At 45.5% G+C, this 576716-nt stretch overlaps 1 protein-coding gene across 1 annotated transcript; it reads left to right on the top strand.

Annotated features, from left to right (window-relative positions):
• Positions 1-190959: 190959 nt before the first annotated feature.
• SLC39A6 (solute carrier family 39 member 6) lies at positions 190960-567176 on the top strand. Its single transcript, XM_086965345.1, has 9 exons — positions 190960-191579; positions 299798-299981; positions 352650-352819; positions 361977-362168; positions 388325-388436; positions 437448-437828; positions 461129-461209; positions 508015-508205; positions 566270-567176. Exons 1-9 carry the CDS (start codon positions 191052-191054, stop codon positions 566420-566422), a joined length of 1992 nt encoding a protein of 663 aa, XP_086821471.1. The 5' UTR covers positions 190960-191051; the 3' UTR covers positions 566423-567176.
• The last annotated feature ends 9540 nt before the right edge of the window (positions 567177-576716 follow it).

Below are 576716 nucleotides of genomic sequence, written 5' to 3'. Positions count from 1 at the left end.
AGCCAGTAGTCAGAGGGTACCAGGGTACCACCCTTCATCTGATTTAGCCATAAGAGAGGCTTATGGTCGGTCTGAATCTTGAAACAAGTATGGCCTCAGTTTCTTCAGGGCCCAAACCACAGAAAAGGCCTCCCTCTCAATAGCTGACCAATTTTTCTCTCTGGGGGTCAGCCGTCTGCTTATAAAAGCAATGGGCTGGTCATTACCATCAAAATTCAGTTGAGAAAGAACAGCTCCCACACCCAACTCAGAAGCATCTGTTTGGACAATGAATGGTTTGGAGTAGTCTGGACTATTGTGGATAGGTGCCGTGCACATGGCCTGTTTTAGGTCATCGAATGCTTTTTGACAGCTCGCTGTCCACTGAACCTTTTTTTGGCATTTTCTTACTTGTCAGTTCATTAAGCGGAGTCACAATCGATCCGTAATTTCTGACGAACTTTCGGTAGTAACCAGTCAGGCCCAAGAAAGCTCGAACCTGAGTCTGGGTGGTTGGAGGAGCCCAGTCCCTGATTGACTGTATTTTGCTCTCCAGTGGTTGAACTTGGCCCCCACCGACAAGGTGGCCCAAGTATACAACCTGTGTCTGCCCTATCTGGCACTTGGTAGCCTTGATAGTGAGACCTGCTGCTTGCAGAGCCTCTAACACTTTCCGCAGGTGGACCAGGTGATCCTCCCAGGTGGAGCTAAAGACAGCAATATCGTCAAGATACGCCGCACAGAAGTCATCCAGCCCAGTGAGAACATGATTCACCAACCGTTGGAAGGTGGCAGGTGCATTTTTCAAACCAAAGGGCATTACCACGAACTGATAATGCCCACCAGGGGTAGAAAATGCGGTCTTGAGCTTGGCGTCCTCAGCTAACCTGATTTGCCAATACCCAGCTGTCAGGTCAAATGTACTTAAGTAGTTGGCAGAAGCCAATCTATCTATAAGCTCATCTGCCCTTGGTATTGGGTGGGCGTCAGTCTTAGTGACTGCATTGAGACCCCTGTAGTCTACGCAGAACCTCATCTCTTTCTTACCACCCGGGGTGAGAGGTTTCGGCACTAGAACTACGGTACTAGCCCAAGGGCTATCCGAGGGTTCAATGACTCCCAACTCCAACATTTTCTGCACTTCAGTTTTGATGCAGTCTCTAACGTGATCGGGCTGCCTGTAGATTTTACTCTTGACGGGCAAGCTGTCACCAGTGTCAACCTCATGGGTACACCAATTGGTCTGACTGGGTGTTAGAGAGAACATATGCCGGAAGGATTGAAGAACCTGTTTACAATCCTCCTGTTGATGTTCGGAGAGGCTGCCACAAAAGACAACACCGTCTACCGATCCATTGTCAGGATTCTGAGTGAGCAGGTCTGGGAGAGGGTCACTCTCTTCCTCCTGTCCCTCATCTATGGCCATGAGCAAGCTCATGTCCTTCCTGTCGACATATGCCTTGAGCCTGTTGACATGGAGCACCCTGTGGGGGCTCCTGGGAGTTTCAAGGTCCACCAGGTAGGTGACCTCTCCCTTTTTCTCCAGGATGGTGTAGGGCCCAGACCATTTGTCTTTGAGTGCTGCTGGGGCCACTGGCTCCAACACCCACACCTTCTGTCCAGGCTGGTAAACAGTCAGGACAGCCTTTTGGTCATGCCAAGCTTTTTGGAGTTCTTGGCTGGCCTTAAGGTTTTCAGATGCCTTTTCCATGTACTCAGCCATCCGCGAACGGAGACCGAGCACATAGTCCACTATGCTGGTTGCAGGCGGTTTGAGAGGTCTCTCCCATCCTTCCTTCACCAAACACAGGGGTCCTCTTACAGGATGTCCGTACAAAAGCTCAAAAGGGCTGTAGCCAACCCCCTTCTGTGGGACTTCTCTATAAGCGAATAAAAGGCAGGGAATCAGGACGTCCCATCTACGCCGGAGCTTTTCAGGTAGTCCATGAATCATCCCTTTCAGGGTCCTGTTGAACCGCTCAACAAGCCCATTGCATTGTGGATGATAGGGAGTAGTGAACTTGTAGTTGACACCACATTCCTTCCACATAGCAGTCAAGTAGCTTGACATGAAGTTTGCACCTCTGTCAGAGACAACCTCCTTAGGGAAGCCCACTCTGGAGAACACTCCAACTAGGGCTCTTGCCACAACAGGTGCTGTAGTGGTCCTAAGGGGAATAGCTTCAGGATACCTGGTGGCATGATCCACTACCATCAGTATAAACTTGTGCCCTGATGCTGTTGGGGGTTCCATTGGACCGACAATGTCAATCCCCACACGTTCAAAGGGCACACCACAGGCATTGGTATAAGGGGGGCCTTTGTCGTGCCACCTGACTTACCACTGGCTTGGCAAGTGACACAGGAGCGACAAAACTCCTTGGTATCTTCGTTCATGTGAGGCCAGTGAAAGTGCGAGACAAGCCTGTCCCACGTCTTCGTCTGACCTAGGTGTCCTGCTAAGGGAATCTCGTGGGCCAAGGTAAGAAGGAAACCACGCTGAGACAAGGGGATAACCAGCCTCCTGGTCATGCCAGGCTTGGGGTCTCTTGCCTCAGTGTACAGGAGTCCATCCTCCCAGTATACCTTGTGGGTACCTGTGGCGTTCCCAGCAGCCTAAGCAGCAGCCTGCTGTCTGAGGGGTTCAAGGGAAGGGCAGTCTAACTGGTCCTTCCCCAGGTCTTCTCGTGTGGGTCCCCCTGAGCCCAGAAACTCAACTTGATCAAGTTCGAGTTCTTTAGGTTCAGTTTCCCGCAATTCCTGGAGGTCAGCCTCCTCTGAGACTTGATCCTCGACCTGGGGCAAGGGGGAAGGCGCTGCCTTAACCCGACTGCTCTTCTTCTTGGGAGGTGTCTGGTCCGTTGTTCCAGGATCCAGCACCTGTTCAGTGGGGCATCGTCTGACCTGTGACCTAGTCACAGCAAGCACATGTGCTGGCAAGCCTAACATTTCCATGTGAGTCCGGTGCTCCACTTCTGACCATTGTGATGACTCCAAATCATTGCCCAACAAACAATCCACTGGGAGGTCTGAACTAACAACAACCTTTTTCTGGCCATTTACCCCTCCCCAGGAGAAAGCAACAATCGCCATACTATGACTGGTAGTGACGTTGCTGGCATTGGTCACCAGGAAATCTGTACCTGGCATGATTTGTCCAGGGTCCACAAAGTTGGGTGTCACCATGGTGACACTGGCACAAGTGTCCCTATAGGCCTGAGCCATTCTTCCATTGATTAAAAGCGTCTGTCGGTATTTGCCCAACGTATTGGGACTGACATCAGGGGATATATCCACATCCCCTGTACAGACAAGGACAGCCTGAGTGAGTGTGCCAACTAAGCTGTCACACCCCTCAGAACCCAAGGTTAACCCAACTAGTCCCTTGGGAGGCGCACTACTACTGCTGGCTGTACTAGGGGGCACAGGTGCCTTAGGGGCTGCAGTAGCAGGAGTCTGCCCTCCTTTCTTGGTGCACTCACTAAACCAGTGAGTTTTACTTTTACAGTATTGGCACCACCTTTTCGACTGGCCTTCTTGATTCTTCTTTTTCTGGGAAGCCTGACCCCCCCCACCCCCCTCTTTGGGTTGTTGGGGACCTGTCGAAGTGGAGAAGTGTGGCTCAATGCTTAGAGCGGCAGACCTTGATGCAGAACGCTGGCCAGGGACCAGGGTTCGATTCCCGCCTCGGTGGGTTTCGGGCTTAAATTCCTCTGACCGGATATTCTCGCCTCAGTGCCGATTCTAAGCATGGGTCCCACGCTGCAACTCTGGGCAATAGCTTGCTTAGTCTCCACAAAGGCCCCCTGATACACAAGGGATGCCTGGTTTCACCATGGGATGCCCAGGAGTGGACACCCCACAAGGAAAAGCCAGGAGGGGTTCCCTTGTGGTAGGAGTACAAGCGCCGGGATGCCTCCGGGTCACTGTTCGCGCTATACAAATACGCCACATTTACATTTACATTTACATTTTGTTCCCCTTTCGAATCTTTACCCTTCTGGTCTGCTTTCTTCTGACCACCCTGGTTCTGGCCCTGGTTTTGCTTAACCCTTGTTCAGACCCATCTGTCTGCCTTCTTTCCCAATTCTTGGGGAGAGGTCAGATCCGAGTCGACAAGGTGCTGATGCAACAACTGGTTCTGACAATTGTTTAAAATCTGTTCTCGCATGACCAAATTATACAATCCTGTGTAATCAGTAACCTTACTGCCCAGCAACCAGCCCTCCAAAGCCTTAGTGGCACAATCAACGAAATCAGACCAGTCCTGAGACTGAGTTTTCTGGGTATCCCTGAACAGCAACCTGTACTGCTCAGTGGTTAGGCCGAACCCATCAATCAGTGTGTTCTTCAGGACCTGGTAATTGTTAGCATCCTCGACTCTAGTAGTGAGGAGCTTATCTCTACCTTTACCTTCAAAGGAGAGCCACAAGATAGCTGCCCACTGACTCTGGGGGACGCACTGTACAGTGCAGGCCCGCTCCAAAGCAGTAATCCATTTGTGGATGTCGTCCCCTAGCTTAAAGGGGGGCACTATCTTACTCAGGTGCCTAGTGCCTAAACTCCTGTTTTCCCGTGGGGGAATGCTGCCACCAGTGGGATTGGTCCCACTCAATTCTTGCTCTCTAGCAAAGGCGAGTCTTTCTTTGGCCAGGGCAATTCCTCCCTTTCGATCCGCAGATTGACTTCCCGCTCCTTCGCTTCATACACTCTCCTCTGCGGGGATGTCATCCCTCTTCGAGCAGAGCCTCGAGAGCCATTGGTTCGAGCGGATCTGTTAGAGCCTCTCGACAGAGACCTAACTCGTCCACTCCCAATGTTAAGCTGGCCTGAGAGGGGCCCCAGGGGTCTCCTAGTACCATTCTCGTGCCGGCTTAAGTTGTCCCTAGTTAGCTGGCTAACCACTACTGGACCTTTGTCTGCCTCGTCCCCAGATGTCTCTGGCTCCTCGTCCTCCTCTTCACCTTCTGCGGAGAGATGGATAAGGTCAGGGTCACCTGCGGTTCCCTCGAGGGGGGGCATACTCTCGTCTGGATGAGAAGGGTCGGTGTTACCCGCCCTCCTAGCATCATAAGTCTCCAAGCGACCAATCAGAAACGGAGTGGTAGGGTTTGCACCCTGTTTTAACTTCCGAGATGTACAGAGTTGTCGCATCTCTTGGAAGCTAAGTGCAGCATATCTGTAGGTGACCTGTGGAAGGTCGACTGACACAAGGGGAGACTCAGAGTTTCCTCCTTTGTCTGACATGCTGCTTCTAGTGTGGTGTAAGTGATGGACCTCACTACACTGTATGTTTACCTACTGATCCCTTGCTAAGAGTTGTAGCCAAGGTGTGCTGAGCCTTGAGGAGCTACAACAGCTGGTTCAGTAGAACTCAGAGTATTCTAAGCTAAGTTATATGTACCTGGAGTACTTATGCGATCTTTCACAAGATATTCTTAGGATACGCGTGGTAAAACAACAGCAAGCTCAAATCCCAACCGCTGCTCACCAATGTGAGAAGTTGGCCCGATATGCAGTGTTCACTATTCTAGCGACCACTATGCATCGGTCCAAACGACCCTTATGGTGATTGGTTGTAAGTCAACCTTAGACCAGCTATCCTAGTAGCGTGGATACGAGCAGTCTTCGGGCTAAACTCTAGAGGGCGTGTTAAGCCAGCTGTTATACCATCACATACCCCTTGAACACCAAGTGAAAGGACACCACACAAGTGTTATGAAAATAAACAGTGTATTTATTAGAATCACAACAGCCCTGTACTCTTTATGAGGACAGGGTACTAAGCACACAACGAAACTCTTAGGAAAATACTTCAAGTGCACAATCAATACAAGTGCCCGAGGGCACGGAAAGTTTTAGTGGTCTCGGGCGGACCCGATAAGGCAAGTCGGAAGCGAGGGACTCGGGACCCTTAAATAAGGAGGCTATGCGGGCACCGAAATGCCGAGTTACCTAGCCCCAAGGGCTGCGGCTGCACGAGTCTTTACAGACGTCGGGAGTCTTCGCTGACGAGCCAGGAGCCGGAAGGAAGGAGTTGCTGGCCGGCGACCAGTGGAAATAGTTCGTAGAGATCCAAGCCTGGATCAGAGATGGATGACACCTGAAAGCAGAGGGGACCAAGTTCGTACTACTAGCCAGTAGTCAGAGGGTACCAGGCGGGCACCGGGTGATCGTCACCTCGACTAGGTGAGTGGGCGACGCTAGGCTCTGCAGTCTCACGGACCAGGAGGCGTTGTCGGCGACCAGGATGGAGGTGCGAGCTGTCCCACGAAGGTTGATGCTGTCGGCGTCGCTGGGCCCAGGATTAGGGCAACAAGCCTTGGCAAATTTCAGGGCCACGTGGTGGGCCTAAAATGGCGTCTTGAGTGGACCAGGAGGGTCCGGGGTGCTCCTCTCTCAGAAGGGAGCAAAGGCCAGTCTGGAGCAACCAGACCAGCAGCGTTGGTTGTCGGATGTCGTCAAGAGAGTCACAAGCCAGCGGCTAGTGATCGGACAACGTGCTGAACAGCAAAGCAGAAGGGCCCCACGCAGATCGTGGAGATGCTGGGAGGCTGCGCTTCGGTGCTGGAGCTGCTCAGGGTCGGGGCTTCTCGGACCCCAGAGCACTCACCAGAGGATCCCTCAGTGGTCGTGCTGGTTTAAGAAAGCATGCAGGTTTTGATGATGGCCGGTCCCTCGAGGTCTCGTCGCACCCACAGATCTCAGCTGAGCTGACGATGTGGGTAGAGGTCAGAGGTGCCAGGGAAGCCGGTTCTCGTCGAGCTGGGCAGTCGGATTCCTGAGGAAGGACTTGCAGCAAACCGCAGAGTTCTTAGATGGTGCCTGCGGATGCAGGGTGACTACTCCTTAGCCACAAGGGAGAAATCTTGAGAAGAGTCTTGAATGTCCTTTCATAGAAAATAGTTCTTGATTCAAAGATGATCTAATTTGGAAGGTTCCCCGCTCCTGCCTTTATCCTAAAGAAAGGGGTGGGTACATGATTAGGTCCTGCCCTAGGGGTGGGAACAGGAAGGGGGGCAGTTACACCCCTCTCCCCTGCCAGACTTTCCCCAGGTCAGGGGCTAAGCGCCCCTGGAACTGGTTCTAGCCAGCAGATGCGTAGTGAGCACCGGGGTGCCACTCCGCAGTCACCTTCTTGTAAAGCCCTGCCTACCCAGAATACACAAAACCCTGTCTGGGATGGTGCGAACACCGCCCCGGGCAGGAAACCCTTTGTCCAACTCTCCTCGCTGGAAGGTCTCCCAGCAGCAGGAGGTCAGACTCGTTTCTGTGGTGGCAGCATCCATTTTGTGGAGCTGAGGCTTCAGTTAACTTTAACCGGGGTTCACAGTTACGTACATGTCGTGTCCCTCTAGAAGGGTGGAATGGTAACCCCGTCGCCAGCATTGGTGAGGGGTCAGCATCCCGATTCGTATGACACCTTACTCGACATGTCTTGATAACGCTATACCGAAGTTACTAATATGGTACGCGCTATCATGGAACAGCCATTGGGTCTTCGTTCCGCAAGCTGCAACCGGGCTCGGCTCGTGCCAGAGCCCAATTCACACGATTCCACGCACTCTGCCTTCAGGATTGTCAAGGCCTGCCATAGGAGTGACTGATAGGAACTCGGGTGTCCATTCTAGGGTTAGATATAGGGATACTATACCTAAAGCAACGGGCGAGTACGCCACGTTGCCCCAGCTGTCGCGCAGCCAGTTGTGTCAGATTTAGATGGCCATCCAGGGGTGGCATAATACATGCTTCAGCCCCTGGTAGGCCCTGGGTACACCGATGCCCTGAGTTACAGGGTCTGACAAGGTGGCCCAGTTCCAATTGGGTAATGCACCTAAGGTACACACATCAATTTAGCGAGAGGACAGCTAGGCTGTGGGTCTGATTGGCAGGCCCACAGCCCGAGAAAGTCGTAAACCAGTGAAACAAAAGCAAAAAATCTGGGTGATCATAGGATTGCAGACCCTACTCTCCTACAGTGTCCCTTCGAGATATCCCTGATGCAGATGCAGTGGGGTGTGTTAGACCTGCATCATCTTCCTCATCAACGTCCCAGGTCTCCCACACTGCTCGAGGTGACATTGCTGCGCAACCTCCTACCAGCACAAAACTCAATCAGTAAAGGTCCATGAGTTGTGGTGCACTGAGTCAACTCTGTCAGTCTGCCAGTACCCCCGTTTCGACTCCGGCAGATGGTGGCTGGAGGTGGTCCTGGTGATGGTGGCGTGTGCCTCCTGCAGTGATGCGGCATCCAGGCCGGTCAGGACTCGCTTTGATGTGTGAGCCCTGGTGGGCCGCAGTTGAGGCAGTAGGCAGCGAAGGGCCACAGACACAAGGTGTTGATGACCCCAAGGCCATCGCCTCAGAGGCCATCCAGTATCTCAGAAGGGCTCCCAGACCTGACCAGCACAGGCACCCTGCCACGGGACGGTGACTTGCGGTGCACTGAAGTAGGGCCATGCAGACTGGGTGGGTCCTCATCAATGTTGAAGGTGAATGTGGGTTGCAGGGGACAGTGGAATGTGTGCTCCAGGGCATGATGCGGAAGGTCTGATGTTATCCGGTAGCAGCAAATGGTGGAGTGGAAAGCGACAGCCTCGTTGCCAGAGCCAATTCGGTATCATCTACATGAGGATGAAAACTACGCCACCAATGTACGACCAGGGAGTGTCCATGAATGTCGGGGAACAGACTTAGTGGCACAGGGGCTGAGAGGGGATGCAGTCTGCGATGATGCCGGTACACTGATATGAACTCCGCCATTGCTAAATCAAGACTCTGTGACCTACTGGATCACAGTGTAGGCCGGAGGCAGTGGTCAGCAGTGGCCCATTGGCTTGCAATGCACAGAGTTAGTGACATAAGGGCAGTTGTCGGTAGTGTTCAATCACCTCCATAACGATGATCCTTTTTTGCTCCTTACTGCAACGAGTCATCCTCTTCCACCTCTCCTTGTGTGCAATATGTTCTCTACCATTGAGAAATGCTTGAGAAGCTTGAGAACAAGATTCATAAGCCTTTGGAAGGTAGCTGGGGCACCATGTAAACCAAATGGAATACCTTTGAAGTGGTATAGCCCTTCAGGGGAAGAAAATGCGTTTTTCGCCCTATCTTGATTTCTTAAGGGTACCTGCCAGAACCCCTTACATAGATTCAGGGTGCTGAGTGTGGAGAAGTGTGGCTCAATGGTTAGAGCGGCAGACCCTGATGCAGAGGTCTGGCCTGGGACCAGGGTTCAATTCCCGCCTCAGCGAGTCTTGGGCTCAATTTCTTCGGACCTGATCATTCTCGCCTTGGTGCCTATTCTAATCATGGGTCCCACTCTGTAAATCTGGGCAATAGCTTGCTTAATCTCCACAACGGCCCCAACAGCGCTGGGATGCCTGGCTTCACCTTGGGGGTGCCCAGGAGTGGAGATTTCACAGGGAAAAGCCAGGAAGGGTTCCACAGCGGTATGCGTTACAGCGCCAGGACACCCCAGTTGGGGTATTAGTGCGCTTTACAAGTACAAATTACATGTACTGTGCTCTCCCCAGTCTTTCGGTCATCTTGTCTATCCTGGATAAGGGGTAGGCATCAAACTGTGATATTTTGTTGACTTTTCTAAAGTCAATACAAAATCTAATAGAGCCATCAGGTTTTGGAACGATAACAATAGGCGAACTCCACTTGCTGGTTGATGGTTGTATGATATCCATATCCAATATTTGCTGGACTTCCTTTTCAACAGGCTCCCTCCGGGATGCGGATATACGATATGGCTGCAACCGTACGACCTTCTTGGGTTTGGTTTGGATGGCATGCCTAATCAACGAGGTTCTCCCCGGGGTGAGGGAGAGCACGTCCTGAAAGGGGGATAGATAAGTAGTCAACTCTTGTTGCTGTTTTCTGGGTAGATCGGGATCTATACTTTGCTGGAATAAGTTGTTATTGTTTACTATCCCAATTAAAGACAGTCTGCTCCCTTCCCATCTTTTTTAGCAGATTACTATGATATATATGGGAGTCCTTTTTATTCCCGGGATTTAGCTTGAGACGATATGTAACAGGAGTAACCTGATCAAGAACTTTAAAGGGTCAATGCCACTGACCCAAGAGTTTATGGTCAGAGGTAGGTCTCATTATCAGTACCCAATCTCCTATGTTATGGGTGTGGACTTTCGTTTTGTTGTCATATTGTTTCTTTTGGACTTCCTGGGATTGTTCTAAGTGGTCCTTCACTATATTCCGTATTTTATGAAGTTGTGATTTTAGCCCTAAAAATATACTCGGGAGGGGTTTAGTACCTTCTGGTTCTCCTTCCCACTCCTTCCTCATCATGTCAAATAGGGTATGTGGCTGTCTCCCATATAAAAATTCAAGTGGGGAAAACCTGTGCTTTAATGCGATTTAATGAGAGCAAACAAAGCCAAGGGTAGCATGTCCTCCCATTTCCTAGTTTCCAGATCAAGCAGCCTTTTCACAGTGATCTTTAGGGTTGCGTTGTATTTTTCTACCAGCCCATCCATTTGGGGTTGGTAGGCTGCAGTACATATCTGTTTTATACCTAATTGGCGACAGACTTGCTTCAGTAAACGATGAACAAAGGGGCTTCCCTGGTCTGTTAAAATCTCCTTTGGGAATCCAACTCTCGAAAAAATATTAATCATCACCCTTGTGATCTGTGTTTCGTTATGTTGTCGTAAGGGTACAGCCTCAGGAAATTGGGTCGCATAATCATCTAAGACCAAAACAAATCGACACCCACTACGAGAAGGAAGGAGAGGTCCTATGATGTCCGTCCTGACTCTGGAAAAGGGGTTGTCTATTATTTGCAGGGGCCTCAAGGGGACCTTGGTAGGTTGTTTTTGGCTATTCTTCTGACAAATTGGGTACTCCCTACAGTACTTTCGGACCTGATGGTAGACCGCGGGCCAGTAAAAGTTCTCTAGGATAGCTTTCTCCATTTCTTTCGCCCCCAAAATGACCTCCTAACAAATGGCTGTGGGCAAGGAATAAGACTCGTTCTCGATATTGCTGAGGAACCAACAATTGTGGGGATTGGCCTTGCCCTCCTTTACGGTACAGTAGCCCCTTCCTTTCCAAGAATTGGGGACCTAATTGATTAGGGTCTTCCTTGGTAGATGATCTTTTCCATGCTTATCGCAGGCTAGGGTCTTCTCTCTGTGCCTCAATAATGTTCCCAGGGGTCAGATGCCATTGTTTTGGATAGGGCCACACTTGTTCATTCCAGATTTTCTCTTTTCTTCTGTTTATTACTTTTCTTTGGTTTACCGGGTGGTATGTCTAACTCACCCAGTTGGGAGAAGGGGGCAGTTTCTCTCCAATCCTCCTTGTTCCTACTTCCCTGAATAGGTTGGTTCAGGTGTGGATAATCATTCCCCAATACCAGGGGTTCTGGTAACTTGGGTATGAGACCAACTTTGAGAGCTATTGCTTCCTTAGAGGGTGTATGCTGCACACAGACCTGAGTCGTAGGATACCGCTTTTGGTCCCCATGCATGCACTGGATATTCGCGTGTCCTGTAAGGGCTCAGACCCCTCCGGGAATAGCACCAGGCTACATTACACTTTGGTGACATCCTCTGTCTACTAGTGCGGTTCTGTTTTCTCCATTAATCTTCACGTTTCAATGGAACGACAGGGGGTCTTTGGGTTTTGTGGGAATACAAAAGAAGGACCTGGTAAGACTAATTTCCATAGGTTCTTCCTTCTGGGGACACATCCAGACGATATGTCCTTGTTGTCCACAGTGGAAACACATCGGTCCCGGCTCAATATGAGGTCGTATAGGTATAGACGAGGAAGCTGTCGGCAGCATAATGGTCTCTGTCTTCCTATAGGGGGGTCCTTGGTTGACTTTGGCAGAGCTCCCCTGAAGGTCTCCATGGGGTGTCTTCTCACCCCCTCTGAATTTCCTGCGCCATATTATAGACGCTAGTGATCTCTACAGCTCTTTCAATCTTTAAGAGACATGTTGTCTGACCCACTTTTGTATGGGAGGGTGCAGGGATGACAGATATTGTTCAAGGTATACTTTTTCCATAATCTCCTCCTTTGCAGAGGTTCTAGGTTGTAACCAGTGATCCGTCATATCCCAGACACGATAGTACAAGGCTCTAGGTGTCTCTTGGGGTCCTTCCTTGATTTGGCATAGCCGGATTCTATACATCTCCTCATGCACTCCCATCCGTTCCAAAATACTTTTCTTGACCTCCTCATAGGATGTTGGCCCAAGTGGGTTGGCTGCCTGATAAGTGGACTGGAGTTCACCTGTAAGGAGTGGTCCCAGATATTTTCCCCACTGATCAGATGGCCAGGAGGCGGCTTTTGCCATTTGCTCGAAATTGGAGAAGAAGAAATCTTAGTCCTCCCCAGTGACAAATTTTTGTAACACAACTGACGGGAGAGGGGCTTGGCTTCATGGTTTCCCCAAGGTGTCTGCTAGTTTCTGGACCATAGTTTCCTGTGGTTGGTTTTGCTTGGTCAGAGTCTTGAGTAACCTCTTGAGATCTCCCTCGGCTGCGACAAGGATAATCTCCCTAATCTGGCCCAGTTTTTCTTGAATCTCTGCCATCTTCTGTAAATTGGCCTCCATTTTCCTTAATCCCACTTCTGACACCATTTGTCGGGGGGATGGTCGGAAACAAAATCCAGGAGGCCAGATTATGGGCTCACTGTTGACAGTTTTATTGCGTTATAAAAAAATGAATCATGAAAAAAATAAAATTCTCAATTGATTTTCAGTCCTGTCTTTCTCTTCTTCTCCTTTTCTTTTCTTCCTATGTTCTCAGAGGTTTGTGACAGTTTTCTGAGCACTTCTGTCCCATTTTTGAGTTCTGTTACTACTTGGCTTGGTTGTTCATTTACTGTTCACTTAATGTATCTTCTCATCTCCTTTCTTTACAGGTTCCTGTACTGAAGACGGACACACCCCAGGAGGATCAGAGGAAAACAGGAGAGAAGGCGGTGAGTATCAAGGGTTTTTTTTTAAATTCCTTTTTATAGGAAAATCCGCCAAGAATGTATGCCCATAGTCTATAGTGCTTTACTAAGTTGAGGAAAGGTTGTGAAGAAAAAAAAAAGAAAATAACAATGTACACACACACACCGGGTTCCCCTTTTCTTCTCCTCTCTTTCTTTTTCTTTATTGAGCCAGGGGGCACAGTTTCCTGAGTCTTAGTGTCATTTACATATTCAGATCAGTGTGGGGTTTTTGTGAACAATAAAGTGGAGAGAAAGAGAACATTTTAAAAAGTTGCTTTGTCTTTAGTCCTTGTTATGGTTTAAATCTTTTTATTGAATTTTCACAAAGGACAAAACAACCAGACCTTACAGTGTCAAGCATGAGTATCACGGTAAGCTTCAAAGCAAGAATTATAAGAATATTCGGTGTTTGATGAAGCCAATCGGCGCTGTAGGTCGCACAGAACTCCCAAAAGCATAACACCCAAACCCTCCCCCCTCCCTGCCCCCTTTGTCCACAAAGCAAAAGGATACCTCCAATAAGCAAAGGAAGATCAGTGAGCGAGACCGGCATCAGCGCAAGTCTTCTGTTTGCGCTTGGGCGTCTTCCGATCTGGGATTGGGGTGTCCGCCAATCGGAGAAGACGTAGATATCGGGGGCAACTCAGTTCACGGAATTCCCCTGTGAGTAGAGTCAGGAATGGTCTCCACAACTCTGGAAATTCGTCCCCCCGACCTGCCTGTACCAGGGACAGCTTCTCCATTCCCAGCACCATCCATAACCTGTGTAGCCAGCCTGTATGTGGGGGTGCCTGTGGCGTCCTCCAGTGTGCTAAAAAGTTGTGCATTGCCGCCCCTAATGTAATAGCGATGAGGCGGCCCCTCCGTGATTTCAGGGGATACATCAGGGCATTAGGCAATCCCAACAGAATATACGCAGGGAATGGGGGAAGTTGGGTGTCTAAGTGTGAGTCTATATCATCCAATATTGTACCCCAATACCCTTGTATGCGATCACAGCTCCAGAGCAAATGCTCCAGCGTACCCAACTCCCTGCACCCTCTCCAGCAGCAGTCACTGATGTGGGGATCAAACCTATGCAAGCGCTCAGGTGTGTGATACCAGTATGTGGCCACTTTGGTAAGAGTCTCGGTCAATCCAGTGTGATATGCGGAGTGCCGTGCTCTATGATAGACACTGCCCCATTCTTTGTGTGTGAGGACCCTCCCTAGTTCCCGCTCCCACCGGCATCTGCCAGCGTTGTATGTGTAAGTGCCCGTGAAGAGGAGATGTTGATACAGGTCTGAGATCAATTTCTTCTCTGAGGTGCGGGTGACCAGCCATTTCTCGTAGGGAGTTAGATGTCGTTGTGCTCCAGGGCGAACCTCTGGGTGGAGCGCCAAGTGACGTACCTGTAGATATGCTAGCCGGCTATCCTCTGGGATGCCATAGTCCTCCTTCTTCTGCGGGAAGGAGAAGATGCCATTCAAATTGAAGAGATGTCCCAGGGCCCTGCAAGGGGTTCGCCACCAGGTCGCAAAGGTCCCAGTATCCAGCCCCGGGGTATAGTCTGGGTTGTCAAATAGAGGTGACAGAGGGGAGGGGAACGCCGTCAACTCGTGTTTGGTGGGGACCCGGTCCCACACCTCCATAACCGTGCTTGTGATCAGGGACGCGTAGAGATTAGGCGGCCGATGGCGCTTGGGGAGAAAGGGGATCCCCTGCCGGGGCATGCCCGCTACTGCCTGGTCCTGGAAGAGCCAAGTCTTTTGGGATTCCAGTTGATACCACTCCACTAAGCTGCTGAGTTGCGTTGCGTTAAAATAAAGTTGGAGATCTGGAACGCCTACGCCGCCCAGGTCAGGTGGAAGAACCGCGCTATCATGCTTAAAGCGTGGGCAACGTCCCTGCCAAATGAAGCGTGCCAGATCGGACTGCGTTTGCTGGATCCAGCCCTTTGGTGGCCGAAGGGGAAGGGTCTGGAACAGATAAAGTATCTGTGGCAAAAGAGTAATTTTTGTGGCGGCTATCCTCCCTAACCATGAGAGAGAGTGGTGTTTCCAGCGCCTGAGTTCTTCGCGGAGCTGTGTGCGAAGTCTAGTGTAGTTCGCCTCCATAGTAGCAGGAATGGTGAGGCCCAGAAGGACTCCCAGATAGGGGACCGTGGTGTGGGACCATTGCACATCATGTTCGTCTTGAACCTCTGCCAGCGTCTCTGGTGCTAGGGATAAATTAAGAGCAATCGATTTGTCTTTATTGACCTTGAACACGGAAGCGAGTGCAAAGTCACGGAGTTCAATAAAGAGCGCACGGAGTGATTGGACCGGTTCGGTGAGAGAAAGTAATACATCTTCCGCGTATAGGCTGATTTTGTGAATGTCGCTTCCAAATGGAATGCCCTTGATAAGGGCGTGCTGCCGGACCCGCTGCGCCAGCGGTTCCATATAGAGGACAAATAAAATAGGAATGTCTGACATAATATCGACAGACAGAATATCGAAATGCAAAAATATCGGAGCAAAAATATCGACAGCAAAAATATCGGAATCCTATCTTCATTAAGGTAAGTACAAAAATATCGAAAAAATAATATCGTAGTACAAAAATATCGAAATCAAAAATATCGTTTTTTAAAATGTATTAATAATAATGTAAAAATAATTTTAAAATACATATAATTTTACAAATATTAAATAAAAATATTAAAACAAAATTAAAACTAATACATATACATTTAAAATAAATAAAACACTTAATAATTTAATGTAATTGTAATTTTTTTCATGTAATTTATTTGATTTAATGTAATATTTTTTTGTTTTTACCCAGTACGCCTGTGCCCCAAAAACCCAAAACTGACCCTGAACCCTACAAATATCCCTGTACCCCAAAAACCCAAAACTGACCCTGAAACCTAAAAATACCCCTTTACCCAAAAACTGAAAACTGACCCTTACCCCTAAAAATACCCCTTTACCCAAAAACTGAAAACTGACCCTGAACCCTAAAAATACCCCTTTACCCTAAAACTGAAAACTGACCCTAAACCCTAAAAATACCCCTTTACCCAAAAACTGAAAACTGACCCTGAACCCTAAAAATACCTCTTTACCCATGAACTGAAAACTGACCCAGAACCCTAAAAATACCCCTTTACCCAAAAACTGAAAACTGACCCAGAACCCTAAAAATACCCCTTTACCCAAAAACTGAAAACTGACCCTGAACCCTAAAAATACCCCTTTACCCAAAAACTGAAAACTGACCCTGAACCCTAAAAATACCCCTTTACCCATGAACTGAAAACTGACCCTGAACCCTAAAAATACCCCTTTACCCAAAAACTGAAAACTGACCCAGAACCCTAAAAATACCCCTTTACCCAAAAACTGCAAACTGACCCTGAACCCTAAAAATACTCCTTTACCCAAAATTAATTAATATTATTTAATTACCAATTAATTATTAATTAACAATAACAATAAAGTAAATATATTAGCACATTTGCTGTAATTAATTTAATTTAATAATTAATATTATTTTTCCCAATTAATTAATTAAGAATACCAATAAATTATATATAAAAAAATACTATAATTAATGTAATTAAATAATTAATATTAATTAATTACCAACTAATTATTAATTATAAATATGTAAAAATTATATTAATTAATTAACTAATTAATAGAAATTAATTACCAATTAATTATTAATTAAAATATGTACAAACATATATCAATTAATTAATTATTATTAAATTACTTCCCACCCTATTCCCCTATAAACCCATAACCCGCTACAGAACATATTTATCAATTAATCAATTAATTAAAAATAATTAAAAATTATTTCTCAATTAATTAATTAATAATTCCTACTAATTAATAATTAATTTAACATAATTAAATTACTTCCCACCCTATTCCCCTATAAACCCACAACCCGCTACAGTAGTAAAAGACAATATTTAATTAAATTACATTAAAAATAAATAATAAAACATAATAAATACAATATAATATACACTAAATTTATTTAAAAATTTATATTAGTAACATCGAAGTTATTAATTTCGATATTATTGACATCGATATTTACAACTTCGATATTACTGATATCATACTAATATCGATATTAAGACTATCGATATTACTTACCTTCGATATTTTGTCCCATCGATATTTAAACTTCGATATTTTTGTATATCGATATTTAAAAATCGATATTTTGTCTGTGTACCATAAAATAGGGGAGAGGGGGCATCCTTGCTGGGTCCCCCTGCCAATTGGGAAGCGAGAGGGGGTGTGCCCGTTGACGCGTACAGAAGACGTAGGTTGCCTGTTACAGAGGATAACCCAAGCCGAAGTGACGCAGCACTAGTTCCAGATAGGGCCAATGCACTCTATCGAAAGCCTTTTCTGCATCGATGGTGAGGAGCATGCAATCAGGCCTCGTACGTGAGCCCACTTCAATGAGGAGTAGGACCCTTCTAGTGTTGTTACTAGTTTGTCATTGTGGTATGAAGCCCGCCTGATCCGGCTCCACCAGTTGTTGCATATAGGGTGCAAGCCGGCTTGCCAGTATTCCGGTTTACAGTTTGAAATCAATGTTTAAGAGCAAAATCGGCTGGTAGGAACCGCAGCGGGCTTTGTCCTTGCCAGGTTTCATTATGACCAAAATTGCGGCTTATAAAAGGTCCACAGGGATTGCGCCCGGCTGGGAGAAGGAGTTAAAGAGATCCCGCAAGAGAGGGGCCACCTGGTGGCAGAACGTTTTGTAGAAGAACGGGGGATACCCATCGGGCCGGGGGCTTTCCCAAACTTCAGGCGCGAGATCGCCGACACCACCTCCTCCAAGCCTATGGGTCTGTCCAGGAACTCCGCCTGTGCCTGGCTTAGGGACGGGAGACGCACCCCACGTAGGTAAGACTGACCCACCTGCAAGTCGAGAGTGTCGCTGGCGTAGAGGGATTTATAGAATGACCGGAAGGCCTCCGCTATCGCTGCGTCGTCCGTGACTACCTCACCCCGCTCCGTCCTTATGGTCTGTACCCCCTGCCTCTGGCGTTGTTCACGCAACTTATTCGCCAGAAGTCGTCCGCACCGGTCTTCCCCTGTGTAGTAGGCGTGCCGGAGATGGAGGGCCGCGTATTCCGCCGCATCTTGATCTAGCGCGGCCAGCATCTTTTGTTCGGCGCATAATTGACGCCAGGCCCGAGCTGCTCCCGTGCGTTGGTGCATTTGCTCCAGCTCTGCCACCCGTTGTGCTATTTCGGCCCTCTTCCGAGATTGTTCACGATTGTTGGCCATGGCCATCGAGATAAATTCGCCCTGCAGGACTGCCTTGAGGGCAGCCCATTGTGTAGCCCGTGTCGTGTCAGTGTTGTTGTTGTGTGTCTGGAAATTCGTAATGACAGTTTTAATCCGATCTACTGTTGATGGGGTGTGGAGAAGGTTTTCCCTGAGACGCCAGTGTCGTTGAGCGGGCGGTGCAGCCGGGAAAAGGAACGTGGCTACCATCGGGGAGTGGTCCGACAGTGAGGCTGGCAATATTTCCACTTCTTGTGCTCGTGGCACCATCTCAGAGGCACAGAGGAAGTAGTTGAGCCTAGCATAGGACTTGTGGGCCCCGGAGTGATATCTGTATGCGGTGCTACGTGGGTGGAAGTGTCGCCACAGGTCCGTGAGGCCCAGATCTCGAAGGTGTGTGTGTCCAGCTTTGGAGATAGCCCCCACCTGGCCAGACCTTTGGCAGGAACGGTCAGCTATGTTGTGGAAAACGAGGTTAAGATCACCCCCCAGCAGCAGGAGTCGTTCAGAGTTGGCAGTGGCAGCCGCTAATGCAGTCTGAAGAAAATTTTCCTGTCCCTCGTTGGGCGCGTAAATTGAGCCCACCAGCAATGTCAGTCCCGCTATCAGGAAGCGATGCACCAAAAGTCGCCCTTTTATCTCTGCCTCCCGCTGTAGGAAGAGTTGTGTGGTAAAGGTCCGTGTTAAAAGTCGGTGCTGGTCTTTGGGCAACAAATGAGTCTCCTGGAGGAGGCAAATGTTAGCCGAGGAGTGCTCAAGAAGGGAGAGGACTGCTCGACGCTTGATTGGATTGTTGAGCCCTCTCACATTAAGGGAAAGGACTTTAAGGCTGTGGAGTGTCATGGTCTATCACAATGGACCCCGCGTCTCTGTGTAGCGTGCGGAAGACAAACCAAAAAAGGGGAAGAAAAAGTGGACAAAGGGAATCCCCACCTTCCCCACAACAACCCTCCCAACAACCCCCCCTCCCCAGAACGTCCCCAACCCCCCTCCCTGGGCCCCCAACTCCAACCACCCTCTCCCACCATCCCTCCGCCCCCACTACCCCCGGTGTGAACCCCCAACTATTGAGCATAGTCCCAGTCCTGCTACCCTGCAGTGCAAGTCTGTGGTGTCTTACCAGTGTGGACGTCCAGCCACATGGCTCCCCGTGATGCCCCGCCCCCCCGACCTGCAAAATGATTGACGCTGATGTGTTCTCCCCCCGGAGGCAAATCAATTCACAAGGGCGGTGTCTTTGGCCACCTCTTGGATGGCGTTGTCCATTTCTATCTTGATCGTGTGCGCATCGGGCCTGGAACCTGCTCCTGACGGCCGGCGCCGGATAATCTGCTGCCAACCATCCCTAGACGGCCACCCAGATGTCTTTGATGAAGCGCCCTCGTCAGTCTGGGCAATCCCCAACAAGGAGCATGTTTCTTGAAGAGAGCGGAGCTGATGTAGGGCGCCGTTCCTCCCGAAGATCAGGCGGAAGGGATGTCCCTAGGCATACGGAATCTCTTTGCTTCTCAGAAAGTCGGTTGCCACCTTAAAGGCCTTACGTTTCTGGAGTGTGACTGCTGATAGATCTTGGAAGAGTGCCACCAGATGCCCCGAATCCACAGGGGCCACCATCGCCGCGCCTCCCTGAGGATTCGCTCTTTGAGAGGGTAGTCCGGTAGGAACGCCAGGATGTCCGGGGGTGGTGCCGATGTCCGTCGTGGCAATCCTACTCTGTGAGCCCTGTCTATTCTGATTTATTCTGATTTCAAAGTCCGCAGGTTCGCCCAAGATGTCTTGGAAAAGGGTTTGTAGATACCCTGTGATGTCTGTGCCTTCATCTTTAGGTGGAACGCCTCGGACCCAGATGTTGTTCCGCCGGGACCTGTTTTCCAAGTCCTGGGCGTGGGCGTGGAGGTCAACCTGTTGTTCCTTCAGCCCCACCACCTCTTGCTGTAGCTGCTCCACTTCTCCACTTCCTCGTCTCTTGCGCGGTCCATTTCTTCTATGGTAGATACCCTTTCACCAAGGCCATCAACCTCTCGTCTGATCCCCCGCAACCTCTTGCTTCAAAGTGTGGAAGTCCTCAAGAAGCGAATTGAAGAGGGTCTCCAGAAAGGATTTGGTGATGGGCGCTTCCCCTTCATTGGCCTCTTGGTGGGACTTGGATGCACCTGGGGATGATGGTCCCCTATCCCCTTTCAACTGTCCTTTGGCCAGCAATTCGGGAAGGGTGTGTTCCCCTTTTTTCCCCCGTTGGCCCGCCATCTCGTGTTTCGCTGTGGGGGTTATGGCACTGCGATCTCCCTGCTCTGGTCCGCTGTTTATGAAGGTTACCACCTGCCTCTCCTCCTCCGATGTCTGCGAGGTGGGCTGTAGGGGCTCTCACGTGAGGTCCGCCGTCCGGTGAAGTGCACCCCTCTCGCTCTTCGGGCCCCCGGTATTCCTCCTGGCGCCCGCCGCCACCACCCCGCAGGGCAACCACTTGTGGCAGCTGAGGGGACAGGTAAGCGCGCGGAGGCCTCTCGCTTCTTCTGGACACAATTGAGGTAGTATGAGCAGGCCAAGCCCCAGTCTATGCTCCAGGCCCCCAGACTGATAAATTCCCCAGGCCTTCAGCAGTGTCCACGGTGGGTATGGGGCCGCACTGCCTCCCGCACTTGCTGCTGCATTGGATTCTTCCGGGCGACTTGTGCCCCGAGGCTGCAGCGCTGGCCCACGCAGGCAGGCCCTGGCAGCTCTAGGCGTAGGCCGGCACCTTGGCCTCAATTTCTCCGGGCTTCCAGAGTGTGCTAGGGGAGCTCGGGACACCTCTCTGTATGCCCCCTCTCAGCGTGGGGACGTCTGGTAGGGCTCCTTTAAGAGGCAAGGCTGGGCGGGAGGTCCGCGCTGCTTCTCCTCATGGGCCGCGCCCCCAGCCAGACTGCAGCGCCAATGCTCACCCACTCTTCCTGGGTCACAGGTCCCGCTCTTCTTGGCCCCCTCTGGAGCGGCTTCTCAGGGCCGCCGCGGCCTCCCGGACAACAGTGGTGGACCTCGCGGGCACCAGCGGCGGGACCGCCTCTTGCACTGCTGGTTCTCGAGGCCTCCCAGCGAGTGTCCCGGCTCGCGTTGCCGCCGCCGGGAGCGTGTGAAACCAGCCTTCGGAGCCACGGGGGTAAGTCTCCGGCTACCCCTGCCCCATTACAGCGTTTTTGGGGGGGAGTGTTCGGTGATATATGGCCCGGGGAAGTCGAGAGTAGAGGAGCCCACGGAGTACGCAAATACTCACTCCGCCATCTTGGCCACGCCCCCTGCAAGACCTTTAGTCCTTGTTATAGTGGTAATTTAGTCAGGTCTGGTTGGAACCATATAACATAGCGAAGGAGAGAGTCAGTTACAATTCCCACCCTCCTCCCCTGTCCGATCACTCACCGTAATAGCCGCAACTCTCCTGAGTTGCGGCAGTGCTGTATCAGCTCTCCTGAGGGTCCACCACTCTTCGGACCAGCTCTCCGTCTACGTCGTCTTCTGGATCACCTGGATATTCCTGGACTTAGAAAGGGCATGTGGAATCCTCTTCCTCGGCTTTCGCTGTGTTGTCCCCGTCTTCACACTGTTCCTAGGCGTCCTCTCCAACTTACTGCTTCCACTCGTCATTTCAGAACCGCGCCTCTTCCTCAGCAGGATCCTCCTCTTCAAGGCTGCCTGTCTCAGTTGATCGGTTCCCCAGCGAGGTGAACTCACCATCAACCTAAAGGTTTAACCCTTTGGTGACTTCCCTTTTTTAGGTCTCGTAGAGAGAGCTTTTGCCATCCATCCACTTTTTTATGATGAGGATTCTCAACAGTTCACGGGAAATCACGTGACCACAAGCTCCTTCATGCATGAGCTTGCATTTCCCCACAGGCTTCCCCCTGCCAGCAGCATTTGCCACATCAAAGGCTTCAACTGCCCCGCCCCCCGCCGTCACTTATTCACGGCTGCAGGCCGTGCCTTGTTTACTGTTGACATAAACATTGCCCGCAGCGCGGACAAATGCATACACCCTCCCATTCCTTGCAAAACACTCACACCGCTTGGCCAGGAGGAATGCAGAAGACGTAGTCGACTCTTTTTTTAAGTATTGCTTTAATGTTCGTCTCTACAGTGTTTCGGCATTTCATAAAACATATAATCTTCCTGTCGCTCTCCACCCTTTCCAGGGTTTGTGTGACCTTGTATCCTACCAGATGACGCACATCCTTTTTGGAAGCCACAATGGGTGAATGATTATCTTTACTTGGTACTATTGTGAATACGTAATCTAGAAACCCAATGCACTTCCACACAGGAAGTTTCCTGTGCGCTCGCATTTGTGCTGTGCTTCGGTGTGCGCTTCCAACCAATCTACTGCATTTGGGAGTGCCACGCGCTCTGATTCTGTACACGCGCTCTCGGAAATCAGTCACCCGCCCCCGCCGTCACTTATTCACGGCTACAGGCCGTGCCTTGTTTACTGTTGACATAAACATTGCCCGCAGCGAGGACAAATGCATACACCCTCCCATTCCTTGCAAAACACTCACACCGCTTGTCTTAACATATTCAAAACTGCACAGATTTGCAAACGCAGGCAACTTTTTAACTATCTAATTCTGTAACAGGGGCCACTTTTATTTTCGCCCTGGCCTATGTTCCGTTCCAGTTTCTGTACAAGCACGGACGGCAGAGAGGGTTAAGAACGTTGTTTTCACATGTTGCTGCGTTGAAAGCTTTTTCCAACCCCTTCATTTTCTTCCCCCGCTGTCTGATATTTGAGCCAGGACCACAACTGCATACCATTTTTAGGTTGCTTGATTAAAGCCAGTTTTCCCCACAGGTCACATCATGAACGAGACACACGGTTTTTGTCAGGAGAGCCGCTACTGGCAGAAACCGCTTTACAGCGCTTGCTCGCTAGAAATTAGTAACTTGATCCTCAGCCTGCTTTATGCCAGCTTTGTAATTATAATATTCCAGTGGTAAGTCAGACATTTAGGCCAGGAGGAATGCAGAAGACGTAGTCGACTCTTTTTTTAAGTATTGCTTTAATGTTCGTCTCTACAGTGTTTCGGCATTTCATAAAACATATAATCTTCCTGCCACTCTCCACCCTTTCCTGGGTTTGTGTGACCTTGTATCCTAACAGATGACGCACATCCTTTTTGGAAGCCACAATGGGTGAATGATTATCTTTACTTGGTACTATTGTGAATAAGTAATCTAGAAACCCAATGCACTTCCACACAGGAAGTGTCCTGTGCGCTCGCATTTGTGCTGTGCTTCGGTGTGCGCTTCCAACCAATCTACTGCGTTTGGGAGTGCCACGCGCTCTGATTCTGTACACGCGCTCTTGGAAATCAGGGCCCCGCAGATGGATGGCACGTGCTGTCTCTTCAAGTCAAAGCAAAATGGCATTGCACTGTAGTTGCATTTGTATAGCATTTTTAGCAGTGGCGGCTGGCAGGGAAACGTGGCAGGGAGGACAGGGGGTTTTCAGGAAAAAAAAGACTTACCTGCTCGGTCACCAGCCTCAGCCTCTTCTCTGTCCTACAGCTCTCCTGGCTCCGGAAAGCTCCCAGGCACCACCTAAGCCAATCATGATGCTGCTGTCACCATGACAGCAGCATTATAATGGTCTGAGCACCATGGTTCGGCGCTCATACAGGCGCTGACACCCTGTGCATGTTCTCCACCCCGTCTGTGTAATACAGCCAGTGGAGAATACGCAAGTGCGCATGACTGTCTTGCCGGCCCAGGACAGCTGGCCAAACCGTCATACGCACTTAAGGTGCAGCAGCAGCCTCTCCTCCTCCCGGTGGTGCGTGGAGCCACACATACACAACCCCACTCACACACACAACCCCCCCACACACACACAACCCCACACACATACAGACAACCCCCCACACACACAACCACACACACAGCCACACACACACAGCCAAAAACACACACAACCACACACACACACAACCCCACACACACACAACCACACACACCCACAACCCCCCACACAACCACACACACACAACCACACACATGCACAACCACACACACACAACCACACACACACACACACATACCCACACACACATACCCACACACACCCACACAACCACAACCACACCCACACAAACGCACACAGCCACACACACACAACCCCACATACACAACCCCCCACTCACAAACCCACACACACACACAACCCCACACACACAACCCCACACACACACACAACCCCACACACGCAGCCGCACACACAGACAACCACACACCATTATAGCAAAACATAGCATAGCAAAACAAAACATAGCATAGCATAACAAAACATAGTATAGCATAACAAAGCACAACAAAACATAGCATAACAAAACACAACGAAACATTGCATAACAAAACACAACAAAACATAGCATAGCATAACAAAACATAGCATAGCATCAGAAAGCATAGCATAACAAAACATAGCATAGCATCACAAAACATAGCATAGCATAACAAAGCAAAGCATAACAAAACATAGCATAGCATAACAAAACACAACAAAACATAGCATAGCATAACAAAACATAGCATAGCCTAACAAAACATAGCATAACATAACATAGCATAGCATAACAAACAAAACATAGCATAACAAAACAAAATCTAGCATAACAAAGCATAGCTTAACAAAACACAACAAAACATAGCATAACAAATCATAGCTTAACACAACAAAACATAGCATAACAAAACATAGCATCGATTAACATAGCATAGCAAAACACAACAAAACAGCATAGCTTAACCTCATCAGAGCTCCGAACGTTCAGCGCCCAGTGCTGAACGTTCGGAGAACGAATGCTGGCCCGTCGGCCAACGGTCGTGCGCAGCACTGGGGAGGTAGTGCACGTGACGACCGTTGGCCGACGGCAGCAGTTAAGGCGTTAAAAAAACACAACAAAACATAGCACAACAAAACATAGCACCACAAAACAAAGCAAACCATAACAAAACACAACAAAACATTGCAAAACAAAACCTTGCATAACAAAACAAAGCATAGCATGGCATATCATAACAAAACACAACAAAACATAGCATAGGATAGCATAACAAAACATAGCATAGCATAACAAAACATAGCATTACAAAACACAACAAAACATAGCATAACATAACATAGCATAGCATAACAAACAAAACAAAATCTAGCATAACAAAGCATAGCTTAACAGAACACAACAAAACATAGCATAACAAAACATAGCATAGATTAACAAAGCATAGCATAGCAAAACACAACAAAACAGCATAGCTTAAAAAACACAACAAAACATAGCACAACAAAACATAGCACAACAAAGCATAGCACAACAAAACAAAACCTAGCATAACAAAACAAAGCATAGCATGGCATATCATAACAAAACATAGCACAGGAGAGCATAACAAAACGTAGCATAACAAAACATAGCATAGCATAACAAAACACATCGAAACATAGCATAACAAAACATAGAATAGCAAAACAAAACAAACATGGCATAGCATAACAAAGCACAGCATAACAAAACAAAGACAAAACCTAGCATAGCATAACAAAGCACAGCATAACAAAACAAAGACAAAACCTAGCATAGCACAACAAAACATAGCATAACACAACATAGCATGGCATAACAAAGCAAAGCATGGCATATCATAACAAAACACGACAAAATATAGCATAACAACTAGTGCACTCTCTATCACCATCACTCCTATCTATCTATCTATCTATCTATCTATCTATCTATCTATCTATCTATCTATCTATCTATCTATCTATCTATCTATCTATCTATCTATCTATCTATCTATCTATCTATCTATCTATCTAACTATCTATCTATCTATCTATCTGTATGTCTGTCTATCACCCTCACTCTATCTATCTGTCTATCTATCTATCGCCCTCACTCTATCTATTTGGCTATCTATCTATCACCATCACTCTATCTATCTGTCTATCTATCTATCGCCATCATTCTATCTATCTGGCTATCTATCTATCGCCATCACTCTATCTATCTGTCTATCTATCGCCATCACTCTATCTATCTGTCTATCTATCTATCGCCATAACTCTATCTATCGCCATCACTCTATCTATCTATCGCCCTCCCTCACTCTATCTATCGCCCTCCCTCTATCTATCTATCGCCATCCCTCTATCTATCTTTCGCCCTCCCTCTATCTATCTGTCACCCTCCCTCTATCTATCTATCGCCCTCCCTCTATCTATCGCCCTCCGTCTATCTATCGCATCACCACAGCATCACTCAGGGGCACCACAACATCACTATGCGCTACCACAGCATTACTGAACACTACAGCATCACTCAACGCCACCACAGCATCAATCTGTGCAACCATTCAACAACAACTTGTTCAAATATGTTCTCTCAAAGTTTCAAGCTTTATTACAAATAACACCATTTTTTTTCTGTTCCTGGATTTTCGTCACAATAAAATACACTGTACATAATCTTCACAAAAGTTATTTACAAAAATGTAACCCCTTCCACGCTGATGACGAGCTGGGCTCGTCATGGCGTAGCCTCCTCGCACGCTGATGACGAGCCCAGCTCGTCACGTAACATGCGATTTTCAAAATCACAGCATGAGAGCGGAATTCCGCTAGCGCGCATGGAGTTAAGCTATTGCCACTATAAATGACAATAACTTTTATTTAAGTATTCATTCTTAAAAAAAATTTCAAAGCCATTGTTATTTGTACATATAAGTCACGTAAATACAACATATATTGCATTACAAATGCTATAGTTGTCACATTTGCGAAAGTTATAACTATTGGCATTGTAAATGACAAAGCTATTAATTTCGCTGTTTTCAAAACCAACACATGAATAAAAGATTTGTCATTTACAATACCAATAGCTTAAACTTTCCTAATGCGAGACCTATTGCATTGCAAATGCTTGTCTTTTCATGCTCTCACTCCGCTCCAGCTCCTGTGAAAACAGCATCAGGTAGGGGTCGAGGTTCTGATTGTGTCTCTCCCTCACAACTATTTTAGTCAAAATAAAATTCTGGCTCAGGTCATGTCTAGATGCTGAGAAGGCTTTTAATCTGGTTCGTTGGGAGAATCTTTTTAAAAAAATCCTTCTGAATTAATATGTATAATTTCTAAGTTTTATTGATGGGCTTCTGCGTAAATAATTATCAATGCAAATAAGATTGGTATCTGCACAGTCAACAGAGGGATGAGACAAGGTTGTCCCTTATCGCCATTACTTTTTGCTTGCTTTATAGAGCCTCTAACTATATACGTTCGCTCAATCAGCAGCTCGACATATCCAATGCCCGGCATGACAAATATTAAGTTGTATGCTGATGATATCACTCTTTTTTTTAAACCCAACCTAGAAGTTCAAAAACAAATATTTAATATTTTTCTGGAGTACCAGTCAATCCGATGGTATAGAATAAATAAATCAAAGACAGATCTTGCTCTGTAACTGGGCTTCTGATTCAGTGTTAACCAAATTAAGCCCACTGGTCAATGCTAAACCCAAGAGGTATCTTGGCATAAAGGCCTCTGAAGATGTTAATGATCTGTATGTTTTAAACAATGTCCCCCTAATTAATAAGATAAAGGGGATCTTCATAAAATGGAATGATCTGCCCATTTCAATACTAAGCCGGGTTGCTCTTATTCATACGTTGATCTTACCCGTATACAATTTTTTATTTCTAGCTATTCCTAATGCAGTACAAATTACATTTTATTAAGAAATGCAAGGTTTATGTTCTATGTTTCTTTGGTCAAATAAGGTATCAAGATTGGCTATTGATGTAGTTTATAGACCAGGCAAAGAAGGAGATTTAGCCCTTGCTGATCTGAAAGAATATTATTTTGCACCTATCACGTATGGATCAAATAAGTCTTTAAATATTAATAGGTATGACAATTTCTTTTTAGATTTAGTCCACCAAGAATGTCAAGTCAAGTCAGATAATTTATAAAGCGCACTACATACCCAGAGGGTCTCAAGGCGCTTAGGAAGGGGAGGAGGATTACTTGTCGAATATCCACGTTTTAAGTTGCATTCTGAATGCTAGGTGGTTCTGGGTAAGGCCAAGGTCAGCGGGGAGTGAGTTCCATGTTTTGGCAGCCAGGTAAGAGAAGGATCTGCCTCCCATGGTGGTCTTATTGATGCGAGGTACAGTGGCGAGGGCTTGGTTGGAAGAACGTAGTTGGCGGGGGGGGTGTAGAAGGACAGTCGTGAGTTGAGGCATTCTGGTCCGATGTCGTAGAGTGATTTGTGTGCGTGGGTTAGCAGTCGGAAAGTGATTCTCTTATTGACGGGTAGCCAGTGGAAGTCTTTCAGGTGACCAGAGATATGTTCGTTGTGCGGGATGTCTAATATGATCCTGGCTGAGGCGTTTTGGATTCGTTGGAGTTTCTTCTGGAGTTTAGCGGTAGTACCTGCGTAGAGGGTGTTTCCGTAGTCCAGTCGGCTCGTGACCAGAGCATGGGTGACTGTTTTTCTGGTTTCGGTGGGGATCCAGCGAAATGTTTTTTTGAGCATGCGAAGAACGTTGAAGCAGGATGAGGAGACGGCGCTGACTTGTCTGTTCATTGAGAGTGAAGAATCCAGGATGACGCCTAGGTTCCGTGCGTGGTCTGTCGGGATGGGTGCTTTTCCAAGGGCTTCCGGCCACCAAGAGTCGTCCCATGCAGAGGGGGATGTACCTAAGATGAGGACTTCTGTTTTGTCTGAGTTCAGTTTCAGACGGCTTTGTTTCATCCATTCGGCAACTTCTTTCATTCCTTCGTGTAGGTTAGTTTTGGCGGTGCTGGGGTCATTGGTGAGAGAAAGGATTAGTTGAGTGTCATCCGCGTAAGAGATGATGTTGAGGTTGTGTTGGCGGGCGATGGCCGCGAGGGGGCTCATGTATACGTTGAAGAGGGTGGGGCTGAGTGAGGATCCTTGTGGTACTCCACAGATGACTTCAGTGGCCTCGGACTTGAATGGTGGAAGGCGGACTCTCTGGGTTCTTCCGGTGAGGAACGAGGTGATCCATTCAAGTGCTTTTCCTTGTATTCCGATGTTATTGAGGCATTGTAAAAGGGTGCTGTGGCAGACTGTGTCGAATGCTGCAGAGAGGTCGAGGAGGATGAGGGCGACTGTGTCTCCATTGTCCAGTAGAGTTCGAATGTCGTCTGTTGCTGCGATGAGAGCGGTCTCAGTGCTGTGTTTTGCTCGGAAGCCAGATTGTGAGGAGTCGAGGGATTTGTTGGCTTCGAGGAAAGCGGCGAGCTGGTTGTTGACAGCTTTCTCGATGACTTTGGCCGGGAATGGAAGGAGCGAAATGGGGCGGTAATTTTTGAGTTCGGTGGGGTCCGCTGTGGGTTTTTTCAGAAGGGCGGTGAGTTCGGCATGTTTCCAGTCTTCCGGGAAGGTGGCGGAGTTGAAGGAGCAGTTGATGACATCTCGGAGGTGCGGTGCTATGACGGAGTCTGCTTTGTTGAAGATGTGGTGAGGACATGGGTCTGTGGGGGATCCTGAGTGGTTGGAATTCATCAGGCGGATTGTGTCCTCAGTGGAGATTGGGTTCCAGTCGTTGAGGGTGTTCACGGGGGGAGAATGTTCAGCAAATGGTTGGGTGGGTTGGTCTCCGGGTTGGTTGTCGAAGCTGTTGTGGATGTCTGCAATCTTGTTGTGGAAGAATGAGGCTAGGGAGTCGCAGAGGGCTTGAGAGGGGGTGATGTCGTTGGAGTTGGCCGAGGGATTGGAAAATTCCTTGACGATGTTGAAAAGTTCCTTGCTGTTGTGGGCGTTGTTGTCAAGTCGATCCTTGAATGCTGCTTTCTTGGCCTTTCGGATTAGTTGGTGGTGAGTGCGGGAGGCGTTTTTGAAGGCGTCCTTGGTGCTAGTGGTTGGGTCTTTTTTCCAGGCCTTTTCAAGGGAGCGGCAGAGTTTCTTGGACTTCTTAAGATCATCGTTGAACCATGAGGCCTTCTTGCTGCCAGGTTTGCTTTGACGTTTTTTCAGTGGTGCTAAGGTGTCGGCGGTGTTGGATAACCATAGGGTGAGGTTGGCGGCGGCTTGGTTTGGGTTAGAAGACTGGGCTGGGGTGTTGAGAAGGAGCGATGCGGAGATCTGGTCGGTGGTGATTTTGTTCCAGTTTCTTTGCAGAGTTGGTTGGAGGTGGTTGGTGGGTTTGGGCTTGTTGTAGGTGAAGTGAACGCAGCTGTGGTCAGTCCAGAGGAGATCCGTAGTGTGGCTGAAGGAGACATGATTGCTGGAGGTGAAGATGGGGTCGAGTGTGTGACCTGCGATGTGGGTGGGGGAAGTGACTAGTTGTTTAAGTCCGAGGTTGGCGAGGTTGTCCAAGAGGGTGGTGGTGTTGCGGTCGTTGATCTTTTCAAGGTGAAAGTTGAGGTCTCCCAGAAGGATGTAGTCTTTGGAGGGGAGCGCGTGTGGAGTGATGAAGTCCGTGATGTCTTCACTGAATTTTGCGCGGGGGCCTGGTGGTCTGTAGAGGAGGGTGCCTCTGAGTGTGGTCTTGGGGTCGATGTGGATTTGGAAGTGAAGGTGTTCGGAGTTGGCGAGGTTGGCGTCAGAGCTGGTTGAGATGCGGATTGATTTCTTATGGACGATAGCGATTCCTCCTCCTGTGTGGCCGGAACGGTCCTTGCGTGTGATCTATAGTCTTCAGGGATGGCAATGGTGATGTCTGGGGCGGAGGAAGCGTTCATCCATGTTTCTGTTAGGAAGGCGACGTCTGGAGAGATGGTGTCTAGTAGATTCCATAGGTCAATGGCGTGTCTGTGGACCGAGCGGGTGTTGAGAAGGATGCATTGTAGGTGGTTGGGGTCGGGAGTCTGTGGAGTGGTCGTAGCGGAGTAGTTGTCGGTGCCGCTGAATTTGCAGGAGTAGCAGGAGAAAGGTCCATGGGTGTGTCCAGGAGCTGCTTGGACGCAGTTTGGGGCGCGACCGGAGTTAAGGGCTAGGAGGGTTGCGGCATCATAGGTAATGCGGGAGGGCTGGGAGGGACGGGGGCCAGGGGGTATGGCGCTGGGCGCGGTCCAGGCGCGGACGGCGTAGACGGGCTTACCTTTGGCGCACCTTCGGCGCGGGTTGGGCTCGGACGCTGCGCGCGGGAGCTACTGTCATATATGGATAGTGGAGGGGGAGGGGCGAGGCGTCTCAGCTGGGAGGCGGGGCGGGCACACGAGCAGGACAACAACAAACAAAATGGAGGCGGAGGGGGGAGCACAGCGGAGCGCTAGGGGTAAACGCGCATCAGACTTAAAAAGCACAATTACAAACACAAAGCGCTATTTCAGCAAAGCGGTAAACCAGCACAAAGAAGGCAAAATTAAGTGGCAGTATTTAAAGCACAATCAAGCAATGCAGCGCTACGATACCAGATGTCAGCAGGGACACTGGGAGCGACCACTCAGCCCGTGGGAGAGGAGCGAGTCACGGCGCCTTCAGGGAGAGGAGCGCTATTTCTGCTCAGTGGGAGGGCGTCTCAGCTGGGAGGTGGGGCGGGCACACGAGCAGGACAACAACCAAACAAAATGGAGGCGGAGGGGGGAGCACAGCGGAGCGCTAGGGGTAAACGCGCATCAGACTTAAAAAGCACAATTACAAACACAAAGCGCTATTTCAGCAAAGCGGTAAACCAGCACAAAGAAGGCAAAATTAAGTGGCAGTATTTAAAGCACAATCAAGCAATGCAGCACTACGATACCAGATGTCAGCAGGGACACTGGGAGCGACCACTCAGCCCGTGATATTAACAACTGTATGCATTTAATGAAAATCCCCCGAAAAGTGAGATATAAAACACTACAATGATACATTAAGCAAAAACAAGAACTCTTTAGCCACTATGCGATTTCCAATATTAATGGAGCAACATTGCTATCAGATGTATATATATGCCAAGATCTATTGCTAGATAAAATTTGAACACTCAAATGGTTGAATCAGGGCTATGGCGAAATAGGGGATTTTTTTATATGGGAACTGAAAATACTGGAATGAAATAGAGCCGAGTTTTAATCATTGTAAGGAAACCATGCAATGGACTTACATTAGGATTAGATATTGTCTGCGGAAGCTAAATCCCACATTCATAAATGAAACTGTTAGGCCTTAAAAACCACAAAATAATCAGCGGCTCGGCCTCTCTCCTACTTAGTCAGGAGGCAGATAAAATGTATCTGAAAGCACAAACAAATGGCAATCTAGAGAAGGGCTTCAGATATCCACCCTAGCTTGGGATCAGATTAATACATGTAACTTCTCTCTTTTGAAAGCGGCTAATTTACGACAAATGCAATATTATACTAAGTGGCTCAAGTGTAGAACACCAGACTTTTTACACAAAATAAATCTGCAGATGTCTGCAAACTGTTTTCAGTGCAATTCAGAGGGAGGAGGAAACTGGACACATATTATTTGGAGCTGTCCAAAGTTAAACAATTTTTGGGGAGAAATTAATTGGTACTGCACTAACAGATTGAACGTTCAGCATATGCTGAATATCCAGACTCCTGTGCTAAGATATTCACCTGATCTAATAGCTGATTTATTGCAAAAAAAACAAATATACATTCTGGTCTTATTAACTCGATCAATTATTACTCCAAAGGTGGCAAACCAATAATATTCCGACCTTTCAGCATTTACAATGCACTTAATAGGATTAAGGAGTCGAAAAGAAAATATTCATTAAGATTTGGGTCATACAGGAAGTTTGTGGAACTATGGGAAAATCTGGGCTAATGGTCAGTGTTTTAAGGAGTAATGCAATATGTAGGGTAGCATTCACTTGGTGGATTGAACTGGATTGGACTGGATATAACAGTCATGTTTGTAGATCCAGATTCTGCAATATTCTAATTCTTGTATATATTCTATTTGATGTTTTTGTGGGTTGTGCAATAGTCTATTTTTGTATTTCTGCAATGATGAACTATTTCTAAACAAAAATATTTATTAAAAAAAACGTTCTATAAATCTTTAGACATTCTAATTTGAAATGTATTTGGAATAATAAAACACTCCGTATAAGCTTCAAAAAGTTGGAATTTGACAAATGTAATGCTGGTTTTGGTTTGAAGTACTTTTTTAATTATCATAAAGCATTTATTGTAGAACAAAGCACCTTTTGGTTCACCAATACAGAGTTTAACAATACACCTTCATGGTTTCTCATTGAAAAAAGTTCTATATCACCGTTTCCGTTGCCTATGTCATTACTATGTCGTCTTCTAACTCTTTAAAATGAAGATCTGCAATACTAAAATCTACAAAATTAATATTGAATTATTTAGATTCTCTCTTTCAAACATCTATTTCTCATAACTTAAATTTATCCTTATAGTATAGTCCTGTTATAAAACTCAATCGAAACATACTATTTTGTCAATCTTGTATAAAAGCAGGTTATTTTTACTTAGATATATAATGTAATAATACCTTTTTTATCTTTTGAAGAACTGCAACAAAAATGTATCCTACTTCCATCAGATATTATTAAATACAAATGTTTATGTAATTCTATTTTTGATTCATTTCCCAGCAATTTTCCAAATGAAAATGTATTGGATTTAAAGAGATATATTTAATTGATAACTATTTCTCCTCAAGCTGTGTCTATGTTTTATAAAAAATAACATTGATTTTATCTCTTTTTTTTACGTAATGAACTCGATCTATCTATTTCTCAAGACGTATGAAGGAAAATATGGATAAATAGTGTCTCTGAATGGTTATCGGTGTCCTTATATCAAACTAATTCTTGTATACTATTTATACTATTTAATTTTTTATGGACTCCATTATAAATGTTCAATCTAAAACTACTAAATTTGCCTAATTGTTTACACTGTAAAATTGTTCCAGGTTCATTAAACATATGCTTTTCGAATGTAATTTTATCTTAAAATTTTGGAAAGAGGTTTGGGGTGTTATTATAAAAAAAAAATATTTGTTGGATAAACTTTCATATAATATGTTGGTTTATAAATCGATATTGCTTTCAATAAAACTGTTAGATTCAAATAACAAGCTCTTTGACTTACTCCTCTAAAAACAATTACTGGCAATTTGAAAAACACTTTATTATTGTCAATTCATACATGGTGGATATGCATCATTTTTACCAGAAATGGGTTCTGTTCATAACACATCTACTTACCAGTTATTTTGGAAATCTATTGACAAACATATAGCATTATAACATTAAAGTTTTACATTATATTTAGGGCCCTCGGTTTTATGGTATTTGTTTTTTGCATTTCCGTCTGTATTTATCCATATTTATTTTTTGCCAATTTTATTGGTATTTATCCATATTTATTTTGTGTTTTGAAGATAAATGGGACTTTAAAATTGTTTATTTCCACGTTTATTTAACTCTTGGACATGCACTCATACATGGATGCCTTCACATTTTAGCAAATTAAGCCGAACATATATCAGAAGACTACACTCACAGGCACATATTAGCGTTATATTACAAATATTTTAGGAAATCTCATCCATTTATTTAGCTCTCCATGCTGTCTATCTGCTCTGTGTTTTCCTAGAATTCACAAAATACAGCATGGAGAGGCTCTCACAAGGATCATAATTTTCAGCATTTTTCCACTTTTAAAAATTAATACAAACACATTGTTTTCTGTACGTATTTATCTATCAAATCAGTAAAAACAGAAAACCGGAAGCCTTAATTATATTATAAGTAATGTCTGTTAGATTTTATTTAGTAGCTCAGTTATGATATACCTGTTAACAATAGCTGTTGTTCCCCCATCTCTTTTATTTTTTGAATTTTAGTTTCTAATATATTGCAGTTATCAATCTATTACATTACATTTATGTAATATTGTAAATTTCCATGTACTTCATCAGTGCTCTTTTTGATGGGTCTATAGCCTTATCATAAATTCAATAAGATATTTTGAACAGAGAATCCTTACACGTTTTGACACATTCTTTGATAAAATAAATGAGTATCACTGAGTGGATAGTAAGAAACACCAACTACTATGTGCAAAAAAGGCATCCAATTCCCTGCACACCCGCAATGCTACAGCCTGATGCTCGGCAAGAACCTGCTTCTGGCTCGGAAGCATGTGATTCTGGGAAAATCACTTATTGTCCCAGTGCCTAAAAAGCACACAAAAAAGAGAATCTGAAGTTGTTTAATGTACACTGATGCTCATGCAAAGCACTGTAAAGCCCTTGGTTCAAGTTTGTGCTACATAAAAATTGCAAACAAAAAGGATGGGCGGGAGCTAAGGTAGCCCCAGTACTCATCATCATCATTAATTTTCTTTATTCGATTTTTACATAGCAAGTCACAAAAGTACATTCAAACAAATCAAATACGTCTTAAAAACATAATATAAATTCAATTGAACTAGTTATAGCCATAAAAGCACATTCACAACAATACAAATCCAAGGTCACAGTGCGCCATTCAGTTAAACACGTAGTAATAAGGCAAGATAGAAGAATGATTACCATTAAATACAGTTTTAATAAAAATTCATAGTTATAGAAGACAGTATAAAAATATAATTTACATCATGCATTTAACATTTTAAGAACTATTAAAAATTTCTCAACTGGCCATCCCTATCACTCAGATTCCTAGGTGTAACCCACCAAGTCTCCCTCCTCAGCTAATGAATATATGAATATATATACTGCAAATATGAATCAAAGTGCTCTATGTTTAAATCCTTAAGACACTAATCATTAGCCTTAGGCGGTTCAGATTTTAACAAATGTCTGCGAGTCAGCCACATAGAGAACAAGAATTTTGATACTACGACCACATAAAATGGGTCGGTATCAGTCCTTAAGATCCTAAAGAAATCAAGGTAGTTTCTAACACCCAGATTCCTGTAGAATTGGATGATCCAATTACGCCTTGGGTGTTTATAAGCTTCACAAAATAGCGTAACATGGATTAAGGATTCTTCCTTGGTCTGACACCCAGGGCAAAGAGAAGAACAACCTCCATCCCACTTGTTGGTAGTCGCGAATAGAGGGAGAGTTCCATATCTAAACTGCAAAAACAGTTTCTTGGCTAAGGTCGGTTGGCTAGCGTCCAAAGCCATTTCAAATTCATAATTGCTCTTAAAATCAAGGAATCTATAAGTTAAGCTTGAGGGGTTTGCTAGCTGGAATATCTGTATCAATTTGTATTCTTTTAGTACCTTCACCAAGGATTTCTGAGATATTGCAGGGCAGGATGCTTCGGGGTAAGTCCATAAGTTTTCCATACCAATAGCCATAAAGGAATGTTTTACATAGGATAACATGGGTAAGTTGCCCGCCCCCATACTAGACAGCACCGTTTTAAGCTCATCTTTATAACTGACCAACTCAGGGGTACTCCACAATCGCCGCCAGTACAAGAGTGGTCGGTTGGAGATAATATCCGCAACAGGAATGATATTTAAGTCCAGCCTTAATGGAACAAGCGGTGTGTTTTTAGGCAGAGTCAAAAGCTCCCTAAAGAAATTGTTTTCGGTGACTGTAAGGTCCTTGTGGAGCTTATGCCCCCACAGTTCTGACCCATAAAGAGAAGCTGATCTTGCTGGGACCCTATATATTTCCAATGGTGGGCTAATGTTTTTTAAAACACAGCTCTTGTGGACCTTTAAAATACCCCCAACTGACTGGGTAAGTCTAAGATTGGCCTTGACCATCTGGGGGCCCCATCCCATTTTTTCCGTCAATGTAAGGCCAAGATATTCACAGGTGGGGACCCTTTCAAGAACTCCCTCATCTAGCATAGGTTATGGGCAAATAATTGATCTAGCATTAAAAATCATGTATTTGGTTTTTTTAATGTTGATCACGAGATTCCGTTTATTGCAGAACTGCAAATTGATTAAGGACACGCTGCATTCCCAGCGCTGACTTTGACAACAACAGAGTGTCGTCAGCAAACATCAGAGCGGGAAGCGGGTTTGGGACAATTTGGGGGAGTCTATATCCTTGATCGCTAGTAGGTCATCTATCAGACCGTTTAAAAAGAGGGAGAACAGGGTGGGCGCCAACACACATCCCTGCCTCACCCCCTTATCCACGGGGAACGGATCTGTCAGTTGGCCCTTCCTGCCATATCTAACTTTAGCAAAGGTACCTTCGTGAAGTTGTTTAAGTAGAAGGCATAAGTAAGGTGGAACCCCCATAGTCAGCAAGATGGTCCACAGCTGGCTACGGTCCACCGCATCGAATGCAGATTTTAAGTCAACGAAGGTTAAATATAAGTTCCTACCTTCCAACACAACGTGCTTCCAGTACATTCGCTGGAGCCGAAATAGTTGGTCTATCGTAGAAGTTTTGGCCCTGAAACCCGATTGCAGCGAGTAAGAATGTTGTGCTCGCTGATCCAATCCTGCAGACGTTGCAAAAGTACCCTGGCATAAAGTTTTTGGCAAACATCAATAAGGCTAATTGGCCTATAGTTTGCTGGATCCATAGGCGAGCCTTTTTTAAAAATAGGAATAATCTCTGCCCCAAACCAGTTACTAGGTATTTCGAGTCCCTGGAAGATTGCATTAAAAAGAGAGTAGAGATAGGGAACCCACACTCATAGCTCGCTTTTATACAGGTCTCCTGGAATCCTGTCTAGGCCAGGGGCTTTATTCAGTTGGAGCTTACTCAGTGCCAACTTTACCTCGTCTGCCGTACAGGGTGGGATAATTCAAGTAGGATCGGGTGATAAAAGTGCTATGGGCGGCTTATGTTTCTCTTTTTGAGATACAGTATATAGATTTTTAAAATAAAGGTGCCAAGATTCCTCCGAGATTTTAGGTTCCACACCAGTCTTGCCCTCCATGCTCCCTGTGTGGACCAGATTCCACAAGGCCGTTGTTTTTTTTTCTTCAAGCGCAATTTTAATATCTAGCCATCTATGTGTTTCCCATTCAGATTTGGCAATGGTAATAACTTTTTATAAATCAGCCCTAGCTGCCTTGATAGTTGCGGGGTCCCCACCCTTCAAGGATACTAGGAGTGATCGCTTTGCGACCCTACAGCCCTTGTTAAAACATGGGTTTTTGTGGCCTCGTGGTTTCTGATTGTTTGATTGAGGGCGATAAAAAAAATCAAAAAGGGTTGCGGCCATCTCTCGATGGATACTTCCCAAATCGTAGCTAACCATATTATTACTAATAGGCTGTTGCGCAAGGGACACCTTTTCCAGGAGAGGATTAATGATGTTATAAATATTTGCCACTGAGCCAGAGGATTGGGCAATTTTTGCCCAGCGAACACGCCTCCCTCCATTGGCAATTCTAAGGTCAAATCTGGGCGAGATAAGAGGACCTTGATCAGAATTACCTAGTTGAAAATCTAGCATGTTTATCATCTTGTTTTAGGGCACCACTCCAATCAAATACAGTCAATTCCAATTTTTCTGAGTCCACATCCAATTAAGAAGTCTTGATATTTTCTCAATTCGTATTTATTTTTTTGTACCAATTTGTCAAAAGAATCATCAGCCAAAGCGTTTCGTTCTGACCACCAGAACTTCTTCAAGGCGTGTGTAATTGTAGGCAGCACATACAGTGATATCCACAGATGTATATTGGATCCTTCCAAATAACAAAGGTATTCTGATTAAAGTATCTGAATAAGCATAACTGGCTGGATTTTTCTCACAAGCAGTTAATTACAAGTGTTGGTAAAAGAATATGATAGTCCAAACGTCAAATATTGTAATCCCAGTAGAGAGCCTTATTAAGGTTTGTCAATATGTATCCTCCTTGGTATTCCAATCAAAAATTCAGCACAATATAATCTTGGACACGCGATCAAAACAGGTCCAGGACGGAGAGGCTGTTTGCTGCTTGCGCGGATATAGCTGAGCTGCAGTGGTAGCGATTACTACCACAAACTTGACTAGTATCACGATCTTGGATTATATTGTGCTGAATTTTTAACATGTTTGTTTAACATCACCTTTATATCACTCCTGACCCCACTGACACTCACTCCTATTCACTCACATAGCACCCACATTTAAAAAGGTGCTCCAGCGTAGTCGCTTGTCGCAGCACTACCCCGTGCGGCAGCCGGGCGGGAAGACCCCGATGATGAAGCATGACACCAAGGGCCCTTTTGGTGTGTGAGGGGTATTTTAAACAAATGTGCGTATTCCAGAGACATCAGGATACATACCAAAAAAAACCCTTGAGGTGGACCCTTTTGATTACAGTTACTTTTGCATGAGGAGGACGTGCCCACCTCGGTGCCACGCAGCACTACCTCTTCCTCCCCCCTTTTGATATCCCTAGTCAGTCAACCTGGTCAAGTGAATTGAACCTATTACTAACTGGGAAGCCCCACAGGGATTGGTTCCCACCCCTATCTTCCACAGTATCCAGTAGTACATGTTGGTCTACCCATCCCCAGTAGAGATCGTTTGGGCTGTTTGAAGGAGTTGGATAAAAAAAGTTTAGGCTCAAAGGGCGGATTTTAGAAGGGGCCGATGTTACAGGGCACATGCATATGTGTTCCACCACCCTTCTATCTTTAAAGTTGATAACAAAGCAGTCTTCCTCTATTTCTTTAATTCTACTTCCTACCCATCCCACTCTCATGGCAAATAAAGTCTGGCAATGCACATTCCTAGGTAGTGGTCTAAAAATGTTCAACCAATGAATACATTTGTTTTTTAACTTCTGGTATGTTTCAGTCCCATTTACAGCCAATTGGGGGACCCCAGTCAAAACAACCACATATGGCACACTTTCCAGAGGAAGGTCAATAGAGGGTAAGATACAGTGTGGTCCATCGGCTGTTGTCTTCTTTTTTATCAAACCACTGGCAACTCTCCGCTCTTCTCCTCCCATCTGTTTATGGACATTCACGTTTTGGGTAGCTGCTGCCCTTGTGGTGTCCTTAGATAAGTTGGTATCGGAAATGGCAGTTGGGCTTTTCTCCGGGGGAAGGTGAGAGTTAGTCGGTAGTATATTAGGTCTCAACGAAGTCCCTTCTCCCGGATCTATAACTCTAGGTAGAGCGATTTGATTCTTATTGGCCTTCAAAACCTAAATGCTCCCTTCGATGTTTGTCAGCCTCATCTCAATTTGTAATAGTCTCCCCTCCAGAGGCTGCAGGGACATTTCCAAGAGTGCACCCAGTTTCGTTAGCAGTGCATCCTTAATTGGGTGTAAAACCTGAGAGTTTTTGACTCAATATGGTCAGTTACTATTGCTTGCATGGGTTGGCCACTTACTTGAATGTTCGAGGCCGGGGTGTTAGAGACAGTGGTTTCGTTAAGTTTAGGGAGCTTGGTCTTCCTCCCGCGACCGGCTCCACCACCTCGCTTCCTTTTGGGGACTGCTCCTTCCAGGCGCCCACGTAACTATCTAGAGTTCAGCACTTCCGCACCGGGCGCCACTATGTTAGAGTCTGGTAGTGACACCGAATCGTTGCTCCTATCTTCCTGTGGCGGGTGTTCGCCAATTGGGGGTAATTTACCCACTCCCTCTGCAGTTTGCGAGCAATGGACATTCGGACTCCCTTCAGAAATACTGATTTGTGGAATGGGTAAGGTATGCTCAGGAGTACGGGCGCTGGCCAAAGCCCCCAGGGACGATCTTTTAGCAAATGCCATATCCTGAGAGAGCCGTCGCTCCGTAAGAATGATTCATGTTCTAGGACACTCGTGGCCCTAGTAATAAATGTATCCAATGTCCCAACCACGTATCCCCCTGTAGTAGATTTCTTGCTTCGCCCTTCACGGCCTGCCATTATCTCACAAAATTTAAGTAGACAGTAGGTACTCACAAAATGGAAAGATGATCTTCGTAATGCCGAGTTGATAATGTTAGGGGGGTCTCCTCCGGGCTACAACGGGCTTAAACGGGCCCGCCCTTGGTCCGGGCTTCGCCCGGCGCTCGTCCGTGTGCGTTCTGCGCAGCGGAAGTGATGAGGTGCTTTGAATGCGCCGGTCACAGCAGTCAAGCGGGCTCAGGTGTGCACGGAATGAGAGGCCCCTGGGACTCATAGTCTTTCCACACAGCGTGACTTCCCCAACAGCGAAGCGGCTCCCGAGCCAGCGGGAGCGGCGAGGCGCTTTGAATGCGCCGGTCACAGCAGTCAAGCGGGCTCAGGTGTGCACGGAATGAGAGGCCCCTGGGACTCATAGTCTTTCCACACAGCGTGACTTCCCCAACAGCGAAGCGGCTCCATAACATAAAACAGTCACATTCCACAATGGTCGTGAAACACCCCTGATAAACACCGTGACAAGGGACAACAAACATTGGTGTTCCCTAAAAACTGCAAATACAGTAATGCTGGTCTTGCTTGCTTAACTTTGAAATGTAAAAGGAGAGGACGTATATGCCATAATCTTGCCTACTTCGGGCAAAAAAAGTAATGTGTAAAGTGTTTTGTACAGCTATCCTGTCGCATGTACAGGTCAGAAGTCAGAGAACTTATACCACCCCACTAAAAGGTGTTGAAACAAATTCAAATGAAAATAAGTTAATAGTCTTCTATGCGCTGAGCCAGCATGTCCCATGTTAAATATATGTCCCATGTTAAATACAGGTCTATATTGCTTGAAAGTATCACCAATACATAACGATTACATACAACTTTGCACAATGAGACTTTGACCCTTGTCTCATGCCTACGTGCAAAAAAGGCCTCTTTAACACAAGTAATATCAGCTTTGCAAATCAACTCACGATAAGAATAAAGATGAGGTTTACCCAGCTCACCCAGAGTGATTTTAATATACTTCTGTCAAAGTATAAAAAGACAGTAATCTAGGCTCAAGCGAAGCCTTAAGATTGTTATGTCCAGCTCGAGATCACATTTTAACCAAACTGAAAACCATAAAAGTATAGGGCAGATTTGAATAAAATCTACTGTAAAACCCACTTCCAACTCATCATGTACGACCTCCGAAGGGACTCTCTTGGGTAACCGTAATATTCTCCTGAAAAATGTATTTTCAGCAGTTTATATCTGGGGAAAAGGCTCATAACCCCATATCTCTGACCCATATGACACTGTAGGGATGCATTTGGCATTGTAAAGATGTAACGTAAACCTCAGGTGAATATGACCTAAGCAATGCATTTAGTAAAAGCATCAATTAAAGGATTCAACGTGTGCTCTTATCAGGGGCACCCAGAGAAATTTGTGATCTATCAAAATGCCAAGATAGGAGAAATTACCTACTCTCGCAATAAGATGGCCCTTAATACGATAATCCTTAGATTTTACTTTTTTCAGACCTATACACATTGAATAAGATTTAGAATAATGCATTTTTAACCCCAAATAATTCATAAAACCACGCCAATAGAAACTGTAAACTATTAGCTGTATGCACCATTACAATAGAATCGTCCGTGTACAGCAGAGCCGGGACCAATTTTGATCCTGCTTTCGATACATCAGTATAGGGGAGTTTTAATAAAAACTGTCCTAGTGGATTAATATAAAGAATAAAAAGCAGTGGGGCCAGTATACAGCCCTGCCGGACCCATTTTCCTACCTGAAAGTGCATAGTGCATTCACCTGCCATGATTCACGCCTGACCCCTGACATGTAAGATGGCCTCATAAGTACAGACTTCAAGTCTGCCTATTCCCAGAAAGACACCCACCCTTATCCCGTGCATCCTGCACTCCAAGTTATCAGGCACGGCCTGTGCCGGGCGTTATACTGGGGCGGTGACGTCAGCCAAGGAAGGGTCAGGGTGGAAGGTTGTAAAATGCGGGATATGGACCATTAGAGGTAAGTACCGGGGAAAAAAACGAATTTCGTTGCCCACGCTGCATCACATTTGGCGATGCAGCGTGGGCAACGAAATTCGTTTTATTTTATTTTTTCTGTACTTACCTCTAATGGTCCATATCCCGCATTTTACAACCCCCCATCCTGACCCTCCCCTGCCTGACGTCACCGCCCCAGTATAACGCCCGACACGGGCCATGCCTGGCAGGCAGCCTTGGATGCACAAACAGGAAATAATTAATCAGTTAAACTAGCAGTAAAACTAAAAGGGCAAACCCACTATATAACCCCTTCAATGGTAGCAGAGAAGCCAAATATTAAATAAATTTAACTCTGCATCCGGAGTGTTGATAAACAGCTGTGCACACACCCGCCAACCTCGTTCGTCCAATCAGGCCCTAGCCGCTATTCCGCGCATCAACAGATCCACCATGGGGGGGAAGATCCTTCTCCTACTTAGTGGCCAAAACCTGGAATTCTCTCCCCACCCACCTCCGCCTTACACAGAACCACCTCTCCTTCAGAAAGCAACTTAAAACTTGGATATTCGATAAGTAAAGTACCCCCCCATCCTCCCTCAAGCGCCTTGAGACCCTCTGGGTGAGTAGTGCGCTATACAAATTTCTAAACTTGAACTTGAACTATGTGCCCTGGTGAGCCGTTCACAAGTGTGGTTTCTCCTAGTGCTAATAACAGGACACACCATGAGTGACGTCACATTCCCAAAGGTGCTCCTCGAATATGAAACAAGCCAGTAGTTGGGATTGGGGTTCAAAGTTGAGCACAACTGCCTGTACCCCCTTTCACACGTGGACTTTAGTGAGACATTGACAATCACCCACCGCAGCGCTATTTTTTTTCTGCGCACAATGTGATTGTAATGTGAGAAGTAAACAGATAATGCACGTCATCTGGCCGGGGCCCAATAGGAAGCGGATTACCAATGACAGCATTTAATAGAAACATCAAAACAGTAAAACCGATTATGAATAATATTTTATGAGGAGCAACCCAGAGGCCCCGGTAATGTTCATGGCTGCTTGGAGCGCTCACCTGACTCTGGGCCCGGACTCGGGTGTCTCTCCTGGGTCAGGGTGTCTCTCCTGCGTAACTGATGACTATCCTGGGTCCCGAATGTGCAAATTGAGCAGCGGGGGGGGGGACCAGTGAGCAGCAATGTGCCCGAGGTGGGGGCACCCTGGGCAAACATATCCTGCCGCGCTGCCCCGCACACACAGTGCCTCATTTCCCATGGTTCCTCTTTTCATGCAGCGCTAGCAGCACCAGCACCACCGGGGAAATGAGTCAGTTTAGAAGAGCAGCAACCGGCGGGGTCCGAGGAGAGAGTTAGTAGTAATTCAACGCAATGCATGCCAGCCTCGTGTACTCTTTCTGTTCCTAGGTCAGAGGTCAGGTGCGGTGTCTTACCGAGCACAGCCTCTGGCTAGGGAAATAATACACACAAAATACAATAGGCGGATGGCGTGCTGAAACAAAGCGTTGTACCTGTGTACATAAAATGTATGTGGGTGGCGCCATGGTAATTAAAAATTAAAAACGGGCACCGTGCTAAATGTAAAGTGCAAAGCCTGTGCTACCTTTAACGTGTATGCAAAGAAACATTAAAGTGAGCGCCTTACTAAAACGAAGCCGGCACCTGTGTACATACAAGTTATGGGCGCAGAAAATAAACAGCTCCCTGGTGCAGGGCCGGCTGCCAGACTTGCCAAAACAGCAAGCAACGAAGACTGTTTCTGCACTCAGCCCCGCCCCCAGGGGCTCTGAGAAGGGGCAAAAGAACAACAAAGCCTTGTTATGTAAATGGTCTTTTTAAAGACTTGTGAAGTACTCGGGTGCGGCCGCAGTGAGACAGACAGCAGACCACAACAGCTCCTCTCCCCTGTCAACTATGAAAATCAGTGACACAAGGTTTAAAACGGGTCAGCTGATTTTCATCCGGTAGTGTACTTTCGAGTAGAGTCGGTTTTAACCGAATTCCGGACAGCATACATATAGGCTATTATAGTTGGTATCCCCTAAGGGAACCGGATAAAAAATCTTCTATAATGATGTACAAAATGTGACAATATACTGTAGTTTGCTATCAAATAAAAGGTACATTCAATTGGTTAATGGCTACAGGGTTACCCATGAAACATAGGGGATATGAGATATTATGACAATGTGTGAGCCATAATATGTGGTATCCCCTTAGTAAATGATGTTGGAAAGCAAAAGGAAGGGTGCTATTTGGTATAGAAATACTGTGCTCCTCCATCCAACATAAGGTGATGTCACATTGAATCCTGGCAACTTCTAACCCGATAAAACGCTGTGGATTTCAAATATTATAGGCCATATAGGATATTATATTTGGTATCCCCTAAGGGTACCGGATGCAAACTTTTGTGAAATGATGCGCAAAATGTGTAAAGATATTGTAGTCTGCTTTCAAATTAAAGGCAAATTCAATTGGTCAATGGCTAACGGGTAAGCCATAAAACATAGAGGATACGAGATATTACGGCAATGTGTGAGCTATAATATTTGGTATCCCCACAGTAAATGATGTTGGAAAGCAAAAGGAAGGGTGCTCTTTGGTATAGAAATACTTTGCTCCTCCATCACACATAAGGCGATATCAAATTCAATCCTTGTAACTTCTAACCCGAGAAACGCTGGGGATCCCAAATATTATAGGCTGTATAGTCAATAATATTTTATACCCCCTAAAGGTACCGGATGCAAAACCTCCTTTTGGAATGATGTACAAAATGTGAAAAGATACTGTAGTCTGGTTCCAAAGAAAAGGCAAATTCAGTTGATAAATGGCTAAAGGGTAACCCATGAAACATAGGGGATACAAGATATTACAGCAATGTGTCAGCCATAAAATTTGGTATCCCTATAGTAAATGATGTTAGGAAGCAAAAGAGAGGGTGCTACATGGTATAGTAATACCTAGCTCCCGCATCCAACATAAGGCGAAGTCGAATTAGATACTGGTAACTTCTAACCCACGAAACACTGGGGATACCAAATATTATAGGCCATATAGGGTATTATAATTGTGATCCCCTAAGGGTACGGATGAAAGATCTTAAGGAATGATGCACAAAATGTAAAAAGATACTGTAGTCTGCTAACAAACAAAAGGCAATTTCAACTAGTCAATGGATAAAGGGTAACCTATGAAACATAGGGGATACAAGATTTACAGCTATGTGTGAGCCATAATATTTGGTATCACCATAGTAAATGATGTTGGAAAGCAAAAGGAAGGAGGCTATTTGGTATTGAAATACTGTACTCCTCCATCTAACATGAGGTGATGTTAAATCGAATCATTTTATCTTCTGACCCGAGAAACGCTGGGGATACCAAATATTATAAGCCATATAGGCTATTATAATTGGTATCCCCTGAGGGTACTGGAGGCAAATTCTTGTAGAATGATGTACAAAATGTGAAAAGATACTGTAGTCTGGTATAAAAAAAAAGACAAATTCAATTGGTCAATGGCTAAAGGGTAACCCATGAAACATAGGGGATACAAGATATTATGGTAATCTGTGAGTCATAATATTTGGTATCCCCACAGTAAATGATGTTGGAAAGCAAATGGAAGGGTGGTATTTGGTATAGTAATACTGTGCTCCCGCATCCAACATAAGGCAAAGTCAAATTAAATCCTGGTAACTTCTAACCCGAGAAACACAGGGGATACCAAATATTATAGGCCGTATAGATATTATAGTTGGTCTCCCCTAAGGGTACGGATGCAAAATATTGTGGAATGATGTAGAAAAATGTGAAAAGATACTGTAGTTTGCTATCAAGTAAAAGGCAATTTCAACTAGTCAATGGCTAAAGGGTAACCCGTGAACCCTAGGGGATACAAGGTATTACTGCAATGTGCAAGCCATAATATTTGGTACCCCCAAAGTAAATGATGTTTGAATGCAAAAGGAAGGGTGCTTTTTACTATAGAAATACCTTGCTCCCGCATCCAACATAAGGGGATGTCAAATTGAATCCTGGTAACTTCTAACCCAAGCAACGCTGGGCATACCAAATATTATAGGCTGTAAATGCTATTGTAGTTGGTATCCCCTAAGGGTACAGATGCAAAATCTTGTGAAATGATGTTCAAAATATGAAAAGATACTGTAGTTTGCTACCAAACAAAAGGCAATTTCAACTAGCCAACGGCTAAAGTATATCTCATGAAACATAGGGAATACAGGATATTACAGCAATGCGTGAGCCATAATATTTGGTATCCTCATAGTAAATGATGTTGGAAAGAAAAAGAAAGGGTGCTATTTGGTATAGAAAAATTGTGCTCTTCCATCCAACATAAGGCGATGTCAAATTGAATCCTGGTAACTTCTAACCCAAGAAACGCTGGGGATACCAAATATTATAGGCCGTATTGACTATTATATTTGGTATCCTCTACAGGTACCAGATGGAAAATCTTGTGGCATGATGTACAAAACGTGAAAAAATACTGTAGTCTGCTATGAAATAAAAGGCAAGTTCATTTGGTCAATGGCTAAAGGGTAACCCTTGGAAAATAGGGGATACGCAATATTACAACAATGCATGAGCCATACTATTTGGTATCCCTATATTAAATGATGTTGGAAAGCAAAATGAAGGATGTTATTTGAAATAGAAATACTGTGCTCCCCCATCCAACATTCGGCAATGTCAAATTGAATCCTTCTAACCCGATAAACACTGAGGATACCAACTATTGTAACTGGTAAAGGCCATTATAATTGGTATCCCCCAAGGGAACCGGATGTAAAATCTTGTGAAATTATGTAAAAAATGTGAGAAGGTATTGTAGTCTATTATCAAATAAAATGGAACTTCATCTGGTCAAAGGCTAATGGGTAACCCGTGAAACATAAGGGATACAAGATATTATAGCAAAGCATGAGCCATAATATTTGGTATCCCCATAGTAAATGCTGTTGGAAAGCAAAGGGTAGGGTGCCATTTGGTATAGAAACACTGTGCTCACCCATCCAACATAAATCCATGTCAAATTAAAACCAAGTAAGTTCCAACCCGAGTAACACATGTGATACCAAATATTATAGGCCGTATAGGCTATTGTATTTGTTATCCCCTAAGGGTATCGGATGCAAAATCTCGTGGAATTATGTACAAAATGTGAAAAGATACTGTAATCTGCTATCAAATATAAGGCAATTTCATCTAGTCAATGGTGAAGGGTAACCAATTAAACATAGGGGATACGAGATATTACAGCAATGCGTGAGCCATAATATTTGCAATCCCCATAGTAAATGATGTTGGAAAGCAAAAGGAAAGGTGCTATGTGGTATGGTAATACTGTGCTCCTCCATCTAACATCATGTAATGTCAAATTGAATCCTGGTAACTTCTAACCCAAGAAACGCTGGGGATACCAAGTATTATAGGGCTCATAGGCTATTATATTTGGTATCCCCTAAGGTTACCAGATGTAAAATCTTGTGGAATGATGTACAAAATGTGCAAAGACACTGTAATCCACTATCAACCAAAAGGCAAATTTAACTAGTCAATGGCTAAAGGGTAACCCATGAAACAAAGGGGAAACAACATATTACAGCAAAGCATGAGCCATCATATTTAGTACCCCTCAGTAAATGATGTTATAAAGCAAAAGGAAGGGTGCTATTTGGTATAAAAATACAAGGCGAAGTCAAATTGAAACCTGGTAACTACTACCCAGAGAAACACTGCGGATACCAAATATTATAGGCCATATAGGCTATTACAGTTGGTATCTCCTAAGCGTATGGATGCAAAATTTTGTGGAATGATGTACAAAATGTGAAAAGATATTGTAGTCTGCTATCAAATTAAAGGCAAATTCAATTGGTCAATGGCTGAAGGGTAAGACATAAAACATAGAGAATATGAGATATTACGGCAATGCGTTGGCTATAATACTTGGTATCCCCACAGTAAATGATGTTGGAAAGCAAAAGGAGGGGTGCTATTTGGTATAGAAATACTTTGTTCCTCCATCCAACATAAGGCGATGTCAAATTCAATCTTTGTAACTTCTAACCCAAGAAACGCTGGGGATCCCAAATATTACAGGCTGTATGGTCTATAATATTTGGTACCCCCTAAAGGTACTGGATGCAAAACCTTGTGGAATGATGTACAAAATGTGAAAAGATACTGTAGTCTTCTTCCAAAGAAAAGGCAAATTCAGTTGATCAATGGCTAAAGGGTAACCCATGAAACGTAGGGGATACAAGATATTACAGCAATGTGTGAGCCATAATATTTCGTATCCCTATACTAAATAATGTTGGAAAGCAAAAGGAAGGGTGCTATTTGGTATAGTAATACCTAGCTCCCGCATCCAACATAAGTCGAAGTCAAATTAAATCCTGGTAACTTCTTACCCGAGAAACACTGGGGAAACCAAATATTATAGGCCATAAAGGGTATTATAATTGTTATGTCTTAAGGGTACGGATGAAAAATCTTATGGAATGATGTACAAAATGTGAAAAGATACTGTAGTCTGCTATCAAATAAAAGGCTAATTCAATCGGTCAATGGATAAAGGGTAACCCATAAAACATAGGGATACAAGATATTATGGTAATCCGTGAGCCATGATATTTGGAATCCCCACAGTAAATGATGTTGGAAAGCAAAAGGAAGGGTGGTATTTGGTATAGTAATACAGTGCTCCAGCATCCAACATAAGGTGAAATCAAATTAAATCCTGGTAACTTCTATCCTGAGAAACACTGGGGATACCAAATATTATAGGCCGTATATATATTATAGTTGGTCTCCCCTAAGGGTACGGATGTAAAATCTTGTGGAATGATGTAGAAAAATGTGCAAAGATACTGTAGTTTGCTATCAAACAAAAGGCAATTTCAACTAGTCAATGGTTAAAGGGTAACCCATAAAACATAGGGGATAAGAGATATTACAGCAAAGCGTGAGCCATAATATTTAGTATCCCCACAGTAAAGGATGTTACAAAGCAAAAGGAAGGGTGCTTCCAATTTAGTTTTCTCCCAAGGCTTATCCCTAGATAATTGAAAACATCAGTCTGTTCGAGGTTTTCCTTGTTTAGGTTTACTCTGCCGTTTATTTCTCTATGTTTGTGAAGGACCATGAATCTAGTTTTGCTTGTATTTATAAGAAGACCACAATCCTTACAGAAAGCCTCAAAGCGCGTCAATGCCCTCTGCAGCCCACTATGTGTTTTTGAGATGACCAACGTATTGTCCGCGAATATAAGTATCAGGACTTTGGTACCTGCAAGTGAAGGAACATCTGTCTGGAACGAGGAAAAATAGTTGACGACCCCATTTAAAAATAAGGAGAATAATGTTGGGGCCATTACCCACCCTTGAAGAACCCCTTTAGATACAGGGAACTGATCTGTGATGTTAACCTGTGAGCCCCAGCGCACTTGAGCATAATTGGCCTTGTGTAGTCTGACAATAATGGATAGTAGGTCAAGTGGCATCCCCACATCGTATAGGACTTCCCACAGCTTTTTTCAGGGTACCATGTCAAAGGCAGACTTGAGGTCCACGAAGGTGACATATTTAATTTATTTATTTTTATTTATTTGCGGGTTTATAACGCGCTAGGATCACCTCCCAAAGGAGTATCTCCGCGCCTTTGGCAACCTTCCAGCACATAAACAGTGGGTATATACAATTTACACTAGTTTTGGAATAAAAAGGTTTTTAGCTGTTTTCTGAACGGGAGATACTCCTTGCAAAGTCTCAAGGAAAGTGGGAGGCTGTTCCACAGCGTTGGGCCAGCAATTGAGAGGGCTCTACCACCCTGTCTAGCCTTTTTTGCTCTCGGGACCTGCACCAGAGCTTGTTCACTAGATCTCAAGGATCTCAAAGGTTTATAGGGGAAAAATCTGTTAGACAAATAGACAGGGCCTTTCTTCTGGAGACACTTATGTATAATGCAACAAGTCTTGTACTTCACCCTTTGCTTGACGGGAAGCCAATGCAGGGTGTTCAAGAGGGGTTTGGAGGGGGTGCGAGGGGGCTGGTTTAGAACAAGACGGGCCGCAGTATTTTGGACTACCTGCAATCTGGCAGTTACTCCCTCATTTGCTGATAGAAGCAACCCATTGCAATAGTCTAAGCGGCTCAACACTAAGGCCTGCACTAACGTCCTCCTGGTTGAGTCAGGGAGCAAGGGAAAAACTTTCCTCAGCATTCCGATGACATGGAAGCAGGACCCCACCACTTGGTTGCTATGTTGCTTCAGGGACAGCTCCTGGTCCAGACGCACACCGAGATTTTTAACCACCTGCTTGGGCTCTGGGACTGGGCCAAGATCTTGCGCCCACCAGTCGGGGGACCACAGGAGTTTGGCCTCACCGAACAGCATCACCTCCGTTTTTGCAACATTGCATTGCAGGAAGTTAGATGCCATCCAGTGGGCTACTGCCTTCATCCCCTGGGAAAAGGAGTTCCTGACCTCATCCGTAAAGTATTTAAATGGAAAGAGGAGTTGGGTGTCATCCGCATATGACACAGGGATAAACCCATGGCACCTCATGATGTTCGCTAGGGGGTCCACGCAGATATTAAAAAGAGTGGGGCTCAAACAAGAGCCCTGTGGCACCCCCTTCGAGATCCCCAACTCCTCTGACCGATAGGCACCCAAGGTGACTATTTGGGTGCGATCTGTCAGGAAACTCCTCAACCACGCTAGAGCCCCACCTTCCAGGCCGATGTTAATAAGCCTGGTGGTCATGATGTCATATGACACGGTGTCAAACGCCGCAGACAGATCCAACAGAACCAGGATAACAAAATGAACTTTATCCTGGAACATGTGTAGATCGTCTGCGACTGACAGCAAGGTGGTCTCGGTACTATGTCTCGGCCTGAAACCCGACTGGGATGGATCCAGTCCATTTGTCTCCTCAATGTATCTAGACAAATGCCTATTAACAAATTTCTCTATCACTTTACCCATAAAGGGAAGGAGAGAAATAGGTCTCAAGTTGGTAAGTTCCGTCCAAGGAACGGTGGTATTCTTTCTCAACGGTCTCACAAGTGCCCTTTTCCAATCCCTCGGAACCTCTCCCGTGCTTAGTGACAGGTTAATTAGCTGCTGGATTTCTGGGCCCAGGACTTCCGCCAGCATGGGCATGATGCGGGCAGGGATGAGGTCCTCAGGGCTACCACTCTTAATCTCAGTCACTAGAGCAGTAACTTCCTCTAAGGAAATAGGGGGAAAACTTCTTAGGCACTTAGCTTGTGACTTCTGTTGTGTGTTGTTGTGGGAAAGGCTGTTAGGATCAACCACCTCAGTTATCTTTGAGGTCATTATCTTTCCGTAGATTGCATCTATCATCTTCATGAAGAATTGTGAGATCCCGTCACATAGATCTTGAGATACAACCTCTACAGTCATGCATGCCGCAGGCTTAGTGAAAGTTTGTACGATTTTAAATAAAACTTTAGAGTCTTTCCCTGCCTCGGTGAGTTGCATCGCGATGTGACTTTTACGAGCTGTCCTTATGGCCTTGTGATATGACCTAAGTGAGGTTATATGATGTTGCTTATCCTCCGGCCTCCGAGACTGTCTCCATACTTTTTCTAGCTTTCTGGTTTTTTGTTTCATCAGTCTCAGATCCTCGGAATACCATACACTGTACTTCCTGCTAGCACCACCACCCGCCAGTAAATTCGAATAAAACGAAACACCTGGTCAATGGTTCTCACATGAACACAAAAACCAGCTTGGAACGGGGTTAATATGTCATTCTCTGAGATCCAGTTTTGCATTCTACCCAGCACTAACCTTGCCAAAATCTTCTGAATAGAGTCTATACGGCTGATCGGCCTGTAGTTTGTGGAACCGGATCAGTCTCCCTTTTTGTATAGTGGCCGGATTTCTGCTCCACACCAAGATTCTAGTATTGGAGCTCCACTAGCAATTGCATTGCTAGTTGCTGTATCTACCTTTGCTAGATGTCACTATCATGCAGGAACAAGTCTGACGTTATGCAGTCAGGGCCCAGGGCTCTTCCACGAGGTACTGCTCTCAATGCCGATTCAACCTCACCCAGATCAAAAGTTAACACTGTATCAGAGTGGGGAACTTGAAACGGTTCTTCAATCCCCCACACATCATCTGCAGCAAACTGTGCCTCAAAGAAAGTAACCCACTGGTCTGGTGCCACATAATTGTGTGGTGTGGGAGCCTGACCACCACTGCCCCATTTAACCAGATGCCAAAACTTTTAAAGATTTTTCTCTGTGCTGACCTGTTGGAGGTCATGCCATCTGTGTTGGTTCCACTCTTTTTTTGCTTTTAGTTGAGTTGCTCTATAGCTCTTCCATGCTAATCTGATTCTACCCAATTCCTTTGATTTTATAGCGGAGGCCAAGATCCTGTAGGCTTCTCTGCATGACTTATTATACCAAGTAGCATGCATTATGTTGACTTTCCTTTTCTGACTGCTGGGCTTTGTAAAATGGATTTTAATGTTGCAAAATAAATCTTCATGGGCTCAACGTATGATCTCATTTAAATTGGCCTGAGAAGTAGCAGATTGGAAGACTGCTAGGGACTTCACGACTTCAGCCCTAATCAAAGCGAGCGATTGTTTATTTTCCAGAATGCGGGACCATTTGACCCACCTCATGTCATTACAAATCAGGGCGTTAGCTTTTGAACACTGAGTTACCTGTGGCTGGGGATTACTAAACCTTGGGCTGACATCTTGAGTATAGGAGGGTTATGATCACTTTCTACTCTTTCTATAACCTCCATGTCAAGGAGAAGCGGCCAGTATTCTAGATTAATAAAAAAGTAATCAATGCAGCTCCTTCTCTGGCCATTAAAGAATGTGTGGGAACCGTTTCTGTCCAAGGAAACTCTGCCGTTAACTGCCCTAATACCCCACTCCAAACATTTTAGTTGTAAAGTGGCCTACGTTCATTTCTTGATCAAATTTTATTGCTTCGTATTTTTTACTTTATTACTGTTCTGACAGTGGATAAATAAATCACATATTGCCCTAAATTAAGCCTGTATTATCTACACCATTCCTATCAGCCTTTGAGCTTAGGTTAATTAGTGACTTTGAATGTCCACGCTGTCGCGAGTTGTGATTATTCCTTGAGATGTGTAGTTGTCCATCCCAAATAGGAATCCACTTTTTGCAATCATAGAAGACATGCATATTTTTAAAGGACTGATTTGTGTGCTTCTTGTTTTAGGTGTAGATGTCACAAGGAAAAGAAAACGTAGTTGTATTGCTAGGCAACGTACATGTGCTGTATGGAAGACCTGTTCTATTGATAAAGGAGTTTGCTCCTGCCTGCTGCATTCCATTGGTTCAGTCAAGTGTCACTCTTCTTTGTTGCCTCCTAAGTGGTTCATGCAGTGATACCTCACTTCATTTTTCGCAGAGGAGTACCGCCTACATACAGTTTCTTTCCGCTTGCATTCTTCATCTGTTGTTGGGGAGAACAATTTTTTCTTATTGTTCCAGCGCTGCAAGCCATACTTTATCACTGTGCAACACATGTAAACCCCAGGTCATATGTACAGCCGCCGACCCCTGCATTTCTCTCATTCCCAGTCCAACCCTTGTTTCTCTCTTCAGTCAGTGGTGAGAATAAAATAGTGGAGGCTTGCCTGGATGCTGTGAATTTAAATGCATGAAGTCTGACCTCCGTATGACCGTGCCTCTGCTAAGAGCCGTCTTGCTTCTTTCACTAGTACTTGTTTTGTGTTGCTGCCACTTATTAGGTTTGCGAGCCCTCAACCACAATTATGCAGTTTGCAATCCCTTAGCCAAGATGGCACATCCTACGCTGATTACCTTCAGCGTTGATAGTACCTTAACTAGTATGGCGCCCCTAGGGTGACAATGTACAGGTGCTTCCCTGGTCAAATTAATCCAGTTTTTGCCTTTCTTCTGCCTCCGGTGCTGGCTGAGCTGTTGGATAAGTTAAAGACAATGGTCCTTGACAAGAAAGATCAACGTTTCAATAATTATAGGCACAATAAGCGCTATAATGAAAAAAAGTCCAGCCGGACTTGAAATTTATTCAATGTTTGAATATATTAAATTAGATTTAACCAACATTTAGACAGTGGGACACAGTCCTGCATCCACAGTGCTACACTTAACATCAAACAATACAAATACTTGGGGTATTTCAGGCATATAAAAGTGAGAGCAAAAAGAAAATTTAAAGTGCATTTGCTTCACATATGTGGAAACGTAAGGAATTTAGGCACATAATAGTACACTACTGTTTAACCACATATCATGTCGACGGCGTTTCGATCCTACTAACATTAAAGGATCATCATCAGGACGTTCATTATTAGCCTGAATTCATAAAGCATAAGCTCAATGGGCCTGGTTGGGGCATGGACCAGCATGTAGTACTGGAGGCTCGGGCCGCTGGAACGGAATCAGCAATTGATAGAAGTAGTGCCTCAGGGTGTGCGGCCAGGGATTAACAAATTCCGATGAGGTTATTGATACCGAGGGTGGAACAGATGGGGGTAAGGCTACCCAGTTGGTGTAACCTAGCAACCGGTCATGAAGGTCCAGGGGGTGACGTTAGTCACATGGAATTAAGTTACGGATCGTCAAGGACCAGAAGACGTCCCAGATGGTGCCTGTGAACTGATAGTACACGCTCCTGGTGCGGAGCTGCAACAAGAAGGCGCGTTCCCAGATGGGGTTCAGCGTTGGGTAGTAGATAAGGTTGCTGCAACAGGGCGCGTTCGAGTAATGGAAAAATTAACCTAGGGCTGTCGCTTAGCATTAATAGCTCCAACAGCGGGGGCAGTGAAGTCAATATTATGACTCCTATGATGCGTTTAACGCGGAAGAACGAAGCCTGTAATGGGGCTCCTAAGATTCGCAATGGAACTCCGATAACCGTCCACGGCGCTATTGAGCACCGGGACGGTTATCGGAGTTCCATTGCGAATTTAATATATTCAAACATTGAATAAATTTCAAGTCCGGCTGGACTTTTTTCATTATAGCGCTTATTGTGGCCTATAATTATTGAAACGTTGATCTTTCTTGTCAAGGACCATTGTCTTTAACTTAACTGATACCCCAGGTCCTTGTTTACTTAGTGGGTTCCCTTGTCCTTTGGGAAAAAAAAAAAAAGGCTGAGCTGTTGGAGGCCATGGAAGGGAGCAACGAGCCCATGGGGTCCATGTTGCTGCAGCAGCAGGTGCAACTGGGCTTGGCGAAGCTGGAGCAGGCAATGTGCATGGCCTTGGAGCTCCATTTGTTCAGGTAGGGCAAGGGTGGTGGGCTGTCCAGGCAGGTACAGCATCACAAGTTTGGTAGGAGTGCTTTTTAATACAATACATGCTGAACGCCAGAAACTGTTTCCTTCATCAGTCATAATTAATAACTGTCTCCTGTAAGGTTTGATGGGACACATCATTTAAGATTTGAATGGGTTAAACCAGTATCCAAGTGTAATACTGTGTTGGAAGACTGCAGATTAGGCAGGCATCCAAGCAGCTGACAAGGAAGCATAGTTTTGGGATAAGGGCACAAAACCACCAAGAAATTCTGAATTGTAAATGGGATTTTACGTTTATTGAGATCTGGGCCACCATGTAGCCTGGTATATCATCCAGTCTTGACCAAAGGTCGAATAAAGTACTAACATTTCCTTTTTTTAAATATTTTCCCTGTGTATCCATCTTTTTCTTTCCATACCAACTATCTGTAACTTTCCTACCCCTGCATCACCTACCATCTTTTCATTCAACTGATCACCCAGACATCCATGCATGTACTCATACACCTATCCATCCATTCAAGCATTCATACAAATAGCTATCATTCCACCAACCCATCCATCCTAACTGCACCTCTGCTTCTTAAATGCTCACATTATCTGGATGATAGCCACATAATTCCACTACACATCACATACACCAACTCTACTCTATAACACATAAATATTTACATTTACAACGCCAATAGCTGTAACTCTTGTTTTCTAACTGATCACTCCACTTCAAACAAAAGCAAGCATTTGCAATGCAATAGGTCTCGCATTTGCAAGAGTTTAAGCTATCGGCATTGTTAGACCTGGCACCATTGGCATGGGTCTCCCTTCCATTTTTGCTTTTGCCTAATGTATTTTTGCTGGTGTTGTATGCTTTGGGCACTGTGCCACTGCTATTCAGTGCCACAGTGCAAGTGCTTTCTATTGTAAATTGATGTACTAATCAGTGGTTCCATGTTTGGCTATTTGGTTTACTTGTCAGACCCTAGTCTAGTGCACTGAGTGTGCCCAGGGCGTGTGATACAAATGCTGCTGGTGGGCCTGCAGCACTGGTTGTGCCACCCACAGAAGCAGCCTTGTGAAATGTGTCTAAGGTCTGCCATTGCAGAGCCTGCATGCAGTCTGGTACTGTCATGCTGACTGGGCAAGTGCACCCACTTCCCAGTCCCTAAACCTTCCCTTTTCTTCATATCAGTCACCCTTATGGTAGGCCCAATGACAGGGTGCATTGTAAGCATAAGGTAGGACAAGCCCAGAGGTGTGTGGCATATCCTAAATAGTGAATTACAGCCATTTTCGTTTTTCACTATTGCAAGGCTACCTGTTCTCCATAGGCCAGAATGGGCTGTAAGAGTTAATACATTTTATAATCCTAACTGTCTCAGAGAACATGGTAGAAATTTGAGTTTAGTATGCCTGAACTCAGAATAATAAAATACATCTTTTAGTAAAGTTTATATTAATATTCTGTGTTTGCAAATACCACTTTTAGAAAGTAGGTATTTGCTTGTCTAACCATTCAAACCTGCGTCTGCTAGTTTGTGTATTCATATGTCTGGTTTTGTGAGTGACAGGGCTAGGGAATTCCAGGGGACAGGCTGAGTCACCCAATGGTGAATAGAGAGATCTGCATCTAGATGGGAGGGAGGAGTTGCACCTGAACAGGGCTGTGCCTGCCTTCTACAATGCTGGCTCCACCCCTTGGGGAGTGGCTGATGTATCTGCCCTGCAGTATCTGCCCTGCACACTGAAAGAAGAGAAGGAGTCCTGTAAACCAAGTGCTCCAGGACTGTACTTGCCTTCCACAATGCTGGCTCCACCTCCTGTGGGGCGTCTGATGTGCCTGCCCTGCACTGTGAAAGGAAAGGAGAAGTCTGGTAAACAGAGTGCTTCAGAACTGGTTTGGACTTGGCAAAGGCCCTCTCCCCTCTGAGAAAAAAGGATTTGGGGGTATAAATGTTGGACCCTGATCCCATGAAATTAGATCACTTTGAAATACAAGAAGAAACCTTTACTGAGGAAAGGAACCTGAAGAAACTGGGGAGAGACTGAGGTTCTGTGGTTTTTGACTCCGTACGTATTTAGCCGCCATTTTGTGTCTCGTCGCCATTTCGTGTTGCCCTCACTCAGGCAGCATGGCGAACGGAGTGTTTTTGCTTTTCCAGATACTACGTGTCTTTTCAGTTGAACAGTAACTCTCTGCTCTTAGTTACGAAACCGATGTCAGGGTCTGGCCGAGTCAACTAATCCATGTCTAGACTGAGTAATCCTTGTTTCGACTGACTGTTTGGCTCTCACTATTTTCTCCTCACCCTATCTTATCTGACTGGCCTTCACTATTCTTCTCTTGTATTCTCTTGTTACACAGTCATCCTTTGAGGAATACAAATGTGTCCTGCCACCTGGAAATTGGATTGTGGATGCTAGCACTAATTAATTTGTTGGGAGGGGTAACACACGGGGCTCTAGAAGAGGGGCGTATTTTGGGACATCTGATAGCTTGTTTTCCAACTTTTCCTATTGGTCCGTTCTTTTATGTATTGGGAGTAAGCGTCGTAAATATGTGTACTATATAAGATTGTGGGCCACGGATTGAAGTAGCAGTCTCCTCAGAACCCACGTTGTGTGTAACTTCTAGGATAACTGTGCTTGGCTGCAGCTAATTAACCTTGTTTTTACGCCCAACAGAGTGTCTTGTGTCTCTGTTTTGACAAGGCAGGTGAACTCGGGGATTTAAGGCGTGCCCTGCACCGCCAGACCCATAAGGTCCGGTTCTCCAACTGGCGTCCAAGGTGGGGCGGCTTCAGTGGTAGCGGTTCAGCCCGAGGGTCGTGAGAAGCCTCACAAGAAAATTCCGGAGGATTCACGAACCACGTCAAGCGACCCCTGGATGTCGAAGTGGACCGAAGGTCTTTTGCAGCACTACTACTCCTTTCCGACGGCTGCTGACAACTGCTGCCCTGACTGCTGCCCTGCCTTGGACCCTCTGGTGATGATTGGTATCGCGAGATGTTAGACGGACCTCTGTTGGCGTGAGAAGACCATCTAGTTAAGTATTCGTGGGTAGCGCCCACTCCTTAGGTTTGTTTTTGAATTTTGATATTTGACTATTGCAATAGCCGAAGCCAAGGGGTAAGTACGTTTGTGCTGTGTTCTTTGTTTTAAACCCCCTTGAAGTCGGTAAGCGGACCAGTGAATTTAAGATGCCTGGTTTTAGCAAATTTAGGAAATTTTGTTGTTTTGGTTGCGATAGGGATTTCCGGCTTGAGGACTCATGTCCGATTTCTTCGGTTGGAACTCCCACTTATGGATTCAATACACAAAGAAAGATGGTGTTTTACGGTGACCGCAAAATGGTAGCTTTGAGCCTGATATATTAGATAATTTAGAAGCAATTTTGTTCAAAAGAAAAGCCCAGCCGGCAATGTTTGACTCCTTCCGCCTTTGGCGTAAAGAAGCCAAATAGAGAGAGATTAAACAGGCAAAAAGAGACAGGAAAGCGAAGGATATGACGATCATACAGGCTGCGCAGCAGTTTAAAGACGAGGAGACTGATCGAGAGATTGAAGTCTCAGATAGACAACATCGTATGGCGATAGATCGATGTTACCCTGTGTTGCCCACTTCTCCACAGAATAAGGATCTTGATGAGGATTCTTTAATGTCCCACTTGTTGAGGTTGCCTCCGGCTTATGTACAAGGAGCTAATGCACCACTATTGTTGCCACCTGTCCAGCAACCGGCTGTTCAGCCAGGTAATCCGGCTCTTGCACAGTTGCCTCTTCCTGTTTTGCCACCCCCACCTACTTTGCCTCCAGCTTCTGTACCTCTGTCTCCTTCATCTTTGGGTTCTCTTGTTGCGACTAGTTCTTCTCTACCTTTTCTTAATACTGCGTCTCCAGTTTCATTGTCTGATTCTTCCCCGACTCGCAACCGGTTGGTTGAGACTGTTTCTGGTCTTTTCTCTCCCCTCTTTGGGTCTTTTAATAGGACTCCTGATTCTTCTTGAAGACAGTCTCATAGTCAAATTCCAGATTCTGACGAACGAGTCGCATTGGACTCTCTTGCTCACAAATGGATCATGAGTGGTCAAAGTATAGTGTGCCCGATATCTTGAGTACCTTTCTCCAATGGAATGCGCCTACACAGAGATATGTTTTTAATACCATGTGTAATATTCTTGTCAAAGGCTGGGAGAGTATGGAGTTGGATCTAGCTCCCCAGGGTTTGTTAGATGTACAGGATAAATTTGATAAAGGGCTTATTGTGGGTTCTGAAGTTGAGGACGGTGTCAAGGTGCTTGTCGCTTTTAGGTCTTCATTTTCTTCTCAAACTACTCTTGAGCCTGATCCTGCGGTAAGACAGAAAGTGAAAAATTATCCTATGAGGGAAGTACCCCAAGTATGGAGGGAGGAAGTTCCGCAGGCAGGCAATATTCCACATGTCCCTGCTCATTTCCAGCGTATATGGATACATGTCCCCTGGAAACGATCTGAAGTTTTGGCGCTCAAACAGTCCTTACCGGATCCTCGTAAAAATCCTGCAGGGTATTACAAAGAGCTGTCCCAGACTGTTGATGCGTGTATTATGAATATGGCTGACATTGATATGCTGATGGGGAATGTAGTTCCGCAAGCGTTGTGGGCTCGTATTTGTCGGGAAGACCACGATCAAGCTTTAGGTGGTACCTGGAATGTTATAGCTGCAGCAGATGTGGCGCAAGTGGGTGGTGCTAAGCCAGATGATCTAATTACACAACTCCCTGGTAGAATCATCACTTTAATGAAGACGATGAAGCCTGCCTTACGTGTTAACTGGGATAAGTTAGCAGTGTGAAGGAAGAAGAAGAAAGATGAGAGTGTCTCCGATTTCTTTACTCGTTTTGAGGAGACGTTTATTGATCATAGTGGTAAGGATATGAGTACTGAGGGTGGACAGCGATTATTTGTGGATAAATTTGTCTTTAATTTACTTCCTGAACTATCGCATAAGCTGAAAGACTCAGAATGTTTGTGGGCTGTTTCTTCGTCTGCGCAGACATTAGCTACTGCTCAGTATTATGAGAATAGGGATAAAGAAGAGAAAGAGAAAGTTGAGAAAAAGACTAAAGAATTAAAAACGAAGGTTCTTTTTCAACAGGCTTATCCTCCTCGTTTTGCTCAGCATCAGTTTCAACAGCCTCCCCAGCCTCAGAGGTTATTACAGAAACCTGAACCTTTTGTTCCGCGACCTTTGCTAGGTCCTAATCAGTGCGCCTATTGTAAAGAGGAAGGTCATTTTAAGAATAGTTGTCCGGTTTTATTGCAGCGTAATAGTGGATTCTTAGGACCACGAGGTCGTGGTGGTTTTCAAACAGCACCTAGAGGTAGAGGGCGAGGTGTGTTGCCTCAAGGCCAGCGTTCCTTTCCCCCTCAGAATTCTTTGAATTATTTTGATCATCAGAATACTCAGTCTGCGCATTATTACAATGATGATTATTGTGTTGAGGGTGAGGTTCAGGATTTCCACTCTAGTTAGGACAGCCGTGGACAAAGTGAGGGAGTCGTACCAGTTCCAGTGGATCAGAATGGGCCTTATGTTGAAGTTGTTGCATTGGGTGTTGCAGAGCCATTTCTTTTGGATACTGGTGCAATGAGAAGTTCCATCATTCACTCCAAACTCCCTGGGGCACCTTTGTCTGGCTTAACTAATATTTCTGTAGGATTTTCTGGCACCCCAGTTACTAACCCGGTTTCTTGTCCTTTGCCTCTTTCGATTGGTCCTTACGATTTGGAAGCTCCGCTTATTTTAACAATTGGTTGCGGAGAGAATTTGTTGGGTTTGGACTTGCTGAAACGTCTTCATGCAACATTGTACTGTACTCCTTCTGGTGTGCATCTTACTTTGGGTAAGAAATTGGTTCCTCCTATGTATTTATCGAAAGACCAACTCCCATCTGAATTGCATTCTCTTCCTGCTACGCTTTGGGCTCCAGGTCCGAATGATGTTGGTCTGCTCCAGATTCCGCCTTACGTGATTACAATTAAGCCTAATGTTAAATTGCCACTTATTCCTCAGTATAAAATTTCCAATGATGGTGAACAAGCTTTGTTGGCTATTATCTATGATCTGTCCAGAAGGGTGTGGTCGAAGAGATGAGAGGTAATGTTTGCAACAGTCCTGTTCTACCTGTTCTTAAACGCACTGATCCTTCTCAGCTTCCGTATATATCGGTTTGTGATTGATCTTCGGGAGGTCAACAAAATTGTTGTCCCCCAGTTTCCTGTTGTCCCAGATATCACTGCCCTGCTTACTATGATACCAGCTTCAGCGGCATCGGTTATCGATCTCAAGAATGCTTTCTTCAGTATTCCTATTGCTGAGGAAAGTAGGGATATATTTGGCTTCTCTCTTGGAGGCTGAAGTTTCCGATTTAAGCGTGCACCTCAAGGCTATTATGAGAGTCCCTCTATTTATAGTCAGGCTTTGAAATCTCAGCTTGATGCTTTTGCTTTGCCCCCAGGTGCTACCCTGATTTAGTATGCAGACGATTTGTTAGTTGTTGCTGATTCAGAGGATGTTTGTAAGGATGTGACCGTCTCGTTGTTGCATCATTTGTTTGATCTGCATCACAAAGTGTCGCCCTCTAAGTTGCAATATTGCCGCCAAGATGTTACTTATTTAGGTCATCTCTTGTCAAAGGAGGGAAGACGATTGACCCCAGAACGTATTCAAGCAATTGCAAAAATGTCTTTACCATCTACACAAAGGGAGGTACGTGCCTTTTTGGGTATCACCTCTTATTGTAGACAGTGGATTCCGATTTTTTTTTGTTGGCTAAACCCTTGTTGGCACTTACGCTGAAAGATACACCTCAGCCTCTTCCTTGGACTGATGAATGTCAGAAGAGTTTTTCTGACCTACATACTGCTTTGTGTTTTGCTCCTGTGTTAGGTATTCCAGATAATAGTAAGCCTTTCACACTTTACGTACACGAAAGAGAAGGTTGCGCATTGTCGGTTTTAACACAACAATTTGGAGACAAACAACGGCCATGTGCCTATTATTCAGCTATGTTGGATCCAGTAGCCAAGGCATTGCCTAGTTGTCTCAGAGCTACAGCAGCAGCAGCGATCTCCATTCGTCAATCTGCTGGATTGGTATTATATAACACTCTTGTTGTTATGGTACCGCATGCAGTGTATACTCTTTTGAACAGAACGAAAACGCAACATCTCACGAGTGCTCGTTTGTCTGGGTATGAGCTGACGCTTTTGGCTAGTCATATACATATTAAGCGATGTAATACTTTGAATCCAGCAACGTTGTTGCCTATTCCGGATGAGAAATGCACCCAAGAACAGCATGATTGTTTTCTGAGAACAGAGGAGGAAACAAAAGGCAGAATAGATTTAAAAGACGCACCACTTGTGGACCCGGATGGGATCCTATGGGTGGATGGGTCTTGTTTTAAACTTCCAAATGGCGAGACGACTGCGGCTTATGCTGTTACCACCTTGTATACTGTAGTGGAGACAGCACGCGTTTCACAGAATTCAGCCCAAGCAGCTGAATTGATTGCTTTGACGAGAGCATGTGTGTTGGCTAAGGGAAAGAGAGTGAATGTTTATACTGATAGCCAATACGCCTTTGGCGTGGCTCATAGCTTTGGTCGTTTGTGGAAGGAAAGAGGATTCTTTACTTCCCATGGGACTAAGATACAGCATGGTCAGTTGGTAACTGACCTTCTCAAATCACTTGCTTTGCCTACTCAAATAGCAATAATAAAATGTAGTGCTCATAAAAAGATCATTGATGATGCGGGTCGCGGGAATGCTTTTGCAGACGAGATAGCGAAAGAAACAGCGAGAGATGTTACGAGTCGCATGTGTGTTGCAGGCCCTGCAAGATGGGTCAGAGAGGGAGGAGTGTGCGAGGACACAATAGAAAGTGTGAGAACGATTCAGGAAGAAGCGACTGAAAAGGAATTGAGTAAGTGGAGAGAAAGTACGGAAATGTTGGACGTGACAGGGTGTTGGACGGAATTGTCTGAACATCAGTGTTGGCTGTTACCAGACGCCTATGTACTGCCTGTAGTTACTATGGCGCATGGTCCAGCCCACATTAGTGCAAAAGGAATATGTAAACTTCTGGCTCCAGTATGGCAGAATAAAGGAATTCCTAAATGTGCGGAGAATGTGGTGAAGCATTGCATTGTTTGTTTAATGCATAATCCAGCAGGTCATTTTGCTCCCCCTACGTACCCTTTTGAGGTATTGCAAATTGATTACATACATATGGAACGTTGTAACAATCTCAAATATGTTCTGGTGGTGGTGTGTGCCTTTTCTAGATGGATAGAGGCCTACCCCCTAAAGGAAGGACAATACTGCTTTGTCTACTGCCAAAGTCCTTTTGAAGGAATTTTCCCCGAGGTTTGGTTTGCCGCAAATTGTCTGGAGTGACAATGGAAGTGAATTTGTGGGCCAAATTATGCAGAAAGTGTGTGCGGGTCTTGGTATTAAGCAGAAATTCCATGTGGCAAACCACCCTCAGTCAGCAGGTTTGGTAGAATGCTATAATGGCATCCTCAATCTTAAGTTGGCGAAGATTCAGGCCAGCACAAATGTTGCTTGGCCTGATGCTTTGCCTTTGGCACTTTTATCTACGAGGACTACTGTACATTCTTGTTTAGGACTCAGCCCATATGAGGTCGTTTTTGGGCACCCAGCTAATGTCTGGGGAGTCCCTCGACCTAAAAAGTATTCTGACATCCCATATCCAATGTTGATTGACTACTTGCATGACCTCTCCAGTAAATTGCGTGTTCTTCACCAACAGGTTCAAAACGTTTTGCCAGAAGCTTCTGTGGATTCAGGTCACTCCATCCAACCAGGTGACTGGGTTTGTCTGAAGAATTTCCAGCGGAAAAAGAATTTGGAACCTAGGTGGGGCCCGGCTCGGCAGGTTCTCTTGGTAACACGTACAGCAGTAAAGGTCGTCGGGAAGAAGAATTGGGTCCATGGCGTGCATTCTAAGAGGGTACCTTTGCCTTTACCTTTTGATCAGTGGGTCCGTGAGGGTATAGGCGATGGTGAAGGGGAAAGGATCCCCCGATTTGTACCTTTTAGTAGTGCACGCCTGGATCGAACGAACTCTGAGAAAGAAGATGACGACGTGTTGCAAGAAGCCATACCACTACATCTACGACTGGAAACAGTGAATCCAGAAAGTTGGTTTTGGGAACAAACGATTCCTAATAAGACTCGGTACAATTTGAGATCCAGATCAACAAAAGATAATTGAACTTTCTTTTTCTATTTTTGTTTTTCTGATTACGTTTTTGAGAGACATTTCTTTTCCACTGTCCATCTAGTTGCAGGGTCATGGTAGGAGTCTTAGGCTGTGACCTGAGTAGTGACATAGGTCTGCAGGACTTGCAGTGTCATAGGACGGCTAATAACCACAGCTAAGTGATCTAGGAAGATTGCCGTGAGCAACGCTTTAGAGTAATGGATATTGAAATGGAAAAGAGTGACAAGAATGAACAAATGAAAAGTAAATATAAGAAATTGTTGATTAGTCCCTGTGGTATAACCTTATGTATTTTAATATGTTCATGTATTGTTTATTGTTTATGATTTGTGTGAGTTGGGTTGTTCACACTATGCAGCAAGCACCTGTTCCAACTTCTGATTCTTTGTCTTTTCCTACTACTGCCTCCCCACATCAGTTTCATACACTCCCAGAACATTAGCAAATTAGAAGAACAGAGTACTTCAATAATTCATTTATTCAGCTATTGCATCAGCATCAACTGGTAGTAAATACTACTGATTGTTGGGTTTGTGGGCTACTGACCCGTAACACAGAGAGAGGGATGCCATATTTAGTCCTTCCATTTTCCTATGAAGGCTCCGTTTGGGCTTATTTGACCATGTTTTCCTTTTTGTAATTTTTTTTAAATTATTTTTAAAGAGACCAGATATTAAACAATACAGAACAGCAATTAAACTACTGAATCAGCTATACAAAATTCTTAAACAAGACAGTAAAAGTAAAAAAGCATATACATACATCAACCATTAAATCGCCAAATGAGAGGGATAATACAACAAAAGTATATAACCAAAAAGGCACTTTTCAGGTGCATATGAATAGAATAAACATACAAACATATTATCCTGCTATCCAGAACAATTTAACCAATCCATTCGGGGATAGGTGCCCACACTTGAGTTGCCAGTTGCCTGCGTCTCCCCCCTCTGCAGGAAAATGCTGAAAATTCTAGACTATGTATGGCAAGTAATCTAGCCCGCCACTGTACAAATGTCGGTGCATCAGGGGATAACCACTGTGAGGTAATACATAACCGGACCTGCGACATAGCAATAAATATTAGGGCTAATTTGTTGTAAGTGTTTCCGCTTGATGAGATATTTCCCACATCTACACCAAACATCACCAAAGCAGATGTTATTACACACTGAATCTTAAGCGTGACATTAATAAACTGCTCAACGTCATCTAGAAAGGACCGGAGCGATAAGCAAGAGTAGAACATATGAACTGAATCAGCTGCATAAAGCCCACATCGCGGGCATGTATTACCTCTTGTAGCCCCCCATTTTGCTATCTTAGCAGGCGTATAATATAAGTCTAACATTGCCATATAACTCTGAGTTTTTAAAGAACCGGACACTATAGCCTGATTGGCAAGTTCTACCACCAAACTTAAGTCAATACCTGTTATACCCAATTTCACTTCCCACTTAGCATTTTGAGCAATTAAATCATCAGGGAATGTTGATAGAACATAATGATATAAAATACCAATTCTAGATCTCTTTCTTATAAGCTCAATTATGGGCACTTCCTCCAAAATATATGTACTTGTCCTAAGAGTTTTTTGAACAAAGCTTTGAATTTGGAGATACTTAAAAAAATCGCGTGACGATAACTGAAATGTATCCCTTATTTCCCTATATGATAGAACAAAGCCGTACTCTGTAATATCGCCGAGCACAGAAATACCCTTATTTTGCCATTGGTACATAACATTATCCTGAAATATACTAGGAAATATTCATGTGGCACTAAAAGATGTGTATACATTCACATTTGGAATGTTTAGTTTCCGCCTAATCTTCCGCCAGACGGAATATGCTGCTAACAAAACCTTAAATCGGGTCCTCTTAAAGTAACTAGGCTCCAATACTTCAAGTAATATTCCTTTTGCAGCTGAGCCTAACCCTATCTCATATATAGTGGGAGAATTACATATTGATATAGTTGCTTTGTCGCCACATAACAATAAACCCATTCCCTGCAGCATTGCAGCCCAATAGTAGAAAATAATATTGGGGACCGCCCAACCCTCTCGATCCCTAGGAAGGTACATCCATTTGGCTGCCCTTCGTGAATGTCGATACCCCCATAAAAATCTATAGCAAACTCTATCCGCTTTTGCCAAGGAAGTTTGAGAAAACAAGAGAGGAATAGACCAAAATAAATATAAGAACTTAGGTAGTATTAGCATTTTAATGACACTACACCGCCCATATAAGGAAAGGTGTAGACTATTTAATCTTTCCAGTTTTTTATTGACTTCATCTATAACAGGTATAATGTTTAGGTCTGATATGTTCTCTACTGCAGAAGTTATACGCACCCCTAAATATATGGCTTCCGTGACCACTGGAGCGTCAGAAATAGCCATGCTTGGTGTCTGGATCACCTGTGTCTTTGAGACATTGAGCTTGTAGCCCGACACTCCCCCAAACTGCTCCGCCAGTTGCTTAAGTTCCCTGAAAGCTGAAGACACTTCCGACGTTATAACTACTATGTCATCTGCGTATGCTAATAAACTATATGACATATTATTAACATTTATCGGTTTAATACGCAGATTGACCATTATCTTAGAAAGAAAGGGATCTATATAAAGAGCAAATAATAAGGGGGAGCATGGGCACCCCTGTCGCGTACCTCTAGAAATAGGAAAAGAACGGGTCTGCTGACTGGAGATGCGAAGTTGGGCCCTAGGAGATCTATACATTGCATCCATTGCCTGTATAAATTCTTTGGGAAAACCTTTCCATCTCAGGACGGCCCACAGAAATCCCCAGGAGACCCTGTTGAACGCCTTTTCCGCGTCCAACAGGATCAACCCAAGAGGAGATCTAGTAACCTGAGCCCAATCAAGTAATGCAATACAACGTTTGACATGATCTGCACTATCGCGGCCAGGTATGAATCCATGCTGAAATATTGTAACCAGAGGGATAATCACATGTACAAGTCTACTGGCCATTATTTTTTAATACATTTTTGAATCGCTATTAATTAAAGAAATAGGTCGGAATGACGATGGTAACAGCTCAGGTTTGCCTTTTTTTTTAAACAAAACTATAATTGTGTTTTGCGATGATTCTGGTATCGTACCCCTCTGGGCTGCTCTTAAAACCTCAAAAAAAAACTGACCAATTTCAGGTAAAAACAATTTATAAAACTCAAGAGGTACAGCATCTGGTCCACAGGCCTTACCGTTAGCCAATGACTTTAACGCCATCTCAACCTCCTCCAATTGGATGGGTAGGGCCAAAGATTCTGCCTGTTCAGAGGTGATAACGACAGTCCGTAGGTCTGACAAATAGGCTTCGGCAGCTCTCTCAATATTAAGCCTAGTGATATCCTCGCTATATAAAGAGGAAACAAATCGTAGGAAAACCTCATTAACCTTTTCCTGTGATTCATGTATTACTCCATATTCATCTTGAATTTTCACTACCTGACTCTGAATGTTCCTCTGGCGAAGCCTCTTAGCCAGGACCCTACCGGAATTCTCCCCAAATTCAAACATTTCTGTACGATACTGTAAAAATTTTAACGCAAGATCCTCCCCCAATGGCTCCAACAAAGCAGCCCTAAGAATTGCTATCTTTTGTAAGCAAGGAGCTGTATCATTCCTGTTCCTAACATTCCCGGCCAATTCTGTTTCCGCATCTCTGAGCTCATTGACTCCCTTACGCATCCGTTCTTGCTCTCCTTTCCATCTAAATGAAGACCAACTTTTGGACTCCCCACGTAATGCAGCCTTCAAGGTGTCCCAAACCACTTGATCTGTAGCAGATCCTCTATTAATACTCAGGAATTGAACTAACCATTTTCTAATATGTGCACGATACCCCTCATCAAATAGAAGCTTCCTATTAAAAGTCCAATCTCTTGGTGGTTTTCGAGCATAAGACCAGGGGCACTGAGCGATCAAAGGGTTATGATCTGAAAGAAAACGTGGTAAACAAGAGACATTGCTACACGCTGCTAATTGTTTAGATAAAAAAACAAAATCTAACCTAAAATTTTTCTTATGCGGCATAGAATAAAACGTATATCCATCTTCATTTCTCTTATGAAGATACCATAGATCTATAAGACCATGCTCTTGAAGAAGAGACTGAAGAGCCCTAAAGACTTTAGGTTTTCTCCCAGCATACGTTTTAGTATTAGAAAAATTCATATGACTTGGCAAATTTATATTCATATCACCACACAAGAATAATGGATTAGGCCATGCTGCCAACTCAACATCTTGAAACTGAAACACTTCGGGGTCATCTAGATTTGATCCATATACATTACAAATCATTAGCCACTTCCCTACAATGCACAATTCCGCTATGGCCCACCTACCCGTTTCATCAGCTAAGGACCTTTTACATTTAGACAGACCACACCTTACATATATTGCGACCCCTCTAACCATAAATGTCTGTTTAGAACAAACTACTAACTCAAAACCAGGGACTTTCAGACAATCCCTCTTCCCCCACGGAATATGAGTCTCCTGTATACATAGGATATCAACATGCATAAAATCAACAATTCTGCGAAAAAGAGCCCTCTTTTTAGCATCATTCAGGCCGCATATGTTCCAGGTGCCAATAATAATTTTATCCTCCCTCATCTAAACACTGAAAAAGATACAAAAGAATTTGTACAGCCAATTCTACGTAATAGGTCTCAGTTTTTATTATTTTTCCCCAACCCTACCCTAACCCCCCCATTCCTTCCCACCCCTTCCAACGCCATCCTACCTCCACCCACACCCCCCCAACCCCTCCCACACCACCCAAAAAAAAGGCTTAAGGACATAGTCCTCTGTGATGTTGAGATGCGTCAACCGTTTCCCCACTTGTCGAGTTCCCAGCCCAAAAATATATAGTACTCTCTTACAGTTATTCTCAAATACTATCAACTTTTAATCCTTAGATATTAATATTAAATCATTCTTTACTAAGAAAAAAACAAAAAAAGTCTCTGCAGACCCATCTATTTTTATAAAGAGAGATACATTATGACTTTCAACTAAAAAAAAGAAAAGGGACATTAATCCTGCCCATCGCCCTAACCTCCAAGCTAAACAATACTTAATTACAAGTTGACAGTTCTAACTCAGATTATTAAAACATCATATCTGATTGAATCGGCTTCTCCTATTAGTAGATTTTAGCCAAAATCTAATTCAACCTTCCTTCTTTTTGATACTAGACAAGTAATCCTGTGCCAATCGACCAGACATAAAATACTTTGTCTGCCCATTAAAGATAACCTTTAATTTGGAAGGATTAGGCAAGAAAACTTGGGCACCTGCAGCTTGAAAGGGAGTAAATAACTTCTGCATATGCCATCGTTCATTTACCGTTGATGGACAAAAGTCCGGGCGCACAAAAAACTCACATCCCATAGCATTGCGCTTTTTCCCAGGACGGGCAAGATCATAGAGGGCTTCGCGCAGCAAATAATTATTCAAACAAATCAATATAGCCCTTGGATATATATTTTGGGCAGTCTGTCTATCCCTCGCACGCTGTCGTGCCACAAACGGAAATCTGTGCGCCCGAATCACCTCCCTTTCAAAATCCCAACTAGACAATTCAGGAAAAGCCTCTTTAAACAATTTCACAACAAACTTGCGAGGATCTGTCCCCTCACTTGTTTCTGCTACACCCAAAATTCGCAAGTTATTACGTCTTGAACGATTTTCTAAGTCTGTGAGCTTCCAGTCTATGTCAGTTTTAGCATTTTGTAAAGTTTCAACAACAACTTGTTGCTTCCCCAGAGTATCTTCTACAGAGGAGACTCTCTCCTCCACTTCCACCACACGAGATGTAACTTCTGCACAGGTTTTAATTAACCGCCGAACGTTATTCTGTAGTTTCTTCACTGCACCTTGCGTTCGCAGACCCTCCGTTTTTGTCTCATTACGATGAGTCATTATAGTCTTGTATATAAGTCCAAGTGTAACTGCCTCATCTTCCAACTCTTCATCCAAGTTAATCTGGTCAGATAGTTGTTCTTGGGCTAATTGTGATAGTTTGCCAGTATCTTTCCCCTTTCTTACTGTAACCTGGGTCTGAAATGACTCTGGGTCTTCTCCCTCCTCGTATTCAGGTAAATCTGCCCAATCACCCAGATTACTGGCGCTGTCCATTTCTTGCTCTTTATCAGAGAAGTTAGTTAAGTCTGACATTGAGTAGAATTTCCCTTCTACCTCAGATTCGACATCTTTATCCGATGCAGTTTTTGCGCTAATCTGAGCAGTCACACCTTCCGCCACTGTTACATCACAACTCCTGGCGGACTCAGAGGTATCTACCTCGATTCCATCCGCAGCTGCAGCCTTCCTAATATTAACCTCATTGGTGTACTCAGTATCCATATCAGTAGTTTATTTTGGGCGACCCCCCCGCCTTTTATCAAAAATTGCTGCTACAACGGTAGTCTTTTGTTTAACTGGTGTTCCTTGCAACTGCGGCTGATAGGCTGCCGAGTCTCTGTAATTTGCCTGTAGATCCCCTAAGGCTCCTTGCCCATTTTGTACAGATGACTGCGCAGTAGAATGGGGTTTTACATTTCTTGCATTAGTCTTTCCACCTATTACATCATCTGTAACTACCAAGTTCAATCGATTTTCTGCCTCAGCAACCTTGGATTTACAGGTAACTCCTCTCGATTTTACTCCTCCACCATTCACCTCAGCTTGCCCATTCCTTACAGGAGTTCCAACCGGAGTTTCAAACACACCTCCACCTTTGTTTTTTGAGCTTCCCCTTCCCTTCGGCGCCATTGCTGAGTCTGTGTAGCAACAAAAGCCTCTTTTTAAATGTACAATTTTTTTTTTTTTTTTTGCTTTTGAACTTTTGCTGGAAATTAACTTAAATTATAGCTGACTTGGCACTGTCTTTTCATAATCTACGCCGGAGGATATAATTCGATACTCAACACTTGATACAATGTTTCCTCCCACCCGATGAGTTTGCACGAGTCGCACAGCCCAGCAAGCGCTTCAGATCCACGAGGCGCCGTTCGTGTCAGCAAAGCAATAGCCGCGGGGAGTTCAGGAGCGGGTGCCGGCTCCTACCTCCGTTTGTTCAGCTCTGCTCTCGGGGAAACACAGCTGGGCCCTCCAGTTCCGACCTCGGGCACTAAACGCGGGAGCCGTCACGTAACTCTGCAGCTCCGCTCTGCAGCTCCGCCTGAAGCCCGCAAGATCTCGAGCCACGTCCAGCTGCTGTCGAACTAGCCGGTAAGCTCAGCTGAGGCCAGTGATGGCAGGAGAAAGCCCCAATAGACTGGGAGCTCAGCTGAGGAACGACGCAGCACCTCACACGGCCATAGTGACGGCCGCCATGACCATGCTTTCCAATGTCTATAGGAATCAACTTCGATATCCTCCTGGTAGTCCATATGGTGGTGGAGCAGATTTTAATCACAGTTCTTTGATAAAGGGAATAGTGGCCATGGGCAGAATTGCTGAAATTAGTAAGATTCCCGTTGATGAGAAACGAGCATACGATGGCTGGAACGTGACTCGTTATGTTACTAGCCTTACAGATAAGGCTAGTCGAAGGAGATCCCCACCAATTTGGACTGTACCTCATCAAGGTAATGTCTGTTTACAGATTAATGGCCAGAATGTTAAAAACAAACAAGAGAAGAGTGTCTGTTCCCATGCATACATCTATTCACCTCAGATTTCTTCACCGTAAGTGCCATCACAAGGCACATATTTTGTCTGTTATGATAGAGCCTATACGTGGCTTCCTGCCTACTTTTCAGGAACTTGCTATGTGGCTTTTCTTCTTCCTCCAACGTATACTGCTCCTTCAGGTCAGCATAAAAAGAGAAACGGCAGAGGAGTTATTGATTCTAAAGACACAACAGGACAAGAAGGAGGTGACTTTATCAAAGGGTTGCTTCCTTTTTGGGGACCAATGGCCAATAGCAGAGACATAAGACAGCTAGTTCGTTTTGTTGAGGCTACCATAAACGTAACTTCTGGAGCCTTGAGTAATGTGACAGCTGAACTTCAGGTGGATCGCCTTATGACTTTGCAGAACCGGATGGTTCTAGACATTGTCCTTGCTGATCGTGGAGGAGTCTGTAAATTGATCGGGTCTAGTTGCTGCATTTACATTCCTGCTAATGCCCCTACAGTATACCAAGCCATTTCTAAACTGCATATAATTTCTGAGTCTATACATCAAGACTCAGGAGATTGGTCTGTGATGGGATGGTTTTGGGGACTACTGTCCACTTGGGGATGGAAGATACTAACTTTCCTTGGAATGGTTTTGGCCATCATTTTCTCTTGTTGCCTCCGTTTACATTGTGGCCCTGCCATCTGGGGTCTTTGTGCCACCATGTGTGTCCCAAGGCCTGAGTCACAGAAAACAGAGAACATTAGAATGATGTACCAGCAACAGCTCGATGACCTCATGGCCATAGACATCGATTCAGACTAACTTGAGTCCTTTGTATTTTGACTGAGCAATGGCAAAAGGAGGGTCTGAGGTTCTGTGGTTTTCGACTCCGTACGTATTTAGCCGCCATTTTGTGTCTTGTCGTCATTTTGTGTTGCCCTCACTCAGGCAGCACGGCGAACTGAGTGTTTTTGCTTTTCCAGCTGCTACGTGTCTTTTCAGTTAAACAGTAACTCTCTGCTCTTAGTTACGAAACCGATGTCAGGGTCTAGCCGAGTCAACTAATCCATGTCTAGACTGAGTAATCCTTGTTTCGACTGACTGTTTGGCTCTCACTATTCTCTCCTCACCCTATCTTATCCGACTGGCCTTCACTATTCTTCTCTTGTAGTCTCTTGTTACACAGTCATCCTTTGAGGCATACAAATGTGTCCTGCCACCTGGAAATTGGATTGTAGATGCTAGCACTGAATAATTTGTTGGGAGGGGTAACACACGGGGCTCGAGAAGAGGGGCGTATTTTGGGAAATCTGATAGCTTGTTTTCCAACTTTTCCTATTGGTGCGCTCTTGTATGTATTGGGAGTAAACGTCGTAAATATGTGTACTATATAAGATTGTGCGCCATGGATTGAAGTGGCAGTCTCCTCAGAACCCACCTTGTGTGTAACTTCTAGGATAACTGTGCTTGGCTGCAACTAATAAACCTGGCTTCTACGCCTAACAGAGTGTCTTGTGTCTCTGTTTTGACATGGCAGGTGAACTCGGGGATTTAAGGCGAGCCCTGCACTGCCAGACCCATAAGGTCCGGTTCTCCAAGACTATTCCCAAGCTGAAGTGCTGCTTGGGGGATTGGCCTGCAGTGGTTACCTTACTGCCAAAGGAAGGAGAAAGGAACGTTGTGTACTTTGCTTTCAACTTGTGAAGGATCTCCAAGGGCTTTCAAAAGAGCTTGCCTCCTGCTGAAGTCTCAGGGACAACGGACTTCACCCCCCAGCTCCCCAGAGTTCTTTTGGAAGTGCCTGCTGCTGTTTTGGGCCTTCTGAGGAATTACGTGTTGCAAGGAGCTGGAAATGCGACTCAATGAGAAGAAGCGTGTCGCTGTCGCTGTGCCTGCCGTCGCAACTCCGAAGGAGGGTGTCGCTGCTGGAACTGTCGCACTGCACCGCATTGGAGAAAAGCATGCTGTAACGAAGAGTAAATGTGTCGCTGCTGCTGCCGTCGCAACTCCGAAGAAGGAGGGTGTAGCCGCTGGAGCAGTCGCACTGCACCGCATCAGGAGAATGATCTTGCAACGAGGTCGGAGCGTGTCGCCGTTGCTGTGTCTGCCGTTGCAACTCCAAAGGAGGGTATCGCCGCTGGAACTGTCGCATTGTAGCGCATCGACCAAGAGCACCTCGCATCCCCGAGAAGCGCGCTGCCGTCGGAGCTGCTGCCGTCGCATCTTGCATGTCGCCGCTGTAGTTGTCTCATCAAGTGGAAGCTTCACGCATCGTGGAGAAGAGCGTCGCCGCTAGAGCTGTTGCCGTTGCATCGTAAGGGTGTCGCTGCTGTAGTCCACGCATCGAACTGAGAACTTCTCGCATCCCTGAGAAGCATGCCGCATCTGGAAGATCTTCACGTCTTTATTTCTTTGCACCGACTTTGCCGCATTTTCCATCGCTGCGACATTGCTTGTCGTGGAAGCGCAACGCAACTTAAGGTACATTGACGCGGGGGCGCTAGAGGGCGCGCTTGCGGAATGGCTGCCTAGACCTGCAGCTCCCGCTCCTTGGACACTAATCCTGCATTGATCCTATGCCACGGGGTGCCGTGTTACCTCCAGAAGTCCGGATCCTGCATCCAGAGGGTGCTCCCTACACTCGTCCAAAGTTTGGGGCGGCTGCGAGCCTCAGAGCCGGAGATACGGGCTCCCGAAAACTGCCCGACACCTGCCCTGGAGCTAACTGAGGAGGGCGCCCGGCTGCTCCAGCTACGCGACCCCGGGGCCTGCCACGAGGCACCCAGGCCGCACTGAGACCTAGCCTGCCTCACCCCTCTGAGCCGGTGTACGGTGGAAGCTGAGCGGGTGAGCGGATACTGCAATCCTGCGTTTGGTCTCCTCCCGGGCGAAGCCTCACCGGTAAAGCGTGAGAACTGCTCCTGCCGAGACGCCTGCTGCCACGGCCTTGCCAGATCGCCGTGCCTGTCCCTCGTGACGCCGCGGGCCCGGAATTGCGCGGCGCTGCCCGCCAGCTTCATCGGCCAGGGGACGGGGCGGCCACATCTGCGCAGGATCCCCTTGTCGCTTACAGCACTGCTTGCCTGCAAGGCGCTGCGAGGCCCTCGAGCGCTGGAAGCGCCGACGACTGCAATCGGGGTGCCTGACTGCCATACCTCAAAGGTACTACCCGGTGAGTTGCATTGCGCCTGATAGCGTCTGGTGGGGCGCGCTTCCCTGGATTTGACCCTGGGACTCGACACGGGGGCCGGTGCCTCGACTCTCACTTTACCTGGCAGGTACCTGGGACTGCTGCTGGAGGCCCAAGACAAAACGGGCGGCTGCTACCATTATACGATTGTTGGACACGTGGCGCTACTGGTGGCACTGTACATGCTGCGTGACACTGCGGAGCTCCGACCCTGAGGCCCTCCTGACGTGCAGCTGGCTGCTTCTCGCCCGCTTGGCTCCTTCTACCTTCCCTATTCTATCTGGACCCTCACCTGCCTCGGGGCACTGCCATGGGACGACCTGACACTCGCCAGCCTAAACTGAGCTTCGATAACTCTCGCAAGGGCAACACATCGACGCAGATGCGCCCGGGGCCCAGCGAGCCGCCCCCACAACCTGCCCCACCTGTTGCCCCTGCTGCGGACATTACCAACCTGCTACAGGAAATGCGGCAAGGATTCGCTACCGTGGTGGAGAAGGTGGACGGCGTCACAGCCCGACTGGACGCCTTGGTCCATAAAGTGGACCGCCATGAGGAGCGCCTTACAACTGCGGAACAAAGAATCTCCGACAACACTGACGCCGCCGCGTCCCACACGACACAGTTGGCGAGAATGGATAACCTCCTCCGCATAATTGCGGCAAAGAATGAGGACTTGGAAGCGCGAAGCCGCCGGAACAACATTCGCATTACTAACGTGCCGGAATCCACTGCCACAGGCAGAATGGAGCTTTATGTGGAGAAATTGCTCAAGGGCTCAATCGGAGAGGAAGCCTTCTCATCCCAGTTCATAGTGGAGAGGGCCCATCGATCGCTGGCGCCTATGCCCCAACCTGGCCTGCCACTGAGGCCTATAATTGCTCGTCTTCTGAATTATCGTGATCGCGACACGGCCCTTCGAGCAGCCCGGACACAAAGATCGCTGAGGTTTGAGGGCATCACATTTTCCATCTATCCTGACTTCACGCCGATGGTTCAGGATGAGCGGCGCAAATTCCTTCCAGTAAAAAAGAAACTGCGGGAAGCCCAAATAGACTATGCACTTTTGTACCCGGCGAAGCTGAGAGTTACTCACCAGGGCAAGCAACGCTTCTTCACCAACCCGCAGAAAGCCGAGGATTACCTTAAGTCAATCCGGAGAGCACGCAGGGACGACCAGGCACCTGAGGACGAACTAGGGAATGATGAACTGCCTCCAGAACGCCAAGAGGACTAATTGCCTTTATGAACTTCGACCTAAGACAACAACGTACTTATCTGCTGGTTGGCGCTGATTCACCATTTGGGAGATGGAAAGATACACAAGTGACGATCTTACTGGACATCGCACCCCAGTGGTAACGTATACCAAGGACCGCTCTCTCGGCCCTAGCCTCCACCGAGGGCGGTACAGATTGGAGCTACGGGCCGGATAGTGGCAGCGCGCACCTTCAGATGTTCCCCTGTCGGGTATTCCCCGCTGACTTATTGTTTGTTTGGCTGTTTGCCACTCCGAAGTTGGGGGGGAGGGGAATGAGGGGGGGTCGTTTTTGGGGGTTTCATGGCTGCTGGCATGTTTGGGATGCTGGGGTGGGTGGGGGGGGATTGGACTTCGTGAGGTTACCATTGCATAAACTGTGTATATATATACTGGTCTGGTGTGGGACTTGGCTCTTCGGGTGCGGGTGTGGATTCATGGTTTGGCCCAATTGGGCTCCTTCTTCTTTACTGTCGCTGTGCCCATGGCTGCTGTGAACTCGACTGCGCGATTGACATGTCTTTCATGGAATGTTCGGGGGTTGAACGATGCTCGGAAATGCAGGAATGTTATTGCCTACTTAAATAGACATCATATACAAGTAGCTATGCTGCAAGAGACACACATGCCCGTACGCAGGAACACCCCGTTTGGACTGAAATGGGCAGGGACCCGCGCATTTTCCTCCTATTCGTCTTATGCAAGAGGTGTGGCGATTCTTGTCGCCCGTGGTGTACCTTTCCACCACATTGGGGAGGAAGCGGACAGGGAGGGGAGGTATGTTTTGCTGTGGGGGAGGGTGGGACATGACACCTATCTATTTGTCTCAATGTATGCACCGAATATAGACTCACCTGTCTTTTTTTCCACACTGTGGGGCAAAATTGTTTCAATCGGAGCACGACATGTCATCTGGGGTGGTGATTTTAATCTGGCCCTGGTGCCCTCACTAGATAGGGCAGATGGTGTTAGTTCCTACAAGCCCGAGCTAGGGGGGTTTTGGAGGGAGTGGTGGAGGAGGGTGGTCTGTTTGACGCCTGGCGACAGCTACATCCCCACGGACGGGAGGGCACGCACTTTACACCTCACACCGGGACTTGGGCGCGCTTGGATTACTTTTTGGTAACCCGGGACATCACTAGGGAACTGTTGGGAGTTGACCATTTGCCCAGAACCTATTCAGATCACAGCCCTGTTAGACTGCAGTTCCGGACTCCTGGGTGGGACAATCCGAGACCGCAGTGGAGGCTGGGCCCAGATACGCTTCTTGATGAGCTTTTTCGCACGGAGTTGGGTGGGGAGATTAGGGATTTCTTTCCTAGAAACAAGGGCTCCGTGGAATCAGTGTAACACATATGGGAAGCTTTCAAGGTCACTATAAGGGGCTTCTGCATTTCTAAAAGCCATGGGGTCCTGCGGGATATTCTACGTACCGTTACCACATTAGAAAGAGAGCTGCGAACACTAGAGCTCCAAATGGCGGCAGGGGATGACCCACACCGACAGATAACCTTTAGGGACACACTATCCAAATATGAGGAGGAGGCTGCCAGGGAGGCGAAATACCGGGGCAAACACTGGGTGGCCCGGAAGTACTGTGAAGGGGATAGACCTGGTAAGGTACTGGCCTCACTCACGCGTACACCACGAGCACACAACACCATATTAGAGCTCACTGATGAGACTGGCACTGTCACTAGAGAATCGGATGAGATACTCACTGCATTCACGACGCACTACTCAACACTATATACTTCTAAGGCAGAGGCGGATGCTCCATACGCTGACTATATGAACGACGTAGCGCTATGCTGGCTCAGTGATGGCGATAGAGAGTTCCTTGCGGCGCCTTTCGAGCTCGAGGAGGTTCGCGAGGCCATTATGTCCCTCCAGAATGGGAAGGCCCCAGGGCTCGATGGCATCCCAGCCGAATTCTACAAAGCTTATATTGATATTATGGCACCCGTGCTTAGCGAAGTCTTCACTGAATCGTTAGCTGATGGGGTGTTACCCCGCTCTATGCGCGAGGTGGTTATCACCTCTCTCCTAAAACCTGGTAAGGACCCTGCCTCCTGTGACTCTTACCGTCCACTCTCCCTTCTAAACTGTGATGTGAAGATTCTTGCCAAGGTTCTCGCCACGAGACTCTCTCTGCTCATGACTAGAATTGTCCTGCCCGACCAATCTGGCTTCGTGGCGGGTAGATCCACTTCCCATAATCTCCGCACCCTTTTCTCCCTGCTTCGCTCGGTCCATCCTGATGTCCCAGTGGCGGCTGTTTTCCTGGACGCTACCAAGGCGTTCGACTCTGTCGAATGGCCCTACCTCTTCTCAGTCCTGGCCCGCATGGGTTTCCCTAAACTGTTCTTAGCCTGGGTGCGTCTCCTCTACACGGATCCCACGGCGAGAGTACTGATAAATGGGAAGCTGTCGGCACCCATCAGCCTCACGAGAGGCACCCGCCAGGGATGCCCGCTCTCACCTCTATTATTTGCTATTGCGATCGAACCACTAGCATGCCGCTTGCGCCAATTACACCGAGAGGGAGCGATACAATGCTTGCAGCGGCAAATCGATGTGTCCCTCTATGCGGATGACATCACACTATATGTCAAGTTCCCGGAGCTACACCTTAACCCCCTACTTTGTGAGTTCGTCCTTTTCGGACGACTGTCAGGTGTTCACATTAACTGGTCAAAATCACAATTTTTTCCCCTTACGGATGCGGTACGTGACTTCCCACTAGATTACCCGTTGGTGTGGTGCCGAGATGATCTTCGCTACTTGGGGATCCGTGTGGCACGGGATAAAGATGAGACACTCCGCTCCAATTATGGAGTGGCCATAACCAAACTGGCCGCCTCCGTCGACAGGTGGATCACGTTGCCACTCTCCATGGCTGGCAGGGCCTCCCTCATAAAAATGGTGATATTGCCCCGCTTCCTGTGCTTTTTCCTCAATATCCCCTACTACCCTGGCGCTTTTTTTTTCAAGACACTCCGCGCCGAACTGCGCAGACTCTTTTGGGGTGGCAAATCTCCCCGACTAAAGTGGTCCACATTGACCCTTCCCTATGACCAAGGCGGCTTCGACATCCCTGATTTCGAAGCATACTACCTGTGCGCGCAAGCGCATTTTGCCTACCACTGGATGGCTCCTACCCCCTTCATGCCACACATAGCAGTGGAAGATTGGATAGCACACCCTCTTCCATTGAACGGCCTGATACACTGTCCCGAGACTTCCATCTCTACTTCGAATACCTCGGTCTCCTGCACGCTAGATGCGTGGCGACGCATCGCCCGGCGGCTGCTCTGCACTCTGCCCTACTCCCCTAAACTTCCTCTTGCCTATCACCCAAAACTTGCTTTGTTATCGGAACTGGGGTTCCGGCAGCTCTGTGACAAACTCCATATCACCTACTGGGGAGATCTGTTTCACAACGGACTTTTCAAAACGGCGGATCTTTTTTTCAAAATGCAAGCACACACGCCCCTTGAACTCTTTTACTATATTCGTCTGCGCGCTGGGATGCGGGACATCCTTCCAGATTACCCTGCTGAACCTGCAACCTTACCACCGCTACACCACCTTTTGGAATCACAAGATGGGGCCCATTTGGTCTCTGGGCTCTACCGCCAATATCGCGGAGCTGCTCCTCTACCGGTATCTGCCGCCCGACTGCACTGGTCAGCGGAACTTGACACTGAGGTCTCGGACGACCAATGGAAGTACTGCTGTACATTGACTTCCCGCATTTCTGCCAGCTGCAGGTTGAAAATTATACATTATAAATACCTGCAGAGGATTTACTACACACCGGTCCGGAAATACAGATTCGGGCTGGCCGATAGTGACCGCTGTGAACGTTGTCGAGCTGAGCATGCTGACTTTCTCCACTTGGCATGGTCCTGCCCCCAGATTGCTGACTACTGGCGACAGGTCATTGAGGCTGTTGCGCAGATGGTGGATGAGGAGATTCCTGCGGACCCTCTGGTAGCCATCCTTGGATATACAAAGCACATATCTAAGGGATGCAGAAAATTCGCCGACATAGCATTCCTCCTGGCCAAGCGACGTGTCGCTTGCCGTTGGAGCAGAGGCAGAGCGCCCAAGTTCAAAGATTGGCTAACTGACCTAACATATTGCCAGGATCAACACACCACTTTTTCTGAATTATTGCCTCTCACAAGTAGACCTAGGGACATTTGGGACCCGCTGGTACACTACCTGCTTAAACGTTCAGACGATGATACGCAATCGGGCGATGAGCCCACCATTTCCCAATCACAATAATACTTTTCACTACATTTTGATGCTTGGCTATGGAGGACACGTGCTGCTTTCCTCCACTTGAGGGACCTCTGTGCCCCTGCTGTCTCCTCGTGGAGCGTGTGGCCCTAGTCTCCACGGTGCTGCCCCCTCGCCCCTTCCTATACCTATATTCCCTCCCAGACACGTAGATGAGGGTCCCCCCCCTCCGGGGAGTACTGTCCTGCATACCCCTAGAGACTCTGCAATGTCGCCCCACGAACTGCCGCTAACCTAGAAATTTGGGCCTGGGACATTCACCACCCCACGCAATGGCACCTGGCAGAGCCACCACACTACACCACTACCATACATTATTGTCGCACAGTAATGCACCACCGCTTACACGTAACCTTGTTGGGATGTTGTTTTTTTTTTTTTCTTTTTCTTGGTTCTTGTTTTCCATGTTACAAAAAATAAGAGTGGGACTCTGTTCTCGCTCACAAAAAACCTGTTCGACTGCAGCACATCCTTCCTTGACCTGCTCCACCGGACGATGCTGTGACACTATTTATTTCTGTGATGTGCCGCCGGGCCCCCGGGATGCCGGCTACAAGGCTGTGTAATGTTGCTCCTCTATTGCTGCCGGCCTCCGGGTTGTGGGCGCCTCAAGCTGTGTATCCTGCTGTACTTTTATCAATAAAGCAGATTTGAACACCAAAAAAAAAAAAAAAAAGGTACATTGACGCAGAGTGTCGCATCTAAGAACTGAACTGAACTAAGCTTAAATCTACAATCTTAAAGTAATCATAGTGTGTATTTTTGTCGTTTATGGTCTTGTGGTAACTCTATATAAAGTCTACTTATTTTTTATATAAAAGCTGTGTGGCGTCCATTTGTAGTGTTGTCACTGGATTACTGCATGTGGTCACAACTGCTTAACTTACAACGCCTTTGAAGTAAGCCTTGACTGTTCACGCCACGCAACCTAGACAGTGAGCAGGGGTTATTTTAGGAGAGTAATACCCTTGTCCTGACTAGAGGAGAAGGTCCTATTTGTCACAAGTACCTACCTGTGCCAACTAGAGACCCACAAATCTAACAGGCATTGTAAATGACAATGCCTTATATTTATCGGTTTTGTAATTAACACATAAATAAAAAACATTGTCATTTACAATGCTAATCGCTCAAATTCTTGTGAACACGAGACCTATTTCCATGCAAAGAAGTAGACGCTATTGTCCTGGGCTGCTTGGAAAGAGAAAGCACGCCTGGCATGCTGAATGTTGCAGGAAAGCCTGTTCTGTCTGCAGTAGGAGAAACTCATTTGAAAACCAGCCTTAGAGTGTGCTGTGAACCATGAGGCATAATGTGCACCAGGTTCCGTGCGTGAAAACTAGCCATGTGGGAAAACATTATTAAAGTGTGCTGTGCAGCATGAGACACAAGTGTGCCCAAGGACCTGCACATTAAAAATAGCATTTTGGAAAACCAGCATTAGAGTGTGCTGTGCCGCATGAGACACTAGCAGTCACTAGGGTCCATATATGAAAACTATCAATAGTGTGTGCTTTGCAGCGTGAGGCATGAGAGTGCACCAGGATCTGTGTGCAAAAACCAGCCGTGTGGAAAACCAGCATTAGAGTGTGCTGTGCCGCATGACACACGAGCGTGCACCAGGGTCCATGTATGAAAACTATCATTAGTGTGTGCTTTGCAGCATGAGGCATGAGAGTGCGCCAGAATCCATGTGCGAAAACCAGCCGTTTGGAAAACAAGCATTAGAGTGTGCTGGTCAGCGTTAGGCATGAGCATGCATTAGGATCTGTGCACAAAAACTAGCCGTGTGGGAAACCAGCATTGGAGTTTGCTGTGCAGCGTGAGGCATGAGCGTGCACCAGTATCCGTGTGCGAAAACCAGCCATGTGGGAAACTAGCATTAGAGTTTGCTGTGCAGCGCAAGACATGAGCGTTCACCAGGACCGGTGCATTATAACCAGCCCTGTGAAAAACCAGTATTAGTGTGTGGTGTGCAACGTGAAACACGAGTGTGTACCAGGATCTGTGCGCGAAAGCCAGCCATGTGGGAAACCAGCATTAGAATGTGCTGTGAAGGGTGAGACACAAGCATGCACCAGGATCCGTGTATGAAAACCAGCATCAAAATGTGTGCAGTGCCACATGAAACACGAGCGCGCAACCGGATAAGTGCATTAAAAATACCCCTAAGGGCGGGAGGAGCTACGACACCAACCAAGATGGCCGCATAGTCTCCCGGCTCCGCTGACCTCCGTCCTACGCTCGCTTATTCTGTCGAATATCCTGATCTCCTGCCCCGGATTCGTGTGGGTGAACTAGTCGGCACCCCGATGGTGTGACCACAGACTTTTTCTGATGTTCTGGGGTGAAGTAACATCGAAAGTGTTTTGAGGCCTAACCCAGACTGGAAGCCGGGGTCTCGATTGCTGATCTACCCGGGTCCAAAGTGAACAACAACCGACTGAGAAGGGTGGTTGGGCCCGGTCCTTGGAACTTTTGCAAATTTCCCTGGATTACGTTGCAACTATCTGCTGCCTGGTGCTGTATCTGCGGTGAGGTGACGAGTGGCGCGCGGTGCTGCGTCGCGGGGGGCCCCGGCCCGGCACTAGCACCGCTGGTGCCCCGGGGTGGGGGTCCCGCCGCGTGTTGCTGCGGGCTGTTTGTCCGTCCCTCACGGCTTGTCTCTGCTCTGGCGTATCCTGCCCCGGAGGGGGCGCCTTTCTGTGGGCATCGTTATGCCTGCGGACGTGTGGACCTTGGCGGAACGGACTCAATGTGGCCCTTCCTTGCGGATGGTAATGGCGGAACTTGCGGCGTTTCACGCGACGGTGAGGGCCCAGGTCAATTATTGGCTGTCGGCAGCAGATGGGATCATAGAACTGGGAGCAAGCCCTGACCCAATTTTTGAGACCCGGCAGCCGACTTGTCTCCTGTTGGGCGCCCCAGTGGCGTGTTTGGACCCGGTGCTGGAAGCTGTGCCTGCCCCCGAAGAAATGGAACTCATCGTGTGCTCTGAGATTGGTGACTCTCTTACGTTCTCGGAAACATCGGTCCCACAGTTATCAGGGCATTTCACTGCTTCCCCATCCTGGACACTGTTGGCCCACATTTTAATCTGTATCCGAATGAGTCGCACTCCCTCCCCAATCGGTCTCCCAACATGGCGGATGTAACGATGCTTGGCGAGGAGGGACATCGTTTGTGCAAGCCGTGTGCATTGGGATCTGCTATTCCTCTCCCATTTGCTGGCCCAAGCCCTGGCTGCTTTTGTGTGACTTTTGACTTTCCGGGGATGGGGTTTTACTTATCCGAGGGACTCGGCAACTTTGATAGACAGGGCCAAGGCTGAGATTGTGGGTTGAATTGTTTATGATGGATCTATTGGTAACGGGACTGCTTCATCACAGACGGATTCCGGGGAAGGGGGTTTGTGGTTCCCCCCGGGGTATTTTTGTATGGTGGACAACTTTATTTGTGCTGGCTTAGGGGGGCCCCCTTTGTTGGGGCGGGGGGGAGAGACCGGGAGCGCATAGACTATCGCCCTCCTCCACTTCCCCGTTAGGTGGGGTTTCTTTTCTTTCTCCTTTTTCTCAGTCTCTTCTATATTTCGGGTTTGGTTCTTTGGCGACAGGCACACTTCTGGGGGGGGCCGTAGTCATCTGCAGGTGTGCAGGGTTGGGGGAGGGGATTTTTCATTTTTATTTTGTTTCTATGGCCTTTTTTCTCTTTTCTTATCTGTCTTTGTCTTTTCCTTTTCTGGGTCAGTGCAGTGGGTTTCTTTGGTATCCATCACTGCTTTTTCATCTGTGCCTCAATTTTCGTGGTGTTCTCTGGGTCTTAGGACAGGTGACTGGCAGGTGCGAATTGACCGTAATATTACTTCACATCCTGAACTGCCTGTTTCAGCGCCATTGCTTTGACCGATTACTGTTTACTGTTGACACGTTTTCTATTCAGCCTGCCATTTTTTGCTGCTGGAAAATTGTTTGGCACCTGATCCTTTTATCTTATATTATAAAATGAAAACCTTTTATACCCTGTTTTTCTAATTGTGCTGTACGGTGACCAAGGGTACGCTAGCACGGTGATTCTGCTCCCCGAGGTGCTGCATGTGACTAAAATTGCTTTCTGTTAATTTAACTGCTTAGCGGCCAGCCCCGGGGGTTGTAGGCCCATACTTGTATTTGGTTGAAATGTCAATAAAGGTTTTAAAAAAAAAAAAAATACCCCTATGGAAAACCAGCATTAGTGTGTACTGTGCAGCATGAGACATGAGTGTCCACTAGAATCTGTGCATGAAAACCAGATATATGTAAAAGTAGCGTTAGAGTTTGCTGTGCAGCATGCAACACAAGCTCGCACCAGGATTTGTGTAGGAAACATGCCCTGCTATGTGGAAAACCAGATTTAAAGAGTGTGTTGTGCAGTGAGTGACATGAGCGTGAACCAGAATTCCTGTACAAAAACCTGCCACGTAGGAAGCCAGTAAAACACACAGAAACCTGGGGGTCTAAAGCAAGAGTCAACCAAGTATTCTAAGCTATAATGAGACTGGGAGCCACAAAAGTGTTCAAGGTACAACCATACAGTCTTAGACTGAAGGACTGGGTTATTTAAGACCCAGCGGTGCCAGGGGACAACACCTGAAACCTTCGTGGGTAACCTGCTCACGCGTACGAATGACAGAGACACGGGACACTTCCTTCGGCGTCAAAGATTCAAGGTTTATTTACTGCAGGGAACACAGAAGTCACAGGAAGTACAACGAGTGTAAGTTCGAGGAGACTGCTTCAAATTGCTACTGTGGATCGCTCCTTTTATACAGATTTCTCCCATAAGGTTACATGGTACACAAAGGTTTACAACTCGGTTCCCATAATTATCCCCGAGAGGGGTCACTTTGGTCACTTTGATACATTCAAGGTCCGAGGCATAAGTGCTGAACATTTGGCGGTTCCCAACTGTAAAAACCCATCTTCCCACCATTAGTACATTCCAATCGGCAGTAAAACAGATCGAAAAAGGAACAAGGACAGGTGCAGAGGAAGATGGAAACAGTGGGGAGATCGAAAAGGGTGTAAAAGGGGAGGTATCGGGAAACACGAGCTACAGGCATCAAAGGGACGTGCCTAATGAGGTGCACGGCTGAGACAATAGACTGGCACGGCAAGATGAGCCTCGAGCGGGGCCATCTGCCTTACAGTATCATCCCCCTCGTCATAAAGACAATTTCAAAGAACATGTGTCTTCCGCGGATGTCTTGGGAATCCCAGGGTCGCGAAACGGACAACGTCCGTTCGCTGGCTACTTGAGGGCAAGAAACAAAATGGATGCCATATCTAAGATGGAACCCGTGGGTACAGATGAAAAACCCACGTAACAAACGAACGATTTAGGTTAGCACAGCGAAACTGCGCACACCCACTAAACTCGTCATTTGCGGTTCGTAGATACCAGACTCGACCATTTTCGTGCGAGTCGAAAACACCACTTACAATCGTCACGGAACCTCAAGACCAAGTAGGTAACCCAGCGCATCAGACCACTTGCAACAGTAGGTGAAACCCAAGGTCCAGAGATGGATTCCCATCAAAGTCTTGTAAGTGATCAAATGTTATCATCTGGTCATCCAGTGGTTGGGCTAGTGTGTCTCTTGATCACTGAGACTGCTTCTAGACCCACCTTGTAGGACAGGGATCAAAGCCCACGATTGCCTGTAGGCCATGCATGTGATCACCAAATGGTACCAAGTGCAGTGCAAAACAAAAAAAGTGAGTGTAATGTAGGAATTAAAAGTAGAACAAAGAACTAACAGCGAAAAAACTTTAATAGCTGTAAGCCTTTTTCTGATTAAAAACACAGAACAGCGCAAAAAAGCAGTGTCAACAAATAACTGCTTGTGGGGCCGACATGTTTCTGCCAAAACGGGGGGCAACCTCCCAAGGCTTTCTTCAGGGCCTCTGTTCTCATAAAACTTTATGCTACTGCTGGTGCGTGCTACAAAGAATAATAACCACATAACTGTGACTAAAGCAAACCATAAAGGATATGTGTTTCTATTCCTCCATGCCAAATGGTGTATTATTCACCTACAAAAAATAGCAAAAATGGTGTAAATGCATAGGGTCACACTACTTATTAAATTTTCAGAAAATTAATAACAAGAAACAAATTCCTTACTCACCCATAATGGCAGGGGATAATACCTCACCTCGCCTGGACCAAGCTCAGGGCGAAGGAGGCCATGCTCTACAAGGGTAAGGGAAAAGGATGCTCACTTTGAGGGAAAAGGGGTGACACTACTCCTCTCCACAATCAAAGGGTAACTCTCTAATATCCTACCCTCAGAGCCCCTTAAAAACATCAGCTCATCAGTAGGCTCACCCACCACACTCTAATTTAACAACTAGCTCATTCAATCACTTCTGTGTCTACCTATAAACCTTAGGTTAGTAAAACTAATACTATTACCCAAGACCTGCTCCTCCTTACCTCTCCGTCGTTGCCTCAGGTGGTTCCTAAGGTTGGGGGAGGTAACGATTGAGAGGCGGAGGCTATCTTTTAAAGGGCATGGCAGTTAACTCCATTGCCTGTTTATCCAATCGGCTCAGATCCATAAAAAAGCCTCTGGCCAATCATGGTATTCGTATTATGAATACTCCTCCTTGCATTGAATAATCCCAGTAGGTAGTAGAAAAGTACAAAAACACACACCCTTTAATGCACGGAAGTGTGGAATACATACAGGAAGATGCCAGGAAACGAGGAACCACTCATCAGGAAATCGTCTTCGTGTTCATAGTATCGCGGGATGACGTATCAACATCCCGCGAGTGTAAAAGAACTACAGGATCACGTCACCCTAATCGATTCTGTAGTCACGCCGCAAGGAGAAAGGTAGAGTCCCCTGTACCGTCAGCAAATGATATAGGTTTGTTGTGGAGTAAAGAAGGGGGGGGGGGGGTTGGGGGGTTATCGTAACTCAAATAAATAACCCTAAAACGCATGGGAACCCATGCGTTCCCGCGAGATCACGTCATCTGTGTGATCCCGCTATGTAGAGGAGTTCATCCCCTCGTTTTAGGGTTATTTACGGTGACGTGATCCTGTAGTTCTTTAACACTCGCGGGATGTTGATACGTCATCCCGCAATACTATGAACACGAACACGATTTCCTGATGAGTGCTTCCTCGGTTCCTGGCATCTTCCAGTATGTATTCCACACTTCCGCGCATTAAAGGGTGTGTGTTTTTGTACTTTTCCACTACCTACTGGGATTATTGAATGCAAGGAGGAGTATTCATAATACGAATACCATGATTGGCCAGAGGCTATTTTCTTGATCTGAGCCGATTGGATAAACAGGCAATGGAGTTAACTGCGATGCCCTTTAAAAGATAGCCTCCGCCTCTCAATCGTTGCCTCCCCCAACCTTAGGAACCACCTGAGGCAACGACGGAGAGGTAAGGAGGAGCAGGTCTTGGGTAATAGTATTAGTTTTACTAACCTAAGGTTTATAGGTAGACACAGAAGTGATTGAATGAGCTAGTTGTTAAATTAGAGTGTGGTGGGTGAGCCTACTGATGAGCTGATGCTTTTTAAGGGGCTCTGAGGGTAGGATATTAGAGAGGTACCTTTGATTGTGGAGAGGAGTAGTGTCACCCCTTTTCCCTCAAAGTGAGCATCCTTTTCCCTTACCCTTGTAGAGCGTAGCCTCCTACACCCTGAGCTTGGTCCAGGCGAGGTGAAGTATTATCCCCTGCCATTATAGGTGAGTAAGGAATTTGTTTCTTGTTATTAATTTTCTGAAAATTTAATAAGTAGTGTGACCCTATGCATTTACACCATTTTTGCTATTTTTTGTAGGTGAATAATACACCATTTGGGATGGAGGAATAGAAACACATATCCTTTATGGTTTGCTTTAGTCACAGTTTATATGGTTATTAATCTTTGTAGCACGCACCAGCAGTAGCATAAAGTTTTATGAGAACAGAGGTCTGAAGAAAGCCTTGGGAGGTTGCCCCCCGTTTTGGCAGAAACATGTCGGCCCCACAAGCAGTTATTTGTTGACACTGCTTTTTTGCGCTGTTCTGTGTTTTTAATCAGATAAAGGCTTACAGCTATTAAAGTGTTTTCGCTGTTAGTTCTTTATTCTACTTTTAATTCCTACGTTACACTCACTTTTTTTGTTTTGCACTGCACTTGGTCCCATTTGGGGATCACACTCATGGTCTGCAGGCAATCGTAGGCTTTGACCCAGTCCTACACGGTGGGTCTAGAAGCAGTCTCAGTGATCAAGAGACACACTAGCCAACCACTGGATGACCAGATGATAACATTTGATCACTTACAAGACTTTGATGGGAATCCATCTCTGGACCTTGGGTTTCACCTACTGTTGCAAGTGGTCTGATGCGCTGGGTTACCTACTTGGTCTAAGACTGTATGGTTGTACCTTGCACACTTTTGTGGCTCCCAGTCTCATTAGCTTAGAGTACTTGGTTGACTCTTGCTTTAGACCCCCAGGTTTCTGTGTGTTTTACAATTATTAGGGGATAATAGCCTGGGCTGGTGTCAAAAACTCCCTTAGACCCTCCACCCCTCGTTTTTGTTAGTACGTAGGAAGCCAGTACCAGAATGTATGCCGTGAGCCAATAGCGTGCACCAGGATCCATGTATGAACATAGGCAGTAAAGGAACTAGTCCTAGAATGTGTGCTGTGCATGATACACGAGCATGCACCAGTATCTACGTACGAAAATCAGCAATGTGAGAAACTAATCATAATGTGCCCCACCAGTGTGCACCTCAGAGCCATGTATGACAAGCATTTGCAATGCGATAGGTGTCACATTTGCAAGAGTTTAAGCTATTGGAATTGTAAATGGCAATGACTTTAATTTATCTGTTTTGCTAAACAACACATAAATAAAAGGCATCGTCATTTACAATGCCAATAGCTCAAACTCTTGTAAAGGCGAGTCCTATTCAAAGAAGCGGCAGCCATTATCCCGGGCTGCACGGAAAGTGAAAGCACGCATGGCGCACTGAATGTTGCAGGAAAGCATGTTGTGCCTGCAGTAGGAGAAACTCATCAAAGAAAATAGTGCTTACAGACTAAAAAAGACGTACTGTGTAACAACTAAAGTAAAAGGGCCAGTCCTCATGGGAGGTTACAAATTAAGACAAGGCGGTACTAAGGAGGGACTAACAAGTCTATTAACAAATCAGAAGCCAGCATTTACGAAGGACAATGACACAAGCCAATGGCAAATATGGAAAGAGAGTGGGCGGGGCTTCTATTCCATACTCCAATACATGCCACAGAGTAGGGCATGCGATGCCTAGGCTCAACTTAAAAAATAAGTAAAAAACATTGTAATTTACAAGGCCAATAACTCCAACTTTCACAAAAGTATGAGACCGATTGTGTTGCCAATGCTTGTTTAATTAGCATGGACACAAACATATAGGGCAGCTGGTAAAATGCCAAGTATGTTGTATGATACAAACTAAACATGCACTGTTATTCAACTTACTGTGCAAGTTATATGTTTGTTATGAACACCTCGTAACATATTCATTAAATGAAAATCGAAACACTTTGGGGCAGATTTACAAGCCCCTTGCGCCACTTTTACGTCACTTTTCCCACGTCAAAAGTGACGCAAAGTAATTGTAAATCTGTTGCTTTATTTCCACAGTTTAATACTTTGTTTTTTTTCATTGCCCTTTTTTATACCTTTAATCTTTGCTTCAAAAATAGTTTCCTTGCTTTCACAATGTTAATTACCTTAATTGCTATTTCCGTTATGATTCATTCTCTGTATTTATTGCGCTTTCTGTCTGTCTCTCTTTGTGCAAAAGTTTCAGGTGATTTATCGCCAGAGCCAAGTTTGGCATCCAGTTGAATCTTGTATCCACTAACTCAGCCCGAGCAGTGATCAGCTGCTTCTGTCTGAACCTGCCCGGGCTGAGTTTCGTTTCCGAAAAGTGCCGAAGAGCAGGGGATACACGATGCCGAAGAGCAGGGGATTCACGATGGGATGGGTATACCAGATATTGTTTGTTACCTGTATGTAGTATTGCCTATATAATAACCACGCTGACACCATATGCCTGTAACATGCTTAATTTATTCTTTATAACTGGTTCTCCTGAAGAGCGCCGGCCGGCGCTGCCGTCTCTCTCTCTGTCTCTGGCGCGCTCCGCGATGCGCGCGCATCGCGCCCAAAATGGCCGCCGCACGTCACTTCCTACGTGACGTGCATAAACTAGTACGCTCACTACATATCTCCCCCTTTTTCCAAACAAAGAATGAGTCACTTACAGTTCATTGTCCATATCGAAATCTCGAAACCTGGAGAGCCTCACCACCGGCCTTCCACTCCTGGTCACCCTGATAAGATTCTCCGGGGCCCCTTGGCTCTGCGTCTCAGTGCTTCCAACCTCTTCCTGCGCAACTACGCCGTCGTCCGTACTCCTCCTTTGCACGTCCATATCCGTTCCTTGATTTCCTCTCGCTCTCCTTTCCTCCGCTCGTCCACTTCTAGCACTTCCTCCATCTTGCTGCTCACCTGCACATTGTTCCGTCTCTGCATTCAAATCTTCCATGTCCTCCCATTCAGTTCCAATTTGCTCCCATCGCAAGATCTTGTTACACCTGGCCATGCGGTCTTGGGACCACACGTTCCCATCACTTAGCAGGGCCGCTCGGTCGTACACCTCCTTAACTTGCAGGGGTTTGCTATATTTACTGTCTCCCTTCTTCTGTAGTGTAGCTAACTTTACTCTTACCCACTCGCCCCTTTCTAGACTGGTCCCTTTCACATTTCTCCGTTTGTTGTAGTGGTTGGTATAGATGGTTTGTGCCCTTTCCAGGTTAGCACATACCACTGCGGGGGACCATTCGCTGTTGACAACCTTCTCCTTCCAAATTCGGTTGTCATGCGTGAAGGGTTCACGCCCTCTCAAGATCTGGAATGGGCTGTATCCTATTCCAGTGGGAGTGATCCTGTAGGCCCACACCATACTCTCTAGAGCTTTCTCCCAATCCTTGTTGCTGGAGATCGCAGCTTGTACGGCTCCCATCACCACCCTATTAAATCGCTCCACCAAGCCATTCCCAGCTGGATGGTAGATCGCCGTGTGTTTGATAGTGATGCCGTTCCTTTGCATAAATTTGTTCCATTTTTCCGACGTGAATTGGGGGCCATTATCACTCAAAATGGACTTGGGGATTCCCTCTCTCACGAAGGTGTCTGACAAAAATTTCAGAATGTTCTCAGTGTCCATGGTCTCATCCACCTTTATCTCCAGCCATTTGGAGTATCGATCCATGAGGACACATACGTACTTCTGCATGCCCTGGTCATCTAGGATGGGTCCTAATATGTCTATTGATAGTTCTTCCCACGGGTTCTGTGGAGGGTCGAACCTTCCTAATGCTGGACGCAGGGGTTTGAGCGTCTTGTCAGCTCCTTGGCACTGTGGACACTCTCTGACGTGCCTTTCCGCCCTTATGTCCATGCCTGGCCACCAGTAGTTTTGTTTGGCCCTTGATTTCAATTTTCCTATGCCTAAGTGGCCCTCGTGTAGCATGTCCAGTAACTTAGTGATGAGGTTCCGTGGGGGGATCACCTTATCTCCTCTGTATGTGAACACTCCTTTGTCTCCTACCGACAATTCCTCCCTTACTTCATAGTATGGTTTGACATTTTCACTCACAAGTCTTTTGTCTGGCCAACCCTTGACAATGTGCATCTTCACTTCCTTTATGATGCTGTCCTCCTCGTATGCCTCTGTCCACTCCTGGTAGCTGATGATTTTCTCCTGGTCCTCCATGAGAGCTACCAATTCCCCTTTGCCTGCGGGGTCCTCCTCCCCTGGCTCCATGGCTGCTGCTCTGCTCAGGCAGTCTGCTACTCGGTTCCGATTTCCAGGGATGTATTCCACATCATACCTGAATTCAAGCAATTTCAGAGTCATTTTGGATATCCTGGGAGTGGCATTGGCGTGTCCGCTAGATGTTAACACCTTCACCAACGGCTTATGATCTGTCTTGAGTAGGAATCGGGTTCCCCATAAGAATTGCCCAAATCTCGTCATGGCCCACACCACAGCCAGCATCTCCTTTTCGATTACACTGTATTTGCTTTCGGTATCTGTCAATGCCCGAGATGCAAAACTGATCGTCTCCATTTCTCCTCGTCCGCGATCCTGCATGAGTACTGCGCCCAGGCCCTTGTCACTGGCGTCGGTTGTGAGTATCGTGGTGCCCTGTGGGTAAGTAAGTAAGTAAGTAATCTTTATTTAGCATAGTTACTTAAAACCATTGCAGTGTAAAAATGATTTAAGAACAGAAAGGATAAAACTACAGTTTTAAAAGACTCAAGATTTTAAAATTTAAAATGTTCACATTTCCTTATGACCGATATACTTGTAATTGGACTTAATATTTGTAAGTTGTTGTTGTGGGTCATATCCTTTGAGCGGTACCGCTCCCGTGACCTCCTTCTTGATTGTCTCAAACTCAGTTTGTGTCTCAGGTGTCCATTGGAAATTGGTGCTCTCCCTGGTCAGCATCCTCATGTGGTGTGTCTTCGAGGCGAAGTGCACCACAAATTTGCTGTAGTACTCCGCCATCCCCAAAAACGATCTGACCTCTTCCTTGTTTGTGGGGGGCGGAGCTTCTGCAATTGCTTTTACGTTTTCTGCCTTTGGTGTGATGCCTTGCACTCCTATTTCATGGCCTAGATAGGTCACTGACTCCAGGCCCAAACGGCACTTAGTCCATTCTGCTGTGAGGCCTTTGATTTCCAAGGTTTCCAACACTTTTCCGAGCTTCTGATCGTGGTCCAATTTGTCACGTCCCATTACTAGAATGTCGTCCTGGAAATATTGGACGCCTGTCATGTTCCTAAACAGCTGGTGCATCAATTTCTGGAACACTGCGGCTGCCGAGGCCAGTCCAAACGGCATGCGGCAAAATTGATAGCATCCGAACAGGGTGATGAATGATGTGAGTTTCCTGCTGTCCGGATGCAATACTATTTGGTGGTAGGCGGAGGTCAAGTCAATGGTGGAGTACCATCTGATTCCCCTGGTTTTTGCCAGCATTTCATTGATCCTTGGAAGGGGGAATTTTTCCACGACAATGTTCTTATTTAGTTCTCTCAGGTCCACACAGAGCCTGACCTTCCCGTTGGGCTTCATGACTACCACCAATGGCGCGAGCCACTCTGCACAGGTGATGGGTTCAATTATCCCCTTTCTCTCCAAGTCTTGAAGTTCTGTTTGGACTCCCTCTCTTACCGCTATAGGTACGTTTCTTACTCTGTGGGCAATGGGGATGGCGCCGTCCTTGAGTACAATCTTGTGTTGGAATTTCTCCAATTTCCCCACTGTACCTCCAAACACGTTTGGGTAGTCTTCCTTCCATTTGGTCAGATTGGGCCACGCTTCCGGTTCCGTGAGCAGGATTTGTTCCTTTCCTCCTGGGTCCAACTTGATTCCCAGGTCGCCCTGGTCTAGCCATCCCAAGACAGAGGGTCCCCTCTCTGATATGTACAGCTTGCATAACGCTGACCGGCCTCTGAACTTAAACTTCAGGCGTCGGAATCCCACCATAGGGATGCGATCGGCGTTATATGTGACTGGTCGGATGTCCAGTTTCTCCAACTCTGGGCCTAACTTCGGTCTGAACGTTTCGTCCCACACTGCTCGTTGAACTATTGTGTAGGGGGAGCCTGTATCCGCCACTACGCTGATGGTTATTCCGCCAATTGTCATTTCTAACACGGGTTTGGTTGTCCTTTTCCCATCTATGCATAGTTCCTGGTCATATATGCATAAAACGGTGACTACGTCTTCCTCTGCGGTCCCGTCCTGGTCTTCCTCACCTTGGTCGATGCATTTCACCACGCTTTTGGATAACTTCTTCCGACACACCTTCTCGTAATGGCCCATGATGCCACAGTGCAGACATTTGGCCCGGAACGCAGGACATCTTCTGTCGTGTGCCTCGTGGGACCAACTTCCGCACCTATAGCACGGTTTCTTGTTGTCGTTGCTTGCTTGTTTCCCTTGCGATCCGGCGTTTCCCTGCCATTTGTTGGCTCCCTTAGGCGCTGGACCCTTGTGTCTCTGGTCTCTGCGATGTTCCTCCTCATATACCCTGTTCACCATGGCAGGGGCTGCCGTGTCTTTCTTGGTCGCGTCGGAGCACCTCCGTGCGAGTTCTGCCCTTTTGACGATGACCATTACGTCCTTGAGTGTGGTGTCTCCGCTTGCCCATAGCTTGTCCTGGACGTTCGTGCTGGTGGTATGCATCACGATCTGATCCTTGATAAACTCCTCCTCCCAAGTTCCATACCTACACGTGGCCGCTAGCTTCTTCAAGGCTGCTACGTATTCCTCAATGGACTCTCCAGCCCGTTGTTTCCTCTGCTGGAAATTGAATCTGTCGACTGACACACAGACCGTGGGTCGGTAATGTTCGTTCAGGTCATTGATGGCGTGGGCGTATACGTCATCGTCCGTACTTCCTCTCTGTTTGGGCACCAAGCTCTTGTAGATGCTGAGTCCCTCTGGTCCCAAATTGAGTAATAGTATGTGTTTTTTCCTTTGGGGGGTGAAGTTTTCCTCATTCTCGTCCTCCTCGACCCCTATGAAGTTGTCGATGTATTCTTTCCAGTCCTCCCACTTCATTAGTGGTTCCCCTGGTTTCGGTAGGAAATGGACTGGTGCTATGGCGTACCCCGCTGGTGTGCTCATCTTCTCTTCCTTGACTGCGGGTGCTTTGTCCCCTTTGCTGGTGGGGCTACCTGGGGTACTATCCTTTATTCCTTTGCTGGGTTGTGCCTGGGGACTCTCAGTGCCAGCCCCCTCCCCCTCTTCTTTGGTAGCCAGCTCTGTTCCTCACGTGATGTGGTGAGTTCGGAATTGGCGCGTTTGATCTGGCTGCTCTGGGGTCTCTGTGCCACCTTCCTGATGTCTTCACTGCTAGTGTGGGTAGCTATGGCTCTGCCACGCTCTTCAGGTTCGCCGTACCTTATATGGGTCTCGGGGTCCTGCTGTGTCCCGTTGGTACTGCTCAGGATCACTTGGCTGTGCAGGATCACCTCAACAGGGTTTGGATAGGCTGGTGTGCTGTTCTCTCCTCTGCTGTCCACGTGGTGGGTCCGTTTGAATTCCGTTTTTTTTTTCGTTTACTTGCTTGCTGGACACCTCCCGACCTCGTCGCCACTGTAGTATTGCCTATATAATAACCACGCTGACACCATATGCCTGTAACATGCTTAATTTATTCTTTATAACTGGTTCTCCTGAAGAGCGCCGGCCGGCGCTGCCGTCTCTCTCTCTGCCTCTGGCGCGCTCCGCGATGCGCGCGCATCGCGCCCAAAATGGCCGCCGCACGTCACGTCCTACGTGACGTGCATAAACTAGTACGCTCACTACACTGTACTCATTCAATCAGGTCAGTTTCAGGTCTAATGAGCATGCGTCAGATTTTTGCACTGTGACACATGCTCACATGATGGCTGTAATGTGTACCGTGGCGCGGTAGAGACAGTGACACAGACTAAGAAAGTCTGACGTCACCTGCCAGGTAGTTGTTTGGCGCGAAGGATCGGAAGAGCCCTTTAAAAAGGCCAGTTTAGGCTGGTTTTCCGTTTCGGTTTCCAGCTTAGGACGGAAAGCAGAGCCACAGGATCACCACAGAAGAAGAGCACCACCTTGAAGGGATTTGCCATCGCCAGCCAGACCCAGTGAGGAACCCTCTCCATCAACTCCTTGGTACACAGGTTAGTACCATGCACGCCTTTTGCTTTGTTTCTGCCTCTGTTGCAATGCAGGATTGATAGGCCCCTTGTAGAGGTGTAATGCAGGGCACCGAGGTGAAGTGCAGCAGCCGCCCCTGCATTGCACAAGCACACTAATTTGTTTCAATCTACCGTACCTGCAAACAAGCTCTGTCCGGGGCAGGGTGGCCTTCTCCTTCTGGCCGGGTGACGGTCACGTCAGCCGGTTGCTCCTTAGTAGCCCGCACACAGATTTGGTGAGGTCCTCTGCGAAGGTCAAGCTATTTGCATTACGTTTCACTGTGAAGGATACATTTTTTTAGCTTACGTGTTTTTGAGCCCCTTAGAGAGACCCCCACCCCCCTACACACACACACACACAGTTTTTTTTTTGTCCCACTTAAAGCCCTGATATTACTACTGTTTTGTACCAATGTTTTTCTTACTGTACGAAAAACACCAGCCAGAACAATGAGCCTGGCAAATACAGCGTGATTGCAACTTTGACAGTCTAACCGATGCATTACCCAGAAGGGCTTCCCACACACTTCTAAATGAGGGACCGGCACAAATAGGCCTGTGTCAATATCAGCCTGATCTTTCAAAATTTGCCAAGCAAGGCCCCAGCCATCACACCTTTGAAACAGGGATAGCACAGTAGGTTAAACATTTGATTGTTGCAGTGCCCACAGAGCAGCTTACAAACCTCTCAAGTTTGAACCACGAAGGGCTGGAGCAGAGCTGCATTACTCAGAGGCTGAGGATAGAAAAAGTAATTAATAGTAGAACTGTTCTAAACTTCACAATGCGCAGATACACTACAAAGAGCATTTTTAGGACAACGGCTCTTATTTGCGCGAGATCATTGTGCAATACTACACTTAAAAATATACTACTAAACTAATCAAGGAGCTCAAACGTTACCAACACTGCCTAGTCTTGATTCCACCTCTTGCCTATTTCTTCCACCACCATTCACATCCTCTTTCTTCATCTCATTCATACGGGTGTTTTCATCAAATAAGTTCTGGTCCCTAAAAACGAGTGGCGATCCCCACCACTGGCACAAAATAAGCACACTGGATTTATGCCACTTTGCGGCTGCGACGATTTCCACACAATTACAGATTTGACGTATAATAAATCATATGCTGCATAATTTGCAGATTTTAACCCACAAAATGTTACTTCTAGATTAGTTCAAATATTATTAAACAGGCAGTGACACTGGTTGCTGCGCAGTGGAAGGCCCTTTGCAAATAGATTGGTCACCTTTCTGTTGCTTATTGCCATATGAGTGTTTAAACTGGCATTGATAAGGAGCAACCAGTGCCAGACAGTGTTATCAAGTTTAAAATGATAAAATATTGAAGTAACACCAGTCCAAAATGTGCCACTGTATGCTGTATAATTTGCCTGTTCTAGCAGAATAACTTACTCAACCCTGCTGCATAATTTGTTCCTCTCCCCCTGCATAGTTCCAGTGGCCCTGCCTGTACCTCACCACAGGAGACACCGAGCTCCCCTCCCCAAACCGATACACGTAGACTTCTTATCTGCTACATTTGTAAAGTATGTCAAGTGATAGGGTTGAAACAGGGGGCGCCGGAAGACGACTTCTGGTGGGCTCTGGAGGAAAATGACAATACTACTGCCTCTGAAATTATAAAATGTACTCCTAGACAGCAGCGCTGCTACATAGTGACTCCTGGAACACAATTTATCGAGGTCACATGCCCCATATTTCCAACCCCAAAAGCCACATTTCAAACCCCAGTTTCCAGCGCTTAGGGGTCTAATTTTCATGCAGTGTGCCAAGTGCTGCACAGTGAAGCACACAGGAGGCCCAACAGAAACACAGCACAATGCCATGGTTGAGCAGTGGTGGCCGTAGAGCCACCCATAGTATTTTCTCGGCGGGCTGGAAGCTAGGGCCTGCTTTCTGTGCTAGCACAACCATGAAAGCCCCGTGGCTCATTCTGCTCATGGCCTACTGAGTGTGGGGATGCTTTTAATTATACTTCTGTATTTGATCCAGTTTTATGGTGTTTATTCAGGCCAGGTGTTTGTTAAATTGAAACGTTTGGGTAGCAGCGACTGGTGTCTGGCTAGCAGCCATTTAAAAAAAATAAGACTTGTAATTTTCCTTTTTGATGGCCCCGGAGTGCAAACACTGTTTTGGTCTTGAGTATTTTACCATTTTACTAGTTGTTGTCCAGTATAAAACTCTCCCTTGCTGGCCATTCTTATTGTTGGAACGTACTTGCCTCTCTGAATCAGTCCTTGGGGACTGCAACGCTGCTCTTGCCGCTCCTGCTGCCACGCATCTCCCGCCAAACAGGACACAGGTGCCAGGGACTTCAAATCCCAGCGTCCTCTACTGGCGCCTAGCACTAGCATCGCAGCTAAGCGCCAGGAGGCGCTTAAAAACGTTCTAGGGCTCCCGCAGCGCGGGACGCACGTGGGCGTGCCAATTGCGCAGCCTGGGCCAAGGGCGCGCCAGTCAGCGGCTGGAAGAGGCTGGGCTAGGCCACCCCTCCAACATCTGCATTGGAACTCAGTAAGCCTGCACAATTGTTCTAAGGATTGACTGGTAGAGGGATTGTGCTGACATTAACGCTAATTATTTACTTTGTAAACTGTTTAGATTTCCATCTGCGGGTATGAGCACAGCAACATGCAAGGGGGGCAGGGTCAGGAGTGGTGGGGACCCTAGACGCCTTCCTCTTACTGGCCGAATCCGTGTTAATGCACGAGATTGAGCTAACAGAACGGAGGCTTTCATTGGACCCATCACATCCATTTGTAGGGCACGCCCCAGTGCCAGAGTCATCAGCAAATTCTGCCATGAGCCACCAAACTTCTCCTGGGATTGCAGCCAGTCCACAGCTAGGTACCTGTGGTAATATCCTTCTTCTCTTTCTCTGTTTGAATTTTAATATGTCACTTCTGGAAACAGTCTTATCTTTAGAGTGTTACCTATGTAATGGAGAATGTGTTGTGAGCTGTGTTTTTTACTTGAAATAAATCCTACTTTAAACTTCTCTTGCTTCCTCCGCTCTTTACAGTACCCCTATTCTTACCCAGTGGTAAATATGTATGGCTCGACCCCATCCTCCCTCTCCAACATGCGTACTAGGCAGCAACATTTATCACAAGCCCCCAAAGGAAATGACCAAACTAAGAAAAGGAAAGCGCAAATCGCCCTAAAGCTAGTCATCTGGTTTCAAAGCAGGCAAAGAATAAGAATGTAGCATCTGGGACGAGAGGGTTTGAAGCTCCACCCACTGACATTGATAACACCAAGGGGGGTGATGCTAGCCCTGATCCACCCGTATCGGTGCCCGGACATCCTGCCTCCTAAGGGCTCATGATGATCTCTTAAAACAGCTGGAAGAAAAGTTTTTAGCCCTGATTAATCCAGTTATATCCAAACTAGAAGCCATCGACCAGAGATTGATTAAGATTGAGCAGTGTAAATCAAAGGACCAACCTGTCTGTCTTGGGAATAGACAGTCTGAAGTCATAGCTATTAGTCACACGAGAAATTTATCTAGATCATCATGTCATGATGTGGCCCACCCAGCCTCTTCTACGGCAATCCCTCCGAAACCATCCACACCACACGCACTGATTGGTAGGGAAGGGCCAAAGGGCCAAGTAGGGACACTACAGGGCTTGGGAGGGGTTTTGTCGGCGGTTGTCTCTCCATCTTCCACCCGAGGCAACACCACACACCATACTACTAGCAAATGTCCCAAAACTCCAACCTCCAGAAGAGGAACATTGGTCCTCGCTTAAGAAGAAGGCCCTCCACTTTCTGTAATCAGTCTGACCCTGTGCCTCATCGGAACAGTCCAGCCCGAACTGCAAAGCCATGTCTTCCCTAGACCAGAAACAAGCATTCTGGCTCCGGTTTCTGGCTAATCAGCCGTCATCAGCCAGGCTAGCTTGAATCCAGTGGCAAAGTGAGCAAGGGACCCACGTCTGGACATGCCCTGCCAACTTAGGGCGAACAAAGCAAAACCAAAGGGGATGATGGATGGAGAATTGAACAATGCAAGCAATCAGCCCCAGTCAACTGATCTGCGTTTAATCCATCATCATTCTTTAGCTCACTCCGCCTCCCCAGTTCAGACATAGCCATATGCAAATCAGTCTGACCCTGTGCCTCATTGGAACAGTCCAGCCCTGACTGCCAAGCCATGTCTTCCTGGACCAGAAACAAGCATCCTGGGACCGGTTTCTGGCTAATCAGCCATTCGGGCTGGACTGTTCCCATGAGGCACAGGGTCAAGATTGATTTGCATATGGCCATGTCTGAACTGGGGTGGTGAGCAAAATAACGAATGACCTGAGGTGGCAGTGTTGCAGAAGAGAATTTCTCTGCGTTGCTGAGACAACAAAAGAACCCATTCCTTTGCATTCTGCCTTCCTTCATCAATTGACATGGTAAGTCAAACTCACGTTGAATACTTTTGCTTGTCATTCAATAAGTTCATAGCATCTGAGGTCCCTCTGTACCTTTTTAGTGGGGTCTTTGGCATGAATATCATTTATGTCAAGACTGTAGTAATATGGATGACGTTACGGTGATCATGATATTTTATCAAAGACTTTGACTCCAAGGCTGACCAATCCTGCTTTAGATTCTGTGCTAACAATCTGTCATCAGAGGACATTGCTGTCTTTAAGGCTGGAAGGAGTTGCCTTAATTTGTAGCGATTGAGTCACTTTCTCATGGAGTGAAGCTTCTCTCTATATGTGGGACTCTGATACTCTAGATGGATTGCTGTTTAGGATACTCTGCAAACGTGTAACTCCATCCCACTTTCAAAAGGAGCCTAATGATTTCAGTATTTGAGGGTAATTTCCCAGTACACTTAACTACCTTGCAGTCATAATTACAAATAGTTACCTAGGGCCCGATGTAGGTCGGTCGGTAACGGCCGAAAATGGTTATTTTCGGCCGTTACCGACCGGTATACCTGAAATGGTATGTAGGGGCTCATTTTTACAGAATCGGTAATTTTACCGATTCGGTAAAATTACCGATTCTGTAAAATACCGAATCGGTATTTTTACCGATTCGGTATTTTTCTGATGTAGGTGGGACTCCTCAGAGTCCCAGGAGCCTTAACGAATCGGTATTTTACCATCAAATCCAATTTGATGGTAAAATACCGATTCAGGTGTGCTTGCACATGTGTGCATGCACACCTATGCCATGTGACAGGCAGACCACATGGCACCCGTGCCTGTTTTGGGGGTGGCAGAGGGTGTCAAAGTGACACCCCCTGCACCCTTGTGTGAATCGGTATTTACCGATTCTGTAAATACAGAATCGGTAATGCCCATTCATTCCTATGGGCTTTGAAGCCCATAGGAATGAATGGCCATTACCGATTCTGTATTTACAGAATCGGTAAATACCGATTGTTAAAGATTCGGTATTTGAACATCTGGATATACCTACATATCCACACATTAGATTTACCGATTTTTAATTACCGAATCGGTAAAATTCGGTAATTATAAATCGGTAAATCTAATTTACCTACATCTGGCCCTTAGTGCATAATTGCTGATGTCTCATCCTGTGTGTCCTCCTCACCCAGGGCGATTGGTCAAGTGGTGTCCTGACATCATAAAGCTAGAGCATGATGTCTTCTGACACAAGCGACAATCAGTTGCCTAGCAAGCACTAAGATACATTCATCTTGGTATTAAAATGGGTAGCATGGTAAACAGGGTGTTGAAGGAGCAGGGGAGAGACAAAACATTTTGTGTACCCCATGTAAAGTCATTCTCTCATAACTGTAATATTAATTTTGTTAAGCATGGAGACTAATAAAACAAGTGCACATAGAATCGACACAACATGTGGGAAAACTAATTGCTGTTTTGCAGAAATAAATATACTAATAAAAAACAAGTCATACTAATATAGAACTGTGGTATTGTAGATATAATTGAATACATGTGTTTATTTGTGCTTATGTTAAAAGTTTTTGTGGCAAGAAAGAATGCAGAAGGTAAGTAAATGATGCATATCTGTGTGCTTTTGCTAAGGTAACTAATAACAGGGAAAATTAGAATGGAGGGAGGTAAACAGAAGGGCTAAAATTCTATTAAAACAACCGCAAAGGTGCACCACAAAGGACAAAAAATAAGTGCAAATGATATTTAGCACAAGAAAGAATTATTTCTCAAAGAGATGTTGGTAATCTTCTGGTAATCTTTATTTTCAATTTTCAGTAAAACATACAGCCGACGCGTTTCGTCCCAAGCTGGGACTTCTTCAGGGCTGTCGGTAAAAACATATGCATTCCATCAATATATATATACATAAGTCAACACACATTAGAACATCATGAACAATTACAAACAGTTTAAAAACACTACAAGATAGACATGGAGCTTGTGCATACATCATTAAGAGTATGAGCCCACAAAAAGCCTATAGACAGGGACCTATATGTATATGAAGGGATATGTACAAGTATATATACATTATTTACAGTTGAAAGGAAAGATTCCTTGGGCAGTTGATGAACATATACAAAAGATATAAATGAGTGTATATTGAGTATAACACTGAAAATCTAATGACAATGCGTTACCTTCACCCAAGGTGTATCTGCTAAGCCAGTATTTATACAAAAGATTTACAAGGCAAGCAGAAGAACGAGAAAAAGAGAAGGAAAGTAGGAGCACATAAAGAAAAAGACCAGGATTAAGGATGGGCTGGTGGTATGTTCAAGGTTTATTATTTCTGGGGTCTAAATTAGACTCAACTGTTTTAAGAGAGGGAGGGTGGGAGACATAGTATCCGTCTGAGCCAATGGATAAAGGGGACGTTAATTTGGAATCCCTTTGTTGCATGAAACCAAATATTAAGTTACCTTTTATGATCTTGGTTCGTCACTTTTTGAGCGAATATACAGGAAAGAGTCCGAAGGGCGCCTTTCCAGACTCAGTGGTCCTAATATGCAAGCCGGAATCTGTATTTCCTTCCAGTTTGGAACAGTCAGGGTTGAACCTCCAGGAGTGCAGGAAAAGAAAAACAAACTCAGATTCTATGACTGATAAGATGACGGAGAAGCTAGGAGTGCTTTTCTGACTTGGGGTGGAATATTACAAAAGAGGGGGGGGGTACCCTAAAATTTAAACCAAAAGCCAATGACGTCAATCTACTTACTGTAAAAAAAAAATTTGAGTGGTGAGGACAAAGCTTTGCAGGATTCCTAAACAATAATAGGGGTCGGTCTCGCAACCTTAATGTGTATATGACTCATTTCATATTCTGAAAGACATATAAAAGGAAAACAGGATAATTGCCTATATAAGGACTTTGTAATTAGGGGGTGGAATAACTTAAACTAAGGATGAGGAGAGAAATAGCTTATTCATCAAGATGTTTACCTGAGTTATTTGTCGGAATTTCAAAGGACAAGAGGTCCTGTATGTCCCAGGGAGGAGGATGTGGGCACTGTATTCCAGTAGGCCTGCCAAGTGAAGAGCAAAGGGATAGGGTGCTGTCTATTAGTGTGGCATGAATTGTTAGGGTCATGGATCAATATTTAAATGTTAAGTTTCCATAAGTATGTCTAAACCATTTGTACAGTTTTAGAGGCAATAGCAATGAAGTTTATATAGTGTAATAATAAATAGTGCAATAAAGACCCCTCTATCTATTTATAGGGGTGTGGGGCAACAAATATATTGGCTGCCCCATAGCGTTAACCATAAATGTATACAGTTTTAAAATCACTAGTGATGAGGTTTATATAGCGTAATAATAAATACAAATAAAGATTTTTAAAAAAAAAGCTCCAACCAAAGGAACATTAAATTTGGCAGAAGTTCCCTTGGTCTAGGGGAGATAAATTACCTAATGTCAAATTGGTGCAAGAGGAAATGGGTCTGGGACCGCTATTACAGAAAATGCTCACAGAGTCAATGGGAAAGAACATGGATACCACAAGAATGCAGGTTTTTGCAGCCACTCTTACAGTTCGTGTTAAAACAGCCGGCGCCCATCCACAAAGCCTTCGTCCCGCCGAAACACCCGCAAAGTCGATGTGTTCGAGCGTTGTGAACAATGCTTGTCCTTTTGTACCAAAGTTAATTAAGTTTGAAGACCTGCACCTGACAATAACGCGCCAAAAATCAAAAGCGCTAAGTGCAGGTAATGCGTAATTGGTACATAGGGAGAGGCGGCGGCCATATTGTAGTGTGTACAAAGACACAGGCTTAAATGCACAACCTCTTCCCCTGGCACCCGAATTGGGGGAACCCTCCGCTCCTGGCGTCCGAAAATCTCATGTTATCCCAAATCCACTGCCATGCGAAACTGTAAATGGCAATATGAGAAAAACGGCATCCATCTTATAAAACAGGGATGAAATGAGATAGAGAGCTTAGAAGCCGTGACAAAATACTGCTGTGTGGTATTGAGTGGGAAAGCGTGAAAAAATGTCTCTAGAGGGGTTTAATAGTTCGAGAGGCATATCGAAATAAGGTGGGGTTTACAGTATGTGGTCAATGGAAAACGGGGGAGAATTCGGCGGCCATCTTAGCCTATGTCCCTATCCAGTAAGTAGATTGACGTCATTGGCTTTTGGTTTAAATTTTAGGGTACCCCCCCCCTCTTTTGTAATATTCCACCCCAAGTCAGAAAAGCACTCCTAGCTTCTCCGTCATCTTATCAGTCATAGAATCTGAGTTTGTTTTTCTTTCCCTGCACTCCTGGAGGTTCAACCCTGACTGTTCCAAACTGGAAGGAAATACAGATTCCGGCTTGCATATTAGGACCACTGAGTCTGGGAAGGCGCCCTTCGGACTCTTTCCTGTATATTCGCTCAAAAAGTGACGAACCAAGATCATAAAAGGTAACTTAATATTTGGTTTCATGCAACAAAGGGATTCCAAGTTAGCGTCCCCTTTATCCATTGGCTCAGACGGATACTATGTCTCCCACCCTCCCTCTCTTAAAACAGTTGAGTCTAATTTAGACCCCAGAAATAATAAACCTTGAACATACCACCAGCCCATCCTTAATCCTGGTCTTTTTCTTTATGTGCTCCTACTTTCCTTCTCTTTTTCTCGTTCTTCTGCTTGCCTTGTAAATCTTTTGTATAAATACTGGCTTAGCAGATACACCTTGGGTGAAGGTAACGCATTGTCATTAGATTTTCAGTGTTATACTCAATATACACTCATTTATATCTTTTGTATATGTTCATCAACTGCCCAAGGAATCTTTCCTTTCAACTGTAAATAATGTATATATACTTGTACATATCCCTTCATATACATATAGGCCCCTGTCTATAGGCTTTTTGTGGGCTCATACTCTTAATGATGTATGCACAAGCTCCATGTCTATCTTGTAGTGTTTTTAAACTGTTTGTAATTGTTCATGATGTTCTAATGTGTGTTGACTTATGTATATATATATTGATGGAATGCATATGTTTTTACCGACAGCCCTGAAGAAGTCCCAGCTTGGGACGAAACGCGTCGGCTGTATGTTTTACTGAAAATTGAAAATAAAGATTACCAGAAGATTACCAACATCTCTTTGAGAAATAATTCTTTCTTGTGCTAAATATCATTTGCACTTATTTTTTGTCCTTTGTGGTGCACCTTTGCGGTTGTTTTATTTGTACTTGGATTCCCTAGGGAATAGGCACAGTAACGATGGGTGCCAGCCAGTGTGCACACAATTCCCTTTAGTAACTCAAGGGCCACGTAACATTACGGGGAGAAAGGTAGTCAGGTGCTGACATTAGGAAGGGTCCATCGATTTATCTCTGTTTCTGGCTAAAATTCTATATCTAACTTCTGTGGTGTTTGTTTTCATACTAGTTCCCATTGAGGCCTGTGTGGACTAGTTTGAAAATGGCTGTTAAAACAAGACAATGAAAAAATGGCCCCTACGCATGCGCGGAATAAAGATTGGAGATGAGTGAACGGCCTATGTTCGGAGCGAGAGATTTCTAGGCCATCTTGACCTATGAACGGGAAATGTGCCAAAGGATGCCTGCATTTAAAAGCCTGGGAAAGGAAGAAGCTGTAATTGTGTTATGTATAAAAGATACAAGAAGTGAATGACAAGTACAAATGTGAACTTAAGTCATGAGAACCTTGGGAATGACAGGGCAAATTTGTGAACTGGTTTGAACAAGGAGGACATGAGGTGATCATCACCCCGCCCAATGGACCAATGAGAAATGAGTGCGAACCCTAAAAGTTTCAATTTTGGGTTAGATAGTTAGTAAAAGGGTATAAAAAAAAGCTTGTGCGAAGGAGGGAAAGTGTTGGTTCCATGGATTTTTTTCACACCACGATATGCTGTCGGTTTGAACATTTTTATGGTGCAAAAGACTTTGAAATATTTTTGAACTTTAAATTTTGATGGGGCAAAGAGATCGATCGCGGAGATCAATGTCGGGAGGGAGACATTGAGGAGTCTAGAAAGACAGTCCGCTTTGGAACCTGTTCTATGCAGTTCTGTCATCTTCTTATGGCAGATTGGTAATATGCTCTCTAAATTTTCATTTCTTGAATGTATGTAATAAATGCTTAAATTGTGCTTGTCTAAAGAAAATGCAATTTTTCTTTTCCTAATGAATTTAGGTACATTTCTGTAAAATATAAACTTGAGTCTGTTTTTATTAGGAAAAAAAATCATGACAATTTAAATGCTAAAAGTTATGGCAATTTTGTGATTGATCTGGTCTTGAACGCCATCAACTGACTTCTACTAGTCCATCGACCAAATAGTGGAGTATCTTGATGTTTTATTTCTTATGACTGTTGAATAATTTTAAATGTATATAATGTATAAAAGATAGAATTTAGGTTAATGAGGTACCCCGCTATTCAGCAGCTCGCCTTCTTCACTGATTCGGGGGCAGTGTTGTGTGTGAATGTGTGACTCGCGATGTTATGGGCCCCACCGATGAGTAAAATACGTTGTTCCTGGGTTAAGTGAAATGAGTTTGAGGGTTTTTAGGAGCCGCGCTGCAACAGATTTCTTGGTAGCAGAGGTCTCATTACTAGAGGTCAGTTTGGCGATTATTGATGTTTTACGCTTAACACTATATGTTGAGTTTGTATTACGTTATATGTAGTTGGAATTTTGAAGCTTACGGGAAGTAGGGAGTGGATATATGCAACAAGGTAGTTACATGGAATTGTGCATTGTCTAGTTTCAAAATTGTTATTACAGGAAGGTGTTATGTTAGGGAATTCTTGTATGTGTTATGTTGAGTGAAACGCATTAGGTATTCTTGTGGAACTCTGTCCTTAATTCTCAAGAGCCGTAGTCTCTACATGTGTTTTATCGCCAGATAAACAGGTTTGCCTTCTGCATGATAGAAGGGTAAGGTAGAGGGTAGTGTTACTTTATTGGCGAAATGAAATTCTGTGGTAGGGTAGAGATAAGTGCTGCCTACTGGAAATACAGAAAGCTTGTATACTTGAACAAAGTATCACTTTGGTTTTAGTGAAATGTGTTTTGTGTTGTAACTAACTGATTTTGGTTATATAAACTATACAAATACTGTGCCGACGAATTTTGTAAAGGAGGGGTCAGCAGGAGCAGAGCTGGCATCAGCAAGAGTCTTGCTGGGATAGGTCCACGTGACTAATGTATGCAACTCAAATTGGTGCATTAGCAAGAACTGGAATAGGTCTGTAAAATCGTGACGCGTATTGTTCTGATTGGTGCATTAGTGTGAGTCGCGTTGGGATAGGTCGGAATATCGGTACAGACTGAGACAGAAGGTACGAATTTGGTGAAGAGAGAATCAGTGAAAAATTGATTATTATTATAAGCAAGACGGAGAAACCTTCATGGTTCAAGAAAATTAGGAATCTAAGAAAGACAAGAAAATAGTTACTAGAGAGGGGAAAAGTACTTCCTCCACTGAAAACACCCGCATCATACATGATGATGAAATTTGGCTATCATACTTGTATATGGTTAGAAAATTGGGTGAAATATACTAAATACGATGGAGTATTGGCATTTCCAGAAATATGTTTGTTTAGCACAGCGGTGTTACGAAACTTGAGAGAAAAAATGATGAAACTTGAACCGAGACCTAGGCGAACACAATTTGAAGCTTTGATGGAATGGGGAGATGAGATGTATGAAAGAGAGATTCAGAAATGCAAAAGAAAATCTATGTAGTTTGCGAGGATTATGGGAAACTACACATGAGAGTAGGATGAAACGATGGAGATGGGCTGATGTGCGGGATGGAATGTATCCAATGCAAACAGTTGATTAGACTGTAGGGAGAAAATGTACAGCAGAATTAAAACATTAGTTACCAGAAAAGGGTGGATGTGGAATTAGTGACACAGAAGACGAGGTGATGAAGGATATTCTAAATGGAAGACCCCCTCCATATCGACCAACTTCTGCAGTGTTGACACCAAATGCACCGCTAATGGAGATTGAGTTAACAGAAACCCCAAACGATATTCCGAAGTAAAAAGTACCCCTTAAAAACAAGAATTAATACCAATTTTAAAACCGGGTACTTCTGAATTAACGAAATCAACAAAGGAATTAGCAGAGAAAATACAAGAATAAACAAGAAATGTAGAAGCTGTGACTGTACCAGTATCTATAGGTACAGTAGTACCAGTTTTTGAAAATCCGAGAATAGACGAGCCTTCATTAACCATTCCTTTAAATTCAAGTTTGCAAAAAGTAAAAAAATTTATCCTGGCTTGAAAGAAACAAGGAGTATAATTAAAACGACACCACCTGACTTGACTATGAATCAAAGTCCAATATATGGAATTCCTATGGGAGCAGAATCAGCGACTGAAACTCCAGAGAAAAGTGTAAATAAAATAGATTTGACTAAAACTCCGGTAGGACCAACAGCAGAAGAATTAAATGATTGGGTTAAAACTTTGCAAAGGAAAGATTCGGAACCTAAACTTTTAGATGTAGTAGATTAAAAATTGTCATGGAAGAACTGTATATTGGAACCAATGGTACTGAAAGACTAAAAACATATCAAGATAATGAACTGATGTTTATGTGTAAAAGTATAACTTGGAGAGCTACGAATCTACATGATAAACTAGAAGAAACAGCAAATGAATTAGGGATGGAATTCGCGAAAATAAAATTGTTACAGAAACCTTATAGAGTGGATTTCACTGAAAAAGATATAGATAATTTGAATACAGCAGGAAGACTGACCCAAATAAAAGAATGAATTGTATTACTGAGAAAATGGGGAGATGTAGACGGATGGAGAAGCAGGTGGATAAAGAAGAGGCCAACGATAAAACATCTTTAGCTTTCCCTGTTAAAGAAAAAGAACCAGTAGTAACAGAATATCCTATGAGAGAAATACCAGGAAGAGCTTATGTACATGTACCGTGGACTAGACAGGATATATCATAATTTGCAAATGATTTCCCAAGATTACGAGAAAAACCTGTAGAATGGTATAGGCAAGTAGATAGGTTTGTAAAAGTTTCAAAGGGGTTGTGGGAAGATTCAGCTGGATTCTTTGATATAGTTGTACCTACAGATTGCAAAATTGCAATTGCACTAGCGCTTTGCTGCTCATGTTTTTAAAGTATATTTGTTTTTAAAATTGCTTCACTGTTATTTCATATTGCGCACAATTCTTACCTGATGCTCTATTGCTCTGACTGTCTCCCCGGTCCACCGCAGCTCGATCGTGCTGTTTGTGTGAAGGGAGCGTCATTGTTCAAACCTAAGCAGGGGGTTTCTACTCACGTCCTGACTAGGCACACTAGAGCAGCCATTGTGGTAGGGTGACACTCTAGTGGTTGCTAATCCCCAGACTTTTTTTTTCGCAGCATAACTCCAACGTTCGCTGAGGGCGTGCCGCTGGTGCACCAAAGGCAAGCCCGTCTGCGCCCATTTGCGGCCGGATGGCGGCCAGAGATGCTGCCCGTTCCAGCTTCGCTACCAGGCACATTTATGATCACTTAGAGCTGATCTCTCTTAAACCCCCTCTATGCCTGTTTCCACCCATCCTGAATCTTGGAGGCGCTAAGGCAGATTACACTTGTCCTCACTGTGGGTTCTCCTTTAATATGGCTAGCACTCACAGATGTGATTCACCCCAGCTATTACAACCCCCCCCCCCGGCCCCTTTTGAAGGTGACCCTAAATGCCGGGCTGATCAATTGTAGGTCTCTGGTCAAACATGCATTGGATATCTGCCAGTCTATTACAGATAATAACTGGGATCTGCTATTTCTGCCAGAGACGTTGCTACGGGAGGACACCAATCCTGCTCTGTCTCTAGCCATCCCTGATGGCTATGGCCTTGTGTGTGCCAACAGACAGAATGGGAAATTGGGGGGTGGCCATTATTTGTAAAATAAAATGGGAGATCATAGCATCTCCCTTTGAGCTGGTGGACTCTATGGAGGGACTGTCATTTTGTATCAGGCTCTCTGCAACCACATCCTGCTCTGGTCTGGAAACATGCCTTTCTCCAGCCAATCCTAAAAAGAGTTAATGCAGATTGAAGTCCTTGGTAACTACAGACCCATTTCTCTGCTTCCCGCTCCCGCGAAGGTCTTGGAGAAGCTAAGCTCGGAATCGGCCTTAATTGAAATGGCGGATTCAATATGCTGGGCGGTAGATGGAGGTTCAAAGGTGGTGTTTGTGCTGTTAGACTTGTCTGCAGCATTTGACACCGTCTCACACCCTATCCTTCTGAATCGACTTAGGCCATAGGAATCCAGGGCAGAGTACTGACCTGAAAAACGTCCTTTCTCTATGACCGCAAACAACCGGTCCGGACCCCACCCCTTTACATCTCCTGTTAAACCTCTTAAATGGGGCTCTTCTTTTTAATGTTTACTTAACCCTGCTAGCTGAGATGATCTCTAAAACCGGGATCAAAATTATATCCTACGCTGACGATACCCAGTTATTGTTCACTTTTAAGGCGGTATCTGTCACCACCTTTCATCCCCTCAAGGCGTGTCTTAAGAACATTGCAGCCTGGATGGACCGCAACTTCTTGAAATTTAACGCAGATAAGACCGAGATCTTATTATTTTTTTTTAATCAACCCTCCCTTCTTTCCCCTAACCTGTGGTGGCCTGAGGAACTGGGCACAGTCCCACTTACCAAAGAGTCAGGAACCTGGGTGTTAAATGGGACAAACCGCTATCACTTGGAGTTCAAGTACAAAAGGTCGCAGCCACCTGCTTTGGAAAAATCAAAACCATGAGTCAATTTATTGACTACCTGCCGAAACCTACACGCAAAACGGTAGTCCATGAACTAATAACCTCTCATTTGGACTATGCGAATGGATTATATCTGGGTCTTTCTCTTGGTTTGATCCGCAGACTGCAAACCGTACAAAACGCAGCGGCCCTCCTTGTCTGGGGCGCTCCCCTCAAACAACATATCTCCCCATTTTTGCGACAACTTCACTGGCTTCCTATTGCTAAGCGAATCAAATTCAAGGCCCTGACTCTAGCCTTTCGTGTTGGCATAGGGTTAGGGCCGGTCGGTCTATCTTAAAAGTAGACTTCGCCCATATGTTCAGACCAGAACTTTACGGTCCAACACCCAATGCAGGCTGGTCATCCCCAGATTCCAAAAAGTTAGATCTGGAGGTAAATCATTTCAGGTGGGTACCACTCAATGTTGGAACAAACTGCCCCTTTACCAACGCCTCATTCAGTCGGAACCCTTGTTCCGCAAATCCCTTAAAACATGGCTATTCAGTCATCAGGACTAGGCTAAGCTTGGTCAGCAGCCCACTTTCTGTCAGTGAAATCGCCGGGACACCCCGTTGGGGTATCTGTGCGCTTAATGTGATGTGGAGGAGTGTGGCTCAATGGTTAGAGCGGCAGACCCTGATGCAGAGCTCTGGCCCGGGACCAGGGTTCAATTCCCGCCTCGGCGGGTCTTGGTCTTAATTTCCTCGGACCTGACAATTCTCGCCTCGGTGCCTATTCTAATCATGGGCCCCACGCTGCAACTCTGGGCAATAGCTTGCTTAACCTCCACACCGGCCCCAACAGCGCTAGGATGCCTGGCTTCACCCTAGGGGTGCCCAGGAGCGGACACTTCACAGGGAAAGCCAGGATGGGTTCCTCAGCGGTATGAGTAATAGCGCCAGGAAACCGCTTGGTGACCGTGCGCTCTACAAATACCTTGACATTTACATTTACTTAATAAATGCCTTATTATTATTATTAACTGATAGGCCAAAAAGGGGAATATCAAAGAGATGCAAAAACAGGTGCCCCAGGTCCGGAGGTAATGAGGCAGTATGACCAACTCATAACCTTTTTGAAAAATAAAATTCCTCTAATAGAAACAGATTGGGTATAAATTGATAGAACTACTCAAGAGCCTAAAGAGTCTGTACATACTTATTACGAAACATTGCTTCTAGTTTTTAAACCATATAGAGGATATGAAAATTTGAGTGAGAAGGATATGAGTCATTTTGTATATAGGTTTGTGTTTGGTTTGAGACCTGAGATAGGTAACATGATAAAACATCACATGATGTGTTGGCAATCCAGTTCAGTTGACTATGTATTGAGATATGCAACGTATTGTAGTGATGATATCGAAGTTAGGCCGCTGAAGCTTAAAGAAAAGGCTATGTGGGCACAAGTGTAAGTTGCAGAACAACAAGAAGCACAATTGATTAATCAAGGTAATGAAATGGGTCAAGCAAAAATGAAAGGTAATATGAATAAAGGGAAAGGACAAATGAATATAGGTGAGGCTAAAAAGAAATGGCCATGTCATAATTCCGGCAAAATAGGGCATTGGAAGAACCAGTGTAAGTTACCTCCAAAGGTTAACCCTGAAAATAAATAATTGATTCCACAGGTGCAGAATGAGGTAAATCAACAATCACCGCCACAGGAACAGGTAGTTACCCAACAGTCAGGTCCCATTACTACCTCTCCCACGGAGTGTTAATCATTAGAAATACAGTGCAGAGACTGGATTCTACGGAGGAGAGCAGGTAAAAAGATTGTGTGCCATTGCTGTTCAGCAGTATTGGATGGAAATGAGTCCGAAGAGAGTTATTGAAGGTGCCCAGGAGAGGAAGTAGAGTGCATACTTAGCGCAACTCTGGACGTAGATCAGTCTTGGCCTTTTGTGAATGGAAAAGTGAATGGTGTAAATATTACTTTATTAGTGGCCACAGGTGCTACTCGTTCTATAGTTAGATCAGTAGAAATTCAATACCTTCCTCTCTCGGGAGAGCATATCCAAGTTGTAGTTTGAGGAACAGGCAGATTAAAACCCCTCTCACACAACCCGTGGAGGTGAAAATTGGCTTTTAAAGAAATGCATTGCTTTGTAGTATGTGACAGCAGTACTGTAAACTTACTTGGACGCAACATGCTTTGCAAGATGAATTGTGCTATTTACTGTTCACCAGATGGCATTGCTTTCCAAACAGCAGATGATGCTCTGTATAAAATTACAATGTCAATAATGGATTTAGAAAAGAGTGAAACGGTCCCTGTGTTTGAAAAAGAGAAAATTCCGATTGAATTAATTGTAACCATTAAAGATGAGGTGTGGGATTTTACAGGAGAAGAGCTATTTCTAATGAAAGGAGTGAGTCCTGTAAAAATTACTGTAAAAGGAGCTATTTACCCAAATACTCCACAGTATAAATTAACGCCAGAAATAATTGAAGGAGTAACTCCAGTAATTAACAAAATGATTGAACAAGGAATCCTGTAAGAAATAATGAGTAGTGCATGTAATTCACCCATAATAGGACTGAAAAAGCCAAACGGAACTTTTAGGATAGTGCAAGATTTAAGAAAGGTGAATAAAATTGTTGTCCCATGTTGTCCAATTATACCAAATCCCAGCTGTGATATTATATCAAATTCCGTACGATGCCGAATGATAGTCATTGATTTTTGTAATGCGTTCTTTACAGTTCCATTACACCCTGAAAGTCAGACAATATTTGCCTTCAGGTTTGGTGAGTATATTTTGGCATGGTGTTGAATTCCTCAAGGGTGTACTGAAAGTCCTTACATTTTTAATGATACTCAAGAAATCATTGAAAACTCAAAAAATTCCTGAAAAATCTGTTTTGGTTCAATGTATTGATAACCTATTAGTGGCTTTGAGGACCAAAGAAGCTTGCATTTCTGATACTATTGCATTACTGAACCATTTGTCAGAAGGAGGACAAAGTGTCTCCGTCAAAATTACAGTGTCAACAAGAAATACAGTATTTAGGTCCTAAAATTGTAAAAGGGATGAGAAAAGTGACCTCAAAAGGAATCAAGTTTATCAGAGGAATGAGCCCCCCCCCCCCAAAGGCACAGAAGCAAGTTAAAATGTTTCTGGGAATGGTTGGTTATTGCCCACAGTGGATAAGTGGATTTTCACTGATTGCAAAACCTTTAGAGATTAACTAAAGGAGAAGTAAAAGACCCTATAGTGCTGAATGTTAAAGAGATGGAAGCATTTTAGCAATTGAAAACTAGCTTGTGTGAAACACCAGCGTTGGGCATGCCTGATTATGAGAAAGAATTTAAATTGTATTGCAGTGAAAGAGATGGGTGCGCATTATCAGTTATGATTCAGAGGCATGGAAGAATGAGAAGACCAATTGCATATTTCTCTGCTGTTTTGGATCCAGTTGCCAGAGCATTGCCTGGATGTTTGAAAGCTGTAGCTGCTACAAGTGTGAGTTTGGAACAGAGTGAAGGTATAGTGATGGGGTATCCGGTAAAGGTCTATGTGCCACATTCAGTTGAGATCCTCCTCACTAGGACCAAGACACAGTACGTGATTCTGGGTGCAGACAATGTGACAGTTGCAAGATGTGTAAATGTGAATCTTTCCACTTTGCTGCCTGATACATTGGTTGTGGAAGTCAAAAATTACATTGATCATAAATATTTGGATGTGCTTGAGTATTGTACTAAACCAAGATCTGACATTAAGGATGAACCTTTGGAAGAATCTGACTATGTGTTTGTGGATGGTTCATGCCTGAGAACAGATGGTGTTTTGAGTGCTTCCTATGTCGTATGCACAGTGGCAGATGTCATGGAAGCATCTTGTTAGAAAGGAATACGTTCCACCCAAGTGGCTGAGTTGAATGCTTTGATTTAAGCATGCAAACTGGGAAAGGATGTCCGAGTCACCGTAGTGACTGACAGTCAATATAGATTCGGAGTTGTCCATAATTATGGACAACTGTGGTCCCAAAGAGGATAGATGACTTCTGCGGGATCACCCATTAGAAATGGTGAGTTTGTGAGAATGTTGCTTGAGGCAATACAGCTGCCAAAAAGGATTGCAGTTGTGAGGTGTGCTGCTCACAAAAGTGGAGAAGACTATGTTACTGAAGGTAATAGGTTTCCAGACGCCATAGCCCAGTGCTGTGCTAAGAATACAGCATCTATTAACTGGGGCAGCGAAAAAGAACATGTTTCAAGTCCTTTGATGCTTACTAACATAGTTGAGACTTGGCAGGAAGTGAGACAATTACAAGAAGAGGTAAATGATGGGTAAAAAGATATATGGATAAAAGCAGGTTGTAGACCGAGAGGAAGATGACATTTGGGTATACAGAGATAAAAGAACAGTCATGCCCGATAGCATGACCTCTAACATTGCCCGAATGTACCATGGTCAGGCACACATTTGTAGGGATGCAATGATTAGACTTTTCAGACAGACTTAGTACAATCCCAAGTTTTGCATGGTAGCTGAAAGCTTATGCCAAATATGTTTAATATGTCAACAATTGAATCCAGGACGCAAGTCTGGGAACCATAGGACGGGAGGGAGTTCCTTTTACCAGAATGCAGTAAGATTTCATTGAGATGCCACCATGTAATCGTTTACGTTATGTTCTTGTGATCATTTGCTTATTTTCACGATGAGTAGAGGTCTACCCAACCAGGATAAATGATGGAGTTACTGTAGCAAAACTCCTTTTAAGAGAAGTCATCCCCAGATATGGATTTCCATTAACAATTGAAACAGACAGAGGAGGTCACTTCCAAAATGAACTTATACAATTGATATGTGAAGCACTGGACATTTGTCAGAAATCGCATTGTGCTTACAGACCAGAGGCTTCTGGGGTAGTTGAACAAGTAAATGGAACAATCAAAAGCAGACTGGGAAAAATGTGTTTGGCCACAGGACTCAAATGGCCTGATGCTTTGCAACTTGTTCTAATGACCCTAAGAAGCATACCAGACAGAAAAACAGGTTTGAGTCCTCATGAAATATTATTGGGACGAGTAATGAGACCAGCATTTGTACCTGTCGACAAACTTCTAACTATAAATTATGATATACTGGATTACTGCAAGGGTTTGTCTGACGTGGTGACTTCTGGGTTTCACCAGGTTGGAATTGATGTGAGTACTAAGGAAAAGCATCCAGCTCATGACCTGAACCCTTGAGATTGGGTTTGAATAAAAGTGCACAGAAGGAGAAACTGTCTAGTTCCACGCTGGGACAAACTACGTCAGTGATCCTGGTCAGCACCACAGCAGTGAAATGTGCAGGTGTGAAAAGGTGGGTTCACGCTAGCCACACCATCCGCGTACCATAACCTGAAAATAAACATCTGGAAGAGGCAGATACTAGTTCAGACTCTGACACAGAGGGTGAATCAGACAGAACTCCAGATCCGGAAGCTCAACCTATGAGGCGACATCTGGAGATATCAGATGCAAGTTCAGCATCTGAAGCAGAGACTGAGTTAATTGAGAGTCCAGATTTTGAAGATCGACCTGTAAGTCAACATCTGGAAGTAACAAAAACCAGTTTGGACACTGAAAGAGAACAAGATAAAACTGGTGAAAACGAGAACTCTGCAGATCAACCGAGAATTCAGAAACAGGAGCATTGATCTTGAAACTGGTGAAAAGGAAATAACTCACAATAAGGATGAGACTCCAAGCACTAGTCATGGAAAGGTTCCTTGCAAAAGAACTAAATTAACAAAAGAAAAATTAGATTCAGTTGTTGAACCGGAAATCATAAAGTTCAAAATAAGAGGAAGTAAGATAAGGTCTGAAACCGAGTCTGATGACAGTGAAGGAGAAACAACACAAAGAAAAAGTCCCAGAAAAAGGGCTTAGAAAATTGAACATGGGATTATAGAGCCTGAAATAAAAAAGCTGAGAAAAGGAGATAATTGGCCTAAAGAAATAAAAGTACTGAAGTTCAAATTGATAAATGTAAATAGAAATCGAGAGGAACATGTGAATGAAATAACAAGTCAAAAGGATCAAATAAAAGGAAATAAAGAAATTGTGCAAAGGCCAAAGAGTGAGGAAGCCAAACCTGAAATATAAATCACCTGAATGGATGTATACTGCTTTGCCTGATATAGAGGAAGTTGAAAGCAGTCAAGAGAGTCAAAGTAACTTTGGTAAATGAAAAGGTGACTAAAGACATACTGGGGGTCATTAGGATGGAGGGCGGATTGCCCCCACCAGGCTGGTGGTAGCCACCGCCAGCCTGGCGGGGCAATCGGCCTGCCATCCGCAGCTTTGTTTGTTTGCTTTTGCTTTCCGTCCGCTGCAGTCACCCCCGCCATACTAATATGGCGGGGGTGACCGCAGCGGACGGAAAGACCGGCTGCCGCCTGTCCGCCCCGGTCGCCTTGCGACCGGGGCGGAAAAGGTCTAACATGGTGGCGGTGTCCATTTGACACCGCCAGCCATATTAGGATGGCCCAGAAAAGCTGCCTTGCCATGGAAAGGCTTGCTGAGAGCCCCACCCGCCACAATGCTAAACATCCAGGATGCGCCCGCCACAGTGGCGGGCGCATCCTAATGCCCCCCACGGGTCCCAAAGACCGATACCCACTGTGTTTGAACTGGAAACTGAAAAGATAACAAATTAAAGAAGGTCAACAAAATAGAAAGAGAAGAGACGTTATCAAAAATAAGGATTTTAAAGGACACATTTTTCATGTGCAAAAAGGTGAAAGAGGCATTTAAAAAAGAAGGATTTAGAGGATACATATCCAAGTGTGGATAAGACTTGTATATATAAAAAAAATATATATTTTTTCAAAATGTCTGGAAATGGTGATAGAAGATCTAACAGCCTGATTCATCAAAGACCCGTTTTGCGAGTCTATAATAGCGATTCATAAGGAATCGCTATTACAGACTCGCAAAACGGGATTCATGTAGGAATCGCAAAATAAATTGCGATTCCTACACATTCCTTATTTGCGATTAGCAAATTGCTAATTCCAAATAAGGAATAACTCCCCATTCATTCCTATGGGCCAAAAGGCCCATAGGAATGAATGGGGAGTATTCCTTATTTGCGATTAGCAATTAGCTAATCGCAAATAAGATAGCGATTCAAAGGGTGCCAGGGGTGTCCAAAGGACACCCTGTAGCACCCCTTAAATGAAAATTTAAACAGGTGTTGCGCACACACATGTCCTTTGGACAAGTGTGTGTGTGCAACATGCAACTTAGAAAAATGCTTTTAAAAGCATTTTTCTAAGTTTTCGCTATTTACCACGAGGTTTGACTTCGCGGTAAATAGCGGGCCGAAATTGCGAATTCGCAATTGTAAAATGGATGATGAATTGCATTTAAGGAATCTCAAATAGAGATTCCTTAAATGTAATTCCTCGCAAAATAGCGAAATCGCTATTACTGATTTTTGCATTTGGGATGATGAATCCCAAATGCAAAAATTGCGCTCGCAAAGAGCCAGATTCTGAGAATCTGGCCCTTTGCGAGCGCTATTCACCTTCATGAATCTGGCTGTAAGTGTGCTATTTTTCATAAATGGTGTAGAATGTGGTTGATTTGCACAGGTTTATTAATGATTATATGGCTAATTTTAGCAATAATACTTCCATTTAGACCGAGTTCTGAATATTCACATGAAGAACAAAATGACAACAGGAGCGTAAAGATGCATGATTTAAAGACTGATGTAAATTTTGTAGATAACACTGAGCTTCATATAGATAGATGTATTCATGATTTTTCAAAGAATGTTTTTACTAGATTGCTGTATGAATATGTTGAAACGATGGGTGTCCAGGACTGCTACGTTTGTAAGCAGTTGCCTGCATCTGTATCAGAGGGAGTAACATATCATCACCTTCCTTTGATGACTTATGGAATAAATTGTAGTGTATTAGCTAGTTTATTTTACAAAACATAGGAATTAGAATATTATTATTCAGATTTAGATGAGACGTTTGCAACACTTTTTATAACACATGGATTGAACAAAATTAAAATGGGTAAAGGTTTTGGTGAATATTTCCTGGAAACAAAAGCAATGACTTTAGAATATGCTTTTAGATATAACCTGACATGTAAAATGCGTAAGGAGGAAAATGTTTTTTTAGATATGGTGAGCAAAGGAGGATTTAGATATCAAAGAAAAGCAACTGAAAGTAAACCGAAAACAACAATGCGGAATTTTGAAGATGAAAACCTTGATAAAAGTAATATTATTGTAGCAATAGGTTTAGATATGCCACAACAGGGGAAATTGTGTAGTCATAGAGACAATGCTAGGTATGACAATTATTTTGTGGGTGCAAGTGAATGTAAAGACACGTACATAATTAAAGGGGGATGAGGTATTTAAAGGTGGAAATGATCCTGTTTTCCCTGGAATTTACTTTATATGTGGATCAAGCGTATTATAGATTGCCTGATCACTGGTATAGGACATGTTACATAGGTCTGGTCTTTCCAAAAATATTTCATGTAGATAGGGGCACTACAGGAGTTCATGAGATAGGTAAACCAGTAACACGTACAAGAAGGGAAAGTTTTTTAGAAATAGGTGACATTTTGTGGAGCATTGATACCAGCAGTGGGTATATAATTTAATGCAAATAAAATACGAAAATTATCAATGATAGTAGATCGATTATCAACAAATACTGCTGGAGGATTTTTAATGGTAAATACTGAAATGGTTGCTATGAGAGCTATGGTGATGCAAAATCGACTTGCTCTTGACATTTTATTAGCAAAAGGAGGAGGAGTTTGTGGAGTATTGTAAGTGCAACACTGTTGTACGTACATTCCTGACAAAAGTCGGAACATTCAAAGATATATTAAGAATATTACTGAATTACATAAAGAAATGACTCCACTGGAGGTTGATGGTGTTCCAGAGAAACTTGGTAATAGTTTTTCTACTGTAAAGAAGTGGTTTGCAGAAATAGGTAGCTCAATAGTAGGAAAAGTATTAATCCCAGTAACCATAGTAATATTAATAGAATTAATACTAAAACTAGTGTGCAAATGTGTTAGAAAAAGAAAAACTCATAATGGAGCAAATAGAAAAGAATAAGCGGAGAGAGCGTGAAATGGGAGTAATAGAGTTGGAAGAACATAAAGAAAAAATATATAACAATTCAAAAAGACAAACAGGCACATGCATCAATGTTGGCTTTTGCGATTACTTAATTGCGATTTTTAAGGAATCGCAATTAAGGAATCGCAAAAGCCTATGCATGTAGAAATCGCTTAAAAATAGCGATTTCTAAACATTCCTTAATTGTGACTCACAAATTGTGAATCGCAATTAAGGAATACCTCCCCTTTCATTCCTATGGGCCTAGAGGCCCATAGGAATGAATGGGAAGACATTCTCAATTTGCGATTCTCAATTAGAGAATCGCAAATTGAGAATGCAATTTCAAGGGTGCCATGGTGTCAAACGGACACCCTGTTGCACCCCTGAAATCTATCTGTGCACATATGTTGCACGTGCGCAACATGAAACTTTGAGAAATACACAAAAGTGCATTTTTCTAAGTTTTTGCAAATAAGTTCAACTTCATGGTAATTTGCTACTCTTTTTAGCGAAATCGGTAATTTTTTTACTTTTGATGCATTGCATTTAAGGAATCTCAATTTGGGATTCCTTAAATGCAATCGCAATTTAAGGAATCTCAATTTAGAGATTCCTTAAATTTGCGAGTTTTTGCATTTGGGATGAGGCATACCAAATGCAAAAATACCGGTCGCAAAGGGGCTGATTCTGAGAATCTGGCCGTTTGCGACCGGTTTTTAGCTTGATGCATGTGGCTGAATGAAAGATACTAAAGTTTAAGCTAAAACAAAAGAAAGAACCTGAAACGTGTTTTTATAAATTTAGTTGGGATGATTGGAGGTGATAAAATCACCAAAGGGGGGAGTTTATGGAGCAGAGGAGAGACAAACATTTTTGTGTACCCCTTGTAAAGTCATTCTCTCATAACTGCAATAATAATAATTTTGTGAAGCATTGAGACTAATCAACCAAGTGAACATAGAATCGACACAACACGTGGGACAACTAATTGCTGTTTTGCAGAAATAAATATACCAATAAACGAGTCATACTAATATAGAGCTGTGGTATTGTAGATATAATTGAATAAACATGTGTATTTGTGCTTATGTTAGAAGTTTTTGTGGCAAAAAATAATGCAGAAGGTAAATAAATGACGCATATTTGTGTGCTTTTGCTAGGTAACTAATAACAGGGAAAATTAGAATGGTGGGAGGTAAACAGAAGGGCTGAAATTCTGTATCTAACTTCTGTTGTGTTTCTTTTCATATTAGTTCCCATTGAGGCCTGCGCGGCCTAGTTTAAAAATTGCTGTTTAAACAAGACAATGAAAGGTGACTCTGAAAAAAAGGCCCCAAGCATGCGCGGAATAAAGATGAGAGATGAGTAAACGGCCTATGCTCGGAGCGAGAGATGTCAAAGCCAGTTTGGCCTATGAACGGGAAATGTGCCAAAGGATGCCTGTATTTAAAAGCCTGGGAAAGAAAGAAGCTGTAATTTTCTTATGTACAAAAGCTACAAGAAATGAATGACCAGTACAAATGTGAACATTAAGTCATGAGAACCTTGGGAATGACGGAGCAAATCGTGAACGGGTTTGAACAAGGAGGACATGAGGTGATCATCACCACCCCCTGATGGACCAATGAGAAATTAATGGGGACTCTAAAAGTTTCTATTTTGGGTTAGCTAGTTAGTAAAAGGGTATAAAAAAGCTTGTGTGAAGGAGGGAAAGTGTTGGTTCCGTGAATTGTTTTCACACTACGACATGCCTTCGGTTTGGACAATTTTTATGGTGCAAAAGACTTTAAATTATTTTTGCACTTTAAATTTTGATGGTTGTGAGGAAGTGCCATCTTTCTTGCACGGTATGCCCCCACTTTTTGCTGAATTGCTGATGTACCTTGACTGATTGTGCCCTGGGCTCCTGCCAATCAGGTGCCCAGGGCCTGTGTTCCTTCCCTAAAACTGTGTTGAAGCTCAAACCCAATTGGCATCTCTGGCCACATGCCAGCCCCTGGTAAATGGTACCATAGGTACTCAGGGCATTGTGACCAGAGAAGACCCCTAAGGGCTGCAGCACTTATTGTGCCACCCATAGGGGCCCTGTACCCTGACACACACACTGCCTTTGCAGGCTGAGTGTCCTGGTGCAGAACTAAAGAACGAGTCAACATTGCACACCTCCCTGTGTGCCATGCCCACAAACCCACTGCCCTGGCATACATCAGTCCCCCTTTAGCTGGGTCCCTATGCCAGTAGTGTGGGCACAGATGCCTGAGCCCTGTGCCCCTACAGTAACCAGGGCCATTCCTGGGCACTGTAAGTGCAGTGATGCCATTAAGAGTATATGGTGCTGGTAGAATGCCATTACGAACTCCACAGCGCCATAAGGACTACACTGAAGACTGACAAGTTTGATATCAAACTTCTAAGCACATTAAACCCTCACTGATGCCAGTGTGGGATTTAATGTAAAATGCACTACAGAGGGCATCTTAGAGATGCCCCCTGAAACCTAACCTACAATCCACGTCTTGTCTGAGAGTCTGCCTAGGCTGCCACACAGCAGACATGTTGCTGGACCCCTGGGTGGAGAGCCCCCGCTCTCCTGGGCCTGCAACAATGCACATCCTGGGCGAGGTGCTAGGTCTCCTCCCCCAGGATGGGTAGGGGGAAGCTTCAAAGGCATACTGTCTTTGTGAACTTCTCCAAGCCACTTGCTGTACTCATCAACTGGCCCACACTGGTTCTAACCCCCACTCTGGCGGGAAGGTTGACGGGAAACCCTAGGTAATGAAAGGGGGTGTGCCAGCCTGTGCCAACTCCACCCCTCAGGTGGGAGAAGCGAGGTGAAGTACAACTCCGGGCTCCGGCCATCTTGAGGATGGGGAGCCCTGCCCAATCAGAGATAGGCTCTTGCCCCCCTCCCATCGGAGAGGAGCAGGATATGGGGTATACTCGTCTCAATACAGGGACCTATTGGTCCCTTCCCCTACCTGGAACGCCCCTAAAGTTAGTATTTAGGGGCACCCTGAACCTTCCTTCCTCAGATCCCGGTTTCAAAACAAGAAAGAAGACCAAGAAGACCTGCTGTGCTGCTGCTTACAAGAGGACGACACCAACTGACTTAACCCCAGCCCTACAGGCCTGTCGATCCTTGAACCTGCTCCTGCTAAATCCCGGCATCTCCTGCGGACAACAACCTCGAGAACCCTGAAGGAACTGCCTGCCTTGACCCTCTTAGAGACTGGGACTCCCATGAGCAGTGGTTCTACCCAAACAGCAATAACCCTGGTGCCAGCCAGCAACAGCAAATCCAGCACCCACTGCACCCACCGAGCCCGGCCTGTGCCTGAGTGGACAAGGACCCAGAGGATGACCGTCAGTGATTCTGACCTGGAATCCAGTGCCCAAGGACCCTCCTCGAAGACCCAGGCGACGCCTGCAGCCTCCGGGCCAGGGACCCCGCCAACCGCGATCAGCAGAGGATAAGATTTCCTGACATCAAAAGACACCCCTGCACCTGGCCCCCTGTGCCCAACTCCAGGGTGCCTACCTATCCTTCAAGATCCCAACTTACCCCTTGAAGTGTTGATCGCTCCTGAAGAATCACCGTCCCCGAGCCTGCAGCCTTTTTTCATTTTCCAAGCTCTCTATTGAATAACATTGAGCGCCCGATGGCTCAAAAGCAACCTGCACCCAGCCGCCCGAGTGCCCCTGGCAGTGCAACCTTGGCCCTAACCTACTTACCCATTTGCCCTAAGCAAGTGACCAGGAGCCCAGCTCCCACAGCTGTGTGGCCTGCTAGCCAGAAGCCACCAACCCAAGGCCCCCTGTCTCTCTTTTGATAGCATTGGGCCTAACTACCTCTGCACCCGGCTGCCCCTGTGCCGCTGAGGGTGTACCAACTGTACCTACCTGACCCTGGGAGACCCTTGAGTCTATGCCCAGAACCTTAACTCAGCCAGTCGAGTACATACCTAAAAGCCCATAACCCACTTTTCTTCCATAGGCTGACATTGACAGGTTTCACTTGGAAATGTTTCCAAGTGTGGAGTTTTGGAACTTTAAAATCAGCTCCACAATGAATTCCGATTTACTCACCTGTTATCAGGAGAGAACCCAGTGCTTCATCTTTTAGCTTAGCACTGACCCTGAAAAGTAATCCTAACTGTGCTTACCAGTAACTTGAATTTCCTTCCATAGGGATCCATTGTCTGGTTTTCATCTGAAAAGCTTCTAAATGTTGATTTTTAGAAACTACAAATATTCCTTAAAATATTGAACATGAAAACTGAGATTTTAGTTTTTAGTAAGCTGTGGATTTTCACAATATTACTGTCTCCATAGAACTGGTTATCAAGGCTTAGAAAATCTGTTTTTTATTGCTGTGCATTCGTTTGAAAATATTTGAGTTCTAATGGACAAACTGTGGACTTTTCCATCTGCAGAATATATTGAATGACCAGAGGTGGCAGTGTTGCAGAATAGAATTTCTCTGCATTGTTGAGACAAAAAAAAAAGATCCCATTCCTTGGCACTCTGCCTTCCTTCATCAATTAACATGGTAAGTCAAACTCATGTTGAATACTTTTGCTTGTCATTAAATAAGTTCATAGCATCTGAGGTCCCTTTATACCTTTTTAGTGGGGTCTTTGTCATGATTATAAGCTATGTCAAGACTGTAGCAATATGGATGGCGTTACGGTGATCATGATATTTTATCAAAGACTTTGTCTCCAAGGCTGTCCAATCCTGCTTTAGATAATGTGCTAACAATCTGTCATCAGAGGACATTACCGTCTTTAAGGCGAATGAGTTACTTTCTCATGGAGTGAAGCTTACTTAACCTGTTTCCCTTCTCTCTGTGTGCGGGACTCTGATACTCCAGATGTGTTGCTGCTTAGGATCTTCTGCAAACTTTTAAATCCAGTGGGCACAGCATAAGGACAACCTGTCCGCTCACGTCCAGATCTCGAAGGGCACTGCACAAAAATTGCAGTGGTGGCTCACGAATCGAGATTGGGTCAATGGCAGATCCCTCTCCCTTCCCCAACTGGTGCACACAGTGGGGAGGGATGCGTCTCCCCTGGAATGGGGGGGCCACATGAGAGAGTAGGAGATCAGAGGCCTCTGGTCTCCGGCGGAGTCCCGGTTCCACAACAACCTTCCGGAGCTTCATGCGATGTGACTTGCACTGAAGGCATTCCTTCCCTCTGTCCGGGGAAGTGTAGTGTAGGTGTTCACGGACAACACCACCGCCAAGTGGTACTGCAACGAACAGGGAGGTGTAGGGTCATGGACCTTATGTCAGAAGGCTGTCCGCCTCTGGACATGGCTGGAAAATCAAGGCATTACCTTGGTGGTTCAACACCTGGCAGGTTCTCTGAACGCCAGGGGGGATGATCTCAGCCGCCGGTGCATGATGGATCATGAATGGCGTCTGAACTCGGACGTGGCACAAGCTCTCTTTTTGCAGTGGCGAGAACCTTGGTTAGATCTATTAGAGACCGAAGAGAACTCTCAATGTCGTATTTTCAAGGCGGCACTCGCTCGGTGACCCTTTTCGTCACAAGTGGAGCTGCGGTATGTTGTACGCCTTTCCGCCTAAACGCTCTCGTTTTATCTGAAGCACACACACAGTTCCGGGTGGATGACTAACTTTTTGTTGGCTACTTGGGCGCCAAAAAAGGTTGGGCCGCGCACAAATGGACAATCTCTCGGTAGGTCATTCTGTGAATCAAAGCATGTTACTCTTTGGCTGAGAAGGAGCCTCCTGTGGGGCTGCATGCCCATTCTACCTGGGCAGCGGCAGCCACTACTGCCTTGGGATGCGGCGTCCCCTTGCAGGACATCGTCAGGCAGCTACATGGGCCTTGCTGCAAACGTTTACCTAGCATTATTGCCTTGACAGTCAGGTCCAGAGAGACAGCTTCTTTGGCCGTTCTGTTCTCCGTGACTTTCTAGTGTGATCTTTGTTCGCAGACCCACCACCGGGTTTGGTATTGCTGGGGTATCTATTGTAAGGTAAGGAATCTATCATTAACGTGTCTCTTTCAGATGCACAAGTTACTACTTGTGTACCGATATATCTGTAAGAGACATTAGTTGGTGATATATTCCTTACCGCCCCACCCATCCTCCCCATTCTGCGAACTGATTTCTATGGTTATGGTCATCCCTTTCTGGGCCCTACTTTCAATGCATCAGTGGTCAGCATCTTGCATGGGTCTGCGTTCGTGGCCCGGAAAGTTGTGTAATGAACTGACCTCAGCGCTCATGGGTGGTGCCAAAATAGTCTCCGTGACGTCATCTCGGGGCCTACGATGCCAGCAATGGACGTGGGGCTGCACAAGGCCACCTTCTGACTGCTAGGGGTACTGCTGACGAAAATTTTCCGGATACAGTCTTTCGCCTGGGGATATTCTAAGGTAAGGAATCTATCACTAACTAATGTCTCTTACAGATGTATTGTTACACAAGTAGTAATTTGTACTTTAGGAGGAAGGAGTTTTCTTAGGGGCTGTACAGTTTTTAAGCTGCCATGGGTACCCGTTATTAAAACAGCTTCTGATACCCCCAAAGGTAGTTTTAAGTCACTTTATTTCACCACTTACTGACTTATTTGCACACACGCGCACTCCTCCTCATCATGGCTATATGAAAAGAAATCACCACAAGATAGCTCTCTTGCTGGGCCAGTGGGGCATTGCAGCACCGGTCAATGGAGGACCTAAGCCCGATGATTAAGCATGACACCCACATGGGTGTGTGAGGGCTGCACCTTCCAATAAGGTAGAATTCCTCACTCCATTCACATTCCAACTAGGCATCTCCTTTCTTTTAACAGCTACCCTTCTTGTGTCCCAACTGAGGTAATGTATATGTGGTGACGTGATGTAAGGTAAGGTAGGGGAAGGTACCTGAGGTAGGGGAAGGTACCTGAGGTAGGGGAAGGTACCGAAGGGAAGGTACCTGAGGTAGGGGAAGGTACCTGAGGTAGGGGAAGGTACCTGAGGTAGGGGGAGGTACCTGTGGTAGGGGGAGGTACCTGTGGTAGGGGGAGGTACCTGTGGTAGGGGGAGGTACCTGTGGTAGGGGGAGATACCTGTGGTAGGGGGAGGTACCTGTGGTAGGGGGAGGTACCTGTGGTAGGGGGAGATACCTGTGGTAGGGGGAGATACCTGTGGTAGGGGGAGATACCTGTGGTAGGGGGAGATACCTGTGGTAGGGGGAGGTACCTGTGGTAGGGGGAGGTACCTGTGGTAGGGGGAGGTACCTGTGGTAGTAGGAGGTACCTGTGGTAGGGGAAGGTACCTGTGGTAGGGGAAGGTACCTGTGGTAGGGGAAGGTACCTGTGGTAGGGGAAGGTACCTGTGGTAGGGGAAGGTACCTGTGGTATGGTAGAGTACCTTAGTTAAGGTAGAGTACCTTAGGTAAGGTAGAGTACCTGAGGTAAGGTACCGTACCTGAGGTAAGGTATGGTAGGGTGCCTGAGGTAAGGTATGGTAGGGTGTCTGAGGTAAGGTATGGTAGGGTGCGTAAGGTATGGTAGGGTGCCTGAGGTAAGGTATTGTAGGGTGCCTGAGGTAAGGTATTGTAGGGTGCCTGAGGTAAGGTAAGGTAAGGTAAGGTAAGGTAAGGTAAGGTAAGGTAAGGTAAGGTACCTGATGTAAGGTATGGTATCGTATGATAGGGTAGGGTAACTGACGTATGGTATGGTATGGTATGGTAGGGTACCTGAGGTAAGGTATGGTATAGTAGGATACCTGAGGTAAGGTATGGTATGGTATGGTATAGTAGGGTACCTGAGGTAAGGTATGGTATGGTACCTGAAGTAAGGTATGGTATGGTATGGTAGGGTACCTGAAGTAAGGTATGGTATGGTATGGTAGGGTACCTGAGATATGGTATGGTAGGGTACCTGAGGTATGCTATTGTATGCAATGCTATGGTATGGTACCTGAGGTATGGTATGGTACCTGAGGTATGGTATGGTACCGAAGGTATGGTATGGTACCTGAGGTATGGTATTATACCTGAGGTATGGTATGGTACCTGAGGTATGGTATGGTACCTGAGGTATGGTATGGTACCTGAGGTATGGTATGGTACCTGAGGTATGGTATGGTACCTGAGGTATGGTATGGTACCTGAGGTATGGTATGGTATGGTATGGTATGGTACGGTACCTGAGGTATGGTATGGTACCTGAGGTATGGTATTATACCAGAGGTATGGTATGGTACCTGAGGTATGGTATGGTACCTGAGGTATGGTATGGTACCTGAGGTATGGTATGGTATGGTACGGTATGGTATGGTATGGTATGGTATGGTACAGTATGGTATGGTACCTGAGGTATGGTATGGTACCTGAGGTATGCTATGGTACCTAAGGTATGCTATGGTACCTAAAGTATGCTATGGTAGGGTGCCTGAGGTAAGGTACGGCAGGGTGCCTGAGGTAAGGTACGGCAGGGTACGGCAGGGTGCCTGAGGTAAGGTACGGCAGGGTGCCTGAGGTAAGGTACGGCAGGGTGCCTGAGGTAAGGTACGGCAGGGTGCCTGAGGTAAGGTACGGCAGGGTGCCTGAGGTAAGGTACGGCAGGGTGCCTGAGGTAAGGCACGGCAGGGTGCCTGAGGTAAGACACGGCAGGGTGCCTGAGGTAAGGCACGGCAGGGTGCCTGGGGTAAGGCACGGCAGGGTGCCTGGGGTAAGGCACGGCAGGGTGCCTGGGGTAAGGCACGGCAGGGTGCCTGGGGTAAGGTACGGCAGGGTGCCTGGGGTAAGGTACGGCAGGGTGCCTGGGGTAAGGTACGGCAGGGTGCCTGGGGTAAGGCACGGCAGGGTGCCTGGGGTAAGGCACGGCAGGGTGCCTGGGGTAAGGCACGGCAGGGTGCCTGGAGTAAGGCATGGCAGGGTGCCTGGGGTAAGGTACGGCAGGGTGCCTGGGGTAAGGTACGGCAGGGTGCCTGGGGTAAGGTACAGCAGGGTGCCTGGGGTAAGGTACGGCAGGGTGCCTGGGGTAAGGTACGGGAGGGTGCCTGGGGTAAGGTACGGGAGGGTGCCTGGGGTAAGGTACGGGAGGGTGCCTGGGGTAAGGTATGGGAGGGTGCCTGGGGTAAGGTACGGTCGGGTGCCTGAGGTAAGGTAAGGTACGGTCGGGTGCCTGAGGTAAGGTAAGGTAAGGTAAGGTAAGGTACGGTCGGGTGCCTGAGGTAAGGTAAGGTAAGGTAAGGTACGGCCGGGTGCCTGAGGTAAGGTAAAGTAAGGTAAGGTAAGGTAAGGTAAGGTAAGGTAAGGTAAGGTACGGTAAGGTAAGGTACGGTACGGTCGGGTGCCTGAGGTAAGGTAAGGTAAGGTAAGGTACGGTACGGTCGGGTGCCTGAGGTAAGGTAAGGTAAGGTAAGGTACGGTCGGGTGCCTGAGGTAAGGTACGGTCGGGTGCCTGAGGTAAGGTACGGTCGGGTGCCTGAGGTAAGGTACGGTCGAGTGCCTAAGGTATTGTAGGGTGCCTGAGGTAAGGTAAGATGTGGTATGGTAGGGTACGTAAGGTAAGGTATGGTACCTGAGATAAGGTATGGTATCGTATGATATGGTAGGGTACCTGATGTAAGTTATGGTATGGTATGGTAGGGTACCTGAGGTAAGGTATGGTATAGTAGGATACCTGAGGTAAGGTATGGTATGCTATGGTAGGGTACCTGAGGTATGGTATGGTATGGTATAGTACCTGAGGTATGGTATGGTATGGTACCTGAGGTATGGTATGGTATGGTATGGTACCTGAGGTATGGTATGGTATGGTATGGTATGGTACCTGAGGTATGGTATGGTATGGTATGGTACCTGAGGTATGGTATGGTACCTAAAGTATGATATGGTATGCTATGGTAGGGTGCCTGAGGTAAGGTACGGCAGGGTGCCTGAGGTAAGGTACGGCAGGGTGCCTGAGGTAAGGTACGGCAGGGTGCCTGAGGTAAGGTACGGCAGGGTGCCTGAGGTAAGGCACGGCAGGGTGCCTGAGGTAAGGCACGGCAGGGTGCCTGAGGTAAGGCACGGCAGGGTGCCTGAGGTAAGGTACGGCAGGGTGCCTGAGGGAAGGTACTGCATGGTGCCTGAGGTATGGTATGGTACCTGAGGTATGGTATGGTATGGTACCTGAGGTATGGTATGGTACGGTACCTGAGGTATGGTATGGTACCTAAAGTATGCTATGGTATGCTATGGTAGGGTGCCTGAGGTAAGGTACGGCAGGGTGCCTGAGGTAAGGTACGGCCGGGTGCCTGAGGTAAGGTACGGCCGGGTGCCTGAGGTAAGGTATGGCAGGGTGCCTGAGGTAAGGTACGGCCGGGTGCCTGAGGTAAGGTACGGCCGGGTGCCTGAGGTAAGGTACGGCCGGGTGCCTGAGGTAAGGTACAGCCGGGTGCCTGAGGTAAGGTACGGCCGGGTGCCTGAGGTAAGGTACGGCCGGGTGCCTGAGGTAAGGTACGGCACGGTGCCTGGGGTAAGGTACGGCAGGGTGCCTGGGGTAAGGTACGGCAGGGTGCCTGGGGTAAGGTACGGCAGGGTGCCTGGGGTAAGGTACGGCAGGGTGCCTGGGGTAAGGTACGGCAGGGTGCCTGGGGTAAGGTATGGCAGGGTGCCTGGGGTAAGGTACGGCAGGGTGCCTGGGGTAAGGTACGGCAGGGTGCCTGGGGTAAGGTACGGCAGGGTGCCTGGGGTAAGGTACGGTAGGGTAGGGTGCCTGAGGTAAGGTACGGTAGGGTAGGGTGCCTGAGGTAAGGTACGGTAGGGTAGGGTGCCTGAGGTAAGGTACGGTAGGGTAGGGTGCCTGAGGTAAGGTACGGTAGGGTAGGGTGCCTGAGGTAAGGTACGGTAGGGTAGGGTGCTTGAGGTAAGGTAAGGTACGGTCAGGTGCCTGAGGTAAGGTACGGTCGGGTGCCTGAGGTAAGGTACGGTTGGGTGCCTGAGGTAAGGTACGGTCGGGTGCCTGAGGTAAGGTACGGTCGGGTGCCTGAGGTAAGGTACGGTCGGGTGCCTGAGGTAAGGTACGGTCGGGTGCCTGAGGTAAGGTACGGTCGGGTGCCTGAGGTAAGGTACGGTCGGGTGCCTGAGGTAAGGTACGGTCGGGTGCCTGAGGTAAGGTATGGTACGGTAGGGTGCCTGAGGTAAGGTACGGTAGGGCAGGGTGCCTGAGGTAAGGTACGGTACGGCAGGGTGCCTGAGGTAAGGTACGGTACGGCAGGGTGCCTGAGGTAAGGTACGGTACGGCAGGGTGCCTGAGGTAAGGTACGGTAGGGTAGGGTGCCTGAGGTAAGGTACAGTATGGCAGGGTGCCTGAGGTAAGGTACGGTACGGCAGGGTGCCTGAGGTAAGGTACGGTAGGGTAGGGTGCCTGAGGTAAGGTACGGTAGGGTAGGGTGCCTGAGGTAAGGTACGGTCGGGTGCCGGAGGTAAGGTACGGTCGGGTGCCTGAGGTAAGGTACGGTCGGGTGCCTGAGGTAAGGTATGGTACGGTAGGGTGCCTGAGGTAAGGTACGGTACGGCAGGGTGCCTGAGGTAAGGTACGGTACGGCAGGGTGCCTGAGGTAAGGTAGGGTACGGCAGGGTGCCTGAGGTAAGGTACGGTACGGTACGGCAGGGTGCCTGAGGTAAGGTACGGTAGGGTAGGGTGCCTGAGGTAAGGTACAGTATGGCAGGGTGCCTGAGGTAAGGTACGGTACGGCAGGGTGCCTGAGGTAAGGTACGGTAGGGTAGGGTGCCTGAGGTAAGGTACGGTAGGGTAGGGTGCCTGAGGTAAGGTACGGTAGGGTAGGGTGCCTGAGGTAAGGTACGGTAGGGTAGGGTGCCTGAGGTAAGGTACGGTAGGGTAGGGTGCCTGAGGTAAGGTACGGTAGGGTAGGGTGCCTGAGGTAAGGTAAGGTACGGTTTGGTGCCTGAGGTAAGGTAAGGTACGGTTTGGTGCCTGAGGTAAGGTACGGTTTGGTGCCTGAGGTAAGGTACGGTTTGGTGCCTGAGGTAAGGTACGGTTTGGTGCCTGAGGTAAGGTACGGTTTGGTGCCTGAGGTAAGATACGGTTTGGTGCCTGAGGTAAGGTACGGTTTGGTGCCTGAGGTAAGGTACGGTTTGGTGCCTGAGGTAAGGTACGGTTGGGTGCCTGAGGTAAGGTACGGTCGGGTGCCTGAGGTAAGGTACGGTCGGGTGCCTGAGGTAAGGTACGGTCGGGTGCCTGAGGTAAGGTACGGTCGGGTGCCTGAGGTAAGGTACGGTACGGTCGGGTGCCTAAGGTAAGGTAGGGTGCCTGAGGTAAGGTACGGTACGGCAGGGTGCCTGAGGTAAGGTACGGTACGGCAGGGTGCCTGAGGTAAGGTACGGTACGGCAGGGTGCCTGAGGTAAGGTACGGCAGGGTGCCTGAGGTAAGGTACGGCAGGGTGCCTGAGGTAAGGTACGGTAGGGTGCCTGATGTAAGGTACGACCCATTCCAGGGCTGCCCCAGATATAGGTCAGAAGTCCTTTGATGTCCGGACCCTCGCACCTGGGGGCCAGAGGGGCCGGGATGGGAGCGACCAGACACTCAGCAGGAGGGTGGAGCCAGCGCCCAGGGAGGCAGGAGGGCGATCGAAACCCGGTGTCCGGGGCGGCTGAAGGCCCATCGAAACTCTCCTCCGCCGTGAGGTGCCAAGTTGTCGATTGACCACCTGGGCGGATCTTGGTGCCTCGATGTCGGGTATGCGTTGGGGCTGCGGCCGGGGTCGGGCCGAGGCCACGAGGCTTGGATGAGGGAGGCCCAAGATGGAGTCGAGGCCTGTGAGGTTGGCCCAGGATGGGGATCGGGCCCGTGTGTGGGCGAGTCGGAGTCGCCATGTTCTGATGGGGGGGAGAGCGGGGGTCGCCCATGGTGGCGGCCTTCATGTAGGGTTGGAGGGGGTCTCTTCAGCCCGGAGGACATGGGCGATGTTGTTCAGGGCCCGCCCGGCGGGGGAAGCGGGACCACTCCACGAGGCCGGTTCCAACATTCTCCATCCAGACGGAGTCGGGCCAGCTCTAATTCGTGGAGCCGGCTCCTTTTTCGCTCTCGGGTGTCTTCGTGGGAGAGGCCCATATTTACGTTGGTGTTCCTTTCCTCCGCTGGGGTTGTGATGGCTTCCGGGTGCCTATCTGGAATCGTGATATCTTCGTTCTGGGGTGGCGTCGCTCCTGTTTCCACCCACGTTTGCAGGGCCTGCTTGAAATCGTCCTTGGTGTTTAGCCCAGTGGTAGCGATGCCCAGGTCCTTGCAGAATTGTTTCAATTCTTTGTGGTTATATTCTTCTAACCGTTCCATCTGGAACTCTGCGGTTGGTCTGGTTTCCTTTGTAGTCATGGTCGTAGTGTTTCTGTTAGTAGTGGGCGAGTCACTCTCTGTACGATCTGCGTCGGCTCGGATCTCACCGCCTGCCACCAATGTTAGAAAGGCGATCTTAGGGGGGAGGCAGAGGCTGTCTAACCGACCACCCCAAGACCCACCTCTCCTTCTAGAACTGGCCGAGCGAGGTCGAGAGTCCTCCGGGTGAGGTTCCTCTCCTAGGATCGTACAGGTCGAGCAATCCCACCACTACAAATGGACACCACACAAGGATAGATTCTTAACGTCTTTATCAGCAATCAAGGCAGGTTATCTCAGCAATACAGGTGCAAGGGATCGAAGGATCCGTAAGGTCTTTAGTAACTGCGGGAAAGGGGTAGCGGGACAGTCTTGGTACCGGTTTGGTACAGGGATGCCCTGCGCTCAGCTCTCAATCCTCGAGCTGGGGGGTTCCTCAGGGTCGGGCCGTGGCAGCGCCAGCAGGGCTCCGAAGATGGTTTCAGCGAGGTTGGGCCGCGGCAGCACCAGCAGGGCTCCAAAGATGGTTTCAGCAAGGTTGGGCCGCGGCAGCGCCAGCAAGGCTCCAAAGATGGTTTCAGGGAGGTTGGGCCGCGGCAGCGCCAGCAGGGCTCCAAAGATGGTTTCAGCGAGGTTGGGCTGCGGCAGCGCCAGCAGGGCTCCAAAGATGGTTTCAGCAAGGTTCGGCAGCGCCAGCAGGGCTCCAAAGATGGGTTCAGCGAGGTTGGGCCGCGGCAGCGCCAGCAGGGCTCCAAAGATGGTTTCAGGGAGGTTGGGCCGCGGCAGCGCCAGCAGGGCTCCAAAGATGGTTTCAGCGAGGTTGGGCTGCGGCAGCGCCAGCAGGGCTCCAAAGATGGTTTCAGCAAGGTTCGGCAGCGCCAGCAGGGCTCCAAAGATGGGTTCAGCGAGGTTGGGCCGCGGCAGCGCCAGCAGGGCTCCAAAGATGGTTACAGGGTTCGTAGTAGGTGAGTTCTTCTTGGTGTCTCTCGACTCCAGGATACAACTGCCGACCCATTCCAGAGCTGCTCCAGATATAGGTCTGGAGTCCTTTGAAGTCCGGACCACTCGCACCTGGGGGTGAGAGGGCTGGGATGAGAGTGTCCAGACACCCAGCAGGAGAGTGGAGCCAGCGCCCAGGGAGGCCGGAGGGTGATCGAAACCAGGCGTCCAGGGTCGGCTGGAGGGCCATCGAAACTCCCCTCCTCCTTGATGTGTCAAGTGGCCGTTCTACGACCTGGTCGGATCTTGGTGCCTCGATGTCGGGGCTTCACTGGGGCTGCAGCCGAGGTCGGGCCGAGGCCACGGGGCCTGGACGTGGAAGGCCCAAGATGGAGTCGGGCCCTGAGAGGGTGGCCCGGGATTGGGGTTGGACCAGCAGCGTGGGGCGAGAAGGGGTCGCCCTGTTCCGGAGGGGGAGAGCCGGGGGTCGCCAGGAGTGGTGGCTCACGTGAAGGTTGGCAGGGGTAGCTTCAGGCCGGAGGACAGGGGTCGATGGCGTCCAGGGCCCGCCATGCGGTAGGAGTGGGACCACGCCACGAGGCCGGGTCCAACAAAGGGAGGAGAAAATCAATCTACAAATTGAACTCACGCAGGCAACCCAAGAACACTACAGGGTTAGGTCATTGCTCTCTGGGCAAAAGCTGTCTGAGGCAAAGTGCAGGATGAAGGATTTTTATTATGACCTAGGCGAGACTAATAGCAACCTCTATGCCCAAAAGAATTATGGGGAGAGTGAATACACAGGGAAGCTCTTGGCCTGGCAAGCAAAAGAAAAGCAGGCCCGAAATAGGATACACCAACTAACTGACCCCATCACTAAATTACATGCTAAGACCACCGCCTCTATTGGTGAGTTGTTTTTGAAACATTACGAGGGAGTCTATCAAGCAACAGAAGGGGCTTCATCCTATTCCATTGGGGAATTTTTAGAGTCACTCACAATAACTAAATTAGATGATGAGGGCAAGAAATACCTCATAGAGGACTTCTCAATGCTAGAACTAGAAACGGTGATCGGTTCTTTCCCCAATGGTAAGGCTAATGGCGATGATGGTCTTCCTATTGAATTTTTTTTTTAACTTTGGAGGTACCCTGCGTAAAGAACTTCTGCTTTTAGTCAACTACCTACTTCAAAAAGGTCCTCCTCCAGACTCTTTTCATTCAGCAGTGGTGGTTAGCCTTTAAAAAAAAGGAAAGGACAAGGAAAATTTAAATTTGTACAGACCCATAAGTCTTTTAAATACAGACTATAAAATGTTTACAAAACTTTTAGCAAACCGATTAAATAAAATAGTGGGGTCTCTGGTAGCCCATGATCAGTGCGGTTTTATTGCAGGTAGGCATCTTCATTCAAATATAAAAATTTTATTGGAGGCACTAGATTATTTTAAGATCAATAAGGTGAAGGCTCAAATCTGGCTTTTAGACGCGGAGAAAGCCTTCGATCTAGTGTCATGGGACTGCCTTTTTGCTATTTTGCACAGCTTTAATTTCGCGATTGTTTTTATTTCTCTTTTAAAACAACTTTATATGAATTCTAGGGCACAGATTATCATTAATAATACCAATATCGGGACATGTCAGGTCTCAAGGGGCACGCGTCAAGGATGCCCCCTGTCGCCAATTTTTTTCGCGTTATTTATTGAACCGTTGATGATTGCAATTAGGGATAGAAGGACCGACACTGCCTCAGTAGTTGGAATGACAAATATAAAATTATATGCAGATGATATTGCTCTTTTTTTAGATTCCAAACCCTCAATTCAATTGAAAATTTTAACATTTTTTGCTGACTTTCAAAAATCAGGGGGCTACAAGATTAATGTTAACAAAACGGAAATTATTTTAACCAACTGCACTATAGACACTTTAGTACCGGAGTTCAGGCAGGTATACAACACATGCCCAAAGAGATATCTGGGAATATTCCATATCGGAATATCCGGAAGACCTGCATTCGCTGATTTTTTTTACCTCTGTTAAAAAAGGTTGGGTCTCTTTTAGATCGTTGGAATTTACTATCCTTGTCTTTAATTGGATGGGCAGCGCTAGTACACATGTCAATTTTACCTCTTTTCAATTTTCTTTTCAGCACCGTACCTTGCGCAATCCAGGCCTCCTTTTTTTAAAAAGTAGATGCTTTGATCTCTTCTTTTCTCTGGGCAAACAAATCTCCTAGGCTTGCACTCAGCACTTTATATCTTCCATTTGCACAAGGAGGGCTGTCCCTCCCAAATATTACAGAATATTACTTTGCGTCTTTCGCACACCATAGTTTTAGGTTTTGATTTTCATAAACACATGAGGTAGACAATTTCTTTATGAAGAAGATGCTGTCAGAATCAAAAATCACCAACACAGTTAGAATCACGAAAGATCCAAAGAAAGTTCGTTATAAGTCCCTACAGTGGATTTTCAAACAGAAAATGTTTACTCTATCCCCAAAATAGGTAACACAACGGATTTAATTAACCTCAGCTTAGGAGAAGAGGGCTGTATGGACAATAATATAATAAATCTTTGGAAAGAGAATGGCTTTGAGAAAATTGAAATCTTCCTTATGGGTAACAGGTGGAAGTCCTGGGATGAAATTTCTAGACAGTTACACCACTCCCACACAACTCTGAACTGGTCATTTCTTATGCTCAATCCAAAACTCAGAGAGCTTGATATAGGAAATGTGTTCCATAAAGTAAATATCTCTACAGCTCTGAATAATCAAATACAAAAGAAGATGAGTATTTGGATTAAAATATTAAAAGAAAATAAAGGGCAAGAAGTCTCCAATAAGATCATTGAGAGGTGGAAAAAGAGGGAAGACATTGAAATCAGCCAGCAGTTATGGGATAAGATAAATAAATTCAATAAAACCATTTTTCGCGGTGCAAACTTTAAACGTATGCAATTTTATAATAAATGGTTAATTTACAGAACTCCCTCTTTCCTCCACAACATCTTTCCCCACGTCGCCGACAAATGTTTTCGATGTGAAGAAAAAGGCACCTGGAAACATATTGTCTGGGAGTGCCCAAAAATTCAGTTATTCTGAAAGGAAATAAAAAAATACCTCTCTATTGAGCTAATAGCCACTATAATATTCGATGATTTAATCCCTATCCTAGGCTGTTCCTCGAATTATACTCCATATGATGAGTCCCTTTTTATTGCCTCTCTAATAGCGAAATCCTTAATTTTGCAGTCCTGGAAAAAAGATCTTGTGCCAACCTTTCAGGCATGGAAGGTAAAATTATTACGAATCCAGGGCAGGGAAAGAAAATATGCACTTAGATCAGGGGCCCTTAAGAAATATGAAAAGTTCTGGAGTATATTTGAATCCTAGTTTGTTTTCTGTCGATATCTATCTGTAACCATATCTTTTAAATATCAGTCTGCCAGATTTTGTATTCATTCACATTGCACATTATAAGTAAGTTTCTGAATCGATGAAATCTGAACACGTTTTTGTATTTGTGTCCTGTACTGCATTAATTCTATCTCCAATTGTGTCTTGTAATGTATATTCTATTTTTATGAACTCTCAATAAAAAAATAATTTTAAAAAAAAGTGTGGTAAGGTACCCGCGGTAAGGTGTGGTAAGGTACCCGCGGTAAGGTGTGGTAAGGTGTGGTAAGGTACCCGCGGTAAGGTGTGGTAAGGTACCCGTGGTAAGGTGAGGTAAGGTACATGGGGTAAAGTGTTGTAAGGAACCCGAGGTAAGGTGTGGTAAGGTGCCCAATGTAAGGTATGGTAAGGTGCCCGATGTAAGGTATGGTGAGGTGCCCGATGTATGGTATGGTAAGGTACTTGAGGTAAGGTATTGTAAGGTACCTGAGGTAAGGTATTGTAAGGTACCTGAGGTAAGGTATTGTAAGGTACCTGAGGTAAGGTATTGTAAGGTACCTGAGGTAAAGTATGGTACCTGAGGTAAGGTTTGGTAGAGTACCTGAGGTAAGGTTTGGTAGGTTACCAGAGGTAAGGTATGGTAGGTTCCCAGAGGTATGGTATGGTAGGTTACCAGAGGTAAGGTATGGTAGGTTACCTGAGGTAAGGTATGGTAGGTTACCTGAGGTAAGGTATGGTAGGTTACCTGAGGTAAGGTATGGTAGGTTACCTGAGGTAAGGTATGGTAGGTTACCTGAGGTAAGGTAGGGTAGGGTACCTGAGGTAAGGTGTGGTAAGGTCCCTGCGGTAAGGTGTGGTAAGGTCCCTGCAGTAAGGTGTGGTAAGGTCCCTGCGGTAAGGTGTGGTAAGGTGTCGGAGGTAAGGTGTGGTAAGGTGTCGGAGGTAAGGTGTGGTAAGGTGCCTGAGATAAGGTATGGTAAGGCAACTGAGGTAGGCTACATGAGGTAATGTATGGTAAGGTATATGGGATAATGTATGGTAAGGTACCTGCGGTAATGAATAGTGAGGCACCTGAGGTAGTGTATGGTGAGACACCTGAGGTAATGTATGGTAAGGTTTTTGAGGTAATGTATAGTAAGTTACATGAAGTAAGGTATGGTAAGGCACCTGAGGTAAGGTAAATTACGGTAAGGCACCTGAGGTAAGGTACAGTAAGGTACCTGAGGTAAGGTACGGTAAGGTACGTGAGGTAAGGTATGGTAAGGTACCTGAGGTAAGGTATGGTAAGGTACCTGAGGTAGTATATGGTATGGTACCTGAGGTAGTGTATGGTATGGTATGGTCCCTGAGTTAAAGTGCCTGAGGTTAGGTATAGTAGAGTACCATAGGTACGGTATGATGAGGTTCCTGATGTAAGGTATGGTGAGGAACTCGAGGTAAGGTGTGGTAAGGTACCCAAGGTAAGGTAAGGTAAGGTGTGGTAGGGTGCCCAAGGTAAGGTGTTGTAGGGTACCCAAGGTAAGGTGTGGTAGGGTACCTGAAGTAAGGTATGGTAAGGTACCTGAGGTAAGGTATGGTAGAGTACCTGAGGTAAGGTATGGTAGGTTACCTGAGGTAAGGTATGGTAGGTTACCTGAGGTAAGGTATGGTAGGTTACCTGAGGTAAGGTATGGTAGGTTACCTGAGGTAAGGTATGGTAGGTTACCTGAGGTAAGGTATGGTAGGTTACCTGAGGTAAGGTATGGTAGGTTACCTGAGGTAAGGTGTGGTAGGTTACCTGAGGTAAGGTATGGTAGGTTACCTGAGGTAAGGTATGGTAGGTTACCTGAGGTAAGGTATGGTAGGTTACCTGAGGTAGGGTAGGGTACCCGAGGTAAGGTGTGGTAAGGTACCCGAGGTACCCGAGGTAAGGTGTGGTAAGGTACCCGAGGTAAGGTGTGGTAAGGTGTGGTAAGGTACCCGAGGTAAGGTGTGGTAAGGTACCCGAGGTAAGGTGTGGTAAGGTACCCGAGGTAAGGTGTGGTAAGGTACCCGAGATAAGGTGTGGTAAGGTACCCGAGATAAGGTGTGATGAGGTACCCGAGATAAGGTGTGATGAGGTACCCGAGGTAAGGTGTGGTGAGGTACCCAAGATAAGGTGTGGTGAGGTACCGAAGTAAGGTGTGGTGAGGTGCCTGAAGTAAGGTGTGGTGCGGTACCTGAGGTAAGGTGTGGTGCGGTACCTGAGGTAAGGTGTGGTGCGGTACCTGAGGTAAGGTGTGGTGCGGTACCTGAGGTAGGGTATGGTGAGTTACCTGAGGTAGGGTATGGTGAGTTACCTGAGGTAGGGTATGGTGAGTTAACCAAGGTAAGGTATGGCGAGGTACCCAAGGTAAGGTGTGGTGAGGTACCCGACGTAAGGTGTGGTGAGGTACCCGACGTAAGGTGTGGTGAGGTACCCGACGTAAGGTGTGGTGAGGTACCCGACGTAAGGTGTGGTAAGGTACCTGAGTTAAGGTGTGGTAAGGTAGCCAAGGTAAGGTTTGATAAGGTACCCAAGGTAAGGTGTGGTAAGGTAGCCAAGGTAAGGTGTGGTAAGGTAGCCAAGGGAAGGTGTGGTAAGGTACCCAAGGGAAGGTGTGGTAAGGTACCCAAGGGAAGGTGTGGTAAGGTACCCAAGGGAAGGTGTGGTAAGGTACCCAAGGGAAGGTGTGGTAATGTACCCAAGGGAAGGTGTGGTAAGGTACCCAAGGTAAGGTGTGGTAAGGTACCCAAGGTAAGGTGTGGTAAGGTACCCAAGGTAAGGTGTGGTAAGGTACCCAAGGTAAGGTGTGGTAAGGTACCCAAGGTAAGGTAAGGTACCCAAGGTAAGGTAAGGTAAGGTACCCAAGGTAAGGTAAGGTACGGTAAGGTAAGGTAAGGTAAGGTAAGGTAAGGTAAGGTAAGGTAAGGTAAGGTAGGGTACCCAAGGTAAGGTAAGGTAGGGTACCCAAGGTAAGGTAAGGTAGGGTACCTAAGGTAAGGTAAGGTAGGGTACCCAAGGTAAGGTAAGGTAAGGTATGGTAGGGTACCCAAGGTAAGGTAAGGTAAGGTAAGGTATGGTAGGGTACCCAAGGTAAGGTATGGTAAGGTAAGGTATGGTAGGGTACCCAAGGTAAGGTATGGTAAGGTGCCAGAGATAAGGTATGGTAAGGTGCCAGAGATAAGGTATGGTAAGGTGCCAGAGATAAGATAAGGTAAGGTAAGGCACCTGAGGTAAGGTACATGAGGTAATATATGGTACGGTACATGAGGTAATGTATGGTAAGGTACCTGTGGTAATGTATGGTGAGGTACCTGAGGTCATGTATGGTAAAGTTCTTGAGGTCATGTATGATAAGGTACCTGAGGTAAGGTATGCTAAGGTACTCGAGGTACGGTATGGTAAGGTACCTGGGGTACGGTATGATAAGGTACCTGGGGTACGGTATGGTAAGGTACCTGGGGTACGGTATGATAAGGTACCTGGGGTACGGTATGATAAGGTACCTGGGGTACGGTATGATAAGGTACCTGGGGTACGGTATGGTAAGGTACCTGGGGTACGGTATGGTAAGGTACCTGGGGTACGGTATGGTAAGGTACCTGGGGTACGGTATGGTAAGGTACCTGGGGTACGGTATGGTAAGGTACCTGGGGTACGGTATGGTAAGGTTCCTTGAGGTAAGGTATGGTAAGGTACCTGAGGTAAAGTTTTGTAAGGTACCCGAGGTTAGGTGTGGTAAGGTACCCGATATAAGGTGTGGTACGGTACCTTGAGGTAAGGTACCCGTGGTAAGGTATGGTAAGGTACCCGTGGTAAGGTATGGTAAGGTACCCGTGGTAAGGTATGGTAAGGTACTCGTGGTAAGGTATGGTAAGGTACTAGAGGTAAGGTATGGTAGGGTACCTGAGGTAAGGTATGGTGAGGCATGTGAAGTAAGGTATGGTGAGGTACCAGAGGTAAAGTACCTGAGATAAAGTGTTGCAAGGAACCTGAGGTAAGGTGTGGTGAGATGCCAGAGGTAAGGTATGGTCAGGTACCCAAGGTAAGGTATGTTAAGGTACATGAGGTATAGTATCGTAAGGTAACTGATGTAAAGGATGGTAGGGGGCCTGAGGTAGGTTATGGTAGGATACCTGAGGTAAGGTATGGTAGGGTACCTGAGATAAAGTTTTGTAAGGTACCTGAGGTAAAGTTTTGTAAGGTACCCGAGGTTAGTTGTGGTATGGTACCCGAGGTAAGGTGCCCAATGTAAGGTATGGTAAAGTGCCCGATGTAAGGTATGGTGAGGTGCCCGATGTAAGGTATGGTAAGGTACCTGAGGTAAGGTACTTGAGGTAAGGTATTGTAGGGTACCTGAGGTAAGGTATTGTAAGGTACCTGAGGTAAGGTATTGTAAGGAACCTGAGGTAAGGTATTGTAAGGTACCTGAGGTAAGGTATCTTGAGGTAGCTGAGGTAAAGTATAGTACCTGAGGTAAGGTTTGGTAGCGTACCTGAGGTAAGGTATGGTAGGTTACCAGAGGTAAGGTATGGTAGGTTACCAGAGGTAAGGTATGGTAGGTTACCAGAGGTAAGGTATGGTAGGTTACCAGAGGTAAGGTATGGTAGGTTACCTGAGGTAAGGTATGGTAGGTTACCTGAGGTAAGGTATGGTAGGTTACCTGAGGTAAGGTATGGTAGGTTACCTGAGGTAAGGTAGGGTAGGTTACCTGAGGTAAGGTAGGGTAGGTTACCTGAGGTAAGGTAGGGTAGGTTACCTGAGGTAAGGTAGGGTACCTGAGGTAAGGTGTGTTAAGGTCCCTGCGGTAAGGTGTGTTAAGGTCCCTGCGGTAAGGTGTGGTAAGGTACTGAGGTAAGGTGTGGTAAGGTGCCTGAGATAAGGTATGGTAAGGCAACTGAGGTAGGGTACATGAGGTAATGTATGGTAAGGTATATGAGATAATGTATGGTAAGGTACCTGCGGTAATAAATGGTGAGGTACCTGAGGTAATAAATGGTGAGGTACCTGAGGTAATGTATAGTGAGGCACCTGAGGTAATGTATGGTGAGGCACCTGAGGTAATGTATGGTGAGGCACCTGAGGTAATGTATGGTGAGGCACCTGAGGTAATGTATGGTGAGGCACCTGAGGTAATGTATGGTAAGGTTTTTGAGGTAATGTATAGTAAGTTACATGAGGTAAGGTATGGTAAGGTACCTGAGGTAAGGTAAATTACGGTAAGGCACCTGAGGTAAGGTACAGTAAGGTACAGTAAGGTACCTGAGGTAAGGTATGGTAAGGTACCTGAGGTAGTATATGGTATGGTACCTGAGGTAGTGTATGGTATGGTACCTGAGGTAGTGTATGGTATGGTCCCTGAGTTAAAGTGCCTGAGGTTAGGTATAGTAGAGTACCATAGGTAAGGTATGATGAGGTTCCTGATGTAAGGTATGGTGAGGAACTCGAGGTAAGGTGTGGTAAGGTACCCAAGGTAAGGTGTGGTAAGGTACCCGAGGTAAGGTGTGGTAGGGTACCAGAGGTAAGGTGTGGTAGGGTACCCGAGGTAAGGTGTGGTAGGGTACCCGAGGTAAGGTGTGGTAGGGTACCCGAGGTAAGGTGTGGTAGGGTACCCGAGGTAAGGTGTGGTAGGGTACCCGAGGTAAGGTGTGGTAGGGTACCCGAGGTAAGGTGTGGTAGGGTACCCGAGGTAAGGTGTGGTAGGGTACCCGAGGTAAGGTATGATAGGGTACCCGAGGTAAGGTATGGTAGGGTACCCGAGGTAAGGTATGGTAGGGTACCCGAGGTAAGGTATGGTAGGGTACCCGAGGTAAGGTATGGTAGGTTACCCGAGGTAAGGTAGGGTAGGTTACCCGAGGTATGGTAGGGTAGGTTACCTGAGGTATGGTAGGGTAGGTTACCTGAGGTAGGGTAGGGTAAGGGTAAGGTGTGGTGAGGTACCCGAGGTAAGGTGTGGTGAGGTACCCGAGGTAAGGTGTGGTGAGGTACCCGAGGTAAGGTGTGGTGAGGTACCCGAGGTAAGGTGTGGTGAGGTACCCGAGGTAAGGTGTGGTGAGGTACCCGAGGTAAGGTGTGGTGAGGTACCCGAGGTAAGGTGTGGTGAGGTACCCGAGGTAAGGTGTGGTGAGGTACCCGAGGTAAGGTGTGGTGAGGTACCCGAGGTAAGGTGTGGTGAGGTACCCAATGTAAGGTGTGGTAAGGTACCCAATGTAAGGTGTGGTAAGGTTCCCAAGGGAAGGTGTGGTAAGGTTCCCAAGGGAAGGTGTGGTAAGGTTCCCAAGGGAAGGTGTGGTAAGGTACCCAAGGTAAGGTACCCAAGGCAAGGTGTGGTAAGGTACCCAAGGAAAGGTGTGGTAAGGTACCCAAGGCAAGGTGTGGTAAGGTACCCAAGGCAAGGTGTGGTAAGGTACCCACGGCAAGGTGTGGTAAGGTACCCAAGGCAAGGTGTGGTAAGGTACCCAAGGCAAGGTGTGGTAAGGTACCCAAGGCAAGGTGTGGTAAGGTACCCAAGGTAAGGTGTGGTAAGGTATGGTACCCAAGGTAAGGTAAGGTATGGTAAGGTAAGGTACCTGTGGTAAGGTATGGTAAGGCATGTGAAGTAAGGTATGGTGAGGTACCAGAGGTAAAGTGTGGTAAGGTACCTGAGATAAAGTGTTGTAAGGTACCTGAGATAAAGTGTTGTAAGGTACCTGAGATAAAGTGTTGTAAGGAACCTGAGGTAAGGTGTGGTAAGATGCCAGAGGTATAGTATCGTAAGGTAACTGATGTAAAGGATGGTAGGGGACCTGAGGTAGGTTATGGTAGGATACCTGAGGTAGGTTATGGTAGGATACCTGAGGTAAGGTATGGTAGGATACCTGAGGTAAGGTATGGTAGGGTACCTGAGATAAGGTATGGTAGGGTACCTGAGATAAGGTATGGTAGGGTACCTGAGATAAGGTATGGTAGGGTACCTGAGATAAGGTATGGTAGGGTACCTGAGATAAGGTATGGTAGGGTACCTGAGATAAGGTATGGTAGGGTACCTGAGATAAGGTATGGTAGGGTACCTGAGATAAAGTTTTGTAAGGTACCCGAGGTTAGTTGTGGTATGGTACCCGAGGTTAGTTGTGGTATGGTACCCGAGGTTAGTTGTGGTATGGTACCCGAGGTAAGGTGTGGATGGTACCCGAGGTAAGGTGTTGTGGGGTACCCGAGGTAAGGTATGCTAAGGTGCCGGTAAGGTATTGTAAGATACCTGAGTTAAGGTATGGTAAGGTACCTGAGGTATGTTATGGTATGGTAGGGTACCTGAGGCAAAGTAGGATTTTGGACCTGAGGTAAGGTATGGTAGAGTACTTGAGGTAAGGTATGGTAGAGTACCTGAGGTAAGGTATGGTAGGTTACCTGAGGTAAGGTAAGGTATGGGACGGTACCTGAGGTAAGTATTGGTAGGGTACCTGAGGTAAGGTATAGTAAGACACCTGAGGTAAGGTATGGTAAGGCACCTGAGGTAAGGTATGGTAAGGCACCTGAGGTAAGGTATGGTAAGGCACCTGAGGTAAGGTATGGTAAGGCACCTGAGGTAAGGTACATCAGGTAATGTATGTTAAGGTACATCAGGTAATGTATGTTAAGGTACATCAGGTAATGTATAGTAAGGTACCTACGGTAATGTATGGTAAGGTCACAGAAGTAATGTATGGTGAGGCACCTGAGATAATGTATGGTAAGATCTTGAGGTAAGAATTGGTAAGGTACCTGAGGTAAGGTATTTTAAGGTACCTGACGTAAGGTCTGGTGAGGTTCCCGAGGTAAGGTAAGGTAAGGTGAGGTACCTAAGGTAAGGTGTGGTAAGGTACCCGAGGTAAGGTGTGGTAAGGTACCCGAGGTAAGGTGTGGTAAGGTACCCAAGGTAAGGTGTGGTAAGGTACCCGAGGTAAGGTGTGGTAAGGTACCCGAGGTAAGGTACCCAAGGTAAGTTGTGGTAAGGTACCCGAGGTAAGTTGTGGTAAGGTACCCGAGGTAAGTTGTGGTAAGGTACCCGGGGTAAGATATGGTAAGGTGCCTTAGGTAAGGTGTGCTACGGTACCTGAGGTAAGGTGTGTTGAGGTGCCTGAAGTAAGGTGTGGTGAGGTGCCTGAAGTAAGGTGTGGTGAGGTACCTGTGGTAAGGTGTGGTGAGGTACCTGAGGTAGGGTTTGGTGAGTTAACTGAGGTAAGGTATGGCGAGGTCCCCCGCATGAGGTCTCGTGAAGTACTCAAGGTAAGGTATGGTGAGGTACCCGACGTAAGGTGTGGTGAGGTACCCGACGTAAGGTGTGGTGAGGTACCCGACGTAAGGTGTGGTGAGGTGCCTGAAGTAAGGTGTGGTGAGGTACCTGAAGTAAGGTGTGGTAAGGTGCCTGAGGTAAGGTGTGGTAAGGTACCTGAGGTAAGGTGTGGTAAGGTGCCTCAGGTAAGGTGTGGTAAGGTGCCTCAGGTAAGGTGCCTCAAGTAAGGTGCCTCAAGTAAGGTGTGGTAAGGTGCCTGAGGTAAGGTGTGGTGAGGTGCCTGAGGTAAGGTATGGTGAGGTGCCTGAGGTAAGGTATGGTGAGGTGCCTGAGGTAAGGTATGGTGAGGTGCCTGAGGTACAGTATGTTAAGGTGCCTAAGGTACAGTATGGTAAGGTACCTGAGGTAAGGCATGGTTATGTACGTGAGGTGAACTATGGATCCAAGGTGAGGTACCTGAGGTGAGGTGTGGTAAGGTATCCGAAGTAAGGTGTGGTAAGGTATCTGAAGTAAGGTGTGGTAAGGTACCTGTGGTAAGGTACCTAAGGTGATGTATTGGAAGGTACCTGAGGTAAAGTATGGTAAGGTACTTTAGGTAAGGTATGGTAAGGTACCTGAGGTAAGGCATGGTAATGTATGTGAGGTGAACTATGGTACCAAGGATGAGGTACCTGATGTGTGGTACCATAAGGCGAGGTACCTGAGGTGAGGTCGGGTGCGGTAAGGGAACATAAGGCACTTGAGGTGAGATGCGGTGAAACAAGGTTCAGATGGTCCTCATAGCTCTAGGTTTTATATAGGCTTTACACCTTGATCTAATTTTTGAGTATGAAGGATTTGTCTTGGGGGTTGTAGTGTTTTTAAGCAACCAAGGAGACCTGTGATTAAAATAGCTTCTGATTCTCCTAAGGTAGTCTTAAGTGTCTTTATTTCACCACTTACTAACCTTTCTGCACACATATGTGCACTCCTCATCATGTCTATATGCAAAGAAAGAGCTCTCTTTGGGGCCTGTGGGGCATTGCAGCATCGGTCCCAGGAGGACCTAAGCCTGATGATAAAGTATGACCCCCACATGGGTGTGTGAGGAAAATACCTTCCAGTAATGCAGATGTCCTCACTCCATTCACATTCCAACCAAACATCTCCTTGCTGAAGACGGCTGTAATGCCAGAAACCAGTCCTAGGAAGCTTGTTTCCGGTCCAGGGAAGGCATGGCTTGGCAGTTTGGTCTGGACTGTTCCCATGAGGCACAGGGTCAGACTGATTTGCATATGGCCATGTCTGAACTGGGGTGGCAGAGTGGGCTAAAGAACGGTGATGGATTAAACCTAGATCTCTTGACTGGGTGTGAGTGTTTGATTGGTTCAGATGCTCCGTCCATCACCACCCCATTTTGTACCGCTTTGTTCGCCATAAGTTGGCAGGGTATGATCAGACGTGAGTCCTTTGCTCACTTTGTCACCGGATTCAAGCACGCCTGGCTGAAGACGGCTGTAATGCCAGAAACCGGTCCTAGGAAGCTTGTTTCCGGTCCAGGGAAGGCATGGCTTGGCAGTTCGGGCTGAACTGTTCCCATGAGGCACAGGGTCAGACTGATTTGCATATGGCCGTGTCTGAACTGGGGTGGCAGAATGGGCAAAAGAACGGTGATGGATTGAACCCAGATCTCTTGACTGGGTGTGAGTGTTTGATTGGTTCAGATGCTCCGTCCATCACCACACCCTTTTGTACCGCTTTGTTCGCCATAAGTTGGCAGGGTATGCTCAGACCTGAGTCCCTTGCTCACTTTGCCACTGGATTCAAGCAAGCCTGGCTGAAGACGGCTGTAATGCCAGAAACCGGTCCTAGGAAGCTTGTTTCCGGTCCAGGGAAGGCTTGGCTTGGCAGTTCGGGCTGGACTGTTCCCATGAGGCACAGGGTCAGACTGATTTGCATATGACCATGTCTGTACTGGGGTGGCAGAGTAGGCTAAAGAACGGTGATGGATTAAACCCAGATCTCTTGACTGGGTGTGAGTGTTTGATGATTGGTTCACCTACGTTCGGCTGCCTGCCCCGCCCACTGGCCACCACACGTGATATATAATAAGTTCACGTGTCCGCTGCGCGCGGGAGCGTTCTGGGAGAAGGGACCGTCTAAGACCGTCCGAGGCCAGACGAGGCTGGGCTGGGCCTCCTCCCTGATACTTTGGTTAGTAGTCTTTTTATTTAATGGACTGTTGCGTTTGGTGAGGCAGAGACCTGGTGAACAATTGCCTGCCTTTACCTGGCGTCAGAGCCTACTTGGAGTTGCGGGAGCGTCATTGCAGCTGGAAGAATTAACTGCTGTCCACGTAGCGTTTTATGTCTTCTGCACTTCAATAAGGCGTACTGGGTTCGCGCAATTACCTGACAATGTGACACAAAATAAGCGAACTAAAAATTGTGGTTGATCACTACGCTTTTAACAATTGACTGGTCTATTAAGGTCCTTAAGTAATTCTCAGCCAGCCATAGTTTCTTAGATTGTAGGATAAAATTCCTTTTACCACACCTGGACACCTAAAAATCTTATAAGGTGTGTAATACAAATCGGGGGCTATCTAAACAAAATGGGGCGGGGCAAAAAATAGGGGCTGGGGAAGTTTTGTTGGTACTATGGACGCCTTTCTGGTTAGAGCTGGAAATATGCTCCAGAATGAAATAATGATAACGGAGAGAAGGCTCTCACTAGGAGTTTATGCTTCCCAAAAAAGATCCTCTATGGGCAATATTCAACTTGCTAAATCTTCTGAGATAACGGCCCAACCTCTAATCATTGCAAACACTATAGATCATTCACTGGGAAACATGGGGGATATAGTCCTAAGCCCTATTACAGAAGTGAGGATTGGGCATAACTCATCACCCTTTGAGTGTATTACTGATGTGGTTGGTACTGTGCCTGAGGCTGCTCAAGGTAGGAGTGAGGTACCCCTGACCTGCATATTGTGGGCTGTCGTCATGACCGGTCTCCAACTAATGTTAAAACTCACCCCACTACTAATAAAAGGGAAATTTGTGTTACCCGATTGACCAGGCCAAAAAGGTCGGCCAGGGAATGTATCGGAGCAAGCTGTGGGGTGGGTGAGCCCTTGGCAAAACGTACAAGGGGTGGCCCAGCAACACGGTCACAAAATAAGGCCAAATGAAAAAGTAAGGCCTCTAAGGGTAAAACGTCAGGTATTTCTGATGCCGGTGAAGATCATGACGTGGTTGAAACACCTGATGTAAGTGACCCATGTGACCCAGGGGGCACTCAGGCTTTTTGGGTGCGCATGGAGTCATTGATATCATCTACTCTTGCCCCCTTTTGGTCTAAGTTGAAGGTCATGGAGGACAGGGTTACCAGTTTGATAGTATTATCGATTACATCTTAGTATCACGTCCCTTGATGGACCGTATTGGTTCTTTTGGAGTCACTCAGAATGGGCTGAGTGACCATAATTCCCTTATGATGAAGATTAAAATTAAGGCCCTTAAACGTGAGATACCTCTGACCCTTATTTCAAATTCTAATATAGCTACTAACTGTCAGGGTCGAAGGCTGAGATGGGAGGTAATTACCATGGCCGATTTCCTTGGCAATTTGTATAATAGCAACCCTGAGGATTTGAGCCTATGTATTAATATGGACTCTGAGCCAAGGGAAATTTTAGGTGCTTTTGACCGCATCACAAAACAAATAGCGGTCAACTTGACTCGGCGGGGCAAACCAAGGCCTAAGAAATTAAAAAATTGGTTTGACCAAGCGTGCATTACTGCACATACCGCCCTTTTGGAGTTGCTGAAAGAGTCTGTAAGGGACACCACTAGGATTACTGAGGCTAGGAGGGCTTATAAAAATGCAATCAAATAGAGGAAAAACGAGCTTAAGGAGATGGCCTGGGACAAACTGAGTCAAGCTAATACCCTAAAAAGCAGCACCCATTTCTGGAAAATGATCAACAGCCCAGTTTTTTGATGAGGCAAATAATACAATTAAGGACTGCCTCATCTTTCCAGGAAGGTGGGTGGATCACTTTAGTGGCCTATACTCTGAGAATACCCACTTGTCATCTACTCCTCATGGGAATTTTACCCAGGTATCAAAAATCACTTTCCTTGAGGAGGAAGTTATGGAGGCAATTGTGTCCACAGCTAAGGGGAAAGCACCAGGTCCGGATGGGGTCCTGGCGGATTTGTATAAGGTTGATCCTAGTGTGTGGGCGAAGATTTTAACTTCTGTTTTTAATGCTGCCACTAAGGCTGGTTTCCCAACGTCTTGGGGCAAAGCAGTTATAGTTCCAATATATAAAAAGGGCTCAAGAGAAGATCCGGCCTGTTATAGTCCCATCTCACTCTTGGACTCTGCTGCCAAGATAATGGGAAAAGCTGTATTAGCACGTCTTACAGATTGGCAGGACAAAAATTCCATCATTTCGGACCTGCAGTATGGTTTCAGACAGGGGAAATGCACTGCAGACCAATGCCTTGACCTACATTTGATTATACGAAAGTACACGGTCGTAAAGCAGGGGGACATCCATTTAGCCTTCATTGATTTGTCCACTGCTTTCAACCTTGTAAACAGACAAAAGCTTTGGGCCTCTCTCTCTCTGGTATTGGCCTGGAACCTGCACTAATATCTTTCCTAGCTGATATTCATGAAAACAACACTGCAGCGGTCCGTTATAGTGAAAATGGGAGTTTAACTGAAGCGTGGCCAGTTAAGCGAGGGGTAAGGCAAGGATGTATCCTTGCACCTTTACTGTTCATGCTTTATAGAAATAACTTGGGAGAGGCACTAATATCATCTTGTAAAGACATCCCAAGAGCAGGCTTTAAAAAGATCCCAGCATTACTGTATGCAGACGACGCAGGTTTGGTGCCCAGAACAGCAAGAGGGCTGCAATCTCTTTTAGATTGTTTTATCGGTTTTATGGACTCTCTTGATTTAATAACCAATTTCAAGATGTCACATTCTATGAAATAGGTGGGAGACGGGCAAAAAAAGGCAAAAAATGTGTAAAGGGCTAGAGCTCATTAAAGTGCCAACCTTCCCATATCTAGGGATACTTTCTGATGACAGAAGGTCATGGGCCATGCAACGCGCCCTTAAAAAGAATAGCCTAGCTAGGTCGACTGGGGCTCTGTTAGGGTTTGCAAAACGGATAGGTTCAAAGCCACTTCCAGCCCTTATGAAAATATATACTGCTAAGTGTGTCTCAATGGCGTTATACGGGAGTGAGGTATGGGGCTACATAGATGCTAGTGAAATTCAAGTAGCAGAAAACATCTTTTTACGAAAGCTGCTGTCACTCCCAGCATCTGCTGCTACTTTTAATCTTCACGAGGACGTGGGCGTTGGCTACATTTTAGATCAGATTGCTGTGGCCCCATTATTAGGTTGGCTAAGAATTTGGGCGCAGCAGTCACCTAACTTAAATCAACTGATAATCCAAGACTGCATGTCCCTAGACAGAGCCCTTGACATTCCATGGTTACGAAACATTAAAACCCAATTGGATATTCTGGGCAGCCCTGATCTGTTCACAAATCTTAGGGCTGTAAGCAAGGTGGCTATTAAAGCCATAAAAACCCAGTTTCTAAACAGGGCAATGTTAATGAGGGAAGAAGGGGAACTGGTCAAACCTTCAGTCAGGATCTTTGTAATGCTGAGTATAGGAAAAGAAATCCAGCCATACTTGACCTATATAAACAAGACATATCATTTGTTTGTATTAACAAGGTTCAAGTACAACATGCTCCCATGTCTATTATCTTTCCCAAAAGGTTTTTCCAAGGAGGGGGTTTTGGGGCCCTGCCCCTGTGATAATTTTTCAGAGCAGAATACTTTACACATGGTCTTTGTCTGCGACTTTTACGTTTTATTACACAAGAAATGTATATTGCCATTGTTAAAGGGTTGTAACTTTGAGCAAGTTAGGCCGTCCATGGCGTACTTGCAATGCCTGGGGTCCCCGTTGGTGTGTTTTGGGGTAGCTAGCTACATCACGGGGGCCATTAGACGAAGAAACAAGGTGTAGAAATTGTGGCACCTATCCCCCACCTTTGTATTTTTAGTGAGTTTTTGGAAGATGAAATTTATTGGTGTACGATTTAACCAATGAATTATGGGATTTTATAAGGAATACTCAACAGGTGATAAATCTTTTAAATTATTTATTTGGATGGTGTTATGCGATTCATATGGTCTTTGCATTAACTACAACATATGTTCACTTGTAATGTGTCGTTCACATTCTATAGTTGTATGTAATGTATTTTTATTTATTTTATGGTTTTAAATTTTAACCAAATAAAGCAATTATTGACTGACTGATAAAGCCTAAGAATTCGACTTTACTAACGTGCAACTCACACTTAGATAGTTTGCAAAAAAGGCCATGTGTTCTTAGTGTGGTTAAGATGGTTCTTACATGTTTTTCAAGCTCTGTATGTGAGTTGGAAAAGATAAGTATATCGTCAATATAGACGATTACAAGCGATCCAGGTATTCTCTTAACACATAATTTAAAAGAAATTGGAATGCCGCTGGGGCATTGCATAATCCAAACGGCATTACACAATATTCAAACCTAGTCCAGAAGGCCGTCTTCCATTCATCTCCTGGACTAACTTTAACTAGATGATAAGCTCCTCTTAGGTATAAATTGGTTTACACTTGAGCTGTTCGGACTTGATCGAGAAGCACTGGAATGAGAGGCAGAGGATATCTATTCTTTACTGTGATGGTATTCAGTGCTCTATAATCAATGCAAGTGTGGGGTTCGCCATTAGCTTTTGGCACAAAGAAGAGAGGAGAAGCGGCAGGAGAGTTGGAAAGTCTGATAAATCAGTTTTTAAGAAATGTATCTAAGTAATCTCGCAGGTGTTGGGTTTTCACTTCCGTAAGGGCATATATCCTGCTACATGGTATTTAGGCCCCTGGTACTAACTCAATTTCACAATTGTAGTAACGATGTGGTAGCAAGGTATCTGCACTTTTTGCACAGAAAACGTCACGAAAGGAGTTATATTGAGAAGGTAATTCAATTTTTTGTTCTGCTGCTGTAGCTATACAATGCACGCCAGGCATTGCTTCTGTTTTACTTTGTACTCCATGTTTCGGAGTGTTCAGTGCATAAAGACACTCTTGATGACACCACTGAAAGTCAAAAGTAATGCTTCTTCTTGCCCAATCCATAATGGGGTTGTGTTGGGTAAACTAGGGCATTCCGAGGATTACCCCAAATTGAGGTGGATCAATCAAGTCAAAACGAAGGTCTTCAGTATGTTTGCGTTCAGCTAAATAAATAACTATAGTTAAGGTAACAGTGGTATGAGTAATCAGACTTGAGGTAACTTCTGTACCATCAACTGCAAGCACGGATTCTGGTTTTTTTTTTTTAAAGGTAGGTATATGTAATTTAGAACAGAAAGTGGCATCAATAAAATTTCCAGTGGGTACGGTGTCTATCATTACCATTACTTCTTCTTTAAGAGCACCAGGTATCAGAAATACTAGATTCTGGGTTAGAGGCGGAGCCAAAACCTGAAGAGTGTTGGCTATTATTTGGCCAGAGGAATCATGAGAGCTACTCAAGGAATTCCCCAGTTTGTTCCTCTAGCCCTCTAGTTTTCCTGTTTTGAAGAAGCTGTATTTATGGACTTATATCCTTTGGGTTTGATTGGGCATTCTTTGACGAAATTTACTTTTTTCCGCAATACAGACAGACGCCTGACTTGCGCCATGCATCTTTCTCTTCTTGAGTAAGTGGTTTTCTCAAACCACCGATCTCCATTGGTTCACTATGATCAAGGGTAGGTTGAGTAACTCTTTCCCTTGGGCATATTGAATGTCTAAAATCTAATTTCTTTCTGTCACCTTTTCGACAAACAATGAGCTAAGTGCAAGGTGAGCGCTATTAATTCTGCACAATCACGAGGTTGAGGATCTATAGAGGCTATATCATCTTCGAGGCCTTGATAAAAGAATGCAGTTCTTTTTTCCTCAGGCCAGTTGGTTTCTGCGATTAATCGATTAAAATGTGTTAAATAACAAATTAAATCTTTATTCCCTTGCTTAAGTTCTAGGAGCTCATGGTCGGCTGACCCAGTAATCGTACGCCTGTCAAATACTTTTTCAAATTCTGTTCTAAAGGCTGACCAGTTGTACAGCAAGGGATCATCCGAATTAACAAAGGGCACAGCCCACATGGCAGCATCACCACTAAGATAAGATATGAGGAAAGCTATGCGCGATTGTGTGTCTGGACAGGACGCTGGCTTTGCCATGTAATGTAATTGAACCTGAGTTAAGAAGGTCTGAAATTTACTTGGGTCTCCTGTAAATCGTTCCGGTGAAGCAAGAGGTACAGTTGAAGGAACAGTTACTGAAACTGTTGGTGTTGCTCCTGAAGTTACCCCCCCCCCAGAAGTGGAGGATGTCGTAGAACTAGCTAGAAGTTGGTTTTGTATCTGAGATACTCGACTGGCCAACGCAGCGGTTTCTAATTGCGCTGCAGTTAACTCCTTCCGCATGTTCCCTAACATCTTACAAACATCTTCCAATGTGGCAATCTTGGGGATACTGCTCAGGAGGAACGAGATTCGTGGCCGGATTATTCTGTCAGATCTATTATGGTAAGTTCCTCAGGAGCAGTAGCCTCAAGAAGCCCACCTTCCGGCAGCTTTGACTCTGAGCACAAAAAACACCTAAGGATCAAAGTGGGCAGAAGAGAGGAAGGGAATTAGGGAGGGTACTGCGGGGAGGGAGATCTGGAACAAAAGCAATCAACAGTTGAGCTTGTATTCTTTCTCTAAATCTATGACTAATGAAAGATATGACAAACTAAGAACCAACATTACCTGTAAGAGAAAATATCAACAGTTGTTTTGCAGCAATCAGTAAATAAATAATACGAGTAAAAATAAATCCAGAAGATTCTTGATATTGCAATAGTATATGCTCTATGTCTTTGTAGTTATATCACAATGTTGATTCTTACTGTGACACACTGGACATTTCTTTTAGAACAGCTGTTTTCAGAATATAATATACACATACAATCTCACAGACTTTAATTTGTGCGTATTATTCTTCAGTATTTCCAAAGTATACTTTAGTCTTCAACCACATTAGTTACATTGCGCTTATTGGATTTCGCTAATCACATATGTGCATTTAGTCCTCAATCACGCACAACAATATCATTATTACAATCATAATGATATGCCATAGTCTTTGTATCATGTAAAACCTTGGATGAATATTTACGACAGGAATGATTAGTTGTTTAAAGAAATAATTGCGTATTGTACATAAAACTTGCATCAACAATTATGTTTTGTATTGGTTAGCTATTTAGTGCTCTGCTAGTCTTTTTACCAGGTCTTTAAATCATAGATTGAAATACCAGGTCTTTAAGTCATAGATTGCAATTAAAACATAATACGCACAGGATACTTCATTTCTGCTCTTTAGAAACGATTGCTGAAGTCAAATATCGAGCGCTGTCAAAAAAGCTTTAGAAGTCCGAAGATACGTGGTTATAAAAGGAAACAATCGTCTCCTACCTTAGGATGCTCTGGCTGTACAGGAAACTGATTCAAAGAACCTTACCGGCACAAAGGTAATTACCGGCAAAGCTGCGCGAAGAAAACAGAACACTCTCAGAGGAAGCCACTGGAATAATCCACAAGGATCGGCTGGACATGGCTGCTTAAATATCAAAGACGCGAGTACGGTGGCCAATGAGGATCATAACTGAAAACAGTGCACGTCTGACTACATAGGAAATTAAATAAATAAATATGGTAACAAAATGAGTTTAAATAAAAAGAAAGTCTTGTACATACTGCCTCCGTGTGGATAATTGTTTTTTTTAAAAACTAATTTTTGTTGTATTTTTCAATTGACACAGACACACATCATGTAAATTTCCATAGCAAGGTGCACATAATGAGTGTTGGAACCAACGTACCAGTTACAATTATTCAAAGCGTCAATGTTGAGCATCATTTCTCCCACCCACTCTCTAACTCAAGCATAAACGAAGGCCATGAAAATTAGCCCCACAGAAAACATCATATTCACGACACTCACTCCTGTCATTATCAAAATGTAACTTTAACTAACTCCCCGTAATATCCCCCTACCATCCCCCTCCCCCAGGTATGCCACTGCCATTTCTATATATAATTTGTAGCATGTGTGTTCAAAAGTGTATCTTCCCAACATACTAACAGTATTACATCCAAGTAACATGGTCATCAGGTGCAATAATACATTACAACATTTCACTGGAATTATCACAATCGGTCCAATTCATGTGGCATCTATCTGGTCTCTTACTACAGAGGCAGGCATTCTAGGACCTTCCTCGCTATCGTCGCCAGGGATTTTGAGAGACCAGAGTAGTATCTGCCAGTCCTGGACTTAGCCGCCTGGGGTTCCACTGTCAGGGCAAATAAAAGAGAGGACAGAGGGCAACCCTGCCTTGTACCCCTAGTGACATCACAGGTATCAGATATCAGCCCACCTCTTAACTCTTGCTGTAGAGTAAGAATATAAGAGGGCCGGCCATTATATGAACTTGTGCCCTAGTCCAAATTCAGACATAACATGGAACAAATAATGATGCTCCTGGGGCACACCTGCTGGTGGGTGAGTCGGAGTGCGAACCCCTCCCTCAAAGTTGATTGGCTCCCTCGAGCTAGAGCTGACGAGCTCGGATGACGCACCCGCGCCTGAGAGGTACATACCTGAGAACACTTGGCAGCCTGCACAGCTAACCCCCGAATAACCTACACTCTGCTGATGAGGAACAACAATTCCGAAACACCGGTGTCCAGAGTTGGTGCTGCAACCTTGCTACGACACACTTTCATCGCAATAGCGCACACGCTATCAAGAGACTGCATCTACCATGATGCTCCTGGGGCACACCTGCTGGTGGGTGAGTCGGAGTGCGAACCCCTCCCTCAAAGTTGATTGGCTCCCTCGAGCTAGAGCTGACGAGCTCGGATGACGCACCCGCGCCTGAGAGGTACATACCTGAGAACACTTGGCAGCCTGCACAGCTAACCCCCGAATAACCTACACTCTGCTGATGAGGAACAACAATTCCGAAACACCGGTGTCCAGAGTTGGTGCTGCAACCTTGCTACGACACACTTTCATCGCAATAGCGCACACGCTATCAAGAGACTGCATCTACCATGATGCTCCTGGGGCACACCTGCTGGTGGGTGAGTCGGAGTGCGAACCCCTCCCTCAAAGTTGATTGGCTCCCTCGAGCTAGAGCTGACGAGCTCGGATGACGCACCCGCGCCTGAGAGGTACATACCTGAGAACACTTGGCAGCCTGCACAGCTAACCCCCGAATAACCTACACTCTGCTGATGAGGAACAACAATTCCGAAACACCGGTGTCCAGAGTTGGTGCTGCAACCTTGCTACGACACACTTTCATCGCAATAGCGCACACGCTATCAAGAGACTGCATCTACCATGATGCTCCTGGGGCACACCTGCTGGTGGGTGAGTCGGAGTGCGAACCCCTCCCTCAAAGTTGATTGGCTCCCTCGAGCTAGAGCTGACGAGCTCGGATGACGCACCCGCGCCTGAGAGGTACATACCTGAGAACACTTGGCAGCCTGCACAGCTAACCCCCGAATAACCTACACTCTGCTGATGAGGAACAACAATTCCGAAACACCGGTGTCCAGAGTTGGTGCTGCAACCTTGCTACGACACACTTTCATCGCAATAGCGCACACGCTATCAAGAGACTGCATCTACCATGATGCTCCTGGGGCACACCTGCTGGTGGGTGAGTCGGAGTGCGAACCCCTCCCTCAAAGTTGATTGGCTCCCTCGAGCTAGAGCTGACGAGCTCGGATGACGCACCCGCGCCTGAGAGGTACATACCTGAGAACACTTGGCAGCCTGCACAGCTAACCCCCGAATAACCTACACTCTGCTGATGAGGAACAACAATTCCGAAACACCGGTGTCCAGAGTTGGTGCTGCAACCTTGCTACGACACACTTTCATCGCAATAGCGCACACGCTATCAAGAGACTGCATCTACCATGATGCTCCTGGGGCACACCTGCTGGTGGGTGAGTCGGAGTGCGAACCCCTCCCTCAAAATGGAACAAATAAGGCCATGCAAGACTATTGAAGGCTTTTTCAATATCAACTGCAAAAACCTTAGCCTCTTCCTTTGGGTACGAATAAGCCTCTAGTATTTGTAATAAGTGGCGAATATTCATAGCTGTGTTTTTATTCGGAATGAACCCTGATTAATCCCTGTGCACTAAAATCGACACATAAGGGAGGAGCTAGGATACGGCTTAAGATTTTATAATCCGTACTGAGCATGGATAGAGGGCAAAATGCAGATATATCCCAGGGAGTTTTCTCCGATTTAAGAAGGGATATAATGACTGCATGCTGCGTTTTTGAAGGTAGCCGACCTAGCTGTCTTGCCTCATTATATAGTGTAAGTAGGCTGGGCGCTAATTGATCAGTATCAGTAAGATAGAATTCTATCGGGAGGCCATCTGTCCCTGTTGTTTTATGCGGTGTCATGTGCTTAATTGCCCCTCTCACTTCCCCAAGTTTAATGTCCCACCCCAGTATTCCCGCTTGTTCTGCTTCTAAGCACGGCAGATGGATTTCTTGCATGAACTCAAGGAGGGCGTTCTCTGTCAGGTTCGATTTACTTTTGTAAAGGTCTGTATAATACTCAAGGAAAGCCTCATTAATACCATGTTGAGTGCAATGTGCCTGCCCCTGTTGGTCTCTGAGTTCTAAAATCGAGGAACCCTTTCGAGTTTGGTTAGCCAGCCATGCCAAAAGAGCCCCAGATTTGTCTCTTTCCCAGTGAGCACCTACAATATACTTTTTATAATCAAAGCAGTGTAATCGTTCCACTCAAGTCGCTACCGTCTCCTTTGTCTCCAGGAGCTCTCCCCGCCTATCTGGCAGCCTAGGAAGATCCCTCTCCAGCTCACGCAGTTGTTGTTTTGCTTCTTGCACTTCTCTCAGTAGTACCTGGCAAACCCCGACTATTTCTGCTATACTGCGACCACTGATAACAGATTTAATGGCTTCCCATTCTTTTGAGGAAGACGTTGCTGTACCAGCATTATCTTGGAAATACTGGAGTATCGTGGTGCGGATTGTTTCCCGAAAGACTTGGTCTTCTAGTGCCTCGGGGCGCATATGCCACATAGGTATTTACCCGTGAGAAGTTGGCCCGATATGCAACGTTCGCTATTCTAGCGACCGCTATGTATCGTTCCAACGACCCTTATGGTGTTTGGTTGTAAGTCAACCTATAGACCAGCTATCCTAGTAGCGTGGATACGAGCAGTCTAAGGCTAAAGACTCGAGAGGGCGTGTTAAGCCAGCTGTTTACCACACATGTACCCCTTGAACACCAAGTGAAAGGACACCACACAAGTGTTATGAAAATAAACAGGATATTTATTAAGATTCACAACAGCCCTGTGCTCTTTATGAGGACAGGGTACTAAGCACAAACCAAATCTCTTAGGAAAATACTTCAAGTGCACAATTACAACAAGTGTCCGAGGACACGGAAAGTTTAAGGTCTCGGGCGGACCCGATAAGGCAAGTCGGAAGCGAGGGACTCGGGACCCTAGAGTAAAGAGGCTATGCAGGCACCGAAATACCGAGTTACCTAGCCACGAGGGCTGCGGCTGCACAAGTCTTACAGGCGTCGGGGTCTTCGCTGACGAGCCAGGAGCCGGAAGAAAAGGAGTTGCTGGCCGGCGACCAGTGATGAATAGTTCGTAGAGATCCAAGCCTGGATCAGAGATTGATGATACCTGAAAGCAGAGGGGACCAAGTTCGTACTACTAGCCAGTAGTCAGAGGGTACCAGGAGGGCACCGGTTGGCCGTCACCTCGACCAGGTGAGTGGGCGACGCTAGGCTCTGCAGCCTCACGGACCAGGAGGCGTTGTCGGCGACCACGGTGGAGGTGCGAGCTGTCCCACGAAGGATGATGCTGTCGGCGTCGCTGGGCCCAGGATGGGGCAACAAGCCTTGGCAGATCTCAGGGCCACGTGGTGGCCTAAGATGGCGTCTTGAGTGGACCAGGAGGGTCCGGGGTGCTTCTCGCAAAGATGGAAGCAAGGGCCAGTCTGGAGCAACCAGACCAGCAGTGTTGATTGTCGGATGTCGTCACAGAAGGGCACAAGCCAGCGGCTAGTGACCAGACAACGTGCTGAGCAGCGAGCAGAAGGGCCCCACGCAGATCGTGGAGATGCTGGGAGACTGCACTTCGGTGCTGGAGCGGCTCAGGGTCGGGGCTTCTCGGACCCCAGAGCACTCACCAGAGAATTGCTTCGATGGTCGTGCTGGTTAAGAGCGTGCAGGTTCTGATGATGGCCGGTCCCTCGAGGTCTCGTCGCACCCACAGATCACAGCTGAGCTGATGACGTGGGTAGAGGTCAGAGGTGCCAGGGAAGCCGATTCTCGTCGAGCTGGGCCGTCGGATCCTTGAGGAAGGACTTGCAGCAAACCGCAGAGTTCTTAGATGGTGCCCGCTGATGCGGGGTGACTACTCCTTAGCCACAAAGGAGAAATCTTGAGAAGAGTCTCGAAGTCCTTTCGTAGAAAGTATTCTTGATTCAAAGATGATCTAATTTGGAAGGGTCCCCGCTCCGGCCTTTATTCTAAAGAAAGGGGTGGGTACATGACTAGGTCCTGCCCTAAGGGTGGGACCAGGAAGGGGGGTAGTTACACCCCTCTCCCCTGCCGGACTTTCCCCAGGCCAGGGCTGGCGCCCCTGGAACTGGTTCTGACCGGCAGATGCGTAGTGAGCACCGGGGTGCCACTCCGCAGTCACCTTCTCGCAAAAGCCCTACCTACCCAGAATACACAAACCCTGTCTGGGACGGTGCGAACACCGCCCTCGACAGGAAACCCTTTGTCCAAGCTCTCCTCGCTGGAAGGACTCCCAGCAGCAGGAGGTCAGACTCGTGTCTGTGGTGGCAGCATCCATTTTGTGGAGCTGAGGCTTTAGTTAACTTTAACCGGGGTTCACAGTTACGTACATGTCGTGTCCCTCTAGAAGGGCGGAATGCTAACCTCGTCGCCAGAGTTGGTGAGAGGGCAGCATCCCGATTCGTATGACACCTTACTCGACATGTCTTGATAACGCGACACCGAAGTTACCGATGTGGTACGCGTTATCATGGAACAGCCATTGGGTCTTGATTCCGCAAGCTGCAACCGGGCTCGGCTCGGGCCAAAACCTAGTTCACACGAGCCCACGCACTCTGCCTTCAGGATTGTCAAGGCCTGCCATAGGAGTGACTGATAGGAACTCGGGTGTCCATTGTATGGTTAGATATAGAGCTACTATACCTAAAGCAAAGGGTGATTACACGACTTCGCCCCAGCTGTCATGCAGCCAGTTGTGTCAAATTTAGAAGGCCAGCCAGGGGTGGCATAATACATGCTGCAGCCCCTGGCGGCCCTGGGTACACCTATGCCCTGAGTTACAGGGTCTGATAAGGGGGCCCAGTACCAATTGGAAATGTACCTAGGGTACATGGAATCCATTTTAAAGAGAGAGCAGTAGGCCTGGGGTCCTGATTGGCAGGGCCCCAGGTCGACTATGTCCAAAACCAGCTAAAACACAGGGCAAAAAGTTGGGGGCAACCATAGTCAGGAGGTACCTTCCTACACCCTGTATCCCAGCATGCACATCAGAAGAAGGCAGAAATGCATCCAGACGGACATGCAAGGCATGTAATGCAGAGAAATAGGAGTAGTTGCGATCTCCTGGCTGCTGAGCTTTCCAATTGTCTATCAGACCCCATTGTTCTGGCCAGGTGCGCTTTGATGCCGCTATTTTATGAATAGGTGCGCCAGGGAGCGGAGGGTGGGAGCGGTCTAGGTGCACATCAGAGACGCAGTTGAAATATCCCCAAGTAGTACAGATTTTTTTTAACACATTTTATTGAGTTTAGAACATGATAAGCCACTAAGTATTCATTAGGTTCATCTCTTGCATGTATGGCCCCCCATAATATTCTGGAACAAAATCATGCTGTCCAACACAAATGTTATGACAGTAAATCACTTCTCCAAGGAGAAAGAAAGGAAATGTTCCCAATGCTTACAACTTATGATCAGACTCAAGCCCCCCTATAAGTTACAATAATCAGCAATATCTGTTATTTAACCCCAAAACCAGTTAAAACGCCCTCCCTCTCCCTTCATCACCGGTGTGTTCAAAACGTTTACAGCATCTACATCGGGTATCCTGGAGTAGCAGAGTACCGGAACTTGCTGTAGTGGTTATTTTACTATATTTCTCGGTTGGAACCACCCTTTATTGTCATCTCATCATTATTACAGGTCAGACATGGAGTGCACCAGCCCCTCCCACGCTCTCGCTGAATCCAGAGCTTTCTCATTATTAAGGCGACTCGCCTGTTGAAACCGAATTTCACTTTCACAGCGTGCCCATTTAATCAGTTTCGCTTTCCATCTCCTGCTGCTAGGCCCCTCCTTCGATTTCCAGTGTGTGGTGATTTCACGTTTTGCTAGCAGCAGCCCCATATCTACGAATTTACTTGTTACCTTTGTCTTGGAGGTATGGGGGAACCAATGCAATATACATGTGGCTATATCAAAATCCCATGTAGTACTGATCCAGAAAGGAAGGGTGCTAGCTTCCCCAACAGCTGTGAAAAGAAAGTAGATTGTTCTGTATTAGGGGCATAAATGCTTCCTGTAACCACATCTCGGCCATCCAGTTTCCCCTCAACCACTACATATCGGCCTTCCGGGTCTACAAGTTGGTTTATCCATTGGAAGGGAGTTCCGGCTCTCACCCAAATCAGGACCCCCCTAGCAAATGCTGAAAAGGTAGTATAAAACACTTTCCCACACCAGCGGTGCTGTAAGGCTTCAACCCTGAATCAGTGCTATCTGAACCCCCCTGTGGACCAGATATGCAAGGATTTTTTGACGTTTCCACATCGACTGCATTCCCTGTACATTCCATTATATACATTTCAAGTCATTGGTGGTACCCATCGCTGCTCTATGAACTGTTCCTCAACATGTTCTACCATAGCGGCATGACTGACCCCAACAAGCCCTTTATTAAACTATAACCCCTAACTCCCCCTCCCCAGGACAGTCACTGACAAACTAGTTCACATCCAAACTATATGAAACAATACAAAATCTTCTGGATAGTTAGTATATTGCAGTTCAAACACGGGCATTATAACGTCATTATGCTAATCGTTCCTGGTGGTTAAAATACGGGCAATTATTGTGGCATTATGAATACACAGGCAATATTAATCCAAAGCATGATGAGCATATGCAGTCAGGAAGTGACGCTATATTAGCAAAGCAGATATCAAAGTTATACTAGACTGCCAAGAAAGGAATAGACATGCTGCTGTACCTGTTAACATAGGGAGCCTTTAACAGAGGGAGCTTGAGAACCATGACATGCATTAACATTCAACCCCTGGGGCTGCCACTCGTATTCACCTTAAGTGATTGTCCATACATAGCAACATTTTCAAAGCGGGAGATTTTGAAAAAACATGAGGAAATGTAGTTTCCCCATTGATTTATACTTGAAGCAATGCAAATTGTAGGTGGGAGTCAGCAATTATTAAAGCCATTTATGGCATACACAAATCGGGATTCTATTGCCGAATCTGGTGTATTGGCATGTTTGACTGTATTTTGCATCATAGAACCAATTTGCAATCTGGTACTGCGTACTTAACAAAGGAGGGTGAGTTGTTGGTTGCTTTAAATAACCGTAAAATTTGAATGAACTTAGAAATGAGGGTGCAACGCACGTCAATTTGTACGTTAAAAAATAAACTTTTACATGTGTCATAATGTTAACATTTGAATGCAAAAAACCTGTGATTCTTTGCATAAACACTTGTTTGATTTAATTTGAGTTTTGTGAATAGCTTATTTTTTGTTGCATCCTCACCAGCTGCTACTGCCATTACAGCTTTGAACAGCCCTAGCTGGGGTTAACATCCAAGCCCACATTTCGGCCCCGACTTCCTGTTGGCTACCATCCCAGCAGAACGCACAAGGACATCAAAATATACTCTGTACTGTGGAAAAGCACCTTGAGTATCAATCTTGTAGGTTGCGCTGTGGTTGTTCTGCAGCATAGGCAGCTCTGTGTGCTGGGTGGTGAAAGGAGTTTGCGTGCTTTGTTAAATCGCAAAGTCTGCTTTTTCTTTTAAACCTATGTGCAGGGCCACCGGAATTATGCGGCAACTGAGGACCAAATTATGCGGTAGAGTCAAAGAAAATTATCTGGCATGAAAAAGCATTATCTATGGTCAACGGGGGTCGAGATTGCATATTTAATTTAATTCCTCCCTCCTCCGGTTGTCCCTAACTGGATCGAATCCCGTCTTTAAAAGAAGAACTTACTGCACCCAACATACCAACTAGTAGGCAGATGCTAGCTACGTTATCTCATGTGTCAACGTTAGAAAAACATACTAACCAACCGTTTACATGGCTGAATATCTCTGCCCATGTGCGGCATCCATCAACATTTTTAAAACAGAGACAAAGGGTACAACAAAAAGCAAATATTTCTGTACATATGACAAGTAACATCTGATTGACCTTTTTTCCACTTTCTAAAGGGAAATATACATGTAAAATATGATACACTCTAGAGAAGGGTTTTTAAGTGACCAGGGAAATTTCTAGGTGCTCTGCTTAAATAGACGCAGTAGTTTGAAAAGAAAAGATATCGCTATGGTGCAACTAGGTGAGGGGATAAGCCCTATAACCCCCCAATTGAGTGTGGGAACAACCCTCACAATACAAAATCGAGCATAGACCTAGGCACACATAAATTAAATATAACAGTATGTTGGTGTACACACATTAAAGCACAATATGCGAGCCAACAACTACAGAAATGGTCTTTTGAAGAGTTTGGAAAATGTTCAGTCTTTAATTTTTAAGCAAACCAGCCGACACGTGTTTCGTCGCATGTGGAACAATCTTTCTGCGACTTCCTCAGAGCTGTATCAGAAGATTATTCATCAATGGGGCGTCGCTGAGCCGGTGATAATTCCGACCTGGCCGGGCTCTCATTTAGAATCCGTGGCGCAAACATGCTGCACACTATTTCATACCACACTTCTGATTCTTTTTAACCACCGAAGCAGACTATTTTGGCTCGGGCCCGGCCGGGTCGGAATTATAACTGGCTGAGCGACAACCCATTGTTTAATAATCTTCTTATACAGCCCTGAGGAAGTCGCTGAAAGATTGTTCCACATGCGACGAAACACTTACGGCTGGTTTGCTTGAAAATTAAAGACTGAACGTTTTCCAAACTCTTCAAAAGACCATTTCTGTAGTTGTTGGCTCGCATATTGTGCTTTAATGTGTGTACACTAACATACTGTTATACTTAATTTATGTGTCCCTAGGTCTATGCTTGATACAGGTAAAATATATTTCTGAAACTTATTCTAGAGCAGGGGTGGATTGAAAATTGGGGATAAGGCAACTTTAATGATCTAAAATGTTTTATTTATTTCCAATTAAAATGAGAAGGGAATAAGTGAGAGGAACTTGAAAGATCTAGCATCCCACAGCTTTGGCACAAGCGGCTTAACCAGGGGGCTGAGAAAGTAGCGTAGCATTGAAGCATTATGTCAGGACAAGTACTTGTAACTACAAAGGAGCAGGATGATGCAAGATCCCAATGCCCTACTCAGAACTCTTCCTGTTAGGCTTCAATGTTCTGTCACAGGTAAGTTCTAAGCGAAGTGCCGTCGCAGTATGTGCATATTGGCAGCCGTCTTGGGGTTCCAACAATGCCAACATGCACTCCACCTTAAAGGATTAACTGACTTTTGGTAATCTTGTGGAGGGGAGATGGTAGCCAGAACGGCGTTACAAGGAGGAAACCTCCTGTGAGTTCTGACACATAAGCAGTGATCCCTGGCAGTGGACACAACGCTCGTCTAAGTTGGCGATTCCTCCTTGAGCCAACATCATGGGGCAAATATTAGAGGAAAATCGCGAATGTGTCTGAGTAGACCAGGGGTAACAGAAGAAAAAAAAAATCAGCCCAGTCGTGCATACAGAGGGCGCTATGCATCAAGTCAATGCAAGCAATATAATTGGAAATATGGAAAAGGTGGTGCTTACTATTCAGCGTACCTGTGCATGTACTAAATACTGGATAGTACATGCTCATTTAAAACACTGGTCAAGGCTGGGGAGGCAAACGAAGGGCCAGATGACAAGCCACAACTGAAGGGAGCGGAGTACAGGGGGATCGAAGTCTGGAGTGAGGTACAGTGGTGAGAGGTAGGTGGCTGATAGTGTGAGAACAGAGGCATGACCCACCACTGGTTTAAGTCCTGCTAATACAGAATGGTCATATATGTATCAGCATCTACCAAACCATATGGGGTAGCAATATAGTTTCAGAACTCACTTTAGATCGTAATCCTAGAAATGATTCATTCTAGCAGAACGCACAAGAATATCAAAATATACTCTATACTGCGAAAAAGCACCTCGAGTGGAAAAGCAGAGCAATCGTAAAAAGCACTGGGAGGCTCCTGAAAAACTCTGTTAAAAACAATAACAAAGTAGTGCAGAAACAATTTCCTAAATTGGCTGCCGTGTAGGTCCAGGAGTAGTTGGGTGGATCACTTGCAGAAGGAAAAATAAAGACAACAAGGCTTCCAGAAAATGGGAAGCCTCTAGGCGGGCTGTATGCTCAGAAGCAGATATAGTATGTCTCGGTTTGAGAAAGCACATGCTTGCCGTCTAGAGCCGAGACCTAAAAAGGGGTCAATGAACAAGAAACAGGGAGCAAAAAACAGGGGGAAAAAATTGGATTGAGTGATAAAGTGCTCTGGTACAAAGTTCTGTTGTGTTGAAATGGTAAAAGATTGTGGTCTGAAGTGAAGTGTGTTTTCTAGTTGTGGTATGCAGGTGGGAGCAATTAAGCAAATCACATCAGGTGTGTGATGCTAGCATCCATCCTACAGCCATAGGACTGGTCCAATGTTCATTGCATCCCACAACAGAATCACTCAGTCGGCAAACCACTGCTGGGACACCACCAGCACAACTGTGACATCTAAATAGGCTTGGCGCAACACCGCCACCCTGATGGTTACTGAGTACTATTCGCCAGCAGAGGAGTCCGCCGCATCGGCAGCGGTAAACCACATAAGCAATGGTAAACACTCTGTCGACGCGGAAGGAGAGTCAGCCAGCATACATCTAAATAGGGCCGGGAATTGTGTCAGCTTGATGGAGTACTTGGTAGTCCCGCCCATATCCAAATAAGGCCCTCGATCTCCCCTTACCTTTAAAAAAATCTGCCCCTGTGTGCTTAACATGGTGCTCAAATAAAAGGCTCTGAAGCATTTGGGCCAAGTTCGAGCAATATAAGGCAGCAAAAAAAGCAGAATATGTTTATTCACATTACAGCACACCACTCCACTTACTATAACTTGAGTAGCACCCTCCTTGGACTCATTTTCATCTTCCGAACCATCAAAATCCAATCCTTAGAACTGGATGGGATCACATGTCCTGAAACACGTTTTCATATTCCAACATATTTAGGGCTGCCTAGGTTTCAGATTACTTAAGTGTGACATTTTCTTAATTTCAGTGTAATTATGAGTGGCATCCAATGACTATGTGTGACACTTTTTAGCAAGCAAAATCAAGCAATTAAGACGAGGGAAACACATAACTATTAGAAATTACACCTATTTGAGTAACAAACCTCTAAGAACTTAAAACTGATCCAAAGCATTGGGAAGTTGTAGCTCATTTTGCAGACATGCAGCCAACACGACTGAAACCATCTGAAACACGTGGTATTGGCTGGGTGTCCGCAACATGAGTTACAACTTCCCTGAAAGCATATGATCATTAACAGCAATAAAAATGCTCCAAGTAACAGTTTTGTGTAGAAACCAATCGTTTCACTTTGACGATAGGGAGGCTGGCTGGCACAGGTTAAGAAAGTAACCACTTACAGGAAGAAAGTGTGACATATAGGCAGTGTGGAACGACCTTTATGTCACTTGTAACCACGTGACCAACAAAGTTCAAACAAATTTTTCTGACCCCTTCCTCGCTGCCTATTCAAGCTTCCACCTGCTTTTCTACAATATGTGCAGTGTTTCTGCGAAGCTTCTGCTGTGTATAAAGGCTTTCTTTCTAGGTGATGACTTAACTGCTGTGCCCGAATCTCTTACTATTAGAGGAGTGACCTAGCGGAGGAAAGAAAGGGTTGCTCCTCCATAAGGCTCTTAGCTGCAGTTTGCTTTCTCTGCACAGTTGCAGGCCTGACATTTCTGATAATGTGAACAAGACTGTCAATCAAACTTGTAAGTGTTAAGGAGAGTCACTGGCACAGAACGTCGGCATCAAAAGGGCTGTGTTCTCTGTCCGGATCAAGGGGCAAGCAGTGTACCAGAGGTCCGCAAAGCAGCTAAATTCAGCTGACCTCTCGAACAACTCGGTTTGCACTAACACAGTTCACTGAGTCGGTCCTGGGCATGCCCTGTGAATTTAATGCAAGCTCCTGCACAGGCCACAAGTCCTAAAACAAGAAGGGGGGAACTAACAAGATAAGGAAGTAGGCAAGTGAAATCATGACCATTACAGCGCATTATGTCATGATGCGTGACATTGCATGTGACATCACAGGAAGTGACATCACAAGAAATGACATCAGATATTAAAACCTCACACATATGAAAATCAGGTATATCATGAGTACATTTAAGCGCATTATGAGATTTAACAAATGAGATTTGGTGTTAGGGTTGTGCCAAAAAAGTGGCGCAATCTCGATGCAAAATCTGAGCCTCAACTAATACATTAATTTTTTAAGGCCTGCCACAAAAAAATTGGCACCAAAGAGAAGCAAGGCAGTAGATCTGTTATGCTTAATTGGTTGCAAAGTCTATATTTTAAAATATTTGATTGGGTTTGATCCAGCGCGACACTAATCAGGGATCAATACTCTATAACACACAAATGGCCCATACACTTTCAACCAAATCCCTGATGCACTTGGGGTCAAGTTTTAATGACGTAAATTTTGTTTCTTTCACAAGTTCATAATAACATTTCTAGATACATAACTAAACCTATTCATCAACTTTCTTTCCTCTTGGTCGATGGACAAATTTGTTGACTAGTTGATGGTAATGATAACACTTTATTTAACTAACGTTCTAGTCAGCTAAATAATCACAGACTCTGGGTAACATTAATAAGCTTTATCTCATAATCAATGTAAAAAATGATGTTCATCTGCATTACAGTCACAGTGCAAACAATTAAATCCACATGAGAGAACAACATCAGCATATGCAAACAGTGTCAGTCTCATCATCAATTCAATATGCGCATGAAGGAGTGGATAGATTAAGAGACATCAGTTTCACCAAAAATAATGCAAAACAATATTCATATGATGGAGTGGATAGATCAAGAGACATCAGTTTCAGAGACAAAACACATTTGCAAATAATTATGCAAAGAACGAGTCAGAATAATACAAACCCAAAGGATCTGTGATATACCACCCCCTTGGCCGAGGAGATGGTGGGGTTCCCAGAAATAGAGTCAGGGAACAAAGATTCAGGACCCAGGAGCAGGACAGGGACAGGAACACCTAGGCTTCTCTGCAAACCGACGGACAACGACGTATCACCCCTCTCGAACAGCTATCTGCTAAAGGTGTGTTCTCTCTTCTCTTCCCAAAACCACATCCCTAAAGGCACCCAGTTATACCCTAAAACCTACATGTCCGTCCCACATCAGTTGCAACATTTTACAAGAATCGACAGCTTATTGGTGGATTCAGGAGGTGGTCTGTCACACCACTTTGACTCCATTCATAATTTGTACGTGTCTATTGTACAACATCCTTTCCCATTACATCAATTTTGTCTTGTTCTTTTAATACAATGTTCAATACATTCATATATATTCTCATGTTCTTCTTCTACTACGTCCGCGGAAGAGGTCCTGGATCCCACAGAGATGTCACATCTCTTGGCAGGCGAACAATACTCTCCGTGATGTATAGCCTTGAACCTGTTCTCTTTCTCTGCAACGCTCAGCACTTCCGTCTGTTTAGGTCATGTGTTCTCTCTCTTGCGCATCTTTCAGCCCCTCATTTGTCCGGCTAGCAGACTTAAGAATAATGGAGACCCATTTCGGCTCACTATGGCAAATGAAACATAAACATTAATTAATTACACAGAAATGCATCTTACACTGTAATACCACCCACCTTTGCACTATTCCCTGTTATCGTTTTCCTAGCAGAAGCTTAAAGCAGAAAACTGCATTATTTATTATTTTGAAAGTAAGATGCGAAAAGATGTAAATTGCGGCCTAGCCATGCATTATTTCTCGTTTCTTTCAAAGCACAAAGTAAATCAGGTTTTTAGGTCTCCTAGAGAGACCTAATGCCGTCCATCCACAAAGCTGACTTTTTATGATCCGGATTTCCAACAGTTCACGAGAAGCGAATCACGTGACAAGCTCATCGTGCACGAGCTTCCCTCTGCCAGCAGCATTTGCCAAATCAAAGGCTTCCGCTGCCCCGCCCCCCGCCGTCACTTATTCACGGCCGCAGGCCATGACTCGCATGTACTTCCCCGGCTCTGCTCCCCGCCCCGCCTCCTCTCTATCCCTCGCTCTCCGCCAGATGCTAGGCTTCCTTTTCAGCTGCAAATCCTGTATCCAAACTCTACCCAACATTAATTATGCCAGTTTGTATATCGAAATGTTTACACAATACTGGCAAAGCCATCAGCACAATCAAGACAGTGTGGCTATTTTTATAGTATTTATATAGCTAGGTCCCTGCTCCCAAGCAACTGCAAGTTTTTGTTTACATATAAAACCCCCGGCTGCTTTTAGCCCACCATGTTCTCCTCCCACATTTGTATTGGCACTTGTTCGACCCATCTCTACAGTTTCAGCCGTCATCCGTGCCCCCAGAGTTCTTTACTAGAGCACCGTTAACATTACACAGACACTTTCATTTTGGTTTTCTTTTTGCTATTAAGACACACATGAAGATTAACTGGTTTGCCCAATATCACAAGATGTTGAGTTGCCGCTGAGACTTGAACCCGGCGTGCCCCCGGAGGTCCTGGAGTTCTTTACATGAGCACCGCTCACATTACACATAGACACTTTCATTTTGGTTTTCTTTTTGCTATTAGACACACATGAAGATTAACTAGTTTGCCCAAGATCACAGGATGTTGAGTTGACGCTGAGACTTGAACCCGGTTCCCCCGTTCTAAAGGCGGCAGCTCTTCCTTCCGCATGGCGCGACGCTTTGCCAGGGCTTCCCTCCCACTCCCTCACTCCCCTTCCCCCCCGCCCCCACCCCCATCCGACTTGTTTTTTTAGGTCTCGCTATTTCAGCTTTGAAGTACTTGCTATCTTTTGCCAGCTCAGACCATGTTTTGTACTTGTGTTGTCGTTGCAGAACATAAACAAATATAAATCCTGTATCCAAACTCTACCCAACATTAATTATGCCAGTTCGTATATCAAAATGTTTACACAATACTGGCAAAGCCATCAGCACAATCAAGACAGTGTGGCTATTTTTATAGTATTTATTTAGCTAGGTCCCTGTTCCCAAGCAACTGCACGCTTTTGTTTACATATAACACCCCCTGCTGCTTTTAGCCCACCATGTCCTCCTCCCACATTTGTATTGGCCCTTGCTCACTTGTTCGACCCATCTCTACAGCTTCAGCCGTCATCCGTGCCCTCACTCGTGCCCCCGGAGGTCTTTACATGAGCACCGTTCACATTACACATAGACACTTTCATTTTGGTTTTCTTTTTGCTATTAGACACACATGAAGATTAACTTGCTATTAGACACACATGAAGATTAACTGGTTTGCCCAAGATCACAGGATGTTGAGTTGACGCTGAGACTTGAACCCGGTTCCCCCGTTCTAAAGGCGGCAGCTCTTCCTTCCGCATGGCGCGACGCTTCGCGCCAGGGCTTCCCTCCCACTCCCTCATTCCCCTTCTCCCACGCCCCCCCCCCACCCCATCCGACTTGTTTTTTTTTTAGGTCTCGTTATTTCAGCTTTGAAGTACTTGCAATCTTTTGCCAGCCCAGACCATGTTTTGTACTCGTGTTGTGGTTGCAGAACATAAACAAATATAAATCCTGTATCCAAACTCTACCCAACATTAATTATGCCAGTTCGTATATCGAAATGTTTACACAATACTGGCAAAGCCATCAGCACAATCAAGACAGTGTGGCTATTTTTATAGTATTTATATAGCTAGGTCCCTGCTCCCAAGCAACTGCAAGTTTTTGTTTACATATAACACCCCCGGCTGCTTTTAGCCCACCATGTCCTTCTCCCACATTTGTATTGGCCCTTGCTCACTTGTTTTTTCCGCCCTTCTGCCCTCTGTTAGACTCGTTTTTTTTTTGCCTTTCTGCCCCCTGTTAGACTCGTTTTTTATGCCCTTCTGCCCTCTGTTAGACTCGTTTTTTGTGCCTTTCTGCCCCCTGTTAGACTCATTTGTTGTGCCTTTCTGCCCTCTGCACCACCACATCTTCACTCAGCGCTACCCCAGCACCACTCTGCACCACCACATTATCACTCTGCACCACCACATTATCACTCAACACCACCACATTATCACTCAACACCACCACATTATCACTCAGCACCACCACAGCACCACCACAACATCACTCAGCAGCACCACTCAACACCACCACAGCACCACTCAGCACCACCACATTATCACTCAGCACCACCACATTATCACGCAGCACCACCACATTATCACGCAGCACCACCACATTATCACGCAGCATCACCACAGCACCACTCAGCACCACCACAGCACCACTCAGCACCACCACAGCATCACTCAGCACCACCACAGCATCACTTGTTCAAATATGTTCTCTCAATGTTTCAAGCTTTATTACAAATGACACAAAAAATGTTAAATAATGCTGTAGGTGTCACATTTGCAAATTCTATAAATATTGGCATTTACAATAACAAAATTAATACATTTGCTATTATAAAAACCTAAACATAACTTAAAAAATTATTAGATTTACAAGGCCAATAGCTCCAACTTTTCTAATGCGAGACCTATTGCATTTTCAATGCTTGTTATTTTCATGCATTAGTCTTGTGTTAGCGCATGCATGCGCAAAGCAGTTTCCCTCGTGCTCATGTGATTTGTATGTTAGTCTTTTCCGTACACTATTAGTATGTATTATGGGGTGTTAATCCGAGCAGGTTTCTTTTTGCGAAATCCTTCTCCATCAGGTTAAAACATCTGCTGTAAAGGTGCCCAGTAAATCTCAGGGAATAGTAATAATGATGAGATAACTCTGGAGTTTATGCGTTTGTTGGAGTGATCTGTGTTTTGTGAAGTCCCAGATTTGAATCAAAGTAGTAGAAGGTTAATGTGTCTCCTGCAAAGCACATCATGCAACATGCAGATGACAGATTTTTATTTTATGTAGATAGGAAAGTGGGTTACTGCTTTTAACACACATCCTTTTGTTTCCTGCAGTTCATAAATTGTAATCCTTGTAATATAGCACAGAAATCATAGCACAGAAATCTATGGACATTTGACTCCTACACATGTAACTCATCTTGTACATTGATTTACACATGTACATGTTTTTTTGTCAATGTATAATGTGTATGTTACTGATGGAGCGGATTTTCAGATTTATTCCTGAAAGGTTTGTGACAAATGAAACTCTCATGGTTTTTATTTTTACTAATGTGTGTCGGATGATTTGCACGTTTACTGACTCAACCTAGAATAGTATACACCATCATCAACACACGGGTTTTAATCATTTGTGCTCTTGTCATGTTTGTCATTTTGCTTTGAATAATACATTTACTTTGTTTCTTGTTTCGTTATTTATTAACTGCGGCTGTTTTTAAAATAATAGCATGTGCATTCTTTTAAATGTGCTTCTGTTTACGTATTTTCGTCTCATGTGTCTGTGTTTGTTTATTTGTTTGTATGCAAAACTAGGTAACATAGCTAATGGGTTAATTTTAGTAAAGGGGGTGGGTAACAGCATAATTATCATTTCTTGAATTAATTATTATCTTGTGTTTCTTTGCATACTAGACTCACTCTCACGCTAAAAGGCCTGTGGCCTACTTCTAAAATGGATGATGTCCGAAAAGCAGCTTAGCTAAAGTTGGCCTCGGACAGCTACACTGGAATGTGAAAATGTTTTTCTACATTAATTCTTGGAGAAAGGCTTGCAAACAAAGGCTGTGTGGAAGCTTAGGACATTTGGTTCAGATTGCTTCATGGTGAAGGCCGCACTTGTCGTTCGGCAGCGGAAAAAGTTTGAGCGGACGAAGGAAGTGAAATTGATTTTTGACAAATGTAACTTTCCTCGGAAGCTGCTGGTGACATTAACTAATAGACAATGGCACTTTTGAAATAACGTGACTCTGGCTATGCGAGAGTCCGATGACCGCATCAGAAGACATTCATTGACCAATGAAATCTTGTTCTGCACGAATATTTGTATTCTTTTAGTTAGTTTTAGATAGGAAAATACTATAAGAATTGCCCTCTTGCTAAGAGCACCGTTCGTTCATTCCTGTGCTCCAGAGACACTGCCAGATTTCCCTTTCACGTAAGACTTAGAGACTTTACTTATTCTTACAGGGTTTTTCTTTAGCTAAGTTAGGGAAATAGGTTGTGGAGAATTAAATAAAATAACTGTTTGAGCTTTTTACTTATGCCGATGTTGGTTCGAACTTGCTAATCTATAGTGCCTTTAATGAATTAATTTGCTAAAATAAAAATTGCTAATAAAAGAGAAATAGCGAAAATGCTTCTGCTTTGAAATAAAATTAATAAAATAGATTTTGAAATGACAAGCTGGTCTTGATCGTTTCTTTGAGTTACCATCAGTTAATCTAATCCATTGCCAATTTATGTGACTTAATTAAAGTGTTTGCTATATTTGATTAATTAGGTCATATGATTCAGTAGGTCAAAATACAAGTCTGATAAAACTATCACTTTGTTAGCGAATCGGACAAATGGTTTGTTTTATGTAGATATTAACTAAAAATCTTCGAAAAAGAATTGTTTAAAATGGCGCTGTGAAAATATTTTGTAAGGGAGGGGTGAGTTTACGGAGTGACACTGACACGCGCAGCTTCGCTGCAGCGGCAGTGTACGTCATAGGGTTCGCGCTGTGATTGGCTGACATACGTCACAGCAAGCGCGCTGATTGGTTCACGTGATCAAATCGAGCTGTTAGCTGATTGGTCATTTCTGAAAACTGGTTTCTCATTGGTTGAGCAAAGTGGTGACGTAGCTTAACCTGATTGGCTTGTTGGTGAGTTTCGCGCACGGATTGGTTAGAACAGCGGAACAACAGAAAAATTATTTACGATCTTTTCTGAGCTTTACAATTTAATTTTAAAAAATGAGTTATTGTATAAAGAAGAGAAAAAGCCTTCATGGTTTCAAAAAATTAAAAATTTATTTAATCCTGACAAGAAAATTAAAGCGCGTGGTGGGAAATTGCTTCATAAGTATAAAACACCTGCAGCATATATGGAAGGAGATTATGGATATCATACCGTTCTCTGGTTTGAAAATTGGATGCAGTATACTAGGGGAGATGGTGTTTTAGCCTGGCCGGAAGATGGGTCATTTAATGTTAAAGTTCTAAGAAACTTAAGAGATAAAATGATGGCTCTTTCACCAAGACCCAGACCCACTCAATTTGAAGCTTTAGTTGAATGGGAAATTGAAATGATGGAGCTTGAGCGAGAAAATTGGGGAACACCAAGGAGTTTATATAAAGAAACTCATCAGGATAAAGTACGTTGTTGGAGGAAAGGAGATATGCAGGAATTATTATATCCAGTATTAGAAATGGTTATAGAAACAGGTCAAAAGAAATCTCTAGAGAAAGGTAAATTAGATCAAGAATTTGATGCAGTTTTAGAGGATATGTTAAACAATCCTCCGCCGTATCAACAACCAGGTTGTTCACATTCTACTCCAAGAAGTTTTTCAGATGTTTCTCCTTCTGCACCTAGGGAGGTTGAGGATTCACCCAGGTTTATGAGACTACCTGATAGAGAAAGGTCAAGGAGTAAAACAAGATCCTCGAGAGAAAATTCTAATTCTAGAAATAATATTCCGAAGAATGATAAAAAGACTCTGCCTGATATTCCAAATATAACAGATTATCTAAAAGCAAAGGGAGAATTAATTCAACAATTGACAAAAGGCATGGAAGCAGTGACAGTTCCAGTTACAATTTGTCCTGTTGTACCAGTTTTCGATCAAAATGAGAACAGGCAGTCGATAATAGCGAATCCTTTGAATGCAGAAATTCAGAAAGTGGCTGAGAAATTTTATTCTGAATTAACAGAGATTCATAAAGATAAGACAATGCCAAATTTAACTTTAAATCAAGGATTGTCAAATGTCACACCATCAGTTGCAGAATCAGATTCTGGCTCAGTAAATAGAACAGAGTTAACACAAATTCCTGAATCAAAACAGCTTGATGTTGCTAAATTAAAAGCAGATTTAGAGGAATTGATTATTGGCACAATTGGTACTGATTGTTTGAAACAATATCAGGATGATGAATTGCTTTTTATTTGCAAGAGCATACAATGGAAAACCAAGAATAAATATGAACAGTTTGAAGAGGTGGCTGCTGAATTGGAAATAGATTTAACTCGTCAGAAGCAATTACAAAAGCATTACAGAGTGGATTTTTCTGAAAGGGACATAGAAAATCTTAATATTACAGGCAGAATAACTCACATAAAAGAATTAATTGTGTTCCTGAAAAGATTAGGTGATTTAAGTAAATGGAGAGTTAAATGGACAAAAAAGAGAGAAGAAGAAAAGAGAGACAGAGGAGAAGTTTTTGGTGAATTTCCAATGAGAGAAATAGCTGGTGGAGGTTATGTTCATGTTCCGTGGACAAGACAGGATATATTACTGTTTACGAATGATTTTCCTAGACTCAGCGAAAAGCCAGTGGAATGGTATCGACAGGTAGACAGGTTAATCAAAGTTTCCAACGTTCTGTGGATTGATCTTGATGGTTTCTTTGACATTGTTGTCCCGTCAGATCTTTGGACAGAATGCAAAATTTCTGTGGGTTGGCCGAAGGAGGAACCACAACGGCATAGAGTAACAGGTGCTCCTTCAGACACTGTCATGGATTTCTATGACAAAGTAATTGTCTGGTTGAAAGACAAAATTCCTGCAAAAGAAGTAGATTGGGTTAAAATTGACAGAACTAATCAGGAACCAAAAGAATCAGTTCATTCTTATTATGAAAGAATACTCCTGGTATTTAAACAATATAGTGGCTATGAAAAATTAAGTGAAAGTGACATGAGCCACTTCATTTACAGGTTTGTTTATGGCCTGAGACCTGAAATAGGGGACATGATTAGGACTGGAATTGTGGGTTGGCAAGCACTTTTAGTTGATGACATCCTGAGAAAGGCAAAATATTGCAGTGATGAGATAGATGCAAAACAAAAGAAGCTCAAGGAAAAGGCAATGTGGGTGCAAGTGAAGGTAGCTGAGCAACAGATAGAAGCTCTAGAAAATAAAAATTTTCAGCAGAACCAGAATCCTGCCAAGTTTAAAGGAAATTTTACAAATAAGCCAAAATTTAATATAAACATTGAAGAGTTAAAACAAAAGCTACCCTGTTTTAATTGCGGGGAAATTGGACACTGGAAGCGTGAGTGTAAAAATCCGCCCAGAAATTTCAAGAATTCATCATTAAATCCACAGATGCAGAATGAGATAAATCAGCAGCAACAGCAACAGCTTCAGCGACAGTTAAATTAAATAAGTCAGCAGCAACAGCTACAGCGAGAGTTAGTGAATCAGCAGCAGAACCAATTGATTCAGCAAAGCCAAATTCCACAGCCACCTTTGCCAAATTGCATGAATACACAAAGGTATAATCCGGAAACGGGTTTCTGCGGAGCTGAACAGGTAAAAAGATCACAAAATGTGTCAAATGTTTCTCAACAATTTTGGTTAAAGGAAAACGAGGGCAGTGATTCAGAGGATTGCTCATGACGGTGCCTGAGGGGGGAAGAAGAGTGTGTACTTGGAGCCACTCTAGAGGTAGATCAATCAGGTCCATTTGTAAACTGTAAGGTGAATGACAAAGATATCACTTTTCTTGTGGACACTGGTGCTACCCGTTCTACTGTTAGGTCAGTGGAAATTGAAAATCTTCCTCTCTCGGGTGATACAATCCAGGTTGTTGGTGTAGATAACCAGCATATTAAAACAAATCTGACAAATCCTGTAGATGTAGAAATAGGAAATTACAAAGACAAACACAGATTTATTGTTTGTAACAGCAGTCCTGTTAATCTATTAGGTCGGGATCTGTTGTGTAAGATGAATTGTAAAATATACTGTTCACCTGAAGGTATTGAGCTCCAAACCTTGAAAGAAGATGGCTTGTACAAATTGACATTGTTAATGGTTGATGAAGAAAACAAAATGTTTCCTGCTTTTGATAAAAACAATTTACCAGAAGAACTGAAAGAAACAGTGAATCCACAAATGTGGGATTTGACAGGTGATGAAATGGGTTTAATGAAACATGTAGACCCAGTTACAATTACTGTAAAGCAGGGAATAGATTTTCCAAATGTTCCTCAGTACAAAATGAAACCTGAAACAATTGAAGGTGTAATTCCTGTTATTGAAAAATTCATTAAGCAGGGAGTTTTGAAAGAAATTGAAAGCAGCCCATGTAATTCACTGATTATGGGTATTAAAAAGCCAAACGGAACGTACAGAATAGTTCAGGACCTGAGAAGGGTTAATAAAATAGTTTTTCCTTGCTGTCCAGTTGTACCAAATCCAGCGGTAATTTTATATCAGATTCCTCATGATGCAGAATGGTACACTGTCATTGACCTGTGTAATGCCTTCTTTACAGTTCCTTTACATCCAGATAGCCAGCAAATTTTTGCATTTAGGTTCAGGATCGAATATTAGCATGGTGTCGTATCCATCTATTTTTAAACAGTTATTGAAAAAGTCCCTGGAAGATTTAAAGTTGCCTGGAGAGTCAACATTAGTTCAGTATATTGATGACCTTTTTGTCGCAGGAAAAACAAGAGAAAATTGTGTGACTGACACCATTACACTTCTGAATCGTTTGGCAGATGAAGGGCATAAAGTGTCGCCTGCAAAACTACAGTTTTGCAAGCAAGAGGTTAAATACCTAGGTCACAGGATTGCAAAAGGAATTAGACAAGTGACAATTGAGAGAATAAAAATGATTCGAGCAATACAGCCACCAACAACTCAGAGACAGATCAGAATGTTTCTAGGAATGGTTGGTTATTGTCGCCAATGGATTTGTGGGTTTTCAGTCATTGCAAAACCATTACAAAGATTAACAAAAGCAGACATAAAAGATCCAATTGTTTTGACAAAAACAGAATTGGAGGCTTTTGAAAAAGCTAAAGAGAAGTCTTTGTGAAGCACCTGCCCTGGGTATGCCAGATTATGATAAAGAATTTGAACTATATTGCAGTGAAAGAGAAGGTTGTGCTTTGTCAGTTCTAATTCAGAAACATGGAAACATGAGAAAACCTATAGCCTACTTCTCAGCTGTCCTTGATCCTGTTGCAAAGGCTTTGCCACGTTGCTTAAAAGCAGTGGCTGCAACAAGTGTGAGTCTTGAGCAAAGTGAAGGAATCATAATGGGATTTCCTGTAAAAGTATATGTACCTCATTCAGTTGAAACACTTCTTACCAGAAGTAAGACACAACACCTGTCTAGCAATAGATTGACGAAATATGAGAAAGTTATTCTGGGATCAGATAATGTATCTATTGCAAGATGTCTGAATCTCAATCCAGCTACACTTTTGCCAGATGTGACTCCTGATGATGATGATGATGATGTAGAACATGAGTGTCTGGATGTTTTAGAATACTGCACCAAACCCAGGAAAAACATTAAAGATGTACCTTTACCAGAGTCAGATATTGTTTACTTTGTGGATGGCTCTTGTTTAAGAACAGATGAAGGCATTCTGAGAGCAGCATATGCAATCTGCACAGTTTCTGAAATAGTTGAAGGTTCAACTCTTGAAGGAATTTGTTCAGCACAAATAGCAGAATTGGTTGCTCTATTTCGTGCTTGTGAAAAAGCTGCAGGGAAAGAAGTTACCATAGTGACTGATAGTCAGTATGGTTATGGAGTGGCCCATGATTATGGGTAACTCTGGTCTCAAAGAGGTTATTTAACCTCTGCAGGATCTCCAATCAGAAATGCGAAATTGATTAAAAGACTAATTGATGGCATACAATTACCAGAAAAAATAGCAGTAGTTAAATGTGGTGCACATAAAAAGGGTCAGGATTACATTACTAAAGGAAATGCTTTTGCAGATGAGACTGCACTTTACTGTGCAAAGAATAATCTTTCACTTAATCGGGAGAGGAATAATGAACATGTAATGAATTCTCTCATGCTAATATCTGTGGTAGAAACATGGCAGGGAGTAAAAGACTTACAAGATGAGGCTGAGGATGAGGAGAAAAATACATGGCTCAAGGAGGATTGCAGACAGCGAGAGGAAGATGGAATTTGGGTTTACAAAGATGGAAGACCTGTTATGCCTAATTGCTGACATGGCGCGGATGTACCATGGACCAGGTCATTTAGGAAGAGACACAATGATCAGACAATTCAGGGAGACTTGGTATAATCCAAAATTTAGGGTCATTGCAGAGTCACTTTGCCAGCGTTGTTTGATCTGTCATCAAATCAATCCAAACAGAAAAACAGTGGTAAGCATGGGAACCATAGGTCGGGAGGATGGTCCTTTTACCAGGTTGCAAATGGATTTCATTGACATGCCACAACACAATAAGCTCAGGTATGTTCTTGTTATTGTCTGTTTGTTTTCAAGATGGGTTGAAGCTTTCCCAACTCGTCACAATGATTCAATCACTGTGGCAAAATTGCTTTTGAGGGAGATCATACCTAGATACGGTTTTCCAGTAACTATTGAAAGTGATCGCGGAAGACATTTTGAAAACAGACTAATTGAACTAATTTGTGAAGCATTTGGTATTAAACAAAAACTGCACTGTGCATACAGACCAGAGGCATCAGGTGTTGTAGAACAGATAAATGGGACAATTAAAAACAGAATTTCAAAAATGTGTCTAGCTACAGGAATCAAGTGGACAGACGCTCTTCCACTTGTTTTGATGTCTTTGAGAAGTACTCCAGACAAGAAAACAGGTCTTAGTCCTCATGACATTCTTATGGGAAGAGTAATGAGACAGGCTCATATTCCAGTTGGAAAGTTGCTAGCAATAAATGACAGTGCAATTTTTGACTACTGTAAGCAACTCTCTGATGTGGTAACCTCTGTATTCCATCAGGTGGGAACAGATGTGATTTCAAAAGAAAAGGAGCAAGCTCATGATCTTTTGCCAGGAGACTGGGTCAGAACAAAGGTTCATCGAAGAAGGAACTGTTTGGTACCTAGATGGCAGAAAGCAAGGCAAGTGATTTTGGTCACAACTAATGCTGTCAAGTGCAGGGGCTTGAAAAGGTGGGTGCATGCTAGCCATACCCTTCGTGTACCTGCACCAGATAACCCTGAGGAAGACAGTGACGAAACTACATCAGATTCAGATTCTGAGGAGGAAGAGAATCCTGAAAATCCAGAATCTGAAGATCGACAAAGAAGTCGACATCTGGAGAAATCAGAAGCAAAACAAGCATCAAATGAAAAAGAGCTAGACATCGTTGTTGTTGATTCAGAAAATGATGAAGATGTTCTAGAAAAAAGAACTGAAAAGGATATTGTGTCAGAAGAGATTCAAGATCAGGAGAGTATTGAAAAGCAGATTGAAAGCTCTGAAAGCAGGAACGGAAATTCTGAAACTGGGAAGTTAGAAGTTATTCCAGAAGAAGAAGAAGACGAATTGCCAAGTACCAGCTACAGAGATGTTGTTCCTAACGGAGTGAAACTGACGAGTAAAGAAGTTCCGAGATACAGTATTGAAATCTCTGAAACTGACTCAAACGACAGTGATGAAGAGTCTGAAATAAGAAAATTCAGAAAAAGAGCTTGGAAAGCTGAAAGTAATGAAATTGAGCCTAAGAAGAAACTCTTAAGAAAAGGTGATGTTTGGCCTAAAGAAGATTTGAAATTCAAATTAGTCAACAAATCAAAAGAACAAATAAATGAAATAACAAGTCAGAAAGGTGAAACAGACAAAAAGGGACAAGTTGGAAAGAAAATTGAAGTTATAAACAGAAAAAGTAAGAGACCATTGAAGCCTAATCAAAAGTATAAATCTCCAGAGTGGGCCTATTTGATAATCCCACCAATAGTTGAAGTGAGCAGCAGTAGCCAAGAAGATTTGGAAGAAAATAGTGACAATGATTGAGGTTTAGTTGCAGTTAGGGTTGGTTTCCTTTTTGGCATAAGGCTGAAGAAATTGTGTTAGGTGACACAAGGTCGAAGAAATTGTGTTAGCTGAATACTTTTATGGACGCAAAGTCGAAGAAAAGCTGTTAGAGGGTTACTTTAAAGAAAATTTAAAAGGGGAGGGTCTGTAAAAACTATATACTAATTCTGTAAAAATTTTTAATTTTTGTTTAATTTGAGCAAAATGCCTAACGCTGATAATTCTAGGTGTGCAATTCTTAAAAGATGTTGCAAAATGTCTTCTATTTGTGTTATTTTGATTATTTTAGTTTGGTTAGTTTTAGCAGTCATTTTCCCTTTTGGAATTGATAAGGAGCATTTTAGAAAAAATATGACAAGCAAAGCTGAATCAAAACAAGCTGATCATGATGTTGCAGGCAAAACTAATAGAATCATTGAGCATAAACCAGATGTCCATCAGGACAGATCAGTTGGAGATTTTTCTACTAATTCATTTTCCAGACTTCTTTCGGAATATGTTAGAGTCATGGATGTTAAGGATTGTTTCGTAGGTGTTAAGCTTCCTACTTCTGTTTCTGAAGGGGTTAAGTACAATATGCTTCCCCTTACTTATGGAATAACATGCAGTGTTATATCAAGCTTGTTCAATCAAACTGGTCGTCTGGAATACTACTATTCAGACTATGACGAGATCTTTGCTAATTTGAAAGTTGTGGACAGTCTTAACAAAGTAAGGCCTGCCAAACAGATGAGGGAATTTTTCCTGGTTACAAACAAATTAACATATGAATATGCGTTTAAGAATAATTTAACTAGCAAAATGAGGAATGAAGAAAGATCTTTCCTTGATCAGGTTGAGGAGAGAAGAGCAATTTATAAGAGGAATGAAATGCTGAAACAAACTAAATCAAAGTTTTGGCAGATAGAAGATGAGAAACTTAATGGTGAAAATAGATTTGCTGCCATTCATATAGATGAACCAGTTAGTGGAAAGCTTTGTATTAGAAGATATAATACGCTTTATGATAACTATTTTGTTGGTGCTAGTCAATGTGAAGACACTTATCGAATTATTGGGGGTTGGGGATTTAAAGGTGGCAAAGACCCAATTTTCAAAAAGTGAGGCTAGTGGGTCTCTAGTCTCATCCCTTGCCGGCACACTTATAGTCGTCTTTCCTAAATAACAAAAGACTTCCACTCGATGTATATTTGTTTATGTTTCTTTATATTTCATTGTAGTTCAAACTCCAGTTTTTCAGAATTATGTCTTACCTCTTAAGACATAATTCTGAAAAACTGGAGTTTGAACTACAATGTATGTATGTATGTATGTATAGGCATTTATATAGCGCACTACTTACCCGTAGGGTCCCAAGGCGCTTCGACCGCTCCGAAACCCTTCCTGGCTTCCCTGAGAGATGGTCCCTTAATGGGTATCTCCAGGGTGAGACCAGGCATCCCCGGCGGTCTGGTGGGGCCGTTAGTGAAGATGAGGCAAGCTAATGCCCAGAGTTGCCGAGTGTGATCGCTGATCAGAGTGGGCACCGAGGCGAGAGAATTATCGAGTCCGCTGACCCTGGTCCAGAAACCTGCCGCGCCGGGAATCGAACCCTAGTCCCGGGCCGTCCTCTGCTCTCGGGTCTGCCGCCTCTAACCAGTGAGCCACACTACTTCACATGAAATATAAAGAAACATAAACAAATATACATCGAGTGGAAATCTTTTGTTATTTAGGAAAGACGACTATAAGTGTGCCGGCAAGGGACGAGACTAGAGACCCTCTAGCCTCACTTTTTGAGCATTGTGTTGGACGCCGTTTGGGCCCTCGACGTCACCTTGCGGAGCACCTAAAAACAGAAATTAACAGCACCTAACACTGTATACTCATCTTTCAAAACAAGAGCTGTGCATCCATCCGTTTTCAGTCTCAAAGACCCAATTTTCCCTGGGATTTATTTTGTTTGTGGAAATAAAGCATATTTCAGTCTTCCTCACCATTGGTATGGCACATGTTACCTTGGTCTTGTCTTTCTTAAAATTTTCCATGTTGACAGAAAAGGAGAAGGATCATTCGAAATTGGCAAACACCTGAACCTGAATAGGATAAAAAGAGAAAGTTTTTCAGAAATCATGGGAGATATTTTTGGTGCAATAATTCCTATGGTGGGAATTACCCTGAATGCAATAAAGATCAGGAAAGTTTCCACAATTGTTGACAGATTGTCCACTGATACTGCAGGTGGTTTCCAGTTGGTCAATACAGAGCTCATTGCTACTAGAAGTATGGTTATGCAAAACCGGCTTGCCTTAGATATCCTCTTAGCAAAAGAGGAAGGAGTCTGTGGGATTTTGCATGTTCAGCACTGCTGTACATATATCCCAGATAAAAGCCAGAATATTAAATCATTAATTAAGAATATTACAGAATTTCATACGGAAATAGAACCTCTGGAAGATGACAGTTTTTCTGAACGTTTGGCAAAAAGATTTGGGGCAATCAAGGAATGGTTTGCTGACATTGGCAGTTCAATCATTGGCAAAGTACTCTACACTGTTATAGTTATTATTATAGTGACACTCTTGTTAAAAATTAGTTGCATGATTCACAAAAGAAAGACGCATGTGAGGGAAAAGAAAAGAATTTATAAACTCAAAAAAGCTCAGGAGAAGGAGATAGAAATGGATGAGTTCCGTAGGGCTCAACATGATAGTTCCAGACAGAGACAGACTGATGAGACAGGAGTTTAGACTTACTAATACTGAGAGAAATCATTATATGACATTTTCTAAAAGTAAAATTTAGTATAAATTTGTGGGTTTTGTTTGGTGATTTTTAACACCTTGGCTGCTAGGGGGTTTTCCCCTCCTGCGCTGCAGATCCATGATCCCCATTGTTCATGACAAGGTCAACTCGTCGTAAGCACAGCTCAACCGTGCCTCATGACGAGCTGACCTTGACATGAGCATGGAAGGGGTTAAATCACAAGATGAGGGAGTTGATGGAGCGGATTTTCAGATTTATTTCTGAAAAGTTTGTGACAAATGAAACTCTCATGGTTCTTATTTTTACTAATGTGTGTCGCATGATTTGCACGTTTACTGACTCAACCTAGAATAGTATACACCATCATCAACACGCGGGTTTTAATCATTTGTGCTCTTGTCATGTTTGTCATTTTGCTTTGAATAATACATTTACTTTGTTTCTTGTTTCGTTATTTATTAACTGCGGCTGTTTTTAAAATAATAGCATGTGCATTATTTTAAATGTGCTTCTGTTTACGTATTGTCGTCTCATGTGTCTGTGTTTGTTTATTTGTTTGTATGCAAAACTAGGTAACGTAGCTAATGGGTTAATTTTAGTAAAGGGGGTGGGTAACAGAATAATTATCATTTCTTGAATTAATTATTGTCTTGTGTTTCTTTGCATACTAGACTCACTCTCACGCTAAAAGGCCTGTGGCCTACTTCTAAAATGGATGATGTCCGAAAAGCAGCTTAGCCAAAGTGGGCATCTCACAGCTACACTGGAATGTGAAAATGTTTTTCTACATTAATTCTTGGAGAAAGGCTTGCAAACAAAGGCTGTGTGGAAGCTTAGGTCATTTGGTTCAGATTGCTTCATGGTCAAGGCCGCACTTGTCGTTCGGCAGCGGAAAAGGTTTGAGTGGACGAAGGAAGTGAAATTGATTTTTGACAAATGTAACTTTCATCGGAAGCTGCTGGTGACATTAACTAATAGACAATGGCACTTTTGAAATAACGTGACTCTGGCTATGCGAGAGTCGGATGACCGCATCAGAAGACATTCATTGACCAATGAAATCTTGTTCTGCTCGAATATTTGTATTCTTTTAGTTAGTTTTAGATAGGAAAATACTATAAGAATTGCCCCTTGCTAAGAGCACCGTTCGTTCGTTCCTGTGCTCCAGAGACGCTGCCAGATTTCCCTTTCACGTAAGACTTAGAGACTTTACTTATTCTTACAGGGTTTTTCTTTAGCTAAGTTAGGGAAATAGGGAAATAGGTTGTAGAGAATTAAATAAAATAACTGTTTGAGCTTTTTACTTATGCTGATGTTGGTTCGAACTTGCTAATCTATTGTGCCTTTGATGAATTAATTTGCTAAAATAAAAATTGCTAATAAAAGAGAAATTGCGAAAATGCTTCTGCTTTGAAATAAAATTAATAAAATAGATTTTGAAATGACAAGCTGGTCTTGATCGTTTCTTTGAGTTACCATCAGTTAATCCATTGCCAATTTATGTGACTTAATTAAAGTGTTTGCTATATTTGATTAATTAGGTCATGTGATTCAGTGGGTCAAAATACAAGTCTCAGTCGAGAATGGGCCCAGTGATAATTATATAAATAATGGTGAGTATTGTGGTGTAGAGTTTGTTCATAAGAGATTGAATTTCTTTAGACCCGCTGGATCATTACGTAAAGAGCTCTGACACCCAGCATTAGGTTGTGTAACGCTATAAAAAAATTAAATTGTGCTTTAAAATTGTTATTTGTGTAAATACTGGGACAGACCAACACATCTGACATTCTTACAGAGGATGCATCTCAAATACAGGGACTGAACTAAGGCAAAGCATGCCTTTCTTAAGTACCTATGAAGAGATAACAAGACGTGTGCCTTTGTTTTCCCTCCCTAGCATTTACATTTAAGTGTGAGGTTTCAGGCCACCTCCAGTCAGGAGTTGAATAAACAAAAGGAGGCCTGATGGCCCCTTAACTTCGGCACAGCTGGAGGTGAAAAAAAGCTCCCTCGCTGCCTGCACGTAGCTGCTGGGAATTGTAAGGCGCTGCTGAACTTGTCCCAGTGTCTTGCACTGGGACAAGTTCAGCATATTTCTGTGGGGTACAACTTCTTGGCAGGGGGGACGTCGTCCACCCTGTAAAAATAGTGGGTGGACGCCATGTACCTGCATGTACCCCCGACTCTTGCCCTTCTCCTGCACCAGCATGAGGCAGACTCTTGAGGTAGAGGCTGAAGAGCCAAGTCCAGCCTCCAGCACGGCCGTAATTAGGACAACGTCAGTTCTCCCCATCCCACAGAAACTGCACTGGCACCCAGAGGCGAATTTGGACAGCTCTGGGCAGAGATTATTTATGCTGGCCGGATTGAAGGGGCAGCATGAGATCTCACCAAGAGTAGAATCTATGAATTGCATCACATTTAAATTCAGTGCAGCCACACAGAGGCAAGCACTGAAATACGTTAGTTTCACCCTTAATGCTTGGCACTTGGCAGGAATGTGGATTGATTACAAACAATGCAGGCTCACCCTCCAAACCACTCAATTTCTCCTTTTGAAAGTTTTATATAGCGCAAACTCGGCCTGAATGTACTGGAACGATTTACATTGATACCAAATACATTACACAATGTCACATTCTTTTCTTTAGGCGCCTGGATTGCAAGTGTTTTTCCCAGCACAACAGGGTGTAGCCGTCGCCGAGACTGGAATCTTGTTCCCTAGTTCCCAAGTAGGCAATTCAGGCCGTAACGCCACGTCTTCTACGGAGGTTTAAAATGTTGAGAAGCGTGAAAGATCCAACATTATCTTGCACAGCAAAAGCTCATATAAAACTCATACGGAAAAAAATACTATGCCGCATTTTTGGCAGAAGCATGGTTTTCGGTTATTCCTAGCCTATAGTAACCTCGGTTATTCCGCTGAAAGTAAAATGTCGGCCATGTTTAAAATAAGTATTTCACTTGGGGCGTACGCTCGTAATCGATACATCTATGCAATACCTTTAACGATGATACAATATATATGTTATTTGTTATTTTCCCAAGAAGAGCATGCAAACGTTACTCATATATGTTTGTGAATTATTTTCTCTTTTATTAAATGTTAGTAGCAGGCAACGACAGATTACTCAAAGAAATCAATCATTTCTGAAACCATTCACTACCGTAGACCGTAATCAGAAGGGAACCGTGCGCTGGTGCCAAACGTTCCAATCTCCTTAATACACAGCTTAGGCTGTAAAACAGCAAATGACTATAAAATGGCGGCCCCCTGGCTCAATCCGCTAGGTCCCTCACGCGTGGCTGTGACTTCCGTGCAGGTAGGCACAAAACATTCCTCGGCCGTGACGTATCTAGTTGTAATGCTGACAAAAAGACATAGACATAGAAAACGGTATTCTACCAGAGTGCCCCGCATGAATGGGGTGCTGAGTCTAGCAGCCTTCTATGGCGCGGCCCGCAGCAGCCATGCTGTCAGTGTGGCTCCTGTTCTGCTTGCTCTTCGTAGTGGTGCTGGCTGCCCAGTACCCCCAGCCTTCATTGGAACCGAGCGTCAGCAGTAACACTGAAACTCCGGAATTCACCTCTACCCCGGTCCTGGTCCCTGAGTTACCCGAGGCGGCACGAGCTCAGCGACAGCAGCTGCACGCTCTCTTCCTGCGATACGGGGATAACGATACACTGAGTGCCGATGGATTTCGTCGCCTTCTGAGGAGCCTCGGGGTGGAGGCGATACGCACCTTTCACGGGCACCGACACCACCAGCATCATCACCACCATCAGCATCCCCACCACCACCAGGAGAAAGAGCGGAACCCGCATCCACACCATCCCCATCACACGCCCCCGCCGAGCCATTTGGGTGCCAGCTGTCCCAGCACCGCGCACCCCCAAGAACAGCAATCCTTGTCCCGCCGTCGCAGGCACAGTACCAACACGCACCAGGTGGAGGAAGATGGCACCCCCCACCACCAGGTGAGCCATTTGAATTCAGATGTATTATGCTTTCATCATCGGAAGGTTAAATGCATGTACCCCAGTATTAACAAAACCACACTTTACTAACCGATGCCTTGCTCTGATTGGGGACTTCAGGTGGAGCTGGGCCTCTCCATCTAGGTCTTGACCTGTTGCCCCAAAGCCGCTGTCCCAGGTACTGAAGCCTGCACCGTTCAAACCAGTGGTTGTTGATACACCTTTACCTAGGGTATCAGCCTGCTTCTTTACTTTGGAGTCTCAGACTCAATTTGTAACGTTGTCCCACACGTTAGCAGCCCAGACTCGACACCTAACTGCTCCCAAAGGACCACTATTAAGCTTTACATTAACCTGCCTACTGACCGTGTTATTGACGCTTATTTTTGCGATCAATACCAAAAAATCCCTGTACCCTGGACTAGGATTAGTGTTCATCTAATAAGGCATATTATTATGCTGGAAGTTATACACTTTAACTCCTAAGCATCCGCCCACTAGAAGCATCAGTCTAGGCGTTTGTATTCAAAAATGCCAGTCCATCCAAAGCAAATCATTGTTTCTTTGCACATAAAAACTACGGGGGGGAATCCAGAAGTGTTTTTCAACTCAAACTGACCACCAGCGACTGATCAACTGAGACAGTACGCAATCCACACTTATAGTGAAATAAACATAGAAAATGTGTGGTGAGGAGGAAGGCACCTCACGGGAGAACCTTCGGGGCCCTTAGGCAGGTAAGTACCCAATTCTTGCCCCTTTCTCATCATCGGTCGCCTTACCTCCTCAAAGAAAAAGTGTCCAAAAACAAAACCATACGTGTCGTGTGCATACAGACAGGTGCAAGCCAAGACCATCCAAGGAATCACTCCTTGATATGCAACAGAAAAAGTGATTAAAATCATCAGACACACCAGAGTTACAATCTTATTATTAGTTATGGTATGTACCGGTGAATTAAAAAGGCTGGTAGCTTAACCTCGCATACCAATACCCACAGCCAACATGTTTCACTGCCCTACAAACTTATTGGCAGATTCATCAGGGCTCACCACTTGGTCACTGCACCAGTATTGGACATTCTCATAGTGGAAACTGTTGAGTTGAAAAACAAGGCCATAATTAAAAACCATCTGGCGCCAAAGGAAGATGTTACCTCCTTTGGCGCCAACATATTTCCCTGCCAAAAGGGCTAGGTTAAGAGCCTGTTCCACAGTCCCAAGCCCCTTCTGGAAGCCATATTGTAGGTCGGTTATAATGTTGTTCTCCCGGGCCCAAGATTGTAAACAGTCCAAGAGCACTCGACCCGCGATCTTACCCATGGAGTCCAGAAGGGAGATTGGTCTGTAGCAGGCTGGGTCGTTGCGGTCGCCTTTTTTAAAGATGGGTAAGAGGATTGATGTCGACCATGACTGGAAAAGCCCGACCGAGGTTGCAGCTGACGTAACCCGAGTGATTAGCTGTGACCAAAAATCTACATTGTGGAGGAAGATGTCCATTGGAACTCCATCGGGGCCAGGAGCCTTGCCAGATTTTGATGCCCTGATTGCTTTTATAACTTCACTAAGGTGGAAATGGATATTTATCGGGTAGATGTTATTTTCCGATAAATGGACCTCATTTGTTCCTGAACCATTATCTACTGCAAGGTCCGAAGGTGGGCCAAAGATTTTTGAGAAATGGGTGACCCAATCTTCTTCAGTTACTGCCACATCTAGGTGTTGGGTTTCTGTGCTATTGGCCAAGAATGGAGATCTTATGACCCCCCCACCCTCTTTTTCTTGTGATCTTATGACTTGCCAGAATAGGGCGCTATCCTTTCTTTGGGTGCTGTCATGCAGTTGTGACCAAAGTTCTTGTTTGATTTGTTTTTTACGTTCCCTTCTGGCAGAATTATATGCTTTTCTTAAGTTAGAAATTTCCAAGGGGTCTCTCGTGGGTCTATGTAAGGCTTCTTTAAGAGTTGAAAGTGCCTTCCGACATGGTGTCAAACCATCTCGTGGTAGGGGGCTTGTTGTTCTTTTTTAGCTTGACAAATAGTTCATTCCTTATTGTTTCTTGGATGCTTTGGAAACTGCTAACGATTAATTGAGGTGACGCCTCCAGGGACGTGCATTCAGATATCCAGTACTTGGATTTTTCAAGGACCCTCTGCGTCGTCTCTTCCGGGTCGATCTTAGCCCATTTGACCGTGTAGCCATTCAGTTTATTCATAGTAAGAGAATGCTGATTTAAAAGGCTCGGCTTTGCTGGGTGGCCATTTACTAGTTTGATGATAATTCTTACACTGAGTGGATAGTGGTCACTCGTTGCGTTAGTCCCGGTTTCAAAGTTTGCTAATTGCCCTTTAAGTGAATGGGAGGCTATTATGTAGTCTATGGTTGTTAGGAAGCCTCTTCCATGGAAAGTTGGTAGAAAATCCTGCTGCGGGTCTACTAGTTCATTCACAAAATCCAGGTCTAGGGAGAATATAATGTCATTCAGTTTGCTTCCACATGTCGAGTGCACAAAGTGGGGTATGGGGCTGCCAAGTTCGTTTTGCAGCCCACAGATTTCTCTTTTATAATTTGGGCACAGAGGGAGATTGAAATCGCCACCCCACATTAGGTGTGTTGTATTTTTGTTGTTGTCAATTTGCAGTGTTGTTAAGAATGTGGCAATCTCTACTAAATTTGACCAACAATCCGATGTGCCAGAGTTGTTATAATAATTGATAAAAATATAGGTGTTACCATTAGTAGTGATTATCTGCATGATTTGGTATGTTGGAGATTCTTTTAACAATTTTGTCGATATAAAGGGAAGAGTATTGGCAACATAGATCATAAGCCCCCCCTTTGGCCTGCCCATGTTTCCCTGCACTGCTGGAGTGAAGAAGGTTTTATATCCCGTTAGATGTATCGGGGTTGTGCACCATGTTTCTTGCAGGCAGAGTATCTGGTGTTCCCTGGCTGTGTTAAGCCATAAGTCTGATGTTATTTTTGAAGACAGACCTGCGACATTCCAATATGTAATGGAAAGACTCAGATTGGTGGGTTCAGGGGATACATGAGAAAGAGGTAATTCCCTCAGGGAACTCACTATCGGGGTGTCTATTGGGTACTCTATCTGAGCCTGAGAAGGATTGATGGGATCTCTTAAAGCTTTTGGTTGATGAATGTATGAATCGGGCCCAGTCCCAGAGGGGTCGGTGGATATGGTAGACATGGCATTAGTAGGATTGAGGGAGACATCAGTGGTTGTCTCCGGCTTTTGGTTTGCGTAAATGAGGGGAATTTGTTGTACTTTAAAAACAGGTTTAGGTGAAGCTCGCTCCTGGCTTGGATTTACTGGTGGGTAAGTGATATTGGTGTTTTTACTCTTTAATTCAGACCAAAACGGTCAATCCACCATCTCTAGGCAGTCAAAGCGATTTTGTGTTGGAAAGCCCTGCCAACCTTCGTATGATTGGTAGGGTCTGTCCTGCCAGTACTGCCTTGGCCAATCTCTAGATATGTTTCTGTTTCCGTGGTCATAGGTATACCCCACCTGCTTCCACTGATCACTTTGGGGCTGGTGCCAGTTCCAGGTTGGGGTATAGTGGTGTTGTTTCATTGGAGGATAAAAGAAAGAGAGATGGCGAGCATCAATTCCACCTTTTTTCTCCAGCGAGGGCCAAGCGCATATGTAATCCACAGTGGAAGGGTCTCTACACGTTACGATGATACAGTCACCGCGGGTCGACTTTGGTGCTTTACCTACCCAAACTACCCTGCGGACTGTGGAGATCCCTCCAGAATGATGGGGTTCTAATGGCCTGTTGATGCTTAGCCATTGCATGACCTTATTTTTGAGTGACCAGGCAGTTTCTGGTGTATCTTCTGTTAATTCAGGTACACCAGTGAGTATGATTGTATATGGCGTAGCCTCTGGGGGCAGGTGAACTGGACGCCTGGGTCCTGGTATTTTTTTTGGGGTCTTTTTAGGTGACAACTGGGGTGGGACCATTGGTTTAGATGGTAAAGGTGTTGACTTTTTGGTGGAGTGAATTGCATTCACATTTCCTGATGTGGCCCCTGTTGTACCTGGGATTACCGGGCCTATGTTAGGTGTATGTTGATTCGACACCACAGTTGTTTTAACCTGTTGTGCTCGAGGCGTTGCATTTTGCAGATTTTGCTTTGAAACATTATGTTTTGGGTTTTGTGGGGGTGGGATAATCAGAGTTGGTTGTTTGGTTACTTTGGGTGGTTGTGGTTGATAAGATGTTTTTGGGGGCTGAATCACATTTCGCGGCCCTTTTTTTGCAGAATGTGCATTCGTAGCAAGGAGTGTGGTGGAAAGGATTGCCAATTGGGCTTAAAGATTCCTGATACTTGAGAAAGCAAGTTTGGCCAGCGGACATGGCGGTCGTGTAGAGCCGGAGCTCCGACCAGCCGATAATCATCCTGCTTAATATATCCTGCCCCTGGTCAACACTCTATGTTCCCTGCAGTTGGGCCAGTCCCTAACATCCGGACACTTGAATTCTGCGGCCGGAGCCGCCCGCACCGTGTTTTCAGGCGGTGCGACGTCCCGGAGGGTGACTGCGGTGTGGTGCGGCCCTTGGAGCCGGGGCCTTGGTTTCTGGACCATCCCACCGGGTGAGAGGGGCCGCGCAGAGAGTCACTGGGGAGCCAGCTCCGAGTGCTGCCGGAGCTTCGTCCAAGAAAAACAGTTGCGGCCCCCGCCCCCCCCCCCCCCCCCGCCCGGGCCTGAGAGGAGCGGCCCCCGCAGGGTCGCGCTGCTGGTGGCGGCTGTGGAGCGGGCCTGGCGGGTCACGGCGGCGGGGAGAGCTGAGAGGCGCGGCTGCCATCTTGCCGCAAAGAGCACCTTCATCGGCGCTGGAGGACGGTGCTGCCCGGACGGGGGCTGATCTGGGGCCCGGCGAGAGACTGCAGCAGATCAAGGTTAGAGCGGGACCCGGAGGGTGGACAGGGGGTAGTGGAGCCGCGCAGCCATTCGGGGGTCGTGTCGGGCCCCGAGCGCACCCCTGCCTCTGCCCTGCACGGCGGCTGCCGCAGTGCCAGTGAGACTCGGGCTCAGTTGGGAGGGGGGCAGGACCGGCGCCTACTGGTCGCGGCGGAGGGCTGCCGGGGTTGACAGGGCCCTGCTACATTTCGGGGGTCGGATCGGACCCCGGGGCCTGAGAGGACTGTGCAGTGGGACCCCCTCTTCCCCCCCCCCCCCCTGGCAAGAGCCTATGGACTTTGCATCGCTTCTTGGACTTATTGGGGCGCTGGCTGGGTGGCGAAGCTACTGCTGAAAGACTCTAGTTAGTGCATCCTTCCTGGGACTGACGCCTTGTTGCGGGATACCTGGTCACAGGAGTCAGCGGCTGAGGGGTTTGGGCTGTGGCCGGCTGGCGCGGGCCCCTCTCCCCCACAACACCATGACACGGGGCGGCAGTGGCAATCAGGGCAAACAGGGCCCCATCGATAAGTTCACCGAGGCCGCGGGCGCCAAAGGGACGCAACCCCCGGTGCCGGATAATGCTGCCCTCTTGGCCGCGATCACGCAGTCCAGGGATGTCCTGGACGCCAAGATTGGGGCAGTGGGCTCTGACGTTATGCTCCTTCGGCAGGACCTGCGAAACGCCGTAGAACGCATAACTGGTGCGGAGACGCGCATATCGGCTGTGGAAGACGACATGACTACCCTAAAGAAGAGGGTTGTGGCCCTCGAGAGGACACAAAACGGCCTGGTGGCGAGAGCGGAGGAGGCAGAGGGACGCGCCAGACGCAGTAATCTTCGCTTCCTTGGGTTTCCAGAGGACTGCGAACAGGGCAATGCTGAGCACTTCCTAACACAATGGCTGGAGGGGTGGATGCCGGCTGATGCCCTCTCGCGCTGCTTCGTCGTTGAAAGGGCCCATCGGGCTTTGACGCAGAAGCCCCCGGTGGGAGAACGTCCTCGTCCCATGATCGCTAAATTGCTGAACTACGCCGACAGGGACGCTATCCTGAAACAGGCGAGATTGAAGGGTCAGCTCATGTTCGAGAACTCTCAGATCCTTATTTTCCCGGACTACACGAAATTGGTGCAGCAGCAGCGACAGTCCTTCACTGCGGCCAAGGCCCGCCTTCGGGGCCTGAAGTTACCCTATGCCTTACTATACCCGGCTCGGTTGCGGGTTATCTTCCAGTCCCGCACCTTCTTCTTCGACACCCCGGAGGCCGTGTTTCAGTGGACAGATGAGACAGTCAGGGTGCGGGTCAATACGGCAAAGGGCGGTGAGTCAGACTCCTCGACCGGGGGCCCCCCGAGTGGGGGTCCTGACGATCAGCGTAGGCGCCGGGGCCGTTCCCGCTCGCACCGCAGCCCAAAACCAAGATCCAACACAAGCAATGACAAGAATTTGCAGGAAGCTACTGCCGAAGTGCCTTGACTGTGGGGGGTGAATGGGATACTTGCTCACTTGCTTGACAGTTCTTTTTGACCAGGGCGCTATAGCTTGGCTGGAGGCCACGCTTTCTCAGAGTTGGGAAGGGGTCACAGCCTAGTTTGACATGGGTTGTGCTGAGGGGATCCATTGGAAGGGGTGCTCCCTGGCTCCCCGTTGGGGCCGGGACCACTCCCTGACCACGACAGGTGCTTCCACGTTTGGGAGGTGCGGGGTGGGGGTTAGGGGGTCGGGGGGGGCTTTGTTGGGGATTGGGCCTGTTCTAGTTCAGGGGAGGGGTTTGTGTGTGCTGTGCTGCATCCGATCCGTGGTGAGTGCTGCTGTTGGTACCTGTGGAACAACATGCTTGAATTATAAGCCGCTGCGTAAATGTCTTCGAATGCTGGGGGCTCTCGGTTAGATCCCTGTGGGACACGCATACTGAGCTGGAATGTGCGGGGTATGCTAGATAAGGTGAAGAGAGGGGCTGTGTTCGCGTGGGCCAAAAGTAGGGGAACTGACATACTGCTCCTGCAGGAAACCCATCTGTTGGGTACAAAGGCGCTCTGCCTCCAGCGTAATGGCTTTACGCAGACATTCCATGCAGGCTTCACGAGGGGGTCACGGGGTGTGGCAGTTCTGATCCATCGGAGAGTTCCCTTCACACATAGACGCACATGGCTAGACGCGCAGGGCAGGTATGTGTTTGTACAGGGCGAGATTGGTGGTGAGATGGTTGTTCTTGGTAGCGTGTATGCGCCGCCCCCACTGCAATGGGCCCTAGTGGAGAAGCTGATGTCCCTATGGGTGGATATGCCAACAGTGTTATCGATTGTGGGGGGAGACTGGAACGACGTTATGGATGTCTCATGGGACAGATGGCGGGGCGCTGCAGGCGAGGTGGCGGGGAGGGAGGGGCAAGTGTCTCGGTTGAGGGCAATGGTTACAGGGCTGGACTGGATTGACTCCTGGAGGTACAAGCGAGGGGCGCGTAGGGACTTCACATACTTCTCTGCTGCGCGAGACTCGTTTTCGCGCCTGGACTACATTTTCCTCCCGCGGGCGATGGCCGGTAGGCTCCTGTCGGCAGATATCTTGCCACGGGCGCTCTCTGATCATTCTCCGATCTCCGTACTGGTCAGCACTGGGCGCACTAGGCAGCCATTCAGGTGGCGCCTGTCGCCCTGGCAGTTAACACAGCCCTCCTATCGCGCCCACGTTACTTGTGAACTTGCGCACTTTCTGTCCGTCAACGTGGGCTCAGTGACATCCCCGGCGGTCCTGTGGGAGGCCATGAAACCCACCATGAGAGGGGTTGACATTTCATGGTGCTCGGCAGCGCGGAGGGAGAGGCGTAGGGAACTGGTGCGGCGGGAGGCGGACTTGGAGGACCTGGAGCGTAGGGGTCGGGGGGAGGATGGCGAACGGATAAGACGTCAGCTGGTTTTGGCGCAACAACAGTATACTTCGGTATTGTTGAATGAGGCCCGCCAGGTTTGGCTGGCCACACAGAGCCGCATATACCAATGGGGCGATAAATCGTGTAAAATGCTCCACCGCCTTTGCCAGGGCATTATGCATGCACAGCCACTGCCCCAGATAGTCGCCCCCGAGGGGGAGCCGCTGTTGGAACCCAAAGCGATAGCGGATAGCTTTGCCTCCTACTACGAGACCCTGTATGCGTCTCGGGAGTGCCTGGATGCCGTCATGGTACAGCGCTTCATAGACGATCTTCCGCCTCGGGCCGTTTCGGATGAGGTCCGCGATGTACTTGACCGGCCTCTGACGGATGAAGAGCTGGGCACTGCCCTGGGTGAGCTTAACCCGGGCAAGGCACCGGGCCCGAATGGGTTCCCGTGTGAATTTTTTAGACACTACGCGACGCTGTTGACACCCCATTTCCGGCCGGTTATCGAGGAGGCACGTGAGAGGGGAGTGCTGCCCCCGGACTGGAGACATGCGGAGGTTGTAATTTTCCTGAAGCCGGGGCGCCCCCCTGAGAGACACGAGTCCTACAGACCTATTTCGTTGCTCAATACCGAGGCCAAGATTTTGGCGAAAGCCCTCGCCAACAGGCTCAAGCCCTACATCACGGACTTGGTCCATCCGGACCAGGCCGGCTTTATGCCCCAGCGGGCCACCCGCCATAACATCAGGCGAGCTCAGGTTGCGATCTCGGCTTGGTGGGGTCTGGGAGAGCGGGCTGCGTTGCTGTTGGCGGACATGGATAGGGCGTTCGACTCTTTGAGCTGGACATATCTGTTTGCTCTCTTGGGTCGCCTGAATCTGGGTCCCCGATTCTTGGCATACATACGGCTCCTCTACACGGACCTGACGGCAGCGGTGCGTGTTGGCGGTGGCATTTCTCGTTCTTTCAGTATCCGGCGGGGAACCAGGCAGGGGTGTCCCCTCTCCCCGTACCTCTTTGCGCTCGCAATGGAACCCCTCGCGGCGTGGGTGCGGATCGATGCCCAGCTGAGGGGCTTTCAGTGGTCATCTGGTGTGGCGGATAGAATAGCCCTATACGCCGACGACGTGTTATTTTTTCTCACTAACCTGGAACGCTCGGGGCCTCGCATTATGCGGATCCTGCAAATTTTTGGAGAAACGTCGGGGCTTTATATGAACCCTGGGAAGTCCACACTCTGGACTCTAGGAGGTCCGCAGCCATTGGGTGAGTGGGCCGATGGGCTGCAGGTGACGGTAGACGGCGTGAAATACCTCGGGGTGTACCTCACAGAAGACGCTTCTGTGGCCCTGGAGCGCAATATCACCCCGGTCTGGGAACGAACGCGTGAAGATCTTAAGGCATGGGCCAGGATGCCGCTTTCCATTCAGGGCAGATCGGCCATCTTTAAGATGGTCGCGCTCCCACGCCTACTGTATCAATTACAGAATCATCCGGTGTTGGTCCCACACGCCTGGTTCCGACGCCTGAACGCGGCATTGAGTGGCTTTTTGTGGGAAGGTGGCATGATACGAGTCGCGTTGCGGACTTGCTTCCGTTCCACATATGAAGGGGGCCTGGCCACGTCTGACCTGTTGTCATACTATCAAGCATCCCACCTACTGGTACTCAATGATTGGTGGTACGCGGACAGGGGCGATCCCGCTTATGCGGTGGAACGTTTCCTCATGGGTTCTGCCTCCCTACACACATTATTGTATTCGGCGGCGCTTCGGAGATCTCTGCCGTCTGCCACGTGGGTGGTCTTTCAGATCTGGCGGCAGGCCCTGCGCAGGGTGGGCTGGTGGAATGTCCTGACCCTAGAAACCCCATTGTGGCAGAATGGACGACTGCCTCAACTAGCGGCCCTGGTGGGCTTTCGACAGTGGGAGGCGATAGGCATCTCCACCCTGGGTGATGTCATGTCTGGGGGAGTGCTCAAGTCCTTTGCCATGTTGCGGGAGGAGTTTGAAATGCCACATGCCCAATTTTACAAGTACCTCCAATTCCGGCATGCTCTGACCCCGTATATCCAGGGAGTGGAGGATGTACCAGACTTTAGTCCCATTGAGGCCAAGGTCTTCATGGGGGAGCTGCCGGACAAAAAGATTTCCCGCATATACCAGACCCTTGTGCGCCACAGCGCCACAGACCTTGCCCACCTCAGGACCCAGTGGGAGCGGGATGTTGGGGAGCTTGAAGAGGAAGATTGGGTGGAGGCCCTGGAAGGGCCCAGGGGAGCAGCCATCTCCACGCGCTTGCGATTAATACAATTCAGGTACCTTCACCGTACATATTTTACTAGACAGCGTCTGTGGAGAGCGGGACTGATTGCTTCCCCGAATTGTCTTAGGTGCAACACTGAGCTGGGGACGCTGATACATACAGTGTGGGGCTGTGGGGCGCTTCGGCGGTTTTGGGACAGAGTGTTTCAGTGTTTGAATGAAGTACTGGCTTGGGAGCTGCAGAGGGACCCCAAATTGGCTCTTCTTCATGTTCTGGCAGGGGTTGGGGGCAACCGGTACAAGCGTCATCTACTACTGTTGGGACTGACATTGGCAAAAAGAGACATTGCGAGATCCTGGAAGGTGCCTCGTGCCCCTTCCTTCCTAGCATGGCAGAATGGAATGGACTTTTGTATGGGCCTGGAACAGCCGGTGTTTGTCGCACGGGGGTGCCCTCTCAAGCACTATAGAATTTGGAAGCGGTGGGCAGACTATCGGGGCTTGGACTTAGACCCGCCACCGGAGGAGGATGATGTACAATTAATCTGACAGTCTCATAACCTGTGTAATGGCGAACATTGCAACACGCATGGCACGACACGGTCGGAGTAGGCAGCAGCACGCATGGGAGGGAGGGAGGAGTTGGGGGAGGGGGGGCGGGAAAGGGCGGGGGGGCTTGTTTCTGCACAACTATGCATTTTCTTCGTTTGATTATTTTACTGTTTGCTCGCCCGTACAAAATGTTTGCATGTTGCAGTCCTTGATCATTTGCCCTAGTGATTGTCTCTGGAGATCAGAGAATTACTTGATGTATTTTTACCATGCAACTAATAAAATCTGTTGTGAAAAAAAAAAAGATTCCTGATACTTAATTGTATGGGTTTCAAGTGCTGTACCAGGAGGTCTTTGGTTGCGGTTAGTATATGAGAGGTGGTTTTACATGTTCTGCAGGGGTTATCTGTAACCTCGTTAAGGGTGGTAGGAAGCAAGAGGTTGGTTTCTAGTGGGATTGTTGTAATTAGTTGCACAGATTGTGTTTGATTTAAAGATTCCCTCCCCTGCTCCGTCTCGTGACCAGGAAAAGAAGCCCTAGCTACTGCATTGTCAATGGGGTTTGTACTACCTTGTTTTGGGATGGCTCCTTCTCTTACCCCTCGAAGGTAGGTATCTATGTTGGTGTCAGATCCTTCGAGTGTTTGACAGGCTACTAAATCGGGAGATGCCTCTAGGTTATCTGATGTTGATGATAAGTCAGACTCGAATTGAGTTACAGATAAATCAACTGTGGACGGGACTGTATTGATGTCAGGAGCAGTCACAGTCACGGGGAGAGAAGAGTTCGGGAGGATTTGGTGAATGGGAGAAGTAGCGGTTGCTAGAGTGCCCAAAGACGAGCGTTTCGCATTCATAAGGTCCAGTGACACACTTTTTTCAAGGAGAGAGATGCTCTGGTTGATTACCTCATGGGTCCGTGAAATAAATAAATCGATTGGTCCAGTTATTTGAGCTACATCTTGGGCGTTCTTAGATTTGGTCTTGGCGTTACTTCTGGTTCTGGTAGGCATGGTACAAGTATGCTGCAGGAAAATAGGTTCTGGGATGAGAAGATTTGATAACTGTAGAAACCAAAGCCAAAGGGGGTGGCCCGGGCCCAGTCTCTACCGGTCACTAACGGGCAAAAACGGGCCCGCCCTTGGCCCGGGCTTCGCCCCGAGCTGCGACCCGCGCGCGTCCCGCGATGCGCGTTACAGGCCTTGCTAATATTCCCTTTGGCGGAGAGGGGGCGTGACACTGGGAGGGGGCGCGGCTCACGCGGGAAGAGGACCCAGCTGTAGTTGGTGTATGCTGGTCCTCGCAGTCCCGCGGCCGGCTCCTCTCACCTCCACTGCGGCCACACGGTTGATTCTTCCCACACGCTGTCAGCTGGATGAAAGCAGGGACTTCAAGGCTACTCCTGTAGCGAAGGGTGGAACAGGAACTCAAGGCAAGAAACCCTCTGAACGAGAGGTTTTACACACACAGGTGGGGGCGTGGCACTGGTAGGGGGCGCGGCTCACGCGGGAAGAGGACCCAGCTGTAGTTGGTGTATGCTGGTCCTCGCAGTCCCGCGGCCGGCGCCTCTCACCTCCAGTGCGGCCACACGGTTGATTCTTCCCACACGCTGTCAGCTGGATGAAAGCAGGGACTTCAAGGCTACTCCTGTAGCGAAGGGTGGAACAGGAACTCAAGGCAAGAAACCCTCTGAACGAGCGGCCCCCGCGGAGCGGGGGCCGCGAGAGGTTTTACACGCACCGGTGGGGGCGTGGCACTGGGAGGGGGCACGGCTCACGCGGGAAGATGACCCAGCTGTAGTTGGTGTATGCTGGTCCTCGCAGTCCCGCGGCCGGCGCCTCTCACCTCCACTGCGGCCACACGGTTGATTCTTCCCACACGCTGTCAGCTGGATGAAAGCAGGGACTTCAAGGCTACTCTTGTAGCGAAGGGTGGAACAGGAACTCAAGGCAAGAAACCCTCTGAACGAGCGGCCCCCGCCGCGAGAGGTTTTACACGCACAAGTGGGGGCGTGGCACTGGGAGGGGGCGCGGCTCACGCGGGAAGAGGACCCAGCTGTAGTTGGTGTATGCTGGTCCTCGCAGTCCCGCGGCCGGCGCCTCTCACCTCCAGTGCGGCCACACGGTTGATTCTTCCCACACGCTGTCAGCTGGATGAAAGCAGGGACTTCAAGGCTACTCCTGTAGCGAAGGGTGGAACAGGAACTCAAGGCAAGAAACCCTCTGAACGAGCGGCTCCCGCGGAGCGGGGGCCGCGAGAGAGAGGTTTTACACGCACAGGTGGGGGCGTGGCACTGGGAGGGGGCGCGGCTCACGCGGGAAGAGGACCCAGCTGTAGTTGGTGTATGCTGGTCCTCGCAGTCCCGCGGCCGGCGCCTCTCACCTCCAGTGCGGCCACACGGTTGATTCTTCCCACACGCTGTCAGCTGGATGAAAGCAGGGACTTCAAGGCTACTCCTGTAGCGAAGGGTGGAACAGGAACTCAAGGCAAGAAACCCTCTGAACGAGCGGCTCCCGCGGAGCGGGGGCCTCGAGAGGTTTTACACGCACAGGTGGGGGCGTGGCACTGGGAGGGGGCGCGGCTCACGCGGGAAGAGGACCCAGCTGTAGTTGGTGTATGCTGGTCCTCGCAGTCCCGCGGCCGGCGCCTCTCACCTCCACTGCGGCCACACGGTTGATTCTTCCCACAAGCTGTCAGCTGGATGAAAGCAGGGACTTCAAGGCTACTCCTGTAGCGAAGGGTGGAACAGGAACTCAAGGCAAGAAACCCTCTGAACGAGCGGCTCCCGCGGAGCGGGGGCCGCGAGAGGTTTTACACGCACAGGTGGGGGCGTGGCACTGGGAGGGGGCGCGGCTCACGCGGGAAGAGGACCCAGCTGTAGTTGGTGTATGCTGGTCCTCGCAGTCCCGCGGCCGGCGCCTCTCACCTCCACTGCGGCCACACGGTTGATTCTTCCCACACGCTGTCAGCTGGATGAAAGCAGGGACTTCAAGGCTACTCCTGTAGCGAAGGGTGGAACAGGAACTCAAGGCAAGAAACCCTCTGAACGAGCGGCTCCCGCGGAGCGGGGGCCGCGAGAGGTTTTACACGCACAGGTGGGGGCGTGGCACTGGGAGGGGGCGCGGCTCACGCGGGAAGGTGACCCAGCTGTAGTTGGTGTATGCTGGTCCTCGCAGTCCCGCGGCCGGCGCCTCTCACCTCCACTGCGGCCACACGGTTGATTCTTCCCACACGCTGTCAGCTGGATGAAAGCAGGGACTTCAAGGCTACTCCTGTAGCGAAGGGTGGAACAGGAACTCAAGGCAAGAAACCCTCTGAACGAGCGACACACACACACACACACAGACCCACACACAGACAGACAGACAGAGCCACACACAGACAGACGGAGCCACACACAGACAGCCGGAGCCACACACAGACAGCCGGAGCCACACACAGACAGCCGGAGCCACACACAGAGAGCCGGAGCCACACACAGACAGCCGGAGCCACACACAGGCAGCCGGAGCCACACACACAGGCAGCCGGAGCCACACACACAGGCAGCCGGAGCCACACACACAGGCAGCCGGAGCCACACACACAGGCAGCCGGAGCCACACACACAGGCAGACGGAGCCACACACACAGGCAGACGGAGCCACACACACAGGCAGACAGAGTCACACACACAGGCAGACGGAGCCACACACACAGGCAGACAGAGCCACACACACAGGCAGACAGAGCCACACACACAGGCAGACAGAGCCACACACACAGGCAGACAGAGCCACACACACAGGCAGACAGAGCCACACACACAGGCAGACAGAGCCACACACACAGGCAGACAGAGCCACGCACACAAGCAGACAGAGCCACACACACAAGCAGACAGAGCCACACACACAAGCAGACAGAGCCACACACACAAGCAGACAGAGCCACACACACAAGCAGACAGAGCCACACACACAGGCAGACAGAGCCACACACACAGGCAGACAGAGCCACACACACAGACTGACAGAGCCACATACACACACAGAGCCACACACACAGACAGACAGGCCCACACACACACACAGACCCACACACACACAGACCCACACACACACACACAGACCCACACACACACACAGACCCACACACACACACAGACCCACACACACACACAGACCCACACACACACACACACAGACCCACACACACACACACAGACAGAGCCACACACAGACAGACGGAGCCACACACACACAGACAGACGGAGCCACACACACACAGACAGACGGAGCCACACACACACAGACGGAGCCACACACAGAGGCAGACAGAGCCACACACAGAGGCAGACAGAGCCACACACACAGACAGACATAGCCACACACACACACAGACAGACAGAGCCACACACACAGGCAGACAGAGACACACACACAGGCAGACAGAGCCACACACACAGGCAGACAGAGCCACACACACAGGCAGACAGAGCCACACTCACAGGCAGACAGAGCCACTCTCACAGGCAGACAGAGCCACACACACAGGCAGACAGAGCCACACACACAGTCAGACAGAGCCACACACACACACACACAGTCAGACAGAGCCACACACACACACACAGACAGACAGAGCCACACACACACACACAGACAGACAGAGCCACACACACACACACAGACAGACAGAGCCACACACACACACACACACACACAGACAGACAGAGCCACACACACACACACAGACCGACAGAGCCACACACACACACACACAGACAGACAGAGCCACACACAGACAGACAGAGCCACACACACACAGAGACAGACAGAGCCACACACAGAGACAGACAGAGCCACACACAGAGACAGTCAGAGCCACACGCACACACACACACACACACAGAGACAGACAGAGACACACACACACACACACACACAGACAGACAGAGCCCCCCCCCCCACACACACACACAGAGACAGACAGAGACACACACACACACACACACACACACAGACAGAGCCACACACACACACACACAGACAGACAGAGCCACACACAGAGACAGTCAGACCCACACACAGAGACAGACAGAGCCACACACACACACACACAGTGTGTGCAAGTGCCTCAGAATCAGTGTTTACTAGATTGAATGTTGCAGGGTTTTTTCAGCTTAATTCCCCCCCTGTAAATTTCAGCTGATTTGAACTGCCGAAAATTTTCAGGGGAAATTGTGACAGTTTGGTGATTACTGCAAAATGCGGAATTCGTGTTTGTACAGCGATCAAATTTACCTCACAACATGCAGTCAGGGCATGCATGTAGCCCGCGTCTTGTTCAGCCAGGCCTTGCTTTTCAACCAACAGCATTTTGCATTCTGGGATTTTCTGTCCATGTTTTCAACATTAAAAGCAACACTAGAAGTCCAAGAATGGGACATCAGATACTGCAAGCTAAAGGGGCAAAACTGCCCTAAGCACTCACACATGACGCGGGGCCACCTGGCAGCTGTGCTTAAGCTGGGACTCATAATTAAAGTGCTGGAAAAGGGAATTTCTTATTCATGTTTCCAGTTGTGCAGTGGCTTAACTGCAGGGATGCCCCACTCCTGGAATCATATTCAGACCACCAATACACACATGCAGGGCCATTACTTTATTCGACCCTCAAGTATGGAACAACCTAAATAAAATGCTGTTAAATTGGATAAATATAAAAGCCTGCACTTTCCCAGTACAAATGTACAGTATTTGAACTTTGATTAAACCAAAAGTGACAGATGTGTCTTTAGCGATCGTGGAGATCAAAGAATTCCAAAGACCTGCTTCTTCTCAGAAAATATACTTATTTATTGCCCTTTTCTTAAATGTAACACGATCTGGAAAAATGCCTAACAGGCTGTCGGAAAAATAATTCAATTAAAGGAGGCCTGGTCACTGCATGTGAATTTAAACTCCACCTGAAAGCAGAGCGTAATGGTTCTTTGTGCGTGAAACGTGCCACTTGTTAGAATGAGGTAGTTTCATTTTAAAATGCTTTGTAACTGATGAGGTGCAGAAGCGCGTTTACGAACACGTGACTTCCTTTAGTGTTTTGTTTGGAGGTGTGTGTTTTCACAGTCCGGATATGTCGCTAGTATTTTCACTGAGTGAGATAGATGTGCTATGGCTGCGGGCAGAGGGAAGGGGGAAGGGGAGAGCGGGACGGAGGAGGGCTGCGGGCAGAGGGAAGGGGGAGGCGAGAGCGGGACGGAGGAGGGTTGCGGGCAGAGGGAAGGGGGGGAGGCAAGCGGAGCCTTTAAACTCCACCTGAAAGCAGAGCATAATGGTACTTTGTGCGTGAAACGTGCCACTTGTTAGAAAGAGGTATTCTTTTGTAGTTTCATTTTAAAGTGCTTCGTAACTGATGAGGTGCAGAAGAACGTTTGCGAACACGTGACACCCCATTCCTTTAGTGTTTTGTTTGGAGGTGTGTGTTTTCACAGACCGGATATGTCGCTAGTATTTTCATTGAGTGAGATAGATGCGCTAGGGCTGCTGGCAGAGGGAAGGGGGAGGCGAGCGGAGCCGAGCAGCTGCAGAAAGAGCCAAAGTACGGTGGGGGGGAAGACTAGGGGCAACCAGGCCCGACCTCCGATCACTCACCAGCTCCCACGCCATGAACGTGGAAACACCACCACGTTTCTCCGAGGCGAAGCAGAAATGCCTCGGAGAAACCACTGTCATTTTCGGGATTGAGGGGTGTGTTTTTTTCGTTCTCTCCTCTTCTCATTGGCTGGAATGTAAAATTCCAGCCAATGGGAAGAAGAGAGAAAGAACCTCAAGAAACACGCTCCTCAATCCCCAAAACACGGGGCTTAAACGGATAGACGCCCTTCTCCAATGGCTGGCCTCCGTTTAGGAAGCCAGCCAATGGAGAAGAGGGGCGGGTTCAAGCCCCCCCTACTCTAAGACATAAGATCTCGCCGGCGAGACTGCGCAGGTGCAGCCTACGCAGGCCGAGACCTAAAAACTGAGTTAAACAATAATTCCATTGCATAATTTCCCCAAAACAATGGCTTCAAACCTGGTAGTGAAAATAATCTGTGGACTGCCACTTGACAGGGCCTGCAAACTTTTATTAATAGTTATAAAGAATCTCCGTTTGATTTTTCCCTTCCTGTCTTTCCACATTTGTTATCAGTCCTACAGTGACAGACCATTTCATTGGTAGTCGCAAAAGGGTACACTAAAAAGATACCACACTCATGCCTTGGACAGCAGATCTAGCTCCGAAATTATAAATAAGATTCTCACCATGACAAACGAGTATCCCTGTTACAGTAGTTAAAAATAGAAAAGCCTTAAATAGCAGTTATAACTGATGACAGCAAAGTCACAAAATTCTTGAGTGCATATTTTAAAGTATTAATTATGAAATAACCGCCATAGCAGCAAATCAAGTTAGAAATGCACTCACTTTTTTCAGAAAAAAAGCTATTGGTTTCTCAAACAGTAACCTTACATACTAGTATGACACATTTTACAAGGAGGTGTTTGTACCTCAAATATCAGAAGTTCAGAGTCGAATAGAAGCAATGCAATTTGCTAAACACAAAAGCGTACCACACAGGCAATGTGAAGGAAACTTTCCTTACACACAGAATGGGTCACACAGGGTAGCAGAAGTGCAAGCTTAGCAATGTAAACTGTTTTTCCAAGTAAGAAACCGGTTTGCATTGCATGCTGCATTTATTCCTTAAACGGGTGACTGAAATCCTTCATAAGAAGGAATGCGACTCTTTGCCAGTAAATCATGTGTATTTAAATTTGCCTGTCTCAGTCAAAGTGCTGGTCCAAGATCTGAAAGTTCATGTTTCACCACAAAAAAACAATCCTCCGCATACACAACCAAAAATGAAAATGCATACACATGCTAGTTGTCAAGTCTGTCCACAATCACCACTTACTCTAAATCGAGCAATGTTGTACTTGTTTCTCTTTTGGGGACGGCTGCAAGCTTCCACTGAGCTCCATGTGCAGGAAAAAATTAAAGAGATGATTTCAGCTCCCCCTTGCCCGTTGCATGCGCATCACGCATATTACTTTGAATCGAAGTGAAAGTACCATCTCCGGGTAGAAACTCCTTGTCTGTTCATGCTCATTTCCCTAGCTAAACACAGATGTGGTTACTGAGTTTTACTAATCACACTGTACCTTTAACATAATGGAAAGGGATGGGTTATAGGTGAAAGGAACCCAGCCAAATTAATGTTTTTTCATTCAAAACCGGGATGTGTACTCTTGCATCCGATTGAGGATTTTAATTGGAGGCAATGGGCGCACCTGCAGTTCAACAGTGTTGTGTACTTGAAAATGGGTGGTCGACAGGTGGTGAATACTCGACACTTGCGTGGTATTACAGCATGCAAAAAAAACTTTCAAATAAGGAACATGCACAGATCAATTTTAGAATGGCAGAAATATTTTGTCCTAGCTCCTGTCAAATATAAATGGGGGCGGGGGGGGGGGGGCGTGGCTCCAGCGCTCAAGTGAAGCACTTGCCCTACACACCAGTATATCAGCCTTTTTTTAAAAGAAAAATTCTAAGAGGTGGGCAAGTATATTAACTATGTTGTATCCTAGTATACAGAACAGTGACTTTATGAGTAAGTGACTTCAGAGAAAGGTCACTATCAATTGGGACACCAAAACTCTTGGCTGATCTTGAGGGTAAAGGTGGCGTTCCCAACTCAGCAGGCCAAAAATTCGAATTACAGGGATTTTGAAGGCCCCCAACTAAGATCACTTCAGTTTTATGTGGGTTAAATTTTAAGTGGTTGCTATTAATCTGGTTACGTATATGTAACATATTTGTCTGAAAATTCAATATGGAGTCAGAGATATTGTTAGTGGTGAAGATCAGTTGCAATTCATCTGCGCAATTGAATGTGCACACATTTCTTTCACCTAGAGACTGAATTAATGGGAGGAGGTACAAAATGAACAAGTGTGGAGACAGGAAAGATCCCTGCGGCACACCACCTGTCAATTTGACTTTAGGAGCCATGAATTGGGAACTGATTGGCAGCGACCATTTAGAAAAGACGCAAGCAATTTAAGGGCAGATTCCTGCATCCCTGCACCTCTGACCTGGACCACCAGAAGTTCATGATCAACTGTGTCATAAGCCTCAGAGAGATCAAGGAGCACCAAGGCCTGAATGGTGCCCTTGTATGCTTCTTTCCTTGTTTCCTCTAGTACATTCAGAATTACTGCCTCAGTTGAGTGAGAGGGGTAAAAGCACGCTTGGTGTGAGTCTAGAAATTTGGACTGTTCAATAAAAGAGCAGAGACAGTTGGCAACCTAGGCTTCCAACTCCTTGGCTAAAAAGGGGAGCAGTGACCTAGGGTGATAGTTCGTAAGGATCAGTGGATCTGCCCCTATTTGCTTGATAAGTGGATTTTTTTCTGCTTTTTTAAGGACTCTGGGAACAGAGCCCTAGATAAGTGAGTTATTCAATAGAGAAAGGGCAGGACCAGGACATATATAAACAAGCATTTGCAATGCAATAGGTCTCGCATTATTAAAGTTAGAGCTATTGGCATTGTAAATGGCAATGCCTTTTATTTATGTTTTTGCTTTTAAAACATAAATAAAAGGCATTGTGATTTACAATGCTAATAGCTTAAACTTTCGCAAAAGTGAGACCTATTGCATTGCAAATGCTTGTTTAAAGGACGCCCCAGACACTTCTTCCCCAACCTACCAACCTTCAGCGATAGGACAAAACTGCAAGCTTATTTTAGCAAGTCCATACCTGAATACAGCGTGCTTGGAAGAGCAGCACATGCGCTGCTCAGGATTGAACTAAAAAAAATTCTGTTTTAATAGCATTATACAATATGCTCGGGTATACAGGAAAGAGCTGGCAATGTTGGATAGTTGTCAGGGGCTATTTATTCGTTTTTGTGTTAAGCGCTACACATTTAGCAAGTCCATACCTGAATACAGCGTGCTTCGAAGAGCAGCACATGCGCTGCTCAGGATTGACCAAAAAAGTCTCTGTTTTAATAGCATTATACAATATGCTCGGGTATACAGGAAAGAGCTGGCAGTGTTGGATAGTTGTCAGGGGCTATTCATTCGCAATACCCTTCACCATGACCCTCCCCACAACACTGTACGGGTCGGGTCAGATGGCACAAAGACTGCGGATGGCGGCGCTGCAATGAAAAACAAACATGCCGCCCGGCGTCATTCTGTCTATCTGAGGACAATCTGCGAAGTGTGTGACACTGGTGGTTAACACCGACAAACAGGGTTGTAAATGGCTGAAACTACTGTCTACTTACAGTGATGGTTTTCACCCAGAAGCGTGATTGGCACGTCGGTGACTCGCACTGCAATTGGGCTGCTGGGTGCTCATGCCACGAGTGAGCTACCCCTAGGGCAGACTTCTGTCCAGGCTGCTGCTGCTGTCCTCACGGAGTCCTGGCAGCCGGCGCTGTAACCCAACAGTGACGCCGGTCAGTCATGGCTTTCCATTAACCCGTCCACTGCACTTATTCCCTCTGCCGGCTCGGAAATTGTAACTGAAGAATGAATGCTGCGGCGGCCTGATTATAATGGCCTACAGCACTGAGCTGTGTGTGGCCGGGCCATCACGTGCGAGCAAAAGCGCCAGTGGCGTCACTAGGGTTGGTGTCACCCAGTGCGGGTAACTCATGGTGTCACCCCCTCACGACTTAACCCATGAATCTATCATTGACCTCCTCCGAGTCCGCCAGTGCCAAATAACGGGCCCATACAGAATGGTTTCAGTGCTAACTCCCACATTGCCCCATCCCTTGTCAACTCCAGTCCCCACCTCTCATTTCCCCCTATTCCCTTAAGGTCCGGGACCTGACAGTGGATTTTTATAAGACTTTGGAATTTTAACTGATTATAGGCTCAGCTCTTACAGTCTAGGATCTTGTAAGCTTTGGCCATAAACATCAAACTTATCCCCTCAGGTTATTTATACATGTCTTAAAGTCTCAGGGAATAGACAGCAGAGCTACCCTTTAGCTTATTCACACCTTAAAGGCACGGGGGTGGGGGGGAGAAGAGGAACTCTATCCCTCATGTTACACAGCTTTTAGTCTTACAGGCTAAACCCTTAAATAGCAGGGCTGCCACTTAGGCTATGCTATTTTACAGCTAGAGCACACAGACAGCAGAGCTATCCCTCATCTTCATAGAGCCTTTACAGGCTCAGAATACTTACTTGTAACAGGTAGAGCCGAAGATAGGAGTATAACTTCCACAGAATACACAGATACCACTTGCTAAGACCGTAAACAGAAGCGTCATGCCTCAGGCGCTACAGACCACGCAGACTCAGGACTGATACCTTACAGGTATCGCATGTCATCATCAGGCGCTACAGACCATACAGGCTCGGGACCGATACCAACCACTATCACACAGGTATTGCACGTCATCACTCAGGCGATACAGACTATACATGCCGAGGACTCGGACCATACAGTCATTGCACAGGTCATACAGGCCAAAGCTACAGGCAGAAGAGGTACGATTCACGTGGCACGGTCCAGCGCCGTAATGAAAACTGTGTGCCCCACCAAAGTAAGTAGAGGTAGGAGCCGCGCTCTGGACCCAGTCAGGAGCTCTTAGCCTCTTAGACCTGATGCCCGCCACCGGTACTCAGTGCCAGGGTGCCCCCTGGAGCTCGCCCCCCCAACCCCCCCTGCTAGGGCTGCCAGGGTTATTGTTACACCCCGGCACAGTCCTCACTAATTCTATTTGTGTTGTTTTCTATGGAAACATATGTTTTGAAAGACATGCAGCGTCAATCTTGATTTTTCTCATTATCTCAATTCGCAACACTGAGTTTTCACATTCGTGCTTCAAAGGATGATAACTGCGTCAGAGCAAAATATATATATATAACAAACACACTCTTTCGACTTGTGGTCTGTTCATCAAGAGGACTGTCTGGAACTAAACACCTGTTAGACCTTGGTCTTGGCGCTCGCACACAGACACGTCCAAGTGGAATCTACAGGTTCATTCAGAGCACACACAGCTCTGCCGGTGCACCTCAATCCCTGACCGTAGCACATTCATTTGCTCCAATAACGCAACATGCGCGCAGCTCTGATAGTACAGTTCTATCAAGCTCCGCAGAGCATATTGCTCTCATTAGTGAACGGTGCACAGTGAGAGCTGGGCGGGCAGGGCCAGGGTGCAGAGGTGAGGAAGAGTGATTGGGTGAGAGGGTCTGAGAGCTGGGAGGGCCAGGGTGCAAAGGTGGGTGAGAGTGATCGGGGCGAGGGCGAGGAATGCGGGATGTCAGAGCCGAGCAGCCTGGGGAAGGATGATGGATTGGAGTGTGATGCCCAGCCTGGGTAGGGAGTGGAGATACTCCCCAGTGCCTCACCTGCTGCCGGTGCTGTGTTTTCATCCAGCAGCGCGTGCATGCTGAGACTTCAAATCGAAACTAAAAGTCCCAGAATAGAAAGAGCTGTTTGGTTTAAAAGCCAAGACGGACGGATGGCGCCAGAGGACACACAGACCCGCCTGGAAGCTCTGACTCCCACCCTGCAGGCTCCTATACGCAGCTGGTGCATGACCCACTGAACGCACCTCTAGGCGCGGGGCCAGAGGCCCGGGGGAGGCTGCAGGTTCGAAGGAGGCTCTGGTAGGTTGTGTGCGGGCTGCCCGGAGGCAGCAGGTGAAGGCGTTCTCTCTTGCACATGGGTCTCCCAGTGCACCTCAACCAATATCCGCAGTGCCTACAGCCCTTTTACCGCTGGTGAGCCCCACCCGCAGTGCCTACAGCTCTTTTCCCGCTAGTGAGTCACACCCAGTGTAGTGGACGTAATCCTAGGCATTCACGGTAGATAAGTGAAAGGGAAGTTAAGTTTATTATGATAAATGGAAGGAAAAGGCTCACAGGGAAAGAAGGCAGGGCAACATGGTTTTCTCAGTGACAGAGGCCGGCAAGTGTACATCTCCGTCCGTGACCCTAGTCTCCGAGCAGTGGCGGTCTGCTACAGCCACAGAGGAGTCGCGCTCTGACCTGCCCCCACCCCACCCCATTTCCTTACCTGCTGGCCCTGGTGATGATGAGCGAAGAAACATGGCAGTGCTTACATTTTAAGCACGTGTAGTAGTGGGCGTGGGCAATGAAAACAGTGGATCCGGGAGCAGCCACGTCACGTGAGTGACGTTTCCAACGTCGCTGACGTGCGGACACTGACATCGTATTCTAGCTAAAATGTAATTGGACAATAGCACTGCAGAGAGACATAGAATCGATGGTGTCACCCCATGTGATGGTGTCACCCGGTGCGGTCCGCACCACCCTAGTGACGCCACTGAAAAGCGCCACTGCCCCATAATTTGTGGCCGCCTTGGCGCCTTAAGTAATTAAATTCTGGAGGGAGCCTACCCCTCGTGTGTCCCCCCGCATCACCGCCGCAGCCTGGTATAAACCGAACATCGCCGCCGGCCTGCGAGGAAGTCAGGCAGGCCGGGCGGGACAACCGGAAACAGGAAGTAGGAGGGCGGGAGCCTACCCCGCCTCCCACGGAAGAGCCGCGGCTGTTCAGAGCACCGGAGCAGGCAGGAGCCTACCCTGCGCCCCGGTGCCGAAGGAGGGAGGAAGAGTCCTGCTGCCGGGCCCTGCAGCTGCCGATGAGAGGAGAGCCGCCGCACCAAGGAAGCCGGTGAGTGGGGCTTCGCCTTGTTGCTGAGCTGCGAGGGCGGGGGGCATGTGTGTGTGCGCGCGTGTAGCGGCGGGGGGCTGTGTATGTGTGTGAGCGTGCGTGCGTGTGTGTATGGGTCTTGGAGTCTGTGTGTATGCGTGTGTGTGTGACTGTGGGGGGGGGGAGGGTGTGTGTGTGAGCGAGTGTCTGTCTGTCTGTGTATATGTGCACGGCGCAGGACGGAACATGCGCGTTCGCGCACCCAAATCCGGCTTTCAAGCTCGTAACACCCTTTTGTCCCTCATTCCCCCGAGACAGGCAACATTAAGTCTCCAGCCTGGACGCATCCTTCGGATGCTAATTCCAGGCGAGACCTAAAAAGCTTCCCTCAAAAAATGCAGGGTCAGCTGTTGGCAGGAGATTCAGATTCAACTTTGGTCAACAGATCCAGAAAGACTTCTCTGCTAATTACGGGAAACTGATGCAGAGAGTGAGGGCTCCTGAAGGCAGCTGGCTGGGCACTAGGAGAGGAATTGGCGGGTACACTCGCTTTAATGGTAATAATTTTATCAATGAAAAAGGTGGTCAATTGAAAATATGTCTTTGGATTTAGATTTGTTGAATTCAGGAGTTTGTTAGAGAAAAAAGTGTTGTTCGTTCATAAGATGGATTTTTTTATACTGTTTGAGTTGAACTTGGTAAATGTCTTTATTTATCTGGAGAGTAATTCCATCTCCAGATACGTTCATTGTCGCACAGAGTTTTTTTAAGTTTTAGGTCCTCTGAGAACTATCTCTGAGCATCATGGCGTCTTGCCATTTTAACTTTTCTGAGAGAGGCATAGATATTACTAGCAGCCACCAACCATGATTTAATATTTTCTTCCTATTGGTTAACCAAGGACTGTTTTGTGGGCACAGTGGTTGCCCACAAATTACAGAAGTACTTAATATTGGTACGGTTCCAGTTCCTCGTCATTAGACCCGCCTTAACTAGGGGTTTAGCTATAGTCAAATTAATCCGGGAAAACATTATTAAAAAGTGATTGGACCAGGTGCATGGGGAAGCCATCAGGGTAGATACCAAGAGGTTAGAAGTCCAGACTTGATCAAGAATGTGTCCTTGTATACGAGTGAGAGACGTCGCATGTTGGACGCAGTTCAGCCCGTTAAGTAAATCAGTTAATTTTAATGAACTTTGGCCACCCATCTCATCATTAGCCTAATAGTTGAAGTCCCCAATTAGTAAAATGTTAGTATTGTTGATTACCAAGTCGGATATTTGTTCACCCAATAACTGGGGAAAGTGAGGCTTATTATGGGGGTCTATAAATTAGCACGCAGATCAAGGAGGCAATAGACGAGTCCAGTTTGATCGTTAAGCTTCCTACTGAGGTGATATCTAGGGCAGTAAGGGTAGTAAACTTCAGCTTTTGATGAATTATGGCAGCAACCCCTCCTCCTGTTTTTCCTGATCCTGATTGGCATGGAGAATGTAGTAATTACTAGGGAGTGCGGCAAGGCTGTCTGGATTGGACTCATGAGAGAGCCACGTTTCCGTTAAAAGGAGTATGTCTGGTTTGGCAGAATCTAATAGATTTAATATTTCCAGTTAATGTTTCACCAAAGATCGAGTATTCACATATAATATTATTAGTTTGGTCATCCTATGACTATCCTGCCTATAGATGATGTCTTCAGTGGGGTGCAGCTGGTTGAGTTAAGGATGAAAATCTCTGGATTTCATGATCCCCAAATTGACTAGTCTAGAGCAAGTGGTGGAATTAAGTATGTAGTCATTGGAATTCCATTGTTTTAATTCGGACATAGAGTACATGAAAATGTCTAGCCCCGGACTGCGCAGACAGGCTTGCCTTTGGCTTTGAATTACTGTAGCTGAAAGACATAGTTTAAACACAGAAGGATGACTGCAAAAATATGTAAAGGATAGAGACTGGAAAGACTAGCATTGGCAAATTAAAACTTTGGTGCACCCTCCCTGGCACCGAATTACACTTCTTTAGACAGCGGTATACATTTGAGCATGAAACGTGTTGTCACCCACTGTGAAAGATGACCTAAGTGGCCTGACCCATTGCCTTGTGCTGTCATTGGCAGAAGCAAAATATGGATGGCATTTGGACTGAGTATGCGTGATGTACATAGTAGGATCTTTGGATCCTAATGGAGCTTGAGTGTATGGAGGTAAGGAGGTCTCTCTGAAAATATGTGCACATGGCGAAGGATGTGAATAGTAGGGGCTTGCTCACCTAATGGGGCTAGTGTGTCTAGAGGGAGTTAGCTACAATTTGATTATTTTATACAAGGACATATGTTTATGTAATTTATGCTGTACATGATTCTGCACAATTTAGTAGTTTTTTTGTTTCAAAGACTGTACTGGTTTGTAAATTAGACTAAATAGAAAATTATGAATCATGTCCTCAATGATGTTATCAATGATATCATTCAGATATAATTGAACATGTCTTGAGTGATGTAATATGAGAGGTCATAAGCAGTGCATGGCAGGGGCGCACGTTGTTAACTCAGTAAACATTAAATAGGGAAATTACAGTGGGTTTGTATGAGTTTAATAACATTTGATGTGATCCTTTCACCGAACTATGATGTCACTTTACCCAGCGAATTTCTGAAGTTTATGTTTTGTGTTTTTGTTGTCGTTTTTTAAACTCTTAAGTATGATATTATTGCCATATCGAACTATAACATCACTAGCCTTTGGCGGGCAATCCCTCAACCAACCGCACAGGGGGCGGCCAACCAATGAATGCGCTCATCACAATATAAAGGTGTGTAATTTTAAATAATGCAGGTCTGCTGGCTTTCTCAAGGAGTCCTAATATTAATATATAAAAGGCAGGCCGATTGACTTTGTCAAGAGGTGATCACATCAATGTTTATAGACAAGCCTATTGGCTTTGTCAAGGGGTGACCACATCACTATACAAGACAAGCCTATTTTCTTTGTCAAAGGGTGACTACATCAATAGGCTTTTGGCTATGTCAAGGGGTTACCACATCATTATAAGATGTTGCTGACCTACTGGCTTTGTCAGAGTATGACCACATCAATATACAAGGCAAGCCTATTGGCTTTGTCAAGGAGTCACCACTTCAGTATATGAAGGTTAACCTTTTGACTTTAAGTAGTCACTACATCATTATATGAAAACAAGTCTATTTACTTCAAGGGGTGACCACATGTACAAAGGCAAGCCTTTTGGCTTTGTCAACAATTTAAAACAGGTTTTAGAGTTTTTCTTTTACACTGCTCAGACCAACCACAAAGAGGCCCTGGAGTAGAAAAGTTCCAGTTCTGGTAATGATTGCAAATACCATCAACTTTTATCTGGTGCATGTTGTATCCACCCGAGGGAACATAAGGTTACTTTTATTAAATGATTTCTGTAGGGCGGCTGCTCTCCATTTTGACCACTTTTGCAACATGGTGATGGTCCCCCTGCCCAGATTTTGGCACCACAAAACAAGTAAAATATGCAAATTAGACCGGAAAGGGCATTATGGAGCACTCCTGAACGGGAGCAGTGAATAATAAATGAACCCCTTCTACCAGCCGGAAGGCTTGAATTATTTTAATTCCAATCCAAAGGGCCAGACCTCTAAAAACTCTGAACCTTAATTTTTCAAAAAATACTGAACAAAATTACATCAAACCACAAAAAGCATGGTTTCAGGGTAAAGATATAGCTTTCTACCAAATTTGGTGTAAATCTGTTTAAAATTCCTTGGGGAAACTGCGATTTGGGACCCCCTATTTTTTCTATCCCTGCTGGTTGGATCACCCAGAACCTTTGAGGAAGAACCTGAGGTGTATGAGGATTCGTCAAATGGTGCCAAAGAATGCTGAGGCTGCCACAACAGTTAAAACTCATTCTAGGCAAGACATAAAAAGGAGATAAACGAGCTTTCCAGATGGTTGGAAAAGGCCAATTGAACATTTAGATCAAAGGGGTAAATCTTGTTAAGAAAATTACATTTGAAAGAAATTGTTCTCTTGTACCCAAAGTGTTGCTGTTGGTTACTAATTGTTCTCTTGTACCCAAAGTGTTGCTGTTGGTTACAATTGCTCAGAAATACTTAAGTTTACTAGGAATGCAACTCTGTTGTATTTTGTAGATCATACAGCCGTTTCTGATTGTGTTAAGGGAACCGTTTAAGGAGCAAACTTGATACAATCTGTTTTCATGGTCTTTGTAAACTACTGGTACCTTTGAATGAAAACAGTTGGATGGTAATATAATACCAAGGGCCTGATTATGAGTTTAGCGGTTTGACAGAGGTCCGCCACACCAGTTCTCCCTGCTGCCACACTGCAAAATCCGTAGTCTGACCACCCGCCTGCTGTATTCCGAGTGGAATACAGGTCGGACAACCTTGCGGCAACGGTACCTTTGTAAGGCTCATAGGAAAACCTTAAAAAGGAACAGCTGTGCAAGCGCTGCAGCTCGCTCCTGCGTGGCATGGACTGTGAAGTCCATGTTGTGCAGGAATGGGGTGTGCATGCATACAGGGGGTCACACTATGTGCCCCCTACATGCATGCCCTGGGCCAGCAGCGAGAGGGGGCCGGTTTCTTCACTGTCACACTGTCCATGGTGGGCTCACTGCCATAATACGAGGGTGGTGAGGAAACTTCTAATATGCTTGGTGGTCTAGCAGTGGCACCACCAGCATATTGGAGCTTCTGACCACTGCAAGACCACCGGGAGATGATGGTTCCCTGGTAGTAGCACCGGTCCTATGGTGTGCGGACTGCCCAAATCAAAGTATGGCAGTCGGACTTCTGGTGCGGTGGTTGCCGCACCGCAGGTTTGGAGGTCCATCAGACCGCCAAACTTAGAATCAGGCCCTGAAGGCCTGATTACGAGTTTGGTGGATGGGTTACTCCCTGCAAATGTGATGGATATCCCGTCCACCGTATTACGATTTCTATTTTATCCAGTGGAACATAATGGAACTCGTAATACGGCGGATGGAATATCCATCTTGGTTGTGATGGAGTAACCCGTCCGCCAAATTCGTAGTCCAGCCCTTAGTGTCCAGATCCCATTGCAGTCTAAATTAGGGTTGCTTTTCGACACCTTGCGTATTTAGTTTGTTCCTACCTGATCTCTGCTGCACTTTTCTTAGGTGGAACATGTCTGTCAGAAATAGTAGGAAAAAAATATCCAGTTCTGCACTACGTAACTAAAATGGTTCTGATATCACGTGGGCAAAACAGCAAATTATCAGGGAGAGCTGATCCAGATTTTAGCCAAGGGTCTGGGTGGCTCTAAGAGACTTCGCACGAGCCGAGCCATGAACATATTTTGAATGGAATCATGCAATGTAAAAATATGATAGTCTCTCCAAATGTAAACAAGTGTATTTCATTAACACACAGAACTATTTCACCTTTGTAAATCAGAATATATAATTGATTTTATTTAAAAATTTCTAAAGCATGCGATTGCCTTATAATACTACGTCCTACGTTCAGCCTGATCTAGGACACTAAAATAGTAATGCCTATATGGATGCTGAAATCAGGCACGTTTCTAGCTGCTTGCGAAAGCGAAGAAAGTTAACCTGACTTTTAAGAAGAAAGGACAAACCGTTCCAGAGGTTGCAAGAGAAATGAACACTATGACCGACCCATACCACTTTCTTAATTCTAGGAGTGATCACTGATCTTGAAGTGGCTGATGGTAGTGATCTTTTTGAAGAGTACAATCTAAATTTGCTTTTAAAATACTCTGGTCCTGTGTTATGAGTGTCAAGCATAGTGCTTCGAAGGCGATACTTTTTCGGACACGGCGTCAGTGGCACTCAGCCAGTACAGCCGCTACAGATTTGAATTTGGGAATGTTCTTGAGTAAGTGCAGTAATCAAGCCTAAATGAATGGTAACGCCTTCCATAACTTTTAAAATAAAATTGCATCGAAAGGTATTTATTCAAAGAGATGAACATGTTATTTGAAACTCCCTCCCTCCCACACGCCCTGACGATAATGCCATTAATGAACTGAGAAGTAAGGGTCGGATGCATCAACAAGCATTGGAAATGCAATAGGTCTCGCACCATTAGAGTTAGTGTTTTTAGAATTGTGTATGGGTTTTTTTTGTAAATGTTTAGCATTTTTGTTTCCTGTAGCCAATGCTAAAGAATTACAAATAAAAAAGCCATAAACATTTCTAAAAGCTCTAACTGAAATGGTCTGAGACCTATTGCACTGTGTGAGGGTGAGGGGTTGAGGGTGAGGGTGGGTGAGTGAGGGTGAGGGGTTGAGGGTGAGGGTGAGTGAGGGTGGGTGAGGGTGAGTGAGGGTGAGTGGTTGAGGTTGAGGGTGAGGTGTTGAGGGTGAGTGAGGGTGAGGGTGAGTGAGGTGTTGAGGGTGAGTGAGGGTGAGGGTGAGTTAGGGTGAGGGGTTGAGGGTGAGTGAGGGTGAGGGGGAGTAGTTGAGGCTGAGTGAGGGTGAGTGAGAGTGAGGGTGAGTGAGGGGTTGAGGGTGAAGGTTTGAGGGTGAGGGTGAGGGGTTGAGGGTGAGTGAGGGTGAGGGGTTGAGGGTGAGTGAGGGTGAGGGTGGGTGAGGGTGAGTGAGGGTGAGTGAGGGTGAGGAGTTGAGGGTGAGTGAGGGTGAGGGTGAGTGAGGGTGAGGCTGAGTGAGTGAGGGTGAGTGAGGGTGAGTGAGAGGTTGAGGGTGAAGGGTTGAGGGTGAGGGTGAGGGGTTGAGGGTGAGTGAGGGTGGAGGGTGAGGGTGGGGGGGTGAGGGGTGGGGGGTGAGGGGGTGAGGGTGTGAGGGTGTGGGGTGAGAGTGAGGGGGTGAGGGTTAGGGGGTGATTGTTAGGGGGTGTGAGCGTTAGGGGGTGTGAGTGTTAGGCGGTGTGCGGGTTAGGGGGTGTGAGGGTGAGTGTGAGTGAGGGGGTGTGAGGCTTCGGGTGTGTGACGTTGCATGAGTGTGAGTGTGTGTGAGGGTGAGTAAGGGTGTGAGAGGTGTTACACAGAGGGTGTGTGACGGTGTGTGAGGGTGAGGGTGTGTGAGGGTGAGTGTGAGTCATTGTGAGGTGTTGAGGGTGAGTGAGGGTGAGGGTGAGTTAGGGTGAGGCGTTGAGGGTGAGTGAGGGTGTGGTGTTGAGGGTGAGTGAGGATGAGTGAGAGAGGGGTTGAGGGTGAGGGGTTTAGGGTGAGTGAGGGTGAGGGTGAGTGAGGGGTTGAGGTTGAGTGAGGGTGAGGGTGAGGGGTTGAGGGTGAGTGAGGGTGAGGGTGAGTGAGGTGTTGAGGTTGAGTGAGGGTGAGGGTGAGTTAGGGTGAGGGGTTGAGGGTGAGTGAGGGTGAGGGGTTGAGGGTGAAATAGGATGAGTGAGAGTGAGGGTGAGTGAGGGGTTGAGGGTGAGTGAGGGTGAGGGGTTGAGGGTGAGTGAGGGTGAGGGTGGGTGAGGGTGAGGGGTTGAGGGTGAGTGAGTGTGAGTGAGGGTGAGTGAGGGTGGGTGAGGGTGAGGGGTTGAGGGTGGTGAGGGTGAGGGTGAGTAAAGGATTAATTTGATTGCAAAAGGTATGGACCATTAAAGAATTAAGATCTAAGGTGGAACAAATAATACTCAAATAAAAAAATAAAAAAATACCCTGTGCAAGCGTGCTACCAGTAGGGATGGTACATGGGTATCCAATGCTAGGCTGCGCATTAGGAAGATAAACGCGAGCAAGCCCCAGGCGAAGCTCGCTGGCAGCCAATCAACATTCAGATCTCCAGGGCGCCCTGTATCATGAAGAGCTGAGCCCGTGCCAGTGCAGCGCCCACCGGGAGCATATTCTATTTGTCTCATACATGAAACATGGTCTAGTGGGTAAATTGTTGGCTGCTGAACCGGGAAAAGCGCGTTTTAATCCCAACTTCCCGCCTTGAACCAATTGTGTGATCCTGGGCTAATTTGACTTCAGTCGCCTGCGCCGCAGTTCTCTCAACTCACTCAATTGGGAGCGCGAGGAAATAGTTTAAGCCGCAGGGTTGAGTGCTATTCAGAAACAAATAGATACCTAATTTTGACAGAGCATTACACTAAGATTTCAAACACCAGTTTTCTACTATATTTTGTAAATAAAAGATGCTGGTGCCATGAGCGTATGTGGCGCGGCTATCTGCCGGCGTAAATAACACCTACGTCCGCAAAATGGAATTTCATGCAGTACGGCAGTGTAGGAAATTTTCCATTGCGCGAACAGGGCGCCAGAGAGCTTTACAAATTTTTAAAAAAATGCGACACGGCGGGCAGGGGAGGGGGCGGAGCGGGGAGAGGGAGGAGCGGGGAGAGGGAACAGACGGAGGGAAGGCCAGATAAGGGGAGGGGGGAGGAGATGGTTTAAACTCAAAGGATGTAGCCACTAGGCCTGGGATGAGTTCGCAGAGTTCTGCTACGTGGAACTCCAAAAAGTGACCCAAAAACTCAGCCTCGCTACACAGAGGTCCGCAATCGGCAGTCCATTAGGTCACGCCGTTCGAAAACCCGTTGCAAGATGGCTATTAAGTTCGCACAGACTTCAATGTTTCTGAAGCTCTGGCAGTAAGCGGTCAAAGATATGCAGCCACATTCCTATGAACAGAGCCTGAACCGTTATATTTTAACGGATAACTTGTGAATGGTATATGATTTTTTTCTTTAAAGTAAGTTGAAATGCTTGCGGCAAATTCGGAAAGGGTACAACATTGATAAGTTAGCTTTTTTTATTTTGAATACTCATCAAAACCGCAGTACAAAATAGTTCTAATATTTTGGTCTTGTATCAGGAGATTAAAACATGATGAGGTTTAGCACAGGTTTTGGCCCATTTCTGATATTTCAGTGAGATTCCTACCCATGATTATGTGTACCAGCACCACTCAAAGATGGCGCTGTCAACGTCTCTCGGGAACAGTCCCTTCTTTCCTGCTTCAGTGACGGCTGCCTTGTTGCTGGTCCCTGGGACTGTACTGTCTGAAGTGCGAGCTCAGCTGGGCGGCCGCCGGGGCAGCGAGTGGCCAGGAACAGGAGCAGCCACCGGGGCAGGCTGGGGGCTGGGAGAGGCAGTAGCTATGGAGGCCCAAAAGAAAGCCGTGGTGGTGACTGGTGAGTGTGCAGCAGACTGATCGCAGCCCCTGAGCCCCTTTGTCCTCTCTTCGAGTCCGTGTCTCCACCACTCCTTTGTTAGAAACAAAAAAACAAGTGCAGAGGACTTTACAAAGGATACCTGCCTGGGTTCCAAATGAAGTGCACTTTGTGTCCCTAACATGTACCTTATGCTTCCGGGTCGTCATAAGAAAGCTCTGGACCAAAAGAATGGCAATTTTGGGCTGTAAATAGATGCTTTAGAGGTCTTTGACGTCATAACATTTATGCAGGGCTAGACAAAGTACATTTATGTTTTTAACTGTAGGGTGCTGATAATAAATCTTATTGGAGTACAAATAACGGGCCCTTAAGGGCTTAAAGTACACATTGCGGGGGTGTGGGAGGAGTGCGGCTGGCTGCCTGATAGAGTGGAGAGCGGGCGGGCAGAGAGAGTGAGGGGGCGGAGCGGGGGTGTGGGAGGAGTGCGGGAACAGACGGGAGGGGAGGAGAGTAGGAGGAGGAGTAGGGGAGGCACGGCCTAGCGGCCGTGCAATCAAGAAGTGAGGGGGCGGGAGAGTAGGCAAGGCAGGCGGCTGGGGCCATGTGCACGCGCTTTTAAGCTCAATGCGCATGCGCATTGAGCTTAAAAGTCACGGGCACTGCAAGGAATCGCCACGATTCCTTGCAAGTTGGGTAAAGAGTGGATAAGTCCCAATACTCTCGCTTGCTCGATGCGCATGCGCATCGACAGGCGAGACCTAAACAGCATTTTACCCAGTTTGTGTCTATGGGAAAATGTGTTTATACATATGCCCCAAGTATTTGTCATGTCAACCTTACATGTGGTCTAGATTCTTACTATAGATTGAATAAGTTTTATAGTATATGAAATCAAGCACATGAGCTTTTTGTACAGCTCGTGCTTGAAGAAGGAGGCTCGGTGAAATAACATTTTTGCCTAGGATCACACAATTTGGGAAGCAGTGATTTATCTTAGGCTGTCTGGGTTCACATTCGGCAAGTGAGCTACTAGATGGGTATTTCTTTCTCTCGCCCGTTTAACTTAAAAGGGCACTGTTTCAATTATTTGCTCATGAGGTTAGAGCATGGGCGACAGGCAGAAGGCACTTGAAAGCTCTGCTCATTTTGGGCTTGAGGTTTCCAAAAGGACTTCGAGCTGAGTTAGTCAGGCATCTGGCTTGATTTTGACTCGAGCATTCAAATACTTTCCCACCTTTTATTTCTGATAGAACACCCCTCTCCTTGGAGAATAACACAGTATTAGAGTAGTGGCTTAATTAGTAATGTTGTGAAAACAAAAGTAATTCTATTTGAAAGATGTTGGAAAATGGATAAGTGAATGGACTGTGTTGGAACATTGTCACCAGTTTTAATACCTGGGATTTACATTTATGCACATTTGTATCTCAAAGAAACACATTGAATTGGTCGGAAATCTATGCTTAAGATAAAATGTCTTTCTCTAATGTGAGTTCGAGGCTTAAGGTTTTCTGTTGTGTACACTATGAGATGGCTTTTCCTCTCTGTGAAGTGGGGATCCTTTGTGATTTACTGAACAACATCGGGAGATCACAATCCTGGTGCTGTCAGTAAAACTTCACTTTATTGTGAAATAGTCTTCCATGGCAAAGGCAGTGAAACAAGGAGCATGAGATTGTAGGTCCGAAGTCCTGAATTCAGTGGCATGTAGAGAAGCAAAATTGATTCCACCTTATAGTGGTATTTAGTGAGGGCAACTGGCTTGAGAATGGTAGATTGAGACATGGATTAGTTGCCTGGTAACAAAATTGTGATGACGGTGAATGGTGTTAGAATGGAAGCGTCCCAGACCCAAAATTACCATTATCTGTGATAATCTCTTTGAGATTTTGAAGCAGCTTTGTGAAACTTGTATTGAAAATGGCACTGGAATGTGGAGATGGGTGGATGTCTATGGGTCCAGTCTTGTTACCTCTGGGGTGACCGCAGGAGAGGATCATAAATTTGTGAGATAAAAAAGTACCCTGGAGTACCAACGGGCCCAAGCAGTACCCTGTACAACACCATCCTTGATTGGCAAGATTCAAATCAAACACACAAAAAGTGGCGGAATGACGCATGCATGCAGCCTAACCACTGCAATCGCTCGGGATAGCATTCCAACCCACTGTTCTTTTGCCCACAACGTCACCTCAGATTAGACTCGGCAATATGCAAATCAGTCTTGACCTCAATTTGCAAAACAGTCTAGCCCTAACTGCCAAACCAGGTCCTTTCTGAACCAGACCACAAGCAACCCAAGACTGGGTTCTCCCTGATTTGGGCTCTTCAGCCGAGTTTAGCTTAGTTCCAGAAGCACAGTGAGGAGGGATCATCCTGTGATAACTGATATGAATGTTCAGTAATATCAAGGCCCTTGTGAACATAGCAGAGAGGCAGCCCCTCTTTTTAGGTCGAGCCCGGGCAGCGCATGCCCTGCTCTGGCAGGCATGCTGTATTCAAGTATGGACCTGAAGCTCCGCCTACTCTCCCCGTCCATATTTTTCATTGGCTTGTGTCACTGTCCACTGTGAACTGTAACTTTTCATTGGTCAATAGGCTTAGTAGTCCCTCCTTAGTACCCCTTTGTCTTATTTTGTAACCTCCCATAAGGACAGCCCTGTTACGTTTATTGTTACATGGTAGGCTTTAATTATAGCCTCCAAGCACTGTTTTCTTAAATCGCTTTGTCCACGCTCTGTCATATCTCTCCTAACGCTTAAAAAAAAAAGCACGGGCTCCAACCGCATTTGCAATGCTGAAGGTCTTGAATTTACGAGAGTTTGAGCTATTGGCATTGTAAACGAGAATGCCTTTTATTTATATGTTTTAATTATACCACATAAATAAAAGGCTTTGTTATTTATACTGCCAATAGCTCAAACTCTCGTAAATGCGAGACCTATTGCATTGCAAATGCTTGTTTCAAAACCTTGGCGATTTCCGGACGTCCAGGCTTCTCAAATTCATTTTGCTTTCTGCGTTTGCTGTTCATTTCTTTACTTAATCAGAAAATGGGTGAAATTATGTCTTGTGTGTGTTCTTGGGCTACCTGCAGTTTAAGCCTGTGGAGGACTTTAAAGCGGACTGTTTAATGCAGCATGCACGTAAACACAAAAGCGCTATATAGCCGACTCCTTAATATCGACAGTGGAGACTTTAAAATTATTTATTTTCCTAGTGCCGAGAATTCACCTGAGATGGCCACAAACTTGTGTCATCACGCTCCAGGCTTCAAATAGGTGAATGTAAAACTGCTGTCACAGCTCGCGAACTATCATCTGCATGGCCAGGCCAAGGGGGATGTGTGCGCGCATCTAAACTGGCAATAAAACTAGTTCTATCAGCGCCGGCCAAAATACATTGGTAAATAATCACTGAATTGCTGCATAATCTTGTTTAGTTAGTGGGGCCAGTGTTAATTTTCTCTAAAATTCATGTCTGTCTACACCCTTCAGTTTTTGGTGGGCGTGTGAGAGCATTTCAAGCATGCGCAGCGAACAGCATGCATTTCATACTCCTAGTCTTAATAGTGTATTTCCTTTTCTGGCACATTTCTTGTGGTGTTCTGTTTCACACACGCCAACCCTTTTTCTGAAACAATGTATCCTGACTAGGGGCCTTGCTGTATCGATGTAATGTGACTAAGGCTAGTTTACATTATTGCTTTAAAACATCTAATGGTGAGGTGCATCAGGCTCCGAGAAGTCTCTCTTCCTGGACTCTTCTGCTGCCTCTGACGGGGCTTGTTGTGCCTGCGCCTCTACTGAGCTCTTAGCGTCGGCTTGTGGACATTCAGGTTAACTATTGGCCTGCTTGGTGGGGGTGGCACGACCTTTCCACGGCAGCGCTTCCTCAGGGTCATTCCTGCAGGATTCACCAACACCAGCCAAGGGTGGACTTAAGTTACGGAGAATGTTGGCGAGGTTTTCACAGCGTGCTCCAGGACTCATGGGTATCAGATCACTGTACAGAAATGTGCCGTTATATATTTTTTAAAGAAACAGTTCATTGGGGGGGCGTGGCTTGGACGGCAGGAGGAATGGCCGCCTGAACCGAGTGCTCTGCGGAGAAGGGAGAGCGAGCTCGGTGCCTACATCGCTTCCAGCGGCGAATACCAAGCCAAAACCCAGGATCCGGTGTCTGGACCCTAGCAGCACACCTCAATGCCCTGATTTCGGGCCATGTTCACTTTTTAGTGACTTTGCGGGCCTTTTGGTCGACCACGCGTCCCTCGCCCGGACTCTGCCCAAAATGGCGGCGCCCTGTCTCAACTACGGCACCTGACCTTCGAGTGTGCCGGAGGGGCTCTCACTGGATTCTACGAGCTCCCGCCGGCATTACAGGTCACACAGCCCAGGTTAGACCCCAGCCAGCAGTTGTATGTCGGAAGGGGGTGAGCGAGTGATCGGCGGTGATCGAGTCTTTTCGCTCCACGCGCCTGACCCTAAAATGGCGGCGGCGCCACCAGCGAGCTTCACGAGAGAAAACACACCGACCTGCGGTGAGCTCCTATGCCTGTACCTGTGCCTATATGTTTAAGCCCATGTGTGCTGAGGTGCTAATTGTCGGTGGCGCTGATCCTCATAAAGAGCGAGCTTACAGACGCTTACAGACCCTCGTTGTGCTTCAAAAGCCCTCCACAAGCCAATCTGTGACCTTCTTCAGCCATCTGTCGACCTAATCTACTGCCAAATGAAGGTATGTGCAACCCTACCTGCTTCGCCACTTCTCTCGTTGGGGGCCGGTGCCTGAGCCCATATCTTTAAAACCACGTGGGGTTCCTGTCCGACCACATAGCCACAGGCAGCGCTAAAATCCTAGGTGGAGTTCTACTTCCACGTATACAAGAGCAGCCATTACCCAGGGTCATACGGCCTCCTTTTGCGTGGGTGCCAGTTACGACAGCCAGCAGCGTCTCCCTACAGTATATATGGTCTGGCTGGCTCCTCACTAACGTGATCAGGGATCAGCATCGGTGATTCCACTGCCATCTCGCAGCACGTATGAGCCCGGCCTCGTCATTAAGCAGTGCCTTTCTACAGCGATTAAGTTCGAGCAGGCTTCCAACGAGGGCGATCTCAAACCAGGCAACAATGGCAAATATAGAGGACAGGAATAACCCAAAAAAAGTAAAACCTGGAAGTCTGTTGGACTCACCCATCAAAAGTAAGACCGACATGGCAGCCAATATAGAAATGATCCTAAAGAAGATGGCAGATCTACATGAACTTTCCAAATCCACCAAATCCAACACCGACTCGATGCAACTGGAGCTCACTGCAATCAGAGCGGATATAAATGTGATTAATATTGGCTTGGGCGCAGCTGAGCAACGAATAAGCGACCTGGAGGACATATCGAGACAATCAGTCGTCAAAATCAAAAATCTAGAAAAGATCACGGAAGAGATGAAGCGCCACAATGCAGAATTGGAGGACAGGAATAGAAGAGGCAACATCAAGATCTTTGGTGTGCCGGAGAATTCCGAAAAAGATGCGGATTCCTGCGTGGCTTTCCTCGAATCATGGATTCCCATGATAACCAAATTGTCCTTCCCACACGGCTTTGAACTGGATAGGGCACACAGGATCCCCACCTTCACTGCAAAGAACTCCAATGGCCCTAGACCGCTGATCTGCAAACCACTTAGATTTCAACACGTAGAGATGATCCTCCAATTCGCGAGAAGAAGCCACGCCATCACATGGGAAGGCCATAAAATCATCTTCACACAAGACTACTCTAGAGACACAGTATCAATCCGCAAAGGGTTCCTGGAGCTCAGAGACAGGCTAAGATCCAAAAGCATTCCTTTTTCTTTTGCTGGACCAGCGAAATTCAGGATCATCGTCAACGGCCATCCGAGATATTTCACAGACCCCAAAGCCCTTGCAGCTCTTCTGGAAGATCGGCAGGAACAAGAAATGGACCTAGCGTTAGGCCTCTCGAACAAGAGGAAAACTTGATGTCATAGGTTTTCACATGCAATCAGGCTCATTCTCAATCTCGAGCGCAAGTATAAAGTGTCATTGTCGCGCTTTATTGGTGCTAATCATTATCTCGCGGTTTCAGGTCTCCACATGTCTCCACAGGTATCCTCATCTGTAATGTGAGTAGGCCTTGTGCCCCATGCATCATTATTATTATTATGGGTTCTAATCACGTTCGTTGCATCATCGTTTTATAGGCAACGTTTTTTGCAAGTTGGCTTGTGCCCAGATAGAAGGAGGTTACTTACAATATTGCTCTTTATTGCTCAGAAAATGCTCCTATGTGCTCACCAACACAGGACTGTTTCAATGTTTTGGATTTCTAGACTATAGAGTTAATGGATTTGTCATGCTTTAATGATGCTAGTCATTAACTTGCGGCTACAGGTCTCCACATGTCTAAACAGGTATCCTCATCTGTAATGTGAGTAGGCCTTGTGCCCCATGCATTATTATTATTACGTGTTCTCCTCACGTACGTTACTCGTCATATTATAGGCTCCGTTGATGTAACATTACTGTTCCTTTAGATCAGAAAATGTTCCTATGTGCTCACCATCACAGGACAGTTACAATGTTTGTATTTCTAGAGTATAGATTAATGGATTTATAAAGTTATTCACTCCGCTCATGCTCAAGAGTAAGTTGCACTAGTTGTCTGATGTACATTTTCAAGCTTTATCCCAACAGTGTTTTACTTTATGACTGGAAGCTTCTAGTTATCTTCTTTGTATCCCTTAACTCCGCCTTGCACGGGTCTGCCGTCGCACTCCCGACGCACGTTTTGGGGGGGAGGGGGGGAGGGACAGAGGGTGGGGGTGGGGAGTAGGGGAGGGGGGGAGGTAGGAAGGGGAGAAAATGGAGCTGAAAGGGTCCAAAGTGCCCTTACGTCCTTTCTGTACGTTCTATGCTGTTTTGTCCTTAAGGTTACCTATGTCACAAATGTCATTTGTATTTTTTTACAGTTCACTATGAGTCCACATATTGTCCCACATGCTGAGCAGCCAGGGGTTTTATCCACTGCCTGCCTTAGGTCACAGCGCACTACCTCAACGACGTTCCTCATCCCCAATGGCTAAGACAAACTCGTTGGCCGACGACCTCACAATAGTCTCTCTCAATGTTAAGGGCCTAAACCACCCAGTAAAAAGGAGGAAAATTCTTGATTATATCACCAAGTCAAAGGGTGACATTATTTTGCTGCAAGAATCCAAATTGTCCGAGGAAGACCTACGTTTCCTTAATATTCATTGGGCATCGCACATCCTGTCCTCACCAGCTTCCCACAAAAAAGGAGGGGTTATTACCATCCTAGCGAAAAAAGCAAACCTTACTCTAATCTCACACTCACACGACGAAGTAGGCCGGCTGTCCATTACTAATCTTCTCAGGGAAGATGACCCTATTCATGTTCTAAATATATATGGCCCAAACGCAGACGACCCAGATTTCTGGGAATCGGTCTCACAGTCCCTAGAACCTATCCCTACGGATGATCTGTTGATAGTGGGAGGTGACTTTAATCTCCCCCTAGACCCGATCCTCGATAGGCAATCCAAATGTGCCTTCCACCATTCCCGCTCACATGACGCCCTCCTTCGCATATGTGACAGATATCACCTGAAAGACTCGTGGCGCCTACAAAATCCAGACGGTAGAGATTACACGTTTTATTCTGCACCTCACAATTCCTATTCACGTATCGACTTCATATTAGTTTCAAGCCCCTTCACTCACCTTATAGAGGAGACAGAGATAGCCCCCAAAGTAGTCTCTGATCACGCATGTATCCGAACCAAACTGGCTGGTTCCAGATCGATCTTACCACCTAGGAGATGGCGATTCAATGACGAGACACTTACAGATCCCGCAAACAAACTATTAATATCGGAGGCCATTGAGGATTATCTCTCTTTAAATGACACCCCCGACACTACACCTACCACCCTGTGGGATGCTCTGAAGGCCACAATCCGCGGGACCATCATCACAATTGGGGCAAGAGTAAACAAGACACTTAATAAAGAGCTAGTAGATCTAGAGCAGCAGATTACCTCACTCGAAACCCAACACAAAGCCAACCCGCTTGACTCTACCGTCTTTGATACTTTGACCAAGAAAAAATATGAATATAACACCATCACCAGCAAACGGGCGGGTGTATGGGTTAACCGATTCAAGGCCCTGAAACTGTGCGAGGGCAACAAAGCAGGGAAACTGTTGGCCTCCTATCTCAAACACAAACAGAAACTGACTACCATATCGTCCATTAAAGACTCAGGCAACGTCACACACACCAAACAATCTATCATTCTTAACACTTTTAAAAAATTCTATGAAGACCTTTACAAAAATGACAAGGTACTAGATGAAACTGCCTGCGCAAATTACCTCTCTTCACTCAACCTCCCGAAAATTTCGGAATCTGACAAATCCCATCTGGCCTCCCCAATCTCTGGTTCGGAAATCAGAAAAGCGATTAACTCACTGAAGAACAATAAAGCCCCCGGCCCAGACGGCTTCACCGCACCCTTTTTTAAGGCCTTTGGGGACCAAATTAGCCCCACACTCCTAAAACTCTTTAACTCCACTGCAATCAATGGCTGTGTTTCTCCTTCAATGAGCGAAGCCACAATAATAGTACTGCCAAAAGAGGGGAAGGACCCACTACTCACTAAAAATTACCGTCCCATATCATTGATAAATCTGGACTGCAAGATTTATGCTAAAATCTTGGCGAGCAGACTAAACTCCATTCTCCACAAAGTAATTAGCCCCTCGCAGGTTGGCTTCCTAAAGAACAGGACGTCCAACGACAACACTAGACTACTATGCCACATCCTAGAAAAGGCAAAATCCTCCTCCGCGCCAATGGTAGCAATAACCTTGGACGCGGAAAAGGCATTTGATAAGGTTTCATGGTCCTTTCTGCGCCAGTGTATGTACGCCTTCAACCTGGGCGATACCTATACCAGGATGGTGATGGCCCTCTATTCGGCGCCCTCGGCCAGGATTGCTATAAACGGCACCCTCTCGGAACCGTTCCGTCTCTACCAGGGTACAAGACAGGGCTGCCCTCTCTCACCAGCACTCTTTCTCTTGGCCCTTGAGCCCCTCATTACAGACATCAAATCTAATAGAGACATCGCGGGTATCTCCTTTGGGGACACGCGAGTCAAGTTAGCTGCATATGCAGACGATATCTTGATTGCGACCGAAAACCCTACTACCTCCATTGCTGCCCTAATGACCTCGATAGACAGATACTCCTCCCTCTCCGGATACAAATTAAATAGGGATAAGTCCGAAGTAAAACCTCTAAATGTCCACACTTTGAAAGAGGTGTTGGGCGACTCCGGCCTGCTTTGGCAAACAGGAGTGATTAAATATTTGGGAATCGAATTCACGGATGAGTTATTGAGTACCCTTAAACATAACGAAAACAAACTCCTGACCAAGATCAAAAATCTGCTGGACGGCTGGTCACCCCGTTTCATCACTTGGTGGGGCCGTATCGAAACTATAAAAATGATGATATCACCCTTGGTTAACTACCTTGTCACGATGCTCCCACTCGTCCTCTCCAAAGAATTCCATGCTAAAGTAGATAAACACATCTCGGCTTTTCTATGGCAGGGCAAAAAAGCGAGAATTAGCTTAATAAAACTTCGATTGGATAAGAAACTGGGAGGAGTTAATCTGGCGGACTTTAAAACATACCAATTAGCATTCTTAGCAAAACAGGGGTCTTACTGGATATCCTCCCAACCGGACTACAGCCCAGTTTGGCTGTCTGTAGAAAAAGCGATTCTGAAGGGGCTCAGCCCAAGCGCCCTACTCACTGTCAAACCCAGCCCCACCCTAGGTCCAGGTCTAATCTTCAAAAACACGAAAATGGCTCTCTTAAAAGTCAGTAAATATTTACCACATCAATTCCGAAATTCACAGTGGGAGTCGTTATGGCACAACACAACCATCACATACAAAGGGAAACCTCTCAATTACCAATCCTGGATAGACAAGGGCATCATATTCCCCCACCAACTCGTCGGAAACGCGCTACCCCTAACCTTTAAAGAAATTCAGGTTAAGTTCCACCTCAATAATATTGAATTTTATAACTTCCTACACATTAAAGTAGCTCTAGCTAAGACTAATCTGAAAGATGCCACTCCTTCACTCCTAGACTTATTCCCCTCCCTTAACAAACAAGGACACCAAGTCTCTAGCTTGTATAAATTAATGCGTCCGCAAGCGTCCTCCCTAAATGCACCCATCCAACAATACTGGGACTCATTCTCCTCCGAACCAAACTCGGACACGATTTGGGCCAGAACGTGGGAATCCACCACCCGCCACAAAATATGCCCTACACTGTCTCAAACCAAGTTCTGGCTTCTACATAAAGCATTCTGGACTCCCAGGAGGTTGTTTCTTCATAAAATCAAGGACGATGACACGTGTTGGAACTGCTCAGGGGTGGGGGGAGATCTGGAGCACCTAGTCTTCAAATGCCCCTGTGTTATCTCGTATTGGGACAAGATCTTTGGTTTCGTGAAGGAAGTCCTCCATATTACTCTACCAAGAGAATTCTCGTCGCTTGTACTAGGTTTTGCCAAAGCCGTCACTCTCAATGAAAACGATAGAGCCCTACTGGACCTGCTGCTGACGGCTGGGGTTAAAATCATTCTTAACAACTGGAAAAGCACGAACAAAGCCTCCTTTCCTCACTGGTTGAACTGGGTATCGTACTTGAGAGGTGCTGACAATATATCCTTGACCTCCACCCCGTGGAGACCCCCATCGAGGAAAATCTGGTCCTCGCTGGACACTCATTTTGATACATACAAACCTCCTTGAATCTCGTCTACAAGGCCCTAGTGCGTGTCATCACACAATGTTTCATTCTGATTGTTAGCCAATCTATGTTTTTGCACATTCCTAACCACAGAGTGATGACTCCAGCTCCCACATGTAATACAGGTTTGGGTTACGAAAATGTACAGCTTCTGTAGCCTCTGCGTTAGTGGGGTGGTGCCTATCTCCTTCAAGGTCAGGCTCTACATGACACCAGTCATTATCGGAATGTATGTGGACATTTTAAGGGTATTTTATGTAACGTGATGGACTCATTGTTTTATGTTTTATGTACTCAATTGCATTATTGGTGACAATTTTCTGTATTCCTATTCATGTGACTGTAACTATTCGTACTGATCCGACTATTCCTGTACTGATGATTCTCTTTGCAGCTCCTAATAAAAAAATCTTTTGAAATTAAAAAAAAGAAACAGTTCATTGGGGGAGAGAGCAAGAGCACGGTCATCTATACATATCTAAACGCAGTGTTTCTTTACAGTAAAACACATATAGATGTCTTCAGACTTCATACCACATAATTCCACTACACAAATACAATACACACGGCACAATTCCACCCCACTTAGTTCCACAACTAACAAATCCAATCCAGCCCACATAATTCCACTCCACACCACATACATCCATTCCAATCAAAACCTAAGCACCACATACATCCACTCCAATCAAAACCTAAGCACCACATACATCCACTCCAATCCAAACCTAAGCTCCACATACATCCACTCCAATCCAAACCTAAGCACCACATACATCCACTCCAATCCAAACCTAAGCTCCACATACATCCACTCCAATCCAAACCAATCCAAACCGAAGCTCCACATACATCCACTCCAATCCAAACCTAAGCTCCACATACATCCACTCCAATCCAAACCTAAGCTCCACATACATCCACTCCAATCCAAACCTAAGCACCACATACATCCACTCCAATCCAAACCTAAGCTCCACATACATCCACTCCAATCCAAACCAATCCAAACCTAAGCTCCACATATATCCACTCCAATCCAAACCTAAGCTCCACATACATCCACTCCAATCCAAACCTAAGCACCACATACATCCACTCCAATCCAAACCTAAACACATTGGTAAACGACATTGTCATTCACAATGACAATAGCCCTAACTCTCTCATTTATTCCATCCTGTTTTCATTTTTCTCTTTGTATGTTGTTCCCTTCCCCCACCCCAGTAAGTCGCCATGCCACTGCCCTTCTATCCTACAACTGGCTTACATATGATTTCACTCCCTTGACGCTTCCTGCTTACACATACGCTTCCATACTTTATAGCGTGTGCTTACTTTCTTTAAAAAAACACTACACTGCAATTAAAACAACATAAATAAAAGTGTAATTTATATCACGAATAGCTATAACTTTACAAATGCGAGACCTATTGCATTGCAAATGCTTGTTGTGTATTTGTCCTGGATATAATTGAACATAAACTGCTCATTTTCAAGCCTATGCTTGTGGTATTTTTAAAATTCAAATATCACTTCTTGCGCAACAATGTGTTTTCTTTCTCACGTTCTACAAGACCCGCAATGCAGATGGGGTTACCGTGTGATTTCTATTTCTTTTTTAAAGGCCCTTTCTCAAAATGTGGAATACATGGCAAATATATTTTGTGGTGCACAACAAATATTGCTTGCATAGTGCTATAGAATGTGGGTATTCTTTTCAAATAAATGATAGAATAATCCCTTACTTCCTTTTCAGATTCCTAAACAAATTGATATTCCTCATGAAATCATACCAGTGTGGAGGGGAGGGGGGGGGGGGGGGTGGAATAATGTAAAAAACGCAAACCGGATTGGTGAATTTTCAGTCATAGCCTACATTTATTCAATCTTTATCCTAATTTGTGTGCACTTGGCTGTGCACCATTACATGCGTTTACAGAACAGTTCCAAAGATATTGCAAGTAGAACAAACGCTGGCAAAGCCAATCGGGCTGAATTTTGAAATGGGTTAGCTGACCTTTTGGTTTTGCCGGTATTTGTTAGGATACTGAATAGAATTGGCAAACACGCTTGATGCTGAGTTGCTTCCCGCATGCAGGTGCTTAGGTTATGGTGCAGCATCCATTTTTGTAAATATACTTTTTCAAGCGCAGAAGATGCCCATCTTGTAGTGATAAAAAAGGTGTTCGAAAGTGCGTTTGCAGAATTGAGTGTCCCAGTAACATACTGCAGCTACAGCCCCCTCCTACAACGTTATTCGTGAATAAAACCCCAATGAGAGGCAGCAAGTAAATGCTGCCGATGGGTGACTTCTGTGAGTAGGCAAGGCTGGGTGAGCAACCAAGGTAGCTTTAAAAAACAAGCATTTACAATGCAATAGGTCTGCCTTGCAATGACATTGTTTTGAGCTGTGTCCAGACAATTCACAAATAAAGAGACAGCACTGGCGCAGGTGGCATAGACCCCCCCACACCTCACGAACACAGAGGCAGTACAGCTGGACATGGATGGCATCGCCCCCCACAACCTCTTGAAACACAAATACAGAGGGACAGCACTGGCGCATGTGGCATAAACACACTCCGGCGTAAAGACCGACATGCACACAGACATACGCACTCTGACAGACACACAGTGGCACAGTTGCGCGCAAACATGAACATATATAAACAACCATACAGGAAGACACATACACAAAAACAAATGCACACACAGATGGGAACACAGGCAGACACAATCAAGGCGAGCACACCGATAGAGATACACACGGATGGGCACACAGAAAGACACAATGAAGAAGGACACACTGATAGACACTCACACATACACACACAAAGATACACAGGCAGACACATTGAAGGCGGACACACTGATGAAGACAGACAGGCATACACAATGAAGGCAGACACACTGATGGAGACACACACAGATACACAGGCAGACACACACAAAGACACAGGTAAACACAATGAAAGCGGACACACTGATAGAGACACACACAGAGACACACAGGCAATCACAATGAAGGCAGACACACTGATGGAGAGACACACGCAGACACGCACAAAGACACACAGGCAGACATAATAAAGGCGGACACACTGATAGAGCTAACACGGATGGCACACAGACAGACACATTCAAGACTGATTTGCATATGGCTGGGTGTAAACTAGAATGTGATGGTGAGCAAAAAAACGATGGATTTAGGCCCAGTTCCTTGTGACTGTGGGTGAATGTATGAGTTCAGTTCAGTTCAATTAGTCTTTATTCGATAATTTCAATCATAAAAGACATAAACGTGTCATAAAATATCATGCCTTTTAAAACCATACAGTGCTATGCAACAGTTAAAATCATCTATTATCGAATACGTTTAACTAATAATTGATATCAGAACAATTAAAAAGAATAATAATTTAAGACTCCATATATAAACAAATTTCCTAAGATTCTATCATAAGAAGTGCACCGCCTAACTAAACGTACCAGCTAAGTATTGAAAAGAGTTTCAGTGGCAGACTGCAGATTAGTTCTTCTAATTGCCCAAGTCCAGCTAAGAAATTTCGCCATAGCTATGACTATGTCTTCACGTGTATCTGTTTTCAAGATACGCAGGGCTATTTTACATGATCGCGTGCCAAGATTGGAGCAAATCAGCTTTAGCCACTTGTGTCTGGGACCCTTATATGCTGTGCACACAAACAGTACGTGAGCTATCGACTCTTCCATAATTAGGCACGGAGGACAACTAACATCTAATTCGTTGTTCCACTTTGCCGTAAAGGATTTTATCCGGATAGCACCCACTCTGAATTGGTGAAATAGTTTCCTATCGCCAGGTCTAGTAATGATGTCCCAGTAAGCTTCTGATCTTGTTTCAAACTTATGCTCTAAGAAAATACCAGTTTTGGAAATACTATTCACCAATGACCTAGTCTTCTTACTGATCATGTCCCAGTAAAGTGCTTTATACTCGTTTTTACTAGGGAACAGATTCCTGCTGGGTCTTCCCATAAGTGGCTAAGCCTCATTTCAAACAGTGTGCCCTTAATCTTTTGTCGCCACTTAATGTTTGAGGACAAGTCTGCTTTCCTGATGTGCATTGCTGCACTGGCAAAGGATGCTAGCTCTGGTGTTGTCCACAGCCTTCTCCAGTGGGCTAAGGGTCTGAAACCCGCAGCCTCCTCAAACAAAATACATCCTAGATCTAACAAAAGGGGCTTAACAGGAGTTGATTGGGGCAGGCCGGTTAACAATCTCAAAAATTTATTTTGTGCAAGGACTAGGGGAGAAAGATTTTCTAATCCTCAGAGCTCTGCACCGTAAATTATCGATGCTCTGATTCTCCCTTTATAGATTGTTAGTGCTGGCCCTACCGGTTTGGTGTATGAAAGTCGATGTTCTTTAAGTAGGGCTCCTGCTAGTTGATTATGCTTAAGAACTAACAAATCTACCTGGGGTTTCCAGTTCATCCTCTTACCCATAGTTACTCCTAGATATGTAAAGGTATCAGTTTGTTCCAAGGATGTATTGTTGATTTCTACTCTGCCTTTTATTGTTTTATGTTTGTGCATCACCATCTTCTTGGTCTTATCAACATTAATTGCTAGTTCATGGTGATTGCAAAAAATAATAAATCTATTGAGGGCACGTTGCTGACCCATTTGTGTTTTAGACAAAATTAAAGTGTTGTCTGCAAACATTAAAAGTGGATCCCTCGAACCTGCGAGAGACGGAGCATCAGTTGGAAAAGTGGTGTAGTATGAGATAACCTTATTTATAAACGGGGAGAATAAGGTTGGGGCAAGAACACACCCCTGCCGCACTCCCCTGTTAATGGGGAAACGATCTGTTAATTCGCCCTGTTGTCCCCACTTTACCTGAGCATAGTCTGACTCATGCATTTTGATAATGAAAGATAAGAGCTCTGGTGGCATCCCTGCCTCCTTTATGGTATCCCATAGCTTGTATCGGGGCACCAGATCAAATGCTGATTTTAAATCAACAAATGCGGCATATAGGGCCCCCCCTGCTATGATCACAGTGCTCCAATAAATCATCATAAATCTAAAGACTTGGTCGATGGTGCTGACGTGTGGTCTGAAACCCGCTTGGAAGGTGGATAGAATGTCCTGATCTAGTACCCATTCATTAACGCTACCTAAAACAAGTCTAGCCACAATCTTTTGTAAGGTTTCGATTAGGCTTAATGGCCTATAATTGCTTGGGCTAGCACAATCCCTTTTTTTTAATATGGGAATAACTACTGCCCCACGCCAGGTTTCAGGTATTGGAGCGCCTCCGGCTACGGCATTAGAGATGATGTGGATATATTTTATCCAGTTCTTCCTATCTTGTTTAAATATATCAGCCGGGATACTGACCGGACCAGGGGACCCTTCCTACTGGGACACCATTCAGGACTCTATCTATCTCCCCTATATCAAACGTTAAAACAACATCTGAAATAATCTCAGGATAATCTGTTAGGCTGTCTGTTGGAGAAGGAAATTGGGCCTGATAATGCGAGACCTAGAGTTCAGGTGGCACGTTGTTAACTTGTACTGGTCCCATTTCTCCACTGCCCCATTTGACTATTTGCCAGAATTCCCTCCAGGTCTTCCCATTACTTGCGCGGATCAGTTCCTTCCATCTGTTTTCATCAAAATTCTTCTTAGCCCTTTGTTGAACTTTTCTATATTCGGACCTTGCAAGCTTGACCTCCTGTGGGACTCGCAGCTTGATTACTTGTGAGAGGTACCTAACTGCAGTCCCACATGCCTCATCATACCATTTAGCTGATTTTTTAGTAGCATGCCTAGCTGCTCTTTTGTTTTTAGTAAAAAAAATTCTTCAACTTTACAAAAAGTTCCCCATGTATCTTCATATGGGCTGGGAAGGAATCAACATGAATATCTAGAGAGGAAAGAACTGTTACTGTATCTTCTATAGTTAGCTTTATCAAATTTAAGATACTCTTGTCTTCTGCTACCACTGCCCATTTTAACCTCTGGCAATCTTGGGAGATAATTACATTCCCTGTAGCTGTTTCCGAACGAGCCCCTTGAGGATCCGAACCTTTCCTGTCTAGAGTTAATAGTAACAGATCATGATCACTCTCTGGTCTATGTTGGACTTCCATGTCCATGAGTTTCGACCATAGCTCTAAGCTGATGAGAATATAATCAATTCTACTGCTTTGTGTCCCATTATTGAAGGTATTAATGCCTTCAGTGTCTGAGGGCGACCTCCCATTGACTGCCCTAAGGCCCCTCACCTGGGGATAAGCTTTTTAATTGTAATGCTGCCTCGATCCATTTGTTAATTGGGGGCAACGATAAAGATGGTATCCTCCAATTTAAGTCCTCGTCCATACTGAGACTGTGGTCTTCATGTCCGAGGGGTTCGAAAGTACAATTTAGATCACCTGCAATCACCAATCGACTGGGACCTTGTAAATCATTAATGAGTGTACCCAAATGGGCACATTGTTCAGCATTCTGTCCATCAATTGTTGTTTTTACATTGGACACTGATCGAGACAAACGTAGAGATGGACACACAGGCAGACACAACGAAGGCTGGCACACTTATAGAGGGACACACACAGAGAAGGGCACACAGACCTACAATGAGAGGCAGACACACACACACATATACATAAGGCAGATGGGTACTCAGAGATGCGCACTGTGGAAAGCTGGGAGTCCAGTGGGGTAAATACTTCCACCGCCGTGCACAGCTAGCTCCTAGAAGGCAAAGATTGCCTCACTGAGAGAGCCCCGTCTACCCCTTAATGGCGCAGGAAGTAGAGGGAAGACAACTTCAAAGAATGTGTGTTAAGGCTCATTAAACCAGCACAACACGTACCTCCGGAAACAGCTCAGTAATGCTCCCAGACCAATTTAGTCAAATTAAAACCATGGCAGACACATAGATACAGACGCACAGACAGGCAGGCAGGCACACACAATAATAGACACACAAATACAAACACACACTCGCACAAAGATGCACACAATGACAGAGAAACATATGGATGGACACACATCACACAACGATAGACGGGTAAAGAGACACACACACACACACAATGACACACGGATAAAGACGTGCACAAGGGCACACAGACATCCGCACCATGACAAAATGACACACAGACACAGGGGTGCAAACACACACACTGCAATTTGTCTATATCATGGGTAAACAATATTTCTAGCCTGACTGAGGGATGTCTGCAAGGCCTGTCTGCTCCAGGAATGTTGTGGTGTGTAGAGGTGTGCGGTGGGTATGGCAGGGGGTATCTAATAACACCTACCCCCCCCCCCCCCCCCCTCTGAGCCCCTCCGGCCACCCCCACCACCAACCCCAAGCCTATCCAGCCACGGCGTGTAATATCCTCGCTGGCTGGTAAAGTGTGCCCTCGCAGCTCCGGCCTTAGAGGAGAGTTTTTGGAAGTGGGTACAAAGGCGTAAATCAGAAAGTTGAGGAGAAGCAGAACTGGGCAGAGGGAAGCGAGCTTCGGTGCGCTGTGTGTGTGTAAAAGTGAAGCCTCTTTATTGTGAGAGTAAAAAGTCTTCCAGTGGAGGGCTGTGCGCAGGGAAGGAGTAAGCGAGTGCTGCTGGGAGGGGAGCAGAGGGGGGTGCAGGCAGGTGGGACAGTCAGCATGCTGAGAGTGAGTAGATAACAGTCTTGTAACTGGACGGCAGCAGAAGGGGAGGGGGTGGCAGAAATATAGAGCAGGCTGTATTACGAGTAGAAGGGGGAGACTCGGTCTGCAGTCCGGGAGGGGCAGAAGAAACCGAGAGAACGTCTGAGGGGCCAGGATATAGGGGCAAAGCCAAGCTCCTGACGCTCCATGGCTTGTCAGTGAGGTACAGCTGGAGTACAAGTATTTTTGGGCCTCATGTCATGGCTGACCATAGAGCTCGAATGGGAAGTAAAGCGGGGCCTCTCAGCTGGGGATAAACCTGGAATGGAAGTGTGCACAGCCTTTCAGCTGATCGGGAAGCAATGCAGAGCCTTTCCGCAGGAGGACGACCTGGAAAGGGAAGTGGTGCAGGGCCTCTCAGAGAGTGGACAGAGGGAAGTTGTGTGGAACTCTGTGGAAAGCTCGGGGTCCTAAATACCCCCAGAGACCGAGAGGCGGAGGTCGTTAAGTTTCAGGCACAGCAAAAACAATAAGTTTGGCGGAGGAAAGGGAGAGAGTCTTTGTGCCACGGGCTGCTTATCTGTTAGGAGGCACAGATTCAAAGGGGGTTGGAGGAGAGAGAGGGGGTTACTTACAGTTTTCGCAGCAGGATTCTTCCGGCTCCAGAACATGTATTGCTTCCTCTGTCCTTTCCTCAGTGCGTGCCGTTCCGATATCGGCTTGTTGGGAAGTTGGGAGTCTGTCCTGGGGGCGGGACCGGAGCAAGGCCCTCCCTGAATCATGTGAGAACTTGAGCAGCGCCTCCTGGGTGCCTGCCCCGCCGGCTTCACTGATCTTCAGGCTTGCTGCCTCACCTCTCCAGCTTCACTGGTGTCTGCCCTCGTGCCCTTCCTTCACCCTAGGTGCGTGAGCCTCGGCCTCACAGGGGCTGCGTCTCCTCACAGCCTCTGCTCCAAACACGGATAACGTGGAAGTAAGTCCAGAGATTTGATTTTACGACTCACGTCATTGCTCTCAGGTGTCCATTTTTTATAAGCGAGTAGCTCACAAGGCCCAGTTTATTTTCCTTTGCACTGTGGAAACTTTCAGTTATGTTTAGCTAATTATAAAATCATGACTAAGCACCAAAATGCAATAAAAAAAACAAGCGATGGATATTGCCGGAAGGCAGCTCTGTTTATATTTGCATTGCGCTTTCACTTTCAGTGAAAGCGAAAGCGCGATGCAAAAATAAACACGCAGCGCCCTGCCTCCTTTTGGGAGGCCCATCAGGACTGGATCTCAGGGGTTGTTTACATAACACGCCTCTGAGATAAGAAATTGCTTCACGACAGCCGTGAAGCAGGCAATCCAGTCCCGAGGTGCCGTCCCAAAAGGAGAAAGGGCGGTAACAGAGAAGCCTCATTTTCAATAGCAGGCCACCGTTTACCATAAATGGTGACGTTGGTCAATGAAAATGAGGGGCGGGGCTTCAAGTCCCCTTCTCAAACATCCTCAATCACAAAGGCCCTCGCTGAGCGTGCAGCGCGCATGCGCTGCAATGCAGGTCTGCGAGACCTAAAAATTAGGCAATGAGGGAAGCAGTCATTAGGCAATGGAGGAAGCAGTCAATGAAGTGAGGGGTGGGAGAATTTGTGGTAACGGGGTTGTGAAGGGGTGCAGGTTAGAGGGGACTCTGTCATAGTGACGGCGGCTAAGAAGCAGCACGCCACCACCCCGTCGTCTACAGTGCCTCCTGATAAGGAGAGCCGCTGGATAGACTCGGCTGGCAGGAAGGTCTGTGGGACAGCGTCTACCACGATGAAGGCGGCCAGTGCCGCGGCCTTGCTAGGGCGATACGATCGAGCCCTATGGGAGTCCCTCCAGCAATTCGCTGAGCTCCTTCCTCGAGAGAAGAAAGAAGATTTTCAGGAGATCCTGAATGAGGGGATGTTGGTGTCGAACCAGCTCATCAGCGCGGCTGCTGATGTGTCCCTTCTGGCGGCGCATGGGTACTGCCATGGTGTCAACCAACGGCGCCACGCTTGACTTCGACTTGCGTCTCTCAAGCCGTGCCGGCCGGACCTTCTCACGAAGTTCGGGGGGCAGATGGTGCACCCCAACCTCTCGTCTTTGAGTTTGGCGGCATGGCTCCTGAGATAGTGCAATATGGCCATTTGAATCTACCAGAAGATTGTATGGACATATTAAAGGAGGCTAAGCAACCTTCCACTAGGACTTCCTATGCTTACAAGTGGAAGAGATTCTGCATCTGGTGCAAGTCCAAGAACTATGATCCAACAACATGTAAGGAAGATGTCATCCTTCCGTATCTTCTAAATTTGCGCAGTCTGGCCTTAATTTCCATTCCATTATGGTTCCTCTCGCTGCGCTGACTGCCTACAGGAAATGCCCTTCACAGACTTCTTTCTTACAGATCCCTGTAATCAAGGATTTTTTGGAAGGCTTGAAGAAAGTGTTCCCTCCTGTCCGGCTTCCTTCGCCTTCATGGGAGTTGAATGTGATGCTGTCCAGATTGATGAAGGAGCCTTTTGAACCTATTCATAAGGCCCAATGCAGCACCTGTCCTGGAAGACGGCGTTCCTCGTGGCCATCACATCAGCCCGTAGGGTGAGTGAAATTCAGGCGTTGTGTTGCCAAGAACCTTATACTGTATTTTATGCTGCTAAGGTTGTTATGCATACTTACCCTAAATTTCTTCCAAAGGTTATCTCTGATTTCCATGTTAACCAGACCATAACTTTGCCTAAGTTTTTTCAGAACCCTTCGTCTCCAGCGGAAAGGTGTTTGCATTCCCTGGATGTTAGGAGGGTGTTGAAATTTTATCTGGATAAAACCAAAGATATTCGTAGGTCAGACCAATTGTTTATCAACTATGGATCAGTCAGGACCGGTCTTGCTACCTCAAAACAGTCCATCTCTAGGTGGATTGTGTCCTGTATACAATTGTGTTACCGGAAGGCTAATAAGACCTTAGGGGGTAAACCTAAGACTCATTCCACCAGGGGCAAAGCTGCTACGACTGCTTTGCTACGTAATGTTCCGATTGCAGAGATCTGCAAGGCGGCCACTTGGAAGTCGGTCCATACCTTTGCTAAGCATTACTGTCTGGACACTGATGCCAGGACAGACGCTCAGGTTAAGCAGGCTTCGCTGTGAAATCTGTTTGCACAGTAGTGGTGTTATTTCTCTTCTCTCCACCGCCGCTTTGGTGTGGGGATGGGCTTGCCATTCTATTCACTAGATTATGACTATACACAGAGATCCCCTACTATAGAAGGAGTAGTTTCTGTCCTTAAACTCCAGTTCTGTAGTAGGGGTAGCTCTGTTATAGTCATAAGCGCCCGCCCTCCTCCCCGGTGGAGAAAGATATTCATGTAAGGAATGCTACAGGTCTGGCGTGTTACGCCTTCAAAAAGAACTGAAAGTAAAAGGTACCTGCTGTGCATTCTGGGATACTGAGAGAGTTCTGGAAAGTTCTCTTAAAGGCACAGTATACTGTTCTGAGCCACATAATGGCAGCCTATGGGGCTTGTCTGTCCACTACTTTCTCTATCATTCCAGAGGCTTTTGCTGGTCGGGGAAGGATTTTCTCTGTGGAAAACACTGGACAGGCGGTGCTGTTTGTGGGTTTTTGGTGGAATTTCTAGTTGAAGTACTGAACAGTGTAGCCTGTGGATATAGGCTGCATTATCTGTCTTTAAATTCTCTCTTAAGTATCTGTGCAGGTCTGCAATTTGTGACGACTTAAGAGATTATTTTTGATTGCTCCGGGGTCCACGCACATGGGCGGGACTATTCACTAGATTATGACTATAACAGAGATACATACCCCTACTACAGAACTGAAGTTACAGGACAGAAACTACTCCATCCAATACATGACCATCTTTACCAGCGGTGAATTATGGGTAAGCAGAAGGCTAGTGCAATTACAGGCCACACTAATGGCAGCCTGGGGGCTAGCTCAATCACTTACTAATTGAATACTGCCATGTCTGCTATTAACTTTGAGATTAACGCATGCTCCTAAGAACAGTAGAAAAAAACACTCCAAATGAGAGTAGGTTGTGAATCTGGGCAGCCACTATGATTGCAAAGGGCTACCACAAGCATATAGTGGGACAATGAGAGACGAAAATGGGCTTGCTTTGCAGAGAAGTTTGACTAAATTTGAAGGAATTCTTAATAGCTTATTGACACCCAAGTCAGTGGCTTTGCAGAGCATTGATAAAACTCTGACAGAACTGCTTACACATGTTCAGTCAAAGCCACTCAGTACGATTATCCCGATGACAAAATCTCTCCTTGAGTGGCCCCACTTGTGCCCTTAGCCTCCAGGTTGGGTACTGCTGATGGAAGTAGAATCAATCGGACGAACCAGGGCAATTTGGGCTCCGCAACACAATAGGCTTGGATGACCTCATGCCGTGCCCTAACAGGGATCCCTACCTCAAAAGACATTTGCCCTGCTCCAGTGGTATTGGATGCCACTAGAAACTTCAAGACCTTACAGCTTCACCCAGAGTGCACCCTGTATGTGGTAATTCCCCCAAAAACGACCCACTGCTGCATACAGATCAAGTCGAATTAAACTATCAGCATAAAAATAAAGTGATTAATTGGTTTTGTATTACTCTCGGGTGCATCAGAAGCAATGTGCTTGTAAACGATATTGGTGTCCGAAGGGTTCAGTGGTTGGGGAATGTTCCCAAGATAAATGCAGGTGATTGCATTGCAATTAACTTTTGCGATACTAACCAGGTGACATTTATCCTGTCTGGATTCAGCCATTCACAAGGACCTCTGCGAGGGATCCGTCTGGTCTCCTTGGGTTTCTTTTATAGGCTAAGGCCAGAGGCTCCATTGAACAAATCTTCTGATAACCGTAGTGACAATGGGTCCTTTTATTGTGCTAACCTACGATCATTTTTCTCCCTTGGAGGAGGTTGATTGACTGTCCCGTGGGCTGGCAGTCACTCCTAATAGAGATACAGTCATTGTAAGTGATGGCGCCCAAGAGGCGACTAACTCCATAGCCGACCAAGACAATCCAATCATCTTTTTCTGTCAAAAGGACTTGAGGGGTAGCCTGAATTATCTCTTAATACCACTGGAAGAAAGAGAAAAGGCTACAGGCATTCTAACTAACCTTCCTTCTACTAATGCTCAAATCAGTCCATCGGTTGACATAATAAATACACCCTCCAACACCCTAACACAGAAGGAGTCCAATAGCCTTGTTCACTCACCACATAGTCCTTTTTTCACATGATCTAAGTGGTATGGATGCTATAAGCCCTGATTTGAATATTTTGTACTGTAATATTGCGGTTCTACAAAGTTAACTGATAGCTAGAAATTAAAGCTACCCAATGACTATCAGATCATCTGATTACAAGAGACCTGGTTTTGGTCGGATACACACACAAATGGCTTATACCCAGTGTTTTCCCTTGCTTCTATTCTGTTGTCTGGGCACCATAGTGGGGGTCTCCTAACCATAATCAGCTTCACTATGACGGATCAGATAGTGAAATTTCACATCAGCTCTCCATTTTATCAGACAATTTTTAGGGCATCTTTAATGGTACGTATCAGTTTCTATCATCATAACTTTGATAACAAAAATGTTCGGATTGCTCCACTTGCCTATGCTTTAGACTATAAACTATCAGGTCTGACAGAGGACTAGGTAATATTATGGGGAGGAGATTTTAATCCTAGACTGTGCTCTACAGCGGAGGATAGTGTTTATGGTACAATGGATGAAGATTTCTGTACCCCTTCACATTTTGCAGATAACCCTTGTGGATTTAAATTAATCCGGCTCCTGAAGACCCATGACCTTACCTCTGTGTAGACCATGCCACTAAAGAGATCCTGAATCGAGTCACATACATGTGGAGAGGTAATGGCCCTCTAATTGATTTTATTAAATCACCGAAGGTATGGGAAAATGTTTCTCTAAATTACAGATATTTAAGACTGCTTCCAGCGATCACAACCCTCTGGCTGTAAGCCTTATTTAAGACCTGACTCCGATGCCTCAGAACAAAATGGCCTGCCCAATGGATTATACTACCAAAAATTGGAGGAAGTATGTGTAAATGTAAATGTATAGGCATTTATATAGCGCACTACTTACCCGGAGGGTCCCAAGGCGCTTCGACCGCTGCGAAACCCTTCCTGGCTTCCCTGAGAGATGGCCCCTTAATGGGTATCTCCAGGGTGAGACCAGGCATCCCCGGCGGTCTGGTGGGGCCGTTAGTGAAGATGAGGCAAGCTAATGCCCAGAGTTGCCGAGTGTGATCGCTGATCAGAGTGGGCACCGAGGCGAGAGAATTATCGAGTCCGCTGACCCTGGTCCAGAAACCTGCCGCGCCGGGAATCGAACCCTGGTCCCGGGCCGTCCTCTGCTCTCGGGTCTGCCGCCTCTAACCAGTGAGCCACACTACTTCACTTAAATAGTGGGGTGTCGAGCCAAAGGCTTTTGTAGCACCACTTGTAGTGAACCAGAGAGAACAGTTTGAGCTCTGTCTCACTGTTGATCCGGACCCAGAGTCGTTCTTGAGGAGGGGGAGGGGTGGTGGAGGTCTTTTCTGCCATTTATAAAAAGGCATCTGAGTGATTAACTGCACCTAACAAAAACTATGCCCAAAGGATTCTTAAATAGTTTGACAAATCATGCTCACACGCCCATAGCAGCCTTGTATAAGCTCTTAAAACGTGGCCTGTGGCTCGGCCTGAAATCAAAACAAGCATTTACAATGCAACGGTTTCACCTTTGCAAAAGTTAGAGCTATTGGCATTGTAAATGGCATTGTCATTTACAATTCCAATAGCTTAATCTCTCGCAAATGCCACACACACACACCCATAGAGAGTCCCCCCACACAGAGCCCCCCACACACACACATAGCCCCCCCACACACACACCCACACCGAGCCCCCCCACACAGAGCCCCCCCACACACCCACACAGAGGCCCCCCCCCACACACCCACACAGAGGCCCCCCCCACACACCCACACAGAGCCCCCCCACACACTAGCTATACAACTGGGGTGTCACCAGAATTAGACAGATTAGAACACAGGCGGGTCAAGCTAGGATAGTGTAACGATTCTAATGATAATGGAGCATCAAATTCTAGTGAAATTGAAAGTAAAATTAAACTGGGGAGCAATACTTATAAAGATAACATAATTAGGGTGGTAGCACGCCAGATTTGTCACAGTAACAACATAACAGACATGATGGCGAGACATCAGCACTCAGTTAAACAGGGGGGCAATAGTTATAGAGATAACAAAATTGTAGAGGTAAAAGATACTAATTATATAAATAATAGGGGTGTATGTCTGCAGAGCAAAAACTCTGTGCGAAAATCACAGTCCAGGTAGAGAGTTTCTTTGAGAGTGAGGCTTGGGCGGACACAAGGATAGGTAATCATTCTCCGTGTTCTCATGAGGGGGGGCAACATGTAGGCCATCTTTGGAGCAAGAAATGAGGGAAAGTTGCCATCTGGTTTTAGGGGTTTTGACACCAATTGTAATTTGTCTCCTACGATTTGCTGAAACAACAGGAGAATGAAATTGGAAAGGGGAGGGGGGGGTTTCTTCTGTTTGTCCAGTCCGCAAGAGTATGAGAATGAAGGTGGGGGGTGGGGGGGGACCGACTTGTCACGGTCGGGGGCTCATTCCGGTAGTGGGGCGACATTAAAACATTGCTCAAAGAGGCAGACAAGGGTGTTTATGGGGGGTGGTTAGAGCATGAACCAGGACCCGTGGCCTGGTTCGAAGTCAGGGCCTTGTGGCAAAGGTCAGAGCCGTTAGGAGAAACGTAGACCGCCCCGGGGCTTATGGGGGGGTCAAGAGACAGCCGTTTCCAAATTGCGGCTGGCGCTTTGATCTCGGTTCCGGCATCTAGGACTTACTACTTACGGTCTGTGTCAGTGGGCCCATTGCCAGTAGGGGGCGACTGTGCAGGCAGGGCGGCGGGAAGCGGCACGTCGGGTCAAGGGCCTCAGTATCAACGATCTTGATGTGGGAGTAGCACCGTACAGCGATCTGCACCAGCGGGGGCAGGGCTGGCAGGGTGCAGGAAGAAGCGTAAACGGCACACACAGGGCAACGGAGGTCTGGCTGCTTTGGAGTCCACCCTCGAGCAGGGATGGAGATCGGCACCACAAAAGCTTCAACCAGTCAGAAGTAAGAGCTCATCAGGCCGAGCGTAGTGAAAGCTGGGGCCTCAGCCAGTGATAATGGGAGACCACCGTTGGGAACTGGCACACATGGACAGCGGGAGGGGGGGTGGGAACGGGCTCACGGACAGCGGGAGGGGGGTGGCAACGGACAGAGGGACATCGTGCAACCCACCCCTGCAAAGGACACTTCCGAAATGGCGAAAACAAAGCTTTTTAAAAAAAAAAACAGGCCCACAGCCGCATGACGTGGGCAAAAGCCTAAAATTCTCGGGAATACCCACGAATCTGCTCCGGCATTGACGGACAGATCTCTGTTCCAATGGCTAGCCTCCATTTATGGAGCTAGCCAATGGAACAGAGGGGGGGGGGGCAACACACACACTGTACACAAAAGATTTTGCCTGCGCCGAAAACTGCGTGGTGCGCAGCTTACGACAGGCGAAACCTAAAAACTGAAGTAGGCTATACAAAGCAGCAATTAATACACGAAAGGAGAAGATTAGGAGGGAGGCCTGGAGCAGTGGTCTATTACATGCACTAGAAATGATGCATCCCAAATCTGGAAGGTTGTTAATGCACCTTTCTTTTCAAAACAATTCGACCAGCAGCACAGAGGTTATGATACCTGAGCATGCCTGGGTAAAGCACTTAGCAAATTTATATGATCTTAAAGAACCGGCGCAAATATATATGATCTTAATGAACCGGTGCACTCTGAGGTTTCAATCAGTCCTGAGGTTACAGAAGGAATATCAATTTCACTGCGGGATGTCATTTCGGCCCAGAACAAGTGCCCAAGCAATAAAGCACTGGGACCTGACTGGGTCCCTGTTGATCTTTTCAAGGACAATCTGGCAGTCTGGGCTCTTATACTGGTAAATGTGCTGCAGAGTGCGAGCCCGGCTTGCCCTTCTAGATCATGGTCTACGGCTATCATTGTTCCAATTTTTAAAGAGTGAGACAGAAGTCCTGATGAGATTTGTGATACTGTTTACAGATTTATCACCTTCGTTGTCAAGCATAGGAGAATAGTTTGGGAAATAGCGGAGCATCAGAGGGCAGTTTTTAAATGTAGTTCTCGTTTTTTTTTAATAATGCTTTTGGAATTTATTCTCGGTTAATGAATTGCATTGTCAGTTTTTCACTTAACTGTGCACTTGGTCACTATCTAAGGATTGCTCTACAATGATTGACATATGTTGCATTTGGTGTGAATGTTCGATATTGTTTAAGAGGATTTTTTAATGTTTTTAACCGATTTTGCATTTTATATGTGCTTTTATGGTTTGTACTAAAGAGAATAAAGTATTTTGAGCTGAACTGATAGACTAGAAAGCGCACCATGAAAAGCAATGGACTGACCCAAAGCCATTGGCGGTAACTGACAGAAATCAAATACATATAAACGCTGCAAATTGTGCGGCAAAAATGGAGTAAGATAGGAGGCTCAATACTATAGTGATCAATGCTCTTCAAAGCGCCGCCTTTTGGCTGATGGATGTTTTGAAACTAAGCATCCCAAAACGGAGTAGTGATTGCAATAATAATTTCCACAACAAAAGTGAATTCTAGCCAATCCTTTTGATATGTCACTGTGAAAAATATGGTTAGATATAATTTCCTATCAGTTTTGTTTTCAAAACCCTTGGAAAGCACATATTTTTGGATGTCCAGTTACTCTCAAATCATCAATATTCACAGGTAATATAATTGATGTTATTTGGTATTAATGTTGGCATTTGAGGGTTTCCACATATATTAGACAAAGCTCGAAAATGCAATAGTCCTGTACAAGGAGTGAAAATATTATTTGAGAAATACTTGTCTTGGTAGTGGAGTTTCACATATTTACATTATACATGTGTAGTGTGAAACATAGGGAGTAACTTTGATTTCCCTAATGTTTTGCTTTGAGTGCTGAAGTGACAATTACTACTAATTTCAGCTTGTCAGGTTAACCAACACCCAGGAGCCACAGGGGAAAATAAATCTGTACCCGCCAGAGAGGTCGTCAAAGAGATATTCTCAATTTATGGAAGTTTTTTGTTTTTCAATTTGAGAAATAAGTTAAATATTGAGCAATTTATTTAAAAATAAAAACTCAATATTTTTAAAATGTTCAGATTACAATTAGCTGTTTATGCCGGATTTGCACCAATACATAGTCTGAATGTGTTGACAGAAAATATGAACACATAAAAATACAAGTTTTGTAGACCCATGAGTAAAACACAATGTGGCAAATACCCAACTTATCAACATAAATTGGCATCTCTTTTAACATTCTGTTCATTTAAATAACCAAAGCTTCTTTAGTTCAAAGACATTTTATTGATTTTCCTTGCAAACACAAAATACATAAAAGGCAGGACAAAGTATTGTGTGTACATCACGTCAACCCTCTCTCCAGCACTAGAGGACAGAAATCGGTGGATCAGACATTACATTACAATTGGCTCAATACAACAGGACACAAGTTGGCCCGTGACTGGCAAACTGATTGAGAACATTTGCCATGAGCAGCATATTATCCTTGAAGTTGCTGAAAGCATATTTCTAGCATTGGTCGAGTTATGAAGAATACAAGGCCTGCAGTAAAAGGCTAGAGATGAGAATAGTGAAGCAAAGAGAGCAAGAGGTACAGAAGGAGTAAGGTTAGGAAGAGGGAGGCTAGAGCTCTGCGCCAAAGGGGTTAGAATTTGAGGTTGTGTATTAAAGTCAAATCAAAAGGAGAACCTTCATTTAAATAAAGTAGGAGTTCTCCATAAGCAGCGAGGGCCGTGAGGTGATATGGTGCAGGATCATCTTGGTCTAGCACTCAGGGGGGGTTAAAAACCATGGGACTAGCATCAAGCGCCTTCCATAGTTTCCTGTGCCTGGGTTTCCAAGGGGAGGTATTTAAGACCAGATTGTCTGCTCCTCTTAAGAAAATTAGCCATTCTTGCCATTTCTTGAATGTGATTTTCTCAAAGCTTTTCTAATTATACAGGACTATTTTACAAGCAAGTGTTAACATTAAATCAAGCAGAAAGCGATCATCCTCCCCTGACAAATCAGGATCCGAAAAGCCTGCCAATATATAAGATAATTCTTTAACTGGGGAGATATTGAGTGTCTGCAAGATGTACTTGAAGATTTGATTCCAAAACTTTTCTAACATCGAACATAGCAGGAGCATGTGAGATAAGTCACCTGTGTGAGCGTTGCAATTCCAGCATTAATGGGGACTGGGTTAGATTTAATCTAAAAAGTCTTGCGGGGGTCCAGTATGACCTATTTATGATCATAAATTTGGTTTGCGAAAGAGTAGGGGAGATTTTGTGTTTGAAAGGCATTGCATGTATCTGTTTCCAGTCCAGTGCAATTGTTTTTCTGTTTGGTTCTGCCTCCCATTTTGCTACATTATTCAAATGCTGTTTGCACGGTTCGTGGAGTAGTAGTTTGTAAATCCTTGAGACTGTGTGTCCTGCACTTAATAATTGGGTAAGTCTTGAGGGGAGTGAGGGGGGTTAACATTAGAGTTACGCTTCTAGATCTGGACTTTCAATTTCAGAAAATCGTAGAAATCTAGCTCTGATAAACCCTTATCTTTTTTAAGTGTGGAAAATGGAATAGGACCAGTCTCATTATATAGGTCTTTGAGGAAGTTGATCCCTTTGTGTGACCAATCTTTCCAGAATATGGTTTCTTTATTTATTTTTATTGCAGGGTTGTTCCAGATCGCTTGTAAATTTGAGGCATCCATTTTTGTTGCAGAGAGAGTCTCCAGTTGTTTTAGGGCTTTTTTGTATTTATGATGTATTTAGAGTGTTCCAGTTTATTGGTCTGCAATGTCATAATTGCTGGAGGGGAATTCCTTTAGTGAGGTGAAATTTCACATCTACCCATAGCGGTTTGTAAATAGGGTTATCTATGAACCATGCAGATCCTTGTTTACAAAAGTATGCTATTTGATCATTTCTGAAATTAGGAAGGCCAACTCCTCCCATGTTTTTCCCGAGTCTGAATTTACTTGTGGAGATCGTTGCTTTTTTCCCTTTCCATAGGAATTTACTAATGGCTTTCTCTACCTTATTTATGAAGTTATCCAATAGCATCATGTGCAACATACTAACGAGATAGTTTGTGAGGGGTGTGATCATCATTTTAATCGTTTCGACTCTTCCCCACCACGATAGGCATTTTGGAGGCCACCCTTCTAGGAGATCTGTGATTTTTTTTAAAGTGTTGATTTCGTTCACCTCTAGAGTGGAGATGAGGTCGCTTGTGAATTCCAGGTCTAGATATTTTATTGGACCAGGTTGCCATGACAGTCCAGACTCACCTAGAATCTCTCTGGAGCCACCTAAGTTGAGTAACTTTACTTCAGTTTTATCCCTATTGAGTGTATAGCCTGAAACGTCCGCATAAACTTGGATCGACTTCATGAGGGCCGGTATGGCCTTCACAGCATCCTGGGACACAACTAGTATATCGTCCGCGTATGCTGCAACTTTGAATGTATTCTTCCCAAATTCTATACCCTGGATGTCCTGGTTGGCCCATAGATGTTGGAGGAGAGGTTAAATTGCCAGTAGGAATAATGAGGGCGAAAATGGGCAGCCCTGCCTGGTGCCCTGTTTTAACAGGTAAAATTCCAAAAGTGTTCCTCTAGCTCTCACCCTAGCTCTCGGTTCGTGGTATAGTGCCATGATCATCTTGATCAGGTTCTCTCCTAGATTATATGTTCGAGGCATGTGGGCTGCTGAATTCATATCTGTGCATAGATCGCCGCCTAGTGTTGGGTCCGGATGATTGCACCTTGTTGTCCTGGAAGAGTTTTCGAAGTATCACGAGATAGGTGACTCCTCCCCTGGATACAGTGCGCATGGGCATCTTCTCCATCCCCAGATTGGTTTTTTCCGCCATTGGGTTCGGATGTTATTCCTATACTCCAACTTCAGAATTGAAACTAAAGTTTTCTGGAGGCCAAAAGGCCTTCGACGGTATTGTTCTCGCTAGGTACTTCTTGACTCGATCAAACTTTCCATCTCAACCCGGTCGTCGACGCAGGCCGTTGGGCGTTTTCGACGCCACGTGGGCTTGCTGTCGATGGAAAGGGGCCCGTTCAAAAGGTGCCCACAATGCCACTCCAAGTTCCCACATACTGACAAACAAGAACTTCCAGAAGCGGAAGATTTGGATCTAGAGATTGTCACCGTCGAGGACCACTCTGACTCCGATGACGAAATCCCACCGGGGCAAACCGTGAGTACATTGCCCCGACACCAATTACCCCGTTACAGAAGGCTCCGGCCGAGGCATCGCTTTAAGGTCTTAGCCAAAATCCAAAACATCATTCATCAGCCCCGCCGTCCGGCTGGGCTCCGAAAACAAAGATTAAGCCTTCAGAGACGCCAGGTCCAAGTAACGTTATCCCCAAGAAGGTTCTACAACCCAAAAAGATCGTCGACCCGAAGGGCGTCGAACCGAAGAAGGTCATACAGCCTAAGGGCATGGACCCGAAGAAGGCTGTCGAGCCAAAGGGCGCTGAACCAAAGAAGGCCGTCGAGCCAATAAGTGCCGAACCAAAGAAGGCCGTCAAGCCAAAGAAGGCCGCCGACCCGAAGGGCGCCGAGCCGAAGAAGGCCGTCGACCCAAAGAAGACCGCTGTGCCGAAGGTCGTCGAACCAAAGAAGGTCGTCGACACAAAGGATGTCGTACCAAAGCCTGTGGTCCAGCCAGAGAAGGTTATCGAGCCAAAGAAAGGCATCGAACCAAAGACAAGTATTCCTAAAAGACCGGTCGATCCGTAAAAGTCATTGACTCGACAAAAGACAGTCAACCTAAAAAACCTGTCGAGCACAGAAAGCGTATCGAACCTAAAGATCCGGTCGATCCGCAATCACTCGTCGACCCGGACAAAGAGGCCGAGCCGAGAAAGAGCAATAAGGCACCGAAAGTCATCGAACCAAAAAAGGTTATCGACCCGGAGACAATAGTCGATTAAAAAAAGACTAAGCCAAAGAAGTCAACGACACAGCCACAGACAGTGGAAGACGAACTCTTCCATCCAGATCCATCAGAGGAACAGACAAAATTATATATAAACCCTGAGACTGGTAAAGTCACAATCCTACACAAGAAGAAAAGGCCATTGGACACGGACTCTCATTCCCCCATTCCACTAAAGAAAAAGGACTTTGAGACTTCTCCCTCTAGACTTTTCATTCCTTTCTATCCCACTATGCCTACTACGCCTTTTGCTCCTTACTCTCCTACGCACTCTGATTACAATGAGGATAACACAGGGGAAGATCCTCAACATGATTATGACTATCCAGAGGATCCTAATCCTCAAAATGAACAATGGGATGATCATACTAATCTATATGACACGCATCCCATCCCTGACACCTCCTCATACCCAACAAAGCCGTCACCTACTGACAATACCATTGTCTTCAACCAGCTAATAGATAGGGCAGCGCAGTACCAAAACGTTGACATGCACAATGACCCTATATACGAAGACTTTCTATTTGACACATTCCCTACTTCAGAGAAAAATGTCAGAACACTTCCTATGTTGAAAAGGGGTATTAAAACACGCGCCAGATATATTTAAAGATACAGCCAGGGCATGCGTAATGAATCCCAGGATTGAAAAGAAATATAGAGCGGCCCCTACAGACCCTACTTATATCAGAGGTCAGTTACCATTAGACTCACTAGTAGTGGCTAATGCAAGCAAAAGGGCCAACTCACAGACAACAGGAGAAGCTCCACCTCCTGATAAGGAGTCCAAAATACTAGAGGCCTCAGGTAAAAGGGTAGCATCACAAGCTTCCAATTCATGTAGAATTGCAAATACACAAGCTCTACTAGCTCGTTACGACAGAGCACACTATGACCAGCTTGTAAGTTTAATGCAACACCTGCCTGAGCCTTTCAAAGCCCAAGCTAATGACCTCATACAAGAGGGTAAATTTATTACAAACGCCTCCATTAAATATGCGCGTGTCGCAGCTGACACTGCAACCAGGTCCATTAACACTAGCGTCTTACTACGAAGACATGCATGGCTACGTATTTCTAGTTTTAAGAACGAGGTGCAATCCACAATTCTTAACCAACCATTCAATCAAGACTTCCTTTTCGGCCCTGCAGTCGACACAATTTTAGACAAAATGAAAAAGTATACAGAAACTGCAAAATCAATGGGTGCATTGCAGTTTCAACAACACAGAGGTTCCTTTCGACGCTCCTCATACAGAGGAGCTACACGGGGTAATACTTCACAAACCTCGTCTACATACAAAAGCAACACCAAAGGTTCCTTTAACAAGAACTCCAACAAAGGATGTTATAGGGGCAACAATAATAAGGGAAGAGGACGTGGAGGCAATACCACCAGAGCCTCCACTGCCGCAAAACAGTGACTTCATCACACTACCTCCAGACCATTTAACACCGGTCGGTGGCAGAATCCAACAATTCCTACCAGTCTAGAACACATTTACCACAGACGGGTGGGTGAGACAAATTATTCAGTATGGTTATTGTAGGAAGGTGGCTACCTGACTATGGTTACCCCAGATTTTTTGCCTTGTGTATAGCTCGTTTTCGACTTAGTTGGCCTGGTTCCCTGCTAATCAGGGCCCAGGCTATCTGCTCTCTCCTTAAAATGGATCCCATGTACCCTAGGTGCATAACTAGATTGCCTTGGGTCACCTTATCAGCCCCTGTACAGAGCTCTATAGGTGCCCAGGGCATAGGTGCATCCAAGGCCTACCAGGGGCTGCAGCATAACTTTTGCCACCCCTGGCTGGCTATCTAAAATTGACACAACTGGCTGATCACTCAGCTGGGGCAAGGTGGTGTAATCGCCCCTTGCTTAGATATAGTATGCCTATATCTAAACATATCTGGACACACATAAACCTCTGAGCCACTCCTATGGAAGGCCTTATCAATCCTGGAGGCAGAGTGCGTGGTTTAATGTGAGATGGTGCTCTAGCATGAGCTGAGCCTGTCTGCAGCTGTCGGGAACAAGTCCCTAAGCTGTTCCGGGATAATGTCATACCATATACTATTAAGTGCATTATAATCCTCGCGGTTATATGTCAACTTTGGTTTGGCTTTATCAAAACATGTTGTGTAAGGTGCCTTGCAGTGGAGACTCGGCGCCGAAAACTACGAGAATAAGACTTATCAAGGTCTTCAAGGATCTCTAACTCAGCAAGATAGGATTTACCTCCACGCAGCGAGTCGCACCCCCACAACAAGACTAATCTGCATCAAAATCATTTTTGTTCTTTCAATGCTCCACGAGGGACCTAACAAGATTAAAGTTACTTAGAGGGAACCCACTTTCTGAATAGCTCGCTGTGACCAAGACATCTAATAGGTTTCGCATAAACGCTTCATACCCGTATCTTTTCGAACTCTAGACCTCTCCGATGCCAGAGCAGCATAAGACCAGAACAAGATAGCCTTGAAAAAGCCCTGGAGAGGGCGAAACACGTGTCGGCAGTGTAAAGCTGGGAAACTTTTAACTTATTTGAACAATAAAGAACTTGAAGCACAAGATTTGGTTTTGGATCCATACTTTGAATTGCCATTGAACCATTGAATGATGTTGGTGTAATAACCTTGGAAATAACACCACTATCCTACATTTATGTTCATAGACTAATGGACTTTTAAGAGGGTGCTTGTGTAATTTGGTTTTCTCTCTTGATTCGTGGTATTTGCATTCAGTTGCATTGCTCAAACACCCCTGGTGGTGGGTGTCTTATCAAGTTCTCAGTGCACCTCTATTTGATACCTCACGCATTACGTACCCGGGGAGAATAACTACAACAGTAGGTGTGGACGTTTTCTCTGATGGGAAACACTACCGCCATTTTTTTTGTATAAATGTTGTGTAAGGTGTCATACAATTTGGAATACTATCCCCTCGACAGTCCTGTCGACGGGGATAGCCTTCCACCCCTCTAGTGGGAGACGACATGCTACTTTGCTAAAACGCGGTTGATTTTAAAAAGAGCCTCGGATCCACAAAATGGATGCTTCTGCCACAGACACGAGTCTGACCTCCTGCAGCTGACCGAAACTCAGCCAAGGAGGCCTGGACAAAGGCTTTCCTGTCACAGGGAGGTGTCACACCACCCCAGACAGGAGATAGTGGATTGTAGCAGGGAGGTTTGAAAGAAACCAGACACTGCCTGGGGAGAACAAGGCTTCCCCTTGCATAATCCGGTCAAACCGGGTCTGGGGCACACCAGCCCCAGTCCCAGCGCGGCCTGGACAAAGGGAAAGGGGTGTATCCACCCCCTTCCTGGGTCCCATCCATAGGTGGGGACCTAGCAGGTAATCCAGCCCCCTAGATTGGTATAAGAATGTGAGCAGTGCCAACGCACTCAGATTATCCTGATGAAACATTTGAAACGAAACTCTGGACCCTTCGACATCCTACTCGACGTAGAAGACTGAAGAATCTCCCTTGTGGTCAAGGAGTGACCACCCTGTGCAAACAGGCACCATCCAGCACCTCGACGTCTGCTTTGTTGCAGTTCCCGACGGAACTCGAGCGACAGAGATCGACAAGATCAAGCTTGCCTGCCTTCTACCAGCCCGATCCATAGTCCCTGCAGAGCTGAGACCCGTGGAGGCGACCGGAAGCGTGGGGCCCGCCATCTTGAAAAGACCACGAGACGCTGACCGTGCAGCCCACGAGTGATCCTCGAAGCTGTACATCGGGCTTTGAGAAGCCCCCGCCCTGAGCCACTTTTGCACCGAAGCTCACCCTTCTACACTCACCGAGTGCTGCGTGGGGCCCTTCTGCTTCTTTTGGCTCAACGCGTTGGCCCGGTCACTTGCCCGCTGGCTTGTGGCCCCTGTGCCGACGAAACTTGAAATCCGACTTGTGATTCTGGTTGCTCCAGACTTGCACCCGCTCCTCTGAAAAGGAGCACCCGCTCTGACTCTCCTGGTCCGAGTGAGAAGCAATCTTCCAGTCCTGCGTGGATTGCTCTTGCCAAGTGTTGCTTGCTCCGATCTTGAAGCCGACAGCGCCGACGGTGAGAGCCTTCATGGGACAGCTCATGACCCGCTCCTGGACGTCGCAGATGCCCTAGAGCCCACGTGGCAGCGGAGAGAAGCTCCTCGACAACCACCTCATTGCGCCCGACATTGCCTGGTTCCGTCCTGGTTCCACCCTGGTCACTGCTGAGTGACCCAGACTCTGTCCCCTCTGCTTTCAGGTACTCTACAACTCTGATCCACCCTTGGATCACACCGGACACTTCTCCTTCACATCGCCTGCAGCATCTTCAGCTTCAAGCACCAACAACCTGCGTGACGAAACCCGACACAACTTTGACCCTATACACCCGCTTCCTGTGGGTGAGGTAACTCAACACCGCCGGTGTTCCCACACTGGTACACACCTCTAGTGTATGTGTCTTACATTTTGTCCTTCTAGGTTAAGCGGAAGTCTCCTTAAACAGTAACTTTATAACTTTTACGCACCATTGACTTTGCATTGATGCATGCGTGTGCTTTAAGCGCTGCACCCGAATCCCGCGGGCTTTTCCCGACTTCAGCATTGCTAATCCCGACTGCTCCCAGCGATGCCCTAGGCCTAACCACTGTTCGATTGGTATCTCTTATACCACTTTCTTAATATATGGTTTGAGTGGCCACCCGCCCTCATTCATAATTGTGCAACTTTTATATGTTTAACTGTGCTTTTGTTTATCGCTTGTGCCCCTTTGCTCATAAAGAGTACTGGGGATTATTCTAGTAATAAATACATATATTTTTATAATATATACTTGTGTGGTGTCCTTTCATTTGGTATTAAAGTATTGTGATTGGTAAAACAGCTTGCTTAACACGACCTCTTGAGTTTAGCCTTTAAGGCTGCTTAGTCCATGCTACCACTAGGATAGCTTGTCTAATAAGGTTGACTTACAACCAGACACCATAAGGGATTGTTTGGACTGATACAAGGTGGTTCCAGAATTGGAAACATCATATATCAGGCCAACTTCTCACAGTTATTGCCTAGAACTCACTTCCACTCCACCCAACATACCACCCAGACACCGTCCTATGTCCAAAGAACACATCACCCTGCTACAACAAGAGGTGAAATGCATGCTGGAAAAGGGGGCCATAGAGCCAGTCCCTTTCCAACACCAAGGGACAGGAGTATACTCACTATACTTCCTTATTCCCAAAAAGGACGGTTCTCTCAGACCAATATTGGACCTCAGACCCCTAAATCAATACATACTGTCTGAGCACTTCCACATGATCACACTACAGCAAGTGCTCCCGTTGCTCCAGCAAGAAGACTTCCTAGCAACATTTGCCTCAAGGAAGCGTATTTTCACATACCCATCCATCCAGCTCACAGAAAATATCTCAGGTTCACAATAGGTCAACACTACCAATTCAAGGTCCTCCCCTTCGAGGTAACCACATCTCCAAGAGTGTTTACAAAATGCTTAGCGACAGTAGCTGCACATCTCAGGAGGAAACACATCCACGTGTTTCCATACCTAGACGATTGGCTAATACAAGCAAAATTGTACAAACAGTGTCTAAGAGACACGTCTCAAACACTGCTGCACAGCCTAGGTTTCTCAATAAACTACCCAAAATCCCACCTACAACCATCCCACACAAAACAATATCTGGGAGCTACTATAGATACCTCAGTGGCAAAGGCATATCCAAACTCAGCGAAGATAGCCAGCATGCAGATGCTCATTCGCAAATTTCTGCCACAACACTCTTTGCCAGCTCGAGTCTTCATGCAGCTCATAGGCATGATGGCCTCTTGTATATTCATTGTCCCCCCTGCCCGACTTCAAATGCGTCCACTGCAATAGTGCCTTGCAAGACAGTGGAACCAAGCTCAAGGACTACTAAAAGACCTAGTGTTGGTAGACAGTAACGCTTACAACTCTCTGCAGTGGTGGAACCCACAAAAACCTTTCCAAGGGGAGACTGTTCCAGGTTCAAGTTCCACAACTAGTACTAACAGCGGATGCATCACTGACAAGTTGGGGAGCCCACCTACTTCAATACACAGTACAAGGGCTCTGGACAATCAAAAAAAAAGAAACTGCATATCAACCAACTAGAGTTGCTAGCAATATTCCTAGCCCTGAAAGCATTCCAAAAATACTTGTACAGCAACACCGTGTTGATCCGGACGGACAACATGACAGCCATGTACTATATCCAGAAACCGGGAGGAACACACTCTCCACAGCTGTCCCACTTGGCACAGAGCATATGTAAGTGGGCAATTCCAAACAACATCTTTCTCCTGGCAGAACACCTCCCAGGAAAAGACAATCAAATAGCGGATCTGCTCAGCAGACATAGCCAACAACTACATGAATGGGAGATTCACCCCCAAGATCTCCAGCCATTCTTCAAAAAGTGGGGTCACCCAGAGATAGACCTGTTTGCCACAAAAGAAAACTCAAAATGCCAGTACTTTGCCGCCAGGTTCCCACATCCGTTGTCACAGGGCAATGCGATATGGATGAACTGGTCAGGCAGATTTGCGTGCGCTTTTCCCCCAGCACCACTGATTCCGCTGGTGGCATGCAAACTACGGCAACAGTCACTCACAATGATCCTAGTTGCTCCCACATGGGCGAGACGGCCATGGTACACAATGTTCCTGGAGCTTTCAGTAGTTCCTCATCAAAGGCTACGCCTCGCACCCCATCTTCTAACTCAGAACCATGGAGAAATCAGACACCCAGATCCCAATCAGATGAACCTAGCGATCTGGCTCCTGAAGTCTTAGAATTTGGATACCATAACTTGCCTCCAGACTGCATGAATATCATTAGGGAGGCAAGGAGACCAACTACTAGAGCATGCTATGCAGCTAAATGGAAGAGATTTGTTATTTACTGCAACAATAACCAAATCAACCCATTAGATGCTTCCATACAGAACATTATATGTTACCTACTCCATCTTCAAAGATGCAACCTAGCATACTCTTCTATAAGACTACACCTCGCTGCTATAGCAGCATATCTCCAAAACAGACAACACCTTTCACTGTTTCGGGATAGTAGCAAGCAAGGCTTTTATGGAGGGACTCAAAAGGGTGATTCCTCCAAAACACCCACCTTAACCAGTCTGGAACCTAAATATAGTACTCACCAGACTTATGGGACCTCCTTTCGAACCTCTACACTCATGCGAATTGCAATTCTTAGCATGGAAGGTGGCATTCTTGATTGCCATTACTTCACTCAGGCGAGTTAGCGAACTACAAGCACTAACAATTCAAGAACCCTTCATGCAGGTACATGCTAACAGGGTAGTACTTAGAACAAACCCTAAGTTTATGCCAAAGGTCATATCCACTTTCCATATTAATCAATCAATAGAACTGCCAGTGTTCATCCAAAATCCACAGTCGGTAGCTGAAAGAGCCCTACACACATTAGATGTAAAGAGAGCTCTGCTTTAATATGTGAACAGAACTAAATCATTCAGAAAAACAAAACAATTATTTGTTGCTTTTTCACCACAACATAAAGGAAATCCCATATCAAAGTCAGGAATAGCCAGATGGATAGTTAAATGCATTTAAATATGTTATCAAAAAGCTAAACCACGTTAACTGTCCCCCCAAGAGCGCACACTACGCACCAAATGGGGGCATCCATGGCTTTCCTAGGTAATATTCCTCTTGAAGACCTATGTAGAGCAGCCACATGGTCTGCTATACACACTTTCACAAAACACTACTGTGTAGACGTACAAGCAAAGCAGCAAGCTGCTGTAGGCTAGGCTGTCCTCAAAACTATTGCAAACTGCTGCAGCTGGCACAGGTAACCACCGCTAGAGGAGATACTGCTATACAGTCTATGCACAGATATGAATTCAGCAGCCCACATGCCTCGAACTGAATATGCTACTTACCAGTATGCATCTGTTCTTGGCATGTAGGGCTGCTGACATTCATATCGCCCGCCCTCCTCCCCGGTGCCTGTTGCAGCTGCAGCATTATCTTTTGCATGGCCATCTCTTACTTTAGTATCTCCATCTCTGCCACAATGGCGAAAAACAATCTGAGGATGGAGAAGATGCCCATGAGCACTATAGTCCAGGGGAGTAGTCACCTCTCTCGTGATACTTCGAAGACTCTTCCAGGACAACAAGGTGCAATCATCCGGACCCAACACTAGGCGTGATCTATGCGCAGATATGAATGTCAGCAGCCCTACATGCCAAGAACAGATGCATACTGGTAAGTAGCATATTCCTTCCTAAGTGACGCCTCAAGGAATGAACAGTCGACTTTATCAACTGCTTTTTCTGCGTCGAGCGTTGTTGCGACTGTCGGGGAGTTTATTCGTTTTGCTTTCTCTATTGCATGCCAAAATATTCTGGTGTTATCACTGGATAACCTATTTTTTAGAAATCCTGTTTGGGCTGGGTGAATGATCTTGGCTATATACTTTTGTATTCTAGTCTAGGTTTGTTAGTGAAATTAGTCTATAGTATTTTGTCAACAAATCATCTTTCCCTTCTTTTGGGATAACTGTGATTATCGCTTCTGATGGAGTGCCAGTTATTTGGCCAGTGTTTGAAAACTGGTGAAATATGAGTAGTATGGGGTCACATAGGTGTTCCTCAAAGGATTTATAAAAGGATGCGTTATACCCGTCAGGTCCCGGAGCCTTATCAGTTTTAATTTTTTTAATACCCATTTTAAGTTTCCCCATTGTGATTAATCCATTAATGGAGTCCCTCTCCTGATCACTTAGTGTGTTCAATGTTGCCTTTTTTAGATATTCTTGTGTTTTATGTGAATTCACTTTGGTATTGGGACTATATAGCTTTTTGTAAAACTCTTTGAATGTTTCTGACATTTTCTTTGGGTTTGTCTGAACTTATCCTTTTTCATCTCTGATAGCTTTAATCGCGTATCTCTGGGCTTTGAATTTTAAATAAGATGCCAGTGACTTTCCGGATTTGTTTGCTTCACACAGGCGAAGACTTTTTTTGTTTGTTTATCCAAATACCCGCTCTTGTACTAACAATTTTATTATTTTCGTATTTTTTATTCTGGATTTCAGTCAGAGACTCTGGATCACTAGTAATGATGTGTGCTTTTTCCAATCTTGAAATATCTTCCTTTAGCTTCTGCAACTCCGAGTTTGCCTCTTTATTCATTTTAGATTTAATTTTTATAATTACTCCTCTCAAAGTCTCTTTTAGGGCTTCCCTTCTGGAAAGATAAGAGGCGTTGTTCACATTGTTGTCAATTAGGAAGTTTTTGATGGCCTCTTCAATCATTTTTTGGTGTTCAGTTGAGCCTAAGACCTCATCATTGAACCTCCAGAGAGATTCTTTGGTTTGCAAAGATGTGTCTGTATGCGTCAGTGTAATACAGGAGTGGTCGGAGACCACTATCGGTTCAATGGTTGATTGATCAACCCTGTTTATATCATTCCCTGAAATCAAAAAGAAATCTATACATGAGTATGAATTATGGGGAAACAAGTAAAACGTGTAGTCCCTCTGAGTGGGGTTTTGCAGCCTCCATGCATCTAGCATGTTGAATCTTTTGCATAGATGTATAAGTGCCTTGTGTGATTTGTTAACTTTGAATTTACAGGAGGAGTTCCTATCAAGGCAAGGGTCCAAAGATAGGTTAAAATCTCCTGCGATTTATGGAGGGTTCAGATTCCGGGATCGTGAGAATGTTACTTTCTAGAACCTCCCAGAACAAGCTGTCATAGTTTGTCGGGGCGTAGATGTTGGTTACAAAGAGGACTGGGTTTTCTCTCTGAATCTTAGCTGTAATCCACCTTCCCTGATTGTCTGAGTGTGAAATTAATTCTAGCCTAGATCTCTTTATCATAGTAATTACCCCATTCTTCTTCCCCACTGCGCTTGAACAAAGAACTTCTACATATTGGTTTCCATTCAGAGAGTCCGCTAATTTATTACCTATCTTTGTCTCCTGTAGGAGAATGTTGTCCACTCTCTGCTTGTAAATGTAATCCATGATTTTCCTCCTTTTTACTGGATGATTCAGGCACTTAACATTTAGAGAGACAATTTTAATCTGCTTAAGTAGTGAGTTAATTTTTAGGGCTCTCCTGGCGTTGCAGTGCGAAGCGCTGCCGCCAGCGAGCTTTCTTGTTGTTGTGTTGCCTCCCCAAGTGGTACAGACTGGTGCACGAGCAGACTCCGGTCTGTGAACGCGCTTCTAAGACGTGCTTCCAAGAATCGGGCGAAGACTGCAGGCGCCGCCACTGGCACGAGCCGCAGGAAACGCCAACGTGCACGCTCACGGCGTCACGCTTCTGCCCTCCCGCGTCTCTTCTAAGGCTGTTCTGCGCTCCAGGCCGACTTGTTCGTGCAGTGAGTAGATAGTATTGCAGCAGGTGTGGTGTTAGTATTTGGTGCAGTGTTTTTTTTTTTTACTCGATTGCTTGTTCTACAGTTATTAAATCAGTTTAATTTATGCGTGGGCCACTGCCAGAGATGAGAACCAAGTCTCTATGGCATGAGGAACGGGAGCTAGCTGCTGGTGTCACTCAAATTACCGTAAGGCAGCAGTTCGGTGAAGGATTTCTTAGAATGACTGTGGTGATTCCTTGAGCGGCTGTGTCAGAGGCAGGAACAGAGCGTGCAGGAACCTGGAGTGTCAGGAGCGACGTCACGATGTGGAGCAATGACGATTTGCATCACTTGACATTGGTGCATGTCACAAATCTTCCTTGTTTATGAGTGTTAGGATAAGGTAGAAGTGCGTCACAAACAGTGCTTGGCACAAAGCTCCGCCCCTCCGACGACCTGCCCCCTCCACTCACACAGTAAAAATGTTGAGAAGGTAGAGGTCTGAATAAGCTAAATGTGTCTCTCGCGAGGATGCTTTGAGGATTTGCAGAGCCATGGATCCGATCATAGAAACTGCCAAGAGGAGGCTAATTTGCACTGAAGTGACACCACATTACACACTGTGAAGGGCTGCTATTTTGCTTCATTTATTTTTCATGGCTATCAGTGCTCGTCAGCCACAGCAGAAATCATGCTCTTCGCAGATAAAATACAAATATTGTTTTTTCCTGCTGATGAACAGCAACGGTGGCAAAAAGAAGTGGATCGAAATAGCATCTCCCTGAAAAATGCAATATAGTGCTTAATGCCTACGCGGTGCAAACAGGCACCACTCGGGCATATCTTCGCAGTGACCATGCAGTGGCAACGATTGAAGATACAATTCATGCCATTTGAACTCCTAAACGCATTCACTTGTTTCATGGCACAGGCTGTGTATGCAAGAGAGGCAGGTTCCAAGTTGGAAGGATTTTATTAGGAATCGGATGTAAACATAAACACTATTGTTAAATGGTTCTTAGTGATCTGTACTTTAATATTTTTTCCCAAAAATTGAGAAATGTTGGTGCTGTTAATTTTACGTCTTTTTTCACAAGCATGTTGTTATTAAATATTACATATACTTAGAGTGGTCTTTGTAGCAGCCTCTTCTTCATGATGAAATGGCTTTGTGGTCTGTCTCAAATGCTCTTGATTTGATGGCTTTCCTCCCTGTTCTTGTGTTATCTAGCCTAGGATCATTTCATGTTCACAGTTCTGATTGATTGAGGTGTATTCCTCCACTGCTGATTTTAGAGGGCTCTTTTTTCTTTCCATTTTAGCGCTGTGTGAGAGAGTAGGTGCATTCTTGATTCTCCTGACATCTCTTCCCCACCGCTCTCTGTTTCTCGCTCTCAGCTTTCTCCGTCCACCTCCTACTGTTAAACTCCCTCCGTAGTCTAGTCACACAGCCACTACCCATGAACTACTTATTTTGTGTCCCCCACAGTTCTCTCATACAGTTTCCTCCATTGCTCTCAGTCCCTCTTTTCATGCACCCACCCACTTGCATGATGTCTACTATTCCCCCTCTGCTCATCCTTTCATCCCCTCTGCTAATGTTATTTTTTGGTATGAGGACCTGGATTCTGAAAAGTGCTACCGGGTCATTTGCTAATAATGCAACTTCTAAAGTTACTAGAGCTATAAAGGACCTAGAACAGCCGTAAATGTTAGGCACCACAACTGCTGTCTTGTGTTTTGTCTTTCACTCTTGTCCGGCTTTTCTATTCTGTACTAGCGCCAGGACGCCCCCTTTGCTGGGGCATCTGTGCGCTTAATAAATCCGGCTAACATAACATAACATGGCCAACCACCAGCACTGGAGCACCATCCCACAGAAAATATTAGATTCAAGGCCATAAATAGAACCCCATAGAAAACAAGGTTATTCGTAATAAACTTATTTTGATGTTTTTAAAAAGTAAATATAGATCTTTGTATTACTGCATGTTATTTTTTAGGTCGAGCCTAGACCGTGCTTGTGCTGCTTGGATGATCTGTTGTATGTATTTTGTGGGATCTGGAGATCAGTCCTAGGACTTGCCTGCTTCTGACTTTGCTTAGGGCCTTTTTTTATCTGTTCAACTGCTTCTATTGTCTTGATAGAAAACAACCAGTAGAGGTCAATAAAATACAAGAATTTCTTTCTGCCTATTCAACTGCCTCTAATTAACTGTCTTGATAGAAAACGTTCAGTAGAGTTAAGTAAAATACCAGAATTGCTTTCTACTTCGGGACTTTCTTTTTTTCATTTTTCTGGCAACTGCCTCTATTTAACTTTCTTGATAGAAAACGATCAGCAGAGGTCAATAAAATAGCAGACTCACTTTAGCATTCCCTAGATTCCAGGTCACAGAAACTTGTATTCAACGAGCACCCGTAGATGATATTTTTTTCAAATCTTGTATTTTCAGTGATATGACCACCGAAGGGGATGATTTTATATTAAAAACAGAGCTTTGCACAATACAATTTCCCACTGATAGGTAGCATTCTCTCCATGTGTTCCCATATCTGGCATGTTGTGCAGTTTGGTGCTTAAGTTCTCTCCATGTTAAACAACAGTAGATGTTTTTAAGCACCCAGGCTAATGTGCTCCATAGCTAAATACATATAAGGTCCAAAAGGCGAGACTGATTGCATTGCAAATGCTTGTTGTGTCTGTTGCGATTGTATTGGGGATCGTGACAGATCATCTCAGAAAGCACTGTGTCCGGTATGAGCCCCCTTTTTAGACAGTGCAGTCCACTTGCAATTTGGTCACCGAGCAGAGGGAAGAAGAAGGAAAAAAGAGAGAGAAGGAGACAGGTGAAAAAGGAGAAGTAAGAAGAAGAAAACAAGCACTGGCGTTGCCAATAGGTCTCGCAGTAGGAAAGTTGGAGCTATTGGTTTTGTAAATGACAAAGCCCTTTATGTTTTTAAAATGAAAACAAAAATAAAAGGCATTGTTATTTGCAATTGTAATAGCTCCAACTTTCCTACTGCGAGACCTATTGGCAACGCCAGTGCTTGTTTTTTGGGTACCCACGGGGCACAGCGTTCACCAGTGCGTGCCCTTCAGCGTTTTTGTGTGTCCTTCTGCCCTCTGTTTTCTCCACGCACCAACAACAGTCACATGAACACCCACGGGGCACACCCGAAAATAATGGCTCGTGAATGTTGGGGGCCATGCACAGGGGGAGTGGAAGAGACTAATATGCCCAAAAAATTGAGTCCTGGGGCTGTACCTGGAGCGAGAAGCGGCCTGCAACAGGTTTGCCACGTTGGCCATTGTCTGGATTTAGAGTGGAGGCTGAGAAGAGCGGCATGCTGGGCAAGAGAAGGCCTGCTGCAATATCGGGGAATTTACTGGCGCCCAAGGTAGCGGTCTCCCGGTTAAGCAGTGACTACCGGGGACCCACATAGGTGAGAAGACCCGGCAGCCGCAGCAATTGAGACTGCATTGGTGTGATGCGCTGGTCTGAGCGGGGAGGCGCAGCAGCGGCACTGATGCCGGAGTCACCAGGTGTGCTGGTGGTCCTGTCTCTCCGAAGTGACTGTAGGGCCATTTGATGCGATCCGGCTGAGAGCCTAGAGAGGGCCTCATGAGGAGCAGTACAGTGATTTCATGGCCTTCTGCCCTCTGTTGCCCTCGTTGTAGCGTGCCCTTCTGCCCTCTGTGTTCCTCTTTTTTTGTTTGGTTGTGCCCTCTGTTGTCCTCGTTGTAGCGTGCCCTTCTGCCCTCTGTGTTCCTCTTTTTTTGTTTGGTTGTGCCCTCTGTTGCCCTCGTTGTAGCGTGCCCTTCTGCCCTCTGTTTTCCGCGTTTTTTGTCCCGTTGTGCCCTCTGTTGCCCTTGTATTTCGTTTCCCTCGTTGTAGCGTGCCCTTTAACGTGCCCTTCTGCGATTTTGCGTGTGGCACCGTTACTACATCTGCGAGTGCTGTGTTATGTTCCAGGACTTCTATTGTTGATGGATTCTGTTATTGTATTTTGTTTTTATTTTTGTTTGCTATTAAAGACATAATAATTATTGAAGTATTTGTTATTAATGAAATGTAAATAAAACGAAAAGGTTCACACGTGTTAATGCAATGTAAAGAAAATTAAAAGGTTCACACGTGTTCTTTTGTATGTGGATAATTTTTTTCTTCTTTTTTTTTGGTGCTATTAAAGACATGCTTATTTTTGAAGTATTTGGTATGTAAAGAAAATAAAAAGGTTCAAACGTGTTCTTGTGTATGTGTTTTAATTTTTGCATGGTTCAAGGGTAATTTTCATAATCCATCCACCCATACACCCATACACCCCATCCATCCATACATACATCCCTGCATCCATACACCCATCCATCCATCCCTGCATCCATACACCCATCCATCCATCAGCCATCACCCATCCATCCCTGCATCCATACATTCACCCATACACCGATCCATCCATCCACCCATACACCCATCCATACATCAGCCATCACCCATCCCTCCCTGCATCCATACACCCATCCATCCATCCATCCCAGCATCCATACACCCATCCATCCATCCATCCGCCATCACCCATCCATCCATCCCTGCATCCATCCATCCATCCCTGCATCCATCCATCCACCCATCCATCCACCCATACACCCATCCATCCACCCATACACCCATCCATCCCTGCATCCATACACCCATCCATCCCTGCATCCATACATCATCCATCCGCCATCACCCATCCATCCATCCCTGCATCCATACATACACCCATACACCCATCCATCCATCCATCCACCAGCACTCACCCATGCATACATCCATCTATTTTTCCTGTAAATCCATAAAAAAGTTTCCTTGATAGGAGACTCGAACCCTGCTTGACAGCACCAAAGTCGGGAGTGTTATACGTCATGCCACAATGCAAGTTCTTATTTGCATTTTGATTCCCATATATCAGTAAAATGCGAAATTGTTGTTAATTTGCATTTGTAATCCCACATATCAGTTAAATCCATCCTAAATGTTTGAATCCCACAACTGTTTTCATGTTTGTTAATTTGCATTTTTAATCCCACATCAGTATAATTTTTCCCATAAAAAAGTTTCGTTGATATGACACTTGAACCCTGCTTGACAGCACCAAAGTCGGGAGAGTTATATGTCATGCCACAATGCAAGTTCTTAATTTGCATTTTGATTCCCATATATCAGTAAAATGCGAAATTGTTGTTAATTTGCATTTGTAATCCCACATATCAGTTAAATCCATCCTAAATGTTTGAATCCCACAACTGTTTTCATGTTTGTTAATTTGCATTTTTAATCCCACATCAGTATAATTTTTCCCATAAAAAAGTTTCGTTGATATGACACTTGAACCCTGCTTGACAGCACCAAAGTCGGGAGAGTTATATGTCATGCCACAATGCAAGTTCTTAATTTGCATTTTGATTCCCATATATCAGTAAAATGCGAAATTGTTGTTAATTTGCATTTGTAATCCCACATATCAGTTAAATCCATCCTAAATGTTTGAATCCCACAACTGTTTTCATGTTTGTTAATTTGCATTTTTAATCCCACATCAGTATAATTTTTCACATAAAAAAGTTTCGTTGATATGACACTTGAACCCTGCTTGACAGCACCAAAGTCGGGAGAGTTATATGTCATGCCACAATGCAAGTTCTTAATTTGCATTTTTAATCCCATATATCAGTAAAATGCGAAATAAAATGCGAAATTGTTGTTATTGTGCATTTGTAATCCCACATATCAGTTAAATCCATCTTAAATGTTTGCCACATATCAGTATAACCCATCCGAAATGTTTGAATCCCACGTGTCATTAAAATCCGTAATGTTTGTATTTCGATTATAGTAACCGTTGCGATGAGAACGCATGCAATGAGAACGCACGTTAACATCGCATGCGTTGCAATGACATGCGATGTTAATGGCCTCGCGTCCTCGTTGCATGCGCACTAAAGGCATCCGATGTAAACGTTCATCCGATGTCAAAGTGATCGCACCGCGATGTTTTGACACCGATGTGTTTGGTGTTTCCCAATTGCGGTACTTTGAGTGTGACTGGTCAGGAATTCACATTCTTGTGTGGTGATTGCCGTGTGCAAAACACTTTGTATTTTTATGGCTACATTTTGAGCTCCAGACACAATGTTGCCTGGGAAAGAGACAAGCATTGCTACAAAAATTGCTGTAACCAGTGCCATTCGTAATTTCGGATGTTTGTTATGCTTCAAAGGTGACCCTTTTTAGAAGCAGTGGATGTTAACGAGCATGGTCAGGGCTAGGCCACCGTTCAGCTACGTCTGCTGTTTTATTGTTAGGTACGAAAACATGTCATTTTTGGGCGAAGTGAAAGCATGACTCATGTAGCCTTATGGAGCAATGTACAGACATGTGAAAAAGTGGTTTTCTACTTGAAGGGCAAGTTTGTAGTGTAGCTGGTAAGAAGAGGAAAACAAGAAAACAGAGCTAAACTATTTTAAAAACCGACTCCGAGAAAATAAAACAAGGATTATAATAATCCCAGATAAGGAAGGAACGTGTCTTCCAGGAGCAATAAACTGCATTGAGGTAAGACGCATTTAATCCTTTTAACAGAAAATATGCTTTCTGCCCAACGGAAATTAAATCAGAGAGCACAATTACAGGTTTAATGCATTTGAAATGAAAAAAGGCAACGTTTCACTGCTATTAAGAGATGTGAACAAAATGAGAATGTTTTGGCCACTTGATGGTGTAATAAAAGACGAAATTATCTGGACTGACTTAAAAAAGCTGTGAATTCTGCTGTTAAATAATGTTTAACAGAAAATATTTCATCGCTTTGCAGCTGACATTAATTTAGGGAGCATGACCAAAGTTTTTATCATTAAGAAAAAAGATCTTTTACTTTTTGGTGGTCCAGCGGAAATGGATCTGGGCCGCTCCGTATTGTCTGCATTGCTATGGATGTAGAAAACACGAGTTAAAAAGCCTTTTAGAAGAGAAGAAAAGCATGGAAAGTCAAATGCTTCCAGGGAGTGCTGAAAGAACAAGGCCGGGAGAGAAAATAAAGAAAAAAAATGAGGCAAGAGTGGAGAAGATAACGAGATAGACGAAAGGAGGGTCCGGCTGGGAGCTGGGAAATAGGCTAAAAGGGCTGAAAGGGAGGGGAGAATGCACGTAGCACATTCCAATGAAGTCTGGTGAGGGGCGGGGGTGGGGAGCAGGCATATAGTGTTTGAGTGAGCAGCCTTTGATGTGCGAGTGGGAGGGAACAGCAGGGGGCGGAGAAGCAGATTGCCTTCAAGGCAGGAGGCAGGCAGAAGGCTCGGGCAAGCTTGTGCACGAGAGCACATGCACTCGTGAAAAACATCTTTTTTGGGCTCATGGTGAAACTCTTGGTTTCACTGCTATTGATTCGTCCTATTCCATTCCTGCGGAATGGAAATAGGCCGAGACCTAAACAACGAAAAATAACATCAGGAGGGACATGTCCTGTGAAAGTACCAAAGTTCGACATAGTATGTATGAACATTATCAAGAGGAACATTATAAAAAATCCCATCAACATTCCCATCAACATGAACCCCCTCCCCCTCTCATCCTCACCCCGCCCTCCCATCCCACCCCCCAAAATTGTTGCGTATGACGTGGCGATTGCAGGAAAATGTCGACTCCTTCCCGGAACAGGTGGAAACTCCTGTTTACCAAAAAAAACTTTTAACATTAAATATTCTGTGTTACATCCAGTAGATCCTCTTTAAACATGCAGTATCATAAGAGAAACCAGCAATATCATCAGGGAAAAACATACCCTTTTAACATTAACCTTGGTGTGATTGGAAAGTTCTTAGAGAAATATCAGATGAGATATAATAGATATAGTACTCTCGTTTTAGCCTGAGGCCTAATAGCTTTGTGTTCATCTGCGATTTAGTTGTCTTTTGTTATTCAGAGATCTAGTAGGCTCATGTTTGTAAAAATCTTGTGATTGTCTGAGGTACCTTGTGTACCTTGTATTACTTTGTATTACCTTGTATTATGTGTAAATATGTACCAAGTCGTGTTAAAACCCTTAAAACCCTTAATGTAGTTGTGTTAATAATCCAATTTTACTGTGCATCAATGTGCATCCATGTGACATCAGGAACATGAATGTATATAGAAGAAGATATTATACAACCGTAGTTCAAGACTCCAGCATCAGATCTTGCTTATTTCCCACTGTTATTCCTCTAAGTATGATCTTGGATCTTAGAGGTGTCCATTGAGAGATCCTCGAAGCTGTCTAAAAAGCTTTTGAGGGATATGCCGTCGCAGAAAACGTGGGCAGTTCCTTAAGCTATAACACGGTATCTTGCAGGACCTGCAAACAAGTATTGGATGCCCAGTCTTTTCATCCTTGGACGGAGTGCTAGGAAGCTTTTCCTTGTTTCAACAGTTGCTTTTGAGTAGTCCTGTGAGATGAAAATGTTGTTTGTGTTCCAGAGCAGATGGTTTTGTTTCCTCATAAAAGCTAAAATTTCCTCTACATGCTGGTACCGTAGCGGTTTGCAAACAATTGGTCTTGGTTGAGACTGAGTAGGGTTTCTCCTCGTTGGAACTGTGTGGGCCCTGTCAAATTCCAGCAGTTTGTCAAATTTTATTTTTGTCATAAGCGGCAACCATTTCTCTAAGAATCCAATGCAGAAACCCGCCTCATCTTCACTTCCTTCAGGGATTCCAAAAATGCGGGGATTCTCCCGTCTATTTCTGCAAGTTGCTTGTTAAAAAAAAATTGGATTGTTGTTCTAGGCTCGTGACTGATTTTTTTCATTGTCATCATTTCATCTTCCAGATGACTAATTCTATTTTCAGCTTCTGTAATTTTACTACTCACCTCTCTCATGTCTGTGCGAATTGCAGATATCTCATCCTTCGTAGACGTAGCAATTTCGTGTACTACCGCTAATTTTGCTAAAATGATCTCCATAGTAGTGCTGATGTCTTGCTTGGATTTGATTGGTGAGTCGGGTAATGGCGGGTCTGATTTCACTCTCTTTAGAGTCCCTTTAGAGTCTTTAGAGTCTTTCTCCGCCATTTTGGTACAGATCTTCCCTTTATAGTTGTATTTTGTTTCTGTAAGTGCAGGCAGTTGTGCAGGTCGTGTGTTATGTGCCAATGTATGACACGGTTCACATCTTGGTATTTGGGCTTAAACCAGATGTGAAGCTTTCCCCCCTGGTTGCGGCATGCAGGTGTAGAGTTAAGCTGTTGAGCTAAGTTGATAGTAATCTGAGATGTTCGCAGTTGGAATGCAAGTAGATTGCGGTCGGATTGCAGTTAGCTTGCAATAGATTGCCTAACATTAGGCAAAATTGCATTGTAAAACATTCCTGGCAGTACTGCCGACCTCCTCCATTTTAAGGTCAGGCAATGAGGGAAGGTATAGTTATATATAATGTTAAATGTGTTCATTTGGTGTAGCCAGCCGTGGTCAATAACGTGCAGCCATAATCACAGTCCTGTGTCCACTCCTGGTGCCATGTAAACTGGTCTCTTAAAGTTAACTGCTGTTTGAGATTGGCAGCTGCTTTGAGCAACTCATAAAATGGCCCCGCACATTTTCTCCTGTCTAGCTTAATGGACACTGGGACCTTACATGTATTACCCCCATTCAGCTGTGGTCAATAGACGTGTTACGGTAATGCTGCTTTGCTCAACTGCCACCTATGTAAAACTTGAAGTACCTCCTTTATCAGGATGCCTGTACTCACTGTGACATCGTGACCCCGATACTTGGAGTCAACATGGCCTCGGGGGCTCAGCCACGAGCCAGAACGAGTGGTAGCTCAGGTAGCTCAGAGTTATTCAGCCGCATTCAGGCCGCATACAGGCCCCCAGCATGAACTGCTCTGCTTTGCGCTGCCGGTTTAAAATTACGCAACCCGATGACAGTCCGATGACAGTCCCGATGCGAATCCTGCTGAGCGCCTCACTGATATTTTCGCTGATGTTCCCTTGAGGCCACTGAGGCCTGCGGCGGCTACAAATGCGGTTACAGCGATGATCACTGCAATCACGGTGGTCCCGGGGATCCGGCTTTCCAGTGTAGCGCTGTGTAGATTTGGCTACTCCGACCTTGCAACGGGCAGCACACAACCCATAAAGCGGGTTTATTATGTGAATTCTGTACCTTTGAGGAGGAGCTGAAGGCTAAAACCACCAACTTCTCTTTAACGGAAGAAACGGAGGCAGATCTTTCACGTGCTTGGACTTAGGGTCTAGAAAATCTGAATTCAGTAAGGGGTCATTTGTGTGGATCTTACAAGATTTTCTTATAAACCGTAACAGTTAAAATAAAAAAATAAAAATTGAAAATGAGTTTAAAAAAAAACAGCCATTTGTGTCTACATTTTCTTCTGTAACTTCTTACTATGAGAGACTTTAGAAAGCAATACAACTCAACGTCCGCTGGACCCTTCTGGTTGCAGGCATTTATAGGGCTTGTAAGTTCTTGTTGTACTTTGTACATGAAGACACTGGTAGCCAGGTTGTAAGTTCTTAAAGTCTTCTTTATTAATCCATGTCTTGTAGTATCAAACAAGGGTCAGCCATGTAACCGCTCTTAACCCAGCTCCAATATGTCCTATGCCAGCCCCACCAGGAGCAGCCTGCCTAGCTGCTCAGCCCATCTCCAACTGTCACCACTCATCCACACAGGCACCCAGGCATTCCATTCATCACAGTCACACCAACATTCCATCACCATCTCTCACTCTGGCTGAGCAGCTAGGAGGACCTAGGCTGATTCACATATGAATGTAAACCTTAGGATATAACGGTTCTCCAAAAACTCGAGGTACCCATACCCAACAACCGAGTTGCACATTACAATGTTTTTTCATTGTGTACTGACTATTAAGCTATTTGTGTGTTAACTTATAAAGATTGGGAAAAGGGTATGAAGGAAAACAATGTATTTCTGGAATGTACACCGGATACGGAGTTTAGGAGCAGTGGATGTTTGTACATTTGTGAATGAATGGTACCCATACTGGCTGGCATGTGTTCCAGAGGGCTTTTTGTAAAATGTATTCTGTGTTACACACTTGCTAACATTTGAAAGGTACAAACGTAGAGCTATTCCATTGGTAATCACAAATGTTCTACTATTCTGTATTCCCACATATCTCCTGATAGCAAATGGCTCCTTACCTGTGTGGCTGGCCTTGTGCCTGCGAGACAAAACACCCCAAAACGTGACCTAGGAGACATCATATTTTCTTAAGAAGAATGCATGTTTTTTAATAAGGTGGGTAGCTGTGGATTTTAGGCCCCAACTCCCCTACGGAAACGTACCAAATCAGCACATCTCTGAAAGCTACACACCAAGGGCAGTCCAAGGTGAGGTGACTTGTGTGGCTTTCACCAGATATTTTTGTCCAGTATCCAGTGCAAACCAGAAACTTTGCCCTAAAAAACACATTTTCCTTCCATTCTTGTGAGTAAAAGTCCTGGAATCTGCAGGCAGCCACAAATTTCCTACCACCCAGCGTTCCCCCAAGTCTCCCAAGAAAAACAGTGCTGACCCCAGGACTAATTACTACTCCTACCATAGTTCTCCTTATCGCTACAATATGTTTTGGACCCTTTTCCCTAATTAGTCCACCTACCATAGTTCTCATTATTGCTACAATACGTTTTGGCCCATCCCTGTGGTGGACCGTTGACCCACCCACACAAGTGAGGTAGTATTTTATCGGGAGACCTTGGGGAGCACTAGATGGAAGGGAATTTGAGCCGTCATAGACAATCCACAACAGCCCCACCCACAAATGTGATTACAAATGTTTTTGTCAATAAATCTAATTTGGTAAAGATTTTGTCACTGAATCAAACTGGGTAAAGTAAACCTTCTGGGATCCTCGCAATGTTAAGTTTCCAAAAAGATGTGGAGGCAGAAGGTGTTCACCACAAAGCGAGTATGCACTGATTGGGGGAGGGGAAAGAGCAAAAAAACAGACAGAACATTATTGCACACACATCCGCTAGTCCGTCACAGGCATACTGTTTAGATTTGGCATCTGGCACAAGAGTAAGTGAAAGGTTCATAAAAAAACTTAATTCACCAATAACTCTAGGAAATAAAGTCCGCAAAAGTCATTGTGAATTATTTCAACATCAGATCAGAGAACCACTGATATACAGCTCGTGAGCTGTAAAGCCATGTCATTGCACCAACCACTTTAGAGTTCATTCACCTGCCTTTCATGAGTTAAACACACAAAACCATTCACACTGCCAGCTACGGGCCCAACACAATACAACATTTACAAACTGTGCTATTCAAGGGCCCATCATTTACCTGCACTAACAGGACTAGCACACCAATCACACCAAGCATCCAAACATCAGGCAACTGACAAACACACCTCAAGCAATTCAATACAACTACTGGCTACCAGCCATCAACACCCTGCCAGTCTGCGCTCACCGCCACCCAAATGGCAGTCTACACCCCTGCCAGCCAATCGCCAGTCCATGCCCCCACCTGCCAAATGCTAGTCTGTGCACACCGCCAACAAAGCGCCTGACCGTGCACATCGCCAACCAAGCGCCAGTCCACATACTCCAACATCCAAATGCTAGCCACACACCTCGCCAGCCCAACGCCAGTCCACACACACCGCAAGCCAAGCGCCAGTACAAGCAGACGTGAACCGAACTCCAGTTCACACACACAGAAACTTTCTCTGTTGTCTAGCGGTTTTCTGCCCCCCCCCCCCCCCCCCCTTCCCCCTTGGAGGAAGATGGGTCTAAAAGCGCTGGGATGTCCGAGGGTAACCACGCGCTATATAAGATTCCAAATAATAATAATACAGCATTTTGTACAAATATTTGTTCAGGATAGTGGGTTATTAGTAGTGGCAAATATATATCGACCACTGGCAATAAGGCCACTAACGCGCTATAGTGCTCAGTACAGGTCTTAGGAAATGTTTCCCATGCTCAACCCTTGGTAGTTTGGCTGTGAACAGGCTGGCTTAATTTCAAAGACAGGTATGTAAAGCATTTAAAAACACCAATTCAGTAAATAATTCAGAAACAACACACAATCTGAATTCATCTCCTTTTTTTAGATATAGGAAATATTTTATCTTTAAATTGACACCACAATGGAAAACATCCAATGTAGGGAACCAGAAAGATGAATTTTTAACATTTTAGCAGTATATAGCAGAAATGAGACATCTGGTTTTGCTTGACCGAGACAAAGTCAAAGTTTCAGGCTGACCGCGATGGAGCCCTGCGCGGCCACTACTGGCTGTAGGTCTCGGTTAAAGTTTTTACCTTCGGACTTAGAAACGTTTCTGGAGCTTTTCTTCCTGGGTCCCTCGAAGCTCTAAGCCATTCCGGATTCAGTGAGGGTTCATCAGCTTTCCTTGCGAAGAGCTCCCGGTGAAACTTATGGAAGTCAGACCTCCTGAGCTTTCCAGCAGGACAAACCAGGGATCCAAGCCTGCTCGCGTTTGAAAGTGGGCGGCTTGACGCTCGTGGTTGGTCCCAGTCACTTCTCTTACATTTGGGACGTAGACACTTTTACAGAGATTTTGCTTCAGGGGTACCTCGCTGCTCTACACCAGGCCAGATTCAGTGAGGGTTCGCCAGCTTGGGTTTCAGCTTACTCCCTGTCAAACTCTGGAATTCGTACCTCCAAAATTTTTAGTGGGACGAACTTGGAAAGCAGGCCGGCTCGCAGTTGAGGGCTGAGCCGGTCCAGATATAGAGCTTTTTTCCAAAGTTGCTCCGAACTTCTGGAACTTCTTTCTGAAGTTCCTTTGAGGGTCCCAAAGTGGTCCAAACTTACTCCAAGGTTCTGGAAACTCCAAGATGGTCCTTAAAAGTTTGGGACTTCAATTCCCATAATCCACAAATTCACTGGTAGTACCCAAGGTGGAGGATTCTTGGTGGTGATGTTCAAGCTGAGCTATGTAAACCTGTGGCTTGCAGGGAGTCCACCCGTTAGCCCTTTTGAAGCAGGCCTGGTCCACAGGGCTGTAGTTTCAGAGTGTTCAGCGGGCGCAGTCAAAGTGCAGGGCGTGCTTGGTTCAAATCAAACTTCCAGCATGGCCTCTTCTTCATCCTTAAGTTTCAAGCAGCAGATATGAGAGGCTCTGCCCTTCTCAGATACTTATTCCAAGTTCTCTGGGTCAAGCAGGAGGGAACTCCTGTCCAATAAGGTGTTGGAAAACACCCCAAGGTACGACCACATCCTCAAAATTGTGGCACTATCTTATCCCAGAGAGTACCATTTCTCCAAAATTCATCGTGACTGCTTTTCCAGCAGAGAGTGAAGTGCTGACTAAATGCACCCCTGGATAGTTAATCTCCATAGATTCTCCCCCCTTGCATCTACTTATTCCTTCCTTAATCCCACCATCTGGCTGGGCTCAGAGTAGAGGTGTAAATGAAACTGGCCTCTCCTGCTTATCTCCTCCTTCTGTTGAAGAATACTGTTTACAGCCCCTGCCCTAGCTCTGGCATTCCTATGTAGCAGAACACCACCCTCCCAGAAGGGCTTTATAACCCCTTTGGCCATGTATTACCTCATCAAAGGAGCCTGGCTTATCCACCCAATTCTGACCAATCAGAACAGACCACTCACTGGAAGGCTGAATTTTGGCTTACAGACAAGAAAGTCGTAGAACTTCTTGTCTGTACACTTTAGGAGAAATCCAACAATACCATATTGTTGGATTTATCAATTCCATTCTAGGAAGTCCTTGAATAGTATTTTTATGATTCTCCTAGCAGGAATTATTAGTTAATAACTTCTTTCCATGTCAACCTACTTGGCTAGGGATTTGCAATGGGAAAAATGATTTGGGCAATTTTTCCAACACCAGGGCTTTTAAACACATATTTTATAAAGACGTTTCCTTTATCTGCAGGACTCCCCACTCCTAGAACACCTAAGTTAGACTTTAGGGGTGCTGAATAAGTAAACCTATTGCAGATCCTCACTCCACAGAGCTTCTAGCACAAAAGTAGATTTGGGGAATCACTTTACCACAATGTTGAGAGTGAAATGTGTTATGTTACTTAACTGGGGGCATCTCAAACTCCTAACGGTCCTCCTAATAAATACCTGAACCTCCAACCCCGGGAAACCCAGGGGAGACCCTGGGGGTACCTAATATGCCTAAGCATTCTAGTTTATCAGTTTGTAAGTGCCTCAAACACCAAAGTCGAGTTTGGGCACAATTTACCTTTTAAAAGCAGTCCAGCAACACAGGGCAGCTTTTAAACTGACATCCGGCTTCAGGAGTGCACTCACGCAAGTGCATAAAGGGCTGCTGGCCTCTAAACCTCCATGCCCTATTGTATACTATGGACTTAAAGTAGTTTCAATCCCCCTGCCCTATTATGTCCCAGAGTCTTATAGGGGAGTTCATGCCAATCATAGGGGTACCCTAACCCATAGTGTACCCTAGTGTATGTAGGTTTTGTCACTGTATTCCAATTGTCTTTTTCAGCATAGGACTGGCCCTAGGCCTGGTTAGGCAGAGCCCAGGTTCAGACAGTCAGTTACCACAAGTACTAGTCCGCTAATAAGTTAGGGGTGTTCAGGGGACAGGGTGACTTTGCAACAATTTGTATTGAATCTTTGAGTGTTGTTACTTAAGTATGAAATCTAACTTTAGTAAGTACTGCTGTAAACCATCTCTGGTTCGTGACAGCCACAAAAGAGGTTAAGGTTTTTGCTAGTGATTTATGTTGCAAGATCAGTCTCTGGATGTCCTCTTTTTTCCAATATCTGAAATACGTCTTGCCTGATTTTTTTGTTTAAATTTCATTATTGATTTTTCAAACTTTCATGAATTACAGCAGTTACAAATAACTGAAAATAATGTAGATGCGTCATCCAAAATCATTCTGTCAAGCACGCACCTTATTGTCTCAGGAGTGTCCTGGTATCTCGATGCTAAGTACCCTACTTCACCCCTATCACCCTTGGGAGTCAGGATATAACGCCAGCACCCAAGAGGTAACCAGGGGGAAAACAGGGGAACAAAAAAAGGGTAGAGGGGGAAGATACAGCGCTCCACAGTCCTCACCCTAGACAGAGTTAGGACAATCTTCTTCCGTCTGGTACTGCAGTAAGAGAAAATAGAAAGCAGTGAATACAAACCCCTCCCCACACTAATCTCAAAAGGACTGGTCTGTGAACTAATGATATACCTTCAGAATGTGGAGTATATGCAGGTATCTGGAAAATATAAGGGCTGGAAGGGTAGAAAACGTAGAGGCTGGAAGGCGTAGTAAAGCCAGGTATGCCTACTGTCTGTAAGATGAAAGACACCATAAGTAAGAGCAAGCTCGGTCCTTGCTGCACTGCGCTTGCATTTATCGCGCTACTATTTTAAATTACCTTTCTCGTATTTTAGTTGTTATTTTGCACATCAGATTATTCCCTGGTTTTAGAATTTGTCACCGCCGCATTGCTGCACTATAATTGTGCCCCTCACCGCTATTTTAGCGGGCCGGACCCTCGCGCTAGGATTTTGGCGGGCGCCATCTTGGGTGGGTGCTAGGGAGTTCTATCATTCGCCGCGCTCTAGCAGTCAGGTGGACCAGCTAGAGGCAGCGCGTGGTTCTTCACTATAAAGGGGCGGAGGTAAGAGCAAGCTCGGTCCTTGCTGCACTGCGCTTGCATTTATCGCGCTACTATTTTAAATTACCTTTCTCGTATTTTAGTTGTTATTTTGCACATCAGATTATTCCCTGGTTTTAGAATTTGTCACCGCCGCATTGCTGCACTATAATTGTGCCCCTCACCGCTATTTTAGCGGGCCGGACCCTCGCGCTAGGATTTTGGCGGGCGCCATCTTGGGTGGGTGCTAGGGAGTTCTATCATTCGCCGCGCTCTAGCAGTCAGGTGGACCGGCTAGAGCCCTACATTAATCAGAGGAAATGACGCGCAGCGTGTAAGCCGTCGCTACGCCGGAGTCACGCCAGAGTCCAGCCCGTCTGCGCCCATCCGCGCTGAGGACGGGCTGGACGGGGGGACTACTATGGGCCATGGAATATTGAAATATTCCTTATGGGATATGATACGCCTTCGACCCAAAACTGCTCCATGCTTCCACAGCCTCACTCCAGAGGACCTTACCGTGTCCAAGGGATGTGGGTGCTGTCCAACAGACACGCTCGATATGACTCCTACTCTGTCCGTCACTCCTCGGAAGTCTTGCTTACCGGCTTCTCCTAGTGAATTGGGAATAGAATGCCTGCTCCTCAACGCGCGCTCACTCATCAAAAATAATATTATTTTTAAGGAGTTGATTTTGGAGAAGAATCCGATCTGGGCTTTTATCACGGAAACGTGGGCTAAGGACTCCTCGGGTCCAGACCTTACGGAAGCAGTCCCTGATGGGTACTGTCTGACCCGGCAGGATAGGGTCGGCCGGGTCGGTGGCGGCTTAGCCATCCTGCATAGGGATAACTTTCAATGTCATACCACGCTTTTATCTGACCCCAAGGAAGCTACTCAGGTGGTCTACTTCTCACTACACGATTCCCATATTTCCCCATTTAACGGGATCTTGGTCTATCGTCCGCCCGGTCCCAGAGCAAATTTTAGTCTAAAACTGCTTCAGCTCTTGGAGCCCTACTTTGGTCGGGAGAACCTGACTATTCTGGGTGATTTTAATTTCCATTTGGAATTATTGGAATCACATGATACCTCCCTGTTGCTGGAAGCTCTGACAGCGTGTGGATTCACTCAACTGGTGAAAGGACCCACCCATCGAGCTGGTCATACGCTCGATGGTATTTTCTCTAATGATCAGAGACTTTCAGTTATGGCTCCTTTCTCCCTCTCCTAGTCAGACCACTTGGCCGTGCCTTTCAAAGTGACCTTCCCTAGTCAGAAAATTGCGGGGAAAGTCCCGAGTACCTTTGAAGTACGCAGGAACTTTAAAAATATCGGTGAACACTCTTTTGACCCTTGGACTTCTAGACTGTCCTCTATTCGGGAGATGGATCCCTCCTCAGCGGTGCCGCATTACGATAACATTCTGAAAGAGGCTTTGGATGAACTGGCGCCAGCTCGGTCCTGCTATTCAGCAAGGAAAAGACCTTCCGCCCCTTGGTTCTCTGAACAACTCAGACTCCTTAGGCAGGAAGTAAGGAGACAGGAGCGTCAATGGCATGCCAGCTGGGATCTCAAAGACAGGGAAGCTCACAAATCCCTGCTCAAGAGATACAAATCGGAAGTTATCAGGACCAAGCAAGACCACTTCATGGCCTTGACTTCCTCTCTTTCATCTCCCAAAGAGCTCTTCAGGATCGTGGACTCCCTCACATCTCTTCAGGTCCCCGATCCAGTTGTTCCATCCCAGGAGCTCTGTAATGACATCGCTCGGTTTTTCCAATCCAAAATAGCGGACATCTACACTGCCCTGGAGTCTCAGAGGCTTTCAACGGTGGAGCCACCAGTCACTGCAGCCCCGGATGTTCCCCTGGTAGAGCCTCCCTTGGCCGGCTATCTAGACTCCTTCCCCCCGCTTTCCCTACAAGATCTTGACAAACGGCTTGATAAAACCAAATCAGGCTCTCCACTGGACGCTTGCCCTCTTAAGATCTTGAAGCAGTGCAGGGGATCTCTTTTACCCCCCTTACTTGAGATCATGAATGGGGCCATGAGGGAGGGTGTCTTCCCACAGCAGTGGAAAAAGGCTGTGGTCAAGCCCCTTCTTAAGAAACCCTCCCTTGATCCTGGGGTCTTGAAAAACTTTCGCCCCATCTTCCGGCCCCTGCAAAGATGCTCGAGTCCCATCTTAACGAGCATCTTGCTGCCTTTGTGGAGAACTCAGGCTGTCTTGACCCTTCCCAGCATGGTTTCAGGAGGGAACATAGCACCGAGTCCGCCCTCACCCTGGTTCTCGATTCCATCCGTATGAGTGTGGATGAGGGCCGGACATCCCTCCTGATCCTTCTGGATCTCACAGCTGCCTTCGATACCCTATCTCCCCAGGTTTTAACATCTCGACTGGGTGAGATTGGGGTTCGGGGGGCAGCCCTGGGTCTGCTCTCTTCCTTTCTCGAGTATAGGGAGCAGAGGGTAATGTTGGGAAAATTTCTATCTCCATCCCTGTCTGTGCAATGTGGGGTCCCCCAAGGGTCGGCGCTTAGTCCCACCCTCTTTAACATCTATGTGACCCCCCTTGCCAGACTTATTAGATCTTTCGGGATGGAGGTAGTCTCCTATGCGGACGACACGCAGATCCTCGTGTCTCTCTCCCAGTCAATTGAGCTGACCGCCTCCAGATTTAGATCCTGTATGGAGGCCGTCGGCCAGTGGATGATATACAACTCACTCAAATTGAATGGGGAGAAGACCGAGGTGATGGTGTTTGGTGGCAGGGAAGATATCTGGTCCACGGAGTGGTGGCCTGACTCGCTTGGTCTGTGCCCCAAACCTACCTCTGTAGCTAAAAATCTTGGGGTAATGATTGACCCTACTCTTGACATGCGCCAGCAGGTTAACAGGACGGTATCGACCTGCTGGGGCATAATTCATGTACTCAGGAAAATAAAGAACTACCTCTCCCAGCCGTCAAGAAGACAACTGGCTGTCGCCCTTCTTGGATCACGTCTGGACTACTGCAATGCGCTGTATGCTGGACTGAATAAGAGTCAGATGCAGCGCCTGCAGGTAGTCCAGAATGCGGCAGCTAGATTTGTCCTTGATCTTCCCCGTCGCACTTCGGCCACGCTGGCTAGGAAGCAGCTACATTGGCTTCCGATTAAGGAGCGGATTGTTTTTAAGTCCATGTGTTTGGTCTATAAAGCTTTGGCCAAAAGCAGCTCCACAGGGATCAGAGCCATCCTGACATACTACAACCCTGGCAGGAGCCTCCGCTCATCTAATCATTCTTTCCTCCACATCCCGCGTATTCGGAAAGCTAGATGGGGTGGTAAGGCTTTCTCTCTTCTGGCCCCTAAATGGTGGAATGATCTTCCACTAGAAATTAGGTCCCTCCCTTCCCTCCAATCCTTCAGAGCAGCCCTTAAAACACGCCTCTTTGTCCAAGCGTACATGTAAGTGCATGACTGCCGCTTTTTGATCTTTTTGATAGGCGCCTTGACACCTTCGGGTTTTAGTTCGCGCGGTACAAGATGCAAAATAAATAAATAAATAAATATTAACAGCACTTCAAGGGGAACTGTCTTACGTCTATCAGTATAGGACTCACCTATAACAGTGAGGCATGTAACTTCAAACAAAAAACGTAGTTTCACCAGTAACCAACCGTTACTAATTCCTTGTTCAAATTCACAAGGATGAAATAAGCTAAACACGCAACACGAACTCTATGAGCACTCCACAGGAAACAATAAGGAGTAAGGCGGAATGAACCCTTAGCAGGTGATAAGAAACTCACTTGCTAAATAAAGTATACGAGTAAATGAGAGGACACTAGGAAATATACACGAAACACTTCGATACAAGTACTCACAAAACGGCCACTACAGGAAACGCGGAATACGATAGAAACACGGGCTCCCTCCACTAGCTCCTCGGACGACCCACACCGTGACCCGGAACGAATACCCAAACGCTAGCTAATTGCGAAGCATTTCCGGGAGCTTGAGGCGGGCCTAAGTGTTCTAAGAAAACGAACTGCGCTTGCGCGATTCTTTGCGCATGCGTCCCACAGATGTCAGCCTATGTTTGCCAACCACTGCCAACCCCGTATTTTGGATCGGCGGCTGTTTCTCTGAATTCTTCTCGGCGGTACATGGCGGAGCGTAAGCAGGCATGACACATTCTTATCACTGAAGTTCGTCTCTTATGCTGCTAGTCTTTTTACCTAAAACCAAATGTGAACAAGATGCAGTATTTATTATACCAACATTGTTAGATCTGGGGGTCTCTAGTTGGCAATGGTTTGCACCTTTGTCCAAATAGGGACCCTTGCTTCTAGTCAGGGTAAGGGGGCTACACTCCTAAAATAACCCCTGCTCAACCCTGTGGTAGCTTGGCACAAGCAGGCAGTCTTATCTCAAAGGCAGCGTGTAAATCATTTGTGAACCCATACAGTAATACAGTGAAAACACTACAGATGGACACTACACAGGTTTTATAAAAATAAGTATTCTTTATATAGACTTAACACAAGACCCAAACGACAAATCCACAATACAGTATTCGGAAAATGACTTTTAAATGATAAAAATAGCTTAGTTCAAAGATGATGTAAATGCGACACGTTTCTCACAAAGTACCTTAGATGTGTAATGTAAGATAAACAAAAGGTTCGTAGGCAGAGCGATGCGTCGGTTCCTTGCTTTGGGGGAGGCGATGCGTCTGTTCCTCAGTGCTTGCGCAAAGTAGGCGATGCGTCTGTTCCTTACCGGAGAGGAGGTGATGCGTCAATCTCGTAATGCTTTCCGGTTGCGATGCGACAAGATGACGCCTTGATGCGACGATCTGGTGCAATGCGATAAGATTGCGTCTTTAATGCGACGATGTGAAGACGATGCGGGCATGCCCGACGGCCATGCGGAGAATCGGGAACTTCTGAGCCACGACAGGCCCTGCGACATGCTTCTCCGGTGATGCGACCGCGACCCTTGCGGTGGCGTCACACTTCTCCGGTGATGTGGCGGCGACATACTTCTCCGGTGATGCGGCATCGACACGCTTCTCCAATGATGCAACAGCTGCGGCGGCAACACACTTCTTCTTGTTGCGTCGCGCTTCCAGCTCCCAACAATATGCAGGCTTCTGCAGACAGAATTCCCAGCAAGGAAAGTCAGGGGGGGAGCTGGTGGTGAAGTCTTGTATCCCTGAGACTTCAGCAGGAGGCAAGCACAATTCAAGCCCTTGGAGATTCTTCTTCAAGATGATGAAAGTTCAGTAAAAGTTCCTTCTCCTTTCCTTGTCAAATAAGTAACCACTGCAGGCCAACCCCAGAAAATAGCACACTGGCCCAGGGGCAGTCAAATCCTTCAGCTTCTTTTGGTTACACTCCTTGGCAAATGTTCGCCTTGATTCCCAGTAGTGATCTAAAGTCTCGGGGTCTGGGCCCCAATATTTATACTACTAATTTCTTTGTTCTCTGAAGGCAGAGAGTGTCTGTACCTGGCCAAAACTAGTTCTCTTATCACTGGTGCAGCTTCCTGGCAGGAGGAGGAGACCGCATTGTTGAAAGCAGACCTGGCCTAGGTGGCTGAAAGGAAATCTCGTCCCCCTACTCTCTTTTCTATAAGGGCTCAGCGGAGTGAAAGGAAATCTCCGCTCCCTACTCTCTATTCATCCAAGGTCCTATTCAGCCCAGCCCTGACTCATCAGACTGCTGGAGCCCAAGCCCTCCTGCCACTCACAAACCAGACATGCAATAAACAACCTAGCAGAGGCAGGCTGGATGGTTCGGTATGAAAATACCAATTTCTAAAAGTGGTATTTTCAAACACAGAATGTAACAAGCATTGACATAGCCAATAGGTCTCGCCTTTGTGACCTTATAAGTGTTTAGCTATGCAACAGTTGATGTTGTTGCACCAAGGATATTATGCTGGAAAACTAAACACTAATAAGGTCCCAAAGGGTAGACCGATTGTCTATGCCAATGCTTGTTTTCTGTTTACTGTTGTTTTGTCAACTAATGATCCCAGTGTATTTCCTGTTTCATGTGAATCGCCGTGTTGTAATGGTTTGCACTGTACAAATACACCGAATACAGTCTGCTACCGTGAAGAAAACACTTCAGAACAGCGTGTCCGTATCGGGAAATACTAGAATATTTCTTACTTTTCTCTTCACAACTCCCTAGAAAGCCTTAAACCTGTAATATGGTATTGTAATGAGTTGCTTGACCTATCAAAAATAAAATTTATATTTGAGGGTGGAAGAGGGGGCATCTCCCCTAACACACACCCACAGGAGGAGGCCAGACTTGCTCGATGCAAACGGGTCTGAAATGTAAACATTTTTGGTGCTGTTATTTCTGTGCATAGAGCTCTCAGTTTCCCCTGTTCCATTAATCGTGTGCTCACCTATTCCAGCTATTTTCTTTGGATTATGGGATCAGTACTCCTGGTTTTATACTGGGGAAATACGATTGCCGATCCCAGTATCCAACTAAAAAAAACCTGGTGGTCTGTATAAGTCACTCAGTCACATGGAGTGCGACACTTGAGAGCCCCGTGTGTATAGATAGCCACACTGTATGTATATTAGTATGAGTTTGCCACTGGCTAAAAGATCTCCCACTGGATGCAAGGGTCACCAGAGCACCCATAGGCAAATCAGGTAACTGTAAGTGAACTGAAGCCCCTCCCACCCCATCGCATTTTGCATTTATGCGAAACACAAAACATTTGCAAGCCAAAAGAAATGCAAAGGCTTTCCCTTTGGCTCTGAGACCTTGCATCTGTCATCGCCCTGCCTGCATTTGGCTGGTGAGCCAGCCTCTAATTGTCTGCATTTGGCAGGTTTAACACTTCCTGACAGAGGGCCTATAAAGGGGAAGTATTTGCGCATAACTGTCAAAGGCAGGAACAAAAGTGCGCCCCTTTCGATGTGTGGCACCACTAACCTTACAGAGCGCTCCTTTTCACGCACTCCCACCCCTTAAGACTCAACTGCAGCAGTGCTGGGGGTCACCCAGAGCACTGAGGTGTCTTAAAACAGACCCAGAATATGTTTTTGTGAGGGCAAATTTGTCTCAGTCTTGAAAACCATTGTGATTCCGAAGGAAAATGCTTATTAACAGACGTGGCTGCGTTGAGGGGAGACTCGAGGCTGATGTCGCTGTGAGGACTGCTTTAAACTTAACAAGCACCGATTTGTGGAGCAGACTGGTTAATGAAAGGAAATTACATTTTCTGCCAACTTCCCCTCCTCCTTTCCGTCTTGTGACTGTGGGGCTGAGGCCTTAAAAATAAAGAGGGTTTGGTTTATGGTTAAACCAAAATGGTTCCAGTCTTAAAATACTCGTGCCGGTGCCTGCATGTGAATGGAATTGCCTGGTGACGGACAGGCTGGTCCCAGGCTGCTTAAGCCGAACCTCTCTGCCTTCCAAAGAATCTGTTTCTAATTACAGGGAACGCAAGATGCAGGCGCGATAATTGGAAACAGATGCCGCTCTGCGCATAACCGCAAGCCCTACGTCGTGGGCGGTTACATTTGCTGGGAAATGCGGGACATGCACCCGCCTTTACCCAATTGCATGCTGTCTTTTAAGGAAGACGCGCAGAAACACCAATAGAAATATTGGTGGAAAAAGTGACACACGCACAAGCTTGTGAAAAGTCCTGTTCAGCTGCAAGAGGTCATTTCCCTATTTCAGCGCATGCGCGCTGCTATAGGCTCGACCTAAAAATCATCCTCACTAAAACATGCATTTTAGCATTCTGCGTTCAGGCTTACTAAATTCGTTTTTCTACCATGTTCCCTGGGTCAGTTAGGATTAAAAAATGTTATAATTAAACTGCCCATTCTGGCCTATGGGGACTGGTGGCCTTGCAATAGTGAAAAACTGAATTTGCTGTAATTCACTATCCGGACATGCCACACACACCAGGGCATGTCCTACCTTTTACTTACAATGCACCCTGCCCTTGGGCCTACTTTAGGGGTGGCCAACATGTAGAAAGGAGAAGGTTTAGGGACTGGTAAGTGGGTGCACTTCCAAGTCGACATCGCAGTACTAGACTGCACACAGGCTCTGCAATGGCAGGTCTGAGAGACACTTTACAAGCTGTTTCTGTGGGTGGCACAATCAGTGCTGCAAGCCCACTCGCAGCATTTGATCTACAGGCCCTGGGCACACATGGTGCACTCTACTAGGGTCTGACAAGTAAATCAAATAAGCCAATCATGGAGTAACTCCATTACCACAATTTACAATAGGGAGCACTTGCACTGTTGCACTGAATAGCAGTGGCAGAGTGCCCAAAGCATGTAAACCAGCAAAAAACATATCAAAAACAGAGGAGGCAACAGCGAAAAAGGAAAGCGAGACTCACGCTAATGGTACCAGGTCCAACAGACATGATATTGCATCTACAAATCTTCCACTAGAGCCTAAACAGTATTGCTTGTAATGACATTTTGCCTTAAAAGTGGGGGGATAACATTAGGGTAAGGGTAGAGGGAAAGGGGGATTTGCATCTCACTGAATTGGTATATTAAGCGTAGATGGTGGAGCTATCATTGTGTATGGCATAGGCCCCGTCGCCTTGTATGTTGCCGTCTTTTCGCATACTCATGCCCCATTGGCATCGCTTGTCTACTTGGACCTGTGTCAGGGGTTACGGCGTTCGTGCCAGCTATTCCGCACTTGAATCATTGTCCATTAGAGAGAGGGAGGAGGGGATGGTAAAAAGGGCACCAGCTGTTGTTGGGATCCCTCTGTGTGATTTTGTGTCCCGCATGTTACCCGGGAAAAACTATGGGCCAGATGTAGGTGGCCCTTTACCGGTCGGTAATGGCCGAAATTAAGGAATTTTGCCCCTTACTGACCGGTAATTGGCTTTTCTTATGTAGGGGGCCGAAATTAAGGATTCGGTAATTTACCGAATCGTAATTTAAGGAATCGGTAAATTACCGACTTCTTAAATACAGATTCAGTAAATTACCGAATTCCTAATGTAGGGAGCACTTAAATGAGTGCTTATCCCATGTTAGGATTCGTTATTTACCACCAACTACAAGTTGGTGGTAAATAACGCAAAAAAAACAAAAAGCAATTTAATGTAAATTGCTTCAGTGCAATGTTGCAGACATACATACCCTTAGGGCATATATGTCTGCAACATGTACACCCATAAACAATTGAGGGGTGCAACAGGGTGTCAAAGTGACACCCTGCCACCCTTCACTGTTTTCCCCCTTTTACCGAATTGGTATTTACCGATTTGGTAATTTACATTCATTCCTATGGGCCTCCAGGCCCATAGGAATGAATGGCAATTACCGAATCGGTAAATACCGATTCGGTAATTACCGAATCTTAACGATTCGGTAATTTTTAACGAATTTTTAGCTACATAGCATTTACCGATTCGTAAATACCGAATCGGTAAAATTCGGTATTTACGAATCGGTAAATACTATTTACCTACATCTATCCCTAAATGTCTCGGAGTTTTCCTGCCATGCATTTCGGAGGTCCTGAAGTTTTGCGTCCCAGGCCACTGCTAGGTAGTCTTTCGTATGCCAATAGCAACCTCGCGGCGATGCGCCACACTTTCCGCCTGCGCCCAGCATATCATGGTGGGATACCATGCCTTCACTGATGGGGGGGTCAGGGTACTTCCAGCGTTTGGTTATGGGGCGTTTAGCCACTATTAGTCGTCTATAAAACGAGTCGTCATCTTATGTTTCTTCCTCTCTGTTATATCCCCTGTAGGCACACCTCCCAGCTCCATTCCAATGTGAAGATCTGTGCAGTGTACTAAGTGTTTGGTGATAATCTCCCAGTAGACAGTTAGCTTGCTGCACGCCCACAGCATGTGCAACAAGTCAGTTCGCAGCGCGGGCATCACACATCTGCTCGATTTGAGTATTCTATTAATTGAGGCTGGTGATGGATAAGCTCTTTGCCTTATATAGTATTGTATGAGCCTAAACCTGGCGTTTCTTGATATGTAGGTAGGGCTTGTTAATATTGGGAAACATCATTTACCACGAAGGCATTACCACTACTCACGTTTACCACGTGACACTTACCACGCAGGGTGCCTTCCACGCAGGGTTCCTTCCACGACGTCTTTACCACGGGCTAGGGGGGAGACGTGGTATTCCTTGAAGTCGATCAGCGTGGGCATGAGGGGGCAGAGGGAGGGGGGGGGCTCGGAGGGGAGCTTGGGGGGGCTGGGGGGGGGTCTCCCCCCCCCAAAAAAAACAAGCAGATTAGTTTAACAAAAAAAACGGGAAAAAAATTAAAAGAAAGAGGAAAGAGCCTCCCCCAAAGACGTGCCGTGTACGTCAAAAAAACAGTCCTTTTTTTATTTCGGTGTACGTGTTTTGACGTTTGTTTCAAAGGAGGATGGAAGTAAGGGCTCGAGGAGAAAGACGTGCAGGTAAGACGTTTCTACTCGTAGACAAATGCAACGTTGTAAATACCAGCGTGGTAAAGCCACTTGCGAGGTAAAATTCGCGTGGTAAAGCCATGCGTGGTAACTGAAGTCGTGGTATAATCATATAACCGGGACTGCTGCATGTGTTCAAAGTGACTGATAACCATCTAATTAGGTGACTGACTATCCCCATAATATGTAAATATTGAAGTGTTAGGTGTGTCGGTGGTTCCTCGGACATATCCCCCCCAGATTGACCGCAACGATCTAATGAGCGCTGCGTGTAATAAAAACTGGCCCTGTGGCAGGTCATATTCATTCACAAGCGTGTCAAATGGGAGTAGTTGCCCGTCATGATATAAGTCCCACTCTGTCGAAGTCCCGTATTCTCCCAGGAGCGCAACTCCACTGCTGTGGTTATGTGTTGCTGTCTTGGCGTACCCATCAGCAGGAGAGAGGGTACGTACGTGACTATCTTTTTAGTAAGTCAGACGACTCGCCGAAAGCAGGCACACGCCACTTTAACCAGCTGCTGAGTGGACCCTGTCCTCTTCTACCCGGATGAAACCGGGACGTTATTAGCTCTTGAGTATTGCCCGGTTATTGTGTAGCGGGCGCCACTCTGTTACGGCCGCAATTCCAAATGAATTGTCGCATGTCTGTCTCAAACGAGCGGAACACAGCAGGCTTGATGTACACTGGTAGGTTTGCAAAGTGGTGCAACAGCCGTGGAATTGGCACCATTTACAGAATACGTCTTGTCTTATACATAAAAGGGGCTGGTCTAGTGGTTGGTTTGTGCCATTCTGTAGCAATAAAGTCTGTTGTTGATGTTGAACATCAGGCCAATGGTATGTCTATTACAACAGTTAGACATCATGATAAGCTGGAGAGTAAATTCCTTATTGCTGATGGATTTTATTGCTCAGTCTCGAAGGTATACATTCATATGAATGTTCTGAGTTGTGAGGCTGAGCAGGCAGCTGTTTTGTGCACTGCCGGTGGTGCTGTTGGTTGGTTAGGAAAGAGGTGGTGGCAGAGGGATTTATTGGGTATTGCCAAGCGCATAGCTTTAAGCTATCTCATTAAGAAATACCTCTTGCAGACCATACCAAAAACGAACCGATTCATATCATTGGTTGGCTTTATCACTCTTCATTACCTGCTTCTTGCCTGTGATACTGGGCAAATCACTTCATCTCCCAGTGCCTAAAAAAGTTATGTGACATTGTGTTATGTAATTGCTGCTCATGTAAAGCATTCCAGTACCTTTGGGTCGAGGTTGCGCTAAATAAAATTACAAAAATAAGGTTGTAACCGGATCAGAGGCTGATGCAAGGTTATGTTACGCTTTTTTTAACAACGTCTTTAGACTCCACATTTATCTGCTTGACTCTGCAAACTGTTATTTATAATGGTGATCCACAGCGTTATGATCAATTGTTTCATTACTAACTCTATATATATTGCTTATCCTCTTTGTTTACGCCATGACCACCAAATCACCACAGTGGTTAATAAGCATTGGCAAAGCTAATAAGTCTCACCTATGCGAGATCTATTGGCTTTGTAAATGTTTTGTTTTTTAGGCATGTTGTACAGCAGCACTGCTGTGCAGCATGGTTGAAAATAGAAACAAGCATTTGCAATGCAATTGGTCTCGCGTTAATTAAGTTGGAGCTATTGGCATTGCTAAATATTGCAACACCAATTGCAACAAAAGTCTATAAATTGTAGGCCAAAAAATGTGTATGTAGTTTTGTAGCAATGGTGGCATGCTGCGCTTTAGATTAATATGTTTAAAAGTGAAGTGCGCCATACTGCGATTGCTACAATAGGTAATTGTGGATGCCTTAACAATTGATGTGTGCACTGATGGCTGGTATTGTGTGTGCCTGTAGAAATTGTGCACTGATGGCTGGTGGTGTGTGTTCCCGGTGGAAGTGTGCACTGCCGGCTGGTGTTGTGTGTGCTTGGTGGTGTGTGTGCCTGGTGGAAGCGTGTACTGACGGCTGGTGGTGTCTGCCTGGTGGAAGCCTGCACTGACGGCTGTTGGTGTCTGTGCCTGGTGAAAGTGTGCACTGATGGTGTGGATGTGGTTGTGTGTGTGGTTGTCTTTGTGGTTGTGTGTGTATGTGTTTGGTTGTGGTTGTGTGTGTGTGGTTGTGTGTTGTGTTTCTGGTTGTGTGTGGTTATGGTTGGGCGTGGTTCTGTGTGTGTGGTTGTGTGTGTGGTTGTGTGTTGTGTTTCTGGTTGTGGGTGTGGTTGGGTGTGGTTCTGTGTGTGTGGTGTGTGTGGTGTGTGGTGTGTGGTGGTGTGTGTGTGGTGGTGTGTGTGTGGTGGTGTGTGTGTGTATTTGTGTGTGTTGTGTTTCTGGTTGTGTGTGTGGTTGGGTGTGGTTGTGGTTGTGTGTGGTTGTGGTTGTGTGTGGTTGTGGTTCTGTGTGCGTGGTTGTGTGTGTGGTTCTGTATGTGTGGTTGTGTGTGGTTCTGTGTGTGGTTCTGTGTGTGTGTGGTTGGTTGTGTGTGTGGTTCTGTGTGTGGTTGTGTGTGGTTGTGTGTGTTGTGTTTGTGGTTGTGTGGTGTGTGTGGTTGTGGTGTTTGTGTGTGGTTGTGTGTGTGTGGTTGGGTGTGTGTTTTGTTTCTGGTTGTTTGTTTGGGTGTGGTTGTGTGGTGTGTGTGGTTGGGTGTGTGTGGTTGTGCGTGGTTGGGTGTGTGTGTGGTTGTGCGTGTGGTTGTGTGTGTTGTATTTGTTGTTGTGTTTGTTGTTGTGTGTGTGGTTGTGCTTGCGTGTGTGGTTGTGTGGCGGGGAAATGCCCGGTGGAATAAATCTTCTGTCCTGCCGGAATGTACCTGCTAGATTCTGTCGGTAACTCTGACATCATTCCTGGATGCATATGAGCAGCGCTGTGGGTAAAAAGGAGTCCCCAGCAGGTGCCAGCCACTCCACGTTACATATTTACTTGCACTGCATCTCCCTAGGTTAGTGGCTCTGTGGTGAGTAAACGCTGCGTGCATGGCTTGGCGGTAATCAGGCTCAGTTCTGAGTCAGTGCGTACCAGGGTGACCGAGGAGCTCGCTGTTCCCCGAGCTGGTGCCGTAGAAGCTACAGTCACTTCATAGCTTTTGCTGCTTGCGCACATCCACCTCATTACACATATGGACACAGATGTCCTCTGATCTGCTGAGGAAAAGGCATCTGTTGTTTGTGCCAAGCCTTAGCCACATGGAAAGCGGTCACAAATGAATAACACTGCAAAGAGATGGAGCCGAAGGAGGTGGCAGGGATCAGGGAAGGGATGCTGACAGAGGAGAAGAATGTGCTTTGGAGGAGTGAGAGAAAGGGGAAAGTGGAGGGAGAGAGAAGGAACAAAACAAGAGGCGTGAAGGGAAAGAGATGGGGCAACAGGATGCCAGAGAAAAAAGATAGGGGAATATGTAAAAACAGAGAGAGAGAAAACATGAAAAAGAGAGTGTGGAGAGAAAAAATTAGGGGGATGAAAAAGAAGTCAAATTGGAAAGAAATATTACAATGGGAAAACAAAGGTAGCTGAAAGAAAATATACGGATGGAAAAGAAATGTAGGAAAAGGGATCAATTGAAAAGAGGAACAAAAAGCACAGAGAGGGGAAAACAAGAGGTGTGAAAAGAGAACTAGGAAGAAACAAGGATAAACAATGGGAGTTAAAGAAGTAGGGTGGGTGGGAGAAGATGGCAGAGCAAAACACGGCAAGAGCTTAAGAGAAATGACGAGACCAGATTTACTTCGTGATGAGGTTTAATTAAAATTATACATGACTTCTGGATTTGCTCAACTGTGAAAATTCGGACTTCGCACATAGCCATGCGGGTGAGGAAAGAAGACGACGAACTGAAGCGCAGCGTCCCTTAAATGGGCACCGTGCTGTTAAAATAAAGTCGTGTGGCTGTGTCGGGGCGGGGCGGGGCGGAGGAGCGGAGGAGCAAGAGGAAAGACAGATGGTGCATGGCGCCTGATCGATTAAAGCTGACTAGAAGGGAGGGGGAGTATGAGCAAAGAAGGCAGATGGCAGCTGTGCACGTGCACATTCTCGTGAACGCAGGCATTAGGCCAGCTAAACCGTGTGGGTAGCATTTTGAAAACTCACTTACTATAGTTCGAGCAAGCAGCGCATGCGCTGCTTTAAGCTCGACCTAAAAAAGCTATGGCGCAGCCAGCGGTGACCATGTTCTAGTGTTTTTTATGTTTACTTTCAGCCATGGCAGCAGTGCTGCCGTACAACCTGGCTAGAAAAATATATTGACCAAGCCAATAGACCTCACATAGTCGAGACCTATTAGCTTTGCCAATGCTTGTTTTAAGTTAATTTGGCACGCTTTACAAATATATACGATATTGCACCATTTTATTATAGTAACAATATCAAAAGCGTTATGTATGTGTCACGTTTCACATTATCTGGATGCCTGCTTGATCATGTAATGTTTCTTCTTGTTTTGTAACTTTATACAATATTCACTTGTATTGCGTTGTTTTCCTATAATGTGTGCACTTCAGAAATAATTGTGTTCTGCTTTATATTCCACAGTGTTTAAATGCATCAAGACTGTTGCTGTCTCACGGGATCAGTACCAAAATACACTTGACTGCAGCACAGTTTAGCTATATTTGCCCAGCTATTATTAACCAGATGGACAGTAAATCTTGTTTAGTGCATGCACCAGAAGAAAAGCTGTCGGAAGCCCCACCAAGCAAATATTCTGTCCAGATAGGTAAGGTATTTTATTTGTTGCCATCGATTTTGAAACTTGTTTTTCTTCTGCAAATTTGTTTTTGAAATCTGATCTCCTGCTGTCTTAAAGAACATTCTACAAATCACGTATAAACTTTGTGTGAAACACATTCTGTAATACAGTAGTTCCCAAACTTTTTCGACCCATAAGCCCGGCCTCGGGAGTACTTGCATTTTTCTCCCTGAAAATAATTGGCATGTAGCTGATAATAATAATAATAATCCACATTTGTAAAGCGTGAACAATCACCCGTAAGGGTCTCTAGGCGCTGGGGGCCGTCAGGAAGATTAAGCAAGCTATGCCCAGAGTCACATGGTGCTGGGCTAACCTGCCACCGGAGCCAGGGATCGAACAGTGATCCCCAGATTCCAGCATCAGTCGCCCTGGCCGCAGCGCCACACCTCTCCCTCTGATGAAGGTATTGTAATCATATATGCAGGGTGTTTCGTATTACTAAGGCGGCGCCTCTAATAAAATATTCCTATTTACACATCTTTGCCCATGTCTTTTTTAGAGTACCCTCTCAAACTTTTTTAATCCACTTACAGTGCTAGATGGCACCCATATGCATGTAGGCCCCATTGCCAAAGTGTTTCTGTGCTTGAAGAATATTTGCATGTACTTCCATTTCTACCCATGTCATACGTGCCAACACACCTGTCTCAGCAGGGTGGCTCACGATTTTTTAAACCACATACAGCTTTATTTTTGCTGTCTCCTCCCTAAAATTGCCTCCAAATCAATGCAAGTAAAAAGATTCATCTGATTTATTTTTTAAACATCCCTTTTTTCTTGCTTCCAAATGTTGGCATTATGCCGTATATGTTGTTTTACTTCCCTGTGCTCAAGTAGAGAGCAGGCATGTCTGGAAATGTGTGTGTAATGAAAGAAATGTGTACTGGAAGTACCTATGATACTTAGTGTGTTTAATAGACAGGACAACTGTACTTTCCTGATAACTTGCATTGGTGTATAATGCATTTGGAAAAAAACGAAACTATTATCCAGTCTAACAAAATAAACCAGGCATCTTCCGCTTACTTTTGGAGTGTTGGAACGTGGTGATCCAGCCAAATATGGAGGTCATCTCCCTTGACATGCCATCAATTAAGCACTACGTTTACAGCTTTAGGCATGTCACTTCCAAATCATCGACATCATGCGTTTAAGTCTTATTAGTTTAACTGAAGCCAACAGACCCTTCAACATTAAATGCATTAAAGTGCTTGGTGCGCGGCTACCCAGATCTTTTGACTGGGTGTGAGTGTTTGATTGGTTCAGATGCTCCGTCCATTACCACCCCCTTTTGTACCGCTTTTGGCCGCCATAAGTGTGGCAGGGTATGCTCAGACGTGAGTCCCTTGCTCACTTTGCCACTGGATTCAAGCAAGCCGGGCTGAAGACGGCTAGAATGCCAGAAACCGGTCCTCAGAAGCTTGTTTCCGGTCCAGGGAAGGCATGGCTTGGCAGTTCGGGCTGGACTGTTCCCATGAGGCACAGGGTCAGATTGATTTGCATATAGCCATGTCTGAACTGGGGTGGCAGAGTGGGCTAAAGAACGGTGATGGATTAAACCAAGATCTTTTGACTGGGTGTGAGTGTTTGATTGGTTCAGATGCTCCGTCCATTACCACCCCCTTTTGTACCGCAGCGCACTAGTGTGGCATTCGGGCACTCCTGGTGGGGCTCGATGATGAAGCATGTCACCAACTAGGTTGGTGAATGAGGGCTTTCTGAATAACCTGAATTGGTTTTCCTCACAGGTAATCCCTACTGTGAGTGTCGTTACATGCTTGTTCTTCTCTGACCTCTACTGGTAATACACTCCTTTGTTGATTTCTCGATTTTTCTCGAGGGGAGTAGGAGTGTTTGTTCCAATCCCTTCCTCTCTTCTCTTGTTGTTACAAGGACGTCTCTCATAACCACATGTATCCCCCTCCAGTATCTTTGTATCTGTTCACACTCCCAGAGTATATGCATGAGGGTGGCAACCAGGCCACATTGTCGTCTGCACTCTCCCCCGCCCCATTCGTAGCAACTGTGGCCCAGTGATGTAGGTTCTATGGAGTATTTTTAGTTGGACCAATTGAAGGCGAGCAGAAATCGCCACCTCTCGAGGGGAGGCTAATGCCTCTCTCCACTCCTCATCATCAAGTAGTAGGCCGTCCCTCTCCCAGGACTCCTGCAATGCAACCAGTGGGTCAGGTGGATTATTGACTAGCTTTTTGTATGTCCGCGAGATGGCTCTCTGTGGGAGCAGACCATCTAGCAGTCTGTCCTCTAGTGGGGATAACTCTAGGAGGGAGGAACCTTTCTCTAAGGTCGTGGTCAGGGCATATCGGACCTGCAGATAGCGGAAGTACTCAGTGCCCGCAAGTTCGTATTATAGTAGTAATTGGCCAAAGCTAAGTATGTCCCCCTTCATCCAGAGGTCCCCGATCCGGGAAATACCAATCATGTCCCATTTGTCAAAACCCTTGGAGGAATTTAGACTGCCAAGTCTCTCTGAATCCCAAAGAGGGGTAGCCAGCGTCAGCTTGCGATCCCACCCCAGACTTCTGTTCACTGAATGCCAGACCTGGACCGAGTGCATGGTGGGGCCGGGTAATGAAAACTTCTTGGGACGTGCATACAGGGCTCTGTTATATATTCCCCCCGGCAGCAGCTATCTCTCCATGGCATAGCCTGGATCTTCTAGGTTGTGGTACGTGCCTTGGTTAATGGCGGCAAGGTGGGTCTCCCAATTATATTTTTTTAATGTCCCGGAGGCTAATATCACCATTGTACCAGTTAAGAACCAGTTTATGAAGCGCTAATCTTGGTTTCCCTTCCCATAACAACAGCCTCTGCAGCTCTTCAATTTCTTTAAAATGCCTCACTGGGACAGGGACAGGGCAGTTTTGTAGGGCGTACAAGAAACTGGGTAGGGACATCATTTTAAAGAGAGCGGCCCGGCCCAGCAGCGAGAGGGGAAGTGTTCTCCTGCCGGCTACATCCCAACTCAAGGGCTGTAGGGGAGGGAGCAGATTCCTTTCGTAGCAGAGCTTGGGGTCTGCAGTAACAAAGATACCCAGATACCGAAACCCATCCTTTACCGCTTACATTGAACAGCCCCGGGGGAGCGCCGGAGCTTCACCACTCAAAGTATAAAGCAGGGATTTACTCCAGTTGATGGAATAGCCTGAAAACTTGCTGAAGGATGGGAAGATGTCCAAGGCACATATGAGTGATTTCCTGGGCGAGGTCAAATACAGATGGATATCATCTGCGTAAAGCGAGATGCGATCTTCAAATTCCGCTGACCACCGCATTCCCTGAATAATAAGTCACGCCGGATCCAGGCAGCGAGGGGCACCAAGGAAAGGGCGAAGAGCAGGGGTGACACCAGGCACCCCTGTCTAGTACCTCGGCTAAGAATAAAGGGGGTAGATTGTTTATTATTCTCTGTCACCTGCGCCAGCTGGGCGGAATAGAGGAGTCTGACCCATGACATGAAGCGCTGCTCAAACCCCAGCTTGTGAAGGACGGCAAAGAGATAAGGCCACTCAATGGTGTCAAAAGCCTTGGAGGCATCCGAGGAAAAGGTCACCACATCTTCTCAGATAGTTCCGGCACTCCCAATCACTCCATGTACCCACCGCAAGTTTAGGGCAGTATTGCGGTGGGGCCTAAAGCCCGACTGGTCCAGTTGGACCAAGGCACTGATCACCCGTGTTAGGCGGGTGGCCAAGAGCTTGGTTGAGGATTTTTGGTTCTACATTTGGCAGGGAGATGGGCTGATAAGAATCCTACCTATCTCTGGAGTTTCCCTCCTTTGGGAGGACCACTATTGACGCTAGTCATTGGTCAGGTGGTAACTCTCCCTTTTCCCGACTTTCCTCATACATAGCTCTCTAGTGCGGGCCAGCTTGTCCGCACACAGTTTATAGAGCTCAATGGGTAACCCATTGGGGCCCATCACCCTTCTCGGCCGGAGCTACCTGACGGCATGCGCAATCTCGTCATTGGATAAGTCGCTATTTAAAAAGTTCCTGTCCTCCTCAGAGAGTACCGGGAGGTGGATGTCTTGGAGTAGGTTAGCTGAGTCCGTTTCAAGGAGGGACAACTGCGCCCGATAAACGGTACTATAGTGTACAGTTAATTCCTCAGCAATGCGGATGGTGTCCGTTAACCTTACACCTGAGTCAGCCTTCAGTTCAGGCACCAGACAACCCGCCCTCTCCTTCTTGTCCAACCAGGCGATTAGCTTCCCCACATTGTCGCCCCATTCATACACTCTACCGTCTCTCTCCCTACCCCAGGTTTTGGCCCGTTCTGTGACAATGGCATTATATTAATCTGTTTTCAATTGCAGGAGGTGTAAAGTGTCTAGAGTGTCTCTCCTAACTGAGTCTGCCTCTAAATGGAGGATCTCCCGCTCAATATCTTCAAGTTCTTTGGTGTTTTCCTTCTGAACTCTCGCTATTAGAGAGAGGGCTGCCCCTCTAATCACTGACTTGAATGTTTCCCAAAGGGTTAGGGGGGAGTCAACGGAGTCTAGGTTTTCCTGGAAGTAGAAATATATCGCCTTCAAAAGATCTTTGCGAACACTGGGGTGTCGCAAGTGCCAGGCGTTGATGGGTTCTTACCTTGTCAATTCTTTGGTCCCCTAGAACCAGCCGTGCCCATATCGGAGAATAGTCCGATTTATCTTGTTGATGTGTATGAATTGAGAGGCGGGCAGGAGTAAATAATCTATCAGGGAGGAGCAACGATGGGCACCCGAGAAAAAGGTGTATTGTGAGTCCCCAGGGTGAAAAACCCACCAGGCGTCCGAGAGGCAGAACGCCTCCAGGAAGTCAGGATGCCAGCCATTTGAAGGGCTCAGCGCATGGGGGGCTGCCGGTCAAGCTCCCACCAGCAATAGGCCCTCCGGCAGGGAAAGTAGCCGGGCCCCTAGATCTGCAAAAGTCCGACTCTGCAGCCCAGGCAGGACATACACCGATACCAATGTCAGTAGCCTACCCTCCCAATGCCCTGTGTTTGCGACATACCGCCCACAATCATCAGTGTGTGAGGACTGAACTGAGAAGGGGAAGGAATGCTTAGCCATAATTCCCACTCCCCTGGAGCCAGAAGTGAAGCTAGAATGTCCAAGGAGCCTGTACCCTCATCTTTTTAAGGCTTTACACGTATTACCGATGAGGTGCGACTCCTGAAGGAAGACAGCATCTGGGGAGTGCCGCCTTATGTATTGCAGAACAATTGTGCGTTTTACCTTGTCCCCCAGCCTTAGTAAGGTGAAACTTTTGTCCCAGGGCGTAACCATGGTTGTGAGTAGTGCAGAATATCGTCACCCAAAGCCATATGCATCAGTGAAGCTGACGTAACAACAAAGAGCAACCCCATACCGCCAACCCCCCAGTCCAACACCTCCCTCCCTGCCTCCCTTAACACCGAGCAAAAACAAGCCCTTTAAACAAACTGTGCAGAGTGCCTGTAGCCCCAAAAAGTTATAAACACTAGTTAACTGTGGGGATAAGGGCCCCCGCCCGACCCCTCCACCCAAAAAAGAAAAGGGGAAAAAAGCAACACAAGAAAATAGTCTTTCATTAGTAGGCCGCCAAAGTTCAACACTCAAGGATATAGAGTCATCAGTGTCAGCATATATAGTTCCGAGTTGAGGTACCACCAACAGGGCCCGGGACTAGAATAAGCAGGATACACAGGAGCTCCGAAGTGGGTTTAGACCACATTAGATTTGACATAACAAGAGGCGACGTTCATCACAAGGCTCAGCGTGGGTTGTATTCCCTGGCATCTCCAGCCCTCCAGCCAGTCGGCCACCGACTCTGGATGGTCGAAGAACCATGCTACCCCGTTTGCCTCTAGTCGCAATTTGGCAGGGGAGAGCATAGCGTATTTCGCCCCTTTGTCTCTCGAAGTCTTTTTGACCGCTAAAAACGATCGCTGTTACTTTTGCATGGCCTGCGTGAAATCCGGGAAGAAGGTGACATGTGAGTTTTCATACTTGAGAGGCGGTGAGTTCTGGCATTTTACAATATCGCATCCCGTCTCTAAAGTTCAGGAGCCTAGCCAAAATGGGCCGAGAAGGGGCCCCTGGCTTTGGTCGTCCTCCCGGGACCCCGTGGGCCCTTTCAACTACAAAAAACTTTGAAAGGCCCTTCGGCTTAAGGTGATTGAGCACAAGCTTTTCAACAAACAGGTCTGGCGTCTCCCCTTCCGATTTTTCTGGAATGCCTATGATGCGAACGTTGTTCCTCCGAGAGCGCCCCTCATAGTCATCCAGCTTGTCCTCTGCGTGTTTTTTGAAGGTTTGAAGAGCCTGGACTTCGATTTGGAGTTGCGAGACGTCATCCATGAGATTCCGCGCAGTAAGTTCCAGTTGCTTGACTTTCTTGTGCGTTTTAGCGAGGTCTGCCCTAATCAGAGTCACCTCCACTGTGATGGCGTCCATCCGTTGTTCCATGGAGGTGCGCACCCCCGCAGTGGCCTCCATTACGTCTCTAAGGGATAGTTCAGGGGTTTCACACTCCAACCCACCAGCAGGTTCAGTTCAGGCTGGGTTCTCAGGGACAGGGCCCTTGGGACAGGTATATTTGTCCAGCTTGCTCTGCAGCGTTGTTTTTAGAACCTTACCGCTTGCCATTGCGTCCGTTACAAGAGTATCTAGGCGGCGCAGTCCTATACTCAGTTGCGGGGTCCCCACCAAGTCTGCCACTGGAGGTCTGTCTGCAACGGTGTGAATCCAGGGCCCCTCTCTGGCGGCAAGCTGTTCCTCCCTAAGGGGCCCACAGGCACCGTAGGTCAAAAGCAGAGTCTCTTCTCAAGGCACTGCAGGATCCGGTCCCACCCCCGCAGGCTGTTACGGGAGTTTGGTCTCTCAGGCTTTGCTCCCTCTCCTGTCCACACCGTCTGCACTCGGGGGGGCCCTAATGATATGGATATAGGGCTCTGGCAGTGATTATCCTTCCCCCTGGGGGCCGCTCAACTCACCCCATCACCGATGGGCACCTCCGATTCGCGGTCCAGTGTGAGACAGCCTCTGAAGGCAGTGCAGGTAGACCGCCGCCTCACGGACCAGGCCTCAAGCCGCGGCTTAAATTAGGCGCGGGCCCGCACTTCTGCACGGCCACAGCAGCCCCAGGAACCTCGTCGGGACGCGGTTGAAGGTAGCGGGAAGGCCCCAGCCGGTAGAAGGCAGTGCTCTGTCCGCTCACGTTCGGCAGGGTCGGAAAGCAGATCAACTGGGTCTCAGTCCCTCGGGGCGGCCTCTCCCAACTTCAGGACTCGGATCAGTATAACGGATGGAGGGGTTTTATGCCGGAGGGTACGGAGCTACCTCAAAATGCGGCCATCATGCTGCTGCACGTAACCACGCCCTGTTTATTACATTATCAATACAAAAACTGATATCAAAGAAATCTAGCTGAAAAGGTAATAACACATAGAGAAGCCAAGAAAAACATCAAACAAACCCAGCAGGTGGGTGCTAGTATGACACCAGTAAAACATGTATGCCACCTTATAGCGGGTATCCAAGAACGAGCAATGGTAATCATATGTCCAGTGCCAAACAAGGATCCACCAATTTTATCCAGGGTCAAGGAACAGTAGCGCCAGCCTGGGCTAGAGGCACATGGTCACTATTGCACCCGTTCACTCGTCGCATTCGAAAGCATGCAGATTGACTCTACGCCAACAAACTATGTTACTTTAGGGCAGCAGGTAATCCTGTCTCAGTGGAAATAGGAGGAAATAGCACTGTAGTGTAGTTCCTATATTCCCAATAGGCTCTGCGCATTGGAATAATATATCCTATAGATTTGACGTAGGAGTGAGGTCAACTAGGTCTCTATCGAATATACTAAACTTAATTGTGTGTGTGCTAACTAACTCAGAGGTCACTTGAAACTTTCTCGAATACACCAGAAGGGATTAGTTTCTGACAACCGCATAAACGGGACAACTTTGTTTCCCAAGAATAGGAAAGATATTTTTAGAGTCGCAGAAACAATAGATAACTATTTTACTCAGTCAATCGTGCATGCTTAGTTGCAACAGAGGTGCAGAGAAATAGAGAGACGGGTGTTTTCAATGCAAAGGGTTTATTGAACAGTCTTCTTTCTCATGCAAGAGAAGTGAACTGCTACAATCGTTAGGCAGACTGCAAAGTATAATGCGTACTGCGTAAACAGTAATATGAAATAATACTGTAAGAGCATTGTATGGTTTCTAAGCCATATAAAAATACATGCATAAATAACAGACTAAAATACTCAACTGGTGCTTCTAAAATACATCTACAAGTAAGTGTTGTTTAGCATTGGTTTAGTTTTGCCAAGAATCTACCAAAGGTTTCTCTAGGTTCTAATCAGCTCCATACCTTGTTAGAATGAAGGAGGTGTGGTATCTCGTCTTGGGACTCGATTTCCCAACACCCCGTAAGGGGAGCCGGAAACACTGGAGCTGGATTCTCGCCAGGAGAAAGGCAGCTTCCTGATCAGTGCGTCAGCTGGAGAGTCAGCTTCCTTTGGCACTTGCTGTAGTGAGCTGCGTTGGGCAAGTAGGTCTTCAAACTGCTCCGAACCACCGTATCTTGCTAGAGCAAGTGAATGTATATTTATACCTTGAAGGTGTTTAGGAATGCCATAGTTTGACTTAGTCAGGCATATGAATGTCCGGAATGAACCCCTGGGGAATATTTGTTCATTGTAAAGTAACTGAGTACTTGGAGAAATCAATATCCAAGCAAGGGGAAGTTGCCTAACTGCTTAAGCCGGTTTTCCAAGAAATCGTTGTGACGTTTGGTGAACGAATGGAAGTAGCCATGCCTGTATTTGGGTAGCATGGGCTTTGCCTAAATAAGGGCTTGATTTCTATACCTATATAAGGGCAACGAGAATTGTACCTATATAAGGGCATGAATCGGGAAAATTCTATCGGAGCCAAAACTTCCACACAACACCCACTCCACTTCTAAACACGTTAAACATATCTAAACATGATGTGCTTAACCCCCCCCCCATACATAAAAATGCATTGGTACTGGTTGTACATGAAAAGAGCACTTGTGCTGTACGCATTTAAAGCAATGTTTCATTCTAAGCATATATCGGTGACCTTTTCAAAATGCTATCTGAATGAATCACGAAAATACATTGTTGAAATGGCTCGTAAATACAGAAAAGAAAAGGTGCTGAAATCATTTTATGTCATAATACATATAACTGTTGGTATGTGGACAAGGTCAAATATTCTCTCTGAAAATTGTCAAAGAATTCTAGTTCTCTATGAATAGTTCTACTTTAAGCAGATCACTTTGTGCCAAAAAATGAAAAATACAAATTTAGAAAACAAAAATTAATCATAGCAAAAAGAGTTCCAAAGTTAGAACTTTGTTTTGAAAAAATAAAGGTCGAATTCAGAGTCTCTCAGAACACTGTGTGCCAATTTAAAAGTCAGTGTTATTGTTTGGAGAAAACATCAAGGGCCCGATGTAGGTAAACTCCAATTTACCACTTCTTAAATACCGAATCATACCGATTCGGTATTTAAGAAGTGGTAAATTGGAGGGGGGGAGATGTGGGTATTTCAGAATCGGTAAATACCGAATCTGTAAGATTCGGTATTTACCGATTCTGTAAATACCGAATCGGTATCCCCCATTGATTCCTATGGGCCTTGAAGCCCATAGGAATCAATGTGCATTACCGAATCGGTATTTACCGATTCGGTAATTACCGATTTCTGCAAGGGTGCAGGGGGTGTCACTTTGACACCCTCTAGCACCCCCAATACTGGCTTGTGTGCCATGTGGCACACAGACATGCCCTAAGGGCATGTCTGTCTGTCACATGGCATAGGTGTGCATGCACACATGTGCATGCACACCTGGATTCGGTATTTTAACACCCAAGTGGATTGGGTGTTAAAATACCGAATCTGAAGGGCCTGTGGGACTGAAAGTAGTCCCACCTACATCCCGAATTTTAAAACTCGGTAAACTTACCAATTCGGTATTTTTCAAATTCGGTTATTTTACCGAATTGGTAAAATACCGATTCGGACAAAAAAAGGTCCCCTACATCTCAAAAGGCCAAATACCGGTCGGAAACGGCCGAATTCGGCCGTTTCCGACCGGTATTGGCCACCTACATCGGGCCCCAAATCTTCTAAGTTTGTAAAGAATGAATCTACTATTGTAGATGAAAGTTGGATACCCTCGTTAAGAAGATTAATCGCACATAGATGTGAAGCATCGCCGTCAGCATTATTCGCATTAGCAATGTTGGAATCAGATGGTACTTGTGCGCCTGTCGCTTCTCGTACCGCACGTCAGCATGTTGCGTCTGTGAGATCCCAATAAATGCCGTCATCAGAATTGGTAGCCGTTGGGGACAACACCATGCATGAGCCGTCACTGGTCCAAGCAAAGTATCAACATCCGTTGGCATGACTGATGGGAGTGTCAGACAGATGTCTAGCATGCATTCTTCTCCGCAAAGCAAGCAGCGCAGAACAGGTAAGATGCAATCTTGCCAAATTGGTCTGAATGACAGAAACCATGTGGTATTCAATTCTCTTAAACAAGTTAATCCCAAAACTTGGACTATGCACTCACAACACTTCATCGCCAGTAGAGTGGTCTCCACGGTGAACTGGGTATCGCTGGTGACTTGGCTTGCCATATCGAAGCAGTAGGAACCAAAATAGTGTCCCTGCAGCGAGTCCCCAAATGAGAGGCAATCCGCCAAACACAGAGTGCACGAAGTTTGGAAATATTCCTAGGGCTGCTTCAAAAGGTGCTAACAGTCCCGAAAAAATCGTCTTAAATACATGTACAATACCGCTCGTATCAGGCATGTTTAAGATACGACTTAACATTTCTGAGAAATGTATAGGCCAATGTGTAGTTAAAAGGGCATGTATCTCTGCAGAAGTCCTTGCGACTTGCAGATCATAGGTCTCTTTGGCGGAGGTCAATGGCAGAGTATTCTGTAAAAGAATGGCTTTCATTCTGCTTAAAGTATCAATTCATATAGAAGAGATGTTCAGTGAAGGCCATAACGGCGACTCCCGGTCTGTCTTGGTTTTTGGAAACCATGCTTGCATACAGCAAGTGACCCTGGCTGACACAGTTACGATATAGGGTAAACTTGGCAACATGCCACAGCAACTGTGATCATTCAACATGAGGTAACTTCCATTAAAAAACTGTCCAAATATTGGATCAATCACTGCAGCTGGTGAACCTTGCAGGTGGCAGGATAAGTTGTTAGAGGAACCATCACAGGTCCGTGAAAATTAATACCCTGACAAAGGAGAGAACCTCTTAGTGTGTTTTTACAATTGTTACCACTAAGAAACACTTTTCCCCCCACTCCAACATCTGTGTGTGTATGGTAATTCCAAGGATGTCTTGATGACCCAACCTTTCATATGTGCCTGCTGGTATATGTTTTAGGCAATACTGAAAATGGAAAATTTTAACCGGCAGAGTGATTGCTCCGTGTATTATCCATTCAGTGGCTGGCTTTTCAGCGACTTTAAATGGCAATCTTTCCAGTTTTTCAATGCTCAGCACCGTATAGTCTGCTCCCCTCTTTGCCAGTTTGATCTGTTTATCAGTGGGATTGAATTCTGAAAACAGTGACATGGTGTTGATTAAACGCCAAGGCACATAGCCTGAACGTAGGTTTTTTAACGTCCAGCCTAATAGCATTATAGAACGTAATTGCGACTGACCATGTTGCAGCATGACCATTATGTCTATGGCAGAGGATACTATGCTGTCCAAAGAATATATCCTGGACGACAGAGTCGTTAACCTGTTGGCAACTACAGAGAGAAATTTCTCTAAATGAATACAATCAATTTCTCGTATTCGTTCTGTAGTCTCTGCTTGCGTAATCTTCCATGCTTCATTATACATTGCATAGATATCGGCATATATAAAACGTTTATGACGAGGTTTAGTAGGTCCTTGCAAGAAGTCCCTTAGATCAGTGCCATCTTTAAGTAAAGATACGTGTTGTTTTACATCTTTTAGTGTAATGTGTGTAGCCACTCAAGGCACAGTTTCCCTACACTGTATGTTGTTACTATTCCTGAATGCTGTCTCTGAAAATATCTTGGATCTGGCCTAGTAAATGTGAACCCTTGTGTCTTATTCAGGAATCTATCTTGACAGTTTGTGTCTGTGGGCCAGATTAACAATTTTTTCCAATCTGGATCTGCTCTGTTGTGATGCAAAATAGTATGGACGTCGACCTCCCCCTCTGAAGTGTTACTGCTATCAGGTGTAGGTATGGACAGATTGTTTAAATCTTTTATCTTGGCTAACCCAAGACAAGATGTCTGTTGGACAGTGTCATTCAAAAACATAATTTGCTCTAGGATAATGGAGGCTCTATATAAGGCTTCTAATCCCTGCACTTGCCAGTCTTTTGCGCCCCAGACAGCTTTTGTCTCAATGTTGTCTTTCCAAAAGTCGAAATCTAATGAGGACAGCTGAGCATAAAAGGCCACAGAATAAATGTGCTTGGTATTTGTCAACATACTCTTCATTCCTGTCCTATTAACATTTTTAAAGTAAAATGATTCTGGATTTGAAACATTAAAACCTGAAAAGTATGGACATTTGCCATAAAACGTATTTGAGCTACCCTTTGGTGGCGTCGGACAATGTTCCCATTAGTTATATTTCAGTACATTTCTAGGATTTGCAGATTTGTGCAAGAAATGATGACCATAGTGATTATAACAGTACATTGCTCATAATCTGATGAACTTTCTAAGTAATCATGATTTGTAAATTTTGCAGACATTTCTAAGTCTGACATCATATTATTAACAGTCTCAAAGTCCCAATCATCAGAAAAGGTACTAGATGAAACAAAGTAATTCAAGGAAATATTGAACTGGTGTGGAATCTTTAACAGCTCCGACGGGCCAAAAATGTCATATTCAGTTCTGCCCCAAACAATACCACCAGGTATAGGAACGGCTGTGATGTTCACTGATGACAAGTCTTTGTTCACGATGAGGAGATTTATGTGGCTTGAGTAGTAAGTTGATGTTCTTACTTGCTGTGTCCTTTTTAACGTATCTTCCATTTATCAGCATTCCCAAAGGTATTACCAGAGTCAACCAAAGTAGAAGAAAAAGTACACCCAACACAATCCAAAGTTCAATCCATGGTGAAACCAGATAAGTATTTTCCAGGTGATGAAAAAGTTCAGTTGCTTGTTCTTTGAAAGTTCTTTTGGCTGGCTTTGTTTCAGGCTCGCTCGGCTCCTCAGAAAACATATCAAAGTTAATGAAATAGCCAGAGGCAGTTCTGTCAATTGTTGGGATTGCATCAGGATTAGTTGAAATCACTGGAACCACTTGTTCACTTGTTACATTTGTATAGTCAGATGCTATTTCATTGTAGACAGGCGTTTCTTGACGAACTGTTATTTGGGTTTCAAGAGGTACAAGTTCCATGGCTTTGTTGCATAGTCCTTCTTTTCGCACTGCAGATTCTTCAAAGGTGATGAGTCTCTCAGTTTGAACCTCTTGGATAGTAGCCAGATTAGGGCGTCTGCTACAATGTCGAAGTCCACTTGGCCTACTGCTTATGAGCGGCCAGATAATGTGGTTTGACCAGGTCGATGGACATGAACCTGTTCTCCTTCTTTCCAGCAAGGGGCGGCAGTAATGCTGTTCTTGATCTGTGGATTGCACGGACAGGTACTGGTAAGAAGGCCCAAATTCCTTCTTGTCCGCGATCTTTTCTCTGACTATATCCCCAATCTTTGGAATCCAGACAGGCCTTGCTGGGACGGTCAGTTTCTCTTCAGTGGTTGTTGGCTTAAGGAACACGTTACTTTATTTCGTTCTTATTTCATTTAAGTCCTGCAAAACTGCCAAACGATCTTTGATATCAAAAGGTTTTTGTTGTACCACTGAAGTCTGACAATCGAGATCTGAAATTATCATTCTGGTTCCAAAATGGATTTCATATGGAGTGATACCCCTAGAGAACTTCTTGGCAGATTGTTAAGACTACGTTGGGCATTTATTAGATGTTTGACGCACCCGTCACCCTGAGCCTAATACCCTAGCTATTATAGATTGCTTTGTGTCCAGTTTTTTTCTCTCCACTACCGAATTTCCCTCAGGATGGAATGGACTCGAGTACCGCAATGCAACGCCCGATTTGGCCGTGGCCTCCTTGTAAGCTCGAGAGCTAAACGCAGGACCCTGGTCAGAATGTAGCGTGCAGACTGTGTATGTGCCAATAAAGACTCGCAAATCTTTTATAACAGTTCGAGCATCAGCCGAGCGCTGAGGCCACATCCAAATTAATTTTGAGCACAAATCCACTGCGACCATGATATATTTATAGTTACATCCCTCTGTAAGGGACCGCAGTGATCCAGGTAAACGCAAGCTAATGGTTTGTCTGAAATTAATAGGGGCGTCTGCGCATGCCGTTTCACTATAGACACTTTCATCTTCTGACAGATTTCACATTCCAAAACATAGTTTCTGGTTTGTTTCCTTATGCGCGGCCACCAGTATAGCTGTTTTAATAATGACACTGTGGCAGAAACACCTGCGTGTGCAGAGGCAAGCCCTTCATGTGTTGCTAAGATTAGTCCTAATATTTGTGGAACCGCATTCGTCCATAGGGATGTCTGCGTGTAGGTAGTCTAATGCTGTCTAACAATGGTCTCTGTACTGGGCTGGCTACACTGTAGTCCGGTATCTGGTGGCGTTCTCTGCTGCGATCTCTGATTCAGTCATGGCAATTAATTGCAAATGTGTGAATGTGGGCATTCATCCCTGGCCACCAGTACGTCTCCTTTAATTCTAGTATAGATTTAGAGATCCCTTGATGTATCAGACCCTCTCCTAAATGTGCTTTGTGTATCAAAGCTACTCCGTTTCCTGTTTGGAATTACCCTATCCCCCACTCCAGAGATTGGAGCAAAAAGAACGGAGTTTGCATCAATTATATATGATTATTTGAGTGGATAGTTTTGAGGTAACGTTGCACCGCTGCCTTTGCTTGTGGCATTGACAGCTAGCATTATTTCACTGTCTATTTTCGCTTTTGAATGAGTGATTGCTGCTATGGAAGCCGTTTGCACAGCTGCCTTCGCGGCTTCATTAGCCAATGAATTCCCTGCAACGTGAACGCCATCACGTTGATGACTCAGTGTATGTATCACTTAAGCCTTTTGTAGTTCTTGTCGTAACTGAACTACTAGTTCCCAAAGCAACTTATGCTTGATTGTGCCACCTTTTGCATCTTTGTAACCGTTTTGCATCCAGTTTTGCAAGTATTCATTGTAAGATTGGACGCAATAATACGAATCGCACACTATGAGTGTTGGGAATTCGCGATCAGTATTTTTAAGCGCCATCTTGAATGCTTGTAGTTCAGCTCGCTGAGCTGTACAATCTCCTAGAGATTGAGTTTTAGTGACCATAGGTTGGAATTTGCCATCTCGCCAGCGACCTTTAACGATCGCGCACGCTGCACTTTAAGCTTGTTTACCCACCCGTAGCGGGTTGGGCTTATCCGTCAGTATAAATTCTACATTCATACTGCTCTAGAGGCAAAATTTCAGTAGGCAGAGGACATTCTTGTTAGTATTGTAGAAATGCTTGTGTTTTCAAGTAAGGGTCAAAAACTTATTCGACGTCTGATGCAGCAAGATAATTAACCCATTGTATCCATCTTGGATGTAAAGCTTTAGCATTGGGAATGCTCGCTTTTGTCACTGCCTCTAAGGCAGGTACAGGTGTAACGACCATAATGCGTTTACCCTGTGCGAGGTCTCCCTTTTGCTACTGCAGTTTGAAACGCTTTCAAATTTTTTCGATAGAAGTGAATTTCATTTCTGCTTGTGTGTACAAATGTGATTTGTAAGCTATTGGTACTTTTTCTCCTGCATTAAAGGTTAAGTATGTGAATCCGCATTGTCCTGGAATGATTCGGATCACCAAGTTGCGTAGGTTTACGCGTGTTTGTAAATGTTTTGTTGCTTACATGTCTGTTTGCAATGAACGCAACATTTCTGTGTGTTTTTGTGTCCTATTAACTGTTTTGAAATCAGGTTTGATTAATTTGTAGAGAGGTTTAACCCTTTTTGCGTAATTTAGAATGTAAATTCCTCCGAAATTCAGGAAACCTAGAATAGACTGTGTTTTTCTGCGTTTTTGGAGGTTGGAGCAGTGCAGATTTCTATAGAAAGTTTGCTGCCAGGCCTTTTCCTTCACTTGATAACTCATCCTAGGAAAAGGACGTTGAGGTAGGCAATTCTTGATTTCCTAAAATTTAATTTATACCCTTCAGAGGCGAAGCCCAATATAATGGTGTTTACCCTGTTCAAGTGCCTATCCAAGTCATCGTCTGTTAGATAGATGTCCTCTACATATGATAAAGGTTCATCATCATACGTTTGTAGTAACTCTGTTACCCTAGCTGAAAATAACCCTGGACTATTCTTGAATCCCTGAGGGAGACGACAGAAGTGACGCTGTATCCCCATAATTGAGAAAGTGGTCAAATACCTACTTTCTGGTGCAATGTTTTAACAGAAGAAACCGTTAGAAATATCTAATGTGGTTTCATATTTTTTGCACACAATGTTATTCATTAGTGCTGCACTGTGCATTTTGTACTGCAAAAGTTTTGCATCAAGAGTTTAAATGTCTGTAATCCAATTCTAGACGATATGTATTGTCTGGTTTGGAGACCGGAAACAAAGGATTGTTCATTGACGAGGTGCATGTTTCAATCACCCCTTGGTATTCAAGTTGATCTAATATCTCCCTGACCTGTTTTTTAGCTTCTTGCTCAACTGGGTACTGCCTTTGTGCAGTTTTGTGATTTTTCAATTGGGTGTTATGGTGAGGAGAATCCTCATCCCATCCTACATGATTTTTTTTATAATGCAGGAGCCTGGGCCACTGCCCATTTCCTGGCATAAGTATATTTTAAATGAATTGGAATGTGGTTGGAGAAGGCTGGCATAATGATGTCTTCGCCATATGGGCATACCCTGACAAATTGTGGTGGCCAGTCTTGTTCAGCTAGAAGAATGTCATTACCCCGAGAGAGCCGCTCTCAAAAGAGTGCTCTTATTTTGCTTGTTATGTCCCCCTCCATCCGAAGTGTTACTTCATATAACTTATGTGGGACACTAACCCTGGTATCTGCCGTTTCCACTTGGATGAACTCATTCAATCCACTGTCTCCAGATGATCCTTCAAGTTCTTGCGAGCTACGGTGACTTCTACTGCGCTGTCCAACATTGTCTGAGCCCAATCCCCGTTCTTGAGTTGTGTCCTCAAGATCCTCAACATGTCTGATTTTTAGACCTGCTACCTTCTGTTTGGTGAATTGAGTTTTCTTATTTTTCTGAACATGTTGATCGTCTTTGGACTTCACGCGTTCTTCCTTGTTCTCTGACCGTCCTCTTCTTTCAGATTTCTGTGACTAAGTCTGAAAGGTACAAGAGGAACGTGTATCAGTATCTTGATATCTATCAGGTTTTCTCAAATTATCCCTATTCCTGAGGTTATACCTCCTTTCAGAGGGCTCCTTTTGAGGAGACCTACCTCGGTATTGAGAACGCTTCTCTTTAGAAGTTTGTTTGTAATATTCCCACTTCTTTTTGGGAGGAGTAGAAGTGTTTTTAATAAAGACCTTTTCAGGACTTTCTGACAGTTGGGGTTTAACTGGTTTCCCACCCAAGCTGTCTCTGCCTAATTCTTCATAGGATTTTTCAATTATTCTGGCCAGTTCATGTGGTTGCTCAGTTACATCAAATTCTCTTAACCTTTGGCGGATCGCCACGGATGCTGCTTCACCTTTAATATTAGCTAATATTATTGTTGAGACCTGTTTGAAATCTTTCAGTAATGTCATACCTAGATTTAGAGCAGGATCTGCCCCGTATTAATTTTTAATCTGTTTCAGGACGTCTGGTATTACCGCCATAGACAGAACACCATGTGTTTTAGTGTAGATTGCAGCAAATACTGTACCCCAAGTGTTGCAGTCCTCCAGATGTGGTGCTATCCCCATTGGTCAACAGATTGTTAGAATTCAGTGTTTCTCATGAGGGGGAGTATTGTTAAATACTGCTTCGATTTGAGTAATTTTTTGAGCTATCCAGAATGGAATTTGTTGCCGTTTTGCGGGTAATTTACCAACGACTGAATGTAGAGTCTGTGGTGTAATTTTATTTGTTTTCCCCTGGTAAGGGGACGTTGTGGAATCATTATTGCTGGTTGCACTGTAAGAGTCCGCATGACCTATTGAACAAATTGTCTATAGATTTTTAGTAGTTCTTTCAGTTGAACTAATAGTTCCGCATCTGACATTTCTTCAATGGCAGGATGTGGTGTATAGCTGGCTAATACCGGCCATGTTGCTCCTGGTCTACCTAGTGGACCGAGCCTGGTAATGTGATTTATATGTTTTAGGGCACCTTTAAACCAGAGCGCATGCTCTTGGTATGTTAGTGAAATTTCGATGTCCTCGAAAGGAATGTATTACTCTGGTGGTTCATCTTCTTTGTAGAAGTTGAACACTTTTGTTCTTGGATCTGCTTCAGGGAAGATTATCCAAGAAAAGAATACCTCTGTCTGGTGGTATTTGCGTGACTCTATCACAAAAACTACCCTACCACCTCTTGCTGATAGGCCATTTAGTATGAGTTTTATAGTGATGGCTTTCCTTAAATTTTGAGGATTGCTTATAGTATCTTTGTCTGTCTCTTGGAGGCCTGTAAAATTTCAAGTTTGTACGGCGTTGTCGCATGTAGCTCCACAGGCCTAGGTATTATTATCGAGGGACATTTTGTTGACTGAAAGTTTGCAAAGCAAGTTTAAAGGAAACAAAGATAAGGTGCACAATATTTTGTTTTGGAACACTGTATCCTTCAATGTTGAAAAACCAAAAAAGTATTACATAGTAATTTCATCCTACCCACCTATGGCGGATATTATCCCTTTACCCACTCCAGACGTCTATTGGAGTATTACGGAAAAAGGCGTCTCTGAGAAAAAAACAACTGAGTTACTTTAGTATCTAGCGTTAAATTATTGCCTTACCAAATGTTGGGCGCCATGTAGTGTAGTTCCTATATTCCCAATAGGCTCAGCGCATTGGAATAATATATCCTATAGATTTGGCGTAGGACTGAGGTCAACTAGGTCTCTATCGAATATACTAAACTTAATTGTGTGTGTGCCAGCTAACGCAAAGGTCACTAGAAACTTTCTCGAATACACAAGAAGGGATTCGTTTCTGACAACCGCATAAACATGAGAACTTTGTTTCCCAAGAATAAGATTATATCTCTGAGTCGCGGAATCAATAGATAAGTATTTCACTCAGTCAACCGTGCATGCTTCCATTTCAACAGAGTTGCAGAGAAATAGAGCGCCAGGCGTTTTCAATAAAAAGGGTTTATTGAATAGTCTTCTTTCTCATGCAAGAGAAGTGAACTGCTACAATCGTTAGGCAGACTGCAAAGTATAATTTGTACAGCGTAAACAGTAATATGAAATAATTCTGTAAGAGCATTGTATGGTTTCTAAGCCATATAAAAATACATACATAAATAACATAGACTAAAATACTCAACTGGTGCTTCTAAAATACACCTACCCCAATGTACCTAACCTAAGTCTAGTATGATAGAAGAAGTACGTGTTGTTTAGCATAGGTTTAGTTTTGCCAAGAATCTACCAAAGGTTTCTCTAGGTTCTAATCAGCTCCATACCTTGTTAGAATGAAGGGGGGGTGGAATCTGTGTCTTGGGACTCGATTTCCCAACACCCCGCAAGGGGAGCCGGAATCACTGGAGCTGGATTCTCGGCAGGAGAAAGGCAACTTCCTGATCAGTGCCTCAGCTGGAGAGTCTGCTTCCTTCAGCACTTGCTGTAGCGAGCTGCGTCAATCAAGTAGGTCTTCAAACTGCTCCAAACCACTGTATCTTGCTAGAGCAAGTGAAGGTATATTTATGCCTTGAAGGTGTTTAGGAATGCCATAGTTTGACGTAAAGTCGGGTAAATGAGCGTCAGGAATGAACCCCTGGGGAATAGTTGTTCATTGTAAAGTAACTGAGTTCTTGGAGAAATCAAAATTCAAGCAAGAAGAAGTTCCCTAACTGCTTAAGCCGGTTTTCCAAGAAATCGTTTGGTGAACGGATGGAAGTAGTCATGCCTGTATTTGGGTATCATGGGCTACGCCTAAATAAGGGCTTGATTTGTATGCCTATATAAGGGCAACGAGAATTGTACCTATATAAGGGCATGAATCGGGAAATTCAATCGGAGCTTAAAACGCCACGCAACAGCACAGGTTGTGTGGGAGATGAAGGGGAAGTAGATAATGACAGCCCTGCGTCTCTTATCCTCCCCTGTTCACACTCTGGCAAGCAGCCAGTATTGCATCCCATGCAGGTAGTAAGGGAACTCTAGCTTCCTCCCTTCACAATGCTTCCCTCTCGCCTCCTGTTCCACCTACTTACTCCATTCTCTACCCCACAACCCATGTCGGGGCCAGAAAAGGACTTCAACACATCATCAGTTGCCTCCAGGCCTGTATCAGAGCTAAATCTGCAAACCGATCTGTTGCCTTCCGGTTCGTGCATCGTACAGGCAGGTCCAGATCCAGAATTGTGTGGAGCAGTCAAATTAGCTATCAGTGGCCCTCTGTAGCACCTGTATTACAGAAACCCACTACATGGTCGGACAGGACCATACCATATGGGAAAATCCAGCCCCTGGCGCACGACAATAAGGGACCCTCCAAGAAACATAGCATTTAAACGCCGTGATGTAAGGTATGCCCGGTGGTGGTAACAAAAAATGGGATGAGTTTAAACCTAGCGGTCGACATTCTCTCTGAGAATAGCTTCATGTTTGGATTCCTGCTCCTCAATTTCTCAAAACATGTGGAAGGACCGGAAAGCGAGATTATGCAAATTTGTTTGCTCTGGCGATTGCCTTTTTATACAACTTCATAGCTCTATTTATTGGTTTATAAGACCTTTGGGCCAATAGCCACATACAACAATAAACTGATGACCTTCAAGGTTCTGGTGTTTGAGTTGAGCGAGTTACAGGCGTGTTCTTCATCAAAGGCCTCCAGTCTTTCTCACACATCATTTAACATCCGGATCCTTTTAGAATTTCTCATCAACCAGGAGGTTTTACTCCCTTTGTTACATCTATTTTGTTACATCTATCCCTTCAAATTAGGGATGATTAGAGGACTCAATGCATTAGATGTTACCTAAAATGTTATCTTGTGTGTAGTATTGAGTCTCACAACAGGTGGTTTATGACCTATAGTGTCCCCTTTAAAGTTAGCTTGGCTGTTCTTCATTTTAGATGCAGTGTTCCTGGTCTCCTTCTCCGCGAGGACCACAACATCAGTGTCCTATCCTTTTGGATGTCTTCAGCACCTCAGAAACATGAGACGTGTATTTTCTTTTTGCCTTGCACACTGGACAGCAGTTACTAAGCTAATGCACAGTTTGGTTGCTCTCTTCTGAACAACCTGTTTTGCTCAGCAGGGATTATAACATTTTTCTACCCATAGTACATTTTTGATTTCTGTATTCCTAGGAGTTTAGCAAAAGGTTGGCATAGTACACTCTATATTGACTCTTGTGCTGGTGACCATATGCCTGCCTTATTTTAAGATGATCTTAACTACCATCCTGCCACTTTTCATGACGTAGGAATAGACCGCTAGAAAGGATGTGTGTAAGTTATTGTTGGCGGATGGGTGTGCTGCTCTTCTGGACTTTGTGATGGTGCGCCTCCACTATTCTTAAAAAAGACCGCTAGAAAGGATTGAACTGGCAGGAACTAGTAGGTTATTGTATGCTAAGCTGGTAGTGTGCAAGAGGCCCAACCCTGTGTTGTGCCTGGACCCTGTGCATGTACCTGCTGCCCAGTACTTCTCTCATGCTTTTGTGAAACTGTGTTCTGATGCCTCGCTTACAGCTTAGGGTATGCTGAGGGCCTGAGGCAAATGAGGACTTTAGGAATGCTTGTACAGGAGTCACTAAGGTGCGACTTGTGCATACCGCATTGAGCCAGAGTATGAAGGAGCTTGAGAAAGCAGACGATCCAGATTCAGCTTCTGTTTCCAAGTGCTAAGGTTTTAGGCATGCAGGTTAAAAGAACTTTTGATTATTACAAGCTGCCTACCATGTCTCATTAACCCAGCTTGATTTGTTTTCCTGAGAATCCTACTGCAAAATGTGATTCAAATGCTTGATTCAGCATAAGACGTTATACATAAACCTTCTGATGATGGAGGCAATCTTAGTGGCGTTTAAACACTTTTTCCTGTTTTCCAAAGATTAGTAGTCCATACCTATTCTGATTAAACAAACTCCCACTGACTCTCCTGCTGGAGATTTCAGTGTAGACCGTAAACTCTCAACATATCGTACTGCATGCCTTATTGTTGTTATGCAAACACAAGGAGATATTGGATGTAGTGCTGAAACCTTTCAGACACTCACCCCCAGGAACAGATCTGAGTAGAATCCATCATCATTCTTTAGCTCACTTCACCACATCAGTTCAGACCCAGCTATATGCAAATCAGACATGACCCTGTGCATCATGGGAATAGTTGAGCCCGAACTGCCAAGCCAGGTCTTCCCTGAACCAGAAACAAGCATCCTGGGACCTGTTTCTGGGCAACGCCCTTCCCTTCATCAGCCAGGCTAGCTTGAAACCAGTGGAAAAGTGAGCACAGGATCCACTTCTGGGTATACCCTGCCAACTTAGGGCGAACCAAGCAAACACAAGGTGATGATGGACGGAGTGCTGAAACTTTTCAGACTCTCACCCCCAGTCACAGATCTGGGTAGAATCCATCATCATTCTTTAGCTCACTTCGCCACCTCAGTTCAGACCTAGCTATATGCAAATCAGTCTTAACCCTGTGCCTCATGGAAATAGTCCAGCCTGAACTGTCAAGCCGGGTCTTGACATTGTTCTGCATTCTGTCCATCAATTGTTCTTTTTGCATTTGTCACACCGAGTGAGACGGGTATGCCCAGACGTGGGTCCCGTGCTCTCCATGCATCTGGAGTCAAGCTATCCTGGCTGACGAGGGGTGAAACCCTGAAACCGGTCCTAGGATGCTTGTTTCTAGTCCAAGGAGGACTTGGCCTTGCAGTTTGGGCTGGATTGTTCCTATTGCGCGCAGGGTCAAGACTGATTTGCATATGGCTGGGTTCAAACTGGAATGGCATGGGGAGCAAAAAAACGATGGATTTAGGCCCAGATCTGTGTACCGGGGTGAATGTAGAACATTGTTCTGTATTCTGTCCATCAAGTGATCTTTTTAGGTCTCGGCCTGCCAATGCGCTTGCGCATTGCTGGCGAGAGATATAGAGGGCCACCAGCAAATCCTACCAAGAGGTTTTGGAGTGCGGATTACGCCAAGTGCATGTGAGGCATTCAAGCGCGAAGCTTCGCCAGCGCGCTCTTGTATGCTCGTTTCCTCCCACCCTTCCGACTTCAAAGGAACGTTGCTCCTCTGCCCTCCCGCCATGCATCACTTCCTGCTCCCCCTCTTTCTTTTGTGCCACGTTTGTGATCATATATCGAGCAAAACCACATTTTAGATGTTTATTTTCATTCACTACCTCTTTGTTTCCTTTAGGACGAACCTGGCATGTTTGCACATTGTATTTGCACACTCGTCCTTCCACCGCGTTTTTCCACATGAACTCGGCATTTTTCATCACTGTGAGACGCGTTCCTTAGCAATTCTGAGCACATCGGTGTGTTAAAAGCCTCTGCTGCCACCTTGTGGGTTGTTGACTCCTTCCGTATTATAAAGAAACAGAACTTAATTTTTTTAAATGGCTGTTGTTCTTTTTTACCTCGTTTCTTTCAAACGTGCGATAACCAATTCCACAGCGCAATTCTACCTGCGCCGTTGTAATCTTGTTGCACTTATTGTTGTTATGTAAATGGTTTAGGTGGACACATTCCTTCAGTATCTTTATATCTTCATACATCCAAAGACAGGACATAAGGGGAATTTTGACCAGGTATATTACAACAGCAAGTGGTTAAACCCATGAAGTATATGCTGCTTTCTTCACTTGTTGTCTGCCTCGCCTAGTATGCATATTGGCATTTGCTAAAATCACCTATCTTTCTCAGGATTCTGCCCCCGCCGATTTGCAAGACGAGACACTTTTATTAGATAACTACCTTCTTTTCACATCTGCAGTCTAAGTCTGTCTGTGGTGAACTTAAGTCCACTGAACTGAAAGTCCTCTACTTCTGAGCCATCATCTGCTCTTTACAAGTTCAAAATGCTATGTGTGCAGTTTTTATATCACAAAGTAGAATAATAGAATTTGAGAATTGCGGATAAGTGCAACATATTTAAAACAGAAGTATGATCAAAATTCCAAGGCAAACTGTCCCATGCATTACATTGTTTTGTTCAGAGTTGCATAATGGTTCAATGGTTATTCTTTCCCAATTACTAAAGGTTGAGCTACTGTCAATGCCATTGGCAAGTGGACATTTTAAAATGGCTTTTCAGTATATTGGAATTATGTTTAGATGTTTAAGATTAACTCTGTTGCAACATTGACAACCCATTGCCTTTTCTGTATCTTGCACATCTATGTCTTCTACAGCTTCTAAGTCCCTTGATCACTTAAACACGAAATAAATTTTCTGATAAATGACATTTTATAAACATGATCGTAATAATTCCATTGTCATTGTTCATTTTTCATGAACGCCTTGAAAGCCACAAATTACTTTAGTTGTACATTGAATGATTGTTGACTAACAATTTAATAATACCACAAGGAACCCTTGTTTCACGTTTATTTGATTGCCCTGGATTCCAGATTGTTTGTTGGCAGTCCCTGTGGTTGATAGCTTTCTTTGACAAGTAGGCACTTCCTTACCACTTACTAGCACAATTGGAATGCTGCTGTACTTTATCATCCGTTTAAGAGCAGCAGTTCATGCACTCTGTGCTTCTTGTGGTGTCAAACCTTTGTGCACATACAGTATGTTTGCTTTTTTTATTTCTCCAAAAGGCTCCCTTTATATCATTACTAGGGTAATGCCTTAATCTGCTATCCATAGATTGTAATGAAAATGCACCCCTCAGTAAATTCATGAATATTTTAACTTGACTTTCGTTTGCATGATTATGGACTTCCCTGTTAGGAGCCAGAGGCTTTATCTTGAATAGAGAATGGGTGAGGAATCAATACGGGATTCATGAGTGTGAATCTTCTTGACAATATTACCCAAGCCTGAAGAATTCATTGGTGTATTGGTTTTGGGTCTGTGTAGCTTTTTGTAGAGGTTAGGGATAGAGTGGTAGCTTGGCTATCTTGGGGCATCACCCACAGCTCTTTATCTATTTTCTACATTTCTTTACTTAATTAAATATTTTCATGAAAAATAACCGTAATGAAATACAAAGTGCTCCACCCAGCACAAATGCTATACTAAGTAAGGACCCAAAAAGGAACAAAAGAGATCTTGAGTAGGAATAAAAGAAAAATAGAAAAAAAATCCAATAAGGAACAAAACCAAAATCTCACTTAACAAATACAGTTGAAGCAATCCCTAAGATAACCTATCCCTCTCATAACATACACCCAACAAACAAATGGATTAAGCCACTCACCTCAAACGTTTAATCCCAGTATCATATTCTATATAGGTGAAAGCACTTCAATCACCCTCACAGTTGAGCGAATAAAAGAAGTATACTACACACAAGAGGAAGGCAGTTAAAATGTACATAAGCTCAAAAATGGACCCCAAATCTAGTTGAATACCTTGATTTTATCTTGAACTTTAAACATCTAGCGTTCATACAAAGCTAACTGGTAAAGTTCAACTAGCCATTCTTGATGTGGGGGTACTTGTGCTGTATGGCAATGCTGTAATATGCAGATCTTAGCCACCATAATGGCCGTTAACATCCATCTTCGCCTATGAGAAGTTGCACTATCTGAGGCCAGCTGTCTGATTCTTCGAAAGGAATAAAACTAGTTGAGAGTAGCCTCTCTCATACATAGTGTCACTGTATATCTAAAAATGGGTATGGCCAAAGTATGTGATAAACATCACGTGCAACTTCTGGACATCTCCAACATGCTAGACTAGTAACCAGGGGAGCCTTCAGTTTGAAAGGAGACCAATACTAGTTATGGAGGATTTTGAAATAGGCGTACTTTCAGCGCGTTGCTCTGAGCGAGAAATCATGATGCTGTAGGATTTCTTTCAAGTTACCATCCGAATACTCTACACCCTGCCGCTCCTGCTAATCGGACTTAGCCGCAAAGTAAGTATCATGTGAGTAGAGCTTGTCAATGAATATTTGATGCCCCTCCCTTGGTAAAGCCCCACAACTTGAAGTAGTTTAGAATCCGTGAAGCCAAGAGATTGATGGAATCTCACTCAAGCATACCTCTTAAGCAATGCTGCACTTGCCTGTACCTCCAGAGCTGTGATTGGAGAAGCAATCTGTGGGGAAATCGTCAAAATATTTCACTACCCCATTAATGTATACTGAAAAGAGTGTGGGTGCTAGAACGCACCCCTGTCTCACCCCCTTCTCAACCTGGAACTTTTCCGTAGTACTGCCCACCGCCTCCCATCTAACCTGGGCATAGTTGTCAGTATGCAGTTTTACCACAAATGCTAGGATATCCAGCGGCATGCCTAACTTTAGGAGGATACACCACATCTTGGTGTGCGGGACCAAGTCAAATGCTGACTTAAGGTCCACGAAGGCTGCGTAAATGGTGTCTTTCCCTAGAATTACAGTGCGCCAATAGATGAGAATAAACCTTATGACCTGGTCCACTGTACTGACACTTGGCTGAAACCCCGCCTGACGGTTGGAAAGGATATCACATTCTTCCATCCAAGCCTGAATTCTACCAAGCACCACCCTTGCCGTGACCTTTTGAATGCAGTCAATAAGGCTTATGGGCCTGTAATTTCCCGGGATTGAGCGGTCCCCTTTTTTGAATATAGGAAGTATTACTGCTCCTGCCCAAGTACTGGGCATCGATGCTCCCTTGGCGATGGCATTCACTAGGAGCTGAATATATAGTGCCCGGGTGTCTATGTTTTGGAGAAACAGGTCGGCGGGGATACAATCGGGCCCGGGAGCCCTGCCTTTAGGGACCAGGAGAAGAGAATTTTCCACTTCTTTCTTAGTTATGTGTAAGGTTGGGAAGTGGGACGGCATTACAAAAATGTCGTTCGCATCTAAGTCACGTGAGAACTGGAGTTTGAAGTGTGAGACCCACTGTTCTGGCTCCACATGATTCCTGGGTACTTTACTAGGGGACCTGCTCCCCCACTTTACCATGTGCCAAAAGGCCGTCATGTCTCTCCCAGAGCATGCATTGAGAAGATCCGCCCAGTGTTGTTCGTCCTAGTCCCTTTTGGCCTGGGATTGTGCTGCCTTGTACGCGAACCTGCACTCTAATGGATTCCCTATCTGTAGTCTTAATAGCTGCCGCTAGGGTTCTATAGGCAGTACAACCAGAAGAGTTATACCAGATAGCAGCCTTATGGCATGGGGGTTTAATTACTTTTTTGTTTTTGGCAGAAAAAAAGCTTTTAAGCTCAGTAAAAAGGTGCTCATGGACCTGAACAGCTCTATGGATATTTTCCTCCTGGTCAGCATCAGCTTGGAGAGTGACTTTTGCGTTAGCTACCAACCTACTCATTTGGTTCACGTGCTCTTCTTTGCTGACCACGTTTGCCCATTTAAGATGTCGTGTCATTTGTCAATTGGGCCTCTACAAAGTTAACGCGTGCTGCCGACCCTTCTCCGCTGTAGAGAGAGTAACAAAGGGTTGTGGTCAATTTCTGGTCGGTCGCAGACAACCATGTCTAGTAAGTTGGGCCAAAACTCCATGTTAAGCATAAAATAGTCTATGCGGCTGGTACGTTGCCCACTATTATAAGTTGGCATCCCATTTTTGTCTGATCTAGTTCGCCTATTTGCTGCTCTTACCCCATTTTCCAAACAAAATACTTTTAGTTGCAGTGCTGCACTAGACCACCTTTTTATTGCAGGAAGATCCAATGGAGGAATCAACCACTGTTCGTCCTCCTCCATGCTAAAATTCATATCCTGGAAATCCTGGGGTTCGAAAGTACAATTAAAATCGCCAGCTATTGATGTATTGCTCTGACCTCTTTGGGTTGATAAAAAGGCATCTAGAAGTGTTACAGTATTTGAGGCCTTCCCTCCTTGCAAGCCCCTAGAATAAACATTTAGGAGTAACAAACCAGGAAGATTTCCCTGATACAACCTGATAATGAGAATATCCCTGCAATCACTGTAGATCTCTTCAAACTTGAGTTGGTGGCACTGCCTGACCCAGGTTGTCACCCCCTTTGGGTCTGCCCCGCTGACCCTGTTCAGCAGCTTTAGAAAAATTTAAGTAACCTGGTTGGAATACCTGGTCCACTGCCCATGTCTCCTGAAAAAATAAAATGTCTTGCTCCTCAATGAGTGTAGACCATTCAATGGAGGCTGTTTTGTTTACAAGCCCCGTAATGTTCCAGGAAGCTAGTTTTGGGCAAACAATATCATCGTTGGGATCTCTATTTCTCGACTTGTAGCATAGGCCACACCTTAGCACAGGGGAATCAACCTTGTTTGCAAAAGAATCATTTATGTATGCCGTGCCACAGTTGAGTTCCCTGCTACTTCCAGGCAAGTCTAGATTTATATCCAATGTTAACCCATTTGGTATGTGGGAAGGTACGACATCGCTTGGGGTAGGGCCTAGTACTTGATAGCCCTCTCCTAGATCTGCCACTATGGGAAGGGTTTTTTCAGAAACGGATAAACAACTCAGTCAGTCTATTTCTTCCAGATTAGAAAGGAGCTCAAATCTATTGTGAATAGGTACATTATAGTCGTATGAACCCTAAGCATTAGATGTATCCCAGTGGTCGCCCCTTCCATTACGATCGAAAACCCCCAATGGTAAAATACTAATACCGTCCCTACTCAAATGTCTTGCCCTTCCCTATCTAGGATAATTTTCACAATCTGGGAGGACCCAAAATTCAGCACCACGTAATCACCTCTACTGGTTTTTGGCGATTTCCCGATCCGTGGAATTCTACAGATCATTTTTAATTCCTGGAATAAGTGGCTATCCAACCCTGTTCTGTTATTTATGTTCCTTAGCGATAACCAGTGTTCCCTGGTGCCAGGTTGTAGAGGAGGCACATTGGAGAGTATGATGGTGTATGGCCTAGCTTCGGGTGGTAAGTTAAGGGATTCATAGGGGCTAGCCAAACCACCCCGGGTCGTCCCTTGATCTGTACCCCCAGTAAATTCCCTCGAGGGGCCAGCCTTTGCTGTAGTGGCAAGCGTTCTACGAGAATTTACAATGGGAACTTGCACAACTATATTTGTACTAGCACCAACATCAATAGTGGGCAACTGGGTTGCGTGCACTGATACCAATCCAGGTTCATTGGAACCACTGGGGGTTCCATTACATGAGGTGGGTTTAGGAAGATAAAGATGTTGCTCAATTTTATTCAATCTTGAGTCAATGTCTGAAAACGTAATTAATAAAGGGTCGATCATTGCTGCAAGTTTTAATTCATGTTTGGCTAGGATATGATCTTCAAAGTCACAAGACACCTGTCGAGAGTGGGCCTGTGCTGTATTGTCATTTGGACTGGAAATACTTGTATCTACGGTCACTTGGGAGCACCCTTTATTGCCACGAGCCGCCCCTGTATTTTTTGCCATTTTACTAGCCTGGTGTATGGTTAAGGGCAGTGCACGCGCTTTCCTTTTCGTAGTTGTAATGGCGCCCTCCCTTTCCTTTGCCTGGACTGATCGTTGCTGGCGTGTGAGAATCTTCGTCGGAGGGGAGGGAGTGGAAGTAGGGACACTAGCTAAGATGGATGGGTCATTAGCTAAGGATACTGGGGACGTGAAAGCCACTTGCGGCGTGCAGTCGGTAGGTGGATCCGGGATTAAGAGGGGACCAGCTAGGGGGACTTCAATGGAGGCTCGACGAGGATCTAAGGAGAGTCTCCTTTGAGTGAGCCAATTTCGTGAATAAGAACAGACTCCGCCCGCATAAGAAATGCGTCAAGTGTTCTTACAATCCCTGGACTCCCTACCCCCTTGCCTTTGCTCATAATTAGTAGCTATCAATAGAATACTAATAATGTCTGAAGGGCAATAGGGTCTGAAGGGTAATGATGAAGTTCGAAAACCACTAACCAAGTCCTTGGAGAAACTGGATGACCAAGGAAAGCGGGGTGGCCCTGCCCTGCCTCCTCCTGGCTTCGACGGGCGCGGACGGGTCCACCCGCACGCGTCCCGCGCTGCGGGAGCCCTCGAGCGGTTTTGAAGCGCCTCCTGGCGCTTTGCCCTGACGCCGGTAGTAGGCGCCACTAAGGGACGCTGGGAAATGTAGTCCCGGTTGCAGCGTTAGCAGCAGATGTGGCGGCAAGTGAGGCGTTGCAGTCCTCCCCAGGACTAATCAGGCGATACAGGCAAAGCAGGCAAGTAACCCAACACGGTGAGAGAGTTTAAGAGGGATGAGAATACCACTCTGGTTGAGTTTCAGCCTGGTCAGACGGTGAGGGTGATCGAACCTTTTGAGCCCCGCGCTCTAGAAGACAAGTGGTCTAGCCCATTTGAGGTGAAGGAGTGCAATAGTAACATCACCTACCTGGTGGACTTGCAGACTACTGGGAACCGCTTGAGGTTCCTGCATGTGAACCGCCTCAAACCCCACTTCGAGAGGTCTGAGTTAACCATGCTCTTGGCTGCTCATGCTGGGGCGGAAGAGTATAGTGAACCTCTCTGCAACCTTCTGTTTCCCGGAGAGCAAGATGGGTCAGTGAAGGGTGTAATCCTCTCCCCTACACGGACCCTAGAGCGGCAGTGTCTGTTGCCAGTTGCTTGGACAGTTTGCAACTCTATTTTCACTCATCCCAGTAGTCACCCATTGGTGCACTCATGACATCGCTACTGGGGATAGCCGACCTGTGAAGCACAAGATTTACTGGCTGACTGAGTGAAGGTTAGCATTAAGGAAGAGGTTTCCAAGATGCTAGGTTTTTGTTATTGCGGGCCACGAAGCTTGTTACGAGCGCTGCTGCTACTTGGCGGGTATCCCACTAATAATACACCACGTTGTGTCCTCACTTCTTGGGCGGATTACTAGACATCTTCCTACTATTTTGTATGCCTTGATGAAGTCTCTGTGGGAGACGAAACACGTGTTGGCGATGTTTATGCTGGGAGAACCTGCTTTTTATGAAATTTGAATAAAGGAGAAAACATAAATAACGATATCTGAAGAGGACTCTTTTTGACTCCACATTGGATTACTAATTAACCCTTATGTTGTTCGAATGTTGTGTCTTCCTGTAAACTCTACTGGTTACAACAGTTGGAGTTTTCACTTGTGCAATACGCAAACAAAGACTGAAAGATTCTAAATTATTTGGTGTGCTGTAATTAGAACCTCACTTCTTCAAGATGCTAGGGTAATTGAGCCCTCCAATAGTCCTTGGTCCAGTCCAGTGGTCTTGGTTCAAAAGGCTGCACCCCATGTGCCACTCCTGGACTGTGGTTCTGCGTGGACTACTGTGGGCTCAGTGCCATCACCAAGACTGACGCGCATCCCATTCTTCGAGCTGATAAGCTCATTGATCGGCTGAAAGCTGCTAAGTTCTTAAGTAAATTATTTTTTTTTCTTCAAATTTTTGGAAGACCTTTATTGATAGTACATCGTACACATAGCCAAAACAAAACGCCAGAAGGCTCACAAATGTATTACACAGCAGTATGGCAAAGCGCGAAGAATCTATTACAAAGGTACTGAGGTCTAGTTTTAAAAGTTAAGTTCTGAAGGAGAAACGGTGTCAGGATGTCCTAGGACAGCACAATGGTTCCAGCATGAAGGGATCAGGAGAGACAAGCATACAATGCGCTAAAAGTACCGGAACCACCACTTGCCACACTGAAGAAAAACGTTTAAACCCAGAAGAAAAAGAAAAAAGGGATAGAAGGCCCATAGAACAAAGGAGAAATAAATAAAAACCCCACCTGCCACCCCCACCCTGCACCCCTGCAGCTGGCTACGGCCTACCCCCCCCTAGCAGTGTGCCTGTCGCCCCACTAAAAGAAGTCCCGAAATATAGAAAGTAAGAAAAGGTTCCTAACCTATAACTATAATGAAATAAAGAGAAGCGGGGAGGAGCCCACCACCAGTCCCCCGGCGTCCTCCTACCATAGTTCGATATTAGCACAGGATATACTGTCCGGTGACAAATAGCATTACTAGCAAACAATGTACAAAGCACGAAGTCGGCACATTGCGTTATCCAAGAAATCAGCACGCCCCACATCTGTTTCGGTCAGCAACGAGGAAACTATCAGTCAGCGATAAGAAGCGTTCATCCCTGTCCCGTCTTCTCTCTCCCACCACTGCTAGCAATGGTAACCCAGAAAGGCGCGAACGGTAGTCCAAAAGGGGCTCCTTGATACAAGCACTCAACCAGATCATGTACACTCAGGTCCAATGTTCCTATTCTGGGCCAGGAGTACGCCACCCTCATAGTATAAAGTGAAGCCGAGCCAGGGAGGAAAGTCTCAATGTCCAGCCCCTTCTGGAGCGATCCCATGGTAACAGGGAGCAAGACGTGGGGAGAAGACTCCCTTCATGATCGCAGTCCGTGGTTTGTACTTCGGTCCAGGCAGACATCATCCGCTGCAAGAGCAGCCTCGGAACCCGGAGTCTCAAAGCCGTCACTGTTGCGTAAGGCCGCCATCTTGTGATAGGCAGACGTGGAACGAGAAATGCCGCTGTGGTCCGGCAAGTCAGCCATTTTCAAGCATCCCTGTGTAATCATTATATCGTCAACCTTACTGGTCAGGGTTCGCACAGAGTACACCATATCGTGATGAAGGGAGACAATAGCCGCCAATAAATCGCCATAGCCCTGATCACATCCACGCTCCCTTCCAATCATGTCCCCTAGCATCACACGTCCGTGATCGCTCCATGGCCCCGGCTCCTCAAGCCTGCACTCCATTATGCGCTTCGCGGTCTCAAATGGAAACTCTCCGGGTCGGGCCAGGCTGCTCACCATGAGCATTAGGTCTACGCTTTGGAAATGAGCGGCAAACCGATCCAAGAAGTGGCCGTAGGCATTTTCCCTTAAACCAGCCGCCCTGTCCGATGTCGAACGGGTGAAGAATTCGGGAACCTCCCGCTAGTAGCGGGGCAGTGCTCAGGCAGTCACTCGGCAGCCCACAGTACGGGTTCCTGTAGTCATGCAATCCCTCCAGACAAAAGCGCCAGGCACAATCAACTCTGTACCTGCTGTCCAAGGGGGTGCGCGGTCCAGATCCGGCCGCGTCTCCCACAAATGGTCCGACCGGTTCCACTCAGCTGCTGGTGCCCGGTGTTGTTCACTCGGCAGCCGGCCCCGGTGTCAACTCGAGGCCCCGGTCTGAGGGCCGCTGCTGGACGCTAACTTCAGTCGGACTTTCCCGTTTGCAAAGAGGCGCAGGCTTCAGGATTTCCCCACGGGCCGTCGGAGCATAACGGCTTCCGCAATGTGCCTTCTTAACGCAGGATCGCCGGCAGGATAGTCACAAAGAAGGAGATGGTCCTCGGAGCCGAGGGACTACACGTCCGTCCCGGTCGCCATCTTGGCTCCTCCCCTCTTCAGTAAATTTGATTCAACGTCTGGGTACTGGCAGATTGACTTGACCAAGGGGGCACAAGAGAGGTCAGAGTTCTCAACACCAGATGGGCGCTACCATTTCAGGGTTATGCCTTTTGGGTTGAAGAACGCCTCTGCCACCTTCCAGAGGTTGGTCAATCCGGTCCTAGCTGGATTGGGGAACTTCCTTGCCTCCTATCTTGACAACGTTGCAGTTGGGAGGACCATTTGTAGCATCTTCAGGAGTTGTTGAAGGCCCTGCAGAGCGCAGGCCTCACTATCGAGGCCAGTAAGTGCCCGATTGGGCATAGTTCTGTGGTGTACTTGGGACACCAGGTAGGGAGCGGCCAGCTGGCGCCCCTACAACCCAAGATTGACACCATTCTCATTTGGGCACCTCCCAAGACCCACACAGAGGTGAGAGCCTTCTTAGGCCTCTTTGGGTATTATAGCAGATTCGTCAAGGAGTATGGCACCATTGTCGCCCCCTTGACAGAGCTGACTTCAAGGAAGCAGCCATGTCAGGTGATCTGGACTGAGGCATGCCAGACTGCATTTGACGACCTGACGAAGACCATTTGCACAACGCCCCTGCTCAAGGCTCCTGACTTATCCAAGGAGTTTGTGGTGCAGACTAATGCTTCAAAGCATGGTGTGGGAGCTGTGCTTTCACAGATGAATGAACAGTGCCTAGACCTACTTGTAGCCTTCATTAGAAGGAGTGTTCTCATCAGGAACCGATGTGGAGCGCAAATAAAAGGGATGTTTTGCTGTGGTCTGGGCGCTGAAGAAGCTAAGACCCTACTTTGTTGGGACTCACTTCCGGGTTCAGACAGACCACAGGCCACTCAGATGGTTAATGCAGATGAGGAGTTAGAACCCAAAACTGTTGAGGTGGTCCATCTCCCGGAAACTGACTTTATGGTGGAACACCACCCTGGAATAGAAAACACCAACGCTGATGGTCTGTCCAAGTTCTTCTGCCTTAGGGAAGAGCACTCTCATGAGAGTGGATAGTTCTCTCCACTACCTCACAGGATAGAGGCATTGCTGCTACCTGCACCAAAGCATGGTTCCTGCTAGAAGCATCAACCCCCAACTTTCACCGCAAGCCCCAGCTTGCCGTTGCAGCATATCAGAAAAATTGCTGCAGCGTGAGTCCTGAGCATCGTGTCACCGATGTCTGTGACACCTGTTCCAACTTTGACGCAGCACCTGCTTGCGGCTGAAGAATCCAGATGTGCTGCATTGCCACAGCACGTCTGGGTTTTTGATGCATCGTCCCTCAATGCCGACTATTCATCGACACTGCAGTGAGGAACCCAGGACGCGAGTCTGGAAGTGGACACACCACCTCCCCTGCCAGTAAGGAACCGACGCATCACCTCCCCTGGCTAGCATAAGGAACTGACGCATCGCCTCTTCTTCCTAGCAGTAAGGAACTTACTCATCACATCCTCTGCCAGTATGAAACAGATGCATCACCTCCCCTCTGTAGGAAGGAACCAGTGCATCGATTTCTTGTTGTTGTTGTAGTTGTAGTAGTTGTAGTAGTAGTAGTAGTAGTACTTTATTCGATAACATTTTTATCATAAAAGTTTACATTTATTACAGTACAAAAAGAACCACCAATCAATACATACATTCAGCTATAGATTAAAAATACAAAAATTTACGCACATTTTTTAAAAAGAGTAATATCTACGATAAAAACACAAGTATATAGTCACATAAAAACAACCTACCAAAAATCCATAAAAAGAATAATCTATTAGGGCATGTGCTTTATCCTGCGCATGCAAGTCTGCCATGCACTACCCAAAAATGTTGCTACTCCACAGATCAAGACTAGGGAGGAAGTATCCGTAATAAATACCCGCAGGGCCATCCGGTGACACCTAAGGCCCAGCTCCTTACATATTGGCTTTAGCCATGTCTTTCTTGCGCCCCTATATGCTGGACATGCAAAGAGGAGATGAGCCACGGACTCCTTAGGGGCAGAACACCCAGGGCAAGATTTAGCCGGAGAGCTTAAATTGTTCCACCCTGCCGTAAATTCATTCACCGGGAGGGAGGGTCCTGAACCTTAATTTTAAATAGAGTAATCTATCCAGGGGTTTTTGTATAAAATCAAGGAACGGTTCAAGTTTCCTTCCAGGTTTAAACTCTAAGAAGCGCTCTGCGAGGGTACCCCCTTTCCCTCTACATAGGTCCTCCTCCAGTACCCAATCCAGTATAATTTCTTCATTACTTGCTTGGGGGGTGGTGCTTGGCTGGCCCATACTTCATGCAAACCTAATTTTATGACCAGCTGTCTAAGATTATTTAACCACTTGATCTTATTACTCAAATTGAGTGAGATTAATTCGTCCAAGACAGCCGCATAGTTTGATAGTTCTGGGGTCCTCCTTAGTCGTACCCAGTAAAGTAATGGGCGCAGACAAGCTATGTCACTTAGTGACCGCCTACCCATATCTTGTCGTAATGGTTTTAACGGAGTGGAGGTGGGGAGTGACACCAGTTCTCGGAAAAAAGTATTTTCCGATCTCACAAGGTCAGAAGTATTCTCGAACCCCCACAACTCTGATCCATAAAGTGCCGAGGGCAGAGCTTGACCTTCATACACAGAGAGGGCCGGAGCTACAGGTTTGCTCATACTCTCGCTGCTCCCGCAGGATCGCTCCAGATACACGCTTGTGATTTAAAAGCATTTTGGCCAAATGGTCCCTCCAATTCATCCGACTGTTAACCCTTACCCCCAAATAGTCGAATGAGTCTACCAACTCCAATGTGGTGCCATTAAGGGAGACATTATTCTTAAATCTCATAGAAGGAGAGAAGGCAATGAGCTTTGTCTTACAGGTATTAATGGTAAGACCTCTGTCCTCACAAAATGAGCTGAAGCGATCCAACAGCTTTTGAAGGCCAGAGGGGGTTTTAGAAAACAGGAGGGTGTCGTCCGCAAAGAGTAGGGTAGGTGTTTTTTTCCCCCGCCAGGGATGGGGCGTCGGCTGGGTCCTCCCTCAAATGGTCCACCACCCCATTCACAAAGAGGGAGAACAGAGTCGGCGCCTTCACACATCCCTGGCGGACTCCCTTTCTCACAGCCACCCTCTCTGTTAGCTGGCCCTGAGATCCCCATCGAATCCTTGCATAGTTCCCCTCGTGTAATTTCATAATGACTTCGAGGAGGGTGAAAGGGAACCCCATTGTTTGTAGTACGTTCCATAACCTGGAGCGTGGCACTAGATCAAAAGCTGTTTTAAGATCTATAAACGCCAAATACAGGCTACCCTTCCCGATGGTCACGGTCTTCCAATAGATAGCAAAAAATCGGAAGACCTGGTCCATCGTGCCCACCTTCTGTCTAAATCCCGCTTGGAAGTGGGAAAGGATGTTCGCCTCTTCAATCCAGGACCCTACCCTGGAGATAATGACCCTGCCAACCACTTTCTGGATCACGTTTATAAGACTGATTGGTCTGTAGTTGGCAGGGTCATCTCTCCCCCCCTTTTTAAACACTATTACCACCTCAGCCCCCTTCCAAGAATCCGGGACTGGGTGGCCCCTTGAAATCAGGTTCATTATTAGGGAGATGATCTTTGCCCATGTTGCAGGGTCATTTAAAAGGAGATCCCCGGGGAGCCCATCGGGCCCTGCCGCCTTTCCTGGGGCCAGATGTTTAATGGCCGTTTTTACCTCATTAACGGAGAAGGGGTCTTCGGGCACCATAAGTGCTCTACCAACCCTATCAAGCACAAATGGTAGAGCGCATGGCTCAGCTTCTCCGCAGTAGAACTCGTAAAAATGTGAGTGCCACTGTTGTTCCGTTATATGATTCGAGATGGGCTCTGCACCCCCTCTCCTGGCTTTATTAATTAAATCCCAGAACAGGGAAGAGGTCTTCATCTGGGAAGCAGTTTTAAGATCCTGCCAATGTTGTTCTTCCCATTCCCGTTTAGCTAGCACTAAGGACCTAGCATAATCCTTCCTAGCCGCTCTAACTAGTGAAGGATTTTTTTTAAGCAAAGCTGCAATTAGCGCCTTCCTTTTATCCCTACAATCTGCCGAGTACCAGGGATTACTTGATTTTACCTGAGTATGGTTCTGTCTACCACTACTACCCTGTATGATAAAGTATTGGCCCACTTTCTCTATTGCGCTTTTGTACACTAGTGGGAATGAAAGGCCCTGTGAACTTACAGGTTCAACTGCAAGTTGCTCTAGGTCAGCGATCATCTCTGCTAAGTGCTCACTAATCTTGCTCAGATTCCCTTCCTGGGATTTATTTATTTATTATTTATTTATTTTTGGCATTTGTACAGCGCTCTGTTACCCGTAGGTGTCCTGGCGCTAAGTGTTACTCCTGAGGTAGAGGCAGATTAGGAATCAGTTGGTAAACAGCCATGGATTGGACCCTTTCCCGTTTTAGTCTGCAGTTGGAATTAAAAGGAACAAACTCCTTAGTTTGCATTAGGGGGGCTTTGATTCTTATTTCATTTTTTGGGCCCCACCTTAACTTCATGCACAAGGGGTTATGGTCACTATCCTGGGAAGGTATTACCTCCATATCAATTACATCTCGCCACAGGTCGATGTCCAGTAAAATGTAGTCTATTCTTGATGGGCCAATAAGCCTATTAAAGGTGTTTGCCCCGTCTGGATCAGAGCTTGTCCTTCCATTTAGCGCTCTCAGATTATATTCCAGGGTCAGGGCATTGATCTGGATTGCCCTGAGGGACAATTTTTTAATTGGTTCTAGCGTCAGGGCCGGTATAAACCGTCTAGAGTCTTCATCCTCTATCCCCAGGGAATCATCCCTACTTAGGGGTTCAAAGGTGCAGTTAAAATCACCTCCTACAATGGTTTTAGATAGCAGAGGTCTGTTAGCTATTTCTGACTCTAGAGCTGTTATTGTGTTTGACATTTGGGCCCCAGCAGATCCCCTTGCATAAACATTATACAGATCTATCTTGCTGTCCCTATCTTGCCTTTGGAATGAAAGATGTAAAATATCCTCAGATGCTGATTTGTGGACCGTGATGTTCCAGTTTAATTTTATTTATAAAATCTTTATTTCGGCAAAAATAGCCATAAAAGACACATGAATATACATACACGAATTTAAAAGAATTTGAATTCCAATTAACAATTCATAAAAAACATGCATAGGCTTTTTCCTTAAAAAGGGTCACCAAAAATATTTCATTTAGCACGATTCAATTTAGCAGCAGAAATGCACACAGAGTATACCTCTTTGGACAATCTATCATAATTTTCAAAGCATTAGACCCAATTTTTTTCGAATAAAGAAAACTGAAGTTAAAAACCTGCTAATACTGAACACAATGAACTGATCAGAATTTGTTTTGACAATCCTATATGCAATATGACAGCTTCTAGTTCCTAGGAGAGCACACATGGGTTTTAACCATTTTTTCCGTGCTTTTGTGTAAGCGTTACATACAAAGAGCATGTGAATTTCATTCTCCAAACAAGAAGCAGAGCACATAGGACATATTCTGTTATTGTCAGTTGTACATTCAGCATTTTTCTTTGACCATCGTTCAAGGTTAGAGGTTAGCATAAGAGTCCCGTATCTGAATTTCAGGTAAAGGGTCTTAGCCACAGGAGGCTCAATTTCGTCCAGAAATGTTTCAAAACAAGGTTCAGCTTTAAACAATAAAAAATCGTTGATTAAAGTACCAGTTCTACTCTCATATACAACCTTGTTATTCATATAGGACCAAAAAACTCTCTTCACCATGGTTTTTGCAGATGGTGGCAAGTTCTCCGGGTGTTCCCAAAAGGAATGCAACCCCAGCAGTCTAAACCATTTTTGTATGTGCCCATACCATGGGATGGAATTAAAAGTGTCGAGGTTTAGTACCTCTTGGAGACAGTTCCTATAGTCCAACAATTCTGGGGTAGACCAAACTCTAATCCAGAACATCAAGGGTCTTAGAATTGTAAAGTGATCAGTTCGTTTAAAATTTAGGTCAAATTGGAGTGGGATTAGGGGGGTGCTAGTAGGAACTCTTACAATAGATCTCATGAATTTATTATCCAATCCTTGGAAACACTCTCTGGCCCAGGGACCCCATATTTCAGCCCCGTATAGAGTGGCAGATTGGATTTTAAATTTGAAGAGTTCAAGAGCAGGTGTTGCACTCTTGCTTACACTGGCATTCAATTTACTCATAATGGGTTTTACATTTTGAGCATATACCACCCTACTCTTCTCAAGTTGGGCCTTCCATGTTAACTTTGAGTCAATTACCACCCCCAAGTAAGAAAAGTTATCAACGACCCCAAGAGTTTGTCCATTAAGAGTTAAAATCCCTCTATCTGGTCTGCTAGGGTTTAATGCCATACATTTAGTTTTGTTAGTGTTTATTTCCAGGCCTTTTTTTTCACAGTAACCACTGAATGAGTTTAAGAGTATCTGGAGGCCCCTCTTAGTCTGGGAGATGAGGATGGTATCATCTGCGAAGAGCAACGCAGGTACTCTCTCTCCATTCAGCTGAGGTGAATCGTTGTTACAGGCATTTAGATGTTCAGGAACATCATTAACAAATATGGAAAATAGAGTGGGGGCCAGGACACAACCCTGACGAACTCCGCGCTCGATTGGAATATCGCGGGACAGTTCGCCATTTGGTCCCCATCTAATGTTGGCGTGGTTTCTAGCATGTAACTCAATTATCTGGCTTAACAGGCACCCTGGCATCCCGGCTTTGTTTAAGGAACTCCAGAGCAGTTTTCTAGGAACAAGATCAAATGCAGCTCTAAGGTCAACAAATGCTACATACAAATGACCCTTCCTAACATGTATGTACTTCCAGTAAATACAACAGAATCTGAAGACCTGGTCTAGTGTACTGGTCTTAGACCTAAAGCCTGCCTGAAATTTAGTGAATATATTTGACTCCTCCAGCCAATCATTCATTCTAAATAATAAATGTTTGGCATAGAGTTTCTGCAGGGTGTCCATTAAGCTAATGGGTCTATAATTAGAGGGATCGGATTTACTACCCTTTTTAAAAATTAGCACAACTTCTGCTGCACGCCAGCTTTCAGGAAAGGAGCAATCAATAGATAAAACATTAAATAAATAATTGATGTAAGGAGCCCAGACTTCGATTGCATGTTTGTAAAGGTCGCCAGGTATTTTGTCCGGACCGGGGGCTTTACTGCTTTTTAGGTCATTAATTGCCTTCGTGGTTTCTTCCAAGGTGAAATCAAGGCATTCAGGGGGTGGAGGTGACCAAGTGTCCTCAGCAGCAGCACTGTCATATTGTTTGTACAGGGATGTGAAGTGGTTTACCCATGTTAGTTCATCCAAGAAAGTGTCATTAACTGCTCTTCCTGCATGCCCCCCATTAGCAACCAACCTCCAAAAACCAACATTGTCGTTTGTTTTGGCAGCAGCCAGCATATCTGCCCAAAGAAGCTCTTCCCATGCTTTTTTGGAATCCTTTAAGACGTGCTTGTATTCTTCCCTTGCAAGTTTGACATCCAATTTAGAGCCCTCTTTTATTGCAGTTAGAAGACTCCTTTTGGCCATCTTACACGAGCGATTAAACCAAAGCTTCCCATGGCAGCCCATCCTTATATTTTGCTGGTTCTTCTTTGGCATTTTAGACATGTGAATCTTGAGTTTGTCAAAGAAGGTTTTGTGCAATTTAACAAAATGTGCATAGTTCTCAGATAGGAGGGGAGTGCCAGCTATGGGGCTAAAGGTTGAATCAAAGAGAGAATAGACAGCTGCAAGAGTTGTGCAATCTGATAGTAGATTCGGCCATTTTAGAGCACGTCTATTATTATTAACGTGAACAGATTTGCATGGAGCATCTGCAACTTCAGTGGGCATAGAGTCACTAAACATACGCGCTTCAATGTGCAGTTCCAGGGGAAAATGGTCACTCTCAACCCTGTTAGATACTCTGAAGTCCATCATAAAGTGCCAAATGCTTAGTGATACAAGAATAAAATCAAGCCTACTTACAGATTTTACAAAGGTTGGTTGTTTGGATAGGTCAGATGGAAGGCGGCCATTGCAAGCTCGTAAACCATGTTCAACTGTTAGCCTTAGAATTTGAGCGGCTAACGTAGTGCACTTGACGTGTATAGCAGTCTCGAGCTGGGGGATGTTATAGGCATGATCTTCATCCTCAAGAGCCTCAGTAATGCCAAGAATCGGTTCATAATTACAATTCAAGTCACCCCCCATTATTACTGGAACATCACCGACTACTGTTTTAAGGAATGAATCCAAAATTTCCAGCGTGGGTGAAACCCTAGAGTGACCTATGGGTCTATTGTAAATGTTAATAATATAGTATTGGTGCCCCATTGCAGTAGTGATCTTTAAGGCTAGTATATCCGGAGTTCCTGTATCTATGCTTTCAGCTTTTATAGATAGTGTGATTTTAATCCAGATGATAAGACCCCCCGCAGGTCTTCCCCTCTCTGACTGAGTTGCCACTTTATCGAAAGTTTTAAAACCCATCCTATGTGGGGTTTCCATGGCCCATGTTTCCTGCAAAAGGCAGATTTCACCAGAGTCAATGTAATCCGCCCAATCAGGGTCCTTCAAGTTTTTTCCAACTCCAGCAATATTCCAGGATAAAAATTTCAGTTCAGGAATTAATGGTTTATTGGAAGGGTCACAGTTAGCTGTGGGCACTACTAGGGATGGTGTAGCAGTAGTAAAGTGTGTATTATTTATTTTGTTCTCAACATTGGATTCCACTGCCCTTATTGTGCGAGTAGGAATTTCACCATGACGTTCCATCGGCATGGCTGAAGTTCCTTCAGAACTAATTTGGTTATGAGGATTAATTATCCCTGATCTATGAAGATCCTGCCCCACTCCCAATGTGCAATACAAGTCATAGAGCATAGGAATACAGTTAGGCATGGTTTCCAGTCAGTCCACCGCGTCCAAACAGCTAAACCTATTGAACGTTGGGACCCCAGACCACGCATTAAGCTCTGCTTGTCTGGCTGTATTTGGTGCATAACCATGAAACAGATTAGGGGTGTTCCAACCAGGGCCTTGCTTTTGGATTCTGGGAGGAGGGTAGAAAAAAGAAAGGGGTCTAGCTGTAATAGGGAATGTGTCCCCATAAGATTTCCATGCACAGATTTGTTCCGCACTATGCGGTTCCTCAAACGAGACAACTATACAGTCCCCCGGAACTGACTTAGTCATTTGTCCAACCCATGGTACCCTGCGTACCATCAGAATTTTGCTTCTCATGTGATTTGGAATCGGTTTATTTGAATTTAACCAATAAATCACCTTATTTTTTAGTGAAGCAAAGTTCTCTTCATTGTGACTTTGTAATTCGGGGACACCAGTGAGGACTATAACAAATGGACTGGCATCTGGTGGCAAATCAATATATCCTCCCCTGAAGTTATTTTTGGGGTACGCTGTCTGATGGTTGTATGAGTCAGTTCTATGTGCTTGGGACCTATCGTGCGTGGGTTTCTTAGAGCCCTGGTGGGGTCTGGTTATCTCCACTGGCTTCTGGGGGGCAGAAGATTTAGTGGCCAGAGGATTAGTTGTGGAGGCATTTGCTGGTTGTGGTTTATTACTTTGAGCAATCCCAGAAGACTGAGATGCAGTGTTGTTTGCCAGTGGCCCATTCAGAACTATAGAAATAGGTGCTGCTTGGGTGGTGGCTTTCAAGTTAGAATTTTTATTTTTGGCTACCCCTTCTTTTTGTTTTAGAACACTAAATGGGTTAGTATTTGGGGTAGCAGCCACTGGTAAAGTTTGAACATGTATGGGCCCGTCATTACCATTGCCATTAAGGCTTATACTTGCTAACGTAATAACCCTCTTCTCTACCTCAAGTAGTTGATTTTCAATACCAGCTAACCTGACTTCTAATGGCCTCAACAATACTTTAAGCGTTTCCCACACTATTTTCAAAAATTCTTCCCTGTCCCCTTGTGTAGAATACCTAGATGTAGAGATATTCTCACCCTCTTCTATTTGGGTATCCGTGCTTTGTATCGGGTTGGACAGCCCTGTATTGTCCGTGCTACATTGGTTAATAGGGGCAATAGGATCAGTCCCTGCAGTTGTGCTAATGGTCGGCTGTTCAAGACCCCCCGAAAAAGTTTGATTTGATGCTACCTTGGCCTTCTTTCTAGCATAGACTGAAAGGTTTTTGCGTTTGCGTTTAGGTGGTGGTTTAGCATTGTCACAAGTAGCATTTGGGCCAGTTCCCTCCAGTACTATGACCCCCTGGTTGGATTCAATAGAGGGTTCAGGGGGTAAGGTGTTTTCTGGAACTATGCTATCAGTTACATCATTACTGCTTACTTCTAGGATGTCAGCAGAAGCTGCCCCCTCATTAATAGAGTGTATTTCAGCCAAGGCGATTATGGGGACAGGGCTAGTAACGCGCTCTGGCGTTTTAGAGGTTGCAATATGACCCAAGGATGATTTCTTTTTCAGTGCCAGTTCTATTGACAATTTCCTAGCAGACTCCAGCTCTAAGGAAACTCTGTGCTGGAGTTTAGTGATCTCGTTATCTATAGACAGGCTTGTCCGTGTAATAAAATCATCAAGTGTCCCAGTAACCTTTTTGCCGTTTTTTGTGGTTTTGCTTCGTGTGGCTCGAACAGACATGATGAAGGATTCCAATGTTGCCCTTAAGAAATTAAAATATAGACAAGTTTTGCTACGTGTTGGAATAAACCACAACCAAGGGGGATGGCCCGGTCCGGTCTTATTCGGTCTGGAACGGCCTGAAACGGCCCAGTCTTTGCCCCGTCTTCGCCCACGCTGCGTCCCGCGCTGCGGGAGTGAGGTGAAATTATGTAGGTGGCGGTTTGGGCGGGTGGGCGGGCCAGCAGGGAGAGCGGACCGGAAGCTCTTCCTTGGTCTCGCAGGGACTTCTGGGAAATGAAGTCCCTGCACGCTCGCAGCCCCGCTGGTGCCTCGCGCCCCTTACCGCCTTCCTGCTAGCAGCCTCTGGAATCCGCCCTCAAGAATGCTGGAGGTAAGGCTCCCCAGCGAAGCGGCACCCGCGAAGCGGGTGCGGCGAGTCGTTAGCTGGAAGCCTCGAAGCCTCAAATGCCGCCAAAAGTGCGCTGTGCAAACAGAAACCTCTCTCCTTCAAAGCGTCTCCTCTGGTGAGTGACCCACGGTACAAGGGTTGCAGGTACGCTTAAATGGTCATTAGATGGGCGGGTGGGCGGGCCAGCAGGGAGAGCGGACCGGAAGCTCTTCCTTGGTCTCGCAGGGACTTCTGGGAAATGAAGTCCCTGCACGCTCGCAGCCCCGCTGGTGCCTCGCGCCCCTTACCGCCTTCCTGCTAGCAGCCTCTGGAATCCGCCCTCAAGAATGCTGGAGGTAAGGCTCCCCAGCGAAGCGGCACCCGCGAAGCGGGTGCGGCGAGTCGTTAGCTGGAAGCCTCGAAGCCTCAAATGCCGCCAAAAGTGCGCTGTGCAAACAGAAACCTCTCTCCTTCAAAGCGTCTCCTCTGGTGAGTGACCCACGGTACAAGGGTTGCAGGTACGCTTAAATGGTCATTAGATGGGCGGGTGGGCGGGCCAGCAGGGAGAGCGGACCGGAAGCTCTTCCTTGGTCTCGCAGGGACTTCTGGGAAATGAAGTCCCTGCACGCTCGCAGCCCCGCTGGTGCCTCGCGCCCCTTACCGCCTTCCTGCTAGCAGCCTCTGGAATCCGCCCTCAAGAATGCTGGAGGTAAGGCTCCCCAGCGAAGCGGCACCCGCGAAGCGGCACCCGCGAAGCGGGTGCGGCGAGTCGTTAGCTGGAAGCCTCGAAGCCTCAAATGCCGCCAAAAGTGCGCTGTGCAAACAGAAACCTCTCTCCTTCAAAGCGTCTCCTCTGGTGAGTTCCAGTTTAATGCAATCTTAATCCAAACATGGAGGCCCCCTGCTGGTCTGCCCTTCCCTGAACGTATTGCAAGGGTATAAAAAGTAGAATACCCGGATTTATATATGGGGAGCAGACTCCATGTCTCTTGAAACATGCAGATGTCAAATTTGTCGATGATGTTATTCCATTCTGGTAGGACCACTTTTTTTTGTAACCCTGCAATGTTCCAGGAGAGCAATTGTATCACCTTCTGGTTCATTGCAGGGGCATCAGGTATAACTCCCTTACTCCGGTCTCTCCCACTTTGGATTGATTCTACACTATCTGTGCTAATACTTAATTGATCCTGAGGGGTACTACAGACAACATTACCTACCAATTCCCCTTGACCGCTACATATTTGGGGTAAGGGACTCTGCCACACCCGGCGTCATTCGACCTGTTCCAGCACGCTGTACCTGTTCCTTTGTGGGAATTTAGAGAGTGAAAAGGAATGCGGTTGGTAGGCCTCCCAAGGTGGTATTCCCTGTCCAGTTTTTGGTGGCACAATGATATGGCCCTCCTCCTGTCGGATACCTCTCCTCTGACCAGGTCTCCAATGGGGGTGGGGTATAAGTATGATAAATGTAGAGGGAAAATTTGGGTGTGTGACCAGAATTGCGACCTGTTGCAAATGTATTCTACTGCCCAGGTACTCCTAAAATTAATTACTACACAGTTTCCCGCTATAGTTTTAGGCCCAGTTCCTATCCAGTCCACCCTTCTTACATACAGTATTTCACCAGAGGTGTTGGGGGGAAGTGGCCTGTTTGAGTTAAGCCATTTGTTTTTTAATTCAGTGTGATCCTCACTTTTCCCCTGGCTTAGTGGGGGAACCCGGGCAAGGACCACAGCATATGGTAGGGACTCGGCCGGAAGGTCAAGGTTAGACAGAACTGATTGGGGCCCCTCCTCCGGGCTAACTCTACTAGATCTGGGTTGGCGGTTTGCTGCAACTGTTCTGTTTTCTGTAGACCCCCCCAGCACAGTACTTTTCCCCTTCTCAGCTATTCCAGCACTAGTCAAAGGAAATACAGAATCATGGGTGGAATTAGCAATTCCCTGAGCCAGTGGGGCTGATATATTTTTGCTACCTGGTAATATTTTTGGGTCGGGAATAACAGTAGGCTTACTGGTACTGGGGTTCCCTGGCGGGCTACTCAACTGGGCCGTCCCCTAAGCCTGCATTATTAATCGTAGAAATCAGTCTATCTAACGTATATGAGAGTGGTTTGAAGTAAAAACCAATGATCTGCTCAATATGGGCTTCTAAATCAGATAGATGTGTCACCCAGACTGGAGTTCCCAGATTGTGTGAGGGAGGACCCGCGACAGGCTCCACATCATCCGATACAGTTGCACATGCTTTAACCAGTTTTTTATTTTTACTTTTCTTACTTCTCATATGGGGCTTAGGGGCTTTTCTAGCTACAGCTTGTGGGGGAGAGTTAGAGGCCTCTGGGATATCAATTACATCTTGAACTATTTGCGCACAGGGCATATCCGCAAAAGAGCACATAATAGAAGAACTAAAATCTGGGGGATTAATTGTACCAGCTGAAAAATCCCCAACAGCTTGAAGAGAGGGAATAGCGGGAGTGATAGATAATCGCCTCTCCGTATTCTCTATTGCAGAAGCCACAACTCCATTAGTCTTCTGTAACATTTTATCAATGGCAGTGAGACTTGGAAGGGGTTGTGCCGTAGCAACCTGAAGCCTAGTAATACGGCGAGAGGAAGCGGACTTAGACATTTTACCCTTATCACTCATAGCTACAATGTATTGAAAGGTTCCACAATGCACTATACCCAATACTTGTGCACCAAAAATAATCACAAAAACTAAGAACAAGAGATACAATTTTGGGGTCATAAACGTCCTACTACTAAGGTTGTAAAGTGTTAAAATCAATTGGCCAATAAAATATGCATAATTAGAAGCACCTCAGAAGCAGTTCCCAGGTGTCCTGACCGGGTGTTAGAGGGGTGGCCCAGCCCAGCCTCGTCCGGCCTCGGACGGCCGCAAACGGTCCCGCCCTTGTCCCAGGCTTCTCCCGGGACGCTCCCGCGCAGCGGAAATGGTCAGGTGGATTTATAGAGCGATGCTGTGGGCGGTGCCTGTCCCCGGAGCCGGTGTGGTGAGCCCAGAGCCTTCTGGGACTTTGACTCCAGGCTTTCGGGCAGTTCGCCTTGACAGCGCGATGGAAATCCTCCAATATGCAGCGAGCAGCGTAAACAACACCAAACAGCCCCCGCTGCTTAGATAAGGGGCCTCAGGCTTCAAAGAAAGTTCTCGGTCTCCTGGTTACACTCACGGACACAAGCGCTGCGGCACCCGCGATAGCGGGTGCGGCGAGGTTTTTGAAGCAGGTGCGCCTGTGCTGCCGGCGGTGCCTGCCTGTCCCCGGAGCAGGTGTGGTGAGCCCAGAGCCTTCTGGGACTTTGAGTCCAGGCTTTCGGGCAGGGCGCCTTGACAGCGCGATGGAAATCCCCTAATATGCAGCAAGCAGCGTAAACAACACCAAACAGCCCCCGCTGCTTAGATAAGGGGCCTCAGGCTTCTAAGAAAGTTCCCGGTCTCCTGTTTACACTCACGGACACAAGCGCTGTGGCGTGAGTCCCGAGCACCGTGTCACCGATGTCTGTGACACCTGTTCCAACTTTGACGCAGCATCTGCTTATGGCTGAAGAATCCAGATGTGCTGCATTGCCGCAGCACGTCTGGGTTTTTGATGCATCGTCCCTCAATGCCGACTGTTCATCGACACTGCAGTGAGGAACCCAGGACGCGAGTTTTGAAGCAGACACACCACCTCCCCTGCCAGTAAGGAACCAACGCATCACCTCCCCTGGCTAGCATAAGGAACTGACGCATCGCCTCTTCGTCCTAGCAGTAAGGAACTGACTCATCACCTCCTCTGCCAGTATGGAACAGGTGCATCACCTCCCCTGTGTAGGAAGGAACCGGTGCATCGATTTCTTTTTGTTGTTGTTGATTTTTTTATTTTGTGGCAACTCACCTCCCCTGCGGCCTTGCACCATCTTTGATTTTTGACGCATCTAAAGTACTTTGTGCTAAAACAAATGCATCCGTATATTTCCATGGACGTACCTTGCTTAATTTTTAAAAATGATATCTTGAGTTGTGAATGTTGGAGTTTTGTCATTTTGGTCTTGTTTTATTCAGATAAATATTGCCTGTTTTTCTAAACTCTTGTGGACTCTTTACAAATACTTTACACATTACCTCTGAGATGAGCCTTACTACTTATGCTAAGCTACCGAGGTAGTGAGCAGGGTTTAAATGTTCGAATTAATTCCTTTTATACTCGGGCAAACGTTATAAAATAACTGTGCGGCTCTGAGCTGTTATCTTGAGTTCTGCTCACTGTGCAGATTTCCTTTAAGATGCCCCAAAGGCGCTACAAAAGGACCAGACCCTCCTTCTTCCTGGTCCCTATTTCGTTTCTCTCACTTGAATGCAGGATGGAGATGCCTGATTTTCAACAAATTTCCTAAGGGGGGTGTTGTGCCCCTTCGAGTTCTAGAGGGTTGCGGCCATTTTTACACACCGCTGCCATCTCTCTCCCTCCCCCCTTTTCTTTCTATATATAAAGTGCCCACTTATAGTGCAATGTTGTCCTTTTCTTGTGAAATCAACAGCTTACTTGAACCTGATGAAGTGTGGCTGTGGTAGAAATAGGGGGGAGTCAGGTGTGCAGCGCCTATTTTGAGCCTTTGATGAATGGTGCTGACTGTTGCTTATTCTTAAACGGAGGCAGTTCAACTTAGACCTTCATGGCAAGAGGACTTTTCTTTAGGCATGCATTGCTGATGTCTCACTTTAAGCTGAAGTCTTGCTTATGTATGCCCACCAGGGCCGGACTGGGAACCAAAACTGGCCCTGGCAAACTGCTCGGCCACCCCTACCCATGGGGGTGGGGTGATGCGGCCGAGCTGTTTGCCTGGGCAGGTTTCAGATTCTTTTATTACTGGGGTCCGATATTGCCGGCCCCCGGTAAAAACTGACCCCCAGGGGCCATAAACCAGCCCCCACCCTGGTGACTCACCGGGGAAACCCCCATTGCCCGCTACGGCCAGTCCGGCCCTGATGCCCAAATGTGCAGTGTTTGTCTGCTGTCCGAATGTCTGGTTTATCAAGGGCTGTAGGTGTGCAGTAGCCTCATCGGGCCATTTCTTACTTTCCAAATAAACCTTAACTAGATCACTCTTGTTGGATACCGAAAACTACAAGAGAGTTGAACATGGACTAGAAATATAACTGTTATCTGAAACAACTGAGTGACAACCTGTCCATTGTCAGTGGTCTCACAAGCAATGATTTTCACTTTGGAAAAACTGCCCATTTTACCTGCCTATCTTTTTGAGGCATTGTCGGTCACACATTATTGGCCTAATATGATACAATTCAGAAAGCAGTTGAACAAATTAGTTATTGATTGTCAGGCTAGGCTGTGTAAAAGCATTACCCTTTCCTGATTCTTAAAACTTTAAAGTACTACTGATCAAATCTTTTAATCCAGGTTCTGGTTCTTATGGTTTTAAGTCTAAAATGAGTGTATGCAGCTTTTATTTCAAAAAGTAGTAAAAAATGTGAGGAATGTGGATAATTGCAACATAGTAAAGAGAAGTAAGATCAAAATTCCCCGACAAAATGCCCCATGCATTGCATTATTGTTTTGTTCAACGTTGCATGATTGTTCAATGGTTATTCTTTCCAAATTACTGTAGGTTGAACCGCTGTCAATGCCATTTGCAAGTAGACATTTTAAAATGGACTCTCAGTGTATTTCAATTATGTTTGGATGTTTATGATTAACTCTAGCAACTTTGACAACCTGTTGCACGGCCCACTGCTTTTTCTGTATCTAACAAAAACTATGTCTTCTACACCACGTGATTACCTGTGCACTGAGCACTTTTTCTGATAAATGACATTTTATAAACCTATTTGTAATATTGCCATTGTTCATGGTTCTTTAATGCCTTGAATACCACAAATGACTAATTGTACATGTATTGATTGATGACTAACAGTTTAATAATACCCGCATACAATGGTAGGTCATCTTGTTAATAACTTGCCCTGGTTTTAAAAAGTTTATTTTTATTGTTTTTTAGTAAATCTCAAAAACAGAGGAGGCATTGTTCCTCTTTACTCCTTCCGTTTGAAATGAATATGACTCATTACAACGCATACTAATACCACACGTGCCATTACAACGCGGGTATTACTACGCGTGGCAATTACGACGTGCCATTACATCGCATACTATTACCACGCATATGCTTTTACCACGCATGCCATTACAACGCAAAGGCATGCGTGGTAAAGCTGTACTCATCGTAAAAGTATGCAATGTAAGTGACACTACCCTGCCCTAAACCCAAATTTAGTACCCCTGCACGACCCTCCCTGACTCCCAGTACTCTCCATACAAGACTACCAAGAAAGACCCCCCAAACACTACCCTAAACCCATCAACACTACCCTGCACTACAGACACACCACAATAGTACCCTAAAACACTACCTCCAGCACGACCCTCCCCCAATCCGCACCCTATACTTAAACACTACCCTGCACGCCCCCCACACTACTCTAAACCCTAAAACACTATCCTGCACTACATACACAACACATTACCCTAAACACTACCTCCAGCACGACCCTCCCCCTACCCCAGTCCACTCCCTACATTTAAACACTACCCTGCACGGCCCCCCAACACTACCCTAAAACACTACCCTACACAAACACCACAACACTACCCCAAACCCTAAAACACTACCCCACCCAGGCCCAATCCCCCTTACCTCTCTCTCCTCGTGGTTACTCTCTTCTGGTTCCTTCTTTGCTTCACTTCGGCTGAGGGGCAAGTGCACCTCGTTGTGAGGAAACGGAAGAGCCTCAGTTTCCTCCCAATGAGGTGGATCGCCATTACATCGCATGCGTTGTCAAAGCGCATGTGATGTAATAACATGCGTCGTAATGGCTATGCGTTGTTACATCACATGTGTTGTAACACATCACATGTGTTGTAACACTTGCGATGTAATGGCATGTGGGGGGAAACAGCCGCATTGTAATGACTGGTTGGCATTTGAAATGAAGCTGCATTGCAAATGTTGCCGGCCGTATGGCTTTTCTGCTAGAAGCTCGCTCTTGAGCTTGTCAAATTGTGAGGTGCTGTAATTAGTAAAGGATCATATGTGTTTGGGGTCAGAACAGTACTGTGGGTGTTTGAGGTCAGTTTGAGATTTCTATTACTGAAGTTATGATGTGAAGAGAGTGTGATTATTGCAATAGGGACAACTAGACCGCAAACTACACAGTGTTTTTTAATGTTATGCTTTAACATATTGGATATTTGTTTCAATGTGAGGCACAGGAAAATGGTGATATGCCCAGAATTTAAAATATTTTAAACCATTGGTGAAGCAGCGATTTAGAACCCGATCTCCAGGTTCCAAATCCTTCTACTTGGATGTTAAACCATTTCGTATTTAAGTGTTCTGCTTTGGTTTGTGGTGGCTTATTTTATGCCCCTGAATTTCATATATTTCTTGATTCCTTTCAGAAGATTGCTAATAAATCCAATCCATGGCTCAATTTTCAGTCGTGTAAATGTGTGGTTAAAATGAGTTCCTAATGTCTACATATGCCTGGAGCATGATTTAGGATGGCCACCTCTATGTTCCATCACACGTTGTTTCCAGTCTTGGACTTTCATGTGACAACCTGATGTATTTTGATTGTTGTAGTTTTGGTGTGTATCCATTGATCTACTTAGACTAACACATCTGATAGCAGTGATTTGTAAGTCAAAAGCGTAGGAGTAGAAACTGTACCTGTGCTGGCTTAGGGGTCTAAAAATATATCCTGATAATCAATTTTAATGTGTATTTTTGTGTTTTAATTCACAGCGTGGATTGGGGGTTTCATAGCCATCTCGATCATCAGTTCTCTGGCTTTACTGGGCATTATCTTAGTGCCTTTGATGAACCGTGTGTTTTTTAAGTTTATGCTGAGCTTCTTAGTGGCACTAGCTGTGGGAACACTAAGCGGGGATGCATTTTTGCATTTACTTCCGCACGTAAGTATTTTATTTCTATATTATTTTTCAGTAAAGACTGTGGAAATGTTAATTTCAAGAAATACGTTTCGCTGGGAAATGTTCGTAAAGTTTTAGAGTGACCAGTAGAAACAACTAACCAGTTACGCTCTTTAAATGTCTGCAGTAAAATAATGTTTGAAACACACCGCTGAGTAGTTTAGAAATAGTTTAAAACAAGATTTAAAAAGCATATAATGTGTTTCATACCGTATAGCTGGGATGGATAAGATTGTGAATTTTCTTTCTGGTCAATAAATTAGTTGTATTTTGAATATTGAATACTTGGGATATAGAAGCAGAGCCAGGAGGGAACACGTTATTTTTCTCCTGTCTTGCTCATGTGTAGAGGATTTTATTACAAAACCGTAGGCTCTATTAAGCACTCTGTTCTTACTAATTTCATTCAATGGGAGCTGATATCACACCCAAGAGAATCTCTGCCCGAAAAAGATAAATGTGGGCAGCATTACTAGACTTGAACAGCTATCTGTATACTTGTGTGCAGGGACTTAAGCAGCAAGAAAAGGGTGTCAGAATAAGCAAGTGCCATCTGTTTTGGTCTATAGGTGGTCCTTGATGTCATTAGTGTCAACCCTTGATGTGTTAAAGGATAGTGTTTTTTGGAAACATATTTGTTACAGTGGAATTCTGTGGCTCTTCTTGAATTAAAGCAGTAATAAAGGAGTGCATAATATTGGCCTGCATTTCTCAAATAAAAGTAAAACTTTCTGTCACAGATTAGCTCGGGATATATGCGTTTTGTATCTGCAGCGACATGAGCTCACAGCCTTCAATATGAATGATGGCCCTCACTGCTTATTTATGTGAGGTATTTTTTGAGGACCCGCTTGAGGGGGCTTTACCATCAAGGGCATCCTTATCTATCATCAACTGGGCCTACTCCAAACTTTAACAGATGCAGAGAAGGTGACATTTTTAAGTGATTTCAGTTCTTAGATCGTGCTTCTTCTGAAGAGGCAACTGGGCGTCCATATGTTAGACCTTCTGTGTGCACACTCTCAACTAGCACAGGTAGTCTGTGCTTTACTTCAGTTGCACAGACCATAATGGTGGTATATTTACACTCTGACTACCTCACACTACTCAGCTAAAATCTCCCACTACATACCCAGCTCCTTGTAGGCCTTGAAAAACACTAAAAACAGAACACAAGGAAGTCACACTTGCATTAGACTATTCAAGTCAGACCATGATATTTCCCTCTTCGTCTTGTCCTTCAGCATATAGATCCATGACAATGCCATGATTTCTCATTACCTACATTTTTCCAGATGGTTCACCCGAGGTTGTTTTTAGTTAGAAAACTTTGTAAAAAGAGAGGACATATCTAGTACAATTCTTACTTGACAGTGCACAAAGCTCTCCACGTTCAGAGCTGCTCGAATACAAGAAAGCCATTTGGCTAAAGCTAGCACTTCTCAAACTAGGATTGAGTCCTCTGTTGCCTCAGTCAGGAATATTTTTCATTTAGCGGAGTCTAACTTGTCCTGCAGTTTCAAAATTCTAATATCACTCCTCATCAGGTCTCTGCTTAGCTGCTCTGACTCAGGCCAACCTAAAATTGATACAATTATAGAATTCATCTCTTTCTGAATAGACCCCCTCTTTTAGTTCTACTGCATTGGATAGTAACTCTTTTAGTTCTACTGCATTGGATATTAAGTCCACACACACACCTCCTGCCTTTTTTCTAGCATATACAAATGCTTTTCTGGTTAAGATCACTAGCACTTAATGTCCCATTGCTGGGGCTAAGATGCCGGCTCGTGACTAGGCGCAGCCGGTTTGTGGGTTGGGCCTCCGCTGGAATGCATCCGAAGGAGATGGTTTACTAGGGCCCTCTTACTTGCCATACTTGCCTTTTGCTGGTGCAGACACCTGGCCGAAGGGCTCTCTGGATGTCGAGCGCTTTGCTGTATGTGCAGGAGCTTTGGATTTGGTGCAGTGAGCTTGGAGCGATCTCATACCTGCCAACTCACACAATTTCACAGTGTGACACACAATATCTGCTCCCATCACAGGGTCTTCCAGTGAGGAGCGGATATCACAATGGGCAAGGAAAATTAGAGATGGCACTTTGTGCACCTGGAAGTTGGAGGATTCCTGGCAGCATACTGTGGAGGAGTAGAGATGGCCCCCCCACTTGTGCGTTGTTTAGACTATCTTGACGGAGATCTATTCCATTTGCCACATTGTTTCTTCTGCCTTTACGTGCTTGGAGGCAGCTAGCTCAATACTTTGTTGCAATCTCCTAAAGGGTATCAGTGTCACCAAGACCTGAACACAAGCAGATCTATGAGCTTCTGGACTTCTTGCTGTTTTCATTCTCATCTATCAGTCACATATTGGCTGGGATGCTGGATAAGGGGACAATAGAGGGCGGAGAGTGGCTGTAGCTGGTACCCTCTCTCCTCAAAGGCCTTGGAAAGAAGCTGCTTCACCCAAGTAAGTCGGGAGATAACAACCACAATACTGTGGGTCCGGGGGCAGGAGAGTCGCTGGGGAGGGGAATTCGGAGTACAAGTTCAGCGCAATTTCCTGCAGCTTATCCAGATTTGTCAGATCCAGTAGGGGAGGCCTGGGCCTCTCAGAACTGGTCCGTAATTCTCCAGGCATGGAGAACTTTGGTATGATTCTACCTGTTGTAGGCTCTGCTGGACGGGGCAAACCTTTAGTTTACGTCATCACCCCTCTTTGCTTCAACCAGCACAAAGAATATTGGGAATAGGGAAGCGTCTTCAGAGGTAGTGCCGCGGGCTTCAGTCATCCCCCCGCCCCCTTTCAGCTTGGCTCATCAAAGCTATTGGGGAGCACTCACCCCACTCTCTCAATCCTTACTACCACGCGAGGCGGGGATTCAGCACTAGAGCACTTTAAGGATTCTTGTACAATAGTCCGGTCCATAGATCTCTCTGCGGTTCCATTTCCATACCAATCTGCCTTTCATGGTTACAGAAGGGGCTTCCAGCCATGCCATTTCCAGTGCACAACCGTGCTACGCAGGCTCCCCAGCCTCTGCATGCCCGTAGGCGTCGTTCCCACAGACCTCATGGGTCAGGTGGCCAGTGGTCTGCCATTCCGCTACAATGGCCACAGCCTCTAAACCCTCTTAGTTTGACCCTTTACCACCATGAGCACCCAGTTGGCGGCAGGATTCGCCGTCACCTGCCTCGGTGGAAGTCCATAACATCAGATAGGTGGGTTTAGCAGAGCATCCGAAGGAGCTTCTCCCTCCTCTTCGAGACTACCCCTCCACATGCCACCATCGCATGATCAGCTGACAGAGGATCATCTGTCTCTTCTCCGTGAGGAGCTCACGTCTGTCTTGGCTAAGGTAGCCATAGAACGCGTTCCGGTGCCAGAAGTGGGATGTGGTTGGTACTCCCTCTACTTTCTGGTTCCCCAAAAAGGGCAATGACCTCCATCCTATCCTCGATCTCCATACTCTCAACCTCTTCCTTAAGAAAAAGTAAAAAATGCTCATGTTGACTCGGGTCTTGTCTACCCTGGAGACTGGATGGTAGCATAGAGCTTTCAGGACGCCTATTTTACCATCTTAATCCTGTCTGCCCACAGTCGCTATCTGCGGTTTACGGTAGGCCATGAGCATTTTCAGTTCACCCTTCTCCCTTTTGGCCTTACCAGCGCTCCTCAGGTGTTCGCCAAGATGATGGTGGTCGTTGCAGCTTCTCTGCCGGGATCTGGATTGCCACTCTTTCCCTATCTTGACCACTGGCTGTTGAAGGTGGTCTGGTCTCAGGCTGTCATCTCCCACCTCTAGACTACGGTGGACCTCCTGCACTCTCTGTGGTTCACTCGATGTGCCAAAGTAACACCTGACTCCTTCTCAGATGCTCCTTTTCATCGGAGCTATTCTGGAAACAGTGCAGTTTCTGGCTCATCCTCCCAAGTGGTGAGTCCAGGATAGTCAGGCTATGATGGAGGTATTTCAGTCTCTATCTTGGTTTTGGTGAGACTGACTCTGAGGTTGCTGGGCGTCATGGTCTCTTGCATCCTGCTGGTGATATATGCGGGCTCTGCAGTGGGACCTGAAGTTCCAGTGGGCACAGCCTCAGGGATTTTCACCGACATAGTTCAGATTTCGGAGGGAACTGTGAAAGATCTGTAGTGGTAGATAATTCAAGTTCAGTTGTTTTTATATGGCGCATAGCTACCAAACCGGGCCTCTCAGCACTAAGTAGCAACAACCCCTCCGGAAAACCTTAATAAACCTATTGCCTAAGACCCACGCTTCAGAAAAGGATGAGCCTCTGACCCAATCAACCATGATTGGGTCAAAGGTAACACCTCTCCCTTCCCGAACCAGATCTCACAGTAGTGGCAGAGGCGTAGGTGGACATCAGAAGCCTATGGTCTCCTGCGGAATCCGGACTCCACATGAACCTGCTGGAGCTCCGAGTATTCAGACTGGCATTGAAAGCCTTTTGACCCTCCATCAAGGGAAGGCTGGTGTAGATGTTCACTGACAACACCACCATCAGTAACACTGCAACAGACTGGATGGGGTGGGGGTCATGCACCATTTGCCATGAGGCCCTGCACCTCTTGACATGACTGGAACAACGTGATATTTCTCTAGTGGTTCAACATCTGGCCGGTCCTCTGAACGCCAGAGCGGCCGAACTCAGCCAAAGATGCCTAGCGGATCACAAATGGAATCTCCATCCGGAGGTGGTGCAAGGTCTCTTTCATCAGTGGGGAGAGCCTTGGTTACATCAGTTCGCCACCGCTGAGAACGCGCAATGTCAGCAGTATTGCGCGCTGGTGTTTCCAAAGAGGCACTCGCTCAGAGACACCTTTCTTCTTGAATGGAGCTCAGACCTCCTGTACACATTAATCAGCCGATTCCACTCCTTCCCAGAATTCTTAAGAAGATGAAGAATGACTGGGCACCGAGTCAACCTTGTAGCTCCGGACTGGGCACGGAGAGACTGGTATCCCGAGCTTGTGAGCATGGGCTTCTATCCTCCAATCAGGCTGCCCCTTTGCGAAGATCTTCTGGCGCAGCAACAGGGAAAGGTTCTCCCCCTGAACCTGTCCACTCTCTGCTTTCTTGCATGGAAATTGAGTGGCAACAGTTAACAGCTTTCAACAGTCCTCTCGAAGTCTGTAACATCATTTTGGCAGCCAGGTGTACCTCCCACCAAAACGGTATACGCCTGCCATTGCTTTTTCTGAAGTTCTGCTTTTCATTCTTTCTCTTGCTCAGAAGGCTCTGTTCTAGGCACACTTAGGAGCTATCTTTTTGCAAACTTAATTTGGTTTGAACTTTTTTGATGTGCACTCTTTTTGAGCCTCGACACAATTGTCACCTCAGGCTTCTCTCATTTGAAACCAGCCTTCCTTATGGCTATTACATATACCTACAGAGGGAGTGAGCTGCAGGCCTTATCATCTAAGCCTCCCTACCTTTCAGTATATCCTGACAAAGTGGTGCTTTGCACACAGGCCTCTTTTCTGTTGAAAGTGGTTACTCCTTTTCATGTAGACCAATCCATTATCCTTGTCTACTTTTTTTGATCCTCTACATCCCTCCAAGGACGAGGAGTGACTCCACCGCCTGGACCCAAAAACAGCGTTGTCATTCTATCTTGACCGCACGAAAGAGTTTCGGTTGCATGACCAACTATTTGTGAGGTATGTTGGTGCAAAGAAAGGTTGGGCAGTGCAGAAGCTGAGCATCTCCAGGTGAGTTGTGCTCTGCATCAAAATCTGCTACACTCTGGCCAAGAAGCAACCTCCTGAAGGTTTAAGAGCTCATTGCAATAGAGCTACATTGGCCATCACTGCCTTAGCACACAGAGTTCCATTCCTGGATATCTGCCAGGCAGCAACGTGAATTCCCCTGCTCATGTTCACCAAACATTACTGTATGACCAGGTGGGTCCGCAGGGATGGGTACTTTGCAGGACTTTCTCATTTGAAATTGGTTTGCAGGACCTCCTCCGTGGGTGGTATTGCTTGGGTATCTATTCTAAGGCAAGGAATCTGCAGCTAGAAGTCTTGATCGTATTAACAAGTTACTTACCTTCGGAAACGCCTTATCTGGTAGAGACTATATCTAGTCTCAGATTCCTTACCGACCTAACATCCTCCCCACTCTGTGACAGGATTCCTAAGGGACATGGAGGACTCTTTTCAGAGCCCTAATTTTGACACTAGTGTTCTTCATGGCTCTGAGCTTCTGGCGTGAAAAGTCGTGAAAAGAAACTTGACGTCCAAGCGCATGGGTGGCGCATGGGTGGCGCTTATATAGGTACCGCAATGTCACTTCTGGCGCCGATAATGGATGCAGAGTTGATTGAAAGCACCTATCAGCATGCATGGCTACTGCTTCGTAAAAATCTTCCGGATACAGTCTGACACCTTGGGAAATTCTACGGTAAGGAATCTGTGGTTAGAAATGGTCTCTCTAGCAGATAAGTTACAGAAGGTAAGTAACTTGTTCGCCATGATGCTTCCCCTGAATTTGATTGTTTTAATGGTTTTTGATCATATCTTTTCTGCTTATTTTCTGTTCTTTCCTTTCTGCTTGTGGTGGCCTACCAATTTAAGAATCTTTGTTGCCCTGTATGGACTTTGTTTTCTAAAAACAAAAAAAACAAAACAAATTACAAGCACTTATAAGGATCATCTTTATAATCCCTGCCCTATGAGCATAATACAATTTCACGCCCAGGTCACTACTCCTGTCTAGTCTAAATAAGCTCAATTTCTCTGGAAACTGAGGAAGTGCCTAGTGACTGGAAAAAAAACGTCCCTTCTGACCCTTCATTCAGGTCCCACTACTGACCTATCTAGTTTTTTGCTTTTTGCATTCAAGATCACAGAAGCACAGTCAAACATCTCACTTCTTTCGTTGAGGCCTGAGGTATCTAGAGCAGCCATCAATCAGGGTTTTGCCCTTCATTCCGTGCAGATACTGTTTTAGACTTTAGCATCAATCACATTTGTATGACAATGGATATGCTGGGGGCGAGGCTGCGCTGATCCTAAAGACTTTTGTGCGGTTGTGGTTAATCAGTCAATCATGATTAAATGTCTTACTCACTTAGGTCTGACTGGCTTCACCCTGAAGTGGGGTACCTCTATATTGGAAGACTGCCATTGGGCCCTGCAGCACCTTTTGACTTGAGCTTTAAAAAAACTCTATTGCAGTGTTCAACAGGGCTCTGCCCAGAACCCACTATTTAACATCTCTGACTCCTTGGCTAGACTAATCTGTTCCTTTGGCCTTATGTTTTACGCTTACGCCAACAACACTCAACTGATCATCCACTTAGATGGGAGCTACCCTCTCTTCCAACTCCACTTCAAGGCCTGCCTTTGTGTTTTGCATCTTAGATGAACCACAAGTCATTAAGGCTCAACACCAATAAAACGGAAGATCTAGTTTTTCGTAATTTCTACGCCTGGTCCTCTAACTATTGCCAGAAATGTTTGATTGTCCTCCCACTTGAATGCAACTTTCTATACATTAGTCTTCAAGATTTATAATTGTGAGTTTGTAGCGCATTAGAAATTCAGTGGACCATCTAATTCTCGGGGTCAAAAGACTCTCTTAGATTATGGCAAACATTTGTTCCCTGCACTGGCTGTCCATTCAGAGGTGCAGCATGTACATTACTTCCTGTCAGTGCTACAGAGCCCTCCATGGAATATCACTTATGACATGGCCTTGCACTTCACTCCTTGTGTTCTACCTAGAAATCTACACTGAAGTACAGGACACCTTCTGACTGTTCCAAAATTCAGCAAATCTCATCTCAAAGGATATGCTTCCTCAGTAATCAACCCAAAAACCTGGAAATCTCTTTTTTCTAAGCTCTGCACAGTCAGCTGTTGCGCAACATTTTGCAGGGTTTGACTTATTTTGTTTTTCCTGACTAAGCGATGCCTCTCGTCATTGGCAAAACTCTCTTGATTGGGTTTCCTTCTTTTATTTATCTTTGTTGGTGGGACCTTGCATTTGTCTTTGATTAGGTTATCTGTACATTAAACTTTGTCTGTTGTGGATTGGAGAGTCTGCATTTTTGCAGTTGAAATTAATGGACCGGGCTTGCTCAGTTTTCTGCTTAGAGCTGGTTACCTCAGGTATTTTGGATTTGTGATTGAGATACATAGGGGGTTTCTTGTTAGTATTATTCTCGTAAATCATGAAAGTTTAGCAAATTGACCAGACCTTTGGGGGCTTCTTTGGTTCTTTTCTGTGCTTGGATTATTGATGGATAATAAACTTGTGATGTTCGATAGATGTTTGAAAATGTGCGTTCTCAAAGACTGTGAAATGTCTGGCTTCAGGTGCTGACTCTCTCGAACCTATCTGTTTTGGCTGTTTCTTTCCATCGACAGCGGTTTCTCCCCATCATCTGAAGTCTTTTCCTGTCCATGACCTTCAAGAAGGACAATCTCTTTTTCTTGTCATCTTCAGCCTAATGTTCGAGAAGACCCCGGACAGGATGACTTTGTGCATGCATGTAGTTGTTCATGTCAACCAGAGACTGCACTGTATGCAGGTACACATTAATAGGACTAGAAAATATCATTGACCTGAGCACACTTATCGCACCCTTATAACTGTCTTAATGACTCCAGTACCCTACCCTTCTATATATAACATTGTTTTTAGGCCCCATTAGGTCGTACATCTAATACAGCTCCTTATAGCCAAGCTCTAGATCTTTTATGGACTAGATAGATATAAAAATCCGTTGCTACCAAGAGGACTAGATTCTAGTGAGGAGGAAGGAGGCTGGAGAGCAAGTCAGCACTGATCATGCCCACACCTCGTACATTTTCATGTGGGCAAGATGCTGTGTGCAGATGAGATGAGAAATGCCACAGGCAGTATCTCAATAAGGGTTGGCAGATGTTTACATTTCTGTGCAGTTCATGAGTAGTATCATCTATTCAGCACACAAACAAGTTCAAAAAGTTCCCAAAAATGTTGTGACTTTGAAGGATTTATTTAATTAAAACTCCTATTTCTTTGGTTAATTTAAGAACTTCCAAATCATGTTTTCTGCATGTGTTTCAATATATTTTAATTGTGAAAAATGTTTACTCATATACATTTTTTCTTTTTCTCTCATAGTCCCATGCAAGACGACATCATACAGAGCCGTTCCATGCGAATACCCATTCACATAGCCATGATTTCGATGAATCCCCTGCTCATTTAGATGCAACATGGAAAGGTCTGACAGCACTAGCAGGCCTATATTTCATGTTTCTTGTTGAGCATTTGATCACATTGGTCAAGCAGTATAAAGATAAGAAGCAAAAGGTGAGATTGATGTGGTTGTTTTTGCACTTCTCCAATGCAACATAGTATATGGTTTGGATGTTCTGCCTCTTCAGCTGTTGTATTTGTAAATTGTTTCCCAAATAGGGGTCTTTAAATTTCTTGAGATCTCCTTGTGGCTATTGGAAAAAGTTGAGCGCAAGTGAAGTTTTGTCTATTTAAGCACAGATGCCATGATTAAGTTACACTTTTGTTTTTTAAATGTAACACTTTTTATTGGTAATTAAGAGTAAAAATATAACAATTGTCGCACAATGTAACATCCATCATTGTTTCATTCATAACACATATAAGTAAGTGAATCTACTGCTGCATTCAATCTAGTCCTACTCCTACTGCCCCAGCATACTGTTAATACACTCGGTGTGAGAAGTTGGCCTGGTATGTGATGCTCACTAGTTCTAGTGATCACCTTGTACCATTCCAAGCAACCCTTATGATGATTGGTTGTAAGTCAACCTTATAGACCAGCTATCCCAGTGGTAGCGTGGACAAAGCAGTCTTAGGCTAAACTCTGAAAGGCATGTGAAGCAAGATGTTTTACCATAGACAACCCCCTTGAATACCAAATGAAAGGACACCACACAGATATATATTGAAAATATATATATATTTATTAACTACAAATATCCCCTATACTCTTTATGAGCACAGAAGCACAAGCGTTAAAACAAAACACAGTTGAAATACACAAAAGTTGCACAATATGGATGAGCCCTAGGGGCTACCTAAACCATATACTAAGAAAGTGGTATAAGAGATACCAATCGAAAAGGAAATAGGCCTAGGGCCTGGGGAATCGCTGGAGCTGATCGGGACTAGCAGTGACTACGTCGGGAAAGGCCTGCGGGACTCGGGTGCAGTGTTTAAAGTGCACGCATTCACCAATGCATTGTCTATGGTGCGTAAAAGTTACTAAGTTAGTGTTTTAGGAACCTTCCGAGTGACCTAGAGGAGTGAAACTTTAGACACAGGTACTAGAGGTGTGTACCAGTGTAGGAACACCGGCGTTGTTGAGTTACCTCACCCACAGGAAGCGGGTGCACAGGTGCGAAGTAGTGTCGGGTTTCGTCACGTAGGTCGATGGTGCTTGGAGCTGAAGATGCTGCAGGCGGCTCGATGTGAAGAGTTCCGGTGGATCCAAGGGTGGATCTGAAGTGGTGAAGACCTGAAAGCAGAGGGGACAATGTTCAAAGTCACTAGCCAGTGACTACCGTGGAACCAGATTGGAACCAGGCGATGTCGGGTGCAAACAGGCGATGAGGTGTAGCTTCTCTCTGCAGCCACATGGCCACGAAGAGGTCGAGGACGTCCAGGCGTCGGTCACAAGCTGTCCCACGAAGGCTCTAGCTGATGGCGGTGTCGGCAACTTGATCGGAGCAAACAGGCCTTGGCTAATGCAAGCCACGCAGGAATCGAAAAAGGCTTATCACTCGGACCAGCAAGGTCAGAGCGGGTGCTCCTTTTTACAGGAGTGAGGGCAAGTCTGGAGCTACCAGACCCGCAGTGTAGTTTGTAGGTTTCGTCGCCAGGATGGCCGCTGACCACGTGGCAAGTGGCCGGGATGGCGCGTCGAGTGGCACGATGCAAAAGGGCCCCACGCAGATCGTGGAGATGCTGGGGGGCTGATCTTCGGTGCAAGAGCTGCTCGGTTGTGGGGCTTCTCAATCCCCAAAGCACAGCGTCGAGGGTGCCTCGGGTGCTGCGCAGTCAGCTTTTCGGGGGTCTTCCGAGATGTCCGGTCCCACGTCTCTCGATGCCTCCACGGGTCCCTTCTTTGCAAGGACTGTGGATCGGGCGGTGAGAAGTCTGGGAGTCTGGGTCTCGTCAAGCTCTGGGCTCGGGCTCCGGCGGGAGGCGGCGGCAAAGCAGACGTTGAGTTGCTGGATGGTGCCTGTGTTCACAGGGTGGCCACTCCTAGGCCACAAGGGAGATGCTCTTCAGTCTTCTGTGCAGCAGAATGTCGAAGTCCGGCGTCTTCTTAGTTTTAAGTTGATTTCAGGATGATCTCGGGTGCTATGGCACTGCCCCCACTCTCATTCCCAATCTGAGGGGTGGATCGCCTGCTAGGTCCCTCCTCGGGGTGGGACCAGGAAGGGGGGGCGGTTACACCCCCTTTCCTTTGTCCAGCTCCTCGACAGGCCTGGGTCTGGAAAGTCCCAGGACCGGTTTGGACTGGCTTATGCACGGGGACACCTTGTGTGCCCCGGGCATGTCTGATTCTATTCAGTCCTGTCCTACCCAATGCACAAAATCCTCTCTGGGGTGGCGCTCGCACCTCCCAAGGCAGGAAACCCTTTGTCCAAGCCTCCCTCGCTGGAAGGACTCCCAGCAGCAGGAGGTCAGACTTGTAACTGTGGTGGCAGCATCCATTTTGTGTTGCTGAGGCTCTGGTTAACTTTAACTGGGGTTAAGGCTATGTACATGTCGTGTCCCTCTAGAAGGGTGGAATGCTATCCCCGTCGACAGAACTGTCGAGGGGATAGTATTCCAATTCGTATGACACCTTACTCGACATGTTTTGATAAAGCCAAACCAAAGTTAGCATATAACCGCGAGGATTGTAATGCACTTAAGAGTATATGGTATGGCAGTATCCTGGAACAGCTAAGGGAGTTGTTCCCGACAGCTGCAGACAGGCTCAGCTCATGCTAGAGCACCATCTCACATGAAACCACGCACTCTGCCCCCAGGATTGCAGGGGCCTTCCATAGGAATGGCTTACAGGTTAACATGTGTCCAGTTAAGGTTAGATATAGGGATACTATATCTAAGCAAGAGGTGATTACACCAACTTACCCCAGCTGAGTGATCAGTCAGTTGTGTCAAAATATGGAGTCCAGCCCAGGGGTGGCACAATACATGCTGCAGCCCCTGGTAGGCCTTGGCTACACCTATGCCCTGGGTACCTATGGTACACTGTTACAGGGGCCTATAAGGTGAGCCAGTTCCAATTGTGGATGCACCTAAGGTACATGGAGTCCATTTTAAGGAGAGAGCAATCAGCCTGGGGCCCTGAATAGCAGGATCCCAGGCCAACTACGTCAAAAACTAGCTAAACACCAGGCAAAAAGTTTGGGGGTAACCATAGTCAGATATCCACCTTCCTACACTCGGGTCAAAGAAAGACCTCCTTTGCCTAATTATTGCATGCTTGTATGGGCAGCCTCTCGTAAGATAGATTGTTTTTTCCATAATGTCACATCTGTTCATGTCCTGGCACTATTCTTGCACTGGAGGGTCTGTAAGGAAAATGCAGTGTTTAGTTTGATCTCCTTTGGATAACAGAAACCCTAGTTCAATATCTATCTTGGTGCTTCTCCAGAAACTCACCCTCTTCCGCTATTCCCAGCAGAACCAGACTCCCAAATGTCTCCCCCTCCCCTTGAGATTCTGATTGTTTCCCAGTTGTAAATCCCTTCAGATTGTTAACTTGTGTTACCCGAGCATAGTCCATTCCAGGAATCTTCATGCCTTGTGCCAGCAATTCCGAATTTTATTCGTCGCCTGGGTGAGGCTGGTAGAATTAGCCCCCCCCCCCCCATATTGTGCCCATAGTAACATTGTTTCTGTGTTTTGACAGTTCAGCTCATGTGCCAGAGTCAACTCGACACGCTAAGAGCCAATCATTAAGGGTAATCAGCGGAACCTCCTAATAATTTCATTTCATTGGATGCCCACCACTTTGAGGCTGCAATGGTACTCTGATTGTGTGTGGTTATCAATGGCAGCTCTGCAGTGGTGATAACGTTAGATCCTAGGTCTGTTGAGAATCTTGGGCAAAATGCATTCCTAGGTAATCAGAGCTATACTGTGCTACAAGTAGCTAGGATTGCCAGTTGTGTTCTGCTTAACCCACATCCTAATGTATATGCCTACATTTGTTTTAAAGTATGTGTTTGTTTATTCTGTCAGATGTTGTGAGACTATATTGTAAGTAAGCTACTAGGTTTTCAATGTGCAAACACCCCACAGTAGACATTTCTACCTGTCCACAAGCACCTCTACTGGTGAATGGTCCGAACTGCACTCCTGTTGCACATTACGTGTGAGCACCTAGGATCAAGAAGTGACCAATGTGGAAATGTGTTCTGTGTCTCCAAAAAGTATGATTGTTCTCTAGCTTCTGGGTGCCATTATCTGCAGGTATCCATCAATGAGTCTGTCCAGTGTGCTTGCTAGGGTAGTGGGAGATAATGTGATTTCCTGGTACAAGTGTTCCGCTCTAAGTTCATTTCTGCAATGAAATGCCCTCCCAATATTATAAGAGGTAGGGGAGGTTTCATATAGACACGTATCAAGGTCTTTGTCTGTCCCCATTCCAGTGAGGAATTTGGTGGGCAAGTGCCCACCTTATTTTCAGTTCAGGCACTGCCTGTAATCCTCTTACTTTGCTGATGTTCTTTTTTTGGTGTGGCTAAATATCATGCATAGTGGAAAGGCTTGTAATCTGGGATGTGAATCTGACACTTTTAAGCGCATCAGATTTCACATATGTATGATTAGATGCTGGCTGTATTAAAGTAGAACTGTTGTCATTTGTATGGGTTATGGGTGTTTTCTACTTCCCCAGTGAGAAAATACACGTCCTCCTATTTTAAAAGACTGAATTGTTAGGGGCCTGCAGACACATTTGGGTGGATGGTGGAAGTATAAGAAATGCCACCTCTTAACAACTAACACCTTGTGAATATTTCTTACTGATCAGTGCCATACATTTTTTTGCACTCTTCTCATGCTCAAATGCGTATTTGCTCCTATGGGTGTCTGTTGCAAAAAACACAGTTGATGGACAGAATGCAGAACACGGTCTTACATTCTCCCCAGTACAAAGATCTGGGCCTAAATCCATCGTTTTTTTTTGCACTCCACACCACCCTAGGTCAGACACTGGCTATATGCAAATCAGCCTTGACCCTGTGCCTCATGGGAACAGTCCAGCCCGAACTACCAAGCCATGTCTTTCCTAGACCGGAATCAAGCATCCAAGGACCGGTTTCTGGCTATCAGCCTTCTTCAGCCTGGATAGCTTGACTCCAGTGGTGTGGAGAGCCTGGGACTCACGTCTGAGCATACCCAGCCCACTCGGGGTGAAAATTGCAAAAAACAGAGTTGATGGACAGAATGCAGAACAATGTCTTACATTCACCCCAGTACAAAGATCTGGGCCTAAATCCATCGTTTTTTTGCACTCCACACCACCCTAGGTCAGATACTGGCTATATGCAAACCATGATTGGTTCAGATGCTCCGTCCATCACCACCCCCTTTTGTACCGCTTTTGGCCGCCATAAGTGTGGCAGGGTATGCTCAGACATGAGTCCCTTGCTCACTTTGCCACTGGATTCAAGCAAGCCGGGCTGAAGACGGCTGGAATGCCAGAAACCGGTCCTCTGAAGCTTGTTTCCGGTCCAGGGAAGGCATGGCTTGGCAGTTCGGGCTGGACTGTTCCCATGAGGCACAGGGTCAGACTGATTTGCATATAGCCATGTCTGAACTGGGGTGGCAGAGTGGGCTAAAGAACGGTGATGGATCAAACCCAGATCTTTTGACTGGGTGTGAGTGTTTGATTGGTTCAGATGCTCCGTCCATCACCACCCCCTTTTGTACCGCCTATGGGTGTCTGAGCATCCACTAGTCAAGATGAGAGCTTTGGATTATGGTGACAGCCAGAAATAATTTTCTGCTCATTTATTTTCTCCATAAAGAATCTGCAGATTTGTTTAATTGTTTTTTCCCCTAAAATAATACTTGAGAGATACGTTGTGGAAAGACATTAATTTTGACTAATGCATTATGAAGGGTTTTTAGGCTGCGTTATTTCAATTTCGGCTTTTGACACACAGCTTTCCACTCCAAAAACAAACGGCTTTCTTTTGATGGTGGTGCAGTTATGAAAAAACATATTCTGTTTAACTGTTATTAGAAGACGTGCAGAAAATATTTAGGAAAATGTTATGTGTTGCTAGTAATATTAGATTCTAAAATGATTTAAAGGTCACTTGCTGGGGGGATGTCCTTGTGCAAAGAGTTTCTGTGAAATAGTATTCATTTTAAAGTACATATGCCAATATTTGTTAACATTTTCAACAGCAGATATTGCAAGCTTCAATCCCCGCTCTCCTTGCCGTTAATGGAAATTTTTAATTTTCACACTGCTTTAGTTTGGTGGTACTGCTGGTTGCATGTTTAATAAAAACGCACATGTAATTACCATTTAATCGCCCACTAACTAATTCCCTACGTATCATGTGCCTGTAGCAGTTACCACTTTCCACATACACAATTTACCATGTATTTTCAGTTTTATAATTGTCAGGTATCTGTCATTTTGTGAGCTTATTCATTGCTGAGCTGATATGCCGTTTACACTCATATATATCTTCTTGTTATGGTGATATTCATTTGTTTTGTCTTGATGGCTTTTACCACCCTCAACAGATACTATTTTATGTGTTGATCTTTATATTTTTCTAGGTGCATTGATATATGCTATAAAATCCACAATACTGCTGTATTATTTCTTCATTTCCCAATAAAATTAGTTTTACATGTCCTACAAAAACTTCCTCCTTCCATTTGCTCCCAGTAGCAGATGTGGTCTTTTCTATGTGTCATCTGTTGTCAGCAGCTAAGAGTTGCCTTGTGGACCATCGGACCATCTCCTTAGCATTGCTAAAATGACACAGGAGTGCAGTCAGACCAAGAGGTCAAAGACTCCATTCAGGAAATGGTTATATATTTTCTTAAGCATGGGTAGCATTAGCACAGCAGTTTACAGTAGGGCTGCAATTACACATGTGCCTTCTAGGGTGCACACTTTTGTAATAGGCTATCCCATAGAGAGGCAGACTTGAACTGTACCAAAATGATCTGCAAAAACCTTAGGGAAGTTGCTGGTTACTAGAGCGTAAACTGGAACAACTTGAAAATAATCAGGTGGTATTCATGCTAAGTTGGCTTAGTTTCTCCGTGGAACTTGAAGACCAAAACACCCCACAGTTTATCTAGGATTGACTTTTGGGAAGCATATTTATTGACTCCCCATCATTGCAGGTGGTCCACAGCCAGCTACTAAAGTTCAGGGACGAGAGGGTTCCTAAGTGATAAAATAACCCACGTCTACTCTTTGTAAGCTCAATAGTGAGAGCAATAGACTTAGCATTGAGGAAGAACATCGAGCTTTCATATGAAGACAGGTACATCTGCTTAAAACCAGGTGTTAGTAAGTGTTGAATCATGAGAATAATAGTTGGTGCTAATTAAAACACATTTCAACAACTGTAGACATAAGCTGGCTTTGTTTTTCCTGCAAAATTGATGAGGCTAATGCTTGTTTGCTTTCACTAACACTTCAATAGTTTTTCCGATCACAATATAAAATATGTCACAAAGTGAAGAAATGTTGCTGTATTCAAATGTGTAAAACAGCCTGACAGGTAGAACAAAAAAACAATCTGGGGTTCGCACATGATACTTTTAATTTAATGTCAGATCATTTGATTTCTGGAATTAACTGTAAACTGAAGCAAAAATGTTCAACCTCATTGCAAGTATGACCCTTGGCCAAGTTGACTTCCTTCCTAAACGCGAATTTGCTTTCAGAGGGCTGCATGAAAGATGCATAGAATACGAAAGAGATTCATTTTTATAATAACAATGTTCAAGAATCAAACCATTCTCAGTTGCTATTTTCCTATTATATTTAGTGAAGTTTAGGAGCTTAAACTGAAGGATTTGCATTCAGAGATATTTCCCTTTAAGATAGGGTGATCATGCTTTGTACAGGTACTCCTGCGCAGAGCCATATAAGTAAGAATCCACCAAGAGCACAGAGTAACTTGACATTAGAACATTAAGTCTCTACTGTGACACTTCTCCTTCACCCTCTGCTTTAAATATTCCTTAAGCTTGAATAGAGAGAAAGCTAGCCTGTATTGCAACAGCTGTAGCTCCCTCAGTGAGGCTAACAAATGTGAAGACCAAGAATTGTGGTGGCTATTTTTCCATGAATAAACCTCTTCCCAAACTAAATGTTGATTGAATTCAACGCACTTTCAACGCACTGTTGCGTGCCCAAAAGCAAAGTTTAATAAAGCGGGCCTCACAGGCCATTCTGTCTCAAAGCCGCAAATTCCAGAGATAGTTGTACCTGGAGAGTAGATTGAGGCAAACCAAGAAGATCTATAACTTCAGCACGGTGCAAGGTTGTGCATTTATGGTCATAGGGAATGCCTCTTGCCCATAAACTATGAATCAAAGAATTTCTGCCTATGTGACAGAGAGGAATAGGAGAATTAAGGGGCTCAGGAGATTGGACCAGACATTCCTAAATGTAAACAATAGTGTAGTTTTCTTTTTAAGCTGAGAAAGAGTAGTACCAAACTTTCATTTTTTATTTAAGCAAATTGGTAAATAGGTATAGCGGGATGTATGATCTAATTCACATGTGTTCATGTACCAAAATACAAATTTGCAATGACTACTATAGAACCTTTGCTTTTGAATTAGTGTTCATTTATGTGTGATTTTCTATTCTTCAAGTGCCTGTAAGGATCTTGGAACTCTGACAATGGTGTGGTCCAGGATAATATCATTCAAAATGTTGCAGAACATCAATATTATTTGAACCAGGTTTAGGGGGAAGGATCAAAGTATGTTCAATTCCTTCCCCAAGTATTCTGTATAGAGGATAAATATTAGGAGTGGAAGGACATGTCAATGTGCTAAACCTAGGTTTAACGCCTTCTGACATGATAAAGTGCTGGTCCAACTACACATTCAGCCAGTCTTCTGAGAATGTATCTCCACTCCATCAACACTGCTACATTGTGGATACCGCATTACTGTGATCAATACATCGATAACTACTAGTCTGAGGTACACTACATGTCAAAGCAAATAACATAATTAAATTGAGGGTAAATTTGAAAAAAAGTGACATTCAATTAGTGAAAGAAAGATACAACTAAAAGGGAAGGGGATATTCAGGTGAGTTGCCTTGCTTAAGATATACCACTCGCATACTTAATCTTAACTTTTATAACATTTTAAAAATAAAAAGGGGTATTAATTGCAAAAAGTAGCATTATAATTTACCTTGACAGGCTATTGCTATTAACAGTTAAGTAAATTGAAATGTTAGTGTTATTTTGAACTAAATTATTTGAGAAATACCAGTGTATATTGAATTGGCAGGGTTAGGTTGGTGAATAAATTGCAAATTAAGTACTTTATAGGGGTGCCTAAATGTTCGCCAATTTATAGAAATTTAGTTCAATAAATGGGCAGCAGTTTAATGTAGTGAAATTTGAAATCCTTGAAGTGCACAGTATGTTCTTATTCGTAAAGCACAGAATATAGTTCTCTTTCTCATGAGCCTTTTATGCAAAATCTTCAATATCAAAGGACTTTTAGAGTTCTTTCCTCTTTGGGTGTTGTAAAATTACAAATCTGTTTTCTTCTTTTGCATATGTCCTCCGTGGAATATGGTGCAATGTTTGGTGGTCCTGTGTAGCTCATATCCCTCATTCCCATTTTATTTCTTCAGAACCCTAATTTACATTCTAGCTGTAAGTATATGTCGGTCAGTGAAGGATCCAGTGCTGGAGAAGAAATAAATGTTTACTTGTACTCCTCCAACATTGCCTTTGATCCACTTTGAAGGGGCAGATACAGGGGGCTCTGAGCTGAATTAAGAAAGAATCCAAGTTGCTTTGTTGAAGGAATTAGTGCAAACTCCATCAATTACTGGAAAGTAAATAACCTGACCTAAATTAAATACCTGTGTAATAAGTTGATGAAGATGCAAAAGTGCTAACTGTGGCCATTGTTATTAACCATTTTCTGACATAGACGTTCTTACTGCTATCTCATTACCTCCGAGTTTTTGCCTGTCATGTAAAACCAGCAAAGATTTAGCAGATACCGATTCCTTTATCATAGATGTAATGGGCCGAAAGCTGTGAAAAAAATAATCTGATACAAATATAAATAAAAAGTCCTTCTGCTGCTCGTTTTGACTTCCGGTGGGGGCCAGGTGCAGAGGAGACCGGAGCTGCCATCGGGAGCAGGGGAGTGCAGGACCACACTCCCCTGCAGCACCCAGCACAGCCCCCAACGTCACTCCCGCGCTAGGAGGTGCCTACTTACTCCTCCAGGGGATCCCGCAGTGCGGGATGTGCCCGGGCAAAACCTGGGCCAAGGGCGGGCCAGTCTGAGCCCGTCAGAGGCAGGAAGAGACTGGGCTGGGCCACCCCTTGTGATTTTAAGCATCAACATGAACATCAAGGCGGATCTCTGCTATTAAAACAAGGTACTTATTCGTATTGGTGTAGTTTGCGGGCCTTCATTGTTTGAGTAACAGTTAGTGGACAAGCATGAGTAAATGTAAGGTCACGAGCCTACTGGCAGGAGGGGGGTTGTGGGGACATTGGATGCTTTTTGGACCAGAGCAGAGTCAGTTCTGACTCATTTAGATCCAGCTTACTGAAAAAAGACTTTCACTGGACACCTTTGCGACCCAGAAACTGTCTTCAATAGGAGGCCTAGTTATGGCTAAATCCCCCAAGGGTGTGCAGCATTCTGTGGATCATCTGTGTCTTACTGCCCCTTGTTCTAGCAAAAACGGGGATTTAGTCGTCCTCCCTGACTCCCTCTTAGTGGCACCAGAGGCGACCACAGTTGTGCAGGTCGATTCCATTATTACTGCAATAAACAACGCAGGGGACAATGAGCCCGACTTGTCACACATTTTGGTTGAAGATCTACTGTCTCTTATCACGGGACACAACGTAATACATCTGGCGTGTGCCGTAGTGAGGTCATCACTCGATCCAAAAGGGTCGCATGGGAAAGTACGATAAATCTCTCAAAGTCTTCGACTGCTGGTAGTGGAGAGGCACCTGCGAAATGCACGAGGGGAAGAGCTACACAAAAGCAAGAACAAAAACCCAGACTGAAGCTCCAAGCAACCAGGCCTCCTGATAAACCCGCTCCAGAACTTAATAAAGGACTGGCCGTCAATCAGACTCATAACAGTGGTAATAATGGTAATCACACTGGTGCGGAGTTTGGGGATGACCCTGACCAATGTAAGGGATTGGAGACCCTGATAACTGCTCTTCTGGGGCCCATTTTATGTAGACTAAGTTCAATTGAAGAAAAATTGCTATCATTTGTGAACTTTGGGAGCTTTGCAGCAAACCAAGGGGCATGTAGGTGTGCATGTGTTGCTCAGGGGGAACCTGTGGCTCTAGCCCTATTACCCGTAAATGTGAATGAGGGGAGAAAAAATTGGGATATCGAACAGGCTACCGGGAGAAATGTTATGTGAACTAGAGTCCCACACGTACATTCAGAAGTAACCATACCCAATGTTACTACTGTTGCTAGGTGGGGTGAGGGAATCCATGTCGGGGCCCATAGGCAATCGCTCAACAAGTTTAACAGACACTGCAAGGCCAGAAAGGGGAGTAAGGGAAGACAATGCGCGGCCACAACCAACAGAGATGTCCTCCCTAAGTGCGCAGAGTACACCAGACCTCCCAGTTTTAGACCTACCGCCAGAATCTTGCCCGTATAGAGTTGTTTTAACCGGTGTCCCAGCATGCATAAGTCAAAAAGAAGAACCTGTGACACAACTGATTAACAAGGTGGCGCATTGGATGTGTAGGAATGCAGGGTTCAATATTCGAGACTATAGACCCATCTTGATGGCGAGGAGGGTGTCCTGGATCGGCAAAACCAGGAAAACCTTCCCAGGGGACTGTGTGATCGTGACACTTAGGCATCCTGATCTCATACGCAAGACCCTTTTTCTGAGTAATAGGTCTTATCAAGCTGAGATGGACTCATGCGTTAAATTGCTCCCATTGGGCTTTTTCTATAGACCTTCGCCCTTCTCCAATCAACATTATAGAGAGGTGTGTCGACAAGAGGGTGCACTCGGGTGGGCCAATGCACCATTGCAAAATAAGGTCTTTGCACCACTCAGAGACCTAAATGATATTGATTGACTAGGTCCATCGAGGGAAGTTGATAAAATTGGTGGTACTCCCATAATTAATTTAGATCGAGGGAGGAGGGGAGAAGAGATTGTCTCAGGGAATGTGGAAGGCCATACTATTTGTGCTCAACAGGTTGTAAATGCCCACGTGGGTAGTGGTTCATACACGAATGTTCCCATGTCAAATAGTATTCAAGCAATTGATAGTGTAGTAAGGCCAAACGGGAGAGAAATCACAATTCTTTAATGGAACTTATCAGGCCTATCCACTAAATTTAAGAATGCAGAATGGCTACTCTATATACGGGATTTCCAGATTATTTGTTTACAAGAAACACTGGGAACCTGTAAATAATAACTTTTTTTTGGAGGGATATACAACCTTCTTTTGTCCGGGTCGTAAGGCAACATCAGGGAGAGTCATGGGAGGGTTGGTTAGATATGTTGATCTCACGTTACAGGGTAGATGGACAGACTTGGCCTGGGACTCTCTGAGGTTGAGCAGGGGCTCACTTTTCTTACTAAAGGTTACAGGTTACTTTAAATAATTTTTTATAATGCAACGTCACATGGACAGGGTCCCGCAAGCCTGCACGATTTGGATGCTAGACTCACACAGACGCAGGTGCCAGGGTTGACGGGTCTTCAGTTAGTTTTAGCAGGTGATTTTAACTGCCACCTGTGCCCAACATCTTGTGGGGACTGGTCAACTTGTATGTTTGAGGATGGCCCACACATGGAACATACAAAGGAGGGCAGGGAGCTATGTGGCTTATTAAACATGCATGCGCTAACTCATATGATGGACATGATTGACGTCCAACAGGATAAATTGGTTAACCCCACATTTAAAGGCAGAGGATGTGCCTCTTTTATTGATTATATTTTTGTCTCTACCTCACTTAGAAACTGTGTGTCCAGGGTTTAGTATCAGTCACATTGCTTTTAGCCATCATAACCCCCTCGCCTTATCCTTGGTGGATGTTTGCCACCACTATGAACTGCCTGGAATGGGAGGGGGAGGCCAGGGCCACGGACCTGGGCAGGAGGCTGCGTTGGACACAGGTTGACAGAGAGGCCTTTTATAAATCCCTTTTAAAAGAAGGTGAACAGGTCATTTTAAGGTGTCTAGACCTAGAAGTGGAAGGGGCAGAATAAGTTGAGGCTTTCAAACAGGTTGCCCAAACAGTTGATACCTTGCTGAGAGCCCCAGTGCTTAGTGTCAAAAGAGATAACCTGAGATGGTTTGACCCACAATGTCCCGTGCTCTTAGAGAGCTTAAAGATGCCCTAAAGACCTCCCCAAGAGATAGGGATTGGGTGTCCATTTGTTGAAAAAATTACAAGTTAGCTGTCAAGGGACATAAATGTCAGTTACATAAGCAAGCTTGGGACGACTTGTCCGAGGCAAAAACACTAAAGGACTCCACCGCTTTCTGGAGAGTCATAAATAATCCTTGCTTTCAAGATTTGAATAAACCCGGGCTGAGTAATGACATCCTGCCGGAGCAATGGTATGAGCACTTTCAAGGGTTGTATAATTACAATCCAAGTACGGATCAGCTGCAGATGTTTAATGGGGAGCGGGGAATACCTCCACTGAGATTCTCATTTAGTGAGGTCAAACAGGAATTGAGGGTCTAACCAGGAACAAGGCGCCTGGCCCGATGGTATCCCACCTGACCTTTTCATAAATAACGTGGATCTCTGGGCCCCAATCCTGACTAGAGCCATAAACGCAGCAGTGGACACAGTAATGCCAGCATCCTGGTCCACAGCCACGATTTTCCCCATCTTTAAAAAAAGTAATAAGGATAACCCACAATGTTACTGTCCGATTTCTCTCATTTATGTGTCAGCAAAGGTATTAGAGCGGGTGGTTTTAAGCAGGCTGATGGACTGAGCTGATGAGCACCAAGTTATAACTGATGTTCAATTTGGTTTTAGGCCAGGGAAATCTACCACTGACCAATGCCTTAACCTATACCTAATCTCAGCCAAATACACAGTAGTCCTCTCAGGGACGATGTATTTGGCATTCATGGCCCTAACTGCGTCCTTCAACAGAGTCAATACAAGGAAATTGTGGGCAATAATGGGCGGGCCTGGCGTGGACCCCGGGCTTATTAACATCTTAACCCGTTCGATGCTGATGACGGAACCGCTCCGTCATCAGCTGCGGTTGGGCTGTGCTGATGACGGAGCGGTTCCGTCATGGCCCGGCCGCCGCGCCTGCGCAGCGCTGATTTCGCACCTGCGCGGCGCGTTCTATTGAGCGGGGCGGGCCATGACGGAACCGCTCCGTCACGAGCACAGCTCAACCGCGGCTGGTGACGGAGCGGTTCTGTCACCAGCATGCGGCCGCCGCGCAGCCGCCCCGCCCTGTTAGCGCTGCGGCGGAATAGCCGCCGCAGCGAAAGAGTTAAAAACCTTGCATTTGAACACCACTGCTGCGGTTAGATACAGTCAGGCTGGAAAAAAAACAGAACCCTTTACGTGTTCTAGTGGTGTCAGACAGAGTTGCATATTAGCTCCCTTTCTGTTTACATTATACATAAATGGGTTTAATCGCTCACTAAGCACTTTACAGGTAGACACCACAAGGATAGGTACCCGTGGAATCCCAGTTCTGCTTTATGTAGATGACGCTGTACTCCTTGCACGCACCCCCAACGGTCTGCAGATCTTAATATATGGGTTTGTATCTGGATTTTTCCCCCAATTTGGCAAAATCTTATGTCCTGGAAGTGGGCAAAAAGCCAGGTAAATACTATAATTATACGATTGGATCTCATTGTTTAGGAAAGGTACAGTCCTTCTTGTACCTGGGGATTTTATTTGATGGCCGATTACATTTTAAATATTTATTAGAAGATAAGTGCCGAACCATGGCCAAATGTACCTGATCAATAATGAACTTTGCACAAAGGCTAGGACGGTGGTCCCCAGAGCAGATCCTGAAACTGTATAGCTCCATGTGTTGTGCTAAAGTGCTGTATGGCAGTGAGGTGTGGGGATTCATCGAGGCGAATCAATTACAAATAGAGGAGAATAAGTATTTCAGACGTCTGTTAAAAGTCCCCCAGAGCACGCCAGCCCACATTGTACATGAAGAACTGGGTGTCCATTACATTATGGATAGATGGGCTGTCAATCCCCTAGTTTGTTGGGTAAAGATCCGGTCAAATGAGGAGGCGGCATGAAGTAGGCAGGTTATAGAAGATTGTCTCTCCCTGGACCATGGACTCAAAATTCCCTAGCTAAAATATGTGAAGGAGTCCTTTGAGAAAATTGGATGTGCAGATTTATTTGCTAACCCCTCGAAAATAAGCATACAGGATAAGGCCCTGGTCAAGGACTGGTTCTTTAAGTATGCTTCGATGCTCCAGGGAGATAGAGAGTTGACCAAACCGTTGGTGAGAGAATATTTAGTAGCCAGGTCCACCGAGGGCATTGAACCATACCGGTCTTGTACAAGCAGTGCTCATGATCGATTTTTAATGACTCTATTCAGGCTAAATCTTTTGCTTCACGTCTTAGTAGAGCTGGCAGGGTTTGCACTGCCCTCAGAGATGAAGGAGCCCTGTGGCTGATACCACAGGTCACCACAGGACACCCTTCACTTTGTTTTACTTTGCCCATTTTATCTACATCCCAGAACACTTTTTTAGAAGGGCATGTTAAAAAAAAGCCAGATTTAAACAAGCACGGGTGGCACTTTTATTTTTAAAATTGGCCCCAGATGCTTTTACACTTTTCTGTACTACTAATCTTTTGTAAGGGCTGCATTTGGACTAAGGACCAAAGGGTTAACTAAGCCTGTAGATGAGGTGGACTGATGAGGGACATGTTATAAGTGTTGTGTATGTTTTTACTTATATATTGAAATTGCATCATGTAGATTTTAGACTGATGAATTGTTTTTTGCTCTTTCAAAAAAATAAAATTGTACTGTAACCTCCGTTGATAAACTGTCACTTTTATGGTATTTTTATATGCCGAATAAAGAGTGAATGTTAATAAATAAAAAGTTGATAAAGCGCACAACTGTTCCCGAAGGAGTGCCCTGGTGCTAACAACTAAGTCGGCACAGATGGGGAATTAGAGGGTGTAGTTAAAAAGAAACATTAAAAAGAAACATTTTCAGACTTTTTTCAGGAAATAGATTCTGAAGAAGCTAGCTGGAGTCTAAGCAGAAAGGCATTCCATGCCAGAGCTTAGCCATCAGGTACACTAGATCTTCCACCCCTTCTTGCTTTGTGCACCCGAGGAATCTGAATGCATTTTTGTCTACTAGATCTTAGGGAATTAGATTGAGAATACCATTGATTCTTTTACTTAGATATACAGGGTCTTTATGATTAAGGGCTCTAAAGGCCAGGGTAAGGACGTTGAATTAGACTTGCTTGGTAACAGGCAGCCAATAAAGCTGTTGTAAGTGGGCTGATTTACTGGAATTTTTAGAATCTGGAAAACTGCAGCATTTTGCACAATCTGCAAACACAGTGAAAAATAGGCGGGCAGATCCAGGTATAAACTGTTTGTGTAGTCCAATTTAGATGTCACTAAAGGGTGAACAATTGACTTACAGGTGTCCTCTGGCACAAGGTGTAGCATTCTCAATAGAGATTCATGAGTAGCAAAACAGCTGGCTGATACAGCTTGAAATTGGGGGACAAATTAAAGCTCTGAATCAAATATAATACCCAAGTTCCTAGTTGTTGGGGCAGGGGGTTGGGGGTTGGGGAAGGCCACACCTCTGATGGCCACCAGTTACATGAGTCAGGGTTATGCTTAGTTCTAGAAAAGAGGACCTCCGTTTTATCAGAGTTAAGCTTAAGACCATTATTGCTGGTCTAAATGGCCACTGAATTTAAACACAATGGAAATATAGGAGAATCTGGGTATCATCTGTGTAGGAAGTCACCCTGTCCAACTAAGCTCGCCAAGGGGTGCAGGTAGATATAACAAAAAGAGTGGGGCACAGTGCTGAGCCATTTAGCACTCCACAATCCAAATGTTTTGAGGAGTATTAAAAGGACAATGTCAAACAAATGGTGTCCTGTCCTGACAGAACAGGGATAAAGCCCCACCTTGGATCTCCAGGTTCCTGGGCCCTGCACAGGACAATCTCATGGAAAACCGTGTCAAAAGCCGAGGATAAGTAGAGGAGCACCATTGCTGCAGAGTTTTGATTCAGATTTTCCTTAATAAACTGATACTTCCAGTAAAGCTGATTCAGCGCTGTATCCTGATCTAAAACCAGATTCAGAACTGTGTAAAAGAGGGTTCAAATCCAAGAAATCAGACAATTGGCTGTTCTTTAGCTTCTTAAGCAGCCATGCCCCAGCAGGCAAAAGAGATGGGTCTGTAATTACTCAAGATAATAGGGTCTACATTAGGTTCCTTAAATAAGGGAAAGAGGAGAGCTTGTTTCCAACATTTAGGAACATGAGCTGATTCAAGGGAGGAATTTATCAGTTTTTTCAAAATTGGGTTCACAATAGTGGACGCCGTTTTTTAATATGTCAGGTGTACATTGGTCAAGGGGATGGAGGGCGCAAATTGCATTTGCCCAGTCCCACTAAAAAGTCTACTATGGTTATAGAAATAACTTTCGAAAAAAGGGGATACATTGAATTAGACTTCAAAACATGCGAAACTGCAGTGTTTTACAGGGAACTGGTCTGAACTAGCGCAAATGTTATAAAATAACTCAGAGTTCTTTGCATAAGTTTGCGGATTGAGTAGGCTTGTTCTAAAGAGGACTCTGGGAGAGAAAGGAGTTTATCATTTTAAAAAGCTCCCAAGGTTTATTAACAACGGCAGCGATGGAGGAGGAGATATACTCCTTATGAGCTAGATTTACAATAGCTTTTCAGAGCTGTCTTATACGTATTCTTGGCCTATGTATCGTAAGATTTCAGCCATAAACGTTCTAACCATTTACCACTGAGACTTTTCTTTTTTTAATTCGAGAGCCACGGAGCGGCTAGTGTAGATCTTCTACTAACTGAGATTTTTTTTAGGAGCAATAAGATCAAATGTCTCGGAAAGCCAGCTATTAAAGCTTTCTATGTCCAGCTCCGCAGAGACCGATAGTTCCAATGGTGTTGATTGGAGTGTATTAGATTAGAGTAGATTCGGAAACTTAATGCAATGCTCCAGATGTTGTATTAGCAATATTTTGCTGCTTACACACCAAGAAAGTGGGGTTCATAAAGGGAATAAACAAGCACTGGCGTTGCCAATAGGTCTCGCAGTAGGAAAGTTGGAGCTATTGGTTTTGTAAATGACAAAGCCCTTTATGTTTTTAAAATGAAAACAAAAATAAAAGGCATTGTTATTTGCAATTGTAATAGCTCCAACTTTCCTACTACGAGACCTATTGGCAACGCCAGTGCTTGTTTTTTGTTTGGTCTGCCTCTGCAAATTAGCTAAATCCTGCATTTGAGTGGCCAGCGATCACGACGTGCAAAAGCCCAGAAGACTGTCACCGTATCAAAGCGGATGAAACTCGGAGAAAAGAACCCACCGCAGAATCCAACCTGCCAAGACCCTGCTTTTGAGGAGTTTGGCCTCAGACACGCTGATAAATAGAAGGCAAAGGGACCAGGCCTCATTTTCTGCATAGGTCTTGTGTATAAAAAAATTAATCAAGGACAATAAATGGATTATCTGTAGCCCCGAGCACATCTTGTTGGCGTTGTGATGCATTTTAATCAAAAATCGGATATACAAGTGGATTTCGTCATGCATTAATATTTATAACACACGGTCATATGAGTCCTCGATGTACAGTTAACCACAAAAACGTAGGTTGGGTTAGCATTTGGGCATACGGTTTATGACCAGTTTTGAGAGGTGAGGTCCTGCTGACCATGGGCTCTTGCATTTTGATAAGTGAGCAAGGTAGTCAGACAGACAGAGATATAGATAGATAGAGCTGGACTTATATAGGCATATATGTTCAAATATTGCATCATTGGTTAGTGTTGCTCAGTCAAAAGCAGATTGCATTATTTTGGTAAATGTAGGATTTTTCCCTCTGTGTGATATTTTAAGACACCTCTGTTTCTGGTGGGCTTGGTTAGTCCACGCTAGACGCCTGTGTCTCGCCACGAGGATAGCCCCACCCCTCCCCCCTTTGTCCCTTTCTTCTCAGCACTCTTTATGATAACTCTTCTAGCACGGCCCCCTCCCAAGAAGCTGCCATTGGCTCTGGCGGCGTGTCGTGGATTTATGGTGAGAACGGCCCCACCGGCCCCTGACCTGGGCCAGGGCAGCCAGTGGAGTAATGACTTTTCCCCCCCACTTTCAGCTGATTGGATTTGGGCGGCTGGTGAATTGAAATATTGAAAGAGGGAATGAATTCCCCGGGCGCTGGGGTTACCGTCCCTTTGTCCGCCTTTGTTTTAGGTTGTTGAATATTAATGCGGGTGTGGAGGCAAGGTCTAGTTACATGTCTAGGGAGAGGGGGGTGGGGTGGGGATGCTCCTTTTTGTTGTTTTGCAAATATTGTTGGGGAGCCCCGCGTGGTTTCCAGGCTCTTACGTCGCCTTTTGGCTGGCGGTACGTAGATGTCAGCTGGCCTGCTGACGAGAGATATTTAAAGGGCTAAGTGTCCTTTTCAAGTGTCATGGCTGCTGCCTAATGCCATTCAGCTCTCCGAGGCCTTTTACTGATGGCTTACTCTTTAAAACACTGAGAAAGGAGAAACTCGCACACTATGACAGCAGGCCTTGGCAGCATGTTTAATGTTTTGCGTCTTCAAATCGGCCACACAGTGTTTGTTCTAGAATAATGCAGATTGAGCTTCCAAATGCAAGGGGCATTTTATCATTTTGCAGGTGCCCTTGCCAGATGCTGTCAAGCATGAACTGGTCTGAATTTTCAGGAATACTCTGCAGAACGCACATAATCAGACACAAGTGTGCTATTGAAATATAATGTGCAATTAACGTTTATGCTTGGAAATTGGTGTGTTTTTTGGGGATAGATTTGCACTATGGTGTAAAAAATGGACTAACTAGCCCCAATAGCTTTTGTGTAATTTTTTTGGGTGCATTACATCTTACAGTGATCTAATCACTGTAGGATGTAATGTACCCAGGACTCCTAGTTAGACAAGGCTTTCCTTTTCCCTTCCTGTCTAGCACTAACACGCTGGCAGCCCAGGGTGTTTTTTTTTTTCTGAGTGCATCTGTGTGGAAAGACATAAAGCGCATTACTGTCTGGACTCCCAGTGCTGACGGGAAAGAATTGAGGTGCTGTTACTGTAAAATCTAAGGGGACCAGCTTGTACATACATGCTGCAAGCTGCAACCAGCCAGATTGGTAATGTGTAGGTACTGCTAAGCAGCTAATTGAGGCACTGGTACTTACAGATTACCCAGAGGAGCCGGTGAAAGCTATAGAGGAATTATTTAGTCTTTTGAAAGTATCTGAAGCAGAATTCAAATTTATCATGATGCCCCTGCGGGCTGTCTGCGAGCAGATTTTATGCTAAAAACCTGTTTATAATCATGCCAGCAACCGCTATAGAGAATTTCTCTGTGTTTCATGTGTTTGCACGAGAGCAGCAGCTGGCTGGCTGGGGAGGGGGAGGAGAAATCCAAGGAAGGCTGTGTGCGGGGAGAGGGAGGAGAAGTGCCGATAAACAGGCATAGGGGAGGAGAAGCCGCAGAGTGCACGCTGGGCGAAGCCCTTTGATGTGCTGTGAGCGGCCGTGAAACTGAAAGTACGGCCGGCCTGCGGCCGGCCATGAATAATTAGGGGAGGGAATGCGCGTGCTTGTTTGCTCACGTGATTCACGTGAACTTCAAGAAAAACGCGGCTGAAAGCCCTTGGTTTGACGAGGATTTTGCCAACATGAATTCTCGCTCCGCTCAATGCGCTTGCGCGCATTGATAGGTCGCGAGACCTAAAAATGATCTGAACAGGTTAGGTGCAAAACTGGCCCGATTTAGAGGACAAAAGCAAATAAGATGCAGAGTATGATGGCCTTGTGTGTTGGTTCCTTCACAGGCTGCGCTAAGTTGCAACCCTCTAACTTTAGTCAAAAACGGCAAGGCTAGAGGCAAATTAGTCTTGTTTGCATGTAGATTAAATCACCAAGAACTATAAAATTGGAATGCAGTCCTGATAGTTGGCACAGCAGATCAAAAAGTTGAAAAACCAAATCATGAGGACCCTCGGGAGGTCTGGAAATTAGAGCACCTGAAAGCATGATAGACGGTCCAAGAGCAATGGAAAAAAGAAAGGGCTGCAATAGCGCCAGTGTTCAAAAGTTTAGAAATTGAACAAGTAAAAGTAGATCGAAAAATAACGGCAATACCTCCCCTAATTCTGTCAGAACGATTATTATATTGGATTAAAAAAGCCAGGGGTAATGGCTAAGAACAAGTCTGGACCAGAAGAATCCTTCTTCCAGGTTTCCATTAAAACCAACATTAAATCCTTCTTGCCCTCCAAAAGTATGTTAAAAATATCTAAGGCGTGCTTAGTTAGTGACCTACAAGTGACCAAACAGGCAGAGAAAGTAGTGCCCTTAAACCCATTCCGCTGATTGCCAGCCCATATGAGCTTAGGTAGAACTAGAATTTGAAGTGCAAGTAGAAAAATTATCTGTAGTGGAATCAGTGAGCTCAAAAGAAAAGGAGCATGAGGGGCCAGCTCGGTGCACAACCTAAAACAGTATCGAGATCAAATGCATGGCTGCACAGTAGCGTACGGAGATTAAGCAAGTCACCGTGAATATACATGCATAAGGGGGCGTTCCGAGGGCTCACCTGCAGCACAATAGGCGCATGATGTGATCCGCACTCAGATGGGCGTGCCCGCTGCATGGCCCAAATTTAAATGGCAGGAAAATTAGGAAATTAAGCCGGTACCAACCGCTAGAGCGCAAGAGACCTAAAATGGTGCTCTGTGCGGGACGAGTAGTGCAAAAATACCCCTGTGGTTCAGAATAATTAGTAGCACCTCCTTGTAAATCCTATCTATGACGTTGTGGTTTGACCTCGGGGTCGGACTGGGGCAGACAATAGACCTGGGCGCCATAATAAATGCGGCCCTCATTAGCAAATCAGATGGCTAAAAAAAAAGTAGAACACATTTACAAATAGGGAAGTTTTTAACTTGTAAAGACACAGTGATGTTTTGCATGGTATGGGAGACTGCATGCATTTGTGCATGATAAAGGCATTGTTTATAGTAATATCATGGAATTCAACAGTAAAAACCAGCCACTAGGCTGTAAAACAGGTCCACAAATCTGGTAAAAAAAAAAAACACAGCCTACTCGCTGACCTACCAGACTGGCCCCTCGGGCACTGCCTGATTGCCCTATAAGTAGTCAGTCCCTGTATGGTCTCATTGACCAGCTAATAAACCTTTACAATGTTCGGTGTGACATGCTGGAAATGTAGAAATAGCACAAGTAATAAGTAGACCCAGAGGTCGAAGTGAGCGGGGTCAGAGGGACACGACGAGCCCATTTGTTTTCAAGAAAAAAAGAGGTTCCCCCTACGTTTTATGAAAAGACAAACGTCCTGGGGCTATTAATTCCGAAAATGTAAATGCTTCAACTGAAGTGTAAAGCAAGGAGTCTCCTGTGCTGTGAAACTGAAGGCGTGGCAGACTGCTGAACAAAAAACAAGCCTTCCTGCCAGGCTTCCTGCTTGCCAGAAAGAATTGTAAATGCGCCCAACAGGTAAATTTGCAAATGTAAAGGGTGCTTGGGACTGGAATTAGCTTTAATTGATGGAATCACTTGAAACTTTCTGATGACATTTTTGTTTTTGAGTGGCAGTAGTGCAAGGGAGTTGCCAGCTGAGCTGTGAAGTGTGTGCTTTTAAGTTACTGCTATGTAGCAAACATAACACTACGGGCAGTCTGGGAGTTAGTTAAAATCTATATTTTGGAGGCACCTTTTTATCTTGAACCTTTTTGCACACACATTTTATAGCAGCCCATGTTTTATATACTGTGTGTATTGCAAGTTTAAAATAAAGGCTTGATGTAGATTTCGGCAGATGGGTTACTCCGTCACAATGGTGACTGATATCCCATTCACTGAAATATAAATCCCATAATATCCTATGGGATTTATATTTCGGTGGATGGGATATCCTTCACCGTTGTGACGGGGTAGCCGTCCGCCGAAATCTAAATCAGGCCCTTACTTAATCACAGTGCTTCCTGTAAGAGGCTGAGACCTCGTAACACTAAAAATACACAAGTCTCTATTCTCCACTGCACCTACCAGGATTCAGTTCCATGGCTTTGGTTACACACAAAGTACATTTATTTTTCGATTTAGCTAGGTGTTATTTTATATATATTTATCTGAAGGTGAAAGCCCAAAAAAGCTTGCAGAATATTTTGTTTTAAGATGCACCTTTGACTCTGCCCCTTACGCGCAGTGACCCTGCTCCCTTTGCATGCAACATCACCGTTCCCATACTTTATTTTTTACTACATTTAGGCTGCTGAGTAGACACGATGGATACATTTAGACCTTTAGTTTGGCTGAGGGCAGTGGCCCATTGTTTGACGGTGAACAACATTTACATTACATAACAAATAAATAGAATAATGGGTGGCGGTGCCGATTAAAGTCTGCGACCGGCAGAAAGCAATAATTTAACAAGCATTTACAATGCAACAGTCTCGCCTTTGCCAAAGTTAGTGCTATTGGCATTGTAAATGACAAAATGTTTATTTATGTGGTGATTTTGAAAACAGATAAATGGCATTGTCATTTATAATGTCAATAGCTTAATCTCTCGCAAACGCGAGACCTATTGCATTTGCACCCACAGAGCCCCACACACACACAGAGTCAGAGAAGAGATACAATAGGTGAAGGATGGATATATTAATTTAAAATCATGTATACAATGCATGTATTCACATCTACATCACACACGCTTTGTCTTAATTCCAAGGAGAGGAAGTTTTGGAAACAAACCCCACATTTAAATAATGTATGCAAACAGTAATCTGCACGTTACCAAACAGCGAAGAAAAGTGCATACCGCTACAGAATTAAGAATACGTTAGTCAGGAAATGCACAGGTTGCTTACGCAGCTCTACGTTTCATGTGATTATGTACATGTTTAACTCAAGCTGATGATGTGAAATCAAGGACTTTAACCAGGGATACCTGAAAAAGATGAGTTCTGTTTTATCTGGGCTATGAAATGGCCTCTTGACAGCAGGAGAACTTCACAAAACAAATACACTCACATATAAACATGTGACAAGAACATGTTGCATTTCAGCTTCACCTTTGTAAACTGCTTGCACGTGTTCCACGCTTTGGGATAATGGAGTTTAGAACTGAGAGTGACATACACACATGCATATGCACACACACATATGGTCACACACAAACATATATACTGACACGGGATACACTAGAAATTGGATTGAAAAAGTGAAGTTTTTACCAAATAAATAAAAGCGCTTGGGTTAAGAGTTATTTACTAGGGCTCGTGCATTTGATCCCTGGTCGCAGCCCTGTCCTGATTAACTCCTGATGGGCCATTCTCAAGTATAAGCAGGATGCTGTCCGAGCCCTCCCCACCCCCGCCCCTCAGGCCACATTGTGTTTGTGTACAACGGCAAACAATAAGAGCAGCTCTGGTGAGAGGGTGGAAGCGACGAGACAATCAGACTTCAGTTCCTACTAAAAGGACTCCTCCCTTCCCCCACGAACCTCGGTAAGCCTTGTGCAAAAGGCAATAACTTTTTAAGATTAGCGTGGGGGAGGGGAGGGGAGGGGTACTCCACCCCACCCCCGACTTGTGCCCTGATACCTCTGCTGCGGGCAGAGGGAAGGCGAGTGCGGGACGGAGAAGAGCTGCGGGGAGGAGAGCTGCGGGCAGAGGGAAGGGGGAGGGGAGAGCGGGACGGAGAAGAGCTGGGGGGAGGAGAGCTGCGGGCAGAGGGAAGGGGGGAGGCGAGAGCGGGACGGAGGAGTGCTGCAGCAGAGGGGGGGAGGCGAGGCAAGAGCGGGAAGGAGGAGGGCTGCGGGCAGAGGGAAAGGGGGAAGGCGAGCGGAGCCACAATCTCTGCAGGGCTCGAACAAAAAGATTACAAAATGCTGCTTACCTGGTCGCAAATCAATCGGCAACAGAAATCGCGCAGCCCATTCGTGCAACAGACACGTTCCAAATGACAAAAACATGGCTTGAAAAAAAAAAAAAAAACGCCCACCGCCCCATGACGGTAAAAAGGGGGCGGGGCTAAAAAAACACAGAAACGCTCACGAATCTGCTCCGACAATGATTGGCATTATTCTCTTCCAGTGGCTAGCCTCCATTTATGGAGCTAGCCAATGGAAGAGAGAGGCGGGTTCAACCCCACTACTGTTAAAACAAAATTTCTCGAGCTGCGCGACACTGCTTGAATTGTACGCCTGTCGAGACCTAAAAAGAGAGTTCTGAAGAGGATATGGTGTAATGGCTATAACTGCACTTTGATGCTGCGGAACCGGGTTCAAGCCAGCTGTCTGAAAGCTAACGAGGGGGTGGGGGGTACAAAAGTCAAAACAAGTTAAAGGGGATAATATGAGGCTCTTCTGTGCAGTTGTGATAAAGTAACAAATTAAAAGAAGAGGGGGTGGAGGTGCCGATTGAAGTCTGGGACCAGCAGAAAGCAATATTTTAAATACAAAAGAAAGAGTTCTCCCAAAGGACAGATACGGAATGCCCATGTAGGGAATCTGTACTTGGCTGGTGCTCCTCGGCATTGCAGGGATGGAATGTAATGGCACAACAACCAAGTTTGGAAGCAGCAAACAAAAGGACACTGTAGTGAACCAATGGTAAGTAGGAGGCGGGGAAAAAAGTGATATTATTGATTACAGCTGGTCTTACAGACAGCACAAGCGCTTTAGGCTCGACCTGAAAAGTAGCTGTCAAGACTGGGTCACTCATTATAGCCTAAGCTAGTAGTAATTTTTAGCCTGAATTTATTATCTTGTAATCACGAGTTATTGCCCTCCAAATCACAACGTTTGTTAAAAGTTGATTACATGGGTCCGCCTTTGTGTTTCTGTTAAGTTTAAACACTCTATAATTTGTGGATGGCATTAAAAAACGTTTCACTGTTTCTTTTTCAGCATCAGAAAAAAACCGAAAATGATGAAGAAGCGGAAGTTAAAAAACAACTAGCAAACTGCGAAACTCATCCATCAAATAATGAAGAAAAATTGGACGCAGAAGCTGCTGCCTGTGAGTCTCCTAACACTTTCAAACACTGAAAACAACTTATTAACTTTTACAGTTGCGTGAACATATGACATTTTTCCCTGTTATGCTTTGGTTTTTCTTAACTTCAAATAGAAAACTCAAGCTTTTCGAACAAAGTCTCTACTGAGAATCAAAAAGACAGTGTATGGGTCAGTACTACAATTTTAAATAGCAGGTCTGATAAACATTGGTTGAGGTATACATATAACATGTGGAATAAGGATAAAACCTAGCAGATAAAGTAGCTTCGCGGTGATATGTGTTTGTACACCCGCAAGGATAAGTGAGAAAGGAAAATTAAGTAGAGTTTGTGGTTTCCTTGAAGAGTTTAGCCCCTGGAGCTGCTGTATAAGAGGTTATATCCTTGTATTTAGATGGGGGCATTCCATTGAACAGGGCAGAAGTGGAATGAGTGGAAGCAATAGTGGGCAAAATGGAGTGTTGCCACTGAAAGGTGGTAGTGTGTATGACATATTTGAGGTGGATGGGGTGTTGTGATATTTTGTCTGCCCTATTGAAGGGGGACAAGAGATATACTATGGATGGTATTAAAAACATGGTGAGCTGCTTAAATTGGGCTCTGCTGCAGCCGAAAGTCACTCAGTATACAATGAATAAAAGTGGAATGAGGTTATGATAGAGAGAAGAGTAAATGCTTTGCAAAATTGTTAAACTGGTAGGTGAGGCAGTGTGCTTGGGAATTCGAAACAGTAGGCTATTACAGCAGTTCAGTAGGAACAGAAATATAGAAATAATGGTAAACTTGGAAGTGTTAAAGGCAAGAGGTAAGCATATATTTCTAATTTCCAATAGTTGATGATTTCTTGTTGCTGTTAATTGATGAGTACAGATGAAAAAGTGGAGGGGGAAGGAAGAAGCAGAGGTTCATTCAGTTTCCAAGAGGTATTATTTATCTATCAGAATGGGGGGGAAAGAACCTCATAAGTCTCAGTACCAGAGTCACAGAATGTTTAGTCTCAGAGACCCTCAAGCACAACATTCACGGACTACAGTGTATGTAGTCTCCACTTTGTGTGGTTCGGTAGATAGCGTTCTCATCGGGTCTTGTCACTTGAGTGTCAATGTTTGATGCAGTGGGAGATGTGAGGAGCATATGTTGATCTAACTAGGTGCTGTAAAGCAAGAAAAGTAATAGTTCCAGGACTGAGCTCTGAGGACACCCACTTGCAGGGGAACAGTTGATGATAAAGTTGGGGTCAAGTAAAAAACAATGTGTTACCAAATTACTGCTAATTCTGCCACATCTGCAAGTTTGACAGAAAGAAGCGTATTTATTAGAATCGAGCAGACAGCCACATCAAACACACAATAGATCAATTAGAATTAGTATGGACATCTGGTGCGTTTTGTGAGCCCAAGGTCCTAAAATTAGAAACCTATTGTTGAGCTTCTCAATGGGGAGAAGTGATTGAGAGTCAAACTGTAAGGGATCAACTCGATTGTTGCGGAAAAGTAGTTTGTAAGTCTAATAAACACATGGCTTTCAAAGAGATTATAGAAAAAGTTTAGCTGGGAAACAGTACTGTTATCGGCAAGAGAGGTAATGATTTGGAGGGGCACCAATTGCTGTTAATGTTGGCCATGATGTTGAGAATCTTTGAAAGAAAGTATTTAGCCACTTGGAGATGTACTGTGAAGGCAATCCCATTAATTTGTGTCTCTTGAGATGAGTGTTATTAGCTGCTGGTGGAGAGACTTCGAAGGTGATTAAGGAGTACACCGTATGAAGCAAGGGGGCTCTTCATTGTAGGAGGTGGATCTGGATGGCCAGACTAGAAGCAGTTCAATAGGCCAGCGATGCTGGGAAGTGACAGGTACAGGTGTATTAGGAGTAACATGGTGAATGCTGACCTGGAGGAAGATTAGAATCTGCAATTTGGATGTTCCTGTGTGCAATTTGTGGATCATACAGATGATTAGGTGTGGGTGGTTCGCAGGGGACACAGGCATTCATACAGCAACAGGTTTCACTATCACTTGTTGAATTCACAGTGCAACGTTGTGACTGATCCTATTCAGTCAGTGGTATTAGATGAGTGGTGCTCGGCTGCCAAACATTTAGTACTACAGGACATGACACATTGTAGTGTAGTTCCTATATTCCCAATAGGCTCTGCGCATTGGAATAATATATCCTATAGATGTGACGTAGGACTTATGTCTATTAGGTCGCTATCGAATATATTAGACTTAATTGTGAGTGCCAGCTCGCTCAGAGGTCACTAGAAACGTTCTCGGGTTCACAAGAAGGGATTCGTTTCTGACAACTTTGTTTCCCCAAGATAAAACTGATCTTCAGAGTCGTGGAAACAATAGATAGATATTTTACTCAGTCATTCGTGCATGCTTCGTTTCACCAGAGGTACAGAGAAATAGAGAGACTGGCGTTTTCAATAAAAGTATTTATTGAACAGTCTTCTTTCTCATGCAGAAGAAATGAACTGCTACAATTGTGATACTGGTTGTAAAGTATAATGCGTACATTAAAAAGAGTATTATAAAATAATACTGTAAAAGCATCGTATGGTTCCTAGACCATAGATAAATAGATACATAAATAACAAAAGGCTAAAAAGTACTCAACTGGTGCTCCTAAAATACTCCTACCCCGATGTACCTAACCTAAGTCTAGTACGAGGGAAGAAGTAAGTGTGGTGTAGCATAAGTTTAGTATTCTTTTGCCAAGAATCTATCCAAGATTTCTCTTAGGGTCTAATCAGCTCCGTACCTTGGTTTTAGAATGAAGGAGGTAAGTCTCAGGAATCGATTTCCCAACAACCCACAAGGGTAGCTTGGAAACACTGGAGCTGGATTTCTCGGCAGGAGAAAAGACAGCGACTCTCTCAGTGCGTCTGCTGGAGGGTCGGCTTCCTTCGGCACTTTGGATGCATCGTGCAAGTAGATAGTCGAACTGCTCCAAACCACTGTGTGTTTGCTAAGGCAAGTGTGGGCATATTTATACCTTGAAGGTTCCGAGATTGACTTAAAGGTGGACATAATAACGTCATCAAAGAGTCTCAGTTCTTTGAAAACTCCATGAGTTCTTGGATAAATCAATATTCAAGCACGTGGAAGTCCCTAGCTGCTGAAGCAGAGTTTTCCAAGAAATCGTTGTGGATTTTCGGAACTAGTGGAGGTAGCCCTGCCGTATTTGGACTGCATGAGCTATGTCTAAATATGGTTATGATTTCTATGCCTATATAAGGATATGGTGATTTATACCTATATAAGGGCATGAATCGGGAAAATTACACTGGGGTCCTAAAATGTTCTACAACACCCACTCCACTTTATTATGTTCAACATTACTAAATCTAAGCATTAAAACATATCTAAAGCATATATTTACAATCCCACCCAAAAATACATAAAAATGCATTTGAAAAATGGTTGCACACGAAAAAATTAGCATTTGTTTGGTACTGTACGTATTTTAAAAGCAATGATTTCATTTCAATCATGTAGCATGTTAGTATTGCTAACTGAATGAATCATAAAAAAAATTACATTTATGAAATGCCTCTAAATACAGAAAAAAGGTCGAGACCATCCCATAGCAGAATATATAACTGTTTTGGTTTCTTGATAAGGTCAATATTGTTTCTAGGAAGTGTTCAAAGAATTCTTGTTCTCTAAGAATAGTTCTACTTTAAGCAGATTGCTTTGTGCCAAAGTTCATTTTTGGAAAAAAGTCCAATCAATTCGTAGAAAAATAGAGTTCCAAAGCTAGAAGTGTTTGTTTTGAAAAACGAAGGTCGAATTAAAAGCTGATAGAACGCTGTGTGCTAACTTTAGAAGTTATTCTCGTTGTCAGGAGAAAACATTAAATCGTCTAGGCTGGCAAAGAAATAGTCTACCACAGTAGATGAACGTTGAACCACTTCATTAAGTAGATCAATCGTACACAGATGAGAAGCATTGCCGTCAGCGACGTTAGCAATGTTCGCAGTAGATGGTACCTATGTGCCTGTTGGTCCGCGTACCTCACCTTCAGCTGTAATTGCCGGTGAGATCTCTATGAATGCCGTCATCAGGATTGGTAGCCGTTGGCGGCAACACAATACATGAGCCCTATCGGACCCAGTAAGGCGTCAACATCTGTTGGCATTGCTGATGGAAGTGTTAGACAGATATCCAACACGCATTCCTCTCCACAAAGCAGGCATCGTAGAACAGGTAAGATGCAATCTTGCCAGATTGGTCTGAATGACAGGAACCACGTGGTGTTCAGATCTCTCAAACGAGCCAAGCCAAGAATCTGTGTTATGCGTTTACGATACTGCATTGCCAGAAGAGCGTTCTCCATGGTAATCTGGGTATCGCTGGTGACCAGACTTGCCATAACGGAGCAGGAGGAATAAAAATAGTATCCCTGCTACGAGTCCCAAAATGAGAGGCAGGCCGCCGAACACAGAGTGCACAAAGTTAGGAAAAATGCCTAGGACTGCTTCAAACGGTGCTAACAGTCCCGAAAAAAATTGTCTTAAATGCATGTACAATACCACTGGTATCAAACATGTTTAAGATACGACCTAACATTTCTGCAAAATGTATGGGGCAGTTCATTGATAATAAGGCATGTATCTCTGCAGAGGACCTTGCAACTTGCAGATCATACGTCTCTCTGTACGAGGTCAGTGGCACAGTTTTTTTGTAAAAGAGTGGCTTTCATTCTGCTTAAAGTATCAATTTGTATAGAAGAGATGTTCAGTGAAGGCCATAGTGGCGACTCCCCGTCTGTCTTTTTGGAAACAATACTTGCATATAAGAAGTGACCCTGGCTGACACACTAACGAGATAGGCTATTCCTGGCATCATTCCACAACAGCTGTGATCATTCAGCATTATGTAGCGCCCATTGGAAAGCTGCCTAAAAATTGGATCCATCACTGCTGCCGGGGAACCCTGCAGGTGGAATGATAAGCTGTTCGAAGAACCATCACAGGCTCCATGTAAATTAATGCCTTGACAAAGAAGTGTACCGCTCAATGTGGTTTTGCAATTTTTACCACTAAGAAATACCTCCTTTTCCCCACTACCACATTTGTGTGTGTATGGTAAATCTCAGGTCGACTTTATGTACTCTTTACCCAACCTTTCATACAGGCCTGCTGGTATGTGTTTTAAGCAATACTGAAACTGGAAAATCGTCACTGGTATCGTGATGGTGTCATGTATTATCCATTCAGCGGCTGGCTTCTCAGGTTAATGGTAATCTTTCCAGTTTTTCTTTGCTCAGCACCGTATAGTCTGCTCCCCTCTGTGCCAAAGAGATTTGTTTATCTGTAAGGTTAAATACAGAAAACAATGACATAGTGTTGATTAGACGCCAAGGCACATAGCCTGAACGAAGGTTTTGGAACGTCCAGCCTAGCAGCATTATAGAACGCAATTGAGACTGGCCATGTTGTAACATTAGCAAGTCCTATTCCATTATGTCTATGGCAGATGATGCAATGCTGTCCAAAGAATACATTCTGGATGACAGAGTTGTTAACCCATTGTCAACTACAGAGAGCACTTTATCTAAATTAGTGCGATCAATTTCTCGTATTCGTTCTGCAGTTTCCATTTGCGTGACTTTCCATGCTTCATTATAAACAGCCTATATAATGGCGTATATGAAGGTTTATGACGTTGTTTGCGAGGTACAAGTAAGAATTCTCTCAAATCAATGCCATCTTTAAGTAAAGTTAAGTGTTGTTTTATATCTGGGAGTGAAGATTTTTGTAGCCACTCAAGGCACAGTTTTCTTACACTGTAAGTCGTTATTATCCCTGGATGATGTCTCTGGACATATCTTGGATCTGGCCTAGTTACTGTAAACCCTTGTGTCTTGTTCAGGAATCTATCTTGACAGTTATTCCTGTCTGTGGGCCAGATTAACCATTTTTTCCTTTCAGGATTACTTCTGTGTTGTCGTAAAATATAATTTGCGTCTACCTCCTCATCTGTAGTTCTATTACTATCAGGTGTGGGTTTTGGTATGGACGGTTTGTTTAATTCTTTTATCTTAGCCAGGCTAAGACAAGATGTCTGTTGAACAGTTTCATTTAAGAACATTGTTTGTTCTGGGATGATACAGGCTCTGAATAATGCTTCTAAACCTTGTACCTGCCTGTCTTTCGTGCCCCAGACTGTTTTTGTCTCAATGTTGTCTTTCCAAAAGTTAAAGCCTAATGTGGACAATTGAGCATAAAAGGCCGCAGAATAAATTTGCTTAGTATTAGTCAACATACTTCTCATGCCTGTCTTATTAACATTTTTAAAGTAAAATGTTTCTGGATGTGTGACATTAAAACCTGTAAAGTACGGAAATTTTTCATAAAATGTTTTCGAGCTACCTTTTGGTGGCGTTGGACAATGTTCCCATTGATTGTAAGTTAAAACATTTTTAGGGTTTGCAGATTTGGTCAAATAATGATGACCAAAATTATTAAAACAATACATGTCTTCATAATTTGATGAACCATCTGAATATTCATGTTTTGCAAATTTTGCTGACATTTCTAAGTCTGCCATCATGTTATTATCAGTTTCAAAGTCCTAATCATCAGAAAATGTACTGGGTGACACAAAATCAACCAAGGAAACCTTAAATTGGTGTGGAATCTTCAACAGCTCGACAGGACCATAAATGTCATAATCAGTTCTATCCCAAGCTATACCACCAGGTAGAGGAACGGCTGTGATTTTACTGATGACAGGTCTCTTTGTTCACAATGAGATGATTTGTGTGGCTTCAAGAGCAAGCTGATGTTCTTACTTGCTGTGTCCATTTTACTATATTTTCCCTGTATTAGCTGTCCCAAACTTAAAACCAGAATGAGCCATAGTAGGAGAAAAAGTATGCCCAACACAATCCAAAGGTCAACCCATTGTGAAACCAGATATGTATTTGCAAGCTGGTGAAAACGTTTTTTTTTACTTGTTCCTTGAAAGTTTTCCTTGTTGGCGTTGTTTCAGGCTCACTGGGATCCTTTAGAAAAGGTATCGAAGTTGATGAAATAGCCTGAGGCAGTTCTGTCAATGGTTGGTATTGCATCCGGATTATTTGAAATTGCTGGCTCTGCATGTTCCCTTGACATGTTAGTACAGTCAGATCCTACCTCATGGTAGGCGGGAGTTTCTTGACAAACTGTTATTTAGGTTTCAAGAGGCACAAGTTCCATGGCTTTGTTGCATAGTCCTTCTTTTCTCACTGCAGATTCTTCAAAGGTGATGAGTCTTTCAGTCTGAACCTCTTGGATGGTCGCAAGATTTGGACCTCTCCTACATCTTTGGAGTCCACTGGGCCTACTACTTAATATCAGCCACATGGTGTGGTTTTACCAGATCAATTGATACAGACCAGTTCTCCTTTCTTCCAGCAAGGGGCGGCAGTAACACTGTTCTTGATCCGTGGACTGCTAGTACAGGTACTGGTTTTCTGTAAGAAGACACAAATTCCTTCTTATCCGCTATTTTCTCTCTGACTAGATCCCCAATCTTTGGAATCCAGACCGGTCTTACTGGGACAGGTGGTTTTTCTTCAGTGGTCGTTTACTTTTGTATTGCGTTGCTTAGACGACTTCTTTTTTCATTTAAGTCCTGTAAAACAGCCAAACGATCTTTGATATCAAAGGGTTTTTGTTCTACCACTGAAATATGACGATCGAGGTCTTCGACCATCATTCTAGTACCAAAAAGGATTTCATATGGAGTGATTCCACTCAGAGAATTTCTTGGCAGGTTATTAAGACTACGTGGGCACTTATTAGATGTTTGACCCACCCATCACCCGAACCTAATACCCTGGCTGTTATAGATTGCTTAATGTCACGGTTTTTTGTTTCCACAACCGAATTTCCCTCAGGATGGAATGGACTTGAGTACCGCAATGCAATGCCCAAGCTGGCCATGGCCTCCTGCTAAGCCCGAGAGCTAAAAGCAGGACCCTGGTCAGAACGTAGCCTGCCGATAAAGACTCGCAAATCTTTTATAACAGTTCAGGCATCAGCCAAGCGGTGAGGCCACATCCAAATGAATCTTGTCCTAATACTTGTGGGACCGCTTTTGTCCATAGGTATGTCTGAGCGTGGACAGTCTAATGCTATCTAACAATGGTGTCTGTACTGGGCTGGCTACACTGTAGTCGGGAATCGCTCCAAGCTGCGATCTCTGTAACAGGCATCGGAATTAATTCCAAATTCGTAAATGTTGGGGGCTCATCCCTGGCCACCAGTACATCTCTTGTAATTCCAGTAGAGATTTAGAGATCCCTTGATGTATCAAACCCTCTACCATATGTGCTTCTTGAATCAAAGCACCTCTCCGATTCCTGTTTTGAATGACTCGATCCCCCACTCCAGAGATTCGAGCAAAAGGAACGGAGTTGGCATCAATTATGTATGAATATTCGAGTGGATAGTTGAGAGGTAACGCTGCTCCGCTGCCTTTGCTTGTGGCATTGACAGCTAGCATTGTTTCGCCATCTATTTTCTTTTGTGAACGAGTGATTTTAGCTATGGAAGCAGTTTGCACAGCTGCCTTCGCGGCTTCATCAGCCAATGAATTCCCTTCAACGTGAACGCCATCACGCTGATGACTCAGTGTATGGATCACATGAGTCTTTTGAAGTTCTTTCTGTAAAAGAACTACTTGTTCCCAAAGTATTTTATGCTTGATTGTGCCACCTTTTGCGTCCTGGAAACTGTTTTGAACCCAGTTCTGCAAATATTCATTGTAAGACTGGACGCAGTAATACGAATCGCACACTATGAGTGTGGGGAATTCACAATCTGTATTTTCAAGCGCCATCTTGAAAGTCTTTAGTTCATCTTGCTGAGCTGTACAGTCTCCGAGAGGTTGAGTTTTTGTGACCATAGGTCTGAATTTACCATTGCACCAGCGACCTTTAACAATCGCGCACGCAGCACGATAAGCTTGTTTTCCCCCAATTGCCGGTTGTGCTGATCCGTCTGTATAAATTATACATCTGTAATGTTCTAGAGACAGAATCTCAGTGGGCAGAGGACATTCGTGTTCATATTGGAGAAATTCTTGAGTCTTCGAGTAGGGGTCAAAAACGTATTCAACGTCTGTTGCAGCAAGAGAATTAACCCATTGTATCCATCTTGGAAGTAAAGCTTTTGCATTCGGAATGCTTGCCTTTGTCACTGCCTCTAAGGCAGGTACAGGAGTAACGACTTTTATGCGTTTACCCTGTGCGAGGGCTCTCTCTCTTGCCACTGCAGTTTGAACCGCTGTCAGAATTTTTTCTGTTGAAGTGAATTTTATTTCAGCATGTTTGTACAAGTGTGATTTGTAAGCTATTGGTACCTTTTCACCTTCATTAAAGGTTAGGTACGTGAATCTGCATCTTCCTGGGATCATCCGGATTACAAGGTTACGTTCATTTACGCATGTCTGTAAATGTGTTGTTGCTAACATGTCTGTTTGCACTGAACGCAGAACCTCTGTGTATTTTTGAGTCCAATTAGTAGGTTTGAAATCAGGTTTGATTAATTCGTAGAGGGATTTAACCCTTTCTGCGTAATTTAGAATGTAAGTTCTTCTGAAATTCCGGAATCCTAGCACTGACTGTAGGTTTTTCAGGGTTTTTGGAGGTTGGAGCAGCGCACATTTTTCTAAAAAGTTTTCTGCCAGGCTTGTGCCTTCACTTGAAAGTTTGTATCCCAAGAATAGGACGTTTAGTGGGCAATTCTTGATTTTTTTGTTTTAAGTTGAATTTGTACCCTTCAGAGGCGAATCCAATTATTATTGTGTTCACCCTGTTCAAGTGCCTGTCCAAATCATTGTCTGTAAGGTAGATGTCATCGACATAAGATAATGCTTCATCATCATACGTTTGTAGTAACTCTGTTACTCTGGCTGAAAATAACCCTGGACTATTCTTGAATCCCTGGGGGAGACGACAGAAGTTACGCTCTGTCCCCATATTTGAGAAAGCGGTCAAGTACCTGCTTTCTGGTGCAATGTTTTGACAGAAGAAACCGTTAGAAATATCTAATGTGGTTTTATTCATTCATTATCTTTATTTCGTTTAAAACAAACCATAAAAGAATACAATACAATAGTTTAAGACATCCATCATAATCAGGTAGGTATCAATACATGGTTAGTCGAATTAATACATACATAAAATATGGGCTCAATGCAAGGTTAACTCTAAGGGGCACATAGTTTGGAGAGACATTAATAATTCTCCGGGCATTATGAGTTCGTCAACATATTCCAGCAAATACAAACATCAGTGAGAGAGGAAGTGCAATGTTAGAAAAAGAATAAATATAATAAATAGTACTAAAAAGGAAGGAAATACCAGGAACTGTTAATTGATGGTTAAAAAAACAACACATTAAAAAACTATTAAATATAATGTTGGTTTTTTTTGCGCACAATGTTATTCATCAGTGCTGCACTGTGTGCATTTTGAACTGCAAATGTTTTGCAACAAGAATTTGAATGTCTGTAGTCCAAAACTAGACGATATGTATTGTCTGGTTTGGAGACAGGAAACAAAGGATTGTTCATGGACGAGGTGCATGTTTCAATCACCCCTTGGTATTCAAGTTGATCTAGGATCTTCCTGACCTGTTTTTTAGATTCTTGTTTAACCGGATACTGCTTCTGAGCAGTTGGTTGATTTTTTTAACTGGATCTTATGGTGAGGAGAATCCTCATCCCATCCCATATGATTTTTATATAATGCTGGAGCCTGGGCCACAGCCCATTTTCTGGCATAGGTTTTTATTTTTTAATAATAGGAATATGATTTGAGATGGCTGGCATAATGATTTCTTAGCCATGTGGGCACTCCCTGACAAATTCAGGTGGCCAGTCTTTCTCAGCCAGAAGAATGTCATAACCCTTAGATAGTTTTTCCCAAAAGAGTGCTTTTATTTTCCTAGTTATATCCCCCTCTATTTGGAGTGTTACTTCGTTTAACTTATGTGGTACACTAACCCTGGCATCTGCAGTTTCAACCTGGATGCATTCCTTCAGGTCCACTGTCTCCAGATGATCCATCAGTATCTTGCGAGCTATGGTAACCTCTGCTGCGCTGTCCAGCATTGTCTGGCCCACTCCCCATTCTTGAGTTATGTCCTCAAGATCCTCGGCATGTCTTATTTTTAGACTTGCTACCTTCTTTTTGGTGAATTGAGTTTTCTTAGTTTTTGGAACGTGTTGATCGTCTTTGGACTTCACGCCTTCTTCCTTGTCTTCTGATAGTCCTCTTCTTTCGGATTTCTGCGAGGAAGTCTGAAAGGTACGAGAGGAGCGTGTATCAGTATCTTGATATCTATCAGGTTTTCTTAAATTATCCCTGTTTCTCAGGTTATACCTTTTTTCAGAGGGCTCCTTTTGAGGAGTCCTTCCTCTAGATTGAGAACGCTTCTCTTTAGGAAGTGTCTGTCTAGTATTTTCCCACTTCTTTTTAGGAGTAGTGAGTGTGTTTTTGATCAAAGCTTTTTCAGGATTTTCTGTTAGTTCGGGCTTTACTGGTTTCCCTCCCAAACTATCTCTTCCTAGTTCTTCATAGGATTTGTTTATTATTCTGGCCAGTTCATATGGTTTCTCAGTTACATCAAGTTCTTTTAGTTATTGGCGGATTGCCACAGATGCTGCTCCACCTTTAATATTAGCTAATATTATAGCCGAGACCTGTTTGAAATCCTTCAGTAATTTCATAGCTGAAATTTAAAGCAGGCTCTGCCCCGTATTCATTTTGAATCTGTTTCAGGACGTCTGGTATCACCGCCATGAGCGGAACACCATGTGTTTTTGTGTAGATTGCAGCATAGACTGTACCCCCAAGTGTCACAGTCCTCCAGGTGTGGTGCGATCACCATTGGTAAACAGATTGTTAGAATCCTGTGTTTCTCATGAAGTGTACTATCGGGAAATACTGCCTTGATCTGAGTAATTTTTTTAGCTAACCAGAATGGAATTTGTTCCCTTTTTGTGGGTAATTTACCAATGACTGATTGTATGGTCTGTGGTGTAATTTTGTTTGTGTTACCTTGATGAAGGGTTTGCTGTGGAATTCTTATAGCAGGTTGGACTGTTAGTCTGCATGACATATTGTACCAATTGTCTATGTATATGTATTTTAATTAATTGTTTTAGCTGAGCTAACAGTTTCTGGACCTGTCATTTGTTCAATGGCAGGGTGTGGTGTATAGCTTGCTAGTACCGGCCATGTTGCTCCTGGTCTACCTAGTGGACCGAGCCTGGTAATGTGATTTTGATGTTGCAGGGTGCCTTTAAAACAGAGCTGATGCTCTTGGTAAGTTAGTGGAATTTCAATGTCCTCGAAAGGAACGTATTCCGCTGGATGTTCCTCTATCTTATAGAAGTGGAACACATGTGATGTAGGATTTGCTTTTGGAAAGTTAATCCATGAATAGAATACCTCTGTCTGCCGATATTCATGTGCCTCTATGACAAATAAAACCCTACCACCTCTCAGTGATAGGCCATTTTCTATTAACTTTATAGCTATTGTTTTCCTTACATTTTTTGGGAAGAGTATAGCATCCGGGTCATTTTGTTGGAAACCTGTCTAAGCCCGTTTGGGTTGCATTTACTGCAGTTCCACTGGCCCCCGGATTATCTTCGTCGGACATTTTGTTAAAAGTTTTGCAGAGCAAGTTTCAAGGAAAAAATAAAGATAAGGTGCACAATATTTTGGAACACTGTATCCTTCAACTTTGAACAAACGAAAAGTGAATACATAGGATTTTTCGTCCTACTCGGTTATGGCGGATATGTTTTCCTTTCACCCACTCCAGACGTCTATTGGAGTATTTTTACGGGAAAAAGGTGTCTCTGTGAAAAGCATGACTGAGTTACTCAAGTATCTAGTGTTAAATTAGTGCCTTACCAAAAGTTGGGCGCCATGTAGTGTAGTTCCTATATTCCCAATAGGCTCTGCGCATTGGGATAATGTATCCTATAGATGTGACGTAGGACTTATGTCTACTAGGTCGCTATCGAATATATTAGACTTAATTGTGAGTGCCAGCTAGCTCAGAGTTCACTAGAAACTTTCTTGAGTTCACAAGAAGGGATTCGTTTCTGACAACCGCATAAACATGAAAACTTTGTTTTCCCAAGATAAAACTGATCTTCAGAGTCGTGGAAACCATAGATAGATATTTTGCTAAGTCATTCGTGCATGTTTCGTTTCACCAGAGGTGCAGAGAAATAGAGAGACTGGCGTTTTCAATAAAAGTATTTATTGAACAGTCTTCTTTCTCATGCAGAAGAAATGAACTGCTACAATCGCGATACCGGTTGTAAAGTATAATGCGTACAGTAAAAAGTGTATTATAAAATAATACTGTAAAAGCATTGTATGGTTCCTAGACCATAGATAAATACATACATAAATAACAAAAGGCTAAAAAGTACTCAACTGGTGCTCCTAAAATACGCCTACCCCGATGTACCTAACCTAAGTCTAGTTCGAGAGAAGAAGTATGTGTGGTGTAGCATAAGTTTAGTATTCTTTTGCCAAGAATCTATCCAAGATTTCTCTTAGGGTCTAATCAGCTCCGTACCTTGGTTTTAGAATGAAGGAGGTCAGTCTCAGGACTCGATTTCCCAACAACCCGCATGGGTAGCTTAGAAACACTGGAGCTGGATTTCTCGGTAGGAGAAAAGACAGCATCTCTCTCAGTGCGTCTGCTTGAGGGTCGGCTTCCTTCGGCACTTGCTGTCGCCGGATGTGTCGGGCAAGTAGATAGTCGAACTGCTCCAAACTACTGTGTGTTTGCGAAGGCAAGTGTGGGCATATTTGTACCTTGAAGGTGCTGACATTGACGTAAAGGTGGACATAATAACGCCATCAAAGAGTCTAAGTTCTTTGAAAACTCCATGAGTTCTTGGATAAATCAATATTTAAGCAAGGGGAAGTCCCTAGCTGCTGAAGTCGAGTTTTCCAAGAAATCGTTGTGGATTTTCAGAACTAGTGGAAGTAGCCCTGCCATATTTGGACTGCATGAGCTATGTCTAAATGTGGTTATGATTTCTATGCCTATATAAGGATATGGTGATTTATGCCTATATAAGGGCATGAATTGGGAAAATTACACTAGGGTCCTAAAATGTTCTACAACAACATGACAGGGTGCAGGGACACCAATCGTTCCATGATGCACTAGAGCAGTAAATTAGAGGATCATTGTTCCTAGGCCCAAGCTACCCAGGTGTTCTAAGTCATACACCTTGGTCACAGATAATATGAGAACATTTCAGCAAGCAATCCAGGTGAAGATATTACACAACTTACAAGTGGGTTTTCTCTTCCTGTGCTGCAAAACGGAAGTAAAACTAACTACATTGTCCAATTGTCCATATGTCCCACTCCAGAGGAAATTAATCTCCATATTGTCTCAGGCATGGTAGAAAATCACCCTGGATTCTTGGCACTCTGACATTTGACAGGGGTCTCTGTTCCCTCTCCTTTAACCATGTGCATGTGGCCGAGAAGCCTCAGACACTACTAGCCATAGAGTAATACATTAATAAAAATGGTTTGTTTGAAGTGGACAAAACATGAGTTTGGGGTGTAGGGTCGTGATGCCATTCGGAATTCTTCTGATCAATATTTTTCATCACAAGTAGTCTTGGTTATCATGACCACACTGGCACAGGTCAGTTGGGACAGGGTCTGTATGCAGTATAGTTGAATGTCATGCTCATTTTCATCCCCATCTGACAAACATGCAGATTCTTCTGTGTGTGGCTGGTGTGGTGTTCTCCAAGTACAGTACCTTTTGGTGAGAGCTTGGCCCCTAAAGTTTCCATTAAGGTTCTGATGCTCGTAGTGCTATCTTTGGGATGCACACCCCACATTACCTTCCTCCTTCTGGATGCCTGGCTGTTGAAGGTTTCTTGATCATTTTAAATGAAAATAGATAGATTTCCAATGTGGGCTTGAAAATTAACAAGGTCAAATTCGGTCATGCCAGAACCTCTGCTTTATTGGAGCTTTTACAGAGCACCTTGATGGTACCATAATAGCTCATGCAAAATTGGTTTTACATTAAGCCTCTCCTCTGGAGGTTGGCTGTTCCAGAAGGCATTGGAACTGATGTAACTGTAAGCCAAAGCTAGCCTTGTGATTTGCCCCATTCATTAGCAGTCCTCTCAACATTGCCATCACAAGGTGTATGCTGACCTTATCAAAAATATAATGGCCTTTGAAGCTTTTCTTCTGCTTGGAGACTAGTCTTCTGCATCATAGAGTATTTCATGGTTCCAGGGTATCCTCTACTGGATTGTGTGCTTGCTTCTGTATCTTGGGACTGGGCAGTTCTTATGTTTTGTTTCAGTGGCACATTCCGTTGGTCGCAATCTATGAAGCAACCACTTCTACTGTAACCTGTGAAGGCCTGGAGCTATCCTGAAGCTATCCTGGCTGAAGACAGCTGATAGCCAGAAACCGGTCCTAGGATGCTTGATTCCGGTCCAGGAAAGACATGGCTTGGCAGTTCGGGCTGGACTGTTCCCATGAGGCACAGGCTCAAGGCTGATTTGCATATGGCCATGTCTGAACTGGAGTGGTGTGCAGTGCAAAAAAACGATGGATTTAGGCCCAAATCTCTGTACTGGGGTGAATGTAGGACATTGTTCTGCATTCTGTCCATCAACTGTTGTTTTTGCATTTAACAAACAAGCATTGGCATAGCCAATAGGTCTTACCTTTTTAGTGCATCAACAATAAATGTTGCATGGCTAAACACTTATAAGGTTCATTACGATGATGTTGTGGTGGTTTGACCATGTCATTTTCTGTGAGGGGAATCTAGCCTCAGGTTTGAGTCTGTTTGTTGCACAATAAAAATGTTCATCATCATGTAGGGCTAATCCTAAATGTAGGTGCACCACAGGTGATTGAGATCACTCCTCTACTCACATTTCCTCCAGTGTTTGCAATCAGTGTTCGGTTCACAATCATTTTAGGGGTTCCAATATTGCCAGCTCCTATTTCACACAAAACCTTTTACTAAAATCAAAAAAAGTGGTCCTCATTAGCAGAAGTGACTGGAGAGCGGACAGGGGTTGAAGGCATCTCCCTTGGGAGCAACCAAGATGCAGGTAAAATACCAAAAATAAGTTGCCACCAGCTAAAATCGGGGACAAGAGAATCGAAGGTGGCTGCCAGCCATATCAGAAGAGGCGAGCAAGTTTAAGATTATTCATATAAGGAGCAACAATGTTGAAGTTCAATGATTCCTTAGATCAATCATTTGCCTTCCGAAGCAAGCATGGCCGGCATGCTGGCCGCTGCTAAGATTCAGTGTGCAGGGAAGCCCCCCCTGCTGCTTCTGCAAAGCCTCTGTTGAGAAGCAAGTTTGCTGAGCCACTGATAATATTTACCATATTCAGCAGTGTGGGACAGAGCTATTAACTTTACCAATGCTTGTTGTTAAGTGACTGTAAGAAAATCTTGCAAGAGGAATACATTTTAGTCCATGTCCTGGACATCAGATAGAAATCTAGAATCCCTGAGTATGCCAAGTGAGTTTTGATATTTCCAGGTAAGAGAAGAAATGAGGGAAAGACTATGCAAGAGTGGGAATTAGCCATTGTTCTTAAATGTCTCAACTTATTACACTCTGTCATGGTACCCGAAGCATTGAGCTTTCTGCTGCACAAACTGTGAACATGTGTTAAATGCATTATAATTTTGAGAGGTTGATCAGAATCAATCCGAATCGATCAAAAGCACAGTTGGCCGGTTACAAAAAAGATATTGTACCTAAGCATTAGCCTTTGGTATAATAGGAACCGTGGATCGTTTTTAAGAAATGAGCTTATAGAAATTCCGCGCACTGAGACTTTCTGGTCTATTTGATATCATAATATGCCAGAGATTTACTTTTGAATAAATGTATGCGTTGCCACAGCAGCTGAAGGAGGCCAGTCCTAAATCGGAGCTAACTAAAAAAAACATACGAGACCTCTTCCAAAACACATTTCAAGGACATCACCCTCGGAATCTGTTTCAAATTAAACTTGAGTAAACGGGAATCAGAGGAAAGCCACAACTGGGTTGTTCTAGCATGCGGTTGGTATAAGGCTTTCAGGCTACAAATTAGTTAAATGCACCTATAAGTGACTGTGCCTTGGCTCAAAGTCACCAGATGTATCTACACAGGGCACAAGTCTCAAATGGTAACGACTGTAGTCTGCTGACGCCTTTGATGGGAACTTCAAAGTACGTTCAGGACGAGATACTGCGAGGTATTTAGTTCACAGTTTTTACTTGTGATTGGAAAACAAGCAAGAGCGGGAATAGAGAGAGAACTGCTCATTATCAAGCCATGGTGCAACACGAAAAGGGATTGTCTGCCTTGCTACCTTCTGCCTGTGATCTAGGACTGAATCTTCCTTATGTCAATGCCCCTACAGCTACAGCACATCCAACTAGCCAAATAAAAGAAAGTGTTTTGCAATTCTAAACAAGCGGTCTTCACTTTTCAAGCACTCGTGCTTGTGGTGGCATCCACCTTGCGAGCAGCGGTCATATGTTTGTAATTAACGTGGCCATGCCGCTGCTCGCTCCCGCAAGGTGGATGCCGCCACAAGCATGAGTGCAGTGCTTGAAAAGTGAAGACCGATGTCTAAAGGCCCTCCTAGAGCAGCGCATGTGCGCTGCCTAGGCAAGACCTAAAAATGAATGTGTCCTCCTGTTACGCAACTGGTGCCATGTAAAGCGCTGTGATACCCAATTCGGGTCAAGTTTACGCTATATAAAACTCTGTTTGGGGGGCGTGGCCACGCAGGTGACCAAGATGGCTGCCTGCGCTTGAAGATCCGCCGGCCTGGCACTTTTCCTGCCCTGAATACCACACACCTGGCGTATGGGAGCCGGCGGAGACCTCCATGTGACCCGGGAAGATTTACGGTGCGAGGGGATGCGATCGCGGATTCGATCCGTGCTGCGGATGGCCTTCCTCCTGCTGCGGCGTTCTGTGGCGGCCCTGAGGCCCTTCCGGAAGCGGCGCTGACACGTGCGTGGCTGCCCGAGGATCGGAGGTGAGCGCGGCCCCCTGATCTGCTCCCTCCCTTGCCGGTATCCACCCTCCCGATCTCCGCTACTGGAAGCCTCCTCCCCCCGCCCCCCTGTCTGCGTTGGGCATGTCGGCCTTGGTGGTTCCGGTGACTGCGGGGCTTTTACTAGGCCTCGGGGTTGCTGCTGCGCCGAGCCCTGACTTGCTCTACAGCGGTTGGGGGGTGTGGCGAGCTTGCGGGGAAGGCCCGATAGGCTCTGCTTTGAGGGTCCTTACGGCAGGAAGCCTGGTCGGATGTACTGGCTCCCTTCTGCACATTCTGCTGATGCCCTTGCAGTGACTCCTGATCTGGCCCGTGATACTGGAGCTGCTGTCCCTGTGCCGGCCCTCCTCTCCGGTGCGTGCTGTGTCCTGTGGACCTGGAACCACTCGGCCATCTGCGCATCGTTATGAACACCTTCTGTTCCTGATCTGCTGCGTCGGCGCTGGTGTCTATCTCTGGGGAGACGCCAAGATCCTTTTCCACCCTACTCCTTGAGGTCTGGAAGCGCTAGATTTACTGCATCTGGCCCTCTTACGCTGGATTGCTGGTTTTCTGGTTTAGGCCCAGTTGTGGTCTCCCTGCCTCCCATGTAGACGTGTGCCCAGGTCAGGATGTTCCTGCTGGCTCTCCTCTCCTGCTGGCTGGCGATTTGGCGCTGGGCTGCCCTTGTGCTCCTCTGCTTCCCTCCATCAGCTGCCCACCCCTTGGGTTACTGCCTGCCTACCCTTGGGGGCCTGGCCCTGCGGTGCACACCCTAAGGGTCTTATTCAGCCCCTTTGCAGTGGGCCACTGAGTTGCGCTATTTAGACTGGTCGCTTGCCTCTTCCTACAGGCCCGCACCTCTTTGGCCCCGTCCCTATTCTCTCCTTGGACGCTTCTTGCCCTGCCCCACCTGCCCAGGTGGGCACAGATGACTGCGATTCTCAAGGGGAACGGAAGGACCCTAAACAGTGGATGTTGCCATTTGAGAAGGTCACGGACAACACAACGGACGATTCCACTGGCGCGGCCAATGGTGCGCAGGGCGGCGATGATGTTGGTGACCCTACTTCGCTCACTGTTGCTGTGCTGAAGGAGATGAGGGCTGGTTTCAAGACCTTGGATGGCAGGTTTGACGCTCTGGACAAGAGTCTTGCGAATATGGGCGCGAAGGTTCAGGCTCATGATCGTCGGCTGGATGTCGTCGAGGCCAGGGTCTTCGACATAGAGGATGGGGCGACGCAGTCACTGAAGCGGCTGGAAAGGGTGGAGAAGATTTTAAAGGAAGTGGCTATCAAGAACGAAGATTTAGAGGCCCGTAGTCGAAGGCACAACGTCCGCCTCATTGGCGTGCCAGAGACGGGCACCTCGGGCCGGATGGATGTCTTCGTGGAGCAACTACTATCTGATCTTTTTGGTAGGGAGTCCTTTACGCAGGGTTTTGTGGTGGATCGTGCCCATAGGTCCTTGGGGCCTCGTCCCAGACCCGGTCAGCCTCCGAGACCTATCATTGCCAGGCTCATGAACTTCAGGGACAGGGACACTGCCCTTCGCTCTGCCCGTGAGTGGGGGGGCTATCCTGTGGCAGGGGAGCAGGTTCTCCTTTTTTCCAGATTTCACGGTCATGGTTCAGGAGGCAAGACGCAAGTTTAACAGTGTGAAGGCTGCTTTGAAAACCTGAGCCTTCGATATGGGATGCTTTATCCGGCTAGATTAAAGGTGGATGATTTTTGAAAATCCGTCTGAGGCACAGGAGTTCTGACAGGCATACAGGAAGAACAATGGTGAGGCGGCTGCTGCACGTGTGACATCTCCCCCACACAGAGGTTCGGATGCCACTATGGAACTTTTCTCTAATCCTGGGACTGGCTGATTCCCTTTACCGCTTGATGGCTTTGTAATGCATATTCCAATGTGGTATTTCTTCCATTTGTCTTTATGATCTATTTTTGCTCGGCCAGCATGGCTTTGCTGCACCTCATGGTGTATACCGTGGTACGTTTGTTGTATTTTCCAACTTTTCGGTGCCTATGGTTATGTTTAGTATCACAATGTTTATTCGAATTGCACCGATATTAAGTTTGGGTTTTGCCTTGCCAGGGATTGAGTGGGGATCGGTGGTGGGTGGGGGGGCACTTGCTTTTTTTCCTCTTGTTCAGTTTGCACTACACAGGTCAATGGTATATGGTGCTTGGTCTGTTCTTTTAGTCATATGTTGGCTGATTCATTAGTTAGATGGCTAAGCTAGGCTGGCAGCCCGATCCTTCCGGGCTTTCTTTGATGTCCTGGAATGTCAAAAGTTTTAATAACACACAGAAACGCAGACAGGTTCTTAATTATATCACTCGCCACAACATTGACATAATTTATTTGCAGGAAACACACTTGCCCATGTCCGATGCGACTTGGCAATGAGCTGGGGACCCCACAGGTACATTTCCAACTATAGCAGTTATGCTAGGGGTGTGGCCATATTTAGTCATAAGAGTCCCTTTCTTCCTCACCAGGGTTATCACGGACGGGGAAGGCCGCTTTCTGATAGTTGTTGGCTCTCTTTTGGGTCACAATGTTGCTTTAGTGGGCATATATGGGCCTAATGTTGATTCGCTGGAATTTTATCATGCGTTACTGGTGCATCTTTTGGCTCTGGAACCCTGTCTGTTGCTAGTAGGGGGTGATTTTATTTGTTAGATCCAAGTAGAAGAAGTGCTTCCTCCTCTCCAGACGTTCAACATCGCTCGCGGCTTGCCATGCATGATATCTCTACACAGTTCTCACTGGTGGATGTAGAACGCACACATCACCCGGCCCACACTGCTTATACTCACTAATCTGGGTTCCACAATACTTGGACTAGGTTGGACTATTGGTTACTTTCGCCAGGAGTCGCTGGTTGGTTCCATGGGTTAGATACGTTGCCACGCACATTTTCGGATCACTCTCCTGTTATACTTCGTATTAGCATTCCTCGGCCCGGGGAATATGAAAGGCAATGGCGTTTTCCTGGCAGGGCATTGCAAGATCCGGTGTTTCTGGAGGAGGTGAGGGAATCCATTGAGATCTATTTTGAGAATGCTGGGTCCTGAGGGATCCACGTTAAACTGTCTTGAATCCGACATATCTGCTCTAGATGTGGAGTTGCTGGGCCGTCCATCGGAGACTGGTGAGGCTCGCCGTTTGGCTTAGATGATGTAGTTTAGGGAGGCCACGGAACGTGAACTCTTATTTTTTCAACAAACAGACTGTGGCCAGGAGGTATGGTGAAGGTGAACGACCTGGCAGGATATTGGCGCACACGCTTTGCCCCCCTCGCAGTAATGCTTATATTACCGAAATCAGGGGTCCAGACGATCAATTGTTTCACTCTACTCCGGAGATATGTGATATCTTTGTCCCATTTTAAAGCTCTATACACCACTAGACTCTGGGAACCTTCATGAACAGGGTGACTACTTAGCTGAGATTGCTTTGGTGTATCTTGAACAACATATGCATAACTTTCTTGCCATTCCCAAATCCTGGGAGAGTGTGGAGGAGGCGATAGATGCACTAAAGGGCTCCTCTGCGCCCGGCCTTGACGGGTTCTCTGCTGATTTTTATAAAGTGTATAAAGATGTGTTGTTCCGAGATTGATCGAGGTGTATTCTGAAGCGGTCGAGGTCGGTATCCTTCCCCCAACCTTTCGAGAAGCGGTTATCATCCTTCTCCCCAAACCTGGCAAAGATCCTTCACTTTGTGGCTCCTATAGGCCACTGTCCTTGCTGAATCTTGATTATAAAATATTAGCTAAGGTAAATGCCATCCGGCTGTCCTTATTGATGGAGTATATACAATCACCTGTTCAATCTAGCTTTGTCCCTCACAAGTCTACTTCCCTCAACCTACGCACTTTGTTTACTGTATTGCATAGGATAGACCCCGCCACTCCGGCCGCCGCTGTACTTCTCAATGCTGAGAAAGCGTTCGACTCCCTTGAGTGGCCTTTCCTCCTTTCGGGGATGCGTTATATGGGTATGCCTGAATGCTTTGTCTCCACCACTGCTCTGCTATACACGGAGCCCACCGCTAGACTGCGCATGAATGGCACGATCTCCCCGCCTTTCCATCTTTCCCGCGGCACTCGCTAGGGTTGTCCCCTATACCCATTGCTTTTCATTTTGGCGATGGATCCCTTCTGGCGACACTTTCAGGAAAGATCTCCACCGTGGCTTGCAGTTTCGCACTGGCCCCCTCTTAATGTCATTGTATGCAGATGACACGGTTTTAAATGTTCGGCAACCCCACCTTAACCTTGAGCCCCTTATTAGGGAGATTATCCGGTTTGGCGGGTTCTCCGGTCTTAGTATAAACTGGCGCAAGTCAGTGATTTTTCCGTTAACAAGCAGTACCACTACATGGGACTGTGAGTTTCCCCTGGAATGGTGCCATGATGCGGTTAAATATCTTGGGGTTTATATTCATTTGGATACTGCTTCCATTATTCGGCTAAACTATGGCCGAGCTATTAGCGCGTTGGAAACACAGGTGGATAGGTGGTTGCGGCTGCCTCTGTCCATGGCCGGCAGAGTTGCTATCATAAAAATGGTTATCCTCCCGAGATTTCTGTATTTTTTTAATAATATTCCCATTCCTCCTACCCAGTCCTTTTTTTAACAATTGCACCATCTTCTTTTGCGCTTGGTATGGGGCGGCAGGAACCCGCGGGTGAGCTGGAGGGTTTTGACACTGCCACCGGAACAAGGCTGACTGGGCTTCCCGGATATGTATCTAATCATGTTTTTTCGGTGTCTGAGGAGGCCCGGTTTTAGGATTGCTCCTTTATGGATAGATGTGTGTTGCGCCGCATGCTTTCCATGTTGCGGCCAGCCCTCCCCACATTTCCGATCGCTCCCGAACCGTTCGCTCCACTGGCTGTAATAATTGAAAGTCCTACAGGTGCACATTTGGTCTCTAAAATGTATAAGCAGTGTACTATGGATCTTCCCTTCTCTGACGCTAAAGTCCACTCTGCATGGGAGCGTGATCTGGGCCGTCCTATAACTGATGATCAGTGGGAGCAGTGTTGCAGGGGTACGAAGGAAGTGTCGTTGAACAGTCGACACAAGTTGCGGCATTTTAAATTTTGTCGCAGGATGTACCATACCCCAGCTTGGTCACACAAGATAGACCCCCCTAGACCTCACCATTGTCCGAAATGTTATCCTCCACACGCTGACTTTGCCTACCTTTCCTGGACCTGCCCCAAATTGCAGCACTATTGGGTACAGGTGCACGACACCTGTACCCATCCCTGAAATTGCGCTGTTGGGATATATGAGTAACTTCCCCAAAAAGTTCAGGAAGCTTGCCTCACTGGGATTCCTACTGGCCAAACGGGAGGTGGGGTTGCTCTGGGGTAGCAAGAAAGCCCCTACTTCCCATGCGTGGCTTCGCAGTTTGGAATACTGTAACGTGAACTGTGAGGAGTATGCTACACTCGTGCCCAGCTCCTCCCGTCCTGTGGATAGTTGGGGCCCATATAGAGCGTACGTTGCCCGTAGGCGCAGTGAAGCTGATACACAAGTTGCCAGTGGCATTGTCCCCGAGGGTACAGGCTAGGAACGCTGCTGTAATGTCTGTTGTTCATGCAATGCATTGCATGCATGCATGCGTGCTATGTATTATTTAATGTGTCGCTGTGGATTATGACGTAAACTGAGAGGGGGCGGTGGGTCGGGCCGGAAGATGTAACCGTTCAGGCTAGTTCATAGATAAGGTGGCTTAACCTGATTATCTTCCCTATTTGTTTCTGGGACCTGGGGCGATGCCGGATAATATTTTCATGACCTCATATGTGTTAAGGCGTTTTACCTTTGTACCGATATGTGCATTGTTCATTGACATAAGTAAATATGTGTAAAACTGAAAATAAAACTTAAAAAATATATATATATATATATATAAAACTGTTTAAAAAAAAGACATGGCACAGAGCCGACAAGCCTAACATAGAGAAAATGTGTAAATTATTTTAGAAGTACCAAAACAGTTCAAAAGTCTAAAACACACATAAAATCTCACTTGAATTTATATAAATAGAGACAAAATTTAATAAACAAAATTACATCAAAATGACAGAAATCCAGTAAGGGGAACCTGAGGTATGACATTTTAAGGATTTAAGGCAAAAAGCATCAATGAAAAGCGAAAAGCCAATAGAAAAAACACTGTTAGCATGTGATTGGGACCTTTGCACAGATTCAGGTAACTGCTATAGAACACAGGTCGGATGCCTCCAAGTCAAGGATTTTATCTTCTAACTTGGGCTCTGAAATGGAAGTTGAAATCCACCAGCGGGGAAAGGTCGCAGACTGCTCCTGAGGAAGTCTTTTTTGAAGCTGGTTAGCTGTTGGATAAGGCCCACTAAAGCATTTTGTTTTTGTGGGAAAAGCTTGGAGTTGAAAAAGATCAAATTCTACACCCAGGGAAGCTTTCACATATGTTTGATTCTTTTGGAACCTTTGTCCTGTCTAGATTTCTACATTCTATTTTAGTGCATAATTTTTACTCTGGCGGGAGACCTGTTTCTACATCGGGGAGTTGGAGTCAAATACTTCATAAAATATTTCATTGCACCTGACGAAGGTGCGCCCTCCAAACTTAGAAATGACCAAATTTAGAAGTGACCACCTAGCTTATGGAGCCCTGCAACAAATTGTTTTCTTTTTTTATTCTAAAGCAGGATTTATTTTCTTTGTGAAAATAAAAAATAAAATGCTCTACTTTTCACTGCCCCATATCGCCAGCGTTATCCTGCCAATGATGTGCAGTGAAAACTGACCTCTAATTTTTGCCCATCTAAAATAGGTGGGCGGAATTAGAGGTCTGCCTCAGAGGTCCTTGACTCCACAGGGCATTTGGAGGGTTTTAATCCCAGTGGAAATAGAGTAGTCTCCTCTGCTATTCAACCTTTGGGCCACTCTCCTCTAAATTGGGTGGACAGTCCTTTTTCTTAGCGGCATGTTGCTGCAATGGAATATACATACCACCAACATCTAAGTTGGGTCCCTGGTCTCTTTTTTTGTGCTCAGAATCCTTCGAGTGGAGCAAGGCTGTTGGCTGGATTCAGGAAGGTTACACCTCAGTCAAATACTCTTGCCGCCAGGGTCCGTTGAAAAGGTTTTTCGCGCAACAAACAGCTCTGAGCTAGACCAATTTGATTTTCCAGCACAGCAAGGTCGCGTCTTGGGTGGATTGACTTAGATGGTTGGTCCCAGTCCTCTAAAAGTCCTCTAAAGGTCTGAAAGTCTAACATTTTTCCGAATCCAGATTTTTCAAATATTTCAGAATAAGTCCTTCTGGACACCCCTAAGGCTTGGCTTCCAGGACCTTAGCAACAAAACCTGGGGATCAACACTCCAACAGAGGCCCCCAGCAGGGTCGGGTCACCTTCCAGTTGCAGCTGGCCACGCTTGGAAAAATGACTCTTGCAGTTTTGATGTCCCACTAGCCACTTAGGAGGCCAACTAATCAACCCATAGAGTTAATTTCTTGGTCCTAGGTACAATTGGGAGAGGGTCCAGCCCTTCAGGTCTCCCAACAGGTCTGAAACAGCAGGTGCAGTCGTGTTCTTCCACAGGTCCAGAAAGTGTTTTGAGGAGCTGTAGATGAGGTCCACTACTGTTCAATCCAACAGTCAGTGTGTATGGGTGGCTCTTTGACACTCCCTAACCACAATGAGGAAAAGGTTCATGTGGCAAACCTAACCACTTTTTGCAGCACATCCTGTTTGCTTTACTGCAGGCTATGCTAGGATGCACTATTCTAGTGGGAATCCATGATGGCAGAGGCCTTTTGCTTTTGGAGGGAACATGTGTGCCAGTTAGGGGTGTGTTTAGAGAAACGTGCAGTCCCATTCCTCCCAAGTTGGTTCTGGGAACAACTCCCCTTCCCACAGGGACAGAGTCAGGCTGACTACCTTGTGACCTGGATGCTAGAGTTTCCCCTTCATGGGTCTCTCCTTACACTAAACTATGAATGGGCAGGCCTCACCTTTGCACCTTTCAAGTTAATGCAGTTCCTGGGACCTCTCTAGCTGCTCTTCCTGGGCTTATAGGGACAAGCTATTCTCCTGCTGTGGGAGTAGTGATCACGCAATTATGGTCAAGCACGGACAGGGCAGCAGCTGATGCACTCATGCAAATTAGCACCCAGAAGCTTCAGGCAGAGGAGATGGTAGCTTTCTAAAAGTTCATTTTTCCTCAATATTAATTAAAATTCTAACATCGCCATTAAATTGGTTTAATAAATATTAATAATAGCTGTGTAACTATTTTTCTAGCTTGTCCCAAACCTAGTGTAGCAAAATGAGTATATTAGTCTGCTCTCGAATTTTCCTCATATGACAGCCATAGCCTTCCTCAGTAAAAATAGCTTTTGGAGCCTTGTCACTGTAGGGAGATGGTAACATATACTTTCTGCATGTTCCACTTTTAAATACAAGCCACCCTACCTTGTAAGGTACAAGACCTACATAGTGGTAATTATTAATATTTAATAGGTGGGTTTCCTGTCAAAATGGTTATTTTGACAGTTCGAACTGCAGGCTTCAAACTGCAATAGTCGAGCCAATGGTAGGTCTGAAGCCATGTTTTCCTTGTCATATTAGTGGATTGCACCATAAGTGCTGCAATCCACAGATGACATTTAACTTTCCAAGCCATCACTGTAGCTTCTACTCGATATACTATGGGTTTACGGGAGAATTAAATATTCCAGTAGGGATCAGCCAATTTTTACATGTTTTAGGCATCACAATACTTACACTGGGCACTGAACAGGAGCGCTCCACTGTGAAGAATCAAAAATAAAACCGCAAAAACATTCATAAAAATGAGGGTTGATCACCAAAAAGGTGCATTTTGTCACTGCACTGAAAATCCACTCTAGTTGCCAGCTTGTTAAGGCTGTGTTCTTTAAATACTTTGTACTAGACTATTTGGTAGTAGAGATTTGCTTCCAGTCCATATCTGGATTTCTTGATGTTATTTCCAATCATTTGTATTGTGGGGTTTAGGAGGAACTTTAGATTCTCAAACATTGACTGTTTCATAGATTTACATGCATGTATGTTCCCACTCTTCAGACTGGGAATTCGCAGTGGTCAGTGTTAATACAGAAGTGATCAACTAACCTTAAAACTTGCCATGGATAATATGTTGTCTATCTTTCTCCTTTAATGAACCAAAATCTGGCCAATTTAATGGATAACCCCATAGCTCCATCTTCCAGCTAGGGTGATCTGCTCAGGATCTTTACCACAGACAGGCTGATTTGATCGTAATTCTCTAAGTTCTGTACATTCCTGTTCAGACTTGATTTTCGTCCACCAGCTCATTTTTGGGAACTTTCTTGTTCCCATCTACAGAAAGTATGCAGTCTGTCTCTTTTGTATTCAGGACACTGAACCTTTGGAGCCTCCTCATTGCTATCTCCCCTTCTAAGTCTAGGCCCTTGTTCCTCATCTGGAACACAAATGATGTATCAGAATGAGCTTCACAACAAATGCCTTCTTTCCTTTCACAAATCTGACCTTGTGGCAGATGAAAGTGAGATTTGTGAGACTTTCAGAAACGACCTTTATTGGCAAGAGAGTTTTCCCTAGATGACATTCAGTGTTTCGAGCCTTTCTTTTTATAAATTACATATTTTTATTGAAAAATGTGTCAGTCTTACAACTTTTAAACAGGCGTATACAGACATGCATTGTCAATATACATTTCTCTACAGTCTGGTTGGTTCATACATTTCAATTAAAATCTGTGTATATGTTCAATGCCCTGCACCTGGTGAAGCTTAACCCCAAATCCCCCGCCCCCCCCCAAACCCCTTTGCCGACTTTTTTAGTTCCCTTCGTCGGGGAGATACAGATCCTGCCCCTGTATGCATTCCACTTTTTCCCGTGCATTCTCTAATCTTGAATACATCTTTTTCAGCGATCATGGATCGGTCCATGTCCTTCTCCCATCCACCCAATGTTGGTGTGTTCTCTGCCCCCCCCCCCCCCTCCACTTCTGGGCAATATTACACTTAGCTAGGATCATCCCCAAGTGACCCAAGATTGTTCTGTGTGGGTTAAGTCTGTGGCCTCCCATATGTTAAGTAGGCAAAGTTTAGGGTTAGGGACTATATCCTTACTGCACACTCTTTGCACCTTTAATGTTATAGCTTCTCAGTATGGTCTGATAGCCAGACAATCCCAAGTGATGTGATGGAATGACCCTACGGGCTGCAATGGCGGAGGTACTCTGAGTCCTCTCTTTTCCCCATTTTAACCAATGTCCCTGCAGATAAGTGCGACCTGTGTAGGAGTCTGGATAGGATAAGTCTAGGTTTCAGTGAGATAGCTACTTCCTGTGGGGAGGCCAGGGCCTCCTGCCATTCCTCATCATCCAAGTAACCCACATCCTATCGGCTGCAACGTGGATCTGGTAGGTTATTTACAAGTTTTTGGTATGTCATGGATATGGCATTCGGATTCAATGGTTCCCGCAGGAGCCTTTCCTCCAGTGGCAACGCCTTAAGAAGGGTCTCCCTATAGGGTATTGCCGACATCAACGCATGTCGTATTTGTAAATAACGAAAGTGTTTGGTGCTTGCCATATTATATTCTGATTGCAAGGTGGTGAATGGAACAACCCCCTCTCTAGTCCAGAGATTTCCTACTGTTGAGTTCCAATGATATCCCACTTATCGAAGCCTGGGCAGATACTCAATCTGCCTATTAGTTGTGCTTCCCACAGAGGTGTTGCTTGCTTTATTTTGTTGTGCTAGCCCAGCTTCTCAGTCACTTAGTGCCAAATTGCTATTGTATGGGTTGTGGGGTCTGTTAAGTTTTGACGGCCGGGAGTTGTGTAGAGGGTGCTTTTATAACCTTTTGGGCTCATTAGCCATCTGTCCATCAGGAATCCCGGTTCTGTATTATTGTAATATACCCATTGGTTTACCACCACTAGCTGGGAAGCCCAGTAATATCATTTGGTGTTGGGTAGAGCGATTCCCCCCCGATCCCGTCGTACCAGCCCCTCATTAGCATGTTGATTGCTATTCATGGGGTGTTTCCCCTCCCATAATAGGGTTCTCACTGCACTCTCGATGTTATTGAAATATGAGTCGGGAATTCTGTAAGGTGTATTTTGCAGTGCATATAAAAACCGAGGAAGGGCTAGCATCTTAAACAGGGCAGCGTGACCCAGAAGTGTCAGAAGAAGTGTTTTCCAGTGGTGTATGTCCTTTTGTAGACAGTTCAGGGGCTCCAGAAGGTTGTTATAGAAGAGAAGCGGGTCTGGTGTTAAGATCCCTAAATAGCAAAAACCCTCCGTCGTCACCGCCGCTTTACAGTCTGGTGGCAGTTTTGGGCCATTACCGTGGATGATGTAAATTATGCTTTTCTTTTGGACCAATTTATGGTGTAGCCCGAGTGTTGGCCGAAGCTAGAGAAGATGTGGAGGACTCTGTTAATGGAAGCAGTCGGTTTTGCTACGTATAATAATATGTCTTGTCTTCGTGTTTGTCGGTCCACTTTAACCCTCTGATCATAGATTCCCCTCTAACCCAAGTCGCTAGGGGCTCTTAACATCAGAGCAAATATTATCTGCAAAGGAGGCATCCCTGCCGGGTTCCTCTTCCCCAGTTGGAATCGCTGGGATGTATGACAGTTGACGGTTACCTGAGCCATTGGATCTGCATAGAGGAGTTTGACCCATTTTCTATAATTGGGGCCGAAGTCCATCCGTTCCAGGATCTCGAATGAACAAGACCATTCTATACTGTCGAATGCCGTTCTGGCATCTAGGGACATTTCTTGAATTGTCCATTTTCTTCCCATCACCCCCTGCAAGCAACTGATATTAAGGGCCGTATTGTGCCCTGGATTGAGTCTGGATTGATCTGGGTGAAAAACTTGGGTTATGATATAGGCCGGTATAAGCTACATCCTTCCGCCTGTCTGCCCTGTTTATGAATCATCACTATGACTGTGGACAATCTCTGGTCAATTGGGAGAGAGCTCTTCTGACAGCGTTCCAGGTACATGTTACAAAGGAAGGGTGTTATTCTGGGAGCGGTTAGTTTGAAGAATTCTATCGGTAGGCCGCTTGTCTCCATGGCCTTCCCGCTGCACGCTTCTAATTGCTGCCTCTATTTCTTCCTCAGTGAGGTCCCCCTCTAGAGAATCCTTGTCTTCCGGGGTCAGGGAGGGCAGAGGGATATGAACTAATAATTTCTGGGAGTCAGCTGCTGTTACTGTGGTAGTGGGTGTGTATAATCTTAGTGAAGTAGGTCGCAAAGGCCTCTGCTATCTACTGAGGGTCCCTCAGCTCTTCCCCCAGTTCCCCCTTCAGCAGTGTCACCCAGTGTTTAGCGTGGTCCTGCCATTTGAGCCAGGCCAGCAGTTTGCCTGCCCTAGCACCCAGTTCATATATTTTGTGTTGTCTTCTGTGTGGCCCTGGCTACCCCCGCCACCAACTGTAAGTAGTCTAGTCTCTTGATGTTTAGTGTATGTCTAAAAGCCTTGTTATCTGTATCTGTTAGCCTAGCTTCTTCCTCTAGGATCTCCCTTTCAAGCATTACTATCCTTGCTTTCTGTTCTCTTTTGTTCCCTGCTATGAGTGCCTTGATCACTATTTTGAATGCTTCCCACAGGGTTTGCGTCAATCCACTGAGCCCACATTGTCATTTAAGTACAGGTCTGTATTTTTCAGTAGTTCTTTTTTAACCTGCAGAATTTTCAAGTATCCTGGGTTAAGTGTGGGAACTGATCGTCTAGGTGAGGTATCAAGCACTATCTTAGTGAGGACTGTGGAATGATCAGAAATGCCCTGCACCAAACATTTTTCCTCTTTCAAAGCTTAATGCACGATCACCTAAGTTAGTCCTGAGGAGGGCCGAGCCACCTTATTAGTCTCAAATTAGGTGTGATGGGGTCAGCAACAAATATGTTGGCCAGATGATGTAGGCATAGAAAAATATTTAGTGATATTATCTGAGCATTATGGTCACTGTACTCGCGTTCGATCCCAGAGCTACCAATATATTTGAAGACCAAAAGAGTTGCAGCTGTGTAGTTAAATATGGATGTTGACCTATTTGAGATATTGGTTCAGGATGGAGGCTGATCCTCTACGTATCTCCTGTTCCAGATACGGAGACCGGAGCTTTCAAGTGAACCTGAGATTTTCAGGCTCCTGTGGTCTCTACATCTTTGAGCTGGTTTTGACTGAGCTGGGATATTTCAAAGCAGCACTAAACTCTTTCTCTGGCCCCAAAACTGCGATCCGGCTGCCCTTGAGCCCCACAGCGCCTGAAACTGTGTTGGTTTATCAGTGTGCATATAAGACGGTGGTGTTGCCGGCCCCTGTGATGATTGAGGGTGGCAGGGTCTGCTGCCGCGAAGTGTGCGGGCCGGCCATACCTGCTGATGGCGGCTGGGATAAGAACAGAGGCCTTAGATGAGAGCCAGTGTGCTGGAGGTGAGCTGCGACTACGGACTTGGAGTGTAGTGTGGGAGCCGCCGCCCCCACCCAAGCGGAGACAAGCGCAAGAGAAGCCGGAGCAGAGATCAGTGCCTGCCATGCAGTGCTGAGCGCTGAAACGCCTGAGGCCCTGCGCCATACCACGTGATCCAGCTGATTAAGACTGGGGCTGGTCTGACGAGCACGGTGAGAGGTGCAGCATCGTGGGACTCTTTCCAACTCTTGTTGCCCCCTTGCAGTGGGATAAGTGCTGTGGGCCCGACCTAGCCCTTGGATCAGAGGTGATTGGTGCTGGAGCTATGCACCCACGCGGGCACACTGGCCGCCGATCCTGCTGCCCCAAGGTGAAAAAAGCCAGCATGAGCTGGGACGCGGATCGCCCAAGTGGGGCTTGGCAAGGGGGCCCCTTGAATTGTTAGCAGAACACGGGGCTTACCTCTCATACCTGTGAAGGGGCATGGGCCCAGTGACATTGTGGGGTGCTGGAGATCCCTCCCCCTTTGTTCCTTCTCCTGGCTGGCAACACATTCAGGATGTGGCATGGCTCACACTTTGGGTTGCTGGCTCAGAACATTTGCTGCAAGAGGATCCCGAAACTGACAAGACTATGTAGAGACCTGCCGGTGATCTCATGTGGGGAGATGCCTGTGACATTGGTGGCCCGGGATTGTGCCAGTCTGCGCCATTGAGCTGTGCACTGGCCCGCGGTGCCTGGTCCATGTGGCCACGGCGAGATTTGCTGGTGGCGGAAGTGCAGTCAACGGTGGACTGAAAAGGAGATACAGTCCCAAAGGGCAGTTAGTATTGGGATGAGACGCACAGGATTGTAGAGACTGTGTGAGGCCCCAGGGGTGCTGCGTGACTCGGGAGAGCTCTCCTGCTGGGGTATATACCATTTGCAAAACTCACACGCCCCCAAGTCTGAACCACCAGGTCCCTGGATTGATTACCCTACCCTTTTATACGATGCTGGGGGTGCTTTATTTTGCTGCTGTACTGGGTGGTCTCTGAGAAATGGGAGCTGAGGGGTGTACGAGTCTTCTGATCTTGTGGCAGGCTACAGGCTGGGCTTGTTGGTCTACCCCTGCCCCCTTAGAGTACTATTGGTTAGGAGTGAGATCCTAAAAACTGCATAATTGCCTACTACTGACTCATAAGCGATTATTCTACGTACGCTATACAGTTCAACTACTAGCCTGTGGGGCAGGCGGGTGTACGGGGCCGATCGCTCCTACAGTATATACGACGGTTCTCTTCCACAGCACAGTATTGCAAGAACAGTCAGATGAGGAGCACCCAACAAACTAAATAAATGGATAAATTTACCTTCCAAGATACGGGCGGTGGACCGCTGACCATGGAGGGTGAGGCCCCCTGGGCGCCACTGAGCTGTCAGTGGCTCAAATTCTGGCAACCATTGGAGCTTCGGTTCCTATCCGACCATGCCCTCTTGCTCCTGGATTGTGTTGTGAGTGGGCACAGGCCTGAAATCCCTTTTTGGAGGTTTAGACCTGAGACACTTGGGGACCTGGAATATACTATTAATAGGGCGGAAGTCCTCCAAGGCTTCTTTGCTACATATTGGAATACTGCCCTCGGGAGCGGAGCTTTAAAGGTAGTTATCAGCGGTGTAAGCCCTGGCAAGACCTACTGCATCAGTGGAAGGTTGGAGCGGGATTTGGGAGAGGGTGAGAAGTGCCTTGCGCGACAGCAGCAGCAGGCTCTGGGAATGTAGGTGGGGGACGAGTCGCTGGCGGATGCACACAGAAAGGTGGTGGCCATCTGGGACAGACTGGGCTTCCATGTCTGTCAGGACTTTAGACGGCGCCTACATAGAGAGGGTGATCAATCAGGACACATCTTGGCCTAGCCGCTCCAAACCGAAAGACCCCCACCACTCATTTTTGATCTGCATAGGCCTAATGGCTCTGTAATTATGGGTCAGGTGGCAATCACCTAATTATTAAAAGACCACCTCTCTCAGATGTACACGGCTTGAACACACGAGGAGGCCCCGGAGTCCATGGGTTTGTGGCACAGGTAGCGATGCCCCGATTGACAGAGGATCAGGCAGAGGGACTTGTAGAAATCATAATGCAGGAGGAACTGGGGGAAGCCCTCCGGGACATGGTCAGAGTTAAAACTCCGGGACCGGCTGGTTTCCCAGTTGAATATTATCATGGAAACTCCGCCACCTTGCTCCTGGTACTGCTCAAGACTTTTCTTGAGGTAAGCCTCAAGACCACCCTCAGAGGCACCCTGATCTACCAACCTCCGGGACCACGCACTCAATTCAGCGAGGACATCGCCGACCTCATCAGCCCGCATGCCCTCCCCTCCGCTTACTACATCCTCCTGGGGGACTTCAACTTCCACCTGGAGAACAACAACGACCGCAACACCACCACCCTGCTCGACAACCTCGCCAACCTTGGACTCAAGCAACTGGTGAGCACCTCCACCCACCTCGCCGGACACACACTCGACGCCATCTTCTCATCCAGCAAAGACATCGACTTCAGCCACGCCACAGAACTCCACTGGACGGACCACAGATGCATCCACTTCACCTTCAGAAGAACGACGATCCACCACCACCAGCAACAGGTTGCTCGAAGAGGCTGGAACAAGATCACAGCCGACCAGCTCGCCGCTTCCCTGAGCCAGCACCCTCCGGCCAGCTCAGCGAACCCCAGCCAGGCCGCTGACAACCTCACGAAGTGGATCAGCAACTGCGCAGACGAACTCGCCCCTCTGAGGACCCCGCCCAGCAGACCCGGCAACAAGAAAGCCCCATGGTTCACCGACTAACTCAAGAGCTCCAAGAAGAACTGCCGAGCCCTCGAGAAAGTCTGGAGAAAGGAACCCACACCGAACAACAGGACCACCCTCAAGCTCGCCACCCGGAAACACCACCAACTGATCCGCACCGCCAAGAAAACGGCTTTCAAGAACCGACTGGACAACAACGCACACAACTGCAAGGAACTCTTCAACATCGTGAAAGAGCTCTCCAACCCCAACGCCGGAAACAACGACATCACCCCATCGCAAGACCTCTGCAACTCCCTCGCCTCCTACTTCCACAACAAGATCGCAGACATACACAACAGCTTCAGCACCCATCCGACCCACGCCACGACCACAGCAACGCCGCCCACCACCATCCTCCGAGCCTGGACCCCGACCAGCACCGAAGACACCATCCGCGTGATGAACTCCGTCCACTCCGGATCTCCGACCGACCCCTGCCCCCACCACGTCTTCAACAAGGCTGACGCCGTCATCGCACCCCACCTGCGGGACATTATCAACACCTCATTCGACACCGCCACCTTCCCCGAGAGCTGGAAGCACGCCAAACTCAGCGCTCTACTCAAGAAACCTACGGCAGACCCCACCGAACTCAAGAATTACCGCCCCATCTCTCTACTCCCGTTTCCAGCCAAAGTCATCGAGAAGACCGTCAACAAACAGCTGGCCACCTTTCTCGAGACGAATGGATCCCTCGACCCATCGCAGTCCGGATTCCGTGCCAACCACAGCACCGAGACCGCCCTCATCGCCGCCACCGACGACATCCGAGCCCTGATGGACAACGGAGAAACAGCGGCCCTCATCCTCCTAGACCTCTCCGCGGCTTTCGACACGGTCTGCCACCGCACCCTAGTACAGCGCCTCGGCAACTTCGGAATCCAGGAGAAGGCACTGGAATGGATCGCCTCCTTCCTCGACGGAAGAACACAGAGGGTCCGCCTACCACCGTACAAGTCAGAGGCCACCGAAGTCATCTGCGGCGTCCCTCAAGGATCCTCGCTGAGCCCGACACTCTTCAACGTCTACATAAGCCCCCTCGCGGCCATCGCACGCCAACACAACCTCAACATAATCTCCTACGCCGACGACACCCAGCTGATCCTCTCCCTGACCAACGACCCCGTCGCCGCCAGAGCCAACCTGCACGAAGGGATGAAAGAGGTAGCCGAGTGGATGACGACGAGCCGCCTGAAACTGAACTCAGACAAGACGGAGGTCCTCATCCTGGGCTCCTCGCCCTCCGCCTGGGACGACTCCTGGTGGCCCCCCGCCCTGGGCACCGCACCCAAGCCAACAAACCACGCACGCAACCTGGGCTTCATCCTGGACTCCTCCCTCTCCATGACCAGGCAATTCAACGCCGTCTCCTTGTCGTGCTTCAACATCCTGCGCATGCTTCGGAAGATCTTCTGGTGGATCCCCACGGAGACCAGGAAGACAGTCACCCAGGCCCTCGTCACCAGCCGACTGGACTACGGCAACGCACTCTATGCCGGAACCACCGCCAAGCTCCAGAAGAGACTCCAGCGGATCCAGAACGCCTCAGCCAGACTCATCCTCGACATCCCACGGAACAGCCACATCTCCGGACACCTGAGAGACCTGCACTGGCTCCCCGTCAACAAAAGAATCACCTTCCGGCTCCTCACCCACGCACACAAAGCCCTACACGATCAAGGCCCGAGCTACCTCGACAACCGAATCAACTTCTACGCTCCCAAACGCCACCTCCGATCTGCCAGCCGCGCCCTCGCCGCCGTCCCACGCATCCGCAGAGCCACCACAGGAGGAAGGTCCTTCTCCTACCTGGCCGCCAAGACCTGGAACTCCCTCCCTGCCGACCTACGCCTGACCCAAGACCACCTCTCCTTCAGGAAGAAGCTCAAGACCTGGCTGTTCGAGCAGTAAAGGCACCCCCCCCCCCCCCGCCCCCCCCCCCCCAAGCGCCTCGAGACCCTACGGGTAGGTAGTGCGCTCTATAAATGTCTATGATTGATTGATTGAAGCAGGGGTGGCGAACTCCCATCACATATGTGGGAAGCCCTTATATTTATGATCTCAAACGCTGATCTTGGACCATACAGGCCCCTCTTGATGCTAAATGTGGATGTTAAACTACTTGCCAAGGTCCTGGCACTGTGGTTGAGTTGGGTTAATACACACTTAATTCGAGACAATTAATGTGGCTTTATGCCAGGAAGGGGAACCCATATGAAGCTAAGACAACTGTCACATGTGATGCATAAAACCAGGATCATGGGCATTCGCACAGACTTGATAGCCTTTGACATAGAGAAGGCATTGGATACCTTGTCCTGGACTTCTCTCTTGGAGGTTCTCAGATGAATGGGACTCAGCAATGGGTTTCTGGTGGGTGTGCAATTATTGTAAAAGTCGCCTATGGCACAGGTGTGTGTGGGTAATGAACTGTCTGACACTTTTTGTATTGAGCGAGGTACGCAACAAGGTTACCCCTTGTTGCCTTTTCTGTTCGCCCTGGCTAGGAGCCACTGGTGACGTTGCTCAGAGAAAGGATGCAGGATTAGAGCATACAGGTGGGCGACAAAACCCACGTGGTGTTCATGTATGCTGACGATACATTGCAACTGATGACATATTTTGGCAAAGTGGTGGGGCTCTGCATTAATTGCCACAAGACGGTACGGTTCCCCCCGGCAGCACTGGCAGACCTCGATGAATTGGATCTCCGGGTGATGTGCCTCCCCTGGGAGTCCCAGAGTTTCTGATATCTGGGCCAGCAAATAACCCACGGCCTCCAGTTTGAGCTGAACATGAGAAGAGTAATGTAAGGCCTGTTGGCCTCAGTGTGTTTCTGGACCACACAACCCTGTCGTCAATGAGTATGGTAGCCTTAAGTAGAATGGTCCTATTGCCTTGCTGTCTTTACATGCTTCAGAACTCGTTCTGTATGTTGCCCCCCAAGTTGTTTCGACAGATCTATACTTTGTTGTTGAACCTGGTCTGGGTGGGTAAGAGAAGTAGAGTCCGACTGGAGATCCTGAAATTGGATCTCAGTCGGGGTGGCCATGGGCTTCCAGATCTCCAACTGTATTATTTAGCAGGTCTCTTACAATATGCAGCAACATGGTGTGATGATGGACCTAACTGGGAGAAGGAATTACTTGAGGGATCCACTGAGGTGTCTGACCGACCCCAGTTGTTGATAAAGTGGTAGTAGGCTACCAGAGGGAACTCTGTTTATTATTCATCAGGTGGCCCAGGCTTGGGAAAAGGCAGTCACAAAGGTCTTAAAGCGGGCAGCCTATACCTGGCTTCTCCTGATCTGGTGACTGCAATCTTTTATATATATATATATATGTGACTCTATGAAGGTGGGAGACGTTTCTAAATGGTACTTGTATGTCCGTGGAGGAGGTTGAAACGCACTACAATATCGATGTGAGATAATTTTTGCAATATGCAAGCATACCTCACACAGGTCTGTGAAATCTGGACCTCCTTCTTGGAGGAGCCAAAGTAATCCCACATCCTCCAGGTGATTTTAGATCCAGGCTCCTTTAAAGGCATAATTTCCCGGCTGAATACAGGTTAAAAAAATGATAGGCAGTCGATACAGCGCTAAAACGTGTCACTTGGGGTAGAGAGCTGGTGTCCCTGCCTACAGATGGGGAGTGGAATAGAGCTCTTGTGCAGGTGCGGAAAGTAGCAGCAACACTCCAATTTAAGTTGGCGCAACTTTACTTTCTCCATAGTGCATATTTGACTTGCTTGCACAGGACTTACCAGACACACCCGGCGCGTTGTGCCAGGTGTGGTGTGACCCCCAGCAGATTTCGGCCACGTTGCGTAGGACTTTGCGCAGTTGATGTTGTTTTGGGGTGGGATACAATGGGAGGTCGGCAGAGTAAGGAAAGTTGTGGTGGAACTTACCCCCCAACACTGTCTATTGGGGCTGCTGTCGCTCCCCAAATTGGGGAGTAAATTGAGGTACAAGTTTGCCCAGGTAGGCTTAGTGCTATAACAGCGCATTGTTATTTACTCGGCCAGCCCCAACCCACCGACTCTGCCTAAATAGAGAGCTGACATTTTGGAATGGGCAGCTGCAGGGGAGTGCCGGTTCTTGAAGGTATGCACTCATGGACACGCAAAAGAGACCTCGAATACTGGGGTACCATGCTGGACACATTGATTGGACATGACACACCTCAGGCTTGACTGGAACTGGGAGGGAAGACGCAGTCTCTGAGATAGCAAAATCTGGGACTGGACTACTTGGGCAACTGCAGCTTTCGCAGGTGCACTTGCCCACTCCCTCCACTACTAGTTGGTCCACTTCTGAAATATAATTTGATATGCCTCCCCTATGAAGCACATGTTAATAGTGAGATTACCTGCACTATTTGTGTTTGTATTGTCTTGAAAACTGAATAAACACATTTTCAAGAAAAATATGGTGTGCTTCATTCCTTGTCAGTAATTTGGTAATTACCTCTTCCAGAACCTCAGACCCTTCACTGCAGCAGCCTTAGCTTTTGAGTCTGGGTTGATATATAGGTTGATTAGAAATGGTGGCTGATTTACATTTCGCATCCAGTTCTCTATTTTGACAGCCTGTAGCCAGTTTTCTGTAATGTGTATTTCCCCCGTTTTTAGTTTGAGGGCAGCCGAGATGTATGTTGAGCAATTAAGACCACAGTGATGGTGGCTCAATTTTTAACTTTTGTATTTCAAGCTTGCGTATTGGCCCGTGCCAGAACATCAGGTTTTCAGCCCTGTGCTTTTCTTTGGCAAATCATTGTCTTCCATCTTTTTAGTGCAGTTGTGATCCAAGTCTAAAGCATTAGGTTGTCAAACGAAAACCCTGGATTCCGAACATGGGATCCTGCCACCAAGACTTAGTGTGAAGCACACTTAGTTTTCAGACTTTGGAGCACATTTGGTTTAAATAATGTAAGAAGAGATTGACGGTGTGATGAATGAAAGAACAAGTTATATTATATATTTTATCTTGTGTATTTTCAGAATCCTGTTAAACACAGGCAGTTTCATGGCACTGAAGAGCCCTTTTTGGCGGAGGGAAAGCATTAATACTCGAGAAGCTAGAGCAGTAGGAGCAAACACTCTGTAAATGTCTTGACTGTTCCTTTCTCCTAGGCACTAGCTCTTCTATCCTTTAATTCCACAAGCCAAATGGTTTGTGTGTGCCTGGACGTCTGTCCCACCATTATGGGTGAGTGAATCAGTGCCATCTTGAATACCGCTTTAGGCCTGCTGGATAGGTCTGCTGTATCTTTTCTGACCTGTTCCTACTACCTTAACCTTAGACCCATCACCTATGTGGTGGGCCGTAGAGCCAGTACCCGCTTGTCAGCAGCGTAAGAGAGTTTACTTTTTTCATCCCCAAGAAGGATGGCTTCCTCAGGCCCAAGTTGGACCTCAGGCCACTAATTGCTACATCCTGTCCAAACACTTTCATTTGGTAACTATCCATAAAGTTATACCTCTTCTGCAGCAAAGTGATTGCATTGCACCCCTGGACCTCAAGGACTCCTACTACCACCCCCCCCTATCCCGCCCACTGGCAATACCTCTGCTTCATGGTAAGTAGTCATCTCTACAAGCTCAGGGTACTCCCCTTTGGAGTCGCCACTGAAACGGGTCTTAAAGGACATCTCTAAAGTCGGATGAGAAGCACATATGAACGCAGGACCATACAAGCTGTGTGGCTCTTCGTGACTAGGTGAACCACATCAAGTTCCTTGCCATATGTCTTGCCTTGAAAGCCTCCCTTACCATCATTCAGGGCAAGGTAGTCCTAATACAAAATAGCCAAGTATTACCTCAAAAAAACAGGGCAAAACCCACTCACTCCCCCTGTCATTACTGCCACCATATTCACCATGATGGTGGAGTACCTTCTGGGGCTCACCTGCTCAGCAGAGCGCATCAAGAAGTCCACATGTGGGAACTCAAGCTGCAAGCCCTATTCCACTATTTCCAGCGCAGGAGTATATGTCAGTCGTGGTTCTTATACCACTTTCTTAATATATGGTTTGGTACGCCGCTAGGGCTCAACGTATATTGTGCTAATTTACTGTGTGCTAATTAAGTTTACTGAATGTCCTTTTTCTAGCCTTATAAAGAGACTAGAGGGATGTGTTTAGAATAAATACATATATTTTATATATATACCTGGTGTGGTTCTCCTTTCATTTGGTCATTCATGAGATTATAGACTGGTAAAACAAGCTGCTTTACATTCCTCCAAGACTATGCCTGAAGGCTGCTCTCCATAGCTACCACTAGGATAGCTTTCTATATGGGTTGTCTTTAAACCTACCATCAATAAGGGTTGTTTGGACTGGTGCAAGGTGCCCACTAGAATTGTGGACAGCATATGCCAGGCCAACTTCTCACACATGCCTCTTTAATCCACCACCCTACTTTTTTAGCCCACTCTTTAAGGCGCATTTTCATCCCTCCTTTCTCAGTTTTTTCCATCTTTCTATTCCTTCTCCTTTACTCGTTATGTGTTTCTCCCTCTCTCGCCATCTGGATCAAAGTATGTTGAGATAAGATAAGAGCTGGTGTACCCCCACCCCCTGCCACTACCCGCTCAAGTTAAGCACTGGGGAAGGGGGAAAGTGGGCATGGATTCTAAAGATTTAAATTAAGTACAATAGAGGTGGATTAGTCAGCTGTTGTCAAGCAGGTTTAGGAAAATGTATCGCAATGAGAACAAAAATCACAAAAATGAATTACCTCTTTGGTGGCAAGTTTAGAGGACCTTTGAACAACTTTCACCCACAGCAATGCATAAAAAACATACATAAATGACACTTTTCTTGCTGCTCCTCACAGGAGTACATCTAGGCTGTCACTGAATAGATTGGCTGGCTTGCATGCAGTATTAACATCACACTGCAACACTTACAAATTTTGTTTGGGAACATAGATTTGGAGCAATGTCAGATTTACATGTTTCTGTTCGCATCCCTGCACAATAGCCCAAACAGATTGTCTCTTTGTATTTAATCACTCCTAGGTTGCTGTTGACATACAAAGCCGGTCACATAGAATACATGTGGGTGACTTGCAGGTTTTTCACATTTTTATAAAGCTTTAAAAAAAATTCTAGAGTGCTGACGTTTCTCTTTGGTCTGTAGAGAAACTTGCAATGAAAACTGTATGTTCGAGGCATGTCTGGCTGTAGGTACTCATGATGTGCATACTCCGGTCATCTAGTGTTGGGCCTGGATGTGCACGTAGTTTTTCTTGAAAGAATTCCTCTCATATTACAAGTTACTGTGACTCCATCTCTTGCTTGCAATGGGCATGTTCATCGGTTCCATTATCAGATTGTTTTCTCTAGTTCGTGTACTCCTGTGCTCCGGATCGATGCCTTTGCAATGTTCTTTTCAGCCTTCAGGGGTCTTCTCCTTCCATCGGTATTGTATTCAATCGTGCTTCCTCTTTCTCGTATGGGGTCAGCGCCTGTAGTTTCATCTAGGGGGATATCTGGTTGACCTATGCCCCGGTGGGGCTTTGCCCATTGGGACCTCTTTCCCTTCCAATCAGTCTGCTCTCACTATGCCTCGCCTTCGATGAAATGGACGCCTTTTTCATATTGCCGTTGGTGTAGCACAAAATAACCCTGAGCTGAACTCCTCTAGATCTGCAGTCTTTGCCTCTCACCCCAGTGCGACGGGCATCTTGAAATGCGTGCCGGTCTTTCTGGATGAAAAAGACTTTTCGAGATGGCCAGGCTTGTCAACTCAAGATGTCACGCAAGTGCGGCAAAGACTCCCTGGACCTCTTTGGTACGCAGGACTCAAGGGGGTAACGTGACCTCGAGCTGTCAGCTGCAGACTAGGCTCTGACTTCTAAATTGAATACCTCCCGCCGGCACAGTAGGTCATGATTACAGCTTCTGCTCCCCTTCGACACCGCTCCAAGGTTCCTCCCCACATGGAGCATTAAGCCTCTCTGGACCTACAGAGACCTGCTTCTGGGCCGCCACTGTCTTCAGGCCATGTCGGTAACAACCCTACCCTTCGCCACCTTATGCCCAGCTTAAGTTTGACGTGGAAGGAAACCTTGAAACCTACTCACTCAGCAAAGCCTGCTCCCGACTCGGCGCTAAACTGCCCGTCGGATCTTAAACTATTGGTGTCGCAACCCAGGTCAGCGCTGAAACATTCAGTGTGGAAGGGAAGATTGATGGTCAATCGAACCAGTCCTCCAGAAACTGCAGGATGAACTACACACTTTCCAGAGACAGATTGTCATCCACCCCAGACAGGCCAAAGTCTGAGACTGCTCAACTTCGAGGAAGCTCTAGAGCCCCCACCACCATTAAGCAGTGGAAGAAGCAAGACAAAGCCACCAGTCCTCTTCCTGAGCCTGTCTTGCCTCAAGGTCTTTCATAGGGCTGTAGCATGTCAGTGTGGAAATGCCCAAGAAACCTGTACAAGAGAATTTCCTCTTCAAAACTCTTTCCTCTGCTCATTGTTCCACTTAGTACTTGCCCATGTTAAAAGGGATGCTCAAACCCGCTCCTGATATTTTCAAAGAGCTGTTTAAGGCTTGAGTTATCACCCAAAGTCCATAAATACAAGGCTTTCCTTCAGCTGCCATCTACGTTAGGCTCCCCCTTTTTCCTGGTGGTGCATACCTCCCATAAATGGGCAAACACACAAGGTACTGATGATGCCCCTCCGCCGAGTAAAGAAGGTAAACGCATAAATGCTGGTGGCAAGTGCATTGTGGTGCAGTCTGCTAATTATTGGCGAATCGCCAACTCTATTGGCCTGCTTTCCATGTACGACCCTGCCCACTGAGACCAGATGGAGGAGTTCCTCCAACATCTCCCAGAGGAGCACCATAAGAGAGGGCATGATCTGGTCTCCGAAAGCAAGCTGATCACCATTAGGTGTGCGTTCTATGCTGCTGGCACAGCGGTTGGGTCATCAACTCTATTGTGATCCTTTACAGACACGCCAGACTCCATGTCTCCGCTTCATGCCAGATGCTCAACAGCATCTCCTCAACCTGCCCTTTGACAGGGAAAATCTCTGTGGGCCCCAGGTTGATGAGATGTGGGAGAAAATGGAAAAAAGACAAGGAGACGGCAAAGGCAAAAGACACCGTACAGGCGCCTAATCCTTGTGGGCCCTTTCACCTCTCAGCGTATTGTGGAGGATCTAAGTCCACCTCTCCCAAAGCCTCCATGTCTTTCCAACATCAACCAGTCCAACAAACCCACAAGAGGCTACTTCAGGGATGCCTACCCTGGGAATAGCACCAAAGGTAGAGGCAAAAGTGGCTCCCCCAAACGAGCTGCCACTCCCCTCACCCCCCTCCCCTGGCCCCAAAACACCTGTTGGGGGATGACTTCAGATGTTCTTCCCCACCTGGCAACACATCACCTCAGACCAGTAGGTGCTAGCCGTAATTCAAAATGGTTACTGACTGGAGCTCATTTCCATACCACCTGCAGACACGTTCTCTCCCTGGAACTTCAACGCTTGCTTCAGAAAGCGGTTCAAGCATTTCTTCTCAAAGGGGCCATAGAGCCTGTGCTGCAAAAGCTACAGGGCTCTGGGGTGTACTTCCTCATTCCCAAGAAGGATGGGACCCGCAGGCCCATTCTGGACCTCTGACCCCTAAACCAGTACATCTTGTTAGAACATTTCCACATGGAATCTCTTCCGGATGTCATTCCACTGATATACAGCAAGGCGATTTCATGGCTGCACTCTGCCTCAGAGACACTTACTTCCACATCCTGATTTATTCAGCGCAATCCAGTGCATTGGCGCTACCTCCGGTTTGTGGTAAGTGGCAAACACTATCTGTTCAAAGTGCTACCTTTTGGGGTCACCACTGCACCTTGAGTTGTTACAAAATGCCTTACAGTAGTAGTCATGCACCTGCGATGGCAGGGCTTCCATGTATTTCCATAACTGGACGATTGGCTTGACGTAAATAATTAATTTACTCTCTTAATTTCTATGCAGGTAAGTACTTAATCAATAATAACTCAATCAGAATGAAAAAAGACAGAGTCCGTGGTGTTAGAGTTTCTAAGGGTTTTATTCCTCATAAAGGAATGGTCTTGATCAGGATATCATGTTCTGACCACCACAGGGGTGTCAGAAGGGATAGAGCGCTACCGTTTATTAACAATACATAGCTTATATACTTAATTCATATCATAAAGAATAATGCAAGAGGCGTAACAGCTGAGAGAAGACAAGATAACAGTATACACGTGATACTATACGTAATCAAGAGGCGTGAACTAGGCGTGAACCAGAGGTGTGTGCTAGAAACGTCACTGATAGGTGACGCAAGTGGGTGGCACCAAGGGGTGGTGCTAACAGAATTGTTGTGATGTCAGCAGAAATCGGAAGCTTGGATGCGCGCGCAGCTGCATGACGTGTGATTGACGGGGTGCAGGAGATTTGACATTTACTTTGACGGAAAGAGACAAAAGTCTGGCATGTCAGATCAACTTGTACTTCTATCATATCTGATATCTGATGTTTGGGAACCATACTATCTGGGCGGAAAGGTCTCTAGGGCAGAAGCTATTCTATGTTAACTGTGGATGCGTGTATAAGCGCCTAAGTGTCTACATGTGAAGCGTGGGGCACGGGGTCTTCCATGGAAGCATGGCAACAGAGGCTATGAATTTACTTGCATTGAGACAGGTCGGCCCTTTGGCTCTGCAGCTGGGGAGGATGTTTACAGGATCTAGTAGGCAGGAATGCATTCTCGAGGAGGGGAACAGATAACTCGAAGGTTATAGTCAGTCTTGGCAGAAAGCAGGCTTGAGCTGAACGCGAGGGGCCGCGCAGAAAGTAAGTCAGAGTTCACGGATACAGAGGTAGCCTGGGCAGAGGCTGCCAGAGTCAGGAGCCACAAAAGAGGTTCGATGGCAGAAATTCAGGGCCTACTCTGCTGGAGCAGGAAAACATGTAGAGTGTACTACAAAAAGACGGTGGCATAGCATACTTAGGAACGGACTACATAATCCATTCATGGTGGATCTGAAAGAGGACAAGTTAACGTTGGACGCAAATATATTTGCGTCTTCATAGCTGGCACAGGAGGGAAGTTACATGCACTTTAAGCTGGTACATGGAGTCGGTGGGGTACGCGCTAGGGAACATAACATGACCAAAATTTAATTTTCCTCAGGCTGATGAAGAGCGCAACGGAACAGCAGTGTTGTGTACACACCGAAGCCACTATAAACCTGCTTCATGCTGTAAATTCCCATCTCACCCCCTTTAAATCCAACCCTATATAGGAGCCATCATCATGTCGGCAAAGCATATCCAGTCTAAACAGCTATGCGCCTTTCTTGGTACGATGGCCTCCGCATTGCCATACTTCCACACCAAAGTTACACATGTGCACGCTGCAGGAATGCATTAATGGTCTCAAGCGGAGGGTCATTGGGAACATCTAGTATTGATCAGTCACCCACACATCACTCTCTGCAGTGGTGGAACACCAGCAGTTTGTTGCAGCCGCTGCCATTTCTCAACCCAGTTCCACAGATTGCCATTACAACAGACTAATCCCCAGCAAGATCCACCTACTGGAGGAGTACCTCCTGGGGGTGGACAAATACTTTGCTGACCTCCGCAGCAAGATCTGGTAACAAGTACACTAGTGGAAACTCCACCTAAGAGTCCTCCTTCAGTACTTCCAGTGCTAAGGGTTTCCAGACGTGGACCTCTTGGCAACGGCAGAAAAAGCAAAGTGCCCAACCTCTGCCTCCAGATATCCACATTCCATGGGCAATGCACTATGGATGAAGTGGTCATGGATATTTGCCTATGCTTTTCCACCTCTACCCTCCTTCCGTTCATGGTTTGAAGCCTGCGGCAAACTTCCCTCACCCTTCATCCTAGTGACTCCGCCTTAGGCCAGACAACCTGCACCACTCATTGCACTTCCGCACAAGTGGCTGCCCAACAGGCCAAACCTTCTCGCATAGGACCTGCCAGGAGTCTCAACCTTGTGATCTGGCTTCTGAAGCCTTAAGAGTTTGATTACCTCAGTTACCTCCTGAATACATGAATATTCTTAAGAAGCACACAGGCCTACTACTCGTGCCTGCTATGCTGATAAATTGAAAAGGTTGGTCTGCTACTGCCTTTCAAACCAGATTGACCCCTTACAGCCAGCATTTAGAACCTTGTTTGTTGCCTACTACTCCTTCAACGTGTAACACAGCCTTCACCTCCATTTGGATACCCTTATCCGCTGTGGCTCCTTATCTACAAAATAGACATGCTTCCCTCTTCAGAATTCCAGTCATTAAAGTTTTTATTGAAGGACTTGAGAGTCATTTCTCCCCGGGTGCCTCCAGCCCCAGTGTGGTATCTTAGCATTGTCCCTACAAAACTTATGGGTCCCCCTTTTGAGCCCCTTTGGTCATGTCGCTACAATTTCTCTCTTGGAAAGTGGCTTTCCTGGTAGCTATCACATCGTTGAGACATTCGTGGGCTCCAAGCTTTACCTTTGGAAGAACCTTTTTTAATGTTCAAAAAGGAACTGTCATCCTTTGCACTAACCCTAAATTTCTACTATTAACCAGTACATAGAACTACCAGTCTTCTTATCTCAACCTGACTCAGTAGCAGAAAGCGCTCTTCATACCTTAATGTTAAATGAGCCTCAATGTAGTATGTAAGTAGAACGAAGCCCTTATGAAAAACTTGACAACTGTTTGTTGCTTTTTCTGAACGTATAAGGGGAAGAACTTATCATAATTTGCATATCCAAATGGATGGATGCATCGCAACCTGTTACACAAAAGCTATAGGGGTTTTGCCTTCTCCTTCTAGAGCCCACTCTACTAGGAAGAAAGTGAACTCTATGGGCTTGCTTCGGAACATCCCCATAGCAGACATTTGTAAAACACTTTCCTAGATGTCTAGCTTGGTGTAAGGGAAGAACATATATTCCGCATTCTTTAGTCACTTCCTTGGTACAGATGGTTCTATTTGAGCACTGCATAGAACAATTAATTTTTTAAAGATTTCCTGAATTGCAGAAAAGTGTCTCTACCTGTCGACTGAGTGTGTTACAGAGATTCAATCCCTTTATTCCAAAGCATCATTCAGGGTATCTTATTTTCTTAAAGGAGCATTGTTGCACCTGTTGAAAGGAAACCAACAGGAATTTCCTGGATGTAGAGGTGACCAGGCAGTAACCAGGGCATTTAGCCCCTGTATGTAGTTATATGTTGTGCAAAGTGTTTCAAATGTTATTCTGAGTTACACAATTACTTAGTGGTGTTCTTTTGCAGTTCCTCTTACAGTTCCAAATGTATGCTGATGACTAGTAACTGCAGTTATGTCTGCTCAAAGGACCAGACTAAGGGCATTGCCAATATCTTGGAACTTTGCATCTCTAGTGACAAATAACTACCAATTCTTGAACGTCTCAGGAATGGAACTCCTTTAGCTGTTATCCTACTGTTTTAGTTGCCGGAGTAACTACTCCTAGTCATGCAGTAATGAATCTTGGAGCATGGTTTGATGTCAATCTAACGTTTGGCCTCAAAATGTTCTTGGAGTCAAAAGTACCTGTGTCAACTTCATGTTGTTGCCTATTCACCTCCCTACTAAAGTCATTATATTGCATTGAACTGACCAGGGTTTTGGTTCTTTTAAGATTTTGCCATTGTAAACTTGCTTATTCCTGAGTTCCTAGCAAATAGATCTTGAAATGACTGTAAAATTAAACAGCCGGACTATGTGATCCTAAAAAGCAGTCCAGCCAACATTAAAACCACACACAGAAGTTTCCATTTTCTTCTCATGGCTCAAAGAAAAACAGTAAAATTACTCTACAATGTCTTTATAGTGCGGTAATGTCAGGAACTGAAAAACCCACATGCCCCATTTCCAATCATCATATCTATACTCAAACCGAGATCCAACAAGGCAGACCTGATCACCCACTCCAGATTTGAAGACCAGTCCTTGGAGGGATAACAGTTCGATTTTTGGTCACCCAACTCTGATAGTCTTTTATATGTTACCAAAATTGAAAAGTCTTCAGAAACTCGATACAGATCTCTTAACTGGGGCTTTCACATTCGAATGTAAAAGCAACTGGTACTATCCGCCTCACCTGCCCTGCCTGTCAATTTTACAAGGACAGAGCCCCAATGCTTGCAGCTGGAACTTTGCCAAACTCCTCACAAATAAATATTTTTGATCAATTTTGACACAGTTTTTCCATTTTACTACCCACCCACACATTCAAATCTTTCATTATACTGTTCTTCTGTGCAGTGGATTTAGGCTGATGCTGTGTTGATGAAGCACAATCTTCTGATTAGCTTAGGGTCCGAGTTTGGCCTAACACAATGTCTGTGAGCTTCATCAACACTTCAGGTGATGTGGGATAGACTCTTCCACCCACAGAGCCATCTGTTACATTTGCCAAAATGTGGTTTCAATACTAAAAATGCGGATTATACTTTTGCATATCTTGATGTGTTCATATGCTTGTACAATTGTTTGATTTTTAATAATGTTTGTCCCCCTGTTTACCTTGATCGTTTACTTCTTTTTCAAAGCTGAAGGATTTCCAGCGACGGAGATGCCAGATCAGTTGAGACTCCATGCGCAGCAGCCCATTGCAATGGAGGAAGAGGAGGAAGAATTCATGATTGCCCACTCTCATGTAGAGGAAAACTACAATGAATATGTATCAAGAGGTTGCGAAAACAAATGCCATTCACACTTTCATGACACATTAGGCCAGTCTGATGATCACCTTCATCATCATCATGACTATCATCATATTCTGCACCATCATCATCATCAGAACCACCATCCACATAGTCATAGCCAGCGCTACTCTCGGGAAGAATTGAAAGATGCTGGCATCACCACTTTGGCTTGGATGGTGATAATGGGTGATGGATTGCACAACTTCAGTGATGGGCTAGCAATAGGTAAGTATTGCTCAATCATTGCATATCTGTGATTAGCAAAACACTACAAAATCATTGTTTCGGTTCAAGATCATAAAATCAGTGGACTACCCCACATTCAAGTTGCAGGTCTCAAAACACTAAGCTGAAATGTTGGAAATATTTTGCTGTACCTGTTCACCTGAATGGCAATGTTGAGGGTTGCTTTCATCTGCATTTGTCACTACATGGGTATGACTTCCTCGCCAGGTGCTGATTACCCATAGTCCAATTAACTCAAGTCTGATAACGAAATAACACGTGTGACTGGCGTCCATGCAATGAAGGTTAAAAATCCCAAAGTCTAAATATTAGAAAATGTAATTCATATTGATCATGTCTCGACATATATGTATGTGAGCTCACATTTTTCCTCTACCATGTGCAAGAAATGGATTGGTTTATTGTATCTGCAGACTACTAAAGGGATTACGGAGATCCAGAGCTTGTGTCGCTGAAAGTCGGTCTGTAGTATTTGACCAGATATTACCTGGAAAGTCTTAAAGGAGCTGCTGGAGGACCTGTTGGACTGCCTCAGGACTGGACACTATCTGGCCTGCTGAGAGAGGGGGTGGAAGATACCCCAGTAGGAGAAGACTTCCCTGAGAAGCGTAGCCACTCGCCTGACTAGAAGGGACCAAAAGTGGGAGTGACCGAGGATTCTACCAGCATGCTTGTCTCTCTTGTTCCCCAGTCTGTGGGAAATCACTATTGGCATGCTGCATTAAAAAAGGAAAGGATGCCGTGCAGGACCTGACCATGCTTGAGTGGGTCTGTCGGCCTGCCTCAACTAGTAATCTGCGCCAACCAAAGAGAAAGGGGAGAGCAAGAGAAGGTGGCCACTTTCACCTCCTCCAAAGATTTTGCTCGATATCCTCTGCTTACTGGCCATGAGTTGAAGGATCAGTAAAGAATCTCCAGGATCAGAGGATGAGGTTTTATTTGTTTAGGAGAGATGCTTTTGCTTTGGGTCTGTTCACCCTCTGATGTCTACAGCAGCACCCTTTGAGCAGCCGCAGTTCCTTTTGGCGCCATGCAGTATGTGACAAAGTATAACATTATTTGCATTATATCAAAGCTCTGGTAATACCCTCTCTGATTTTGCCACCTTTCAGCAAATCTACATGCAAGGCCTGGTAATAGAATATAGGTCAGAAACTGTAGATCCAGGATTGGAATGCCCTGTGAGTCTCTGCACACCCACAACTTGCAACTCGTCTCCAATCTCTTCCTGCATTGGAACAGGTTAGACATCTACTCCAGTAGATGTCGAACTAAGATATGTAGGAGTAAAACCTTTTGCAGCATGGGGAAAAAAGGCAGTGTAGGGAGCGAGAATTTGGAATTGCTGAACAGATTTTTACTTATGTATATTTGATGATGTGTAAACAGAAATCACATATGTTTGCTAAGAGTATGATTTTCAAGGCTACTTCTGTAAATTGGCGTGAATTCCTGAAAATCATAAACCTGCACCATGCAAGAACATGATTTGCTCTTTTGTGACTTTGAGAATTGGGCCCTTAATTTATTTTCATGTTGCCCATAATGGATTTAGACTGATTCTCCATTATTAATCTTCTTTTAAACATTGACTTGCATCAAACATGTTACTAAATGATGCTACTGAGAAATGATATTAAAGATGTTCAATAGTTTAGTAAAACACTTATTTTCAAGTTGGAAAGATTGTGTATTATGGTTTGAAAGCAAACAATATTCAATGTAACTTTCATGCTTCTTGTATTTGCTTATAGAGGCAATACAAACAGCCTCATAATACATTTTACACAAATGTTCAAGTTTTTATACCGAAACTATTGCCCAAAATGCAAGCAGAACCCAAAGCTCACTGCATTTCCTAAGTGTGATTTCTCAAATAGTAAATACTTTAGTATTGATCATACAAGTATACAAGTTTGAACACGTTATCGATATGTATTTACATCTTACCTTTAATGGCAGACAATACTCTGTCAAAAGGCTGTAATGTGGTATTATAAACTGGCAGACAAAGGGTTGTTGCAGCAATAGATTAAATATTCTTGTCCAGGGACCAAATAAGCATGCAAGCTTCCTATCCTTGACCCTAAATCAATATGTCCTGGACATTAAGGGATAGGAATTCCACGCTGATGTAAATTTATTCAAGGATGGGAAAAACAACCAGTCTTTAAAATGCCTTTTTAACATTATAGGTGATGTGAGACTAGGAAAGCCATCACTGAGATGGTCTTTTAAATGTTGAGAAAGCTATGACTGTTTTGGAGGTTGAACTACTTTATACCAAATTAACAGCCATGGGCCAAGCATGTGATATTGTTTCAGACCCATTACAAATAAAAGTCTCCTAGTCCCCAATATAAATATCCCCTAACAAAACATCATAACTAAAGTGGGCCCAATGCAGATCTCCCCATTATTCCCCTACATCCTTAGCCTGATAATGGAAGTTTTGGTTTGTGTATTGGGAGATCTTGGTCCTCGCCCTAGTTCAGACGCCGTTATACAATTTTCTGGTAGGAATCACAAATATCCTTATTTACTGATGATATGGAATTCTATGTGCAGGACTGGTAAGCTGAGGGCAATGTCGTTCGAGTGGTCACATCATTACGAGCGCAGATGGCCTTCTGGCACACACTGCCGCTGGCGGTAACGGGCAGAGCGGTGTTGCTTAAGATGTGCAATTTTGTGAGTAAGAACAGCATATTCTCAAATTCAGCCGGAACAAGTTTAGATGTAGGGTGGCCTTGGTGAAACTTTATTTACCCACAGACAAGAGGAGGGCTGGGGTGGGGGGAGAATTGGCTGCGAGGGGCATGGCTGCCCCGCATCTTGTGCAATATGATCTTGCCGCCCAAGTCCAATGGATAGCAAAATAGTTACACTGCCTCACTCTCCCCTGGCTGGGATCTGGCCGCTGATCTGCATGTTTTTCACCTCTGTCCATGGACTCATATGCCTGACTCCCTATTGCTGAGAGTTGCGTTCAAGTGCTTTCGCAGATGCCTTTGTATCACTGAACATACGATCCCCTACGCCCCAGGGTTGGCTCTGCTGGATATGCCTAGGACTGGTGGGCCCACATTGATGGCTGAAATGGTGATATGGCACGAAGCAGGCATTCACACAACGGGGGACCTATACAAGGATGTTACATTGACAACATTTGAGGTGCTAATGGAAGAAGATGGCCTACCTCCAGGACAATTTTTACTACACTGTGCATTGCTTGCCATGCTTGGGCGCCACTGGGGCGACGTGACCAACTAACTGCCCATGCATCTCATGATTCAATACCTACATGTGAGCCTCATTTGTGTGGTTCCACGTTAATCAGAAGATGTGTGGGAAAGCAAGCTGGAAGATTTGCTATTATCTATTGAACTTATCTATCTTTTCTTCCTGTTTTAAGTCGCCGTCCATAAAAGCACTTCCTCGGAAGTCTCCTCCGAATCACATGACAACTGGAGTAATTCAGAATTTGTAGTTCAACAAATATGCCTCATCATTAAACTCAGATTTCTGGGTACGTTTAAAAAATACATAGTTTAATTCACCTCCGATTTTTGAACGTTAGATTTTTGATTATCAAGTGATGCATGGTGTCTACCTAGTGTAAAAATATAGCAAACTATGGTTCGATTACTGACTTTGGGTATTGTTGACTTTTTAACAGAGTGCAGGTCTGCAACAGGAAGAGTCTGATGAACGCAATGGTATACTATTTTTGTGTATCTGCCTTCCCTACAAAAGGCTGTCTTTTGCCTATTTGTTTCCTCACTTGAATTCACTATTTCTTTATTTCAATAATTAGTTTTTTATGGGAAATCCTTGAACAAGTGGCCACTTGCTGTATTCTGCATTTTGCCAACTTTAGCAGTCTGTAGCTTTCTTGGATCTGCGGTTTGCACACTAGTTTCCCCACAAGTTGCAAGTACGAATAGAGCAAAACAATTGGAAATGTCTATTCTGCATTGTAGAATAGAATCTTCACTGATAGTTATAAATGTTAGAATAGTTTCCTGCTGGGTGCAAGGACCCTGGAACACCTCAAATACATATTTGTTATTATAATAATACATACATCAAGTGCGAAACTTGGGAGTAATCATTGATAGGGGTCTTTCCATGAAAGATCAGGTCAACAGAGTTACAGCCATCTGTTTTACCATCCTACGGTGGCTGCGTAAAATCTTCTGGATGAGCCCCAAAAACACCCAGAGATCTGTCGTGAACGCCCTGGTGACCTCCAGATTGGATTACGGCAACGTGCTCTATCTGGGGTCTCCAAAGGCCGTCATACGTCGCCTTCAGCTAGTACAAAATGCTGCAGCTCGGCTTCTCTGTGGCTGTCGTAAACGTGACCACATCACAGAACGCCTGAGAGAGCTACATTGGCTTCGTGTTGAAAACCGGATCAAGTTTAAAGCGCTGAGCTTTATGCACAAGATCAAAGCCGGATCAGCAACCCTCTACCTTCAGGCCCTTGTCAGCCCTTACCTTCCAGCTCGCTCTCTCCGTTCCTCATCTCACCATCTTTTCAATGTACCCAGGTTCAAACTTACCAGAATGGGCGGTAGCTCCTTTTCGAACTTAGGACCCAGACTGTGGAATTCACTTCCACTGACCATACGGATGGAAAACTGTCACACGCGATTTCGCAGAGCAGCGAAGACCTGGCTCTTCGATCTCTAGTTCCTCTGCCTTATGTTGTCGTTCTGTCTCTTAGCGCCGGGAAACCCTTATGGGTAGCTGTCGCGCTTAACAAAATCAATTAATAAATAAATAAAAATACAGGGTACCAATGAGTTGTTACACACTTCAGAACACTATCCAAGCAAACATTTCTTCTGTAGTATAAACTGATGAATGCTCAGAAGAGTCAATTTAAAACGAGATTGCTGCATTTGAAATGTAAAACCAAGTAAAAATAGGTTCATCATATAGAAGGGAAGTGCAGCTTGATAGGTTTTCATTGTAAGGTTGTGGGAAAAGGATGCTGTCCCTATAGGAATCTAGGAGCTTTCGCTACCCATGATGCACCTCACTGGCAGTTACCTCACTCATTCGTTTATTTTTGTTTTCGTTTTTTTAATTTGCTAATGAGAGAAAAAAAGCTGAAGGTTTTCAGACCTTTGTTTTTCAGAAACATTTCTCTCATAAAACAATGCTGTCACTTTTCGTGAAGTGCTTCTCCTATGACAGAGAATATGCAGCCTCAGACACACAGAGTTTGTGTGTAGTACTTACAAGCTTCCCATTTAACTGAAGTAACTTCTGCCCAAAAAATGTCCAAACACTTCTTCACCCCTATATGCCCTATGCCTGCACCTCAAAAAGTATTCCCAAGAGGACGAACTGCGGAGAGGAAGAAAAAAAGAAGCCAAATGCGGTCATCATCATCAAAATCTTTATTCGGCTATTAAAAACAAACAGCCATCAAAGCACGCACAATATAATACAGTTAAAAAACGTTGTAGCACATTTAAAAATACCAACATTAAGACCATTCATTTCTAGTTTATAGCACAATGCTTTTTCTTGCGTTAATCGATTTCAAAATGAACAGGGCAGCATTATAGCACGTCAATGGATCCTCTAGAGTAACCAGAAATGTCATTGCAATTTTATGGGACCTAATTTTATGGGTAACAAACAGGGGCTTCAGATAAAAACATCTAAAATGACAGTACAATTTACAAAATAATAGAAAGTGCAGCGTGCTTTGTTTGCTTTTATTGTCACACTAAAATGGTATCGAGTCAGGGGGCGTGATTTCATTTTCATTTTCGGAAAAGCAACACAATAATGTGCATAGCTGCCAAGGTTTCAGATTGCCATGTGGGACATTTTTTAAATTTCAGTGAAATTATCAGTGACATTCCAACGTCTATGAGTGACGTTTTCTCGCGAACAAAAATCATTCAATGAACACTAGGGAAACTTCAAAATATCAGAAATTACAGCCATTTGAGCATCGAAACTCAAAGAACGTCTTGAAACTGTTGTAGAGCACCAGAAATGGAAGGACACTAGTGGCAAAACACACACCGGCACCCGTAGTCTAAAGAAAATACCTCAGCCTCAAGTGAAGTACCCAAGAAGTAGTAGGGATAGTAGTAGTAGTAGTAATAGTAGTAGTAGGGATAGTCTAGACATTATCATATGTTGGATTTCCCTTCTAGTGGGGACAGCATAGCCGCATACATCTGCTGGCAGATATGGAGTTTAAGCGCCAAGATGCTCCTTGGAGTGGTAGTGCGCTATATAAATGTCGTATCATATATCATATCAAGAAGGATGACAAGACAGAGCAGCCCTGCGGCCTGCTGAGATTACTGTCTGCTGAGATTACTGTCTGCAGAATTAAGTGAAATCTGAGATCTCTTGCAGATGTAAAGCTGAAGGATGGCGAGACAGAGCAGCCCTGTGTGCCTACAGATACTGTGTCTCAATTAATTATCAGATCATCCCATCTCAATCATCTGCAATGCGTGGTGCGCTTCGCCCTGTGAAGTAATCATGTTACAACTGATGAGAGCGGACAGTGGGCCTCTGAAGAATGATGAAGTGAGTCATAACGGACCCCCTTCCTTTCCTCCCCCAGCCGGGCCCAGTGCCGAGAGAGCAGCGAGAGCCTGCTGGTAAAACTGTCAACCGTAGTCTGTGAAGATAAATCCAGTTAGTCAGGGCGCCCATGATAAGGATGAGGAGACAGAGCAGCCCTGCGGCCAGGCATGCAGATTTGAAACTAAATTGATTGTGTGTGTCAGACTGAGATAATTTCTCAGAGATGATCAGACTGTGCGTGCCGCTCCACGGCGACGCTAATGTCACACAAGCATTAATTAAACTGTGTACACTAAGTCTGCCTGGCGCATAAACACTTACTTAATGAACTGGAGTTCCTTCAGACTGCTACTGTCTCTGCGCCCCGGTCCGTCCGGCGGCCGCGGCGTGAACCGCACAGGGACCCGCGGCCGCACAGCACAGTTTTCTTCTCCCAGCAGAGTGACTCATTGACTAGACCCCCGCCCGGCCGCACTTTGCGTCCGTGATGCCTCTGATGCGGGCGGCCTTGTGTCCTGTCAGTCATGAGTGACTTAATCGGTCACTCACTGCTCAGTCCGGCAATGCTGCTGGGTTTTATTGAATTTGCGGCACACGGAGGACTTGAATCTCAGTTTGAGTTGCCCGCCACTACTGAACTCTTTTCCTCCGGCCCAGGACTTGACGCACTACAGTCACATCCGGAGATTGGGCCCCCTGGTGTGCCACGGCGTTAGCAGCCACTGCTGAGCCTGCCTGGGCAGGCCCCACCCCCGGTCTCGGTGAATGTCACTCAGTGTGTCTGGTGTGTGTGGTGTGTCTAAAAACCGTGCGGCGCTGGAAATATAAATGTTGCCAGTACGAGTCAGCTGCCGGATTTAATTTGTAACAATACATTGTAGCACTCTCAGCCACTCCAGAGCTGAGAGCAGACAAAATTAGCTATTAACTTATTGCCCAGTGCCTGCAGCAAGTCTGCAGGGAGAAGCTGGATCCAGGGAGGCACCCTCCGATAGACCGCATCCTTCCTCACAGGACAAACCCAAAATATCTGCCTAAAGCCCTTCACTTCAGAACCCAAGAACATCATCTACGGTGTTCCTCAAGACTAATTCCTTAGCCCCACTCTGTTAAACATCAGTATTCTATCTGACATCGTCAGAACACTCTACCTGAACATCACATCTTACACAGACGACACCCAGCTCATCCTCGCACTCTCAGAAGATCCCCTCCACCACAAGGACCAACTTCCACAACTGCATAACGAGCATCCACGACTAGATGAAAACCAACTGCCTGAAGTTCCACTCCGACAAGACAGAAGTACTGTACTATATAATGAAATGCAAATAAAAACGATTTTTTCCCCCCACAAAAACACGCCCGATCTTCAGATGGCTCCCTGTCAACACCAGGAAAGCTGTCACTAAAGCCCTAGTCACCAGACGGCTAGACTACAGCAACTCCTTATATGCAGGACTCCGGACTCAACTCCAGAAGAAACAGAACTCGGCTTCCAGACTCCTCCTCAAACTCCCCATACAGACCCACATCACACCCCACCTCAGGAACCTCTGCTGGCTTCCCATCCAGAAAAGATGCCAATTCAAGATGTTAACACACACCTACAAGGCCCTTCACAACCAAGGACCAGCACACATCAACCACTGCCGGAACTTCCACCAACCCTCCAGACACCTGCGCTCCGCCTCCCTCACCCTCGCTCCACTCCCTGCATCCACCAAAGCAACAGTGGAGGTGCTCCTTCTCGGACCTTGCTGCCAAGTCCTAAAACAACTTCCTCTAGCACCTCCAAACATCATCCTCTCTCCCTGAATTCAGAAAAGGATTCAAGACCTGGCTCTTCGACTGATCCCAGCAAGAACCCAGCTCCTGGCAACCCTGCGGGTGATTAGTTGCGGTCTACGAATCTGAATTGATTGATTGAAGGATTATCTTTCAGCCTTTTTACATTTGCCAGATCATCCATTGCTTTTCAAATCACCTGTTGTGATGAGTTTCTTAAAAGGGCTAATCCACATGTTTCCACCAACACCCTTTGTGATGCTGCAGTGAGACCTTAATATGGTTTTCACTTCACTGTTGTGCACGTTTTTTAAACCAATGTGCAGCTGTCCTCTGTGCCTACTGACCATCAAGGCAGAGTTTCTCATCGCCATTACATCTGCAAGGTGAGTGGGTGAACTCCTAGCTGTCTTTCCAACGAACAGTGGTTGATAAATAAAAATATATTTATTCAGGACAACAACTTCATAAGTGTACAGCGACCTCCAGCTTCTTCAACTGACTGTCTTTTACAGAGCTACTCAGTGATATCATTCTATTACATCTGCAATGGAAGAAAGAAAACTCCACACATCTCCCCTCTTACAGGGAATTTCAACACAAAATTGATAAACTATACATGATAAAAAATAATAATAACTAAGAAAAATGTAACATACGACTTAGATAAAATATCAAGCAATGGAAATAAGAGAAAACTACATATTATCATAAACAATAACAAAAGAAGCATTCAGTTGAATTTGGAACATTAATTTTTCACAGGCTACCCATACTCCACTCTTTTCCATCATGTGGGGTAACCACTGAGTTCATTACCTTTACTACTCTTTGTGGTTTAGAAAACTTGCTCTCACCCTTTTTCACAAATCCCATTTTCCTAGTGACCACCCAATCACCATAAATAATTCTATCATCTTTCACCACTTTTCTGCTATTATAATCATCCTTATTTCATTCTTGAGACTCTCTAACTCTTGCTGCAATTCGTTCCCGGTCCACCCAAACTTGGTCTTTCTTTTGCAACCACACAGGAGACTCTTTGGTTGCCGGTTCTCTCCCTTTCAAAGCCACAAAAGGTGACACACCTGTAACAGAGTGGGGAGTCACTCTATGAGCCCACATCATCTTAACTAATTCCTCCTTCCTCCTTAATCCATTAGCTAAAGACAACTGGATGTTGTCCATAATCATGCGATTAACCCTCTCAACTAATACATTTGCCTGTGATCTAATTAGCCCTACTCTCTCATGCCGAATACCTAATCCCCAAAGAAAATTTGTCATGACAGTTGAAACTAGCTGAACTCCATTGTCTGTAACCAAATTCTTGGGTATACCTCCTTCCAAAACACATTTCTCAAGAATTCAACCACAATCTCAGAAGTAATCTGTTCCACGGACTTAACTACAAACCATTTACTGTGGTAGTCTACTAAAACAATCAGAAATCTATTCCTTACACCTAATCTATCAATTGGACCCAAAAAATCCATCGCCAACTTTTCCCAGGGTCGATCAGGAACCCCCACACACCCCAGAGGAGGTTGACAGTTCACTCTACACTTGTCACTACTACTACATGCTTGATAATCTTTCACAATCTCTTCCACCTCTATCCATTTCGGGCCACCAAAAATGTTGCCTCAATCTTCTTTTGCACATGCTTCTCCCTAAATGTCCTTCATGTACGAATTTGACTAACTCTCCTCTCAACATTCTAGGTGGTACAACACTGTTGCATCTCAAGAACTTATTCGCTTGGATACTCAACTGATCCTTCACTTTTATATATTTTTTTAACCCCTCATTTAAGGTCATCAAATTTTTTCACCCATCAAGAATAGCTTCTTTAAGCTCTATGTACTCTCCAACAGTATTCAAGGCTTCACACCACTCTTCCTGTCTTAAAGCCAAATCTACATCACTAACAATGGATAAGGAGTCCACCTCAAACACCAAGGACAGATCCTCTTCTTCTGCCTCAACTGGCATGCACGACAAGCAGTCAGCTATCACATCCCTTTTACCTCTGACAAAATCAATTGAGAAATTGCAATCCATTACTGACAACAGCCATCGAGAAATTTGGCGAGTCACATTCCCTTCAAAGACCCTTCCCACCTTTAAAAATATGCACCAAGGGCTTGTGATCTGTCCTGAGAACAAAAGACAGTCCCCATAAATAAAACCTAAAGTGATATATTGCCCAACAACAACCCAAAGCCTCTTTCTCAATAGCAGAGTAAGATCTCTCCGCTCCTTGTGAGCGACGCGATGCAAATCCAATCACACTTTCTCCGTCTACTGTCCTTTGAGTCAACACAGCACCCAACCCAACATTGCTTGCATCAGTTGTTAATATAGTTTTCTTTGTCAGATCGAAGTGGGCCAAGGTCGGTGCACTAACTAGTGACATTTTGATATTCTTAAATGCTGCCTCACATGCTGAATTCCATTCAAATAATACACCTTTTTTTAACAATGATCTCATAGGCTCCACAGTGTCAGAAAAATGTGGTGCAAATTTTGAGCAATACTCAGCAAGACCAAGAAATTATTTTAACAATTCCTTATCTGTTGATTGAGGAGCATCAACAATTGCCCCTACAACACTTTTCTTCGGTCAAATCCCATTGGCAGATATTTCATTTTTTTTTTATAAACCTTTTTATTGGATTTCTCGTTTCATGCATTTCATACAATAAGCATTCCCAACTGCTGTGTTTTACATCTAATGGGTTCTATTATCATGACTAGCGGTAGTGAAGGATTACATCCAGGAAGTGGTTCCGTAATTGATGGATGGGGAGCCTCCTCACCGATTGGCAGATATTTCATGACCCAAATAATTTACTTGTTCTATTCTCAGTTGACATTTCTCCTTTTTTATGGTTAATCGATGTTCAGCAATTCTTTTCAAGATTTCACCCAACACCTCATCATGATATTTGAAAGATCTACCAACCACCATTATATCATCCTGGAAGCATAAAACTCCATGCATTCCCTGAAATATGTTCTGCATAAGCCTTTGAAACACCACGGAGGCTGAAGCTAACCCAAACAGCATACAACGGTAGCAGGAAGCCCCCAGCGGTGTGACAAAAGACGTCAGGGGTCGTGATTCCGGATGCAGATTCACTTTGTGATAAGCAGCAGACATGTCTAAAATGCTAAATATCTTCCCATCACACTCAACATCTCTGCTATATTTGGTATTGGTTGGCGGTCCACCAACATGTTTTTGTTTAAGTACCTCAAGTCTATACAGACAAATCTTATTTCCTTCCTTGGGTGCGACGACAATCGGGGCGTGCTTTGCACGCGTGGGTTCGAATCCCATCCTCGTCGCCAAAAATTGGAGTAACCACACGAACAGTGGTTGATGAGTAAATATAAATGTATTCAGGAGTACAACTTCATAAGTGTACAGAGACCTCCAGCTTCTTCAGCTGATGGTCTTTTACAGACCTACTCAGTGATATCATTCTATTACATCACTGAGTTCTGCAATGGAAGAAGGAAAACTCCACACATACACCTCATTCTTCCTTGACTAGTTTGTCCTCCAAGCGAAAGTGGAATTACTGCAGAGGATAGTACCCCTCTCCACATTGGACAATCTATCATCTTGCCAGTTTTCTATGCTTCTCCTCACCCCTCTAAGGAGGAGGAACGGCTCCACTGCCTTGACCCTAAGAGAGCACCAAAGACTATGGTTTAGATGCTCCTGTTTGTGAGCATCTCCACTGCAAAAAAGGGGAAAGCATTGCAAAAGGCAACCATATTCTGGATTGTCTTATGTATTAGGATCTGCTGGGGGTTAGCTAAAAAGCAGACCGTAGAAGATTACACTCCTATTCCACCAGAGTGAAGGCTACCATCATTGCGCTGGAGTGCGGTGTGCCAGTCTCGGACATCTGCCAGGTTCCTACATGGGTATCCCTCCATATGTACACAAAGTACTAGTGCTGGATGGTCTGTTCAGGCGGAGCAAGCACTTTTCCTGATCACTCCTGTAAGATTTCCTGGTCTGAGCCATTTAACAGACCCACCACCTGGGGAGGTACTGCTTTGGTATCTTTTCACAAAGTGAGGAATCTGTGGTTAGAAGTCTTTTTCAGAAGAACAAGGCAGACACTCCATCTAATCACAGATGCTCACCTACCCATCCTCCTCCCAGTTCTGAGGATGGATTCATACAGTGCATTAATAGGATCGCAGCCTAGAGATGGGCATATTGTGAATTCACAGGGCTCAGCGTCAGAGATCAGATAGAAACTGACGTTCACGCTCATAAGTATTGCAGAGCCTGACGTCACATCTGGGGCGGGACGGACATTCTTGATGCCATCTAGTGCTGCATGGGAGAATTGCAATAAAAATTATCTGGATCCAGTCCATCGCCTGGGGGGAATTCATAATGTGAGGATTTTAGTTAGTCTCTACCTGGAAAACAGTTACCTAAGGCAACGTGTGCCTCTTTTCTCTGCAAGCAGTTCCTTAAGGATCTTTTTCCACATTACAATGAACTTGACCGGACAAGGTTTCAAGTTGTTCTGTGTTATGGAAGCCTCTGCTTCTTTGTTCTATGTTGTCTGATTCAGACACCACTTTTGATGAGGTCTTTTTCTGCCCCTTAGAGGAAAACATTTAGAATGTGTATAGCTTCTTTAGCTCACCTTTCAGGTTCTTCAGCCAGGAGAGCGTTCACCTTATCAGCTGGAGTAAAGACCGGTCAAACTACTACTACTTTTGCTGCTGCTGATCTGCAAAGTGGCTCCTTTCCTCTTTCCATGGTGGCCTAAGAGCCGGTATGTTTCAGGATTGATACTTAAAGAGACCTGCCTTAGTAGTCCCCAACCTTCCATACTGGAATGAACATCTGTCTGCTGTTCAGATAGGGATCAACAGGTTTTACCTAGGCCCCCCTCCTCCGCTTCTTTTGTTAGTCATGACTAAACCTCATGGTCCTCAGTTATCAGTTTTAGCATTCACATTGTTGCACAGCTTTTCTGCCTTTGGTTACTCCCTCTTTGCCTGCAATGCTTCCTAATTTGGGCTGCCTCGTTTACCCCATTGACCTCAGCAGACTGCCCCTAGATGCCAGCCTACTCTCTACTTCTCCTGCCATCTTGAGTGATTGTCATCTTAAAAGCCCCTTTGTGCCATCACCACTGGGGCACAGCAGTCTGCTTTTCCCATTAAACCTTGCAGTGCAGGCGGTCCAATCTCTACTGTGGTGTCTAATGAAAAAATAAACAGGTCACAGCTGTTGCTGACAGATGGTGAGGGAGAGTTCGACTTGGGCAAGCTAGGTATGGTGGTGCAATGGACTGATGTAGCCATTCATGGGATCTTTTCTTGGCCCCCATGATCACAGGTTTGAATCCCACAGCATTTCATCCTTCCCAAGTTGATAAAATGAGTACTATTGACCAATAATTCTGCTATTTGTTAGTAATGCCAAGAGACGTCCTTGGGGAGGGGGTGGGGGGGGGGGACGACATACCACTGTATACTACTTCTTTATGATGTGCTATATTTGGTTGCAGTTCCTGCCCTCTGCACCTGAGCCAGTATTACAAAGTGATCCTGAATTTCACAAATACTGTGGGTGGAGATCTTGTGCTTCATACCCATCGCCTGTTTGTGGCATCGCCAACACTTTTCCTTCTAGCTGTTCTTTGAGAACTGGCTTGCAGTTGTATTCTTTAGAGTTAGGAGCATGGTCTGCCATTACCTTTAATATACTTGCTGGAGTCTGGGTGAGCCTATATTTGGAGTGACTCCTTTCAGTTCACTGTGACATTTAAGTGATAATGGAAAACTAGAACACAGTCCCTTAAAGAAAGCAGCTTTGTTTCAAAAAGGTAACTATATCCATTTTACAAAAATGAATTTCATAACTGCTAATAATCTTGGCCCTGCAGGAACATTATTATTAGTCATAAGGTGTTAAAAATAAAATTAAATTCCCAATTTAACTCCGGATCCACACACAAATGCCTGGAGATTATTCTCGACACATGCCGACGACACACTCCGCACCGCCGAACACCTGTACTTTCAGATCCACACTGACCCCAACACCACCCTCAGAGGCACCCTCATCTACAGCCCCCCCCCCCGGACCCCGACCGCAGTTCTGCGACTCCATCACCGACCTCATCAGCACACACGCCCTCGCCTCCACGGACTACATCCTCCTCGGGGACCTGAACTTCCACCTCGAGAACAACAACTACGCCAACTCCTCCACCCTGATCGACAACCTCGACTCAGACAACTCGTCACAACACCCGCACACTCTGCCGGCCACACGCTTGACCCCATCTTCTCACAAGCACCCATGTCTTCGACCGCACCACCGAACTCCACTGGACCGACCACCTTTGCATCCACTTCACCTTCCGGAAACCCACCACACACCACCACACCCAACAGATGCCTCGCCGCAGCTGGGGCAATATCACCGAGGACCAGCTAACCGCTGTCCTCGCCCAGAACCCACCCGCAGACCCAACTGACCCAGACACCGCAACCCGCAGCCTCACCCCCACACCTCCAAAACCAACCTCCACGAATGAATGAAGACCATCGCCGACTGGATGAGGAACAGCCGACTGAAGCTGAACTCTGACAAGACGGAGGTCCTCCTCCTCGGCTCCACCCCCTCGGCCTGGGACGACTCCTGGTGGCCGACGGCACTGGGAGCACCCCCTACACCCACCAACCACGCACAAAACCTAGGGGTCAACGCACTCTATGCAGGAGCCCTGGCCAAACTCCTGAAATGACTCCAACGCATCCAGAACGCCTCCGCACGCCTGAGCCTCGACATCCCCCACCTCAGCCACATAACACCCCCACCAGAAAGACCTGCACTGGCTCCCCATCAACAAGAAGATAACCTTCAAGCTCCTCACTCCTGCACACAAGGCACTCCACGACACCAGACCAGCGTACCTCAACAGACGACTCAGCCTCTACATCCCCACCCGCCAGCTCCTCTCTGCAGACCACGCCCTCGCCAACGTCCCCCGCATCCGAAGAGTGACCGCTGGCTGCAGATCATTCTCCCACCTCGCCGCCAAGATGTGGAACACCCTCCCCTTCCGCCTACGGCAGACCGAAGACCTTCTAACCTTCAGGAGACTCCTCAACACCTGGCTCTTCGAACAGTAGCAGCACCCCCCCAGCGCCTTGCGACCCTCAGGGGTATGTAGTGCTCTTCCATTAATTACATCATTTTCTGAAATCTAAGTGCTCCGTTGATCTAATTGAGCTTGGATAATATAGTCATTTTAACTAGAATTGAAACATGTTATTGATATTAAATGAATCGCTATAAGTAAGTGTTTCTGTTTGCTGCTGTAGATAAAACCTCTTCCCCAAATCCATCCAATGAGGATATAAACGGAATCTAGATGATATTCTCACTTCCTTAGTCCCTGAAAACAGCAATCAAAAAGCGCAGGTTAGCATTTAATATATGGAAACTGTTAGTGGCAATATTTTCGTGTTTAGTAAGCTTTGATTTGTTTTTTATTTTTATTTAAAAAAATTAACTAGAAACACTTTATGATGACATGCCATTCTTTAATTTCTACAGGCTACAAAAAGGTAACAAAAATAATAAAAGAACATGTAATGAAACTCAATTCCCTCAGAGTTCATGAAAACATTTATAAAGACTTTGGGCTATCCATTTGCTAGAGAAAGATTCCAGCTGGCTAGCATGTCTGTACGGCACTCTACTCAGGTGTTTAGTCTTTTGGCATTCAAATTGACTGAGTGGAGATAACCATTGATTGTCTTTGTAGATTTAAGCTGCCCTGTGGATGGAATTAGAGGTATGGTCAGAGTCATTTGGACACGGAGTATGTTAAAAAAAATAGATCATACATTTTGTGGCTTTAGGAAATACATGGTCCAAATTTGCACTGCGACGACCGATCATCCTAGTTACACATTTTGCTCTCTTACCCATAAAAAATATTGACCCATCAACTTATTTTTGGTAGATAAAGAGTTAATGCTTTACCCACAAATAAAACTATTTCAAAGTCCTATTTGATTATAGCCCTCTTACGCTAGTGCTTAAAGTTAAGAACTTGTAAAGGTCATCTTCGATCAGCGGTTCTTAACTTCTGCGGATCTGCCACTGAATCACTACTTAAAGCCACGGGCCCTGCCCAAGCAATTTCTACAATTTTAATCGCAAAACAGGGCACAAACAAGTGCAGACAATACTGTTCACTAACCAAGCTTTTTAAAATGTGGTTTTATTTCTAAAAGACAAAGTAATATGCTTGTCTCTGGGATATCACTTTTTCTTTTTTTTTCTACCACTAATGCATGCATCTTTTTGGCAGCGCATACCAATTCTTCAGTTGAAGTCACTCATACTAGAGTTTGTTATTTATAATTTTGCTGTTCCCGCAAGTCAAGCTAAAGATGCCAAATTAATTTTTAGTCTCCAATTGCAAATTACTTCACATTTACGGAACTTCTTGGTTTTCAATTTATATTTGGTTTTTTTACGTGAGCACTTAATTAGTCTGTTAATATTTAATTTTCTAAACAGTTGTGGACCTCATGATTTTGTGCTGTGGACCCTCGGAGGTTCACATACCCCAGGTTAATAACCATTGTTCTGGATGGACCTTTGATAGATCCATGCTGGTAGATTTATTCTCAGTATATACCAATGAGGCAGGAATAGGTTGTAGACTTCATGCAACATAGTATTGGTATGGCAGCCCCTCGTGTTGTATGGGATGCTTTTAAAGCTAATATTTGAGATGCTACATTAAGTTATTAGGTAAGGAAAGAAAAATACTGCAAGATCAAATCCAAAAGTTGCACTTGTGCCCAGATAAATTTAAATATAATCATGTGCAGGCAATTTTCAATAATGAAAAACAACAACCAGTAATGGGAAGAATGCTTGCAAATAGTCTAACCACTGGCAATTGGTTAGGGAATTATTCCAACCTATTGTTTTTTTGTCCATCATGCCTCCTAAGATTAGACCCAGTTGTATGCAAATCAGGCTTGGTCCTGCCCCAGTAAGACTATTCCAGCCTGAACTGCCAAGCTAGCGCTTCTCTGAACTGAAACATAAGCAACTCAAGACCGGGTTTGATTTTGTGGGCTTCTTCATTCGGGTGCAGCACAGGACCTACGTATGGGCATACCCGAGGCAACTTAGGGCATAACATCAATCACACAAAAAGTGATGGGAAGAATGTTGCAAACAGTCTAACGGCAATTGCTTGTTTGTAGCGTTACAACCCATTGTGTTTAACCCCTTGCATGCTGATGACGAACCCCAGCCGTCATGCACTACGGTGCTCGTGTGCTGATGACGGCTGGGGTTCGTCATGGCCCGCCCCTGTTCATTTGTTTACCGCACAGGGGCGGAAACGGGCCAGCAGTGAAGGGGTTAAGGTCAGCAATAATGATGTCTATAAGCAACAGAGGCTACTCAACTATAGTCTTAGTTTAATCGGACATTATTTGTACACCGGTAGTTGATACAACAATGCAGACAATTGAATTTGAAGCAACATGCTTTGGACAAATATTTTGATACAAGCTAAATCAGCATGAAATGCAGATCATTGCAAACGCCTGTTGCAGCACACAAGATCAGTAAATAGTTGAATCTGCCTAGTATCTAGAAGCTACGCTGTCTTATAAATTTACAAAATCTGCAATTTGATACATGAAGACCCTATATTTCATTAGGTACGAAAGGATATAGAACTTTGCCATTGTATACAGATCATGCTCATTGGTCAATTTAACATTGTCATAATGACATTTTTACCAAAATCTCGATACTTATTTAAGGCTATACCTTTTTTTTAACAAATATTTGTTTCAGCAAAACCAATTCAGCAATTGGCAGCTTTATTTGGAAGTAAAGGCTTTCCAGAAAAGCACTGAAGTGTCTCAGGCTTCCCCACAAGAGAAGCGACTGGCTTCTTCCTAACTTAGTGTGATTTTACGACTATGATTTAACAGTGGTTTCATGATAAATAGTTCCTCCAGTGCAATGTCAGGAGATACAGGAACTGCATATTTTTATAAGCTAAACCTAGGAGAAGAGGCGGAAGCATGTTAACTTTGATGGGGGCGTGGCCAACTGCAGGGCATGGGGGACGTGAGCTAAAAGAGCTCCGTCCCTTACCTTGACAACAGGCAAAATATCCTGAGTATACCTGGACCCGCAAAGCAGGGTCGACTGTCCCTGGACTACGGAGCTCTTCTGGACCCTGCGGCTGGGGTTTGATTCCCCAGTGTCCGCCGATATCTGTCAGAATCAGCGATGCCTCTGGACGGCCTGCGACGAGAGGAGAAGAGGGGCGGAGCCGCGTAAGTCGCATGGCTGCCTTGACAGGAATACTGGCCACAGCGGTGCACCCGAAGTTCCTATGCGGTGATGCGATGTGGTCATGGTAGCAGCTCCCGACTGGAGGTACTGTGTGTGTTGACTAAGGCGGGCGCTGATTTCTCTGCTTTACTGCAGCATGGCGGTGGCTACTGCAGACAAGATGGCGGATGCGGACGGCCATGCCAGTGATCGTTGTGGGAGCGGACAGAGGCTGGCAGCGCTCCGGTAGGGAAGTGGGTGCAGAAGAAACGTGTTGGTGTTGCGGTGTGTAGGGATTGAGGGCGCTTCAATCCTCCCCATCTGTCTGTGACTCTTGTTGACTACTGGGCTCAATGCACGCTACGTAGCGCGATAATGGAACCCGGAGGGGGGCGCCCCGGACGTTTTGCTGGACTCCGCTGCTCACTGCTGTATGTGAAGATTATCCCCCAACAAAGCGTTACCTTGTGGTGCTACATACATGCTGCCCCCACCTTGGAGGCATATGCCTGATCTTCATTGTGCTGGGTGACATGCTGATGGAAGGTCAGCCTGGGAGAATTTAAGCCCCTGCCCGCCATGTTTAATGCCACATGAGCTGAGCATGGTGACGCTCTCCGCCTGCGGCCTGCCCCTGGAAGTGGGAAAGGTCGCACAATTGAATTGAAAGTTCGGTAATGCTACTACTGCTGAGACTGTCCTGATATTTATTTTATTTATTTTTAGAGTTTTCTATAGCGCGAACTTGAACCGATTAGGTTATCAGAGCGCTTTACATAGCACCAGTTCCGTTACATGTTATCACAGCAGTTTACATAGAATCAGTTACGTTGCACATTTCAGGATCTTGAACCGATTAGGTTATCGAAGCGCTTTACATAAGACAGCATTCAATGTCCAGTGCCCTCCTCCGCCGTGTAGCGGGGGACCTCTTCCAGCCCTCCGAGGTCGTCGAGCTGTCGGTGCTGTGGAGACTGACGGCCCTGATGGTGTTCACCGGGAGTGGGTAGCCACAGACCTGAGGAGGTTGACTGCTTAAAGTTTGAGGAACCTGCGCCTTTGGGAGTACTTTGTGTGTGCCACAACTCTGCGTTTCTCTGGGTGTGTGAGTGGAGCGGGCTGGTCCCAGAGGCCCCCCAAGAACCAATCCTGGAGCGGACAGGGTGACGCCGTGGTGTGATGGGTCGCAACAGGAACAAACAAGCGCACGCCGCCGTGGATGGCGAAACGCAACTCACATTTGGTAGTGACCCCTCTAGAGCTTCAGACAATGATGTGATAACCCCTACTGGCACGGACCCATACAACGCTAAAATAGATTTAATCTTGAAAGAAATACGCGACTCACAAATGGCGCAAGAGACGCGCATGGGCGTGATGTCCACCCATCTCAGCCTACTACAGGCGGACCACAAAAAGCTGGCTGATCAGGTCAAATCGAACAAACTGGCACTGAATGATCTCATACCCCAGCAGACTATGCACTCCACTCAAATTGAACAATTCCAGCGACAACTGAGGGGCTTGCACGACAAGTTGACGACGCGGAAGGGAGGTTCCGCCGCAACAACGTTTGCATACTTTGTATACCGGAGCGCAGCGAGGGATCCAAACCCTACACAGTCTGTGGAGGACTGGCTGAAGAACCATGTTGCGACGGAGGGCCTAAAGTCCCTGTATAGTGTGGAGAGAGCGCACCGGGTGCCCTCCAGACCTCCTCAACCGGGCGCGCTGCCCCTCCCAATGATAGCACTCATACTACACTACAAGGACCGCAACACTATCCTCCGAGCAGCCAGGGAAAACGCCCCTGTGTGTTTCGAGAACAAGACAATTTCACTTTACCCGGATTTTACCCTGGCGGGTCAAGACGACTAGAGCAAAATTTTTAGGAGTGAAGAAATGCCTACGCGAACGTCACTTGAAATATGCACTGCTATTCCCGGCTAGAACGAAAGTTGTCTATGGTCAGAAATCGTATTTTTTTGAAACCCCTGAGGAAGTGGCGGGCTGGCTTGAAATAACTTTTACAGCGGAGGCTTCTCAGACTTCATTACCATCAGGACAACTACGTTGTGCCTCCCCGTTACGAACGACTGACCTACCCCAATCTGGGCACATTCGTACTGTGGTCGCCATGGACTCTAGCCCTACCTCGGAACAGATTTCGACCAGCCAGAAAGATGCCCTCCTTACGGTGGCGGCTCATGATGCCCAGGCTGCGGCATCTCCGTAACATTCATCAGATGCCGACTGGGTGCGCTCTGACTCTGAGACCAGCAAAACACTGTTCCCCCTCGATTACAGCTCAGGTTGCCAAAGACTTCTAATATTGTTATCCGTGATATCCAGGAGTGGTAATGTATATGTAGAACATGCAATAAAAATATTGCTATTGATGACTGCTTTGTGGGTCCAGGGTACATGTGCTCTATAGGGAAATGTGTTACTATAACCAAGACAAACTTTAATGTGCTTCACGTTGTTTTTACGAACTGACACAGTTCAGGCTTTCACCCCGCAGGCGGCTGCGATGACGCATTTATTGTTTGGAGTCCATGTTGGACTTTTGTTTCAGGTTTGGTCCTCTGTGACCCAAATAACACCTTTTAATCTGCACGGTTTCCAAAATATAGGTCTGTTATTAAAAGGAGAATAAGAGAATTATGTCAAATAGAGGAATCTAAGAAGGCTTCTCAAGAAATAGTTAGGTTGAACCAAAGGTTTCAAAAGGGAGCAAGTGTGTCTAAATAGAGGGAGGGAGGTATGAGAGGTTTTGGCAGAGAAAGCCATAACCTCCTTGAGGGAAAAGGGTAATAACAAGGTTTGTTCCATGAAGAGTCAAAGGGAGTTGAAAGGGGAGTGATCCGGTATGAACCATTTCGAGGTCTGACGGAGTAAGAAAGATTTTTGATAGAGGCTAAAGTCCGGGAACTTTACACCACCATTAGATTTTGGCAAGAGAAGACAAGGCGATTCTGGCCTTTTTATCTTTCCAAAGAAATTTATATAGCTAGGAATCAATACATTTAAAGTAAAGGGCAGCATGGAGAGTATATAAATTGAGATCGGAGCAATCATCATTTTAATTGAATCTAACCGGCCCCACCAAGAAAGAAACGGGGGGGTTCCAAGAAGAAAGCAATTTTTCGATTCGGGAAAGAGCTATGCACATATTTAGTTTAACTGAACAAGCAATGGAATTGGAGAACCATATACCTAGTTACTTTATTTTGGAGCTACTCCAAGCAAACCCAGTGGAGGAAAAGGCATGAGGAAGACACAATTTTGTAAGAGGGAGAATCTCTGTTTTATCTGAATTAATTTTGTAGCCAGAGACATGCAAAAAATAATCAAATTCAATTAATAAAGGGGAAATGGAGGCTTCAGGGTCAGAAATAAATAAAAGAATATCATCTGTGTAAGCAGAAAGTTTCAGTTGTTGATCACCATAAGGAAAACCGGAGATGGAGTCATTATTACGAATAGCGGATAGGAAGGGTTCAAGAGCTAAAACGAAAAGAAGAAGGGATAATGGGCATCCCTGATGAACACCTCGTTGAAGAGGAAAATAAAATGAGACTCGACCATTGACTAATACCGAGGCTTTAGGAGCGGAGTATAGTAAGGAGATAAGGGAGATCAATTTAGGACCAAAACCGTGCCATTGCAGTGAGGCAATTAGGAAGGACCAATCTACTCTGTCAAAAGCTTTCTCCGTATCAACAGAGATAGCTGCCAGAGAAATGGAAAGGGAAGGAATTTTATTTAACACATTAAGGTAAAGACAGTAGTTGTCAGAGGTAAGTCTATCCTTGACAAAACCGCATTGCTCCTTGCCAATAAGATAAGGCATGAGGGGATCTAAACGTAAAGCAAGCGATCTAGCAAATAATTTATAATCAACGTTAACCAAGGATATCGGGCGATAATTCTTACAAAATTTGGGGTCTCAACCTTCTTTATGAATGAGGCAGATTGTGGCTTCTTGAAAAGTGCTGTCTGACTTAACCGCTAAGTAAAATAAGCGGAAAAGTGTTAAGAGTTTTGGGAGAAGTAAATCCGAAAAGTGTAAATAAAATTCAACAGAAAAACCATCTGGGCCGGGAGTTTTCCCTTTAGTGAGAGTATTTAAGGCAGTAGATATTTCTTTCAAGAAATCCATTTTTAATCAAATGTTGTCATTACTGAAGGAACAGGACTGACTGTGTGCTCTGGACCTAATTTATTTGTTGCCACAATTTTGTTTAGACTGAATATGTTCTCTCTAGATTTTCATTTTGAATACGTTTTTCAGATGCTAATTTTCTTTAACATTGTGATATAACACTTGATGTAGCATTAGTAGATGCCCTCCCTCCAAGGCCAGTTACCTGGTTGCATGTGTTTGTACAATCTTATAATAGTGACCTTCGTAACAGCCCCACAAAGTCTTTTAACTCCATTTGTCCCTAGTTGTTCTGTACTAAATATGTTAAGTTTCCTAGGCGGAGTATATTTTTCTAATGCTTACATGTATAATTTCTTTCAGGAGCTGCATTCACTGAAGGCATATCAAGTGGCTTAAGTACTTCTGTTGCTGTGTTTTGCCATGAACTACCCCACGAGTTAGGTATGGCTAAATTTCTCCCACCAAAGCTGGCCAAGATATTGTTTGTATGCATTGGTTAATCGGATCCTATAAATTAATTGTGCCTTCTTTTAGTTTTGTACTTGTCAAAAGCAGGAGGTTATTTGTTACATGTGGTAATCAGATCTTAGGTAGTTTTCTAGGCTGTGCATCCATTAATTATGCATTAATTTGCACATGCTGAGGTCAAGATAAGGCTGTTTCATTCTCTCCCTCCTCTGTGACCTTTAATACTACTCAGCTGTTCCAAATAGTAGATCTCAATTACATTTGTCCTTGTTGACTGAGTGGTTTTTGCTAATATTGCCCACCTTGAAGTATTAAACCAGAACTAACTGCAGACCAGTCTCAAATGCCTGTCTTAAGCTGATAGAGAGTGGCTTTCATGCAACACATTTACTTCATTGAGGTAAATAACCTACTGACAGATCAACAGGCAGGATTGTGTTCAGGTAGAGGCACACAATCCGCCCTAATAGCCATCTGGAATGACCTAAAAGTTACAGTGCACAAAAATGGTGCAGGAGCTCCCCTACTTCTGAACTTATTGACTTCTTTAGACATGGTTCACCACCAAACATTAGTACTCCGATTGGAAAAACTCTAAAACAAATAGATTCTGAACATCAAAGGTTGATAAAATCTGGTGACCGTATCGTCTTTCACCTCCGCCAGCAGTCCACACTGCGGCATCCCACAGGGACAAACCATTTCACCTCTCCTATTCAACATCTATCAGACACTTATACCAGATCTGATTGAATCCTGCGTCTTACATACTACAGTTACACGGATGCTACCCAAATTATTCTAACAATGGCAACCCTGAGAATTTTCACTCTTTGAGACTGATTTCCTCTGGGCTACTGGCTTATGGATGATGACTAATCATCTGGAACTCAAAAGTATGAAAAATGTAATCATTACTTGCGGATAATACCACAGCTATAAGGCCCAAGGGACTTGAATCCCTACCAGAGACATCAGAGAAAGTGAGCAATTTTTGAGTAAAAGAGGATCCCAGTTAATTACTGATCCCAGATGTCAGTGAAGTCCCCAGACCTCCTTCTAAACAATGAGAATGCTGAAGAGCTTCCTCACGCATTTTGGATAACATCAGAAACTACAAGCCCTTCCCACACTCACTAACTCTAAGATCAACTACTCTAATCCAATTGCCACGTTTTCCTGAGTGCCGAGGGTGAGCGAGTAAGCAGTGAGCAGCGAGACGCTTGAGGCCGCAGCAGCCGAGCTCACGGCCGGGCTTTGCTTTGATCTGCTCTGCTTCTGCCGGGGTCTCGAGGTCTCCCCAGCAGTGGCACAGTCTGCAGCTGCACCTAACCACAAAGAGACCCCCGTAGCGGCGGGTAAAATTCGGGAACGGCCTGGTAGCGGCGGGGGCCGCGGGAGCCTTGTGGTAGCCCGGGTACAGCCAGGTGGTGTCGGCAGGAGCCAAGGGAGTGTTCTGGTTCTGGTGGTTCTGGTGGCCCGGTAGCGGCATCAACAGCAGGCAGAACCCACGGAAAGACTCCCCAAGAGGCGGAAGGAGCCACAAGACCAACACGGAGCCTGGGGAGCTAGCGAGCAGCAGAGGGATCACAGAACAGAGCAAGTGCCAGTCGCTGTGAGCGGCTGGAAGCGCCGGGGAGCAACAGAAAAGAGGCAGAAAAGAGGCAGACAGCAGAACCAAGCTCCATTTGACCCCCACAGAGAAATACGGCGAATGCGAACGCCAGACACCAGTCGCCATTCCTCCTGGGGCGGACGGCGGCGAACAGCGAGACAGCGAGCAGCGGGGGCAAGTCTCATTGAGCCTCACTGAAGCCTCCTGAAGTCCTTGGGGGTCCCTCAGTGGGGGGTTCTAGCGGCATTCCTGCCTGCCCCCGCCTGGCTCGCGTCAGGAAGGCAGGAAGGCAAAACTTCTCCCGGCCGTTGCTCCCGGACCCCGCGAGCCGCCGCTGCGAGCTGATTCGGACCTCACTAGAGGTCACTAGAGGTCGTCGTACAAACTAACGAGCCGCAGTGGAGAACGGTGAACAGAGCGGACCAGCAGTGAACAGTGCATTGGGAGCAGTAGAGCTGCAGAGCACAACCTACGAGGAGCGGAGGAGCAGAGGAGCTACCCGCCGGTAAAACGTCAACAAAGGACACAGTAAAATCGAAGTAAAAATGCCGCCTTGGGGGCCGCCTGGGCTCGGGCTCGCGTGGAGCTGTGAAGCAGTGAGCGGCGAAGAGGCAAACACCCCCTTAGCAAGCATCGCAACGGTGAGTGAAACCAGCAAGGGCGCCTAGGGGTTGATAGAGACACTGTTATAGCTGTCCCCCGCCCGCCCCACAGCCAGCAGCTCACCCCACGGCCCAGTATTGTGCATCGGGCTGGCAAGACACCCCCCCCCCCCTCCTTTAGGGGCTTTCGACATCAGCAGGAAGGGGGTAGAGTCAGTATTGGTCAGGGTTGGAGCACTGAAGTCCAAAAGGCCGGCCAAGAACTGTAGAACTGCCAAAGCGGAGGTTGCGGCGCAGAGCCTGCGCGGTCCCTGACCCTGCCTCAGCCAAAACCTGCACCTACCGACGTTTTGGATAACACCCTACTCCTCGATACTGCCCCTACCCTCCCTTCTGGCGGGGGGTAGACTTGCTTGGGAGCACGTTTGGGAGCTGGCGCGGAGTCAGAGCAGGCTGCAGGGAAAGGCGACATGAGATCAGGGCGCGTTTGTGGATGCCCCACTAGTAAAGGAGGGACAAACTATCGGTCAAACAAACGCAAAAGATCACCGAAAGCAGTCGAGGGGACAAGAGAAGATCAAACAAGTAAATCCAGGCAATTAACTCAGAGTGAAGATTCACTAATCGACATAGCAACCAACAAATTTGATTCTATCAGTGCGAACAGCAAACAACCAGCAAATACAGAGAAGAGCAGCAAAACAAACCCCAACCCTGCAATGCTTCAACCAAAAATTTTCACAAAATTTCACTTCCTAAAAAACGTGGGGGATTCATCACTCTCCAACATCAATGAATCTTCAGGCCTACAGGAACCCATTGAACCTTCCCAGACTTGCCAGACAGTGTCTGTGCACAATACAGGTTCAGAGACCAACGACAACAGCAAGAGAAGCCCTATCTCTACAGCCAGAGAACCACTACAAGTGACATCAACCCCTCAGGGTGATAAAAACAATTTCACAATGGCTGTCACAACTAAAGGGGCAACGTCCGGTATGAAAATCGTCTTAGAACCAAACCTTATCCAAGTGCACAGGGCAAACGACAATAACAAAAGCAGTACTGCTAGCAATAAACTATGTGAGAGGATAACATCTGGGAAAGTCAGAGATGCCGACAAACCTCCGCATCGCACTACGAACTGTACGTCGGAAATCCAAATACCAAAAAAAGATCCCAACAACCACAATGGGGCAAGTGGAAAAGACGTAAAGGAGTGCTGGGAAGAGAATGTCTCAACTCTTGGGAATCCAACTCTAACACATTCTAAACGTACAACTGATCACAACAGTACGAAGAGGCCAGGGAAGGATACTGCACACTCACACAGGCCACCAACCTCGCCCCTAGACGTGATAGAAATATCCTCATACCTGGGTAAGGAAGAGTGGGAAGACCTCGTAGCAGCATATACCCAAGACAAAAGCAGCAGTGAAACAAGTATGAATACGTCCTTACCGATCATCATAAATGATGCCTCATCGGATCACCCAGCGAAGGACGTGGGGGCTCCAGAGGTGGTCCAAAAAAGCCTCTCGTCCGTGGATAATCAGGACAAAACCTCGAAGCAATCAAATCAGGAAAACGCGTGGAGTAGTCTGCTCAAAACAACACAACTCCTGGTAGAAGCCCTCAACTAGAACGCCTCCAGAACGCCTCAGCACGACTCATCCTGGACATCCCCCGCCGCAGCCACATCTCCGGACACCTGAGAGACCTGCACTGGCTCCCGGTCACCAAGAGAATAACCTTCCGACTCCTCACCCACGCACTTAAAGCCCTACACAACCAAGGACCAGGATACCTCAACAGCCGCCTCAACTTCTACGCTCCCAAACGCCAGCTTCGATCGACCGGCCACGCCCTCGCCACCGTCCCCCGCATCCGAAGAGCCACCACAGGGGGACGGTCCTTCTCCTACCTCGCCGCCAAGACATGGAACTCCCTCCCGACCCACCTCCGCCTGACCCAGGACCACCTCGCCTTCAGGAAGCAACTCAAGACCTGGCTGTTCGAGCAGTAGCGGACCCCCCTCCCCTAGCGCCTTGAGACCCTCTGGGTGAGTAGTGCGCTATATAAGTGCTTGATTGATTGATTGAACTACCAATCGGACAAAATGGACATCCAACTGTCGCTACTTGACACACTGGCTGTATTTGTGGTGGCCATTGATGGGAAGCTGGGCACGCTCAATACGCTTCTTCAGAATAAATCGCCATTGACGAACCAAGTATCTGGGTCTTATAATGAAGGATGCGGATGCGGCCCAATAATCGACAAATTGTCGAGTCTACCAACAATAATGAGCGATTTGTGCACAGAACTTAGAAGAACACCCAAGTGCAGGCAAAGCAACTCCTGTACCAGCCTTCTCGTGGCTGCGACTAACCATCCAATGACCAAAGAGGTGCCGGGGAGCAAGGGACAAATCAACCCTAATTCAAGGGCCCCCGCACCCACAAAACCATCAACTCCACTGGTCAGGGAAACGGGAAACACAGAACCTCAATTCCCCGACAATGCGGAGGAAGAAATAACAAACCCAAAAATGAACGCCAAACAAAGACGAGCAAAAAAACGCAAAGGCAGGAAACATAAAATCGATTTGCAACGCAATGGTTTTCTACAACTCTTTGGGAACATACCGAACAGGGAACAAAAGCACAGTACATCCCGAGGGTGCCACGTATCCATCAGAATCCGATGAAGTCATCGGCACACCTGAGACCCCGATCAAGGCAACAATCACCAAAGGGCTGGGGGTCAACGGCAAAACAAAAACAAATCTGGAACCACATAGCATCTGCACTCAAAAATTCATGTCTCCAACTCAATGAAACCAGCAACATAACCCCTGCCTCCTGTGCGAAACAAGCACAAAAAAGCAGCATGCAGCCTAGCCCGGCCCGCCAGCATATAAAAAATCATGGGCCGACTAAGGGAACACAGTCTGGGATCAATCGAGGACCGGCTATTGCAGAGACAGGCAAATGGCTGCCAGTAAGCTATCCAGCAATGACTATGGAAGGTGCATTGACTGCAAGGAGAGAAGTAGACTCAGCTATTATGGGGACACCGGGTCTCATGTGTAACATCTCTAGACCTTGCGAAATTCCCCATCTAGCCGGGTCACCATTAAGGAACCATCACACCTCTGGCCAAGAACTAAGAATAACCACAAGTAGCACTAACGACATCAAAACCACTGCAGCACGACTAGTAGAGGTTAAGCGACGGTCAGATGAACGATCATACGCTGAACCGTTTGTACCAAATGAATATATACTTGGCCGACGGTTAAGTCATCGCACCCATCTCTAGTCAACCGGAAACAACTTCAACACGACGAGTAGAGGTTATGGGATCTAGTCAACCAATAATAGAGAGTGCAACAGCAGGAGAACGAAAAAACCCAACAGGCGCTGTTTGGTTTAACCCGGACTACACGTCGCAAGGAAGACACGACACTCTCAACAGAGGTAACATCTTAAGACTGCTATCCCATATTCCATCCTTCACAGAATTAAAAAGCTCTGACCTGGTATCCATCGAATTTGTAGCCGATGAGGATACAGGCAAAGAAAAAACAAAAGCAACTTGGGGAACCCTGGCAATTTCACAAAAATTAATTGCCGAAGCTGACATCTTTAAAAGCTGGGGGATCACAATAAAACCTTATGTCAAACCAAGGTACCCTGACATTCTTGTCCCGGTGGAAAAAGCAGCAGCTCCAGCTATCATGAAAACTCAAAAAAACTCAGTCCTCAGAGGAGCGGTAGGACCAGGGAGCAACAAAATTGATCAACACATTAATAGCACCGGAGTTACTGCAGATGAACACACACAAATACCTGGAATGTTTGACTCAGGATGGATTGCTAGAACACTAAACAATAACAAATGACAAATCGGCCACAAGCCAAAGGAAGACGTATACGACACACTAAAAATATGCTCATGGAACATCAATGGCCTGGCTTCCAAAATAACTGACTCAGATTTCATGAATTATATCAGAAAATTCGATATTGTGGCACTCCAAGAGACATGGCTAGCAGACCCCCCCCAACCTCCATGGTTACTTACGTTTTTACTCAGCTGCAAGTAGGACGGCAAAATATGGGCATTCCAAAGGCGGCCTAGTAACCTACATACTGGTTACAAGTGTACTGGTTACAAGTGTACTGATGGCTGTAAATATCTGCTTGCCACAACTCAAACAAGGCATTACTGAAACAGACTTCCTTCTAATAAATGCCTACATTAACCCAAGAAGGAAAGGGAAAGCAGCTAAAGACCTCTGTAGCTTTATGGAGACACATATAAGGGAAAGACCCACACCAAATGTTGTTCTTACTGGGGACTTCAACCTTAACCTCATGGGCGCAACGCAGGAAGACGTACAACTAATCCAAAATGCAATTTGGGACATCCCAACACAAGCAACCTCACAGATATCCAAAAAAAAAAAACTAGGTAACAGGACACTAGAAGTTCTGGAATACTTTAACATCAGGGCCCTCAACGGTAGGACCTCTGGAGATAATCCTCCAGCCGCAACCTTTCACACAACAAAAACAAGCAGCATTCTAGACTATACTTTTATATCATTACCCTTTTTCCAGTCCTTAAAATCATACCGGATCGGCTGCAGTGGGGATAGCGATCACTGCCCCCAAGAAATTATCATCAAGATCATAAAGCCGAACTTTGAGCGATCAAAAGTGCCAAAAGAGTTAACCCGAACCATCAACTTTAAAAAAATCAAATATTCATCAGCAACAGATGGAACGCTAGTGGAAAGGGCAAAACAGAACTTAGAGAGCCGCTCCGGGCATAGTGAAATTACGAAATGGGAACATTTTACAAGTACTATGTCTATGTATGCTACAAGACCCAAGCCTCAGTCACAATTGGGGGATATAAGTTTCTGCAAATTCTCTTGAGAAGATATAGGGAAAATTAAAGACACAAAGACCTCAATCTACCGTACAATGAGAGAACTCCAACGGAAACCCATGGACACCGTAAAGCAAGACCATCTACGAAAACTAAAATCAACAGTAAAAAAACTAAAATGGGAAGCAAACAAATCAGCTGAGGACAATTTATGGGCAAGACTTCACTCCGATATCAAATGGAACGATGGAGCAAGGTTCTGGAAATCAATAAATGCATTCATAAGACCTGCGCACCACGGGGTTTCATCAAACATCCCAGAGGACATCTGGGCAAGCTTTCTCGGCACCCATTTTAGTCAGGCTGAAGGAAATAACCAGCACTACGAGCCTGCCATTTATAAAAATCATACAACAATTAACGATACAAGGCCCATAGAATGCTATACTCCAAATGATATTGAGTATTTGCCGAACTTACAAAGCACCATTCAGCGGCAAATCAAAAAAGGAAGAAAGGAGGGAGCGCCAGGGCCAAATGGTATACCTCCTATTCTCTACAAACAAGATGTGCCAGGCTGGGCAGCAGCCCTGGAACCCCTCTTTTTGGAAATACGACAACTCAACATCATACCAAGGTCCTGGAGGGGCTCTATCATCTCCCCAATCTATAAGGCAGGAGATAAGGCTTCCCCACATAACTATCGACTGGTGGCTTTAATTGATAACGAGGCAAAATACTTTACAGGTACCCTACTCGAAGAGCTGACAGCCTGGGCTACAGAGAGATCCTTAATTCCAGCCAACCAGACAGGCTTCGCTAAGTCAGTAGGCACGATGACGAACATCTTGAGCATGGGAATGCTCATAGATAAAGCAGAATCTAACAAAATGCCCATCCATTTCTGCTTCATCGACTACAAGGCCGCCTTCGATAACATAAATCGGAAGCTTCTGTGGTCTAAATTGAATGACTGGGGGATGTCGAGACCCCTGTTGGACCTGCTCATCAACCTGCACACAGAGACCTGGGTACAGATAAAAATAGGGGACGGATTCGCCTTGTCAAGGCCCATACAGACCAATAAGGGCCTAAAGCAAGGCTGCGTCCTGGCCCCCACGCTTTTCAACCTGTTCCTAGGTGACCTTGTCCCAATACTAAACAGTTTTAACTCCCACACCCCTAAACTAGGAGGGCTCTAGCTACCTTGTCTACTATACGCAGACGACATCGTCTTAATAAGCCATACTAAGGTAGGTCTTCAACATCTTTTGGATGCAACACAAAGGTATTCAAGTAAGAACGATCTTACAATAAATCTGGGGAAAACCCAAACAATGACCATTAGCAAGAAAAAAAGGAAACCAACATCATGGCATTGGAATACGACAAGAATTGAAGACGCCCCAACATACAAATACCTAGGAGTGAAGATCGACAACGGTGGGCAGTTCTCGGTCCAGAGAACAAGCATACGAGGGAGAGGTCTTTCGCTAGCAATCTCGCTGAAGTCGCTAAATCACAAACTTTCCGGCCCCTCTCTCCTACCCTTGACGCAAGTAATTCGCGCTAAACTTCTCCCAACAATTACCTACGGGAGTGAGGCACTCAGAGGAAGGGATGCTAAGACCCTCGACAATACTATAACAGCTGCATACAGAATCATTTTCAGTCTACCCAAGCAAACCACACCCGCTCAAATCAGGCTCGAATTCGGCATTGATCAACAGCTCCTGGCAAGGCAGGGAGCCTATATGATAGCCTGGGATAAAGTGAGGAAATCAAAACAAGGAACTCTGAATGAACACCTGTGGAAGGAGTTAGAACAGCATCCTTCCTCAGCAGCAGCTAAGTACCTCACGGGCAGCCTGGCGAATACAGGTCTAGAACAGCTCTGGAACACTCCAACAAATCACACAAATTTCAAAACATTGGTTAAAAAATCAATCAAATTACAATCATGGTTGCAAGACAAGGAAGCCCTCTCGAAAAGAACACATGGCTGGCTGACCCTGAACTCGTACACAACTAAAGCACAACAGCGCTACCTGGCCGAGGGATACTCCAAAAGTGTCAAAATGTGTTTTCTAAGGCACAGGTTGGGCCTGCTACCTTGTACTCAAAATCTCCCACGCTGGCTCAAAATCAAAGCTGACCCCCTTTGTCGGCTATGCGGCTTGGCACAAGAGGACATGCTGCACTTGATATGCTCTTGTGAAAAACTGCGGGACGAACGGAAACGCTGGCTAAAACACCACTTTAATCGGCAAGGGATCCGTACAAGAAGGACGGCGGTCCTTGCCTGTTTTCATCCTAATGACCCTGGCCTGAATTGCAGCTTTGTAAAATTTCTGAAGGCAGTTGAAAAGAAGATGCCAAAAAACCTAACCCACAACTGTCCCAGTTCAACTGATGTGACATCACTCTGCTGACTGTTCTACCGACTTCATGAGCTCATGAGGACATTGAGCAATACCTTACAAATATGAAGTCCAAATATAAGCACATCTGACATAAGGAAATGTGAACATTTTAATTTCTGATTCTTTTAAAACCGCAGTTTTATTTTTCTGTTCTTAATCCATTTTTATATTGCAATGGTTTTAAGTAACTATGCCAAATAAAGATTACTTACTTACTCTAATAGTCTATACCTTAGTTGCCCCAGTTTCCTAATGGGGAAAGTACAACAAAGTCAGAATACTATTGCTAGACTACTAATTCTGCTACATCTAAGGAAGAGCATGAAGCCATTCTTTGAAGTCCTCTACTGGCTACTCACAGCTTGTTGATCAATGTTAAAGGGAGTCTGTATCGTACACAGAGCAACCTATAAAAAAGGTTCACTGTACCTACAACTGAAGGTGAGGCTTTACTCTCAAAACAGGATCTACAACTCAAGATAAGCTCCCAGGATCAACATACTACCCTAGCAAAATAATGATTTTGACAGATGTATTCTCATTCAAGACTCTGGACTCTGAAACTTGCTCTTTTATCCTTGATTTCTATTTTATTTCTATGGTTCTTTTTGTACTCTGTGTAAACTGTCAGAAGACCTGATCTGATGCCCTACAATTGGAGGTGTAATTATTTATGAATTTGATTGTTCTTGCATCCAAAAATATCTTTTTCCCTTGGATGCAGGGTATAGTTGAAAAATTATTGGATTTTGTGAAGCGTGATTATTACTTGAAAATAGAAATTGAAGACAAATTAAATAATGGTAAATTGGATTGAGAAAGTGATAATTTAGCCTTTAGAATATCATGCCATGTGTTGGCTCTAACAATCTAAGATAGTTAATTGTTGAATCCAGCACAAGGATGTAAAGTGATGAACTTCATGGACATTCAAATAAATTATGATCAAGATCTTAATTGTATGAATTCTTAACAATACTGCCTCCTGTTCATTATTGATTGTCTAACAATGAGCAGAGAGGGTTTGCTAATTTTATGGAAGCTTACCTAGATCTTTGAGAATTTGAAAGTGTTCTTATTTAACTTTTTTGTTTAACTGAAACAATCTGCTTTTTGCAAACCGATTATCAGATCATTTTAGTTGCATATTCTTTCTCCTTTTCTCACTTGGCAACCCTTTTTTCCTGCCTATGTGCCATAGGTCGAAGGACCTGGCAGGCAAGATGCCCACCAAGGCTGAGATGCACCCCTCTTGAAGGTGTGTCAACCTTTGTTGATGATCCCCCATGAGCAATACATTTACAGCTTGCACCTAAACATTGTACATATAGAAAGCCTACTCATCTAAATGATTAATAAATGGAGAGTGGGCTAATCATCACCCCCTACTTTTTCAAGTAGTGGATTTGTGCACATCAGACCTCGTCCAGCACGCTCCAAAAACTGCAAGTGAGAGCACATCTGAACGTGGTTAAAATAAAAAATTATGATGGTCTGTCAGTCTATGGGTATGTGGAAGTGCTGTCAGTCTATGGGTATGTTTTTTCCGGATTCAAAAACCAGAGTGACTCCTTCTAAACCCCTGCAAGTCCTACTACGCTACCTAAATTATTAATGAAGATCTTTTCAACCACTTTGGAGACAATGACACCTATTTCAGCTCTGACACCTGTGAGGACATGGATGATGAGGTGAATCAGCTTCTTCCTAATCAATATCAATATGTTGGACTCCCAAGACTGGGTGGTGTCTCTTGCCTTGCAGGAAGCGTACTAAATTGTTCTAATCCTGCAGTCCCACAGAGCCTTAACCTCCAGTTCATTGTTTTGACATTTCAGCTTACTTTGATCAATCAAAAGGGGATGCAATTAATGCTTGCAAATAGTCTAACCTCTGTGTAGCATTCCAGCCCATCCTTTTTTTCTGCCTGTACCACTCTAGACATGACCCACCTTACCCAAACCAGTATTGACCCTGTTCCTCACCAGAACAGTCCATCCCAAACTGCCGGGTTAGGCCCATTCCTGAAAGGAACACAAGCAATCCTAGACTGACTTGGCAGTTTGAGCTAGACTGTTCATAGTGGAACAAGAGGAAGACTGATGTACACAGAGCTGAGTCACATCTGAGGGTGCACAGAGGACAAAAAATGGACTGGGATGCAGCTAATAGTAATTCCCAGTGGTTGAGATTAATTCAAGCATTCCATTCATCACTATTTTATGTGCTTCAATGTGATGCCCTAATTACGACAGGTATGCCCATAGGTGGATTCCATGCTCACTGTGCCACTGAAAAGAAGCTGCACTTGATTGAAGAGCCCTAACAAGAGCAAAACTGGTCATTGGTTGCTTGTATTCTTGTTCAGACAGGACCTTGCTTGGAAGTTTGGGCTAGACCATTCCTAGTAAAGCAGGATTGAGACTAATTAGCATATTGCTTGGTCGAACCTGAGGTGGCATGGTGACCCCAAGTATTATCCAGTGGCTAAGATTATGCAAGCATTCTACTCATAACTTTTTGTTCGAGGCATATGGGCTGCAGATGGTACATTATGAATAGATCGCCATCTGGTGTTGGGCTCGGATGATTGCACTTGTTTTTCTCTTGGAGAGTCTTTTGTAGCTTGGTGACTCCTCCTTTGGTTGCTAGTGCGCATGGGCATCGGCTCCATCCTTAGATTGTTTTTTTCCGCCATCTGGTTCGGATGAGGATTGAAGCGCTCCAGATCGACTTCGGAAAGAAGTGACTTTTCGGCGCGTATTCCCTTTCCAATTTGACGGTATTGTTATCGAACGCGATTTAATTTCCATTCTGACGCGTTTCGACTCCAACATCAAAGAAAAACTTTGATCTACGTCGACGAACAGGAGGCCTTTCTCGACGTGGTCACGCCCGGAGTCCATGGAAAGGACTCCATTTAAGAAATGTCCAACGTGTGGTGCTAAGTTCCCACACAAGGACCTACACGAGGTGTGCAACCTCTGCCTATCGCCTGAACACGAATCCAGGGACTGCGAAGCCTGCGCCGCATTCTCCTCCAAGTCGACGATTAGAAACCGTCGAGCTCGAAGACACGAGGTTTCCAGAATGCAGTCCGAGGCGATCCCGGAGCTGTTCGAAGACCAGCACCTCGAGGAAGAAGAGGATCATGAAGAACAGTCGGGTCGGAAGGGGACGAGTCGGTTGTCGAGGAATTCGACGTTCAACAAACCGTGAGTGATGACTTCCCCTTACCGAAAAAACCGACCCCGTGCGGTAACGACCCCGCCTTCGAGCCCGGTCAAACCGCAGAAGAAAGTTTCCGACACCCCGCCTTTGGGCCCGGCAACGAAACCGAAACTGAAACCGAAACTCTCGGTATTCCACCATGTCGGATCCGAGAAACGGTCGACATCGACTTCGACACCGATGCTTCATGCAAGGGAAAGCTCGGCATCGAAACATTCCATGTCGAAACCGAAACATTGACTCGAGCAAATCCTCGGTGCCGAAAACACCGAACATTGACGATCGGAAGCAAAGGCACCTTTCGGAACCAAAGGCTTCGGTACCGACACAGGAGCAACAAACAGATCCGAAACAAAAGATTTTGTTTATCGATCCACAAACTGGCAAAGTGGTGACGAAGAAGAGGAAGAATGAACAGCTAGAGGACAAAGCTCTTCCTTCTAAGAAGAGAACAATGGGGACAAATACAACTCCTCCTACTTCTCCTCGACCTAGAGTCACACCCTCTTCTCCTATTCCTCACACTATGCCAACTATTCCTCCACCTTCTACACCAAGACCATCTACACCTCAGACAGATGTAGACAGTGATACAGGAGAGGGAGAACCTCATGGGGACGATGACACTATCCCAGATGAGGAAGACCCATGGGATCATTATGACGCAGGGTCAGATGATAACGACCCAGAGTTATATCCCTCAAAGCCTTCACCACCTGATGATAACACAGGTTTTGTTCAGCTCATTAATAGGGCAGCAAAATATCATAAGGTAGATCTACATACAGAACCTCAAGTAGAGGATTTCCTATTAGAGACACTACCTACTGCATAAAGAACATCAGGTACTCTACCTATGCTGAAGGGTCTTCTCAGTCACACAGCAGACATATTCAAAGACCCAGTGAGGGCTAGGGTGTTAAACCCAAGAATTGATAAAAAATATAAGGCAGCTCCAAAGGACCCAATATTTATCAAGGGGCAGGTACCTCTGGACTCGCTCGTAGTTTCAAACGCTCGTAAAAAAGCGAACTCATTATCTACAGGAGAAGCCCCTCCACCTGATAAGGAGTCAAAATTAATAGATGCATCAGGCAAAAGAGTAGCATCACAAGCGGCAAACAGCTGGTGCATAGCCAATACACAAGCGCTACTTGCACGCTATGATAGGGCGCATTATGATGAGTTAGAAAAACTCATCACACATCTCCCTAAAGGACATCAGAAAAGAGCAGATCAGCTTATACAGGAAGGAAAAATAATAACTAACACTTCCATTAAGTGCGCACTGGACGCGGCAGACACTGCAGCAAGATCCATCAACATCAGTATCATGATAAGAAGACATGCATGGCTTAGAGTCTCAGGGTTCAAACAAGAAGTACAAACCTCTTTATTGAACCAACCTTTTGATCAGAAGACACTTTTCGGCTCAGGCACAGATGAGACTTACGAAAAGATGAAAAAGGACACAGAAACGGCTAAGTCAATGGGAGCATTACAACAGCCAACACAAAGGGGTTCCTTTCGTAGATCCACCTATAGAGGGGGCTCAAAAAGTACAGGAACAAGTCAGCAAACTACCTCTTTTGCACCAACATCACCCAGTGGTAATTCAAGAGGCAGTTACAGAGGTAACAACAACAAGGGTATAGGTCGCGGAAATAATAACAACCGCAACTCCCCAACCCCAAAACAGTGACTTAATACAACTTCCCCCAGACCACATAACACCGGTCGGGGGACGTCTAGCACAGTTCTTACCTGTCTGGGAAAATATCACATCAGACAAGTGGGTGAGACAAATTATCCAACATGGTTATTGCCTAGAACTCACAGCTACCCCACCAAACATCCCCCCCAAACAGCGTCCAATGAGTCAAGACCATCTGACATTGTTAAAAGAAGAAGTACTATCACTGCTACGAAAGCATGCCATAGAGAAGGTTCCAAAACATCAACAATGAACAGGAGTATACTCTCTATACTTCCTAATCCCCAAAAAAGACGGGTCTCTAAGACCAATCTTGGACCTCAGACCTCTCAATGCATACATAAATTCGGAACATTTCCACATGGTCCCGCTCCAACAAGTACTTCCTTTACTGAAGAAAGGGGACTTTCTTTCTACACTGGATCTAAAAGACGCTTACTTTCACATCCCAATACACAAAGCCCACAGGAAATACCTAAGGTTTGTAGTGGAAGGACAACTTTATCAGTTCAAAGTCCTTCCGTTTGGGGTCACAACGGCACCAAGAGTGTTCACAAAATGCCTAGCCGTGGTTGCAGCACACCTAAGAAGACAACAAATACATGTCTTCCCTTACTTGGACGATTGGTTAATAAAGGCCAAGTCACAAGAAGAATGCCTTCACAACACACAGAAGACCATTCAATTGCTGCACCACCTAGGGTTTACGGTGAACTACAAAAAATCCCACCTACAACCAAACATGATTCAACAATATCTGGGGGCTACTATAGACACAGAAAGAGCCAAAGCATACCCCAATCCAATCAGGATACAAACAATGGTCACGTTGATACAAAGATTTCAACCACAACACTCACTACCAGCAGGAGTGTTTATGCAGCTGTTAGGCATGATGTCCTCCTGCATACTACTAATACCACATGCCAGACTACAAATGCGTCCACTACAGGAGTGTCTAGCGACACAGTGGAATCAGGCTCAAGGTCAGATTACAGATCTGGTGTTGGTAGACGACCGTACGCATCGCTCTCTGAAGTGGTGGAACACAACAAACATTTCCATGGGACGGTCGTTCCTAGAACCGATTCCACAAGTGATACTGACAGCGGACGCACCGCTCTCCGGATGGGGAGCGCATATGGACAAATACACAGTGCAGGGGAAATGGAGTGTGCAGCAAAAGAAACTGCACATCAACCACTTGGAACTACTAGCAGTATTTCTAGCATTAAAAGCTTTCCAAACGCAAATAACCAACAAGGCAGTCCTGATCAGAACAGACAACATGACTGCAATGTATTATATTCAAAAGCAGGGGGGGACACACTCTCTCCAACTATCCAAACTAGCACAGGACATTTGGAGATGGGCCATTCCTCAAAAGATCTATCTGTTAGCAGAACACCTACCAAGAGTTCAAAATCAGATAGCAGACATCCTAAGCAGAGAGTCAGAACAAGTACACGAATGGGAGCTGCACGACCAGATACTGCAGCTATTCTTCCAAAGATGGGGGCAACCAGAGATAGATCTGTTTGCCAATCATCAGAACACAAAATGCCAAAACTTCGCATCCAGGTACCCACACCACCGGTCCCAGGGCAATGCACTATGGATAAATTGGTCCAACAAATTTGCTTACGCTTTTCCCCCTCTCCCACTAATTCCATTAGTGGTTCGGAAACTGCAACAGCACTCAATGACAATGATACTAGTAGCACCCACGTGGGCAAGACAGCCGTGGTTCACCACGCTACTGCAACTCTCACAGGTGCCACATCAAAAGCTAAGATTATTACCCATGCACCTTACACAGAACCATGGAGAAATAATGCACCCAGATCCCAAACAATTGAGCCTAGCGATCTGGCTCCTGAGGTCATAGAGTTTGGATATTTAGATTTACCTCCAGAATGTATGGAAATCATTAAACAAGCAAGACGTCCTACCACCAGAGCATGCTATGCAGCAAAATGGAAGAGGTTTGCTGTACACTGTAACAGTAATCACATCAACCCGCTGGACGCATCCACTAAACAGATTATTTGCTATTTACTACACTTGCAGCAATGTAACTTAGCATATACCTCTATCAGAGTTCATCTTGCAGCTATAGCGGCGTACCTACAAAACAGACAACATCTTTCCCTGTTTAAAGTACCAGCAATTAAAGCTTTCATGGAAGGACTCAAGAGTCATTCCACCAAGACTACCACCTTCCCCAGTCTGGAATCTCAACATAGTACTTACCAGACTAATGGGACCACCCTTTGAACCTATGCATAGGTGTGAAATACAATTCCTCACATGGAAGGTGGCCTTCCTCATAGCTATCACTTCACTCAGAAGAGTAAGTGAGTTGCAAGCGTTTACAATTCAAGAACCATTCATGCAGTTACACCAAAACAAAGTGGTTCTTAGAACAAACCCAAAATTCTTGCCTAAAGTAATTTCAGCATTCCACATCAATCGGTCAGTGGAACTACCAGTCTTCTTTCCAAAACCACAGACGGTAGCGGAAAGGGCCCTACATACATTGGATGTCAGATGGGCAATATTGTATTATATAGAGAGAACACAAACTTTCAGAAAGACAAAACAGCTATTTGTAGCGTTTTCTCCTACACATAAGGGCAATCCCATCTCTAAAGCAGGCATTGTAGATGGATTGTAAAATGTATACAAATATGCTACTTAAAAGCAAAGAGGACATTAACTGTTCCTCCTAGAGCTCACTCTACACGTAAACTAGGAGCATCTATGGCATTCTTGGGAAACATTCCACTAGATGACATATGCAAAGCAGCTACCTGGGTTACACCGCATACCTTCACAAAGCACTATTGTGTAGATGTGCACACAACACAACAAGCTAGAGTGGGACAAGCTGTATTAAAGACTTTATTTCAGACTGTTGCAACAGACACGGGCGACCACCGCTAGGGAGAGAACTGCTGTATAGTCTATTCATAATGTACCATCTGCAGCCCATATGCCTCGAACGGAATATGCTACTTACCAGTATGCATCTGTTCTTGGCATAGAGGGCTGCAGAGTGGTACATGCCCTCCCAGCCTTCCCGGAAACCTGTGTCTGTTCCAACAATATCTTATTTAGATACACTTACATGGGCATTTCTATCTGTATTCTATCATACTACTCCATCTAACCCTACTATGGCAAAACAATCTAAGGATGGAGCCGATGCCCATGCGCACTAGCAACCAAAGGAGGAGTCACCAAGCTACAAAAGACTCTCCAAGAGATAAACAAGTGCAATCATCCGAGCCCAACACCAGATGGCGATCTATTCATAATGTACCACTCTGCAGCCCTCTATGCCAAGAACAGTTGCATACTGGTAAGTAGCATATTCCTTATTAACTTCAGTGCATCACCTTACTGTGGCACTGGGTGTTTACAAGGGTGAGGCCGGTGGTCACGGCCCAACTGTGCATGTCGAGGATACATATATTCTCTTGGATGACTGTGGATCATGGAAGCACCATCTATGTAGCTAGTCTCCTTTTGCCTGCGAGCGATGGGCTTAAGGCTGTATTCCATGGTCTTTCTCATCAACAAACTGAAGATTTCATTTACGAACTGAAGGCTTGCCTTTAGCCTGTGCAGTGGATCTCTTATATAGGGGCCATTCCGCATTATGCCTTAGTGGGGCCTTAATTTGGCACCTACTTTTTTGATGTATGTACCCTTTGCAGCCTTGCATGGTTGCACACGGAGGTTGCTTAATCTTAAGACTATCTTCCTTATTGGAATCATTTCCATGCAAAGTGTCAGTGAGCTGCAGGAACTTTTGGTGCAGCCACCATCATTTGTGTCCTATCCTGACAATTAAAGCTTTGGACTTGGACTTCCTTTCTTCCGATGATGTCATCGCCCTTCCATATGGCAGAGTCTGCCACATTCCCTACATTTTTCTCTCCGCTTTATCCTTCTAAGGAAGGGGAAAGACTACACCCTTTGAATCCCAAATGGAATTAGTTGGATTCACTTATGAGAAGAAAAGGAAAGCTGCCCCCAAAAAAATAACTTGTCAAGATGGATTGTGTTGTGTACCAGAATGTGTTATGCTTTGGACAAAGAGGAGCCTCCTAAGTGCCTTCTGGCTCACTCCACTGGGGCAAAGGCTGATACTGTGGCCATGGCTAAAGATGTTCCTGTGTTAGAACCCTGTTTGGCTGCTACTTAGGTGTAGGAGAGTAGGCTCTGCTTTCCTATGGTCACCCCAGATTTTTGCTTTTGCTTCACTGCTTTTCGACATAATGTGGCTGTGGGCCTGCTAATCAGACCCACAGCCTGCTGTTCTCTCTCTAAATTCATGTCCATTTACTTTAGGTACATACCCAATTGGACATTGGCTCACCTTATCAGCCCCTGTACAGTGCACTATAGGTGCCTTGGGCATAGGTGCATCCAAGGCCTACCAGAGGCTGCAGCATATCTTTTGCCACCCCTGGTTGGCTATCCAAACTGACACAACTGGCTGATCACTCAGCTGGGGCAAGGTCGTGTAATCACCCCTTGCTTAGATATAGTATACCTATATCTAAACCTATATCTGGACACATATATACCTATAAGTCACTCCAATGGCAGGCCTTAACAATCCTCGAGGCAGAGTGCTTGGTTTTATGTGAGATGGTTCTCTAGCATGAGCTGAGCCTGTCTGCAGCTGTCGGGACCAATTCCCTTAGCTGTTCCGGGATATTGCCATACCATATACTCTTAAGTGCATTATAATCCTCGCGGTTACTTGCTAACTTTAGTTTGGCTTTATCAAAACATGTTGTGTAAGGTGTCACACGCTTTGGAATACTACCCCCTCACCAGTCCCGGCGACGGGGGTACTACTCCACCCTTCTAGAGGGAGAAGACATGTTACTTTGCTTAAACGCGGTTAAATCTAACCAAAGCCCCAGCATCACAAATTAGGATGCTGATGCCACAGACACGAGTCTGGCCTCCTGCTGCTGACCGAAACTCTGGCAGGGGAGGCCTGGACAATAGATATCCTGTCACAGGGAGGTGTCACACCACCCCAGACAGGAGATAGTGGCTTGTAGCAGGGAGGGTTGATTGAAACTAGACACTGCCTGGGGAGCACAAGGCTTCCCATGCATAGTCCAGTTCAAACCGGTGCTGGGACTCTCCAGTCCCAGCTCTGACGCTAAACTGGACAAAGGGAAAGGGGTGTAACCACCCCCTTCCTGGGTCCCACCCATAGGAGGAACCTAGCAGGTAATCCAGCCCCTTGATTTGGAATAAAGGTAGGAGCTGTGCCAACGCACATCAGATTATCCTGACTGAAACTTATGAAACCAAACTCTGGACCCTTCGACATCCAACTCTACGTGGAAGACTGAAGAATCTCCCTTGTGGTCAAGGAGTGACCACCCTGTGCAAACAGGCACCATCCAGCCCCTCACCGTTTGCTTTGTTGCAGTTCCCGCCGGAACTTGAGCGACAGAGATCAACAAGACCCAGCGTTCCTGCCTTCCAACAGCCCGATCCACAGTCCCAGCAAGTCTGAGACCCATGGAGGCGACCTGAAGCGTGGGGCCGGCCATCTTGGAAAAACTACGAAGTGCTGACAGTGCAGCTCCCGAGGCTCCCTCGACGCTGTGCATTGGGGTTTGAGAAGCCCCAGCCCGAGCAGCTTTTGCACCAAAGCTCCCCCCTCCACACTCACCGAGTGCTGCGTGGGGCCCTTTTGCATCTTTCTGCTTGATGCGTTGGTCCGGTCGCTTGCCCGTTGGGTAGCGGCCCCAGTACCGACGAACCTTTGAATTTGCTCTGCTAGTCTGGTTGCTCCAGACTGGCCCTCGCTCCCCTGAAAAGGAGCACCCGCTCTGACCTTGCTGGTCCGAGTAAGAAGCGATCTTCGAATCCTGCGTGGGTTGCGCTTGCCAAGGTTTGTTTGCTCCAATCCGGAAGCCGACACCGCCGACAGCAAGAGCCTTCGTGGGACAGCTCGTGATCCACTCCTGGACATCCTCGGTGCCCCAGAGTCCACGTGGCAGCGGAGACAAGCTTCTGGACAACCACCTGATTGCGCCCGACATTGCCTGGTTCCTTCCTGGTTCCACCCTGGTCACTGCTGAGTGACCCAGACTCTGTCCCCTCTGCTTTCAGGTACTCTACATTTTCGATCCACCCTTGGATCACACCGGACACTTCTCCTCTGGCCGCCTGCAGCATCTTCATCTCCAGGCTCCATAGATCTACACGACGAAAGCGGACACGACTTTGCACCTGTGCACCCACTTCCTGTGGGTGAGGTAACTCTTGAACGCCGGTGCTCCTGTAGTGGTTTACACCTCTAGTGTCTAAGTCTAAAGTTTTGTACTTCTAGTCCAGTCGGAAGATTCCTAAAACTAGAACTCGATAACTTTTATGCACCATTGACTTTGCATTGGTGCAAGCGTGTGCTTTTAGCTCTGCACCCTAATCCCGCGGGCTTTTCCCGACTTCATCACTGCTAGTCCCGAGTAGTCCCAGCGATTCCCAAGGCTCTAGGCCTTACCACTGTTCGATTAGTGATACTTATACCACTTATTTAGTATATGGTTTGAGTGGCCCCTGGCCTCATCCAAATTGTGCAACTTTCATATGTTTTACTGTGCTTTTGTTTAAACGCTTGTGCTTCTATACTCATACAGAGTACAGGAGATTATTCTAGTAATAAATACATATATTTTTATAATATATAACTTGTGTGGTGTCCTTTCATTTGATATTACAGGATTGCATTTGGTAAAACAGCTGCCTTCACATGCCCTCTTGAGTTTAGCCTGAAGGCTGCTTAGTCCATGCTACCCCTAGGATAGCTTGTCTATAAGGTTGACTTACAACCACCACCATAAGGGATTGTATGGACTGATACAAGGTGCCCCCAGAATTGGAGACATCATATATCAGGCCAACTTCTCACATTAGGCATCCAACCACACTTTTAAAAAGCATTATTGGCTTGACTCAAGTCTGCAGGGAAGGTCATTGTGTTTGCTTGGGCCTGCAGGACTTTAATAAAGTCCGCTCTTTAAAGACTTGGACTTTTAGCAGGTACTACTTTGGTATCAATTCACAAGATGAGGAATCCAGGCGTAGGAATATACATTGGATGAACAAGTTATTTACCTCCTGTAAGGCATTTTCAGAAGAATACTAAAACTGCTGATTCTTCACTGTGTGCTGTTATCTCTATTCTGTGGGGTGGAATTTGCATGTTAACAAGGTCTCAAGTTAGATTTGTCACACTGTCCTTCTTCAGATGTTCGTCTCTTCATTTGAGGACACAAACTAATGACTGTAAACAGTGTCAGTGTGCCGGGTTGGCCCCTATATTTAGCTCTGTGTTGTCACATGCAGAGGGGTTGTGGGTCGACACGGAGTAAGATAGCATTACTTGTTGTCCTGTTGGAGCTCCTGCTAAATTCCCGATCCAGTGTGGCATCAGAAATGATTCGGAAGGTGAGAAGTCTTGTTAGAGTATACATCAGAAAGAGAATTACAAAAGTAAGTAATCTGTTCTTTACAACAGCAGTTGAGGGTCACAATGCATTGATATATACCTATGTGACTTGTAAATAATAGAAAAATGTCCCTATCATGCCCCCTTAGATTTGTGATTCGGAAAGGGTTGCAAAGCCTTTTTACGAGCTGAAAAGAATTCAGTCAAAAAGGTATTTATAGTTCGTAAAAAGCCCATACATTGTGAAAAACCCATGCAGTCGCAAGCCTTGTGATTTGTGAATTGCTGGACCTTCACCCATAACGGGGTTTGGCACTGCACCATTGCCATCTATACTGTCACCACATCCAACATTAGGGGCATTTACTTTGCCACTTTTGCATGCCATGGCATGTTGACTTCAGGAAACCGTGTAACCCTTTCCACTGAACTCTAACCCAAGTACACCTCCACTTCCTACATGATAACCTCTGTGTTTCTCCCAAACCTCTGATTGAGGAAGAGCGAGGAAGGGGTGCACAATGGTTTAAACAAATATGGGTCCTGAATGGCAACCTGATAATACTCTGTTCGAGGCATATGAGCTGTAGATCATATAGTGTGCATAGATCGCCTTCTGGTGTTGGACTTGGATGTTTTCACTTTGTTTTTGTCTTCGAAGAAGTCTTTGTAGTCACAAGATAAGTGACTCCTCCTTAGGGTGACAGTGCGCATGGGCATCGACTCCATCTTCAGATCGTTTTTTACGGCCATCGGGTTCGGATGAGATTTCCTGCGCTCCGGGTCGGTGTTGTTCTCGAACCTCTTCGACACGCAATCCCTCAACACTCGTCCGTATTGTCTCGATCGAGTTTCCCTTTTGACGCGTATCTTCGGAAAATGTAAAACCCTCGCTCTTCGACACTGGCCGTTGGGCCTATCTGAGCCGACTACGCCAGCAGTCAATGGAAAGGACTGCTTTAAAAAAATGCCCCGGGTGTGGTGCTAAGTTCCGACACATGGACTTACACGAGGTTTGTAATCTCTGCCTCTCCCCGAAGCACGAGGGCAAGAACTGCGAGGCCTGCTCATCTTTCAGGTCGAAAAAAACATCCATAACCGTCGGGCTCGACGTCACGAAATGTTGTGCGGAAGCAGCTCTGTTCCGGACATCTTCAGAGCAGATCCCAAAGTCCATCCAGAACAACAAGCTGATGAATAAGAGATCTCCGTCTCTGAAGCCGACGACTCCAACATCGAAGCCGAGACAGTCACCCCGGCTCAACGGTCTGTCAGTACCAAGACTCCTCTCCCAACCAACCCCAAACAAAAGGCTCTGGTAACACCTTCGCCGTCAGGCTCAGGTCGACACTGACAACACACTTCACACACCCCGCCCTCGGGCCTGGCTATGAAACCGCAAGAAAAGCCTTCCGGCTCGGGCTCGAGCCAACTCCATTCCGGAGCCGAGAAGTCACCTTCTGCACCGAAGCCCAAAAGTAAACATGTGCCACACCCTTCTTCGTCTGCACCGAAAACAGCCATGACGCCGAAAAAAACAAAGGACAAGCCTTCGAAGCTGAAGCAAATTAAATCGAAAATTTCTGAGCCGAAAAAGGTCTTGGAGCCGGTAACTCCTACACCCAAAGCTAAAGAGTCCAAGACCCTGCAGAAAGCTTCTGACACAAAGTCCAAAGAACATTCTGACCCTAAGCCTTCGGCACCGGAAAAGGACATTGTACCCAAACAACAGTATGTGCCAGATTTTTCAGATCCAAAACAAAAAACTCTACACAGACACGGTCATGTCAGCACCAAACCTCCTAAAAAGAGGAACCTGGACCATTCAGACGACTCTGAAATACCCATGAAACAGAAGGAAATAGGCACTAATACTTCTCCACCTTCCTCTCCTTCTCCACCTGATCCAAATGTGTTAATTTCTCGAGCACTTTCCCCTCAACATAAATTTTCTCCTCAACCACAAGAGGATGAAGATGAGGATATGGGTGGGGATTGGACCACGGGGGCGTGGCTGAGCACGCAATGGTAGTGGAAGTGCCTGGGTAGAGCTCCGCAAGAGGCTCCCCTACCACAGGCCATTTCTCCGGTAAAATTGCCCGTACTGTCCTCCAATTGACAGCGAGTGTGCCTCGGGCGCCCGACTGCCGTCTGCCGAAATGTGAAAGTTCCAGCCCCTGCCGAACCGCACCGACTGAACGAGTCATTGCCTGCCTCACTCACGGGCGCTTCCGGCCGGCGTGAAGAGGTACCAGAGACCAGGGATCCGGCTGGCTGACTGGGCCTTGTGGCGGAGGACTGGATTCCGAGGCTTCCGGCGGACGTCTGCCTGAACCGTAGCTCGAACCTGTGATCAAGGAGGGGGCCGGTGGAGACGTGGTTAGATCCCCCCCCCCAGCTGGCTCCTGTGTGGAGGGCTCTGTGAGCGAGGACTGCTGCTCCTGGATCCCCGTGACCTGTGTGGTGTCTCCCTTGACTACCGGAGACCGGGGCTACTTGCTTTACCCCCCCCCCCAACCGAAGATTACTGAAAGCTTCCGGCACGGCCCACTTGAGACCGGCGAGGCGCCCTGCTTCCCGGGCCTTGCGGAACCGCGGGGCGGCGAGGACCAACGAGTGCAGCAGCACCCTGGCCAGGACCATACTGGACACGACGCGCGCCGGCGGGCGGCTGGTGACTGCTGGGATGAACCGGCGTGCGAGAGCTGGACACCGAATACGCCGGAGGTACGAAACAGTGTGTGGAGCCGAGGCTTGAACCCCCTCCCCCCTCGATGATGACACGGAGTGGAGGCATGGGACGAGATCCCTACAGGGACAGGCATGAGAGTGACGACGCTACCGGAGAGGTAGGGGTGATTAACGCTGGTCGCCATCTTGCCCTGCGGCGTGCACGGCCCTGACTCTGCTGCCCTATGGTGAAGCCTTGAGACGCGGACCCCCTCCCTGAGCCCTGGTGAGTGTTACAAGTCCGCCCTGGAGTTGAGTCGCAGCTGTGCTAATTGCGCTGTATCCGATGCCTACACTCCTGAAGTAGCAAAGGCGATTCCTGTGACTGCCTTTTCTCCACAGCAGGGAACGCCTGTCCGCACTGACCTATCCCTGACGTGGCTATAGGTGGACCCTGACACGGGAACCGGACATATACCCTGGGCGCTTAGAGGGAGGAAGGCGTACAAGGGCCCCGTGGTTGCCTTAACTGCTGAAAGGTTTCTCCCCCAAGCTGGCAGCTATGGAAAGGTTGGAGGAGTCAATGCAACTAACCCGTACCTCATTAGAGACTAAAATTGACAGTGTGGCCATAGACCTAACACACCTCCGAGCTGACCACAAAAAACTCTCTGAGTGGACGACTACTCTGGAGTCCACAGTGACGGAGCTGACTCCTAAGATTAACCAGGTGGACAGACACATCCAGGACCTTCTCAATTAGGTGGAGTTCCTGGAGGTCCGCGCAGAAGATGCAGAAGGCCGGGCTCGAAGGAATAAAATTCGCATAGTGGGCCTGCCGGAACGATGGGAGCTTGAACCCGAGGCCACTGTTGATCTGTGTGTTGAACTACCGTGACCGAGACGCTATATTGCGTGAAGTTCGAAAGCTGTCAGAAGTCCGAGTCGACAACACGAAAATGATGTTCTTTCCAGACTACACGATCCAAGTCCAGCGCCAGCGACACTCTTTCTTGGCAGTAAAACAACACCTCCGCCACTTAGCCCTTAAATACTCCTTATTGTTCCCTGCTCGTCTACGGGTCGTAGCTCAGGACAAGAAGCATTTCTTCAACACCCCAGGGGCGGCTGAGGCTTGGCTTGACTCGGGTGTGGACACTGGTCCTGGAATGATGCCCCCGAAGACACGACACAACAGAGGAGCCAGGCGACGTCGGCGCAGGAGACCATCGACAACGAATTCCACGCATACAGAGTCGGACTTGGGCCCAACTCCAGAGCATCAGCAAACTGAACAACAAGCGGCTCTCCGCATGGTGGCGGAGATCAGTGGGCCGTCAACGAGAGACCCCGCTCCAGAAACTAGCCCTGATCGGCAAGTGAGCGATGATGAATACCTCTACGGGCTTCCAGACTCCCAGATATCAGGAGACCTTCCGATTGTCACACCTCAAACTGCTGATCTACTCCATTGACAATACTCTAGTCTATGAGGCCTATGTTTGTGATAAGCAGTCGCATTTACAGCTGATACTACACGGCTCCCTTAGGGCACTGGAGTGCTGCTGAGGGTGCAATAGTGCGACGACAAAAGAGTCTCGGATTTGTTAACCACGCATTTGGAAGCTACCTTCAACACCTGTACTTTGCTACGGACAGTACTAGTGACGGGGAGACCCAGAACATTATCGAGGGGGAGGACGTGCCCCCCTGGAGGTGAGTGCCCATGCCCGCCCTGCCCAATGCTACTGCTGACTACTGGGCTTCTGGACCACTCGAACTGGTTACCCCATGTACTGGAGACCTTTGTTGTTGGTAGGCAGTGTGACAAACTCTGCCTATGGTGGGGAGCCTATACACCCTCACCCTGATCGCATGAACGCTCGGTGCATTTAATACTACCACCTCAGTGTACACCCCCTTGAACTTACGGACTGTTTGTGCTCATTAGAGCGTTTGGACGACAGCATGTTCCGCTGTTGTCCTTTTGGAATTTTGCCTATGTTCTCCAAGTTTATGAGACTGTTATTCTCTTGCTTTCCTTTTGATGTGTGTTTGCGGGACGATGGGACTGTGCGGGCAATGTGGTGGACATGGCGTGAAGAATTGAGTCGTTGTGTAACTGGATGGGGCGCTGGGTGTGGGTGGCGGGGACCGGGGGACGGGAAACGAAATTGCAATGTCTGCTGTTGAATTTTGCACCTGGAATGTGCGGGGTATGCATACCCCCTCATGCAGATACCAGGTATACTCTTACCTTAAACATAACCCGGTGCAGGTGGCTTTCCTGCAAGAAACTCACCTGGCAGAACAAGAGACACACACACTGCGCCGTAGATGGAGGGGTCAACTGTATGCCACAGGTTTCTCTGCATATGCACGTGGTTCCTTAACCCCCTCACTGCGGCGGCTATTCCGCCGCAGTGCTAAGGGGGCGGGGCGGCCGCACAGCGGCCGCATCCTGGTGACGGAACCGCTCCGTCACCAGCGTCGGTTGAACTGTGCTTGTGACGGAGCGGTTCCGTCATGGCCCGCCCCGCTCAATAGAACGTCCAGCGCAGGCGCGAAATTCGCGCCGCGCAGGCGCGCCGAGCGGGCCATGACGGAACCGCTCCGTCATCAGCACAGCGCACCCGCAGCTGATGATGGAGCGGTTCCGTCATCAGCGTCCAAGGGATTAATATGGATACGCCCAGGGGTCCCCTTCGCACTCCCTCATAGCACGCTAGATACTGAGGGCAGATATGTGATCTTACAGGGCAGACTGGATGGACAACAGATAATCATGGCCTCTGTCTATGCCCCTAACACGGAGCAGGGTAACTTTTTTACACGTCTATCGACGGCACTAGAGCCATGGCCAGGTGTTCCACTCTTACTTGGGGGTGACTACAACTGTGTACTGGACATCCATTTGGACCGCTCATCTCCCCCACCTGCAAATGCTCCGATAATCGGAGCATCGGGATTGTTCGCAGACTGGGTGGTACAGTGGGACCTCCATGATGTCTGGCGTAGCCACAACCCCACTACGAGGATCTACTCGTATTACTCAGGTGCACATACACTCCATGTCAGACTAGACAGGTTCATGCTGTCTAGCGAATTACTACCCCATGTCACGGACTCCTGTTACCTGGGTCGTACCCATTCGGACCACAACCCACACACCATTGACTTCAACTGGGAGCGCCAACACCCACCGATACCCACGTGGCGCCTCCAGCCAGATACTTTACTAGACGACACATTTCGAGAGACACTCTCAACACACATTCTTCAATACTTTGAAGATAACACTGATACCGCATCCACACCGCAGGTTGAGTGGGACGCTTTTAAAGTGGTTATTCGGGGTCGCTGTCTGGGCATGCAAGCGGAAATGAGGCGCCAGGTAGACAGGGAATTAACGGAAGTGGAGACTACTCTGCTGGAGGCTGAGCGGGAGGCAGCGGAGGGCGAAGACACGAGACTGGTGTCAACCCGCGGACATCACGCACGCCTTCTAGATAGGCTGAAGAGCTTGAACTATGCAGCACACTCAGCATGCACACACCATGCTGGGGATAAACCAGGCAGGCTCCTGACCTGGCTGATACGACGAGACACCCAAACACTACCGGTAATGTCAATTCGCACTACCCAAGATACCGTGGTATACACGCAGAGAACCATACATGAGGCTTTCACTGGTCACTATGCAGAGCTTTACAGCTCCCGATTGCAGGCAACCAGTGATGATATCTCTAGGTACTTATCGGATTTGTTGCTGCCGACGGCCACCAATGCACAACGAGACGAACTGGGCACGCCGCTCGCGGCGGAGGAACTTCGTACTGTCATCTTCTCACTCTCTAACGGTAAGGCCCTGGGCCCTGATGGCTTGCCTGCGGAGTTTTACAAGGCCTATTCTACCATTCTCGTCCCCGAACTCCTACGGATGTACGGGGCGGCGATAGAGGATGCCACTCTCCCACCCACACTGAATGAGGCAAATGTGATATCACTACTGAAGCCTGGTAGGGACGGGCTCAATATGGGGTCTTACAGGCCACTTGCTCTCCTTAACACAGACTACAAGATCCTTGCGTCCGCATTGGCTCAGAGACTGGCGCCTCTGGTCCCCACGCTGGTACACGCCGACCAGAACGGTTTCGTACCCACTCGCAACACGTCTTATAATATCAGGCGACTGTTCCGTGTGCAGAACCTGGCGGTGTCCAAGTGGCCGCAATCATGTTGTGTGATACTGCATCAGGAAAAGGCATTCGATTCCGTGGAGTGGCCCTATCTCATGCAGGTACTGGGAAAGTTTGAGTTGGGTGACACTTACCTGCGTATGGTGGAGCTCCTCTACTCTGATCCTATCGCACGCGCACGCACAGGCAAACTCTTCTCTGACCCGATCCATATTCGAAGAGGTACCAGACAGGGTTGCCCCCTCTCTCCCCTGATTTTCGCACTGATCATGGAGCCACTAGCCGCTAAGCTGCGTGCATCTGGTGCAGAGTGGGGTATTCCCCTAGCTGATGGGGTACACTCTGTGTCATTGTATGCCAATGATTTATTGATTTACGTTAGGGATCTAGCCCGATTTCCACACGTCCTCACTGACATATTTAATACCTTTGGCGCAGTGTCGGGACTTCGTGTCAATTGGGCGAAGTCAGGGTTGTATTCCTTTGCCGCAGATACTCCGGAATGTGACATCACAGTAACGGGGGAACGGCTCCTTTGGTATCCAACCACATTCAGATATCTAGGAATTCAAATCTTTCGCGACTCCACGGATCTCTTGGACGGTAATCTTACGAGAACAATCTCGTCGCTCACAACCCAAGTGACCTTCTGGAACTCCCTTCCGTTGAATGTCCCCAGTCGCATCACACTGGCAAAAATGGTCGCCCTCCCTCGATTGTTATACTTTTACACGAACCTCCCGATATATGTCCCTACTCGCATTTTCCGTGCACTGGAAACCCTAACCAGACGCCTGATCTGGAATAAGGGGCGCCCCAGAGTCGCGTTGAAGACCCTCTACGCGGCGACAGAGAGCGGTGGGTTGTCTGTCCCTAACCATGAACTTTATTATATAGCAGCGCAACTACAATGGGTCGCCTATTGGCTTAGTGGTAAAAACTTGGGAGATACAGCCACGGTTGACGCGCTTATGACGGCCTCGCAAATACACGCGCTATTTCTCCCCTTAACTAAGTTCCGCTGCCCTGATCGAATACTCCTCGCGGTGGCGATAAAATGCTACGTGAGGAGTCTGAAACTCAAGAGTGCTACCAAGCCATACGCCCCTAACTTACCACTACTGGGAACACCTTGGGAAGGGGGGGCACTAACGGAACACGCGCTGAGCAACTGGACGGCTGTGGACTTGGAGAGCCTGGGTGACTTGTTTGAAGATGGCGCCCTGCTGCCTTTTGCAGCACTAGCGGACAGCACGGGTCTACCGGCTGGGCAATTTCTGACACATGCGACGCTCCTACACACACTGACGCATGACTGGGGCGCGCTAACGGAGGAGCCTCCAACACATCTCCTAGTTCAGTACCTCCACGTGATGTGGAACGGCTCTCACGTGATACACTGGTTCGCCCAGGCGCTGCACACACACACGCAATTCTCGTCACAGCGGCTGCGAGACAAGTGGACAGCTGACAGAGTCCGTGACTGGACAGACAAGGAATGGGAACAGATACTAGCCGGAACACTACACATACCACACAACGCCCGCTTTAAGATGATACAATACTACATTGTGCACCATGCCTATCTCTCCCCCGACAAGATCAATAGATACTTCGGGTTAACAACAGCGGCGTGCCCCAGATGTGGACTTGTAGACGCCCCACTCTTACATGCACTCTGGGCATGCCCCTCCCTCCACCTCTACTGGGCCACAGTGTCGGACACCCTGGCAAAAGCGACAGGAGGCAGCCTGCCGCTTACATGGGAAGCATGCCTGCTGGGGTTGTTCAGAAGAACGAAACAGACAAAAGTTCGTAAGAGATTCTGGGACCTGTGGCTAATCACTGCAAAGCGCCTCATTACTAAGCGCTGGAAGAATAACACCCCCCCCCCCCCCAACCGATACAATGGCGCAACTCGTTCGACAATTGGGCAAGGGCGGAAAGTGCGGCGCTCCATGGGGAGGAAACGGCGGGGCTCCGCAAATATCCCATAGCTCTTGACTGGGATGCCTCCCTGGTGGCTTACCACCGAGTGTGCCTACATGGCGGCATTGTTTAAGTATTAAAGCCCCCCCCTTGCGGAGCTCGGACTGAGGCCTTCTCCCCTCTCCTTATTTCCCCCCCCTGTTGCCCCCCCCCCCAGAGCTCCCTCCTCTTCCCCCCCCCCCTCACTCCTGCGCACCTGACGGATCTTGTGACTAGATCCCTACTGTTGACTTAACATGATAAGTGCCTGCCCTCCTGACCCGAGAACGACGAACACACACACTTCCGCTATTACACACTGCCCAGTCTCTAGTTTTCACACCTTTTCAGATTGTTCTCAATAATTGTTAATCTCTTTTTTTCTTCATAAAGCGTTGGATATATATTGCATTACCAATGTACACAACATGCTTTGATACACTGCCAAGGCACAGGTTATGATCTGCACTGAACAATCCCTGATGGGGTTTTGGAGAATGACATTTGTTTCATCACCATTCACGCAAATCAATCTTTCTCTTTTGCTATACTCATTTCTTGTTATGCCGTTGGCTAATGAAGTTGTCATACCATACCGACTCACTTGCTTTGCAGTTGCTCTTTACAAATGTATTCCTACATGTATACAGGCGACTGTATTGGCCACGGTCTCGTCTATTGTACCAACGCATAAGTGTTTAATTTTCTCATATGGGTATGGATGTTTCATACTACTAAATAAAAATGCAATAAACATATTCAAACAAAAATGGGTGGGGATGGGACCACAGATACAGATAGGGATGATGACGCACATACAATCCCACACAATACAGATCCTTGGGATGATTATAATACCGATCCAGATCCACACAATGAGCCGAATGTCTATCCCTCTAGGCCATCACCGCTAGATGATAATATTGGATTTTCGCAATTAATTAATAGGGCTGCACAATACCATGGGGTGCAATTACACTCTGATTCCTTAGAAGAAAACATCTTATTAGAAACATTTGCACCCCCACAAAAGTCTACATACACCCTGCCAATGCTAAAAGGCATGCTGAAACATGCACCAGAAGTGTTTAAAGACCCAGTCAGAGCCAGGATCCTCAACACCAGGGTGGACAAAAAATATAAGGCAGCTCCCACTGACCCAATCTGCATCCGAGGTCTGGTCCCTTAAGATTCTTTTGTGGTGTCTAATGCACGCGAAAGGGTTAATTCACAAAGCACAGGTGACGCCTCTCCTCCTGATAAGGAATCAAAACTCAGATACATCCGGGAAACGTATTGTGTCACAAGCGGAAAATCATTGGCAGATTGCCAATGCCCAAGCTTTGTTGGCCAGAAATTACGGAGCTCACTATGATGAGCTTGAAAAGCTTATGCAAAATCTTAATGACCAATACAAGAACAAAGCTAACGACCTCATACAGGAGGGTAAGTTAATAACCAACACATCTATCAAATGTGCCCTCGATGCGGCCGATACCGGATCTCGTGCTATTAATACCAGCATTTTATTGCGCAGGCACACCTGGCTACGAATCTCTGGATTCAAGCAGAAGGTGCAATCCACTATTCTTAATCAGCCTTTTGACCAAGAACATCTATTTAGGCCCACAGTCGATACATCTTTAGAGAAGATTACAAATTATACTGAGACTGCCAAGTCCATGGGGGCCTTGCAATTACCTTCCTCTAGAGGTTCATTTTGTCGCTTCTTTTCCAGGGCTGGCTCCAAAACTACTGGTGCAAAGCATCCCTCTTCATCATACAAAAGTCCCAATCAAACTTCCTCCTACAGAGAATATTTTCGAGGAGGGTACAGCGGTAACAACAGTAAGGGAAGAGGTCGCAGTAGCAAGACCTGCAACTCACCTACCACCAAGCAGTGACTTCCCTTCACTTCCGCCGATCATTCCACTCCAGTCGGGGGACGTCTCTCACAGTTCCTACCTGTCTGGAATTCCATTACAACAGACAAGTGAGTAAGACAAATTATCCAGTATGGTTACTGCCTGGAACTCACCTCTACTCCCCCAAATATCCCTCCCATACAACGTCCATTGTCTTTGGAACATCTGACTCTTCTCAAACAAGAGGTTCTCTCTCTATTACAAAAACATGCAAAGAACCAGTCCCCTTGCCTCATCAAGGCACAGGGGTTTACTCCCTCTGCTTCGTAATTTCAAAAAAGGACAGCTCTCTCAGGCCAATACTGGACCTCAGACCATGAAACGTCTACATTCAGTCAGACCTCTTCCACATGGTCACTCTCCAACAGGTGCTCCCACTGCTACAACAAGGCGACTTTCTCTCCACTCTAGATTTGAAAGACTCCTACTTTCATATTACCATTCACCCCGCTCACAGGAAATCTCAGGTTCGTGGTAGATGGTCAACGCTACCAATTCAAAGTCCTCCCCCGTTCGGGGTGACTACAGCATCCAGAGTCTTCACCAAGTGCCTCGCAGAAGTGGCGGCTCACTTACGAAGACAACATATTCACGTGTTCCCTTATCTTGACGACTGCCTCATAAAAGCCAAGTCACACAGCAGCTGTGTGCAACACACACACACACAAAACAATCCAGCTGCATCACGACTTGGGATTCACAGTGAACCTCACCAAATCCCACCTCCAACCATCCAGCACACAAAATGTATCTAGGAGCTACAATAGACACTTCAAAAGCTCTAACATACCCCAACCCAGTCAGGATAACCAACATGCAAGCTCTAATATCAAAATTTCAGCCTCAATACTCATTACCAGCTCGAGTGTGCATGCAGCTAACCAAGATGATTGCTTCTTGCATTCTCATCGTCCTTCATGCAAGACTCCAAATGTGTCCCTTACAAGAGTGTTCAAGTTCAGCTAACAGATCTGGTGTTAATGGACAGTCGCACACATCACTCTCTGCAGTGGTGGAAAACACAAAACCTTTCCAAAGGGTGGCCGTTCCTCGACCCGGTTCCACAGATAGTGCTAACAACAGACACATCGCTCACCGGCTGGGGAGCTCATCTTCAAAATCATCCCATTCAGGGCATGTGGGCCCCTCAGCAAAAACAACTCCACATAAACTAACTGGAATTGTTGGCAATTTTTCGAGTGTTAAAATCCTTTCATCTCCATGTGGTAGGCAAAGCTGTCCTGGTCCGTACAGACAACGTGACAGCAATGTACTACATACAGAAACCAGGGGGGGGCACACTCTCTGCAGCTTTCACACCTAGCTCAAAGCATATGGAGATGGGCCATTCCGCAAAACCTATATCTCCTTGCGGAACACCTCCCAGGAGTACACAATCAAATTACAGATCTGCTCAGTCTTCAAAGACAGCAGATTGGCGAATGTGAACTTCATCCTCAAGTTCTCTTCCATTTTTTCACATGTGGGGCCACCCAGAAATAGATATCTTTGCCACACATCAAAACGCAAAATGCCCAAGCTTCACGTCCAGGTATCCACACCCATTGTCCAAAGGCAATGCGCTATGGAAGAATTGGTCAGACAAATGTGCTCACACTTTTACGCCTCTCCCGCTCATTCTGTTAGTGGTTCGGAAACTCAAACAGAATTCCCTCACAATGGCTCCTAGTTGCTCCAACATGGGCCCGACAACCATGGTTCACACCCCTCTTGGAACTATCATTAGTTCCGCATCAAAAGCTAAGATAAGGCATACAGATCCCAGTGAACTCAACCTTGCGATCTGGCACCTGAAGTCTTAGAGTTTGACTACCTCAATCTTCCGCCAAACTGCATGAACATCATTAAAGACGCTAGACGTCCTACCACTAGAGCATGCTACGCAGCAAAGTGGAAACGATTTGTGATTTACTGCACTGATAACAAAATCAATCTACTATATGCTTCTATTCAGAATATTATTGGTTATCTCTTGCACCTACAACAATGCATATACATCTATAAGGCTACATCTTGCTGCAATAGCAGCTTATCCCCAAAACAGACAACACTTGTCTTTGTTTCGAGTACCCACTATCAAAGCATTTATGGAAGGACTTAAAAGAATAATTTCACTCAGAGTTCCACCCTCTGCAGTGTGGAATCTAAATGTCGTTCTTTCCAGACTCATGAGTCCCCCATTTGAACCTCTGCACAAATGCGAATTACAGTTCCTCACTTGGAAAGTAGTCTTCCTAGTCGCTATCACATCTCTTAGAAGAGTTAGTGAACTCGAGGCATTAACCATGCAAGACCATTTTTGCAAATCCATCATAACAAAGTGATTCTTAGAAGTAACCCTAAATTTTTACCTAAAGTTGTGTCTGCCTTCCACCTTAACCAGTCTGTCGAACTCCCAGTTTTTTCCCCTCTACGTTAGACGTTAAAAGAGCAATACTCTACTACATTGAAGGAACAAACTCATTTAGAAAGACTAAACAAATCTTTGTAGCTTTCTCACCACCTCATAAGGGCAATCCCATCTCAAAAGCGGGGATTGCAAGGTGGATTGTTAAATGTATCCAAATATGCTACCTTAAAGCCAACCCGCCATTAACCATTCCCCCTACAGCTCACTCCACACGTAAACTAGGGGCTTCAATGGCATTCTTAGGGAATATTCCCCTAGATAACATCTGCAAAGCAGCAACTTGGTCTACACCATACACTTTCACAAAACACTATTGTGTAGCTGTGCAAGTCAAACAACAAGCTGGTGTGGGCCAGGCTGTATTAAGAACACTTTTTCAAACCACTGCAATAGATACAGGTAGCCACCGCTAAGGGAGAACTGCTGTATAGTCAATGCACAGTATGTGATCTACAGCTTATATGCCTCAAATGCTACTTACCGGTATGCATCTGCTCTTGGCATGTAGAGCTGTAGATTGATATACGCCCACCCGCCTCCCCGGATACCTCTCTGTTGCAGTACTATCTTAATTAGATACATCACGTATGGACATCTCTTTTCTATTTCTTTCTAACTACATCATCACCCTTTATGGCGAAAAACAATCTGAAGATGGTCGATGCCCATGCGACTGTCACCCTAAGGAGGAGTCACCTATCTCGTGACTAAAAAGACTTCTTCAAAGACTAAAACAAAGTGCAAACATCCGAGCCCAACACCAGATGGCGATCTATGCACAGTACATGAAGCTACAGCTCTACATGCCAAGAACAGATGCATACTGGTAATTAGCATTTTCCTTACTCTCCTTCATGGCTCTCAGTGACATGAGAGCAAATATGGCTTTGGCATCTGCTGCTGAGATTTGTTGTCGTGGATAATGCTCTTCAAAGCTTTTTCCAACCAAATTTCTGTTACGAAGTTATAGTAAGACCTGCTTGTACTCACTCAATTAAAAGTAGTTAGACTTTTAACTTCCAATATAAACTACCGATCCTGAAAGCACAGACGGTCAGCTAGATGTATGAATATTAGTTAGTTATTATCAAATAGCACATTTTTGGGGGGGGGGGGGGGGGTCGCTATTTGGCAATTGTCATTACTAATGTAAAAAAGTGTTATCTAGCCCTTATTCCCTAAATAGCTATTTAAAGTGGGTCGCAAATAGACCTACTTCATGAATATCAATGAGATAGGTCGCAATTTGTGTCCCACTTGGATTTGCTGCCAGTACAGCGATGGTGGCCTGCTGGGGTCAACCTTTGGACAACCGTCAGATACTTTGCAGCAGTCTCAATTAAAGGCCCAAACCCTTTACACTCTATTTGGAATGGGCTCTGACAATGATGCGTATGATGCTGGGGATGAATTTGCTCAACCATACATGGATGACAGTTTGTATGAGGACCTTCAGGATGCCACTGGCCTGGACACCTCGACAAGCACTGGGCTAGTTTCACCTCTGGGCCCTGCCATGGAAGAAAGTGCCCCCTTCCCATAGTCACAAGATGGGTGGCTTGACTACGTAGGTGAAGAAAGATGTCCTCACTGAGGTACTTCAACCTTGGCAATTAAAATACTGAACCCTTGCTTCTATTTAATGAACCCCTCACAGACACCCTTCTAGAGATTGGTTCAAAACCATGTTCTGGACCTCCAGTAAACAGGTAGATGGCTCAAGTCTTCATTCAACGCGGTGGACCAGGACGTCTAATCGTGAGGTCTCCATGAGCAAGGTAAACTCTAATGTATTCTCTATCACACCTACTGACCGGAAATAAAAGCTCCATTGGGAAGAGCGTGTTTTCATTAAACCAGTTTAGCACTGTTTTTTTTAAAACACCAGTTGCCTATTAGGGTGTTATACTCACGCCCTCTGGGATTCCATTGCTCAGGTCTTACCGTCTGTCCCTGATGATTTGTATCCCATCCTTCCACTGTCTATTCAGGATGGCTGTGTTGCAGCTAAATTTACTATCCACTTGGATAGTAAATTATCAAAGACAATTCCCAGGTAGGAGAAGTGATTAGTGAATTCAAGTTGTTTAGTATTTATAAAAATGTTATGACACTTCACACTAGGCTTGCTACATTTCATTACAAAGGTTTTACTAATATTAACAGGTTGTGCTAGGGGGCAGGGGGACGGTGGTGGCACACCTGGATAAGATCCACAGGCTTCTCTGGCGATCTCTAGTATGCATTAATAGACATGCCTTTCAATGGCTCTCGTCTTTTTGGTGACTCTGCCCTTGAGTGCCTTTAGGAGAGTTGGGTTATGGCACGCTCCTTGGACCATGTCAGCAGGACCAACCGTTTTTCAACCCCCAAATGCCCAGTGTGGCACCATGGTAGGGACTTCCAATATCGCAATCAAGTGCAACCTGCCTAGCAAACCCTGCACCCTTTGTGGCAGAGACTGCAGTACTCACAGACCGCATGGAAAACGGGGGCAGCTTGCAGCACAGTCTTCCGCCCCTCCGACTGCCGCAGCCGGAAAACCTCTGTAGTGGTTCCTAGAGGTGCACAGTCACTGTGTTGGAGGTAGGATCTGACATAGTCATCTGTCCTCCGATAATGCTGCCACTTTGGGAGGATTTTCTGTCGCAGCAGCAGGCCAGGATCCTGCAGCTTGGCCTGCTGAGTCTTCATTTTCACGCTTGGAGATTGAGCGTGGTCAGCTGACTGTGTTCAAACTACCTCCCGAAGTTGTAGATGTTATCTTGGCAGCCAGGTGCCCCTTGACCAAACAGTATACCTTTACCTATGCCGTTGACACAATTTTATAGCCTGTGTGGTTTGGACTGCAGATTCAGATTAACCCATTTCAAGCTAGGCAATCTGAAGTATTGGTTTTTGTGTTGTCCCTAACCCAGTAAGAACTTGCCTTGTGCACAGTGACTGGTCAAGTCAAGTCAAGATACGCTTTATTCGATTTTAAAATATTTAAAATATGAAATCATAAAAGCACAATACATAGTAATAAGCATGAAAAAATTAGCGCATGAAAAAATTAATTCATGTAATCACAATTTGACTAACATATATTCAATTCAAACAGTTTTATTTGATTATATACATAATAATCATAACAGCACAGTAAAAGGCTAACCAGCATATTTGTAAAATTCATGTAAAAAATCAAAACACAGCTGAGGCAAACAGAATCTAAAAATTTGATTAGATCATGATTTAATTTCCACATTTTAAAACATTCTTTAAAAATATTAAAACTGAAACAAACAACTGTACTTCTCTTAATATTTGTAGGAACAGGAAGGCAGGGCGCCATTGTCTTAAACCGATATTTCTTAAAATCGTCAAAATCCACCTTTTCCTATTACAGGAATAAAATTTGCAAAAGAAAAGAACATGTACAGTCGATTGAGTGCACACATCATCACATGGACATTTACACAACTCACTTGTCCAATCATTCTGGGCAGGGAAAGTAACAAGCCTATGAAAAATACCCAATCTCCGACGAGTCAAAAAAATCTATTGTGTTCTCTTGTTAACATCCCTAAATAAGGCTGAATTCTGTCAGCAGGAACTATTAGCTGGTGAGCTTGTACCGTAATTGTTTTTAATTCCACGTATCGTCTCTTATTTTCCAAGTAATTCAAACAACTAATTTTAAAATCTTTCCTCCGGACATCTTGTAAACTAATTAGTGGCGGCTCCTCCATGGGGGCGTTTGGGGGCCGTAATAACTACCATTTGTTTCTGCCTTCTCATACGGCGAGAAAGCGGAAGTTCCTGGTTGAGAGTGGGCGGTGTTACTCGAGGGCAGGGCGGAGTGGCTTTCCCACTGTTGTTAATACTGTCTGTTTGGGCAGCCTGAGGCCACCCAAACAGACAGTATTAACAACAGTGGGCAAGCCACTCCCCCCTGCCCTCGAGTAACACCACCCACTCTCCCTGTTCTCTCTGTATGCTGCAGCATACAGAGAGAAAATGACTTGGGTGGGGCAGCGGCCGCACCAATCACAGCGCTGCGCTGTGGTGGAGGGAAGGGAGGCTGCCTGCCGCCTTCCTGGTGACGTGCACAGTGCTGCAGGAATTGAAAACCAGGACGACGGGAGTCGGGAGTCTCCGGGCGGTAAGTTTACTTTATTTTATATATATTTGGTTCCAAACCCCTCCCGCCTCCCCCCTCATGTCGTCGCGACCCCATTTCCAACCCTCCCCACCCGCCCGTAATGCCAGCCGCGACTGCTCCTCTATGTTTAAGAAACACCATGCATCACTGGAGGTTTCTGCTCGCTGTATTGTATTTGCCAGTGTGTGTGAGTGTGTGCCAGAGAAGCGGGCACCGCTTTTGTGCTGTACCGTCCTCCTGTTTTGGATGTGGCATTCGCACTGTTGCTGACAGTAGTTTTCAGCGTTAAAGAAGAGTCTTCACTGATACTGCTTTATGTACCGCAAATGAAAAATATGTGGCCGACTTTAGAACTAGGGATCCACGTTCCGGTGTCGTCTCAACATCCTGTGAGTCTGGGGAAATAACTTAATCTCCCTCCCTGTGTCTTGAAAAACTAATCTGACTTTGTGTAATGTAACTGGTGCTCTTGTACAGCACTACAATGCCCCTAGGCTGAGTTTGCACTGTATACAACTGAAAAAAAGAAAATCATGAGGTACGGCTTAGGTTTATTAGGTACGCCAATGTTTGTTTCGCCCAGAGTGCTGCTGGCGTAAAGGCTGACCCTCCTGACGAGCATACAGGAAATTGTGCGGCTCCCATGTCAGGCCCGGCAAAGGGGGAGGGGGGAGGGGAGGCAGAGGGGGTTTGGGAGGATTTAGTTAGTCACTTATCAAGCATGGCTGTTAATTAGGATTTCATAAGTTGATGAAGGCCAGTCGAGCTGGCTCAGGTTCATCTAGAAACTGGCCTGGGCAGTTTGTCACCAACCAGATGCAGTGCAGAGACAGCAGTGAGTGCAGGTGAGATAATTAAACATCTTACTTGTTGCACTGTTGAAATGTGCATGCTTGAATAACTGTTGAACATATGGGGTAATCTTTAAAATGTTTCTAAATATTTCAAGACTTCACGTTCATTATTGCTTTCTATACCTTCTTTTGTTCCCTCAAAATTCTTCATTAAAATTATTTTTAAAATGCGCTATTTGATGCTATTTTTTTCAAACTTTTCTCAGGATTAAGACCACTTCTAACTGCCCTTATGTTAGTCACGCTCGCTCCCTTGTTAGGTAAAAGTCATCCCCAACTTTTACGCCCCCCCCCCCCCCACACTTTGAAATGTCACCAGCTGCCACTGAAACGAAGGGGCTCCAAATAATATTCAGGGTGACAAGATTACAAAGTTTTTAATATACTCAAGCCATCTAATATTCAGAGCCCCACCCAGACTCCCACGGTCCCTTAGTAACTGACTGTTTAACTCCAGCTGTTCCGAGGTCCAAATCCTGTGACAAACATATAGTAAAATAACATTGTTAAAAGTAAAAAAGAATATATTAAAAAGAAAACCACTATCTACAATTTGCAAAAATAAAAGGCTGAAAACAGGTTTCTATGTGGCCTTAACCTAGATAAAAACCAAAATCAATTAAATTGAAGATGGGCCTTGCATAGTTTTCCTTGTTCTTATCACCCCTTTCAAGTATTTTACAATATGATCATTAAAAATGTTGTCATCTAGAAATTGCAGCTTGATAAAAGCAGGTCGACATTGTCTCAGTCCTTGCAGTTTCAAGTAAGGAAGGATTCAACTTTTCCTAATTAGGATAAAAAGCTTACAGAAAAATAGGGTGTGAATTGTGGACTGTGCAGATGTATTGTCGCAGGGGCATGGACAAAGAGAGCGTGACCTGTCATTTACCTGAGGGAATTTTACCAGGTTATGGAAATTGCCAAGACGTAGACGTGTCAGTATCATCCTGTCATAATTGCTATGGGTTGTTAATAAATAGGGCTGGGTTCCCGACTGAGTCAAGAGCAATTGATTAGCTGTGACTGAAATTTCCATATTAGATGATAATACATAAAGCCTTGAAAGCCTTACTTGAAATGAGAGACAAGGTATCTGGGTTAGCAAAGTAATCTAAGCAACCTAGGTCATGCATAAACGTTTTGATGTAGGCGAGCCAAGAAATACGTTGGCCTGTTGCAAGTTCAGACAGTCTTTTATCACGTCCGGATTAAGGCCAGTAGCAACGCCTGTCCAAATCTTATGCCATAATACAATTGGTTGGATTCTAATAAGGTCAGACCGGTATGGCAGCCCTAGTTCAGCATGGCAAATATACGTGGCCGTGGTATTCGGGACGACTAGTAAAAATCTCAAAAACCTGTTCTCAGCTTGCTGAAGGGACTCTACATTTGCATATCCCCAAATGCCAGCTCCATTAAGAACAACTGAAATACATTTAGCTTTATATATTATCAGCAGGTCCTCGATAGGGCGCTTTCCTAACTTCCTGGTAAAATTAATCAAGGCGCCGAAGGCTTTAGTAAAAAACAGTTTTCTACAGTTAATAGCTTTTGACAATAAGCCCCTATTATCAAAGACAATTCCCAGGTAGGAGAAGTGATTAGTGAATTCAAGTTTTTTATTATTTATAAAAATGTTACGACACGTCACACTGGGCTTGCTACATTTCATTACAAAGGTTTTACTAATATTAACATGGAGATCCAGGCTTGACATATAAGAAGCAAAACTCATCATGACTTTCTGCAGGCCTTTTAGGGTGCGGGCTAACAAGACCGCATCGTCGGCATTTAGCAAAGCACCAATTGTCCTTTTACCTAATCTGGGTAGGTCTTGGCATTCCCTTGATAAAGTGTCCCCTAGGCTGTTTATGTAAAGAGTAAAAAGGAGGGGGTGCTAAAACGCACCCCTGCCTGACACCCTTCCTAACGGGGAAACTATGACTGAGTTCACCAGTTCTACCATAACGCACCCTAGCCCGAGCGTCTAAATCAGGGGTCTCCAAACCGGTCATGGAGGGCTGGATCCATGCCAGATTTTTTGGATATCCCCATTGAGATACATGTAGTTATTTTACAAATCTGGCATGGATCCGGCCCTCCAGGACCGGTTTGGAGATCCCTGGTTTAAATACAACTGTTTTAGGAAGTTGATTAATGACGTTTCCACCCCCATGACCTATAGGATGCGCCACAACTTTTGGTGATAGACGCAGTCAAACGCCGAACTTAAGTCAACGAAACACATAAAAAGGCTCCCTCTTTTTGCCTGTATGTATTTACCATTTTTAGGTTCAGGGTAAAGCTCTGTTCCACGGTCCGAGACCTTGACGGAATCCGTAATGTAGCTCTGAGATGACACCTGAATCCTCCATCCACTGTTCAGGACTACACGTCCAGACACTTTCACAAGAGAATCCAACAAAGAAATGGGTCAGTAACAGGCCAGGTCATTACGATGGCCTTTCATGAAAATAGGAACGAGAATGGATTTCACCCATGTCAAGGTGAACCCTTGGGTGCAACAAGCCCTTAGAACCAGGGTTAAAAGTGGGCCCCAAAGCAACGGGCAGGAGTTATATAAGTCGACAGGAATACTGTTAGGTCCCAGTGCTTTTCCCCCTAAACTTGCAGAATAGCCGAGCAGCGGACGGTAGACTTAGGTATTTGGCCTCGCGCGTCACGACAGAACTAATATGTTTCACTGAATGACGAGACTACCCCCTGCCCGCCGAAGCATTTGACAACATAATAGGAGTCTTTTGCTTTTTACTATACATGCTCAACCACTTTTGACCGAGCATTTCACCATTAGCGATTTTTGCTAATAGGTACACGAGGATCTAGGATAGGGTGTGCCTTTTAGGGGGTACATACCGTCCATTTCCTTGTTCATGGTCCTGATGAATACCTGGTACTTCCCACTTAAGGTAGAAACATGTTGACCAATACACATATAGAGATACTCTGGACGTAACTTCCCTCTCAGTATCTCGGCCCCTTTTTTAATACTGTCCAGTTGCTTTAAAATAAAATTCATATTTTCTATAAGTTAAACCAGGACAATTTTTAACATCTTTTTTTGCACTTACATTCACAACCTGCTCCACTGTACTTCAGGTGTTGAAGCACATCCTGGTGACGCTAGTCCACCAGGGTGGACCCGATGATGAAGCATGTCACCACTAGGCTGGTGAGTGAGGGTTTTTTTTACAAAAGGATGAATCCTTCCCTTTTGTCAGTCAAAAAACACCCCATTAGGAAATCTTCTGTTTTTCTTTTGGTGGTACTCCTCTCTTTGTTTAATTCAGGCGACTTACAATGCCTGGTCTAGCATCCTCTCTGGTATTGGGGATTGCGTTATTACAGTAAAGGCTGGAAAAGTGGGACACCCAAAGGTCTTCCCAAATTGCGTTTTCAAAGCTTGGAGAGTTTTTTCGGGGCCAAGAACGGAGCATTCACAGCCTTCCAAAAGCCTTTCATATCCTTTAAAGCAGAGGCTTGCTTAAAGACCTGCCATAGTTCTAGTCTGATAGCCTCTTTTCGTGCTTTGAGCGACCTTTTATTCGCCACCCTAGCCCTTTTTATTGATTCCTGATCTCTCCTCGACTGATGTAGGGCAGATTTCAAAGCTGCATGTGACTTACTGCACTGGCAATCGAACCAACCTGGCATACATTAATGGATCTTTTGGGGTCGTTTATTAAACTATTATGAATAGCCTTTGAAATTTTACAGAAAGAATTAAGAATATTAACATCTAACGCAGTCTCATTGAGGCATGCTAGAAAATCTGTTTTGCAATTCGTTACAAGTGATTTAGTTAAAAAAGTTTTAGGTTACCTGTTAACACTTCTTGTGTTTTGCGGATCAACCCTCTTTGTTTAAACTGCCCATTTTGATGCATTCTGAAGGGTTTGCAACATTTGTTTCTGACCTCTCCCTTTATCATGCCTCAGTGGGACCTTAACTTGGTCCTCACCTTCATGATGTATGCCCAATATGGTTTCTCACCCTTAAGATCACGTACCTCATCGCCATAAGTTTGGCTCAGCGAGTGTGTGAGTTGAAAGCCCTCTCCATCAACCTGCCATACACTACTTTCTTCCCAGACAAGCTGGTCCTAAGAACCCGAACTTCCTTTCTTTAAAAAATGTTGGTTACATTGGGCAAAACATCACACTACCGGTTTTCTTAGCTCCACCTCACCCCTCTGTGGAGAAGAGATTCCAGGGGTTGTGCCCTAGGAGAACATTTAATTGATCGAACCAGGGAACTATTGTGTGGACGATCAGCTCTTTGCGGGTTTTGCTGGAGTGAGTGAGCAAGGCAATGCAGAAGAGGACCTTCTCTAAGTGGATCGTGTTCTGCATTAAAATCTGTTACACACTGACCACAAAGCAACACCCAAAAGATTTGAGGGCTCATTCCACCAGAGCTAAAGCTGCTTTGACACACTTGTGATTTTTCTGGATATGCGAATTATGGATTTAACCCAGATCTGTGACTAGGTAGGGGTGAATGTTTGACAATGTTCAGCATTCCATCCATAATCTTTTTGTGTTGCTGTAGTTTCCCTTAGTGGTGAGGGTATATCCAGGCGTGGGTCCCGTGCTTGCTATGTCACTGGATTCAAGCTAGCCTGACTGATGATACCCTAAAACCAGTCCCAAGATGCTTGTTTTCCGGTCCAGGGAGGACCTTGCAGGCTGTTCAGGCTGAACTGTTCCCATGGAGGGGACAGGATCCGGACTGACTTGCATATATATGGCTGGGTCCAAACTGGGTAGCCTGGTGATAAAAGAAAACTTGGAGGTAACCCAGATCTGTGACTGGGGGTGAATGTTTGACAATGTTCAGCATTCCTTCCATCATCCTGTTGTGTTGCTATGTTCTGGATATTTGCCAGGCTGCTATGTGGGCGCCACTCCACACGTTCGCAAAGCACTACAGGCTGGACTGGCTGGTCCATCCAGATGGGCATTTTGCCCGCTCTGTCCTGCAGGACTTTTTGATTTTAAACACTTTTTTAGATTTACCAGCCAGTAGGTACTACTTTGGTGTCTATTCAAAAGATGAGGAATCTGTAATTCGAAATATAAATCAGAACAAGTTACCTTCGGTGACACTCTTTGTGGTAGATACTCTCATCTGCAGATTCCTCAACAATTCTTCAATCCTCCCCATTCTATGAACTAGACTCTTTTTCCACCTAAAAAGGTCCCAAGTATAGAGAGCTACACACTGACCAAAGCCAATTTGATGTTGGGCTCTGCATCTAGGGATGCAGACAGCCAATATGCCGTTCCACATTTCACTTTTGAAGCGGAATGACATTTGCGGAAGCCGTGTGACACCACCTATCAGCGTGCAGGGATACTGCTTTAAATATTTCCAGATCCGTTCTCGATGACTGGGGAATATTGAAAAGGTGAGGAGTCTGTAGTTGGTTAAGAGTGTCTACCAGAAATAGCATTACTGAATGTAAGTACTTTGATCTTCTGAATGGCTTTTAGCTGCTGTAAACTGAAAGATAAAAAAGTGAAATGCTAACACTGATGAATGTTGATTTATGCATGAATGGTGGTGAAGAAATGGGGGACTTGCTTGCATGTACGGTAAACACCATAGGGCATATGTTTGTTCAAAATGTGAAACATTCATTTCGAATTATTTTTGTCTTCTCTTAAATGTGTACAAGCTGCAATATCATCAAAACACGTACCTGTCCTTTACCTGAATATGAATACGCTGTTGTCCTCCACTGCTTATTGTGCTGATTATGTATATATCTGAATTGAAGGGCAGGGAAAAGATGAGATAGTTCGATAGGCTACAGAATACAGAAGTGTTGCAAAAGTTTTATTTGAGATTTTGTAACAGGACAGTGGTGAATGGTGAAGTAACTGCCACAATAGGGAAAATAAGGATTCACAAAAGCATCCATTACAGCCTTATCTTTGTAATTAAAGTTATTTTTTTCTGTTGCAGCCCCCTATTTTAAGATAAGAAAGGAGCTCTACGGTTTGAGGAATGACAATGTGTTTGACTATCCAACTGTATGCCTTGCTTCTTGAGAATTTGTATAACAGTACAATTGGGGTGCATGATTGGAAGAGGTGTTATTTTGTGCTTATCTGTTTATTTTGGTTATTTTAAGAAACCAGGAAGACCAGCCTCGAAAGCTATGGCCCGTGGTTATTTAAATAAGAACTTGCACTCTTGATATGGCCTTTTGAAACAGAGTGGGTATACATGTTTCTCTTACCGTTCCAGAGCATTAGTATAGTTACAAGTGGGAGTAGAAGCTGCCATTGTTGTATACAAGTGAGGAAAATAAAGGGTCAGTCTTCATGTAGAAAGTTTGTGTTTGGGTGACATCTTTGGAACCTGTGCAGAATAAAGCATGATAAGTGTAAGTTTTGTTTGGTGTGTTTGTTTGTGTGATGAGATGAAAACAACCAGTCATATGTTCGGAGACTTTTGCGTGTCCATGTCATGGCCATATTGGCTCCTGAATTGATTTAGTAGAGAATTGTCTTGTACACATCCTTGATCATTTAAGGAGTAACGTCTGAGATTTATGTACTTTTATTTTCCAGGTGATTTTGCAATACTGCTGACAGCTGGAATGACAGTCAAACAAGCTCTTCTTTATAACGCACTCTCCGCCATGCTTGCATATCTTGGCATGATAACTGGCATTCTTATTGGCCACTATGCTGAAAATGTTTCAATGTGGATATTTGCACTTACTGCTGGGTTGTTCCTGTATGTGGCACTTGTTGATATGGTAAGTCAGTAAAAGTGATATTATTTTTCTACATAAAAACTCCTGAAATGTGCCAGTTGGTGTTCTTTGCTGTGCTTTCCAGAACTCTCTCAAAAACTGCTCATAAACGCACACAGGAATTCCTATAGCCGAAAGCCCAGGACATATTGTTTGGGGTAAATGACAAATTAAATATTTCCTTTGCTTAATGAACAGGTAGGTCGGACCCACACCACAAACCCTTTGCTGCCAGTTTGTAGTACCACAGTATGGTTGTGGGATAGAGTATTGTCTTGCCACGTGGGCAGGATTTGTATCCTTAAGTTGTTCAGAGTTCGGTATATGATCTATTACTACGAAGCTTTTACTATTAGGGTCATCATTCTTAAGGAAATGCAGTGAAATGTAGGCTCAGAATGTATAACTAAAAGTGGTTGCAGTATAAAAACATATACACATTCGTAAAATCAACAACTTTATGCACTTTTTGAAGCTTCCAGAATGCTTCCTGTTTATAAGTGAATACATGCAGAACTATGAAAGTACAATATGTGGTTATTTCCTTTCAAAATAAAAAAAAAGGTAAATTGGGAAACAAAGTTTTGCTAAACTATTGTGCAACGTTAAATATAATTTCTCTGAGGGATCCTTTAAGAAATTTTTTTTATGTATTCGACTATCAGTGGAAAAGCCATTTTGGGCAACATGAAAATAAATGAGGGCCCATTTTTTTAAAATTCTATATTGGTTTTCACAATACAAATATACCAACAGTCGTATACATTGGCCGAATAAATCAGATCAGATCAGACCAAACTAAAGCGAATCTTTAGAGAAGGAAATTAGAAATGTACACTAACATAGCCAACAAATTTGTTCAAATACTGGACCTAATTTTTATATGAGAGGTATAAAATAAGTAGTTCAGGATTGTAAATCTGCTACATTGTTTCTGACGAATCCTTTATTGTATAGCTGAAATACCAGAGGGTCAAATTTTTACCTTTGGAGAACCCAGTCTTGGCAGTATATTCCCCCGAACTGCATATGTTCACCTCCTCAACAGTATGTAGACAGTAATCTTTCACTTTCATTTAAACTTTATTCAGGTTCAAAAAATGAGACCCATAAAAGTTACATTTACACAAGTGAACAAGCAAATTTAAAAAATGGCATCACGGATCAGGTTACATGAGTTCAATAGGGTCGGTACACATTAAGTAAGAGTATAAAGGCAATATATGAAGTTAAAAGCAATTCATAGTAATGCATTTTATCCTAGTCAATTGAAATCCAGGCTTTTTCTGTATCTTAGAGAGCATTTTAAAAACCCTACAATCAGCGGTATACAGTCGGGTTTTAACAATTGCAGGTAAAACAAAGCTGGGCGTGCCTGTGAAAAATTTAGTTTTTTTAAGAGAGATTTTAAAAACAATCTACGGAGGGCCGCATAAAAGTCGCAAAAAAGGACAAAGTGTAACAGATCCTGCGGAGACAGGTTGTCGCAGCCACAGGGTGCTAATGCCTGTCCTTTATGGCTCCCCCTAGGTACTGCCAGTAAGAGGTGAAAATAGTCCAATCTAAACATTACTAGCAGAAATCTTTTGTGCATTGATAGAGGCCATGCAAGATAGTCCTCCATTCCTGGAGAGGTTTTGAGCATTAGATATCTGCGTGCTCCAGATTTCTGGAGTTCCTGTTCCTCACGCTTGATCTGCTTACACTCTAAATAAGATTCCTTTACAAAGGCCACGTCTTCCTTTGTTATGCACTCTGGAGTTAAGAAAAGATCCAGGCTTCCCAGCTCATTAAAGGATCTCATTAAGTATTTGAACCATGGTATTACAGGCATATGGTCCAAATTCAACAAATCCCTGTATATTTTGTGTGTAAGAACGAGATCCATGTTTAGCCAACTTTTTAGCCAGAAAAGCATGGGGCGCAAGCCAAGGGTATCGCTGATGTATTGAACACCAGTTTCTTCGTGAACGGAGAAGTTTGATGTCCCTTGGGGGAACCCCAGCAGTTGTTTTAGGAAGGTATTTTCAGCCACCTGAATCCCTTCCACTCTGGTGTACCCCCACAACTCACTCCCGTATGTGGCTATGGCTACGCTCCTGGCTTGATACATTTTCAACATTGCGGCCACTGGGCGGTTGCCCATCTTGCTCGCAAAGTTAAGAATTGCAGCGTTGCTCCTGGTCACCTCCCCTGGCTTCTTCTTAATCAAGGGGGTCCAGTTTTGTCTCTCGTCTAGGAGAACGCCCAGATACGAGAAGGTAGAGGTTGTTGGCACTCTCGTTCCATTTACCATTAATGGTTATTGGCGCTTAGATCCAGGCCCTACATGCATTATAAAAGATTTTGCATTGTTTATGGCCAGATCTCTTTCTGCCATAAACCCCCGAAATGTGTTTAGCAGAACTTGTAGGTTTTTAGGGGTTTGTGCTAGCTTTTAGGGGTCATGCTAGACAGTAATCAAATACCACTTAAGAACCAGCCACCCCAGTGTAAGGTCCCCATTCCTGAAGAACATCATAAAAGTGCAACCACAAATCTATAACTTTGCCCTGGTGCAGATTTGCGAATGTGATGAGATCACAAACTCAACTGTACAGAAGAAGGGCTAGAAACGGTACTCCAATCAAACGTTTGTGATTTTTGTTACTTGAGTAAAAATGCAGATGTGCATTTGCTCACACAAAAATCTGCATCACCTGTTAATAAATAAATATATATATATATATATATATATATATATATATATATATATATATATATATATATATATATATATATATATATATATATATATATATATATATATTCTTTTTCTCCATATTGAAAACATTGTTCCTCATAGAAAAAATAGTTTCCCTACAACCTGCCTTTTTATTCCCACCCTGGAAAAGTGTTACTCCTGCAAATGTCAGAAATACATTTTGACATTTTTCAGTGTGGGAAAGTTGAAAGAGAAGTGAATATCCTTAAATCTGTGTGTTTGTGGATTTGCACAAACTCAGAGGTCAGCCTTCCAGTTTTGGTACTAGTGCTTCCCTCCTTCTTCCAGCCCCTGTTTGTTAATTTGCAGAATGGTGTCAAATTTAGAGTGTTACTGTATTCCAAACCTTGATATAATACGAGCTGTGGCATATTCAGAGAGGCTATAGTTAGAACTTTGACAGAATGTGAATTCTGCCATAATTTGTCACCTCGCAACTGAATATGTGGATTTCACAAGCATCCCATCCCTTGGACAAGGACACATTTTGTAAAATTTCACACCTCTCCCTCTCACAAAAAATGACTGATGTCATCACAAACTACATCAGTGACATCACTGGTGATATTATTGATGACATTGCTATGGGTATGGCTGCAGTATGGGGCTAGGCCTAGTGTGGTAGAGGGTGGTAGGCCAGGAATATGACTCACTCAAGGACCCCCTTTTTTCATAGACCGTACAATGTATATTGTTTTAAAAAACGCATATACTTCAATTTATATCTAGCCTATAAATTGCTCACACTTGAGAGATTATGCTCCTAGTATAGAGCTTTCATTTTTATTTTTTTATCTTTGTCTTCTTTCTTGAAAATGGTTAAATTCAATTTTAGAACTGCACAACTTGATTTTACTGTCTGCGATTTAGCACTTTGTTCGCCTATTTAGCACATAAAATGTGAGCCCAGTATAATCCCTGTTATGTGAGAGGTACATAATGTCCTATGACACATTTGCACAGGACACGGTTACAAAATGGCGCATATACTGTTTATTAGGCTTCATGCACTGAATAACTGCATCTCAGTGCTGTTTTAAGGCTTCTTCTGTACAGCTAAATGACTATTTTGTGCTCCCTCCGATTTTAAGTTGAAGTATTCTGCGCTTTATTTAACATTTGATGTAGTAACTGTATTTTCAAGACTGATGTGTTCGCCTACTAAGCGCTTTAAAGCTGAGAGCCTTTCACACTCCTTCTTAATCTGGACATAAACAATGTCCTTAAGGGCATTTGTACATAACCTATTTGTTGCAACAGTATATTAAGGTTTGATGGGTATTACTGTGCTATTAGCTGATGGGATTGATATATTTGACTTTAATTGTAAATGTTTTAATTAACTGACCAATAAATATGTTCATTCATTAGTTTGGAAAAAGGAACATGGGCTAGTCCTGGCCTTGGGTTAATGATTCATGCTTAGTTAGTTTATTATTGGAAAAATACAAGACGTAGTGTATTTTATGCCATAACATTTGTCTAGGACAAGTGTCTTCAACCAGCAGATTGATTGCATGCTATCAGTAGCTCACAGGCACCTTCAGAGTAGCTATAACACAAAGGGTCTCTGGTATAATATCCAGAGGACCGGGGGGTTTAAGAGGAAAAATGGAGTATATCCTCCTTACAATTATTTTATCACAACAAAATACTCAAAAAATTACTAAGCCTGAGAATGGTTTCTAGGTAGTATAACACACAAGGAATTTAAGCCTTGTGTGTGGTAGTGGGGGCTGAAAGACTGATCACTAGTGGTATGTTGGACTTGCTAGTCATGTCCATTTGTATGGGGGGGAAACTAGTTCTTTTTAGTTACCCTCACACACCCTAGTGGTGTCATGCTTCATCATTGGGTCACCCCGACTCCTAAAAGTTGAGGTGGGCTCAACCACAGGGTTTGGTAGCTCTTTGAGAGATGAAGGATGGGGAGTTATAAGATAAAATACCTCAATCAGACCCTTGGTTTCCCTTTATTCGTGGGTCTGGTTGGGTCATTAAAAAATATTTAAAAGTGGGTCTTCTTTGGATTGTAATGGTCCTATGACCCTAGTGCCGACATGTTTCAGTCCATATAGATGGCCATAAAGGTCCAGGACTTTCTTCAGGGCTGGGAACAGACCCCCTCTATGTGTGGGGAGTTTATAGGAAGGGGAGTCCCTATCCTACCAATGTAGCGAGGGAAGAGTAGCTTCTCCTCGTGTATGTATCAAGGTATCTCTGTGATGCCAGGCTCCATCTGTGGAAAAACATATTATTATATGCTATTATAGACTTGGTCTCATATCCTATAAGTGCTCAATCTATAAAGCTGCATGCTTAACGTCCTGTGTGCATGCTGTGACAGAGGAGAAATGGTGTCCCCACTTAGTGTCACCCATTCTCATATGTGGTAACACTCGTGTTTTAAGTGACAACCGTTATCAGTGCCAAGTTCTACCCTTTAAACTTAGTTAAGTGGACAGGGTAGCCAGAGGTATTAAATAAAACCAAAGAAAACGGTTTCTATTGCAGGTTTAAAACAACATATTGATATGTATTTGGAGGCAGTACAATTCATTTATACATGCATTCATTCAAACATGCCATACTTGTGTTAATATCCTTATTCACACTTACCCAAATGGGAGGGCTTTAGGCTTCTCGACGGACCGAGAGATGCTGATGAGAGGTCCTAATGTAGTAATAAGTAAAAAGGGACCAAAGTTATTGCACTATGAGGAAGTTTTCATATGTGCTAACGAGCCCAAAATATAAAGAGGGTGGCGAGGACGCTCGCATTACCATACGGATGAGGCTGCATCCCGGTGGCTGTTTTTACTTACTCAGATTATGAGTTCTCCCTTCCTTTCATTATATTGCGGTCTCGGTCCCCGGCTTGTTCTGAATCGACAGCCGAAGGTAATGCGTGAATGCGCATGTGTATAGAAAACCGGAAAGCCTCGTCTGAATGGTTCGGCGACCGGAAGTTCCGCCCACCCAGATCGCAAGGATCATTGGATTTGTAGTTTGTAGGCGGAATTAGTGACGAGATTACTCATGTTGCGAGGAGCTTTAAGGCAGGTCTATTGGTTGGACATAAGTTATGAACACAGGATGCATTCATGTACGCCCTAATTAAACGTGCCGACGTCAGGGCTATTGTACATGTATTTTGTTAGGGTATTTTTTTTTTAAAAGGGACTAGCAGATAAGTACAAGACCCACCTGGGACATGCAGTGTTTATATGTATCTTTCTAGTGTTAGTATACATAATTGATATGGTTCTTTAGGTAGAGTGATTAAAGTCATATTTGAAACAGTTTGTGTTTGGAATTTTTTATGTCAACTAGTTCTATTACTTCAGTTGTCCCCCAGGGTATGAATTGCAGGGGATTACAAAACACAACTGGGACATGTAGTGTTTATACGTATTCATCTAGTGCTGGTATATACAAAGGTAATAGTTTTTTAAGGTGTGGTGATTAGAATCATGTTGAAAGTAGTTCTGATATGGTATTTCCTATTTTTTGGTCAGAAGTGGCCACTTTTCATTGATACCAACTTGTATTCATGAGATCAGCTAGTTCTACTTTTTCAGTTGTCCCCAGGGTATAGAGTCATTCAATCCAATCTGATGAGTTTTTAGACGGTAGACCCATCTTTGTTCTTTTTCCAATAGTACTTTCTGTAAATTGTTCTCAGCTTTGACCTTTTCAATGATAGTCCATCTGATATCCGTGTCTTTATGTTTCATTTCCACATAATGGGCTGTCAGTTTGGTAGCTGTTATTGCTCTCCTGATGGTGCTTCTGTGTTCACTTATTCGGGTCTTAATTTTTCGTGATGTCATACCTACATATGATAGTTGGCATGGGCATTTTATGAGGTATATGACCGCCTCCGTGTTACAATTCGTGTGGGACCTTTGTCCCACGGAGTAGTTAGACCCAGATCTAGGTGTGTTGTATGTTCAGTGAACTCGCATGCTATGCACATTCCACAAGGGAAGTGTCCCATCACTGGTTGTATATTCCAGAGGGTGGTTTGGGTGTTAGTTTTTGGTTGAAAACTGTTCGTGTGTACCAATGAGTCTTTTAGACTTTTGTTCTTTTGAAAGGAGAACATAGGTTTATCAAACTTCAGTTGGTTCAAGGTCAATATATTCCATTTTTTGTTTATAATTTTTTTGATTTGATTGGAAGCTGAATTGAATGTAGTCACGCAAATCAGTTGTTGGGTTCTGGTCTTTCATGCGTTTCAAGGAGAGATTCCCTTGGTGTATTACGTGCTCTCTTTTAGGCATTTTCAATGATTCTGGATGGATATTTTTTCTCCTTAAGTTTCTTTGACAGTATTTTGGCTTCTTTTGTGAAATCTTGAACATCCGAGCAGTTCCTACGAATACGTAGGAACTGTCCCACTGGTAGGTTTTCACGCAATGTGCGGGGATGAGCACTGTCAAACCGCAACAGGCTGTTTTTGTCTGTGGGTTTTGTATATAAGGAGCTGGATAAGGTACCATTGTCAGCATTGATATTAATGTCTAAAAAAGGGACAGTTTTCTTTAAAGACAAGAAAACGGTCCCTTTTTTAGACATTAATATCAATGCTGCCACTGGATTCAAGCAAGCCTGGCTGAAGACGGCTGTAATGCCAGAAACCGGTCCTAAGAAGCTTGTTTCCGGTCCAGGGAAGGCATGGCTTGGCAGTTCGGGCTGGTCTGTTCCCATGAGGCACAGGGTCAGACTGATTTGCATATGGCCATGTCTGAACTGAGGTGGCAGAGTGGGCTAAAGAACGGTGATGGATTAAACCCAGATCTGTTGACTGGGTGTGAGTGTTTGATTGGTTCTGATGCTCCGTCCATCACCACCTCCTTTTGTACCGCTTTGTTCGCCATAAGTTGGCAGGGTATGCTCAGACGTGAGTCCCCTGCTCACTTTGCCACTGGATTCAAGCAAGCCTGGCTGATATGGCTGTAATGCCAGAAACCGGTCCTAGGAAGCTTGTTTCCGGTCCAGGGAAGGCATGGCTTGGCAGTACGGGCTGAACTGTTCCCATGAGGCACAGGGTCAGACTGATTTGCATATGGCCATGTCTGAACTGAGGTGGCAGAGTGGGCTAAAGAATGGTGATGGATTAAACCCAGATCAGTTGACTGGGTGTGAGTGTTTGATTGGTTCAGATGCTCCGTCCATCACCACCCCCTTTTGTACCGCTTTAGAGTTCTGGAGGATATTCTGGATCAGAAAAAAGGACAGAGCGGTAAGTAAAGGGTCAAAGGAATGTCAGAGTGAAAGGTTGTCGGGCATCAAGGCTTTTACTTTACCTCGTGGAAATCCGAGGCAAATGTCTGTGGGGGGAACGTCTTTATCACTGAGGTTTCTCTCTTTGTGAGGTACAGTGTTATTTGGCTCATGTGGGCAACCAGTCATAAGTTATGGAAGGTTCCTTTGCGAAAGTGACTGGATGTTAAAGGGCTCGGCAAGATCATGAAGTGAATGGCGACAGCCAAGGCTGGAATACATTGGTCCAGAGCATCCAGTCTTCGGTGTGCAGTGCTGGTGCGATCTTTTTGCAGCATGGAAAATGGAGTATGGTGTTGTGTGGATATGGTAGGAAGGAGCGTATCGTGAAATTTGAGTTGTACAACAAATGTGGAAGCAAATAAGCATTGATGCAACTCGCTAACAGAGTAACAGATACTATATGATCCAATGTAGAAAAGTAGAAACGAAAAAAAAACAAGTTAGCTGCGAGTGTACCATAGGATAAACACTGTTTAACCCCTTCGCCGAGCGTCAAATTCCGCCGCGGTGCTAGGGGTGGGGGAGGGGGGTTACGGAGCTGGGCATGGCGCTCAGGTACCGAGGACGGCTCCCGGCCGTCATAAATCACGGTGGCCGTGTGCTGTCAGTGCTCATGACGGTTGGGAGCCATCCGAACTACGCCCACCAATTAATTCGCCCGCACAAGTGGGGAATTAACCACGCGTGGGCGGAGCGGCAATGGTTGGACGGCTCCCGGCCGTCGTGACCACACGTCTACTGTGACTCATGACGGCCAGGAGCCGTCCTGAGCATCGAGGAGGTTAAGCTTCTGTACAGGTTCTTGATCTCTTGTGTTATGTATGTTTTAAAACTCAGTTTCCTGCTTGTGTCTGTTCTGAGTAGTCTTCAATTTGTATCTTCTCCCCTGGGATTGCTCTTGATTTGACATACTGTAGATATCTTGTTATATAGTGTAGCATTTTATGAAATGGGCAACTAATCGTGCGTTGTGGCTCTTGTATCACAACATGGAAGAGGCGTGAGATGCGTTGTGTATTGTGCAATACATCCCATAACTGGCTAATTGCAGGAATTTTGCATTCGCTTGACCATAACTAATCAACGAGCCCCCCCCCCCGTAAATTAGGCTTATTTAATGACATACTGCATTCATGTACCATGTACAAATTCACCCTGTTTAACACAGTCAGGGGTTTAGCTTAGCCAGGAAGATATGAGTAAGATTTCCCCAGAATAACGCTCATGTATCTTGTTAAAACACATTATATGAGAAGCAGGACATGACCGGTCGTAAGGGGCCGTGGAAAGGGAGCTGGGTGGATTTTTAGAGGCACTTAAAACACAACATTTGTGAAACTAAATCATTTTGTACGGCCTCCAAAACAGGAATGTGTGTGTGTGTCAGTGTGGGCATGTTAAAATCCCAGGTGAAATCCGAGGGACACTTCACCATACCCGACTGAAAGCACTTGTACCCAACTATTTACTAAACAATAACACTTTTAGGGTGCTGTAACACCACCAAACACCCTCCTGACGTTACTCCCCTGAGCACACCTTTAACTGTGCTTAACAGGGTTTAGCTGTAGAGAATGATCTTCAGCCAGGCCCTGCCGAGGCCCAAAAGGCAGATAACCATAGTTATGCTACGCCTTCGGTCTTGACCAGAGGTAGGCGGCCATTTTGACCCTCCCCTTCAAACCGCCTCCCTCCTGTCTGTTGAATATGTAGGTGAGCAACCCAATATACCCTTGCGGGCTCGGGCAAGGTTGATTAGAAAGGGAATTGGCCAGCAAGGGGTTTTGTTGATTGTCTATTTTACAGCACCATTAGGACCTGTATTAAATCATCAGGGTACCTAAGTTTGAGATTGATCAGTGGCGGTCTTTGATTTATTTATGTCTTGGAAAAGAAGTCCAGTAAAATCAGAACAAACAGTGTTACCACACTAACACGCTATATACAATAAATGAAAAAATTAGAAAAAATGAGAGAAACCAGCATTTTGTATTATCTGAAGGTTGTTATTCAAATCAAGTAGGGTACATACATGGATATTATTTAGATATTCAAGGTACTAGTTGTATCTTCCTTTGACATATCTAAACTTTAAGTCCAGACTGCTCAAACATATAAACCAATGATTTCAACTCAATAATCAGAAGAAAATCAAAGTATGGCAAGAACTCAAAGTATGCAGAGATGGACTGAAGTAGTCGACGTTTTGGTCTTTTTGAAGGTTTTCATAAGACCATCATCAGGACAGAAAAGTTCTATATACAATTGATGACCCTCTGTAAAGAAAACAACATTGTGTTACAATAGGCATGTATATGTTAAATACCTGGTTCCTAACTCTTTATTTGTATAAGTCTAAGTATATTTACATTTTTATACACTTGATGATTGGTTTGCTTAAAAAGTCGGTGTGGCGACTGAAGGAAATAAGCACAATAATTTTTATAAGGCAAATTAATGATCAAACAAGATCCCAAGGGAGTGTAATTAGTGTTATTTTACTCACTTATATTTCCTGAATGTACGTCTATTAGGATTTGAGACGACCGCAACACTTTAAATCGTGGCGTTGATTGGGGGCAAAGAATGATTCTTTTATGCCAGAATATCACTGTATTAAATAAAAGAGTGAAAGTCTATCTTAATATTATTATTTTCATAATTTGTCATTAGGATAGAGAGTCAACCAAAAAGAAGAAGTGTTACCAATTTACCTCTTATTCTACATAGGGATGCTGTCTATGATTTTCGACAGGGAATCCATATTCGGTCGATTTCCAATACACTTGTATATTTCTAATTGAATAAAAGAAATATACGTTTTGTAGATTCTTAATAAAGTATTATTATTTTCCAGCCTTACAGTGTTGGAAAAGGTGGTGCACTATAAAATTTAGCATCTTGTTATTAATAAATAGTGTTGTTTGATAACATGGCTTCTCGTAACATAATATTGAAAACATTTGTTGAAAAGCAGCATGTTAATGTTGTTTAGAGAAAACAATTAAGAGAGCATACTTCATTTATGGCGAGCGATACATGATGTTATTTAAAAAGGACTGGCACTTTATCTTTTGAAAAGGTCAGAATAACCGAAAATCAAAACGATTCTAACGGTATCCCCGGACTATACATATGAGATCTGAAAGAGACACGTTAGTGATAGATTCCTTACCTTAGAATATCCCCAGGCGTCAGACTGGATCCGGAAACTTTTGCGTAGCAATACCCCTGCGCGCCGGTAGGCGTCGTCTGCGGCTCCGCGTCCGTCGTCGGCGTCGTGAGCGCCGGGATGACGTCGTCGGAGTACTTAGACGGCGCCCATGCGCGCTGACGTCAGTTCTTCTTTTTTCCGCGCCAGCTAGCGCAGATCCGGAAGAAGCTCTACCCCCAGTCACTTTTTGACTGAAAATTTTTGATCCTTTTGATCTTCTCTTTAGTCGACTATCTCGACTATCGGTGCCAGGGATGCCCGGGTTCAAGCCTTGTTCGAAGTGCGGCCGACTCATGTCGGTCACGGACCCCCATCGCCGGTGCCTGAAGTGCTTAGGCCTCGACCACGACGATCGATCCTGCTCCGACTGCCGGGCCCTGACGTCGAAGGCTAGGCGGGAGCGGTCCCGCAAGCGTCTCGAGCTGAGGCAGTCGGCCCCGCGCCGCTCCAGGTCCCGGTCCCGGTCCCACGGGAGGTCGAGGGACAGGTCGCGAGGTCGGAGTCATCGACGTTCCGGAAGTGGACACCGATCGTCTGGTTCCAAGTCCTCAGGTAAGAGGCATGAGAGGTCGGAGCGACACCATCGATCCTCCGACCCGCCCCGACGCTCGCACGATGCGGCCGGGGACTCGGGCGACACCGCCCACGCGGCTCCGCGGGAGTCGCAAGCGTCGCCGCCTGCCCCACACCTTCGGGTCCCTGGGCACGGCGCGTCGCAGGAGGAGGTCGAGAGGTACCTCATGGCCATGAGGGCCCTCCCTCCTCAGTCGGTTCCCGTGGCGCCTTCGGGCCGATCGGTTCCGTCTGGAGGTCCTTCCGGGTCGGGCGCTTCGGCCCCGACGACGTCGGGTGCTTCGGCCCCGGCGCCGCTGGCGACTTCGGTCCCGGCGCCGCACGACCTCGCTGGATCCGGATCCGGGACCTCGCCGGTCGACCTTACGACCTCGCCGGCGCCGTCCCTTCAGGTGTCGTCCCCGGCAGCCGATGTGGTTGCCGCCCCCAATGTCTCCTACGGTCCTACTCAGGAGTCGGAAGGGCGCCGCTGGGCGCCGATTCCGTCGGCCTTTGGAGACTTTTATCTCCACGAGGAGGCCCTGGCTGTTAATCCTGGTCTCCAGGAGCCAGGTGACGAGGAGCAATGGGAGGGGTCCGAGGACCCTCTGGCACGTGATTGCCAGTCGCAACAGGACTGGACATATGAGCTTGGGGAGGCCAGTGGTATTGACACCTCGCCAGACACTGGATTTACGTCGTCCCCGACTGTGGCTTCGGAGGCGGGTTCTGCTTACAGCGTAGTGTTGACGAAGGCAGCTAAGGCCTTAAACCTTCAGCTCCCCGTCGCGGCCGTGAGGACTAATCTCCTCACCGAGGTCCTCAAACAGCAGTCAGGCTCCGCGGAGCCCCTCCTGCCGTTCAATGAGGCCTTGTGTGACGTTCTTCTGGGCACTTGGTCCAAGCCCGCCACAGGCCCCCCTGTGGACAGGAACGTGGCCAGACGCTACCGCCCGGCACCGGGCGACCCATGCTTTTTGTCCACCCATCCCACCCCCGAGAGTCTAGTCATCCAGGCCTCAAACTCCTAAACCGCATTCCCGTCGGCCCCGCCCGACAGGGAATCCAAGAGATATGAACAGTTCGGGAAGAAGGTTTTCTCGTCTGTGAGCTTAGGGCTGCGGTCTGTGAACACCGCCTGTCTCTTGGGCCGCTACACCCACACCCTGTGGGACACGGTTGCGGAGGTGCTGCCTAGATGCCCGGAGGAGGTCCAGGCTAAACTCAGCCAAGCCCTGGCGGACGGCCGAGATGCAGCACGCTTTTCTATCCGGTGTGGGCTGGATACTACGGACTCACTGGGCAGGGCGATGGCAACGACGGTGGCGGTTCGACGCCACGCCTGGTTGAGGTCCGCCAACTTCTCGGCCGATGTCCAGGCCACCCTCCTGGACATGCCGTTTGATGGCCGTCGCCTCTTCGGCGACAAGGCAGACCATGCGCTGGAACGTTTCAAGGATTCCAGGGCCACGGCCAAGTCCTTGGGCCTTACGGCCCCACGCCAGCAATCTGGTGCCTTTCGCTCCTTTCGTGGCCACGGAAGGGGCGCCCCACCACGTACCGTCAGCCACGCGCCGCAGAATGTCCAACAACGCGGTGGCGGACGTGGGAACCGCCGTGGCGGTGGTCGGGGCCAGCGGCGAGGCCAGTCCACACCTCCCTCAGCAGCCCCTGCCTCAAAACCTTCCTAGTCCGAGTTTTCAGGCCCATGTGACGCCTGTGGGAGGCAGGGTTCGCCATCACCTCTCCCACTGGCATACAGTCACTTCGGACAGGTGGGTGCTGCAGATTGTCCGAAGGGGCTTCTCCCTCCCCTTCGAGTCATCCCCTCCATCCATGCCACCTCAATACCACCGTGTGTCGGGGGACCACTGGCAACTTCTGCAAGAGGAGGTTTCGGCCCTCTTGGCCAAGAGGGCCATCGAGCGCGTTCCTGGGCCAGACGTAGGACGTGGTTGTTACTCCCACTACTTTCTGGTGCCCAAGAAGGGCAAAGGGGGCCTACGCCCTATCTTGGATCTGCGGAACGTCAACGGCTTCCTCCAGTCGGAGAAGTTCAAGATGCTCACTTTGGCTCAGGTCCTGGCTGCCCTGGACCCAGGAGACTGGATGGTAGCGTTGGACTTGCAGGACGCCTATTTCCACATCCCCGTCCTGCCGGCCCACCGGCGTTACCTGCGGTTCACGGTAGGCCAAGAGCACTTTCAGTTTACCGTGCTCCCCTTCGGCCTTACCAGCGCCCCACGGGTGTTAACGAAGGTGATGGCGGTGGTCGCAGCCCATCTGCGCAGGCAGGGGGCATCAGTCTTCCCCTACCTCGACGACTGGTTGTTGAAGGCGGGCTCGCCCCAGACAGTCGTCAGCCACCTCCAGACTACGGCCGACCTCCTGCACTTGCTGGGGTTCTCCATCAATGTGCCGAAGTCACACCTGTGTCCCTCTCAGAAGCTCCTCTTCATCGGAGCGGTTCTCGACTCGGCGCAGTTTCGGGTTTACCCACCCGAGCAGCGGGTTCGGGATATTCAGGCTCTGGTTCCCATCTTCCAGCCGTTATCCCGGGTCTCGGTCAGGTTGACGCTGCGGCTTCTGGGACTGATGGCCTCCTGCATCCTTCTGGTGCGTCACGCCAGGTGGCGGATGCGGGCTCTGCAGTGGGACCTGAAGTTTCAGTGGGCCCAGCATCAGGGCAACCTGTCCGATCATGTCCTGATCTCAGAGGGCACTGCGAGACAACTGCAGTGGTGGCTCACGGACCGCGACTGGGTCAGTGGCAGACCCCTCTCCCTACCCCAACCGGAGCACGTAGTTGTGACGGACGCGCCCCTCCAGGGCTGGGGAGGCCACATGGGAGAGGCGGAGATCAGAGGCCTCTGGTCTCCGGCGGAGTCCCGGCTCCATATCAACCTTCTGGAGCTGCGGGCGATTCGTCTAGCACTGAAGGCATTCCTCCCCTCTGTCCGGGGGAGGGTAGTGCAAGTGTTCACCGACAACACCACCGCCATGTGGTACTGCAACAAGCAAGGCGGGGTGGGGTCGAGGACCCTCTGCCAGGAGGCTCTGCGCCTCTGGCAGTGGCTGGAACATCAGGGCGTGACCCTGGTGGTTCAACACCTGGCAGGCTCTCTGAATGCCAGGGCGGACGAACTCAGCCGCCGGTGCATGATGGATCACGAATGGCGTCTGAACTCGGACGTGGCGCAAGGTCTCTTTCGGCAGTGGGGAGAGCCTTGGTTAGATCTATTCGCCACAGAAGAGAACGCGCAATGTCATCAGTTCTGCGCGTTGGAATTTCCAAGGCGGCACTCGCTCGGAGACGCTTTTCGTCGCGAGTGGAGCTGCAGTCTGTTGTACCCCTTTCCGCCTATACCACTTCTGCCCAGAGTGCTGAAGAAGATCAGGCGCGACCGGGCCCAGGTCATCCTTGTGGCTCCGGACTGGGCACGAAGATACTGGTATCCCGAGCTACTCAGCATGTCAGTCGATCCCCCGATTCGTCTGCCTCTTCGAGAGGACCTTCTGTCGCAGCAGCAGGGGACGGTCCTGCACCCGAACCTGTCCAGTCTCCACCTACAAGCTTGGAGATTGAGCGGCGGCAGTTGAGGCCATTTGGCTTGCCTCCTGAAGTCTGTGATATCATTCTGGCAGCCAGGCGTCCCTCCACAAAGTCGGTATACGCCTGCCGGTGGAACAGATTTGTGGCATGGTGCACAGCAAAGGCTGTGGATCCTCTCTCGGCACCCCTTTCGGAAGTGCTGCTCTTTCTTCTTTCCCTTGCCCAGCAGGGCTCTGCTCTGGGCACTCTTAAAGGGTACCTTTCTGCTCTATCAGCCTTCTTGAGGCTACCAGATCAGCCTTCTTTATTCAAGTCCCCTATTGTAAGTAGATTTCTGAAGGGCATCACGCACATGTTCCCTCCTGTTCCCTTCGTGATGCCCCAGTGGGACTTGAATCTTGTTCTCACTTATCTGATGTGTGCTCCCTTTGAGCCACTGCATAACTGTCCTCTTCGTCTCCTTACTCTGAAGACTGCCTTCCTGGTTGCCATCACCTCTGCCAGGAGAGTGAGTGAGCTCCAGGCTCTTTCTTCTTCTCCACCTTTCCTGTCTGTCCACCCTGACAAGGTGGTGTTACGTACACGACCTTCCTTTCTGCCCAAGGTTGTCACGGCCTTCCACATCGAGGTGTCCCCCTGCCGGACATCTGTCAGGCAGCCACGTGGGCCTCGCTGCACACGTTCGCAAGACACTACTGCCTGGACAGTCAAGTCCGGAGGGATGGCTTCTTTGGCCGTTCCGTCCTCCAGGACTTTCTGGTGTGATATTGGTTCGCAGACCCACCACCGGGGTTGGTATTGCTGGGGTATCTATTCTAAGGTAAGGAATCTATCACTAACGTGTCTCTTTCAGATGCACAAGTTACTACTTGTGTAACGATATATCTGTAAGAGACATTAGTTAGCGATAGATTCCTTACCGACCCACCCATCCTCCCCGTTCTGCGAACCGATATCTAGGGTTACGGTCATCCCCTTTCAGGGCCCTAGTTTCATGGCACCAGTGTTAGTTCTATCATGGCTCTGCGTATCTGGCGCGGAAAAGCTGTGTGTCAGAACTGACGTCAGCGCGCATTGGCGCCGTCTAAGTACTCCGACGTCATCCCGGCGCTCACGACGCCGACGACGGACGCGGAGCCGCAGACGACGCCTACCGGCGCGCAGGGGTATTGCTACGCAAAAGTTTCCGGATCCAGTCTGACGCCTGGGGATATTCTAAGGTAAGGAATCTATCACTAACTAATGTCTCTTACAGATATATCGTTACACAAGTAGTAACTTGTGCCATAGTTACGCTATAGACCCAGGTTTAACTAAAGAGACCCCTGTCGGATGACAGAGGTATATCCTTACATCTACGTTTGCCTGTCCGAGTATATTTATAGCACGTCACGGTCAGCTGCGAGTAGCGTATTCTCGCGAGAGTGGTTTACCCGCGCTGATCGCGTACTCTCGCGAGAATACGCTACTCGCAGCTGACCGTGACGTGCTATAAATATACTCGGACAGGCAAACGTAGATGTAAGCCTTTACCGGACTCGTTGGATACCTTCTTTGATGCGGTCACATCGAAAACTCTAAGTAAGTCATGCCACCGAAATCTCTGATTTAGCCGTATTTTCTCACAAGCCGGTAGACCTCCGCTACCTGTAGGATATACCTCTGTCATCCGACAGGGGTCTCTTTAGTTAAACCTGGGTCTATAGCGTAACTATGCTCATATGTATAGTCCGGGGATACCGTTAGAATCGTTTTGATTTTCGGTTATTCTGACCTTTTCAAAAGATAAAGTGCCAGTCCTTTTTAAATAACATCATGTATCGCTCGCCATAAATGAAGTATGCTCTCTTAATTGTTTTCTCTAAACAACATTAACATGCTGCTTTTCAACAAATGTTTTCAATATTATGTTACGAGAAGCCATGTTATCAAACAACACTATTTATTAATAACAAGATGCTAAATTTTATAGTGCACCACCTTTTCCAACACTGTAAGGCTGGTAAATAATAATACTTTATTAAGAATCTACAAAACGTATATTTCTTTTATTCAATTAGAAATATACAAGTGTATTGGAAATCGACCGAATATGGATTCCCTGTCGAAAATCATAGACAGCATCCCTATGTAGAATAAGAGGTAAATTGATAACACTTCTTCTTTTTGGTTGACTCTCTATCCTAATGACAAATTATGAAAATAATAATATTAAGATAGACTTTCACTCTTTTATTTAATACAGTGATATTCTGGCATAAAAGAATCATTCTTTGCCCCCAATCAACGCCACGATTTAAAGTGTTGCGGTCGTCTCAAATCCTAATAGACGTACATTCAGGAAATATAAGTGAGTAAAATAACACTAATTACACTCCCTTGGGATCTTGTTTGATCATTAATTTGCCTTATAAAAATTATTGTGCTTATTTCCTTCAGTCGCCACACCGACTTTTTAAGCAAACCAATCATCAAGTGTATAAAAATGTAAATATACTTAGACTTATACAAATAAAGAGTTAGGGACCAGGTATTTAACATATACATGCCTATTGTAACACAATGTTGTTTTCTTTACAGAGGGTCATCAATTGTATATAGAACTTTTCTGTCCTGATGATGGTCTTGTGAAAACCTTCAAAAAGACCGAAACGTCGACTACTTCAGTCCATCTCTGCATACTTTGAGTTCTTGCCATACTTTGATTTTCTTCTGATTATTGAGTTGAAATCATTGGTTTATATGTTTGAGCAGTCTGGACTTAAAGTTTAGATATGTCAAAGGAAGATACAACTAGTACCTTGAATATCTAAATAATATCCATGTATGTACCCTACTTGATTTGAATAACAACCTTCAGATAATACAAAATCCTGGTTTCTCTCATTTTTTCTAATTTTTTCATTTATTGTATATAGCGTGTTAGTGTGGTAACACTGTTTGTTCTGATTTTACTGGACTTCTTTTCCAAGACATAAATAAATCAAAGACCGCCACTGATCAATCTCAAACTTAGGTACCCTGATGATTTAATACAGGTCCTAATGGTGCTGTAAAATAGACAATCAACAAAACCCCTTGCTGGCCAATTCCCTCCTGTCTGAGCTGCATGAAACCTGATAATCTTTTACTGGGCTTAATTTGTTAAGTCTGCCAAAATTCACTCATATTCATCAAACACTACTGAAGTTATTAGTGAATAAAACTTCTATGCCCCCCCCCCCCCTTTATCTTTGCCCGTGCCTTGATGAATCTGTTGAGAACCCGGCAAACCAACAGAAAGCTTAACCTGCTAAATGTGTACCAAATTTTGTGTGGATTCATCAAACGGTGCCAAATTAATCGGCAGGTGAACATTTCTTTTACCACCACCGCCGCCCCCACCTTTAAATGTGCTCCCATTTAATGACCTGCATGAAATTGAAAGCCCCAGGAATACAATGTATATTATGCCATTGCAAACTTTTGAGGCACAGAATGTATGTCCAGTTCTTTTATCGCTGCATCATATACATTAATATCACCAACTACTGGCGCTTTAGGCATATGTTGTAAGTTGTTATTCCATGACGCCATAATGAGTAGAAGAGAATTATTTTCTTGTGTTCGGCGGACCTATGTTTAGCTTTGTCTAAGGGCTCTGTATAGTTGACACAATGATCCTTTCAGTCTATCCATTTTAAAGACCATTCCGACCCCAAGACCAAAACTCATAAGGAGGGATGATACACAAATTCTGTTGTGCTGTTTTAATGCAACATAGTTTCAATATTCCAACTAAAGTTCCTCCGTTATATGTATATCCACAAGAAATACAAAAAAACAACTGTTATTCACAATGTTCAATGTAGACTGCTCAGTGTAACAGTGCAATCCCAAGATGAATCTTGACCTCACCTTCCGCGAAAGTTCAATTAATTCGTGAACTCTGATGAATGGTAGATCTGTGGATTTCACTTCAACACTGCCCAAAACAACATCCTTTTGAATGCACTCAGCACCTGGGCATTTCCATATTAACTCTCTTTCAAACTGGCGGTCACGCAAGGTTATGTCGCCTTACATCACGTACAGCCATGATGATGTACGTATGTTAGTGCGTTCCGAAAAATAGAGATAGAGCGCAGATGCGGCGCAGACGCTGAAGAGTGCACAAGTCTGATCTTTCAAAAGCAAATATCCTATGATAGCACCAACAGTAAGAATTCTCTCTTGGCACATAAATCCACAATTTTTGGAACATAAATCCACAATTTCCATGCTTACTCAGATTGTAATTTGAGCACTAATTCCCTCACTTCACTTATTTTAATGCCAATGATGAGAAAGAAAATTGGTTGCTTACCTGTAACTGTTTTCCAGTTTTGGTATAATATATATAGCTGACTGAGGCTTTGGATTCGAACTTTTCGACATCATGTAAGCACAGTGCTTAGTATGCGAATTAAGCTTGTATTAATGCCGCGACGCCTACTATAGGTTAAATAATTTGCTTAAAACTGAAACGCACATTGAACTTGCTGAAAGGGGATTTCTTGCTCGCATTCTGGGACTTCACAACCCATCATGCATCGAAAGTAAATGGTTTTCAGCGCATGCCATTGGGGACCAGCATGTCAATAAATCTATGGATATGAAAAGAAATGAAGGCGTGCCTCTTTGAGTGTTCTTAGCAGCCCAGGAAGAAGCGGCGTGAGTCTGTGAAACACGTTGGCACTTGTTACTCAGTTGGAGCATAAAGAAAGCTGCATTTGAATTGCCGGATGGCCGAGCACTGTCGTGCTCTCTCATTGCTTTGGGAACTTTGTTGGTGTATATATATATATATATATATATATATATATATATATATATATATATATATATATATATATATATCTCTCTTTTATAGATAGATACACATGCTTGAATCATTTCCTGTCGTCGAAGTGGGAGCCCCATGGTACCATATTAAAGCAATGTGTGTCACTATAATAGGTTATAATGACAATGAACCATGGGTTCTATAGTCTATCTATGTCCTTTAGTGCCAATGTATAAACATTCACCAGTCATGCATTAGCGCCCTCTAGAACACTCCCAAGAGAGACTGAAACCCTCAAATTTTCAAGCACAAGTGTACTATCTTAGTCTTGGAGAAGAAGGGAGGAGCCTCTCAGGGAAGGAGGGTGGGTCTCATGCAAATCTATAAAAGATACGAATACTGGAGAGCTACAGTTACAGGTAAGTAACCAGTTCTCTTTTCCAGTTTTGGATATTTTATAGATTCACATGCTTGAAGCAGAATAGTCAGTCGTAAATCACAAGTAACAACAGTAGGGCAGACAGTGGACAATAAAGGCATGAGAGGCTCACCTTTTTGAAACCGATGCTGCAACACCGCTTGTCCCACGGCCGCATCAGCTTTGTCAGCCTCATCTAGGCAATAATGGTTCATAAAGGTGTGCCTGCTGGACCATGTTGCTGCTCTGCAGATTTGTTGGATGGGCATACCAGGAAACCGCTCTGGTGGAGTGGCCTTTAACTTTGCCTTGCAATGGTTTTCCTGCTTGTCTGTGACAAAATTGGATGGTGGATGCAATCCATCTGGCAATGGTCTGTTTAGAAACTGGACAACACTGTCTCCGGTTTCTGTATGCCACAAATAATAGATCTGCCTTGCGGATATGATGGATTCTGTCTAAATACAAATTGAGACCTCTTTTGATGTCCAAAGAATGCAGTGACTTCACTGCAACAGTTTGTGGATTTGGGAAGAATGTCCATAGCACTACTGGCTCATTCAAGTGGAAGCCTTAAGGGACGTTTGGGATAAATCTTGGATTGGTCTGAATAAATACACACTCTGATTTGAATTGAAGGAAAGGCTCTTCCATGGTTAATGCTCGATTGTCACTAACTCTCTTGGAAGATGTGATAGCTAGGAGAAGTGCTGTTTTCCAAGTGAGGTACTGCAATTTCTCTTTGTGATTGGGCTCGAATGGAGCTTTCATGAGCTGATCTAGAACTACGCTAAGGACCCACGATGGCACGGATCTCCTCACTGGAGGAAAAGTTCTGAAAGTTTTTTTTAGGGATTGTTTGATTCTGCTGGACCAAAAAGACTGTGCGTTACTAGAACATATGAATCTAGAAATTGCTGACAAATTCACTCTGATGGAAAAATAGGTTATTCTGGATCTTGCTAAATGGAGTAAATACTGGAGAATTTGCTAGGGCAATGATGTGAAAGGGTGAAGTTTGTATTCCGCGCACCAAACGCATTTCCATTTGAGTTTGTAGGTTTTGTTAGTGGTCGCTGCCCTTGCTCTCACAAGTATTGTCCTGCAGTCTGAAGGAATATCTAACATGGCAAACTCCTTGAACTCTTGAACCAGGCTGATAAGTGTAGCAATGTTGGGTTGGATTGACAGACCTGACCGTAGCTCATTGTCGGCAGCATTGGTATTGGTTTCAGCTGAACGTGAGGCTATTCTGACACGAGCAGGAGCTCCATGACCCAAACCGGCTGGGCCACTTTGGAGCAAAGAGGAGAACTATGCATCTGAGTAAGAAACTTTGGGATCAATTGGATCGGGGGGAAAGTGAAAGCATAGATTCCTGGCCATCTCATCGAAAACGCATTCCCTCGTGATTTCTCCTGTTGATGCCAACTTGTAAATTGGCATTTTTTGTTCTCCTTTGTCGCAAACTGGTCTAAATTTGGCTTGCCCCAATGATGAAATAGGTTTTCCAGACTCTGTTGGTTGAGCCCCCATTCGAGGCAGGTGATATTTGTCCTGCGTAATGAGTCTGCTAGGATATTGGATACCCCTGGCACATGCTATGAACATTATTTGAGTTTGCAGGGCCCAGTTCCAGATTTCCTGTGCTTGATGAGACAGTGCCGGTGAGCTTGTGCCTCCCTGCTTGTTGATGTAAAACATGCTAGTGGTATTGTCTATCCGAATGAGCAAAGATGACTGTGCTATCTTTCTGAGGAAAGATCCTAACGCCAAAGCGATGGCTTTCAGCTCCAGCAGATTTATGTGCAGTTTTGTTTCCTTGGGATCCCATTTTCCGCTGATCGTTAGGTCTTGTAGCTGAGCACCGCAACCTTCCACTGACTCATCTGTTATGACATGTTCTGGCAATTGTGCCAGAAATTATAGACCCTTGAATAGATTCGATGTCTGTGCCCACCAAAGCATTGCTTGTGTTGTTGCAGTGATCTGGACGATGTCCTTGAACGAGCCCTGGGCCTGCAGCCATTGCTTGTACAATTCCTCTTTAAGTGGCCGCATCTGTAGACAACAGTTCGGAATGAGGTGAATGGAAGAGGAAAGTGTTCGAGGAGCGATTTGTATATTCAGACAGAAACTGACTTTTTTGTGGCCAATTGTTTCGCTAGGTGGCCAATTTTTATCTAACTATCTTGTGAGGCGAAAGCTTTGTTCTGGACCATATCCAGGAATGACCCTAAGAATGTCACGGATGTTGCCGGATTCAAATAAAATTTCTTTTTGTTGACTGTGGAAAGATGATAGACAGGTTGTTGTGACCCTTACTGTTTGCTGATGTGTGTGTGCCTTTATCAGCCAGTCATCCAGGTATGGATAAAGTTTAACTCCACCCTGTCGAAGTTAGACCGCCACTGGAGTTAAGACTTTGGTAAAAATGTGCAGTGCTGATTTTAGTACGAATGGTAGGACTGTAAACTGACAAGCTACCTTGAATCGCAGGAACTTGCTGTGCGTTGGGTGGATTGGTACATAGAAGTATGCATCCTGAAGATCTAAGGTGGTCATATTTTCTCCTGGATTGAGAAGGTGAAGTATATCATAGTGTCACCATGCGGAAAGATTGTGTTCGAGGCATGTGGGCTGCAGACCACACACTGTTGCATTAGATCACCATCTGGTGGTGGGCCCGGATGATTCCACTTTGTTGTTGTCTTGGAAGAGTCTTTGTCTGCTGGGTGACTCCTCCCTTAGACCGTAGTGCGCATGGGCATCGACTCCATCCTCAGATTGTTTTTTTCCGCCATCAGGCTCGGATGTGTTCATTGTTCGGTCCCGTTACCGATCTCTTTTCAAATCCATAAATCAATCTACAATATCAATATTATCTTCGACACTGATTCCGGTCGCCCGTGTTGAAGAGAGGATCCACTTCTCCATTCCAGTGCTCGTCGGGGCCGTTGGGCCCAACAGAGCCATTGGACCTTTGGCTCATGGAAAGAACACCGTTCAAGAAGTGCCCTAAGTGCGGACACCAGTTTCCCCGCACCGACCTGCATGAATTTTGCAACCTGTGCTTGTCTCCAGAGCACGAGAGTCGAGACTGTGAGGCCTGCGCTTCGTTCCGGTCCAAGAAAACAATCTGGGACCGTCGAGCTCGAAGAGCTATGGAGCAGTCATCGTCGTCGACACCAGACCTCATCATAGACGAGGCGCCGATCGAGGTAGACGTCGAAGAACAGCAAGAAGACGTTGCTTCCAAGGCAGAGAACTCCGCTTCCGGAGCAGAGGATCGATCCGAAGATGACGATCTTCTTCCAGCTGGTCAACAGGTCGTGAGTAAGAGTGTCGACCCTGTTCACCACCCCCCCCCCCCATACCGGGACAGGCTTCAGTTCAACCCCCACCTTCGGGTCCGGGTGCGCACCAATCGAAAACTTCCGAAGCCCGGCCTTCGGGCTCGGTAGCGATGACTATTAAAAAACCTCCGGTCGAATCTGGCTCGAGTCAGACCGTTTGTCCCGAAAAGCAGAACGTGCTTAAGCCGGAGAGACACCCTTCGATACCAAGGGTTACCGAACTGAAACCGAAACCAAGTTCGGCACCAAAGGACGTTCCTAAACCAAGCTCGGCACCAAAAGACGTTCCTAAACCAAGTTCGGCTCCGAAAACTCCGGTACCTAAAAAAGCAGACCCGTAACCGGTTTGCATTCCGAAACACACTTCGGCACCAAGAACGGACAAGTCTAAACACTTGGCACCCAAACTTCGGATCCAAAACGAGTTGATCCAAACAAGAAACAAGATAAATCTTCGGAACCGAAGACAAGAACCGTTCCGAAGATAATAGGCACTGTAAAAGCTAAACCTGACGGCTCCAAACCACATAAACCAGCGCAGAAGAAAGATTTACAGGTAGAAGAGCTTTTCTAGCCTGATGTAAGGCAAAAGACTGAAAATTCATCCACAAACTGGACAAATATATACAGTGCCTGAAAAGAGGAAAATGGACTGTCCTAAGCCACCTCGTATTCCCTCAAAGCAGCATGTTCAGACTTCCCCCACAAGACCTCCTTCACCACAAGTAAGAATACTAGTAGATATTTCTCCTGCAAACTCACCAGCTACTACACATAGTATGATACCACAGGAGGAGGACTATGGGGATACATACTCTCAACACAGTTATCAGCAAATAGATGACATTAATGACCCAGATGATATGGCTGGGTCATCAGGTGACCCATGGGAAGATTACAATGCACCAGATCTACCACAGGATGCGGCATACCCGTCTAGGCCATCTCCACCAGATGACACCATTGGGTTCACACAGCTCATTCATAGGGCAGCTACTTTCCAGGGAGTAGACCTGCATACTGATCCAATAGAAGAGGGTTTTCTTATGGATACACTGTTAACAGCACATAAAACCACTACCACACTGCCAATACTGAATGGAGTGGTAAAACATGCACCAGAAATATTTAAAGACCCAGTCAGGGCAGGAGTAATTAACCCCAGACTGGAGAAAAAATATAAAGCAGCTCCTTCTGATCCTGCATACATTAAAGGACAGTTGCCACTAAATTAGCTGGTAGTGTCAAACGCGAGAAAGAGAGCCAACTCGCAAACGGGGGATGCACCACCCCCTGACAAAGAATCAAAGCTTCTAGATACCTCAGGGAAACGCACACTATCACAAGCTGCCAGTATATGGAGGATTGCTAACACTCAAGCTCTGTTAGCAAGATACGACAGAGCTCGTTATGATGAGCTAGAGTCACTTATGCAACACCTGCCAGAACAATATAAGGCTAGGGCTGCTGATTTAATACAGGAGGGCAAAGTTATAACTAATACCTCCATAAGATGCACACTAGACACTGCAGACACAGCATCTAGAGCAGTAAACACAGGGGTACTGTTGCGTAGGCATGCATAGCGAAGAATCTCTGGATTCAAACCAGAGGTAAAAGCCAGTATACTAAACCAGCCATTTGACCAACAACATCTTTTCGGTCCAAATGTAGACAGTGCTCTAGAAAAGATGAAAAAAGACACTGATACTGCAAAATCAATGGGCGCTTTACAAACACAAGCCCATAGACCTTCCTTTCGACGCTCCTCTTATAGGGGTGCATCAAAAGGCTTTCAAACGGACAATACCTCCTCTACTTACAAACAGACCAACCAGGCCTCACCCAGTAAGGGATACTGTAGAGGAGGGTATAGAGGAAATAACAATAAGGGCAGAGGCAACAACAATCGCAACGCCTCTACTCCCAAACAGTGACTTCCCTTCCATCCCCCCCCAGACCATTCCACTCCGGTCGGGGGAAGATTACAACAGTTCCTATCTGTCTGGAACTCCATCACCACAGACAGGTGGGTGAGACAAATAATTCAGTCAGGATATTGCCTGGAGCTCACTTCCACTCCTCCGACAATACCACCCAGACAACGTCCTATGTCACAAGAGCACCTCTTATTACTAAGGCAAGAGGTAGACTCACTACTGCAAAAGAATGCAATAGAACCGGTACCAAAAGAACACCAAAACACATGGGTTTACTCCCTTTATTTTCTCATACCTAAAAAGGACGGGTCTCTCAGACCAATTCTAGATCGAAGACCCCTAAACCAGTACATACATTCAGACCATTTTCATATGGTCACATTACAAAGGTTTTACCGTTACTAGAGAAAGGATACTTCCTTGCCACATTAGACCTCAAGGACGCCTACTTCCACATTCCTATTCATCAGTCTCACAGAAAGTACCTAAGGTTTGTGCTACAAGGTCAGCACTACCAATTCAAGGTGCTCCCATTCGGAGTGACAACAGCACCTAGAGTATTCACAAAGTGTCTAGCAGTAGTAGCAGCACACTTAAGCAGGGACAACATTCACGTATTCCCATATCTAGACGGCTGGCTAATAAAATCCAAGTCATACAACCAATGTGTACAGCACACGCATCAAACAGTCTGCCTGTTGCACAAGTTGGGGTTCACAGTAAATCAAAACAAGTCATATCTGCAACCGTCCCTATCTCAGCAGTACCTAAGGGCCACGATAGATACCTCCAAAGCAATGGCGTACCCCAACTTACTAAGAATACAAGCTATGCAGATCTCATCCAAAAATTCAAAGCTCAACACTCACTACAAGCTCGAGTGTTCATGCAGCTAATAGGAATGATGGCATCTTGCATTTTCATAGTGCCAGACTCAAGACTACAAATGCGCCCCATACAAGATTGCTTGGCAGGTCAGTGGAATCAGGCTCAACAAGAGATAACAGATCTGGTGATGGTAGACGACCGGATGCATCGCTCTCTGTTATGGTGGAACAACAAAAACCTTTCCAAAGGCCGGCCGTTTATAGAGCCAGTTCCACAAATAATACTGACCACAGATGCATCTCTCACGGAATGGGGAGCGCACTTACAATGTCACGCAGCCAAGCTCTGGAACAGTCTGCCTGCTGATATTCGCCAAATCCCACACCTCCTACCCTTCAGGAAGCGAATCAAAACATGGCTCTTCCCTCACCCCTCTAAGCCCGCTCGCCCATAGTTCACCTCCCCGGCCCAATCAACCCAGGAGTAGCTACCAGCGCCAGGATACCTGCCAGGTGACAGCCACGCTCTACAAAAGTTTTAAATAAATAATAAACACAGTACAAGGAACATGGAAAATGAAACAAAGAGTACTCCACATAAATTATCTGGAGTTACTAGCAATCTTTCAAGCTATAAAATCGTTTCAACATTACATATCAAACAAGGCTATACTAGTCTGGACGGACAATATAACAGCAATGTATTACATTCAAAAGCAAGGAGGAACACACTCCCTACAGCTCTCCCGGCTGGCGCAGAGCATATGGAGGTGGGCCATTCCTCAAAACATTTTTCTGTTAGCAGAACATCTACCAGGAGTTCACAATCAATTGGCAGATCTGTTAAGTCGTCAGAGACAACAGATACACGAATGGGAGCTTCATCCTCAAGTTCTTCAGCCATTTTTTCAAATGTGGGGACAACCAGAGATAGATCTGTTTGCCACACAAAGCAACTCCAAATGCCTAAGCTTCGCCGCCAGGTACCCACACCCATTATCCAAAGGCAATGCGGTATGGATGAACTGGTCAAACAAATTTGCGTTCGCTTTTCAACCTCTCCCACTAATTCCATTAGTGGTACGCAAACTAAGACAACATTCTCTCACATTGATTCTAATAGCACCAATGTGGGCGAGACAGCCATGGTACACAACGCTACTCCAACTCTCTGTAGTACCACACCACAAACTAAAACTCTCCCCATATCTACTAACACAGAACCATGGAGAGATTATGCATCCAGACCCAATGCAGCTCAATCTAGCAATTTGGCTCCTGAGGTCTTAGAGTTTGAATATCTAAATGTACCTCCTGATTGCATGGATGTCATTAAAGAGGCAAGACGTCCTACCACTAGAGCATGGTATGCAGCAAAGTGGAAACGATTCGTTATCTATTGTACAAATAACAACGTTAACCCTTTAGATGTTTCAATACAAAAAATCATATGCTATCTCTTACATCTGCAAAGATCTAATTTAGCATACTCTTCAATCAGATTACATTTCGCTGCTATAGCGGCATATCTCCATAACAGACAACATTTGTCATTGTTTAGGGTACCTGCAATCAAAGCGTTTATGGAAGGACTTAAAAGAATAATTCCTCCAAGAATACCACCGTCTCCAGTATGAAATTTAAATGGTGTGCTCACAAGACTTATGGGTCCACCATTTGAACCATTGCATAAGTGTGAGTTACAATTTCTTACATGGAAAGTTTCCTTTTTAGAAGCAGTTACATCACTACGAAGAGTGAGTGAGATCTCAAGACAAATCCAAAGTTTCTGCCGAAGTCATTTCACCATTCCATCTCAACCAATCCATTGAGTTGCCAATATTTTTCCCACAACCGCAAACGGTTGCAGAAAGAGCTCTTCACACACTAGACGTAAAAAGAGCAGTTCTATACTACATAGATACGACAAAACCTTTTCGTAAAACTAAACAAATATTTGTGTCCTTTTCACCTTCATATAAAGGCAATCCAATTTCAAAATCAGGCATTGCCAGGTGGATTGTTAAGTGTATTCAGATTTGCTACCAAAACGCACTTTAACTATTCCACCTAGGGCTCATTCTACCCGTAAGATAGGAGCATCTATGGCATTCTTAGGAAACATACCATTAGATGATATCTGTAAAGCAGCTACATGGTTTACTACACACACATTTACAAAACACTACTGTGTAGATGTGCAAGAAAAACAACAAGCAAGTGTGGGCCAGGCTGTACTAAAAATATTATTTCAAACTACTGCAACAGATGTGGGTGACCGCCACTAAGGGAGAAACTGTTGTGCAATTTTTGCAACAGTGTGTGGTCTGCAGCCCATATGCCTCGAAAGGAAAATGCTACTTACCAGTATGCATCTGTTCTTGGCATGTAGGGCTGCAGGACCACACACGCCCACCCGCCCCCCCCGGCTGCCTATATCTGTTCCAGTATTATCTTATTTAGATACACAATACATGGTCATCCTTATCTGTAATGATACAACTCCATCATTTGCCCTATGACGAAAACAATCTGAGGATGGAGTCGATGCCCATGCGCACTACGGTCTAAGGGAGAAGTCACCCAGCAGACAAAGACTCTTCCAAGACAACAACAAAGTGTAATCATCCGGGCCCACCACCAGATGGGGATCTAATGCAACAGTGTGTGGTTCTGTAGCCCTACATGCCAAGAACAGATGCATACTGGTAAGTAGCATTTTCCTTCTTCTGGGTTTTTTAAAAATTTGCGTTGGTCTAGTCTGGGGCACCAATCTTCTGAGTTCTTGCGAACGAAAAAGGGATCACTGACATAATATAGAATGCCAAAATATCGACCTACCAAAATATCGATGTAAAAATATAGAATACCAAAATATCGACCTCCTATCTCCAAACAGGTAAGTACAAAAATATCGAATCAAAAATATTGATGTAAAAAATAGTTAGTCAAAATATCGAATTTTTTTAAATGCTTTAAATAATTAAAAATTAATGAAATAATAAATATAATTAACTTAAGCATACTTAAAATACTTAACCTTAAAATTAATAAATAATTAATGTAGGTTAAAAAACCATACAAATTGATTTATATATATATATATATATATATATATATTCACTGAAAAAACCATAGGTTATAGACCATATATAGTTAGGAATTCGCATTTACAAAACCTTATTTTACTCACACAAAACCATTGAAATTCCATATATAGTTAGTTGCACTAACTATATATCGCGCACCCGCAATCCACTGCTGATGATGTCACATATTACATCATTCATGACATGGTCAGTGACATCACTGATGACATCACTGATGACATCTCAAATGACATCACTGATGACATCTCAAATGACATCACTGATGACATCACTGATGACATCTCATTTGACATTACTGATCACATCACTGATGATATCATTCATGTGATAATACGATGAACCTCTTCAGACTCTAATATAACCTTAGATACAATCAGTGTAAACAGACACTCACAGACTGTCACTCATCCATGGAGTTACTCACACTGAGGTTCCGTGACAATTGTAAGTGGTGTTTTCGACTCGCACGAATATGGTCGAGTCTGGTATCTATGAACCGCAAATGACGAGTTTAGTAAGTGTGCGCAGTTTCGCTGTGCTAACTTAAACCGTTCGTTTGTTATGTGGGCTTTTCATCTGTACCCACGGGTTCCATCTTAGATACGGCATCCATTTTGTCTCTTGCCCTCAAGTAGCCAGCGAACGGACGCTGTCCGTTTCGCGACCCTGGGACTCCCAAGATATTTGCGGAAGACACATGTTCTTTGAAAGTGTCTTTATGACGAGGGGGTTGCTGCTGTAAGGCAGATGGCGCCGCTCGAGGCTCATCTTGCCGCACGGACTTATTGTCTCAGCCGTGCATCTCATTAGGCACGTCCCTTTGATGCCTGTATCTCGTGCTTCTCGATACCTCCCTCTTTTACACCCTTTCCGATCTCCCCACTGTCTCCGTCTTCCTCTGCACCTGTCTTCGTTCCTATTTCGATCTACTTTACTGCTGATTGGAATTTGCTAATGGTGGGAAGATGGGTTTTTACAGTTGGGAACCGCCAAATGTTTCCGCACTTATGTTCCGGACCTTATGTGTTTCAAAGTGACCAAAGCGACCCCTCTGAGAGCTAAATGTGGGAACCGGGTTGTAAACTATTGTGTATCATGTTAGCCTATGGGTAAAAACTGTATAAAAGGAGCGATCCACAAAACCAATTTGAAGCAGTCTCCCCGAACTACACTCGATGTACTTCCTGTGACTTCTGTGTTCCCTGCAGTAAATAAACCTTGACTCTTTGACGCCGAAGGAAGTGTTCCGTGTCTCTGTGACTTGTACGCCGGAGCAGGTTACCCACGAAGGTTTCAGGTGTTGTGCCCTGGCACCGCTGGGTCCAAAAGAACCCAGTCCTTCAGTTGGCGCCCAACGTGGGGCTGCATCAGTGGTACCGGTCCAAGCCCGACGATCGTGAGGAACTTCGTGTGAAATCTCCGAGGGAAGGTGCACCCCGCTTCATCGATCCTGTTGTCGAAATAAGTGGCCCGAAGACTTTTCCCGCGAAGATTCCCGCCTCCGGACGGCTGCGACGGACTGCTGCCCTGACTGTAGACCTGTTTTGGCGCCTGGCGTAGACCTTGGTATAGCGAGACGATTGACGGGCCTTCCTGAGGACGCCATTGATCTTTGAGTTAAGTATTTGTGGGTCGCTCCCAGAGTTCTTGGTTGTTGACACTTTAGCGAGTGTCTTTGTTGTAAACACTTTAGCGAGTGTTTTTGTTGTACACACTTTAGCGAGTGTTTTGTTGTAAGCGCTGTGTGAGTGTTTTTGTCGGTGACACTTTGCTAGCGTACTTTGTTGTTGTACTTGTTTGACGACTGCAGCCGCCAAAGACCGAGGGTTTTGTTCTTGCTGGGACTTGGTAAATCCCGTAACCCTTGAAGTTTGTGAAACTCGGCTAGTGTGCAAGATGCCTGGTCGCAGTACTTTGTTCAGTTGTTGTAGACCTTGTGGTGCGGATTCCCTGCTGGAGGACTCGTGTCCGATACCTCCGGTTGGAACTCCTACTTATGACTTATATAGCAAACATGGGCTAGGCCCGATTGCTTTTAACGATTATTGGGTAAAATATACAAAGAAAGACGGCGATCTTCGTTGGCCACCTCACGGTAGCTTCGAAGCGTCGATCTTAGATAATTTGGAAATAAAGTTGTTCGAACGCAAATCAAGGCCGGCCATGTTTGATGCCTTTCGGTTGTGGCGCAAAGAAGCCCGACAGAAAGAAATCAGACAGAATAAACGTAGTGAGCGAGATACTGTTGCTACTATAGTGAAGAAAGCTGAGCAGTTTCAGCGTGATAAGGAGGATAAGGATAAGGAAGTGTTTGAGAGGCTACAGCGTATGTCCATAGATAAATGCTATCCTGCTTTGCCTACGGAGTCGGATAAGAAGGAAGAGGCAGTTGAGGATTCTTTAATGTCCTATCTTATGAAGTCGCCACCTCCGTACGTACAGGGTGCCGCAGCTCCTGTGGTCCCTGCCGTACCTGTTCTTCCACCTGTTATTCCTCCACCAGTTCCTCAACCTGCACCCGCTCTTCCGACTGTTCCTGCTCCTTTGCCTGTTCCTATTCCTACTGCTCCTCCGCTTCCACATACTCCTGCTCCCGCTACTGCTCCTGTGTTGTTAACCCCTGTTGTTGCTACTGTCTCTACTCCTTCTCTTGTTAGTCCTGTGTCTTACTCTTCTCCCTCTACTCGTAACGGTAATTCTCCCAGTGTGACAAACTTCTTTCAGTCGCTCGGACCTGTTTTTGGGTCTGCTGGTTCTGATGGTCCTCAGAGACGTAGCCAGCTTCCTGGTAATAGAGAACGTGTTGCGCTATATAACATGGCGATGGGTTGGATGGTAAACCCTGTTCGAAATCCACCTCGTGTTGTCCTCGAAACGTTTGATCAATTCAACATACCAACTCAGAGATATGTGTTTGATGAAATGTGCAAGTTCCTACATGATCAGATAGTGGCCTATGCGCCTGACGAGGTGCTGACCGCCCTGTCTGAACTCCGGCTTCAGTTCGCAACTGGACTGATAGTCGACACTAATGTCCGACGTGCTATTGAGCGGTTACTATCTCTTCGTCCCGCTCCTATTCCTCATGCATTGTTCGTTGAGGACATTGAAAAACAAGATGAGTCTGGCCAATATCCTATGCGTGAAGTTCCGCCGGTTTGGGTACCAGCTGATAATACTGCTGCCCAGCCAGTTCCGGCACATTTCCAGAGAGTGTGGATACACCTCCCATGGAAAAGATCGGAAGTGCTTCAGGTGAAACAAACTTTGCCCGATCCTCGCAAAAATCCTGCAGGGTATTATAAGGAATTATCGCAGCTCGTAGACGCTACGGTAATGAATCTTGCCGATATTGACATGTTGTTTGGTAATGTCGTACCGCAACCGGTATGGGCTAAGATTCGTCACCAAGATCACGCAAATGAATTAGGTGGTGATTGGAATGCCATTACAGCGGCAGACGCTGGACAAGTGGCTGCTGCTAAACCCGATCAGTTGATTGCTGATCTCCCCCAGCGAATCATTACATTAATGAAAACGCTTATGCCAGCTATGAGGGTAAATTGGGACAAGTTGTCAGCCTGTAAGCAGAAGAAAGATGAGAGTGTATCAGACTTCTTCACGAGGTTTGAGGAAACATTCGTTGATCATAGTGGACAGGATATGGGTACTGAGGGTGGACAAAGGCTGTTTGTGGATAAATTCGTATCGAACTTATTGCCCGACTTGAGCAATAAATTGAAGAATTCAGAAAGTGCGTGGGCCGTTTCTACCTCAGCTCAGATATTGGCTACGGCACAATATTACGAAAATAGAGAAAAAGAGGAAACTGACCGTGCAGATAAAAAGACGAAAGAGCTCAAAACTAAAGTGTTGTTACAACAAGCGTATCCGCCGCGTTCTAATCAGAATGCGCCTCAGCAGAATAGATCACAGTCGCAATCGAATCGATCGCAGCCGCGTAATGATTCCTCTTTCCAACGTTCTTCGTTAGGGTACAATCAATGTGCTTATTGTAGACAGGAGGGACACATTAAATTCAATTGTCCTGCTTTAAATGACCGTAATAGCGATAATTCGTCGAGGGGAGGCCGTGGTGGTTCACAGCATGCATCACGTGGTAGAGGTCGTGGTGCTCAGAATGATCGCTCTGACCATTCATCAAATTCTAATAACTGTTTCGATCAACGTGGATCATCGCAAGGACGATCTGCGCAGTACAATGTAGACGATTATTACGTCGATCAGGGTACTGACGATAGTAATTACTAGGACAGCCAAAGACAAGGAGAGGGAGTGGTATCAGTTCCGGTTGATCAGAGAGGGCCTTACGTCGCAGTTGCTACATCGGGCGTCGTTGAGCCTTTTCTGTTGGACACTGGTGCAGCGAAAAGTTCTATCATGCATTCGAAACTCCCTGGCGCACCTTTGTCTGGCTTAACAAATGTTTCCGTTGGATTCTCTGGCGCCCCCGTTAGCAATCCAGTTTCGCGCCCTTTGCCCCTTAAAATTGGGCCTCGTGAGCTCGAAGCTCCATTGATTTTGACCACTGGTTGTGGCGAAAATCTTTTGGGTCTGGATTTGCTTAAACGTTTGTATGCAACTTTGTATTGTTCTCCTGCGGGTGTAAAGCTTACGTTCGGAGAGAGAGTAGTCTCTCCCATGTATTTGTCTCTCGATAAGCTTCCACCGGAATTGAATTCTCTTCCTGCTTCTTTGTGGGCGACGGGTCCGAATGACGTGGGCCTACTTGATATCTCCCCTTATGTTGTTCAGTTGAAATCGAATGTGCGATTGCCACGTATTCCCCAATACCGTATCTCCCTTGATGGTGAACGAGCTTTGTTAGCGATCATCTATGATTTGATCGAGAAAGATGTTATCGAGGAGACTCGGGGAAACGTGTGCAATAGCCCTGTACTGCCCATTCTTAAACGTACTGATCCTACCAAACCGCCTGTTTATCGTTTTGTTATCGATTTACGGGAGGTAAATAAAATTGTGGTTCCTCAATTCCCTGTTGTGCCTGACATCACGGCGCTACTGACTCTGATTCCAGCTACTGCTTCATGGTTCTCGGTGATTGATTTGAAAAATGCGTTTTTCAGCATCCCGATTGCCGAAGAGAGCAGGGACCTTTTCGGTTTCTCTCTCGGTGGACGTAGCTTCCGGTTTAAACGCGCTCCTCAGGGCTACTGTGAAAGTCCATCGATTTACAGTCAAGCCTTGAAGGGTCAACTGGATGCGGTTAGGTTGCCGGTTGGTGCGGCTTTAATCCAATACGTCGACGACTTATTGGTGGCTGCTGATACTCAGGACATTTGCAAAATTGCTACGGTATCGTTGCTGCAACATCTCTGTGAGTTAAATCACAAGGTGTCACCTTCTAAACTCCAATATTGTTGTCAAGAAGTAACCTATCTAGGTCACTTATTGTCAAAGGAGGGAAGGAGATTGACCCCAGAGAGAATTGCAGCGATTGCGCGAATGGCTGTGCCACAAACCCAAAGAGATGTGCGTGCCTTTTTAGGTATCACGTCGTACTGCAGGCAGTGGATTCCTAATTTTTCATTGCTAGCGAAACCATTGGTGGCTCTTACGTGCAAGGATGTTTCAACTCCTTTACCATGGACGGAAGAATGTCAGAAAAGTTTTTCTGAATTACGTGATTCATTGTGTTCGGCTCCTGTGTTAGGTACCCCTGATTACAGCAAACCGTTCACGTTATATGTTCACGAGAGGGAAGGTTGTGCTTTGAGTGTCTTAACGCAACCTTTTGGTGGTAAGCAACGTCCATGTGCATATTTTTCCTCGACCTTAGACCCAGTAGCTAGAGCATTGCCGAGTTGTTTGAGAGCAACTGCGGCAGCTGCGGTCTCCATCCGACAATCAGCAGGATTGGTCATGGATAATATGCTTACGGTGATGGTTCCGCATGCAGTCGATACTCTTTTGAATCGAACGAAAACTCAGCACTTGACGAGTGCGAGGTTATCTGGGTACGAATTGACGCTCTTGGCAAGCCACATTCAGATAAAACGTTGTAATGTCCTAAATCCGGCAACTTTGTTACCAATTAGTGCAGAGTCAGATGAAGTAACAGAACATGACTGTTACTTGCGGACAGAAGAGGAAACAAAAGGTCGAGTGGACCTTAAAAACACCCCATTGGAAGACCCGGATGGAACTCTGTATGTGGATGGGTCATGTTTTAAATTGCCGAATGGCGATGTGACTACTGCCTATGCTGTTGTAACGTTGAATACTGTTGTTGAGACTGCGAGATTGAATCAGAATTCTGCCCAAGCTGCAGAGCTGATTGCTCTCACTAGAGCATGTGTGTTATCAAAAGGTAAACGTGTGAATGTGTACACCGATAGCCAGTACGCTTTCGGTGTAGCGCATAGTTTTGGACGGTTGTGGCGAGAGCGTGGTTTCTTGACGTCGCATGGCACGAAAATACAGCATGGCCAGCTTGTGAACGATCTTTTGGATGCATTGACTTTACCTGCTCAAGTTGCGATTGTTAAGTGTAGTGCGCATCGTAAAGTGACGGATGATGTTGGTCGTGGTAATGCGTTTGCAGATGAGATTGCTAAGGAGACTGCCCGGAACCTTAGCACTCGAATGTATGTGACGAGTTCGGTTAGGTGGCCTACAGAATCGAGTATGTGTGAGAATACTATAGAGAGTGTGAAAGCAATTCAGAATGAGGCCACCGACACTGAAAAGACGAAGTGGAAAGAAAGTACGGGAAGGTTGGATGTGAATGGTTGCTGGATTGATTTGTCAGATCAGAAAAGATGGATGTTGCCTGATGCGTATGTACTGGCCGTTGTGACTATGGCACACGGGTTAGCACATATTAGCGCGAAAGGTATTTGCAAGTTGCTGGCTGCTGTGTGGAAGAATGATGGCATTACGAAATGTGCTGAACGTCTGGTGAAGAATTGTATGGTGTGTATAATGTACAATCCTGGCAAAGGAACCCCAACTCCCCCTGGCAGTTTTGCTCCTCCTTCGTATCCCTTTGAGGTGATCCAGTTGGACTTCATCCATATGGAGCGATGCAATAACCTGAAATACGTTCTGGTTGTGGTTTGCGCATTCTCCCGATGGATCGAGGCCTATCCCCTCAAAGACAATACTGCTTTGTCTACTGCGAAAATCCTACTGAAGGAATACTTTCCTCGGTACGGAATGCCTAGAGTCGTGTGGTCAGATAACGGAAGTGAGTTTGTTGGAAGTGTGATGAAGAGTGTGTGTAAGGGCCTTGGAATTAATCAGAAATTCCACAGCGCCAATCATCCCCAGTCAGCTGGATTGGTTGAAGGGTACAATGGCACCCTTAAACTAAAGCTAGCGAAGATTCAGGCTACGACTGGACTTTCGTGGCCTGACGCTTTGCCTCTAGCATTACTGTCAACTAGGGCGACTGTACACTCCCGAATAGGGCTTAGTCCCTATGAAATAGTGTTCGGCCGTCCTGCGAATGTGTGGGGGGTTCCTAGGCCAGGAATATTCACTGCTCTTGAGTATCCGATGTTGATTGACTACTTACATGACTTGACTGCTAAACTGAGGTTAATTCATCAACAGGTTTACGACGCCTTGCCGACGCAGACGGAGGGTCCAGGCCACCAGCTCCAGCCCGGGGATTGGGTGGTTACCCGTAACTTCTCACGCAAGAACAATCTGGACCCCCGCTTTGTTGGACCTTACCAGGTCCTCCTGGCCACGAGGACTGCCGTTCGTCTTGAGGGGCGGAAGAATTGGGTACATGCTACCCATTGTAAGCGAGTCCCTATTCCTTTGCCGGCAGACCCGTGGGTGAGGAAAGGCATTGCGTCAACAGAAACAGAAACATTGCCGGCGTTTGTGCCTTTTAGCGACGCACAGCTTGTTGGAGAACCCTCAGCGCAGCAGAAAGCCACTGTTGAACACTTGTCAGCAAAAGACTCAAGACCAGATCAACCAACTGATCAGCAGGACGCTGTCTCTTCAACGGATCCTTTGTTCGACGAGCAGACACGTCCCGGGAAACATCGATATTCTTTGCGATCTCACACTAAGGACAAATAAAATTTTTTTTTTGCTTTGCTGAAATTGATAACTGCAATATCCTCGTTTCCCATGATCAGCTTTGAACATTCGTATTATTGAAACTTGTTTTGTACATATATCAAGCTTCTTCCTTGTATCTTTTTCCTTCCACAGCTGAGAAATATTGTGCTTATATAAATACATATTGTGTATTGAGGGCCGTAGGGCCGCGCGCGTACTTCCTTCTGGACAGTAGGTCTTGACGCTAGGTTAAAGGCCGTCGGTTCCTAGGAACTCCTGGGGATTGACTATTGCTGCACAGAACGAAGTGCGTCAAGAAACGTTGCGGACGGTCGTAGGGAATGGCATTTTCGAAGCTGAATGATTTGGAAGGAGCTCAGGTGTACAGAGTCAAGCTGCAGAAACTCAGTCGTACCAAATGTTTTATACTTCAGTTGTTTGTATTGTTTTTGACTGCTTCTGCATTTTTGGCGGGTGGGGTGTATTACACTATGTCTTACTTCTTACTTGCTACCCCTACTCCTACTCCTTACCCTAACCTTACTTTTACTACTTCTACTGCTTCTCCTCATTCCTTTCATATGTTACCGGAACACGAACAGGCTAGACGTGTAGAATTCCGCAACAATTCCTTTATTCAGCTCCTCCATCAGCATCAGTTAGTGGTTAACACTACTAATTGTTGGGTGTGTGGGTTGATGCCACATACTACGGGTAAGGGAATTCCATACCTGGTGTTACCGTATAGTTCCCAAGGGTCAGCTCGAGCATTCCAAACAATGTTTCGAAGCGCACTGGGTTTCCACCCCACTCAAGAACAACGTTCCCCCAACTCTGGTCCTACCTCGTATCAGAGGCTGCTATCGATGGCAATAGAGGATATGGAAGATGAGATCCATGATCCTTTTCTTATTCCTAAAGAAGAGGTACAAGCCTATAGGGTCCTAAGTAGAGGGGAATATAGTATGTTCACTAATGAAAAGCAGCTTAAAAGCTCGTCTCCAATATGGGTCGTACCCCACACTGGTAATCTTTGTCTTGTGGGTCGTGGTTCGCACGCCTCACTTGGAGCAAGTGCTTGCACTGAAAGTTACGTTCTGCCAATGTTCCCGTCCCCTGTGTTTCTGGCTGCCAAGGGTACATACTTTATCTGTCATGATCGTGCATACACATGGTTGCCCGCAGACTTCATGGGCTCATGTTTCATTGCAAATCTGTTGCCTCCGACGTTCACTGTAGATGCCGATTATCATAAGACTAGAGTTGTACGAGGCGTAATTAGCGAAGAGGATACTGCCGGTCAAGAGGCAGGAGACTTTTTCAAGGGTTTCCTCCCGTTTTGGGGACCTATGGTTAATAGTAGGAACCTGAGACATTTGACTCGAGTGGTAGAATCGACAGCTAATATTACTGCCAGTGCCCTTGGTAATATCACCACAGAACTTCAGGTGGAGAGACTTATGACGTTACAAAACCGTATGGTTTTAGATGTCGTCTTGGCAGATCGCGGTGGGGTATGTAAAGTGATCCATTCGAGCTGTTGCATTTTCATTCCAGATAATGCTCCTACTGTCTATCAAGCCATCTCGAAGTTGCATAAGATCTCCGAATCCATACACGTGGATGTAGGGGATTGGACACTACTTGGATGGTTTTGGGGCCTGGTATCGACTTGGGGTTGGAAGATTCTGACGATCATCGGGGTTGTGGTAGTGTTCCTGTTCACGTGTTGCCTTTGTGTGCAGTGTGGTCCTGCCTTATGTGGCCTCTGTGCTACAACGTGTATGAGACAACCATCTGTTACCAAGGGGACTCGATTGGACAGAGCTATGCTACAACGACATCTTGATGGTCTGATGAATATCGAATGTGATTCCGACTAGTGCTTGCCTACATGAGGGCAAAAGGAGCGTCTGAGGTTCCGTGACAATTGTAAGTGGTGTTTTCGACTCGCACGAATATGGTCGAGTCTGGTATCTATGAACCGCAAATGACGAGTTTAGTAAGTGTGCGCAGTTTCGCTGTGCTAACTTAAACCGTTCGTTTGTTATGTGGGCTTTTCATCTGTACCCACGGGTTCCATCTTAGATACGGCATCCATTTTGTCTCTTGCCCTCAAGTAGCCAGCGAACGGACGCTGTCCGTTTCGCGACCCTGGGACTCCCAAGATATTTGCGGAAGACACATGTTCTTTGAAAGTGTCTTTATGACGAGGGGGTTGCTGCTGTAAGGCAGATGGCGCCGCTCGAGGCTCATCTTGCCGCACGGACTTATTGTCTCAGCCGTGCATCTCATTAGGCACGTCCCTTTGATGCCTGTATCTCGTGCTTCTCGATACCTCCCTCTTTTACACCCTTTCCGATCTCCCCACTGTCTCCGTCTTCCTCTGCACCTGTCTTCGTTCCTATTTCGATCTACTTTACTGCTGATTGGAATTTGCTAATGGTGGGAAGATGGGTTTTTACAGTTGGGAACCGCCAAATGTTTCCGCACTTATGTTCCGGACCTTATGTGTTTCAAAGTGACCAAAGCGACCCCTCTGAGAGCTAAATGTGGGAACCGGGTTGTAAACTATTGTGTATCATGTTAGCCTATGGGTAAAAACTGTATAAAAGGAGCGATCCACAAAACCAATTTGAAGCAGTCTCCCCGAACTACACTCGATGTACTTCCTGTGACTTCTGTGTTCCCTGCAGTAAATAAACCTTGACTCTTTGACGCCGAAGGAAGTGTTCCGTGTCTCTGTGACTTGTACGCCGGAGCAGGTTACCCACGAAGGTTTCAGGTGTTGTGCCCTGGCACCGCTGGGTCCAAAAGAACCCAGTCCTTCAACACACCTAGTCAGTCATGCAAAGAATCAATCACACCTCCATTTCCTCAACTATACAGTTATACAAACTTTACTTATTCAAACATATACTAACACATATTTACTCTCTTATACAATCCCTGATACAAGTTCACAATGATCCATACATCCACTCACACATTCACTGGCTCTTATGCACAGTTATTTATATATGTCAACTCTCACATGTACTGTGTTTTACATATGTACTTACTTTGACATGTAGCACTGAGATATCCATTCACTCACCAATACACTCATGCACACAGTCAACCGCCCATACAGCTGTTTCCACATGCACTTTTGAAACCATACATCTAGTGAATCAACTGCTAACACATCTATGCACAGAGTCATACACCTCCCAGCCACCCACACACACACTCAGTCTCCCATACAAATACTTGGGCAACCAATCAATAACCCATATAGTTACTCATATAGCTACTTATCAACACATGCAACAGTTTACAGAACAACAGACATAATGATGCACAAATTAAGACAGTTTAGTCACTAACCCATGCACTCAGTGAGACACATTTAATCACTCACTCATACAGTCAGTCGTGCACCTACTAAATCCTTCATCCAGACACTTATACATCCACTCATTCTTCAATATGTAAGACATATTTTAACTTTACAGAAACATACAGTCACTGGATGTTGTCATCAGTGATGTCATTTGAGATGTCATCAGTGATGTCATCAGTGATGTCACTGACCATGTCATGAATGATGTAATATGTGACATCATCAGCAGTGGATTGCGGGTGCGCGATATATAGTTAGTGCAACTAACTATATATGGAATTTCAATGGTTTTGTGTGAGTAAAATAAGGTTTTGTAAATGCGAATTCCTAACTATATATGGTCTATAACCTATGGTTTTTTCAGTGAATTTTCAAGGTTTTGTAAATGCTAATTCCTAACTATATATGGTCTATAACCTATGGTTTTTTCAGTGAATTTTCAAGGTTTTGTAAATGCTAATTCCTAACTATATATGGTCTATAGCCTATGGTTTTTTCAGTGAATATATATATATACATACATATATAAACATATATCATCTGTATATCTATATAAATACAAACATAAATGCATGCATACATATACTTATATGCATACAGATGCATGTTATTTACATGAAAGTTGAAAAAACACTAATAAAAGCAAAGCTAAAAAGCCACCTCATTACAAACAGAATGGCTTTAACTTAAACGAGGGCGAGATCTATTGCATTTTCAATGCTTGTTTACTTTGGTTCCATCAAGAAGGCATTCAGATGTGTCACACATTTGCCATAAATTCTGAATGTTAGCACTCTAGTTGCACATTAGATCACTGTAGTAAAGCTACTGCTCACCAGGGACGTCTGCTGCTGGTATTCAAAGTGCATGTTTCAGTCTGCATGTCAGAATTTTTTTAATGAAATAGAAGAGGATTTGAGAAGTCACTCAAAATGATCCCTAATTTTTCTTTCTGAAGCACTAATCATACTTTCTATGGCAAAATTAACCCCCTCATGTTGTTCCTTTTTAAATTGAGTGTTTTCAGACTTACCACTTCATTCCAATCAAGATGGCTTCTGGTGTGCCATACTTTTGTCATAAGTAAGACTGTTAGCGCTCTAGTTGTTCTTTAGAACACTCTGGGACATTCTGTCATTGGGCTATACTTGGGGTAGATCTGGGTGATATTTGGGCTACATTTAGGCTCTTTTGTCTCTGGTGGCCATCTTGGGAGACTGTATGTCAGAATGTTTTAATGAAATTGAAGAGGGTTTGAGAAGTCACTCAAAATGTGCCCTAATTTTTCTTTCTGCAGCACTAATCATAATTCATATGGCAAAATATACCCCCTCATTTTGTTCCTTTTTAAATTAAATGTTTTAGGAGTTACCACTTTATTCCAATCAAGATGGCTTCAGGTGTGCCATACCTTTGTAATAAGTAGGACTGTTAGCGCTCTAGTTGTTCTTTAGAACACTCTGGGACATTCTGTCATTGGGCTATACTTGGGCTACATCTGGGTGATATTTGGGCTCCATTTGGGCTCTTTTGTCTCTGGTGGCCATTTTGGGAGCCTGCATGTCAGAATTTTTTAATGAAATAGAAGAGGATTTGAAAAGTCACTCAAAATGTGACCTAATTTTTCTTTCTGCAGCACTAATAATACCTTCTATTGCATAATATACCCCCTCATTTTGTTCCTTTTTAAATTAAATGTTTTAAGAGTTACCACTTTATTCCCATCACGATGGCTCCAGGTGTGCTATACCTTTGTAATAAGTAGGACTGTTAGCGCTCTAGTTGTTCTTTAGAACACTCTGGGACATTCTGTCATTGGGCTATACTTGGGCTACATCTGGGTGATATTTGGGCTACATTTGGGCTCTTTTGTCTCTGGTGGCCATTTTGGGAGACTGCATGTCAGAATGTTTTAATGAAATAGAAAAGGATTTGAGAAGTCACTCAAAATGTGCCCTAATTTTTCATTCTGCAGCACTAATCATACTTTCTATGGCAAAATATACCCCCTCATGTTGTTTCTTTTTAAATTAAATGTTTTAAGAGTTACCACTTTATTCCAATCAAGATGGCTTCAGGTGTGCCATACCTTTGTAATAAGTAGGACTGTTAGCGCTCTAGTTGTTCTTTAGAACACTCTGGGACATTCTGTCATTGGGCTATACTTGGGCTACATCTGGGTGATATTTGGGCTACATTTGGGCTCTTTTGTCTCTGGTGGCCATTTTGGGAGACTGCATGTCAGAATGTTTTAATGAAATAGAAAAGGATTTGAGAAGTCACTCAAAATGTGCCCTAATTTTTCATTCTGCAGCACTAATCATACTTTCTATGGCAAAATATACCCCCTCATGTTGTTTCTTTTTAAATTAAATGTTTTAAGAGTTACCACTTTATTCCAATCAAGATGGCTTCAGGTGTGCCATACCTTTGTAATAAGTAGGACTGTTAGCGCTCTAGTTGTTCTTTAGAACACTCTGGGACATTCTGTCATTGGGCTATACTTGGGCTACATCTGGGTGATATTTGGGCTACATTTGGGCTCTTTTGTCTCTGGTTGCCATTTTGGGAGACTGCATGTCAGAATGTTTTAATGAAATAGAAAAGGATTTGAGAAGTCACTCAAAATGTGCCCTTATTTTTCATTCTGCAGCACTGATCATACTTTCTATGGCAAAATATACCCCCTCATGTTTCTTTTTAAATTAAATGTTTTAAGAGTTACCACTTTATTCCAATCAAGATGGCTTCAGGTGTGCCATACCTTTGTAATAAGTAGGACTGTTAGCGCTCTAGTTGTTCTTTAGAACACTCTAGGAGGCTGCAGTAGAACACAAAGGAATCAACTGACAGTCTCTGTCCTTGTTGGGTGTACATGTTTTACTGAGAATGTCAGACTTCATTTTCACATGACTGAGAAAGATAATGTGAATTTACAGAAAATATGCTTTCAGTTTAGCTTATAGATCCCCTTCCAAACCACTGTGGGAAAATCATGAGATAGTAGTTTTCTTTCAAACAATATTCATGATATCACAGCAGAAGGTTTTTTCACATGGTAAAATCACCTTAGAACCCACCACAATTCCTAAAACGAGTATGGTACCATCAACAAATGATTTATAATGTAACTAAAGTCCTAAAACCCTCTATTAACTACAATGCTTTTTAATGAGGTGCTATCATGTATATTGGTCCCAAGATGGCTGCCAACACTTCTTGGATGAAGTGCTGACAGCCAATCAGATCAGATGTGTGGTTAGGCTCCGCCCAGATATATATCTTTTTTTGAACCTAAATTACTCAAAATCCACTGGAGCACATATATTGAGACCTAGCAAAGGCACATCGGGCTAACAGTCCCTACAATTTTGCCAAGTTTCGTGCAAATCCATTCAGCCGTTCGAGCTAAAAGTGAGGCCAATCGCCCTATGGAAATTAACATGGGAAAAACGCGTTTTGGGACCCCCCTTTTTTCTCGGCCCACCCTTGATGAAACCCCCCCAAATTGTCAGGGGCTGCTCAGAAACAAAATGTTCCATTTTCCTGAAAATTTCAGCCAATTCAGTCCACAAACGCCAAAGTTATTAGACATAGAATTTTCAAAAATCCCATAGAGAAAAAATCCTAACTATATATACCTACTGGCGACCGCCAGTAGGTAATATATATATATGTATATTCACTGAAAAACCATAGGTTTAACACCAGTTATAGTTAGCTGGAAATTTTACTTTCATAAAACCATTGAAATTCCCACGTTATAGTTAGTTGGACTCACTATAACTTGCACGTGCAATGCACTGCTGATGACGTCACATATTACATCACTCATGACATGGTCAGTGACATCACTCATGACATCACTGATGACACCATCCAATGAATGTGTGTCTTTCTGAAAAATAAATGTTTTATATATGTATATGTAAAAGGCGATGGAAGAATAAATGTTAAAATAAGTGTCTAAATGGATGGGTTTTTTTTTTAATTGATTTTGTGTATCTTAGTGAATACATATATTAATGAGAAATGTTTAAATATTTAAATATATGTATTAGTGTTTCACTTTGTGTAAAGTCAGCCTTGCTGAGGTGAAATTCCGTTTAAGAGCTGCTCTGTTGTCTTTTCTCACTCCGAACACCCCCAGTCTCTGAGCGGCCAACACAGTTCATTTCCCCTCGCTCTCAAAACAGCTGGGCTGGATAAATAAACTGAAGTATGTTCCCCTGGCGATCATATGGCACCAAACTCGAGGGGGAAACGCATACCAACCCACTTGTCACACGCAGGTAAAGTCATTCTTGGAATCACATTGGGGTGAAGCGATTTACCTCCTGTTGTTCCGTCTAGACTACAGTTTCTTTAAGCGTGTTACTTTCTCACGCGGTGCTCCCCCCACCGGTCACCTTCATGCCAGCATACCACCGTCACTATTTTTAAAGTCAGCGGGAGCCCTTGCTTCTTCGCACTGACGTGGTCCAGCTTGTGGCAATCACCCCGCCTGGGGATCGCGCTGTGACTCACCGCCTGTCACTGCCTGACAACTTCCCCACGACCATCCGCTAGTCAGCCAAACGCCGCCGGGTCTCACATTCCAGGTGGTTTTATATTCCCCTACACGCCGCAGACTCTTCAGGTTTCACACTACCTCTTCATTTCAGAAGGTCGCGGCTGGTAATCACACTCTGCGCTGCCAGCTGTGCTCGACTTACCGCCGTTTTCTTCAACAGACGCTCGTATTACAGTTTTCCTGTCAAGCACCTTCGGAGCCTCTTTCCTTCCTCTTAGCTGGCTCCAAGGCAATTTCCTCTTCTCCGCCTCTAACGCGTGTTGAGGTTGCTGTCCCTAGTACCCTCGTCACCACTGTGAAAACTCTCATGGATGACCGACACCAGAGGGGTGAGAGTAATAACCGTGTTTATTACAGTTCGTAGATAACAAAGGACGCAGCGACCTCAGCCACAGCAACAGCTCAACAGGTCAGATTCACTCCCCTCCCGGCGCTCGCCTTGGAACCTTGGTCGCGGTGACATTCTAAGTGATGTCACTGCGAGCAGTTCCATTACATGCAGAGCTGCCCAGGGAGGGGGGGGGGAGGCGGGTGGGAGATACTGACCGTGCACCAGCCCAAGCGGCATCTGAGGTCCCTAGGAAGTATGCTCATCCAGGTTCCTCGTATCTACCGAGCACGGATGGGCGGTCGATCTTTCAGATATCTGGCCAGTAAACAATGGAATGCTCTACCGATTGAGTTCCGTATGGAACCATCTGAGATGAGGTTCCGTCAGAAATTGAAAACCTTCCTCTTCCCGAAATAGTGTGAGGCTCTCTGTCTCCCTCTATTCTTTACCTGACTGTCAAGGAGCTTGCTTGGTTTCTGTCTTCACAGCGCGGGGACACACTTTTTCCTAGTGTAACCAGGCGCTTTATAAACTTTGTTATTATTATTAAAACTAATGTTCTTTAATCTGCTCAAAACATGTAAAGGAAGACTATTTTATGATGGTGTACCACTGGAGAGGGTGGGGACTCCTTGTGTACTTGGAAGTCACTCTTCCTGATTCCATGTCCTGTAAATTTCAAGTTAGTGAGCTAACTATACAACACATGTAGTGGGGGCTATTCTTAAAGAGCATAGGGCTTCTTCCACTAAGCCAATAGCCTCGACCCTTCAGATAAATTAATCGAAAACACTGGTGTTCACTTTTTACTTAACTGAACTCTGGGGCCTTGTAAACATCAATGAGATCGGGGAATATATTTTTCAGATATATATTGCCCAACTTCTACCGAGCACCACTTACCCCCGTTGACATTGGACATGGGCATTGAAAGGGTGGAGGGTAAGTCAATGATGGAGTAGCCCAAACAGATGTTTTGGTGAGCTCTTTAAAATCCTAAAGGAACCAATCCACTTGTCAGGTGAGAAGCGGAAGCTCACACCTCTTGGCTGCCCTTTCCATAAGATTATTGAAGCCAGCGATATCCCCTTGTGGGGAGTCTGTTGGTGGTGGTACTGGAGGGGTTGGAGTTGGGATTAGATAGTCATCCAATTCGTTAGGGACTGAGACGGTGTCTATTTATTGCTTCTTTCTCTCCATCCGTGGAAGGTGGCTGGTCAGCTGGAGGGGCAGCTATTGTGGAAGCCAAATTTGGAAGTGGGGTTGCAGGAGCAGTGACCAGTCTTGATAGCCATGAAAGAGGCGTTCGTACCTGAGATGGTACTGGCCTTGGGTACTGCATTGATAGAGCTGTGCTCGCCGGTTTAGGGAACCTGCGAAAATAGTCCTGGAGCATATTTTGTAAGTTGTTCACTAAAGAGATAGGCATTTCGAGGGAGGGTTTCTGTTGACCATAAGATGTTTTCCTCCTGGTGTTGTCCAGCAGTTTAATAATATTTATCATAATATTGCCCGTCCTATTCCCCATCTTCTTGGCACTTGACATGAACCTCTGATAGGCTATGAGCCACTCCAAAGGGGCAGTCTTCTGAATCATCATCGTGCAACGTATGTGATGATGGAAGGGGTAAAACTTTACTTGTTTAGTTGTGGGATGGAAAAATTTCGAATGGAGACTTATTTCTTGGAGTAATTAAGGAAAAATGCAAAAGTTATCTTTTCATAGAGTTGGATTTCAGCGGTAATGCCATAGACGAGACTATAGTCGACGCTGATTATTCTCAAACATTCCACTTCTCTGCAACAAAGACTCCATCAATGACCTTGATGACGACCACCCCAACTTCAACGTTAACTACAGCAGCGATGCCCATAAATATTTCATTATCGCCGTTGTCATCAGTGAGAATCCTTAAAAAGACGCTGACAATTCATTATAACTATATCCTGCTCTTCATGGGGTGCGTGCTGTTTGGTTTGGGGGGAGGGATGGGAGCGGGAGTTCGGTCTGATGTTCCGCAGACCTTTGGCAGGAAACATTTCAGTACCTACATTATCCACCATCTGCCCTGTACATTTATAACTTTTGTTGGGCTCTGCCCACTTGGTGCTGGAGAAAATCAATTAATGTTGTTAAAAAAAAATGCTGACAACAGTGCTGTCAGCAAGGGCTCCTGAACTAGGCAAAATTGGTTTACGCAAGGAGGGCATCAATGCAGTCTGGTGGTGCTCGGAAGCACCCCCATCCTAACTAATTCTAAAGGAGAGATGTTCACACCTCTTTTTCACAGGAAATCCTTTGTCAGCTTCCCCTGCCTGAGTTAGGCTCATCATCCGGTGGGCAGAACAGTGTCTGAGGCCGGCACCAGCATTGGCTGGCAGGCAGACCCTGTAAGGCTACGCAGGTAGGTATAGGGGGATCCTCTAAGGAACTGCCAGTACATGTTATCATGCAACTAGTACTGGAATCTATTTAGTTGCATGATTCCAATGTATTTGACACCAAATATGACCAGGATCTGAGCAGCCATTATGTAGTTGGACATCTCGACTTGCCAGTGTCCACTACATACCTTAAAATGGCTCTCCTACACTTACAAAGCCCAGAAAATGAAGTTCAGGGTTTGTATGAGTACCTTTGCTCGTGCAGGGCTACCCACATACTTAGAATCGTGCACTCTGCCCTTGGACTGAAGGGTCTATCTTAATGGTGACCTATAAGTTTAAAATGCAGTAACCTGGATATAAGAAAATCCTGAGATGTATACTGAAAGGTGCATGCACCATTTCACGGAGACTGCAATAGCAGTTCTGCAGTCACAGTTTGCATGGACACCCAGGGGTGGCACAATGCATGCTGCAGCCCATGGGAGACAATGACCTTGGTACCTTAGTACCATATACTAGGGACTTACAGTGGTACCCCTGTATTTCAATTGTGGGGTGTACAAAGTACTTACCAGCAAGTTTAGAAGTGAGAGCACTGCTATTGGGATCCTGGTTAGCAGGATTCCAGTGAACCAAAGTCAAAACACATTGACATCCGGCAAAAAAGTGAGGGAATCTATGCCAGAAAGATCCTACTTTCCTACAATGGCAAACAATCATTTGTTTGTAAAAATGGAAGCAGGAAGTTGGACGATAGATGCTGGCCACAAATGACATCCAGGTGTAGTGGTGGGTGTAATATTAATCCACAAGAAATCAAGAATAAGTTGTAGAGAAGTTTATTGGAGCATCCACCCTCTGAAGATCAGCAGCGTAACTGAAAAACAGCTGATCTTCAGAACATGGAACAAATGATAGCTTTCAAAAGAAAACATACAACCAGCATATGGATGCACTCGGAAGGAAGTTCCTTAAAGGAACACTTTGCATGACATTCCAAACAAAACCTTAAACATTCTGTTTAGCTAATCTAGTACCACATATCCTTCTTCCTTATAAATGAAAGAAAGAAAAGTTAAAACAAGAATTATTTAAATAAAACAAAATCTTCCAATTTCTTTGGTAAGCGTTTCTGCCTCTTAGAAAAAGGAGAAGAAACACAATTTTCAACAATATTTTGTGATAACAAAGTTGAAGAAGAAATAAGATTAATCGCATCAACAGGAGCAGGATTCATCAGATCAACAGGTCCTAGTCCTTTATCCAAAACAACAAAATCACTTGAAAAATCTGGATCAGATGAACACGAAGATGTTTTATAAACAGATTCATTCACTTCAGCAATTTTTGAAATATTCCACCAAGAACCAATATCTAAAAGAACAGATGTTTTACCAACTTTAAGAATGACAAAAACATCAGAGAACTTAGATTGGCCTTTTTTAACAAAAAGCGGTATCTTGATTTTGACTTTGTCACCAACTCGTAAAGTAGAACTTTTTGAAGAAACCATATAATTAGAAGAATTGCAATTTTGTTTGGCTAATTTATAAACTTTGTTCATTGGTAAATTAGATTCACACAATTTGGTCCACGAAAGAGAAAGCTCATTATGAGGTTTCCTACCTTTTAATAAAATAAAAGGTGAGAACGTAGTAATGCAATGTAGAGTACAATAATATGACCAAACTAACTCCGCAACATGAGCTTTGACATCAATATTAGCTATAATAGCCAACTGAATTCCCTCAACCAAAGTCTTGTTAAATCTTTCCACAAGACCATTCATGTTAGGAGAATATAAAGCAGTTTAGATATGTTTAATATTGGCATCCTTGAGAAAAGAATTAAACGGATGTGAAGTACATTGTGGACCATTATCAGAAACAACAATTGAAGGTAAAACTTCTTTTTTTTAAATTTCTTTGAGAAACTTAACAACAGATAGTGCATCTGTTTGAATAACCTATTTATATTCAACCCATTTAGAGAAATAATCAATGGCTACTATAATATATAGTTTTTGCAAGGAAATTCCTTCATAGGGACCTAAAATGTCAATCGCAATTTTGCTCCATGAAGAATCAGGAATTTCAACCTTAACTATATCAGAATGTTGTGTTTTCAACACTTTGTCAGAATTAGCACATAACGTGCAATTTTTAACCAAATTAATACAAACGTCCATATAAGGCCACCAAAAAGTATCTCCAACTTTCTTAACAGTGCTGGATTGACCTAAATGACCAAAATGAGCAATGGACATACGGCCAGATTCATCAATGTCTCGATTTGCGAGTCCTTAATAGTGATTATTAAGGAATCGCTATTAAGGACTTGCAAAACGGGATTCATGTAGGAATCGCTAAATAAATTGCGATTCCTACACATTCCTTATTTGCGATTAGCAAATTGCTAATCGCAAATAAGGAATAACTCCCCATTCATTCCTATGGGCCTAAAGGTCCATAGGAATGAATAGGGAGTAATTCCTTATTTGCGATTAGCAATTTGCTAATCGTAAATAAGGATGCGATTTCAAGGGTGCCAAGGGTGTCCAAAGGACACCCTGAAGCACACCTGAAATGTAATCTACATTGGTGTTGCGCACACACATGTCCTTTGGACATGTGTGTGCGCAACATGCAACTTATTTACTATTTCGCTATTTACCACGAGGTTTGACTTCGTGGTAAAGAGCTCTCCTAATTGGCGAATTCGCAATTTTAAAATGTTTCATGAATAGCATTTAAGGAATCTCTAATAGATATTCCTTAAATGCTAATCCTCGCAAATTTGCGAATTCTTTATTAGCGATTTTTGCATTTGGGATGATGAATCCCAAATTCAAAAATTGCACTCGCAAAGGGCCAGATTCTCAGAATCTGGCCCTTTTGCGAGCGCATTTCACTTGATGAATCTGGCTGATAATTTTTTCTCGAATAGTTTTTGGAGGAACAAAACAATCACCCTTTCTTGTTGTGCGGGTCACCGAGACACGCAAGGAAGGAAGACATGAGGCTTTTCTGAATTCCAACGCCGAGATGAACACTCGAAGGTATGTGGGAAACAAATGTAGAAAGATTCCAGCAACTGAAAGATTGATGGCGAATTCCGTTGCTCAGATTCAAAAGAAATCAGTGCGGCGGTTGTTTAAACGCACCGGTGTTTCCAGCATAAAATGTCAAATAAATCAGCGCGTACACGTATGTGTTTCGAGAACACAAAAATAATCACTATCACAAAGTAGCAAGGAAACGGAAACGTAAATCTTTCCGTAGGTTGTCCGTAGATTGTTTTAAGCTCCACACAAGAAAGTGAGAGTAAAGAGTGGCGGAAGGCACACGCATACACACTTTCCATGATACCAACACAGGACAACGAGTGTTTAACAATGAAGCGCGGCGGAAGGCATGCGAGTAAACACTCTCAGAGTACACTGCAAGACTATTTGAGGCAAACAGCAGGAATTTAAACAGTTTCTTAATGAAAGTAATCCTTTTATAGTTGAAAAATCGTGTTCAATAAATCCAAAGATGCGGCAGGCAAGAGGATTTCCTCGAAAAATGCATACAATTCAAATTGCCTCTGTGGATGCTCCAGAATAAAAATCCATAATTCCCAGGTACAATCCCAGAGCGTCACCAATATGTAGTGGTGGGTTTTATAAACCACAAGAAATCCAGAATAAGTTGTGGAGAAGTTTATTGGAGCATCCACCCTCTGAAGATCAGCAGCGTAACTGAAAAACAGCTGATCTTCAGAACATGGAACAAATGATAGCTTTCAAAAGGAAACATACAAACAGCACATGGATGCACTCAGAAGGAAGTTCCATAAGAGAACACTTTGCATGTGGAGAAGTGTGACTCAATGATTAGAGCGGCAGACCCTGATGCAGACGTCTAGCCCGGGACCAGGGTTCCCGCCTCGGCGGGTCTTGGGCTCAAAATTCCACGGACCTGATAATTCTCGCCTCGGTGCCTATTCCAATCATGGAGTCCCACTCTGCACCTCTGGGCAATAGCTTGCTTAATCTCCACAACGGCCCCCACAACGCTAAGGATGCCTGGCCTCCACCTTGGGGGTGCCCAGGAGTGGACGCCTCACAGGGAAAGCCAGGATGGGTTCCACAGCGGTATTCGTACAAGCGCCTTGAGACCCTTGCGGGTGAGTAGTGCGCTATACAAGTATCAATTTTCTATTACTATTACGACATTCCAAAGAAAACCTTAAACATTCTGTTAAGCTAATCTAGTACCACACCAGGGCAGCCCCATTCCCCTTCACATAATGCTTCTCAGTTCTTTGTGTCTAGAGGGAATAAACCATGCTTCCCACCAGAGCAAACACATGTACACAGCGTACCTGGTCAGCCCCCCTCATAGGCTATACCCACTGCAGCATATTCTGGTTAGGGGGTAATAGGGGAGCCCTTCCTTGAACAGACTGAGGAGGTAAAACTAGCCCAGTCTGCTCGGCTGTATTTTGAAAGGTTGTCGAATCCACCTGCACTGATTGGCAGTAAGCTGCCGCTAAGAATGCGAAATATAAACGTATGTCATCCCTGAAGCTTACAAAACATTTCTGTGATACACACTGGTTGGACCCGTCCAGAAAGTGGTACCAAGTTTTGCATGTTTCCGCATGCCTAAAGGCCGTGCTGAATCTCTCCTGGTGTGCAGTGCAGATGCTGCAAAAAACACAGTTGATAGACAGAATGCAGAACAATGTCTTACATTCACCCCAGTACGAATATCTGGGCCTAAATCCATCGTTTTTTTGCACTCCACACCACCCTAGGTCAGACAATGGCTATATGCAAATCAGCCTTGACCCTGTGCCTCATGGGAACAGTCCAGCCCGAACTACCAAGCCATGTCTTTCCTAGACCGGAATCAAGCATTCAAGGACCGGTTTCTGGCTATCAGCCTTCTTCAGCCTGGATAGCTTGACTCCAGTGATGTAGAGAGCCTGGGACTCACGTCTGAGCATACCCAGCCCACTCGGGGTGAAAATTGCAAAAAACACAGTTGATGGACAGAATGCAGAACAATGTCTTACATTCACCCAGTACAAAGATCTGGGCCTAAATACATCGTTTTTTTGCACTCCACACCACCCTAGGTCAGACAATGGCTATATGCAAATCAGCCTTGACCCTGTGCCTCATGGAAACAGTCCAGCCCGAACTACCAAGCCATTTCTTTCCTAGACCGGAATCAAGCATCCAAAGACCGGTTTCTGGCTATCAGCCTTCTTCAGCCTGGATAGCTTGACTCCAGTGATGTGGAGAGCCTGGGACTCTGCAATTTTGCAGTGCAGATGCTGACCTTGCCTCCGAGGAAGATTTGAATCTAGCGCAAGGAGTCCAGAGATTGAACACAGCCCCTTAAAGCCTTTACTAACCCTCACCAGAAACTGGAGGCGTGCTCCCTCCAGAAACTTCTTCTGCACGTGCAAGTGTGCTCTGTGGTGACTCTGCTTAGAAAGCAAATCCCATCTCTACACCAATGGTTTATTGTGTTTTTAGGTTGAGGCTGCCGTCGCACTGCAAAGCAGTGGGGGGCGGAGCCGAAGATTTCATGGCTTCAACAGTGTGGGGCTTTAACCCGCCTCTCTTCCATTGGCTAGCTTCGTAAATGGAGGCTAGCCATTGGAAGAGATGTGTGTCAATTACTCTTTTCCCCGGCTTGATGCGACACGTGGGCGTTTCTGTCTCTTTTAAGTCCCGCCCCCACACCCTCCCTCTCGCTGAGGTCCCAGTCTATTCCTCCTGTAATGTACCTTTTGCTACCTCTTGTATTTTGTTTGCTCACAATTGTCACTTTTGCCTCATGTAACTTAACGTCTGCTTTTGTAACGTGTTCACTCGTATCGTAATCTTCTCATGGATCATTTCTGTTCCTAGTGTGAAGCGCTCTGACGCACCGCCTGCAGTGACCTGAAGGGGCCGCTGCGCTGCCCGCGGCGACCCGGAAGTGTTTCCCCCCAGGACCCGGATCCAGACCGGGGTTTGCATCTACCAGCGTAGCTTCTGTCAGCTGAAGCAAAGAACATATCACTCACTTAAGCCGCTTGTTTTGTAAGAACTAATCGGCAGCACGCCCGAAGAGATGGTGTCCATCACGTGAAATCACTCGGAAACAGTCCCCAGAGGTGATTCCTATCTCCGTTCACAGGAAGGACCACCTGGTACTCCGCCCCAAATCCCCCGGCCCATCATCAACCAGTGTACTTACCCCCTGGCTGTCGGCAGCGGGGGCCCCCTCGGCACCCTTCCCGGCCTCGCCCCCCTCCAGGGTGGGCGGCTCTCCCAGCACGGGCTGCTCATCCTCCTTAGGCATGTGTCCGGGGGCCTGAGGGCTCCTTGCAGGTGCGTGCCTGGCTTCCCTAAAACACTCCCCCGTGGTGCTGGACTCTCCACTGTGTATGTTGGGATGGGGGTGGCTGGTCGCGCCTTGGTATTATTGCCCCTGTTCTTCTTGTATTCATTACACACAGGGGAGCGGGTCACGGCCTGCCAGAGGTTATGGCACAACGTGTGCATATACATCTCATGAGTGGGGCCCGTTCTCTTTACATTGAAATGTCAAGGTCCTAAAAGCACTTCTAGTCTGCTCCAGAACCCCAGCAGCATGCAAAGACATGCAGAGAACAGAAGCAGACTGAGCAAAATACACAAATAGGAATCCAGACAAAGAATGATGAGCTTTAGAATTAATCTCACTTTCCATGGCCTCTCACCCCCTCCGGAACGTCGTCAAACAAAAGTACAGCCCTCTTGAAAGAGGGAGAGGATCGCCAAATTCCCTGAAAGAGGGCAGAGAGCGCTAGATCCAGGACAGAGAGATAAATGTTGCCTGAACAGACGGGGACTTTTATCTCAGGATCAGTGATAGAAAAGTCATGCCTCTATGCAAAATATCAAAGGAAGCTATCGAGGGAGCTACAGGGCAATTGTGCGAAAAGAATGTGTAGGAATTTTTGTAAAGCTCACTGAAACCCAGCATACAGGGCATTAAGTCTGATAAAAAAATCAGAGGGTCTCGCCGATGTAATTAAGGGTGTGGCTTAAAACACATAAGCTAAAAATATGTATTTAGCAAAGGGTGCCGCCCGACTTGTATTTTGCTGTTTCTGTCGTTGCATCCAGATATGATACAAGTAACATTACACCAGCAACAAGCTAGAATTATTGGTGTAGTCCATTTTTGTTAGTTACATAAAATTAATAAGCAACAACTATGGCGTTGTTCCTAATATTATTGAAAATTATCCAGTTCTGAAATGATGACTGTGAAAGAAGTAAAACGAGTCTCTGAAGTTACATCATAGGTTTTGAGCAGTGGTGCTGCAAAAATGGAACTGTGGTGCAGAGCACTGATAGGACCCGGCCCACTTAAAGCCATGGCATCATGGCTGCTCTAGCGCTATAATCAGGCACACAACCTTAAATACCATAAATTAGGCCACTGTCCTTTAAAAAGCCTGATAAAAAAGATGGGGGTATGGCATATGTACTGACTGACATCAAATCAGAATACCATGTCTGATAATAGGACTCCTTGTCATGATCCTTAACCCCTTCCATGCTCATGACAAGCTCAGCTCGTCATGCAGTACACTCAGGGCCGGACAGGGAACCAGAACCGGCCCTGGCAAAGTGCTCGGCCGGCCCCCCTCCCCCCCTTCCGGGAGGAGAGGGGAGGGGGGAGAGGTGCGACCGCGCTCTGTGAGAGAGCCGGTTTTCGGCCGTTTTTGTTACAGGGCCGTTTTTGCAGCATAACGGCCCTGTAACAAAAACGGCCCCAGGGGCCCAAAACCGGCCCCCAACCATGCGGCCCACCGGGGAATTGCCCGGTGCCCTCAACGGCCAGTCCGGGCCTGAGTACACTGCTCATGTGCTCATGACGAGCTGAGCTCGTCATGAATAATGGGATTCAAGGGAGTTCAGCATCCGGGATGAATTGCCTGAGCTTTCAAGGTGTTAAAACAGGACGGTTGCCTACCGAGGGGGTTACATTTTGGCACTTGAATCATGGTTGGTTTGTTCTATAGCTGCCCCAAAACAGGAAGTAGCATCGCAAATCCATTCCACATAGTCACAGTGTGTACAGTAGCAGTACAAGTTTTTTCGTCAGGCAGGGGCAGCACAGGCAACAGAGCAAATTTTCCTCGTACACAAAATAAAAGCAGCTGCATTGCAGGCTTACCACGCACATAAGCCGGGCTTAATACAAACAAGCAGGACATTCTTTGTCACTGTCATTTCCTTGCTTCTAATTGGTCAGCACATGCTAGTTTCACTTTCCTTTTGTGTGGTCCTCCCTTTGATGGAACATGTACCACATATTTATTAATTGTTTTATTAGTGACCTTCCGCGACAAATGCTTGAATTCAGGTACTTTTTTTTCTACTTGCTTCCATCATTGCCGTTGCTTCCTAAACGTTGCTGCTTGCCTATTGTTGCTTCCATCTGCTCACCTCCCATCATAGTTGTTTGCCCCTCCTCTCATCCTACTTGTTACTTGCCTACCTTAACTTCCCCTGCGGTCTTGGTTGCTAGTTCCAATGTTTTTCAAGCTCTGCATCACAGACTGACGGTTCGATGATCCTCAAGCGTTACTGGGATTTCAGCCAATAGCACTAAGCATGCAGTGCCTAGTTATAATAAGAGCATTTGTAAGTAACCGTTGGGCTTGGTGGTGAGGCTATTCGTTTGATGAAATGGCGTCCCTACTTTCTACTAACAAGCCAGTCTGTGTGTGTGTGGCTCTGTGTGGATAGCTTTTTTTGTAGGTGGCTCTATGTGTGGGTGGCTCTATGTAAATGACTCTGTGTGGGTGGCTCTGTATGTGTGGGGCTCTGAGTGGGTGTAAATGCAATAGGTCATGCATATGCGAGCGATTAAGCTATTGGCATTGTAAATGACAATGACATTTATTTAACGATTAAGCTATTGGCAATGTAAATGACAATGCTATTTATTTATGATTAAAAGAAAAATAAATCATGAGCAATGACAATAGCTCTACCTTTAATAATGCCGAGACCATTGCATTGTAAATGCTTGTTTATTGGCCCTGTCCCTTTTGTACAGGTCATGTAGGCTTGCAAGATAAGTGGATTAAGAAAAACGTGTGATTCTGATCAACTCCCTTGGCGGTGGGCTTGTACCCTTTACTGTACTATGCATCTGCTCCTCTTGTGTGGGGAGCCGCTCACCCTGGAGTCTTTGTGGCCCAGAGAATCCGGTATCCATATTTTATTGGGCTGCTACCACATATCCCTAAACTGGGAGATAACCTACTTTGTTTTAGTGAATAAAGTATTAGAAGTTTAAAAATATATTTTGCTGCCCATTATATTGTTTTTTTGGAATCACATGGTTGATTTTGCATTGAAAATTTCCTAATGTATGTAAAATGTTTTTTTTTTTAAATACAAATGTCAGTTATGTTTTACTACATATTTTTTTTCTTCTTGATTTAGGTACCGGAAATGTTGCACAATGACGCCAGCGATCACGGCTGTAGCCGATGGGGATATTTTCTATTACAAAATGCTGGAATCCTTTTGGGATTTGGAATAATGTTAGTTATTTCAGTGTTTGAACATAAAATTGTGTTTAGTATTAACTTATAAAATGTCCAGGTGCAAGGGAACTACAACCATTCCCCAGCTGCATGGCTTATGGAATCTTTTTTCTGTAAATCCATGGGAAGTTGAAACCAGATTCTGGTTCATCTTCCGTCATGAATGCCATCTTTAAGGATGTGGCTTCATGCATGACATTTTACTGCCTTTATTTGGAGGTTGAGCCCACCCTTATATAGTATTAGTTTTCAAATGAAGCCGTTGCTCTGAAGTGTCAACAATGAAGCAGTTTGCATACCGCTTCCTCACATGGTTGTGGTCTGAGATAACCATGACAAATTATGAATGCTGAAATTTACCCTGTCTGGTACCTCATAAACCCCAAGCAAGGGAGGTTAGAGTTGTGGTACGAGGGACGTTGGGCCTTCGAATTTCAGCTTAAAAAGCAAAACGTTGGCTGGAATTCCCCTATTATTTTCATGGTGTACGTGTTGATTCTGTTAACTGAAGTAATATTAAATAATAATAATGTCAACTTTGGTAAACAACTTTTTTGTTGTAATTTATATGTATGTTAATAGCCAAGTCTTCTTCAGGAGTATGTTACATGTTACAGTAAAGCTGCATTTATTTTGTTTTGTCGCCAGGATAGCTACTTTGTTTTAAATGTTATAAAAGAAGTCTTTGTGCCAAAACGTGAATATGATATTTCATTTGTATTTATTTTTCAACATTCTGTAAGAAAAAGTGTTTTTGCCTGTAGTTTAACATTGGAAGTAAAGAACTTAGCTTTGTAAGCAAATCGTCGAGTTGCGGTCTTTATTTTATTTATTGTATTTATGTAGTACACCCTAACTAATGTCCAACAGTGTGCTCTACTGGAGTTACTCCTTGCCTAGAGAACATTCAGTGACAAAACAGATAATTTGGGGTTTAGTATTGTGAAAAGGTGTTTTTCAAGATTCGTTGTCAGACACATCCAAGGTACACCGTGGGCAGCATCAGATCAAAAATCTTCACATACAGTACAGGTCTAGTTTAGACACACATGCACAGGACAGGACCAGCATGGGGAGACTTTCAAGATCTTTCTGCCCACAGACTCTCTATCGGTACTACTTCACAATTATGCAAGCATCACTGCTCCTTGAGCAACTTGGATTTCTCTAACTGGATGCCTTTAAATTGGTTAAAAGTCAGACAAGGACACATGAAAAGCTACAGGAGTTTTGCTGTAGAGGAAGATGCATAACTTGCAGCAAATTGAGGCTACCCATCACAGTTCAATGTAAAGGGATTGCAGGAAATATGATACTTGATGCATTGGTTGGTGTGAAAAAAACAGAGCACTCGATTCCTGTATTTAAAATGAACTCTGGAGCGGTGTGTCCGTTTCTCAAGGTCACTTGAGCCCTCTCAGTCCTCTTAAAACAAATGCAAGTAGCTCTAATGCTGTGTGCATTTCTTACTGGCTGACCCAGTGCATTGAAGCTATCTCTAGAGGTTACACCAGGATGATTATGTTGCATTCTAGAGGTCACTACTGGTATACTCATTTCGGCAGACCACCTTTAGCTTATTGTACCAGTTTGAGTGCTACTTCTGGCAAAAAATGTCCAATTCACAAGCTATATTAGTGGTTTTGTGTCCAGTTCATGTTGGCTATTCCAGCCTATGTTGTCCAGAATGAAAGGCTTCATCTGGAGCACTTCGTCCAGCGCCATAGACCACCTCTTATTGTATCCCCTGGCTCTAACCAATCAGCAGCATGTCTCATTCTCACCAGGGTTTTGCAGCTACAAAGAGTCCATTGTAGTTTCTGGACAACTGGGGGCATGTCAAAGTTCTAAGAAAACCACCGAACTTGTAAATGCGTTCTATTAGGATACTTTGTAAGTAAAGTGTCTTATGTTTGAAAGCTTTATTAGCAAATAAATTGAACAAATGACAGAAGGAATTGTATACAAAATCTGTAAACGAAAAAGAACTATAATATTCCTAAAATCAAATACAAAACGAAAAGCATTTTATAAATTTTCAAGGATGGAGAACAAAAATGGGGGAAGGAACAGGAAAGAAAGGAAAGAAAGAAAAGAAAGAGAGGTCAGAGAGGAGACCGAGATGAAAGAAGTAGGAAAAGCAATCCTAACAGAACTGTATACTGTATATCAAAAACAATGAAGCACACATAATAGATCAACAACCTGATTAAGTAAATAATGAATCAAGGGAAGAATAGAGATAAAGACTAACCAAACACGTAGAGAAGGAGAAAATATTCAAGGGGGTTTAAAGTTCTCCGAGGTGGTGGGCGCTGGCCGGTTCTTAACAGCAGATCGATCCAGGTAAACAGTGAGTGGGAGCCAGTAGAGTTCCACATTGCGAGGAGGTTTGCAGGAGGAGGCGAAGGAAACATCTAGTCTATGAAAATGACACAGAGAATTCCACCAGTGTTGCATAGAGACAGATGTGAGAGATTTCCAATTAGAAGAAATGTGTTGAAAGACAAGTGCAAGCATGAGGTCAAAGAGACCAGCAGAGTGAGAAGGAAGAGTAAGAATATCAGATAGGCTACCTAAGAACAGAAGAGGGGGAGAAAAAGGGACAGAGATTGAAAAAATATGAAACACACAAGACCAGACTTGGGCCCATAGAGCAGAAACCGAAGCACAGTAAAAGAACATGTGCAAAAGATCAGCAACAGGGGCATTACATGACCAGCAAGCAGAGGAAGTAGCGGGAGAGAAACGGGAAAGAGCAAGTGGAGAATGGTAGAGTCTGTGATATAGAAAAAAGAGAGACTGTGTAAGTGAAGCAGATCGAGAGACCTTCAAGGACTTGAACCAAATTTTGTCCCAAAGGGAGATAGACCAAACACAGCCCAAACCAGATTCCCAGAAGAGCTCAATTTTAGATTTGGGGCGTTCCGGATTAGGGGCAGAAAAGTATTTATAAATGGCTGAAGCTTTGGGAATAGAAGAGAGTAACGGCAATAGAGAAGAGAAAGGGGGATCAGGAGGCGACGAAGGTAACGAATAGTAACGATCAAGAATAGCTTCCTTCAGAAGAGTATACTTATGCAAAAAGGAGCGAGGACAAGAGAATCGAATTTGAAATTGAGGGAAAGAGCAGGGAACTAGTCCATCAAAGAGTTGATGAATCCAAATAATGCCCTTTTGTCGCCAAAGAGACCAACAAATCGGTCTGCTATTAATGAGAATAAGGGAGTTATACCAAATGGGTTGTTGCAGAAACGACTCACGCGAAAAAGTAGACGGAGAGCAAAGGGGACGAAGAAGAGTGCTTAAAAAGTGGAAGGGAAGAGAATGGGGATTTGGAGGAAAAACAAAGGAACTCCTCAAATGAAAAAGGAGATAGTAAAGCTTTTTCAATAGAGAGCCATAAGGGAGCGAAAGGGGAAGCCTCGGTCGACAACCAGCGAGAGGCCTGACTAAGAGAAAAGCATTTATGATGCAACAGAAGGTCTGGGAAATTAACTCCACCATTCGCCTTAGATTTGCGAAGAAAATGAAGAGAAATTCTAGCTTTTTTATTCCTCAATAAAAATTTGGAGAGAGAGGAATCGAGGCGTTTGAAGTATAGGGCAGGAATGTGGACGGGTAACATGGAAAAAATGTAAATGAGAATAGGGGCAATCATCATTTTAATAGTCAAGTCTACCCCACCATGAGAGGAAAAGGGGATTCCAAGAAGAGAAGGACTTATCAATGCGAGCTAGAACAGCAGACATATTTAATTTAACAGAAGAAGAAATGGAGTTGGAGAACCAAATGCCAAGATATTTAATTTTAGAAGTATTCCAGGCAAAACCAGTGGCAGAAAAGTGGTGAGGGAGACAGAATTTGTTAAGTGGGAGAATTTCCGTCTTGTCCGAATTAATCTTATAACCCGAGACAAGGGAAAATGCTTCAAATTCAGATAATAAAGGAGGAATAGATGAATCAGGATGTGAGACAAATAAAAGAATGTCATCAGCATACACTGAGAGTTTCAGTTGCTCGTCACCATAGGGAAAGCCAGAGATAGAGGTATTCCGACGAATGGAAGTTAAGAAAGGCTCAAGAGCTAAAGCAAAAAGGAGAGGAGAAAGAGGACAACCTTGACGGACCCCTCGGCGCAGGGTGAAAGAGGAGGACAGGTGACCATTGACACGGACTGATGCCTTAGGGGAAGAATACAATAAGGAAACAAGCGAAATAAATTTGGGGCCAAAGCCATGCCAATTGAGGGCTGCAAAGAGAAAGGACCAATCAACTCGATCAAATGCCTTCTCAGCATCAACTGAGATAGCGGCCAAAGGAAAAGACAAGGAGGAAGCTTTATTTAAAACATTGAGAAAGAGGCACGAATTATCGGAAGTCAGCCGACCTTTAATAAAACCACATTGTTCTTTACCAATAATAGAGGGCATAAAGGAGTCGAGACGTAGCGCAAGTAACTTTGCAAACAATTTGTAATCAACATTAACAAGTGATATGGAGCGATAATTCTTAGAAAATTTGGGATCACAGCCGTCCTTTGGAATCAGACAAATGGTGGCGTCTTGAAAGGAACCGGGAGCCGAACCAGAGGAGACAAAAGATCGAAAAAGAGTTAACAGCTTGGGAAGAAGAAGATCTGAAAAATGTAAATAAAATTCAACCGGGAGGCCATCAGGGCCGGGAGTCTTACCCTTAGTCAAGGAAGATAAAGCAGCAGAAAGTTCCTGAATAGTAAGATCTAGATCAAGGGAAGAGAAATCAAGATCAGGGAAAGAGGGTTTAGGAAGTGTTTCAAAATAAGACTGAAGCAAAGAAGGAGAGGGAGGAGATTCTGGAGTATAGAGTTGCTGATAAAAGAGCCGAAATTGAGTGAGGATCTGTTCAGTTGAGTGGAGAAGGGTATTTTCAGAAAAAAAAATGGCCTCAATGGACGTTCGTTCTTTGCGAGACTTGAGATAGTTAGCTAAGAGTTTGCCCGATTTATTACGTCCACCATAATAACGTGCGGTACTGCGTAGGAGTACGGAAGAAGCATTATTCATAGATAGCTTATTAAAGGCAATTTTCGCCCAGAGAAGTTCAGGGGACATACATGAAGCAGAAGCAGTATAAAATTGATGCTCTAATTTTTTTCCGAGAAACAAAGTCAATAATGAATCCTCTTGCAGAAGCCTTGAAAGTGTCCCAAAGAGTATGAAAAGGGATATCCGGGGTAGAATTGATAAGAAAGAACTCATCAGAGAAAGTACGAAAGGAGGAAGAAAAGACACAGTCCGTGAGGAGTTGAAACGCCAACGGGATGACTTAGAGCGAGGGGGGAGGAGATCAAAGTCTGTGACAACAGGTGCATGGTCAGAAATCACAATGGGTTCAATAGAGGAAGAGAGAAGAGTTTGAGTAAGGGAGTGTGAGAGAAAGATGTAATCTAATCTAGAGGAAGAGGAGTGAGGATGGGAGAAAAAAGAATAATCAAGCGTGTCTGGGTGGGTGAGTCTCCAGGAATCCGATAGAGTAGCCTGAGAGAGAGTGTCTAAAAATTGCTTGAGGTTTGTGAGGGACAAAAGCGCACAGTAGATTTACGGTCAAGAAACGGATCAACCACTTGGTTACAGTCCCCGCCTAAAAGAAAAAAGTCATCCTTATGTTGTATATATTTGCTGGTAATGGAGGGCCAAAAGAGGCAATCAGTTTGAGTGGGACCATAAACATTAAAAATGGTGAGCTTAATGGAATCAAGCAACAATTTGACCAAAACCCACCGCCCGCATCATCCTTTTCTTCAAGTAAAACTGAACATTTTAACTTCTTATGAATTAAAATAGCAATCCCATTTTTCTGTGAAAACACAGTGCCCACCCAATTCCGCTTCAATTTAAGGGATTCCACATCATTAAGGTGGGTTTCCTGTAAAAGGACAATATCTGGGTTGTAGGGAGACAAATGGGAAAGAATTCTTTGTCTTTTGATGGGGTTAACAAAACCTTTCACATTCCATGAAATAACTCTAAATTATCAAATATAAAAACATAGTATAGCAAAAATCTGAAAACAACAGGAATGCAGAAGTAATACAACTAGGCAAAAAGCATGCCAAGAACATCAGACTAAAAAAGAGGAACAATTATGAAAATGAAAGAGAAAAGCAGGAAAAGAGAAATGCAAGGAGAAGAGAAGTGAGGAACTCAAACGAAGGCAGAGCATACAGAACTGAGTGATGGGACTTAGGAAGAGCAAAGATAGAGGAAGAGGAAGGAAGAAGAAAGGAAAGGAGGGGAAGGAAGAAAGAAAAAGTAGAAGAGACAGTACAAATCCATAGGACGACTGAAGAAGGCATACCTGAAGGGGGACAAACAGGAGACTGGGCAATGGCGACACCGAACAAGACGAGCCGCACAAGGGAAGGGAAACTCCACCAGAACAGGGGCAGGAAATGCAGGAGAAAAATGCACAACTGCACGAATGAAGAGGAGAACATCAGGACCTACAAACGGGAAATAAAAACAGAAGACAATATTAGGGAGATAATTATTAGGGAAAGGAAGTGAACACCATTACAGGGAGCAAAAAGACAGGGAACATATTATGTTGGTGGTCATCATGAAGTACCATAGGGAAGAGTAGACAAAATAGGACAGGAAATCACACAAGATGAGAACAGAGGGCATCAAAATGACACGAAGGAACACTGAATCAACCAAAAACTGAAGAGAGCAGTCCTTCAACCCGTTGGGGGAGAAGAGGTATCCATGCCGCCATTAGAATGCACGAGGATGAAATTCTTGAGTTCGTTAGGGTCTTGAAAGGTCCAAGTCTGATTCTGGTGGGTAACTTTAAAGAGACAAGGATGAAACAATCCATATCGGGCACCCAGAGAACGTAGAGGAGCACGGAGGTTAAGAAATTCTTTCCGTCTTGCAGCAGTGGCAGCGGAGACATCTTGAGCTAGGAACACTCTGGAACCCAACCAGGAGACATTGCGCTTAGCACGGGCTGCAGAGAGAACTAAAAGAAGATCCGTGAATTTTAGAAACAAAATATTAACTCCACGTGGCTTGGACGAGGTAGAGTCTCTTGGGCCCAGTCTATGAGCTCTCTGGATGGAGAGGGAGGTGGAAGCAGGCATATCCAAAAGCTTCGGAAGAAAGGAAGTGAAAATTGCAACAGGGTCACCCCCTTCCAAAGATTCCGGAAGTCCGTAAATACGAAGGTTGTTCCTTCTATTTCTATTTTCCAAATCCTCAGTGTGTTGACGCAAAGCTAAGACTGACTTTTCCAACGAAGAGATGCGCTGAACATGAGATGGAAGGTCCACTACCTGTTATTCAACAGAAGAAATTCTACTATCCATAGAAGACCACTTCCCCTTCAAAAGCTGCATATCATTATTGGTATTTTCAATGAAAGGGCGCAACGCGCGAATCTCCTCCACAATAAGTTCCATAGAGATAGAAGATGCGGACTTGTCCGGAGATGGAGGGTCATTCTCAGGGCACTTCGAAGATACAGCAGTAGAGGATGAGGACTTGGAAGGGGTCGTCTGTGCCGAAGAGGAACGATTGGAGTTAACACCCGCCATTGGAAATGCAGGAGGAGACGCACTGGAGGAAGGTGAGGAAGTCGTACACTGTGAAGACTTCAAGGAAGGAAAAATTAAATTAGGTTTACGCAACTTGCCCATAGAAGTGGAAGTAGAAAATGACAGTAGCCACAGTAAAAGGGAACTGAGGGAGGCAAGGCTACGAATGGCATAAAAGAGAAAAACTAAGCCACCTCTGAATGGAATACAGCAGAGCCAAAAGGGGGGAAAATGGCAACAAAAGTAAATTCTGAATGCTGCATGGTGAGTATTATGAAGTATGATGGCACCAATCCATTAGCGCGGAGGAGAAGAGCATTCAAATATGGCTTGATACATAAAGAGGTAGGCAATGAAGATATTAAAATGAGGCAGCAGAATCACCAAGTCACAGCAGGGACTTCACAAAGCAGGTGGCTTGACACATGAAAAGGCAAGCTTCGAAAATATTGAAATGAAGCCGCAATATCACAAAGTCACAGTAGGGACTTCATAACGCATTTGGCTGGACACATAAAGAGGCAGGTATTGAAGATATTGAAGGGAAGCAGCAGTATCATCAAGTCACAGCAGGGACTCCATAAAGCAGGTGGCTGGACATATAAGGAAGCAGGCATTAAAAGTATTGAGAGGAGGCAGCAATATCACCAAGTTACAGCAGGGGTTCCATAAAGCTGTGGAAAAGTCAGCAAGGCATCGCTAATAGGGCAAAAATCATAACAAGAGGCAGGGAAAGCTGAAAGTTGCAAGTTTAAAATGGCGACAATAAGCATCTGAGGAGAGGCATTGTGATTAAAAGCAAGATGACAGGCTCACCACTTTGACGAAAGAATGCTGAGGAGTGCAAAGGGGTCCCAGCGCTGCATCAGTAAACTGCCAGGGAGGCGTCAGGAGAAGCGCGGGGCCAGCCGATAAAAATGTTCTGACGACGCGACTTTCCAGTCAGCCGCGGGTAGAACTGAAATGGCGGCTGCACGGAGCTCCCGTGACGTTCAGAGGACAAAGTCGCATAGCAACGCAAGGACGGCAGCGCTGACACCCAAATTGGCACAGGCCTGCTCCAGGAGTTCCGACGCCGTTACACCGCGTTTGCAGGAAAATTGCTGGAGGAAAGGTGCAGGAAGGGATATTGGGTCATCCCCGTGTGGTGGAGCACCAAACCTAAACGGCCATCCTGAGTGGCGCCGAGACCACGCCCCTCCTGTAAGTAAAGTGTCTTATGTGGATATTCTAAAAATCTGTCATGAATTTGGTGACAGGACAAATGCTTGAAATTAGGCAAACCAGTGGCAATTGCTCTTGGTTAAATTCCAACCATTCTAGACCCAGCCATATGCAGATCAGTCTTGGTCCTGCTCCAAAAGGAACAATCCCTTCTGAAATGCCAGGCCAGGTCGTCTCCGAACCGGAACACAAGCAACCCAAGATCAGTTTTGTTCTGACGGGTCTCTTCATTAGAGCGTAGCTTGGTTCCAGTGGCATAGGGCACCTCTGGACATAGCCATGGCCACTAGGAATAATATTAAACACAAAAAATGTGACCGGAGGAACTCTTTCAGTAAGTCTAATAAGTGAAGGAACTTGTGCAATGTTTAGGTAGAGTTCTAATTTCGCCTAGCTTCAACGAGGAAGACCTGAAAGAAATGAGTAATGATTGTTTCCAGGAGCGACCTCAATAATTCCAAAACTTACAGAGAGTTAGAAGGATACGTTTTTTTAAATGCACTTGGGATAGGTCAGTTAATGTTTAAAAGAACAGTACTGAGTTGATTAACTTGAATTCAACAAGGATGCTGAACTTTAAGCCTGGCTCCTATGTATATTTCACAACTAGCAAACCACAACAAAATAGAACAGTTTGATTACTCCTTGGGGACACGCAGAAGAGGGATATAAAATATTATCACTCTGTACTATAGTTGTTACATGTGCGAATGTTACAATGTAGTTTCTTTACTTAGAACATTATTATGCTACACCTAAAGAAAATGGGAAAATCCAAGCCCCTCCAATCCTACCCCTATTTATGATCCTAAAGCATCCGTTCAGGATGACAATAAATTGCTTTCCCTCACACCTACCGGAGTAAATATAATTGCAAGATGATGTACAATCTTTTTATATTACAGTACTGACTTCATAAACTGGCTTTTCATTCTTTTCAAATAAAACCGAATATTCTAGCTCTCCTAATAACGTGCCTTTCTATTAGCCGTAGATCGTTTTTTCTTACAGCAGTCACCATCAATAATCATTTCTCAAATGTCAGACTAATGAGAACAGCAGTATGTCATAGAAGTTAGGAGATCTCCCTAATCCGAAATGTCAACCTACTCATAAAATTTCATAATCCCAACAAGATGTCAGAATGCGCTAATGTGAATTCTGGATCCAGTTGGGACAAGAACGTGTGCTGCTCTTCTCTGTATCCCTGACAAACCATGCACAAAAGGAAAGTGATGTTCCGCCGTAGACCTGGGGAAAAAGGAATGGGATAAGAGAGAAATTAGACACTGGACACCACTCTGACTCATCTCCATGGTAGTCGCTGACATCTACAAGTCGTAGTAGATCGCTAAAAACAAGATTATTAATATATCTAATTTCTGCGTAAGACCATTGAACATGTACTGTGACAAATAATATAACTCCAAAATATCTCTGTACCTCCGCCTTTGTGGTAGACTGATACAAATCTGACATTTCTGGAACTAAAACACATTTTTGTGACGTCAAGCTCGTGGATTATACATTCAAGGTTGTT

The sequence above is a fragment of the Lissotriton vulgaris genome, chromosome 4_1 (genome assembly GCF_964263255.1).
Source record: "Lissotriton vulgaris chromosome 4_1, aLisVul1.2, whole genome shotgun sequence".
Lineage (NCBI taxonomy): Eukaryota > Metazoa > Chordata > Amphibia > Caudata > Salamandridae > Lissotriton > Lissotriton vulgaris.
Note: the sequence above shows the minus strand (reverse complement) of the source record. Positions and strands in the feature narration are given on the sequence as shown.

Bases quoted from the DNA above. Each gene is read 5' to 3' on its own strand.
- SLC39A6 (XM_086965345.1), top strand. From the start codon at position 191,052: ATGGCGCGGCCCGCAGCAGCCATGCTGTCAGTGTGGCTCCTGTTCTGC. The intron at 388,437-437,447 runs GTGAGTCTCCTA...TCTTTTTCAAAG, and splicing joins GGACGCAGAAGCTGCTGCCT to CTGAAGGATTTCCAGCGACG. The intron at 461,210-508,014 runs GTATGGCTAAAT...TTTATTTTCCAG, and splicing joins TGAACTACCCCACGAGTTAG to GTGATTTTGCAATACTGCTG.